Source organism: Lissotriton helveticus, chromosome 7 (assembly GCF_964261635.1).
Source record: "Lissotriton helveticus chromosome 7, aLisHel1.1, whole genome shotgun sequence".
Classification (NCBI taxonomy): domain Eukaryota; kingdom Metazoa; phylum Chordata; class Amphibia; order Caudata; family Salamandridae; genus Lissotriton; species Lissotriton helveticus.
In genome coordinates, this window is record NC_136068.1 from 125,699,758 (window position 1) to 126,187,344 (window position 487,587).

General features: G+C 44.9%; 1 protein-coding gene across 1 annotated transcript; it reads left to right on the forward strand.

The window, feature by feature from the left end:
• The first annotated feature begins 165,475 nt into the window (after positions 1-165,475).
• Positions 165,476-485,913, forward strand: ZBTB46 (zinc finger and BTB domain containing 46). The gene is made up of 7 exons (XM_078651680.1): positions 165,476-165,671; positions 222,127-222,242; positions 248,710-249,669; positions 339,559-339,645; positions 354,381-354,677; positions 389,205-389,380; positions 480,802-485,913. Exons 2-7 carry the CDS (start codon positions 222,218-222,220, stop codon positions 481,198-481,200), a joined length of 1,944 nt encoding a protein of 647 aa, XP_078507806.1. The 5' UTR covers positions 165,476-165,671; positions 222,127-222,217; the 3' UTR covers positions 481,201-485,913.
• The last annotated feature ends 1,674 nt before the right edge of the window (positions 485,914-487,587 follow it).

The window sequence follows — 487,587 nt, forward strand, 5'->3', positions numbered from 1 at the left end:
ATTCCACTTCTGCCATAGAAAAATCTAGCCGTGCAGTCAATTTTGACCTCTGCCCTTCATCGTGATTTATTTTCCCTGTGTGGTTATACAAACTCTGGAAGTGGGTATGCCACTGTTCTGGTAGGATGGTATTCAGAATTTGTGGTGCGCTTGGGTCCTGGAAGCACGGCTTATTTATAACTTTCCAGAACCCAGGCAGGTCTCCTCTTTCTGCTGCCTCCCTTAGCTCCTCCCAGGCTTGTCTTTGAAGACTTTCTTTACGGGATTTCATGGCCTTTTTATATCTCGATCTACAATGGGCCATTCGGGTGTTGTCCCTAGGGCACTGTTTTAGGCTATATTTAAGATCTTTGTGTGCCTTGATACACTCTTTGTCAAACCAACGGGATGTAATGGCTGGTTCGCTTCTTTTAGTGGTCTTTAATAGGCCGTCAACAAGACGTGCTATTTCTTCAAATGCGATGACCACCGTCACTCCCTCGTTGTTTTGGTCAAGGCATGCATTTATAGCGTCTAGCCCTGCTGTTACGAAACACCTATAAAACTTATCTCCGTCTATCTTGGCCCATCTAAGCCTCCTCCCCTGGTCTACCACCTTTTCTATTGAATCTACTCTGCTTGGTGGGTTCCTAAAATTTAGACATTTTAGTTCCATAACCAAAGGGTTATGGTCGCTAAAGATACTATGTTCAATTGCCGTGCTGCTAATCCAGTTTTTAAGTGTGGGAGAAACCATGATGAAATCTATATATGAGTGACAGCCTCTACCCTTAAAGGTTGGGCTAGGTTCCCCACTGCTGCCTAACTCAATAAGGTCCATCGTGTGCACCAAATTGTGCCTTTTTTAGTTGGAAAGGGTGACCCCTTGAGTATGAGGTATTGTGTTCTCTAAGATAGGCAGTCACTGTGTGGAAGTCCCTCCTTTTCTGCAGGGTGATCGCCGAGATGTCCTGAAAAAGCTGGAGTGAGTGGCCACGAAAGTAAACCGGATTGGTGTCTCTTGCCTTCCGAAGAATGCGCTCCTTCAAGGGAAAGCTGTGAATGCACGCTAGAATGTCCAGAGGGGGCAGGTGTTCAGCTTTGGGTAGGCCCACTTGATGGACTCTGTCCAATCTGATGTGAGATGCTTGCATGTCTCCCAAGATCTGTGCAAATAGCTCTGACTGTCATGTATTCCTCCACATTTCCTGCCTCTGCGGTAGATGGTGCTTTCCGAATTCGGATGTTGTTACGTCTTGATCTGTTTTCGAGATCCTCGGCGTGAGTCTGCAGGTCTATCTGTTGGTCCGTGAGTCGGAGGAGTTCCTGTCTGAGCTGCTTGATTTCTTCGTCTCTGGTGATCTTGTGGTTCTCTAGGACATCCACCCTGTCCCCTATTTCCAACATCTCTTTCCGTACCCCTCGTAGATCTTGCGCTAAGTCTCTCTTGATCGACTTTAAGTCCTCTCTCAGAGATGAGGAAGGGTCTCCATGTATGACCTGGTGACCGGTGCATTCCCTCCATCATCATCGTCCTGGAGCGGGGGCCGGCGGAGGGTCAGGGGGGTTCTGCTGGGGGGGGGGGGTATGTAGGTTGCTTGATGAGCATTTCTTTCACAGAGCGGTCTTTCTTGGCCCGGTCGCTGAAATGTGTGCTCCTGCAAGCAGGAGGGCCAAGGGTGCCAACTGTGCTTTGTGTGTGTAGGCCCCCTTACTCGCTACTGAAGTTCAGCTGATTATTAGATCAAGTCTGCGGGTGAGGCCGGCACAGCAGGGTCACAGCACGACAGCCTCTATGGTCACAAATATACTGGCATTGTCCTCCTCAACATGTGGTCGTAGCTCTCACGTTGCATTCGGGACGCGACTCCTGCTGCTCGCTCCTGGTTTGGGTGCTGATTGCTTGGTGAAGCCCATCACGCCCCTCGTGATGTTTCCCCTCTTTCATCACCTCTCTCGGGCCTTCCGTTCACTGGGGCGGGGGCTCCCTGCCACTGGTGTCCGTGGTCACCACTCTGTTGCCTGGAGAGTACTAGCGACGTGGACTGCGTCCTAGTGATCTGAGAGGGTTGAGAGGTATATCCAGTCGCTATTGTTGGTGTGGCCAAGAGGACCACCACGAGTCTTCTGCCGGATGTGTGTGGTCCTCTTCTTGCGAAGCAAGCCTTCTTTTAGCTCTGGGCAAGAGGGACACTGCCTTCCAATGTGCTCAATAGCCTCTGTTGCCGTTGTCGCCCACTGCAGCGTGTGTTATATTGTGCTCCCAGGCGTCAAAGTGAGATTAATTAATTGGACAGCAATATTTTGGAAGACCTAATTTTAAGCCTTTGCTTAATTCAGAAACTCTGTCCATCACCACCCCTTGTTGTTAAATATTTGGAGGTCATTAGGCTCAGAAGGTGGCGGAGGAGGGGGTTATTAGATTGTTGATAAGTATTAGCAAAGACCGGGTTTCTTTAAGGTATAATTGTGTCTGGTTTTAAGACGTAGAGCAGACCTGCCACACTACAGGGGCTTTTTCACTCTTAAGGCGTTTGCTGTTATTGCTTTATTTTTTTCCAGAGTTTTATATGGCGCAAACTTGACCCTTAGGTATCGTGTATCAGAGCGCTTTACATGAGCACCAGTTGCGTTACAAGGACACATTAAATTTTGTTAGGCATGGGGAGTTTAAGTGATTTGCCCAGAATCACAGGATGTTAAACGTCATTGCCAAGACTTGAACCCGGTTCCCCGGATTTGAGGTTGACTGCCCTAGCTGTAAAGACCCTCCTTTGTTTTGCCCAATAGAGGTCTGCGGTCAGATAGGACAGCCCTATTTTGCTGTCAGGGTATTCTGGTGAGCGGAGCAGTAGGCAGGTGGGGTTGTAGTCACTGGATGAGTAGGGTTTAAGTAAGGGTACGAGAGGCAAGGGTTCCTCTTTCTGCCTTCCTCAGCGCACTTAGAGGATCGAATTAAGGTGAGCCCTCCCATCCTCACTAGTATTTGGGGATGGTGAGTTTGGAGATACACAAGTATACAGTGTAGGACAAGACACTCTCCTGGACAGATGTAGGCATGATTTCTGGATATGTGTGCATGTCATTGCCGCTGGTGTGACAGTGCACCAAAATGTTGGGCTTTTCAAGTGTTTTTGAGGACAGCATTAGCATTAGATCGTGGAGTTATGGGCAGACTGAGGCGGTGCGGGAAAGTTGACTTGGTGTCTACAAGGATTAGCCAGCTGAGGGTGAAGTGGACAAGAGGGGAGAGGTGAGCCAAGATGTTCTCATGAGGCGGTACCCAGGAAGATTAGCAGAGAAAGAGAACCTAGGGATAGAGTTTTTAGGCCAAATATTTAGACAGTGGTCCTTAGGTGTTATTTAAGGCTGGTGAGAGTTAGTTTGTTGATAAGTACTAGCAAAGCCATGTGTTTTAGGCTGTCGGGAATTATGCAAGGTTGTTTTAGGATGTAGAACAGACTGGCCTCTTCAAAGCATCTGTTTTGACATGAAGGTAGGTGACTGTCGTGATCGTGTTGTCTTGCCCGAAGAGCTTTCGACCTGCAATCAATGCACACAGCGTAGTATGGTTCTGCAAATGGGTAAGCCAAGATTATTTTTTTTTATATTCAACTGTGCACTTCAATGTTATTATAGCCTACACCCAGTTTTACATTAGCTCAGTGGTTCACTACTCTTGGTTACAGATTAACTTCTGAACTAGCGAAAGGCTTGCATCTCTGTTAACATACATTAACAGGCAAGGCACTCTACTGCAGACTTTGGGAGACAAAATTCCCTGCAGGTTTTATATCACACCATTGTTTCTTGGAATGTTTAATCCTAACTGACTAGCCTAAATGGGATAAAATGCTGCAAGCATTCAAGAGCCTACACAATATCAGTAGCTATCCTCAAGGCAACAGGTGCAGTAGCACCGCGACCAAGGGCATGAGTAGTGCGCTACACCCCAAACATGACTGTATTTTACAATCCTAAGGGGCCCAGTTTCCTAGTTTGCATTAAGGCTTGTGACACCCCCGCTATGCCACTTAATGTTGCCAGCAGTGCGGGTGCGTTGCAGCCCTATCCCTCTTGGAATGTCAACCTGCCCAGATGGTCTGGCCCGAAGTCTTTTTTTATCTTTATTAATATATATATCCCGAATTCACCTGAACGTATGTATTGGAGCATTTCTTCTACATGAGAACTCGTTACATTACACAAGCACTCGTTAATATTTTTGTTGTTTTATTTTTAGGCCCTGGGAGATTGAGTGATTTGCCCCGAATCATAGAAAGTTCAGTCGACGCCGAGACTGGAACCTTTTTTCCGAGAGCCTAAATCGACATCTCTGGCCTTTACGCCACATGATGGACGCCATTGTTCCCATGAATTGCTAAGAGAGTGGTGGCCCGTACAACAAGTTTATGTTTAGTTATGCTACTATACATCACCATATAGTCGTCGTTGGAGATAGAAAATAAGCAAAGCATGACATGAGAACCCCCTACCGAGCTGTAACAACCACGATGAAGACCAGTGCTGCCATAAAACCAGGTAAGGTGCCGCCAGCAGGAGGCGACGGCAGCACCCACCAGACTGCAGCTGAGCTCTGCAAATATTGCCCTATATTAAAGAGAAGGGACGTGAAATCGGCAACATACCATTTTACTTATAGTGGGAAACATCCTGTCACCTTTTCTTGACAGCACAAACATGTGCAGCCCGTACTCCTTCATGTGTGCCAAGTAAACAAAGCAGCCACTACCACCACCCCGCACAAGGAAGCATGCAGGGAGCTGCACGACATGTCCTCACGCTGCGTCAGATCCGCTTCCTGCCCTGCTGCAGGGGGGCGAGGGGGGTGCAGGCTGCATGGCCCCAAAGAGCACCACAGGAGGAGGTTCACTCTACTGTACAAGATTAGATATAAACTTGGCCTGGTAATGACCATGTACTGACTGAGCACAGACACTGGGGCCGATTCACAGAACCAACTTAAGACGAAATCTTTTGGTATTCACAGAAGTTAGGATTTTGCCTTAAATTTGACTTAAGACAAACTTAAGACAGACTTAAGATAGACGTAAGACAGATTTAAGACAAACTACTAATCACATTCTACATTTTATAAAAATGTCACCAGTGACAGTAGGGATGCTAATGCGTAATATTCAGAAACAAAAGAAAATGACTTTTCCCAGTGACCTTATCTGTGTCTCAATATCACTTCTCTCATTTTTAATCGCCTTTTTTAACATTTCAACAGCATACTGCTGCAACTCACATTTAGTTTTATAAATAAAATTTTCGCATCTGCATCACAGGACTCCCTCATCGTTTATAACGTCAGAGCTTTACACAGTGCATCTTTTATTCTCCCTGGGCCCTGACCCTTGCACCTCCTTATCCAGTTCTTTTATTGGTTATTCTTCAGTTACTGTCCAACTTTCCAGGTGTTCAATATGAGTGAGCTCTTCTTTTTTTCCCACCCCATGGTCATTAGGTCCGGCGTTAGCCAAGACCGTTTGATTTACTTAAATTGTCGATTAAACATACTAATTTATGGGGCTTTCAGCTAGCCCTCTTCATCCATTAGTTACCAATGGGAAAAATCTTTACTTTTATTGATTCTTAATTTATTCTTAATTTTTATTACATTGTCACCAACCGCAACTGGTGCATATTTTACACGATCCAGTCAACTCAAATAAATCCATTTTGATGATATCCATGATTATCTCATCTACATCCGTTTCTTGTATGGATTCATTATATTTCCCATTCAGTTTTTTTTTTACCCCAATGCATTTCCGACTTCCCAGGTCCTTCATCTGGGGGATATCAGCAATAATCTACAATATAAACAACAATAAAACTACTAGAACATTGTTCAATAAGTATACATTGATCAATTCACAAAACAATATTGCACTAGACAACACTTTCAGATTGCATGATTCCTGATGTACGTGTATTCTGTCTACCAGCTGACTAGCTGGTGTTCTAATTTATAAATGTAGGGCATGGCAAAGTGTGTTTCTCATCACAGGACAAGTCTCAAATGATCTATCTAGCATGTGTTTTTCAGAGTGCTAACTGTTAGTATTGATAAATTAGCAAGGCGTTTCAACCTTGCTAGCGGGCACAGCAGATAGCACTTTGCACTGAAGCATTTAAGAGTAGCCTTTGACTGGTTTAAAGTTCAGCCAAGTTTCAATTTCATTTATAAATGTAGGGCATGGCAAAGTGTGTTTCTCATCACAGGACAAGTCTCAAATGATCTATCTAGCATGTGTTTTTCAGAGTGCTAACTCTTAGTATTGATAAATGAAATTGAAACTTGGCTGAACTTTAAACCAGTCAAAGGCTACTCTTAAATGCTTCAGTGCAAAGTGCTATCTGCTGTGCCCGCTAGCAAGGTTGAAACGCCTTGCCATTAAATAAACTGCTTTTAAAACGCATCCTGGAGCACCTGTGTGCAAGTGTGCGTGTGAATGTGCGTGCGCGCGTGTGTGTGTGTAAACTACCTGGCTGCAGATGATTCTGTGCTGTGCCGCCGTGTCAGTGGTCGAAGAGGAGAACTCGGTGTGATTAAACAGAAATATATATGTGTATATATATATATATATGTGTGTGTGTCCTATATTGTCAAAATAATCCATACATTAACAAGCATTGGCATAGCCAATAGGTCTCGCTTTTGAGACCTTATAAGTATTTAGTCATGCAGCCGAATAACCTTGGTGCAATAAAATCAACTGTTGCATGGCTAAACACTTATAAGGTCCCAAAGGCGAGACCTATCGGCTATGCCAATGCTTGTTTGTTCCAGTGGTTACTGAAATGAGCCTGACGTTCTACTCGTCTGCAGTTTGCCCTGAGCTGGCGTGGGGAGAAGTCACGCCTGACCATGAAGCTTAATAAAGCCTTTTAATTACAAGCTTATTAGTCCCAGAGCTTCATATTACAACATAATTTTGGCGACGACTTGCCGGCTCAATGACAAAGTCGCAGCGTGAACTTCAAGATCCTGTGAAAGCAGTCAGGAAAACAAACCCATGAAGGAAGGTTGAGAGGAGCACTTGACACCCCCATGAGGATTGTAAAAGACAGTCTGTGGATTTGGTGTCAATGCGCAAGTGCAACAGAAAATGAAATGAATGTGGAGCGTCGCTGAAAGAAAGAGGAACTAGCGTGATATGCTGTAAAGTGAAAGAGACACCATGTTTAAGTGTAGCAGGAGGATTGTTTTTTAATAGCGGAAAAAAGCAAACTTGTGAAAGCGATTAGTTGAGGCGAGCGCAAGACATCCCATCTCTAAAAGTACATTTTTGATATAAAGACCACTGTCACATTGACGCAGTTCGATATTGTGTGTTGCAGCGGAGGCACAGCGCAAGGTAATCAGATACAGTGGGGGAGAGATAAAACAATAGCGGCCGGGAAACTGAAAGTACGGCCGGCCAGCCATGATTAATTAGGGGAGGAGAAGCCGCAGAGCGCACGCTGGGTGAAGCCCTTTGATGTGCTGTGCGGCCGTGAAAAAATGCAATTAGGAGGGAGGGAGGGAGGCTGATGTGCGTGCTTGTTTGGTCACGTGATTCACGTGAACTCAAAGAAAACCGCAGCAAAAAGCCCTTGGTTTGACGAGCTTTTTGAGCACTTGAATTCTCGCTCCGCTCAATGCGCTTGCGCGCATTGATAGGTCGCGAGACCTAAAAAGTTACTATTTACTTTAGATGCAGGTTTACAAAAACCTAAGATGCATATACATATATTCAGTATTCAGACTATTTGGCTCACAACATCCAGTGGTGGAATGACAGCATAAGGGTAGATTAGTAATAGATAGCACACAGCTAACATGATCAATCACTTCATTAACACCTTCGCTGCGGCGGCTATTCCGCCGCAGCGCTAAGGAGGCGGGGGGCCGCGCAGCGCGCCCATTCTGGTGACGGAACCGCTCCGTCACCAGCCTCGGTTGAGCTGCGCTCATGACGGAGCGCTTCAGTCATGGCCCCGCCCGCTCAATAGAACGTGCGGCGCAGGCGCGAAATCAGCGCGCGCAGGCGCGTCGGGCGGGCCATGACGGAACCGCTCCGTCTTCAGCACAGCGCCACCGCGGCTGATGACGGAGCGGTTCCGTCATCAGCACGGAAGTGGTTAATAATAACATTCATTCAATAGTGTAGTGTGTACACCATATCGCAATTGATGATGATAAGTATGACACGTGTTACAATCACTCCATCGTTAGTATAAGAACATAAAGTAGAGGGAGCATGTCACTGCTCTACCACAATGCTAGGAAATGGCATAGAATGGGTTCTAAGCAAGGTGTACCAACTAAGTGATTTAACACCATAGTAATCATGAAAACCAAACAGATACTAGATATTCAGATTTTTTGTTTTGCTATTGCTCTGTATAGAAATGTTTGAAAAAGATTGCATACTTCATATATACAAACCTTTTGTTATATACCTGGCCAACGCTGTGCAAACTACCAAGCCAACAATGCTTCAAAATGAGCAAAGTGGGCAGATCGGTATAAATAGTAGAAATGAATAATGGGCTCACAAGTACAAAACTATGGTTAGTCGAAACGTGTCGGTGGTGGACTGGTGGCACATATGACCACTAATAAACGTCACCTATTTTGAAAAATCTCTCCTGGAGTGTGGAATAACTTTCTCTGGTGATTGCTAACTTCTAGGCTTGGTCTGTCCCTGCATCAGAGCACGTTTTTTGGGACCGCTTACAAAAAACCTAAGAAGCATATTCAGATCATTGAATGAAAACAAATGGATCACGCTCAAACTATCTGCTACAATGTAGATCAGCTCTGCATTATCAATCAGTCGTCTGTAGGATAATAAAAAACAAATCAACTGAAATAAAATGATCTATTCACAGACATTACTGATTGTCTTACACTTGCCTTGGTGTATTGTTTTCAAACAAAATATCTTTCATATCATCACATAATAAACAAGGTAAAAAGGTAAAGACTCTTCCGAGCCTATTTTAAACATACAATATTCCTTGCTCCCCATCCCCGACCCCCCACCTAAGTACATGTCCTAGTACTACGTTTTACCAGAACTAAGATATGTACAAAAATCTGTTCTGTTTTTGAGAGCATCTGATCATTAAATATGTGTGCTCATTATTTCTACTGATTTTGGCCCTCTTTCATTTCTCTTGTGTCCCTGCTTGTTTTCTCGCCATTTTTCACGTGCAGTATCCCTACCCCCAGCCCTCTCAGCCAGCCCCTCCCACCTCCCAGACTACTTATGAGCCTCTCTAAGGCTCCCCCCCTTCGCTGCTCCTTGTAGCACAGAGGCACCACCTCAGCCCCAAGCTCATTTTGAACCGCTGTTCAGCCCCAGGTCCTCCCTGTAATTAGTGCGCTCCATTTTTGGCCCGCATTATAAGTTATGTTTATCCTGTTCCCACATCTGTCAAATTTGGTAAAGTATGTGTGTTTTAAGTAAGTTGTTTGTCATTGTAAGTCTGTCTAAGTTGTAAGCTTTGTAGCATTTATAGTCTGTTTTGCTGTGCCCATTATTTCTACTGCTTTTGGCCTTCTTTCATTTCTCTTTTGTCCTTGCTTGTTTTCTCACCTCTTTTCCCTCGCTGTTTCCCTACCCCTGGCCCTATTGCCTCCCGGCAAGCCACTCCCACTTCCTAAGACTACTTATGGAGGCTGCTGCACGGCCACAACGCTGGCACACAAAGGTGTGCCAAAGGCAAGCCCGTCTGTGCCTGGATTGTGTCCAGCGCCAAAATCGCTTGTCCTCCCACCATCCACTTAAGGAGCTCCATGCACTGAATTCCTGATGCTGCTACAGCAGCTGCTTCACGTCTTCTCCGTGGTCAACCAAAGTAACCTTCACCTGCCACCACTGCCGCTTTTCCTGTTACACAGAACTACTGGCCTGCATGGGACTCTGCGCTGTCCCCGCACATACCTCAAACCACCCGCAACCACTCCAATGGATCCACCTCAACCGCTGCTCCCTCTGCAAACACCCCACGGAAATCTGAGACACCATCACCACCCTCTCACCTGATGTAGCCTTCATCTTTGAAACATAGCTCAACCCTGCCTTGAACCCCGACATCGCCATCGCCACCCCCACTCCAACGGCTAAAAGATGATACACAGAGACCACACCAACAAACACGGCGGGCGGCATCACCATAATCTTCAAGGAAACCATCCGATGCATGACCCAACGCTTCTCATGGACCACCTCAACTTCTTACAACAAACCAACTCTAAGACAACTATCAGAGGCACCCTCGCTTGCAGACCCCAGGGACCTCGACCAGCCTTCTGCAACGCCATCTTCAACCTCATCGCACCCTTGCAATAGACTTCCGCCGCTACATATAGCTCGGGGATCTCAATTTCCACTGACGACCCAAGCAATGCCAACTCTACCTCCTTCCTAGAGAACCTCAACAACATCGGCCCCAACAAACTAGTCACCGAGCCGACGCATAAAGCCGGACACACACTCAACACCGTTTTCACCTCCAGCGGCAGAATCAAATTCACCCACGTCACGGAACTCACCTGCCTGACCACGCCACCATCACAGACGCCCAGCACACCATCGTCATGCATCACACCACCACCCACCGCAGTTGTGGCAAGGTAACCGAGACTCAAGGGACTCAAGCCTCCAGCATCACTTAAACTGAAACTCCAGCAGACCTCAGCCAGGCCATCCAGAATTCTCCACCTGGATCAACAAATGCGCCAATAGAGTCGCCCCCGCTGAAACCAGCAAAAACCAACAAAACCTCTAAACAAGCCAGCTGGTACATCCCAGAGCGCAGAACCACAAAGCACAACTGCTACCGACTCGAGAACCGATGGCGCATCATCACCGACTGCATTGAGACCGCAGTCAACCACATGAGAGATGGAATTCTCCAATCCAGCAGCCACGGAGAACACCATCCCCCCCTCCCAAGAACTTTACGACATCCTCTCAGACTACTTCCACAGCAAGACTGGCACCATCTACAACACCTTTGACCCCTAACCCACTACCCTCAGCCTTGACAACCTCAATCAACCAGCGAACACCAGCCGAATGATAACCACCGGGTCTCCACTCACCAATCAGAACACCACAGCCATCATGTCGTCCATCCACTCTGGGGCACCCACTGACCCCTGTCCCCACCATCTCTTCAAACTCTGAGCCAACGCAATCAGCATGGAACTCACCAGCATTCTCAACACCTCAATCTACACAGCAACCATCCCAGATGGATGGAAACATGCAGAGGTCAGACCCCTCCTAAAGAAGCCCCTATTGACCCCAGCAACCTCAAAAACTACCGACCGATCTCCTTGCTCCCATACCCAGCCGAAGTACTCGACAAATCCAACAACAAATAGCTCACTGAATACCTAGAACATAACCACCTACTCAACGCCTCACAATCAGGATTCCGTGCCAACAAAAGCACAGAGACCCCACTGATTACCGCCACAGACGACATCAGAACTCTCCTCACCCGTGGAGAAACTGTGGCCCTGATCCTCTACAACCTCTCTGCTGCATTCAACACAGTCTCCCAACACACCCTCGTCGACAGACTCCACACCATCAGCATAAATCAAAATGCCCTCAATTGGCATGCTTCTTTCCTTTCAGGACCCACTCAGAGCATCCAACTGCCTCCCTTCACCTCTGCACCCAAGGGCATCATATGCGGAGTACCCTAAGGATCATCCCTGAGCCCCACCCTGTTCAACATCTACATGATCCCCCTTGCAGACATCGTCAGATCCCACTGACTCAACATAATCTCCTACGCTGACGACACCTAACTTATCCTCTCGCTCACTGAATACCCTTCTAACGCCAAAATCAACTTCTGCAAGCCATGACCGATGTAGCCAATTGGATGAGAGACAGCTGCCTCAAACTCAACTCAGACAAAACAGAAGTACTGATCTTCCGGAAGAACTCCACCGCATGGGACCACAGCTGGTGGCCAGCAGAACTCGAACCCACACCAATTTACCATGCACGCAACCTTGGCATCATTCTAGACAGCCAAGTGACCATTAAAGAACAACTCAACACAGTCGCCTATGCTTGCTTCCACATCCTCTGCATGGGGTGAAAGTGGTGCGTTCTACAAATGCTGATTGATTTATTGATTGATTGACTGATGAACGAACGAACAAACACTAATCCAAAGCAATATTTATTGAACTGGTTGCATACTTTTTAGCAGAATATAGAGGGCGACCACATTCAAAGCCATTTTGAGAAGCTTCTTGTATGGATTCCCATTTTTAGACTTTTCTAAATTACTAAATATTTATTGGATTGTCAAGGAGGTGAAATGAAAGTTATCAAGACAGTCAGCATGGGTAATTACTGAATCTTTAATATGTTCATTTTGATTTCCAGCAGTGTTAGTAGGTTTTAGAACAGAGACTTCAGATTTACCAGACATAAATAGATTTCCATTAATATGTCATGAACAAGAGAACTCTGACTCCTTATGGCCATTCTGAGCATAAACAAAAACACACTCAGGAGACCATTCACGTCCTGCTCCACAGACCTAGTGACCTAATAACCTGCATTAGTGTGGAAATATTTATGCCAACAACTACTCTTGTCTTTCTACTGTTTTTCAAAGTCTCAAAAATGAATTCAGTTCAGATTCCCATGCCTTACAGGACAGCAGAGTTAATTGTGCTGTCAAACTGTTGTTTCAATCCATGTTTCTGCTTCATCCAAATGCATGTCATAGTCTTAGTAAATGAAACTCTTCATATTTAAAGGTGGTTGTTTGTTCGAAATGGATATTCTCCTACACTTAAAGAAATAGCTGTCTCCATCTCCTAAATGTCAGTCTTTTCAGTTTTGGAATAGTTCTATTGAGACCATTCTGAACAGAATATTGCCTTACAGCATTATTTTTGCTATTGCATATCACTTGGGGGCATATTAGCAAGAAGCTCGTTAAAATTCTCGCAGTTTTAGCGGCAGGAAACTGCCGCTAAAGCGGCGATAATGGGCTTGCTAATATGCGCTATAGAATTCCGATAGAAGCCCAGGTTAGATGTCCTGCACATCTAACCTGGGCTTCTACTGGAATTCTATAGCACATAGTAGCAAGCCCATAGTTTCCTGCCGCTAAAACAGCGATAATTTTATCAGGCTTCTTGCTAATATGTCCCTTAGTGTTTACAACAATGTAACAACACCATCCACGAAGAGCCTAATTAGGGCTATATCGCCTAAAATGTAACTTGGGCATGCTCGACATACTAGAGTTGAACATGACAGACACTCCACAAACAAATGAAATAGATACAGGCACAAGTACCGCCGTAATTCAGACTATTTGGGAGGAGAAGCCTGTGTTGGTGCCGTGGGAGGGACTCCAAGCTCCGGGAGAATGTCTGCTGATTTAAGGGGGGGTTGACGAGCTAATCACCATGCAATATTAAGCGTCACCAGCAGCCCCCCTCCACGTGAGGAGAAACCTGTGTTGGCACCACCACGGGAGGAAGGCCAAGCTCCAGGAGCCCTTATGTTGACTTAGAGGGGGCGTGTCGAGTTAATCACCAAGTGCCACAAGTAGCTCCGCTGAGCTGGAGGTGCAAGGGGCAATGTTTGGCCCGTCTGCGCTTTCTATGGCCCAGATTTGTCGGCCACACCTGTTGGCGCCATCTTTTTACGTCCGTTCTTAGAGGTACCTCATTTGCCCCCTTGTATTTTGAAACTTCACTCATGGTTGCTATTGAGTGATTACCAATTGCAAAGAATAGGTGATATGGCCTGGGAACATCAAGAGACGGCAGACTTCTGGTGAGGGAAGACGTTTCTTTATTCGTCCTACTCAGGGCACAAGTCCTATAAAAAGAAGTGAGGGGACTGACCAAGTAAGACAATATGCAAATGACCTCATGACGTCACAATGTAGCGCTATAAAATAAATAAAATAGTGTTATTTAAAATATTCGTGTAAATACTGGGACAGACTAACCCATCTGACAGTCTTACAGTGTCTGCTTTTATATACAGGGACAGAACAAAGGCAAAAGCATGCCTCTCTTAAGTACCTGAGAAGAGAAGGCAAGCTGTGTGCCTTTGTTTCCCTGTGTAATTTCAAAAAGGGGGTGGTGATGGACAGAGTATCTGAGTTAATCAAAACACTCCTACCCAGTCAACAGATCAGGGCTTGATCCATCACCGTTTTTTAGCTCACTGCACCATCCCAGTTCAGAACCTGGCTATATGCAAATTAGCCTGTCCCTGGCCCAGTGCATCATGGGAACAGGGCAGACCAAACTACCAAGCCAATTCTTCACTGGAAAGGAAACAAGCTTCCGGGGACCGGTTTCTGGCATTACAGCCGTCTTCGGCCCGGCTTGCTTGAATCCTGATGGTGCAGTGAGCAAGGGACTCATGTCTGAGCATACCCTACCACACTTAAGGTGGCCAAAATAGTTTCAAAAAGGGGGTGGTGATGGACAGAGTATCTGAGTTAATCAGAACACTCCTACCCAGTCAACAGATCAGGGCTTGATCCATCACCGTTTTTTAGCTCACTGCACCATCCCAGTTCAGAACCTGGCTATATGCAAATTAGTCTGTCCCTGGCCCAGTGCATCATGGGAACAGGGCAGACCAAACTACCAAGCCAATTCTTCACTGGAAAGGAAACAAGCTTCCGGGGACCGGTTTCTGGCATTACAGCCGTCTTCGGCCCGGCTTGCTTGAATCCTGATGGTGCAGTGAGCAAGGGACTCATGTCTGAGCATACCCTTCCACACTTAAGGTGGCCAAAATAATTTCAAAAAGGGGGTGGTGATGGACAGAGTATCTGAGTTAATCAGAACACTCCTACCCAAGCCGGGCCGAAGACGGCTGTAATGCCAGAAACCGGTCCCCGGAAGCTTGTTTCCTTTCCAGTAAAGAATTGGCTTGGTAGTTTGGTCTGCCCTGTTCCCATGATGCACTGGGCCAGGGTCAGACTAATTTGCATGTAGCCAGGTTCTGAGCTGAGATGGTGCAGTGAGCTAAAAAACGGTGATGGATCAAGCCCTGATCTTTTAACTGGGTAGGAGTGTTCTGCTTAATTCAGATACTCTGTCCATCACCACCCCCTTTATGAATCGTTTTGGCCACCACAAGTGTGGAAGGGTATGCTCAGATGTGAGTCCCTTGCTCACTGCACCATCAGGATTCAAGCAAGCCGGGCCGAAGACGGCTGTAATGCCAGAAACCGGTCCCCGGAAGCTTGTTTCCTTTCCAGTAAAGAATTGGCTTGGTAGTTTGGTCTGCCCTGTTCCCATGATGCACTGGGCCAGGGTCAGACTAATTTGCATGTAGCCAGGTTCTGAGCTGGGATGGTGCAGTGAGCTAAAAAACAGTGATGGATCAAGCCCTGATCTTTTGACTGGGTAGGAGTGTTCTGCTTAATTCAGATACTCTGTCCATCACCACCCCCTTTATGAATTTGTTTCCCTGTGTGGCATTTACATTTACATGTAAGGTTCCAGGCGGCCCTCAGTTAGCATATACAAATAATAGGAGACCGGATGGCCCTTAACTTCGGCCCAGCTGGAGGTGAAAAAAGGCTCTCTCGCTGCCTGCACGTTGCTGCTGGGAATGGAAAGCAATGTGCCCCGGTGTCTGAAAATTACACCGGGACAAGTTCAGCATATTTCTGTGGGGCCCAACTTCTTGGCAGGGGAGACGGCTTCCACCCTGTGAAAAGAGTGAGGGACACCGTGTATCTGCGTGTACACCCAACTCGAGCCCTGGCCAGTTGCTGGTCGTCATCGACGAGCAATGACCCAGGCGCGTACCTTAGAATACTCAGAACGTAACGTTCTAGGAAGGAAGCGTAGGGGGGAGGGGATCAAAGGGGCAAATGTTTAACATGTATTTAACATAATTTAATATCACATACCAATAGAATAATGGGGAAAAGTAAGATTGCAATCAATCCACCTAAACCCCCATAAACACTTCATCGGATTGGTTTCCTCAGCGAGCTGTCGGCATAATTAGTTAAAATCTTTTACATCTGGTACATTGGCTCAAAAGGTTTGCTCTCTATCCCATTGCTTGCCACCCCCTGAGGCCTTATCATTGACAGAAACACTCCCTTAGCCTTAGAGGACATCCTGCACCTCTCCTGTTACAATTTATACATCCTTGCTCAGCTCTCCTCTCTCCCCAGTTGTTGGTACACCAATGGAAAGGAAGAGGCGGCTGCCATCTGCTAGAACTAAAGGACAAACCAGTCTGCAATTTCTGCCACTCAACAGGATTCTGGAGGGGAGTGGCGAGGGATCACAGGGCTGAAGGAAATCTCGTTCAGCAGGAAAAGCCCTGCCCCTACAATCCACCTCCCAACAGAGGCATGTCCCTATGATGTAAGTGATGTCAATTTTTCTGCATTTAGCTCCGAATTATATATATTGTGTCTCCTGCATAGTTAAACAAGCATTTGCAAAGCAATAGGTCTCACATTTATGAGAGTTTGAGCTATTGGCACTGTAAATGACAATGCCTTTTATTTATGTGTTGGTTTTAAAACAAATAAATAAAAGGCATTGTCATTTACAATGCCAATAGCTTAAACTCTCGCAAATGCAAGACCTATTGCATTGCAAATGCGTGCTATAACAATTTTTAAAAAGCGTTAGGAGAGAGCAGACTTCTAAGCTTTTTGGCCAATGAACAGCCACAGTTTACAGGGGACAATGACACAAGCCAATGAAAAATGTGAGCGGAGAGTGGGTGGAACTTCAAGTCCCTATCCTGCCAAGGTTCAACTTAAAAACTAAGGCACTTCATTGGCTAAACTAAAGCAGATTTCCCAGTTTCTGCTGCACCTGTGGTTCGCACTGTTGGATGGGTGGCCGTGTGAAGAAGAACTTCGAGGGGGGTGAGTAGGCTCACAAGTATTGTGCATGGGTTGCTGTTCAAGTGTGCTCAATATCCTGTGAGCCAAGGTGGTATTAAACTCCTTCCACTGGGAAATTGTTACTGCCATCTTCAGCCTCAGCCCCAAAGATTACATCAGTGCCATACGGCACTCCTTTTTATACTCCCACAGCCAACTATTTCTCAGTACTTAACAACTTCAGTGAGAACAATTGACTTTTTTGTGCCTTACATGATTTAGAATATACCAGTATCTCACCTTCCCACTGTTGTAATCTTGGGGAACTGGTTTGCAACCAGATGGTATAAAATCTACCACTCCTCTGATGTTATATTCCATATATTTAATTCTTGATGAAACTTAGTGCCCCGACTAGCTCCTCTCCATTTAAGTCCCTGTCAACTATTGCTATTCCCTCTGATTCCCCTATTAAGACATACAGCAGCTATTGCTGTTTCCTCTGATCTCCTACTAAGCAATGCATCCAACCTAGCAATACTTTTATGGAATGTAGCAGGGCTCAAATCAAATTTAGGGGCTAAAAAGTGGGGCCTATTTATAAATGGGCATGGGATTTGTATTTCCCAGGAGACATGGGCCCAAGAAAATGCTTCTAGAAGAAGATTTAAGAGTTCGTCCACTTCAGCTGCAAATTTGCAAGAGTGGCAAACATATTTTGTAATAATTATTTAGTTAAATATTGCATTGACCTACTCTGTAACGGAGTTGTCCTTCCAATCGACAAATATCCAGGGAATGATACTACCTCCTCCTACAGATACGCCTCGCCTGTTAATTGACAACTACAATGTGAGTCTCAGCAGCCAGAAGGAATCGCCAGCTATCCATTCTACTGGACACAATCCTTGCTTTATGAACTAGCTCTCATTAAGTTATTAATGCAGTGACCTGAATTTAACTTATGAGCCAAATGGCATTATCCAAGATTTGTGTTCCAACGAGGATGCACTCTGGGGTATTCCAGGGTTAATTATTCCTCTGAAAAGTCACCTGTCTAGGGTTGCCGTGTAAATGCTCAATTTATCCCTCTCTGATGACCTGCAAGCTTGTAATGACCACTCCCTCTCCAATACCATTCCCAACTATGTTAATGTGGCTATCTGCATCTATAAGATACATGAAAATTCTGATAACCACAGTGTGATCCTTAATAAGCATAAGACTTTATTTGCGGTGCTAAAAGATCATTTTGTGAAGAACTATAAGCAGGCTTTTAGGAACACAAGAGCCTGTGAAGGTGGTATTCCACAAATTGCAGGGCGGCAAGGGGAACATTTGTGATCATCATAAAGCAAGGAGATAGGTCCCTGATTTGGGACTCTAGAATCTTATATAGGGCTACCATAAGGACTGCACAAACGAATTGGAGACAAAAATAAATGGAATGGTCTTTTAGACGCCTCTATTAATAACAATCATAAGGTATTTTGACAGCTAGTGAGCCAGGGAAGCAAGAAACTGGTCAAACCTTTGGAAATAGCTATTCAACTGAGTCAGCGGGTAGCCCACTTTGAAAAGCTCTACTCCCTATCCCTGCAGTCTACCAAGAAACAGTGTCTAAATGGATTAGGAGTTGCCCAAACTCCAAGTTCACTCTCACCCTTATTTTATCCTCAAGGCGATATTAGCCACAGTTTTTTTCTACACAGATTCAGGGGAAGGCACATGGGTTAAACAAGATTCAATCGGATATGTTCCAATCCGATCTGCACATATGGGTACCTTACATCAACATTGTCTCAAACACAATAGCTGCTGGTGCCGCGGTGCCCCAAACCAGGAAAGGAGTCAAGATCATTCCGATTTTTAAAAAAAGAATGCCCAAACCTTCCTAGCAATTACTGTCCCAATTACAGGCTGGATTTAGGCCTAAGACTGGAACTGTAAAACGTCTTCCGTTTTGTGATGGCCAAGTGGAAGACGGTTGATATTGGTGGTGGGAGCACTTTCTGTTGCCTTTATCGATCTTTGACCAGCTTTCGCCCTGGTCCCAAGACAAAAATTACGTAAGATCCTTTCTGGCCTGGGAATCCCAAATAGCCTGCCCCACATTATTATACACCTTCATGGAGGAATTATGCATTATGCATTGATTTGGTGGGACCCAAACGGCGCACTGACTCAGAAAATAGCTATTGAAAAAGAAAAGGTGTTTGCCAGGGTTGTGATTTGGTCCGACTGTTTTCCTTTTATTCATCAATAGTTACATACAGTTTTTGATTAACTGTGCAAATGACTCACCAATTATAGCTAGCCAGAGGGTTCCAGCTGACCTCCTTCTTCCTTCAAAACATAATGGAATTTGAGTATCTAGAGATTCGATTGTTGGACTCAGAGTTATGAGCACCTCAAATTTCCCAGAGCTGCCTCCTAATAATGCATCGGGCTTCTACCATTCTCAGATTTGCCAAGAGGGCTCGCTTCTATCCAATTTTTCCAGCGATAGAAATATACAATGCCTTAGCTACGAGTGCTGCCTTGAATGGAGCAGAGTTAGGGGTCACTGTTACCCTGCTTCCTTAGGGTTTTTTTTTGTTATAGCGTGGACTCGGCCCAAAGGTATCAGAGCGCTTTAGATGAGCACCAGTTACGTTACAGATACATACATTTATTTATTTTTGGTAGGCACAGGGAGATTACGTGATTTGCCCAGAACCACCTGATGTTGAGCGCCCCTGCTGAGACTGGAACCCGGTTCCCCAGCTTCGAGGTTGACCGCTCTAGCATTAGGCCACATCCTCTCCCCAGAGAGAACAACTGGATAAGGGCACTTGTGAGCATCGGGCGCGGTACTCCTTTTCTTCCCCTTAGGCTAGATCTTGCTCTTAAGCCTATTATAGAATTGGCTAGGTTAAGGGTCACATTTGATTGGCTTCACATATGGTGTATAGTGGAGCTACAACCGTACATAGAAGCCCTTAGCAATATCTTGAATCTTCACATTATCAGTAAGATCCCATGGTTGGTCTAGGTCAATCAGTCGTAAAGCAACTTGGGGTTGATAGGTTTTTGTTATAATGCACTTTCAATTTCAACTTCCACAACAGTTGTCATCCAACATAGGTATTTGCCACTATTTGCTACCTGTAGTGAGTTATCTAACTCCACGAGTAGCCGTCCCAGGTCTTTTCGTTTGCATAAAAATGCATTGGAGGCTGAGGAATCCTTAAATTCCATTAGTCCTTCACATGCAAGATCTCTCTTTTTTCAATTTAGGAATGGTATTTTTTCCAATCGCCACTTTTATTTCAACATGGTCGTCATCTCCGGATAAATCCAATTTCTGCCTCTATGTTGCCTTGCTTATGAGACAGAAGATTATTTACTATTCTTCTGTGAAACGTATTCCAAACCAAGACCTAGGTGGATGGTACCCATGTGTCGTTTATTGTGTTTGACGAACCTTGTAAACGCACTGAGAACTTGTAAAAGTGACCACGAGGCGGTGTGGTGACTGCAGTTTCTAAGTACTCTGTACCGATGCTGTTCCACAGCAGCATTGTATTGTATTGTAATAGCATTTATACAGCACTTGCTACCCCATATGAGGCGTTGAAGAGCTTTTCGACGAGTAGCAATCTACTCCGAAATGAAAAAAGGATTAGTGGTGAATTAGTCTAGGGATATATGAAATTAATTTGAGCGGTGGACATGTTAGCCTGGGATCACTGACTAAATATAGACTACCCAAAATATCGATCCCAAAATATAGACAGACAAAATATCGAATTCCTATCTACAAACAGGTAAGTACCAAAATATCGAATCCAAAATATCGTTAAAAAATATATACTTTGTAAAAATATTGAATTTCTTAAAAATAATGAAAAATTTAATAAATATTAAAAATAAATAGCTACAATATACTTAAAAATACTTAAATTACCTTAAAATTATTAAATAATTAATTTAACTTATAAAAAAATATATACAATCATACATGTTAAAACATATATATATTAACATAATATTAATAAAAAATACACAATATTATTACCGTAGGATAGCGGGAGTGTAACAATTACTATTCCCACTCCAGGAAGTGCAAAAGTAGGGAAAGCGTTGGATAGCGTAGGGGTAAAAATTACTATTCCCACTCCAAAGAGTGCAACAGTAGGGAAAGCGTTGGATAGCATAGGGGTAAAATTACTATTCTCACTCCAAAGAGTGCAACAGTAGGGAAAGCGTTGGATAGCATAGGGGTAAAAATTACTATTCCCACTCCAGAGAATGCAACAGTAGGGAAAGCGTTGGATAGCGTAGGGGTAAAAATTACTATTCCCACTCCAGAGAGTGCAACAGTAGGGAAAGCGTTGGATAGCATGGGGTAAAAATTACTATTCCCACTCCAGGAGAGTTGAACAGTAGGGAAAGCGGTGGATAGCGTAGGGGTAAAAATTACTATTCCCACTCCAGAGAGTGCAACAGTAGGGAAAGCGTTGGATAGCGTAGAAGTAAAAATGACTATTCCCACTCCAGAGAGTACAACAGTAGTGAAGGCGTTGGATAGCGTAGGGGTGAAAATTACTATTCCCACTCCAGAGAGTGCAACAGTAGGGAAAGCATTGGATAGCGTAGGGGTAAAAATTACTATTCCCACTCAAGAGAGTGCAACAGTAGGGAAAACGTTGGATAGCGTAGGGGTAAAAATTACTATTCCCACTCCAGAGAGTGCAACAGTAGGGAAGGCGTTGGATAGCGTAGGGGTAAAAATTACTATTCCCACTCCAGAGAGTGCAACAGTAGGGAAAGCGTTGGATAGCGTAGGGGTAAAAATTACTATTCCCACTCCAGAGAGTGCAACAGTAGGGAAAGCGTTGGATAGCATAGGGGTAAATTTTACTATTCCCACTCTAGTGAAAATAAATTAATATAATTCACATAATTATCAATTAATCAATAAATAAAAATGAATTACCAATTAAGAATTAATTATTTAACAATTACAAATTAATTAACAATTTATTCAAAATAAATACCAATAAATAAATTAACATATTTAATTAATTATAATTAAATTACTTCCCACCCTATTCCCCTATAAACCCACAACCCGCCACATAAAATAAATTATTATTCACATAATTATCATGTAATAAATTAATAAAAATTAATTATCAATTAAGAATTAATTAATTACCAATTAAAAATTAATTAACAATGTATTCAAAATAAATACCTATAAATTAATTAACATATTTAATTAATTATAATTAAATTACTTCCCACCCTATTCCCCTATAAACCCACAACCCGCTACAGAAAATAAATTAATATTATTCACATAATTATCAATTAATCAATTAATAAAAAATAGTTATCAATTAATAATTAATTAATTACCAATGAAAAATGAATTAACAATGTATTCAAAATAAATACCAATAAATTAATTAACATATTTAATTAATTATAATTAAATTACTACCCACCCTATTCCCCTATAAACCCACAACCCGCTACAGAATTAAATTACGCAAAAATGAACTAACATAAAATTAATTATTTAAAATAAATTACAAAAAAATATACACTTTTCAGACATATACTAACATACAAAACACTTTAAAAAATTCGATATTATTAAAAATTCGATATTTTTTATAACCTATATTATGTACTTTGATATTTTGACTGTCTATATTTTTTAAATCGATATTACATTACTTACCTTCAAAACGATATTTTTAATGTCTATATTCTGTCCATTCGATATTTTGTCCATTCTATATTTTGGACTCGATATTTGTGTTCCTAGATATTTTGGACTCGATATTTAGACCATATACCGTTAGCCTGTTATTAGGATTGAAAAGGATAGTGGAGGGATAGAAAAAGGAAGCGTTAGAAAAAATGCTCCTTTGCTGATGCGGAACAACATCTGCAAAAAAAAAAGACACACAACGAAGACATATATGCATGCATGCATCACCATGCATGGACATGAATGCTTCAAGGTGCCATTTTTTTTCTTTTTTATCTTTCAATCTGCTCTTTTAAGATGGGTGTTGATAATGTTGGGGGCGCTAAATTAAAACAATATATGCAAAAGCAAATAAAGAAAAAGTAGAAGCCCAGTAGCAAATTGCCGCTACCAGGTCCTCCAAATAAATTAACAGAAACAGAAAAAAAAGAAAATGAAGGAAAGCCAATACGGAACAATACCCTATGGAATGTTTCTGTAGAAAACTGTAGGGCAGCCTATGATTTCATAATATCTGACAAAGTCGCTCTTATGTTAAATACGGTAACACAACAACAGGTTATTTATTATTTCTGTGACACTTTATGTTTATAGCTTACTAAATGTAGCTATAAAATGTTGCTGTGTTCACAAAACGGTGAAATAAATGGATATTTGCAATTTATTTTTTCCTAATACTGCATGTTTAAGAAAAATTTTGGGAAACCATAATTAGGAATAGAGAGTATCAATACCAAAACCACTCTGTGGTAAAATTGCAGCTCATCCACCCACGCTGGCATTTCCCCACAGATTCTCTTTTAGACTAGGTCTTCAGTGATGAACTACGTACGGCCATACTGGAATATTTCCAGTTAAACACAGAAACAATTGACAACAAGAATTGGCATAGCCAATAGGTCTCGCCTTTGGGACCTTTTAAGTGTTTAGCCATGCACCAAGGATATTGTGCTGCATAACTAAATACTTATAAGGTTCCAAAAGCGAGACCTATCAGCTATGCCAATGCTGGTTTACTTTTCCAATCGGTGTGAGAGGTATGTTATGTTATGTTAAAATTTTGTTAAAGCGCACAGCTGCCCCAGCTAAGGGGCGTCCCGGCGCTGACCGTCTAATTGTACAAGATAACAGTGTAGGCTGAAAAGATGAAAACCCTAGATCAGTGGAAAAAGAAAGGTCTTAATAGCTTTCCGGAATAACAGTAAGTCATCAATACTACGAATGGAGACAGGCAAAGAATTCCACAATTTAGCCGCCAGGAGCCGAAAAGAACGGCCTCCGGCACGACAAAGTCTGATCGTGGGTATGATCACCAGATGTTGACCCAAAGAACGCAGGCTACGTTGGGGAATATAGGGAGTTAAAAGAGGGCGAAGTAGCTCAGGACTAGTACCTTTTAAGATTTTAAACGCCAAACAAAGCGTCTTAAACTGGATTCTTGCTTGAATCGGTAACCAATGTAAAGCTCTGATAGTGGCTCTGGCGGAACATCTACGTGGGAGTCCCACAAGAGCACGGGCTGCCGAGTTTTGAACTCGTTGGAGCCGCAAAATCTCAGCTTTATTTGCGCCTAGAAGTATTCATGCACTCTAAGAATGTCAGATATATCGGTCTATATAATAATTACACTGATAACCTTTTATATAAACTTACTAATAAGTGTTTATTACTACCCGATGTGGTCCTGTTTAGCAATATAAAAAAAAAACATTGACCAAAAACCACAAGGTTCTAAATGTATGCTTTGCAGTTTGCAAGCATCTCGACAAGTGTAGCAGTAACCTGCAGAGCTGTTACATAAAATACAAATATGTGACCTACATGTTATAAACTGACTTGCAGAAGACAAATTAGCTCTCAGTGCTATTATATGACGAACCTGTGACTAAATCGCACAAAGACCTCTCCAGCAAGTGCATCACTCTCCTGGTGCGACCACCACCATTTTAACTCCAATTTATGGGATCTCGGGGTATTTTTTCTTTTTTTTTTACATTCCCAGCAAATCCTAAAAGTCAGAATAAATGTATAAAAGGTCCAGTATTTTAGTGTATCCAGTAGAACTAGATAAAATGTAAGCCGACAAAGCGAAGTTCAGTAATAATTGCCAATGAAAAACTGAGATGCCAAAGACATTGTTTTTATGTACCTATCTTCAGTATTCATGTCCTCATTTAATGGGTTTAAAACATCCCTGCTAACCCTGACTAACACCCATCGCCCCGCCATGTGCTCAGACAAAGCCGCCGGGCTGCAGTGGTGCCTGCGCTACTCCTAACAGGAGTGTAGCCTCTCCAATTAGCGAACGCCAGTGTTCCGGGAAGCTCTCAGCCGCTGTCCACGAGCCCGCGCATGGAAGTGTGTTTTAGGGTGGGACTAGATTTGGACCTCGGCCTATGAGAATCACAGTTCGAGGATGTTCGTTCTACGGAAGTGGGGGGGGATCATACAGTTACTATGAGGAAAGGTCTGTTCACAACAGGGATAACCCCTGCTTGTCACTACTTAAACATGCTTCCTGTTAATCCAGGTAAACAAACAATTATTGTCTGCCTTCTTCCGGCCTTCAGTGGTTTTAGAACGAAAGGAGCGGGTGAATTCCACAGAGCAGGGGCCACACAGCGATTTGCGAAAAAGTTTAAAAGACAAGCATGCAAGACGTAGCGACTATACAAACCACGCTGCGACTATACAAACAACATTGCATGCAAAGAGAGAGTGAACACGGTGTTATGTTAATTTGTATAGCGCACTAATCACCCGGGTGCGTAAGTGCGATGTTAATAGTTGTTGATTTCAATAACTGTTTTTCGGTCTAATGAATAGAATGCATGTTATTGTTAATGTTTAGAATAGTGACGGTAGAATGATGTAAAAGGATATTTGTCAGAAAAAAGGCATTTCCCACAAGTGCGTCTTTCTTTTTTGGATCCATTTCACAGGGAAGCAACTAAATGAAAGAAGGAGAGAGAGGTTGTGAACTGTTCGCACACGCTTGTGCGCGTAACCGCAAGCTCTAGGCTGCCTCAAGCAAAAGCGAGTGGTAGCATTTTCTGGAGCCACACACTAAAAGTCTCGCAGAGTAGCGCATGCGCTGGCTCAACGAGACCTAAAAATGCCGTGTTACGTGTTAAGGGAGACCTTTAAAGCCTTTATAGAGGGGATAGTAATAGCTAAACAAGCCAGCATTTTCCATATTATACGGAAACAGTTTCCATCACTAGAGCAGAAGATCAAAGACCTGGAGTAACTACTGCATCGCTACCACCAATTGCTTCAAGGGTTCTGAGATTTAGCAGACTGTGAGGTATGTTACCTCTGCAAATATTCTCAAGCATGCCAATATGGAGAGGGAGAGCAGCCAGGTAAGACCCTGTCTAGACTCCTGTGCCGTGTCAGGCGACAGGCAAACATATACACTATTACATCTCAAACTGGAGTGACTCTGGTTGACAGTGATATCCTTGCTGGGTTGGTAACTTATTATCAGCGTCTGTATGAAACTTGACTTACGGACTCTGCTGCTCATATATCCGCCAACCTTGATGAGGTGACCTTGGTTTGTCACCAACGTTACGGTGTCACGCTATTTTGGTGGTGGAAATAGTCACTGTCATAGATGCCCTAGCCAGGGGAAAGGCACCAGGGTCTCATGGCTTGTACATCGATTTTTACAAAGCACTCAAACATATCTCAGCGCCTCTCCTTGTGGAGATTTATGCAGAAGTGCTTGCTAATAGTGAACGTCTTCCAACTCTGCGTGAAGCGGTAATCTGGTGCTCCCTAAACCCAGCATACTGTACCTCCTATAGACTCCTATCTTTATTACACTGTGATAATAAAACCTAGCTAAAGTTATTGCCTCTCAGCTGTCCCTTTTCCTGGACAAAATAGTTTCCCGGGTGCAGACTGGCTTTGTGCCACACCAGTCCCCTTGCATTAATATCCATACAGTGTTCACTATTTTACATCAACTGAACCCAGAGCTTCAGGCAGCAATGATACTAGTGGATGCTGAAAAGGCATTTGACTCCCTGGAGTGCCCATTCCTAATGTAAGTACTTAGGCGATTAGTGATCCCAAACTGTTGGACACTCACCCTAATACCATGGTTACAGTGAATGGACTTCCACCTGCACCACTTCAAATACAAAGGGGCGCCAGACAGGGCTGACCCTATCCCCCGGCTGTTCACAATAGCTATGGACCCCCTAGCCCATCACCTCCAGGAGCTACACTTACATAGAGGGCTGCTTTCCGGCCTGGGAAACTATTATTGTCAATGTATGCAGATGATATTCTGCTTGTCGCTAGATGTCCTTACGTTAAAGTGTCCCCACTGATTCAAGAAAGTATCAGATTCAGTAAGCAATCTGGTGTTACCATCAACTGGAACAAAACAGAAATATTTACACTCACTGATCATACAAGGCCATGACTGCTGGAATACCCGGTTGGGTGGGTGATGGATTTGGTTAAATACTTGGGAATCATCCTACATAGGGAGGTGGACAATATTATTTGTTTAAACCACGGCTCAGCCATAGATACCTTACAGCGCCAACACGATACCTAGGCAAGGCTTCCATTGTCTCTAGCGGGCAGTGTCACTGTTAAAGATGGTGGTTTTGCCCACATTTTCATGTCTTCTCCAAAATATCACAGTCTACCTTAACAAGCAGTTTTTCCATATCCTCAAGTCCTTACTGATTTCTATTTTCTGGGCTGGAAGGACTGCTTGGATAAACTGTCACACATTGACCCTCCCGTATGAATGTGGAGGCTTTAAGGTTCCTGATTTCTAACTATATTGTTACGTGGCTCAGTGCCACTATGTGACTTACTGGTACCATCCTGACGCCCGCGTCCTATACTTGAAATTGAAACAGGAGCAGATCGAAGGTGCACCCCTGAAGACCATCCTTTCCCTGCAGCAGCCGAAGCCTCAGTGAGCAGTGAGAACTTTTGCTACAGCAAGCTAGGCGTGGGACATGCTGTGCCATAGAATGGGGACCCCCTTTTTATACTCTCCGGCGATTCCCCTCCTGAATAACCCTCACCTGCTACTCACCTTAGAAAGCACTGTGCAAACTACCCTGCGTAAGATGGCGCTCTATGAGTTGGGCCACCTATACATGGATGGGCAGTTCATTACACTACGGCAATTTAAAGCCCGGGGCGTTAAACATTTCGGGGTTTGCGAGACTCCATATTATGGTCTGTAACAGATCCCAGGGTATCTGACTGAACCAATGGCCTTCCCTCTATTGACTCAATTGATTACTCTCAACTATATGCCAATGCATTGCAACATCAAGCGATTGGTCCCTGCTAGCATGGGATGGCAATTTAGGTATCCTTTATGTCATTTGCATTGACAATATTGCTGTGGCCAAATTGTTCGCACATCTCTAAACTATCGCCATATATTTTTACACTTCAAATACTTACACATGGCCTATAATTCACTGGCTCGCCAGCACTGTATCAACCCATCTTGTCCTCATAACTGTACCCATAGCGGTGCTGAGCTTGCAGGTTTTCTCAATATGGCGAGGAAATACCTTCACTTCAATCCTAATGGGGGAAGTTCTTTCACAGCTGGCCCAAATGATAGACTATATTAACCTATCACTTCACCCGCTTGTAACTCTGCTAGGATATGTCAAAGACTTACCCGAAGGAATCAAGCACTTTACGGCAATAGCTTTACTCTTGGCCAAGTGTAGGGTTGCAATGAATTGGCGAAGTCAGAACACTACTAGAGCGACTGACTGAATTCTTGCAATCATCATATAGAAATATATACACTAACGCTTCCAATAACTTTTCAGCCGAAAGATATATGGGCTCCCCTCAAAACGTATTTATCTATACATCCCGCTAACAGGCACCAGTCCTGCCAAGTACGGGCAGATGCCCACACATCTGCTGACAATATATTAACATCTACTCCCTCTGGATAGCCACGTCTATGCTTGCATTTTGCAGAGGTGGGCGAGGGGGTTTGGGATGTAAGGAGCCGGGGGCAGGGGGGTGTGGTATTCTGCAACCGTGGATCACTGTGACAAAAAATATTTGCTTTCTCTACAGCTGAGCTCAGGAGCACACTATATATACTCTATTGTTTGCCTATGAATTTAACAAAATTATTAATTAAAAAAAGTATGAATGGGCAGTCCCTGTTAAGTTAATGAAGTTCCTGAAATCTCCACAGCTGCCCTTCCTGAGATAAGATTAGTCAAATACCTCACACCCAGGACTTCCTGCCAAAAGCCCTAAGCTGTTGATTCTGCGCTGGGACCGGTTTTCACATCTCGTTAAGGGGAAGCACTGGCATTGCCAGCTGCTGCCAGGTTAAAGCTAAACAGCCGACTGAACGTTCAGGCTGACAAAGTCTAACTTTTTAATGTTACTTTTCCTATTTATTTAGTATAAAAATCCAACGTCACTAGGGTATTGGATTTTTAATAAATAAGAAAAACAGTAGTTGAATCACCTCTGTAGCTTATCCCAAACCTAAATTAGCAGAAATAGTATTTTATTAGAAACCTTTGTTTTTCCTCATAGAAACAGCTATGGCTCTTTACTTTGAAAATAGCTTCTGGTACCTAGTCACTGCAGGTACATACCAACAATAAATTCTTGCATGTACCACTTTTATGGTTGAGGTTTACATAACAAGAACACCACCTGGATGTTTTAAGTTGAAGTTGGGCAGGATAATATGAGATATGCTTTGTGGCATGAGGGCCCACAGGAGAAATGTGGGCAAGATGCAAATCACATGTTCAAATCTCAGCAGGGTCAAGAGTTTTCCCTGTCACAGGTCAACTGGTCCAGTGCCAAGGATTTTGTTATTTAAACAGAAATGAGCAACTGAATGTGCAGTATGTAACGGATCACTATTACTATTACAGGCCACAAGCAGCCCCAGACCAGTACAAAACGGACTGTAGGGCTTCTGTGTTTATGTGCCATTACAGTGGTCCTGAGCCGTTACCACCAGCGGCAGCTTCCATAAACAAAGCGTGGTGAGGCGGGTGGGGTTTAAATACAATATTTAAAAAAAACAAAAGACTTACCTTTTGCCGTTGGCCGCCTCAAGTGTTGTGTTGCGTTCACTGCCTCTCTACCTGGGTCCCAGCAGCCCATGGGACAGACTCCCATCCAATCACCGTGCTGCAGATCACCGCGGGGATTGGTCTGAGCGGGCAGGAAATACGTCTTGCTCAGACCAGGGAGTCTGTGGGGGTTTCTCCAGTCCGGCTGCTCAATGCAGGTGGGCTTTAGAAAACCTAAGTGTGCATGTGTGTTTTGGTCGGCCTGAGGTGGCCAGCTAAACACATGAGCACTTAGGGAATAAAGTGCACGTAGCACTCCTCCTCCACCCTCCCCCATGCCTCTGCCCCACCCTTTCCAACACTGCTGGCTAAGAGCCGGCAAATGCAAAATAAAGCGATGCAAGAACATCATTTTATTTTACATTTGCTGGCCCTAAGCCAGGCAGTGGGCCAACGCTCCTCCGCCATTGCAGAGGAGCTGCCGCTGATTACCACAACTCTACTTGTTGGTGACTTGCAGTGTCCTGCCCCAACAAACACTGTGTTCAACTTGTCTTGTCATGGCAAAGACCATTCAGCTAGATTCATCAAGCTTAAATCCGCTCGCAAAGGGGCAGATTCTCAGAATCTGCCCTTTGCGACCGGTATTTTTGCATTTGGGATGCATCATCCCAAATGCAAAAATCGCTAATTAAGAATTCGCTAAATTGCGATTCTTTGCATTTAAGGAATCTCAAATTGAGATTCCTTAAATGCAATGCATGAAAGTGAAAGAAATAGCGAATTTTCTATTAGGGCACGCAAATTACCATGAAGTTCAACTTCGTGGTAATTTGCAAAAACTTTGAAAAATGCACTAAAGTGCATTTTTCAAAGTTTCATGTTGCGCAAACACATGCCATAAGGGCATGTGTGTGCGCAACATATGTGCACACATCAATTTCAGGGGTCCTTTGGACACCACTGCACCCTTGAAATCGCAATCTCAATTTGCGAATTGCTAATTGTGATTAGCAAATTGAGATTGTCTTCCCATTCATTCCTATGGGCCTCTAGGCCCATAGGAATGAATGGGGAGATATTCCTTAATTGCACTCGCAATTTGCGAGTCGCAATTAAGGAATTATTAGAAATCGCTATTTTATAGTGATTTCTTGATGAATAGCATTTTGCTATTCCTTAATAGCGAATCGGTATTTTTCGCTATTAAGGAATAGCAAAATGTGTTCTTGATGAATCTGGGGGAATGGCCCTTATTTAGAGTCTGGAGGGAGCTGAAATCCTATAATCTCTAGAGGAAACTCTAAGGGCATGAGAACGAGTTAGGTGGAGCGGAATCTCTTGGTCAGATATCGCTCTACCTGGTCATAACTGACCCGACGTTCCCATGCACAGGTGTCCAAGGGTTGGTAACATTAGACCCAATTTGAACAGCTCGTAATTGAGGCCAGTAAAATCGTGCAAAGCTTTTGCTGGAATAGCAACCAAGCCTTTACCCCACACTTCACCCTGACCTATTCTCTAGCAAGTGGTGGGGACATTCCCCATTCCAAATGGTTTAACTCGTAATTGCACAGTACTGGCAGGATGTTACCACACAGTAAAAATAAATGTGTGTGCAGAGTTTGCGCCCCACCAGTCCTGTGCAACTCGCACTCAGACCTAAATATGGAGTCGAAACCCTTGGCTGAATTTAATCCACAATATTATCCCTGTGGTGGAGGAAACTTTGCCCGTGGACTTCAAAACACACATTAAGTAAAATGTCTCTAGCCAATATTCCTGGTGTCCATGCCAGTTGTTCAGTACAAGCTGTTCAGAAGTCAGTCCCTGCCAACTGTAATAATGATTCTAAGTGAAAGTACCTGCCAAGTCGGAAGACCAAAAGGACACTGGTTATATATGTTCTGCAAGAAGCCCGGAAGTGCTGGCAAAAGATTGAAGCTTTGAAAGTAGATACACAAAGATGGCAGAATTAATGGGAGAGCTATCATGCACCCTTGAACCCAGGCCAAGCACATCCCATGTCTGATGCCTTGTTCCACCATTAGCCTCCCAACAGCCTCCACATTTCTGCTAAACTGCAAAAAGAAGCCCTGTTAACTTTCAGTTCCTGCCACCTACTTGGTGATTCTGTGATCAACTAGAGTAGCAAGGGCAGTGCAAGGAGTACCGAAAGGATAGCCCGGGGGTAAGTGCTGCTCTTAGCAGAGACGTTTTAGGGCATGTGCAAAGTGGACTCTGGCCCAGTGCCCCAGCCTTTCAGGTGCTCCGATAGAGCCAGCTGTGTTCTGCAGAGTCTTGCCCTGATGACCTTGGATAATTCTTAAACAGATTGTTTTAAATACCGTTTTCCTTTAATGTAGTTTAATATGGGCGATGTGTGGGTGTCTATTACAGACATTTTGCAGACAAATGTGTTTGTTTTATACAACATTAATAAAAAAAAGTTTCTTTTCGATGACAATAGGACCTCACATATGAGAAATGAGAGGGTGTCACAGAGGTTATTTGCAGTAACATTAGTGACTTGCTGCTGTATTACAATATTGAAAACAGGTCAATATCTCGGAATATTAGATGTAACCACATTTAGAATTTAGACGAGTGTGCCTGTGGCCAAAGAAGGCATGAAAGAGCTGAAATTGAATCATTAATTCAAAGCTGTTGCGAACAAGGGCCCCCAAAATACATTTGGCCCAGGGCTCCCAAAATCCTTAGGACGTCCCTGGCGCTTAGCTACACTTATTGACGTGCATGTTGTTCACAATGTACAATGCTCCCATGTCTCTTACCAGCAGTCACCTAAATGTTGATAAATCTCTATTGAGCAATATTTAAAATCAATTTTGCGTGTTTGCACTGCTGAGATATTTTATTTCTGCGCATTCTAGATATATTTCTATGCTAGCTGAGGCCTGAACAATTACTGCTGCTTGGCCATTTGGTTTTCCCGTTTTTACCCACCCACCTTTCACAATTAGAGACTTCCAGCCAGGGCTTTAAGTGGGCCGGGTCTCACCGGTGCTGAGCACTGACAGTTTTTTGAAGGGGGCCTTGAAACGGGTCTCTATCGGGCTCTGTTTTGTGCCCTGGCACAGGCGGTTTGTTTCTTTTTTCCAGACTGCAGTGACAGCAGGCACATCGATGTGCGCATACTCACACTGCTCCCCTCTCACTAGTGGAGAAGTTATGGATAACGTCATGCCAGGTGAGCGTTGTAGGGGAAGAGAAATGCTTCAAAGAGAGTCGTTTTCTCTCTGGATTTCCCTTCTCTTTTTGAAACTAAGGAGCACCACATCGTCGTGGTGTAACCGGGGCTTAAAGTGGAAGCTTTTTTAATATTATATACAAGCCATAGTTGCTGCTTATTTATCTTATGCAACTAACAACCATTGACAAAGTCAATAGTCTGGACCTGTAGGTATGATGTTACTTGTTGTATCATATATCTGGATGCAATGACAGAAACAGCAAAATACAAGCTGGGCATCACACAATGCTAATCACAGATTTTAGCGTATGTGTCTTTAAACCACGCCCTTAATTACATTGCCACGCCCCTTCGAGTGCCCCCTCCCACCCGTTTCTTCATCCCAATTAAAGCCCTGCTGCCAGCCATGTATAGGCATCTTTCCATGCCAGGCCACCGCCCTTAGCTCGATTCTTCCACGTTTGCAGTCCCCATCTTACATGGCAGTAGTGTTGCCACCTTTCCCACTCCCCGAGGAAAATGGCAGGCGTTTTTTCATTTATGATTCAGCAAATACCCAGACATGATACTTTTTTTTTTTTTTTTTTTTTTTTAAAAACCTTTATTGAAAGACACGTATAAGTACAAGCGCCGGCCTACAACCACAGGGGCCGGCCGCAAAATCAGGAGAGTCCAAAAAAAAAAAGGCAAAGCAATGTGTACGATAGAATGAATACAGGATGGACGTAAATAAAGTCGTTATACAGCCAGCGCAGGATAAGAAAGGTTTCATTTTACATTATATAAAGGAGGCAGCAACCATATCTACCAGGGCGTCATGCAACATATACAGAAAAAGAAGGGGGGGGGGCGGGAGGGAAACAGCCCCCCACGCAAGCAGATGACCACAGTAGGGCAAAGCCCAAAGACCTCTCACGCCCATACCAGGTTCAAAATAGAGGAGAAATTCCAGCAAACAAATAAAGTGGACGTCACATGCACAGCCCACCCGCCCCGAAAAAGGAGAAAGTGCAGACACTTACGAAACAAAGGAGTAAACACAAAGGGACATAGCCCACCCCCTGGAAAAAGGCAAAAAGGGACCATAGAATAAAACAAACTAAAATAACAAACACCCCCCCCACCCTACATCACTGTAATGGCTACGGCCTACCCCACTAAACAGCGTGCCTGTCGCCCAGAGTCACCCGAAATATAGAAGAAAGAGAGAGGGAATAATAACGAAGAAAGAGAGGGGAGAAAGAAAAAGAAGGAGAAGAAAAAGAAGGAAGGGAGAGGAGAGGAGCCAGCGATCGAGACATAGAACACTACCCCCTCCGCAACAATAAATCACTAATCGAGGTCGAAAAGGAGATTCAAGAAAAGCCTACACAGGGATGTAAACAGGAACCATCCAGAATAACGAGGCCCGGAGATGCCATTTAAAAAGGGTCCCACAGGCACCCGGGCACGATCACCCCTGTCCACTTTTATGAAGAGTCGAGCTTCCAGACCCCGCCACAGCCAAAAAACAGCAGAACACAGTAGGTCCATACCAGTCAGGAAAAGCCGGCGGGATCTCCGCAAAACACCGTCCCGGCCAACAAGAAGCAACCAGGAGAACTCGGCAACAGTCAGAATGCAAAAGTTCCTCAAAGATCCATGTGGCCAAGCACAATATCTGGGCTGTCCAGCACGAAGCAAAGAAATCAGGATGTAGGAAACACTGCAGCATCGGCACCGGGTCTACTTGATCCCATAGAATCGAACACCCAGCCGGAGATCCCAGCACAGCCGCCGGAGAAGTTTCAACCAGTACAATTCGGGGAGACGACACCTCGTCACAAAATGGCGGAGCAACCATGGCGGCGATCCGCAACTCCAAGACTCGACATTTCAAGGACAGGTCGATCCGCAGAGCAGCCAGGGCAAACCAGACAGCACTCCGAGTAGGGGCCGCTCGAACCAAACGAGGGCTGGAGAAAGCAAATGCGGCTACTTCCCTGTCTCCAGGAGAAAGACACTCCGAGGGGCCATCCGCCATCTTAAGCACAGCGCCCTCCGCCATCGCCGCAGGCGCCTCCAAGTCCACCAGGAGCACCGGCGGCCCCAGGGCACACAGCCAATCCGCGGCGGATGGCGCTCGGCGGAGAAAGGAGAGTCACCCGAAGAACGGGCGTGCTCCCCACAGCACTCGGGGGGAGCCCAGCACCGGACCCCGGGCGGGACAAGCAACAGGAGTGGGCTTCTCACTTGAGGGGTGCCGGACAGCGCGGCTTCTCTTCTTCGGGCCGGTAGGCAAACGGACATGCGGGGTGGCCCACCAGCAGGGGCGGGTCCGCCCCGGGGGTCCCGGCCCGCGGCTCTCAGGCTCCCACCATCGGGTCTCTCCACCGGTTCCGGACCGCCGGCACTCCGAACATCTCCGGGCAGGCACAGCACTCGAGGCCCCGGCGTCAGGGCCGGGAAGGCCAGCAAGGTGACCAGGGCAGAACGCCGGAATCACTGCACGCCAGAGCCCCAGAAAAGGATGGTAAGTGACGGCTCTTACTCAGTGACCGAACTCGGAACACCCCGAACAGGATGAAATACAGGATAGGTGGCGGGGAGGAAGAGATCACGGAGCGAGGCGGTTATGCGACCGTTCCGATCGCCATCTTGGCTCCTCCCCCAGACATGATACTTAAATAAACTTCGGATAAAACGCCTGTAATCATTTTTGACAGGGTCTTGGTGCTTTTCTTTATTTTAATTATGAGTCAAGGATCATCAAGGTAGATGTAGAACACATTGTAAAGTGCTTTCTTCTTATATATTCCATTTTATATTTGTTGTTTAAAGTATAACTGACAAGGGGAAAAAATACAGGCTTTAGGTGATTTTCCTAAATTTTGTACCGACTAGGACATTAAAATGCAGGGCATTCTGGTAAAACGAAGTCCTAGTAGTAACCCTACATGTAAGGGCATTGCTGGCAAAAGACATCACAAAGACCCTGCCATTACCATGTTTACTGTGCAGGAAGATTCCTCCAGATGCCCGGATGCTTCACTTGAAGGTTCAGAACTATTGTGAATGGTAGCCATATTTGGATCCAGATTGCAAAGCTCTGGATATGAAGTACTGTTGTTGTCTGTTGGTGCAGAATAAAGCAAAACCAAAGGAATTTGATGTACGGAGTGTTGAACATTGCAAGCACTCACCCCCAGTCAACTGATCTGGGTTTAATCCATCATCATTCTTTAGCTCACTCCGCCACCCCAGTTCAGACATGGCCATATGCAAATCAGTCTGACCCTGTCCCTCATGGGAACTGTCCTGCCCAAACTGCCAAGCCATGTCTTCTCTGGACCGGAAACAAGCATCCTGGGACAGGTTTCTGGCTAATCAGCCATCATCAGCCAGGCTAGCTTGACTCCAGTGGCAAAGTGAGCAAGGGCCCCCATCTGGGCATACCCTGCCAACTTAGGGCGAACAAAGCAAAATCAAAGGGGGATGATGGACGGAGTGTTGTACCGGTCCCAGGATCCGGTCCCAGGATACTTGTTTCCGGCCAGGGAAGACATGGCTTGGCAGTTCAGTTTGGACTGTTCCCATGAGGTACAGGGTCAGACTGATTTGCATATGGCCATGTCTGAACTGGGGTAGCGGAGTGAGCTAAAGATGTTGAGTAATCACTGGATATTGTACACAAGACTATAAAAACATGCGGTCTGCCGTAGATCACTAATGGCTGTCCATGGTGGCATTTGTGTGCCAATTTCTCCTGCTACAGCTGCCGGCTAAACTTGCTACAAGTCTATGTGCACGCACGGTTCAACTTCGAAACGTGCTCATTGACGCAGAACTTACTGTGAATTAGGCGACGAGGATGACAAGACTGCTACATAAATTAACATAAATAAAAGAATGTGTTCTTGGTAACTATTACTGGGGGGAAATGTAAATGTTGTTTCTCTTCCATAATTGCCGGCGCAGCTTCTAGGAAGAAATGTATTTATGCTGTTGATATTACTGTGGAACCAGGAAATAGAGGAACGTATCCCAGCTTCCCCACCAGATTTCTTGCAAACGTGTGGCCATGTGCAAATCACTAGGTCTCTGCCCTTGTCTGTGAAATGGGGGTACTCAGAAACCGAGCCAATGCTGGCATTAAATGAATATTGGGTACTCCCCACTGCCCCCACCCTACTATTTACACACCCTCTGAGGTACTGTCAGATACCAATATTGGAGGAGTGCACAGCAATTCTCACACTGGGGGCTCGCTGGTAACAACTAGTCTTGCAGAGTGTGTTTTATAACTTGCCAGTCGAGGGGAGATTCCTCCTTATGTCCATAAAATTTGCTTACACTCCACAAATAATTTTTCCACATCTTCCTTCCTAAAGGACTCAAGTGCGTTAAGTTGGCGTGCACATGCAAATCTCCCCCTCTGCCATCCTTAGAGGCAGCGTATTGGCTATAATAGTGCACATGCAGCACACAGGTCAACTGGCAATTGACAACTGCTTATATTTCCACTGCCGCGATTACAAGAGACTTTCAACGTGAAAGGGACCCCCTCAAGAGACATACAGGTATTCACCTTTGACGGAGAAGGCAGCCAGGACCAAGAGCGGCAGCACCCTGCACACAATGCCCGTGGTGATCCAAGGGACTGTGAAGCACTCCCCTCCCTCACCAGGAGCCGAGGGGAGGGAGCCTGAACCACGTGCCACTAAATCAGCCTCAGCGTCAGGCACCAGCGCACAGCTGACGGAGTCCTGCATGTGGGACATCCAAGGGATCACTGACGTCCACACCTTTCAGATGGCGCAGGGGGGTCCTGAGCGCACACATCCACAAGAGCAGAACCAAAACAAGCGCACACACGATAACAAATCAGAGCAATGCACGTGATTTTAAGCCTAATTTGCTGCAGTAAATATTGTCCAGCAAACAGCAGTTTATAGGTTCATTGTGTCACCAAGTCACAGAGGAGTCTGGGAAGTAGGGGGTAACCCTGAATGTCAGGTGTAGCTCCTATTGTGCCTTTTGATACCTCTCAGGTGACCACTTGGCCTCATGCCAGTATGAATGAAATCTTACATATAATAGCTTTCCTTTTTCAAATTTTTGTTTTTAGGTGTTTGTTTTACTGAAGTCAATGAGCACAACAGCTCCCAGAATGAATTAGCTTGTTAAACTGAACACCAGATATGGCTTCTGTGCATTTATGTCAAACTCTTAAAAAACGAATGTGGGTGGAATCAAGTGTTTAGGCAGACGCTTGTTTATATTTGCATCGCGCTTTCACTTTCACTTTAAGTGAAAGCGCGATGCAAAAATAAACATGCGGCTGAGTGAAAACAGGCCCCCTATAAAGATAAGGAATTGCTTCACGACAGCCGTGGAGCAGACGATCCAGTCCGGATGGGCCGGACGAAAAAGGGAAAGGCGGGCAACCAAAAAGCCTCAGTTTCAAGCGGCGGTCACTATTTTACGTAAATGGCGACGCCAGCCAAATAAAAAGAGGGGTGGGGCTTCAAGTCCCCTTCTCAAATCTCCTCATCCACAATTTCTCTCGCTGAGCGAGCAGCACATGTGCGCTGCAGCACCAGGCAAGACCTAAAAAGAAAAAGCATTACATCAGTCAGTCAGCAGAGAATGAGGATTCTCCAATTAACATGAAGAGAGAATCTTGATTTCATTAAAGACATACGAAGGCTAACATTATGCAAATACTTTTATTTGCTGCCCAAACATGCAGCCCTTTAAAGAATATTATTACATCACAATAGAATAGAACTTTAACAATATAGCAACTAGGTTGAGCAGGCTCCTATCTTCCTCGTGGGCTGCGATGACACAGGAGTACAGTGAAGAAATTTCATCAAAATAGTTATTCCTTAAGATTGTTATCTGAGAAGGAACAAGAAAACACCATATAGTGAAAAGGCAACAGACAATAATCACAATTTTTCAGATAAAAACATTTGACATTAATCAACCCAAACCTCTCAGGGAGAGGAGGGTGGGATAATGTTAGCCTCCGTATGTCTTTAATGAAATCAAGATTCTCTCTTCATGTTAATTGGAGAATCGTCATTTCATTACAAGACCGGAGGCTACCATTATGCATGTTTAAAGCCATGCAAAGCTGCACCGCTAACATGTTCTATCGGTCTCAAGTAGAACTTCGAGAAGGTACTTGCATTAGACCAATCTGCAGCTTTAAGTATTTCGGGCAGAGAACCCCCAGCCCAAAAGACTTTGCTAGCCATTGCACCTCTAGAAGAGTACGCACCAAACCTAGACAGATCTACACCTGCCTCATGCATAATCAGGCATAGCCATCTCGCTAAAGTTGCTGATGACACTGGCCTAAAAGGTCTAACATAAGATAAAAGAAGTTGATCACATCCAGCAGGTCTAAAGACTGAAATCTTATTTTCATAACATTTCATGCAATTTACAACACATAATTTTTCACACTCATGAAAGAAGGGATAGAAAATAGATTCTGACATCGTTTTCGTTCTTTTCCAGATATCGAAATGAACACCTTCAGAAGAATAAAATCTGTAGGAAAGCTCGAGAGCTTTAATATCAGACACCCTCCTGAAGGATATTAAACATAGTAAGGTTGCTAATTTCATTGACATTCTTTTAAGGGAAAGTAGTTGATTAACAGACCAAGACATGAAAAGGTTAAAAATAAGATTAACATCCCAAAGGGATTCATAGCGAGCTCTAGGAGGTCTCCTAAGTCTAATACCTTTCATGACCCTTTTGATTAGTGGATTACTTCCGATAGCAAGGTTATTAATCAGACAATGACCCGAAGAGATCGATGACGTTTAACAGTAGATGGTTCTAAAAGAAAGACCTGACTCAAAAAGATGAGCGAGGTAATTAGCTACATATTGTAAAGGACATTGAACGGGATCCAAATCCCTTTCAACGCACCAACAAGACCAATTCTTCCAAACTCCTCTGTATCTCTTTCTGGTCCCCGGGGCCCATGATTCTTCCAGTAAGCTTTTAGCTTCTCCCGAAAGTTCAGAATATCTTCCTGAATCCCTGATATCCTCCAAACAAGAAGGTTTATTTTCCCCTCCTAGACTAAAGGATGTTCTTCTCCGTCTGGGCCTTGAAGTAGGCCCGGACATGAAGGAATTAACCATGGGAAGTCTACCGCCAGTTCCATTACACCGGGGAACCATACTTTGGATTTCCAAAAAGGAGTCACCAGAATTATGTTGCATGATTCGAGTCTCACTTTCCACAACAGTCTCTGAATCATTGAGAAGGGAGGGAAGGCGGAGTAGCCCTTCGTCCCTTCCCAAGGTTGGAGAAAAGCATCTATTCCCGACGCGTTTGGGTCTGGTCTCCAGCTGAAGTATTTCTGAACTTGGTTCGTCAATAGGCTGGCAAACAAATCTAACAGGATTGGACCCCAAACTTCCTGAATTAGATGAAAAAATCTGGGATTCAGCATCCAATCGCTGGAATCGTGAAGAAAACGTGAATTCCAGTCTGCTCTCAGATTTAACGAACCGGGAATGTAATCTGCTCTGAGGGTGATTTTGTGTTCCCAACAAAAATACCATATTTTCTTTGCAATATCCGAGAGATTTTTGGATTTCGCGCCACCCAATCGATTTATGTAAGAGACGGCTGAAAAATTGTCCAGACGGATTAAAGTATTGGAGTTCTTCAGAACTTCTTTGAAACTCATAAGGGCATTTAAAGCTGCTAACATTTATAAAGAGTTTATGTGGAGGGATTGTTCTGAAAAGGACCATCTCCCACCGGTTTCTAAGTCGTTCAGACGAGCACCCCAACCACGGTTGCTCGCATCTGATTCTAGGATAAAATCTGGTACATTTCCAAATATCGCAGTCAAAGGGAAATCCCTGGGTACACACTCGAGTATAGACTATTGAACTTACGCACCACTCTGTCTATGCATTCAATCTTCAAGTTAAAAAGGAATCAACTAATTGATAAAAAGGAATTTAAATTTCCACACTAAAATACGAACGTTCACAGTCTTTTTAATTGGAATATAAAACAATACATATCAATTGACAAATTAAAATTTCAAAGAGTAATCCTTGAAAGGGAAGCGTTCTTTAAAAACACAAAGCAAAAAATCACAACAAATCATTACAATTAATCACATGCATACTGACATTAACATAGATGATTACACGCCCAAAATATACATCATAAAAAGGATTTACAACTAAAAATTGTAACTGGTCACAAAGTGGAATATACAACAGAAATGAAAAACCCCTATAAATTGTGGTTAACTGATATCTTTACCACCTTTGGTAGCTGGATCCAGAGGTCATTAAATAGTTAGACAGTGACGTCAAAAGTACCACTTATGCGTGCATATCAGTTGCTCACTAGACCTTTCTTTGGATTCTAAATAGAAAAAAGTGCGTCGACGCGTTTCGGTGCAAGGAACAAAGAGATATTGCAGCACCTTCCTCAGGACTTGCCGTTTCTTTAGGGGTCACCGGCTTCAGAAAATGTAGCTTTACACCCTTTCTGTAAATATATAGGGAAAAGCAAAGTATAACTGTTTTGCATGGTTTTTGGTACAATTACATAATTCGCTGTTTGTATTCTGCATATCCTGTCTGCTCCACTCATTATATGAGTGTATATATTCTATGACACAATCTGATCCTTGTCTATTGCATATGTTTACTATCCACCACTGTTGTCGGTGTACATGTTCTAGTCTTTACATAGGTAGGAAAACAGTTTGTATCTCCTTTGTGGTCTTTACAGAAAAAGCGTTGCTACCACATGATACCACGTTCCTTGCCTGAAGGTCATATTGATAGCCTCCCTATAGGTCATTTACATAAAACCTGACAAGTATGGCATATTGTCATTTCCCTCCGTTGCCATTTTAGTGTGGAAATCATAGGTAGGGAGGGGGGTTAAATAATCCACTGCAGCCCCTATCCCCCTAAGGACCACCCTAGGTTCCAAGTGCCTGGGCTATTATCCATATAATCCGTGCTTACCATAGGGCATTGAAACTGTATATCATATACGATGTGGTAGGTGGGATAAGCTGTCAACTTCCGAGGATGGTCTCCCGGTCTCTCTGAATGGAAACACAGGTTGCATTTCTCAAAGACTTTATTTCCTTATGAGTCTTGAATAATCGTTTACTTATGTATCGGGTATAATTACCTTTTAAATGTAAACTTGAAGAAAAGGAAACCAGGGGCCTCTTATCTTCCTAGTTTCTCAGTGATGACACTTAAGTCTTCTTTGTCCCAGTTTATGGAAGTTCTAATGTAAGCGGAAACACATAACGCTGTTTAGAGTTGATATCCATCTCTTTATTCATTTTACCACCTTCCTAGATTTACCATTAATGTATATCTTTCCCCTATTTACCTTGCAGCCACTATTTGGTGAATAAGTGGGAAGTTACTCCGGATTTTGTTATGTTGATGGCGGAAATTCTAGGTTCCTTCATTAATGACCGTATTTATCTATTTAAACATGAAATATCACGTAAAAGGTGTTAATTAACGCGCTCTTTCCCCCTTCTTGTCTTTTACAGAAAATTATTTTAACTGTTTATCTATGTTAGGGTTAAAATAGTGTGCCACGATAGAAAAGCTATCTCATCTTACCTCAAACCTTTAAAAGCATATCTGGAACGGGCATACATCAGCATAGAATCCACCTTGAACTGGATATGTTCTATTAAAATAAATGTACATGTCGGTATATGCGCCATCAAGATTATATCTTGTATTATCTTAAAATTACTGCAGCCTGCATGCGATGTGCGGGGAAGTCGGTTAAAGTGTGCTGAACTGCACATGTTTATTACTATACGTGTCTCACACCTTTTATGACAGGTTACTTGAATTATTCGCGTGGTCTGACCTCCGCCGTCCAAAAAGGGTGCATGTTAAGGACCCTTCGTTTCTTTCAAATATTAGTGCTGACCATTCTTACTGATGAGACTATCGGAGTTTCTAGTAGAGGGGTTCCCTGTCCTCGGGATGTGTTAAAGTTACAACAACATTTCTCTGTAACAAGGGTGCATATTGAGGACCCTTCGTTTTATACAAATATTAGTACTGGCCATTCTTACTGATGAGACTATCGGTGCTTCTAGTGGGGGGGTTTCCCTGTTCGCGGGGTGTGTTACAGTTACGACAGCATTTCTCTGTAACCCGCCATATCTCTCTAAACAGCGAGGAGGGTCCCCCCGTAGTGTGCCATTATATTAGTCATAGAGACTCACCGTTATATGGTACAGGTCCTGCTTCTGCCTCGTTCGATCACCTCATGTACCACTAATCGCGCTACGCTGAATTTATACGCGTTTAAATGAGGTAGATTGATTAATTCGTCTCACCTGTATCCCGCACATGCGCATATTGCCCCTTATTCCTGGTTATGCGTGGCGCCATCTTAAGATGGTGTTGTTTTAGTTATTTTATCGTGGTAGCATGCAGTAAACCACTGTTCTCGGTCTATTTATATTGCGGGCATGTTTGGTATGTCTTTTCCTAATACTTATACTGAACGGGTTTGTATATTTTATGTTGTTTTAATTTCATCTTTTAAAACGATCCACGCTCGGATATCTATATGAAGTCCCTCTACAGTTTTTTTTAATTTTTTATCTAAAATCTACTATTATCAGGGTAGGGTCAGTTGTTTTTAAAAGATTAATTTTGTCGAAGATTTTAAGGTGTTTTTTATTATTGATTTCAAGAAGAGCATTCATTAACCCTCTTCCTGTTATCTTGAATGACCAGTAGTCATTGTGTTGTTACTGGAGCCTACCAATTACCATGTTTTAAATCTGGGGTATCTTCCTTACTTACTCATTTATTCCATTGACCCCAACCTTCATTGATATTAGTTGGATATATTGTCTCGCATCTTTAATGTTCGTAAATATCATTTTCTAGAGGTCCACTACATTTGTCCCTTGAGTTCCAGCTTTTCTTTACTTACTCCCCATTATATGAGGGATTCCCACTCTTCTCGCGAGTTAAGGCCGCATTTAATTGTGTTGAATTTTACCATGAACCATTGTTCCTGTTGCTTCCTCCTATTTTTGCTATTTCCTAGTCTGGTTTGTTCTATTATCCTCTCAAGGATAACCCATCTCAGATCTTTTTCACAGTGTCCTTTCTCTTTCCAGTGTGACACCAGTGGCGCATTTTCCTTATTGTTTTTGATTGCAGATTTATGTTCTCCTATCCTAAGCCTCAACTCTCTTCCTGTCTCACCTACGTATGCCTGATTGCAGGGGCACCGAATCATATATACTACATTTTTCGTTTTACAGTTGTTCAATGTGGTGATTTCATGAGTGGTTCCATTGTGTTCTACCTTTTTGGTAACCATACATAGTTCACAAATGCAGCAATTGCCGCATTTGTGATTCCCTACTGCTCTGATTCCTGTGAGGGTAGTCTGTCTTTCTACTATGTCTTCCCGGTATGTATGTACCAGGGACGACCTCAGGTTTTTATTTTTCCTGTATGCAAACAGTGGACGCTGTAGTGTATTTTCAGTACCGTCATTCAGGATTTTCCAGTTGTGGTTGATTATATTCTTCACCTGGTTGGCTACCACTGAATATTGGCTCACCATGACTATTTTTTCCTGTGTTTTCTTTTTTTCTTTTTGCGTCAACAGACAATCCCTGTTGTAATATCTGGCTCTTTTTAAAGAATGATCTATCAATTTTCTTGGATAGCCTCTGTCTCTGAATTTTTGCTTCATCTCTTCAGCGTGTTTGTAAAAATCCTCTATTTCTGTGCAATTCCTCCTCAAGCGGAGGAATTCTCCAAATGGAATAGATTCTTTTTGACTTTTGGGGTGGTAGCTGCCATAGTGTAGCAGCGTGTTGCGATCAGATTCTTTTTTATATAGTTCTACCTTAAGTTGTTTGTCATCTGACTTAATACAGATGTCCAGAAAGTTAACTTTGGTTTTACTGTAGGCCGCTGTGAATCGGAGGTTCACGTCGCCCAAGTTTAGCCAAGACAGGAATTCTTCCAGTAGTTCTGCTGTTCCAAGCCAAATAAAAAAGATGTCGTCTATGAATCGCGCCCAACTTCGAATATTTTCGTAGTATGGGCTTACTTCATTGTATATGTGTTTGTTCTCAAACACACTCACATAGATGCAGGCCAGGCTCGGCGCACAGGTTGCGCCCATGCTTGTCCCCTTTCGTTGAATGTATAAATCTTTTTTAAATAAAAAAAGATTATTAAGGAGAACCATAGAGACACACTGAACTATGAACTCCTTATTACCTCCCACAATGTCCGTTGCTTCCAGAAGGGTCTTAATAACCTCTATCGTATCTTTTTGAGGTATATTGGTGTAGAGTGACTCTACATCGAGCGTCACCAGGAGTTCGGTTTCTTCATCATACTCCATTCCTTCCACTTTCGCTATCATGTCAGCAGTATCCCGGATGTAGGATTTCTGCTTCTCTACTAGAGGTTTTAGGAACCTGTCAGCATAAATGCTTAGCGGTTCCAGCAGTGAATCAATCGATGCAACTATAGGTCTGAGGGGAGGGTTGTCTATGCTCTTGTGGACTTTGGGGAGTCCATAGAATGCTGGTGTCTTCGGGTTTGTGTTATTCAAAAATTTCAATTCCTCTTCCGTGATGTCTCCTTGTGTAAATGCTTGTTGAAGGAATTTCTCTACTTCTTTCTTTAGGGTGTTAAGTCTGCTCTGTGGTACTCTGGTATAGTGGGTCTCATTTGAAAGAAGAGTGATCACTCTTTCATCATAGTCGTCGGTGCTGAAGACGACTACTCCTCCACCCTTATCTGCGGGTTGTATTGTAATCCGCGTATCTTTGGAGAGGGAATCTATCGCCTCTCTTTGGGCTCTGGTGATATTGTGATCCTGGAAATGTTTTTTATTCAGAAGAGTCCCTATTTCTAGTTTCACAATTGATTCAAAGATTTCAAGATTTTTGTCCACCATACCTAGACTTGGGGTAAACGTAGACTTGGCCCTAAGGCCTGAGTCCTGAGGGGCTTCCCTCATTGGTCTATCCTCAAAGAAGCGGCGGAGACGGATTTTCCGGAAGAAGGATCTCAAATCTTTTTCTAATTGGAATTTATTGATTCCTGCTGTATATAGCTTTTCCATTCCAAGCTTGGAGATTGTTTAACCACCAATGCAGGTCTTCTCGAGCGTCTTCTGATAGGGGAAGGGAATCTTCGTACCAGAGACTCCTCCTCAAGCCTTGAGCTTTTAATCTCTGCAAGCCCCTGTAATGAAGTGGGCCCGGAGAAATTGCCTGTATAGAAGACGAAAGGAGACCCAAAACCCTGGCTAGGTCTTTCAGACGGATAATATCTTTTGAAAGGACGTAGGAGACGTGTTTCCTGATCTTGGTAACCTTCTGGTGGGGAAGGATCAGGTTGGATAGAATAGTAATGACTTTAAAACCCAAGAATTCTATTTCTTGAGTTGGGGTTAAAATAGATTTTTCCAAATTTATGATAAAACCCAAGTCTCGAAGGAGGTTCATAGTGATATCTAAATGTTCCAAAATTTCTGTCTTGTCTTGAGACATGATGAGGATATCGTCTAAATAAATTATGAGACGAATCCCCCTTTCCCTTAGGTAACTGACCACCGGACGAAGAACCTTGGTGAAACACCAAGGGGCTGAAGATAGATCGAAGTCGGGACATTGGAATTGGAAAGGCTAATCCCGACCATAAATTGGACTGGGAATGATATTAACAACGACGTTAACTAAACAATATTAAAACAATAGATGAAAGTAAATAGGTAAACATCAGTCGTCTAATATTATAGTAAAATCATAAAATATATCTAAAATATAAACCAAAATATCTATAAATAACGGCAAGATGGTATGCTAGAAAAATAGTACTTATCTGTGTCAGAGCAGCGAACAAAAGAGGAAGATAGGAGCCTGCTCAACCTAGTTGCTATATTGTTAAAGTTCTATTCTATTGTGATGTAATAATATTCTTTAAAGGGCTGCATGTTTGGGCAGCAAATAAAAGTATTTGCATAATGGTAGCCTCCGGTCTTGTAATGAAATTCCTTAGTCTGACAGCTCTGTTTAAAAAGCAATAAACATGCCAGCAAGTTAGAGCATTGCTGAGTAACTTTTAACACAATAGAGTAGGTCTGGCTGAGTAAAATTTCTTCCCACTAAAAGAGGTTTTAGAAAGCGTACCCACATATGTTTGCAAATCAGACAAATCAAGGTAAAGTGCAGAGTGCCATGCTTGGACGTCAAATCCCACAGACAGTGCGTGCAACCCATGTCACTAGGCCATACCTTAGTGACAAACAATAACAAGCATTTGCAATGCAATAGGTCCTACGTTTGTGAGAGTTTAAGCTATTGGCATTGTAAATGACAATGCCTTTTATTTATCTGTTTTGATAATTAACACATAAATAAAAGGCATTGTCATTAACAATGCCAATAGCTCCAGCTCTTGAAAATGTGAGACCAATTTGACGTCAAAGAAGCGGCCACCATGGTCTCGGGCTGCTTGGAAAGTGAAAGTACGCATTTCTGCGCAGAATGTTGCAGGAAAGCATGCCGTGCGTGCAGTAGAAGAAACTCATGAATGAAAATAGTGCTTGTATACTAAATAGGACATACCGTGTAACAGGGGCAGTCCTCATGGGAGGTTACAAATTAAGACATGGGGGTACTAAGGAGGGACTACCAAGCCTATTAATGAATCAGAAGCAAGCATTTATAAAGGACAATGACACAAGCCAGCGAAAAATATGTGGCAGAGCTTCACTTGAATACAGCATGCCTCGCAGAGCAGAGCAATGCTTCCCAGGCTCAACCTAAAAAAATGAAACATATTTACCTTAAAACGTGTTAACAAGAATCAATGAGAATTGGGCATTTCAATTAACAAATATGGCTCAACAAATAAGGTAGTCTTTACAATACATATAACCTAACAGATGATATCAACCAAGCGGTAGACTCTGTTACATCATGTTGATGGTTCATAAAAGCCTTTTTACCCAAGCTATATCTGGTTTTACAATGCTCTCAGGATTATTGAATAAGACTGTGCATCCTAACTTATATAGGCCATTCTTGACGTAGCTAAGCCACAGTATCCAGATGGCATGATCAAGGCTCAAAACATCTATAAAAAACTTCCTGTTGATTTCTAGCTCAGGTTTGAGTCAAATAGTTAACCATAAAATGAGAGGGCTCAGCCGAATGATGCCCGGCCGACACAAAGCCCTGCCCCAGCTCTCCGTGGACAATAAACATGGGTAAGCTGCCGGGGGTTGCAAGTAAGCCTCTCAAATAATAATTTTAACATTTTGCAAAACAATTAAATTAGCATACCTCCAAAGGTCCCTACCTTAGGCCTCTATTGACTCACACTTAGCCTTATAGATCTGAAGCACAGCTGGTGCACACTTATGCCCTAACCAAGCAGCAAAGTCAAAAACAGAGTCCATAAGCGCAAAAACATGTCCCCTAGACCTGCTCAATAGTGTCCAATTGATAGATGAATGAAACAGCATTCCAAAGTAGGAGAATATATTCACTTTGCTAAGTGCTCTGCTATTGTGGAAAAAGGATCTACTTTTCGTATTTTTCGGTTCTATTGTCATAGTTTGCGATTTAATGGCATAAATAGTGAAATGCAAGGTTTCCATATAGCTGACAAAGGTATCTAACAAAAATGTTTAACTGTGGGTTGTTGTAGAGACTTGTACTGTATACTTCAGCATAACTTAGTGCTGGACACACTACCCACCTACCATAGGTATATCACGAACCCCAGCGGATAAAACCTGTCCCAACTTATTTATGTATAGGGTGAATAGAAAGTGGGCCATAATGCAACCTTGTCTGAACCTCCCTCCCCATAAAGTAAAAGTGCCCGGTGCATTCTCCCTTCTGACCACACCTTACAAAGCAGTTCAAGTTTAAGTGCAAATCATGCAGGAAGAGAACAATGTTTTTGTCAATCCCCAGAGCCACCGTTTCTCTTTGTTTACCCAATAAAAAGTTGAGCTCAAGTTCATGAAGGCCAAGTGTATCACTTCTGATCTTGCCACAGTGTACTAATTCATGAGTACGCCAGTATGGGGAAGTGAAGATACTCGCTACCCGCGGAACGATTTGGACATTTGAAAATAAGGAGTCTTTTGGACGAGAATCTACGTACAGCAAGATTTAGAGTTTTGTGGGTGTTTTGATGTAATTTATTACTGGAAAATGTAGGTCCAGGACGAATATACTGAACTAACAGAGAACCGCTATTACTATAAAGACTTATTTTGCCCTGAGGAAGTCAATGTGTTTATTTATAATCATCATGACGAAACAAGTGTTGGCTGCATCATTGGAATATTGATATACCATTTGGAATGAATGTGAGAATGAAGAAATAAACGCGGTTGGAACATCCCTTCCGGAATATCAGATTTTGATTTTTGAATTTGGACTGTGGTGACTGTGCCGAATATGATTTGCACTAACTGACTGTTTTTTACGATTTACTTGGATTGCTATTGGAGTGCTCGGGGGAATTTGTTTGTTTATTTGTGGTTTTATCTAGGTAAAACTTGGTGGATGTTGGGTACCACATCCATCTCCCTGGTAGCACCACCTTAAATTGAGATTACTATACCTAGTCCTTGATTGTGCTGAGCGCCCTGTTGCCTGTTTGTTACCCTACTTCTTTTGTGTATTTCTACAACTAATTGCCACAATCAGATCCGGCCATGCTCCCTGTTTCAAATATTGCTTTCTGTGTCACACAGCTGATTTGTATGAGGCTCGAAGGGAAGTGACTTCAGACCTATCCGCGGGGTCTCTTTAAGTGCCTTTAAGCGGACATTTAGGAAGGGAGATTAACGTGGAATTGTATTAGGCAAAGATGGAGTTGGCTGGTAGAGAAGAGAGGAGAGGGTGGAGACAGAAGAAGTCAAGTGGTTACAGAGGACATGGTAGCTGGGCACCAGCGGGAGGGGACACACTGGGGTGGCACATACTGGCAAAACGGGTAGTGTAAGAGAAGAAGGGTAACACTGATGGAAAGTGGGAAAGATGTTGGCATGAGTGAGAGATCTCTGGGTAACATTATTGATTGGTGGAATTTGTTATTTCACACAGGAACAAGCACAACAGGAGCCAGAGGACTGTAGATGGCAGTCGCAAAGTATAGTAGCAGCTGAATTGAGCAACAAGGCAACAAGGCGGAGGGTGCGGAGGGTGCTGAACATGTAAGGAGCTGTGATGGAGTTCCTCGTAGTGTGCCTTGCCGAAAAGCAAGATACCTGAGGGTCCGAGTGAGAAAGGGAAATCCACTCTTAGGCTTCGACCATCAGGACTTAGGGATCCAACCAAAGGACTATCATGGAGAGATAAGGTTATCCAAATTCCATGGTAAAGAGGCTAGTCTTCAGGGATCTTTTGAATTTAAAGTAGTAATTTACCAGAGTCAGTTGTTCTTTGAGGATTTGCAGAGGGAGGAGGCCTGGAAATGGCAACATCAACCACCTCATCTCTTGTATTTAAATGGTCCAGGTCATATCTACTGAAAGGATTTGAGTTTGCAAATAATGTGCTAAATGAGCATAAAGCAGTATTCAATATTTACCTGGGGTGCTCTTGTTGCATGTGTTGCCAGATGGAAGAGGCAGATTTTGTACGTCTTACTCGGACATGACATGGAGTGCAGAGTTTCTGGCCAGACTTGCATGGAGTGCAGAGTTTCTGGTCAGACTTGGACAAGCTTGCATATTACACTGGCCGTGAGACACGGGCTACGATAAGGCCACAATATGGCAATGTTTGCTGGGATTGTTATCCAGAAAAAGAATGGGAAAATGGCTGGGAAAATTTGACCGCTGGGTATGGTTCTAGCCAGTGCTTTAAATTGAAAAATAGAAGTGCAGGTACTCTGTAGCAGAGTACCTGCTTGTTTCTGAGAAGTGCTAGTACTCTCCAATTGAGAGTATTACATCGCTCTTGAAAAATGCCCGTACTCTCTCAAATTAGAAACGTGCTGGTACTCCGTGCTGGACAGTACCAGCCCATTTAAAGCACTGGTTCTAGGGTATAGGTCTATGGCTATGCAGTGGCTGTGTGTGATGGTGCCACAAATAGATGGATGGAATCAAAACATGGTTGATTGTGCCATTTCTTAGGAAATACTGAGGAAACAGATGCATTGAAATGCATTGGGAGGACCATGATATCAAATTGGTTTCCATTCTATAGCCAAGACTATTGCACTTTTTGGTAAAGATACAATGATTTTTAAACATAATCCTTCCTCCTTTTCCCAACCCAAATAACCACTCAAGCTTAGAATCTCCACCCCATAGAAAAATTGTGGTGTTACCATAGCTTTATAAGCCACTAATAAAGGCTGAAGAGAGGGCCCTCCATAATGTTGTTTACATTTTTCCAAACCTCCAACGGAAGAGGTAGCTTTTGCGCGAGGTCTATAAAAGTGATTTATTAAAAACCATTCCCAAATCCTCTACCCTTGTCCGGCCAATGGACTATTCATGTCCATGTTTGTTTTTACCAAATGCCACAATTTTCATTTTTTCTAAATTGACAATAAGTTTTTTTTTTTGGCAGTACTTTGGCAATTTTCTCTCAAGGTCAATCGGAGTCTGATCCATAATTACAATATTATAGGCATCTAACCGACACAGAACCTGCTGATCCCCCGTTCTGGTTGAAAAAGGCTGGGATTCTAATGGGGGTTTGGTAGACCTGCTACATATAACGCAAATAGTGTTAGGGCCAAAACACATCCTTGTGGCAGACCATTCTTAATATTTATCCTCCTTGAAAGGCCAATTTAACCCTGGCCAATTTATTCTTATACAGTTCATATCTATCTATTTCCCCTCCACTCAATCTAAGTGAATATGACTTGCCTTGCATATAACCCTGTGCGGCAAGTTAAGAAGGCTGATTACAAGGGCATGTTTTTCTTGAAATGTTACCATAGTTAAACCTTGTGCCGCTAATTCTTTGTTTGCAGAAATAATAGTCTTTGTTATTACCTAAGAGAACAACGTTACCTTAGTAAATTCCTTGGTGTGTCCCCCAATAAAGCCTACTTTTTTCAAATCACTTCATAATGTATCCTTTAGTGATGGACAATTCTTAACCACCCTCAGCAAGTTGGAACTATTTAGGGGTATCGGCTTCTTCCCTTTTTTCCCTCCACTTTTAATGTCAAAGTATAATACAGTCCTTTTCCTCATTTCTTGTAGCTCCTGTGTTATTCTAGTCTGGAACTACCTTTCCTTGATCATGATGGGTCTGATTTTTTTTCCTTTGGCGTGGGATATTCCCCTTGGTTGAAATCTCAGCTAGCCCCTCCCATATAGAGGAATTATCATCACCAGATTGTAATTTATTCCCTTTTACACCTAACTCATTGTGGGACAATATCCTTGCTTTGGAACTTCCCTCAACTGAATGAATTTCATGAACCGTTCCTTTGCAACCTGGACTATTATTCATCACAGGTTCAAGAGAATTTCTTTTTTCCTACTTTAATTAGAAGGGCTTTACTAATTTGTAACTGATGACTTCTCTTATTTTGTTTACTATGCCTTTTGCAAAATAGCAAACCTCTTCTAAAAAATATATGGTTGCCTCTCTTTTTAACTAACATAGTGACCCTGGAAATATATGTCTGAGAAAATACTTCATTCTGTGCTTGTTTGTCCGAGGGGCTAGATGCAGGGTTTAATCCAGTGGGTGTTACAACTGGTCGTCCCAAAGACGGCATTGACATGTTTATGCCTTTAACTCTCTATACTTTTTTTTCAAACTGATGTTAGCATTTCGGTATATACTGCGATACAGTATGACAGAAGAGACATCAAACTAGACTTACAAAGTATAGCAGTAATAAAAGTCTAGGGTTAATTTGTTATACAAGGCACACGTCCAGGCCCTCCCTTGTAGAAACCTAGAATAACAAATACCGTGTCTGGTATTGTGAAGGCACAGCATGTGTCTACCTTAAGAAGTATACGCTCAGCCCGTCTTTCTTTTGTGACAGGTTTTAACTCTAAACCTTCCAACTGGGAAGTTGCCCCTAAAAGAAGAAAACACAAGAAACAAGAACCCAAGAAAAATAAATAAATACATTCCCACTCCCGTCCCTACCAACATAATAATGGTGAAGGCAACACAATATTAGATTGTTTCAAGGTCTAGTCATGTACAGTCAGATAAAAATTGAAAAAGGTGCATATCACTGACGGAGGGAGGACAAACTGGCCGCGGTAATCCCCATGTAAGAAAGGCAACCAACGGACCCCATTTGTGTTCAAAACTTTTATAATCGTCTCGGAAGATGTCCGACATCTTTTCGAGACATAATAATTTCCAGAGCCTTGAATGCCACAGCGAGATAGTAGGAGCCACCTTCTTCTTCCAGGCTGCTGCTATCGCTACTTTCGCAGCCCCTATGCATGTCCACATAATGGCATTGGCTGCCTTGGTTTGGTGTTCGAGAGTATACTTTTTGAAAACATAGTTTTATCATCATTATTTGAAACCAGGGTCTCAAAAATTCCTTGCAAAGTTTTCTGCAGAAGCGCATCCAACATAAAACCTGCTGGTGTTGCAAAGGTATCCATTGAAGAAATGAACTGATTAGATTGATTCTGTAATGGATTATCATTACAGTTAAGATTGCCAATGGGTTTTTCCCCCCAAAATGCCTCCCTTTCAAACTTCTTATAGATGAGACCAGCGGGACAATGTCCTGTGAAAGAGGGGAGACTAAGCTATTAAAGGTAGTTCCGTTGGAGTTGGTTGCACTAGAGGTGCCTGGGTCAATGGAAATATGCATTCCTCCTCCTGGACTAAACTCTGGGGCATCTTTGCTTTCCTGCCACCACGATTGTCCTCTATTTCTACCAATTATAGTTTTTTTTTGTTTTTTATGGAGTTTTATATAGCACGAACTTGACCCGGTACCGGGTATCAAAGCGCTTTACATAGCACCAGTTGCGTTACATGAGGACACATTAATTTTCGTTAGGCACGGGGAGATTAAGTGATTTGCCCAGAATTACAGGATGTTCAGCGTCATTGCTGAGAACCGAACCTGGTTCCCCAGATTTGAGGTCGGCCGCCCTAGCCTTTAGGCCAACTCATCTCTCCTATCTTTCTATTTAATTTATTTGTTACTATCAATCAATCAATCATGCCATTTGTATAGCGCACTACTCACCCGGGAGGGTCTCAAGGCGCTTGGGGGGAGGGGTATGCTACTGCTCGAACAGCCAGGTCTTGAGTTGTTTCCTGAAGGCGAGATGGTCCTGGGTCAGCCGAAGGTGGATGGGCTCTTCGGATGCGTGGTACGGCTGCGAGGGTGAGGCTGGTGGACCGTTGCTGGCGGGTGGGCGTGTAGAAGGTCAGGCGGTCGTTGAGGTACTTGGGGCCCAGGTCGTGGAGAGACTTGTGTGCGTGGGTGAGGAGCCGGAACGTGATCCTCTTGTCGACCGAGAGCCAGTGCAGGTTCCTCAGGTGGCTGGAGATGTGGCTGCGTCAGGGGACATCCAGGATGAGTCGGACGGAGGCGTTCTGGATGCGCTGGAGTCTTTTCTGTAGCTTGGCTGTGGTTCCGGCGTAGAGGGCGTTTCCGTAGTCCAGTCGGCTGGTGACGAGTGCCTGGGTGACAGTCTTCCTGGTCTCGGTCGGGATCCAGCGGAAGATCTTGCGAAGCATACGCAGGGTGTTGAAGCACGATGAGGAGACGGCGTTGACTTGTCTGGTCATCGAGAGGGAGGGGTCCAGGATGCAGCCCAGGTTGCGTGCGTGGTTGGTTGGCTTGGGTGCGGTGCCCAGGGCTGGGGGCCACCAGGAGTCGTCCCAGGCGGAGGGCGAAGATCCCAGGATGAGGACTTCCGTCTTGTCCGAGTTCAGTTTCAGGCGGCTGTCCTTCATCCACTCGGCGACGTCTTTCATCCCTTCGTGTAGGCAGGTTCTGGCGGTGTCGGGGTCTCTGGTGAGTGAGAGGATCAGCTGGGTGTCGTCGGCATAAGAGATGATGTTGAGGTTGTGCTGGCGTGCGATGGCTGCGAGAGGTTTCATGTAGGTGTTGAAGAGGGTGGGGCTGAGTGAAGATCCTTGCGGGACGCCGCAGATGACTTCGGTGGCCTCGGAGCGAAACGGGGGGAGGCGGACTCTTTGTGTTCTTCCGGCGAGGAACGAGGTGATCCACTCCAGTGCCTTCTCTTGGATACCGATGTTGCTGAGGCGCTGGACTAGGGTGCGGTGGCAGACCGTGTTGAACGCAGCGGAGAGGTCCAGGAGGATGAGGGCCACTGTTTCCCCCTTGTCGAGCAGGGTCCGGATGTCGTCGGTGGCTGCGATGAGGGCGGTCTCGGTGCTGTGGTTGGCTCTGAAGCCGGACTGCGAGGGGTCGAGGGATCCGTTCGTCTCGAGGAAGGCGGTCAGCTGTCTGTTGACGATCTTCTCGATGACTTTAGCAGGAAAAGGGAGGAGCGAGATGGGGCAGAAGTTTTTGAGATCGGTGGGGTCCGCTGTAGGTTTCTTCAGGAGGGCGCTGATCTCGGCGTGCTTCCAGCTCTCCGGGAAGGTGGCGGTGTTGAAGGAGGCGTTGATGATGTTCCGGAGTTGGGGTGCGATGGTGGAGTCGGCCTTGTTGAAGACGTGGTGTGGGCAGGGGTCGGTCGGTGATCCGGAGTGGATGGTGTTCATCGTGCGGGCTGTGTTTTCGGTGGTCACCGTGGTCCAGGTGCGAAGGGTGGCGGTGGGGGGCGTTGGTTCGACGGTTGGGTGCGTGGGTGGGGCGCCGAAGCTGTTGTGGATGTCGGCGATCTTGCAGTGGAAGAACGAGGTGAGGGAGTCGCAGAGGTCTTGTGACGGAGTGATGTCGTTGGTGCCGGTGCTGGGGTTGGAGAACTCCTTGACGATAGTGAAGAGCTCTTTGCTGTCGTGGGCGTTGTTGTCCAGTCGTTCCTTCAGGGATTTCTTCTTGGTGGTGCGGATGAGCTGGTGTTGCTTGCGGGTAGCGTGTTTGAGGGCGGTCATGTTGTCGGTGGTCCGGTCGAGGAGCCAGGCTTTCTCGAGGGTGCTGCAGGTCTTCTTGGAGTCCTTGAAGTCGTCGGTGAACCAGGATGCCTTCTTGCTTCTGGGTCTGCTGGGAGGGTTCTTTAGTGGCGCGAGGTCGTCGGCGCAGGCGGTCAGCCACTGTGTGAAGTTGCGGGCTGCTTCGTTGGGGTCCGTTGTGTTGGCGGGTGGGCTCTGGCTGAGGGAGGTGGTGAGCTGGTCTGCGGAGATCTTGCTCCATTTCCTGTGAGGTACCTGTTGCGGGTGGTGGTGGGTCGTGGATCTTTTGAAGCTGAAGTGGACGCAGCTGTGGTCGGTCCAGTGGAGTCCGGTGGCGTGGCTGAAGGTGACGTACTTGCTGGAAGAGAAGACGGGATCAAGCGTGTGGCCGGCGTAGTGGGTGGCGGTGTTGACCAGTTGCTTGAGTCCGAGGTTCGCGAGGTTTTCCAGCAGGGCGGTGGTGTTGCGGTCCTTGTTGTTCTCCAGGTGGAAGTTGAGGTCCCCGAGGAGGATGTAGTCAGTGGAGGGGAGGGCGTGCGGGCTGATGAAGTCTGTGATGTCTTCGCAGAATTGTGTGCGTGGTCCCGGGGGTCTGTAGACGAGGGTGCCTCTGAGGGTCGTCTTAGGGCCGGTGTGAATCTGGAAGTGGAGATGTTCGGCTGCGGCGAAGGAGTCGTTGGCGTCGGTCGTGATGCGGATGGTGTTCCTGTGGACGATGGCAATGCCACCTCCGGTCTGGTTGATGCGGTCCCTCCTGATGATCTTGTACCCGTCCGGGATGGCGATGGCGATGTCGGGTGCAGAGGAGGCGTTCATCCAGGTTTCCGTGAGGAAGGCGACGTCCGGTGATGTAGCGTCGAGGAGGTTCCAGAGTTCCACGGCGTGTCTGTGGACGGAGCGGGTGTTGATCAGGATGCACTTGAGGTGGTTGCTGCTGGTGTTTGTCTTGGCGGGTGCGGGGCAGGTTCGGAGGCAGGTGAACTTGCAGGTGCAGCAGGTGAAGGGTCCGTGGGTGCGTCTCGGGGTGGCTCGGCAGCAGGCGTGGGTCCGGCCGGCATTGAGTGCGTTGAGAGTGGCGGCGTCATAGGTCAGTCGGGTCGTCTTGCCTCGGCGGGGAGGGCCAGGGGTCCTGGCGCTGGGCGCGGGCCAGGCGCGGACGGGCGCAGACGGGCTTACCTTTGGCGCACCTTCGGCGCTCAATCGGCGCTCCCGCTGCGCGGTCGCTCTGGGGGCGTCATAAGTAAGGAGCCGGGAGGGAGGAGCAGCTGGGTGGCGGGAGCGGGGCGGCGAGTGGAATCACAGGGGGGCGGGGCCGCAGGGAGGCAGCGGCGGGAAATTCCAAGAAGCAGCGGGCAGCGGGAAATTCCCAGGAGCAGCGGGAAATTCCCAGGAGCAGCGGGAAATTCCCAGGAGCAGCGGGCAGCGAGCGAAGGAATCTGCAGGCAGGAGGCGGCAAAGGCAGGCAGGAGCGGCAGCAGTGAGTGGGGCGACCAAGCCCTGTGGAGGGCTGAGCAGTCACTACAGTCATTGGCCCCTTTTTACAGCGCTGTAGGGTGCTTTTTGAGGGGAATCACTGACTCTACACACCACATGCTGCGTCCGGTAGAGGTGGAGCCTATTCAATTGTACAATTTGTGGCAGGATATCCCTGAACTTCCAGAAACTAAATGCCAACAATGGATAGCGTGGTCTCTGTGACCCCCATATAACCTAATTGAGTGCTAAAGCTGGAAATAGTCCAATGGTGCCAAGTGGGTTGGTGCTGTACAAAACTCTCAGTTCTCAACTCTCTAGGGCCCATAAAAGAAAACCCCGTTGGGCAATGGCACCAAACTACACAGCCAAAACGCGTGGATGGGGGGTGGATTAGTTCAGATTACTTAAATGTGATACAATGATGTTCAATTTACACAACATTTTTACCAAGCTGTTGAAAAATTCAGTCATGGTAGTACGGAAACAGTCATGTGTGCATTGATTTAGGTACAGCTCAGTGCAGCTCCATTGAAATTAATTCCACACATTGCTTCCTTACTCGAGGCCTATGGCCTCCTCAAAACCTCATCCGGCCCTGGATCCTAGGCCTTCCGCTGCAAGCTGCACTAAGATCCCCACCCTCAGCCTGCCTCCCTGACCTGTAAACTACATTACATTGCTCCTCCTCCTCGTACCCCCACAGGACTCACCATTATCTGGGTCCTGAGAAGGGCCAGACTGGGAAGAGCAGAGCATGCAGCCACAGCCCGGGGGGCAAAGCAATCAAGCCAGGGGTACAGCCGGCCTCCTCCGCATGTCCAAGGATGTGGTTCGAGCCCCCTAGCCACTTCCGTGACCATGAGCCTCTAGGCCCTCCAGTCCTGCCCCTCTGGCTTAACCCCAAGACCAATGCAGAAGGGTATGCAGTTCCAGACTGAACAGTACAGGTTGCATAAGTAAGACAAGGCTCACTTAATATCTAGATCAAGGAAGGGGATTCCTCCTTTCGGAATTAGGGCCCTCACACACCCAGCCAGCTAGGTGTCATGCTTCATCATTCGGTCTGCTCCCCGTCGGGTCAGCGCTGCAATTTCCAACGGACACCCTCAAAGAGGCTCTTTAGTGGAGATCTTTTATTCCTTGCCGTAAGGTGCAGTGCATGTGAGGGGTCTAGTGAGTGTAGATGTGTCAAGGAGTGGGACTAAAACAGGAAGTAGAGGTCCAATCAGAACTAGTTTAATGAGTTTGGCTTCTATCCTGGTTAAAATTAAGTGTGGCGCAGAGGGTACCAGGCTCCAAGGTCAACATGTTTCTTGCCTAAATGTCAATTAGACGGCATTTCATCAGGACCAGTAGCAGGTTCTATCTACACTGTTAATGGTGGTCCAATGTAGCAAAAGTGATAGACCACACACAGTACCCAAAGTGTGGTACCTGTAAATCTAGGAGGTCAACCCCATTCGAGTCAATGGCTATTATCAAAGTGTTCCGGCAGGTGTTGACACTGAAAGGTGCAGTGTCGCGTCTTCTCTGTAAGGTGTTGGAGGACCTACCCCTCACTCTTAGAGTGAGGGGTAGGTCCTCTGACACCTTACTGTATTGATTGATTGTTGGTCATGTACGCTGGACCTGGTAAAAAAAGCCCTTAGTCCCCCTTATTTGTAGACATTAACCCCAAGACCGCCATCCCTTCGGGAGCCACGGAGCGGGGCTTGTGAATACAGCCATGGAAGCGAGTACCAAGCTGATCCGGCTGTGATCAGGCAGGACAGGAGCAAACGACATACATCCCAGATGGGGAACAGCGTTTACTACGCAACTTTTACAACGCTGTGCCTTTACGACGCAACTTTTACAACGCAAGTCGTTACAACGACTTGCGCTGGGGGGCGCTCCAGGATAGGGAATAGTTGTATTTACTATGCAACTCCTTCCCTACTATCCATGGGGACTGGAGTTGGAATAGTAAATTAAACTATTCACTATCCAGCGCCCCCCAACGCAAGTCGTTGTAACGACTTGCGTTGTAAAAGTTGCGTCGTAAAGGCATGCGTTGTAAATGCATGCGTAGTAACAACATACATCCGGAGCAGACGCATCTCATGTAGCTCATATTACATCTATGTTCTCCAAATGCACTGGGCAAATTTCTCTAATCTCAATTAGATCAGTAACAAAAAACAAAACAAAAGTGTGCAAAAATATTTTTTTTAAAGCGGGTTGTGGGAGTGGAAACAATGGGGGGGGCTGAAGCAACAGTGGAATCAGAAGCAACACAGTGAATGGCAGCGGGGCACGAAAACAACACCGGACAGGGAAGCAACACAGTGGAGCGGGAGGGAAGCAACACAGGGGTTGGCTAGAGCAACCTGGAGAGCACGGGTGGGGGGAGGCAACAATGGGGAGGTAAAAGGAGGATACTGACTGGGGGAAGCAATTAGGAGAAGCACAAAGGGGATCGCAACAGGAAGTGGGCAGGGAGAAGCAGGCTGGTGACAGAGTAAACACGGAGTGAAGGGGGAGACAAGTACACAAGGGAGACAGCTCAAAAACACATTCACTCTCATGGAGTGCTGAACACAAAAGAAACAAGCATTGGGAAAGCCAACAGGCTTTGCCTATGCAAGATCTATTGGCTTTGTCAATGGTTTTAGACATGCTGCGCAGCCGTGCAGGCTGCTGTGCAACATGGCTTCAAGTAAAGAAAAAAAAAGAAGCGCTGTGACACAATTCTACTTTGGGAGGAAGAAAAAAATGACATTTCTATATTTTACCTAAAGCAAAGTTACTGCCACATACAGAGAGTTGGCTTGCAAGACTGTGAGTCTTGAGGCGTCTGCAACACCCCTTAACTGTGTTCTGCTATTTTACAGAATGTTTTTATTAGCTGATTACAAAGCTATGGAAACTCCAACATTTTTCTATGGGGTAGGCCTGATAATGGCCTGCTAAAAACGCAAGTGCCTTCAATGTCCACAAACTGGGAACGTCAACCGGCCTCGAAGTTCAGAACACGTACATTTGATAAAATGATAAAATGGAACAGGCCACAGGATACTTTATTAATTTAAATAAAGGTTTTGTAAAGTGCTGGGAATAATGCTACAGTTACTTTTTACTGCAAAGACAAAAACATAACAAACCTGAATATAAACTAAGTAGCCAGACAGGATGAAAACCCTAACACAGCACTCTGGTCACAGGCCCAGGAGAAACTTGTCAATCAATTGTTTATGAAAGACTCTCCAGTTGTGTCTAGCACAGTGAGTCTCTTGCCTAAGCTTTAGTTTTCCCATGAGGCCAAAGGGATGCTGAGGGACATCCGCGTGTCTTGGCTGTGAAGCTAAAGAGTGTGAGCAGCTCCTTATTACCCAACGTGGCAGAAAGGTGCTGTAGGAGAGGAAGGGACTACTTCTATAACCATTAATTTATTTTGATGAGACCCACGCTGCTCCGGAACACACCAGGCCTGTAGTTGAGCCTTCTGATATCTAATCATGGTTGAACTACAAGACCTGTTAGAGATGGGATAATGGTGCAGCTTTAATACTGTATGCAATAGAGAGCAAGGGAGGAGGGAGGGTACATAGCAGGGATGAAGACTCTAAGCCCAGGATAAAGCAGGAGGTGACAAGAAGGCGCGGACCAATTGGAGGCAAGGAAAACAAGAGTGACATGGAAGCCACACAATGGTAAATAAAGGTAAGTCATGGGCGGGCTCTTAGCCCCTTTTAAGATTTATTTTTAGTTACAAGAGATTTCGTAAGTGCTGTGCAGTTGAAACCTAAAAAGTAGTGCTTGAAAAGCGAGCAGTGGAAGCAGAGATGCCTGCCAATCAAAAGAGTGGTAAAAGGCAATGCACACACAAGACGGACAACCCGGGACAAGAATAAGAAGTAGGCAAATGAGAGTGACAGGAAACCAACCATTTTTAAGCAATAGACGGGCTCCAACAGACATCACATACACTATCCAGTAGGTTCAACCTAAAACAGTCATAAGTGTACTAAAGCTCATAGCTTGACTAAGTCCATGACCACATATGACCAACCATTTGCACTGCAACACCTTCCCCTAGAAAATAATGAATGTAGACGTTAGAAATAATGCTAAAATAAATTAAACTATTTACAAATGCTAATTTTATTTAATGTTTAGGCTTCGTGAGTATACAAACAATGGGAATAGACTCTCAGTCCAGTGACAATGTAAGTTCTGCAAAACGCTCAAACTCTGCATCATTTACAGGTAGCGAACCGGCATGAGGACCCCTACGTTCCTAAGGCTCATGAGGCACTGGAATGGATTCATAAAAGTATGCTCTTTTTGTGCTTTTTACTGTATTAACTTAAACTCTTGAACCTTATCACCACCACAAGGCCATTTGATGAGCAACCAAATTAATTTTAGAGTATGTGCTTTATGTTGAGTGTATGTATGTCTTGTCCTTGTCTCTTTTTCACGCCAGGCACGATTTCACGCATAGAATGACATCCCATGTCTAGAGATCGGAGCCCGCACCAATTTATTTTTCCCACAGGTCACTGAGCCTAATATATGCTAAGGAGTGGACCACCAGAAAAAAAATTGTGCCCCCTTCTTTTGCAGGTCGGCTGAATAGCGACAAAGAAAACAGAATTTGTAGGTACATTGCATAAACTGCACTATATCTCACTTTTGTAAATAAAACACATTTTTAAGTAGAGAAACGTGAGTAAGGTGGGGATTTGTGTACCCCATCCTGAAAGAGTTCCGACTCTGAAACATGTTGACAAACACACACAGGAGGTGATGCACATTGCCCTGCATACCACACCTCCGCTTCTTTCACCTTTTAATAGCGCCAGCCCGGGGGCCCATTACAATTATTTTTGAGTCTACCCCACGAGCCAGGCCCTTTTTAAACATCACTCGCCGATAACCTCACCACTCACGCACATAAAACAAAAACCCTCACATACACCACACATAGTCATATAAGAAAGTGCTCCAGTGCAATCAAAGGTCGCAGTACGCCACATCCCGTAGAGGGGTGCGAAGACCCCAATGATGAAGCATGACACCAAGGGTCCTTTTGGTGTGTGAGGGGTATTTTACCAACACTGGGTGCTCCCAACCATTGTAGGGAAACCCCTCCATTGTAATAGTAGATTCCTATTGTTTATGCATAATTTATTAGGGAGAACGAATCCATCTAAATACTCTCTCTCCCCTCCTTGTTATTTACGTAATAAAATAAATAAAACATTATTTAATTTAAAAAAAGTATTAATCTTTTAAATGTAGAACATCTGTAATATTACTATTTATTAAAATAATGAATTACCTTTAATTATATACATCATTTTTTCCATCACTTTTAATAATTTTTAAATGTGATGAAGAAATATAATTGTTTTACTTTTTTGGGGGGGGGGTTAAATGTATTCATCAGAAAAATAATTTTATTTTAATTGAATCTATCCCAAATAATTATATTTAATGTAATATTAAGTTATAAATTCTGCAACATGTTACCAATCAATCAAAATCTCTATTTGATTAGGAAATGTAATCATAAAAACACAAAATTCATTACAACAGCAATTCCGTAAAACATACAAAGAGTAAATATATAAAATTATTCATAATTGGACTTAAGGCAGCGAACAGCACGTTTAAAAAAAATTGGAACCTGCAAAGCATATTTTTGCATCATTAAGATTCTGAAGGAAGATAAGAGCTGTCCTACATGAGCTAAAATTGTAAAAGTTTAAGATAGGCAATAAAAACAACCCTGTAAATTTCCCATAGAATTTGCAAAAAAATTATAGTGCAGTAACATGTGACTTGAGACTTGATCACAAGAACAAGGCGGGCATTCCCACCGAAGCCATATGGAAAACATAACAAAGCACAAACAAAGCAGGTTCTAAATCTCAACAGAAGGGATTTCTCTCATTGACTTCAACTATACAATAAGTAGGGTTCAATTACTATAGTTGTCTGTAAGAGAAGGTACTATATTTTTTTTATTTCCTTTGTAGTTTCCCTAAGAGCTCGATGTTGACAACTGGCATCCATGAAAGTGCGCTTAAGCCAGGAATTATCCACCTTCATTATGCAAGTAGGGGTAGAAAAGAGATCCGGCCTATCTAGTTGGGAGAAGGATTTTTTTCATAGCCCCTGCTCACATGTATGACAATCATTTATTACCTGTTGATTGAACTGGGCACAAGGCAGGGGCGTAACACAGGCCCCCGCAGCCCCCGCGGTGTGGGGGGAGCCCCAAGCTCCAGGGGGACCCCTCAGCACACCACTCTGACCGGAGAGCTCTTGCAGGGAGGCCCCCTCAATTTTCGTTACGTCAGGGGCACAGGGATTACTCTATACAGATATCCAGAGTGTTAAAGGAGCACACTTAATACGGTCTTCGATGTAGGAAAGTACTAACTCCTCAAGAGATACAAAATTGGAACAACTGAGACAAAAGCCTGCTGAAAAATCGTTTTCCTCCTATCTGGATACTGTTAACATCAGCATTACCCCAAATGCCAGGCCCATAGGTTGCTATTGGGACACATTGTAATTTTAAAATGCTTAAAAAAACAGCCACCGGTTTTCCACCAAACGGGAGACAGGTTAAAAAGAGTGCCAGTTGACTGGATGAATTTACATTTTCTTGCAAATATATTTGAGTGCCAGTGACAACATGTATCAAGTATAATTACCGGATAAGAGAAACTGGCCACCGAAGATGAAAAATTAGAGCTGACATAAATGGAGTTAATGCTGGACTTGTTGGGGCCATTACATGAGATTTAGAGTATATCCATATCAAGGTCCCTTATAAATACTGAAACCCTTTGTAAAAGATGGGACAAGCTCAAGAGCATGCGCACCATCAGTACCGCATCATCAGCGAATAATAATGCTAGTATTTGGAGGTTATCTCTCACTGAAACATCTTGACCACAAGAAGTTAGGTATGGACACAAGTGATTTCTATAAAGGATAAATAAGATGGGGGCTATAATACATCCTTGATGGACTCCTCTTTCTAAATTAAATGGCTCAGTACATTCCCCGTTCTGGCAAATCCTGAACCTTGCGTTTACATTTTGGTGGAAGGTAGTGGAAAAATTGACCAGGGGAGGGTCTGGACCTTTCTTCAGGAGAATTAATCAAAGCTACAACATGTTTTATATTGTTTTAAATGTAAAATTAATATATAATTATTATTTTTTTTTTAAATTTTTTTTTTAAAACCTTTATTGTACAAAGAAAGCTCACAAATACGGGCCTACAACCCCACGGGCTGGCCACCACACGGTAAAAAACGTAGCAAAGGAGAATAGGTTCTTCACAGGATATGACACCAGGAGCACAGGAGAAACCACAAAGGCCATCGAGCAATCAGCAAAAACAGGATAACAAAAGGTTAATTTTCTAATACGGGGCGGGGGAACAGAAGAATAACGGGCCATGGAAGAAACAACAAGGGAGGGGCCGCGGCAAGCCGCCATTTTATGAACACAGGATGAAACAAAAAGCCATACATACAAACATAGCTACCAAAGAATATACACATAATCGGAGTACAAAGAAGCTACAATGGCATCGGTCAAACCGCGCTCACCCTTCACCGCCCCCACCCAAATTGAGGAGACAGAACCAAAAAGGCCCCCATTGCAAAATACAATACGATACGCACCCCAACGGAAATAAAGAGACCCCCATAAAGGAGGAAGGGGAAGAGGGAAAAAGGGGACAAAAGAAGGGACTCCCACCAATTCACGCACCCCCAGGAGACAAGACAGAACAACATGACCCGGCAAGTGATATACCAAAAAGTCGATACCAAAATAACCAGCGGGCCACAATCAGACACACACCGGAATACGAACGCCACAGAAACTCCCCAGGGGGACACATGAGGAGACAGAGTCCCGAAAAGGTGAATACACAAGAGCCATAGAACAAAAAAAGGAAGAAATAAGGGGGGAAAAAGACCCCCCAATAGAGACAGACCCCCCCCACCCACCCCTAAGCCCACCCTGCACCCCTGCAGAAGGCTACGGCCTACCCCCCCGCAGCGTGCCTGTCGCCCTAATTAGAACCCGAAATATAGCGGAGCAAAGTTAAGTCGGAAACAGAAGACAAAAACGGGAAGGGCAAGGGAAGGGAACACAGGACGGGAAACACATACATACACATACACGGGGGAGGGCCGGGAAACAGGAGGAAACGCACCCGGCCACCCGCCTGAGTCGAAGGTCCAAGACCCCGGGAAGCCAAAGATTATCAGGTTACAGTCCAAGAGCACCAAACAGTCACACATAACCATACCAGGACACGTTGACCATCCAAACCAGTACAAGACTACCGCACGCAGATGCCAGTGCACATCAGCCCTGTCCCTGTTTGTCCAAAGTGGGAACAGTCCGATCCAGCGAGGAACAGGCCACGAAGAACAGAAGGCAGACAGCAGGAAAATCCAACGGCAGTCCAGAAAATACACGTGAAGTACAACACGGAAGATCCAGGAAAGTCACGAAGTGTAGCAAACGATGCAGGCACAGGTCCAAGGATATGTCCAAAGAAACCGACCCATCTGGGCCAGCACAGGAGAGATCGCCGGGCAGCGGCGGCAAAAAGGAACCGGGAGAGTCATGAGGGTCAGGCCGAGCAAAATCCAGCTCCCGGGCCAGAGGCAAAGGAGACAGAGCCGGAGGAGGAGGCACCATCAAGTTCCGCACACCTACGGACGCGGTCGTAGCCGGGGCCAATTCTGCCAGGATAATTCCAGCCGCACCCCGCAACGGCAAAGCCACATCCGGCCGTGGGGGCCCGGGAGGCCCGTAGCGAGGAACAATCTCCGAAGTAATGACAGGCGCGGCCACCAAGAGTCGCCAGGAGAGCAGGGCATCCAGGACCTCCTTAAGTGTAGGAAAACCTTTACAGTATTCGTCACCCGGGCCATGCGGCGGGCCTCCAGCGCTCGTCCAGGCCCGGCCAAGACAATTGGGGTCGGTCGCCATTTGAGAGCCCAACAAGGCCGCGCGGCCGCCAACCTCCGCCGGGGCGACGGCAAGGCAAGTATAGTCGCGCCGACCAGCGGCAGAGCACCCCGGGCAGGAAGGGGGGCCACCAGAAGAAAGGGACCTCACCGGCCACCCAACGCCGCCGGTCCCGTTCTCCGAGTCCGGGCGGCAAAATCAAAATGGCCGGACCGGAGAACAAAGGGGGAGCAAGCCGGATACACGAGGAGCTCCGGCAATGGAAGGCAGCGTCTCCACCAAAGGCCTCCTCCCCACGGGAATCAGCCAGGAAGGACCTCCGGCCCACACGAACAACGGCCTTCAGACCACCTCCACCGCGCCCCAAAGGGCAGCACCGCAGGCTCCGTCCGGCCTGGGAGCCAGCAAGAAGATCCAGGCCAGTCCGCCTCCGACTCCCCAAAACGATCGGGGGCACCGCACCGGATCCACAGCAGCCAGGACAACCGGAACAAGAGGTAAGTGCCTGCAGGGCGTCGTAGCACTACCACACAGCAAAGAGGGCTTCCCGGGGCAGGATAACAGCAGGATAAATGTGAAAATACAGGCGGGCGAACGGAGCCGAGCTAAAGCGCGGCCATCTCGGTCGCGAGCTAGGCTCCTCTTAATATATAAAATTAACTTGGAAATGTAACATAAAAATATTTTTCTAATAAAAAAACATTTTTTTTAAACTTTTCCCTATACTTTACCATAGGAAGAACTCCTCCCTGACTGCTAAGGTCTCTGCTGAGTGTGTGGGATGCCAACTACCGTCCTGAAGTCACTACTAGCAGTAACATTATGATCATGTTGAAATTATTACTGACCACAACCCATATTTCTGAGGCTGTGAACATGTAACTCTACACTTATGAGTATTTTTACATTCATAAATGGTGAATAGCCAAAAGTAGTAAAGCTACTCAAAAGTGTAAGAGTAAATTTACTTGTAGTAAATCTACAGGTGTAGATTTAACTTAGTAAACAGAGACCCTTTGAAATCTACATGGATTTATTTATTTATGGATTTATATTTATTTTTATTATTATAGTATAAATCTAGTTTCTGCAATGGAGGTGGAGAGTTAAAGATTTTATGCCAGGGTAGGTCATCAGGATTCAGACGAATATTCAGCTCTCTGATCCAATCTCCTTTTGTTTTTGCCTTGGGGTCTGCCCCAAGGTTACATATATGCTTATAAATGAAGGATTAATCGTCACCTCAGACTTCGGCTCTTAATAGCACTTTAAGCAGGTCGGTTAGCCATTTGCAAATTTGCACTTAGAAATTGCATATTACAAGTTAGGGAACTTGTCCAAGCACCACGCATCTAGTATTAGACTAATACAATTTCTTTAACTGTTGCCAAGTGCCATGTTGTATGACATTGTCAGGCAACACGCCACTTGGCAGGACTGGCACAGCTGAGCAAATAAAAACTGGGTGTTAAGCTTTTTCTCCAGCAGTGCCTGGCTCAGCAATGCCCAAGCCGGCTCTCCCTCTATTTACAGAGGGTTTACTTGTTGTGATACTTGGGACCTGCTTGCAGCCCTCCTGACCTTTACATGTGGCCCTGGTGAACAGCACTAATGTTCATAAACATGTTAAACAAAAAGAAAGAGAGAACAGTAGGTGTCCTGCAGTATGTATCTTTAGAAACAGCTTCAATGATGAAGGCCTCATCATGCAGCAAACATGTAAAATATGATAAAGTATTTTCAAAAAGTGCATTTCTCCAACCTGTGAAAGTATTTCATGGTAGTGCATCAGAATATACCACTGTTTTGAGTGGCATTTATTAGAAGTGATAGTTTTCAAACAGGAACTTTGAAACAATAATGCTCTACAGCCATCTCTGATGACAAAACCATTTGTGACTCAGAGGAGTAAGTCATGTGCAAACTCTATGTGGCCTAGGTTATTATTACAAAATTACAACAGAGGGTCCCTGAAGACTAATACTCGGAGAGGGAGGCAGGGAATAAAGCAAAAACAAGAACAAAACCTCTCACTAGTATTAAATTAGATCTAGGTAATATATCCTACATAAATTCAAATAATAACATTGTCCCAAAACAGAAGTTATTGAAAAAACATAGTTTCTTTTTCATTCAAATAGTTTTCTGATAAGTAAGAACATACCAATTACAATGTATCATATTCGTGGTACCAATTTTGTATGTACATTCTATACACATATATTTATAAAATATACAATAACCCCCATGAAAAACATCACACAAAAGGCCCAATCAGAACAACCACACATATTCATCCAAACACACTGTCTTACCAACCGCACAGGCTCTCAACACATGGGTCAAATAACAGAAGAAACAGTTAAACACAATAAGGAAACTTCACAAATTATATCAACATATAAAATATATACAACACAGCACAACAAAAGTGAAGCGCCAACGCGCGTTTCGGAAAAGGAATCTTGTCCTAACTTCCTTCGTCAGGGCGCATTAGATCAAATATGTTTTTCCAATAACTTCTGTTTTGGGTCAATGGTATTATTTGAATTTATGTAGGATATATTACCTAGATCTAATTTAATACTAATGAGAGGTTTTGCTCCTGTTCTAGGTTATTATTATACATGGAAAACATTATAAACTTTAAGGCAAACACGAGGTTTCTTTACAACCTACACCCTGAACGCATGCATTTCATGGTGCTCTCACGTGGAATAATGAAGAAAAAGCAGGCAAGTTGAAATCAAATGACTGCCTAGGATCACACAGTTTGGTGAAGCAAGGAGCGCAGGATTTATCCTAGGTTTTCTAGATTCACTTTGTGCAATTCAGCTACTAAAGATTATCCTTTATTTTACATCAATAGCTAAATGCTTTGTCTTTAATATTTGGCACATGAGGTTAGAGCAAGTTCGCAGATAGAAGCCATATGAAGGCTTCACTTGTTTTGGACTAGAGCATCCAGAGGTGGGTCAGAGCCAGGCATCTGGCTCGAGCTTGACTTGAGCCTTCAGTGGCTTACCCTCCTCTATCATATAATAGTAATTAAAGGAACAAGGCTTTGGAAGGGCATGATTTTGCCATGATCTAACAATTTTGTGAAGTCGGAATACCAACACAACAGTGCAGGACTCCATATTTCAAGGCCTATAACTTTCATCCTACTACACCATATTTTGGATAGTCGACTATGAGACAGGGTGTTCTCTCTGCCATGGATAACATCAAATGATTGTTAGGTTACAAAGATTGTAGGGTCACAGTCCAGTTTTCTTATCACATACTTACTGCCAAAGTTTAGTTTTATTTAAGTTCTTCCTAACTCTGTGAGAAAAGAAACAGATAAATATGTTCAAAAATTGATAACCCAAGAGTTCATAATTTTTCTGTCTCAAGGGGGGACGGGGATTAACCCCTTGGACGCGACTGGAATTGCCCCGCGGTGGGGACGAATTCCACACGTGCGCGGTTCGGACAGTCCCCAGCCGTCCGACGCACATGCCCACTGTGACGTTGGGCAGCCCCCGGCCACCCGACGCATGCTAGGGGTTAATAAAAGCCATGTCTTCTGGTGCTATAGTTTCCATCTTGCTCATTACACGGCGACTGGGGTGTGAGTGCTTCATTTGGGGAGACTCATGACTACTATCTCTCACCGTAGAAATGTCACTGTGTTGTGGAACCTTCCAAGACCTTTATTACAAAGTTCACAACCAGCATATTTTGGCAAAGTGGTAAAGCTGAGACTAAACGTCATGTCTTGTAGTGCCATAGCTAAAACATTCCCACTGTCCCATGTCTAGTGGTGTGGATTGGGTATTTATGTCTGCACGTCTCAGTGAATTGCACACCTTGTTTGGAGGTCTTTGTCAATAATTTTTTTACAGCATTCGCAACCTTAACTGAGCATATTTCTAAACACTAAGAATGAAGTCATAAGGAGATTTAAGACTCTCTTTAATTCCAATTCAATAATTAGGTTACTTCCTTTGTACACTTGACTTGCCATCGGTAGTAATAGCAAGCAGAGGAGGCTTACTCCAGGGTGAGATAGAGGCATGGCAACTCAAATATAACATAGTTATGGCAAATCTATGTGTCTTCTAGAGACTTAAGAGGGCAATATGCAACAAAACCATCAAACTAACTTCAGGACACGTAGTCCACACCATATAGGAGTTTTGCTCCTCTTACCCCTTCTCCTCCACTCCTCACCCATCTGACCCACAACTTGCTGGCATCAATGCAGCCCTTGGTTACACCACCGATCATACTTTATGGCCCTTGGAATATTCTTGCGAGTACCTATGTTTTAGAGGATGGCTTCTTGACCAGGGCAGGTTAGGTGACCGGGTGCTTTATGGGTTTGAGATCATTGTGTGCTCACCGGACCCTCTTCTGGAATTTAGTGTGACAGCACCGGTGCACAAGTGCACTTCTCCCAGAACAGGCATGAGAGTATGCTGCCCTCGTTCTGAGCTAACACTGGCCAACCACCAGACTGTGGAGTTAAGTGAAAGACAACTCAGTCCCTCCCAACTTATCTTCTTTAAGTCTTCACCCATGGTCTTCAGGGCCTACCTCGTCTCAGCGGTGAGCATGTCCCTGCTACTCCACCCAAAGTTAAACTGGCCACCGCTCTCAGCCAAATGAGCCTGCATGCTTTGTGGCTGTACTAAATCTATGTATGTTTTAAAAAGGTAAGCCTTGTCATGCAGCACCCTGGAAACCGTTTTAGAATGAATTGAGTTCACAAGGACCAGAGTTAGTGGGAAGAGGTCACAGACTCCTGACACACCAGATTGTCAGTTGTAGGAGATGGGGAAATACTGGCACCCTCCCAGGAGTAAATTAATGAAACTCACCAGACATAGCAGGTTTGCTCAGAAACAGAGTGAAATGTATTTATTGGTACCAAAAGCATGCATCATTGCTAATTAGCAAGGAAGAAGTCAGGTCTCCAGCCTTAGGGGCTCTCAGACTGCTTCTTCCCAGAGTGACGAATTTCTAGGTGCTATAAACAGTTTGAAATGCCATGTCAGCGGGACTGGAATAAGGCACCAATCCAAATATGGCTAACATGGATGTGCAATGTCTGCACCATGCAAATTATAAACAGCCAGATATGGGCAGACCAGAAAGGCTGGCTCGGCACTGTGTAAGCAACTTGCACAACCAGATTAAGAAATATCATGTAGTTAGGACAACAAGGTGATCTCTAAGGGGGTACAGAATAGCTTGTTGAAGTTTGTCCAATCAAGGTCAGATAGGAAGCCCTTTTGAGTTCCAGGCCTCATGTTAATGTGATCTATCTAAGCATGATATCTTCAAGTGCATACACATGCATTTATATATGGATAATCATATATATTTTGCAACAGTAGGAAACCACAACAACAGCTGGGCCCAGCACAAATATCTGTGTACAAGTCAATAATCTCTCCAGGGTCACCTTTCATATGATCAGGTGAAGAGCCCAGGATCAAACAAGGGAGAAACACAAGGAAACCTATTCCCCACCCCATGAACACCTGGGGGTACAATTTATCTCTGCACAATTCAAAGAATGTATCAATCTGCTTGTCTGGAATCACACAATGCTTCCTGCCAGAGGAGACACCATTCCCTGCAGATGCCCTGGTCTGCAAGCCCCCTCCTTCCTTCATGCTGTTTTGTGACTCGTTTGCTCCCAAGTGTCACAGGCACAAAGGCACACACCATCCATTCACAGTTTTTTTTACTGACACACCAGTGTGTGCTGTAGCGAACATTGGTCTGTTCTGGCACAGACAACTCTCCGTGATATCAGGATTTCTACCGATGTTGTTCCCCTCTCGGACGATGGTCTCGCCCTCTTGTCTGATGGCAGTGCTTAGAAGCAGATGTCCTGGATCATACATGCTCCGATGCTCAGTTTATTCATCGGAGCGGAGGTGTCAAATGCCTCTTTCCGGCTGTGCAAACCCCACCCCTCCCCATCAGTCTGTGTACATACAGACCTGAGAGATGGCCTCGTCATCACCACCAAATGGGAAGTACGTCATCACATCCCCTCATCTCCAACTCAGGGATCCCTCCAGACCCAAGACCACCTCCCTTGAGTGCAACACCTCCTGAACACCTGGCTGAACGATAGCAAGAATTTTCTGCTCTGTAAATATGTAATATATAATTGTCCAAGCCTAATCGCTGTTAAAATGTAATCCTGAGTGAATTTACTATTTGTATATATATATATATAACGCTAAACACTAGTATATGTAGTAGACCTTTGTACTTACTACCATTCCTATGTGATTTTAGAGTTTATCTGTTTGTATCTCTTCCTTGAGTCACTCTACAACGTGTACATTTGCAATTTGTTTCTGTTTGCATCTCTTATGTAACTCATGTAATCCAAAATCCTTATGTAACGCAACTGTTTTTTTTGTAAAGCGCTCTGACACCTTCGGGTAATGTTCGCGCTATATAAAATCGCATTAAATAAATGTATTTCTTTTTTTATTTTAAAGGTTTTATATAGCGCTGGCTAGACCTGGAGGTATCAGAGTGCTTTACATGAGCATCAGATCATAGTTACAGGTTACATCGTTACAAAGGTTACACGGTTATTAGAGCATGGCAACATAGTTACTTGTGAGGTCGAGATAAACAATAAGCACAAATACGTAAGGGTAAAAGCAGGCAAGGGGAAAGATTCAGGGGAGGGGGGAAGTAGCTGGGGAAGTAGACGGATAATGAAGGCGGGAAAGAGGAGGGGAGGGTGAAGGACACCGCATGGAAAGAGGAGGGGAAGGGCGACGGGGACACAAACCGGTAGACGAGTCAAAGCAACGTCCAAAGTCCAGTAAGCTGTGATCCCAGGGGAAGTGGTATCACTTCCCTATCTCTGTTGCGGGAGGCTGCCTTTACGCAGTGGACTCTCTCAGAGGGGTCTCTAAGACTCCAAGGCCTACATACTGGATTCTTCCCCAAAATGGGGAGAGGGAGTTGTGAGAGGGGGCCCTCGGGAGAACCCTTATCCCCGAACTACATCGCCCAGAAATCACCGCATGCACAGGACGGCGGCAAAATCGACCCCAGCTGGGGGAACGGAAAAAGACAACCACCTCTCCTGTTTCTCCGCAGCGGAGTCCGGAAACAAAGGGAGGAGCTGAACCCGGAAGAAGAAGTGAGGCACCAGTAAAAACAGACGCAATCAAAGAAGAAGCGTCTTGGACCAGTGGGAAGGCGGAGGCAAGGACAGAGGAGGAACATCGCGCGAAGTAGGACGCCGAGTTCTGGAGCCGGGAGACGGAGCAGAACGCCGGGAGCCAAGACAGCGTTCCAACCAGCGAGGAAGCGGGGGAGACCTACGACCCCCTGGAATGAGGAGTGGTGGTATCCCCGGAAGAGGCTGGAGAGCGAGCCGCGACTCCGGAGAGTTGCGGCGGGGCCGGTGAGTGACACCGCACCTGGGGTTCTGTCGAGGGTGGTGGGAGGAATAGGGTTCTGTCGAGGGTGGTGGGAGGAATAGGGTTCTGTCGAGGGTGGTGGGAGGAATAGGTATCTATGGAGGGTGGTGGAAGGAATAATCAGGAAAACCCACTGTTTAAGCTCGTGATTTATGTCTCTGATACCCCACATTGTAATTAGCCACACCAATCTGTCTTTAGACCTCACTCAGTTCCCTGGATATCTTTCTGTAGATTCATACCCCTTTATATTGCTACCTTATCTGTATCCCCAATCACCATCCTTTCAATACCTCTGAGCACTACCGGGTGTAGGTGATGGTTATATACTCTTGGCCCAGAAAACGGACAGGCTCCATTTTTCTCTCCTCTTGGTGAGCCTCCGGGTGAAACCTACGCCACGGACACATCAACGCCCCAAGATCACAGTCTTCCAACCGAAGAGGGAGGAACAACGCTGGCCTCCTCAGCCAACCCTTCAGGAAGCGAGAAGACCCCCATAGAGGAAGAGACTCCTGACCCTGTAGTAAAACCTAAATCTGTGCCAACTGAAAATAAAGAAACCCCTGTTCGTCAATATATTCAGCCTCCACGTCTGTATATCCGCCCTGCTCTCCCACAGGAGTGCTTTGGCAAGGGGTGCCATACCATACCTCAGCTATGAGTGGCTCCCTTGGCGCAGTGGACTCTCTCAGCGGGTTCGCTGAGACTCCAGAGTATAAATATTGGATCTTTCCCCAACAAGGGGAGAAGGAGTGCTTAGTCAAAGGGCACAAAGGACAGGGGGCTAGGCAGACTAGCAAGCAAGGTGAGAGAATCAGGGGAGAGGGGATAGGAGCTAGGGAGGTAGACAAAGAGAGAAAGAGTACTAAATGGGAACACATTTAATTAATGAGTTATTATATAGCGCTGGCTAGACCCGAAGGATTCAGAGCGCTTTACATGAGGAACAATAATGTTGCAATTTACATACGTTAAATGTTACATAGGTATCAAGAAAAGCATTTAAAGAACATAGGTGACAAGGTGAATGGAGCAAGGAAGGGTAAGGGGATAGGGTAAAGGGGTAGGAGGAAGATAGGATGTAGAGACGAGGGGAAAATCTGCCCAAGGGTCGGCTGGGTAGGTGACGGCAGGGGGGGGGGGGGAGTCCACAACCCATCTCCTCTTTAGCTATATGGTAGCTCCACCAGGCATCAGCCAAATCGCTAGGTCTCCACAGTCTGGGGTAAGTTCCGCAGGTTCCAAGTCCTAATGTTTAGGCAGGTTAGGGGATAGGTTCAAGGTCAGGTCAATGTCCAATTGTTGTCCCAGGGAAGTAAAACATCGTGTAGGGGCCCACTATGGAAGCCATCTTGGGGTTAGGCAGGGGACTGTACTGTACACTGGTGGCCATCCTAAGGTCAGGCATCTGGCAGTTAAAGTCAATATCCAGGACAGCGGCCGCCAGAGAATAACAAATCCAGCGTGCACACACCATCACACGCACAGACATGCACAAGCAGAGCTGCTTTGATCCACGCATGGCTGCCAAGGCGCTGTGTCATGCCTTCAGCCAACCTGAGCATGGCAAGTTAACCCGCATCACTTTGAGCACTGAGCTTTGTAACTCTAACTCCTGATTGGAAAAGTGAGTGTGCAAGTCCATTAATGCAACGAGATGTTGGTTAAAAAGCCAGGACTAGCATAACAGGTCATATATACGTGGCACTATGTAACAGAGAGCTTTTCACATTACAAGAGGCCAAATCACCTTATATGAAATAAATTCAGCGTCAGTGAGGGGGGAAGAGAGAGAGGGATAAAAAGGAGGAAGAGCTTTAGAGGGGAGAGATTAGAAGGAATGAGTAGGAGATGGAGAGAAAGAAAAAATACAAACGAGGGCTTGGTGTGGGGAAGATAAAGACAGAGAAAGGAGCAAGGGAAAGGCGCACGGTGGGAGATGAACGTAGGAGGGATGGAGCGGAGCGTAGAGACCAAAGGACAGGGGTATGATTGGAGGAGAAAGATGAAAAGGCACACACAGGAGGGGAAGAGATAGAAAGAAAGGAGGAAGAAGACAGGAGAACGTGAGGCAAGAGAAAGGATATGAGTCGGGTAGGAGAGAAACAAAAAGAGGGATGAAATGAAAGAGAGGAGAAGAAAACAGGAGGGAGAAAGAAGACTAGAGAAGTGGAGAAACTGAAAAGTGGGATAAACGAAGAGAAAGTCGGGAGATGGCGAAGAGATGAGAGAGAAGATGGAGGAGAGACGGGCAGAAAATGGAGAGAACAAGTAACTGGCAGAGAAGAAGAGAGTGAAGGGAACAAGTTTAAGGCAGAGAGTGGGAAAAGGGTGCGAAAACAACAAAAGAAGAGGAGAAGTGAGTGGTGTATTATGCACGTATATTTTTGTACTGACTAATCTGCCCAAAAATACTTTCTCGTTCCAGCCCCTGAGTTGCAGAACTCATGTGAGGGTGTGCTGTAGCCTACTATGGTTCATTTAAGGGGGGTTACTTGATTCATTTTAGTTTAACATGAAGTTAGAAATAATAGAATGAACCGAAGAATGGTAGGATCAAATTACCAACGTGAATTTGAGTAGTGATCGTGTTTAATACTTATGTTTTTACAGTTATATTTAAATTGGCTAATTTTGTTTCTCACTACTTTTCCTTTTGTCACTCTTCTTTTTTCCATTTCCAAATCTCGCGTTTCTTTTTGATTAATTATGGACTCTAAATATTAGACTTTTTAACCCTCGAGAAGCGACTGTTTACTCAAAGGGGTAAAACGTGATGGCTTGTCTTTCCTGCCTATTGACAGGTACTTCTCCTTATATATTCTTTGGATTGTCAGATCACAAAAAAAACCTTAAACAAATAAAATATTTAACATACAAATCTTTGATTTTTTTTGTCTATTTTTACCAAAGATAATACCTCAGTTGGGATGAAGTGTGCAGTCGTGTACTCCTGCCCTCAGTGCAAATATCCGGAACCCTGTTTTTTTATTTTGGTTTGGTCACGCTAATCTAGAGCATGTTCAAAGGCCTAGACCTGCCCCTTGACTTGAAAGAGCTCCTGGAACTGTCCTGTTACCCAGAAGGACTCCCTCGGTGTGCCCTTATTTCATAGGTAGTGGGCCACTACCCTGTCATGGATTTAATACATACAGCACTGGTGGTAGAGTACTGTGTTTTCTGTTTTGTGCATACATATTTATGTATGACCAGACCTTCGTGTCTGTGTCACTACAGCAGAGGCATTCAGGTCCACTCAGATGAAGTTTTGCTTCTATGCACTTACCCAAATCCTAACACTAACATCCCACGTGCATGTTGTGCATGGTTGTGTATATAGCCTGCGGGGTAGAGAATGCCATGTGTGGGTGAGCCAAAGTAACGGAGGCCTGAAAGATCCATTTTGGACACCCTTGCCTGGCCTTTTGCAAAAGATGTAAATGAGGTTCTTTTCCAACAAAGTGGAATTGTATTGCTGACATGCTCGAAGTTGGAGGGAGGAGACCTAATATGTAAGTCAAGGAAGAGTCTACAAGGCTTCTTTAGACATTTAATAAAGCCTTTTGTTGAGCATGGATCAGCTGATTAGTCTTTCTGAACTGCCAGTTGGTTGATGAAAGGGGTGAAGGGTGGGACTGCAGAATCTGTTGTGCAAGGTGTACAGGACCCATTAGGTGAGGCCAATATTTTGTCTTTCTCTGATTATGCTGTCAGTTGCCTGATGACAACCAGGTGCAGACAACGCACACCTCCTTGTGCCTCTGTTGTGGATGCACAAGGCAGGAGACAACTCTGTTGTCAGAAGCAAAACTACGCAAAGGGAGTAGTCTAGAAAGGACACTTGAAAGTAGAATCATCCCAAACCGGTTCTGAAAGTGCAGAGTAGACATAGGTCATGCCTTGCTTTTGCTGTATAAAAGTGGGACTCCACTGCACCACTGGTTGTTCCAGTTCAAACTCCTCTATAGCCAAGGAAGGGAGTGCTCCGCAGAGTAATTAGGGGGCTGCTGCATAGCCAGGGGTGGTGCCTGCCTGAGAGCCAATCTTCCACAGGTGAATGGACATCACCTGAGGCTGACCCCTTGATGGAAGAGCGGTATGCCTGTCCTGAAGTGCCTAGAAATCAGTTTGGTTGCTGAGAGAGTGAAGGAGCCTTCCAACTCTAAAGAGGAGTGATTGTCCAGGGGGGGTGAGGTGAAGTGGATCTCCAGTGCTGGTTGGACTTAAAGAAGAGGATGACTGCAGACAGAGAGCTGTATGCCCCAGTATCTGCTGGCCTACAGTCTCTCCAAAAATGGTTCCTGGCAGGGATCTTAATGACTTGTCCTGAGGTCAACGAAGCAGGTATCAGGCAGTGATCTGATTCTGAATCAGGCTATTTATAGCCAGAGCTGCCTGTCTGTGGCTGCACTACGCAGAAGTAGATTGGGCTGTGTGTTGCTGGGTCATTGGTAAAATGGTGGCTGCGGTAAATAGCGGGCTGTGGACGACTGGAAAGGGTGAAAGCCATCAGTTTAAAGCCAAGGCCGTTTTGGAAAGGAATAGGTCAGCCATCTTAAAGTGGGATCATTTACTATTCGTTTCAGTTGATGTTTTAGGAATTCAAGAACAGTTAAGAAGAAATGTATGCCAGATAATTACAGAAAGGTTAAACAACTTTTGTAATAAGAATGTGATTTTTCTAGATGTTCGACTTTTGCATTAAAATTAATATAAACATTCAATATTTAATATCGAGCTATAAATACTGATGTGTTGCAGAAATAAAGAGCGGGAGAGCGTGTTGTCGCTGCAACAGCAGCTAGGAGAAACTGTAAATAAAACATACTAACAACACATGTAAAAGGGGCTGTCCTCATGGGAGGTAACCACAGAAGAGAGGGAGGTACTAAGGAGGGACTACTAAACCTATTCACAAATCAAAGCCACCATTTATAAACGAAAGCAATAGGAGCCAAATAAAAAGACGGGCGTAAAATTGCAGAGCTTAAAGTTCATACCTACATACAGCAAGTCTCAAAGAGACGGCGCAAGCGCTGCCTAAGCGAGACCTAAAAAGGAAAAGCACTGACTGAACTATGATTTATTGAGGTGTTGTTGTTGTATACCAGCGAGCTGGGTGTATTAGCCCACAGCATCTCCCCTGAGTCTGCCTTGGCCTATTCTGCTTCGCTTGGTGCATGGTTGTCACCAGTGAGACGAGTGTCACGGTTTAGCGTTCAGTTCTTTTTAACACCAAACTGTGCTCTGAGCTTTCATAACTTCTTTACTGTACAAAATTTCACTCATTTGGTACACACAGTATCACAATCTTGATCGAATAAACTTTCACAGTTTTAGTGAGAACCACATAAATTGTCTTGTGTATATACTGTCACAACTTGGTGCATGCAGTATCAAAATCATAGTACGCACTGCGCCTTAGTCTTACTTTAAACAACTTACTTCACAACTGTGGTACATACAATATCACAACCCTTAAGCATTAATACACTGTCAGAGTAAGGGGGTATAAAGATGCACACGTGGTTCATGTTCATGATGCACCATAACAATCCTGGTGCCCACAATGTCAGAACCCGGTTGTTCAGACTTCAGCAATACTGATGCGCCCACTATCTCAATCACAATTAGGGCTTCCGGTTTTATGGTATTTATTTTTTTAACATTTCCATCTGTATTTATCCATATTTACTTTTTGGCATCTTATTGGCATTTATTTTTATTTGCAAATAAAAGGAGTCATAAAATGGTATATTTCCACATTTATTTAACTGATAAACATGCACTCATACTTTTCTGCTAGCCGCATTTTAGCAAATTAGGCAGCCAAATACAGCGAAACACTACAACGACAGGTAAATATCAGCATTATAATACACACTAGCAGCCCGTCCCGACGTTGTCCGGGTATGAAATAGAATGCATGTAATGTGTGTATTCAGATACGGTCATTCGTCTGTTCCCCCGCTTGAGGCCCCGTTGCAGCCCTGGTTGATGTTAGCAGGCGCGTGTCCCCCCGCTTGAGGCCCAGCTGCAGCCCTGGTTCATGTTAGCAGGCGCATGTAATTAGTGTAGTGATCCGCCGCCTGAGCCCGGCTACAGCCCTGGCTGATGTTAGCAGGCGCGTGTAATTTGGTTTAATGTGATAGTTCAGTAACAGCGCACATAAGAGGATGCAGTAATTGTCCCCGCAGACACGCTCAGTCGAGTGTGCCCCCGCTTGAGGGCCAGCGGCGACCGTCCAATAATTAGAATTGTGTGAGTCTTGAATGATTGTTTCCCGCTGTTCTTATTGTTTTATGACCCACACTGACGCTCTTTGGCCCAAGTGCTTTTTAGACGCACCCAGGCCAAGCCACACACTGCGTTCGGCCCTTTCAGACGCACCCAGGCCAAGGCACACACTGCATTCGGCACCCCCAGTATGTGTGAGACAATGGGAAGTCCCCCAAGGGAGTCTTGCGAATGGTTACTTACCACGCTTCGAGGTGAACGCCTTTGTGACGCCCCCAGCACACAGCCACAGCAGACGATCTGATTAATGTACGACCCAGATGGCATGAAGTGAGGAACGTAGCAAACGCCCCCAGCGTGCCCCTTGAAGGAGCGCAATTGCGTAATTGGCGCTTCACATGGCATGAAGGGCGGACACACGCCCACAGCACAGAAACACGCCCACAGCGTTTGTCATGGCCCCAGCGTGTCACGCCCCCATCGTACCCCTTGATGAGGCGCAATTACGACTCACATGGCATGAAGGGTGGAACGTACCACACGCCCCCAGCATTTGTCACGCCCCCAGCACACGCCCACAGCAGAACGCAGACACGTCCACAAGGGACTACTTTGCTGGCACGGTTCTTTTACCTTTTAAATGTATATGGTGGCTGTCTGCAGAGCCTATGTCCTGCTGCTGCAACTGCCCTTTCCAACGCTGTTGTTATTGTTATTTCCGGCTTTTATAGCGCCAACTCACCGGCAGGTCTCAAGGCGCTTATGACCGAAGGACACAACTACTTATTTAACAGGAAGAGGAGAATACCTTGATATTTAGACTGAGCTCCACGCCTCCCTAAATAAGATTGTTTTTAGGATTTTTCTAAAGCGAAGGAGATTACCTTCTTTACGGAGGGGCTCAGGTAGTTTGTTCCAGATTTTGGGTATCAAGACAGAAAAAGATCTCCCACCTTTTGTGGCCAGTCTAAACCGGGGGCACACCAGCAGCTGTGCGTCTGAAGACCTTAGTCTTCGTTCCGGTTTGTATACCTCCAACCGTTCCTTTATATAGGCGGGTGCTTGCCCATAGATTGCCTTATGGGCTATACATAAACTTTTGAAAACAGACCTTTGCCCAATAGGCAGCCAGTGGAGGTTCTGCAACAGTGGAGAGGCATGAGATCGTCTTGGAAGCCTGAAAATAAGTCTTGCGGCGTCGTTTAGAACCACCTGCAATCTGTTAATCAGAATTTTTGGAAGGCCTAAGTAGAGCGCGTTTCCGTAGTCCAGCCTCCAAATTATTGTAGCAGAAACTACAGTACGAAGCATGGACCGGGAAAGAAGAGGGACTAATTTACGCAACTGTCTAATTAGACCAGTGCAGGTGCCTACTATGGAGGAAATCTGACTACCCATTGACAGTTCACTGTCAATCTTGATACCCAGGCTTTTCACCTTATCCACTGGTATGGAAGTTGGACCTAGTTCCTGGGGCCAGTACAAGTCATTCCATGGGGAACATGTAGATGATACTAATAGAACCTCTGTTTTCTCAGGATTAATCTTCAAAAGATTCATAGTCATCCAACTCACTGTAAATCTAAGAACATCCTGCGCATAGTTCTGCACCAGTGCTGTGTTCTCTAGGCTCAGTAATAACTGGGTGTCGTCAGCGTAATTGAATACGCGACAACCCATCTTTGCCAGGGAGTTTATCAGTGGTTGCAGATATAGATTGAATAGGAGTGGGGACAACGCGGAGCCTTGAGGGACCCCGCATGTCAAGTTCCCCACCTCTGATACCTTATCCCCCAACTGAATCCTCTGTGTCCTCCCTGACAAGAAGGATTCCAGCCACCGGTAGGCTATATCTCGAATCCCGAAACTAGCCAATCTATCCAGGAGCAGGGTATGGCTGACAGTATCGAACGCCGCCGATAGATTTAAAAGTATCAGGGCGCTCGGCATCTTACTGTCAGCCATCCCTCTAAGCTCGTCCAGCACCGAGAGCATCACCAACTCGGTGCTGTGGTGTGCACGAAACCCCGCCTGCAGTTCATGGAGAGAGTGGTGCGACTCCAGGAACGAGGCCAGGGCCTTCAGCACATGTTGTTCAAGGATTTTTGACAAGAACGGGAGTTGAGAGATAGTCCTATAATTCTTCAAATTCTTAGGGTCAGCTCCTGATTTCTTTATTAGCGGCTTCACTCGGGCTTCTTTAAAGCTAACTGGTAACCGCCCTGTGTCTAATGAATTGTTCAAAAGAGAGAGGATATGGTCTTCCAAGATAGGGCGTGCTAAACGAAAGACACTAGGGGGGCAGGGGTCCGCCGGGGAACCAGATTTAACTTTGCTCATGAGTTGCTCGAGAGTCATCGCATCAATCAATGGGAAATTTGAGATATGAATTTCCACGGGAGTCTGGGAAACCTGTGACTTGATGGGTCCAGTCACGGTACCATTCCTAATTTCCTGCAGGATAGTCTTTACCTTCTCTAGAAAGTAGCTTTGGAAGGTGTCGCAGCTGATTGTTACTTCCATGTTTTCAGTTTTTTTGCTCAATTCAGTTAGTATTTTAAAGGTTTCCTTCTGGACATTTTCAGCTTGCTTTATACGACTCTCATAATATTTAGCTTTAGTGTCCAGGATGAGCCTTTTATAGATGTTGAGCAGGTTTTTATATTGCTCTCGACCTTCCTCATCTTTTTTCATCCGCCAGTTTCTTTCTGCATTTTGGAGCTTCTTTTTATGCTCCCTTAGGTCGGATGTAAACCATGGGGCTCCCTTTCCAACTCCTTTAACTCTTTGTTGCCTTTCTGGTGCAATCTGCTCAATCGCTCTGATCAAATTACCCACAATGTCCCTATACTCATGGTCGAGGTCAGTATTAGGGGCAATTGGGTGTTCCGAAAGGGTAGAAGTCAAAGTTTGTAAATCAACTTTCTTCCATTGACGGACCTTCTTCATTTTAGGTGGCAATTGCATCAGCTTTGCATTGATAGGCACATCACAATAAATTAAGTGATGATCCGACCAAATGCACGGTGAAACCCTCAAAAGAGCTACTTTGGGACCTAGCGTCCAGATAAGATCAAGGATGTGTCCTTTTATGTGTGTGGGGGTTTCTACCAGCTGTCGGAAGCCCAATGAGGACATAGTAGTCTCCAGAAGGCGAGCGGCTGGTGCCTTTACTTCCTTGTCCCAGTGTAGATTAAAATCTCCGGTTACTATTACGTTTTTATATCGGGAACAAATATCGGATATAGTAGCCATGAATAAATCATTAAAACCTGGGTTAGAATTAGGTGGGCGGTACACTGTAAGGATCACCAGACACAGATTATCAAACATAATCTTTACTGCAAGTGTGTCAGCTAGATCCACAGTTTCTGCCAGTATTTTAGTGACTATTAAAGATTTCTTAAATATAATTGCTACTCCCCCCCTCGGGCATTATCAGCACGATTGTGCCATACTATGTCATACTCACTCGGGACGGCTGCTATAATATCTGGTAGTGAGCTATCCCCGAGCCAGGTCTCCGAGAGGGTTAAGACATCAATATCTTCTTCTTGGAGCAGGGTAAAAATCTCCAGGTTGTGTCTGTGCAAAGACCGTGTATTTAGGCAGGTCAGTTTTAAAGAGCACGGCTGAGGTGCGGGTCTCCCTATAGATGATTTTAAGATGGACATATCGTCCAGTACGGCTATAACGGCTGGGTCCAGAGACTGACCTCCCTTATCTAATTGATATAGTTCTTCCGATGAAAAAATACTCCGCCGACCAGGGATCCGGGCCCCCGCGCCCGACCGTGCGCGGATGGGCGCAGACGGGCTGGACTCTGGCATGACTCCGGCGTGCTCACGCAGCGCGTGAACGCTGCGCGTCGGCATGGCCGCCCTAAATACCTGTGAGTGAGACACTAGCGCGGCAACAAAGATGGCGCCGCCGAGCGTCCCGTACTTCCCCTAAGATGGCCGCCGGTGAAAAGGGGTGGAAAAGGACCCGCAAAGTGCGGTGCTTTCTTCAAGTTTTATCGTGCAGGTGAGTGGAAAGGCCAAAGTTAAAACCAGGGGAGAATAACCAAAAAAATTATAAAATACAAAACGGGTATTTTAAAAGGTGCTGCTCTAGCCAACACGATACTACTTCTCGAGCGTGGTCTCTTTAGGCGCTGCGATATTAAGTAGCGCGCCCTATCTAGTCAAGGCAGAACCCTTGATTTGCCCGCCCTAAATACCTGTGAGTGAGACACTAGCGCGGCAACAAAGATGGCGCCGCCGAGCGTCCCGTACTTCCCCTAAGATGGCCGCCGGTGAAAAGGGGTGGAAAAGGACCCGCAAAGTGCGGTGCTTTCTTCAAGTTTTATCGTGCAGGTGAGTGGAAAGGCCAAAGTTAAAACCAGGGGAGAATAACCAAAAAAATTATAAAATACAAAACGGGTATTTTAAAAGGTGCTGCTCTAGCCAACACGATACTACTTCTCGAGCGTGGTCTCTTTAGGCGCTGCGATATTAAGTAGCGCGCCCTATCTAGTCAAGGTAGAACCCTTGATTTGCCCGCCCTAAATACCTGTGAGTGAGACACTAGCGCGGCAACAAAGATGGCGGCGCCGAGCGTCCCGTACTTCCCCTAAGATGGCCGCCGCTGTACCCCTCGGTTCCTTTTCGCCAGAATTTGCAGCGCTCTCTCGCCGGTTCGTAAATCCCCGTGGCAGAACCACGTTGCATTTCAATCCACAACCAATTCCCCCAGCTGGGAGAAAAACGGGGCGAACTCGCGTTTGTCTTCACTTATGTGCTTTTTTATTTAATCCTCACAGCATGGAGTTTCTCAAGCAGGCAGGCACTAATCTACGCGTTTCGGGATAGCATATCCCTTGTTCACGATCAATTTGGCTCCCGGCTCTCCTGGAAATCACAAAAAACAGCATGGAGGGTCAGCCACAAGAAGCACAATTTTGCCTATTATTCCGCTTTTTAAAGTAAATACAGTCAGGAAACACATTGTTTTCTGTCTCTATAAAAATCTGTAAAAATGGAAAACTTTGAGCCTTAATCATAATGCACACACTTTGGGGCCGATTCACAAAACTAATCTGAGACAAAATCCTAAATTTACTACTTTTTGTATTCACTGAAGGCATTTAGTAGTAGTAGTTAGGATTTTGTCTTAAATTAGGATTTTGCCTTAAGACCAAAACTTAAGACAAACTTAAGTTTAACATACGTTTAATTTAAGACAAAATCCTAATTTAAGACAAAATCCTAAATTTACTACAACTAAATGTCTTCTGTGAATACCAAAAGTAGTAAGTTTAGGATTTTGTCTCGGATTAGTTCTGTGAATCGGCCCCTTTAACATTCTTAATGCACAAGCCATCCAAGTCCTGTACTCCGTATAATAAGCCAGATGAAGCAGTCTCACAGCCATGGTGCACACACTATAACAGTCTTGCTCCACTCAGCATACTGTCATGATCTTATTGCGCACACTCTTCCACAATCTGGATGTTCACTGTTATGGTGGGACAGTGCCCCAGTCCTGCTGCACAGGCCTATGTGGTGCACACTGTTCAAATTCTGGGGTACAACATCACAGTTTTAAATCGCTCATTATCACACCACCACAATCCTGGTTCTCACAGTGCTACATTTTCAACACATTCAATATTACATTTGTGGTGCACATTGCAAAAGTGATGGTACAGCATTATGAGCCAAATTCACAAATTATCAAAGTCCTAGTGCACAGTATTTCACAATCTTAGCACATGCACACTTCCTTTCGGGGTACACAAAGACACTGCGGCACACAGGATCTTCTTCTTTGTGAATAAAGCGACATAGTTATGGTGAAGACTCAGGAGTTATCCCAGTGCCCTATGTCGCAGCTGCCATGGACAACTCCCTGAAGAACTCCAAGAGGCGCTGTATGTGGAGGAAATCCACCCTTCGACCACTGGGCAAAAAGTTTCTATGGTCCAAAGAGGGAGAAACGCACTGTGGTTCATCGACAAGTGTAGGCCCTGCTTGTCGAGAACAGAGATTCAGCAGCGACTTTTGTTATTGGGAAATACGTATGCCACAGGAATGTGCAAATAAAGAGTGTCAAAATAACAAAATGCTAGTTCATTTCCTTAAAGGCAACCCAGTACTACAATGGTGAATGTGGTCCTCCTTTCAAATGTCCTTCTAGGCTGCTAACCAGAGTCTTTGTGTAGTGATTTTCCTCACAGCAGAGTGGTCTTTGGCCTGGAGCACCCAAAAAAGTGGCAGAAACAGGTGCAATGTTCCTGCACTGAAAGTGTGATCAAGAAAAACAATGGAATGGGCCTTTTGTTGTGTAAGATGAAGGGTACCCCTCACCCAGGACAACAGATTCCACAACTCCACCTCTACCATTAACCAAAGGGTGGTGCTGCAGAAAGTCTAATCAGCAGCACCTTGCTAATAATACCTTGATTCATTTTTTTCTAAAGGGAATCCGATTATCATCTCTCACACCTCAAAATCTATATCTCTAACCTTCAGCCACAGAAGTGCAAGTATCAAATTTCCACAGTCCGGGGAAGCTGTATTCGCCCTATATCTTGTACTTTTACCATGCCAAACCAGACGCATCCAAATGGATCACACTTTGCAAATAATACTGAGAGCCAAACTTTAAGATGAACATCAGAAGACATTTGCACCAACATTTTCAATATGTGCATTTGTTACCCATGTATTCTCCTACACTGCTGATTTTGAGCTGATTGCTTCCTTTGAGCACAGCCTAAGCTCTCAATATTCGCCACACATGCATCCAGCCATTACTTTTCATTCCAACCCTTGAGCTCATCAGCTGACCTGGCTGGAGTGTTGGTCTATTAGTAGTTTAGTAGTGGACAGACTGCCTGATACTAGTGCCAATTAGAAATACCTAATATAGCACTAACTTCACATGCAAATAATGTTTGCTTCTACTTTTCTAAATTCTTGCATCCTCCAATTGCATGCCTTCTCAAAAATACCCACTACATCCCTAAAATCTGGCATGAAAAACTGACCTTTACTCAAAACGTATTCTTATCGCCTCTTTTGCGAACTCTTTCCCTTCCATGCTCTGCATGTCTCTTCTCTCTGAGCACAAAATATTCTCTCAAATGCATTTTTTTCATAAACTCTATTATTCTATTTCTGCAAACTACTCACAACTCGTTTACAAGATCACAACCTCTCCTCCTCTGAAAGTTATACCCCTGTAATCTAACCTTCTCTAGATCATCTATTAATCCCGCCTAACGTGCATGTTCCATACACACCCTATTAATGATCCCAAATAACTTCCATTAATTTAATCCATCGCAAAGAAACTTGAGTGAATGCATGAAATTGTTTGCTTGGGCACTTAAGACTAATCCCAATAGCAAACAATAACCAAGAATACAAGACTAACTACTAATCTTGGGTTTCCAGAGCAGCCTGCTTCTCGGTTTCAATGCCTCGTCAGCAGTAGTAAGTGCTATATAAATGCAAATACAATTACACTGAGAGAGTCAAGTGCTACAATGGGGTACATTGTTCCAACTAAAGAAAAAGTTGTGGACTTATTTACTTGTGAAGGACTCACACCCTTCACAATTAATAACCTATGGATAGATGTACCAAAAATATTTTTGTGGTGTCACATGGCAAGATTCACCCGTCCTTGCCCCCCTGCCAGAGTTGGCTCTAGGGCATGCGGCCAGTGCCATCGCACCAGTGCTGGCTTCCTGGGGGTGCCGTGTTTACAAATTAATTATGATGTTAAAAGCATTACTGAGCGTTCCTTTTCTCCTACAATTAAAGGGGACTCACAAAAGTGTCAAGATAACTCCTGTGATTAATGTTTTTCCTGGCCAGAGATCAGAGTTTTGTGTAGTTGAGGTTTAATTTCGACTTATTTGAAGGTAGCACAGAGGGTTAATATGCCTACTGCAAAGAACGTGTGCCAAGTAGATTAGAGTGCATTTAATGTAAATAGATCAGCAGGTTACTGCTTTTAAAAGAGCCATCCATTTGTTACTTGCAATTTATAACTTAAAGTCCTAATATAGAATAGTGAGGTATTAACTTTCATCATAGAAGTGCATACACTCTGCTAAGTACAGAACATTGATTAATGTTGCAAAAATGTTTAATTTGGGTAGAAATTGATTCTTATTATTAAGGAAAACTCCCAACTATGCTGCTTCTTTTTCGACTCTGAGTTTGTGCTTTTCCACACCAAGCACTCCTAAACTATACTGCCTACCACTATGGATGACATAGGACTCCTACACTTTTAGTCCTGTGGCTTATATAACATTTCCTATACACTGATTTACGGGAAACATCCTTTACAACGCAACTTTTATCACGCAGTGCCTTTACGACGCAACTTTTACAACGCAAACCATTACAACGCATTGCGCTGGGGGGCGCTCTAGGATAGGGAATAGGTTTAATTTACTATCCAACACCTTCCCTACTATCCACGGGGACTGGAGTTGGAATAGTAAATTAAACTATTCACTATCCAGCGCCCCAAAGCACTATGCGTTGTAAAGGCATGCGTTGTAAAACAGCATTGTAAAGGCATGCGTGGTAAAAGCATGCGTTGTAATGTCATACATCCCTGATTTACACATGTATGATTGATTGTCTGTGTAATGTGTGTGTGATGCAAAGTGCTCTGACATACTTTAATGGTATGAGTAGCGCTATATAACGAATTCAATGCATCTGAGAGAGAGGGGTTATGTAGACTTGGTCACTGTTAAAGGGTGCTAGTGATAGAATCCGTGGTGGAGGTGGTCATTGGGGGCGCGAAATAACATTGTCGCACTGGATGCCACTAGCGCTAAAGCCGGCCCTGCCCCCTGCGGACGCCCATGCCACTATGCATTACACATGGTGCTCCAGCCACTGTTCCTCTCTAGCTTGCACTCTCTGTTCTAGTCTGAAGCTCCTCTGCGTCTCAGGGCTCAGTAGGACAAGACGCGGGCTTCATTTTCCTGCACCGTCCCTTTGGCACTCTCTTCTAGGTGAACTCGTGTGCATCTCATCGCACGTCACATCTAGACACCACCTGCAGACTCTGCTCTTTTCTAGATCCTTCTGAGTACTCTCTGCCCCCCCCCTCCATCTTATAATTTAGTCTTTAGTCAGAAGCACCAGGAGACCTCAGACTTTATAGCGCGCTCTGACACAATAACAAGATTGAGGCAAAGTATTTTCAAATAATTATTGGATTATAGTGATGGACTGACTAGAACAGTTGTTGTTAAGTAAATTACTAAGCAGAAAGAAAAGTAACATTTGAATAAAAGAGTATATTTTAAGGGAGACACCGCTCTAACATAAAATGGTGGACATCAATGGATGATTTTTGATTTAATAAGTTGCATTTATCAAGAAAGATAACACAAACAGAAAACGAATGTAAATGAAGTGTTAGACATAAGTCAGTACAGAGGGGAATATCCAGATGGGCTAGGAAGCGTAGATGCTAAAAGTAGAGGGGCTGAGTCCATGTGTAGTCACCACTGTAGTCCAGAGCAGGGAGGAGGGACAACGAGCAGGCATATGTAAGATGTATCCATGAGTAGAAATGATCATACAGCCCTTCCGAGTCTTTCTCATCGAGGGTTAGAGCAACTTCAGAGAAGTGAGACCTGTGTCCTAACTCCGCCAGTGAAGACAGCGGGTCCAAAGGAGAAAGAACCAGGCCAGACAGAGAAGGTCCAGGTAGTGTGCACGGAGGCAGGCTCGGTGGGTCCGGAAGAGGGACAGGGCAGGCAGAACAGCTCCAGAGAAGGGCGAGCGGAACCGGACCAGGGTGAGCCGATCCGGACCAGCAGATCCTCCCTGAGCAGGGAGGCGGCACGATACTCAATCAGAATGTAGTGTTCAGCTTTGGGGTGCCAGGGGGTAACTTTAGGGATCAGGGTTGGTGTGGGTTTTAAGGTGCCAGGGAGTACTTTTAAGGTTCACGGTGGGTTAGGGATTGGGGTGCCAGGGGGATAATTTTAGGGTTCAGGGTGGGTATGGGTTTTAGGGTCCCAGGGGGTAATTTTAGAGTTCAGTGCGGGTACGGGTTTTGGGGTGCAAGGGGGACATTTTAGGGGTCAGGGTGGGTATGGGTTATGGGTGCCAGGGGGGTAATTTAGGGTTCAGGGTTGGTATGGGTTTTGGGGTGCCAGGGGGACAATTTTAGAGGTCAGGGTGGGTATGGGTTATGGGTGCCAGGGGGGTAATTTAAGGTTCAGGGCGGATATGAGTTATGGGGGGGCAGAGTATAATTTTAGTGTTCAGGGTGGGTATGGGTTTTGGGGTGCTAGGGGGTAATTTTAGGGTTCAGGTGGGTATGGGTTTTGGGGTGACAGGGGTGTAATTTTAGGGTTCAGGGAGGGTATGAGTTTTAGGTGGGGTGGGGTAATTTTAGGGTTCAGGATGGATATGGGTTTTGGGGTGCTAGTGGGTAATTTTAGGGACCAGGGCAGGTATGAATTTTGGGGTGCCACAAAAGAAAGAGATGGCTGTGGCATAACAACCCTATGGTGTATGAGATCATATGCGGCCTGCTTCCTGCCCCCCATGGCTCCTCCAGCGCCCCGGTGTTTCTTGTGCCCCATCTGGCACACATCATGTCGGAGGATGGTGATGACGTTAACATTTTGCCCCCCCCCCTGGAAAAATTTCTGCGGACGCCGGGCATGTTGAGGACGTCCCGTCCTAATACCAAATTGAAATGGTATGTACGAATGTTATGTGACCGAAAAGTGGTCGCAAAACATGTGTAATTTACCACCATTTGATAAATGGTGGTAACCCATTTGAAAATGGGAAGGCGTCCCCAAGGGACCCGTTCTCCTTTTAGCATGGTTGGAAAAAATATGTTTTTAAGAGCAGACAGTGGCACCACTGACCCCTGCCTACTCCTAAAAATGAAACTTCAAGGTTAAAAAAAAATCTTTTTAAACACATCCTATTTTCCTTTAAGGAAAATGGGCTGCGTTTAAAAAACAAATTGCTATATTTAGAATCAATCACAGACATGTTGGTCTGCTGACGCCAGCAGGCCACCATCCCTGTGATGTCAGTGAATCGTAGTGGGTCGCAAATTACAACCTACCTCATTAATATGCATGAGGTAGGTCTATTTGCGACCCACTCTGAATTGCTAAATGAAACTCAATGAGTTTCATACATAAGGAATAGCAATTTCTTAATTGCGATTTGCAGGAAATGGCAATTAGGAAATCGCTATTCCTAACTTTCATACATCTAGCCCCTAATTAGATTAAGAAAGGGCTTCAATCTGATATGTTTGACCCCAACCAAATATATCACCTGAGAACTTCAGAATGAGTTCTGGACCAGAAAGTGGCAGACTACATCACCAAAAAGATCAGACAAACTTTAAAGAAGAAGGTGAGGGTGAGGTGAGTGGAATGCCCCAGACCCTCTTTGGGGACAAAGTGACTGGAACTCCTGATATTGAGCCCAAATTATGTACTTTCTTCACAAAGTACCCCAAACAAGAAATGGATAGGTCATGGAAGGCCTACAAAGTAAGTATTTTGATGTAGAGGGCCCTCTAATGAAGATCCTGGAGTTAGTGAAGAGCTGAAAGCCTCCATTCGAACCATGTCCACAGGTAAGGTGCGTGGATGGGGAGGAGGGCAGTATCTTTGCTAGCTAACTCCAATTGTGCCTTCTTAGACACAGGTCACTATTGATCAAAATTGACCTGAAACTAGGGGATCTCTCAATGTCGGCAGCAGATGCCATTGTCCAGAACAACTTATTTGGAGAACCGTTGATTAAAGAGTTGGGGAAGTTAGTGGCAACCTTTTTGCACAAATATCTAATAAAATGATTTTCACCATGAAGGTTTTCTTCGGGACTAGAGAAGGCAAAGGCCACTCCTCCCTGCATCCGTTTCAACAAGCCTCCTTCCGCAAACAGGTGAAAAGGAACAATGTTTGGCACGTCAGGCAGGAACTTCCTTTCCTTCCACAGGAATTGGCAGAGGCAGACTCAAAAGGTGAAACTTCAAAGTTGGAGCGAATGCCTCAGGAGTATATTTCAGTAAGGATTATCTGTTTTACCCTTCTATAATTAGATTAGAGGGTAGGTTGCAATGGTTCACGCACAAATGAAGGTAAGTCATGTCCAACCTGTGGATACTGAAAATGATACAGGGTTTCCACATAGGGTTTTGTGTATCTCCATTACAGAATTATCATCCTAGGCCTCTGAGGTTTTTCAAACCTGAAATGGACCTTAAAGACATAGAAGTGATGGAGCTGGCAAACAAGGGAAAGATGTACAGGTCAGTAGGACCTCAGCCCAAGTCTTCGCTAAGCAAAATGTATCTGTTTTTTTTTTAAAACATATTTTATTGGTTGCATGTTGACAAAGTGCAAGATACATTACAGGGAGGGGGGCGGAGCTAGCCGACTACCGAGATGGACGCCTGAGTCCGGGGCTCCTGCATCTCTAATCACAATCCTGCATATATCCTAGTGAGTTGTACCCTACCTATGTTGCCCTGCGGTGCTTGAAGGAGAGGAACGACTGGGGGCACGACATTTTCTCTCTTGCCCTGGTGCACCGTCTGGAGAGCTGTGCTTGGCGGACCAAGGCCTGGACTGCGACGAGGCCTTGCGGAGCCGCGGCCTGGATTTTGCGTTGCCCCGCTGCAGGCGACTGCACTCCTGCTGCTGTGATCCCCGGAGGCGCCGCTGGTGCCAGAGAGTTCCTTGCGAAGCTGTGAGGAGCGGTGTGCGGTGGCGGCTGCTGGGGGGGTGCGGGATAGTGGCAGTGGGGGCTCAGACTATCGGGTCTCCCCCCCCTCTTCTCCCCCTCCGATGTTCTTTCCTTGACGACGCGCCAGATTTTCTTACAAAGAGTTGTGCGAGGCAGCCGCTGCAATCCCTCGTTGAGGCGGCTGGTGCTAGTGACTGCCCCGCCGGAGTGGCGGCCCATGTGTCTTCTTCCCCGGCCCGCCCTGGGAGCGCTGTGAGTAGGGGACGCTCCTCCGATTATACTGGATTCCCGGCGGCGGCCCTCCTCCTATGCCCTGTGGTGATCTGCCGTGCTGCTCTTTGCAGTGAGCTGCGGGAGGGGGCGAGACCGCCCGGACTGCTGCTGCTGCCCCCCTATCTGCTTGCCGTGCCGGGTCTGGGACATTCGCGATCCCTGAGGTGCCCCGGCCGCCATCTTCCGTTTCCATCGTTGACGCCTGGAGAGGGGGTTTGGGCCTCGCCAGTGGCCTGATAAGTGGGCGCTCCTGGCGGCGTGTGTCTGTGAGTGCTGCCTGCGCATTCGTACATCTGACCTCCCACCTGGTTGTGCTGGCCTGGGACAATATTTTCTGCGGCCCCTGCAAGGGTGACTGGAGTTGGTGATTTGGACGGGCATTGCAGGCGCATTGCAGTGGGCGCTACTTGCATACGCGCCGCTGTCCTCGCCCCCTTGGATTGCGTTGCACCTGTCCTCCTGCCCCGTTGTGTGGACGTTCTTGGCGTGGAGGGTGTTGGTGACGCTGGGCCTCTCATACTGCGACTGTCCTCGACCCCTCAACTACTGCCCCAGGGGGAGACCTGCACCTGCTGATCACCCTTGGGGGACTAGGCCCATAGGAGCCCAGAGCATCACACATTGAAAGGCACCGGTACTTGCGAGCTCGCTGTGGGGACACTGGTGTGGAGGGCTGATCTGCAGTGGCTGGAGACTACAGGCCTTACACCTGCATTGAGTGTGAATACTTATTGCAAGCATGGGTCGCTCGGACAGAACACAACCTAAGCTCTCTTTTGGCCCCAGAGCACCCAAGACGTCGGACGGGGCAGGGGATGGCAGTAATGTGGACCGCGAAGCAGAGGAGGGGACAGAGCAACAAGACTTGCGGGGTCTATTCATTGCCATGGAAAAAACCTCCAGGGGGGAATGACCATTCTGGGTACTAAACTTGACGCCCTCACGTATCGCATGGACCGTATGGCTGAGCGGCTAGACAAACATGCGGAGCGGATCGATATGTCGGAACGCCGACTCACTGAGGTGGAAGAGGCTCAGTCCTCTCTAGACTCGGAGAACAAGCAGATCAGCAGAGCTATGCAGTCTCTCCTTGATAAAACCGAGGACTTGGAAGCTCGCTCTCGATGTTGCAATCTCTGCATCACGGGTCTTCAGGAGACCACGCAGACTGGCAACATGGAGCTCTTTGTCGAAGGCCTACTGAAGAAACTCCTTGGGGACACAGCTTTTTCTGCCATGTTTGTGGTTGAGAGAGCCCACCGTTCGCTGGGACCACGACCTAAGCCGGGTCCCACCCCGCCCCATAATCGCCAAGCTGCTTAACTACCGAGATCGCGACGTCGCTCTGAGACTGGCCAGGGACAAGCAGCCATTGCAGTATGAGGGCTCTGTGCTGTCCTTGTACCCGGATTTCACCGCTAGGGTGCAGGAGGCTAGACAAAAGTTTGCACCAATGAAGCGGCAACTACGAAACCTAGGAGCCGATTACGTAATGCTGTATCCAGCGAAGCTGCGCATTAATAGGCAGGGGAAGTCTATGATATTCACGGACCCCAAAGCGTTGCAGAGGGCCCTCAGGGACTGGCAGAGGGAGAAACGACCATCAAGAAACGACGAGGCTGCCGCGGCGGACGGTTCCCTGGAGGAACAAGACTGAGTGGACCTGGTTCAGATAATCTGCGCGCTTCATGCTTCATGTTGTTCAGTTGTGCTGGGGGGCGGGGGGGGGAAATGCTGTTTTTTTGAGTCTATATGTTGGGGGGCTCCCAATTTTGGGTGATAGCGACTGCTCGTAACGCAGCTGGTCACTCTACGTTCAGCCTGGTGGCTGCAGCTGCTTGGATACTTTCACGTAATTAGATGACACGATGCTCCGTTCACCCGCTCCTCGGGGAATGTCTGTTATTTTGGATGTTGGTATGAGGGTCGACTCACTTTGTGGGGGACATGCTCATTTACTGTTTGGGGAGCTCACCGTCCAATTATTCTTGCAATTTGGGGCAACCAGTTCTGATTGAAATGTTTTCTTCAACTCATAATCTGTTTTTTCTTGAGACGGGGTGGGTGTGGGTGACGGAGGGCGATGCAATTTATTTTCTCTTGTTGATTGTGCATTTTTATTGCGGGCTACCTCTGCCCTCGTGTGATATTCACTTAATTCTAATGTGCGAGAAGTGGGGGTGGGGGATGGGTTGTTTGACTTGGTTATTCTGACTTTGGGTTTTTGTGTGTGGGGGTCAGGCTGGGAGGCCGGGGTGGGACTTGAGGGGTGGTGGAATGTGCTTGGCCTAGTTAGGGTAGGGCAGATGTGGGTGGGTGCTTGGGGAGGGGTGTTTAGAGGGTACGACGTCCTTAAGAATTTAGGGCAGGTTGCATTATGTTCTTTAGAAATGTCTTATAAGTGTATGCATATGATTATGGCAGATTTTGTTATTATGCATAGGATCAACATGCGTATGGTACGTTACACACACACACACACTATGGCGGATGCGGTGACAGTGGGGGGGACTCTCCTGACACTTTACGGTTCCTGACCTGGAACGTCCGGAGTCTAAATGACCACCGCAAGGTGCGAAAAATTCTACAGTACTTTGCTAGGCATAGGGTCGACATTGCGGTATTGCAGGAAACTCACCTGCCTGTGGACAGTCCAGTTCTCAGATATCGGGGGCTTGGGGGTAATGTCCACGCGGCAGGGTTCACCACACATGCTACGGGTGTTCTTACATGGTTCAACCCAAGGTCCTCGTTGAAGTGGGCCCCTCTGGTAACAGATAGTGATGGGCGGTACACGATCACTGGCTGCTACGGCATGGGCGTTGTCATGTGCGTTGTGAATACTTATGGCCCCAACTACGATCACCCGGATTTTTACACTGCCCTAGCTGCGAAGATTGCTCCACACTCGGGTTTGTTGGGGAGGGGACTTCAACTTGACACGACACCCAGGACTGGATAGGTCTGATGGCCCGACCCGGTTGCCTTCGGCCTCTGCCCGTACGCTGACTGTGCAACTCGCCAATCTGGACTTGACTGACCTCTGGAGGCATAGGCACCCAGCGCTGGGAGGATTTACACATTTTTCGGCCCCCCATAATATTCATACGAGAATAGATCACTGGTTTGATTCGTCCCCTTTCCTTCCTAATGTACAGTCCTGCGCTGTTCTGCCGCGCACTTATTCGGACCATTCTCCTATTTTGATGGCTTTCACCGCTCCCGGTAGCAGACATAGGACTAGTATCCCGGTGTTGTGATCTAAGACAACGGATGAACCTCTCGCTAACGCTCAAGTCACGGAGCGCTTCCGGGAATATTATTCACAGCTGTACGCGTCGCGTGGCCCCACGCCGGAGGAAAGCATTACAGATTACCTTTCCCATATTGAGCTTCCGTGGCTCTCTAATCTGCACCGCGAATTCCTGGCTCACCCTTTTGATCGGGACTAAGTTGTTCTGGCGCTCTCTGCAATGAAGGAGGGGAGCGCACCTGGCAGCGATGGCCTTACGGTGGTCTTTTAAAAGGCATTTTCGGATCTCTTGATACCTCATTTGCTCACCTTGTTTGATGACATGGCTAACTCTGGAACTATGCTGCCCTCCATGAGAGAGGCAATTATCGTTGTGATTCTTAAACCAGGAAAGGACCCTGGAGAGTGCGCGTCGTATCCCCCACTGTCTCTTATGAACGTGGACGCGAAATTATTTGCCAAACTCCTTTCCAACCGTCATCAACCTTTGGTCACCACTCTGGTGGCTCCAGAACAGTCGGGTTTTGTCCCCACTCGTAACCTCACGTTCAACATCAGAACGGTCTTCGCGGCTTTTCAACATACGCGTCCGGAGGTGTCGGGGGTTGCTGTTTTCTTGGACATGGAAAAGGCCTTTGACTCTGTGGAGTGGCCTGTCCTCCGTCAGGTTTTGGGTGGGCTGGGAGTGGGGCAGTTGTTTCTGCAGCTCCTGGAGGTGTTATATACATCCCCTACGGCTCGTATACGTATTGGTTCGCTTAATACAGATTCCATCAAGATCGGTAGAGGGACGAGACAAGGATGCCCCCTTTCCCCGATCCTTTATGCGCTAGCAGCTGAGCCCCTTGCCTGCGCCTTGCGAAGTACCACAGTCACCGGGGCATTTGTTTCCCTACATATAATTTAATTGTCTCCACCTATGCGGACGACACTCTTCTATATGTTCGTGACCCGAAGACGCATCTCTCTCCGGTGCTTCGCGAAGTGGTCCTGTTTGGCTCCCTTTCGGGCATCCATGTTAACTGGAACAAATCTATCATGTTTCCTCTGACACCTGCCACAGAGAATTTTGATCCAGAATACCCACTGCAGTGGACTATGGATGCTGTGCGCTATCTTGGGATCCGCCTCCATACTGACTCGGAGATTGTTCTCAGGGAGAACTATGGCAGTGCTTTATCTAAACTAGAGGACGACGTCGAGAAATGGATCACCCTCCCGTTATCACTCTTGGGCCGCATCTCGCTCATGAAAATGATAGTACTCCCTCGATTTTTATTCTTGTTTGGTAATGTGCCGATGGTTTTATCTTCTCACTTTTTCCGACGACTAGAAGTGCTAATGGTACACCTTGCGTGGGCAGGAAAGCAGCCCAGGGTTGCATGGAACATTTTAATGCGTCCGTATGCGGAGGGTGGCCTCAATGCCTCGGATCTGGATCTCTACTATTGTGCTGCACAGAGTGCTCATGCCTATTACTGGATGCATGGCCCTCTGAATGCCCCTCATATTCGTATCGAAACGATAGTTACGGATCCGACCCTGCTCCCCGCACTCTTGGCGTACGGGGATTCTTGATTCCTTAAATTCTGTGACACATGCTTGGCATTATATGATGGATACCCAGGCGTGCTCCTTGGTATATGCTCCGAAGGCGGCGATAGAGTGGTGCTCCTGGCTGTCCCCGTGCGGAGAGAGGGGAGTGCTATCGGCGCTGCACCTGCTGAAAGTTCATACCATGGGGGACCTATTCGCGGGGGGTACGGCGCGTACGTGGGAGGGAATTGTCTCTGATGGTACACCTTACCCGATGCTGGCACGTTTCCAGTTTCATAGGGTACGACACGCACTGAGGGATCTTCTGGGGGATGATATGGAGGAGCCTCCGACGGTCATGGCATTTGACTATGTGGTCAATGCTAAGTCCCCAGTTAAAATAAGAACCAATTTATACCACATCGCCCTTTCTGAGAGAACGGCGGAATATGCGAAGCCAAGATTAGCATGGCAATTCGACTTGCAAATTGAGCTTCGAGAGGAGATGTGGCAATATTGCTGCACCAGCACCAGAAAGATATCTTTGAATGGTCGCCACAGACCCCTCCACTTTACGTTTCTGAATAGATCTTATTATACCCCAGAGAGACTCTACAGATATAAGCTGCGTGACTCCTCGACATGTGAGAGGTGCAATGTGCAAGGCGCTGATTTTTTTGCATGTCGCGTGGGCCTGCCCTGCAGTTTTCTCATTCTGGCAGGCGGTATACGGGGAGATTAACAGAGTGATGCATTTGGCTTTGGTCCCGGATCCGCTACTAGCTATACTGGGTTACTCGACCCCCTGCGCCCAGCACATAGGCGACTAATCAACATGGCTTTTCTTATAGCTAAATGGTGCATTGCACGCGCTTGGATTAGAGGCTCCCCCCTCTCTTAAGTCCTGGACGAGGGAGTTGACGTATTGCTGCACGCAATCTGAGCTATACAGTGACTTGATGCCTCCGCGCAATAGGCCCAAGAATTTCTGGTCCTTGGTTCTGGACGGTGCACTGAATTGAGAAGAGTTGACTGGGGGTGGTGAGACTGTGGGGAACGACAAGGATAGTAGTGAGGAGTTGCCAAGTGGTTTGCCAGACATAATGACCGGGCAGCCCTCTGAGTGAGTTCCTGGGGTGGGTGATGATACTGGCACTAGGCTTTGGATGGTACGATGCCCTACTTCCTTCGGTATGGCCCATTACCTACTGCAATCGTCTGAGGGGTTGGTTCCTGCTTGTTTCCGGATGCTTTGGCCCTTTTTGTACCACTGTGCTGTTTTGATTCATGTATGTGGTGTAACTGCCAATTTAGCTGTTTTTTTTTTCTTTTGTAATTCCTGCCGCCAGTGATTATTGTCAAAGCTTATGATGTCCTTATTTTGGTTTGTAATGTTTTACTTTTTGAAATACCAATATATAAATAAAAAATAAATAAATTTAAAAAAAGATACATTACAGGTCTCCGCCATAAGTCTACGAGTCAATGTCTAGAACTTTTACGGTACAGCATTTTAAAAGTAATCAATTATTGCATCAGTTCTCCAATTCAATAGTGGCATTGCAATCTACTCGTGACCCTTACCCTTCTCTCTATACATAGCTCAACCTACAATACTAAGCTACTTCTAACCCCAACTAATTCCCACCCCCCTCCCCCCGCCACTGGTGTGTATCACATGAAGCACAAAATACAAAACACATTTCTTGACCCAATTACAATTCAAGCATACCCATGACGGCAGTGTACAAGACCCCCTGCAATAACAACGCTCTCTATTTATTCCTCCTCCGTTTGCTGATCAGTCAGCGATTGCACCAGCATTTCCCATGCCGTCGCCGTCTCCAATGCTTTCTCATTGTTCGAGCATCGTGCCTTTTGGAATCTGGTAACACTCTCACTACTAGCCCATTTACCTAGCTTCGCCCTCCGTCCCTTACTGTTGGGACCATCCTTCGACTTCCAGTGCATTGTTATTTCTATTTTTGCTAGTAGTAACCCCATATCCACAAATTTACTGGTCACCTTCATTTTGGACGTGTGGGGGAACCAATGTAGTATGCATGTAGCTATATCAAAATCTAATTGTCATTCAGTGACTGCATTTAACAGGTCTCCCACTTCCTCCCAATAACCTCCTAACTTTGGACACTCCCACAGCATGTGCTCCAGCTCCACCCCTCCTCTTGCACATCTAGGACATGTTGCATCCTCTACCTGAAAGTATTTCCGGATCTTACCCGGTGTTAAATATGCCCTGTGTGTCAGGTTGTAGACAGCGCGCCTGCCCAAATGACTACAATTCCCAGCAGGACCAGGGGTTTAACTACCAATCCCAGAATTCCCGGCGTTCTAGGATATCCATGGGCGGAGTTTGGCGATCGGTGCTCGTGATCCTGGTTGTGTGGAAGGAGCGGCTGCTCCTCTTTGAGCTCGGCGTTTTTCCTGTGATGTCCTTGCCTGTTCCTAATACTCGTCGTGAGGTTTGAGACTGCGGTTAAGTTATTGTGTGTAGCGCGCTGGCTAGCGCGTATGTTTTGTTTCCTGTTCTACCTCCAGTTTTAACGGAGCGGAGCATCTCTGAGTCGTTTGTTTGGCCTCGCGGCTGCGAGGAAACATTTCTGGGGATTTGCAGAGCCCATTGATTCTCGCACTGTGAAAACAAACAGTGGCGTGTTTGGGTTCTGATACTTTTGTGGAATACAAGTGGCGGAGTGCAGGGGGGGATGAGGACCTCCGCACTACCGGCATGAACCAGTTACGTTTGGTGTTCGTTTCAATTACTGGATGGGATATTAATTACCAAAGCGGATGGTAGTAGTAGGCACTACACCTTGCCGTGTTTGGAATAACCATTATTTGGCATATACTGTGTATACTGTGTAAAGGAGCCATTTACATCAGTGTACTAAAGGAGTTCTATTTCTGACAACTAAGGATATCTTTTTGGTGCCTTTCGGAATTACTTATGAAACCACGCTCTAGAGGTTTATGAATGGAGGCTATAGGGTATGTTGCTAGCAAGAATCACTGATATAGGTAGAAGGTGTTTACAGCCACATGTTTATAAGATTTTCTTGTGTTAAACAGGGTCGGATGGAAGGCTGAAGAATCTGCAGTATGGGGTCTGTTCGCATTTCCTGCAGGTGACTCTATGGGTTGTGCTTTAGTGAGAATTATATGAGTGTAGCAGTTAACCTTGCATTAACCATTGTGCTTTTGTCTTCCAGTTTCTTTTTCCCTGCTGCCCTTTCCCTTCTTCTCTTTTCTTTTGGGTTTTTCCCCTTTTGGGGTTTTTTCCCTCACCGTATCGTCTGAACACCCTGTGTACAAACTTAAGGGTGTTCGGAGGGTCCGGAGGTGGAGCATTGTTGCTGCATGCGGATCCTGCGGAGTGCAAACCTGACAGAATCACAAGCCCACGAATTTTCGCTCTGCCCGATCCGCTTGTAGCAACAATGGCGTCTATGGAGGATGTGTTGCATGCGTTAGTATTGGTACAGCAGGAATTGGCCTCGTCCAAAGCTGAGACTGCGGCTTTGCGAGACAAGGTGGAGCATTTGAGTAGTAATCCTTTTAATGCTTCAGCTTCGTCCTCTAAAGTCCAGGTTACTGTGCCACCTCCCATTCCACTGGCCACTCCTGAAAGGTTCTCAGGGGACCCACGTAAGGTGCATGTTTTCATGACTCAGATCCTCATGCATTTTTCATGTAAACCTTCATCATTCCCCACTAATCATTCTAGAGTGGCGTTTTTGATTTCATATTTGGTGGGTGATGCGGCGGATTGGGCGGTACCCTTAGTGAAAAGGGACGATGCTATCCTTCCGGATTGGTCAGCATTTAAAACTGAATTTGAGAGGGTTTTTGACCGCAGAGCAACGACGTTCAGTGCGGATCGAGAATTGTTAACCTTGCGACAAGGTAGGGGAGAGTTGATTACTTATCTAACCGCTTTCAACCGGTTAGTGGCCGAAGCAGAAAGGCCGGAGGAAAAAAGAATGTCCCTTTTTTATCAGGGTTTACATGACGATTTAAAAGTTGTAGTGGCGGGGGAGGAGCCAAGCTCGCGATCGTAATGGTCGCTCTGTAGCTCGGCTCCGTCAGCCTTCCGGCCTGACTCGCATATCCTGCCACATATCCTGCCCCGGGACGATACACTCGAGCAGAAATTGAAACGCAACGTGTTGCTCTTACTCACCGTCTGACCTGGAGGCTCCTGCGTGCCACGGCTCCGAAGTTGTGCCCCCTGAGGACCCGAGGCCTCCGCGGTGATGAAACCGGGGCCTCGCCTATTGGACCCAGCCTGGCGTTGATGTAAACGTCGGCCCGGCCGAGAGAGTGAGCCGCTGGCGGGAGACCGTTGTGCGAACATCCCGGTGGTCCTGATCCGGGCTTGCCTTGGCGGCCGTGAAGCTGGTGTGGGGCGCGGTGCACCGAGGGCTGATCGTGTGAAGGGGTCCCCCTGCCGCTGCTCCGTCCATCCACCCTGGAGCCTCGCACCCGGGATCTGTTCATCGGACACGCCAACGATATTGCAGGCTGAACCCCTACTTTGGCGGCTCTCCTTTCTGCACCAAGGCTGCATTAGTGGGACCCCCTTGGTTTCTGTGGAGGACCGCATCTGTGGGCCTGATCCGGGAGTCGCGGGAGGTGGTGACGAGGCTGAATCTACAAAATGGCGGCCGTCGAGATAGGCCGTGAATATCCTCCTGACGGCGGACCTGGATTGCTGGACTGCACGGGGGCCTGGACATGTGTGCGTGAGCCTACAATTGGCGACGTTCTAGATGCACTGCGGTCCTTGCATGCGGCCTTGACCCCCGATGCCCCTGGGGGATCGGTGCGGTCCGCCGCCATCTTAGATGGCCGGTTCCTCACGGTCCCCTCTCGTCTCGGTGATGCCTCTGCCTCACCCCCCTCGGCCGCGCTGAGAGCTACTGCCGCTGTCCGTCGACAGGTATGCGAGCGAGTGGCTTTGGAACCTCCTGCGCTTCAATGTTTGGAGTTTGGGGGCCAGGATGTCGTGCTGGGGTCCGATCCTACTCGAGTGTCCGAGAAACATGATGGCTTGCTACATATCTTTGCCTTGATGAGGTCGTGTTTCTGTTCTGCAGGGGAACCTCCGCTTTCCCGAACGGCAAGACTGAACTCCTGTCTTTTCCTGCCCTTGTTAACATTGTTGGGACACTTGAACTGTATACCCGGACTTTTGTTCTCTTGTTTATGGATTGACCTCCCTGGCCTACGTCTTCATCGGACTACTTTTCGTTCGTGTGATTGCCCCGCACCGAGTTGCTCACTTCTCGCTGTCATATGGTGGGAGTTAATTGTGGCTAAGAAAGGCCTGGGGTGAGATACACTGCTCCCGGTGGATTGCTGGTGTACATATCCGTGGCGAGCTTTCTCGTATGCATAGTGCGGTGGGTGACCCCCTTGTAAGTTTTATGACGCTCGAGATTGTGTCGTTTTCGTTTACACGTATTACGATTGACTGGTTGGACGGAGGGCTGAGGCCGACCGTTTTGTCTTTGCTCCTTCACTCCTCCCTCTTACTTCTTTTGTTTTCATGTCCTTCTTTTTGTCTCCTATTCCTCTTCTCTTTCGTGTCTCTACTACAGTTCGGGTTCGGGATTAGGGCGACAGGCACGCTGCTGGGGGGGTAGGGCGTAGCCTTCTGCAGGGGTGCTGGGTGGGATGGGTGGGATGGGTCTTCTTTGCTGGTTTATTCTCCTTAGTTCTATGGCCCTTTTGTATCCCTTTATAGGAGCGCCGCGACTGTCCCTGCCTCCCGTGGTATGATAGGGATGGGGTCTGTATCGTCGCTTCTCTCCTTCTTGTGGCTATGCTGCATTTCAATGACGACTCCCATCCCCTCCTTGTTGCTAATACTCCTGCTCTTTTCTGTGTCCTTATTACGGGATGCTTGTTTCGGCGCGGCGCTCTTCTCTTTCAGTCTGTATTTTTCTTTTTCCCCTTTTCCTTCCCCTCCCCTTCTCCCTCTTTCTCTCCCTAAGGCTAGTATGACGGGTTAGCTCTAGTGATGTTAGTATTCCGGTTCCTTCGTTCTATCTCCGATGTACTACTGGGTGGTAGATGTGCATAAGATGAGTCTACTTGTATGTTGATTTGAGTTAACCGCCTCTGCTTTCGTACTGATGTATACTTAGTGACAATTCTCCGCATTGCTGCCCTTTTAGTTTTCTTATGGCCAATGGTTTGCTCTGGGAACCTGGATTAATTTATGCTGTATCCGAGCCTGGTATACTCCTTATTGTGATATTATAAAATTAACCTTCATTATTCCTGTTTGTGGGCCGTCCAGATTCTCCCCCCCCTCTCCTTTTTTGAACTGTATTGATTGCACATCATCCTGATTGTTTCTATATATTTTTCTTCTGTTTTTTTTGACTGCTCTATTGTGTCGTGGCCGGCCGGTCTGGTTGTAGGCCCAGATTTGTATATCCTTTTTGTACAAATAAAGGTTTACAAAAAAAAAAAAAAATTGTAGTGGCACAGGTCGATCCTCAACCTACATCTTTTGTTGATATGGTGAATCTGGTGTTGAGGCTGGATAGCCGTCTGTCCGACAGGGGGTGTAACCGAAGAAGATGGGAAAAAGGGGTTTACAGCGGTGAGAGAAACCCGCGTAAGGCTACTGGGGGGACTGAAAACCCACCAGAACCTATGGAGATAGGAGCACTCAGAGCCCCTTTGTCTAGAGAAGAGAGGGAGACCAGAAGAGTACAGGGCTTGTGCATGTACTGTGGGAGGAAGGGACATTACGTCCGGGAATGTCCTTCCAAACCCAAGACATCAGGGAATGTTAGCAGATTCAAGAAGGTTGCGGTATCAAAGACAGTGCAGGAAGGGGAGCTTACGGGAGACAGCGCTTCTAGTGTAGAAAAAGGGCCTGCCTGGAAACTCACATCTTTGTCCTCCTTAGGTGACGATGAAACAGAACCTCACTTGGTGATCATCATGACGCTGGAGTGTGACATGGAAAGATATCAGGTGATGGTGATGTTAGATTCTGGAGCCACGGGTAATTTTGTGGATGAAGGCCTGGTGAGACGCTTGGCCTTACCTCGTGTCTCTAGGGAGACTCCAGAGGAAGTTTTAGCGGTTGATGGGCAACCTTTAACATCAGGCCAGATTACTGAAAGAACCAGCGAGTTGGGGTTGTCAGTAGTGGTACAAGGTTTTGTGCATACTGAGGTTTTGTCCTTGAACATAATAGCTGCACCTCAGTACGAAATAATTCTGGGTATGCCTTGGTTAAGAAAGCACAACCCTGTGGTGGACTGGCAGACGAAAACTTTTCACTTCATTCCTGCGCATTGTCATGATCATTTAGCGCCATGTGTCTCTGCTAACGTCACTACGTTAGCCAGCCCTTTTTTGGCAGCTACTGCTGTGGAAAAACATGTTACAATACCTATCGAATACTCAGGTTACAGTGACGTGTTTAGCGAATCAAAGGCAGAGGTTCTACCCCCCCACAGAGAATATGACTGCCGCATAGATCTGGTGGAGGGGGCCACGATACCGTCCTGCAGAGTATATGCTTTGTCGGTACCTGAAACAGCCCATTTGAAAGAATATATAGAGCATTACTCTCGTTTGGGGTTCATCCGGCCATCCCGCTCTCCAGCTGCTTCTCCTCTCTTCTTTATAGCAAAAGCCAATGGGGACTTGAGAGCGTGTGTGGACTATCGCGCCTTGAATAAAAACACCATCCGTAACCGATACCCTCTTCCCCTCATCTCGGTTTTGCTTGACCAGGTGAGAGAGGCCAAAATTTACACTCGATTGGACCTCCGTGGAGCGTATCACCTGGTCAGAGTAAGCGAGGGGGACGAGTGGAAGACGGCGTTCAAGACGCGATATGGCTTATATGAATATCTGGTGATGCCTTTTGGGCTGTGTAATGCTCCTGCAGCTTTCCAGTTTTTTATTAACGACGTCCTGAAGGAATATGTGGACCACTTTGTTGTCATGTATATAGATGACATCCTGATTTATTCACAGGACGTGTCTTGTCATACCACTCATGTGTGCATGGTTTTGGACAAACTAAGGGAACATCAACTATTTGTAAAACTGAGTAAATGCGAGTTTGGGGTAACTGAAGTGGAATTCCTGGGAGTAAACCTCAGTCCAAACGGTTTGCAGATGTCAGAAAGAAAGGTGCAGGCGGTAAGGGATTGGCCAGCCCCAAAGAATGTGAGGGAGGTGCAGAGCTTCTTGGGGTTCGCGAATTACTACCGCAGATTCATTTTGCGTTTTTCTCAGGTTGCTATCCCCATTACTAGGTTGTTACGGAAAGGTAAGGCTTTTGAATGGACAATTGAGGCTGAGGAAGCGTTTGGGGCTCTGAAAAGAGCTTTCACCACGGCACCGGTGTTGGCCCATCCGGTATTGGAGCATCCTTTCATTGTAGAGGCGGATGCCTCGGATGAAGCCATAGGAGCAGTCCTGTCCCAGAGGGATTCACACATGGGTCAGCTTCATCCGGTTGCCTATCTATCTCGGAAGTTGAGTTTGGCTGAGGTCAACTATTCCATAGCTGAGAAAGAACTCCTGGCTATAAAACGGGCATTTCAGGAGTGGAGACCTTACCTGTGGGGGGCTTGTCAGGCGGTGACTGTGTATACCGATCACAGGAATCTGCAGTACATGTCCTCCGCTAGACATCTCACGCAAAGGCAAATGCGGTGGATGTTGTTTTTTTCCGAGTACAACTTCGTGGTCACGTTTCGTCCGGGCTCGGAAAACAGGAAAGCTGATGCTCTGTCCAGACAGGAAATCCCTATGAAACTGTGTGAGGAGGAGTGTTCCATCATCCCTGCAGCTAAGGTGGTGTGTGTGGTCAGGGCCGAAAAGTTTCTGGATGACATCAAAGGCTCCCGGTCTTTGGGTTCATGGATCCGGTGGGCGGCTGCCAAACCAGGTCGGATGGTGAAACAGGGCTTGCCTTTCCAGGGGGACTGTTTGTTTCTACCTACGGAGGAGATACGGAAGAAAGCCTTCCGTTGGTGTCGAGAAGCTCCGGTTGCTGGACATCCTGGGGTTACAAAGACCGTGAATCTGCTTAAAAGACACTTCTGGTGGGAGTCACTGGTCAGAGACGCTAACCGCTGGGTAAAGAGGTGTGATACATGCGCCAGAGCCAAAGGGGAAAACACCAGAAGGAAAGGCTTGCTGATGCCTATGCCCACACCTGATCGGCCATGGCAGAACATAAGCTTAGACTTCATCACAGGACTACCATCTGATCGGGGCAACACCGCAGTTCTAGTGGTTGTGGATAATCTAACTAAGATGGGGCATTTCATACCGTGTGTGACCCTTCCCACTGCTAGTCAAACAGCGCAGTTGTTGGCCTCTCAAGTCATACGTTTGCATGGCATTCCACGAGTCATCGTGTCTGATAGAGGGCCTCAATTTATCGCTCGTTTTTGGCGTATGTGGTGCAAGGCATTAGGGATAGAAACAGCGCTCTCTACCAGTTTCCACCCTCAAACAGACGGGCAAACTGAACGTCTGAACCAGACATTAAAGAAGTATTTGCGCTGCTACTCTAAGGAAGCACACGAGTCATGGGTGGAATTGTTGTGGATGGCGGAGCTGGCGTACAACAACGCCTGGCACAGCTCCATCGGCATGTCACCCTTCAGGGCCAATTTTGGGTTCGATGCCAACACACTGCCAGTAACCATCCCTGCGGATTTGGTAAACCAGCCCTCGGTGAGGGAGAATGTACAGACCTTAAGGAGAGTTCACAGAGAAGTGCAAAAACATTTGCAAAAAGCCAAGGAGGTGTACAAGCGATGGGAGGACAGGCATCGTACTCCTAGTCCTCAATTCAAGTTTGGAGATAAGGTTTGGCTCTCGACCAAATACATACGCTTCAAACTAAGGAGCATTTTCCATCCGCGTTTTATTGGCCCCTACCCCATTGTGCGACAAATCAACCCTGTGGCGTACAAACTGAAGCTGCCTGCTGCCCTGCGAATACATCCTGTGTTCCATGTGCAGCTGTTGAAGAGGGCCCTTTCTTCTCGCCGTTCAGCGCCTCCTGCTGTGGCGGGCGATGGGAATCTGGAGTATGAGGTGAAATCCATTCGTGACTCCAAATTCCATAGAGGGGCGCTTTGGTATCTTGTCTCATGGAAAGGGTACGGTTCGGAGGAGGATTCGTGGGAACCGGTGCAGAACATTAATGCTCCTCGGGCTGTACTGGCGTTCCACAGGAGGTGTCCTGCGAAGCCTGGGCCTAGGAGGCGCTTGGGAGGTGGGCGTACTGTCAGGTTGTAGACAGTGCGCCTGCCCAAATGACTACAATTCCCAGCAGGACCAGGGGTTTAACTACCAATCCCAGAATTCCCGGCGTTCTAGAATATCCATGGGCGGAGTTTGGCGATCGGTGCTCGTGATCCTGGTTGTGTGGAAGGAGCGGCTGCTCCTCTTTGAGCTCAGCGTTTTTCCTGTGATGTCCTTGCCTGTTCCTAATACTCGTCGTGAGGTTTGAGACTGCGGTTAAGTTATTGTGTGTAGCGCGCTGGCTAGCGGTATGTTTTGTTTCCTGTTCTACCTCCAGTTTTAACGGAGCGGAGCATCTCTGAGTCGTTTGTTTGGCCTCGCGGCTGCGAGGAAACATTTCTGGGGATTTGCAGAGCCCATTGATTCTCGCACTGTGAAAACAAACAGTGGCGTGTTTGGGTTCTGATACTTTTGTGGAATACAAGTGGCGGAGTGCAGGGGGGATGAGGACCTCCGCACTACCGGCATGAACCAGTTACGTTTGGTGTTTGTTTCAATTACTGGATGGGATATTAATTACCAAAGCGGATGGTAGTAGTGGGCACTACACCTTGCCGTGTTTGGAATAACCATTATTTGGCATATACTGTGTATACTGTGTAAAGGAGCCATTTACATCAGTGTACTAAAGGAGTTCTATTTCTGACAACTAAGGATATCTTTTGGGTTTCTTTTCACATTAACGGAGTGACTGTTCTTTTTGGTGCCTTTCGGAATTACTTATGAAACCACGCTCTAGAGGTTTATGAATGGAGGCTATAGGGTATGTTGCTAGCAAGAATCACTGATATAGGTAGAAGGTGTTTACAGCCACATGTTTATAAGATTTTCTTGTGTTAAACAGGGTCGGATGGAAGTCTGAAGAATCTGCAGTATGGGGTCTGTTCCATTTCCTGCAGGTGACTCTATGGGTTGTGCTTTAGTGAGAATTACATGAGTGTAGCAGTTAACCTTGTATTAACCATTGTGCTTTTGTCTTCCAGTTTCTTTTTCCCTGCTGCCCTTTCCCTTCTTCTCTTTTCTTTTGTGTTTTTCCCCTTTTGGGGTTTTTTCCCTCACCATATCGTCTGAAAAACCCTGTGTACAAACTTCAGGGTGTTCGGAGGGTCCGGAGGTGGAGCATTGTTGCTGCATGTGGATCCTGCGGAGTGCAAACCTGACACTGTGCAGTATGAAGAAGTGCACTAGTTGGAACTTTGCATTCCTAGTACTTTTCCAGGCCCTGCGAAGGATATGTCCCCATGCGGTTTCCGGTATGGGCTTCCCGATGCCTGTCTCCCATTTTTATCGTAACGTATCCAGTGGTGTTAGTCCCTCATTTATCATCCTGGAATAAAGGCATGTAACCGCCTTGAAGGTCCCTGCCGCCATCACTACATACTGACATGCCATCGTCGCTTTGGGTTCTACTGATCCCTCCCTCCAATGTTTCCGGATTGCAGATACCAGAGCAGCATGCAACAAAAATACTCCCCCAGATAGATCGTATCTCTCCTGCAGCACCTGATAGGACAGTAACTCGCCCTCCTCGTATAAGTCACCCAGCACCTGAATTCCTACCTGTTCCCACTCCATCAGAGGTGTCCAGTCTCCACCATGGGGTAACGCCGTTATCATCCCCATTGGGATTTCAGGAGCATAGGGGTGAAGTACTCCAGCCCTACGCTGGCTACGGTTCCAGCATAATCTCAGCGTTTTCTCTTCTAACGAGAGATCTCTAAGGTTAAGCTTTTGCTGCAGGACTATAAATGACAGTATGTGTCTTAGGATTCCCTTACCTCTCAAGTGTTCTGGGCCTCTAAGCTCAAGTGCGAATGCCTGTGTCAAAACCTGGAGTTGTGCTGCTAAATAATAAAGCTCGAAATCTGGAAGCGCCAGCCCATCTTCGGCTTTCGGCCTCACTAGAGTTGTTTGGGCCACCCTCCGCCTGCCAGATCCCCAGAGGAACCCCACTATCATGGATTTCAGTAGTTTGAGCACCGAGCCCGGGATCCAAATGGGCAATGTCCTAAAGAAATACAACAACCTAGGCAGAGCCACCATTTTCAATAATGCTATCCGTCCCATCACAGACAATGGAAGCGTCGACCAAAATGCCATGCTACCCTTCAAAGCTCTCACGCATCTCCCTATGTTCCCCTCCAACATATCAACGACCTCATGGTAAATACGAACCCCTAAGTATGTCTAGCATGTCGGCTCCCAGCGTACATCCCAAGAGAGCACAAGTGTTAATCCGCCAGGCTTCACCGGGAACAGGCACGTCTTATTCCAATTCACCCTCAGCCCTGAAATGTCGCCAAACTTTGATAACAAATCTGCGGCTCCCTTCAGCGCTCCCCCTGTGTCCGCCAAAAACATCAAGAGGTCATCTGCGTAGAGCGAAATGTACTGCGGATCGCCTCTAAATCTTGGACCCTCATAAATCTGCCCCAACCTAGCTCTAGCCGCCAAAGGCTCTATGGCCAGAGCAAATAAAAGCGGAGACAGCGAGCAACCCTGTCTTGTTCCTCGTGCCACTCGGTATCGGGGCAAAATCAACGCCCCCACTGGCACTCTTGCCACTGCAGAAGTATATAACACCCTAGTCCAGCCTACAAACGTATCGCCCAATCCAAACCGCCCCAACGTTTTGTACAAGTATGGCCATTCCAAACTATCAAAGGCTTTTTCTATGTCCACTGACAGGATCGTGGGCACAGACGAGCCCTGTTGATCTTCCCCCATAATCCTCAGCAACCGTCGCACGTTTGTAGCTGTGTTCCTAGTTGGAATAAACCCAGCCTGATCCCCATGTATTAAGCCAGTCATATGCTGCAGGAGACGGGACGCCAATACTCGACTCAGGATTTTATAATACGTGGTCAACATTGATAACAGCCTGTAAGCTGTCATGTCTGTGCCCTCTCGCCCTGGTTTTAATAAAGGGATAATAAGCGCCTCCCTCATGGACATAGGAAGGTGACCCAGTTCTTGTGCCTCTTTAGAACCTCTAACAACTGCGGAGCTAGTGTATCCACATAGCACGAGTAGAATTCTATGGGTAGTCCGTCTACACTTGGAGTTTTATTGCGAGCTATATGCTTAGTCGCGCTCTGGATCTCCTCAAGTGTAATGTCCCGGCCTACAGAATCCGCTTGTTCCTCTTCCAGCTGCGTAAGTGGTACACTCTCCAAGTAAGCTTCGATTTCTGTCTCTCCCGCCACCAGTGAACTTTCATATAACGCCTCATAATAGTCCAGGAACCGCGCCAGAATCTCACGCTGGGTGTATATGACGCTACCATCCTGTGCTTCTAACGCCGTAATTGGAGAGCCTCTCGAATTAGGATTAGCCAACCATGCCAACAACGTTCCCGCTTTTTCACCCTCACCATGAGCTTTCGCGACATAAGTCTTATGATCAAAGCTTCGTAGTCTTTCTATTTCCCCTGCAACTGCCTCCTTCGCCTCCACCACTTCCGCTTGCACTTCCGGATGTTCCGGTCTAGCCTGTTCAGCTGCTCTCAACTTACATTCCACTTTGTCCACATCTTGCAGCAACACCTTCCGTACTCCCACATATTTGCTAATACAGAGTGCCCTTATCACCACATTAAAGGCGTCCCACTCCTCTGCTCTAGTAGAAGCCGTTCCTTCATTTTCGGTAAAATAGTGCACTATACCCTCCCAAATTTCCCTCTGGAAAACTGGATCCTCTAACGTCTCGGGTCACAGTCTCCAAGTGGGATGTCGGATTTCACCGTCACCCAGTGCACGTTAAGTAATAATGGGTTGTGGTCTGACAGTGTCCTAGCCAGATATTCCGAGGGTACCATGGTGGGCACTATCGATGCGGAGCATAAGACTGCATCTAACCTAACGTGGAGTTCATGCAGCACTGAAAAGAAGGAGTAGTCCCAGTCTTGCGGGTGGTGGTTGCGCCATACATCTACCAGGTTCCATCCATTTTGCCAGTCCAATCTACTTTTGGCCAATCTACGGATGGGGGAGTCTGCTAATGGGGGGTGCGATCGGTCCAGTGATATATCTACTATGGAGTTAAAATCCCCCCCTAGCACCACTGGGCCTGCCAAATAATGTGCTAATGTGCCCGATATGCGGTCAAGGAAGCGCGCTTGGTCTATGTTTGTTGCATATATACTGCACAACGCTATGTCCCTACCATGTAATCGCCTCTCCACCGCTACAAATCTACCCTCCAGATCTATTGTCTGCTTCATGGCCTGAAAAGGAACCCCTGCTCTCACCCAAACCAACGACCCCCATGCAAATGCCGAATATGATGTACTAAAAACCTGGCCTCTCCACCTGCGCTGCAGCGCCTGACCTTCTGCTTTGGTAAGGTGGGTTTCCTGTAGCAGCGCTATATGTACTCCTCTCCTGACTAAATATGCATGGACTTAATGGTGCCTCGTCATGGTGTGCAGACCCCTCACATTCCAAGTAATACAACGCAATTCAGGTAACGTCCCCATTGCAGCTGAACAAATTCCACCTTTCGCCCTGCACATGCCTACACACCCCAGTGCCCCCTACTTCCCAACCAGAACCCCAACATCCCCATCCCCCTAAGAACAGGTCCTAGAACAAAACTGCCAGTCCCATCCAAACCATATCAACAATCAACACACATCTAAGCCCACCAGTAGTCACTGCGGGCATGCCTTATGGGCAGTTGGGGGTGCTCAGTGCCAACAGGTGACCGTGCAAACTCCAGGACCCATCTCGCTTAGATCCCCTAGTAAAACACAGAATCCTCTACCCTCCCGCTCACTTTTCCAGGAACAGTGGAGCCCCCATATTGGTCCCAGCCCTGCACCACAGAGCTATCCTCAAAAGCCCCCCTCCGGGCAACCAAACCACAACAGTGTCCTCAAGCTCGCCAGAGACTTCCAACACTCCAACAGCAACCTCCCAATGTACATGCCATTACTCATTTAATAGTCCATCCGCTGTTGCCGGGGTGACCTGCGGCACCTGTAGGCTGTCCGTTTCCGATATCTCAGTGTCTGACTGCGCTTTGTCCCTTTCGAGTCCGTGCCCTCCAGGGATTGGGTCAGCTGGTCTCCCGATAGAGCCGATATCACCTCCAGTACCCCTCGTCGCTCTACTTCAGTCTGTGACGTCGATGGTTTCTGCAGTCCCCGCCGTCTGCGGCATAGCTGTTGTGATTTGCGGAGTTGATGGTCTCTCGGAGGATCCGGGACCTGAAGTCCCACTCGATCTGTCCCAGCCCTGTAGGATTCCAACCACGTGCACGCCTCATCTGGGGTGTCATAGAACTGAGTTTTGCCATCTAAGATTATTCTCAGTTTGGCGGGGAACAACAGGAAGTACTGGAGTCCCTCCATTCTTAGCTCCTTTTTGATCAATAGAAAGGAAGCGCGGCGGCGCTGTATATCCAAAATATAATCCGGGAATAGTGTTACCTTGCCGTTTCTGACCTGATACGGGCCTTCGGTGCGTGCTTTCTGGAGCAAGAAATCTCTATCTCTGTAGTGGAGCAGACGGGCCACCACCGGGCGGGGTGGGCGACACGGGAGTGGCGGCTTCACATGCTCCCTATGCGCACGTTCCAATGTGTGGAAAGAGGACAGTCCCTCAGGGGCACCACCGTCTTCAGACAGTTCTCTAGGTACTGCACCATATCCGACCCCTCTTCTTTTTCAGGCAGGCCCACCATGCGGATGTTATTACGCCGATTTCTACTTTCAGCATCCTCAGCTCGCCTCTCCTGCACCTGGATACGGTCCAATGCATCCGTCACTTTGCTCTCCAACGCGGTTTGTGCTGGCGCTACATCCTGGAGTATGCCCTCCTCTTGTTTTACTCTGTCAGCAAGCTTAGAGGGATCCGCTCGCAAGAGGCCCAGGTCTGTCACCACCTGCACAATGGCCGCTAAGATGCGGTCGAACTGTTATTGCATCCCAGGGTCTTGAGGCACTTCCAGGGCCCCCTGCTCATTCTATGTGGGAGTCTCTGTGTCCGATAGCTGGTGCGCTCCATCTTTCTTCCCCTTTGGTTTCACCATGGTCTGGTTCTCCAGCCCGTGCTCCGGTATTCACAGGCTCTCCACTGCGTATTTATCACTGAAAGAAGACCCAAGTGTGGATCAGCAAGGCCAGTAGCACCTCTCCCCAGGAATACCCGTACTTAGCAGTCCGCGCGACCCAGCCTGCGGTGCACCCTTGATAGTGCAAAATTGCAATTCCGGTACATTAAGAGCAAGGTCCCAGCTACGCCAATGTATTGCTAATCCCAAAGCCGCTTACTTATGGTCATGCTTGCTGCTAGCCACCTCAACCCCGGGCCACGGTTGTCAAGGTTGGCACTCCGCAGGATCGGTGCGTCGTGATAAAGCTCCACCTCCGGACCTCCCGAACACCCTGATATGTAATCACAGGGTGTTCAGGTGATACGGTGAGGGAAAAAACCCCAAAAGGGGAAAAACCCGGGAAAGGAAAGGAAGGGGACTGCTGGGAAGGGAAGCTGTAAAACAAAATGCACACAGGTTATTACAATTCCTTAAACCTACTCTCATTCAATTCTCGCTAAAAAGAAAGATATGTCACCTGCCCTGTTTATGCCCTTTGAGCTTCCAGCAACACGTACTCCTCCTTCTCTCCTTCCTTAAACAACATAAATACCAACATTAGTGTCTATGTTTTCTCCTAGTATTAATGGGAGCATTAAACACTAGGGAAAGTAACATACCCCTGGGGGATCAACCACCCGATCAAAACAACCTTCAAAGTAATCACAAGCCAGCGATATAGATTCCTTCATCCACACCGTTGGAAAGCCAAGTGCAATAAATGTCATAAGCCACACCAAACACGGCAGGGCGTAGTTCCAACACTACCGCCGCCCGCTTTGGTATTTGTAATCCAAAAATGGTAAATCCAAATGTCATGAGTTCATGACGGTAATGTGGAGGAGCCCCCCCCTACATTCCGCCACTGGACGGATCACCAATCCACTACACAACAGCCGACTCGCTGTCACACCTTCTCTCACGGAGTCTTTTAGTTCAAAATGCCCAAACGAAAATGAAACCAGAACAAGCCAAGTCACAGAGCAGAACTGCTCATGAAAACAAACACAGTAGCGCCAGTCCAGTAAGCGCGGTACTTTACCAGAACGAAGTTATCGCCAGCCGGCAATAGTTCAAAGAAGACGCTGCCTCCAGAAGTTATAAAGGAACGAGCAGCAAGCGCTTCCGCAGGTAACAGGTAAAAATCAAGTACACTCGCTCCCGCGCCCAGACTCACTATATCCCATCGCAGCAAAGGATCATGGGAGATGTAGTCCGAGGCTCGAGCATCATGGGATGTGTAGTTCGGTAGGCGCGAGGTCAGTTCCTGACAACGGTCTCCAAGAAGGTCCAGGCTTGCCGCCCACACCGCTGTTACCTCCGCTCAGGTCATGCTTCTCCCTCCGAGCCCTCTCCGGTATTTAGACCACGGTGCTCCACTAGCTAGTCCTGGTCTAGACCGCAGCCATGTCTCCTCTCCACCGCGGCCATTCTGATTACACCAAGCCACCAGCGCTACACCAAGTCGTTGCGCCCCGGAGGTAGACCTCTCCTCCACCGGTCTCTTCTGCGCTCTGCCGTGCCCCTTCACTCAACCGTGTACAGTCTCAGGGGCCCCAGGTCCAATCCCACAGCGCCGCACAGCCCGTGCACCTCGCAGGCCTCTAGCTAAACCACGACAATTCTTGGTTACACTTCCCCACTCCCACTCCCGCTCCAGTCCGCAGGCCGCCGCTTCCCAGGGATCTCCGCTGCTACCTCCTCGTCTCAGTGCTCTGGGTCATGCCACTCTCCACTCACCCGGGCCTGAGCAGGTGCCTCCACCTGTCCACTCTGTATTCGGCAGTCCCACACAGCCGCGTTGTGTCCAAGCTCTCTCAGTTGCTGCAGCGAAGCCAAGTCCTCCGGGCCTGCGCCTCCAGTTCCCGAACCACTCCTGCTGCCGGAAACCTCCAGTCCGGGCTGCCTCCGAGAAGGACTCCGCAGACCTCAGTCCCCCTCTTGCGCAGTCCCGATCCGGACCGCGGTCTGATCTCTGCTGCTCCGGCTTCGTCAGTCCACCCGCATCCATCCCCCGCTGTCAGCAGTGCTGATCTCCGCCTTTCTCGGCGTTGGGATTCAAAGCCTCGGGCCGCCGCCATTTTGTCTCCTTCGCCGGCAGACATCCCGGTCCGGATAAACGATCAAAACTCCAGACTGGTGCTCGTTAAAACCTCGGGGTCGCGCCAGCCCAGCTCCGCGTTGCTCCTAGCACACTCGGTGCCGCCAGGAGGACAGAGGAATCGATATTTGGCAGGATTCATTCGGGGATTCGCGCGGAGCTCAGTGCTCACGCAGCCTGTCCCATCGGCTTCCAAGCCACGCCCCAAGCAAAATGTATCTGGTGGAGAAAAAAGACAAGGGGTTTAGGCCAGTGATAAACCTCAAAGAATTCAACAAGGGGCTTATCTACTACCACTTCAGATACACTTTCTAATAGCTGTCTTCCTCTAGGAACTGGACGGTCTGACTCAAATTGAAGATGCCTAATTAACATTATCAATTTTTTCCCCACACAGGAGAGTCCTTCAGTTTATATGGAGGGATCTGGTGTACACATTTCTAGCTCTGCTGTTTGGGCTGTCATTGGTCCTGTGATGCTTTACCAAGCTACTACAATTGGTGGTGGAATGTATGGGAACAAGGGGCATCACAGTGATAGTTTACTTGGATGACACTCTTCTGATGAACAAATGTCGGGAGCAAATGTGCTCCAACTTCACAACAACTATTGATTTATTACAGGAACTAAGTCTGGATCGGACTCAGCCAAAGTATTTTCTCGGGGTTCATAATAGATTTGGCAAAGGCCACCTTGAGTCTTCCGGAGAAAAAGATGTTGAGGATCATGAATGAACTTAGGATGGTCATGAGGAGGCAAAGAGTGCCTCTCAGACAATTAGCGAGGATAGTGGGTCTTTTATCCACATCAAAAGCAGCAATTCTTTACACTATGGGGCCCTTCAATGGTGAGAGGTATCTCACCTAAGAAGAGAAATGACCTACTTAGAGCTAGTTCCGTTATCACAAGATGCCAAAGCAGAGATGCATTGGTGGCTGGATCACATGAAGTCTAGGAAAGGGACAGCAATCTTCAGAAACTCCCCAGATATGGTAATAAGAGTTGGATTTTAGCCGGTAGGACTGTGGAGCCAGATGAAAAGTCTTGATGGCAGGAAGATAATCAGAAAAGTAACTGAAACTTCACATATACTGATTGAAACTCCTGGCTGGTTCATTCACCATCAAATCCCCGATGAAGGATAAGGTGACTTGATGTGTGCTTCTGAGAATGGGTAACATTTTGACAGTGAGTTATTTCAACCAACTGGGAGGCGTGAAAAGAAGGAACTTGAAAGAAACAGATATCAGTGACGGCAGAATACCTTCTGGGACATCAGAACGAAATGGTGGATTGGAGTTACAGAGGCATCCAAACACCAGCAATTGGAAGCTGATTTGTGTGGTTTTAGAAGACCTAGTGGTCAGATGGGGTACTTGCGACATAAATCTGTTTGCATCCTGGTAGCACCATCACCGACCAGTGTACTTCAGACAGAGGTTTTGTTAATATGGATATCGAGGCATTTATCAATAAAAACGAACTATCATCCTTATTGATAGAATCGCCCATTCTGAACCCCACATCTACCTCAACATGCAAGTACGTAGTCAGGCATGCCCTGCGACCTAGGCCCAGGATTACTGATTGATGTGTCACAGGTGGGAGAGTGCATAGCTGACAGGCAAACACTCGGGCAGAGAACTCTTGGTCAATTTCACATATAGGCGCAGCAACATGACTATGGTCAGTGGATAGTGCCCCAATAAAGCAAACATGGCTCGTGGGAGTATGTGCTCATAAAAACACCATAAAGTCAGATGCCACATGAGTTAGGAACACATAGCCAATCATAGCCTAGGACACGTAGTGATCATGTGCTCCACATACCGGACATCTGGACACATTCACCACTGGCCACACTGTCTGTGTCCACGCAGGTCAAGACCCACCTGTAGTAATCAGTGAATAGAAATGTATGGGTCTGAGTGCAGCAACCATCATTCCTCACCATATATGTTACTCCGGAATTTTTTTTTGCTTGTTGTTATATTGTATATAAAAAGACCTCAAACTCGATGAAAACGGAGATAGTCCTGACAACTAGTGCCTTTTACTGTTCTCCCGGCTGCACTGTTTAATTAAATAAACTATTCCTGTTTTGCAAAACGCCTCTTGTCTTCTGATTTGTTTAAGGAAATTCGATCCGAACAACATTTTGGTGAGCCAGCCAGGAGGATAGGGACCTCGTACCCGATTGCAGCTGAAGGAAGGTGATCCCGCCCGGACTGATTCACATTGTGCAACGAGAAAGGTGGGCAGACACCGCAATTGATTGGAAGTTCTACTAAGTCCCTAGGACGGAGGTTCATCCTGAAGCAGCCATCACAGAGGATAAGAGACTACATCCAAACCTAAAACATAGTCTAAAGCATCTGGCGTATGGCAAACTGGGGAGAACAGTAAAAAGATAACCTGAGCTCCCTGCCACTGACAGGGTCTGGCATATTTCTTATTTTATTTATCCCAACTGTATCAGTCGTAAGGTGGCCTCGGAGGCATTCCTGCGGAAGTCACCTTTGTTCGATAGCTGACCGCTACCTAAGGTGAATATAGTGTAATAATGTGTAAAGCCCTTGATAACTCCCGGGCGTCAGGTTCATGTGACATAGCTAATCCAAATTGGGCAGAGTTCACACCTCAGTCTCACAGTTTTTTAGTTCAACTCAACTGTTTCCTAGTGCTAAAGTGATTTCTTAACATCCGTAGTGGCTTGGAGGAATGCGGGAGGTGCATCTAGCTTGACCCTGGACACTACAGGGCAGAAATCAAGTAGGGAAAACCTGGACCCAGGAAATTGGGCATCACTCGTGTGAGTGAAGTGGATTACGTGCTTTGAGAAAAACACAACAGGTGGCTATCTAGTGATAGGAGACATTAAGATTTTTCTAAGCAGTCTAACAGATTACCCAGCACGACAGGGCTGCATTTAATACGCATTGGCACCGGATCTGGCCACCTTGAGAGAAATATTCCCAGACCACCCAGTTGTAGGCGGGCTAATAGCAGAGACCACTGAAGCCAGAAGAAAGCATAAACGATGTCCTGGATAGAATGAGGGGGAGATGGGAACAAGAAACTGGACAGCCGTGGATGATATGAAGTCACATTTTTCTACAATATTCTTAAGACAGGGTTACTCACTGAGATACTAAGCAGGCTAGTCAGCGTAGTTGGGCTAGATACCAAAGCCTGGCTGGAGATACAAGCGCATATACTGCATTACCATAAGAAGAAGCTAGAGAAGGATAGAGAGGAGCAGGCCCAAAGAGACACAGCAAAACTTGTTCAACACAAGTGCCGGATAAAAGCCTACCATGGGCAGCAGAAACAGCAGAGGCCAGTGAATCATGGCAAGCCACCACAAACGCCCCTCCTCAGTGCCAAGATCAGGGTAAACAGAACATGCCCTACGCTCAACCACAGGGAGGTCCAGCGGTCGCCTTACAACCACAGCAGGGTTCCAACAATTGGGCAAGCATGTGACAGCATCAGCCACAGACAGGAAACCCAGCACAACAGGGACTGAGGCCACAATCCCAGTAGGGAGCGATGACAGTAAAGGGGGGGTAGCGCCTTCTTGTAATCACTTAGCAAAAGGAGCCCCCTCTCAGTAGACGAAGACAGGAAATAATAATAATATAATATCAATAGCTAACCCCAGTAGTTCACCCCCGACAGTAAAAACAAATATCATCCCTCTACCTCCTTTTGCAGAACAGAAAAGACGCCAGACAGTATTCAGGCCCAAAAGTTTTACTTATTTCCAGGAACTTATTGTGGGTTGTGTCAGATATCCACCTCGAGTCCATGTATCAAAGATGAGACCATGGGAATACAGAATAGCTAGGTTGCCCAAAGTGCCCACAGAAAACTAGGCCCCGGTCAGACAGATCCTGTAAAGGGTGTGGAGGAGGAACCTATCCCTTGGCACGTGGTCCTAAATAAACCTTTACCTGCCCACTGCTCTTTTCTCCTACTGCCCGTTGTTGTTAGAGTATATCCATGTGTATCCCTTCCCTATGTATATAGAGATAGCTCTAATCACTAGAATATGCAGTAGTCCGCGTTGCTCTCTACCATTCCTATGTGACTTTTAGAGTATATCCAGTCTTACCCCTTCCCTATGTATATAGAGATAACTCTAATCACTAGTTTATGCTGGAGACCGCTGTGCTCTCTACCATTCCTATGTGACTCTTAGAGTATATCCATGTGTATCCCCTCCCTAAGTAGATAGAGATATCACTAGTATATGCCTAGAGTTTATCCATTTGTATCTCCTCCTTGTGTGACTTTATCTCTTGTACATTTGCAATTTTTTCTGTTTGTACCTTTTTTATAACGCATGTAATCCTAAGTCCGTATGTTTTCAACTGGTTCTTATGTAAGTCAAAAATTTGCAATTTTTTCCGCATGTAACCTTCAGTCCTTATGTTTGCAACTGGATCCTATGTAAAGCGCTCTGACACCTTCGGGTAAAGTTCGCGCTATATAAAATCGCACAAATAAATAAATAAATAAATTGAGGAGCAAATGCAGGCAGGCAGGCCATTTTATACTTCCGCGGTCCCGCGAAAGACGGATACATACTGGCTAATCCACAAATAGGAATAGGACCCTGTCCCTTTAAGAGAGACGATATTCACGTATATGAGAGAGATTCAGAAGTAGAGCGGTCTGAGAGAGACACGCCCAATGTTGTTGCCCACGCTGAAAAGAACAGGGAGGCGGCATCTAGTTGGTGCACACCGGAGGAGGCTAACGCGTTGCGGTATTTGGAGGCCATCCGCGCCAGAAGGATTGTTTTGTGTGTGACCTGGATACAAGAGGAGAAATCTGGAGAACCCTCCCAGGACCCGTAGGATGAAGTGGAACTACTACCGCTTTCCTGGAACCATACTGCCCGCCACGTTCCAGAAGGGATGTGGCTTAGTCAGGTAGACACTCGCACACTAGGGAGAAGGAAGGTTCATAAGGAGTGGAGTACGGCAATGGGAAGGTTTTACAAGGTACCTCTCCATGGCACTTTCTAAGCACATATGTTGTGGTTTCACTTGTCTTTGAATATACACTCTTTACTTTGCGCCCACTCGATTAGTAGTAGACATCTCGTGAAGTGACTGGGTGTCACTGAGTAGTTTGAATAAACACTCCTGGTGTTGGTGGTGGGACTACCCTAAAACCTTCCTAAGTATATATGCAAGGACGCACCACTGGCTTTTCCTTTCTTTGAGGGAATGTTCCTGCCGGGAGGTTGGAAGTCCTCAACACCCAGAAGAAAGAAGAAGAAAGAGACATTGAGCTATTAATGCTTAACTGAAAATAAGGGCATACTTTACTTTGAAAAACCAGTCTCATGACTTTAAGTCCCGCGATCCTTCACAGCCCAACTCTGCTGGCTGACTCCCCAGGGCAGGGTACACTGGCCACACCTGAGGGCAGTCTGACGAGAGGCCGGGAAAGCAATCTGCTTAAAAAGCTAACACCTAGGTCCCGCAGCATAAGTCTAGTGGGACGCACTCAAATTACCAAGTCAAAAGGTCTCCCATTTCATCGGGCCTCAGGCCCAAACTTGATGTTTCTTCCATGGCATGCAGTTCCAGCAACGCCCCCAAATTGCACCAAACGTCTACAATGCAATGGAGGCCTCCCACTCAGCTATGAACAAAGCCATCCTCTGTAACGAGAACCAATGCTCGTCTTGCACCTAGGATGGTAAGATTATAAAACTCTGCAGTTCCCCCTACATGCAGGGGTCAATAAACCTAGAAGCCTCAGTGTAGGGTGACCACACATCTCAGATTTGCGGGGACAGTTCTGTTTTTTCTTTTTTGGTCATCCATCCCAGCAAATCTCTCCAGGGTTACAGTGGGCCCGACCGGGCTGGCATGTTTAGCCCGTATTTAGTCTATGTCCGGTAGCGCCCAAAGGTCAGTGGTGGCTCCATTGGTGAGCACCGTCTGATGGGCATTCTGTGCTCCTCTGCCAAATTAAACTTTATTCCTACTCCCATTTCTTTTTACATTTCCCAAATTGTGGTCACCCTGTCCACAATGTAATGACAAGCTTGTGACTCCAGTAGGGGGCTCACTGAGCCTTCCAAGGAGGGGTATAGCCCAAGGGGAATGGCAGTCTCTACCCCTGCTCCACAGGGATTGCAGGGGATCGGGTGCACCCCGTCCGGATTCAACCACCTTACAGACATATTCCACATATGTTGCTCCAACCCTGCAAGCACCATCCAGGAAACAGTTGGCCTTAACTGCCGACTACCACGGGAGCAGTATAGGGAACCACGGGAGCAGTATAGGTAGGAGGGGAGAACAACAGAGCAGCCTTGGACCTTCTCCCCATGGGGCAAGGGAAACAATGAATGGTGCAGCTCAAGGAAAATGCACTAAACTAAAGCTAAAAAAACGCCCAAATCAGCCCAAACAGAATATTCTAAATCAAAGGTGGAGTCGAGCTCAGCAAAACTAGCTATCTGAGGCCACGAAGGAGGGCCACATTATGCACCAACTGCTGGGAATAGAGAGATACACAGGCATACAAACGTGTTCACGAGGCACGTGGTGGACACCAGCAACACCAAACGACAACATGCCCCTTCCTCTTACACTTCCACGCACCTACAGCAATACTGAGCCTTACCCATAGTACTCCTGCTACAAACCACACTCCCATCACTCCCTTTCCTCACGAGAACCACCTCACAAACATACCTAACATCAGTCTGATCACGCAGACTAGAAATGTCGACTGCCCAAAAGACTACCCAAGTAGGATTTAGGGAGCCTCAATGGCTTATAAAAATAATATTGGTCTAGAGGATAACAATAACCCTCACTCCCCAAACCATCAAAAGATGTTTTAACAGGGGTTGCCTTCTGATGCAAAATTAGATCGCGACTAGTAGGCTGACGGGACCACACCCCGTGGCAAAATACAGGGTCTCTGGAAGCTATCAATAACGGAGAACATTTGACTAACTGAATTAACAAAGTTCTTTCAAAACAGGTAACAACAAAAACAATAAGTGCACCAATGGCATTTTCTTCATCAGCCTCAACGACCCAAAAAGAAAAAAGGACATTTTCAAACTTGCATCTATGGAAGGAGAGAAACTACACGGGCCCTCAGCAAGGGTTCTGCTTAACCACCACGTGTGGGCACTATCCTAAAGCACAGCCAAACTCCCTCCATGACGAAGATGCCTTTGGACTAAAACTTGCGAGCCTTTTCAAACTGGTCAGCAAAGGCACAGCCACTGGATGAGCACAAATGACTCCAAAGGGACCTACGCCTCGAACTAAAATATCTTACCAAAAGATATATATATTTCTGTGTTTATGTACACTCTGCCTACTATGGGTAGTCTCACACTTGAGGACTGCAGAGGAACTGCCGATTAGAAAAAGATTCACTAATGAGGAACTATAGCGCCCACGTAGGGACCTTTCGTATGTCACTTACAATTACACTAAACAGAACACCAGCATCCCACATGCACTGCACAGCACCCTTTTACATAACACCAGGTGCCAACAGAAGACCATAGTCCGCTCCAAAGCATCAGCCAGGTCATGTTATGTTTGCTTGTTGATCCCATACGTGGTAGGCGCAGATAGCTTTACCTGTCCCAAGAGGTAGACCTCGAGAAAGTAAAATGTATCATTCACCTTTACCTATGTAGGATAAGGGCCAAGATCCAACCCAACGACATAGAACCACACAGGGTAGTTGTAAACCAACTTGATACAACTCCAACCCAACAGCGTTATACCTTTTCACTGAACCCACTGATATCCAAACCGAGCTGAACAGGATGCATAGGAAGGGCTCCATAGGGGAAGATTTATTTCCCAGATAAGAGCTTCTTGGAGGTAGCAAAACCCTCAACTCAGTGCACAAATAAGTCTGCTCCAGCATCCATTTGTGGGCTGAGTGTGGCCTTTAGCGTATCTGGGGCTGTCTTCTTTAGCAACAAGTGATCTCCTGACATGGAATTCCCATGTAGGGCAGTCCAGCTCGGGAATAAAAAGGGGAATGGGTCGCATGGAGGGGGGTTCGATGAAAGTATGGCTAATCCCATGTCAGGAAATCGGGGACACCAAAGTGGGTGGATACTTGGCTAGAAAGGAAAGTCAACCCCTGATTGTACAAAAAAATATGCTGTATTACTTATTTTTCAGACGGAAAGAAACGCTTCCAATGGGCACGAATGCTAACTGCGGAGTGATTCTACACATTCGGGATATGCAATGGGGCCCAGAGGCAGATGGTCCAGTGCATTGTGGGAAACGTAGTACTGACCCCCTGAAGTATTAGGCGGCTACCATGCTTTTAGGTCCTCCAGACGTCAAATTAACTTTCTACTGTGCTTACCGCTGCCAAGGCTTGTTGGTCACCAGTCCAGCAATTACCTCCTTTACTCGACGCTGCACCTCGAGAGAACTCAGCAAAACTTTCATCAGACATCAGCAATGTTTTTGTTGTTGACTTTTTGCACGCTGTTCCCCACCAGCACTGTCTAAGCAGTAAAACCTGCTCTCCCGCGGCTCACTCTTCAGCACCAAGGACAGCCAGGACAACTCTGCACCCAGGCTTCTTGAGATCAGGTAAAATGTCAACTGACTGCCATGGCTTGGTTCTGGGACCCGCATCAACTTTACCATCCTTGGGTTCCACACAACTCGACCTGCAAGTGACCGATTGTCACTACCACTTTTTCCCATTGACCAAATTGCAAAGGTTCTGCAGTAGTGAATTGCTATGATTTATATTTCATTCTAAAATCCATAACTCCATTAATATGTATCTGATCTTGTTTGTTTTGGTGTCTAAATCAAGATAGAAATCTGCTTTATTTTTATAAATTAGTGTCAGATTTCTTTTGAGTCATGTCAATTACTTATCATCCATGTTGGCACTCTGAAATGCTTAACACATGTTCCTCTAGAAAAGCCTGATTGCTTTCTGCAACTCAACCAGGATTGAGCTAAGGATTTATTATTGTAAATCCAAGGACCATCGTTGGGGTATTGTGAGAGTATTGGATGGTGAAGCCTTACTAGTATCACCACATAATACTCCCCTTTTTGGAACATGTTACTTGGGATGTGTGGCTTACACAGGTGGGTGCCCGGGTAAGAGCGTAATAACACTATCTGATGCAGGGTTGATCCAGGGGGAAAGAGACATGTCCTAAAAGGAGAAGGGATTTGCAGAGAAAAGATCCTAACTGGAGGAAAATAACGAAGAGCCTGCACACATACTTGAAAACTTGGCTGTTTGCTAGGGCGTACCCGTAGTTACTGTTTATTCTGCTCTTATGGTTTTTGTTGTTAGGCGCCTTGATGCCTTCGAGCTTAGTCGCGCATTATAAGATTCCGTTCATTTCATTTCATTTCACATAGATATTAGGTGTATTTTTCCTGTCTTTTTTTGCTGGCATGGTTCACCTTAATTAATCCGGGGGAAAAAGAATCAGATGGGCAGAAATAATCTAAAAGGAGGAGAGCATAAAAACTTAGAGAGCCGCCAGTTTAAGAAAAAGGCCACCGTCACTGAGAAAGCTGTAAAGTGTTACTGGCCTGGAAGGAGGAAAATTAGAATTAATCTTTTGTTTTAGAAAATACTGTTAGGAAGAATCAATCGATCTGAGCAAGGAAGGACAGAAAAAAACAGCAGAGAATTTGAGGAGCAAAACCTGGGCCCCAAGAAGGTCCAACTCACTTCTTCTCATACCTTCCAAACTGAAAACGAAACCCTCACAGACACGCTCATTCTCTGGAAATGCTCCTAAGATCCGGAACTCACTCCCTAGAGATCTCTGCGTAACCCATCCTTTTCCTGCTTCAAATGGACCCTAAATACCTACTGCTCAACAAATACATTAATATGCAAACAAACTGAGTTCTCAAAGATCACACCGAATCCTACGAGACCCTTTGATGCGTCATTGGATTGTTTAAGCTTTTCTATGTCGTTCATGCCATTAACGTATACTGTTCTAATGTACTCATATGTAACTAACTTGAAAGCCTAATGTTTTTCTTGGGCTGTATATATGTTTGTACTTCAATTGAACAACCCTGCATTATATTTAAACCACTCTGATACCTGCGGGTCTAGCTAGTGCTATATAAAACCTATAAATAAATCAATAAATATCTATGGGAAGGAAACCTCAATAGGGCAAAAGACTAGCAAGAGAGAGAGGGGAAAAATGAGAGAAAAGGGATGGGAATAAGAAGACAGGGTGATATAAGTAATCACCTGCTGTATGTCTTTCTTTTCTTAGAGAAAAGTCAGTTTAAAAAAAAGCCACATGGTGGTGACTAAGACATTATATATATATATATATATATATATATATATATAAAATGGAGAAGGCGAGGGATTTCCAGCAGGAGCACTCTTGTTGTTATATATATATATATATTCCGTTAGGAAACATCAACTTGTCCAGACAAGGAAAGACACGGAAAAACAAAAGAGACGTTGAGGAGCACAGAGCTATAGGAGAAGGAAATTCCATAGGACCAAAAGACTAGTAAGAGAGAGGGAAAAAACAAAAGAAAATGGAGAAAAAGGAATGAAATACGAAGACAGGGTGATAATAATCATGTAAGACATGTCTCTTCTGCCTCTAGGGTTGGGAATTACCACAAACAGTCCATCCACAAAGACCTGGGAAGAAGGTAGAAAACAAAGATTAGAAGAAACCATACCAAGAACACAAACAACAAGATATCTGTAGCATCATCAAAGTAAATCTAAGAAAAGAAGAACTGAATATGTTGGATTTACATTTGTTCTGGAGAAACACTTCAATTCTTATATCCTTAAATAAAAGATCATCGTCATACTGTTTTCCTTATTTAGGTGATCACTACAGCTGAACCTGTAAACCCCTCACTCTAAAAATTCAAGCTAGAGAAATCCTTCTTCCCTGGTGCAGAGCCTGTGTGCACGCTCAGAGGTGTAGCCACAGTAATGAGCAGCCCATTCCTCTGCGGTCTGCGGTCACTCAAAACCGCTTCTGGGGGTAGCTTTCCTCCTACTGGGTTTGGTGCCAGCCTGACTATGGGAAAAGGCTGGAGACTTTCCAGGTGTCACATAACATTTTTCTGACAGGGCAGGACCCTTTGAATTTAAGTTCTTGGGCCCACACCAACTAGTCTCCATGCCAGGGGACGAAAAGCACCACACCACTCCAGGCCATTGTCTCTGCTCTGAAAGCGGATTTTACCACCACTTTCGCACCACATTCAAGCCAAGTGCACGATGGGTAGGCGCTGGAAAGCTAATGCAAATTAAACTCTAGCAGCTTCAGGCAGATAAAAGGTAACTTTATAAACATTACATGTTCATTTTAATAAATATAAAAGTAAGCTTTTGAATGGAGTCCGTTCGTGATGCAGGTCAAAGATTATAGACAGGCGTGTATAATCTATACTTTGACTTTTCCTATGTGGCCGTTACAACCTGACCAGTGACTATGTTCTTTTGGGCCCAATCAGTGGGGTAACATGTCATGTCTAAAGTCAGACATGTTCCACTTTTGAATATTATGCACCCTACCTTGTGGGCTCATAAATATTTTAAATCATGTTTTCCTACCAGGCACAAAAGGGTGATTTTGAGAGATCTGGGCAGCAGGGTTTAAGCTGCTGCTGTCAGTCAACAAAAGGGAGGACTCAAGCCATGTTTCCACTGCCACTGTAGTGGATGGCACAATAGGTGCAGCAGTCCACCGGTGGCAGTCAACTTCTAGGCCGTGGGTAAATTTTGCATACCATACGCTAGGGACCCATAGGCAAGTAAAATAAGTCAATTCAGGAGAAGCCAATTTAACCATGTTTACTGGGGGAGCGCACACAATTTACTCCGGATTAGCACAGGCAATATGCACAGAGTTCTGATTCCAGCTAAAAGAGGGTCCAGAGAAAGGTGATACATCTGGGATGACTACACAGAAAAGGCGGATTTCCTTCACAATATATTCCAGTCTTTGGGAATGATTTGGTTCCATATCTGTTTCTCTTGTGTCAGGATATTGATTTTTTTAATCAAGAAAATATTTTTCTTCCAAAATAGCTATGCTATTGCATATGATTCAATGCATGAGTGTGTCTGACGTAACAACACTGCATATTTCAGGATGTATGCTTATGCTAGATGTTGTCACTTTTATCATTGATTGGAGAATGCAAACAAATACCAGGTCAATCATGTCCAGCATTCAGTGACAAACGTAAACTGTTTGTGGTTCAGTGTATTAAGGAATATGAGAATATGACAGTGGATTTAAGATCGGCAGATGCTTGTCTTTGTAAAGAAACCTTAAAAAGCATTTCAGCACCCTTTTTTTCCAGATGGGTTAAGTGGATCATTGATCTGCCTTGATTTAGGGCCCATTCGACTAGAGGTGCAATGGCTTCCAAATCGACTCCAGTAAGAAGACCGCTAGAGGACATTGTGAATACTGCAGATTGGTCATGTGACTCTTTAAAAAATATATATATATATTGAAGGTAGTGACAGTATGATAATGGTACATTAACTGACATGTAACCGCCAAATGAAACAGAAATAGAGGTTACGTCCACTATACGAAGCATAGCAGTTATAACTACCAGCAGTGCTGGTGTCGTAACTAATTGTTTGCTAGTAATTGAGGACATGATTAAAACAAAGGCAGCATAACTGGACAAGGAGATATCAACAATGTGTAGAACAGTTAAGGATAAAAGCAAAGACATCATAGAGGGAAAATAAAAAGGGGAAAGAACAAAAGGGAAGGAAATCTACAATTAGCCAGTAAGGTAAAACCAAAAGAATCTGTAACCGGAAGGACATTAAGCTTAAGCAGGAAATACAAATATGGTGCACTTGGGCTGACAGGAAGCATATAAACCAGTAGAGCCCATCCAGCACCACCCACATCTGTCAAGGTCCCTAGTCAGTTCCAGTAATTAGCACTACATCCTGTGATCCAACAATACCCCAGATATGCCAGCGGTCCCCATCATTTGTCTGCGGGGACCTGCTCTGGGGGGCAGTCTTGGAGGATCTGTTCCCTGCCTGCGCATGGTTGGTACTACAGTGGCTCTCTTGTGCATCTCAGCCAATTTCCTCATTTTGCGCCACAAACCCTGTGGAGAGGGACCAGAGGGAGATATTTCAGGCCATGGACAGTTGTCTTCTGGCAAGAATCAAGGCCAGGTTCGAAAACCTGGTAGTGATTAGCCTCACCTTGGGCCTGGGGAACAATCCCAGAAAGCAAACAGTGATCTGTTGGTGGCCGCATTGATAAAGCACAGTACCAATTGGGTGTACATTTTGGGTAGATCCACACCAAATAGTAAAAGTCAGCATCTTCCAATCGACAATGTGGGCAGGATGTATGGGCTTCCGGAAATCTCTGATTAATACGTTTGGGCGTCTAGTACACTGTGTGTAAATAATAGTATTGAATCAGCTTGGAACAGGGATTCCGAGAAACCTGGGTGGTGAATGTCTCATGTAAGAATATAACACCAGTCGGTGTCTGTCAACGCTTGACCCATGTCTGCTGCCCACTGCTTGCACATGCCACCCAACTAGCCCTTTGCTTGGTAAAGCAGCACCATATAAAAAGGGTGATGGCACGAGTGCGGCGAGAGGTAGTGCAGATAGGTTTCAGGACCTCATGTACTGGTTGTTCCACACCCTCAGGCCTGGCGAAAGGCGACTGCAGAATATAGCAGGAAATAGAGCAGAGGAACCATTATTTCTCCAACAGGTCACAAAAGATTCTCAATCACTCTCAATAGCAGTCTCCACGAGTAGCCAGACAGCATTGGCTCCAGCCATGCAGTCTGGACAAACCACCCTAATGAGGTAGTGTGATGTATTCCTATAGGTTCTGAATCGATCCCCCTATTCCTGACCCTATTCTGGTTAAACAAACCAACAAGTTAACTAGCAGTCAGCCCATGAGGCAAAAAAACCCCATGATGCAGATACCGTTATCTGACGCAGTCACACTACGGCACAGGAACGTGTTATCTGATTAGGTCATAACGCTTGTGATCTAATTAGACAAGCGATATTCCTCCAGCCCCTGATAAGGCATACGGAGTTCTCATAACAAATCAAACCTATGACAACCTGGGCAAAACCCTGCGGCCATTGTTTTGATTTCACCGAGAACTTCAGCAAAAGAATGTGCTAACGAGCAAGTCGTATGACATCCTTATTGACGTATCTATGTCCATCCTTACGTCAATCTCGGCACCTTAAAGGTATAAATATTACCGATATTGCCCTATGCAAACACACGCGGTGGTGACGAGACGGAGCAGCCATACTTGCCGAAGCCCAGAGCAGAGCAGACCCCGCTGGCACAGCCCCGCCTTCCTGACGCGCTGAGAACGAGACGCGCTGCTTTCTCCTGCCGAGAGATCCAGCACCGGCGCTTCCGGGTAGCCCTCGCAGGCAGCCTGGAATATCGAGACCAGAGAGAGAGATACCATCCCTCATTCATCCTTAATTCCAGGTACAGAACTGAACAACCCCTCGCAGAGAATTCTTTAGTTATTCACTTGGCAAAAACAAACTTAACTTAAACTGTAACTTTCTATTCCCGCCCACGTATTAGGCTTAGGTCAGGTACACGGGGTAGGCGTATTTAGAAACACCAGTTGAGTACGTTTAGTCAAATGTATATGTGTATATAATATATTTTATTCATTTTAAAACATCTTATGGCTTAGAAACCATATCAATGTTTTTACAGTATTATTTTATACTTCTACTTTTAATGTATGCACTTTACTTAACTATAAGTATTGCAATAATATCGATCCATTTCTCTTGTATGAGAAAAGAGACTGATCAATAAATAACACCTTTTTATTGAACACGCCCGTCTCTTCCTTTTCTCTACATTCTGATGAGACTAAGAATGCACGTACTGACTGAGTAAAATAAATTGCCTTTTGTTCACACGACTCTCGAGATACACTCTTGATTAGGGGAGAGCAAAGTTGTCATGTTCTATGGTTGTCAGAAAATAAATCCCTTCTTGTCTAATCAGGGAAGTTAATTCCTTCCTGAACATTCGAGAAAGTTTCTAGTGAACTCTGAGCTAGCTGGCAAACCCAAAACTTTAAGTCTAATATCGTCAGTAGTAGACCTAGTTAACGTCTGGTCTAGGCCTTTACTATTGAAGGTATTATTCCAATGCGCAGAGCCTATTGGGATAATAGGAACTACACTACATGGCGCCCAACGCGTTTGGAAAGGGCGATAAAACTAACGTAAGACATTTAAAGTAACTCAGTCGTGCTTTCTCACTCAGACCCCTTTCTCCCATAATACTCCAAAGACGTCTGGAGTGGGTAAAAGGTCATATCCGCCAGACCTCGCAGGAGGGAACTCCTATGTATGGTTCTTGGTATAGTCAACGTTGAAGGATACACTGTTCCAAAATATTGTGCATCTAATCTTTGTTTCCATAAGAAACCTGATCTTCAAACAAACAAAATAACCATCCTGTCGGTAAAATGGTAGACAGTGATGAAGAAAGAGAGGCAGTTAGATTAGCAACTGAACTCGCAGCAGCTGATGCTACCATACAGGAAGCAGACCCGGATATAATACTCATCCCGGTCATTAAAAGGAAATCTATAACCATAAAACTTATAGAAAATGGACTGACACCTAGAGGTGGTACAGTCATATTCGGAATTGAGGCACACGAATATCGGCAGACAGAGGTATACTATTCATGGATAAATTTTCCAGCAGCAAATCCTGTAACAAAGTACTTCCACTATTACAAAATAGAGGAACCTCCTGAAAATTACACTCCTTTCGAGGAGGTGGAAGTACCACTCAAATTTCAAGAGCATTTGCTCTTATTTGATGGCGCCCTAAAACATAATAATCACATCACCAGGCTCGGTCCTTTAGGTAGACCAGGAGCAACGTGGCCGGTCCTAGCCGGATACACACCACATCCAGACATCGACGGGATGTCTGCAGCTAACCTATTAACACAGCTAAAACAATTAATAAAAATACATAGACAATTAGTCCAGTATGTGATGCGGACTTCAACAATTCAGCCAGCGATTAAACTCCCACAGCTGACCCCTCACCAGGGGAACACAAATAAAATTACACCACAGAACATCCAGTCCTGCCTAGGTAAAGTACCGGCTAAACGGGAACAAATACCATTCTGGCTAGCGCAGAAAATCACCCAAATAGAGGCGGTGTTTCCAGACACCACCCCGCTAGAAAAGCACAGGATTCTGACTATCTGTCTTCCAATGGGAATCGCACCACACATTGAGGACTGTGACACTTGGGGTACAGTCTTTGCTTCCATCTACACAAAAACGCACGGTGTTCCATCCATTTCGGTAATACCAGATGTGCTAAAACAAATTCAAGACGAATACGGTCCAGAACCCGCTTTAACTCTTGGTATGAAATTACTAAAAGACTTCAAGCAGGTCTCGGCTATATTATTAGCCAACATAAAGGGAGAAGCAGCAAATGTGGCGATCCGCCAGAGGTTAAAGGAAACAGATATAGCAGACCAACCAGCTGAAATTGCCAGAATCATAGAAAAATCCTATGAGGAACTAGGTAGAGATAGTTTAGGTGGAATACCAGTAAAACCACAACTAATTGAAAGTCCTGAAAAAATATTTTTTAATAATAATTCAACATCACAGAAAAAGAGCTGGGATGGAAACAAACAATCCAATCCCAAAGAAAAGAAATTCCAGTCCAGAGGAAGGTCTCCTAGGCGAAGAGAGAAATCTCCGAACCAAAGACACAGGTCACCCCAGAGTGACCCCTCTGGGAAAAGATATAACCTTAGAAATAGGGATAATATAAAAAAGCCTGATAGATATCAAGACATTGATACACGTCCCTCTCAATCTTTTCAGACTTCCTCGCAGAAATCGGAAAGAAGAGGACGATCAGAACAAAGAGAAGAGCACGCCAAGTCCAAAGACAAGGAACCTGCTCAGCTAAAAAAGAAATTACAATTTCCAAAGAAGAAGGTAGCCAGCATTAAAATAGTTAACAATGCAGAGAATTCTGAGGACACAACTGAAAAACGGGGAATGGGCTCAGACAATGCTAGACAGCGCAGCAGAAGTGAGCATAGCTCGCAAAGTCCTTATGAATCATCTGGAGACAGTGGACACGAATGAATATCTTCAAGTGGAAACTGCAGACACCAGAGTTAGCAAACCTCACAAAATATACGAAATAACATTACGTATAGAGGGAGATAAGACTACGAAAATAAGGGGACTATTTTGGGATAATCTCTCCAAGGGCTACGATATCCTTCTAGCTGAAAAAGACTGGCCACCAGAGTTTGTCAGGGATTGCCCTCATGGCGAAGAAGTAATTATGCCTGCCTTCTCAAATCATATCCCAATTCATAAAAAATACACACTTGCTAGAAAGTGGGCAGTGGCTCTAGCTCCTGCTTTATATAAAAATCACGTGGGATGGGATGAGGACTCTCCTCCTCACAAAATCCAGTTAAAATCACAACCTACTGCACAAAGGCAGTACCCAATTAAGCAAGAAGCTAAAAGACAGGTAAAAGAAATACTAGATCAGCTAGAATACCAGGGGGTGATTGAAACTTGCACCTCACAAATGAACAACCCTTTGTTTCCGGTCTCCAAACCAGACAATTCATATCGTCTAGTTTTGGATTACCGACACCTTAACACATGTTGCAAAACTTTTGCAGTACAAAATTCGCATAGTGCTGCACTAATGAATAACATAGTGCGCAAAAAATACAAAACAACATTAGACATCTCTAATGGATTCTTTTGTCAAAACATAGCACCAGAGAGCAGATATTTGTCTGCGTTTTCAATAAATGGCACTCAAAAACAATTCTGTCGGTTAGCCCAGGGGTACAAGAACAGCCCGGGAGTATTCTCAGCGAGAGTAACAGAATTACTACAAATATATGATGATGAAGCATTATCTTATGTCGACGACATTTACTTAACAGATGATGACTTGGAGACTCACTTGAAGAGAGTGAACACCATAATACTTGGGTTCGCAGCAGAGGGTTACAAATTCAACTTTAAAAAATCCAGAATTGCCCATCTGACAGTCCTGTTCTTAGGATATGAATTATCAAGTGAAGGCAAAAGCCTGGCCGACAATTTCCTAGAGAAATGTGCCATAATCCAAGCACCTAGAACACTAAAAAACCTACAGTCGATTCTAGGCTTCCTAAATTTCGGAAGAACATACATTGCAAATTACGCAGAAAGGGTCAAACCCCTTTATGATCTGATAAAACCAGATTTTAAAAGATCCAATTGGACTCAAACACACACAGAAATTTTGAGATCCTTACAAACAGACATGCTAATTAAAACAAAATTAGAAACACGTGATAACACACGCAATCTTGTGATTCGAGTCATCCCAGGGAGATGCGGATTCACATACCTGACCTCTAATGAGGGAGAAAAGGTACCAATTGCATTCAAATCACACTTGTACACAGAAGCTGAAAAGAAGTTCAGCGTTATAGAAAAAATTGTTCATGCTGTTCAAACCGCAATAGCTAGAGAAAAAGATCAAGCTGACGGTAGACATGTCACAGTCAGAACAGCAGAATCAGCCTTTGAGGCACTAACAACACCGTGTAATTTACCAACAACAACACTGAATCCGGAATGGATACAATGGGTGAACTCAATTACAACGGACAAAGTATACTACTACTTTGATCCAGAACTAGAAGAATTAAAAAATCTAGAATATGAGAAAACATTCCCTCTGCCAATCGACATTCTGCCTTTACGACATTACGCCTGTGTAATTTATACAGACGGACATGCTCAACCCCCCGTTTGGGGAGAACAGGCATACAACCCCACATGTGGGATTACAAAAGAAGTGTGGCGCGGAGGTAAACTAAAACCTCTATTAACAAAAACACACTCAGTAGAAACTAATTCAGAACAACAAACTGAAATACTAGCATTGAAAATGGCGCTAGATAATGCGGATCGCGAATTCCCGACACTTATAGTGTCAGATTCATATTACTGCGTCAAATCATATAACAAGGATTTGCAGACATGGATTCAAAAAGGTTACAAAGATGACACAGATGCACCAATAAAGCAGAAACTGCTCTGGGAACAAATAGCTCTTTTACAAAAAGAGCTACCAATGGCTCACGTGACACACTCACTGAGTCATCAGCGTGATGGCGTTCACGTTGCAGGGAATTCATTGGCTAACACAGCGGCAGCGGCAGCCACTAAATCGGCTCCCGTAGTTCGAAAAAAGCGTACATTAAAATACATTGACGGTGAAACAGTGCTGGCGTTGAAAACGTCATCAAAAGGCGACTGCTCAGCGCTACCGATCAACTATCCACTCAATTATACATACATAATCGATGCAAACTCCGTCCCTTTTGCTCGAATCCCTGGAGTGGGGGATAGAGTGATTCCAAACATGGATAGGAGAAACTTGTTAATCGCAAACGCACATATGGGCGAGGGTCTCAGACACCTCAAACTAAAAGATTCTCTGGAAGAATTACAATCACGGTACTGGTGGCCAGGCATGAGCCTGCGTCACACCATGTTTGTAAAAAACTGCCCAAACTGCAACAGAGATCGCAGTGGGGAGAGAAACAGTTTAATACCTCGTCGTTTTACTCCAGAAAAAATCAAGAGTAAAAAGGAAGGGTTGCGATTAACATATACAGGCTAGTTTCCACTTATAATGTAGATCACCAGCACTCGGTTGACGTCTGGACTGTTATACAAAGATTTGCGAGTCTAAATGGCATATACGCTAAGAGCATGCTACGTTTGACCATTGTTTTCACTCTAGCCCTCCAGCCTGATGGGAAACATGGCCAAATCAGCATAGCACAGCGGGAATCTTCTCACTTCCTTCCTGAGGGATACGGGATGGTGTAAAGAAAAAACCAAGGCATAAAGCAATCTATAACGGAAAGGATATTAGGTTCGGGAGCTGGGTGGGTCAAACATCTAATAAGTGTCCAACGTAGTCTAAATAACTTGCCAAGAAATTCTCTGAAGGGATTCAGTGCGTACGAATTATTATTTGGAACTAGGATGTTGATCTCTGACATTGATAGTCAGACTTCAGTGGTGAAAGAAAAAAGCTTTGATATCAAAGACCGTTTGGCTATTTTGCAGGACTTAAACAAAACAAGAAAAGACCTGAGCAACATAAAGTTGAAACAACAGCCAACAACCACTGAAGAACCACCACCTGTCCCAGCAAGACCTGTCTGGATTCCAAAAGTCGGGGATCTAGTCAGGGAAAAGATCGCGGTAAAGAAGGAATTTGGGCCTTCTTACAGGAAAGCAGTTCCTGTCTTGTCTATCAACGGGACAAGATCTGTTGTACTACCGCCACTTGCTGGTAAAAAGGAGAACCGTTGTATCCATCGACCTGGTAAAACCACAATCATGTGGCCGATAACAAACAGTAGGCCAAGTGGACTCCCAATAAGTAGCCGAACACCAAGGTTTGCTACCAGTACAGAGGTCCTAACGAAGAGGCTCATCACATTCGAAACGCCTACAGAAGAACAACAAGGACTATGCAACAATGCAATAGAACTCAGACAATGAAGTACCACGCGAAAATTCAGGAAACAGTAATCCTGAAGCAATTGGAACAATTGACAGAACTGCATCCGGCTACTTCATAAACTTCGATGATTCCTCTGAAGGCTTCAGTGAATCAAAGACACAGACATCATCAAAAACCTTTAAAGATAAAGCTAAAGAACTTTTGAAACAACTGAAAGAAACATATCTGATTTCTCCATGGATCGAATTTTGGGTGGGTTTTGGTGCATTTATCCTCATACTTTGGCTCATCATGGTACTTACTTTGGGACGCTTCATTGAGGGAAAATATGCTAAAATGGACACAGCAAGTCAGAAAATCAACTTGATCCTCAAACCACACACATCGTCACACGTCGAGAAAAGAGAACTTTCTTCAGTCAACTTCACAGCCAATCCGATGCCGGGTGGGGTAGCCTGGGACAACACTGACTATGAAATTTATGGTCCGGTCGAAATCCTGAAATATCCACACCAAATTAAGATCTCATTGAGTGACTTTGCAAAACCAAGCTCATTTGCTGATGATTGGGACTTCGAAAGCATTAATAATATGATGTCTGACTTAGTAATGTCTGCTAAATTTACCAAACATGAGTATTTGCAGGGTTCTACAAATTATGATAGTATGTACTGTTATAACCACTATGGTAACCATTTTCTACATTGATCTGCACAACCTAGAAATGTTTTAAATTATAATCAATGGGAACATTGTGCAACCCCTCCAAAAGGAAGCTCAAGAACCTTCTATGACAAATATTCATACTTTTCAGGTTTTAACATAAGTAATGCTGAAGCAATTTATTTCAAATTGTCAAACAAGACAGGAACTAAGACCATGATAACAAACACAAAATTGATATATTCGGACTCATTTTTTGAACAAATGAATACTTTCGGTTTTGATTATTGGGACAAAAATGTGGAATTGAAAAGTGTTTGGGGTACAAAAGAATGGCAAGTACAGGGTATAGAATCTTTGTTTAGAGCCTGCATGATACCAGAACAAATGATATTTTTAAACGACACTGTTCAACAAACTACCTGTCTTGGCCTAGCCAAAATCAAAGACTTAAATAAACTGTCTATTCCAAAACCAACAATGTACAGCAATAGCACTATAGATGAAGAGATAGACGTAAATTATGTATTAAACCAAAACAGAACACATCCAGATTGGAAACAGTGGTTGATCTGGCCCACAGATACTAATAACTGTCAAGACAGATTCCTGAACAGAACACAGGGGTTCAAAATGACCAGGCCAGACCCTAGATATCCCCAAAGACATCACCCAGGGATAATAACCACCTACAGTGTGGGCAAATTATGCCTTCAGTGGCTACAAACGTCCACACTGACAGAGATTAAGCAACACCTAACTTTACTTACTGATGGTGCTGACTTGCGTGATTTCATTTTGGGACCACGCAAACAGCGTCAGAAACGTTTCATAGCAGCCTCTGTATATGCAGCATACAATGAGGCCTGGAAGGTTACTCAAATTGAAACAGCAGAGAGAATACGGGAAATTGACCGTATTAATTTGGAAAAATCACTTTCTGTAGTGGACAATGGGTTAATGACTCTGTCCTCCAGAATTTTTTCTTTGGACAGCATTGTGTCTTCAGCAATCGACATATTATCGCAAGACTTACTGTTATTACAACACGGTCAGTCTCAATTGCGTTCTATTGTACAGCTTGGCTGGACGTTACAAAATCTGCGTTCAGGATATGTGCCTTGGCGTTTAATCAACACAACGTCACTATTCCAAATCTTTAACCTTACTGATAGACAAATCAGTATGGCACAAAAGGGTGCTGATTATACAATCTTGAGCATTGAAAAACTCGAAAGATTACCAGTGACAATGTCAGAACGACCTGTCAGTGAATGGATAATACATGGGATAATAAATATTCCAATCTCAACCTTCAGGTTTCAATACTGCCAAAAATATATACAGGCTGGCATGTACGAGAAATTGGGAAAGGGGTACATTAAAACAACATGGAACCTGCCCTATTCACATGCATGTGTCAGTAATAAAGGACAGAAAGTGTTTCTTAGTGGCAATAATTGTGCGATGTCACTAAGCGGCACGCTTCTGTGTAACGGAATTAGTTTGCATGGAGCCTGTGAAGGGAATTCATACAACCTTTCATGTCACCAGCAAGGCGCACCTGCAACAGAGATAGAACCATTCTTTCAAAGACTCTATAATGGGAGTTACATTCTAATTGTAGATCGCAGATGTTGTAGTCTTATGCCCGGGACTCCTTATCTCGTAACTACGACTGCGAAGGTCAAGTGCTGTGGACGCTTACTGTTCCCCAGCTCCTTTCCAGACAGGGAGGCAAGGGCATGGCCCAACTTGAAAATTACTTCTATTCGAATAGATACTTTAAGCAGAATGAAAACAGTGCTTCTTCAGACGCCTACAAGGCTCACGTCATCAAAGGAAACGTATGATCTACAAGTCGCAAGGACGACTGCAGAGATACATTCATTGTTATCGACTAATTCCCCCTTACATTTCGCAGAAATCCTGAATGAAATCTTAAATATTTCTGATACCAATGGGGTCTCAAAGGTATTTAAGACAGTATTTTCGATGGCATTAACACCATTCAAAGCCATACTGGGTATTTTTCCAGATTTCGTCCATTCGATTTTTGGCGGACTTCCCCTGATCTTGGGACTAATTGCAGGAATACTATTCTTGGTCCTTATTTTTCGTTATGGCAACCCATGTCACAGATCAAACTCTTGCGACAAGGGAAGAAACAATCCTAGCCATTGGATACCGGGACCGGATATCAAAAATCCTGGGACTCTCCCGGCTTAGAGACCTGAACATGACTTGGTTTCTATCATTTCGACCAATGTGGCAAAGATGTGTTTTACCTGTATTAAGGTGTCTGCTATGCGGAGAAGAATGCGTGTTAGACACCTGTCTAACGCTACAATCGGATGCGCCAATGGATGCAGAAACATTGTTGAGCCCGATCAAGGTTCACGCTTTGTGCTGCCCTCAAAGGCTACCAATCCTGATGACGGCATTCGTGGAAGCTTCACCACTACGATTAAGGGGTAGTGAAGTTCAAGATGAAAGCAGCATCAAACAGGTACGACCTTCTGTCAGCAATGCGAATCAGAATGTCAATGGAGAAAATCATGCGCACGAATGCATGGTTACACCTTTTTCCGAGTTAGTGGAACTTTCCCAGGAAGCTGTTGACAGCTTTTTCGAAAGCCTAAATGATATGATGTTCTCACCAGAACAGAAATAGAGACTTTTGAGCAAGCTCGCACACGGCGTTCCCTGAATTCGGCCTTCAACTTTAAAAATAAAGTCACATGAACAATTTTACCTCCAGTTCACGGACAGCAATTTTTCAGCAGCCCCAAAATATTTTTGCATATTTTTCGGGACACTATCTTCTGCTTAAAGTAAGAACTATTCTTAGAGAACTAAGGTTTCTAAATTTTAGATAGCTTATAGACATTAGCTGCCCGCTGGTATGTTCATAAATATTTTATTGTGTGATGGAATGGTCTCGAATTTTTTTTCTGTATTAAGAGCCATTTCATGTGTAAATTCTCATATAACCAAATAGCAATAATGTATACAAATGCGTGATTACTTTGGCATTATTCTACAGCTTGAGTGCATACAATACATATGATTGCAATTCTTCCGTATATTTGACAAATTTAAAACTGCATTTATGTATTTTGGGGTGGTAAGGTATACACTATACTCTATAGTATGTTTTTACTATGCATAGATTAGTAAATATGTCCATAGTTAGCGTGGAGTGGGTGTGATGTATTCCTATAGGTTCTGAATCGATCCCCCTATTCCTGACCCTATTCTGGTTAAACAAACCAACAAGTTAACTAGCAGTCAGCCCATGAGGCAAAAAACCCCCATGATGCAGATACCGTTATCTGACGCAGTCACACTACGGCACAGGAACGTGTTATCTGATTAGGTCATAACGCTTGCGATCTAATTAGACAAGCGATATTCCTCCAGCCCCTGATAAGGCATATGGAGTTCTCATAACAAATCAAACCTATGACAACCTGGGCAAAACCCTGCGGCCATTGTTTTGATTTCACCGAGAACTTCAGCAAAAGAATGTGCTAACGAGCAAGTCGTATGACATCCTTATTGACGTATCTATGTCCATCCTTACGTCAATCTCGGCACCTTAAAGGTATAAATATTACCGATATTGCCCTATGCAAACACACGCGGTGGTGACGAGACGGAGCAGCCATACTTGCCGAAGCCCAGAGCAGAGCAGACCCCGCTGGCACAGCCCCGCCTTCCTGACGCGCTGAGAACGAGACGCGCTGCTTTCTCCTGCCGAGAGATCCAGCACCGGCGCTTCCGGGTAGCCCTCGCAGGCAGCCTGGAATATCGAGACCAGAGAGAGAGATACCATCCCTCATTCATCCTTAATTCCAGGTACAGAACTGAACAACCCCTCGCAGAGAATTCTTTAGTTATTCACTTGGCAAAAACAAACTTAACTTAAACTGTAACTTTCTATTCCCGCCCACGTATTAGGCTTAGGTCAGGTACACGGGGTAGGCGTATTTAGAAACACCAGTTGAGTACGTTTAGTCAAATGTATATGTGTATATAATATATTTCATTCATTTTAAAACATCTTATGGCTTAGAAACCATATCAATGTTTTTACAGTATTATTTTATACTTCTACTTTTAATGTATGCACTTTACTTAACTATAAGTATTGCAATAATATCGATCCATTTCTCTTGTATGAGAAAAGAGACTGATCAATAAATAACACCTTTTTATTGAACACGCCCGTCTCTTCCTTTTCTCTACATTCTGATGAGACTAAGAATGCACGTACTGACTGAGTAAAATAAATTGCCTTTTGTTCACACGACTCTCGAGATACACTCTTGATTAGGGGAGAGCAAAGTTGTCATGTTCTATGGTTGTCAGAAACTAAATCCCTTCTTGTCTAATCGGGGAAGTTAATTCCTTCCTGAACATTCGAGAACGTTTCTAGTGAACTCTGAGCTAGCTGGCAAACCCAAAACTTTAAGTCTAATATCGTCAGTAGTAGACCTAGTTAACGTCTGGTCTAGGCCTTTACTATTGAAGGTATTATTCCAATGCGCAGAGCCTATTGGGATAATAGGAACTACACTACAGTAGAGGCAGTAAGACCTCCAGGGTGAGTGATTTAACAAATGAGACTTTCGCCTGCGTATGTTGAAGAGCATGGCCCATATAAAGCAAAGGGTCACAAGCAACAGTCGCTCCAGGTGAACTCGTCCCTGGGGCATGGCACAAGCAATAGGGCCAGCAGAGCAGGACGAGTAGGGATGAACCTGGAGCGAGGAGTCAGTCTGCCCTAACATGGATCCCTCCAGTGAGCTGCGCATTTGAGCTGTGCCAGGAGATAATAGAGTTCTATATCCAGGACAGCCAACCGCCTTTATCTATGGGCAGCCACAGTTTGTCTAAAGCGATACTATGCGTCTCCGTCTCCTAGAGGAGGTGCGTCAGCAGACCGTCTGATTCACGGAACAAAGATTTGGGGATACGGATGGGTAAAGTGGAGAAATAATATAATAGCCACAGAAGAAAGACCATTTTAGACAGCACTACCCATCCCATTACCAATAGGATCAATGTCAACCAAAACTGAACCGACAGCGAAAGGAGGCCATTGCTGCTCTCAAAGTGTCCTTTGAAAGAGTGACTTCAGAAAGTAGACCTTAATGCCCAGGCATCAATTCCTAATGAAAAGTGTGACCTAGTTCAGGGGGGTGTTCCGCAACACTGAGGCGTGCACCAGGTATGTATTCGATTTGCCCCAGTTTACACGTAGTCCTGAGAAAGCATCAAACATTTCCAATGACTCGTACGCACCCTCTACATCTGAGCACTCCCCCGCAGGTACAAGCCAGTGGTATACAGGAAACACATAAGAGGGCCATCGATGTGCAATCCTCTGTAATGTCGCCCGGTGCGAAGTGTGAGAGCTAGGGTTTCTATGACAATGGCGAACAGTACTGGGCAACTCTGTTGGATGCCCCTCCACCACTTAACAGGGTTCCGAGATGTATTGGTCATGTGACTCACCCTTCAAAATCCTACTTCAAACCCATTTCCAATGCAACAGCATAGGCAGTAAGTAGGCTTTAAACATGCATAATCCTTTCCTCCAATCCTGATAGAGAATGTACAATTCCCTAGCTATCGAGAAGGAACGTTTAAAATCTATTAAGGGCACAGAGGTGAGGATTATCCGACCCAACAATCTCTATGAAAATTATTCAGAACCTCCAGAGTGAAATAATTGTTGGAAGTAAGGTTTTTTTCTGATGATGTTGACTTTGACTTATGAAGATTAGAATGTATTAAACAATTGTGTTATTGTCAGATTGTTGTTCTTTTATGGAGATTGATCATATTGAGTTGCTAACGAGTATTCAACTGTTTTTCGTCCTAATAGAGGGGACAAATACGATACACTGTTTTTAGTAATAACAATATGACGTTGTTAATTTACTGTATATCAGGGCTTACGTTGATTCCCTAGGTGCAGACCAGAACAGTGATAAGCTGAAGGAATAATGGTTAGGATCCCAGCATGAAGAGAAAAAGGAACAGTTGTGACACAGAGATATGTGGGAAAGTATTGTGTGACTTGTGGATTTTATAGTTATTTTGTTAAATGCTTTCTCCTTGTCTCTTGGGAAACGTAGTTTGTTAACAGAATGAACTTGGGAATAACAAGACAGATAAGTCATCCATTGGCTTACTTTTTGAGGCTATGTTAGTGGACATTTCGCAAAGTCGACTACATTTCCTTTTTAAAAACGGAGACCCTAAGATTTTAAAAAGGTGCAGCTTAAGATCTTGAAGTCCGTATTGAATATGTGGATGTATGTGAGGAAAACACTGAGGGTTCCATATTCCTCGTCATGGGCTCCGATTTGGGACTCTTCTGCGTACCCTAGAATGTTTGAGGGATCAACTTAGTCAGCCCTTGAAATACGAGGGTATCTGTTATTGGGCAGATCTTAAGGAGGGCCCAATTTCAATGAGCTCGGAAGCTTTAAATGACCTTACCAAGGGACGGCTAACAAGGTTTAAATATTATCAATTGAGCTCCTGGTGGGCGACACAAGATTGGCGGAGGAGGAGAAGTCGAAATTCGATCAGGTGATGAGAACGGATCAGTTGATAAAGGAAATTTCTTTATGGTATTGGTCTTTCCTGGAAACGGATGTGAAGATCGAAACTGACATTCTAAAACTGTGGGGTAAAGAGTTTGGTGATGGAGATCTGAAGCAAATGTGGTGCGACTCATATGATATCTTATAAACAGTAGTAAAACCAGCAGCACTTAATAGTAACCGTCTATTTACCACCTATAGAGTTTATTGATCACCTGCGAAGTTGTCCAAGGTTTCTAGTAATACATATAGCTGCCCACGATGTAGGCTTGTAGCCGCAGATGATGTGCATTTATTTATGTTATGCTCTAAAATCGTATCTTATTGGAACTCAGTCTGTGACTTTTTAGGAGAAGTTATTGGGATGCAGATTAACGTAAACCCTCGCCTAATCTTCTTTGGGCTCAATTCGGAGGAAGGAGTACAGCTCACAGCGGTTAGTTCACAATTTTTGTTCTATGTAATCTTGTTAGCAAGGCGGGAGATCTGCAGACTATGGAAATCTGAAAACCCTCCATGTTTTACCGAGTTCCTCATAAACATCATATATACAAGTGAGTCCAAAATGGCATGCGCCCCAAGAAGCAAGGATAATATTTGGGCTCCGTTGATAAGGTGGAGAGAGAAAATAATGTGAGTCCTAGGATTAAGCCAATCTTGTTGTCGGCCATGGTATCTCCTCTTTTCCGGTGGTCTCAGTATGAAAGGGAGATGGAAGTGGAATCAGCAGTTTACTTGTGGGATACTACTCTTTTTTTCTCCTCTTCCGGTCTTTGGTTTGGTCTCCCCTTGCAAGACCCAGAGGGATCAGAGTATAATCCAGCAAGAAAGTTGGCAGAATGAGGACAGAAAATGGAAAAAAAAACCTTTTTTTTAAAAGAATGAACTTGAGAATGACTGCTATTAAAATAACTCAAGAAAGAAATGCATAATCCTTGCAATAGAGTCCTTAATAGAACTGATACTTTTCTTTCTATTAGCTAGAACATTTTAGATTCACTCAGTACATTGAACTCCGCTGATAGCTGCATCACTGGTCAAGCCAATAAAGACCCTTGTAATCACCTGATTACTTTCTAGTAATCTTCATTGCTCTAAGTTCAACTCGTTCTCGTCCTGGTCATTACTAAATGAGGAATGTCACCATTTCTAATGCCAGGAAACAAACAAAGAGATGCTAACTATAACCCCACTCACCCTCAGCTGAGTACCATAAAAAGGTTTGCATACCCCAGCACTTCTTGTAATCCACAGCTCTGTCAAAGGCATGAACCTTCATAATGACTGGCAAAAAGACGAGTTGGGCTAAGAGTAATGAAGGTTACCAGTAAGTAATCCGGTCATTAATTCTACGTCACTCATCATCATCTCAGTCATTCCTACACAAAGTAAACGTAGGCCTTTGACACAAACTCAACAAATCAGTAACAATATAATGCTATTTCCAGTGATTTTGTAAATTGATATTTATTGCACAGTGAACAAATAACCTATAACCAGAATAGATAATGTCCACATCATTGCCTGCTGTAATACTCCCATCACAAAGATGTTCTGTACTCCTTTTACATTATGAAGTCTGCAATGTCTTATGAAGGTGTCGTCTGAGGACCAAGTATCAGCCCTACACATATCTCCAATCTTTGTGCTGGAGTGATTGCTACCAGTTGCTTTAGAAGTATTTTTACCTGGTCCAGAAAGGCCCAAAGTAACAAAAAGAGAAGTTACCTTCCTGATCCTACTTCATTGCTCAATATAAACCAATATAGCAAGTTTTAAGGTCAGAATGCATCAAACTAACCCTCGATCAGGGCAGGAAGGCAGCGTCGTTTGATACTGTGTTACATGAGCTCCTTCTGCAGCACCTTAATCTTCATGAAGTCAATGGTTGAGCGCTAAACTGGATTGAATCATTTTTGAAAAATCAGGGTCAAATTGTTTAAATGGCACTTTTTCATCTGGTTTAAAGACCCTTCCAATTGGTGTGCCCCAGGGTTTTTCCCTCCCTTTTAAGGTCGATTTGTCCCCTGTTGGTTTTGGTGTAATCATTTGGCTTTCAGGTAGTGTCTATTGCTGATGACACCCTACTCTTTCGCAAAGGTGGCCAAGATTAAATGTTGCCCTCTCAAGGCCTGCCTTACTGCGGTTTTTGAATGGCTTTGTGCCAGTCACTTATTGTGCATTACGGATAGCACTGGGTTTCTTCTGTTTGGGTCCTTTCATGATGATTGGTGGCTAAATTGTTGGCCTGATCATGACCCACCTCTGCCATCACCCTCAACTGTTGTGAAACAAATCTTTTGGTGAGGTGTGATAACCTCCTATACTTTACACCATAGGTATCTTCAGTGGTGTGAATATGCTTGGTCTGCTCCGAGCCTTAAAGAAATGTCTTTATTTTTCCTTTGCCTTCTAAGAACACGGTTTTTCATGTCCTTTTTATACCTAGGCTGGACTATGCTAGTACTTTATATTTTGGCCTTCCTGACTATGTAATTACTAGACTTCGGGATGTTCAAAATGCTGCTGCTCGGCTCATACTAATGCTTTTGCGTCCGACAACCACATCTCCTTATATGCATTGTTACCTGTAGTGAATACTATATAAATCATTAGTCATGGCTTATAGGGCCTTGTCCGTGATCGGCCCTCAGGATTTTACATTGAGGCTGTTTTTATTCTTCAGCCAGAGCTTTATTCTCTTCTCCATCATTTTTGGTTGTAGTCCCTAGGATCCGACAGGCCAGGAGGAGTGGACGCTCCTTCCCCTATCTTGTCGTGAAGGTCTGGAATGAAATCCTGATTGAATTCCACTCTGTTAATTCTTAGTCTCAGTCACAAGTACTTTATTCGGTTACAATCAAATAACCATAAAAGCATACAGAATACAAAATTCATTTCATTAAAATATACACAAGATTGCGCAAAAGATATTACATTAAAAAAGGTTTTTACAATTAAAAAACAAGAACAAAAGTACATTAACCAGTTATAAACGGGAGAAGTGGGGCAGATGGACTGCATCATGGCTATAGCGTCTGTCCTTAGTTAATGATGTTAAATAGAGTTCAACGTATATGCGGTACGGGGGTAGAAGTGATACAATTCTCGTGTTTTTATTTGCCCATCTCCTCTTTGTGGCTCCCAGCTACGCAAATATGGAACGACCTGCCTATCCTTAAAATTGACAATTACCAAATCACCTACCATGTTCTTAGGCCGAGGCCCTATCCACCCCACCCTTCTCACACTCAAAATTCTACCATTGATACTAGTTGGGAGGGGTCTGTTTTTCGTCAGCCAATACTGAACTTTGTTTTTAAGGCCCTGATGGTCTTCAGTTTTCCCAACAGTGAGCTCCAGCACTCCCGATAGGACGCACACATAGGATCCTGCCTCTGGTGGTAAATGTATGCAGTTGTTGGGTTTTACTGGACCCTCGGGATGCTTACCTAGTTGGATCGGCCGTGCTCTAGAGATAGAGCAGTTGGCTGTAATGCATTTATTAAAAGGCTCCTTACTTTTAGGTGCTCGGGATTCAGGGTCCGATGGTTGACCCAGGGGGGTTTTATGATTGACAACGATGTCATAGGTATTTAAAGCAGCTATGCTCTGAGATTGTTTGTTTGTCAGGTTGTTTACCTCTAGTTCTGCGAGCTTTACCCCAATTCTCTCTATCCTGTCGATTATCGGGACAAGCAGGTTTTTAAGCATTTCTTCTAGGCTAGCTAGCAGGGTGGCTGGAAGGAGGGATACAGGTTTTTCCAGTAATTGATTGGGGCTCTCAGGGGTGGTGGCAACTGTAACCATAAGTGGTTTTAAGGTGATTTTTGGGTGTTTCGAGGGTCTCCAATTGTAAGCTACACTTTTACGTTTAATACCTTGGACAGGCACCTGTGGACAATCTATCGATTGGACGGTGGGAATTTCTACTAAAGCAACATCCGGGTTTACCGGGGAACTGTTAATGACTTGCCGCGGTTTTCTGGGCTTAGGACTTCTAGAACCCACAGGGCGTGAATAGGGACCAGTCTGTTCATCCTCCTGCGATATAATGTTATACTTAGTGTTACAAATCCCATTTAGCTCTTTCAACAATACAGTGTTCTGCGAATCAAGTGGAGTTGAGGGGGGTCCTTCACGGCATGTGACATCTTTGGGAAGGCTGTGTTCGATAGTAGCAATGGCCGATGTCACCCTGGTTAGATACAGGTCCAGTGTCCCTTTCAAGGATCCACCCTGAGCAGGAGTTTGATTGTAGAGTACTTTAGTCGTCATGGGGCAGCTAAATTCACTCACCCACGCCAGTGAACAGACAGTTTATTAAACTACTTCCTTTTTATGTCCGGGGATAGGCTTGGTAGGCTCTGGGCAATACACTGTGAAGATCCTACCTTGGTTCTTCGGTAATCCAAGAATCGTGCCCCATCCCGGCCTTTCTGGCCTCTCTCTCAGCCCGCGACGCGAGGGCTGCCCTCCCTTATGAAGCGCCTCCGGGCACGGTGCTGCCGGCAAAGGAGTCTGGGGGATGTAGTCCCCCTCCCCACTGCGGCCGCAAGCTGGAGTTCTGCAGCGGCCGGAGGGGAACGGAGGGCAGGCACCAACAGGCTGTAGAAACTCCCCACGAAGCAGGTAGGGGGTCCGAAAATCACCCGCCCAAGTGTCCTGGCAGCTGATGTGGTTTCCACTCACCTCGCAATAAGAGAGAGGCTCCGTTATCGTCTCCGTGAGCCCCGTGTCCGTGAGCCCCCACAGTGGACTGCAGTAATCCTTCTCCGAAATCCGAAATCCCTTCAGAGAAGCCGAACAGCAAACTCGGCAGGCTCCCAGGAAATCTATCGGCGTGAGCACAGACGCCCGGCTCAGCACGCCAAACGCCAAACTGCAGCAGTCGCCATTGACCTCAAGGCGAGGGGGGGAGGAGCTGCAGTCCCCATATGCAAAATGGCAAGTGATCTGTCAATGCATCTCAATGCGGGCGCAACCCGCAGAGTTAAAAATCCAACCGGGTACAGTACATGACATCGTAGAACAAGGACGCTTCTTTAAACTGGTTGGTTTTATTTCAGTTCCAGTTTGCACACTGTTGTAATCCTGGCAGACACGACCGGGACTTTCCAGAAGCCCCTGGCGTTGTCCGTTTGCCTCCCGGTGCGCGCGCCTCTCTCCTGCTCTCACCCGCAAGGTCTGGAATGAAATCCTGATTGAATTCCACTCTGTTAATTCTTAGTCTATTTTTAGGAGAATCTTTTTTTACTTGGTTATTTGCTTTGTCTTTTTTCGTGAGATCAGGTTAATTGAGTGACTTTGAGAGTTCACTCTGACAGTGGTGGCAATTATTCATTGCGGTGGGTGGTCACCCACCCCAAATAATAATCAGGTTATTTATAGTGAACTTTTTGCACTAAGAGAATTATCTGTTGTAAAGCTTCCATCTTGAACTGAATCTTCTTTATACATTTTTTCAGAGTTTTTAATACTATGGCCATCCGAAAACCTCCATTCAGCTTTGGCACCAGGATACACTATTGAATATACACCTATCCTCCTCTCATTCTCATGAACTGAAATGAGTGGTCGAATTCTGCTGGTTTCATCTTGAATTTTGGAAACGGTGTAGGTATGATCCCTAAGTCCATTGAAGGCTAAGAGAAATCTATGTTGTATTGGCTTTTGATAATATACTGTACCCATTTGGCTGAAATAGATCCTTCCCAATTCCCCAGGAAGTGATGGACCATGCTACCAACCTTTAACTTCAGGTCATCTGCCTCCTGGTACCCAGCATAGTCAGAACCTCTTATTTTTATTGGGTGAGTCTTGTTTTGGTACCTTTTGAAACTTCTGTGGAAAGGATTTTGGTTGAAATCTTGAAGTATTAAAATGTTGCTGCCTCCTAGATGGCTTCCTAGAAGACTTGTTCTTTAAAATCCTGAGGCCATCTTCTGTTGTTTTCTAAAGGAAGAAGGTTTTCTTTAACCCCTTCAGCGCTCATGACAAGGTCAGCTCGTCATGGGCGTTACCTGCGCCGCGCGCATGACGAGCTGACCTTGTCATGTAACGCGGGATTTTTGAAATTGCCTCGCACAGCGGGAAAACCGCTAGCGCGCATGCGGTTAAGAATTTTTTGCAGTGTCACTCCAGTTCTACACCACAAAATCTGGTCCCTTCAAAAGGAATCCTTAAAGCTAAAGCTCTCTGGGCACAGTTAGTTTTTCAGTCCTTCAGGAACAAGTTCTGTCTTGCCAGTATCAAAGCTCTGTACACTACTCCGGATGCTCTAATGTAATCAAAATAAATATCTGAGAGGAAATTGACTTGCTTCTCCGTTTTCTCCAACAGTCTGGAACACTCTTTCCCTTTCTGTATCGCCTTGCGAGTTACTTGAAATCAGATAGCAGGGATTATGACGTGTAGATCCAATACTCCCTAGGGGAATTTGCCAAATTGGAGCCTGAGGGCAGTGTCTACTTTTTGATTTGGCGAATCCTTGAGGATCTTATCCTCTGCCGTCATGGATCTGCCCCCTATAATTACCACTGCCGGGTCCACATGGACAATGTCTAGGAGCTTTTCCTCCACAGACGCATGGAATAAAGTTTTGTCAGGAACCTAGCGAAGATAATCTGTTCTGGATCCTTCCATTAGTTCATCAAATACTAGTGGATCGCAGACCTAAACTCAGGGGTTTCTTAAACTGGTTTTACAGGAGAGCCCAAATCATTGGCAAAATATTTCCCCTTTTGATCCGGGGTGAGAAAATAAGCTTTGAGCTGACAAATAAAATTCAGTAGTCTGGTCTGCCCTGTTCCCATGATGCACTGGGCCAGGGACAGACTAATTTGCATACAGCCAGGTTCTGAAACTGGGATGGTGCAATGAGCTAAAAAACGGTGTTGGATCTAGCCCTGATCTCTTGACTGGGTGAGAGTACTCTGCTTAATTCAGAGACTCTGTCCATCACCACCCCTTGTTGTAAATAATTTTGTCCACCCTAAGCGTGGAAGGGTATACTCAGATGTGAGTCCCTTGCTCATTGCACCATCAGGATTCAAGCAAGCCGGGCCGAAGACGGCTGAAATGCCAGAAACCGGTCCCCGGAAGCTTGTTTCCTTCCCAGTGTAAGAATTGGCTTTTGTAGTCTGGTCTGCCCTGTTCCCATGATGCACTGGGCCAGGGACAGACTAATTTGCATACAGCCAGGTTCTGAAACTGGGATGGTGCAATGAGCTAAAAAACGGTGTTGGATCTAGCCCTGATCTCTTGACTGGGTGAGAGTACTCTGCTTAATTCAGAGACTCTGTCCATCACCACCCCTTGTTGTAAATAATTTTGTCCACCCTAAGCGTGGAAGGGTATACTCAGATGTGAGTCCCTTGCTCATTGCAACATCAGGATTCAAGCAAGCCGGGCCGAAGACGGCTGAAATGCCAGAAACCGGTCCCCGGAAGCTTGTTTCCTTCCCAGTGTAAGAATTGGCTTTTGTAGTCTGGTCTGCCCTGTTCCCATGATGCACTGGGCCAGGGACAGACTAATTTGCATACAGCCAGGTTCTGAAACTGGGATGGTGCAATGAGCTAAAAAACGGTGTTGGATCTAGCCCTGATCTCTTGACTGGGTGAGAGTACTCTGCTTAATTCAGAGACTCTGTCCATCACCACCCCTTGTTGTAAATAATTTTGTCCACCCTAAGCGTGGAAGGGTATACTCAGATGTGAGTCCCTTGCTCATTGCACCATCAGGATTCAAGCAAGCCGGGCCGAAGACGGCTGAAATGCCAGAAACCGGTCCCCGGAAGCTTGTTTCCTTCCCAGTGTAAGAATTGGCTTTTGTAGTCTGGTCTGCCCTGTTCCCATGATGCACTGGGCCAGGGACAGACTAATTTGCATACAGCCAGGTTCTGAAACTGGGATGGTGCAATGAGCTAAAAAACGGTGTTGGATCTAGCCCTGATCTCTTGACTGGGTGAGAGTACTCTGCTTAATTCAGAGACTCTGTCCATCACCACCCCTTGTTGTAAATAATTTTGTCCACCCTAAGCGTGGAAGGGTATACTCAGATGTGAGTCCCTTGCTCATTGCACCATCAGGATTCAAGCAAGCCGGGCCGAAGACGGCTGAAAGGCCAGAAACCGGTCCCCGGAAGCTTGTTTCCTTCCCAGTGTAAGAATTGGCTTTTGTAGTCTGGTCTGCCCTGTTCCCATGATGCACTGGGCCAGGGACAGACTAATTTGCATACAGCCAGGTTCTGAAACTGGGATGGTGCAATGAGCTAAAAAACGGTGTTGGATCTAGCCCTGATCTCTTGACTGGGTGAGAGTACTCTGCTTAATTCAGAGACTCTGTCCATCACCACCCCTTGTTGTAAATAAAATAAAATTCAGACAGCTCAGAATACATGGATTTGTGCTCTGAAATGCCTTTTACACCACTTTTCTTCTTTAAAGAGGATAAGGTTTCTAAAATTAGCCTCTTAATCTCCTTCTCTTCCTTATCTGCTCCCATACTCCACTTAGCTGATGGTGACAAATGCGCAGAGCCAAAAGACAAGAATGGCAATGGAGAACGGTCTCCTTCTTTCCCTAAATGCTTTCTCTTTAGAAAGGTTATAAAGTCACAAGCTTACTTGGCAGACAACAACAAATCCTGACTCTCCGAAAACTCTTACCTCCTAAATAGAGAGGTCCCCATTAGAACCTTTAAAACACTTGCGCTCAATTCTACGTGCATGACATGAAAGTATAAACATGCCCAGACCAAACCAGTCGACGCTGTCATAGAAAATACAATTTTCATTCTGGAACACTGTTTCATCACACATGCACTAAACCAACATGTCACCCTGTGGGAGCTGAAACCTACTGTGAGCTCCAGTTTACCAAAGTCTGAAACCACAAACAAAAAACAATCAAGAACATCCACCACATGGGCATCATAAGAATGCTGAAAGCTTCATCTTCTCCATGGTAAGTCACACTCACAGCTGGGTGGCACAATATTACGGATATGGCTTTGAACTTCCTTTCTACCATGCCCCATAGCTCTGCAGCGCTCACATATGCTCAGAAGATCTCCCTTAAGCCCAGCAGGGAGAGAATCCTTTGCACAATTGTTGGAGGATGTAGCTCGGCTATCTCTGAATCTAGGATTGCCAAATTTCCCAGCGAGAAATATGTCATATATTCACAATTTAAGATTCTGCAAAGGTCAATACTTTGTCAGAGTATCTTTAATAAATAGAAAATAATGTTTGATTTTATTGTGTTTAGTTAGTATAATCAGGCTCCAGTTGAAATGATTGTGCAAAAGTTGGTCTCCATTGGCATTTGTTTTTTAGAGGAGAAAATGTGACTTTCAAAATTGCATCTATTAGTTTCCTACGTGTATTTTTTTTCCTCACTGTTTTTCCTTTTCTATAAAATAAGTGATATAAAATTCATTTTGTGATGGTGCTTCTTTGCTGAACAGAAACGTATTAACTTCTGTTCCTCAAAAGAGAAGCCATGTTTAGCACATTCCTGTATTTGCAACATATTCAGGGCCTTTTCCCGGGTCTGCTCTAAGCAGTCAGTTGTTGCACGAATGTCATGTTGTTTCATATGTTCGGCTTATTATATTTATGCCCAAAAGTAGGTGTTTCTAATTTTTTTTTTAAGTTTCCTATTTTTTTCTTTTACTATTGGCTTATGTGCAAGTTACATTACTAATACAGCCCCATGATGTCAGATCTCCCCATGTCGAGAGAGTGCCTTTCATTGTTTGAAACCTATAAAATGTGTCCTTTTGGCGATGTGACAGACACTTCGGTCGAATTGTGCAGACTGAGCTAATATGCCTGATTTATACTTAAACTCTTCTTGTCTTGCAAACTAAGCAGTCCATCATTCATTCTCCTTGTTGATTTATACTAGACTTTCCTTGATTTTTTTTAACTGAGTATATTTATGCTAGTCCCTTTGCTGCACTATACTTTTATTATGGCTATTTACTTGCTTTGGAATTGGACCTTATGTTGTTCCTTCTTGCAATTGGTATTATATGATGCATTGCTGATACTTATTATTTTTTTTGTCGTTTTATATCGCGCGAACAAGACCCGAGACATCGGGTATCAGAGTGCTTTACATAAGTACCATTTTCGTTACATGAGGACACATTCATTATTGTTAGGCACGGGGAGATTAAGTGATTTGAATAACTACTTGTTGCCCATTATAATAAATTTTAAATTTGAATAATCCTTTTCTAGTTCAGACCTTGGCCTTAGAGGGTTTTCATTATTGGCATGGGGCGTCCATTTATTGAGACTCATGTTGCCTCAAACCCGTCTTAACTCTTTTATTAAAGCATTAACAACATGATACTTAAATAGAACTTTATATAAAATCGTCTACATTTATTTTAACTTGGCGTTACTGTATTTGTTTACTTTAATTTTCAGTAATTGAATCACTTAGCTCCAGAACACACTTTAGTGCGCTTTCTCCTTATTACAGTTTAAAGTGTGTACATAGAAGGAGAATGACTCGTGTCTTCTGGTGATTTTGCTCACTTTGGCACTGGTTGGTGTAGAGAGCCATCCGGACTCTCCACAACAATGTTACGATGCACCCCACAGGGCAGGCTCGTCCCGAGGGTATAAATAAATGGGCGGAAGATCGCTCGGGTCTTCCGGCCGAGAGTATAAGCATTGTCTCTAGTATGCTTTTAATTAGCGCAGCTGCGACCTTGTGACCAGGGCCCCGCCGCGCTACATTGGCGACGAGGCCGGTCGCATCCCACACGTGCCCGCTCTCCTCAAGTGGTCCCTCTTTGAGAAGCATGCGGTACTCACCCGCATTGCCCCTCGCAGGCTGTGGCCGTGTAGTGAGAGAGAAGGTGACCGACTGCGGAGCCCACCCCGCAGCGCCACAAGCGGCAGAGAGTCTGTCGCTGCAGGGTGCCCGCCGCCCGCGGTAGCGCTGGCTCGAGCCCGCCCACGCGCCTCCCGCACCAGAAGGGAGCGTGTTCAGCTGGTGGGGCTCGCCGGCGCGGTGCCAAGGAGTAAGTGATTGCTTCCAGGCCCGCGTGCACCTCCTCAACTGCGGTGGCTCCCGCGGCCGTGCGTCTGCAGCGCCAGCTCCTCACAGAGCCTGCTGGCCCGGACTCACTCTCCAAGCCTGCTCCCGAGCAGTGAGGCCCTTGCTTAGGGCTGCCCCTTGCACTGCCTGCATCACCTGCTGGACCCTCGAGGGGGACCCCCGTGTGACGCCTCGCCTCGAGGGAGGAGGTCTTCGACAGTGCTCCAGGAACTTTGCCTGCCAAACAAGCATTGGCAGCAGCAAAAAACCCAAAAAAAGGAAAATATACATTAAAGGCAGGCAAAATTGAAAGTGAGAACATAAAGTGGAACACGCTTTTGGCCAGAGAGACTGAAACCATCCACTAAATTGCAACCCTGTGGGGGGGTCAAGTCTGATCACACTCCAGGGGCTCAGATTAAGGTGCGCAGAGCGAAACGTCACACAACCTGCAGGCGCGAGGGGACACCACACCGCCAGGGTGTTAAGGACACGTGCTGAGAGGAGCACACCGGAACTGCACGTCAGCAAGCAAGCCACGTTCCTGCGCCCGCACACTCGCGCCCAGCCGCAATGAGCAACCACGCCAGCGGCAGGGACAGCCGCACAGCAAGATGGGGGGTGCAATCCAGTGGTCGCTGCCAATCCCCCGCCACCAGTGCACACAGCGGTCGCCCCGCTACCCCCTTCAGTGAGGTAGAGGACCTCGCAACGGTAGCGCCAAAATGGAAGGCCTAGGTCGAGCGGATTAACCACTACTTCAAGGGGACCCGAGAAACCGATGGGACTGTCAAGCGATCACTCCTCATTTACTATGGCGGGGCAGAGATATACGATCTGTTCGAGACGCTTCCCAATACCGGAACCGACTAGGACTACGGGGCGGCGGTCGCCGCGCTCAACAAACACTTCGACCCACAGCTCAATCACGACTTTGAGAAATTCAAGTTCAAGAGGGCGTGGCAAACTGAGTCCGAATCCATGGACATGTTTTATGCGCGACTGCGCCGGCTGACCAGCACGTGCCCCTTCACGGACCCGAGGGACGAGATTCGGGACCAGATCATCCTAGGATGCCGCTCAAAACTCCTGCGAAAACTCATACTCAGGCAACCAGGTATCTCGCTGGACGAGATTCTAATCCTGGCTCGCTCCCACAAACTGTCTGACACCAGGGCAGAGGAGATGGAAGCTGCTTTGCACACCCCAGTCGCCGCATTACCGACTCCCAGGCACCCGTCGATCAAGGAGGAAAAGGTGGACGCCATTCAGAGAAGGCCCCCCGACACCTCGCCAGGTGCCTAGACCGCCACCAGGACCATGTGAACACTGCGGGGAAGATCACCCTGCAACGGCCATCTGTGGGGCGAAAGGAAAGACATGCTCCCGCTGCGGAGTGCTAAACCATTGCGCCAAAGTATGCCGCGGAGGGAAGCTCCGATCGGCGATTTCAAGGCCCAGAAGTGTGTCACAGCGCGTTCGACAAATCTCCCTGGATGACCCACTGCCGGTACCAGATGACCAGCCCCAGGAGTGACACCCCATGTATGAGGATGAGGATGACGATGAAGTGTTCATGGTGTCATACGTCAGCCGGACGGGGATCCGTCGAAGGCCACCTCCCATGTGCTCCGTCTCCATCGAAGGCACTGACGTACAAGCTCTCATCGACACTGGGGCCTCCGTCAATGTGATGGACTCCGACCAATATGATCGCCTATCACCGCGACCTCCCTCGCACCATTCACTGCAAGGATTTACACGTATCGAGGGACAGACCCGCTCCCTCTCCGGGGCGTCATTCAGGCCACGATCGTGAGTGGAAGCTACTCCACCGAAGCGAAATTCCACGTCTCGGAGGGGAAGAAAGGGACTTTGCCCAGCTGTCACACAGCCGAAGATCTCGGGCTTGTCTTCTTTGCTAATCAATTTCATGAGTCCCATGCGGAGGCGATGTTGAAGGAATTCCCGGCGCTCTTCAAAGGCCTAGGAAAACTAAAAGGCAAGAGGCTCAAGCTCCACATTGACCTGTCCGTGCGACCAGTGGCCCTCAACATATGCCCACAAGTGGAGGATGAGCTAAGGAAGCTCGAAGAGTTGGGGGTCAACGAGAAGGTGTCCGGCCCTACGCCATGGGTGTCCCCGCTGGTCGTGGCACCCAAACCCAAGCATCCAGGAGCCATTCGACTCTGTGTCGATATGAGACTGCCGAATACAGCGGTGAAAAGAGAACGCCACATCACCCCTACGATGGACGACATCATAGCTGACCTAAATGGAGCAAAGTGGTTCTCCAAACTGGACCTCAACGCCGGCTACCACTAGCTGGAACTGGAGCCGGAAAGCCGGTACATTACCACTTTTTCAACACATGTGGGCCTACGCAGGTACAGAAGACTCAGCTTCGGAGTATCCTCAGCGGGGGAAGTCTTGCAAAATGCCATCCGGGAAGCACTATCTGGGCTTCAGGGGGTGAACAACCTCAGCGATGATATCCTTGTGTACTCTGCCACGCTCAAGGAGCATCACTCACACCTCAGGGCCACGCTGAAACGGCTAGTAGACTGCGGGCTCACTCTGCATAAATTCAAGTGCTCGTTCTATCAGGAGGATTACTCACTGTCCTGCACACAGACACATATATTTACATATAACTTCAAACATACATTGCTATACATTACAAAAAAGTGAAACATTCATAACGATTTCAACCTAAGATTTCAAAAAATAAGATTTTTTCTTTTATGGAAGTACCCTGTCCACAATTTCTAAATCAGGCCACTAAGATGCTTATTTATCAATATTCCGACCTGATAGGCGCAAAGGCAAGTATTACAATGCAAATTCAGTTTGTGTTTGATTATGTACAAAGCAAAGCCATATGCGCAACCATAAGACATTCGAATTTAGAACGAATGGGAAGCCTGTAAGCCGACGCGTTTCTGAGCCTGTCTCTCTGCTTGTTCAGGCTCTTCCTCAGGGCTTCGGGGCTGGGTACCTATGTAAATATAAGCAGGGGGCTTATTAGAATTTGGACCCTTACTACTGTTGTCACTAGCTTAGTTAAGCTTCAATTATTGTTACCTTGCTGCTCAATTTGAAACTTCGTGTGTTCAATCTCTTGAGGGACTCCTTGTATTCTGCAATAAAAGCAGTGATATGATGTCTGTTTCTTACTAATGTTTTGTGATACTAATTATTAACATTAATGGGAGCTTCACTCACGTGGTTTCCAGGCAGAGCGTTTTCGAATAAATTGTAGATTTCTGTATATATTGTTGACTGTCGCCGGAGCTGAAATGTCAACAGACATGTGTTTTTAATATTCTCTGGAAAGTGTAAAGCGGGAGCTTCACATTGCTCTACAGGTAAATGAACATGTCCCCACTTACTTAATAATGCTCAGTTGGGCGCGGAGCGCCTGGCTTGTGAGGGCCTGGGGCGCCACCTCTTGATTTATGATTGTTCCTGAAGGGTGTAAGTAACGTTGCGTTTTAGTGGGACAATTATTTAAGCATCATTTACGTTTTGTGATTTTTAATGTGAAAGTGAGCACCTACTTGCACTCTGTTTCAGGATGTGCCGGGCGCCGGGCCTCTGCTGAACGGGGCGTTACACAGTTCTTTGTTTGTTCCGGGTATGCAGTTAAATGCTGAAAATAATAAACGGGACGGGAATCTTAGTATTACGATATCCTGGTGTTTTAAAACGATATCTAGTTAACGCGCTTGGGGGCATTTACCTGTAGAGTGTTTGCGAGACGCCGCTGTCTGCTTCGGATTCCTCTGGTGAGTGAAAGCTCAAGTCTCACGAGAACATTAGATTTAAACATGTGACTTCATGATTGTGGGACTTGTAGTCCAGAACGTGCTTCTCGATGTTACAGTGGTCTAAACTACCTGCGACCCAGTTACTGATTTTGGCATTCAGTATGTTCATTCAGCGGACCTGGGCATTGCGCAACCAAAAAGAGATCTACCCACATTGTGGAAATTGGACCCAGTCAAAGGACACCATAAATGCGGTAACTGCATTTCATGTACGAACACCATCGAAGGCTCCACCTTTGACCATCATAGTAACAGATGGACCCATGTGGAATTCACAAACTGCAAAAGCAAAAATGTAGTTTATGTAATTATTTGTCCATGCGACAAACTCTACATTGGAAAAACTACGCAACAAGTTTCACAAAGATTGGCTCAACACAGATCTAGGATAAAACAAAAAGTTCTCAATGCACCGATAGTACAACATTGCATTGACCTCGGGCACACAGAAAAAGATTTGAAGTGGTCTGTGCTATCCAAAATTAAAGTCCCGACTAGAGGAGGTAATGTAGAAGAACTACTATCAAAAAGAGAAGCATATCTAATTTTAAAATATGACTGCGTGAGTGCAGGGCTGAATGAACATACTGAATGCCAAAATCAGTAACTGGGTCACAGGTAGTTTAGACCACTGTAACATCGAGAAGCACGTTCTGGACTACAAGTCCCACAATCATGAAGTCACATGTTTAAATCTAATGTTCTCGTGAGACTTGAGCTTTCACTCACCAGAGGAATCCGAAGCAGACAGCGGCGTCTCGCAAACACTCTACAGGTAAATGCCCCCAAGCGCGTTAACTAGATATCGTTTTAAAACACCAGGATATCGTAATACTAAGATTCCCGTCCCGTTTATTATTTTCAGCATTTAACTGCATACCCGGAACAAACAAAGAACTGTGTAACGCCCCGTTCAGCAGAGGCCCGGCGCCCGGCACATCCTGAAACAGAGTGCAAGTAGGTGCTCACTTTCACATTAAAAATCACAAAACGTAAATGATGCTTAAATAATTGTCCCACTAAAACGCAACGTTACTTACACCCTTCAGGAACAATCATAAATCAAGAGGTGGCGCCCCAGGCCCTCACAAGCCAGGCGCTCCGCGCCCAACTGAGCATTATTAAGTAAGTGGGGACATGTTCATTTACCTGTAGAGCAATGTGAAGCTCCCGCTTTACACTTTCCAGAGAATATTAAAAACACATGTCTGTTGACATTTCAGCTCCGGCGACAGTCAACAATATATACAGAAATCTACAATTTATTCGAAAACGCTCTGCCTGGAAACCACGTGAGTGAAGCTCCCATTAATGTTAATAATTAGTATCACAAAACATTAGTAAGAAACAGACATCATATCACTGCTTTTATTGCAGAATACAAGGAGTCCCTCAAGAGATTGAACACACGAAGTTTCAAATTGAGCAGCAAGGTAACAATAATTGAAGCTTAACTAAGCTAGTGACAACAGTAGTAAGGGTCCAAATTCTAATAAGCCCCCTGCTTATATTTACATAGGTACCCAGCCCCGAAGCCCTGAGGAAGAGCCTGAACAAGCAGAGAGACAGGCTCAGAAACGCGTCGGCTTACAGGCTTCCCATTCGTTCTAAATTCGAATGTCTTATGGTTGCGCATATGGCTTTGCTTTGTACATAATCAAACACAAACTGAATTTGCATTGTAATACTTGCCTTTGCGCCTATCAGGTCGGAATATTGATAAATAAGCATCTTAGTGGCCTGATTTAGAAATTGTGGACAGGGTACTTCCATAAAAGAAAAAATCTTATTTTTTGAAATCTTAGGTTGAAATCGTTATGAATGTTTCACTTTTTTGTAATGTATAGCAATGTATGTTTGAAGTTATATGTAAATATATGTGTCTGTGTGCAGGACAGTGAGTAATCCTTCGGACTGTCAGAATTATGTACAAACTGAAACAATTTTTCTTCTTTATCCATTTATAATAAAAAATGCATATCTAAGGATTAAATACCTCAGTATATGCCTCTGCTCTAAATAAAAAAGATAGCAGAGTAAAAACTTGTGACCGGGTTCTCTTCTTTTCCTCAATTAAATATTGTCCTACCCGGCCACACTACAGGACATAACCTCCCCTTTTCAAAAACGTTCTATCAGGAGAGCATTGACTTCTTCGGCTATACATTCACCCGTGAGGGACTCCTGGTGGATCCGAAGAAGGTCGAAGCCATCCAAGCAGCCAGCACCCCTCGCAACCCCACCGAGGTGAGAAGCTTCCTCGGCATGGCCACATACTGTGGACGGTTTATTCCCAATCTGGCTGCCATGTCCGAACCACTGCGGGCGCTTACGCGTCAAGACCACAAGTGGGAATGGACACTAGCGGCCAACAAGGCCTTCCAGGACATCAAGGCGGGCCTGCTCGACAAGACCGTGATGGCCTACTTCCATCCACAACGCAGAACGGAACTGATCGTTGATGCTAGCCCTGTGGGCCTTGGGGCGGTACTTCTTCACGAACATGGCCCGGAAGTATGGAAGCCTGTTGCCTACGCCAGCAAAGCCCTAACCGACACTGAGACCAGATATGCCCAAATTGAGAGAGAGGCGTTGGCGATCAAGTGGGTGTGCCAGCATTTTCATTTGTATCTTTGCAGCCAAGAATTCAGCATCGGAACCGATCACAAGCCGTTGCTCCCGCTGTTTGCTGGCTCATCCCGATTAGCACCCCCAAGGATCGAACGATGGGCCGAGCAGCTACAGGGATACAACTTTAAGGTGATCTTCTGCCCCGGGGCGCACAACCCTGCCAACTACCTGTCTCGACACCCAGAAACTCCGGCACCAGCTGGCCCATCTGCAGATGCCTGCAGCACGGAGGCGTTTGTCCACATGGTGTCGCAAGGGACGTGTCCCAAGGCCATGACGCTCGCAGAAATCGGCCAAGCCGCCCAGGAAGCGCCACTTTGTCCAGAATTCGGGGAGCCCTGGAGAATAACAGTTGGGCCCATTTCCTGGACGGTGCCTGCGTCCTCCTGCCAGCCATGCCCATCAACAATTGTGGCGGGTTCGAAGTGAACTCAGTGTGGGGGAAGGAGGAGTCGTCCTGAGGGGACATCTCATCGTGGTCCCAGAAAGCCTACAGAGGAGGATCCTCGCGTTGGCCCATGTTGGGCACCAGGGAATGGCCAAGGTTGAGGGACAAGGTTTGGTTCCGGGCCATGGACTCCATGGTAGAGGAGATGGTGCGTCAGTGCCATGTCTGCACGATCACCGGGGGAGACCCAGCACCAGCACCGGTGATCAAGGAAGAACCGTGCAGTACTCCATGGACACATCTCAGTGTGGACTTTGGGAGCTTCCCGGATGGTCGTCACATGCTGGTCATGGTTGACTCGTTCTTGAAGTTTCCCGTCGTCGAAGTCATAGCGTCAACAGCCTTCCCGCAAGTGAAGAGTTCTGGATCGAGGCTTCGCAATGATGGGGCTGCCGGAAGAAGTCAAGTCCAAAAACGGACCCCCCTTCCAGGGGCAGGAGTTCCAGGATTATCTCGAAAACTTAGCGGTGCGACACAGGAAGATCACTCCGCTATGGCCCCAAGAGAACGGGGAAGTGTAAAGGTTGAGGAGGACGATCAACTGTGCATTACGCATCGCAGTGGACAACGGGGAAGATCCCGAAGTGGCCTTCGACCAGTTCCTTGGCGCGAACCGTCAGACTCCTCATAGCACCATTAAGTGTGCTCCGGCTCATCTCCTGTTCAAGCGAGCACCACGAGACAGTATCCCAGCTGACCCGACGTGGATGCCCGCGGAGCGGGATGATGCTGCCGTCCAGTCGAGGAGGGAGACGACGAACTGGAAGGCAAGTGAAGCCCGTAGAGCTCAGGAACCGCAGCTCAGAGTGGGAGACCGGGTGGTGATCAAAGGCCGACACCCCGGGTGGAAGTTCCTGACGCCCTACGAGCAGGAGACATGGGCTGTCGTGCATGTCCAAGGGACCATGGTGACCGCTAGAAAGGGACAACAATCTGTCACCAGGAATGTGTCCAGCTTCAAGAAGACAACGGAAGCAGAGGTAAACCCTGAGGTCTCTGAATATCAGGACTCTTTGCCGAACCTATCCCCCCCCCGGATCGCCGACGGTGAGGAATGCCTTGACAGAGTCACTGAGACAAGCTGGCCAGGGAACTGACGGTGGTGCCCGGTTGACCGGCCAAAACGCCGCTGTAGAGTCGGATGAGGGAACCCCAGCTGGGTTTACAACATCTCCCTGCGTCCGGAGCCAGAAGTATGGCCTCCGGCCGAGTCCGGGGCTGAGCCAACGGCTAAGAGACTTTGTATGCGCCTCACCCTAAACCAAGAAAAGTAATGATCTAGAACTAAAAGAAAGGAGGGATGTAGAGAGCCATCCGGACTCTCCACAACAATGTTGCGATGCACCCCAATCATCGACACACCCCTCGGGGCGGGCTCGTCCCGAGGGTATAAATAAATGGGCGGAAGATCGATCGGGGTCTTCCGGCCTAGAGTATAAGCATTGTCTCCTGTGTGCTTTTAATTAGCGCAGCTGCGACCTTGTGACCAGGGCCCCGCCGTGCTACAGTCGGGACATTAAAATACCAGTCATGCCAAAAAAAACAGCCAGGTGGCAACCCTATAGCTCTCACTGGCAACAAGAAAACAAATCAAGAAGTACTGTGGGATGCTACTAACCTATTTACCTACCTCAGCGGAGGGTGGGTGGGGTTATAGTTAGCATTTATTGTCTTGCTGTCTGTCCTTGGACATGATGATAGTACTGTAGCTGATGGGGAAGAGGGACATGAGAATAACGAACGTGTTGAAGTAGTTCGTTTCCGGCGGGAAACATCATTTACCACGAAGGCATTACCACTACTAACGTTTACCACGTGACACTTACCACGCAGGGTGCCTTCCACGCAGGGTGCCTTCCACGACGTCTTTACCACGGGCTGGGGGGGAGACGTGGTATTCCTTCGAGTCGTTCTGCGTGGGCTTGGGGGGCAGAGGGGGGCTGGGGGGGGTCTCCCCCCCCAAAAATAACAAGCGGGGGGCAGAGGGGGGCTGGGGGGGTCTCCCCCCCACAAAATAACAAGCAGTTTACTTAAAAAAAAAAAACGAACATAATTTTAAAAGAAAAAGGAAAGAGCCTCCCCCAAAGACGTGCCGTGTACGTCAAAAAAACAGTCCTTTTTTTATTTTGGTATACGTGTTTTGACGCTTGTTTCAATGGAGGATGGAAGTAAGGGCTCGTAGAGAAAGACGTGCAGGTAAGACGTTTCTAGGCGTAGTAAAATCCTACGTTGTTAATACCAGCGTGGTAAAGCCACTTGCGATGTAAAATTCGCGTGGTAAAGCCATGCGTGGTAATTGAAATCGTGGTATAATCATATATTCGCGCACATTCACATTCACGCATCAGGCTTCTTCCGTCAACAGTGCAATAGGAGGAGTCAGATTTTGGGTAAATCTTCCTATCCATGGCGATTGGTTGAGACTGGATATCGTGAATAAGGACGCTTGAACAGCATCGAACTCAAGGGCGTTTGAGAGCGGTTTAGCCGCTCATTATAAAGACACACCAGCAGGCAACAGCACATTTTCTCAGGAGTGGTTTAAGGTTCTGCGCATGAGCAGTAGGGTAAGGGCGTGACGATCGCTTCATCAACCTCCTGTAGACTTCCAGACGGATAATAATCGAGAACGAGGCTTGAGACACACAGCAATAAGCCGTTACTTACGTATGTTTAGCCCCGCCCCGTTTATCCTCAGCCCACGTTTTAGACGGCGACGCTCTGTCTCAGACAGAATCGAGCATGGGCGGAGTTCTGTCTTAATGAGTGACCATGTTAAAATCAGGCAAAACGTGAACGCCTCAGAAGTATTATACAGGGCTTGTAGTTAGGACTCGCTGTCAGACTCTCCGTAGAACGCTGAAGGCATAGTGACGTCTGCCTGACTATAAGACGGTCGCCTGTGAGGACACCGCCACGACCTGGTCCCAAGCACATGCGCAACGCAAAAGAGCTGTCATGTCTGTGACCTGTCTATGGCTTGTGTGCTCTCTTCTGCGCACGCGCGCCGTCTGCCCCGGTGACGCGCACTGTCTGCACCCCTCCTTTCCACTCGTGGCTGCGCGTTCCCTTCTGGCGTCGGGAGTGCGCGCCGGGGGCTCACGGCCCAGTGGGGACTGGACAGGCTGAGAGGAGCGTTGGCGACTGACGGCCGGGGGGGAGGGAGGTTCGGAGGGGGAACGACGGAGTCCATGGGGAGGCGCAGGTGAGAACAGGACTGGAAGAAGACAGATGATTTTTTTTGCGTTCGGGTACAGAGCTGAGGGAGGAGGTGCAGGTGAGAGGGGATTTTGTTGTAAGGGGTCACCCACGAACGAGAAAGATCTTGTTCTGCCCCAGACTGGCAGAGTTTAGTGTGCAGGTGAGGAGGGGGGAGGGCTTGGTGGAGGTTTGGGTGAATGGACTTCCGGTGTGGGTCTGTGTACATGTCTAGGGGCTCCACACAGGTGAATTATGCATAAGTGGGCATTGCGAGGATATTAAATAGAACCGTGGGTGCTTTTTAAGGTTTGAAGGGTCCTGTCTAAGGTCCACGGTGGAGTTATAACGATTGTGTGGATGGGTTGTTTATTGGTGCTCCAGCATCACATTGCACTTCAGTATAGAGAGGCCTGTGTTGGGAAAGTGGTATTGGTAGCTCCGAAATATGCATTCAACTGCCACCCCTCTCACCCTTCCTCAGAAAAGAGATATGCCAGCCAGAAGTTATTTTTCTGGGTAAGTAGGACCCTGTTAGCATTCTCGGGTTACAGGCCCCCCACCCCCCCAATTCATGAAATCGATTAAGTGTGGCCTGTGGTAGTACATCTGTTATGGGGAGCACCCACCCTGTAGTGCCTCTCAATCCAACATTGCTTAAAATGAAGGTACAGGCACTTCAGTCCCGCAGGGAGAAGAGCGGCTAGTTGTTATGATATAATCCTCATTCTAATTCGGGGAGAAAACGGCCACCCTCGTTCAAAGGCGGGAGTCTGGGATCAGTGTGACAGCCCCACACCTACCAGCAATCCCCTCAGTCCAAGGGATTGGGAGAGAGGTAAAGTGTTTCTGCCTCCACCCACACTAACCCATTGGAATAAGTAATTGGCAACCCTTGCTTCCAAGTGGGTGGAGGCGGAGACGGGCTCAAATTCTCTTACCAGAAAGGCCGAAGGGAAGGGCACAACTCCCTCTTTATGTACTTATCACCTCTCCCAAGATTAGCACACAGGAAAAGAGTGAGCCTTCCTCACCACCATCAATTTAAGGTTAGGAAAGAAGGGGCAGATGGCGGCAGCTATTACTCTTCTAGCGCTTGCTTTCAGTTCAGCCAAGCCCCGGGAAGGAGGTGGGGGCTGCTCTTTACTCCTTGTCTGTGTCTGGCTCAGCCCATGAGACTAGGGCCTAAATGAACCCGAAGCTTATCCACCGCCCTAGGTAAGTAGAGAATGGGGGTGGGGCAGCAGTAGTCTGGCACCCTTCCCAACCCCCAGAGCGTTCCGTGACCCCATGGAAGCACTCCCAACCCCCACCTCTCTAGAGCGGGCAGGGCTGAGCTAATAATCCCCAGGCTGTCTCCTGCCTGCAGCCAGCGCACTGTATTTTTCAGCCAGGCCTCTCTTGGGCAAATGTCTCCCCTTGAAGCCAGACACATCTGCCCAGCCTCGCCTCCATTTTAATTAGAGACTGGAATGGGGGCGCTGACCCAGCAGGTCTCTTACTGTGCTCAGTCTGTGAATCCTCCCTTTCCATTCCGTGTGCAGAGAGCATCGCCCCTCCCCACCTGCCGTGGAGCCCCGGCTTGGTTACTGTGCAGCTGGAAAGGTGTGTGTGGCTGGCATTCCCTTTGTCTGTGGTCGCTGACATGGCAACTTCCCTAGCACTACCGCAAATGTCTGATAACTAAAATTAAAATGTCAAATCTGCCAACTCCGCTAGCTGTCTTCTTAGGGTTTTACAGTTTTTGAAAGATATATACTGGAAGTTTGTTTTAGATGTAATGTACGGCGTGACCTGTGTGTATATCCTACCGAGTTTGCAGTTTGTGCATACGTGTCTGACTTTTGAAGGAAACGGTATCCCGTTATTCAATTGTTTTGGGTTACAGAAGATCAGTCGCACGTGCAAATACCATTGGGTGTGATGATTATTTTTTTACTATCACGATAACGTTCCATTTATTTGTAAGTCTGTGTACGTAATTGTAGATATCTGTCTGTGACTCATTACATCCTTTGGGATCTGGATTTTTGCTCTGGCTGTTTTCTTATGATCCTTCCTCATTTGTATAATTGTACTAAATCGAGTTTGCTCCTTTTGGAGAAGGGCTGTCACGGTACAGCATTTATTTATGTTATGGTCTACCCATCCCCTTGTGTTTGGTTTACTAACATTTGTTGAAACCACAAAAGCACTTTAAAAGTGATCCCCTTGAATCTGGATTTATGATTACTCCTTGACCTCTTCTTGTTGCCTCCAATGGGTATTTTGTTGGGGTTACCAAAGTTCCTATTTGCAGAATTCAAATCTTTTATTATATAGGCGTAATCTTGCGTGTTTCCTTATTATATGCCCTTCACATACTTGACAGTTTTCAAATTTACAATGCCTGCCACGCATTTGACTGGTTTCAATTTGAAACTGGAAATGCTACCTCATGAGTGCCTGTTCTTTGAGAGTACAAGTTGGTGCTGACCATGGGCGTGCTCTTTTCTTGAGTTAATTTTAACTCTGCTTTCCTCTAAAGTTTGCAGTCCAGTTGGGGGATGTTGGCGAGTCCCCCCGCCTCCGAAATTTAAGTCCGACAAAGGTTCAGCTTTCAACATGAAAAATACAGGAAGTTTGCGAGGGAAACTTCGCAGAGTCCTACATTTCAATAGCATTTTTCATAGTTATGTGTAGGAAGCTCTGTTTCCTTCTAAACTTGGTGTGTTGATTTAGATCTTCAGTTGAGGGGATTAGCAGAGAAATATGGTGTGCTGATTTAGGTATTCAGTGGTGGGGATTAGCAGAGTCCTTTTTTAAAAATTATTTTCTCAAGAAATCGTTAAAGGAGTAAAGTGAACATGTTTTTATTGAAGTTTAAAAATGAAGTTACAGGTGCCTCAAGATATAGGACTCACAGATAAGGTTGATGTTAGAAATGGACTTGAACGTTAAGAGCTAATGTACCATGTTATTCAAGCACAGCTTTCTACATGTGTTAAGCACTGTGTTAAGCACTGGTGAATTGTAGATACATGAAGATGACCTTGCTTTTGCCGACAATTTTAGTAAATAGAGAACAATGTTTAAAGAGTCTTTCTCAAAGCTTCTTGTTCTAAAAAGAGAGGAGGATGAAAAGTGAGGAATAGAGTGAGTGAAGTGCTGCTGAAGATGAAGAATCTTTAAAATATATCTTTCGCCTTTTAATAATTGTCTATCAAGTTATGTCGGTTGTTTGGATGGCTCCAAGAGGACGTGTCATTTTGAGAGGACCCTTAATTGAGAGAGAAAATACATTTTTAATCTGGTTCTTATCAAATGTTTATCCCCTTTGATGTCATTCAGTAGCAGCTCTCAAGGAAATTGTCATTACGGTTATTAGGGATCGGATTATGCACCCTCATATATATATTTTTTTTTAGATATGGGCTGCTACCAACCACTTTTGAGATGGTTTCTAGAAACATCTTAAAGGTTGAAGAGAAGCAGGTTTCTTTACTTAAAACCCACATCCCACTCAACGAACTAATGGGTTTAATCATAATGTTTACAAGAAACAGGTAACGTTTGCATGACAAACACTCTGCACACCCCTCTCGCTTAAGGACCTCATGCAAGGAATAAATACGCTTCTTGTCGCCAACTAGCACCATACAAACCAATCCTATAAATGGTAAACATTTCCAATACTTATTCTCCCCAAGCCGAAATTTTGTAGTGGTTTCCATTATTTGTTGTGTTCAGTCGTTACAGAAATGTTGCACAAATCAAGCCAGTGGACCTCCTTGCATTGAAAATAGAACACACACTATTTTCTTTCTGTGCATTTACTATTTTGCAGCAATTTTAAATTAAACAGTCGACCCAAGATCACTATTTGATGTCTATCAAGGTTGTACAGACTTGCAGAAGTATTTTTTTTACCTCATAGTGAGTAATTAGTAGCATGCGTTTGTAATAACAGATCTGTTCGTTTATCTCATACTACCGCCTACAGATCGTTTTTGCACGTTATAAAATGTGCAACCAAGGCACTTGTACCCCAGCATATTTTTTATAGGGTATACAGTTTTTTGTAGTGTGTACACACTTTTCAGCTCCTTCTTGGATCAATGTGTAATCAAGCTCCTTGAACAACTGAGGCAGATTAGTTTTTGCTTGCAATGATGTGTAAAAAAGGTACACGTAATTAATATAGAACACTTAGCAAACATCCCAGGGTGTGCAGATTCACACAATTTCTTCTTGTAAAAATTATGCATATTTTACTAAATTCGTTTTGCTGGTAGTGTGCTTGAAATACCATATCTGATGGTATACCTCACCCTTGAAAGTCATGCATGATAGTTTCATGAGGGTGGTTCAAATGGGAAAAAATATCTTATTCGCAGCAGTAGGAGTTTTTGAGTTCTGCTCACTCAACCCGTAGTCGAAAAGTAAATAAACCAGTGCAACCTCCTTTCAAAGTATTATGCAGTTCTTTTTAACTTTAGAGTAATCACCTAGGACAGGTGGCTGAGGAGAAGAAACAGTAACTGCTTCTGTTGTTCTTATGAGTACCATTGAGTTTGGTAACATGAAACATTTGTTATTCAGCGCCAAGATACCCCTATGTGTGAACATGCACTTTACAAATACATGTTATGTGTATATATTATACATATATAAACACACATGTCATTACATTAAATATAAATGTCACCCAATAATACATTATTTATAGCAACTGTTTTAATAAGCGCTCATTCACACATTTTATTACTGTAGATCAGGTGTCAAATTTGACGTTATTACCACAGTACAGCACAACTAACATATAAAGAGCACCATTAACTGCAGCAAGGATTTCATCTTGAAATTACTTACCCCGGGAACCAACCCTCACATTTAAAGCAAATACACATGAAAAATACCATTGCTTAAATCTTATACGCAGACAATGTAACATTTATTTATTACCATTGCTGATGTGTGGAGGAGGATGTGACCCACTTGAACCTTCACCTTCAAGTCTCCTCACACTCGACAATAGCAGTAAATATGGTAATACGCTCTGCACATATATAAGACATGAAGCATGGCCCATATGCACTGCCAACATCGTGTGATAGCATGTTTGTTGAAAGATAAAAAACTTTTCTTTTTATATAAAGGATACTAACAACATAAGTGAGCAAGTTCTAATCGTTAATAACAAAATCTTTAACACTCTTGGGCTTCGCAATAGCGCATCAGGTATAGGACAGTCTTGACTGATTTATTTGGCTCATTCTAATTTTGATCATCACTCAAAATCACATTTGTGGCTGGTCCAGTCACTGTTTCTAATGCCCCACCTTCAGCTTTTGTCATGTACATTATCATTTTCAATTTTAATCCGCAAATCCTGGTTGGTGATGCTTACCTTGTACATTTTTCATTTACCCCAACATTGACATACCCTTTTGTTAGTCCATGTGTCACCACTTTTTGTATTTGTCCCTTCTTTATTGCCACTGTAATACATGTTTAGAGTGATAACAAGGTAGAACACTTTTTTACACCACCAGGCAAGCGCCTGGCACCGTCAGGTGAGGAGAGACGGGACTGTCTAAACTGTCGGTGGTAGTGTGTTCCCTGCCCCTCCCCTGCCCCCCCTGCCCTCCCCCCCCCCCCCCTCCACAGTGGTGAGCGCCACTATGTAGTTGTTGTTTTGCTGCACTTGCCATTGAAGTGGTATTTTTGATTTGCTTATAACTTTGGACCCCTGAATGGATCTGCACCAAACTTGGCACTCGGTTAGCCTAAGCAGCTATGGTATGGTATTCTGGATTTAGTGCAGTTCCGTACAGGAGAGAATAAAGTAAAAGAAGAGTAAGGTGGTCCACAATTGTACTTAGCCATTTTATTTTCTATACAAAAATAAATGTTCACAGCTACAGTAAAAAATAACTAAATGCATACCATATTTGGCATGAAAGGAAACTTTTTTCTTGGAGACCATGTATTTGTTGTTTTAGTGTAAAACCATTTTAATTAGTTTTTGAGATGTTTGCATTTAGAGGAGGGTGTGGTAGAAAGGGTTCACACACTTGTAGTCTATGTTGTAGCCTGTGAACCCTTTTCATGAAACAATATCTTTACAGTGGGTTATCTGATGAAAGTGGCAGTGCGCTTGCTACTGCCTACTAATTCAGAAACCCTACTGGCTTTAAATCTAAAAATCAAAACAAATACAAACATTGGAGGCAATGTAGATGTAGTTCAATTAAATCCACTAGTCAGTCTTCATTTGTATATATATTTTTTCAATGTTTATTAGAACAAATACATAGATACCCTTCAGTTTTATAAGAAAACACTGACCTATTAAAAGCATTAGACAATAAATGCATATAAAGCATATTCAACAAACCCCAGTAACCCTGCTATTTATTTGAAATATGTTGGTCGTCAAAACATGATCTTCAGTGTTTGCACATTGTTAAAATCTACTCCAGATAGCATGTTTGTTGTGGTTGTAAGCTGCTCGTTCAGGGCTAGAGTGCAGTGTACCATTTTCTTCCCTTTTTAATCTTCAGTCAGTATACAAACTCTCACGCGTTTTCGCAGAACTGTCTGGTAAGAAACATTTATTTTCAGTGTACATTCTCATGTCATCTTGTGGGATATGTAGTTCTCATTAGATGATTAGTCTAATCCAGACTATGATTTCATCTAAAGCAAGTGTCCCAACAGGTCTTGTACTCCACAACTCTTCTCTTACCCAGTTCATTTTAAAGTCAAGGAACACTCAAGATATCGGTCTCTCCTCTCCAAGTGCTTTGGCCCTTAATAGACAAACAGCCGCTAAGGGTTCCAAGTGTCATTTAAATCCAACAAATTCATTGCCTGTCTTGAGACCAAATGTAAAAACAAATAAAAGCTCCCATGGGACAAAATTACTTTTTCTCCTGTTGTCCATTTCACCTCCATAGTCTCTGAACTCCGATTGTGTGGGGCACATATCCTGTGTAGTGTAAAAAGCACAACCTGACCCCTCCAGAACCCTGAAGGGGAATACCCAAAGAGACCCTCATAGATAAAAAATCGAAAAAATGTGTCCATTTTGTGGGTTGTTTTTCAAGATCATGGACTTGATATACATAAACAAGAACCCATAGTCTGTGGTCCTAATGCAGAGACTGCGGTCATTGGTACTATTTGTTGTCTGCTGAGGCTTTGACCTTGAGAAATAGTCTGCAGACTATCTATATCTGGGGGCCATAAAACATTTAAAAGAAACTCTGTGCCCACATAAAATGAGCCACTTATGTGTTCCGTGCATCAAATTGTATTTTAAGGGCATTGTTCGTATTGCAGCTTGACTTTTTTTGAGTGTTGAGCCTGTGGCCTTTATTGTGAATCTGTTACAAGGGCAGGGTTTTCTCTATAGTCCGCGGACTGTTTTACATTTTGAAGGAGCATTCTGAACTTCTTGTTTGGCTAAGTCTTCAGGTAACCTTCGGTCATTAAGAAAGTGCATATTCTATAGTAACTTGAGGGACATAAACTGCTTGCTGAGGAGCAGGGCACCCATACAGACTACATGAGTTGTTGCTACTTTGCCAGAATAACAATCCCTGAGGTAGTTGCCAAGGAGGCTCCTGGAACTTCACATGCCCAGGAAGAGTATTTTTTTTCTTCCTAGGGAAGAGTGGAGAAACACACCAAAGAGTGTTTTTTTTTTAAACTCATCTACTGGGGTAGAGGAATACTCAGAATGCCACCTGTAAGTTTAGCGAACAAAAACTTAGCATGGTAACGAGGAGAGGACAGTTCTTCTTTGAAACAACCATGCAACAACACCTCAGATCGCAGCATTTCAAAAATAATCGGAGTTTGCCATAGAAGCATAAAAGATACAGGACCGCAACATTCAGAGATAATCCACAATGTTCCAGAGGAGCTAATGCAGTAAACAAAAGAAAATAATACCCACCAAGGAGAAGAATCTCAGTATTGACAATGCAGCACGAGCTGTAACTCCTGCTGCCCGCCATGCTCAATACAGAACTTTGCCAAGGGTTCACGAAAAGTAGGCTGTCTAGCAAAGAGCAACATCTAACTGGTGGGTTGAGTTAAGGGGTGAATTTCAGGGTTTTTTCAGGTTTGTGTTTGCAGGACCGTAACTATCCTTTAATTGTCTGTGTGTGCTCCACTCCCCATCCTCCTGGTCAGTGAATACATATATACAGAGAATACATATTGGATAACTGTAGTATGGGCATGTATTGTAATCTAGGGATTCTGGAAACCTCATAAACCCTGATGCCGAAAGCGAGGTGATTATTAAGTCATGTGAATCCCACAATGTGTAATATGGCCCAATATTGCCGTTATTGGTTATGTATTGTTATATGGCAGGATTTATTAATGGATTGGAGTACTCTGTGGAAGTCTTGGACAATGTGAGTGTCCTCTTCGGTTTTATTTTTAGTATTCCATGTTTGCCTGCGACTACTGATACATCTGTCAATTGTTTGGAGAGCTTAGGACCTTCTTACGACCACCATACTCGTGGTGGTGCACCACTGGCAGTGGACCATTTGTTGGATTACAATTCTCTAAGTCATTTTGGCGGTGGACCATCGGCTGCCCCAGGGAACCGCCTTTCCCTGGCTTTGGTGCGCGGTGGGGCCATGCAATATGCTGAGCAGGACTGGCACAGTCCTGCCCAGCATTTTACGAGTTTCACCACTGCCAGCCTTTTCATGGGCGTAAGTCCTCCATGAAAAGGCTGGCGGTGGGGAAACAAAGGGGGCCGGGTCCCCATGCACCCCCTCCATCGGGATGCATTCAGGGGGGCACAACATTTGCCCCATCTTGCCCCCCCCCCTGGTTTCATCACAGCATGGAATTCAGTCTATGCCGTACTGGAATATTTTTGCCATTCCCATTGCAGTGGCTCTTTTTCCGGCACTGCTTTGGGAAAGGCTAAAAGACCGTTCCCCTGCACGAGTTTAACTTGTGATCAGACAGGCGGTTTTTGCCTGGTTTTGGAGCTGCGCACCGGCGGAGAGCCGGTGCAACAGAGGCAAAGTCGTAATCTGCCCCTTAGTTTTTTGTTAAAATAGACAATGTGCTAATATTTAAAATGTATTTTCGTGCACCGAGCATTATTTTAATTTAAACTTTATATGTAAAGCTGTGTTGTAAGACAATTAAAAATGACAAGCTTTTTCTTTTTTTAGTACATTGACATAAAGTAGATTTAACAAGACTGAACATGAGAATATAAAGTGCAGTGTGGGGCAGATTATTTCCTTATTTTGCTCACAGGGTTTTGGGTTTATAATGTTTTGTTTTCAAAGACTGGAGAGTAATTCTTAGGTAGGTGTTTGCGTCACGGTTTGACTGGCAAGGGTGAGCTTGTCAGGTGTGCCGGTTAATACTCTGGGAGCATCACTGTCGTTTGATTTTTATACCAGCATTGAAAGAAAGAAAAGAACTGCTCTGGTAAGCTTTCATTTAACTTTTTTCTTTAGCAAAGCTAAATTTCCTTCAAATGAAGTCAGCCCTGTGGATTACTGTAAATAATTCACAGTAAAGACTTCTTACAGTGAAATACATGCTCTGAAACCACTGGCAAACATTCAATATGTAGGCTTACCAATGTATTTATAATCCTGTCCTGCATGCATAGCCAACATTCCTTTACAGTGCGGAAAACACGTGGGCAAATGTGGGTCTTAAGCAATATTACGCCAGTGTAATAAAGTTTGAGTGTCACAAAGAGGAGTAAGATGGGATTTTTACATCCATTTGATCTACCGCTTGTCACGATTCAATTAAAAAAGCAAAATGTCCCTACTAGACGAACAGTCAGTATTCTAATATATTTAATTAGCACTAAGCATTTGGAAAAAAACAGTTGGTTACTAGGCCAATTTGTAATTGTCATAATGTATTGTGCATAACTGGTGTGTTGAGAGGCTACGCATGGCAAGGATAGAAAGAGGAGATTAAGAGAAAGTAGTGATCACCTTAAAGAAGCAAAACCATATGAGTCTTTCACAGTAATCTTTGGTAGAGAGTGCAAGTGACAGTGGGGAGTAACCACATATGCTCCCTAATCAACCTGTAGTAGGCCTGTCCGTTCCGTCAATGCTTTCTCCTAACCGTGATCTTGCCTGTCAGTGTTGCTGCCTTGTATTACTTTCAATCATATATTTTAATCTGGTAGGTTTTCCTCGTTTCATTTAACTGTCGACTTTCTTTTTGTAGTTACTAGGCCAAAGGATGATAGTACTTCAATATTTCAAGCTTTCTTATTGTACCCAGAAGTCTTGGTATTTATTTCATTGACCATGTACGAATGACCGGCTTAGTTTCAGTTGGTTTCAAACCTCTGACCGTAAGGTATTTACCCATCTTTGTAATGTATAGGTCTGCTGGGCCATCTTCCTTCTATTTGCGGTGCAATTTATTTTCCAGCTCCTTGCTGATCTTCAAAATGTGTTGCTTGAATTAGCAGCCACGCTTTCAGTTCTCGAAAGTCTTCGCTGCCCACTAAACTCACTTTAAGGTGTATGAACCGAGGATATCATGGTGTTTTACGTCTTGTAAGCGGCATTGCTGTTATAGTCCACTTTAGTGGTGTAATTAGCTTAGCTCACTGTCACCACAGTTAGTTGATAGGGTTATTCTGGTAGTCTTTTGTTATTCATAATATATCCATCAGTGAACAAGGATGTCATTGAAGTCCTCACCTCGTTTTTTGCCGCGCTATTGCTGCTAATGGTTTGGTTTCCAGAACATGTTTTCTTTTATCTTGTAACCCGTGGGGTTTAAAGAGCAGCCTTGTGATAACATTCTTGCTTTCCATACTTTTCAAATGCAATTTTATTTCTGTTTAACTTGGTTCAAATATTAGCGACTTATTTCTGAAAGAAAAAAATAGGCTTAATTATCTTCTTTTCTGGGCCAGGTAGCACTTTCTCCTGCCGTCCTCCATTGAAGCCCTACTTGACCGGACGTTAATAGTGGTAAAAAAAATAGAGCCAGCAACGAAAGAGCAGAAAAAGTATAACTGAAGAAGGAAAAGAAGAACTAGTGGTATTATATAACGACAGTGAAGGTTAAACCTTGTTACGCATTCATGTGCAAAAAATACAAATGAGCAGGACTGACGTATACATGATATTGGTTTTGTCCCTGTTACAAGGTCTGACAAGCTACTTTTTTTGTCTCTGAAAGGCAAGTGATTGTGGTATGGCTTTATAATTGTTTATGCGTTCACGGACCAACAACAGACCTGTTGGAAAAAATAGGAAGTAAAGGGGGTTGTGGTATACGCTATTTATTAGATAGAGGAAGTAGTCTCAGAGTTTAGTTTTGTATTCGCACCCCAGAAGGTCGAGGTTCCCAGAGAAAGATAATGGGCTTTTTGTGAGGTTTATTGTCCTTCCCCCCTTGGAGGTTTAACCTGGTTATGGCTCAGTCGTGTTTGTGTACTTTGTTTTTTTTCTTGTTGGCTGCTCAGTGACTGTTTCTTTCTGCTTCTAACCAGTTATGGCGTTCCCTTTTCTATCGCGTCCATGTTGGAGGGTTATCCGGCTTCTATTTTTGTACCAATGGCCTTTTGTCGAAGAAAAGTGCCAGGTTTACGAACTTAATTTTGAAACTGCTTTTCTTGTTATGAGGGAATATGCTCAGAGGTTAGGTGGACAGGGATCCATCCAGCTGTGTGGTGGTGGGTTTTCCAATTGACTTTATAACTTGTTTCCAGAAACACTGCATTTCTATGGCCAAAACATGGTGCGTTAGACGATTTACTACTCAGAGTATGGACGTTTTTTTTGTAGTAGATGTGATGTTAGATATGTATGTTAGAGTTGTTATCCACTTGGCTGCTAAGGCACCTGAGGCACTTCCATTGAAATCAATGGAAACTCCATGACGAGTTACCCTTGTCATTAGCACTGAAGGGGTTAAAGTGATTTAACTTGAACCTCGCATTCCTGGAGAGTGTTTTAGAATAAGTTGACTTATTTATCTATTCAAATCAAAATCTTATTTTTTCGATCATAAACCATCATAAAAGACACGTATAACAATACAAGATAGTTAAAATACCTTAAAATTCATAATTTATTTATTTTTTCCTCTGTCCTCCTGATATTTTACTGTTTTAGTTCCATTTCACATGCCGGTTTCAGGGCCTGAATGTTGGGTTTGGTCATTTGCATTAAGGCATTGTATATTCTTGTCGCCGCTTTCCTGGCTTGCCCCAAGTGCAGTAGTGTATCCAGTATTGTCTGTGTTGGTAGACATTCCATATGCAGTAGCCAGACCTCCATCACTGTGTGTGTCCCAGCATTGAATATCAGGAATTGCCGTGTTGGGATGGGGAGCTCCTGTTGTAATGTTCCAAAATATATGTGGCACAGGGACTTTATGTAGATCTTCTAAATTGGGAATACCAGTGTTTAACCCAACACATTTATGTGGGTGGTTAGTTGTCTAAGCTTGGGTGATGGGGAAGCATCATAAAGCCGTAGATTATTTATTTATTTAAAGGTTTTATATAGCGCTGTTCTCCCCCTTATTCTAACCTCCAAGTTGCTTTTGGCTTAAGTCTTCCACCGTTTGTATGATTCCTGTGCTTTGCCTTTTTGTTGCTTCTGAAACCGAGAGACTCCAAGTTTCGGGACGTAACCTGCTAAGGGGCTGGCTGATGCATGTTTGCGCACCTACCCATGTAATCGCACCGACCATAAAATAAACGTTCCTCTTAAAAAAGGCTGCCCCAAAGCCATATTCCCATTGACTTGAGCCCGCCCCTTACCGTAAAGCACTGCAATAGCCCCAACATAAATGCAAAACCCCATGCGAGGCGGCCGCCATTACCGCTGCATGGACACTTGGCTAAAAATTGTTGGCGAGACAATCCAGGGAAGGGAAGCATTGTCCTGAAGATACAGAATCAGTAGTAAAATAACTGACCTGTATGCGGCTCGAACCTGCAACCACGGCCAGGGAACACACAACGCGCGTAGGTGCTGCAATTAAAGCAACGTGCAATATTCCTTTTACATTATAACTGAGCCACTGAAGGGTATTGGCGATGCATGCTCATGGCCTATACTGTTGACAGGGAACTCATTGTTGTGAAAGACACCAATAGAAGCCAAGGACATCCAGGGACGTTCCAACACTTGTCATAGAGGTGGCAAGTTCGCACTGAGGCCTCGGGCTGGCCCACGCATCTGAGGACAGGCTGAGGATTTACACTTAGCTAAAGCTGTAAAAATGCAATACAGAAAGCTCCCCAGCGCAGACAAAACACATTTTATAAGAGAGCCTTCTTGAGTCAATTAGGGCAGCGGGCTCCTATGCCACCTTAAAGCTTATTACAGGTCTGGAAGGTTTAAAATCAGTAATTGTTTAGTTTACGTTCCTACTTCTTTGCGTCTGAGTATACTTCCTGGCCCGGGTCAGGGCACTGCCGAGTGGGGCGAAGAGAGGCACACGTGTAACCGAGCCTCCCCCACTCTACCACAAATCTCCCTCACTCAGCCAGTCTCTCGTGTACCACCAGCCTCTTTCCCTTGACTGAAGTCTCCCTCGCATTTATATGTCAATAGGAAAAATGAAGGGATGCAAAATGTCATTCTTTGTACTCTAAAAATGTTGGCTTGTATGGCATCGGCACTTGCCCTGCCTCAGCAGATCGGCCATTTGTCTGTGTGGCTCTGTGCGTGCCTGTGTGTGGCTGTGCGTGTGTGGCTCTGTGTGCGTGTGTGGCTCTGTGTGCGTGTGTGGGGCTCTATGTGGCTGTGTGTGTGTGTGTGGCATTTACGAGAGATTAAGCTATTGGCATTGTAAATGACAATGCCATTTATTTATCTGTTTTCAAAACCAACACATAAATAACATTTTTGTCATTTACAGTGCCAATAGCTCTAACTTTTGCAAAGGTTAGGCCGTTGCATTGTAAATGCTTGTTAGTATTTGTAATCACCCGTTGTAATAATTTGCAACAAAATCCTTACTCTTGTATCAATCTGTGAACAATCACTCTCTAAGCCAATAGGTTTCCTTGTTTTAAGCAAAGTGTTGGTGTTGTGAAATGTCTGGATGCAATAGCCGAAAACTCAGAGCCACCTAAATGGTCGCTAGGCCGCATGCTGGGTAAATCACAGGGTTGAGGTTCAAATTTTGTAAACCATGCCCATAATGACTAAAGCCACCCCTCTGGAGACCCCACCTTCCTTAATCTCACTTAAAGCGATATTGTTACAATAGGCTTTTGTCTACAGACTGCTGAAAGCTGTCTCTTAGGTCAGCTCTAAACATTGTGATGCTTTAAAACTGTAGCCCTTTGAGTCAAATGTTAAACTTTTTGTGCAGAAAAAAGGAGCAACTGCTTTTCTCCCTTGTGTTACTACTCTGCAGACTTTCTGAGCGTGCAGGGGCACAGCTGAGGTTTAATGTCGGAGGTGGTGAGTTATGTACTTCAGTGGAAAAAAAAAATCGAGTGTTTGAACTCCACTGCGACGCCATAGGCAGTGACCTGGGATTTTGGTTCCCCTGCACCCTTTTAGAAGTGTCACTGCAGCATTTGTTCCCTGAATGAAGTTGATACAAAACCTGTACAGGTGATTTGTTCCCTTTCAAAGCTGATGCAAATAACTTGCGCTGCTCTAGGAGTGAAGCACAACGGGAGAAACTCGGGTCAGGTACAACAATATACGTTGGTGGATGCGGAAGCAATATTGGGAGGAGCGGCGGAATCGCAGTAACTGGGTGAAGGGAACAACAGGAAAACTGGACTGAAGTGGCAGGGGATTACAGGCGTGGGGGAAGCAACACGAAGGGCATGGGGTGTAGGAAACCAACACACGAACTGTAGGGTCTAAAACACAATGGGCTAGAAGGGCAAGGCAGGGCAATAGCACAACCGTTTCGTAGTGGGGAAAAGAAGACCCCAACTGGGTGGGAAGGGGTGGGGGGAAGCAAAGGGTGGAAGGAGGGTTAAAGCTAAGGGCAATAGAAGGGTGTGTAGTTGGAAAGAAAACAACAATCTGGAGCACTGGGGTAGGCATGGAAGCACCCGAGTAAGACAGCTGGAAAAACGCAAACTCTCATGGGGTGCTTTACGGAAAAGAAAAAGGAGTTACCATAAAGCATAAACCGGCTGTACTCCACAGGCGGAACAAAGCTAGCAAATAGAAATCCAGTAAATGTGAGAGCCAAAACACAAAGCCAACGATTAGTAATGGGTGGGTTGTATTCTTAGGTAAGCTTTTGGCTTGTCCCCAATCTGTCTTTACAATCTGCTGTGCTGTTTGGTATGCTTTGACTTAAAACGGATGGTAAAGATGCTGCAGTTCTCCCCGCTTTATCTTTAGTTGATCAGATTACCTTCCCAGTTTTTAACCAGGCTGGCATATAGGAGCTTTATCAATAAGTTTCTCGGCAACATGTCCCGTTTTATTCAATGTTCTGTAAAGAATCCCCAGTTTAAGGAGTCTTTAGTCAACAGCTATCACTCGCGGTGGTGCAGCTCACCATCAGATAAATTAGCTTTTTGATATTTTAAGCCATATTTGTTTGGGGGACCAACCCCTACCTAGTGTCGGTGCATCTGCTCTTTCTGTGTTGCCATTCGTCTTAACTGCTAACATTTTTCCTAGTATCAGGCACTCCATGTTCAACAAAGAGAGGGGTCTGTATGGCGTACACACACGGAAGGGTCAGCGGTTGTTAAACTCAAATACATTTATTGGCTTTGGGTCCAAGAAGCCAGCATAAGTGGTGTAAGTCAGAAAAAAATCTTTGCTTCTCTGCGTTTTGTAGACTGTTTTTAATTACCTTTTTTTATTTTTTTTCCCAAATGAAGGCGTTTCTCCAGTGCTGGTATTGGTATATGAGACAGTCTAGGCAGTAGCAATATTGTATGCAGACTGGAACTAAAGAGATTGCGCGCATTTATAGATAAATGCTAAATTGTCACTTAACTGTGATTCAGTGGTTGCGTTTTTAGGTCGAGCCAGCAACAGCGTAGGTGCTCTCCCTTGCATGAAAGTATTGTTTATTGCTTTGCAACATTTCTGAATATATTGACAACGTTAGTAGGTCTCTGATAAGCGAGATCTATTGGCTATGCCAATGGTTATTGTTTAATACCAGCTTTCTCATGTAAATTGCTGTGACACACATTGGTACTGCTGATTGACAAATCGGATATGTTCAATTCTGCAATTGGACTTTGCCCTGATAACTACCATGCCATCTCCATCCTGTATAAGATTATTTATTATTTTTTTCTCAATTATTTTTGATAGCTTTCTCTGTTGCAATACATTGATCATTATTGGTACTCTGTTGTAAATGTATTTTATCTTTCTTGTTATGTAGCCCTTCCTCTGTGTCCTTACCCCATACTGTTTTAGAGCCTTTGGTGTTCTAAGCTCTTGCCTGACCCGTGTAGATTCTATATCTTGACAGTTGCGAGTTGGGTCAGCTGAGAGGTGGATTGCTTTTGCTTACTTCCTCAATAAACTACCTTAATGGTTGTTTCAACATTTGCTGGTATTCTGCATCTATTTTACTTACAACATTTTGCGACGTTTGCGGCAGCTGACCTGATTCCAGATTCGATTAAAAAAGGGGGTGGTGATGGACAGAGTATCTGAGTTAATCAGAACACTCCTACCCAGTCAACAGATCAGGGCTTGATCCATCACCGTTTTTTAGCTCACTGCACCATCCCAGTTCAGAACCTGGCTACATGCAAATTAGTCTGTCCCTGGCCCAGTGCATCATGGGAACAGGGCAGACCAAACTACCAAGCCAATTCTTTACTGGAAAGGAAACAAGCTTCCGGGGACCGGTTTCTGGCATTACAGCCGTCTTCGGCCCGGCTTGCTTGAATCCTGATGGTGCAGTGAGCAAGGGACTCACATCTGAGCCTACCCTTCCACACTTGTAGTGGCCAAAACGATTCAAAAAGGGGGTGGTGATGGACAGAGTATCTGAGTTAATCAGAACACTCCTACCCAGTCAACAGATCAGGGCTTGATCCATCACCGTTTTTTAGCTCACTGCACCATCCCAGTTCAGAACCTGGCTACATGCAAATTAGTCTGTCCCTGGCCCAGTGCATCATGGGAACAGGGCAGACCAAACTACCAAGCCAATTCTTTACTGGAAAGGAAACAAGCTTCCGGGGACCGGTTTCTGGCATTACAGCCGACTTCGGCCCGGCTTGCTTGAATCCTGATGGTGCAGTGAGCAAGGGACTCACATCTGAGCATACCCTTCCACACTTGTGGTGGCCAAAACGATTCAAAAAGGGGGTGGTGATGGACAGAGTATCTGAGTTAATCAGAACACTCCTACCCAGTCAACAGATCAGGGCTTGATCCATCACCGTTTTTTAGCTCACTGCACCATCCCAGTTCAGAACCTGGCTACATGCAAATTAGTCTGTCCCTGGCCCAGTGCATCATGGGAACAGGGCAGACCAAACTACCAAGCCAATTCTTTACTGGAAAGGAAACAAGCTTCCCGGGGATTTCTGGCCACTATAGGTGTGGCAGGGTATACTCAGACATGAGTCCCTTGCTCACTGCTCCATCAGGATTCAAGCAAGCCGGGCCGACGACGGCTGAAATGCCAGAAACCGGTCCCCGGAAGCTTGTCTCCTTTCTGGTGAAGAATTGGCTTGGTAGTTTGGTCTGCCCTGTTCCCATGATGCACTGGGCCAGGGACAGACTAATTTGCATGTAGCCAGGTTCTGAGCTGGGATGGGGCAGTGAGATAAATAACGGTGATGGATCAAGCCCTGATCTTTGGACTGGGTAAGAGTGGTCTGCTTAATTCAAACACTCTGTTCATCACCACCCCCTTTTCTGAATCACTGATTCCAGATTCGAGCGTGTCCTGTGAAGTATATTGTGTAAGAGCCATCTCCTCTCCGACGGCGGATCCAGTGTGCAGTTGTTCCTGCCTCATCCGGCTTTGTTTGCAGAAGAAATCGGGAGAATTCTGGCGGTATCGGCAGCTTTGATTCATCTTTTCTGAAGAAGCGCCGACGTCATCTCCAACGGCCCTCCTATCCCGAGCCAGGTCACGTGAGCATTTCATAGTGGTGTTGCGAGGCCGTGCCTTCTAGCAACGCATCCTAGCGACGCTGTCAACTGACCCACGTGACCTACGTAGTGACATCACGACGTGCTACGTGCAGCCATCTTGGTTTTACGGAGCGTTTGTTTTCTTCGAGAGCTTCATCTCCCTGTGAATACTACGTGAGGAGTTTGCGGAACTTCATTATGCCTCGCTTTGACTGAAATCGTTCAACGGAATATAGCGGTGACTTATTTATTTTGTTTTTATATTTTTTCAACATCATTTTGTTCTCTTTATTAACTTTGGGCAGTTGTGTGTGTATTTGACTTTGTAAAGGGGGCGTGTATGTGAAGGTTTAACAAGTTTGTTGCATTTGCAGTATCTTGTTAATACTCATATTTATTGGAGTCATTTTTATTCTTTAGTTTTTAGTAACATTTTTGTGAATACCATGGCACAACAAATAAATGTCGCTCTGCCTCCACCGTTTTTATCAGAACCAGGCACTCCACAAATTTCATGGAAGGATTGGATAGTTATGTTCGATAACTATCTTGATGCTTTGGATGGACAAGAATTTCCTGCTAAACGTAAGAAAGCTTTGTTGTTGAGCGCCCTTGGGAAGGAAGCACAACATATCTTTAAATATTTGCCTCAACAATTACAAACTAGTGCTCAATCAGCTCCTGACGAATATTCTGATGCAATTTCACATTTGGAAATCAGATTCGCTAAGGAGGAGAATTTAGTGTTGAATCGATTTAGATTTTATACACACAAACAACGTGCAGAGGAATCGATTGATAAGTTTGTAGCGCGGTTGAGGGAGTTATCTGTTAAATGTAATTTTGGGGCAATAGCTGATGAGATGGTAAGGGACCAGCTCATTATACAGTGCAACAACAAGAATATCCAGGAGAGATTAGGGGCGGCTAAAAATCCACCCTTAAAAGTGGCCATCGATCTGGCGAAAGTGGTAGAACAATCTGAAATATGTATGAAAGAACTACATAAGTCAACACCTGTTTCAATAGTTTCGGATAGAAACTTACAAGAATGTGAAGCCTTGGATGATGAATCTGTTGCTGCATTAAAGTCTAAGAGTACATTTGTTAACAAACAGAAACAGTATGTTAAAACCAATGTAAAATTTTGCTCCAGGTGTGGTAGTAATACCCATTCATTAGACGCCAGGTTTTGCTTTGCAAACAATGAGGAATGTTTGAAGTGTGGGTAAATGGGCCATTTTTCATAAATTGTTCGGTACAAAGATAAACAAAAAATATCGGTCATAGAGGATGACTGCATTGAAATTTGTAGAGAGAAAGACACAATTTTAATTGTTGAGGAACCCATTGCTGATATTAACATTGTAAATTAAAAGAGAGAAATACGTCCTTTTGATATTGATGGTCATGTTATTACTTTAATGGTGGATACCGGTTCAAGGTATACTATTATCCCTGAACCTTTATTTAAAAAAGAGTGGTCTGATATTTCTCTGTCACAATGTGCTATTTCTCCTACTGGGTTTCAGGGTGAACGCATAGATATGTTAGGGTATTTTGATACTAACATTTCTTTTTCAGGTAGATCTACAAATGGGAGAGTGTATGTAGCAGTGGATGGTACTCCAAGACTTGGGTGGATTCATCAGTACGACCTTCACATCAGAGTTGGTCCTCGAGCTGAATGTCAAGTTATGGTGGTAGACGATATGTCATTAAATGACATCTTGCGTGATTCTGAAAGAGTATTTAGGAATGAGTTGGGGGAGCTTGATGGGAATGTTCATAACATTTTGTTAAAGCAGGATGTCATTCCCATCCAACATAAGCTTCGTAGGGTTCCTTTTTACTGTGAGGGATGAAGTTAAAGAGTTGATTAATGAGATGCAACAGGGAGGCATCATAGAGCCTGTAGAAGCGTCTAATTGGGTATCTCCGGTTGTCCTTTCCCGCAAATCGGATGGCAAAATTAGGTTCTGTGTGGACCTCAGGTCCCTTAACAAGTGTGTCATTGCTGATACTTTTCCCCTTCCTAATATTGGAGAATTAGTTTCTTCTTTGAATGGTGCTAAGTTCTTTACTAAGCTTGACTTGAAGAGTGCGTACCACCAGATTCGTCTCCATGATAAATCAAAAAGTCTCACTGCTTTCATTACCTCTGAAGGTACTTTTCAGTTTACCCGTCTTCCGTTTGGTCTGACATCGGCTGCCAGTGTCTTTCAGCACATGGTTACTGAATTATTCAAAGAGGTGGAGAGGGCAGTTTATTTTCTAGATGATATCTTGATTTTTGGTAAGACAGTTTAAGATCATAATTCTGCTCTTAAAGAAGTCTTGTTTAGAATTGAGAAGGCTGGTTTGACATTGCGGAAAGAAAAATTTTCTTTCTTAGTGCAGCAGATTGAGTATTTGGGCTATGAGATTTCCACCCATGGTATCAAACCTAAAATGTTTTATTGGAAGCTATATGTTTGGCGCCTTGCCCGGTTGATAAGGATCAACTTAGCTCATTTATGGGGCTCATTGAATTTTATTCCAAATTTGTGCAGAATTTTTCAGATAAGACACTTACTTTAAGGTTGCTGTTGAAGAAAGGTGTAAAATTTTGATGGGGTGAGTCCCATACTGAATGTTTTAATGCTGTCAAATAAGAGTTGTGTGAAGCTAAAGTGTTGGCACCTTTTGATGTCAAACGTCTTTCTACTCTTATGGTTGATGCCAGTTCTACAGGTTTAGGTGCTGTGCTTTTACAGAAATGCGAGGAAGGTGAAAGAACTATTGCATTTGCCTCACGTACTTTGTCTGTTTCTGAGAAAAATTACTCTGTTATTGAAAAAGAGGCATTGGCAGCTGCTTGGGCCGTGCAGTAATTCAGGGCATTCTTGTGGGGTACTCATTTTAAACTTGTGACGGATCATAAACCCCTTGTGAGCTTTCTCCTGGCAGTTCCGGTAAGGGTTCTCCGAGACTAGCTAGGCTTGCTTCCAGACTTCAGGAATAGCTGTATGATATTTCTTTTATTCAGGGCTGGCGTAATATACAGGCAGATTGTTTATCTAGACTTTCCATCCAGGGTGAACGTGATGATGAGACTGCACTGCAAGAACAGGATGATGTTGCCATAGCATTTGTGCAAGATGTTTTGAATTTTGGTGTTGGTACTTTTGATCAAACAGAGTGGTCCTCTGCTAGGTCTCAGGATGGTGTTTTGAAGACTGTAGTTGATATGGTCAAGTTGGGTGTTCGACGTGAGAGTTGTGTCCATGCGTCTGTTCATCCTTACATTAAAGTCATTGATAAATTATCTCTTTCTGGTGACGACATCCTTATGCGAGGGGATACATTTATTCCTCCCGATTCTTTGAGACGTAAATTGATTGCTTTAACTCATGAGGGGCACCTGGGACAGACTTTCACTCAAAGTAGGGTTCAAACAGATTTTTGGTGGCCAGCTCTGGATGCTCAAGTTTTTTCGTGGGTTCAGAATTCTTCTTTGTGTAGGAATAGTGGAAAGAGACTTAAAGTAGCAGCTAATCACACCAGCAATGGTATTTTTGTTCCACAGCAACCGTGGCATAGTATATGTCTTGATTTTATAGGACCTATGTCTGAGTTACCTATTGATCAGCGTTTTGCTATAGTTGTAATTGATCTGTTTTCTAAGTGGCTTACTGTGAAGTTTGTTCGAGACATAACTGAATCTACAATTAAGTTTCTTTCTGACTTTTTTCATGTGGAGGGTTGTCCTTTTTATACTGATTACTGATAATGGGACTCAACTCACGTCGCATGACATGCGTAACTTTTTGGTCTATTGTGGGGTTACACACCACCGTACTTCTTTGTATAATCCCCAGGCCAATGGTGTTTGTGAGAGGGCCAACAGAGTTGTTAAGGGCATTATTCAGATGTCTTTGGCTTCTGGTGGTTTTTCTGATGACTTGGTTCGTGACATGGTGTGGGCTTATCGTACTACCCCACATGAGTCTAATGGTAAATCTCCTTTTGAATTGATGAGGGGTAGGCGTCCAGGTACTAAATTGAATCCCTCTTGGTTGAAAAATAAAATTGTTGAATGTTTTGATGTAGATCAACCAAGTAATTCTAAGAATAGAATTTCTTCTGGTGATCTAGTAAAGGTTAAACCTAGAAGAGTAGCAAAAGGTCTGAACAAGTTTAGAGGCCCTTACAAAGTAAAACTTTCTTTTCCCAAATATGTGGTATTAGAGAATGGCGAAAAGTGGAACCTTCGTAATGTAGCTTTGTTTCAGAAATCAGGTGGTTCTTCTTGCTCTGATCAGTCTGGACATGATTCTTCTTTACCTAATTTGACTGAGCCTGAGTCATCTTCTACTTCTGGTTATATGTTGTCTACGCCTGAGGAGTCATTGTCTCTTTCTTCCACTGTTGGTAGGGAGGAAGGTGGTGGTGATGCTTTCCATGAGTGTCAGCGAACGCATATTTCACCAGTTCAGGTATCTCCTGTGATTAGAATCGCTAGAACTCGTAGACCTCCTGTTTATTTAAATGATTATTTGTGTTAACTATATCATATGTAGATTCTTTATTCTGTTTTTTTTCTTTATTTTTGCTATTTATTGTTTTTCCTGTTTTTATTGCAATGTTAAAGGGGTAAGATGTGTTGTAAATGTATTTTATCTTTCTTGTTATTTAGCCCTTCCTTTGTGTCCTTTCCCCATACTGTTCTAGAGCCTTTGGTGTTCTAAGCTCTTGCCTGACCCGTCTAGATTCTATATCTTGACAGTTGGGTCCGCTGAGAGGTGGATTGCTTTTACTTACTTCCTCAATAAACTACCTTAATGGTTGTTTCAACGTTTGCTGGTATTCTGCATCTATTTTACTTACAACATACTCGCGTCACAGATTTCCAGTGCTACTAACCTTAGCAATAGGGAATCGACAAGTAGGCACTTAGCCACAAAGTAAAATTCTAAAGCGTCATTTACTGCAACCCCTGCAAGGGTTACCTCATTATGCAGGGGGTAGCATATCATAAGAACAGTAAATAATAAGGTATAAACAACCAAACATTATGAGAACTCTCGGTGTCCAATCAGCTATCCGTGGTGTGTGGGTGTTCCTGTCACTCCGATTTAGTTCATTACGCCACGTGATAATGTCCTACCTAAGGTAAGGAAAGAACCATATAGTGAGGAGGGAGGGCCCGCCCCTCTTGTGCAACCCAGGAGGCAGGAATATTCGTATTGTGAATATGCAGGTAATGCGTACAAACATAACTAATGATTGGGAGGGTGTGCTTCAGGACAAGTATGCAGGGTCGTGCAAGGAGAATAACATGCAGGCATGGAGCGACAAGTGGCTTATCAGCTACTGCAGAGCGACCACAGTGGTGCCCGTCAAGCTAGTCCTGTGCAATGTGAAAGACATGACTTCCATTCATGGGGGTCGTTCATCAGTTTTAGCTGCCACTATGAGTAGGAAGGTTTCCCAGCATTCGCCTCCTGTTCAGGAGTTGCCTCTCATGCGAAGCAGCCTAAGCGTGTGTGTTTCGGCCCTGGCCCAGGTCTGCAAGCTGCTTAGCCACCGTTGTGTATCGGGGGGGGCAAGTCTATTTCCATGCCATGGTGATACTGCGTTTAAATAATACGAAAGCCAGCTCTATGAAACATGAATGTGTTTATCTCCCATCGTTCTGGGGCGCAGGCCCAGGAGGCACGATTCGGGTGTGGGTGTGCATTGACATTTCAGCCGCCATTGTAGTTATCTTTGTCCAGGAGGGATGCAATGATGGGCATGTCCAGACCATGTGAAAGAAATCAGCACTTCGTAGCTTACACCTGCGGCATTCTGGGGAAAGTGCCGGCAACATATGTTGGATGCTGTGTGGGGAGAGAAGTGTGGTGTATAAAATTGAATTGTGTGTAGCGAAACCTAAGATTACGGGACACACTCCTCGTCTGCAGGTCATGTGCCCAATCTTTATCGGTCAGTGGTTGATGGAGTTGGGATGTGCTCTCACTGCTTGATCTGCTGAAGGAGTGTGAAGTGCAGTGTACAAGGTCATGATGGTGTGACTTGTGCTTGTGGCTGAGGATAAAGCATGTAGTGATGGGGAAATGGGGGGGATTCGAAGTCAGCATACCATGTCTCCTGGATGATGTCCGTAGTACTCGATGCGTTAGGAACTGTTCAGTATTCAAACCATGTGACTCTCCTCGGTCCTGAAAGGGCACAGACACACCTTCGTTGTAGAGGTCACTCAGCAATGTAAACTTCACATCTCGCCAGAAAGCCACGTCACGGCTGTGGCGACCTTTGCAGTATCAGCAAGTCCCAAATACTGATAGCCAGGGATAATGGCAGCGTGGTGCTCTTAGGATGTACGTAAATGCGCCTATAGGTGAGCGGAACCACCATCTGTGTAAACTCCTGTTGTGCATGGAATACAGAATCGTAAGGGCTCACATCCTTCAGCAGTGCATGTACCAATATGGTTTTGGGGTGGCATAATCACACCATCGACCATTACTGCTGGTCGGCACCATAATATAGTTCATATTGGGGTCCCCTCAAGCCTCCCTCAGTGAGTGGGCGTTGTATTGTGTTCAAGGCAACCCAACGGTATCTGGAGCTCCCATATCAGTTACAGCAGTAACCCACTCCGTTCCCGAAAGAAACTCCTGGGGAGCACAAGTGGGAGGGCAACGAAGAAGTACAACAGACTTGGGAGAAACCCACATTTTGAATTTTGCCACCTGACCCGTGGAGACAGGGAGCGGCCATATTCAAATCTCCTTCCTTACGGTCTTTCGCAGTATGATACCTTTGTATACCTAAAGATTTAAAGGTCTGTATAAGATTATAACGTTTAGGTGCTTTTGTAAACCGTTGAGGGGATCTTGTAGTACCCTTCTAGTTTTATTTTGTAAAGTTATTAATATCTGTCGTCTTCATTTTTGATAACCAGAGGAATCGTTTCAGGCAGGTTATTTCTTTGAGTTAGGTTTAAAAAAGATTCATTTCAGCTCTGAATTGGGTGTCCAGGGCATTTCACAATTTGGGCTCCAATACTCCCAAGAAACAAAATTTCTGTTTCTTCTGAAATATTCACATTTTTAATAGGGAGAGGGAGACTATCAACCTGCGTTGTGCAATCTTTGGGGGTTAAAAGATACAACCAACTTCAGCTTTTTAAATTTTGTTATATTGGTCTATGCCACTTACAAGGACTTTAGTTTCATAAGGATAAGTCGCACTAAGACTAATCAGGCAGCGCATAAATGGTCTGGTTCTGTGTAGTGGCAAGTGGGTCAGCTAGTTGGATCAGTGGAAGAGCCCCGATGAGATCTCCCAAGATTTTGACTGAAAAAATTCGGCCAGGGGAAGAGATGGCCATTTCCCTAGTGTTGCTTATTTTCTGCACTCATCCTGGCCCAGTCTCGTGTGTATAGCTGGCCAGTTATGTGTCACAGTAGTTTCAACAGTTTGGCAGATTAAAGATGCAAAAGCATTAATTGCTGCCAGTGAAGTACTGGGAAGTCTTTAATGCTCTTTACAATTGAAGGCATTCTTTGAAATCCTTAGTCGTGAGTGGAGTTCAGAGGGTGCGGACCAGAACATGTAGTGGCATTGCTGAACCGTCTACATTTGATTGGATGAATTGAGAGGCAGATGAGATGGGCAAATGGTATGGAGTGGGTCAGATTGTTTGCCTACAGTACCGTGGCTATGTATCTCGAGGCCATTCAAGTGCTTATGCATAGGGTATGGAATGGCTGTCTTTCTCTTACACAAAGTAACTTCGTTGCGGAAATTATGCTATCAAACAACTGAAATTTGAATATGTGCTGTGTAACCAGGTTTGGACTCTAACATTTGGAGAGGAGTGCTCTTCTGCTGATCCTCCATGTAATTTCGTTATGGGAGAGGATGTAGCCTAATGTCTAGGGCGGTGGATTTCCAGTCCGGGGAACCGTGTTCGAGTCTCGGTGATGAAGCTCAACATCCTGTGATTCTGGGCAAATCACTTTATCTCCCCGTGCCTACAAAAAATGAATGTGTCCTTGTATAACATAACTGGTGCTCATGTAAAGCTTTCTGATACCTTCGGGTAAAGTTCGCGCTATATAAAACTATAAAAAATAAAAGGTGCATCATTGTTGGAGAAGAAGGAACCATTATAACTGGTGAAGACCATGAAATTAGTTTTTGTTGCTTAATTTAGCTAGACCTAATAGATTCTTACTCAATGAATGCTCCGAAGTTTATTGCCTTTATATGAGGTTCGAAAGGAGGTTCAAGAAGTGTATTCATTCAAGGTGAATGGTGGGGTAATTGGACACATGACTCTGATTTTGTTCTTCGCGCCCTTGAGGCACTGACCGTTCTGAGACTTCCCGTCCTTGACGTGTGAGGCAAGCTGCATCTTTCTGCCCTTCTTTAGTTCTTTCATAAGTTTAGGTGAAGCTGTGCATTTGTAGAAATATTGAATAAAAGCTTGTATGTTTTAAAAATACTTGTCATTGGAGCTGTGCACTGTAGTTCCTGATGGTTGGCGAGACTGGTGAAGCACGTCCTAGTTTATGCTGGAGGTTTTGGACAAGAAAGGACCGAGATTTACGTGTAAAAGTATGATTTATTTTTTAGGTCTTGCCCCATGTAATAAAAAAACCAAACCTATATATTAAAATAAAAAATATATACACATACTCTGGGTCGGCTATTTCAGTTGTTCTGTTTAAATGTGCAGTCCACTCCAGTCCCTTTCGGTCTTGCTCGGAGTGATGGCATTTTTCCAGTTCACGTGCGTACATTCACTGTCAGTTCTAGTAGCCCCATACTTTACTGTTGCTATTTCTTCCTATTTATCTATTTTTACTCATCCTTGTGTTTGTTTGCCAAATTTCAGTATACTCACCTGCTAGCAAACACTTGTATTGTTCTCTTAAAATTGTATGCAGTGGATAATTATTTGTACATGTAAAATGTATTTGGGAGCATTTGTCTGACCCGTTTAGGTGGTGGCATTTATCTTTTGTATTTGTTTGTGTGGCATATGTTCACTATAAACAAGGAAATCAAAATAACCACCACACTCAATTATCTAGGCCAGTCCTGTTGGCATTGTCCTATATTTGTTGTACTAAAGAGGCATAGCAAGTTATAGCTTCCACTTTGTTTCTGGCAGAACTACCATAGGTGCATTTAGTTGCTATATCCAAGCACAACAGAAAATGCTACTGAGGCCAAGGTATATCGCTGTAGTAGAAAACGTAGCCTTAAAAACAACTGGAAGTCATGAATTGATAGCAATGTAACTGTACTTCCTTTTATGCCCTGCACCCTCGTCCAGTGCACACCTCTTTTGTAAGTATTCATTGGTTTCTGGGTGACCTCAGCACCTCATAGGCAACAGCCAGTGCTTTAGAGGAAGTGCAGGCAATTGCTTACTTCGATATATCGTAGTACTAAGTCTTTTATCCCACAGTTTATTTAGTAAAAAAGTTTAAAGGAAATCACTTGAATGAGTATGCCAACATGACCACCTTTTGGGTTAAAATGTCCTCAGCAGATCAGTCTTGAATCCAAGTTGGGCTGCTGAGCGTTTTATATTTCTATCTCTGAAAAAAAGAGTTCTTTTGAACTTGGTTACTGTGACACGCTTATATCACAGTGCAACCCCATGGCTGTTACAGCAGGTATTGAATATAATTTATATGTGTTTTCAGTTCTCCCTAGACTGTTGAAGTTTATCTTGCTGCATCGTAGATCACATAATCGTGCCGAATGCCATGCATGTATCCATTTGTGGTAGGTGGGAGCTACGCCTTTTTAAATGCTTCTGCTTGGTCTCTCTTGATTGAGTAGGGTACTCCCTAGATCACTTCATGCCCTTTATTGGTATTACTCTTTTTCTGCTCTGCATGGCTATTTGCTATTCTCACCTTTTTATAAGTGTTCACCTGTGTCTTGAAGGCTTCATAGGCCAGACCACTTCCTGACCTCCTTTCCTGAAGCTTAGAGGGTGGCTACTGGCTGTCTTCTGTGTGATGTGCAGTGTGTTGTTTTTGTATATGACTGATTCTGCATAAGTCTTCGCTAATTCGGTTTAGGCTGCCACTGGCAAAGTAGAAAAAAACATGCTGTTGAATAAACCTTACAGTAAATAAGAGAAGGGGGAGAGAGAGTCTTACGAGTGGATTCGTACTCCCTTAGTAGGCAAAAACATGCTGTTGAATAAACCTTACAGTAAATAAGAGAAGGGGGGGAGAGAGTCTTACGAGTGGATTCGTACTCCCTTAGTAGGCATATATAAACCAAAGGAATCCACCTGGGGTGGCTGAAAGTGTTCTCTATTGTGATGGGGAGCACTTAGTGTTTTTAAAATAACCCTCACACACCAAAAGGACCCTTAGTGTCATGCTTCATTATTGGGGTCTTCGCACCCCTCTACGGGATGCGGCGTGCAGCGACCTACGACTAAGCGGTAGCACATTAATCAATGACTATGTGTGCTGCATGTGAGGGTTTTACTGAGTGAGTGGTGGGGTGAGTGAGATTAAAAAGTGCCTGGCTCGTGGGGTGAAACGAAAAAACTTTTATTAGGCCCCCGGGCTGGTACTATTAAAATGGTGAAGTGCGAGGTGTTGATATTGTGTTAATGTACATCACCTCTTGTGTGCGTCAACATGTTTCGGAGATCAACTCGCACAAATTCCCTACCTTGCTCACGTTTCACTGTATAAAATTTGTGTAGATATTTACAAAAAAGTGAAAAATATTAATAGGCTACAATGTGCCTACAGCGATAATATTAGTAATTGGCTATTTGCTTTACCTAAGGAAAAGGAAAGAAAAAAAGTGGAAGAACATCAATAATGCCCTCGGCGACATTCTAGCAGGTGGAATCACCTAGAAAAAACGTCATGCAGGTTGTGCTCACTATGTAGTTATGGTCTGACTACTGACTACCAGTGACGATTAACCCTGTAAAAAAAAAAAAAAAAAAAAAAAAGGGGGACAAAGACATCACACACACACACACACACACACACACCCACCCACCAAAAAACACACACACACCCACCAAAAAACACACACACACACACCAAAAAACACACACACCAAAAAACACACACACCAAAAAACACACACACCAAAAAACACACACACCAAAAAACACACACACCAAAAAACACACACACCAAAAAACACACACACACACACACACACCAAAAAACACACACACACACACCAAAAAACACACACACCAAAAAACACACACACACACACCAAAAAACACACACACACCAAAAAACACACACACACACACCAAAAAACACACACACCAAAAAACACACACACACACACCAAAAAACACACACACACCAAAAAACACACACACACACACCAAAAAACACACACACTCTATTGATTAAAACCTTTAGGTGGGAGAAAAAGGTTTTTTGGCATACTTGTCTTCACTGAATAGTGTACTTCATGAGCCTCTCGAACGTCTGGGGTTGTCTTGCCAATATGCAACCTATGAGTGATAAATACAGTGAGCCTGGTTGTTGTACTTACTCGATATTTCTTGGTTGTACAGCGCTATCTACCATACTCGCGTACTTAGTGCGAGTCGATTTCAGTGTTGCCCCATCCGCGGCTCCGCTGGAATGATATGCGATCCCCGGAGCACGTTATTTATACTTCGCGCATGAAGTTAATTAGTTACCTAATTGTTAGTTAAGGGGCCCGGGCCGGAAATGCTCGATTGCCCAAATAAGGGTTTTCCGCTGATGCGGGCTGCTGTCACCGGTGAAGGTAACTGGACTCTGGTATGCGCAGCGCTCCGTCCACTAATTCTTGGCGCATGCGTGTAATTGATGGTGGGTTAAATATACGCGCTGAAGCAACAGACATTTGTTAGCGCTTTTGTTCATGGCAAATCGTATGTGAAAAATTATATCCCGTAATGTGGAGGGCTACTTGCGGAGATCTTGTCATTGCCGTGCAGTGAACTACTGGCTCATGCGCCTCCATCGTATCGTGTGCTGCGCATGTGCTTCAGCACATATATTTAACCCACCATCAATTACACGCATGCGCCAAGAATTAGTGGACGGAGCGCTGCGCATGCGCATACCAGAGTCCAGTTACCTTCACCGGTGACAGCAGCCCGCATCAGCGGAAAACCCTTATTTGGGCAATCGAGCATTTCCGGCCCGGGCCCCTTAACTAACAATTAGGTAACTAATTAACTTCATGCGCGAAGTATAAATAACGTGCACCGGGGATCGCATATCATTCCAGAGGAGCTGCGGATGGGGCAACACTGAAATCGACTCGCACTGAGTACGTGAGTATGGTAGATAGCGCTGTACAACCAAGAAATATCGAGTAAGTACAACAACCAGGCTCACTGTATTTATCACTCATAGGTTGCAGCAAGACAACCCCAGACCTTCGAGAGGCTCATGAAGTACACTATTCAGTGAAGACAAGTATGCCAAAAAACCTTTTTCTCCCACCTAAAGGTTTTAATCATCACATCAATAGAGTGTGTGTTTTTTGTTATATATGTGTGTGTGTCATGTCTTTGTCCCCTTTTTTTACAGGGTTAATCGTCGCTGGTAGTCAGACCATAACTACATAGTGAGCACAACCTGCATGACGTTTTTTTCTAGGTGATTGCACCTACTAGAATTTCGCCGAGGGCATTATTGATGATCTTCCGCTTTTTTTTTCTTTTTCCTTAGGTAAAGCAAATAGCCAATTACTAATATTATCGCTATAGGCACATTGTAGCCTATTAATAATTTTAACTTTTTGTAAATATCTACACAAATTTTATACAGTGAAACGTGAGTAAGGTGGGGAATTTGTGCACCCCGTCCTGAAAGAGTTGATCTCCGAAACATGTCGACGCACACAAGAGGTGATGTACATTAACACAACATCAACACCTCGCACTTTCACCCCACGAGCCAGGCACTTTTTAATCTCACTCACCCCACCACTTTCTCAGTAAAACCCTCACATGCACCACAAATAGTCATTGATTAAAGTGCTCCCGCGTAGTCGTAGGTCGCAGCACGCCGCATCCCGTAGAGGGGTGCGAAGACCCCAATGATGAAGCATGACACCAAGGGTCCTTTTGGTGTGTGACGGGTATTTTAAAAACACTAAGTGCTCCCTATCACAATAGAGAACACTTTCAGCCACCCCAGGTGGATTCCTTTTGAATAAACCTTACAGGCATATGCTTGCAATAATAAATCAAATTAAACATAGTAGTGAGTTGCCATCTTGTAAAGTACAGTGTGTAATTGTTTTAAACTCAAGCATTGCATCCTGTTTAGAAAAAAAAGTGTTGGGCATCTTGGAATGGTAGAACAATAATACACTATGAACAATTCCATTCCATTATGGTCGCACAGTTTAGAGGCAGTAGTTTTGCACGAAAAGGTGTGGGAAAGCAAGTGGCCTATTAGCACTGTCTGGGTAGCTGAAGAATACTCCAGGGGTGTTGAATGTAATAAAATATCTACTTGTTGATGGGACGTTTTGCTTCCTAAATTTACTTGTCCTGTAAAAAAAAAAATCTACTTGGGCCTTTGGTGCCATTTACTGCGGGGAAATATATATATATATATATATATATATATATATATATATATATATATATATATATATATATATACTAGCAATTTCCTTATTTTGCCTCCTTTCTGCAGATCTTCATACTGGGACTGAAGGTTGCGGTAAGCAATAGGTCCAGGGTTGGAATGCCCTTTTGAGTCTGTGCAACATAAAAAGTGAACTTGTAAACACTCAAGATTTTCGCTTGAGCAATTCTGCATGCATTTTTCCATGTGCTAAAATACAGTTCACAAACATTTTTCTAGGAGTAGGATTTCCTGGTCTACTACCGTGAATTCATGAAAAACGTAAATCTGCACTAATGCAAAGATATATCCCATGGGTGCACTTTTGTAACGCTTATTTTTTTAAAGTATTGGGACCCTAATTAGGTCTGGTGTTAACCAAGACCTTTTTGTTTTTACTAAAATTCTGTCTCACTAGCAACCGGATTTTCTTTGAGTGATGGCAATCTACTCTTTAACAAGAAGCATATCTGCAGATAAAGTAGTTTTTGTTAAGTTTCAGTAACTGCTATGGCAATGAGTGCTTTTTGAGATCAAAAATATTTTTGCTTTTTGCCAATGTTTATTACAATAGTGACGGCCCAGCAGCTCCCACAACAATAGTTTTACTAAACCCATGCCAAAAAGACACGCACTGACAAAACCAAAAGTCAGACCACCAATGTCGACATATTTGGCTTTGCCCATGCTTGTTTATTTTCATGTTTCCCATACTCCTTGTTGAAGCTGGTTACACTGACTTTCCATTGTGAATATTTTTGTGAAATACTCGCACACGTCACATTTTACTACATGATGCTTCAAACAAATGGTAACTTTTTTCCTAGTTGTTTTTTTGTGAACACAATCTTGCTTTCTTCTGCAAATATTTGCATTTAAATAAAGCATTCTATGAGCATTATATGCAGCCTCATATTGTTAAACTATGCAAATGTGTGTACTTTGAGCACTCCCAGCCTACAACATTTATTTAGAGCACTCACACTTATAATAAAGACTTTGCATTGATGAACAATAAATACAAGTTCAAACAGCTTTAACATATGGACACTGCTCCATAATTTTTTTTTTTTTTTTTTAAGAATTGTTATTGCAGCAGGAATACATGTGCTCCATAATGTGGTACTGGCTGGCAATGGGTTTGTGCTGTAGGGGGTTTGGCCAACTTGTCCCTGGTACTGAAGCTCACTCTTTTTCGGGTGGCTGAGCACATGTGATCAGATAAATGCTGTCACAGGGCAAAGGAGCCAGTGGCAGAAGTGGGCTGACCTATTGCCACATGACGTTTCACTGTCATGGATGGAAGCGCATTCTAAGTAACTCTTACAGATCAATTTCCAATGGGGGTGTCCCAAAGCCCCTTTGTGTTAATCTGTAAAAAAAAAACACTATATACTGCAAAGTTACAGTTGGGGTCACCAGAGGTGGGTATTTGTTTTAAAAATGTGTCCCTAAATAACTTTGAACCTGTTTGATGGATGTCTTGGAAACTTTCCAGACAGTTTGCACCCATTTCATTGTCTGAGGACTGAAAGTTTTGTGGCATTTGGTAAAGGGGTGCAAAGAAAACAAGCATTTGCAAAGAAATAGGTCTCGCATTCATGAGTTTAAGCTATTGGTATTGTAAATGACAATTTGTTTTTATTTATATTGAATAAACCGAAACCTAAATAAAAGGTATGATCATTTACAATGCCAAGAGCTCAAGCTCGCGTAAATGCGAGACCTTGTTGCATTGCAAATGCTTGTTATGTTTTCCCAGACAGTGTTACAAGGTATATCACCTTAATGGTACCAATTTAACACCCAAATGCAGTAATAAGCAACGGAAAGATGACCAGTCTACATTTGTGTGCCAGTTCAGGTCTGCCAGGCTCCTTCTCTTTGCTGTTTAAGCAAGACCTCATAAGAGGATGAGCACTTAGATTACCACCTTCAGAGACTTCCTATTACCATACCAGCACTATTTTACTCCCCTCAATTCTGCCACACCCCTGGCTTCCAAGCACTATATAATTTATTTGGGAGTTTTCCATCCCCACTGCAAAGCACTAAACGTACAGAAACACCAAGTCATTGCAGTTTATCAAAGCCCATTATGCGTGTAGGAGATGATTGTGGCGGTACTGCCAGATTTCCTGACTCTGGAACTGGGTTCGAGTCTCGACATCCTGAAATTCTGGGCAAACCAATCATTCCTTCCGAACAAAAAACCCCCAAAACTTGTGTAATATAGCTGATGCTCATGGAAAGCGCTCCAATACCTTAGGGTCGAGTTCGAGCTATGCAAAACGTAAGAAAATAAAAATACATATAAAATCCAAAAGTTTCTACAGCTGAATTGCTAGGAGGTCTAGGAAACAGCCAGAAAAGCTACCTCTGGGTTTAAATGGTAAACTGATATTTCTTCAGGAATTAAGTATGCAGCTGCAGGAACTGTGATCACCTACCGACAGTGGTCATAGAACCGTGGCATCTGTACGTTTCTTACCTGTTGACATCATCAATTTGAGGCCTTTCTCGAACTGAATGCTACGTACAATGGGACATAGTAGGCAAAAGTGATTTCTCAATGACCGCTTTACTCGCCACCAGACACATTGTTCCCTGCCCATCCTTGTCTTGGCGTCTTCTGTTGCAACCAAGGCCTTCGCGTGGACACCGAAGATGCCCTCTGTGTCATGTGTCTGTGCGCCTGGAGTGTGCCTCGTCCTATGTGTAGGTAACCCCACTCGTGCCTCCCAGCAAGGGCGTGGGCCAATGGAGGGCACAGAGTGTGGAGGAGTAAGTTTGTATAGTGCTTCATGCCAGACGTGTAGCCCCGAAGCACTTTCCAAGCAGTTATGTGACCATGTAAGTTTGGGGTAATGGGTGTGCTTCGCTTTCGGTGGTGGTGTCGGAGTGGGAGGCATACCTAAGAGGGGTAGGTGATGGGGACACAGAGGGAGTGTACCTCATGTGTCATTCATTGGGTGGTGGGGGCTAGGGCAGAAGCGGGTGAGCGACAGGAGCCATTGAGAAGGTGAGAGGTGGTAAGGAGGGTGGCTTATGGGGAGAAATGAATGGGGATGGCTGAAACGGGGAGAGAATTGAAGGGAGGAAAAGGGATGGCTTGAGAAAAGAAGGGAGGGGTTGGAGAGAGAGGGTGAGAGGAGAAGGAATAGCGGGGTGTGAAAGGAAAAGGAAGTGGTGAGAGAGGAGCGCGTGGACTCGTAGAAAAGAGAGCTGGGGGAAAGAGGAGGCATTGATGGGTGAAAGGACAGAGTGAAGTGAGGTAGCGAGCATAGGCTGGGGAGGATGCGAGAGCCCTCCTCCCACCCTGTGCAGATGGACACGATAATAACACAGGGAGTTGGAGGCGATGGTGTAAAGGGAGAGTCCAAGGAGGAGAGGGCGACGCCGGTGAGTGGGAGAGAACAAATAACAGGACTCACTCATCACCAGAGGCAGATGAAGGCAAACACATCGAGAGAGTGGAGGGCGGTGAAGAAATGAGGGAGGAAGCGAAAGTTAAGAAATAACAGAAGAGGCGCAGAGACAGGAGGTAGAAAGGAGCGAGAGGGAGTGGATGGGGAGTGGGAGGGATGCCGCAGAGCTGTTTTAAGTCCGGGGTTTTTAGAGAAGAAATCCATCTCTCCCCACAAGAGACTGCAGTGTGAGCTCTGATTCTGAGCTGAATGTACCACTTTCACTCCAGCCGCGACACAGAGGTGCACGAGGGGACTAGTGCAGCCTCGTGCAATAATAGTGAACACCGTCACTACGTCATTCCATCGTTCCCTTTAAGAGACTGCAGTGCGAGCTCTGATTCTCAGCTGAATGAACCACCTTCACACCAGCCGCGACACAGAGGTGCACAAGCTATTCTGGAAGAATGCAAAAGGCGAATCACTGCGGTAATAAGGAGAGATGGTGGTGTGACTTATTCACATCAGCTGTTTGCGATGAAACCACACTACCCAAAGGCAATTCTGGGAACTATTTACTGCACCCTAGGATATTGCGACATGAAAGGAAGCCTCTGGAAGATGGTGGGCAATGCGCTCGTTAGCAACGGAGACTAAAGAAGTAACTCACACTTATTTTAGCTACGATGCAGTGTATTTCTAAGCGCTCGGCAGGAAAGTTAGGTGCAATTTTTTGCCGTACACGTGGTGCCATGTCTGTAAACACGCTTTGACCTTCCGGCTTGCCTAGAGATTGCATCCCAACACTGCTTAGAGGGGAACCTTAGATAGGACGGTTAAATAAGGAGAGGAATACTAAGTGCGGGGACGGATACCTGTGGATGGCAAAGCCTCCAGTCTCTACATGCAATAATATTAGTTTACCCGGCGTGTGCGATTAGCACTTCAGTAGTCTTCTAACATCCCCTGCAAACATTTCCGTAAGAGGTCGGCATCTCTCCAAGATTTCCTGAGGGTTAACAAACAATAATTCAAGTGCGTCACTGTGCACGTTTGATGCGGAAACCACACAGCAGAAAACAAACGGACGCGGCTGACACGCTGGGTTGTGTGAAAAAGTAGGACACCGTTGAACGTGCCGTGCACCACACCCAGAGTACATGTACCTTCACACGCAGGTCTTTGGAAGTGGTGCAAGGTCCGCTGCGGTTTCTCGGACTGAGTAGGTTTCCGAACAAAAACTTGGACAGCGGCTTGCCTAACGTATAGTTCACATATAAACCCGGAGACACAAACGCAATAATATCTATTTAGTGAATGAGCAGACACAGGGAGAGTAGGTTTAGATAAAAAAATACCTCTGGCTGGCAAGTCAAAGCGCTGGCCATATTAGGGCCAGGAAAAACATTCCATGCTCTGGCAAAGTCCGCGAGAACACGTCACTTAACAAGGTTTAAGTAATTTTATCTTTCTGAAGATGTGTATACATTTCTCTACTGATACAAAGTTCCCGCTAGAAATTAAGTTTGTATTTACCTTGGATTGACATCTTTACAGTGTTACTGTGACTTGTATTAGATGTAAATGTTTGGTTCACGCGAGTGGTGCGCGCAAAAGTGAAAGTGAGGCATGACGGAAAGCCAGATGGCGCCTGTGCGCGTCACAGCGAGCTTTAGGGCATGGTCGGATTTCTAAAGCCAACTTACTAAATGTCTCGCCAAACCAGTGCATGCACTGGCTCAGGCGAGACCTAAAAAAGGGTGGTCCCAAAATGGGCTTTAAATCCAATGCATTTTACAGACATTGTATTTCTCACAGCGCGAAAACAACCAGTCGGATTTTGCTGAAATTTGGCAGCATTAGATATTAGGGTGCACAGATGAATCTTTTGGGTACACCAGTTAAGTAGAATAAGTATTCTTTAAGTTATAAGGTTTTTCAGTTTAGTAACATCTTGTAGCACAATAAGACTACAAATAGTGAATAAGCCCCAAAAAAAAACTAGACTGCATATTTATAGTTTCAGATTTGCAAAATGAACAACTGAAGACCCGTTTATGGTCACATGTTAATGGAAAACTATAAACAAATACAATGTACACACAGGGGGGCGTGGCTTGGACGCCGAGGAAGATGGCGGTTTAGAGCGTCTCTCCTCCCGTCACGAGCTTCTTCATCCGGATTTGGAACGCTTTTCTGAGCCTGCAGCTTGGATGTGACCGAAGAATCAAGCACCGGATCACTCCCTGACTGCGATGAGCTATCCTGCGTGGCCGTAGCTGCAGCGGAACGAGAGCTGCACCGAGCGAGGCTCCGGACGTTCATGGCGGCAGCACGAACAGAGGAGAGGAAACTGGGCACGGAGTAATCTCCAGCGTAGCGGTGAAATCTGCCATCACGAGGGGGTCTGAAGTAGGTGGACGCGTGTATAAATAAATGCACACCTGAGCGGAAAGGCGAGGATGATGATCGCATGAGTAAAGTGCGATCGGCCATGTCGGGACTTCCTCTGCCTTAACCAAGATGGCGTCCGCCACTCGGTAATGCCTAAGAGTCCGAGGCAAAGTGACTTTCCACACTGACTCTGTCCAAGTTAGCTTGATTTTAACGCTAGACGAGCGATGCTGAAAAATGCTCTAACGTTTGGGGAGGAACATAGGCACATATTTCTAATCTGGCCACGGGAGATTAATGTTGCTATGCTGTGTGCCTGGAGTGCCTGCCATTAGACCAGAATGAGTTCCTCAATGACACAATGAATGATCTATCCACAATGCTGCCAATCTGGTCATGAGAGCTTAAAGTTGCTGCGCTGAGCGCCTGGATTGCCTGACATCAAACCACAGCGGGCTCCCTAATATACCAGTGATATCCCCAATGATAGTAAGTGCCTTGACCACAGTTTTCTTCCTATTACACAGCAATCTATACACGGTGATCTCTCCAACGACAGTGATCTCTTCACGGTGATCTCTTCCAATGTCACTACATGCACCACGTGCACATCCTGGATGAATGCATGAGACGCCCTGTACTTCAGATCCCAGCTGATGAAGTGTTATTGCTACCAGTGAACTGTGATCTGGCTGACCACTCTCTTATATAGATTTGTACTATCTAATCTACCCCACGTGATTGCCGAAGGGGGGCTTCCAGGGCACCGATCGAGGATCTAAGCAATTCAGAAAAGGATCTAGCAGTCATTATGGATACCAAAGACCAGGGTACCCTTAAAAGACTTAAATCAGAGCACTCAAACCCGGGATCGCCAAATAAACCAAAGAAAGTTACTCCGGACACACTTGATATGATACTGAATAGGCTGGATGAAGTGAAGGACCTAGCCAAGGTCACTAAAGAGGAAGTGGTGGCAATCCGTCAAGATATCCGAGACACTAATGCGCGCTTAACAGAAACAGAAACAGAATCTAGGATCAGTCGCCTGGAAGACATAGAGGTTAAAACCTCGGCGGCTCTGAAACACCTACACATCTCTTCTGACCAGACAACTAGACGATTGGCCGAGTTGGAAGACAGGAATAGGAGAGAGAACCTACGCATTTTTGGGATTCCGGAAGGGTCCGAAGATTCGGAAGGATCATGTACTCGGTTCTTGGAATCTTGGTTTACTAAAGCCACGAACCTGACTTTTACCAACCCTCTTGAATTTGATAGAGCACATAGAGTGCCAGGAAGAATCACTAAGACGCAGAAAGGACCTAGGCCCATCGTATGTAAGCCGTTACGCTACCAACACGTGGAGCAAATCCTTGCCTTCGTGCAGAAACACAATCATATCCTGTGGAGGGACACCAAGGTCTACATTTCTCAAGACTACAGTAAGGAAACCGTAGAAATAAGGAAGGCCTTCCTAGCCCTACGACCACAACTGTCGTTGAAGGGATATCAATTTGGTTTTGTGGGCCCGGCGAGGTACAGGGTGACAATACGTGGATCGTCTCACTACTTCACGGATCCTATGAAGCTCAAACGCATGCTTGAGGAATTGGAAGGACGAGATATGGAACGCGACATGGAAACCAATAACCCAGACAATCTGGCGGTCTCAGCTTCAGGATACAAATGATCACCTCTGGGCGTTGGTGCTTTCATCAGGCTATCTCTAACCTGATAGATCTACAGGCCTTGTGGGCTTGTCAATTACAGGATAAGGTCTCAAGCTCGCAGACGCCTCCTGACGCTGGAAGTTTTACCGTGAGTTGTAATGTGGTGTAAGGGTTCGGGCTACTGTCCTGGAAGTTTCTTTACTTTCCTTATCTCGTTTTGATCTGACATCGATCTGCTGTTATTGATCCAAACTCTTTGACTTGAGCTGATTCGCCTTGTTTGATTACTACTGATGCGGGTACCGGAGAGATGTTACTCGTAGTGATCTGACTGTGTCCATGCTTCGGCACACCGGCAGGGTACTTCGGAGTTGGTCAGATCTCACAGCTGCCATGCTGAGATTCTCTGACTAAGTGATTGCTCACTGGCAATTTATTGCTTTTGCTTAGGCTTCTTATCATTACTGAATAGGCCCAGAGTCTACTAGCCCTTAAGGGCCATTGATGAAGGATAGGAAGCTGTAATACCTTCCAATGGTCCGTGGTGTACTTTATATTGCTTTTACTTACCGTTCTTTTGTTATAAATCTAGTGGAGTATTCTGGATTATCTCTGGCTAACAAGAATGCACCTTAGAAGTGCTTTATTGGCTCCATGTTAGTTCCGCCACACCATTTCAATGTTTCACTGCTTACGTAAATGTTAATATGTATTATGCATTGTGCATAGCTGTTCCAATGTTTATACAAGACTAGTTTAGACGGGAGGGTTACTGCGGTTTTCCTCACGTCGCCATGCTTCTGCACTACAGTTGGGGAGGGCGGGGTGGGGGGATGTGGGCGAGAGGGGGGATGTGTATTGTATGTTATGGTTTGCATTTTTTCTTTTTCTTTCTCTTCTCATTCTTCTTCTCTTTTCTTTGCTATTCCTTTCTCCTCTAGCCTATTCCTTTTCTCTTGACTGGACAAGTTGTATCATGCACGTGTTGTATCTGTATACCCACACTCAGACCATTCGTGTTCTATCTCTGGGCGCCCGAGCGTCTGCTCATGGTTTTTGTCCGTCTTGCAACATAAGGGTCAAAGCAGGGTACTCCTCACATAAAGCGCCGCGTGGTACGTCACTTCTTAGGTCTCATAAAGCATTCATGATACATACACTAGTATAAATGTCATATCCAATGCTCTCCACTCCGCTTGGGACGACCTCACTTGACCAACTGAAGATTCTGTCTATGAATGTTAAAGGTTTGAATCAACCCGTAAAAAAACAGAAGATATTAGACTATGTGCGCAGGCAGAAGGGGGACATTGTTCTGTTGCAAGAGACCAGAGACCAAACTGGACGTTAAACAGTTCTATACTCTGCGCAACAAGTTTTATTCGGAGGTTGTAGGGTCAAGTGCACTTGGTAAAAAGAATGGGGTTCTGATACTATTATCAAAAAGATCCAAGGTAGAATTATTGTCTTCCTCATCAGATGAAAAGGGGCGCTGGGTCACAGTAAAGCTTGCCAAGGACAACACGGAATTTTTTGTCACAAATATATACGCACCTAACACTAATGACTTAGAATTTTGGCAGGACTTAGTCAAGCAGATTGCAACGATACCTGATACGGCAGTACATATACTAGGGGGTGATTTTAATCTTCCATTTGACCCTGCCCTAGACAGAGATTCGAAGTGTGTGTTTAAACCGAACAAATCACATAATGCTTTCATCAAATTGTGTCAACGTTTCAATTCGATTGATACGTGGAGAATACAAAACCCTACTGACAGGGACTACACATTTTACTCTTCTCCTCATGATTCGTACTCCCGCATTGACTACATTTTCATTACACAAAATGGCGTTGCAAGAATAGAGGATACATCAATTGAACCGAGAGTACTGTCAGACCACTCATGCATATCTCTATCCCTCAGCAACATTACACCGTCCCCTAAACAAACGTCATGGAGACTCAATGAGGAAATCTTACACAAAGAACAAGATAAAACTGACATCCAAACAGCTATTCGGTCATATTTGGAGATTAACAAGAGAGGGGACACCTCAGATCTAGTGCGATGGGAGGCTGTGAAAAGTACCCTAAGGGGGGTGTGCATCAAAATCCGTTCAGCAATGAACAGAGATTGCAATGCAAAATTGGAAGCGTTAGAGGCAGAGATAGCTAATCTGGAAAACAGACACCAAATGACAAGGGATCGGGAGACACTTAATACCATGACTAACAGAAAATACGAATATAACAAGCTGGTGAGCGAAAGGGTGGGAGTGTAAGCTCTGTGAATCTAATAAGGCTGGTAAAAGCCTGGCTGCATACCTAAAGTTCAAGGTGCAGAAAAATACTATTAATGTCATAAGGGACTCTGCGGGAGTAGGCCATTCGGACCCCCAAAAAATAACTGAGGTCTTTAAAGACTTTTATGAGGACCTGTATGCTAAAAATGAATCGGTTGCGGAGGGCAAAATTCAGGAGTATTTGCAGGAATGTGACCTGCCAATGCTAGGGCCGGAGGACCAACACAGCCTTAATGAACCGATCTCGGCTACTGAGGTGGAAAAAGCAATCAGGGGGTTGAAATGTGGGAAAGCACCAGGCCCTGATGGCTTTACGGCTAAATTTTACAAAAGCTTTGCCACAGATTTAGTCAAACCTCTTCTGAACCTCTTCCACGAGTTCACGGAGTCAGGTGAAGTGAAGGGCACATTGGCAGAGGCGACTATCGCAGTTCTACCAAAAGATGGCAAGGATCCGTCGCTACCAAAAAATTATAGGCCGATTTCCCTGATTAATTTAGATTGTAAGTTACTAGCCATGATCTTATCAGCCCGTTAACAAAAAGTTCTTCCTGCCCTCGTACACCCTTCTCAATCGGGTTTCTTAAAACATAGACTGTCTAGCGATAACACCAGAGTATTAGCCCATGCCCTAGAAAAAGCAAAACTGCTGAATACCCCCACTGTAGCAGTCACACTAGATGCTGAAAAAGCCTTCGACAAGGTAGATTGGACCTTCCTTGAGGCAGTTTTACACAAATTTAATCTAGGGAGGACATTCACTAAACTTGTAATGGCTCTGTATGCCGGCCCTACTGCTAAGGTTAGAGCGGGTGGCTCCTTCTCTTCTTTCTGCTTGAAACAGGGAACAAGGCAAGGGTGCCCACTATCACCATCTCTGTTGTTATTAGCTATAGAACCTTTTCTGTGTCATATTCGGAATAATGAGGCCATTGCTGGTGTTCCGTTTGATGACTGTACTGTAAAATTAACTGCATACGCCGACGATGTGCTGATTCTGACGGAGAAGGCTGACGAGGCTATCCCGGCCTTAATGGACACAATTGATGGGTTCTCTAAAGTTTCAGGGTACAAGCTGAATAAGGACAAAACAGAAGTCAAGCTACTAAACAACATCGGGGGTAAAGAAATACTGGGCTCATCTGGCCTCACCTGGCAGCCAAAAGCTTTTAAATATTTGGGCTTAGATTTTGAGAAAGACTTAATAACGACTCTGAAAGTGAATGAAGACTTAACGTTAAAAAGATATCTACGCTGTTAGATAGCTGGTCACCCACATTTTTGTCCTGGTGGGGTAGGGTTGAGACTCTTAAAATGATGTGCACACCTCTAGTTAACTACCTGGCTTGCATGCTCCCAATGACTTTCTCGGACGAATTCATCAAAAAAGTGGACAGGTTGTTTGGAGAGTTCCTGTGGCGAGGGAAAAATGCCAGGATATCACTAAAAAAGTTGCAATTGGCAAAAGAAAAGGGCGGCCTGGGCCTGCCCTCGTTCAGGAACTACCAGACGGCCTTCCTCTGTAAGCAGGGGGCCCTTGGGCTGGTTGACTCTACATCCTATACCCCAGTGTGGCTATCTATCGAGCGGTCGTTAATGGCACATGCACCCCTCTCAGCTCTCCTCAGCATGGATTTGACCCATGTACCCCACTCCAAATACATTCTACTAAATACTAGAAGAGCACTCCTCAGGCTTGACCAGTCCCATAAAACTGCTTCGGTGATTAAGAAATCTACCCTACTCTCGTTATGGTATAACCCTATGTTTCGGATAGAGGGAAAGACCCTTTATTGGGAGTTGTGGGCTACACGTGGTATCCATATGGTGAATGACCTCTATGAGCATGGTAGGCCCCTACCCTTTTCGACATTACAAAAGAAATTTAATTTGCCACCCATAGAATTCTACCAGTTCTTGAAACTGAAAGCCGCTATCTCTAAGCGTGCCCTCACTACAGACTTACCATGGTTGCTGACCCGTCTCCGACTATTGTACCATGCTGACCATTTTGTATCTAGAATATATAAACTGCTCCTCCCCCTGCCCAAGAAACCACATAAGTTAACGGAAAGCAAGTGGGAGTCGGAACCTAACTCGACAGGTATACCGATAGATTGGGAGGTAATACACGACACTGCATTAACAAATAAGGTATCCCCGATTCTATGTCAAACGAAATAAATGTTGCTGAACAGAGTGTTCTGGACCCCTCAGAAATTGTTTACATGTAAACTGAGGGATACGCCTAACTGTTGGAACTGCCAGGAAGCACCTGGAGACTTGGCACACATGCTTTTTGATTGTCCCCTATTAAGGTCATTTTTGAAAAAAATATTTGCATATATTCATCAGGTATTCGGAATCACACCTGTGCAGGAATTTGTATATGTCATCTTGGGCCCTTTAGAAACACAATTACCGGACATCCATGACAGACAATTGCTTGATATCATGTTGACACTGGCGTGCAAGGTCATTCTATATAAGTGGAAACATTTTACTGAAGTCAACTTTAAAATGTGGCTGGAATGGCTTTCCTTCTTGAGAGGGGCGGACAATCCGGCGCTACAGTCAGCCACATGGAAGCCTTCGAACAACAAACTGTGGTCCTACCTAGATACGTCATCCTCCCACTTTGAGCCCCCATGATGCACACTTCAACGGACTGCCTGTCTATGTAGAATTTAGTATGTTTTACTGTGTATGCTTTGCTGTGTACTTACTGTCGCCTACACCGCGACCCAGGTTCCTGTAAACCGATTGCTATTGATATATGGATACATCTGTCCTCTCTCTCTCTCTTCTTTCTCCTTTTTCCTCCTTTTCTCTCTCCTCCTTTTCTTCTTTCTTTGATTTTGATTATTGTAGGTGTCATTGTGCCAACGCTATATCCATCTATACTTTGGAAGATTTATTGTATTGTCTTTGTTTTCAATTTTATCCAATCTTCAATAAAAAAGATTTGAATTAAAAAAACAAAACAATGTACACACAGAATACATCTTAATCTACATTAGTTTTCTTTGCATGCTGTCTGGCTCACAAAATAAAACTGTGCCGAAAAACCCATCTTCTTTATGTACACCAGTGCAACAAAATGGAGAAGTGACCTAGCGGTGAGCTACACAAATTACTATATGGAGAACATGGTAATTGGCCATTAGGAAAACAAATTATCTTATTAGCAGCGATTGGCTTTCATTCACTTTGGGCTTCATTTATAGCACAATCCTAATAAAGTAGCAAGGCAGCCCAAAAAATAAACTAGACTGCATATGTGCCGTTTCAGAATTACTATAGGAACAACGATGATATACATTTACGATCACTTGATTATGCAAACCAGTAAACTAATACATAAATAAAAAAATAAATCACATTGAATCTGTTGCCACTCTGTGGTTATAGTTGGTATTCCCAAAGATAGGAATTCCTTGGATATTGGCTCCCTAAAGATTTTCCACCCATTTGACCAAGCACCACAAAACCTTCCAGACCTATAGCATTTTGAGATGATGTACATTTTTGTGGTGATTCCTTAAGGGGGGTGCAAAGATAAAGGGGGGTCCCAAAATGCATTTTTTAACCAATGCTTTTTCCATTGACTATTTTATTTGATGTAGAGCGAAAACGTCTGAATGGATTTACATGAAATTTGGCAGGATTATACATTATGGCGCAGAGATGATGATTTTTGGGTACTGCAGTTAAGTAGGTGAAGCATTTTTAAAGTTCTAAGGAATTTAAACTTGGTGATATCTGTAACGGCTGTACTTTTGCGGAATTTCACATACTTTTGGGAAACTACTGCGGTACATGACTGTAAACCAGTTTCCCTATTGCCTTTTCCCCTCTTCTATCCCTCCACTATCCATCTCAATCACTCTAATAACTGACTAAGATATCCACCACTCAAATTACTTTCATATTTCGCTTTACTAACTCACCACTAATCCTTCATGGGTTCCGGAGTAGCGTGCTACTCGTAAAAAAAAAAAAACAGCGCTTTGGCGCCTCATCAGGAGAGTACTAAGTGCTATATAATTACAATACAATACCATGTTAAAGTGGTAATAGGTAGGGACCTACTTCTCACCTATATCTATGGCTCTAACATTGAATATAGACAAAGTGTAGTAAAACAATATGGCTGCCTTTTCAATCTCTAAAAACAGCCATTACCCAATTATATACTAACTTATCACCATGTACCACCGTATACTGCAAAGTTATCACAGTGTACTATGGCCCAAAGTTTTGGTACGGTCTAGCTATATTATTGGATTGCAGTGTCCTTTTGTCACTCATGGTGTCGCATGGGCAATGCAACACTCAAGTCAGATTTACAAAGGAACATCATATGTGGCCCTTCGTTGATTGTTAAAATCTAGGGAAACGCAAGGCAGCACAATTTGCTGTTTTGCCAAGGAACATGACTCGTGTACACTCCAGTCTACGCCACTCCATTGGATGGTGCTCTACTGTGCGCATTTCCACTCTACGCTATTCCACAGTATGCCACTACACTCTACGGTGCTCCACTGAATGCTATTCCACTGTATGCTACTCCTTTGTGCGCGACTCCACTCGAGTGTATGGCACTCCACTCGACTTGATTCTACGCTATTCGATTGGACCCACTCCAATGTACGGCACTCCATTGTATGCTATTACAGTCTACCCCACGCCATTGTCCGCCTCCCCAGTCTACACCGCTCCATTATACGCCACTCCACTGTACGCTACTGCACTATACACTGTTAAGCTCTACACCGCTCCACTGTGCAACACTCCAGTCCACTCTGCACTAGTACCCTGTACACAAGTCCACTCTGCGCCAGTCCGCTCTGTTATTGCACTGTATGAGACTCCACTCTGCTTCTTCAGTGTATGCCACTCCACTGTAGGCTACTCCAGTATATGCTATTCCGCTCTGCGCCATTCCACTGTATGCCGCTCCACTGTATGCTATTCCACTCTATGCCACTCCCTTAAACACTTCTTGACTCTATGCTACTTCAGTGTACTCCACTCTAGGACTCTCCATTCTACGATAGTCCATTGGACACACTTCCACTCTACACTACGCTCTACTCAATTCCAGTGTACAATACTCCAATCTCTGACAAACTTTAAAACACTCTCCTCCACTGTATGACACGCCACATGACTCTCCACTTGCGACACTGGACTCTACGATTTGAAACACATTTTTAAAAAAAAGATTAAAAAACCATTTAAATTCAATGAAAAAGCCAAAGGGTAAAGTGCAGTTGTAATATTTAGTTTTTAACATTTCCGTCTGTATATTTATTTTTGGGCCCTTTATTTGTATTTATCTATATTTATTTTGTGTTTTGCGTATAAATGAAGTTTTAAAACTGTACATTTCCATATTTATTAAACTGATAGATGCATACTCATAGTTTGATGTCTGTCGTGTTTTAGTTGTTCAAGCTGCCAAATATTACATAATACATCCACTGGTAAATACTAGCATTATACCACAATTGTATATTGACACATGCCTTTATTTAAAGAAATTTCATCCTGTTTTTTTATTTCCCATGCTGTCCATCTGCTTCTCTGTTAGGATAGAATTCATGAAAAGACAGCATGGAAAGTCCCTTAAAAGAAGCACCATTTTCTGTATTTATCCACTACTAAAAATAAATGCCAGACAGAAAATTCATTGTTTTCTGTCTATCTGTAAAAATCTGTAAAAACGGAAAACATGGAGCCTTAGTTATAATTCGGAAAACGTATTTTCCCTATACAAACCAAGTTTAAACTACATAAACTTTAAAAATTCTAAAGCTATAGTTACAACTTTCATTTACAATTTAGCCAACACCTTCAAAATATAATAAGTAGTGGTCCTTGTTACACTCTTTTCCTCGCTAACCAGGTAACACTAACTAGAACTACTATGCCCTGTCAAATTAAACTACTATCTCCCCTTAGAAGGCCTAACAAGGATTATCAAAGAGCATACCTTCTGGCCCCACTGTTTGTTAGTGGGTCTAACAAACCCCAAAACATGTGCGTTCTATGGTAATCCATGAGTCTACATCTAGATAAAATAAAACTCTGTAGGCCTTTAAAACAGAGTAGTAATAATTCACCTAAAAATGCTCATTGACCTAAATGTTTTTTTCACAATATATTTGTTGGGCCTATTGCCTTTATCATATCTTTTCATGGTAAATCAATCGGGTTTATAACCTTAATCATAACAAACTCAGCCCTGCTATGCTGCCTTAAATTTCTCCTCAAACTTGCATGCTGTATGTCTGTGTTTTGGAAGAGGGCAGGCTTCCAGCTCTAAAAGCAACTCTTTTACATGGGTTAGAGGCAAATCTGTACATAGTCCTCAGGTCTCCTATCATCATTGGTGAGGCCCTATAGAGATGCAGCTAATAAGTAGAATAGCTGGAGCTGGGAAAGACAGTGGCTGTATGACCACCATTGCTACTTGTACTGGTCAGTGCTCTCTCCACTGCCAGTCTCCTTATCTGTGCCAGTAGTTCCAACTCCTGTCTGGTGTGGTTCTTTGTAGTATAGGTCTGCAAGCTACTTCAGAGAAAGGGAGACTGGGGATATGATTGGCTCATGGTGGGTAGCTCTGGTACATGATGGTGATACATGGGCGTGTATTTCTGAAACTAGTACATGTGAGTACGTTTTGAAATTAAGAAGCAGATGTTTGAAGACCACATTTTATTTATTTTAAAAAAATCTGATCATTGTGGAAATGGTTATTTACAGCCAATGACTACCATTTGTGTGGTTGATTTGGGTAATGTACCTGAAAAAACTGTTTAGGAACGTTCCTCTAAAGCAAACTTTGTTTATCCCTTTTTAGGACTCGCCCTGCGATTGCAGGCCAAAGGCCTGCTGTCGCAGAGCGAGTCTTATTGTAATCATTTCAGGCTTTTGACTTTCAAGGAGTAGGCAGAGCGGACAAGAGGCTGTTACGCGCACGCAGCCGGCCGCAATGGGATCAGGTCGCGCGCTCACCCTCTCCTGTCTCTTCTTTCTCTCCTTGGAAGCCTCATACATACACACACACAGCCACAGCCCCTGCTTTTCGCACAAGCACACACACAGAGACACACACACGGGCACACGAGCGCACATACACACACACATGCACACATACAGACACCCCCCCCCCCCGCCTCCACCCCCCCAAGGGTGAGATGTCCCCCCCCTCTTTCCTCGCACTCACCTGAGAGGTCGGCGCGGGCCCTGTCGAGCAGCAGGAGGCAGGCGGTGAGCAGCAGCGGCGGCTCCATGGCGCTCGGTCCGTCCGTCTGTCTGACTGCCGGCGCGTGCCCCCTTTCGGCCTCCTATACAGATGCGTAAGAGAATAAGGATCAGTGCGTCCCTCCTACGCACTGAGCGAGCGCGTGCCCGCCCGCCACAGAAAGAGAGCACGGACAAGGACCCGGGTCTAATATCAGCTGCGCACGACCCGAGCCCGAGGACAGGGGGCAGACCAGGGCCATGGAAGTAGAAGGACAAGGGCCGCGAGCCCGCCTGCGCTCGTGTATCGCTTTGTGTGAGCACAGAGGCAGTCTACGCTGCCAGGTAACAGTGAGTATTCCCAATATTCGGCATTGCTTTGGGGTTGATTTACATCTCCTGCAATGGTTGCAGTAGCTTGGAGTTTTAAAGGCCTGCTCACTGCGATATTCCACATGCTCCACCACTGTATCTACCTCTGTATTTTCTTTCTGACAACCACTAGATCCCCCCACCCCCCTCTCCCTGTCGTCTTTGACCACTGATGTCATAGCCAGTCCTGGAGTGGTGTTATGTGCCAACCAGCATGGGAAATTAGTGGAAAGCAAGACACCATCAAGCCCAGTAGTTTCTGAACGGTTAGAGCTTGCCCCTTCCGGTAAAGGCACGTCTACTTTATTGCAAAAATCATTCCTTCTCAACTTCCTCTTATTTCTCTGGAGACACCGGCGTCAAAGGAGGATTCATTTCTGTGAGCTTCTCAAATTACAACCAGTTTTCTTTACAATTCAGTAATCCCTAAAGTAGTTTTCAAAGTCCTTTTTTCTTTTAATCAGCCTCGAGGCGACGCTCCTTTTCAACATAGGCCTTTTGTTCCACATCCAGTGTTGACATTTTCTTCTATATTGCGGTCTCTTGTCGCCCCCCCCTCCCCAAACTCCACATCCTCTTGATCCCCCTTTTGAGTTCAGTTCAGAGGGTTTTCAACCAGCCCGGTTTGGGGTTTTCTGCTCAATCAATGATAGACCTGGAGTCCAAAATGTTTTGGTCTCAGTTTGGAGCCAATGTGTTACCTTGTGGGGTTTTTGGCTCGTTGACCATCGCCCTATGCCAACTCCTATTTCTTCATGTGTTTACTCATCACTGTACAACCTCAGGTCTTTCAAAAAAGCAAATGTGTGCTGGGATTACACCATAGCAGAGTGTGCCGTCCTTTGTCAGGTCAAACCCCACCAAAAAAAAAAAAAGCTTTCAGGAATACTATAAAAGGGCTTTGGCTCATCCCACTTATTGGTAGCCAAGATTACATTTTAATTGAGCACAAGTGTGCTTCCACAGGAGAAAGATGTTTTCCCTTCATGCAGCTGTGATTTTGTGAATTTATCCAGCTGCTGCAACTGAACATTCAGGGGCAAACATGGTACGGTAATGCGACTAAAGTGCCTTAGATTAGTAACGATTAAAGAGGTAAGCCTGCCATATTGACTGTGAAAGGAATATGGTAAAGTCAATTGACATTTATGGGTGGATTGCTATTACTCAATTAAAGCATACAGAAAGCTTTTTGGTTACATGGATTATCACAAATTACCACGTCACCAAACCAGTGGTATAAAAGATTTGCACTATGAAAATACTTGTTAAGCTTTCTTAGAAGAGATGGCATTTTGCCAAACATCATTTGGTATAGAACTGTATGCCTAATTGTGGCGTGGTGGGAAAGCTTACACTAAAGTACAGTAGTTGTCTGCTGGTTATTACAATAAGCCAATGATAACAGCTATATGCTTGAAATGTTATGTCCGATGCCATTGCTTTGCCAGTTTATTTAATAATAACAGTATTACAAAGGCATTAGGGCTGCCTTATTGCGAAAAGTGCATGGTAAAGCCAACAGGCCCCTAACAGGTTATCATATCATGTTACAGCCACTGGAAAGGTATTTGGTTATATGTAATCTAAGATTGTCAAAGAAGGCATATAGTTTAGCGTTGGGTCACCCACTCCGACAAACCATGGGAGTAGAGTTGCACTGACAATTTGATGAACCCGATTGAGAACAGGTGAATACTGTTGTCAACTGTAATTCTGTACAAATTTGTAATTTTATGAATTTTTGTCTGACAGATGGCAGCTTACGGACATTTCAGTCGGCATGTGTATATGGTCAAGCCACTGGCATAGGCTTAGGGCCTGATCGGTTCACTTCAGATTCTCTAGGTATCCGTTTATAATGTAAAGCTATAAAAAAACAAGCATTTTCAATGCAATAGGTCTCGCATTTGTCAAAGTTGAAGCTGTTGGCGTGGAAAATGAGAATGTTTTTTACTTTTGGATTTTTATTTGCAGTAGAGTAAATATATTTGTATAGCATTATTATAATGTGCGACCTATTACATTGAAAATGCTTGTTTTAAAGGGTGCTTTGAGGACAGCACTTTCAAAACAAGCATTGGCATAGCCAATAGGTCTCGCCTTTGGGACCTTATAAATGTTTAGCCATGCAACACTTGATGTTGTTGCACCAAGAATATTGTGCTGGATAACTAAACACATAAGGTCCCAAGGTCCCAAAGGCGAGACCTATTGGCTATGCCAATGCTTGTTTTTATTTTTTGCTGCAACCCACATTGCGCTGACTTTGCAGTAAAGAAAGTGGAGACCAGCCACCCTGTTCAGTTTGCTTTAACATTGATCACTGTGCAGTGATGATTGTGCCCACTGAGCACCTGTGTGTACGGGACAGGTATAGCTTAAAAGAGCCAGCATCCTCTTTCCAGTGGTACCTCTCCCGAGTGGATCTGTGCCTTGGGATCATTGCAGGACCACGATACCCGAGCAAGGATTCTCCCACCAGACAACTTTTGGAGGGAGAGGGCGCCCTTATATTTTAGTATTTGAACAGTCTTTTTTGCCTCCTTGGGGGGAAATGATATGATGATGTTTCAGTCACCATAGAGTGGCGCAAAGCGTACTAGATGCCATCTTAAAAAGCCCCCAACAGTCTTTCTGCCCCCAAAGGCAGATTGAGGTTTCTCCCCCATTTTCCACTGCCCGGTGATGGATGGGGGCAGAACTCCCACTAGACGGAGGGAAGTGTGTGGGAGTGGAGAGAGAAAGTGGGGCGGCCTGCTATAGCATTGGACAGTCTCCTAAAAAATGCACCAACAGTCTTTTATGTTCCCTAGGGAAGATTTGAGGGTGTTATCCCCCAATCTGGCTGCATGGTTCCTGCTACTTTTTCTTACCCGATGACCTAAAAACCACAAACTGCGGCTAAAATTACACATTTTCCACATATCTGTGAGGTAAAGTTTTAGTATCTGTGAGGTTTCACAAAATTCTACCATCATACTTCTGATGAAAACGGTACCCCACTTGTGTGGCTGGGCCTAGCAGTCTGCAGCAGGAAAGGTTCATACCAGTGACCTCCGTGGTTCCTTGTTAGTTCAGTTCCTGTTTTGTAGGGTTCCCTAGGTAGGGGCAGAGCACACTGGCCCAAAAAGCCTGCTTTCCATTTGCTAAAATTGTTTTTAAATTTTTTTTTTAAATGCTGAAAATTTGATGTCCCTGAGCTATGTTTTGGGGTCTCTCCCTCTTCGGGTGATAGGACCACCCAAACAAATGGGATTGTTTCTGGAGAAGTGTGGAAACACAGTAGTTAAGCACGTGTTATGAATTAATTTCTTGCCATTTTGTATCTCCAAATGTAAGCTAGGGTGCATGAAGGAACGCATTTTACTAAATGCTTTCAGAGTCACATGTCTAATTTCAGAGTTGTACAAGCAACAAGTTATCCTAAACTCTATATCTTGAACACCTTAGATTTTACCATGTGAATTGCTGCATGGTCGGTACACAATGAAACATTGTTAGCTGCAGCTCTGTTGACTTTGGGGTTTGGACAGCTAATCTGCATAACCTATCCCTGCCACCAGAAGTGACTGACTAATGTAACACTGCATTACTTTCGTAAATTAACAATTAGGGCACCCAAAAAACAGATTAAGACTGTTGCATCTATTTTTATTCCTATTTTCTTTTTTAACATTTTTCATTTTTTTAAATTTAAATTGTTAGGTTCTACGGCAGAACCATGAACGAAGTAAACAAATGACCCTTTGCTCAATTTGGAATTTTGTCTAGTTTTCAGAAATGTATAGCTTTATTCAGGTTCACCCCTCCAGGTTTCACATCTGTTTCCATCCCAAATTTTTCAGGTATATTGCAACCACCAATATTAGGAAAAATGCAAAACTTAAAAACATAGGAATACCCACAAACTGTGGGAAAAATAGTTTACAACTCTGCTTGTCCTAAAATCTGGAAAGATGGTCATTTTAGCACATCAAACCCTTTGTTGATGCTATTAGTAGAAAAAAACATACTATCTCTTGCACAGCACTCCCCCCCCCCCCCCTCATTCCCCCTCCCGTGGTTCTTTCTCTCCAGAAACCTTTCTATATTTTGGCTATTTTCTACGTTCTCTTGAGGGGAATCCACAAAGTCTGGGTACCTTTTAGAATGTGCAGTATGGGTCAGAATGAGAAAGGACACAAACTTGTCATGCATACCTTTTGTGGAAAATAGTTATGAAGGGTTATGCATGAAGTTTCCTAAACATCTAAAAAAGATCATCCCTGGGTCAGGAATAACCTCGGCAGTTATGGGGTTAAAAGTAATAACTGTTAAGCATATTTTTAGAGAAATTGTTTTGAAAAGCACCACTTAGCTACTGTGTTAATTTTTTTCAGTGGAGCGCTCTCCTTGCTTTATGCATCGTGAAATTACATGGAAACTTCCTATGTATATGTGTTTCCTGTAAAAGCGGTCATTGGCTAGCAAATCAAATTGAAAATTTAACTGAGCAAATGTAATTTTGTTAATATTTTTTACCAGACATTTCTTTAGGAAGAGGGGGGAACTACCTTTGAGAAAAGCTAGGCAGTCTAGATGAAATTCCAGAACATTACTTACATCCTCACCACTTTCATTCAGAGTTCATCAGTTGTCACAGCACCCCACCGAGGGACCCAAAATGTCCTTCATGACCTACTCCCATCCCCAAGAAATAAGAAACTGCAAAATCTAATTCCATTGTCTCAAATAAACCATCTGCGAGAGACCGTGAAAAAACTTTGCAGTTCATATATCAACCTCCACAAGCAGAAACCCTCAAGGATGCTTTCAGATGTTAAGTTGACTGAAAAGTCAATGCAGATTATATCCGTCAATGATAGATCTTTTAAAAATCTTTGTAATTTGGAATACAACATCCGGCATTGGCAACACCTTTCGAAAATAAGTAGGCTGTATTGAGATGCAGACATAGACTCCATTTGACATCATGGCAGAACCATACCTCTCCTTGACTCCCATCTGGCAGCCTTTTTCAAGCCAAGGAACCTCAAGTTTCAGGAAAGAACAACCGCCCAGATCCTTTTCAGAGTCCCTGTATACAAGACGAAAGCAAGGAAACTGACTTAGCAATGTTAACCGCAAACTCTAACCGCTCATGAGATCGCGTTACCACTTGTGGCACATACAAATCAAAATGACTGCACATGCACAGATCTGTCTTTTGTATTTGATCTGTCTCAGAAAGCTTCTACAAGCTACACGTGTCCTTAAGGAACGGATGTGTGCGTGAAACTTTGACCTTCTTTGTGCCGCACCCCGTCAACTAGTTGGAGAAGGGATTTCCCAGTTGCTGCTGCCAGAGGATATGCTAGGATCTCTTACCTGAAATTTAAATTGCCAAGCCAAAGAAACTGGTCGCACCAACCTATGAATGTAGGTGACGATGAGAATACAGTGGAACCCCACTATAGTTTGCCCTGGTCCCTACGAACATATGCCCAGAGCACCCTTACTAATATGAACAGTTCATAACCTCACAAGTGGTTGAAGGGCTAGAAAAATATACAATATGATCAATCAGTCAATCAATTTGGATTTGTAGAGTGCAGCTAAGCATCTGCAATGGTAGCCATGTGCTAAGTTCTTGTTGTGATCAGTCAAAAAGCCAGGTCTTGAGTCCCTTTCTGAATTTGGGGAGAGATGATGTTGTTCGGAGGTTAAGGGAAAGGTCGTTTTCAGATTAAATAAGAGACACCTTAGGCCTTAGAAACTGTATGGAAAGCCCTGTGTAAAAACTAAAACAATGGAATACAACACAATCCATTGTTAATCTTCTTTTTAATAAGTAAAAGCCATTTTAGGGCAATTATTTACCGTATGTAAACTGGTAATGCAGAACATAATGGTAAGAGTTCTAAAGATCAGATAACACCAGGGCACTCAGTCCACTGCTCCGGAAGGGGTAGTAGACTTTTTTTTCCAGCACTTGGTGAAAATCCTGTTTGAAAAGAATGTGTGATTGCAGGCTTTTGGGTACCTGATGTGGAACCACCTGCCCCTGAGGCTCGCTACATATAGAAGGCAAGAAATGTGAGGATTTAAAGGCCCTGTTGATGGTCTGGTTAACCTGAAATTAAAAGCAGTTAATTATAGCCTTCTTGAAATTGAGGATACCTCACAAAATAAGCAAGACATCTGTCTTACCCCAGAGTGTAGTGCATTTACGTGATCATTTTCATTGTTTTTGTGTTCTTGCAGGCCTTACCAGCAAATCCTCGAGAGTCCGTGATGAAAGGTTAGGAGTTAGCTTGATGCACACCATTGTCATAGGACTTTCATAATTAGATTTGATTGTAATCCCATTTATATATTTTGCTTACTACCCCTAATTGAGGCATTGGAGCGATATACGCTGGGCAGCACTCTGCTTTGGAATCCAAGGTTAGTGGTTAACCCAGTGGTTATTGATGATCAGGATTAGTCTTGTGCTGTTAAGAGAACCATTCTATCATCCAGGGAAACAAGAAGTGGGCGTGCGCTGTGTAGTCGTGGTGAGAGTAATCACATTCTGGGTACGAAACAGTAATCAAAGAGGCGCGGATAGACATTTAATTGAAATTGAAGGTTGTTTCAGAATAACTCCCAGTATTTAAAATATTCAGTTATCTTTCAGTATCACTTGTGATGTATGGCTTCAATTTAAGAAAATAAAAATATCAAAATGTCAACACTGATATTTGCTTTCCTGGGTCTGGTCATTCTTTTCTGAGAAGGGATGGGATCTTGTGTGGGCAGTTGAGCCTGTTGGTGTGTTAACCACTTGCTCATTCTGAAACAAGTTTTTGTAAATTAAACGTATGACTTTTCAGCTGAGCTCATCTGAAACCGTGCTTGGGGGTGGGCAGTGCAGGAGTCCATTTTGTAAAATGTTCAGGGTTGGGCGAAGGGTCCTTTGTCAGTACTAGCTCTTGATTTTGATCTTATCCTACTGATCTGTTCCCCAATATATCCTCCATAAGATGTCTGTCTGTCTGGTGCGTGTTTTTTTTTTCACTGTAAATTAAAAGTATTTACAGATCTGGTCCTTACTTAGTAATGACTAAATACTTGGTTCTTACTGAATGATGCTCCAGAATCATTTCCCGAATGGTGGATTTACGTTTATTATCCCATTAACCATAATACTGTGCTTACTTTGGGGATGGGGTACTGCCAGAACCAAAGTCTTAATGTGTAGCTATTGTATCCAATGAAAGAAAATTGAAATTTTGTCAGTTTCTAAATTGCATACTGTATTAATTTTGTATTATTGCTTTTCCTTCCGATGTAGGATGTTTAAAGGACATTAGCGGAGGCTTATATCAATCTCATGATAAAATGCTCAACTCTGCGCCTGCTGTTTTGGAGCACTATCTTTACAAATGAAGACTGCCTTTTCACCTTTTGGTATGTTTGCTACTTATTTATTGTTTCCTAATGTAGATGCTGTGAATCCCTCAGTGAACTTCTCGTTGCTTTAAAGTTAGTCTTATGCGTGTATTTCATTGAAAGAGTCCTTTAGCTCTCCCATATAGCCATAATGCTTATTCATATTGTCTGTGGTATGCAATTTCTCGTACAGCTGCATTAGTTTCTGGGAGACGAACGTGATTGTGATCCTTTGGAGTACTTTTTTAGGTCTCTCTTGCAGACAGCTTTTAGTTTTCTATTGTCAAAAGACCTTTGGTGGATCACAGCAAAAACCTCTAAAAGTGGGCTTTGTGTCCACCCATTGCTTAGCTGTCTTGCCACTCATATCTTGCTTCTTGTCTGTTGGCTTTTCCCCCGCTTGTGCCCCCCCTCCCCCGTTTCAAGCTTCTTTACCATCAGTTTGATTGGAGGAGTTTTATCCTTCCACTGCTCACATTTAGGGAACATCTTTTTCATTCTGGACTCCGTGAGAAAGCAGTGTTTTCTTTCTCTCTCCCTTAAATAATGCTTTCCCCCTCAAATGATGACCCATTCGACATGTGGCTTGAACTCCCAGACCTTAGCATACAAAGGCTTTTTGGTGCTGGGGAGGAGCTGGCTATTGCACTTTTGCAGATGGCGTTCAAGCAAGAAGTTACTTACTTAGTATGCTTGAAAAGGAGACTGTTTTTCCCGGGCAGCCTGTAAATCTGCTCCTTGGGGTACTGGGGCATATTTAATGACTGTTATTTTGTTTCATCACTGAGCCCTGTTGAAAGTAAATTTAGCTTTGGCTAATGTTTCCCTTTAAATCCGTACACTTCTCGGTTTCCTGAGTGAAAGGTATTTGAAAAATAAGCCATGCCATTTACAACAATTGAAAATATTGAATTCCGTGTGTAGTTTTGAGTTACCGTAATGTTTGCTTTTTCTGCTGTACAGTGAAATGTTTTAACTTAAAAAAAATATATATATTTAATTATGCTTTACAAACCTGCATTGGCAAAGCCAATAGTGTGTTGCTTGCGTAATGAAGGTGATGCTTATTGGCTTTGCCTTTATTTTTTGTTCTATCTGCTTCACGCTGAGGTTTAACCAACTTTAAAATTGCGACTTTAGTTGTATCCCATAATCTTAGCAGACTGCTTTGCTTAAAACTCTTGGGTGACCGTTCTCGTAGGTAGCATCTAATCGTTTGGATCATTATTTCCTTTTTAGGGCGGAGTTGTTCATTTATACTTGTATTTCTTCTTTGTGACTTCTCTGGCAATGATTTGCTTCACATTACTTGTATGGCGTCCACAATGACTAGTAACTGAGCACCTTTTACGAGAAAATTCATATGTATGCAATGAATACTCTTCACAACCTCCACTACCTTTGATGCTTATCTGAATGCTTACCTTGTTCAGAAAATGGATTGTGTTTCTTTGCAATCAGTTCCATGCATGGAGTGCTGGCAGTGCTATGTACTTCCCTGCTAGGGCTAACACTAGTGATCTTATCTTTGCTTTAACTGTGGGTATCACCTATGCTCTGGAAATAAACAGAACTCACAGCTATTACTGGCTTAATAAAGATCGACTGGGGGTAAATATCTAGCAGACCTCAATTTAAGTGGGCGGAGTAGGGGCGTAGAATCATCTTGTTAGAAAAAAATAATCTTTCCAATATTTGTTGCTAAGAAAGCCAGTTATTTGAATTTGTGTTTATTTAGTGATAACAAATCACCTTTGGCTGTTAAATTTCTTTTGACTGATGTATCCGGTGGAAAAAGTAGAAAACTGGATGTTGGGTATGTCTGCTCCAATGACTTCCGTAGGAAGGAATATTTATAACTAGTACTGGTCAAGCCAACCAGTCTCTCCTTTGGGATCTATGGACTACGCCAGTAGTTTTTAGCGATGTTGCACAGCATCCACAATGCTGTGCAGCAGGCCTAAAGAATTAAGACTATGACCAGGTCGCCTCCGTCATTTTGTAGACCCGCCTACAAAATTACATGGATGCTTTTTGTCCTGTTAAGTTACCGGTCTGAGTTGGATTGGTAGTGAAAAGAAAATAAAGCGTGACAATATTTTCTTTTTTTGGTTAAAAAGCGGGTGAGTAAAAACTATGCGGGGAGTGGAAGAAACTGGTGAGAGTAACGTGAAACCGATGCAGAAGCACACAGGTGAGCAGGCATTGGGCGAATACATGGGTGGGGGGATTGAGCATCGTAGAACTGGCAGGGAACAAGCTCACGGGCGAGCAGTGGTTGGGATGGAAGTATGAGGGTGTGTTGGAAGGTGGATTATTGTGTGGTGATGCTGTTTAGGCTTCAGTAAGCAATATTCTCACAGTACTCCAAAGATAGTCCTTGGATTCACAATAATAAATCCTTAGCTCAGTTCTGGTAGAGTAGCAAAGAACAGTCTGAATTTACTAGAGGGACATGTGTTTTCAGAGTACCAACATAGACGCTAAGTAATTGACACAACTCAAAAGAAATCAAACACTAATTTATAAAAATAAAGCAGATTTTTATATAAATTTACACACCAAAACGAAGTCAGTTGGATAAGAATAAGTGGAATTAGGGATTTTAGAAGCAAAAATATATCTGTGCAAATCTTCAGCAGTGCGGGCAATAGGGATAAAGCACTAGTGACAATCTGTCACTGGCAGGTAGTGTTGTGTGGCACCCAAAGAGAGTTAAGGTGATGCAAGTCCCAAGGCCAGGCCAGGACAGTCAGTCACTTTGATTTCACCTGGCTCGAGAAGCCCGGGTACAGAGTTGTCTTGGCAGTCCTAGGTGTTGAAGCAGGATACGAAGGGTGCTAGTTTTTCGGCTTACATGGTGCTGGTGAGGAAACGGGTGCAACCTTCGACAATGGGGATACTCTACACGACACAAGGATGCTGTCTGATGCAAGAGGGAAGGGGCAGAAGGGGGGTAGGGGGAGGAGCGCTGCGGTATAGTTGTACTGATGATTTGGGGTCGCTCCCTGGGGCTCATTATAGTTTGCATGTTGAGGGGTGGATGGGAGGGAGAAATTAAAAAGTGGACACAGGAACCTGCTGGTGTAAGATTGCATGCGTTCGTTCGCTCATATGCATTTAGTAGTTTTTTTGATGTCGCCCGACCTCAGAGATGTGTGCTCTCATAAGTAGAAGCTGATGCAATACGATTACTGGAAGCAAGAGAGACGAACGAGCGGGATGTATATGTTATTTTTCTGTGTTTGCAATAAAAATATATTAAAAAAAAAAAAAAACCTTCGATAATAGGGCCACTACTATAGTCTGCTTAAGGTACTGCGAAGTTCCTGGCATTGCAGAGTCGAGTAAAGGTGGTGGTTGCTGGACTGGCCACCAACAAGCCTTTGCAGCGGTAAGCTCAGCAAGAAGTATTTGTGACATTTGGGGGAAAAACAGTAGCTGTCAAACTTGCTGGAGGTCAGGACTACGTTTCTGACAATGCACAGGACCATCTACTTTTGGCTAATCCCTTGGAGGGCCCGATTGCCTGCAGTTCTTCGGTTCTGGTACATTGTTTTTACCTGCGGTCTGCAGGGAACAAGTACAACTAATCGAGCGGAGTCTGGAGTTGCCTTTGGCTCCCAAAGGGGCCCCTCTGTCTGGTGGAACTGGTATTTGGTACGGGACGAGTCTGCCACACAGTTACATGATGGTGCCACAGGTGCAGAGTATCCTTCCTTTGGATTGTGAAGATGCAGTAGTTGCAGATCCTGGGTCTCTTCTTGGTCCTTTATTGCCAAGTCTAATCAAAATTGAGGTTCTGGTGCCAGGGGTGCCCCTTAAATCCTTGATTTAGGGGAAATAGAAGTGTGGGTGCAAGTGACCAATGGGATACTAGGCCCAGCTGCTAATCCATCCCTGAGGTGACCACATCTGGGGTGTGTCACCTTTTCTACTCAAAACCCTCTATTCTGCCACTTTAAAAAAAATGACAAACCTTTCTTTATTTACAGACCAGGTAGTTCACCCCAGAGGTGTGGCTAGACGTCTGGGGGTGTACGCCTCCTGACTACATCATTTTCCCGCCTTCCCGGGTGCAAGTGTTCCTAGGACAGGAGGAGGGCTGTTTCCTCCTTTGGTAGTCAGCCTGGTTGCATATCACAGGCGGTGTAAGCTTTGAAGCTTGCCGCCTTGATGTGCCGCTTCACTAGCCAACCTGTCAGGGAGGGAGGTGTGACCTCCTTCCCTTCCACGCCATTGTTTCTGACTCTTGGGAGAGTTCACACCTCCTGGCAGGGGGTCAGATTCTTGTCTTGGCAGCAGCTGCAGGCTGGCAGCCAGAGAACAGGAAAGGCTGAGGCAACCAGGTGACCAACCTCTAGGATAGCCACCTGGGTGCATGCCACATTAATTTTGACACAAGAATCGTGTTGGGGGCAGTGAGGCACGTTGTTTGATACCAAACATGACACATTTCAGAGGTACCACAATGGAGCTACCAACCTTGTGGTGGGGGGGGGGGCACGGGTGCCAGGTTGCCAGCCAATTTTATCCTATGGACCACTGCTCACTTGTGTAACATTAATTGAAAAGGCGACTATAGGGATATTTGAGTGCAGGCTTAGATTTCCTCAACCATAATATAATGCACCCTGCCTCCTGGGCTTAGAAGATCTTCCTTAGGAGTGACTGACGTATAGTAAAAATAGTGCCTTGGCTTTGCCGCACATGATGAGGGCAAGGTAGAGTTTGAGCAGCATGCACTGCTCCTGCAGTCTAGAATGGCAGGACTAATGACATCTGTTTAATTGGGTCACTCAGGGTGGCACAAAGAGTGCTTCAGGCCCTAGTGATTCCTTGAACTCCCATGCTCTGCATATCACTGGTACCATGTACTAGGTACTTTTAAGGGGGTTAAATGTCTTGCTGATTGGGGTTACCAATTCATGTGTATCAGTTTTAGGGAGAGAGATCTGCAACTGGGGCCTAGTCAGCAGGCTTCAGTGCACTGTCAGTCAAAAAACAGCATCTAGTAGCCCAAATCGGGGCAAAGGGAGGAAAGGACACCTGCAAAAATGCCTGTTTTTATACAGGTGTATGCAACATGGAGGGGAGCTCAGAGAATCATTTGGATGACAGATGGCAACACAGTGTGTAGTAAGAGTAGTACACCCGGGAGACCGCTAAAAAAAATGCACTCTTCGAGTGCTTAACCCAAAGGAAAAGCTCGGATATGAGTAAGACGCAGGCCAATAAGTGACAGGAAAGGCAACCATCGGTAAACCGTGTTCGGCCTCCAAGCCCCTCTGTTTTTGGTAAGACCGCACACAATATGGATCAGAACAGACTGAGAGCGGTGGGGTGCAATGGTAGGTAGATGGAATTAAAGATGGGAGCTGGTGGGAAAAAAAGACTGCACCATATTTATACAAGGATTCTTCCTGGTTAGAAATGTTTAATAACCATTTCTGTTGGATGGATAGTAGAATGAACTCTTATGCACATGCCCAAAATGAATGACCTAATAGTTATTTCTCAAACATATTACCTGCCACTCCAAAACCAACTCGCATGTGCCACTCTTGCCACACATTTACAGGCTATAAGCATCTTTCTGCTGCATCGTCATCCCATGCCCCTGAGAGATGAGATGTCAGATGTTTGGTGTGGGCTGCTTTGCTAATTGCACTGAGATTTGCCTATGGGCAAACTGGGCCTTTTTGGTTCAGATTTTGTGTATTTTGTATACTTTTTCTTTCAAGCAAGGGTCTTGTTTCAGTGGCAACAGGTCTCTAAAAGGTGCAAAAGCTGGGCCTGGAGAAAATAATACATGGTGCAGTAATAATGTAGTGAGTAGAGTCATTAGTGAAGTAGGGGAATATGTTTTAATTCAACTGGATCTGGAAAACGTTTTTTTTATTTTTTTTTTAAAGCATTTTGAAAGAAGGGACTGAGCAGTCCCTGTTTAAAGAGCAAAACAGGATTCATCTTGTATAAGAATGTAACCCTTTTCGTAAAGGGTATGTTGAGATTTTCAGGTTTGCGTCTTTTCGATTGTGAGCCTTGGAAGAGGAACTGATTGTTAGAGAGGTGAGCTGGCTATGCAGCAGGAACAGTATAATACAGTGTTTCCCAAACTGGGGTCCGTGACACATTCCCAGGGGGTCCTCAGGCAGCAGTTTGAAAAGCACTGCAAAGTTCCTTGTAGAATTAGCAGTTATCCAGCAACAATAAAAGTGTCAAGATAACACCAGTGATTAATGTACCTGCTGGAGAGAGATGAGTTTTGTCCAGTGGCAGGTTTGACTTATCTAATGTAGCACATAGGGTTAATATGCCTACTGCAAAGAACGTGTACCATGCATTCTAAACAGTATTTTATGTGCATAGGTCAGTGGGTTACTGCTTTTGTCACAGATATTCTTGTGTTACTCTGCAGCTCATAAGAGACCATCCTAATCTAGCACAGTGACCTTAAAACTGTCATCAAAGAGCTGCTTACACACTGCATAGTACAAGTTAGTAACGTATGTTTTTTCCCAGTCTTTCATTATCCTGATGCTGCTAAAGGGGTTTATTTGGGTGGAAATAGATTTTAATTGTTAAAGTCAATGCTAACCACTGTGTTATGTTCTGAATCCGGAGTGTGTGCTTTTCCAGACCAAGCACTTTAAAAAATGCCTACCAGTATGAATGACATGTGAATCCTACACATCGTAGTCCCCTTTTCCTCATGTAACATTTTCTCTACACTGATTTTTACACGTATGATTCATTGTCTCTATATGTGTGTGATGTAAACTGCTCTGACTTCCTACAATGGTATGAGAGATGCTATGAAAAAAATGAAATAAATGTGACCGAGGGGCTAAGGAGAGAGGAGAGGCACTGTTGGAGGGTGATAATAAAGGAATAATTTAAGAACCCCCACAAAGAGTGTTGGATCCTGGTGCATAGTAAGGTCATCATTTACTATTCTTTAAAAGCTAATACAATTCAATATATAATGATAAATGTGTTGTAGAATGCACCATTGTATCCTACATTTTCTTTGGGGGGGGGGGGGGGGGGGGGGAGTGCCTCCCAAAGTCCCCTTTGTAGTGGTCAGGCTCACTCGCTAAACTTAGTGTGCACTGTATGGGGACTGGTCCGAAAACACTTGCCAGGGATGCTTTAGGTTTCCACTCTGGCCCTGGCAGGAGCAGGAGCCTCGTACTGAGAAATAAAACTAACCATTTAAAAGTTAATCAGGGAGATGCAGCACCAACTTTCCCATTACATTTTTACTTTTTTTGTAAACTCTTTCAATATAAAATACTAAAATCCTTAGTAATTAGAGTGTTTGTTTTGTGTGCACATGTGTTTATTTTTTTTTAATTACTCTTTTAATGTTTGAAATTTAAATCTTACAAATTGCTGGGGGCCCCGGCTTCCAGTGGTGAGTCAATGGGGGTCCTCAGGAGTCAAAAGTTTGGGAACCCCTGGTGTAATATATAATACAGGCGATCATAAATGGGCCTTTGTGGTATATATTTATTAGTATGGCCATCTTTCAGTGGTTCTGTGCATTGGAGTCAGAATCATAGCCTAGTTTTTAACTGGTTTTTTTTTTCCATGGAACTTCTGTGTTTATATATATTTTTTACACCTATGAAACACTTTACTACCAAGCCCTACTCCACACGACCTGTGGCTAGGACCTGCACCCATCTTGCCATGGCTACCCACCATGCTGTGTAAGGCCTTTGATGGTGTACAGCAGGAGTTGGTAGCAATGTCTCACTTGCAGCCATACCCAACCCACTACCACTACCTCTTTGCATGGACTTTGGAAATGCGTGAAAGGGGTTGGTTTCAGTGTCTGAACTGCAACTAAAGCCTGCACCCAACCAGCTGCAGGTTGCCAAACAAGATGTACATGTCTTTCAGCTATGCGCATTGGCGGAGTGGTTGCAGGCCTCCACCCAAAGTACTGCATGCGCTGAACCCCAATTGGGTACTGCCTTGTGGATCGAAATTCATTACCAATTTTCAACATGGCAAAAAAAATATATACAACACTTCTCCAGCCAATCACATTTGGCAAAAAAAAATGCAAATGGAGTTGATGAGGCAGGATTCACTGAAATGGGACTTTACACCGCAGAAATATACAAAGGTATTAACCTTTTCAAGCCCATTCAGTATTGTTTTAAGTGTGTGTAGCTCATAATCTACAGACGTGATTTATAACTAACCAACAAATGCATGCTTTCTGACCAATGTTCTACGTTCATGTCTTTGTTCCTTTTATTCCCTCGCCCACAGGTTGCATGCTAGACCGTGGGTCACTAAACTTTTGCCAGATTTTGTGCAGATCGTCCATAGTAGGCAAAATTACAATTTACATTCTTGAAAATGGCTTTTATTATGGCTGAGCCATAACTACACAGTGGCAATTGCCACTGTGCCGTGTGAATCTACATATTGATAGATGTATGTATTTTTGTGTGTATAATACACGCACGCACACGTGTTTTGGCTTAGTCCTCTTGTTCCATTAGTCTGTGTGAGAGTTGTTTGCACTCCACTTTCATTGATGACCGCATAGTTCCGTTGGGTCAGCCTGCTTCAGCCATTGGCTCTATCGCGCTGTAATTTATTGCATTTGTCTGCATAGAGTAGAATTTGCGTCATTGTGAGGGCTGGTGAGCCAGTCCTCTGCTTCTTCAATTTTCTACTTTGGTAGGTACTCTTTCATTGTTTCCTTCTTTTTCATTTCATATGTCAAAGCCTTTTACAGCTCCAGAGAAAGTGCCAACTGGATGCTTATTTCTTCTGCAACCCCGGAATGGTATTGTCTGTAATATATTATTGTTTTACCATTCCAAGATGGCCAGCATGTTAGTAATAAATATGGCTGCCATGCTGGAATGTCAATCCAGCAATACACTTTGTACAGTACGATTACAAAACAGCCACACAGCTGCTATGTTTAATTTTATTTGTTATTGCAAGTATGAGATATCAGATTTTTGCAGCATCCTGTTTTCTTTTTACAACTTTTATTACTTTGTTGCATGTGTTGAGTTTGTGTGGTTTATTGTGATTGCAGAAGTGAGTGAATGCACAAATGAGTCGGAGGATGGTCGACTGGATACACAAGTTCAATAATGAGGGACAGAGTGCATTTATAATGACTTATTGAGTAGCTGAACCCTTCAGTGACCGAAGATGCCTTTTCACTTATAAACCAGACGTATTGGAATTGTCATTACTTGTAATGTCTTAGATTTAGACTGCAGTTATAGCAAAGCAATTAGAAAAAACATTTGTTGGGGAGAGAGAGCTATTCTAGATGATAGTAGGACAAATGTAATTTGTGTTTTTTGACAGACTAATCATAAACCATGTTCCACAAAAGAGTAATTAGCCATAACTTACAGTAGGCAACAAGGTTACCTAAAAAAGTTATTATGAAATTGGATTTTTGATAGCCTAGTTTGTAAACTGATCTATCTTTCAACCAGAAACTTTTGTAAATCCAGTTAGCTACTACATCTTCAGCAGGCAGTTCGTTTGTTCCAGCCCATAATAAACTGCAGCTCTTCTAATGGAAGTATTTGAACTGGAGGTTGTTTCTTGTGCTAAAATGTGTTATGGATACTCAGTGTCTGCCAACAATTCTGTGTCTCGTCCTCTTTGCAGGGTAAAAATGTTCAGTGGAAAGAAGGTTGTATGTAACAGTACTAAGGTCAAGAATATCCTGGATATCTGCTCCACAATATTGATTGCCAACATACTGTCCAGATAAGCAGACCTGGTGAAGAATAAATGTACTATTAACTTCACATCTGCTTATTTTGACAATAAGCGATTGTTAATATTATGGAGTCAATATAAGCGAAGTTTAATATTTAAAATGTATTATGGTAGAATACCAGAAAGAATATACTGTGCCAATACACTTGAAAGAGGAATTTAATCCTTCGTGGCATGATAATGTCTGCACCTATACCATACCCAAATGTGATGTGAACTTTAACACCTCGTGATAGGAGAGTTTAGGTGCGAAAACGTTACTATCCGTAGTACTTTTAGCTGTTTATTCCAAAGACTTCATGTAGTGATTTTTATGATATCTCACACAGTGGGGTAATCATGCCTTCCAGTATTGTCCTTTGGAAAGTAGGATTATCTTTTACATATGTTTCTCTATTCGGATTCGGACAATATGATAATACTTTTGTGGACACTGAGGCATACAGACAAGTTCTTCCATTGTTACTGTGGTTGTTGGTCCCAATTAAGGTACCAGGAATGTAGGTCAGTTGACAAGTATCTGTCATCTGCCCAGAGCCTGGCATAATGACTAAAGCATTGAAGATGACATTTATTAGAGCAAGGCTTCTTCTACACAGGTATTAATAGTCTATAGTTTTATGTAGGATATTCTGATTGCATATACCTGGCATAAGAAGCAGAATGTGTTTAATCGTAAAATACTCAATCCTTGGTATGATTTGGAAATGCACAAGTATTGCACTTGGTCATAAAAGCCATATATATAAAAAAAATTTGGGTAGAGATATGACAAATATTTTTGATTTGAGAAGGGATTATGGCAAGTCTTATTGGTTTATTGTGTAGGCCAAAACGTTAGTAAATCATTCATGGAATTGGAGGCAGGTGTAGGGCGAAGATAGTGCAGAAGGTAATGTCAAAACCTTTGGTTGTCCCAAATCTCGAGAAATTGAGCTCTGCTAAGATGCATACTGTATCGGTGAACAATGCCTCACAATGCAAACATTTCAATTTTAGGTTTGATTTATAATGCTGTGTGTTTGAATGCTAATTGAGCTTAAGGGTCCGCTTGTATGGTTGTTCAGGATAGCCATAACCTCAGTGTAAATTCAGAACATGAATGTCTGCTTCTCAATCCTCCTGGGTCGCATGATAGATTAGGTGTTTGTTGTAAAAGTGTATTTACAGATGCATTTTCATGATTGTTCTGGACCTTGTGAAAGATGATGCTTCAGTGGGACTGTTTTTGGGCTCCTCTTGTAGGGCTGTCCTTGGCCAGGCAGCTATTGTGTACAGAATCAACTTTCCAGTGGCTCATAAGAACCATCAAAATAGGCACCCATCAGAGCTCCGTTTGACACATCCTCACAATCAAACAAGTACTCAAGGCTGGCTCTCTCCTGTTGTTTTAGGTCCATTTTCTTAATTATGCATTTGAAATATTTCTAGGAGAAGTTGGACTTTATTGCCGGAACAGCACTTGACCCCGTGGGCCAGGTCACTGCTCCCAGCCTCTGCCTGCATTTTGCTTTGTTTCTTGCTGCTTGCCTTAACAATCACTCGCTTTCCGCTTCCTGCCTGCTCGTGTTTATTTTGTTGCCTTGGCAACCACCTACCTTCACAGCTCCCGCCTCCCAACCGGTCCCTTCCACCTCCCAGGCCTATTTCATGGAGGCCGATGCTCTACCCCTATGAGCAGTCCTTGACCCTATGCTCCAGGTCCCCGCTCCCCGCCTTTGCCCGCATTTTACTTTTCTTGCTGGCTGCCTGCGTTTCTACCTATTTTGTTGCCTTTGCCACCACCATCTCCCTGCTTAGGCCGCGCTCGCCATCCCTACCCTAGTGCCTTCCAGGACTATTTCATGGAGACCGCTGTGCGGCCGCGGAGCCAGCTCGCCACAGGCAAGCCCTTCTTCATCCATCCACACCTGGACTGCGCCCAGTGCCAGTAACCCTGGCTCTCCCGCCATCGATCGCTACACCACCTCCGCTTCTAGCCCTGGCAGGCCTCAACTGCTGCATCTCCCTCCTTCTCCTCAAGATCCACAGAAGGACTATTAGCCTTCCACCGCTGCCGGTTCACCTGCAACACCGAAACCCTCACCACACCCACACAGCCGACTTCCAACCCTTCGGAACCGCTCCAGTGCATGCTGCTCAACGCCCGATCCCTCTGAAGCACGCTCCGGAAATCTGGGACACCATCACCACTTCCACTCCCAACGTGACCTGGCTCACACCGTCCTCAGCACCCAACATAACTGCAATGCCCCATGGTTGCAAGATGATACACAGAGACCGCGCTATCAGACACGGAGTAGGTATCGCCATCATCCACAAGGAGACCCTCCAAAGCACCACCCCGACGAGGACATCCTATCCATCATAGAACAACTCCACTTTCAAATTCCAATTGACGCAAACACCAGCGTCAGAAGAACTCTCGCCTACAGACTCCTGGGCCCCAGCCCTGGCTTCTGCGACGCCATCTCCAAACTCCCTCCCCCCCCCTCCCCCTGACAATTGACTCCAAGCACTACATCTTCCTCTGACCTCATCTTCCACCTCATCTTCCACCTCATCTTCCACCTCATCTTCCACCTCATCTTCCACCTCAACGACCCCAACTTCCACTTCAATGACCCCAATGACTTCAACTCCGCCAACCTCCTGAAAAACATGAGCAACATTGGACTCAAGCAACTGGACACCGGCCCATCACACCGTGCAGGACACACCCTGGACCCAATCTTTACAGAATCAAATTCAGCCATGCCACTGAACTCACCTGGACAGACCACAGCATCATCCACTTCACCATCGCAGGCTCACCACGACCCACCCCCATGCCCACCACTGTAGATGGAGCAAAATCACTGAGGCCCATTGGGCTACCACCCTCAACACCACCAGATGCCACACTATCAATATCCTAGAGCAAAACATCCAAAACGTCTCAGACTGTAACTCAATTGCGCCGACACGATCACACCTATGAACACGGCCGGCAGCTGCTGACCTAGCAAACACGCCAGCTGGTTCATCCCCAAACTCCAGGCCTCCAAATGAGTGTAAGCGGCTGGAAAGATGATTGTGCTCCAGCAAGTCCTCCCCCGACATCACTACCTTTAAATCTGCCATGTGAAAATACCACCATTATCTCAAGGAAGCCTGAATGGACCCCCTAACCACCCTCATCGAGTCTCCCGGGCGGACTACTTCCACAACAAGATAGCAGACATCTACAGCGATTTCGACCCTCAGTGAGCCGGCCTCTGCCACCTCCTGACACACATGGACAATCCCGACCGCCACATCACGGATTGGGCACCACTCCAATCATCACAGCAATCATGACCTCCATCCACTCCAGAGCATCGACAGACCCTTGCCTGCAACACACCTTCAGCTTGGTACAGAAGGAAATCTGCAGCGCATTCACCAACATCCTCAACTCATCCATCACCACTGCCACCTTCCCTGAAGCCTGGAAGCACGCATAGGTGAAATCCCTCCTGAAGAAACCCTCTACCGATCCCAGCGAGCTCAAGAGCTACTGCGCCATCTCGCTGCTCCCCTTCCCGGCCAAGGTCCTTGAAAAAGCCATCAATCGCCAGCTCACCGATCACCTAGAAGGAAACTACCTGCTCAATGCCGCCCAGTCCAGCTTTCACTCCAACCACAGCACTGAGACCGCCCTGAGGGCTGCAACCGACGACATCCGATCCAGCCTTGACTGCAGTAAAACAGCATCCCTGATCTTCCTTGACTTTTCTGCAGCTTTTAACACCGTATTCGACCACACCCTCCTCTCCAGACTTCACCACATCTGCATCAGAGGAAACGCCTCAAATGATTTAACTCCTTTCTCAAAGGGCACGCACAGAAAATGCGCCTTCCGCCATTCACTTTCGAACCCAAGAACATCATCTGCGAAGTCTCCTCAAGGATCCTCCTTCAGCCCCAACTCTTCAAAGCCTTCATGACTCCACTGGTCGTCATCGCCCGCTCCCACGGACTGAGCAAAATTTCTTATGCTGACAACATCCAACTCATTCTCTCACTCCCACGGAAGACACCGCCACCACCAGGTTTAACTTCCAGAACACCATGACCGACGTCGCCAACTGGATGAGATCGAACTGCCTGAAGCTGAACACAGACCAAATGAAAGTGCTCCTCTCCGGAAAGAACACCTCATCATGGGATGACACATTGTGACCCACTGCTCTCTGACCTTCATCTACCCCCCGCAAACCACGCCTGCAACCTCCGCATCCTCATGGTCCGCGAACTCTCCATGAAGCACCAGGTAAACTAAGTAGCCTCCTCCTGCTTTCACATCCTCAGCCTCCCTCACAACATCTTCAGGTGGATCCCCTTCAGCACCAGGAAAACAGTGACTCGAGCCCTAATCAACAGCCAACTAGACTAAAGAAATGCACTGTACCTCGGAACCACAACCCATCTGCACAAATTACTCCAGACTAAACAGAACGCTACAGCCAGACTCCTCATCGACAAACACACCAGCATCACCCCCAACCTCAGAAGTCCCCACTGGCTCCCTGTCCAGAAGAGATGCCAGTTCAAGCTACTGATCAACGTCGGCCCCTCTTACATCATACACCACCTGACCTTTCACCAGCCGACCAGACCACGCCGATCATCCTCCCTCGCACACATCCCCATATCCGGCGGAGCTGCAGTGAAGGTTTTTCTTTCTCCTACCTCCTCGCCAGGTCCTAGAACGACCTCCAACTCCTTGTCTGAACCTCCCCCCTCACTCGTTGACTTCAGCAAGGGACTCGAGCCCTGCTCTTTGACTAGGGCTCTCCATTCCTGTGTGCCTGGATTCCACCCCCACCCCCCCACCCCTCCCCCCCCCGGTGTGATGAGTGGCGCAATATAAATGATTGATTGAGTGAATGCCAGCACATTAAGACTTGTTTTGCTGTGCTGACTCTGATCTGTTTGTGACTGGGGTGAAAAAAGTTGATTATTAGTTAGGGTGTTTAAGATCTCGGAGTAATAATTTTACTATCCTAGGTCGGGTCCAGTTAGGGTTCTTTAAATCAAACTAGCTCAGCCCATGGTGGCTGTGGCACAGAGCAGTCGGGCTTAACTCAAACAAAAACAAGTGTAAAGAATTTATCAGTAGCGAAACAACAAATAAGTAAGAAATATGACACAATAAAAATCCCACCCAATTTATAAAAATAGTATCTATTCTATTTAAATCCTCAAAATGACAACTGGAAGAAGGGAATTAGAGTTATGATTTTTGCAAAATCTTCATCAATCACTGCTTCTCAATCAAAGTTTAAAAAGTTTCCTAGAGTTTTGTAAATCACTGCTTTTCACTGTTGGTGGTAGTCTGTAGCCTCGAGAGCGAGGCTTTATGGGCAAGGTCTTAGTTTTTGGCTGACTACGACGGAAGTCTGGGTCAGATGTGTGCACCCGGATGGTCCCGGTGAAGATTTTACCTTGTCTCTCCGAAGCATTTCTGTTTTTTTTTTTTTTCTTTTTTGTCTTGTTGACGGATGTGCTTGGTAGGGACCTCTGCAGCTTGAGGCTGGTGCAAAGTCCAGCGATCCGATGAATTCTTGGTTCTCAATGGTGTATGAGGCTACTCATGAAGGGACAAGAGATGATAGTCTTAAGTTTGGACTCTATGCCCAAAAAACATCATCTTTTACCTTGGGCTTGCAAGTTGAAGTTCTTGGGAAGAAAATAGTGCACTCTAGCCCCAGCCAAAGATCCAGCACATGGGGCGCACCTCTTGGGCGATAGGACTAGCCCTGGAGTCCACTGGTGGAGCCCGGAAGATCAAATCCAGTAGCTACTGATCATTTTTCACATGCAGGTCTCTTTAGCTTTTGTGCTCCTGAAGCTTAGCTGGAGCCTAGCTAATTTCCCTTTGAGTCCACTCACTTGACTCTTGGCAGGAGTGGAAGCAGCTCTAGCCCTCACGGTCTCTCACCACAGGTTGAACGGCAGAAGCAGCACTTTACTTTCTGAAGACCTGTCTTGATTGAGTAGGTGCAGTCTTCCTTGGTGCAGCCTTTCCTCTGAGGCCCACAGGTTCAGCAAGGGCAGTCCCTCTTCTGTTCTTTCCAAGTCCTGCAGATTCTGAGGATGGTAGTCAGGGATGCTACTTCTATAACAAATTCGAATTTGTGGGTGGTGAAGACTCTAGCCTATGGCGGTACAATTCCCATGGGGCAACCCTACCCACTTTTACCTAATTTCCTGTAGGGTTGGCACTAAACCGTTCTGTAGTGCCCAAATCCAAGATTTCTGGACTCTTCTTCCCTCGGTCAGAGCTATGGCACACCACTGAGGTGTGTCCAGTATAATTAGCCACCCTTCTTGGGAAACTGGTTCCGACACGATTTTCCTTGTCTGGATGAGATGCCAGCCTGTCTACCTACACAAGGAAGCGGGCAAGCTAAGGTGTGACTCCTATTTGCCTCTCAGAGGCGGTAGCCCCTTTGATGCTGGGCCATCTGTGGCCACCGTCCTGGGGCCATTCTATCAGGACGAGGTCATATCCCCGCCCACCAGCCGACCCTATGTTCTCTTTCCTGGGAAAGCTTCATATCACTTAGCAGGGTGGCAGCAGGCTGTCTTGGCTGACAACTGATCCAGGTAGTCGGAAGTGACTACTAGAAGTTTGGGACTAGAAAGTGGTGATTTTCTAAAGTCACTTTTTTTTAGTAAAAGTTGATTTAAATCCGACTTTACCATTGCGTCTGGTTTAATGTAACAATTTATTTGATACTTTGGAGTACCAGGTTTGGAGGTCTCAAATGAAAGTTGGCACTTAGTGTGTGGGTTAGGGAAACTCCATCTTAGATGGTAGGAATACCGACCTTGCTTCAATGAAAATGACAATTTTGAGTTTTCACTGTCAGTGCATGTTAAAGTTTAAAATAAACATGCACCTGTCCTTAATAGTTAGCACCTTGCCTTGTGGGCTACTAAGGCCGTCCCTAGTGGTGACTTTTATAATAAATAGGAAGTTTTTTTACTTGGAAAAGGGTATATTTTGCCAGGTTCGGCTGACCGTTTAAAAGCTTCTTGGCTAGGCTGCGATAGAAGACCTAGAGCCATGTTTTCACTTTGTCACTGCAGAGGTGGAACTATACGTGCTGCAGGCCACTAGTGACATTTAGATTACTAGCCTTGGGTGCACACCTTGTACCATACACTAGGGACATGTAGGTAAGTTAAATATGCCAATCTGGGAGTAGCGAATTGTACATGCACTTTAAGAGTCGGAGCACATGCACTGGGGCCTGGTCTGCAAGGCCTAGTGCACTTCAGATTAAAAACAAAAAAACTGCAGCATCAGTCAAAATATGTTGGAGTGATCATAGAAAAATAGCCACTTTCTTACCACTTTTTGTAGAAAAGTGTTTATGCTGCTTTTTAGTCACTGAGCACAGAAAGAACTGAGAAAAGACCCAATTAGGTTGAAGAATCGCACACAACCAGTCTTGGCTCACTTTCTTTGGCTGAAGACTAAAAGAAAAGCAAATAACCTTTTCTAGGGTTTTCTTTTTAGCTTTAAAACGTATGTGAGCCTCTCCTTCTCTCTTTCATCCAGTTTCCTAAATATTGTTGAAATGTAAATATGATGTTGTTCAGAAAATGGGCCTCTGCCCTCCTTGGTTGTTTTTGTTTCTTATAGTTTGTTGGAGAGATGTAAGTGGGTCCCTATTCAAACCCCTCTTGTTCCCTGTAGTCTATGCACCTATTCAGGCCAGTAATCTGTCCTTTTGAAGTCTCTACATTATGCAATGCAGGTTCATGTTTCCTGGCTCCAGGGAGAAGGGTGTAGTGAAAATGAACGCCTCGCTCCTTTGTGGTAGCTTAGGATGGCCAGCTCAGAGGCATTGCACACTTCAATGAGATTTTTATTTTTTATTGAAACGATTGGTGCTTTTGGAAGGTAACTTCTATCTACTACACATGCATAGAGTTGTGCTTTCAGGGCTTAAATCAGTGTTGTGAAGGTGGTTTGGTTTTCTTGCTCCGACACTTAAAGGAATTGTATTTTGTTGTACAGGAATCGGCATTGTAATGTGCTCAGTAACTAGGCTGTTCGTTTATTTACTTAAGGAGTTTCATATAGCGCGAACATGACCTGTATCAGGGCACTTTACAAATAGCAAAACAAATTAAACACAGAAAAAACAAGCAGTACAGAGATAAAAATATAGTTAGTGGTATGTTGTACAAATAGCAAATAGGTTGTAACCACAAAAGCAAAAAAGAACAGGCAAGAAATAAAATCTATACAATGAAAACAAACTATTTAGACTACAGAAATCAGGATTACATCTAAAGGTTTCTATTCAGCAACAGGATTTTAAGTTCTTTTTGAAGGAGGTAGTCGAAGGATTAGATCTAGATTAGATCTAGTTTCAGGAGGAATTGCGTTCAATATTCTAGGGGCAAGACAATAGAAGAAGCAATTGTTTTTTTTGGTTTGGTTGAACTTCTGTAGCTTCATCAATAGAAAGTTAGAACTTCTTAGGGAGCGACTCCCACCCAAAAGTTCAAGTTATTTTGCCAGGTAGACAGGAGTGTTGTGATGAAGAGCCTTATGGGCCATGCAGGCTATCATAAACTTAATTCTAGCTTCAAATGGGAGCCATTTGAGATGCTTCAGGTCAGGTTTAATGCGGTCACGTTTACTGGATCTCATGATGAGCCTTGCAGCTGATTTATTGTGGCCCTTAACGGAGCCTGCCTAGCTTTGGGTAATACTGCAAGAGTGGCTCTCCTGTAGTGTGTGCGGGAGATTACTGGGGATTAGACTGCTAACAAAGTCATGTAGGGGTAAGAAATGTTTGATTTTCCTTAGTTTTGAAATGGTAATTTGCTCCTCTGGTAGTTGCACTGATGTGATATTGATATATCTGTCCAATGTATTGCCTAAAGATCTAGTGGAATTAACATGTGGGGCGCATTTGAGCGCTGTAGGCTGTTTGGTCCATTCATCTATGGTAGTAGAGAGATTGTAGGGGGCGATCAGGAGTAATTCCATCCTGAGTGTGTTTAGCATGAAGTGATTGAGGGTTAACCATTGTTGGGCTTTCCGTAAGGCGTAGATAAGTTTTGATATCTTCAGCTGAGGACATTTTCAAGTATAATTGTGTCATTCGTGTACGTGTGGTACTGTATATTTGAATGTGCAAGAATTTCTCTAAGCTGTTCCATGATCAAGTTGAAAAGCGTGGGTGAGGGTGTGGATACTTGAGGTACTACAGTAGAGACCGGAATAGTGTTTGACAGGGTTAGATTACATTTAATTTGTTAAGCTCTATTATGATAAAAAGAGGAAAACCAATTTAAGACTCAACCAGATTACGCCATCCTTTCTCCAAAGGTCTATCATGTTGTCATGTTTGACCGTATCAAACACAGTGGAGAGATTAAGGAGTGTAAGCAGTCAGGGTTTGTTCTGATTGAGTAGTCTCAAGGCATCATCTACAATGTATATCAGAGCAGTTTCAGTGCTATGACTGTTCTGAAGCCAGATTGGCAATGGTCAAGGAGCTGAAACTGTTCTATGTTGTTGCAGAGTTGTATGTGTACGCATTTCTCTAGTAGTTTTGCTGGTGTCATAGTGTTAGTAATAGGACGGAAATTGTTGGTCAGACAAGTCAGCATTTGGCTTTTTAGGAATGGGGGTAACCTGCCCTATCTTAAGGCAATCAGCAATTGTGGCCTGGGACTGAGATGCACTGACAATTTAGATAAAAGTGGGAGTATGGAAGATCTAAACTCCTCGCGTTTGGAGGTTAGAGGATCTTTAAATTGGTTTGAGGGTTTAGATGATGTTATTATTTTGAGGTGTCTCTGCTACGTCAGGAATTTGGAAATTAATCCATGCAGCATTCTTTTTTGTAGGAAAATCAGAGAGAGGGCACCACATCCTGTAAGCCCTAGGGAGGGAACTAGATTGGCCGAGTTTAGTGGATGTTGAGAGGCAAATTGTAGATCTCATTCGATTTCCTTGTTATTTCAATCAAATGAGCAAGACAATTTTAACCACCACTTGGGAATGTCACATTATCCTTAAGGTGATGGTTAGATCTGCAGCTAACTTGCTGTTTGATTTTCTTAAAGCTTTTTTTGTTGGTTTTTGGCATTGTCCAGTTGCTGCCTAAAGTTGTTTGCTTTGGAACTACGTATGAGCTTGTTATAGTAGCTTCTTATTGACCCTCGGTGCTGAAGGTGTGTTGTTAAAGGAGAGATTCTCCTTGCTCTATCAGCAAGCCTTCATTTCATTCTTACCTTGCTGAGGTTGCCGTTGAACCAGGGTTTGTAGCGTCTACTGGGTATTCGTTTAAGTTTCTTTGAAGTATTTTTTCAGATATATCTGACATGGATTGGATATAGTGATCGGTGAGGTCATTCACATTTGTCATGTTTGAGGGTGGAGGAAGGAGGTTGTTGCTATTGTATGTTTGATAGGTTATGGTGATTTTTCCAAAACTCTCTGGACAATTGTTTTTGTTTTGCGAGGTTGGTCTTGTCTAATCGGTACATTATCCAAGATGGAGATTTGGAAGGGATATGACCAGTTACAGGGTGATATGGATTCTAGTTGTATGTAATTTTCCTTGGCGTTGATTAGATCAAGGGTGAAGCCTCTATTATGGGTTGGACCATAACAAGACTGGGTAAGATTGAGGACAGCAAGGATGGATTTAAAGCAGCCATTTGGTTAATTTCAGTGAAGTTTGAAATCCCCAAAGAAAATCTGGTTAGGGTACATCATAGTCTCCAGTAATTGTTTAATGATTGGTAGGTTATTCCAGGGGGGTGGTAAATCGTATGGAATTCGCATAACACCTTGTCCTATACTTCAAACCCTAGGTATTCATAGGAGGACACTGGAGCAGTTTGTTCTTGTTTTAGGGTGAGCAAGAGCAATATATACCAGCACTTTCAGATCTATCCAATCTGATGTCATTGTTGGGAGGCCCAAGAATGTTCAGAATGGTTCAGGAGGTTTGAGCCATGTTACTGTTCAGAATAAGGGGTAAAGGTCTTGTGGGAGTATGAGATCGGCGATGTCAGCTGCATGTTTTATTGCTTATCTGCAGTTAAGAAGCATAGACTTGAAGTGTGATTTGGTTACTACTGCCCCTTGGTTTCATAGGGACATGTAGTAAATTATGCTTGTTTATAGTTCTACGGTTAGACTGGGTTCGCTCAGTGGGTTGAAATGAATAGTTTGTATATTGACCAGCAAGGGTAAGGATTCTTTTATGTGGTGTTGTAAAAGGGAGTAAATGTCCGCTAGATGATCAGTGGCCCTCTGGGGTCGAGAGTAGGGATTCAGATGGGGTCGCGGTTTTAACTGCAAGATGGTTGGGTTCTTTATGGCCGACGACTCGAACAAGGAGTGTCAATCAATTGTGGGAGGATTAGGTTGTTCGGCAGAGGGTGTTGTGTTGTCAGACTCTCATACTGCACAACAGCGAACTGTTTGCAGGGAAGTCCTAAACCAGTTTGCTGAGCTCTTTTCTTTGACCCCCCCCCCCGGTCAGACAACATGGTGTGTTCATGATGTAGCCATAGCTGGCATTTTGCCTGTTAAAAACAACATTTACAGACTGTCTGACTAAGTCCAGGGCTGCATCAAAGCTGAAGTCACCGGAATGCAGTATCTAAGAGAGATAGAACCTTCTGACAGTCCCTGGGCTAGCCCAGTGATGCATGTCTCCAAACCTCACTCAAAGGGTGACAAACCAGAGATGAGGTTTTGTGTGAATTACAGGAGTCTTAATGCAGTCATTAACACCTTGGCTGCTTGAGATGTTCCTCTGCTGTGCTGGGCCATAATAGAAATGGGTGTGGTCATGACGAGCTCAGCTCGTCATGAGCAAACAAGAGGTGTACCTCATGACGAGCTGAGCTTGTCATGAGCACCGAAGGGGTTAAAACAGATGCACACCCCATTCCAAGAGCAGATGAGCTCATAGATAAGTTTGGTGCAGCCAAATTCTTGAGTACCTTTGACTTAACATATGGTTATTGGCCCGGGGAGCAAAGGAGAGATCAGCCGTTACTACTTCTGAAGGACACTTTCAGTTTAAGGTGACTCCTTTTTGGTTTAACAAAATGCCCCGGCCGCTTTCCATAGGTTGGTAAATAGGTCTTTCAGGTCTGAACAACTTTACAGCAGCATATCTGGATGATATTGCTGTTTTTAGAACAACCTAGGAGGATCAAATGGTCCACCTGAGGGAAGTACTACAGACCCTGCAGCGGGAAGGCTGGACTATCCAGGCCAGCAAGTGCCAGATATGACAGAGTTCAGTTGTCTACTTGGGCCACCTTGCAGGTGGAGGCCAAGTACAACCTCTTCAGCTTAAAATTCAGACCAACCTGGATTGGGAGGCTCCCAAGACCCAGACTCAAGTCGGGGCTTTCCTTTGCTTGACTGGGATACAGGAGGTTTGTGAAAGGGTGTGGTGTGGCCCCTTTCACTGAGCTCACCTCCAGAAAGCAGCCTGAGAAAGTAATCTGGGCTACCGGATGCCAAAGAGCCTTTAACACCCTGAAAGAGGATGTGCTCAGCACCTGGCCTAAAAGCCCAAGACTATGGAAAATAGTTTATTGGCCAAACAGATGCTTCTGAACGTAGAATTGCAGCAGTGTTGTCACAAACAAATGGTGAAAGCCAGGATCAACCAGTCAACCTTATTCACAGGCAACTACTCCCTAGAGAGCAGTGTTGGAGTGCCATCTAATGTATATTAAGATTAGTCACATTCGTCCCGTTTAAAAAAAATCTTTTTTATTATATATCTATTGATTTGTATATTGTAGAACTTTTGAACAATTCATATAAATAAATATTTTTTTAATAACTTAAGGAGACATTTTTAATTTTTATTACAGATAATATAGTAAACTAATGTAAGCCATTCAATGTAGACTTATTGGACTACTAGTGGCTATACACCTGTTGTAGAACAAAAGGGAAAATGTTATTTCATTGGTTTACCTACCCTATCCATTTTGGCTAATAAGGGTGACTCTTTTGAACTTGGAACCATTGAGAGGGAAGCCTTTGCTCTGGTTTGGTCCCTTAAGAAGCTGATAACATACTTGTTTGAGACTCACTTCAAGGTTCAAACGGACTATAGACCTCTCAGGTGGCTAATGCAGATGAGAGGAGAGAACTCCAAGTTGTTTAGGTGGTCTTTTCCCCTACAGTGTATGGAGTTTTCAGTGGAAGACATACCTGGGATTGACCATGCAAATGCAGGTGGCCTATCCAGATTTCCTGATTCTTCCACTTGGATTATAACTGCCAGGGTGGAGGTTAGTTGTGCATGGTCTTTCGTCTGGGGGTTGGGTGGGGGAGGGGCGGGGGTGGGTGGCACGTAGGAAAGTGTCCTTTTTGTATGGTCACCCCCAAATTATTTTCTCCATTGCTGATGGTTTTGACTCTGACAGAGCACTTGAGCTTGCTAACAAGGCCCCAGTACCAGTGATCTATCTCTAAAATATAATGCATGTGAATTGGTACCCCCAGTTGGCAAGGACTTGCATCCCCTTATAAATCCCGGGTAAGTGGTACCAGAGGTACCCAAGGAATGGAAGTTAAAAGGGTCAAGAAAGATGGTCTTTGTTTCTTCAGTTTCTTCAGAAAACATTATTCTCAAGAAATCTAGCCGCCAACACGTGTTTCGTCTTTGGTGGTATAGACCACAGACTTCTTCAGGGCTATAGCAAAGCTATCGTTATTTGTAGAATGAAATGGTGTCAACATAATGAAGATAATTCTTTCAGAATTGAAAATGTAAACGGAGACTCTTGACTCAGTAAGTAAAGGTTTTATGGACGGAACATCAAAATCACAGAAGAGCTCCAGACGGAATAAATATCTCTGAGTATGTTATCCGACGCGCAAACAAGACACCGGCTACACGCCGCTGAAGAAGTCTGTGGTCTATACCAGCAAAGCCGAAACACGTATTGGAGGCTAGATTTCTTGAGAAGAATTTTTTCTGAAGAAGAAACAAAGACCATCTTTCTTGTGAATTAGTTGAAGAACTTTACACTTATCATCCAAGTTGGTGCTCTGAAATACTTAACACATTTAAAGCCTGACTACTCTGTGCCACTCTACCAGGACTGAGCTAGGTATTTATTATTGTCAATTCAAGGACCTATTTGGAGTAACGTGAAGTTATTGCGTAGTGAAGTCAAACTGCATAATAACCCACTTTCCTAGAGTAGTGTGCTACCACACCATGCATACTGTGCCACTGCACTCTGCGCCATTCTGCACCGCTGCCATCTGCGCTTATGCACTCTGCAACACTTTACAGCAATGCACTCTAAACCAGTTCACTCTGCTCCACTCCACTGTACCCTGCACCACTGTACTCAATGCCACTGCACTTAACACCACTCTACTCTACTGCAGTCTACGCCAATACTCTACGGCACTCTACTCTGCACTACTGCATTCTTTGTTAATGCACTCTATGCCGCTACATTCTGTGCCACTCTACTTTGCCTTACGCCTTACATTCCACAGCACCCCATTCCACAGCACCCCATTCCACAGCACCCCATTCCACAGCACCCCATTCCACTTAACTCCACAATGCAACGCTCTAATCTATTCCACTGCGCTCTATGCCACTATACTCTGCAACACTTTACGCCATTCCCCCTACACAAGTCCACTCTAGTTTACTGCACAACTGTACTCCACTCTGCGCAACTTCACTCTGTGCCACACCACAACCCTCTACTCTTTGCATTCCATTCTATGACACTCTACCGCACTCTCCTCTATGCTACTACCTTTTAGCCATGCTGAACATCAGCCATTCTGGTGTACAGCAGGACTAAAATACATTGGCAAAGCCAATAGCTCTTACATAGGTGAGACAGTATTTAAATGCAGATGTTTTTGGTCCTGACCACCTAATGCAAACAGAACACATTTTGACCCAACGCAATAGTCTTTATTTGTAGGTAAACTGCAAAGTGTTCTGCTTAAAAATTATATTTTCAAAGATGTCTATGCGGAGTTTCTTGTTCAACCCCTCTTTCGGTGGTCCGAGTAATGTCTAATCATATTCTACACTAGGCAGTACTCCATTGAATGGCTTTGGCATTGGCCAGTGTCATTTGATATAGGTTGAGTAGTGTAGGTAGAGATATTTATGTAACTTAATAGTCACAGGTTTAACTCCTACCACAACTGTTTACTGTAATTTATAATGTGCCTATGGATGTTAAAGATACCATCTGAGCACATGCTGACGTAATCTCGATAACTCCTTTATATTATCTTTAGCCAAATTCTAAAAAGCTTCAGCGATCATGTTGGTGTGTACAATGTCAATAAAAGAGAGTGGGCCATTGTAGCGTGGAACTAGGAGAGCGGTACATTCCCTAACATAACCAAGGGTCTACTTCCAAATGGCTGGGGCATGGCTTTAGGTGATGTCTGCTTGACTGTGTTGGGTGTGTGAAAAGCTTTTTAAAGATTGTTCTATAGCTTTTCTGATGTATTTATGTAGCGGGTGGTGAACTGATCCATGAAAAGCCGTTTGGACCAGACACAGGATCTTGAAGAGAACCCTGTTCTGTCCTGTCAGCCTCAAAATTGATGTGATCGGATCCCATGACTTTATTACCATAGATCAGACTGGTGGCTTTATATAACAATTTGGCATGGTGTTATGGTCTAAGGCTAAGCTCTGCGGATGTCAGAGGAAACATTTTCTGTGTATTGCTGTATTGGAGGGGTAGAAGACCAAGTGATTTTGGAATTGATATGTAAATTCTTTCTGTATTTTGTGCCTTAATCAAGAGGTTAGAAATCTGATTGCACCTGGTATTAACTATGGGATCATCATTGATAAAATACTGTTAAACTTTTTGATTTGTTGCATCTTTTAATTAAGGAATCAGAAACCATTCTGAGAGATAGCATCAACCGATCTTCCGATGTGCAGTACCTAAATGTTCATTAATGCTTTATTAATGTAGTCTAGCATGCAGGAGTGTGGAAATAAGGGAAAATATAGTAAATGTATCCCCCATCCTTACTTCTCTGCATCTTGTTTATTTTTAATTATATGTGTTTCTGTGAGTAAAGCAGTATTTTTAGTGCAAATGGGGAAGCTTCAAAATGCTCGACTTTGATCTGACCTAATGACATCCAATTCTAAAATGACATAGCTTTTATTTTTCAATTTGGTGGGATCTTTCCTGTACCTCGAAGATTCCTTTTGCAGAATGTACTTGAACCGTTGTGCAGCAAAGTACATTGAAATTGTACAAAAGCGACATTGAGCGGGATGTAGTTTTTGCGTTTTGAGAACGTACTTGTCTGACACCGCTGCATCCTCCTGCGTGGCACATAGTCTAGCCTTCATCTGCCCACAACCTTTTGAATGCTTGAAACCCTATCATTAGAGAAAATCTCCCCCTGTTCCTGCCTGTTCGCCAGAGAGGTTCATTAAGCATGTGCTGCAGCTTCCTGGTTGGTGAGATGGCAGTATGTTGGGCTGTAATTTTAGGTTTTGGATGTCTCCAGATCCTGCTTGGTTTTTTTTTCCCTTGCTGTTTCCTAAACCTCCCCCTCACCCGAATTGGCTTCACTTACTTGTCATTGTTTTGGTTAACACCTTTTTTCTTTGGTTCTTTCCCCTTGTAGTTTTCGTGGAAGGGAAACTAAGAAACGGTTTGCAAATGAATAACCGCAAAGAAGATATGGAGATTGCCTCCCACTACCGGCAGCTGCTCCAGGAGCTGAACCAGCAGCGGCAGCATGGCATCCTCTGCGACGTCTGCGTCATTGTGGAGGGCAAGGTCTTCAAGGCTCACAAGAACGTGCTTCTTGGCAGCAGTCGTTACTTCAAAACACTCTACTGCCAGGTTCAGAAGACCTCTGACCAGGCAACAGTTACTCATCTAGACATTGTGACTGCGGCCGGCTTCAAGGCCATCATTGACTTCATGTACTCTGCGCACCTGGCGCTCACCAGCAAGAATGTCATCGAGGTGATGTCTGCTGCCAGTTATCTCCAGATGACGGACATTGTCCAAGCTTGCCACAATTTCATCAAAGCAGCACTTGAAATTAGCATCAAGAATGAGTCTTCAGACGAGATTGTGGAATATGACCTTGGTGCTACCTCCAGTGGAGGGACAGATGCTCTAATTTCTGCCGTGGTGGCCGGTCGGAGTATATCTCCATGGCTGGCCCGACGAACCAGTCCAGCCAACTCGTCTGGGGATTCGGCCATTGCCAGCTGTCATGAGGGTGGAAGCAGTTATGGCAAGGAGGACCAGGAGCCAAAAGCAGATAGCCATGATGACATTTCATCCCAGTCCATGTGGTCCAGTGACGTGGGATACGGACCACTGCGCATCAAAGAGGAGGGGTCGTCTCCTTTCCATTATAATGGGAATGAACTGCGGTCTGTCAAAGATGACGCTGCAGGTGCATTCTCTGAACAGGGCTCAGGGGAAGGCTGGCAATCGGGAGGACGACGGAAGAATCGTAAAAATAAAGAGACTGTCCGGCACATCACGCAGCAAGTGGATGGAGACAGCACAACTGGTTCACCTGGTCCACCTTTCGTGTGGTCTTTCGCCGGTCCAGATGAGACGGGTAAGTTCAATTTGTTTTAAGTGTTATGCTCCCTTTGGTTCATCTTGACTTTTTTGATCCAATAGAGAGAGCTCTGCATAAGTTGTGAAGACATCAAAACGTCTGCTGTGCATCAATACCTTTTCATAAGTTAACTAATGTATATAGCAGTTAAACTGTCCAACCAGGAAAACCTATTTCTTCTGTTGTTGCTGGTAGTTAGGAATGGCATTTCATTTTCTGTTCTTTTTTTGGTCGTTTTTTTTTTTGTCTGTTACCTTAAAGTGAATGGTGACTGGCTATCACTTTTTTAGCCTACTAGACCATGCAGTAGACATAACAATTTGCAGTGTCCCGTTATTTCCACGTCTTGAAGTCCCTTACACGTGAACATAATGCATAGTGATAGTGACATTGTGATAATGTATTTCAGAAGGTGATATTCAGTTACATTGGCAAATTAAATGTCATGCCATAGAGAGTACCAAAAATTTAAAAAGAAAAAAAAGTTATCCTCAAGTTTGATTTTTGGAGGGCTAGTGGTCCTTGATGCTGCCCCTAGAATTTCAGCAGCCTTCTGAACACCAGTGGCAGAAGATGTAGGCAAATCTGAATGATTGTCTTTCATTTTTAATAATCTGCGGTCAGTGGCGTGTTTTGCTGATGTGAATATTTTTCAGCTCGTGGGAAGCGTTGCCTCACCACCCTGTTGAATGAATGTGTGGGAACCTTCACTGTTGGTGACCAGTATGTGGTACGATTCTCCTGGGAGGGCCTCTGTTACCTGATGGTTTTATTTCCATTTCTGAGCTAGACCATGGGAGTGTAACACCCAATGTAAAACTTCACAGTTTTATCAAAAGAAACTACTCTTATAGCAGTGCATCTCCAATTTTTTTCGGACACAGTTAGTGCAATGTAGGATTATGTCCTCGATAGCAAGGGAACATTCACAGTAGTGTTATGGGGCATTACTGATTGACAGAGGGCACAACGTAGAGCTTTTTCGAGTTGCTTCGGTTGCAATGTTGCACCATAGATGGAGCACAGCAGAGGTATCTTGAGTCTCTGGGACCACTCCTTCACCAATCACTGTGCTATTATCCAGACACAGAGCCTTACCAGGCAGTTGTAGACCTGATGTAAGCCCTCTTGCAACCTGGCGGCTGTGACTCCGAATTCCCTTTTAAAGGTTTAAGAAGGCAGATAGCAGAAGGAGCCTGTATTTACTTGTGCACTTCCTGGCTGAAGTGTGCATGACGTGCTGCCCAAATCCAGGTGCATTTGGAATGTAGCATTCCTTTCCCTTTAGGAGACGTTTTCTGCTGATGGTCATGTTCGCCCCCCTCCTGTGTCTTAACTTGGTGATTGTAAAGGTTTCCAATCATCTAAAAACGATATAAGAACAAAAGTTTTCTTTTTTTATTGTTTTTTTTCTCTTTCTCATAAACTATCCCTACCTTTCACCTTCACCCTCCCGAGGACCTAGTGGAAGGGAGATGCACTGTAGGAAAGTGTTCATTTCCTTTGCGCTGGAACTTCATGTTGTCTAGGTGTCACACTCGTGCCAACATATCGCATGTCCACAAATTACTGTAAAAGCGCTTTGTGGAAGAGCCCATTTAAAGTGGCTTTATGGTGGCATAAAGGGCTAGCAAGCACTAACATTCTGACCACAGCCAGGTTCCTGGCATGCTTTTATTTACCTGGTGCCGTCTTTGCCCATCTCAGTGTCTCTGAATGTTTCCAATTGGAAAGTGTAGCCCCATGAGCATGGGGCTGCCTTGGAAAAGGAGATTGTCATTTTGTATTCCTTTTAAAGGAGTGAGTGGCACTTGTATTGGCAACCATACTGTCCCCTGCTGAGGATGTTTTGGGCATGTGTATGCCTGTGCATAAGATCACCTGCATTGAAACCGGAAGCAGTTGGTCTCCTCTGCTTAATGGTAAAGATCACTTCATAGGCTGTTTGGTGCCTGTTTGACTGCAATAATATTGCCTCTGCTGTTGACAATGCCAAGTGTAAATCTCTGCTCTAGGTGCCACTGGAAGCCATTATGACCAGTACACAAAGTCATAGTGATGTCCTGTCTCTCCTGCTATCTATTAAATCCTGTGTTGGTAAGACATTTAGGGCGGTCAGTCTTCAGCTGCCAAAGTTGCTTTCAAGTTCTGGAGTAAGAAAGTAGGATCTGGAGCCACTGAAGCTAAAGTGGACAATGCTGAGTGTGTACGTATATGTCACCTTAGGGAGCTTAGAATCATGGCTCAGGTTTCTTTTCACTGCGCTGGATGTTACTTCTACCATTTATTTTACTTGCCACATCAGTGGAGTTGTTTGCCATTGCCCGCGTACCGTGCAAGGCGCACCTTTATTATTCATGGGGGTAAACGCTTGAACAGTTACCCCCTCTTGTGAGTCGGTTAGCACAAAACGTTTGGCTGGGCCTCGGTCGTTCGATTTTGGCAGATATGTTCCTTGGAATTGCTTGAGAAAATTGACCAACCACTTGGAGGGTTAGCGTGACCTCGTAGTCTTAATCTCCTTTTGGCTGCCATGGAAACTGAGAATGCCTGTACTAGGGGCTGGTTTGAGGACATAAATAATGGTTTTCCTGACGTTGGTCCGAGCTCCAGTAAATGTACAGGACGAAGCACAGTGTTAGCAGTGCCATTAGCGAGACGTCTCTTTAAACCGGCTTTTTGTTACAAGGTGGGGAGGGGTTGTATCTTTATTTTAAGACGACGAATGCCAAACAACCTTTTCCTATTTGTGGTGGGGTGGCCGCTTCTCAGAGTACATGATTTATCGGAGAGTTTGTTTGATTAAGAAAAGAGGTCAAAATAGATTATCTTTAAATTGTTTACCATATTACCCTGTGGCCCGACTCCAATGTTCATTTTGCTTAAAAGTTGTAAAGCAACTGTTAACAGTTGTCTTTATTGAAAATAATAGAATTTACTGACCTGCATATTTTACGCCCCACCCTACCGCCTGCTTTATTCTGTATGTCCGAAAGTGGGGGTGAGCCACCACAGCCCAAACTGTTACCTCGGCAGGAGCTTCCACCGTCTAACCTTGGTACAAAGGGGTGATCGGGTGCATGGTGGGTGTCTGTGATGTTGCTCTGCCTGGAGCTCTTTTTCTGGCAGTCTTCGGGTTCACCAAGGCTATAGAATACTTTTGTGGAGATCCCTAATCATTCTGCGGATTATGGGGAAGTGCTCGGTTACAGGCACTACAGGACAGAGCACCCCTTGTGTATGCCTCCAAGGCTTTACATGTTTCTGCAGCACAGATTAATCCTAGAGCACTAGAGGTTTGAAGTCCAGAGTATAGAGCTCACAGTAAGCATGCTTTTACTTCCTAATTTGAGTTCATTTGTCCATTTCAATGATGATAAACCTTTCTAAGCATGATGATGCACTCTTAAATATGCATTTTGATGAGCACTAATTACTTAAAAGTTGTAATCTTTAAATTTGTGGCAAGTAAACTGAATAGGTTGCGATATACAGTAACTGGTCTGTCTTAAAGCATAGTCCAGCATATCATTGACCACGGCAGCAACAAATGGGCTCTGATCGCTCATCAAATCAAAATCCACTTCTTTAATTCATCAGAAATCATAAATGCAAACATTTTCTCAAAAAAGAAACCGTTCTTAATATCATAAAATTATTCAGCAAAAATATTTTTTTTCCTATGCTGTAAAACTGTACACAGATAACTTGCCACAGAATAACACATTTCTAGGGATGGTAATATTTGGAAATACAAAAAGTAGGGTGACGTTTAAAATTCAAATCATGTAAAATCAGTACAATGTAAAGTTTCCTCACATCCTTAAAATGGATATAATAAAACAAAATATGTAAAGTGCTTTGAGTAGATGTGTTGTCGCATGAGCATTTAGGTAAGTTTTTAGACCAATCATTTGGAGTCGAAAAATTTACTAGTCAATGAAAAATATCCAGTCTAAAGCAGGTCAGGACAAGCTTATGCTGGGTGTTATGGACGAACTTAAGATGTGGTTGTAAGGCTAAACTGACCAAAGTCTGTTTGTTACTAATTACGTTAGATTTGATAAGTTCAGTGGTCAACCTTACTTCCTCGAACATCATAAGGCACATCTTATTTAATTCTTTACTGGAAACAGATTGCAATGTTTCGGGCTTTTAAAAAATTCTGGATGCCTCAAGTCTAAGCAAGTCTGTTTGGCATTTTTTCAGCCATTGAATTTGAAGGAATTCTGTCAATTTAGGACAGTCTTTCATCACTTTGCAATGTATGTGAGTATCAGCGCAGGACCACACTTTGTACCACAACAGGATAGGACGAGTACAGGCTCTGTCAACTAAAAATTGCATATCAAGTTCTGATGACGAATTTGAGACTCGCAACTCTGGGGTACTGACCAAGATCTAAAGAAAGCATTCTCCACAATTTGGAGAGAATTAATATCACCGAGTCCCCATAGCTCCGCCCCAAACAATGCTGTTGATACACGCTTGGTCTTCTATGTAGTAAACCTTTCATGAACTGGTTTATTAACAGAGGTTGTGTGCGAAATTAAACAGTGCAGCCGTTGATTTTTCCAAAGTTTAATTTCCTTGCAATAGTAGCGTCCTTCTATCTCCCACTCTGTGGAAAACGAGGGAGTAAAACTTAGCTTGGTATTAAGAAATAAGTCTCTGCATCTCACAGAACCCTTCCCACATTTCTTTACAAATGTCTGATCCCTCTTAAATAATGCTTGTGCAGGAAGTTGCATCTCCTGTCGACCAGTATCCGTTATGCATTCTTGGATGAGTAATTCTATTTGCCTCATGAGTAAGCAGAAGTTGTTTCCTGGGCTGGGATGCTTTTCTTTTCCATTGCTTATCACAAAGGCTTGAGGGGACCACCAGCGATAGGTTTCATCACAGTGGACCAGTTGCAGCCTCCTCCCATTTACAGAAAGCCTGGCATGCCCTTCTGGGGATTCTTTGTTCTTGTACTGTAGGGTGCTGTATAGCAATAGAGATCCAGTTATGGCTCTCATAGAAAGGGACTTTCTCGCATTCTCTCCATGTCTTCTCGCTACTCCTAATGTAAGAAGTGTTCCATGGGATCACATTGAGTATGTGGTAGCAATTAAATTGTTCATTTGTATAATTTGCAGTTGTTGTCTTAGACTTTTTTTTGTTGTTGGCTAAATGAAATGTAGTGCTTACACTCGGTGTGTCCCAGGTACATATGGGTTACCCACGGGAACTCGTGTATGTCATTAAAATGTCATGGTTTCTTGGCTGCTTTACATAAATGTTCTCTTCTATGGAATGTGATCTCTGATTAAGTAAATGCCACATTTTCCTGGCGTGTGCGTTGTTTTTTTTTTATGACGACTGTAGTATCCCTCTTGTGAAAGCATATTCTTTTCATACTTCCTGTGTATTTCTGAGCTGGTGTCTCCATGCGATATTGACCCCAGTGTGGTATAGCTGCCCTGGTGCCTCTTGCAGTATAGCTTCCTCAGTTTCTCTGTATTATTGCACCCCTAATCCGTTTGTGCAGTGTACCAATACCCAATTCTTCTATGTGGTACACAGATCCACTACATCTCGTATGCATGTATGCACCTTTGCATTGTGCAACCTAGACATTTGGAGAGCATTTCTTAAGAGGAAGGTAATTTTGATGCAGAGTGGTGGAAGGATTAGGTGACTATGTTCACAGGGATATACGGTTCATTAAAGAGGTGTCTTCTGAACTTTCCTAAATTGTACAAGGGTTGTGGCATTCCTGATATATACTATATGGTTGGGGAGAAAAGATTGTCTCTACTCTTCGGTGGGGCCTCAAACTTGATCCCAATCTGTAATCCTTCCTAGTAGTATAGTGTGGTTCCACTTAGCTGTATGTGCTGAAAAGAGATGGGTAATCTGGAGATAGATCTTATGTCCATCTATGAAGAGGGCCTATTACAAGATTTTGGCCTGGTCAAATTTGGTGTCCTTTCAAGGGCTTAAGTTCTAGTGATTGTGAAGCAGATGGTTTAGTTTCATATATTCCTTAAGGTATCTCTTTGCCTCCCTTACCACAATTTGCACTGAGCTAGGGATAGGTTAATGTTTTCTCAATAGTTAGATTGGACATTCATGTTGTCTATCAAATGAGAGACAGATGACTGAGAAAAAAACTGGCATCATGTATGTTTATGGTAGTTTAGCCTGTACCAGGTACAGTATATAGATTATTTTTAGGTCTGGTTTAATAGTACAGTTGTCTTCCGCACCTATTACCAATATTTTGGCCTACCTCTGTTGGAGTGCTTGCATTTCGGTACATGAGGGACTATTTTACATTCCAAAAGAACCCTGAACCATCACACACATTTCATTAAAACATTTGTTTTCAATGTGTTCTAAAGAGGAACCAGGTTTTTTTCCTTTTGTTTGTTTCACTACAGTATGTTTTTAAATATTTATTGATAAATTCAGTGAATCTCTCATACTCGCACACACTCATCCCTAACTAACTTAAGCATTGGTCTAGTTTGCCCTGAAAGTCTGTCTTCTTTTAAAGTGTTTTTACCCCGTTAGTATTATTCGACTTGCCCACTCCAGGTCGGAACTTTTGAACTGTGGATTTTACTGCCTGAAGGCCAGGAGAGGGGTAAATATTTATTTTCCTTATTTTATTAAAATAATCTATAAGGGAGATGTCACTGGAGGACCTCAGTTGCTTTTGTTTTTGAGCATACATGTTTTCCTTCAGATGATGCTTCTCATTTTAAAATTCTGAGTACTTGTACATAATTCTTTTTCGATGAGGTAGTAATTCCGGTGGAGTTAACAAAAAGTGAACCACCTTCACAAGTAACTCTCTTGTTGTTTTGTTTTGGAATTATTTCGCCCACTATGGAAATGTAAATTATTCGAGCCATGTGCATCTCAGTGTTTATCGGGGGGAGTTTCCTAAAGAATTTCCCCTGCTGCACACCCACAAACTGAATGGGAGAAAGTCTGATTTGCTGCTTCACAAAAAAAAAATCCCCAACCTCCCCCGGAGTAGAAGAATGTAAAGCCCCTTGTTCATGAGCAGAACTGGTCGCTGTTCACTCAGAAAGGCAGTTCCTCATTTTATGCAGCATAATGACGTTATGTGAATTTTAAACGGATGCCTTAAAAATTAACCACCTTGCCAGAGCTTATTGTCATGGTAAAATAAATGTCATGAAAAACTCTTAATCATGCGCTAAAGTTTGTAGTGATGAAAAACAATCCTGACTAGATTTTTTACTTTTGTAATGTTTGCCTTATTTTGAGAAAATCGAAACATTGGGCAGAATTAGATTAAATGTAGAATTGAACGCACGTGTGGTGTTCGCTGAATTTCAGATATCTTGGACTGTAGACTGCAGAAGGCAGTGTGGCTAGATTCACCTATTGAAGTGGTACTCCAGAACCACTGAATTTGTACGTCTAATATGCCTTAAAATATGTAGGGGATGGGCTTTTTCTCCAAACAGAGGAGGATCACCCTCTCACCTCCATGTTGGCTATTTACAGGTCTCGCTGGCGTTGCAGCGTGAAGCGCTGCCGCCAACGAGACTTCTAATCGCCGTGTTTGCCTCCAAGGGAGACAGACCTGGACACAGACCTGTGCACGAGCCGATTCAGGTCTGTGCACGAGCCGATTCAGGTCTGTGAACACGCTTCACAGTGTAACAGCTTGTGCGCGCAGCACGTCAGGCGCCGCAAGGCTGCTGGAGCACTCAACTATAATTAATGCGCAGGTGAGTGCTCCAGCAGCGTGGGGCGCCTCTCGGCATGCTCCGTAGGGGGCCGCAAGTGAGAATTAGGCCAGTCTCTGGGGAGTAGGTGAACCAAGGCGGCAGCTACCAGCCCCATTGTCTCCGGGAACCACCGGCACCCTAGACCCAACCAGGCAGGACGTCTGGTGTGCGTGCACGGCCTGGCGTTATGTCTAGTTCGGGAGGTGGCAGGGAGGGCGCAGTCACTCCAGGGCCCCTCCGGGCTCCGAGAACTTTATCAGTATATCTGCAGCTGCGTGCCCCCACACCGCCGAGGAGCCCAGGCCCACCGCCGCCAGCAGCTCGTCCCACCGCTCACCTCCCGCCTCCTTCCTCAGCAAGGATAATGTTGTCCGCCTCCAGCTTCCGATCACCAGAGACTCTCACCACCATGTACTGTGCAGTCGCGCCTACCGCTCCGGGTTTCAGGCCAATTTCTCCACTGCCGCCGCCCAAGCCGCACCACCTGGCCTGGTTGCCTCGTGCGCAGCAGCGGACTCGCTTAGATGTTGAGGCCGCCCCAGACCGCTCCTCAGCTCCACACACCCCCTGGTTCCTCATGTTTCACTACTGTTCCTATTGTGAAGCGCTCTGACACCTTCGGGTAAAGTCCGCGCTATATAAAAACAAATAAAATAAATACATAAAACGCTTGTTTCTCGTTTAAAACGCTCTACAAGGACCGAGCCCTCGAAGTTTTCCTCTCTACTCGGCGACCTCCCGCCCCCCTCTCTGTCGAGGAGCCTTCCTCTCGGGCTCTCCTCCTCCCCGCGGCCGCCTCGCTCTCTCGCCCGGCGTGGAATCGCTTCTATCCTAACCTTGCCCCCCACAGACCCCCGTACACCCCTCGTCTTTCCCCTGCCCCTCGCCACGTACAGCCAGCCCCTCCGGCTCCCCCTGCCACTCCGCCCCCCGGTGGGAACCTTCTTGCGCGGCCTCTGTTTCCCCCGGAAGCAGTTGAGGTGGCACCGGAGCAGAGTGAGCGCAGCCTCTGAGGGGCCGAGAGGCTACACACTGAGCAGCAAGGGGTCCAGGGACCCGGGAGGTGGGGTCTCCAGGGCCGGAGAGCGAGGGCAGGGATAGACAGACACAAGAGGAGGGGTGCAGTGTTCCAAGGCGCTGGTGCTGATGAGAACCCAGACAGGATGACGGATCTTTTAAGGTGATCGTTTTTAAGGGGGAGGGGGGACGATGACTCCCCGGCCTCTTCGACCCCAGTGATTTTGCCCCCACAAGCGGAAGAGGAGGATGTACCCGTCCCGGAGGAATGCAGCTCTGCACTACCAGGAGCCCGCAAGGTGAGTGGTGGCAGACATGGCGAGGGATGGAAGGTGAGGGCTGGCACCGGGGGCGTTGGGGAGGCGGGCAGCAAAGGAGTGGAAGGATACCGTGGCCAGGAGACTTCAGGAGGTAGTGGGAGAGATGCATGCAATCAATTTACTATAAGCGCGCACTGCATAACGGAATTGTTGTGCTGTATATATGTTGACAGAGTAGCACGGTTGAAAGTGACACATTAACCAAAATCACATTGTGTGCTGGGAAACCTAAGCCCATGATTATTGTTGAAGTCGAAGCTACAGGGTAGGGTGCCCAGGCGTCCTGGATTTGCCCGGACAGTCCCAGTTTTCGCCCGCTGTCCCAGCAGATTGCGGTAAATTTGGCTCATGTCCCTGTATTTAGAGGGTATCGACTGAAAACAGTAATAGGCACTTTTTTTGGGCGTTCTAAGCTGTGCTAGTTAGCAGCTCTTATACGTAACCATTTTAATTAACCGGTATGATGCTGGTTTTACAAATTACATTTTATTTATTTCCTTAGTGCCTCTTCAGTGTTTCTATGTTGATGAGAGCTGTCATTCTACGCAGCCCCTGGGATGTAAAATTGTAGTCCTACTTTTATATTACAAAATGTCACGGTTTTTGTTGCTTCTTGAGATCTGGTCATCCTACTACAGAGGCACAATGAAACCAAGTTGGTTTAAAAACAAGCTTTAAAAATGCAACAGGTCTCGCCTTTCATTAAGTTAAACCCATTTGCTTTGCTACACAATACCATTAGCAAAGCAAATGGCTTTAACTTAATCAAAGGCGAGACCTATTGCATTTTCAATGCTTGTTCAATCTGCCTCTGCAGTGCAAGAGGGACGGATTTACTGCTCAAAGGTACACCAAATCATCATGTTAAAATATTTATGTAAATATGGATTGTGTACAGATAACAATCGTTTTTTTTGTTTTGCTTTTTACTGAAACAGGTTTTTTTATCCAGTATTGGGGTATCTTTCATAGATTCACATGCCTGAATCATTCCCCGTCGTCGAGGCGGGAGTCCCACGGTAAAAATATATATACAATAGCAGTGCCTAAAACCATTAGTAGTAGGCTAGAAAAGGATAAAGGCCCAACTAGGCCCAAAACTTAGCAGCCTATCTACCTCATTATGTAAAAAGAACTGAAAATGTAGCCTCAGCCAATCAGCTAACCTCACCCTCTAGAACCTTCCCAGCCCAGGCAGTTCTCCTCAGATTTTCACCGCACTTCGTGTGTAAGGGAGTCTTCCTGAGTGCCTACTCAGTTTTTCTTCAAATTTCTTCAAGATGTCTGAAAAGAAGGCTCTTTTCAAGGCTTGTGGTTCCTGCTTCAAGAAGAGGGTACTTGTGGACGACCAGCACTCTGATTGTATTTACTGTTTGCACCCTTCACATGTTGTGAAGGATTGCAGGATATGTCGAACCTTCCCTCCTAAGACCATCAGGGATAGAGAGGCAAGAGTTCTTTTGTGGTTGAAGTCGTCTGCCACAGATGACGAGGACAGAGCCTCTACCTCAAGTAAGAGAGCCAGTTCCAAAGAGAGGTGTTCTCCTGAGAGACTAAAGAAACCTAAACTCTCTCACAAAACCTCTGATTCCACAAAGAGTGCTGCGTCAACAGAGTCACCAACTGTGAGTACAGTCCGCACTAAAGCTGTCTCTTTGGTGTCCTCTCTTGCTGTCACCACCTATTCTACGTCTTCTACCTCTTCAAGTACGGTTACCACCTCAGCAATTACTTCTCCTGTGATGTCCGTCAGGATTTCTTCAGTACCTGGCATTTCCCTTTCTTCATCTGATAAAAAATCATCGAGGAAAAGCCCGTCGTCGACGGGTCTTCCGTCGACGACCAAATTACCTTCTACGAAGCATTCGTCATCACTTCCGTCGACGGCCTCGTCGACGGCTCCCCCGTCGACGAAGGCTTCTACAACTCCGTCGACGAAGACCCCGTCGACGAAGACCCCGTCTACGAAGACCCCGTCTACGAAGACCCCGTCTACGAAGACCCCGTCTACGAAGACCCCGTCTACGACGAGCCCGTCGACGACGAGCCCGTCGACGACGAGCCCGTCGACGAAGCCTTCAGCTCCATTGACGACAGGCTCGACGACGAAGAGTCCGTCGACGGATTCGTCTACGAGGACGACTTCAAAGAAGGCCTCGACGACTACAACAGCAATGACGATGCTGTCGACGACAATACCATCGACGAACGCATCTGTTTCTCTTCTACCGTCGACAGCAGCACTGGTTTCTTTGAATGTGCCGTCTACGCATCTATTGCCCACATCTCCGACAAGGGTACAATACACCCATTTCCAGATTAAGTCATTTCAGAGGCAGAGTTACTCTCATATATCGCCCCTCTTGCCTTCACATATTTTGGAAAACTACGTGGAGGAAGACTCTGATGATGAAGGGGATGATGAAGAGCCTTTTGGAGTGGCCCATCACCCATCCCAGTTGCACATAAAATTTCAAGAGGATGAAGATGATGATGATGTTCATTACTATCAGGAGAATTTAGCAACTCCTTTTCATCATGAGCCACAACACGCAGAAGACACGGCCCATCTTCCGTCTTCTCTGATTCAGGACTTGCAGGCCATGCTGGCTGATTATCGTCAGAGGTTTTCCGCCAACTCTGCCTAATACGAATCCTGTGCCAGTGGAAATGCCGAGGAATTCCCCCCCACATCCTTCACAGTCTCCAAGGCAGGAGGTTGACCCCGGGACTGGGGGTGATGATGTTGACGTCTCCTCTCCAGATGAGGATGAAAGAGAGGATGGTGAAATTCCGGATTCCACGCCTGCGGAACCATGGAATGATTACGTCATTCCTATGCCCTCTCCTAATTTACCACAACCTTCAGATTCTCCGCCAGAAGACATAGGAGGTTTTCATAACATCATGCACCGGGCAGCTGCTAGATTTCAAATTACAGTTTCGGTTGACTGTTTTCTCCATGATTTCAAAGAAGGGTATAGAAGGGTATCCAGATCTATCCCTATCATTGAATATATTTGGAAGGAAGGGATTAACATAATGAAGACGCCAGCTTCCATCCCGGCGGTTCTTCCAAGAGTGGACAAGAAGTATCGAGCACCACCGGATACTCCTTCGTGTTTGATTGGTCACCCACGACCTGATTCAGTAGTTTTACAGGCGGCTCAACAAAAATCCAAGAATCCAGCGGCACCAATTTCAACACCTCCTGACAAGGAGGGCAGAAGATTGGATGCGATTGGAAAAAAGTTCTCAGCTAATGCCGCTGCTACTGTTAAGATTGCTAACTCTTTGGCAATTTTAGCACGTTATGACAGACAAATGTGGTCAGATCTGTCGGAATTCATCAACCTTATTCCCGAGGACAGTGTTCAAGAAGTCCGGAAGGTTGTCATGGAAGGCGAGCGGGCGGCTTCAGAGATTATCGATTGCGCCCTAGATATCTCTAATACAGCCTTTAGACAATTGGCTGGATCGGCGGTTCTCAGACGGCAAGGATGGCTCAGGGCAACTTCTTTCAGACCTGAAGTCCAGACCAAAATACTTGACATGGCCTATGATGGAGAGTTATTGTTTGGCAAGCACATAGATGAAGCATTGCTTGCGATCAAAACGGATACTGACACGGCCAAATCGCTTGGTACACTACAGTATAAGCAAGGTTTTTTCAGAGGAGCAAGGGACCGTGGTTTTTCTTCCAGAGGACATTATTAGAATCCGCAAAACCGCCAGTATCAAACTCAGAATAAGCCGTACTACCAACAGTCCTATCGGCAGTCATCATCAGCGGGTTTCTCTCGTCAAGGAGGGAAACGACGTTCTAACTACCAGGGACGCGATTCAAATAAGCGCCAGTGAGTTTTGCCGGACACCATCCTTCCTTCCTTCCTTCCCTCCCTGTGGGCGCCAAGATCTCCGTCTTTTATCAACAGTGGCGGAAGATAACTTCAGATCAGTGGGTTCTGGACATAGTCAAACACGGACACACTCTGGAGTTCTTGCAGAAACCTCCAACATCACCGCCCAGGGGTCCTTCCCCCCCCCCTCGTCTTCATTTGTTATACATGGAAGCCATGAAGATGCTGCACAAGAATGCGATAGAAAGAATTCCAGCATCCCAGAAAAATCAAGGGTTTTATTCTCGCTTCTTCCTTGTGGAAAAGGTTTCAGGAGAGTGGCGTCCAATTTTGGATCTACGAAACTTAAACAAATATCTGAAAAAGCAGAGTTTCCGCATGGTGACGCTCACTGATGTCCTCAATTGCCTCATGAAAGGAGATTTCATGGCTTCCCTGGATATGGAAGACGCTTACTTCCACATTCCCATACACCCAAACCACCGCAAGTATCTGAGATTCAGTGGCTGGTGTCCATTTTCAATTCAAGGTGCTCCCTTTCGGCCTGAAATCTGCACCGAGAATCTTTACCAAGACTCTAGCTCCGGTTGCAGCTGCGTTGAGGTCACAGGGAATACAAGTGTTCCCGTACCTCGACGATTGGTTAATAAAGAGTCCAACAAAAAGTTCAACGAGGCAATCGGTCAAAAGTGCCCTATCAATGTTCTCAAATCTGGGCCTGACCCTCAACGTCAAAAAATCTCAACTGCAACCCAAACAAATTCTGACATTTCTGGGAGCAGTATTGAACACTTTTCAGTGCAAGGCCTTCTTGACCCAAATTCGTCAGGACAAGATCACAAAGCTGGCAAGTCAAATAAGGACAAGAAAGTCTCTTTCGGTCCGACAGTTTGTTTCCCTGCTAGGGATGTGTTCCTGTGCACTCCATCTAGTCCCACTAGCTCGACTCAGAATGAGGCCTCTCCAGGAGGAATTGCATCGGCAGTGGCGGCAGGTAGACGGATCATTCGAAGACCGCATCAAGGTCACGCCCAAGATGAAACAGGCTCTTCTATGGTGTGCGTCAAAGAACAATTTGTCTCCGGGGCTCACATTTCTTCAGACCATACCGGAGTTTACTCTGACGACAGATGCCTCCATGGAGGGTTGGGGAGGCCATCTACAAGACCTTCAAGTGCAGGGACGATGGTCTCATCAGTACAAGCACAAACACATCAACAGCCTCGAGTTGAGGGCCATTTTTCTGTCCTTGCGAGCCTTCCTGCCAAGAATTGCAGGCTCTGCAGTGCTGGTGCGCACGGACAACACCACCAGCATGTTTTACGTAAACAAACAAGGGGGCACAAGATCTCTGGCCCTGTCACTGCAAGCGCAGGAAATGTGGGAATGGTTAATCCATCACAAAATTTCCCTCAGAGCGGAGCATGTACAGGGAATTCAGAACTCTCTGGCCGACGATCTCAGCAGGTCGTTCTCAGGATGTCACGAGTGGGAACTCGAACAACGCCAAGTAGACACAATTTTTCGGCTCTGGGGCACACCAACGCTGGACCTGTTTGCCACACAACAGAACAGCAAATGCCTATATTTTGCCAGCAGGTTCCACCAGCAAGGGTCGGGAGGAAATGCCCTGTTGATGAGGTGGTCCGGAATTTTTGCATATGCCTTCCCACCGATTCCTCTCATTCCAAAGGTTCTACAGAAAATGAAGAGAGAGCGTTGCTCTCTAATCCTAATTGCTCCTCGCTGGCCGAGACCGTATTGGTTCCAAGAGCTTTTAATACTCTCTCATCAACCTCCACTGCGCCTCAAGCCGACACTTTCAATGCTAACACGGGAGGAAGGTCAAATACTGCATCCAGATCCTCAATCGCTGCACTTGCACGCCTGGCTCCTGACTTCCTAGAGTTTAAGGACCTTGAGATTTCTCCAGATTGTAGAGATGTTCTTTCTCAGGCTCGTGCCCAGTCTACCATCAGAACCTATCGCTTCAAATGGAAGAGATTCTGTTTGTGGTGCGGAGAACATGATGTCCATCCACTACAAGCTCCTCCGGAGAAGATTCTACCTTATCTGCTGTCTCTGGCTAGATCAGGTCTCGCTTTTTCTTCCATTAAGGTTCACCTTGCGGCCATATCAAGATTCAGAAAGAGTTACAGCAAACCATCTTTATGCTCTTCCTCTTTAATAAAACAGTTCCTTAAAGGATTATTTCGAGTTTTCCCTCCAGTGCGGCCTCCTCCTCCTGAGTGGGATCTCAATATTGTGTAATCTCAATTGTTAAAGACCCTTTGAACCAATTCATAAAGCAGAACTTAAATTCTTGACTTGGAAAGTGGCTATTTTGTTGGCCCTCACTTCAGCCCGGAGAGTAAGTGAGATACAGGCGTTCACTATATCGGAACCTTTCCTACATTTTTCCAAGGATTGTGTGACACTTAGAACTCATCCTAAGTTTATTCCCAAAGTTCCGACTCAGTTTCACATCAATCAACCGGTGAAACTCAGAACTTTCTTTCCAGACCCCAAGACTCCAGCCGAAAGGATGCTGCATTCCTTGGATGTCCAAAGATGCCTCAAATTCTATTTACAAAAGACAAAAGATTTGCGCAAATCTACCCAACTGTTTGTGGCTTATGGCCAAGCTACCCGTGGTCAGGCCGTGACGAAGGCAACTATAGCCAGATGGCTTTCCTCTGTCATTGTCTTCTGCCATAAGAAAGCGAACAAACCCCTGACAAGAAGGGTTAAGGCGCATTCCACCAGGATGATGTCAGCGTCTACAGCCCTATTTGCAGGAGTGACCCTGGAAAACATTTGCCGTGCTGCTACATGGAAAAGTGTGCATACTTTTACCAAGCACTATTGCCTGCAGTCGGTGGTAAATGAAGATACGTCAGTGGGAGAAGCAGTGTTGCAGCATCTTCTTCACTGAGGTTAGACTTTAATGGTGTTTTCTTGTTTTCTATTGTTAAATTTATTCTGAAATACTGTTTTTAATACACTGTATATTATATGAAGGTATTTTTCATGATTATGCATATGTACTGAAATATGTTCTTGCTCTAGTACCTTCCAGGTTGTGTGGGGATATATGGTTTTGGATTGTCTCCCACCTTCCTCTACCGACAGATATGGTTATTACTGCTTGCTATTCTGATTCAGGCATGTGAATCTATGAAAGATACCCCAATACTGGATAAGAAAACAAGTTACTTACCTGTAACTACAGTTATCCAGTATTGGTATCTTTCATAGATTCACATGCACCCACCCTCCTCCCCGGCAGGGCAGTTCTTTATTTTGGATACTACTTCTCACTTGTGCTGGGAAAATCTGAGGAGAACTGCCTGGGCTGGGAAGGTTCTAGAGGGTGAGGTTAGCTGATTGGCTGAGGCTACATTTTCAGTTCTTTTTACATAATGAGGTAGATAGGCTGCTAAGTTTTGGGCCTAGTTGGGCCTTTATCCTTTTCTAGCCTACTACTAATGGTTTTAGGCACTGCTATTGTATATATATTTTTACCGTGGGACTCCCGCCTCGACGACGGGGAATGATTCAGGCATGTGAATCTATGAAAGATACCAATACTGGATAACTGTAGTTACAGGTAAGTAACTTGTTTTCTTAACCCCTAGGCTGCTATGTTGAAAAGTGAGCCCATATCGCACCCGATGCCCAGGCTGCTGGTGCAGGGCGACTCTTCGTTTCCATCTTGAATAATTACCAAATAAAGAGACGGGCGCTGGAGGCAGGAAAACAAGAACAGAGTTTATTACTCCAGAGGAGAGCATGTCATTTGGGACGCTCGCATAGTGTCTTCGGGAGGTGCTCTAACAAGTTTCTCTGAGGCTTCGTCTTTTATACACAGGTTTATGACACACACACATCCTCCATTACAATCAGGACATTGTAAAGTACAAAGATATTCCAACACGTGGCTACAGTAGGGGCCTTTATCCTCCATACAATAGGAGGGGGCTGTCATGCAGCTGAGTGTGCTGTTGATTCCGTTGGAATGTGTGCTCCTGATCGAATCTCAGGGGGTGGGGTGGTCGTGATCAATAGTGGCTCCTTTCAAGAGTGGCGAGTGCATACAGTAGTGGGCAATAAACTGTATCCTCGGGCTAAGGGATGACCAGCGGTCCATGTAGACAATTAGGTTCAGAGGAAGAGGTAATCAAAGGAGGGGTATTCATGGAGGGACAGGAGGTGTTTGGTCAGGCGCAGGGTACGATTCTCAGAGACAGTCATGCGGGAGGGGAGGGCTCATGACTTGTGCATGTGATAGCGGGGGCAGTCAGGGTGCATGGGGGAAGCTTGCAGGGTCAGGGAAGGGGCGCTGGTGATCGATCGCAAACTGGGAGACCATGATACCTAAAATGGCTGTCGTGTACGTGTGTGCGTGGGTCTATGCTAGCGGGATAACAGTCAGTGCTGTAGCGATATCCGTTCTGCTTACAACAAGGGGTACAGTGAACACAAATGAACGCCGCTTACGTGTATATACAATGCCAATTTCAACAGTTAAGCCTTTTTCCCCCTAGAATGCTCAGCCCTTTTTTGGCTATTTGGAGAAGTTTGCTCTTAGGCTTCCATAACATGTTTTCCACGTAAGGTATCCACGCCAAATTTGTGGCGTTTATTTGTATTTTGTTTCCCCCAAACATCTGGGGTATTCCAGAGGTACCCAGGGTTTGATGATTCCCCTGTAGGGACCTGAAGAAACAGTCAAAATATAGCTTCATTTAGTTTTTCTTGGGGAAAAATAGGAAACAAATGCTCTGTAAACAAGCATTTGCAATGCAATAGGTCTCGCATTTACGCAAGTTTGAGCCATTGACATTGCAAATGACAATGCCTTTTATTTGTTTTCGTTTTTATACCATAAATCAAAGGTATTGTCATTTATAATGCCAATAGCTTAAACGCTCGTAAATGCGAGATCTATTGCATTGTAAATGCTTGTTTTTAATGTTTTGTTAACTTGGACTAGGACTGGAGGGGTAAAGTACCCTCCAGGAGGCAAGCCTTCAAACAGCCCGCTGCATATTGCCTAATTGTAACCCATGTTTTGGTGATAATAATTTGTAACAAATCTGTGAAAAAAGTAGTAGTCTTTTTTTCATATTCACATAATGTGTATCACGTTTTTGGGTTCATGTTTAACAAAGGAGAGGGGGGTCAAAATATGTATGGGCCCATCCCAGAAAAAAGCAAAACCAAAGGGGGTGATGGACAGAGTGTTGAACAATGCAAGCACTCACCCCCAGTCACAGATCTGGGTTTAATCCATCATCATTCTTTAGCTCACTTCGCCACCCCAGTTCAGACATGGCCATATGCAAATCAGTCTGACCCTGTGCCTCATGGGAACAGTCCAGCCCAAACTGCCAAGCTATGTCTTCCCTGGACCGGAAACAAGCATCCTGGGACCGGTTTCTGGCTAATCAGCCGTCATCAGCCATGCTAGCTTGAATCCAGTGGCAAAGTGAGCAAGGCACCCACGTCTGGGCTTACCCTGGCAACTTAGCGCGAACAAAGCAAAACCAAAGGGGATGATGGACTGAGTGGTGAACAATACAAGCACTCGCCCCCAGTCACAGATATGGCTAGGTTCAAACTGGAATGGCATGGTGAGCAACAAAACAATGGATTTAGGCCCAGATCTCTGTACTGGGGTGAATTTATGACCTTGTTCTGCATTCTGTCCATCAACTGTTGTGTTTGCATTTGTCACCCTGAGTGGGACGGGTATGCTCAGACGTGAGTCCCGTGCTCTCCATGCCACTGGAATCAAGCTATCCTGGCTGATGAGGGCTAACAGCCTGAAACCGGTCCTAGGATGCTTGTTTCCAGTCCAGGGAGGACCTGGCTTTGCAGTTCGGGCTGGACTGTTCCCATCGGGCACAGGGTCAAGACTGATTTGCATATGGCTAGGTTCAAACTGGAATGGCATGGTGAGCAAAAAAACGATGGATTTAGGCCCAGATCTCTGTACTGGGGTGAATGTATGACATTGTTCTGCATTCTGTCCATCTGTTGTTTTTGCATACTTCCCAGAACAAAGGCATACAAATGTATACGACAGATGTTGAGGGCAGCACACTCCCAAAAACAAGGCTTCTGCCTTAGCACGTGGCACACAGTGTGTGCTGCAGGCTCCCGTTGACGAGAATTAGCACAGATTTTCGCCAGCGCTCTCCTCTTTTCATTTTGGAATTGGTTTCAGTTCGTGTTGTGAATGGAATGTGAACTATGAAAGGGAATAGAAGAGGCAGGGTCGTGGTTGTAGAAGTAAAATCCTATTGCTGAAAAAGTTACACTTAAACTGCTGTGAAAAGTTTAGTTTCATGCTCTCTCACTGTAGTGCCATCAATTATTTAATGCTTTGAGCATAGTTCCTCATTTTATTTGCTCTTGTACCACTCACCCTACTGTACACCTATGAGAATTCAAATAATCTATAATTTGACTTTAAATGTTCAAAAATGTATTTTGGAGAATGCCGTCATCGTTCCTGCTACCTCTCGCATGCTAAGCGACAACGCTACCATATGTGCTAACCCCGCCTGATATCATTGGACATTGAGCCCCTTTTAATCAGGCTCAACACAGGCGTTCGTAGGAGAGGAGTTGGTGTTTTATTTAACCCTTTCGGTCTGCCCATCGAGATAACCAGCTCATCAGCAAACATGTTTTGTACCTCAGTAGCCCAATAGAAAACTATGCTGACATTTATTCCAGTACAAAAATAAAATGTCCAAAAACTGATCGGCATGAATTCTGACCCTTGTTATTACAAGTATGCTGCCCTTCGCTTGTTATAATGTAACAGTAGAACTACTGGTATCTCACAAACGAACACGTTCAATTCAACTCACCAAAACCTTATTTAGCGTCCTGCTGCTCGAAAGAAAGCGCCTACAGCGGATGCGCCTTAAGCAGACCATGTTTTATGGCTTCAACCTTGTCAGTGAAAATAAATTTGCACTTAAACTCAGTTTTCCTGGTCTTTATCATCACCGTGCATCGTTGAATGAATGCTCGTAGAAGTATTAACTTACCCTCCCAGATGAGGCCTGTATGTAAGGCAGCAATGGGGACAGGGTATGGAGTAACGGCCAGATCTACCGACCTAGGAGCTGGGTTTGGGTCTTGGCGTTGGCTCAACATGCTGGGATTCTGGGCAAATCACTTAATCTGCCGTGCAAACCAAAAATGAATGTGTCAATCAGTAACGCAACTGAGGCCCATGTAAAGCGCTCCAATAGTACCTTTGGGTCGGTCTATATACAACTGCAACAAAAAATGCGTAGTGTTTATTGTAGAGAACCCTATAAACTCAAGCAAAGAGAACAATAGTATGCATGGTATGTAAGTGTAATTGAAGGGCAAAACATTTCTTGAATCATGCTTTGGGTACTTAAGCATCGAAGAGCTATATGCTTAGAGAGAAAATTAAAATGTCTGCAATTCTATACTTCTTCACAGCGCCACCTTTCACTTAGGCAAAGTTCACAGCCTTCTTGAGTTAAACAAGACAATTTACGTGGATGAAGCAGGAAGCCGCGGCGGTGCTCATGAAAAGAAAGGGCGCTATCAGTTTAGCAAGGTGCGTGTCTCTGGTAACCTGTGGAGTGCACCCTCCTCGGGGGATAACATCACACCACAGGCAGCCATCTTCCTGCTTTGTCCTCTGTGATGATGCGTCGGAGAGCACAACCAGCAGCACAACGCTGAAACTAAAACTAGAAGAGAGGGAAAGTGAAAGTGCGCCATGTGCGCGCTGTGTTCACGCGGGGACAGGAGATGTGCACGCGGACGGAGTGCACATCTCCTGTCCGTGAGTGCACACCTCCTGTCTGCGCATACCACCCCCTGTCTCCCTTCGGCACAGAAAGCTGTGACTATAGGTCTCGCCAAGGCTAGCAACGCATGCGCTGCATCGCTAGGCGAGACCTAAAAAGTGGTGGTCTTTTCCTAAAAATGGCATCCAGAAAAGGTTTGCTGTGCTAAAGTCACCATTTTCCTTGCTTTCGGGAACTTACACAGTTTTTACATTTTTCAAAGAGGTTGCCTATTTTTCCTAATTTTTGTACTTTTAACCGTCTTCCAATTTGTGGTGGGAATCTGGGTAAAACTCACGGGTGATATTGGGAAGCTACTGATTTCTGAAAAGGAGACCGAATTGTGAGTTCAACAAAGGGTCATTTGTCTAGACCCCTCAAGGTTTTCCCAAAGAAACTATTGAAATAAAAAAAAATATATAAAAACGGTTAGGGTAAAACAGCCATTTGTGACCATGTTTTCATTTATAACTGCTAGATATATAGATATATAGATATAGATAGGGTTTGTAGGTTTTTGAAGGACCCGAGATACCCAGAGTCCACAACTGAACAGGTACAAGGGTTTTTCATTGTGAACTGGATGTAGAGCCATTCATATGGGAAAATATAAAGGTTAAAAAATGGGCATCAAGGAAACCTATATATTTCTGAAATAGACACTAGATACAAAGTCTAGGGCTAGTAGTTATTTGTACATCTCCCAATTTGTGGGTACACATACTAACGTGGTTCAGAGGGCATTTTTTAAAATGTCTTCTTTCTTACACCCTTGCTTACACGTGGATGGCACAAATGCAGAGCAATACAATTTGCAATAACAAATGTTCTATTCTTTTCCCCCTATGTCTTCCGATTAAAAACAGTACCTCACTTGCATGGGTGGGCTAGTACCCCCGACATGAAAAGCCCCAAAACGCAACATGAACACATCACATTTTTACACTGAAAACTGACTTTTTTTGCAATGTGCCTAGCTGTGGATTTTGGAACCTAGCTCGCCAGCACATAGGAAAATCTAGAAAACCTGTGCGTGTTTGAAAACTAGACAACTTGGAGAATTCAGGGGGAGATGACTTGTGTGGCTACCATTAGGTTTTCGTAGCCACTAGCCCTTGCAAACCTCAAACGTTGACTAAAAAAACTAATTTTCCTTATATTTATGTGATGGAAAGCTCTGAAATCTGCAGGGAACACCTCATTTCCTACCATTCCCCCAAGTAGCCCGATAAAATTGGTACCTTCGTTTTGTGGGTAGGCCTAGTGCCCACATCAATATTTCCTGTCGTAAAAATTATCAGATTTGGCAAGGTTTTATTTTGGCCTGGGAACGACCGCCACCTAGGGATACCTACTGAACCCAGATATATATTTGAAATCTAGACAACCAGGGGAGACTCGGGTGGTGTGCCTTGCGTGGGGTCCCAAAAGGTATGTTTTACCTTCAATGCTCTGCCGAACCCATGCACAAAAACTACAGCTACTGTATTGGTTTATGATGCCACATTGCGTCTTCGACCCTGTCCATTTTCGGACACTAGGGCCACCCACACAGATGAGGTACCATTTATATCAGGAGATATGTGCGAACTCTGGTTGGCTGGACATATGCGGCTCCATCCAGATTCCAGTACTTTGAAGTTACAGAATTATGAAAAGATATGTTTTTAGCCTATATTTGAGATTTGCAAGAGCTCCTGGGTATGAAAATCTTGTGATCTACGCGAGCCACAATGGAGTCCCGGATGTCTAGTTTATGAAAATATCTAGAGGTGGTAGCTTTTCCCTAGAGATAATGTGTAGCCTGGCAGAGAGACAGAAAAGACAAATATTACTACACAATACTCTGCTACTCAAGTACACACACATACTGCTTGGATTTGGCCCAAGGGGTGAGTAAATAGTTCAAAATGTAATTATTTGTTTTTCCCTCTGATGTCAAGTCTGCCTCTAGCGCCTGAATATCATTAGGCACAATTGTAGGCATCTGAATATCTTTGAGAAATGCGAGATTGTCATCTAATGTGGTTGTGGCTGTAGGGGTATATTGTCTCGTAGTGGAGTGTGAATGTGTTAACTATCTGTTGTGGGTCTGTGATGGTAACTCCAGTGTTTAAATTCAAGTATGCCACCCAGCAACTAGCTTGCTCCCTTTTATCCAACCAGGCTAGAAGCTTGCCCGCCTTATCTCCGACTTCATAAATAGTGTGTTGAGTTGTGGTGAGTCTGGTCTTCGCCTCCTCCCACATATAGTCTCTATATTTCTGCTTTGTCAGGTTCAATTTATGAGTCGTAGTGTCATTAGGATCTAAAAAATGTTTGCCTTCGGCTTGTCCCACCTCCCGCTCCAGGGCCCTCATCTGCCGTAATTTGTCCTGCTTATGACATGTGATTAAGGAAATTGCTTGGCTGCGCAGTACTGTCTTATAATCTTCCCATAGAGTTGTCAGGATGTTACTGAGTGTTCCTTTTCCGTAAAATACTGTCTCATGGTTGTTGTTAAACCTTTCCAAATTGTGTTTTTTTTTTTTTAAGAAATCCGGGGTAGATGGGAAATACGCAACGCCTTCCCAGGATATGAGATGCACATTTGATCAGAACTGGGGTGTGATCAGAGATACCCCATGGCAAGTGTGATACCTGCAGCACTCTCTCTAGACTATTCGCCAATGTGAGGATATAATCTATTCTTGAAAGGCTATTGTGCGCACTTGAGTGGAAGGTGTATTGCTGTTCCAGTGGGAAGCATGAGCGCCAAACATCTATGAGACCAAAGGCGTCAAGGATTTTTGCTAAGCGGAGGTGTGTACCGCATTGTTCCCTGAGGGGCTTTCGATCCATCGTAGCATCAATCGTGGAGTTTATCTCCCCCATTATTAGTTCACCCTGTGTGTAAAAACGTTTTTGAAATAAAAAAAGTTAGTTCACCCTGTGGAAGTGCGAGTAGGAAGTTGCCTAGGGCCAAATATAAGCACAGCTTTACATGATGTAGGCACCACACACACCATCTGATACAGAGAAGGTGATCGGTTTTCTTACTGAAAAATGGTACGCTGCCACCGCTACTTTGTCAACAACCCGGGACATGGACAGTTGACACACAAGAGTCAGTCCTGTCAAGTATCACGCACCTGGTGTGACACTCACGCATTTCAGTGTGGTGATCCGCATCACCGCACTGAAATGCAATGTCACGCATTTTTAGAAACACATGCTGACTTCTGTGCAGGCTCTTCTGCTCCCCCGGCGCTGCTCTGCAGACTCACTTGCCAGCAGAGCTGACTCAGATAGTAAACAGTTAAATCTGTCTCTCTGGCTCCGAGAGTCAGTGAGGTGCTACAATGTTACAATCTCTGCTACTGCCCTGGATAATTACCAGTCCTGGCGCCGCGGTTCCGCGTCGCGGCTGTCAATCACTACGCTGACTCACTCTGTCAAACTCGCAGGGCCTACTGGCCCCTCACAGTTCAGCAGAGGTTGCTACTGGCTGTGCTGTGGCGCCGTGGGGGGGGAGGGGGGGATTATAATCGGATATGACCTGATCACGTCGTCCTGCATAGGAAGTGAGGTCCCTGGTCGTTAGAGCTACGGGGGACTCGAGAGAGACAGTCAGTGACTAGTCTGATTGCCTGCTGCCTCATCCTGCACATACTTTTAGAGGCCGGGCGGGGAGGAGACCGTAACAGCAGCAGCATCGATTCACCTGCAGCAGTCAGTCTCAGCAATGGGCCTGGCCCTGCGCATCAGGCAGATCGTGATCCTCCTCCAGATGATTGCGGGAGAGTCTGGAGATCCCCGTCAGTGTTCGAGATAGAAGTAAGTAATAAATAACCAGGCAGCCACTTCTTCAAAATGTGCTTTAAAATGTAATAATAGTGCTAGCACCCCGCCAGTGCTGCTTGTCCAATTACTTTCGGCGCCAGCGACGTTAATTCAGCACGGCTCAGTCACGCGGTCAATGTCTGCCAGTGTCTGTAGTAGCTGTGACAGCCGATAACTTCTGAACACAAATGTGCTGTGCAGGGGCCTCTCTGTTCATATGGGCAGTGTGCGGGCTCTGCATTCACATTACGATGCGCTTTGCAAGTTATTTCATAACTTGTTGCTGAGGCCTGCTTGGCATTTTTTTTAGCAGTGACACTAGCGAATTTAAAATCCAAAACCCTTCCACTTGCTGATCCTACCTGCAAACTGATAGTTTCTTTCTACGATTCCACGCTTCTCAAAGGGTGAGATGGAGGATTACAATTTCAAATCTAACGCTACACTGTCATACTGAAGATTAGCAAACAGTAATGTCATGTTATAATATCTGATTACGATAGCGCTTATGGTGCCTTTATGGCTAACTCATTGTACTTAAAGTCAATTAAATATTAATGAAATCGGTGTAGCACAGCTTTATAGGTGTTATTTTGGACAGCTCTGCTTCTGATTCTCCACAACGGTGTTTTTGACAGTCTAAACGATTACATTTGGGCTGTTTCTTTAGCGCATTTTGGCATCTTGAGGTCACCTGTAAGTGCTGGAGAGTTCCAGAGCTAGTTTTTATGTAACACCCATGCTGCCATCCGTACGTGAGGGTGCACGTGCCCTGCTCTCCACATCCGGCCTAAGCAGTATATTGCTTGTAAGACCTGAGCGCTTCTGCTTTTATAAATGACAAAAACCTTAATTCTGAAGAGCAGTGTGAAAATGCAAAAGGGAGAAATAGTCCCTTAGGGAAAAAAGCACACTTTGAATAGTTACAGTTCACATTTAATGGTTGTAAAAATTAATTCTTAATTATCATGATTGATCATATGTGTGCAATTTCTATCTATAAGCCTGTCGCTAGCCTGAAATATGAAATGGCTCCTCTCGGATCCCCTTCCTGTAACCATCATCCTAGAATGGGGCAGGAGATTAGTGACTTTGCATTTCAGGGGTTTCGCAGCAGCTTGAAAGTCTTTTTAAAGCTTATTATTGTTGTAGAGGGCATATTTTCTAGTATTTAGCTTTTTCCATGGTTTTAAGTGCTTGGTTTTATTCAGGGGGAAAAATCTCTCTGAGAACTGCAGTCACACCATGCCGTCTGTCTCCGGTTAGTGCCTTTCCATTTGTGGTGCTTTGATGCAGTTTTAAGATCTTCTAAGAGTTTCTTGTTGCTCAGATGGGTATAATTTCTGATATTTATCTGTTTCCCTCGTCGTCATTGCTTGATGTTGTTCGCGAGAAAGTGTCACTCATAGTCATTGAAATGTCACTCATAATTACACTGACATTATGAAAATGTCACACTTAACAATCTGAAACCTTGGCAGCTATGAAGAGTATTTGTAAGATTGGAGCGCCCCTCCAGGTCACAGATGAGATTTCAGACCTCAGAATTATCTTTAACATATGTGCATGCCTTGTTTGTAGGGCCAAGAACAAGTAAGGTTACCAGATTCACATTGTTGTCACTCAGGGAAGGGATACATTTCTGTTTACCATGCGGGGCACCCTCCTGCCCACAAATCATCTAATATTTTCTTTGTTGTTACGTAAAAGGTGGTGCATTTTGTCTTTTGGATACAAAAATCCTATAATGCTAGAGTTCTGGTTCTGTTTTGATGGCAGCCATCCCATAATATCAACAGTTTCTGACTTCTGTTTAAGGTCCTTCTTGTTGGGCTGCAGTCCTCTTTCACTTGAGATGAAACTAGGCACATCATATGTGGTAAGGGGGTTGGTTAGTAGTGGTCATGTCAGGCCGACCTGTCCAAACTGATCTGAACCAGTGAGGTAAGTTCAAAGTCTTTTCATGGTCAATTTGTGGCTATAAACCGGACACTTGCATCTTACACTCTTGTGGTCCAGGCAAGACTTTAAATGGGCCGTGTCTCCACTGGTCCCAGACCAGTGTAGTAATCAAAAGTTAACATTGAAACGGGTCCTTATTGGGCCCTATAATCATGTCCTCACCTTTACATCAAAAACACACAGGTCGATTTCAGAACCATGAAAGTAAAACACGTTAAGGTGATCCAAGTGAGGGATTTAGCTCTGGTTTATATTTAACGTGTAAATCTTCCATGTCCTAAGAGTGCATGTTATTGCTTGGATGTTGTATTTCTGTAATTTTTTTATTGAAGCATATTATTCTTTTGTTGTGAATACTTTGAACTGAGTTGTGTTCGAGTGTTTATAATGGACTGTGGTTGAAAGTTCTGTGGCTGAAGGCAGTGAATTTCTCACAGTTGATGTCAATGGGTCAAAAAGGTGTTCAGGATACATAGTCACCCAATCCTTGGCGTCTCAGCAGAGAGCACAACGCAATAGGCACATGTGCCAGTTGCAACTGTGATTCTGTGCAAATGTGTCTGAAGGAAGTACACAGTTGTCAAAATATTGATAAGGTGTGAATAAAAGAAAATGCATTGCTTGTAGGTGTGTGGGTGTGTAGTGTTTGGTGGTGAACTGAGGGAGATACGAATTAGTACAAACTGTGGAAGCGATAAGACGGTGCTGGAGAGGAAAGAGGTGTTGTGTGAGCCAGGCAGATGGAGGATTTTAGAAAGATGTGAAGAGGAAAGAGGCACAAGTGTCTAACATAGGAGAGGACATTGGTGTGAAAGGAAGAACAGGAGTGATTGAAACACTAAAGACCACTCCGCAGACCACATTTAATATTTCATTCAGCCTCATAATTAAAACATTTTCAGTATCTATTTTTTTAACAAAACCGTTGTTGATTTTCTTGCACAGCTAACAACCATTGAGCAAGCCAATAGTCTGGTTGCTTGTTTTAGGTGTATCTCAGCTGTTGTGTTTATGTATCTGGATGCAGTAACGGCAAACACAGAATCAGAAAAATACCTGTTGGGCAGCACACTGAGAGAAGCACAGATTTTCTAGATTTTAGTTTACAAATTTAAGCCAAGCCCTTAACCAGATAGGCCATGCCTTTTTAACGACCGCCTAGTTTTTTCGTCCCACTTAAAGCCCTGGTTCCTGACCCCGGCATACTAAATTAATTTACCAGTGTGGGCCAGTAGATGGCCTCGCCACCTTGACATGAAGGAAAATTCATGTACTGCTGACGTTAATCAGCTGCCTCCAGCCATTAGTCATTTCATTGCCTGCATGTGTCTCTGATAGTCACCCGCTTTCAAGCGAGCCCCACGTTGAGTAAGCTGACTACTCTGCTGTTGAGAAACCCACTTAAAATTGTGTAGCTCGCCTCCCAGTAGACTCAACTTGTCTTTCATGTAATTGGGTAAAAGTGCCCTAGCCACCCCCCTGACCTCAAAACTGGTCCTCAGGCTCTCCTAAAGTGTCTTGTCAGCTAACAAATGCTGTATGCTCTATTTGAGCCGCCTAGGGTCTTCATACAGCTTTAGTCCGATGATTGAAAAGAGAACCTTGGGTGGAACCTTTTTCGAAATGTAAGTGAAAGATTACATTGTGTTGTATGTGAATGTGTTTTTTACTGGAAAATGTTGTCTTCTGCAATAGATCAGGGCACAAAAGAAATGGCCATAGCGGAAAATGTCTGCCTTTCACCCACATGGAAATGTTGTCCGTTGACGGTAATCAGGAGCTGATTTTCTGTAATTCTGCCCCTCACCCCTAGATCTTTTCCCTTAGTTGTTTTTGTTCAACCATCATGATGTGTTTTGATACAATCCTTCTTTAAACTTTTTGGGTGTGCTTTCTTTTTAGAAAGGTAGAATTAGTATTGTATTTGGGCGTGCCCAGTAACTGATTGTTGTGTAGGTTTGTGTGTTGCTAGGTGATATTTTTAAAGGTTATTATGCATGGTCTTTAGAGAATATTTGCAAGGTACTTATATAAAATTTGTAGCATTGCTGGACAGCGTGTCCAGAGATGCTGATTTCTGGATTATGGAGTTCTGTGGGCCAGATATGTGTGACGTGCATTTACTTGTTCTGTAGCACTTGGTGAATACCTTACCTTAAAAGGGTGCGTGAGCACCTCAGTGTGAGGTGTATTGTGCAGCACTGCAAGCTCTTGATAGGAGTCCTGGATTTGTGGAAGGATGCCGCATATATGGATAAGAGCAATAGGTATCAGTGTAGAATGGTGTATAAAGGTGCGCAGAGCTGTGGGCGGTCATGAATTAATATTTGACATCAGTGAATGGCAATGTGTAAAGGAGAGTAGGACCCTAGCTAAATAATTCTAGCGTATAAAAACAAAGATGGTCTTTTTGTGAGGCATTCGCACTTCACGCTCTCTGCTTTCTCTTTGCTTGCTAACTATTTGTAGTCTTCTCTGGCACTGCTTTGTACTCTATCCAATATTTTTTAAATGTCAGTGCTGGTCTAAGAGCTCAGTGGATAGGTGAAGAGCTCTTATGCAACCTGTGGGTGAGCGGTTTAGATGGTCCATTATCTTATTATAAGTATTAATAATACTGACCATTTCAACCCTCTTCTTGTTCTTTGCGTAATGTGTAAGATTGCAATATTAGTGCTTACGTAGTCTGGAAGGAAGCCTTTCTGGTTGTAGCAGATAAGGGGCAGATGGTCTGTAGTACCCTTTTGGGTTCCAACAGAGGAGAGAGAGCCCACGAGCCATTGTTTGTATTTTAGGTGAATTTTCAAAGTTTCACAATAAGGCAGGAATGCCTTGTATTATTATAATCAACTATAGAAGCGGTGTTTGACCTGGCAATTTGAAGTCTAATCATTTGAATTACATGTATTGCCGTCTAGATATGTTGTCATTGCCTAGTAGTACCTAGTTTTAGTCCTCATAGTGTTTCCATTATGGTCACACACACAGTGCTTTGACTAGAAATGTTGAGGTGAAAATAAAACCGCTATTCCAAAGAGATATACTCCTACTATTCTCACTGCGACATATTACTACTCTTCCATTAAAATTAGATGCACAGGTACTGAATACCTAGAAGGCTATTTAAAGCACTGCAAAACAGTGTAAGTTTCTTCTGTCAACTGGTCTCTGGATTAGTTTGAAAGACCCATTTTGTAGACTTTTCACATTCTGGGTACCTCAGTGTTTTTCTACAAAGATGACTTGAACTTGTGGAGAAGGAAGCACTCTGAAGCTCAAGTTGTGGTGGTGCAGTGGTGGCTCCTTTGATGGCCTCAGGACAGTAGAGGACAGAATACGCAGAGCAACATGATGCCAGACAAGCAAAGCCACACATGTTAATGTCTTAGAGCAAACCTGCACATGGACACACCTCTTTGGGACCAGAGAACGGAAGAGCATAAAACCTAGTAGGCAAGCGTTAACAAACCTTGTTATCACATTTATGTCCACATCCTAGATTTGTCACAGTATCGCCCCGTCTCACCCCACAAATTCTGAGGTGCAGCTACTATTTTTTCCCACCTTGTCATCTTACACGTCTACCACATTATTTGCAGATTCACTATTCAGATGAAGCTGCGGTCCTATCAATACATGAATGTATTTATTTGTTAGTGAGATTTTCACCTTTACAAAGATGGTAGATAGGTCAGCTGTGCTTTGAGTTGAAATTGTGAAGTACAACTTTACATTACATAAAGAAAAGCTCATCTCTCTTAAGAGTTTGCTCGTCCATGTTACCGTCCTGTCTACCTCGATCTCTTGAATGAAATTGTTCAGTCTGATAGTGGCTGCAAGTGACTCGGTTACAATATGAAGCCACTTTGTCCTGCTGTTGGGGAAGCTATCTTCTTTCAGTTGTCCTTTTATCCAGTGGACCCTAATTTATCTTAAAGGATCAATAACTTGGATCATCTTCAACTATCATTCTGTTGACATTCTCTCCCATTTAGTGTTTTCTGTTTTCCTCTTTTCCCCTCTGTCGCTTTACTGATTTTAAAGCATTCAACTAAGTGTATGGGGAATTTGGCCATCTCTGACATAATTTAGTTTTCTCTCCATAATTAGCACTGAATTAATGACCATCAGCAGTAGATGGTTGCAGTGCCATAGGGCTCTAACCATCATGTGAATGCAAGTCAAAAATATATACTTCCGCCACCTAGGAGACGCTCAAGTAGAGCTAGTTGCTGTGAAAGCCGTTTGAGTTAAATCAATGGTTGCTGTTAAAGCAGCGTGTTCAGAGTGTAGGGAAGGGAATTCCAAACTATGGCGAGTTTTGAAAGAGCGTCTATCAATCATTTAGGTCTTGTTTAAAGACTAAACTGCCTTTCAAACAGTGGATCATTGAACAAGAATAGATTGACAATCAGGGAAAAATTCCACTCCTACTTTTTCTGTACTGTATGTGAAGTTTTGGGGCTATGCTTTTGGACTCCTGTGCTTGTTAGTTTTCAGTAGCAACGTTAATTTTGCAGCGTGAATGTTTTCTGGATTCACATGCTGTGCATTATTCCACCACCTAGTGGTTGGGTCTGGAATTGTTATATTTGTCCTGTTTTTAGGTATCGTGGCGTTAACCGCGCGAAAGCGCGGTCTCGCCAGAGACCTATTGTGAGCGACTCACCTTCCCAGGAGACAAGACCTGGCCACGCGCATGGCGATTGGAGCGTGTGCGCGCGCGAACGCGCTCGCTGTGGCCATCTCCTGACTCCTGGGAAGTGCAAACATACACAGCCACACCTCCCTCTGCTTACGCATGCGCACACATAGAGACACATACACGCACGCACACATACACACAAGAGCACCAAGACCCCCCCCCCCCAGCCGCCCCCCTACAACTAAGGCCCACTTACCGCCACTCCGGACATCTGCAGCCTTCGCGGGGCTCTCCCTCGGGCATGGGAGCCCCACGTCACCACTGCTCCTCTGGCCAGGCACTCCGTGGCCGCGGGCTTCACAAGACTGAGGTCCCGCCCCACGATAGGTTTTGTTTACTCTGAGACCTGCTCTCCACCAGAACTTTTTCAAAGACCTTAGGAAACAGTGAAACTTGAGCTACGCGTGCGCGTTGACAGGACCCCGAAGAAATACAAACCGGGGATCCCAAAGTGGTGTGAAAGAGCGGTGGAGTCAATAGAACCCCGTTTGGTGCGCTGACACTACTAGTGTTTAAAATGCCGATCCGTGCCTTGTGCACCATCTGCTCGGATTACTTTGATAACGTGAGGGATGTGGCGGCGATTCACTGCGGACACACCTTCCACCTTTGCTGGTAAGTGAAGTCGGGTATTTTCTAGCATAGGCCCTTCTGTGCCCCAGTGCTTGGACTAACTGCTGGCCTCCTGTGACTCACGGGCCTTGACGACCGGCACGGGCCCCCTTCCGGCGAGGGTCCTGCTGCTGCTGCTGTGACGCGCCCCAGGTATCTCTGGTGAAACGGCCCCCTACTTTGCCCAGCCAGGCTTGCTGTCGCTACTGGCTCTCCACACGGTGCCGGAACGAGGCGTTTGGGGCTGCGGCCACCCAGGAAGCGTATCGGCCACCAGGTCGGTTGGCGGTCCCGGTTGCTTGGGATCCTTTCTTCCTGCAGCCGCCGCCTGAGCCCTGAGATCCCAGGCGCTCCTGACCCCCCTTGTGTTGCTGTGACTGCTACCTGAGGCCCTATTTGTGGGCAGGGCCTCCCCGGCATTCCTTCCCTGGCCTCGCAGCTGATCGAGCTACCGCTGCAGCCGCACCACCCGTGGTTGCTGACTGCTATTCCACTCCACCATCGACCGCCGAGACACCCCTTTGAGGGCCTCTGGCCATGTTTGTCACTCTGAGGCCTGGTTGCTGCCGCTGCGGGACTGCGGGGGTGTCCGCAATTTCACTGGCATCCGGGGACCTGCGAAGTCACTGCTGGGGCCCCCTCATCTCCGGATGCACTGTTTCCCCGCGGGGTTGGCCTGGACGGGAGCAGGAGGCGGCTGCTGACCTCCTATTGCCCAGCCCCCACCGAGACTCCGTGAAGCTTTGGAGGTGCAGGAGAGCATACCAAATGGCTTAAGGTCCGAGCCTTGGGGTTGGCATCTGGCCGGTGTTATCGGCCACGCATGTCGAGCGGCGGGGATCTCCCGGCACGGCATTGACACCTAGAAACAACTTGCTTTTGATATGATCTATATAGTCCTGCACTCTAGCATCTGCCCATATTTACGTTTTGACGTATTGAGTGTAGGGTTCTTGATCAAGTGTGTGTGATGGGATTTGCTAGGAAGGTGCGTAGCTCCATGCCGTGCGTGAGGTGCATCATCAGAGTTGTGTGAATAATGACTGCGTCAGCCCTGTGCCTGAGGTGCATCATCAGAGCTGTGTGAATAATAACAGCTGTGAGTCCGTGCCCGAGGTGCATCATCAGAGCTGTGTATATAATAACTGCGTCAGCCCCGTGGCTGAGGTGCATCAGCAGAGCTGTGTGAATAACAGCTGTAAGCCCGTGCCTGAGGTGCATCATCAGAGCTGTGTAAATAACTGAGTCAGCCCGTGCCTGAGGTGCATCATCAGAGCTGTGTGAATAATAACTGCGTCAGCCCCGTGCCTGAGGTGCATCATCAGACCTGTGAATATCAACTGTGAGCCCGTGCGTGAGGTGCATCATCAGAGCTGTGTGAATAATAACTGCGTCCGCTCCGTGCGTGAGGTGCATCATCCACATTGCTCATGTCACCCAAATTCCTGCACTCTCTACCACACTGCTTTCAAGAACAGCATACTCTTGCACACACTCTCACTGCTCACCAATTCAAAGTTGGCTAAAAATGTTATGCAACGCATTGTCCTACACAATGCCAATAACTCAAACTTTAATGCTGCGAGACCTATTGCATTGTAAATGCTTGCTTATTTTGCTTGCTGGTGTGCGTCACATATTTTTAGTAGGTACCTTCCTGGGAAAATGCACAAATTAATTCACTGTTTCGGTTGATGGAACTGTAGTTTTAGCTATCCTAAATGTTGATGGTCAGCTGGTTTTCATGGGATCATTTCTTTTGAGGACTAAATATCTCACTCTTGAGAAATTTAAGGGCACATTATTTATTTGCCGTAGTAACTTAGTAAGTACTTAGTCCAATAACCTGATGACTTTATTCACTCGGGATATAGTGTGTTTAGTCTGCATGTGTTTTCTTATGTTAGCTCGTCTGTCTGGACGTTTCTAGTCTTTTCTCCAGGTGACTGGTTTTCTGATCTTGTGAGAACAGTTTCAGTAGAATTGGAAAAGCATAACATATCCTACTGTCTATCGTATACTTCTTGAATATATTGTTACTATATATTTGTATTTACGCCATGGATTTGTATTGACTCCATAAGTAACTTGTGTAACTGCTGCTTTTGCCAACTCTGTAAGGCGCTCTGATATCTTCGTGTCAAATTTGCGTTATTCAAAACTCGATGAATAAATGTTCTTTAAATATTTGTGGGGAAATAAAGGTAGCCAGCTCGCCTGATTTCTACGTTGATCGACTAGAAGTGCCAAATTTGACCTCAGTTTCTTCAGTTTGGCGCTTTCCTGCAAGCAGGTGGCATGTAAACTTTCTTTTAAGGATTATGTTTGAGTTACTTTAGAAGATAAGTTTCAGACAGTTTTATGAATGCATGTGAACTCTGAATTTCAGCAGGATCTTATCTGCTTTGTGATGTTAATCTTGGCCTCAGAGCAATGATCGCGAGTAGGCATGTCATCCTGTGTGTGTGTGAGTTTTTCAATCCCCATTTTTTAGAAGATCTCATGTGTTCTGTCCTGAACCACCTCTGAGGTAGTGACATAGAACTTAGCTTTGGTCTAGCAAGCTCACATTCAGAACATCCAATATAAGGGTCAGAAATTAATTTGAAAACTTTTAAGTATCTTGGTGCTTACATTATATGTACATCCCGTTACCTTAGGGTATATGTAGAGTACAGGTTCCAGGACTCTCAAAATTATAAAATAATACTGAAGCACACACTTTAATATAGTCCAAAATGAAAAAAAGTCTAATAGAATATGGAGTGCCAGAACAGAACAGTGGCCTATGGCGTAAATAAAGACACTTGGAATTTCTGGCAACCCATATTCTATTAGACTTTTTTCATTTTGGACCTTATTTAAGCATGTGTTTTGATATTATTTTCACCTCTGAGGTAATGTTAGGCTGAGTGGCACACTCCCCTCGAGAGTATGTGGACACACTACTGCAAGGAGGATTCCTTCCTTCTAATTTTAGGCAGCTCTTTGTAGGCATCATTTAAACCATTCTCTTGATGGAGGTCCCTTTCATGCCAGGTAAACCAAATATTATTTCTGTAGGGTGTCATGAAATGTAAAAGGAAGGTCCAGACAAAATAAAGGCATGCTCTCATGTCTTGAATTACTGCCATTAGATGTACACATTTTGTCCAAGTTTTTTTACGTACAAGGTGGATAACAGATATACGCAGCTTACCTTTTGACTATTCAGGCTTCCACTTCCCAACATTTCTGGTAGTCCATAAGTAAATAGTAGTAAAATGCAGTCATCCAATAGAGTTCAATATGCTTGCTTTCTTTCCTATATTCACTTTCGGGTTTTCTATAGGGAAGTGCCTTTATTATTTTGTATTGCGGTAGAGTATTGGCATATGTTTTTATTATTTGCCTCTTAATTCTTTTGTATATTTTCATGGTATTCTAGCCACATAGTTTTATGCTGCAATAATAACCGCTGAGCAGTCTGTTACTAGGTTGCTGCATGAAACTTAGGATTTTCTTTCACAGTGCATCATGGTCGCTACGTTGCCTAAATTCGTGGTGACCTCAATGATGGCAGCTGGCCTATAGATCTGAACTTTATCCGAGGCTCAGGTACACATCCAAGATTGTCAAGAGAGTGTGACTTTATCACAAAACAGCCAGGCTGCTTTGCCTTGATTTTGGCAACGCCCTCTACCTGGGAGCCCCTGAATATACTTTGGGAAAACTTCAGTTAATACAAAACTGTGCCGCCCGAAAGCTGCTTCAGCTCCCCCGCAGCCTCTCTGCAAAACCCGGCCTGAGAAGCCTGCATTTGCTCCCGGTGAGGGAAAGAATCAATTTTAAAACTCTTTGCATTTCCCATCAAGCCTTCTGGAAAATGGGCCCGGTCATTAAACATTCCCTAATCACTCCCTATCATCCCACTAAACAGCTTCGCTCTACTCATGCCTTCCTTGCCACAGTTCCTACAATTAAGAAATCAAGATCTGGAGGCCGATCATTTTCTTATAATGCGGCCAAATTGTGGAAATCCCTTCCCCTTCACTTGAGATCCGACTCCAACCTACTTTCATTTCGTAAACAGTTAAAAACCTTTCTTTTTAAGAAATCTTACTGAACTCCCGATGTTAGTAGTCTCACTAGAAAGCACTTTTTCTTTTTCAGCGCTAGGACGCCTCAGGGCAGCTACCGCGCTTTATAAATCTTCTTTTCTTTTCATTAATGCCAAGATGGCTGGCACACCTTTTGTTTGTAAATTTTGCCTTTGCCCTTGGGAGGTGGCTGCCCCCTTGCTGGCAGAGTACACTGTTTGAGGTCTAGAGCCCTCTCAGGCCTGACTTTGCTTTTAATTAGTTGAGTTTTCTTCTCAGAGATGTCATTAGCCAAAACTGTTTGATATTATTATATTCTTTAAATCCTTACAGGGGCTTTGAGCTAGACTCTTATTAATTGGTCTGTTCTCTTTAACATTTTTTTCTGCCCACTACAACACATAGCATAGGTAATTGATCAACCCACTACAGCCTTTGGCTAACTTCTAGTGAATTACCGCATTGTGCTCTTTCACAAGAAGCACATCCACAAACGAAGTAAATCCCTGTATGCTATAGGCTACTGTCGCAAGGTGTGCTTTTTGAGACTTGGAACATATTTTTGCTTATAGAAAATGTTTAATATATATTGGTGGGGTATGGCAGCTCCTTCAACAATAAATATGCACAAAAGGAATAAAAAAAAAACAGCCTGTACATTGAGAAAGCCAAATGGCAAGCAAAGCCAAACGCCTGACCGCCAATGCTAGACTGATTGACTTTGCCTTTGTAAAACAAGCATTGGCAGTTTGTCTACCCACATGTATCCTATGGAATTCCTAATACCATGTTAACCCCATCATGGTTTAAGGCAAGTCTCTTATAAATTAAATATTTTTTTGAAGCTCAGTTTCTGATATTTGTACAGTGTAGCCCTTTGATTTGGGTGCTGTAGCTCGTTTTGGGTGTTTAAGTTGCTTTTAAGGGACTCCTTCAATGTCTCCAAGTGTCTGTTCTTGCATTTTGAGCATCTCCTTTTCTTCCACAACTAATGGAGGAGGGTGCATCTCACTCATTTTCATGAAGCTTGTGTTTTTTCTGGATCACTTCCTCCTGTTGCAGATACTGATCCTTCCAAACCATTGTTGAACAAAAACTGTCCCCTTGAACAAATGGTTAGTTTTATTTTTCTTACTGCTTAGATCTGGCTAAGCAGCCCAGCTGTCTACATGACTTATTGTTTCAAGTTCTTTGAATCTACATACAGGGGGCTCCACACTGAGGGTTATTACTGGCACGCCGTATGGTGATGGGGGTTTGGTATATCATTTAGCCTTCAGCATGAGCTTCCATTAACATGAATGATAGGCTGTTTAACATTTGAAAAGTGCACTTAGTCATCTTGCTGTTTGTCATATTCAGTTCCTTAGCAATCCCTTTTTTCTAGTTTTTCCTAGCTCTAGCAAAGCAGACAATGGAGACTTTCATGTGAGAAACAGCATTTGTGCGAGCAAACAGCATTTGAGAATGCTTACATTTATATACATTGGAACCTTAAATCCAGACTTACCTTCTTTACCAAAACTTGTTTGAGTGTTTTTCAACACCCCTGAGCATTACAGTATGAATGCAAGTGTAGTTATTTATAATCTATTGTATTTTTTTCTAATGTAACTACTGGGTTGAAAGTTTGAAAAAGGTGAGAATGAGCAAAAGCTTGAAATCCAAAAATGGTTAACGTGGGTATGAGCACAAAAGCTTGCAAATAACAGTGGCTAAACACGCTGAAACATGAAAAATGCATTAAGACCATTTAGTGAGTTTCCATTTTGGAAGTGGAACGTTAAAGTTTAGTAAGAGGTTTGGTGTCCGGATAATCGAAAGTGTAGTTTGTGTTAGGAGTCAGTATGTGTTATGTGTTATGGGTCAAGTTTAGTTGATCTGTGGGTAAAAATGAAAGTTTGAAGCACTGGCATTTTCACTGCCTTTTAGAACGTGATGAACGTGTTCATAGTAGATGATGCATTCATTCACTTGAAGTAATCGCACCATTGCATATATACAGAAAAGCACCTTTGTCACGTTCCTAGGTCCACATGCGGTGTTAAATAACACTGAGCTAGCATCGGTAAAGCCAATGGGTCTGGCCTTATCGTTCCATTAGCTTTGCAAATGTGTTTTTCCGATACTATCAAGTATAGTCGCAAAGAAATGTTTTTACTGATACTGTGCAACATTTGCAAAAATGAAAAAAATAGTGTGATGGTATGCACACACATGCCATGCCTCTAGGGCAGCTTGTCGTGATGGTGTATGTGCACTTATGCCTCAACATTTTTTTATTTACCATTTAAAGATGGTGGAAGCCATTTGGAAAGGTACATTTTTTTAAAATAATTCCATGTGTGTGCATGCTTTTCAAAAACTGAGTAGTTGGCAGCAAATGACATCTGCGCTTTTCAAAAATATGAAAATGTAAAAGAATAGTTTTTTAAGTGCTTTGTCGAGAATGGTGGGGAGCAAACAGGAGCAGGTGAGTGAGGTCAACAGAGACTGGGGTGTAGAGTAGGCAGGGAAGCAACAGAGGAGCTGGATGTAGGGGAAGGCAAATTTAAAAAAAATTAAAATAGTGTTGGGAAAAGCAATGGACGAGCCTGGGATTAAGGGAGCAGGAAGCAACATTTGAGGGGGTATCTGAGTGGGGAAGTAGCCCACAAGGAAGACCGCAATAAATCAAGTACTATCCTGTAGAGCTGAAAGAGAAAGAAAAAGTAGTACCCAGAATTTGAACAGTGGAAGGATACAAGTCATCTAATTAAAAGGATGGTAAAGAAGAAATGCCCCAAGGGATGGACGAACAAAAGAGGAAGGAAAGCCATTGAATAAGAAACTAGCAAAGGAAAGAGACAAGATAGCATACCAATGGACAAGAAAGCGTACTAGTGCTAAGCAGTGGGCTGACTCTAATCCCACAGTCAAGTTGTAATATTTTATCTCCTTCACTTGCATCATACTGCTCAGAAATATTGTGTGTTGACGTGTACAAATTTTAAGTGATTCTTCGTATGGTCTGCGTACGTCATTGTGAAGCGTTCTGTAGTTGACATTGATCTGGTTTGTGCTATATCGGATTACCAAATAAATACATGAACTGTAATTTCGAACAGTGTCAACTTTGTATCGACATTTAGGGTTTTGTAAGTCCTACTTTCGAGCTTTCTCTTCAGTTAAGGGACCACTAATGGACTATTTCTTTAACTTGCACTAAATGCACAGTTTGAGGTGCTAAATATCGAGGTGTAACACCAGTCAGTCCTTTAGAACAGGTAGTGTGCATATGCATCCATGAGTGCTAGCAGAGTGTTTCCCCTCAGAAGGCGGATGAATTGATTTCTGAATGCTCAGAGCAGGCCTGTCAGTGAAGCAGACGAGTCCATGTTTCCAAGTCTCTCACTCCCCACCCTTGCCCCAGTGCTCCTTCCTCCCTTGCCCCAGCTGCACTGCTGTCATGCTTCCTACAAGGCGGAGCAGGATTGTGGCCAGCCTTCACACACAAACGTGCTTACCCCACCTTCTTAGTACACTGAACATCCAACGCTTTTCCGAGGCTAACGAGGCCACTGTTTGCTTTGGCTTTTATGAGTGGCCCACTTCTCCCTGGGCTTGTCAGCAGCAGAGACCGTGATCTCCGGGCTCGTCTGCTTGCCGCAGGGGAAAACACTCTAATTGTAGCTGGCATTGCTATGCTTTGGAAACATTTTTCCTTTTTTTTCCTTTCTCCTTGGGCGTGGCCCCCACCTTTTCTCTGTACTCTATCTAGCAATGATATCTGATTGTACTGAGGAGAAGAAGGGAGTCCGAGAATGTCCTTCAGTGATACACGTCAATATTTCCCCTTGGTGCAGCGGGGGAGCAATGTAAAGTTAAAATGAAACTAGCTGCAATGAAGGCACTGTGTTGGAGATTACGGGGGAGAGCTCCAAACTGGCTGAAGTCAAATGTTTTAACAAGCATTAGCAATGCAATGGGTTTCGCATTTACAAGCGTTTGAGCTATTGGCATTGTAAATAACAATGCCTTTTATGTATGTGTTGTTTTTAAAACCGATAAATAAAAGGCATTGTCATTTACAATGCCAATAGCTTAAACTCTCACAAATGCGAGACCTATTGCGTTGCAAATACCTTTGTTCTATAAAAAATAAAAAAAACGTTGCAGGCAGGACAAAGCTATTTGACAAAATAGTGCTCGGAGGCTGTAATAAAAGCCTACGGAGTAACAACACATGTAAGGGGTGTCTCTTTGGGAGGTCACAAAATGAGACAAGGTAGTACTAAGGAGGGACTATTAAGCCTATTGACCACTGAACAGCCACAGTTTACAGTGGACAATGATACAAGCCAATTAAAAATATGGGCAGAAAGTGGGCAGTGCTTCAGGTCCCTAGCTGAATACAGCATGCCTCTCAGGGCAGAGCATGCGCTGCCCAGGCGCGACCGAAAAATTATTTTCAAGCTCATCCAATAGTTTTTTTTTTTTGTCAACTTTAACTGCTGCCTCTCGCAGTTGCTGCCTCCCCCTGTCCCTCCCCTCCTCCCCCTCCTGACTAGATGCATTGAATCCCTACATTCTCAGGGGCAGAGATAGCATTTTCTAGGTCCTCTTGAGAGGTCTTCAGGCTTGAGTTTGCGATATTTTAGACCCTCCTGTGGGAGACAGTGTACAAAGCCTAACACAAGGAGGAACGGCCTAGGTCGGTACTTGGTGGTACTGCTTCATTCTGGGGCTGCAATACTCTAGCTTCTGCCAACCTGGCTGAGTGATTGAATCTCTTGAACGTTATTGTGGTAGAGACATTGCAGAAAATTCCAACCTTATGGGTCTGTTGTGGAATTCGGTACCCTGGTGAACACTAGGAGTCTGTTTAGCGTTTCAAGGGGGTTTACAATATTTCTTCCAAACATGTGCCCCCAACAAACACTGCAGTTTGGGAAAAAAATTGTTTTTTACAGTTGAGGCTAAAATAATTCCGAGGAATGAGAGCCCAAGCTATACAACTGCAAATAGCAGTTAAGTGAAATCGACCAAGTTAGGTACCTTTAAATCCATCTGTGGTTGTCCAGTGTGTGATGAACTGGTTAGCCTCTATCTAACTCACAATTGCGCTGGAAGAGGCTGTCCATATCCCTCCCAATTGTGGCTGGCAGATGGTCCTCCTAAGCAAGGCGCACATGTAACCAACTGACCCTCCTTTCGCAACTATGCACGGTTAGGGCACTATGCAGACATTTCGAGGAGCGCTCACAGGTGGTGCACTAGTCGAGTATTAATGCCTACAAAAGAGGTAATCTTACTTGGGGCGAATGAGCCTGAGGATGTTTTACTTCACCTGCTGTACGGCTGGCAATGTGTTCCCTTCTTTTGAAGATGTCTCAAGCCCAACATCACTTTAGTTTCAGAAGAGGTGTTTGTGCGAACACAACATGACTTGGTATCCTAGTTGATTGCAGTCTAGACCTTATGGCCCATAATGCATCTAGATAACCTATCTAATATCCTCTAGTAAATTATACATTCTTGATTTCTAACCTGCTGCCACTATCCAATATGATTCTCCTCCCAAAAATATAAATTGTGTTTAAATACAGAATTGAAAGACACCTTTCAGCCTATGACCGTCCCACAGCCGAAAAGAACATCCATATTCCAAAATGGCTGATTCAGACGCATTATTCAAAAGCATGTTAACCACACATATCTAATCATTAACATCTATGCCTAAATTAGAGCGGATGTGAGATTATTTCCTTACCTACCTGTAGCTAAAGAGTTAGAGCTGTCAAGTAGGGACTCTGTTTTCCCACTACCATATTAACTTTCTCCTCCCCCACCCCCATTGCGTAGCCTTACTTAGCTCTTTTCCATTCAATAAATGTGAGTATAGGTGTATTCATGCACAATTTTCATTGTTCGTTTTTTTAACTCGAAGTCTGACCAGTGAGGGTGTCGTGCGCCTTGTGCACACTGGCAGCCCTGTGGGGCGCATATATATGTAAATGCATATATAATATAGTGTGCTCCATCCCGAATGCCACTCCCAGGATTCCTTGCTTATAGAGTGTAAATCAGCTTATTCTAAAATCCACATTCCAAGGACTGAAAAAGCTTAGTCTCTTTGGTTCCTTTTTTTTCCCACCCAACCATCAGCTTCTTTCATCTGACCATTTTTTATTTGATAACACACATTAAGAGCTTGGACTCTGCATGTTCAAGGCTTCCTTTATGTAAACTTGTAGTGATCTCTTGGAGTTTGTCTTTCTAAAACGGAGACGTACACAGACCGAATACGCCTAACGGTTGTCTAGCGTTAGCTGGCTGGAGACTGGGGCTTGGTACCAGGCAACTCCCCAGTCCTAAAATGGCTCTCGCCCAGAGCGCTGCTCCCGGAGGTACCCGCCTAGTGTTGCTGGTAAGCCGCTTTTGTCTTCTTGTTCACTTCACTCCCCCACACTCTTCGGTTTCTATGCCCTCCGTTCATTTCTCCTCTGCTGGGCTAAGCAGGAGGGTCTACCCCATTCTATTTTTACTCCTCGTTCTCCTACGACCCTTTCAGAGGTTGACTTGAAATGTGCTACGCTGCGTCTTATTCGTTTCCAATATATCTATTTTAAAGAACCACTTTATTTTGGGGTGTTGTAGCAGTAGAATTAATTGTATTGCTGGTTATTGGATTGGCAAGAATTTTCGGGGTTTCCTATTACTTTAGACTTTGTTTTGAGACCGATTTCCATTTGTATTTATAATGTTGCATCTTCTTGTTTTGGTTTTATATTCTAATGGTTTAATTTAAATTGAACAATAACATCTGTATTCCTTTTTTTACTTCATCATTTTTTGTAGTGTAAATGTTGCAAACACGAATCTAATGAGCTATCTATTTTAACAAATGGGCTTCTGTCAACAGTGTTTTAATAGAATGTATTTTATCAGTAACTATATTGCATAACAGCACTGTAAGTCAATAGGGTCTGTATCTCGACCGCTGTGGGAATGAACATTTTAATACCAATCCGGTCTAGAAGATGTTATGTGGTGTACCCCTTGTGATTCATAAATTAAACTGCCCACATGCTTGCGCAGAATAAGTAATAAAACCGAAAGTGTGCGCAGATCTTTGGAATGACCGGCATCGGACCTCAGTATGCAATAATTTGAGCGTTGGAAGCGGACCGGTCTAGATTACACATAAGAGCAACGTTTTCCGTCCTGGAGCTGTGGTGTTTTCACAAATTGTGCTGCGCCTCGTGTATTACGAAATAGCAGGAAAGCCGGTGCCCTGATGGTAAACAGACTTGCCAACTCGGAAAACGTATTCACCCTGTGAAAAGCGGCTAGAAGAGGGTGGCAGGGGGCTTTCCTGGTTACTTCTCGAGAGGGGCAATGGAAGCGGTAGGTCAACAGAGGGTATGTGATATAGGGCTCGTTGCAGCTAAGAAGCCTCCCCTTCAAACGTGCAACAGCTTTTGTCCCTGTCCTGGGGTTGACGCAAAACGCTGGAAAGCTCCTCTCGCGAGACTGTGTGGCGAGAGCTGATATCGCGGGACCCAGTGGCGCTGCGCGAAATGGCAGGCCTTGGCTGATACCGTTAAGAATTCGTTGACCTCTGCCAGACATGCACTCATTTGCATAATTAACTCGCCCGTCAAGCATTGCTCCTCTAGATGTAAATGCTCATGCAGAACCGGCCTGTAGTTACTGTTGCCCAGCGCGCGCACAGGTCTGTCTCTGGCATGTGGAGGACTGGTAGAGGTGATAAAAGCAAAGTCACCTCGGACAGACTGACCTTAGAGCTCCTCCCCTGCTAATCTACTCAACAGCACACATGTGGAGAAGTATGGCTCAATGGTTAGAGCGGCAGACCCTGATGCAGAGGTCTAGCACGGGACCAGGGTTCAATTCCCGCCTCGGCGGGTCTTGGCCTTAAAAATTCCACGGACCTGATAATTCTCGCCACTCTGCAACTCTGGGCAATAGCTTGCTTAATCTCCACAATGGCCCAACAACGCTAGGATGCCTGGCTGAGAATAACTGCTCTAGATCACTTCTCTGACATATCCGTAGGCTCCCCAACTGCCCCAGTTTCTACACATTCATGTCCCACATGATCATTCACAACATTTACCCTGCACTAATAGCAGTTATTTGGTTCAGTGACTTAGTACCACCGCTTATATTGAAATTTAAGTTTAGTTGAATAGACCAGTGGTCCTACCAGTCACAAAAATTACATGGCAATTTCACAATAACTCTCATGCATTTTCTTGATTTAAACTTTGTTCCCTCAAATGTTCACTCTCTCCAGTATGTAAGCTAGTAAGTTGTGCAGACACAATTGTCTGTCCTCACTTAGCATGTCCATAGATGCCAAACTACAAACCACTCCCTTTAAGCCATGCTTCCAATGCTGGATAGTCAAAAGGCGGTGGCTTGAAGTAAATAGATGAGGGCACGAATGAACACTGTTGTCAGTGAATCGATTATGATGTAAATAAGTGCTTTTTTGGGGGGATAGTGTATTGAAAAAAGGGCCCAATATGGCGTATTTGGGATTGTACCTATAAAAGTTGCTCAGTACCAGTATACTGAAATGAGAGGTAGTGTGGGATTCCTATCTACAAGGTATTTCTTGGCCCTGCATGTTAAATAATTCTGCCCTAATCCTATACAGTCTAATGCCTGACTAAGTCTGACGAGGCCATTTGCTTCCAAACGAGAGGCGGGTTGATGAGTACTAATTGCTTCAAGTGCCTTAGCAACACAGGGTAGTACAAGAGAGTTCTTTAATAGGAAATATTGATAGGATCCACTGAAGGTGAGTGATGATAGTATGCTTGAAAGGTTGAGTAATCGATCCACTGGAAGGTAGGCTGGTGATGAGCAGCAAATGTGCAGAGACATCCAATCCAAAACGGGAAGAATTTTTATGAAGATTTTGAAGTTTTTTCTAAGTTTGTCCTCTGTTGCTGGTTTACTCTCCAGGAGTGGGGTCGGAAAGGTATTTGTTGGACGGTCTCTTTGAGTAGTGGGAGGAAGGAGTAAATGCTTCTCTTGGAGCTTCTATTTTGTTAAAAAATGATGGCAGGAATTAATTCCAGAGATAATTACAAGGCTTGACGTTTGACTGCGAGTCATCTCGTGTGTCGATATGAAGAAGATCTTAATTGGAGTTTTAAATCTCTGATGTGGGCTTGGAAGTATTCCTTTGTGGCCCCGGAGCAAACTAATGTATATAAACCCCACAAAAGGTGATGGAAGAAGTGTTTGCAAATTGTCTAAACACTCGCAGTCGGTCAGGGTAACATTCCAAACCATCGTTTTGTTGCATACCATGTCTCCTCAGATCAGATCCAGAATTATGCAAATCCGCTATGGTCCTGCTTCAATAGGGACAGACCACCAAGAACTGGTAAGTACCTTTATAGCCATTAGGAAGCACTTTGCATGCAGTGTACACAAAATATCGTTTTGTTCCAGCATCTTTCCATTGATGTACTTTTAAGTTTTGAAAGGTGCTGTTTTTATGTGAGCCACTTCCTGATCTTATTGTACTCATCTGTCTTGAGGAAAGGGGGAATGGAGGTTGCAAAAGTACTCTTACTTCCTTCTGAAGATGGGCTAGGAGGTAATCAGTTGACTCATGTAGGGGTGTAGTATGTGAAAAAGTAAATGAGAAAAACAATCAATATTTAGATTATTCAAGTTTATCTAAGAATGTGTGTTCTTGGACAGTGTTGCAAATGTTTGTTTTACTGAATTTCTTTTCATTCATGAATCTAGTTGAGCTATGATCTGACCAGATTAGTTAAAGGGCGCACTCATGTGGAGATCAGGGGTTGTGGAAGAGTAGATCATGACGGGGACCTCTTGAATGTGTAGGGACATTCATGCTGGAGGGGTCACCATGCAAATCACTGACACACAGACTGCCCCCTCCTGGTGGCCACGTTGGTCACGTCTTGCACATTGGGCCACTCATGGCATCTGGTGGACCAGTTTACAATCTCATTCCTAAAGGTGGGGCACACTTAGCACAAATTATCCTGGTATAATTATGGCATTGGATCTAGTACACCAGGTCTAATGCATGTATATTTTTTGAAGGGGGAGGGGGGGGGGGAGTTATTTATAAAGTTAGTTAAGGAAGGTTCTTCATTTACATCCACCATCCTGCGCACATTTGAAAGATTCCTTTTAATCAGTACACTTCATTTAAGAATCCTAATTTCCTAGCAGAGTACACATAATGGAGGTGCTTGTTCCTCAGGGCAATGTCTGACCAGGTTAACTCCAATTTACTTTGGATGATATTGTACTGGTTCTGATAAGAAGGCCCTTTGATTTAATGCTCAAAACTGACTTCTGATCTGACCTACAAGTTTAAATCACCACAAGCTCGTCCCAGCCTTCCATTTGTCTTCGTTTCACAAAAAGAGTACCGATAAATTGGTTTTTGAAAAAAACTGTTTTACAGCTTTTAGAAACTAAAAAGCAAAATAGAAGTCTTTATAGCATTTCATGCTTTCCAAAGTTTAATCTGGTCAGATGTTAGTAAAGCCTCGTTTGACAAAAGAATAGTCTGACCAGTGGAAAGACACTGTTTGCATAAAACCGCTATGCTAGGCCCATTGTAACAGAACGTGATTTAAGGAGGGTTTGTCCCAGGACCTCTGTAATCGTACAGATTATAGCAGCCACCTTTTCACCTAAGGCTGGTTCCCACTTTTTTGTTTTTTAAAGCAAAAGAAATTCTGAACTGATTTACTGGTAAATACCTTTAGATGGTCAGTTTCGTGTAGGGTGACTAGAACCGAATTGCAGTAGCTTTACAATTTGCTTCAAAGGTGTAAGAGCAACAGGCCTTTAGCAAATGTTGTTACCTTTTATGTACGTAAAAAGGGGATGGAATGGGACTTTGAGAAACACGTTTGCCAACCCCATTGTGGAAGGATGGACTGCACTACCTGTGTCTAATTGGATTAATTGTTCCAAAAGTTGAGGAACATTGTACATTGTAAATGCGTTTCATAAACCAGTATGCTTGATCAGTCATTCATCACCTCCTACCTGTGACCTCACGGAGGTCTAATTAGAGTGACCTTGGGTCTCCTTATCATGATAATTATATAATCAGAAGATAAGTGGGGGAGCCAGCCAACAGAGTTGGACCAAAGCAGGACTTTCAGGTCACAGCAGATTTTCACTTTTCACTAATGGTAGAGCCAGATCAATAAACTTATTTTCTGTCTTGACGTTCTTCCCTGGAAGTGGCATTGATTTAGGATGGGTTCATTGTGCTGATCAGGGATTTACATACCAGTTCTTCCACTTTATCTATTACCTTCCAACATAAATCTCACTCTGCTTTACAATGCTGTATGCAATGCACAAGTCCTCTGTATCACCTTGTAAGTTTGTGCTCCTGCTGTGTTAGGTGGCTGTAGTTATTTTGCTTGTCTTGCACCTGGCATTGCTAGAAACCTGACCCGTATGAACACGCCTGTTACCTTTCAGTGGTTTTCCTAGGTCTTTAGTCCTTTAGTGCACAGTATTGTCTCGTCTGTAAGTCTTGAACATTTTATTTACTTCCACGGCCTAGATCTAATGTTGTGCACCGTGAATGTTTTTTTTCTTTCTTTCTCTTGTTCATTTTGGCTCCGCCTCGTCCTATGCCCGGCAGCCCTCATTTCTGCAATATTGTAATAACTGCCCAGTTGGAATACCAAGGTCTTCCCAACCTATGCAACAGTTTGCATTATCTAGCCCTTTTCCTGATCATAGATCTTATTAAATATTTGTGTGCACCTTATGCATGTGATTAATTTTATCTGTGGCTATGAGTAACATGTAGGCCACAACTATGAGTCTATAAGAATATTGGTTCTAGCTTAAATATTCTGCCAAACTGTATCCAGGATTACATAACTGATGTATCTCTTTGTTCCTGCCATGTCTTCAAGCCACCCTGTTTTGTACGAGTTTCCGCACTATGTATCCATACTTAACTTTTCAATGTGTTTTCTAGAAAATGTAGTCCTGTTCTGGACACCGCAGGCAAAACTCTAAGCCTATGTATTGAATGTCCAGAGCACCACCAATTAAATTGTAAATAGTTTGTCACTTCGACAGGTCTATATTAGTAAGATAAACCCCAAGGGTTGTAAGATTAATACAAGAGACTGATGAATCCATTCTTTTTAATGAGTTATTCAGTTTTTTGTATAGTTGATAGTTGATTTGAACAGCAGACACGCGATTCGTCATATTTGACAACTTTTTCAAGGCTGTAGATTTAAACAGAGCATGGATTTTCTAAGACTCACATTTCACCGTACAAGATAAGATGCTAGTACAAAGTAAAGTCAGAATAGTTCAAAGAAAACGATTGCTAAAACATATAATCTTCAAGTGAGTCATCAGAAAGAAACACAAATAACAACGTACAGGCCAAATGTACATAACTAGACACTGTGAGAGAACCGTGTTAAAGACAATATTGCAAACTTGAAAAAGTAATCCAAAAGACCTGTGAACTCTATACAAGACAAAATAATACCAGATGGTATCAAATAAATGTGAATAAGAGATTGAGAAACACTAAAAGAGAAATTAAACCGAAAAGTGGAGTGAACCCAAACGGGAAGAAAAAACTCAAAACCTCCGTGATCACACATCCATCCCTTAACCCAACAAAGGGCAACCAATGAACTAGAATACTTTCCTTGAATGTTATATTTGCCTAAATCACCACCTACGCTTACCTCCTACCATTAGAAATATTTTGCTACTATAGATTTTATATTCAAATTTTGCCTCGCCATGCGTTTCAGGTTTTATTATGTATATGTTATTATCAAATGATGACATTAATTGGTAGGCCGTAAGGGGCGAATTTTCATCTATTGACATATATGAATTGAAATGTTTCCGTGTACCAGCATCTTCAATTTTTTAATCTGTTATATTTGAAAAACTGAATCTGAAGATTTTATTAATGATTTAACTCCCTATGTAAATATATATCCTGTATATTTATTGCAAGGGTTTTAAGTAACCAAGCAATTGTTTAAAATAAAACTCAAACTCAAAACGCAACAAAGAGAGGCTAAAAAGCTGAACATATTCTTAACCCCTTGCATGCTCGTGACGGAACCATTCCGTCACGAGCCACGGTGGTGCTGTGCTGGTGATGGAATGGTTCCGTCTCAGCCCGGCCGCCGCGCCTGCGCAGCGCTGATTTTGCGCCTGCGCTGAGTGTTCTTTTAGGCGGGCGGGGCCGTGACGGAACCATTCTGTCACAAGCACAGCACCATCGTGGCTCGTGATGGAGTGGTTCCGCCACAAGCATGGCGGCGAACTCCCCCCCCCCCCCCCCAGCACCTCGACGGAATTACCGCCGCGGCCAAGGGGTTAAACAAACTACCTCCATGTTGTCAATAAACAGGTAGTTACTTCAATGGGAGTATGAAATTTGGATCCTGATCCTCGGAGTCTGCGGAAATATCACTTCCCACACAGATGTTTACAGTTAATATCCACGAACTGGTGTGCAATGCATAAACGTATGACTAAAAGGAGGAGGAGAAAAAGGAAGTACGGTCCATAAGAAAAAGTGAAATAAGATCACCGTAACTAAGGAGTCAGTCCTCAGTGTATATAATCAACATTAAATAGACCAGCACCTATGGCAGCTTCAGGCGTGTATAAAGTAGTCTACAAAAAGTTAAAACGCAAACCCAAAGCACAAAATCACAACACCTGTCAATATACAAGTTAATACACAGCACAAGTATAAGGCAAATTTGAAAAGCACCATGTAAACACATGTAGGGTAACACCCCTCATTTAATTCTCAATGGTTTCCTTTGCAGTGTTCCCTTATTAAATAACGTTTTTAATATTTTGCCTCGACTCTAGATCGATTACTCGTTATTTCCACACCATTTAGGAGCTGAAATGTGGGGTGTTGCCCTACATGAGTCACAGTTCTTTCCGAATGTCAGTTGATTTCAAAACCACAAAAGGTGCTCCTATAAAGATGGAAAAGCTCCGCACCAGTCTTATATCAACATTCCTAAAATCTAACGCAACCAGTCTGCTTCGGCCAAGAAACAAAGAACTCACTCAGCCTGATGGTAGCCCATAACACTATTAAGAGGGATATCAAAGCCTTTCCTTTTCTGCACCCATTAACATCCATGTATTCGAAGGTAATATGCCTTCCCTCAGTCTGAGAGAAGGCCTCCTGCAAACAATCTAATCTACCCTCTGGCAGATCCCCCTTATTCCACTGAACTAATACTGTCCAACTTAAAGTGCATATTTAACTGCACATCCTCTGCAAAGAATTGTAAAGAGATAACTAAGACAATCCTAGCCCATGACATCCTATTCCTCACTTAAACACTCCATCCTGATGCCTGACATAGTTGGTCCCCCATTGTCATCCCCAGCACCTGGCTGCGAGTGGGGTGTTTCAAAGTACGAAAATCCTGCTCGTATGGGTGCTTGGGAGTTAATCTCCTGAGATTAGAATCCAACTCTTACAAGATGCATATTATCTATTGTGCTCTTGGTGAAAACCAATATTTCGTTGAAGAATTTATGGAGCTCATTTCAAAGCTTCCCCCTATTGTCAAATGACATCATTGTAGGTGACTTCTTTTTGCACCGTGATGATGTCTGATACCCAGGTAGCACAATTACCTGCTTGCCTCAATACCAACAATCTTATATTACTCTGTAAGCAGATGACTCCCATGAACCTCCTAAATGTAAAGAAAGGTACAATCTGTTTTGAATCCACATAACTCCCCTGTCTCTTTTTTTTTTTTCTTCTCCCGGCATTTACTGAAGACCAGAGAAACGGTCAGATCACAACAATGTGTCACAGATACAAGGCACATCAACACTCGTGAGTTGGCTATGGGTATCAAATTACATCTGCAAAATCCCATAAAAATGTTTTTGTTAATTCGCATAACAACTCAACTCAATTAAACAGAGGCACACATGAAAGGTTTGACCCCATGTAATCTGAGGGGGCTTAAAACAAGTTCTCCTCAGATTGGTTTAGCAAGGAACTGAACAATTAAAGAAGGCAACTTGGATTAGTAGGCCGTAGTTGAAGCTCATATCCTTCATCCAGAAATCTCTAGATACTTTGAGAGAAGAAAGTACGAACCCCAAATCTTCAAATTTAAAGCTGCATTCTTCAGTTCAGGAGACAAAACATCCCAGAGAATATTATCAAACACAACGTCCCAACAACGAAAAATGCCTAACTCTTCTAAGAAAGATGCCAAGCAGTAACAGAATAGAAATGTTGCTCCCGAACAACTCAACATAAATCCAAAGCCCTACTTTAATTTCCAAAAAGCAATGCAACTTGCAGCAAGTAAAGTATGGTGAAGGAAAGCAAGCTTAGTAATACAATAGCTAATATAAGATAAGTATTGCAGTAATCAGATCTGATCACCACCTCACTATTTAAAGAGGTCAGTACCCACTTTGCCCTGTATCAGCTAGGAGTTGATCAGCTGAGTCCAGTAAGGAACAAAGTAGCAAACTTCCTAAAAAAAAAAAAGGACAGGTTACCCCAAACTTGAAAAAAAAACATGTAGAAGTTTTCAACAACTTCCGCCAATTCACCAATTTCAGTTTCTTGCCAAAATTATTTAAAGCTGCATCTTTACTCAAATGATACAATTTATCAAAGACCGTAACCTACTAATAGCTTTCAGTTTGGCTTCAGACCTGGCTGTAGCACAGAAACCGCTTTGCTACTAAAGTTGGACAATGTTCTCCACTTACATGACAAAGGAGACTCCAGCCTACTCATACCCCTCGACCTATCAGCGACACGCAACAAGCTCACTCACAGTATCCTGCTTTACATTCTGAAAAAGAGATTGGGGATAAGGGGAGCAGTCTTATGCCATTGCTGCTCTTATTGTGTCAACCAGTCCCAGCAAATCTGCCCCAATACAGCAAGGGATCCTAGCGACTCCCTACTATCTCAAATCCTCTTCAGCTTCTACATTGATCTGATAGTGTCACCTCGGAGGGCATATTCTTATTGGATCCAACTGTAAATGACATCCTAGCTTGGTTGTCCCTCAACCACCTGGAAGGGAAGACTTGAAGCTGAACCCATGAAAGACTGTACAAAATAACTTGTGCAGGAGTTTGAACCTTCAAACTTGTATATGCGCTTCTGATAAGAATGATCACTACTTTCTCAATCTCCAAAGTGTCAAAACCATTCCCTCCCGAGCTAGACTTAAAAAATATGATCCCATCACTAGTCCTCTTCAGATTGGAGTATGTGAATACTCTACTCCTAGGAATCCCTCATATACACTTTGTGTTGCTTGGAGACCCTTTCAGCGTGGCCACAATATTGGTGTCTTGGGTAAGATGTTTTGAACCATATCACGCTTATGCGGATAATCCTCTGCCCATGAGGCTCTGCATTGTGGCACCCCTAAATATAAGTAGTCTTTCTCTCAGACTTTCTGAATCCTTTCTCTCGGATTCGCCTGTATTCAAGAAACCAAGAACTACCTCCTGATCTTTCTGGGGGAGGGCACCCAAGATCTGGAACTCGACCCTGCGTGAAATATGCACTGATCCATTGTTTGATCCCTTGTTTGAATCCTTCAGGGAGAACTTGCAACTCCTCCTGATGAAGAAATCGCTACTGAATACATCTGTCGCTCTTGATATAATCTACTTTTGAGTTGTGTTTTCCTATCTGAAGCCTAACGATTTAATTATCCGCGCTCTGATTTTGCTATTTTATTTCGCAGTGACCATTGTCTCGTTTGCACTATGCAAAAGTGCATATAAATAAATAACGCGCAATATATGAAGCTGCAAGACACATTTGTGCCATATGCGCTGTACAGTTACCCGCATGCCATAACATCCTGTTTTCTTCTTGCCTGTCCTCTCCTGACCTCGCTGTGCCAGTCCCCTGGCCCCCGCGCCCCTCGGTTCCCGCTGCTTCTGGAGGGACCCAGAGGTGCGCGAAGGACTGTACAAGCTCAGACCTGACATTTTACTCCACAGCGGCTGCACTGCGCTTGTTTCCCTGGAAACGCACGTTTCCAAGGTCGGCATTACGCGAAGATCCTTCCTCGGTATGGGCAAGGGTTGGGGGAAGGTTTGTGGCTCAGGAACGGATACATTTGTTCCCCCTTCAGTTTGCGACCAGTCCTTCCGCCATTATCCTGCCTAGCACTGAAATGGAGGAAATGATGGGTGTGTTGGGCACATTTATTTTGTCTGTGTGGGGATCATTTTGGATTACGCCAGCAGCTTCCATGAACCAGGTGTTCATGAAAATAGCCGATGTGATCTTGTAAAACTGTGTCAGATAGCGTGTGGGGAACAACTGACCTACATGTTTGTGTTTCCTTTCCTGAACTAGTGGGAACAGAGCCACCTGGCGTCCAAGATTAGAATTGCAAAGCTCGTAAAATACAAACGCGTTTTTGCGCCAAGCCACAACCTTGTCCTCCCCTCCTTCTACGTGTTTGTGTGTAGCCAGCCATGCTTTCGTGGTCAGAAGGTGAAGACAGTAATCTTAGGTGTTCTGTATACCTTTTAACATCGCGATTTTATTTTCAAGTTTGTTGTACAAAAATGTAGATTGCTTGTCGCAGGTTATATCTTTTGCTCTTTTATTAGCGCAACTTGACATCGCTTCTAGTCAGCTTTGTTAAAACGAAGGTTTTTCTGTCTGACAATTATTCTACTATTATATGAAACCCGTTCTACTCAATCACATGCTTTAGTTTCACCAGTCCTACATCTGTTTGGAAAACGGAGTCCATTTTTGAGGGTGCGTGTATTGGTTCTCTATGAACAGATTTCCCCGTTAGGTCGTTGCTGAGTGGGTGGTGACTCCAGAGAGGCTCGCTTTCACGTCCCAGAATCCTCTTCATGCTATTTGAGGGTGTATCTGAGCGATTCGGGACTATATCCACTGAGCCCTTCACAGCCCAGGAAGTAGCTGTAGCTATAAGGAATATAACCCCTGCAAAAGCGGCTGGCCAGGATGGGATACCAGGTGATTTGTTTTACATGAACCCAAGTTGTGGTCTAACTTTATTGCCCCATTGATAAACTTAATCCTTGGTGGTCACCCTGTCCCCGACTCCTGGAAGGGAGCAGAAGTAGTTACAATTTACAAGAAAGGTGATAGGGAGGACCCAGCCTACTACAGCCGATTAGTTTAATCGATGCTATGCAGAAAGTAGTTGGCCGGGTGATTGTGAATAGAATAGACAGTTGGATAGAGGAGGGGAATATACTCTCCCACTTCCAGGCAGGATTTCGCAAAAATGTGGGGACAATGGATCAGGTTTTCAGATTCTGGGCAAACTATTGGAAAACAGTCACCGTTATGAAGGGAAAACTCTACCTGGCCTTTGTAGACCTTAAAAGTGCGTTTGACCTAGTTCCACGCGAAAAACTCTGGAGGGTCTTAATGGACATGGGGTTCCCATGCTATCTTCTGCAACTGATAGTTAAGCTCCACGAGGACAGTTATGCTAGGATTAGGAGGGGGAGCCAGGGGCAGCTAACAGGGAGGGTGTCTGTGAATAGGGGTGTACGGCAGGGCTGTGTGATGGCCCCAACACTGTTCTCTCTCTTTGTTAATGGGGTTGTAGATCATTTGAGGGAGGACAGTGCCGATGCCCCGGTCCTGGCCGGGGAGAAAACGCCTACCCTCCTCTTCGCAGACGATACCCTACTGTTGGCTAAAACTCCAACGGGCCTGCAAAAATTATTGGATAAATTCAGCCTGTTTTGCTATGAACGTGGACTCACCATCAACACGACTAAAACAAAGTTGATGGTGTTACCCCCCTCTAAACAGGGAAGGAAATCCCAGATTACCCTTAATGGATCTCCACTCGAGGTGGTGGAGGAATTTGACTATCTGGGAATCAGGATTAATAGTAAAATGAGGTGGGATTCCCACATAGCCAAGATGTTGCTAAACCTTAAGAGAGTCTCAGGTGCCATCCTGAGGAGCCAGCGATTATCAGTTAGTAGACCTATCGCCCCGGCTCTTGCTGTGTATGAAGGAAGGGCACTGCCTTCTGCGACATATGGGGCAGAATTATGGGGTGGAGAAAATGTCCAGGTCTTGGCCAGAGCAGAGAATAAATGTAAAAGGGAATTAGTTTCCTTACCGGCCTCAACCCCGCTGAAACCACTGTATCTGGATATGGGCAAACGCTCTATCTCAGATGTAGTTAATTTGCACCCGTTGCTGTTCTGGGTGCGCCTAAGGAGGACCCCAGAGCTAGCAAACTATGCCCTGGTGTTGGACGAACGGATTACACTGAACACCGGTGGTAAAATACATTGGGTAAACAAACTGAAACAGATGGTGTTGAAGTTGGGTTTGATTGAATCCTGGATTTCTCAGTCCCCACCCCCAAAACAAGTAATAAAGAAAATCTATTGGGAGTGGGTGGAGGCAGAAGAACAGAGGAACCCAAGCTGGGGTACTTTAACCATGCAGTTCATAGAACACAAACCAATTAGGAAGCTGGAACCTTTTTTAGATCTCATCAGAACACCTAGAGACAGAGTGATCTTTCTAAAGATGAGGTATGGAATTTTACCACTTAATTATTTCACTAAAGGTTGGAAAGGCTCAAGGGCCCCTAACGGTGCATGCCCTTGTTGTCCCTGCAAAACAGAATCCCTGCCACACTTCCTGTTTGGCTGTAAAGCTTATAAGAGGGCAAGACATAGATGGCTGAGACCAGTTTGTAGGGAGCTGGGGGTTAGAGATTTCCGGGTTGCCCTCCGCATTATTACAACTAATACGTCTCCCCTTTTTATTGTTTGTGGTGTGGCAAAATACTTATCAAGTGCTTGGCTTATTCGCATGAGGATACGTAATGCCATTAATCCTTAGACCATCTAGATACGGTTATTAATTAACAATATTTTTAATATTGATAATTTAGTATTGTCATGTAATCTGGTTATGTATTATGTTTTTAAATGTATATAGTATTTTTAGCACTTTTAACATGAAATGTAAATTTTTAGCTTCAATGTTTTATGAATTAATGTACTTTTATGATATGACAATATCGAATAAAGTATCAATCAATCATCATCAAAAAAATGTAGATTGCTTGTCGCAGGTTATATCTTTTGCTCTTATTTTAGCGCAACTTGACACCGCTTCTAGTCAGCTTTGTTAAAACGAAGATTTTTCTGTCTGACAATTATTCTACTATTATATGAAACCCGTTCTACTCGATCACATACTTTAGTTTCACCAGTCCTACATCAGTTTGGAAAACTGAGTCCATTTTTGAGGGTGCGTGTATTGGTTCTCTATGAACAGGTTTCACCGTTAGGTCGTTGCTGAGTGGGTGGTGACTCCAGAGAGGCTCGCTTTCACGTCCCAGAATCCTCTTCATGCTATTTGAGGATGTATCTGAGCCTACATAATGGGGATTCTATTTTTTTTAAATAAGGGCTCTCCTCCTCGATCGAAGAACAAATCCTCTGTGATCTGTGTGTGTGTATTTTCTTTTTCCAATCCAGTTCTGACAAGTGGTTGTGGGTGGAGTTGCTCCAGTCCTGCCAAGTGCCACGCATCAGACGTTAGACTAACGCATTTCAGAGTGGTGGTCCGCATCACTGCACTGAAATGCGAAGTCATGCATAATAGCGCCTCCAGAGCTGTCAAGGAACTCTAGTAAATCACCACAATCAAGCAGCGAAACTGGAGCGGCAGCGGGCGCTGAGTCCAGCTCTAGCAGTTGTTAACGTTAATTGCAATATAGGATCAGTCCCTCCCCACACCTTGGGCCACAGCTTATATTTGGATACATAAAACAGCAGTGAGTCTGTGTGCCCAGATTCATTGGCTACTGCTGTAGCCTTGGGGCAAGGTTTGTGGCACAAAACAGGATGAGGTGCGGACACGTGATGACCTGCGGCTGCGCATTCAGCTAATGTTTAATTGAAAAGTTTTGGCAAAGACCGACTACCCTGGCAATGGCAGTGCTGCTGCTTGCATACCGCATGAATTTTGTTAAAATTATCCAGCAATGTGAACGAAGGGAGCCGTCCGAGGCGCTGGCGGCTGAGTGAGTAGGTGCTTAGAGCACAAGTTCACACCACAATGGAGCCAGAGTTGCCGAGCCAGGCCCAGAAACGTGGCCGTGGCCTTACCACTGAAGCATTTGCCGCGGCCACACAACGTAAAAAAAAAAGTGACTGCTTCACTTAAAATTTGCCTAAAAGTAACGCCAGCATGCGGCAACCACACCAACGCCGGTCTAACACTCTGCACAGCCCGCTGCGGCGTCAGCTAAGAGCCCGGTGTTCAGTTTGTAATTATCTTGTGACAGCCTACCGTGGGGCTGGGCAGCAGGCAGTGATGCACTCCACAACTTACTCGGCCAACATATCCTGCCAGGCCACAAAACCGCTTGGCACAATCTCCTGAGCCACTGTTGGATGCTTGGGCAACACATAGATTACTAGAGAACTGGCCTGAGATACCTACTACCAGGACCAAGAGAGCTCTGGAGCCCTAGGCAGCCCTAATCAGTGCAGACAGTGCCAGCGTGCAGTGACCACACTGGTGCCTGTCAACTTTCAGCACAGCCGGTGTCACTTACTTTAGTAAGTCAAGAGCCTGGTGTATGTAGTGTTCTGTGACAGCCGCACTCGCAGCTCACTGGTAGATCTGGTGTTTCGGGGCTGGGCAGCAGGCACTCGTGCTCCAACTGAAGAAGACACCGCTCAGCAGTGCTGTATTGGGGTTAAACAAGCAGTACTGTATTCAAAGCTAATAGTGTCCTGGTTGGCTGTAATGTGTGGCTCGCTCTCCATAATTCTGGTGTTTTCCAGCAGTTTTAAGATCTTAGTTTCTCGTTCCTCAAATGGGTGACATTTCTGATATTTGTTTGTTGCCTCGTCTACATTACATGATTTTGCTTGCGACAAAATGTCACTCCTAGTCATTGAAATGTCACTCATAATTACAGTGAAATGATGAAAATGTCACACATAGCAATTTGAAACCTTGGCAGCTATGTTGCTCTTGTGTAGAATGTAGTGCAATGCTTAATTTTTTTCATAGCTAGAGGTTAGACACTGAATTTTGAATTAGCTTTTCATCTTTCCTCATCCCACCTGAGGATTTTTGCGGTGCAGACGAAGGGGATTAACTAATAATGTAACCGCCGTAGCCTTGTAAGTGGGTTCCAGTGCTGATGGTTAACGTTCAGCATTGCCGTTTTAGCAAGGTTTCATTTTGTCTTTATGCAAGAGTTTTTTTTTAAGGGTATAATTGGGTGAAGGGTGCATTTCATACCACCACTGGCATCTGGAATACTGCCCAACCTTCCGGTGTTTAGGCTAAGGACACCATCTTCCAGTACAAGTATACAAGTTAGAAGCAGCATTATTTATTTCACATTTTCAGTTATTTTCATTCAAATTTGGGCTGGCGTACTTGACTCAGTGAATTTTAGCTTGAAAAAGAGCAGACTTCTGTAATTTATAAGAAGGCAGGTGAAATGAACTGAAAACTTTATGCTCCTCCTTTAAAGTGGTTAGTCCAAAGAAAGATATTCAGAAAAGCTGGCCTGTTTATGGTCTGTGGACACAGATTATGAGTGCTACCTCCTATTGATGCCACGATGTAGGTAGTCTTGCCAAATGAAAGTGATGTATTTAACTAAATTTGTGGGGGGGAAGGGGACAGACACTAAAATAAGAGCGTTAGACTCAGTTCTGCACTATGCTCATTTGGCCTACTATTTTGAATCGGTTTCCACTTGTTTTATGGTAACATTTTACTGTGTGTCTTTTTTAATTGCAAATGTTCAAACAGCGTACCAAATGTAATTGATCCTACTACACCACCAAAACGTTTTGTCCTCTTTTATGACTGGATATTGGAATTTACTGATGTCCAAAGCCAAAATGCTGGTCTACACCATTTTACCCTAAATAAATGACATACCCACCCCTTCTGTGATTGGAGCACCAATAATTAGGTTATCATCCTTGTGCGTACTTTTTCAAGAGCCCTACGTCAGACAGGGTTGTTGCACTTAATTTGAGTGACTAGGCTGTTTACCACTGGGGTCCCAGGACTTAACCTTCATATTGGACACTGAACTAATCACCAGGTGCACATGAATCTCAGGGTAGCAAAATCCAGCAGTCGAAGGCTTACCCAAGGAGGTGATAAGGAGTTAGAAGCTCAGCACTCAAGAAGCATTGAATAAAAGTTAACACATCACTGTATGTCCAGACATTTACTCACACAATCAGTTTGATGTACTGACATAATTTACAGTAGGCACATCTAACTGGTACTAATGGAAACAGTACCTGCATTAACTATGGAGACCGGTTATGGCAGGACATTTATTTTGGGCCGATGCCCAGAGGTTGTGGAATCTCTGGGGTGCTAAAGGCAGTGCTTGGAGATGCATTTCACAGTGCTTCACATGTTCTAATAGTTCCTCTCTGCTCCTCATGACAAGGTTCGAAAGACTATTTTGCTGCCAACCATGTCTGTACAGCTATGTTGAAGCACAGCACATCTGCTGCCATCTTTGTCTGCAGGAGCACACTGCACTGGAGGGTGGCTTCCGATATTGCCCATTGAGTAGAAAGGTTAGTGTTGTGACACAGGCCCAGCTGACACATCTGTGCTCTGTGCCAATTCCGCTATTTATTTATTTATCTAAACTTATATTGCGCGCAGCTACCCTCAATGGGTTTCCCGGCGCCAGGGATAGACAAGAGAAAGAAAGCAAGCAAAAGCCCAAACAGAACAGACAGTACAGAAGGATCAATTAAACAAAAGACTCTTCAGTTTTTTTCAGAAAGGGAGGAGATCAGTCTCGGCTTTCAGGGCCGGCGGAAGAACATTCCACATCTTTGGACCAAGATAGGAAAATGAGCGGCCGCCCATTTTGGCCAGTTTAATTCTGGGGACCAAGAAATTGCCACTAGTGGAAGATCTTAAAGTACGACCAGGCTTATAGACTTGAACCAGGTTCTGCAGGTATTTAGGGGCAGAACCCTGCCGGATTTTAAAAAGAATGCATAAGGTTTTAAATTGTACACGGTTCGGGACCTTAAGCCAATGAAGGTCACGCAGAGCCTTAGCTGCGGAAGAACTCCGGGGTACATTGCATACTAAGCGAGCTGACGAGTTTTGCACCACCTGAAGCTTGTTTATTGGGGCCGATAAGGCCCCAAGATAAAGCACATTCCCGTAGTCAATGCGGGAGATCACAAGAGCCTGGACGACAGTTCTCCGAGTAGAGCAAGGTAGCATCCATAAGATCTTCTGCAACCATCTTAAGGTGGAAAAACAGATTGCAGCGACCTTTGTTACCTGCTGTCTCATAGAGAGCCTATCGTCGATGAGGAAACCGAGGTTGCGGGCTACGGGGGCTGGATTCGGCAGAGGACCCATGTCGCAGGGCCAATGTCGAGGGCCCCACAGATCTTTATTCTTGCCCAAGATAACAACCTTGGTCTTATCACCGTTGAGCTTGAGCAGATGGTCGTGCATCCAAGCAGCAACGCGTGATAGGCCAGACTTCAAGGCAGAGACCTCATGGCCCTCACTGCTAGAGAGAGAACACAAAATGCGTGTCGTCAGCATACGAATAGATTGTCAAGCCGGCGTCCTCCACGATGGTAGCAAGGGGTCTGATATAGATATTAAACAGCAAAGGACTGAGAATCGACCCCTGGGGGACGCCGTATGCTGATGAGTAGACAGCAGATTCAGCTTCTGTCGAAAACACCTGAAAGGTGCGTTCACCTAAGAAGGAGGCAATCCAGGCCAGCGCAGATCCAGCAACACCAAGGGAGCGGAGAGAGTCAAGAAGGATGGAATGAGACACGGTATCGAACGCTGCACTCAAATCCAAAAGGATGAGTGCAAAGGTCTCCCCGCGATCGATACCGTGCCGAAGCCTCTACGTCACCCCGAGGAGTGCGGATTCAGTGGAATAATGAGCGCGAAACCCGGATTGGGACGGATGAAGATATCCCACATTTTCGACAAACGAATTGAGCTGGGTGTTCACATGTCGTTCCAAAATTGTAGAACATGCAGGTAGCAGGGATATGGGCCTAAAATTGGCTAAGTTCGTGATGTCCGTGCCGGTCTTTTTCAACAAGGGAACGACCATGGCATGCTTCCACTCCTGTGCCACCATAGACTCTGTAAGAGATGTATTCAAAAGTCTCATTAGGACTCTCCGTGGCTCGAGGTCCAACAGTTTTAGAATTTTCATAGGAACAGGTTCCCGAGGGGAGCCTGACCTGATACTGTTCAGGTACGATAAAAAGGTAATGTCATCAAACAGAGACCAGTCGTTGATGAACGTTGAAGGGAGGGGAAGACTGCCAGAAGTAGCCGCCAGTAGGGACTCAGCAGATGGCGGGGAGGTAGACAAAAATTTGTGAATACGCTCCACCTTAGAGATAAAGAAATCTGCAATGGCATCACACTGTGGTTTATCCAGAGCTGGAGGAGAAGGTACCGTATCTGCTCCTGTTAGCCTCTTCACCACTGCAAAAAGAGTCCGCGGACAGTTCTGAGCCTGGGTGATCGTGGATGCCGTGAAGGTGGCCTTGGCCAATTTACAGTTAACATGGTAGCTCTTAGTGCTTCTTTATAAGCTGCCTTACTGGGGGTTGAATAGGAGAGCCTCCATTTTCTTTCTAATGCCTTGCACTTGGTTCGTTATGATTTTAACTCCTCAGAGAACCAAGGTGCGGGAGGATGAAGGGATCTGTGGTTATTAGATATAGGAGGGAGGAATGCAGTTACAGCATCCCTTAGCCACTGGGAAACTACAGCATTAGATTCTGATCCAGATTTTTCCAGAATCTGAATAGATTCAGTGAGATGTTGATTAAATGCCACCATATTAAGCTTGTCCCACCGATAAGAAGGCTTGCTCTTACCAACACAAGGCTTAGCATTAGGTAAAGAGAGAGGTAACATGAAGTGTACCGCAAAATGGTCAGTCCATTCTAGTGGGCGGGCCCTTTGGGAGCAGTCATAAGGTAAATTAGAAATGATTGGATCTAACAAGTGACCTGCTGAATGGGTAGCCCCAGAATTTCGAAGTAAAAGATTAAAAACTTTGAGATCTGACAATAGCGACTGACTGAGAGTACCTTAGACATCTTCAAGATGGATGTTAAGGTCACCAAGAATGGTGAAATTAGCCGATTTAAGTAGTACAGGGGATATAATATCGGCCAATGACGATATCCAAGGGCCAGCTTTGCCCGGAGGGCGATATATTAGAAGACCAGAAAGCGTTAGTTGAGGGCCAATCGTTAATTTAAATAGAGCAGCCTCACATCCAGGAAGGGAAAACGACTCCAACTTGCATTGGTAGATGGTTTTAAAAATAATAGCGATCCCCCCCACCCTTCCCGGAAGCCCTGTCCTGACGTACCATCACGTAGTTGTTAGGAACGGCTATAGCAATGTCAGGTCCAGAGCTTTCGTGGAGCCAGGTCTCAGTCAAAAACAATGCGTCTGGCGACTCTTCATTTATAAAATCAAACAAATTGAATTTATTTTTAGGGAGCGATCTACAGTTAATACTCCAAAATTGGAGAGGAGGGGAAGTCTGAAGTTTCTTAGTGGCCTTCCTTTTGCCCCGGTAATGTGCCTTGGTAGTTTGTGTCTTAGAAAGCAACATTTTACCGGTAGAAAAGCCACAGCCTGCACAGGTAAAGTAATGGGTAGGTAGAGTACAGGTGGTACAGGAGACAGGTGTGCGGGATCGCAAAGATGTTAAAGTAAGTGCAGAATACGTCAGACGATTGGGAAAATTATCATGAGTTAACCAACCTGAGCTGGAGTGCGAGATGTCAATGAGCTGCCCGTCCTGCAGCCCGTCCTCAGCGCGGACGGGCGCAGACGGGCTGGACTCTGGCGTGACTCCGGCAGTGATCCGGCGTTCCTGCTGCGCGTGACCGCTGCGCGTCAGCATGATCTCCTTTATGAGGGGGTCGAGCGTCCTTGGGCGCTAGAGCGAGCACTGCCCGACCGGCGTGCTGCCCTCACCTAAGATGGCCGCCAAACAATTCAACTGCCGAGGGGCAGAAACAAAAGGATCAGGGACCCGCAAAACGCGGTGTAATACCGATTATTGTGCAAGTGTGGAGGAGCAGCCCTTAAAAACAGGGGAATAATAAATTAAAACCTAAAGAAAATGAAAAATTAGGAGTTTTTAAAAATGCTTGTAAATCAAGCACAATGCGTCTCTTTAGCGCGCAGTGCGGTATAACCGCTCTGCACAGGTCAGGATCTTCGTTTAAGGTTTTACCAGCAAGCGCCTGTTGACGGATCAGAAACTGCAGTGCCAACATGAGTGATTAGACTGCATTAGGGTGCTTTCAGTCTTGCTGGTTGGTGTCTTCTCGGGTTCAGTCCCAATCCAGAAAAGCTAGGTGCCCACCGCAGGTCGCAGCATTGATGCCAGTCTCAGGTGCAAGTCTTTTCTTGTGATTCATCTGTGACAGCAGTTGGCTTCTTCCAGCTCTGAAGTACTTTGCCGGCACTAAAGAACTTCAGAACTCGTTCTGTTGAATTCTCAGCCAAAACATTTCAAACTAGGTGATGGTATGGATGCCTCTGTTGGGGATTCACTCAGTACTCCGAGCCTCACCCACAGCACAGTGGTTCAGCTCGCTCGATCTCCGTGGTGGCTTCAAGTCACCTCACTAGGACCCTTCTCTGCCCCTCTTTCACAGAAGCGTCCTACTCATGCAAGGGTACTTCCATCACCCACTCTAAAAAGTTAGTCACTTCTTGAGCAAAGTTGAGGCAGCCTCTCCTAGCAGACTTGTCTAGTTTCCCTAGGTTACTGGTGCAGGGGAGATGGCAGTATTACCCAAGCCCTGGTGCTCTGAGGATTTTTCCAATCTCCACTGGTGTGGAAGCCCAGACATCTGATCAGGACATTTTGGTATCTGGCTAGAAGTTTGACAGACTTTGTGCATTTCAATTGTTTACCTCTAACAGGTTCTAAGAAGGTCGCAGTTTAGTGATTAGTGATTTAAAGGTAACTTGGTCTGGTCATGGTTTTTGTCAAGAGTAAAAGTGTGAAGGGGTGGTGAGGTGTAACTTTCTTAGGAGAGAGCAAAAACAAGGGCACTAAAGGTCTGCACGCTGCCCCACTTGGCTACCTTTTAATCAGTCAGTGGGTCTTCCTCCCAGGGAGCAAAGGGAACTCCTTTCTGCAGAGAGACGCATTATCTTCTCTACTAAACGCGATCTAGTCTGGCACACTACAGAGATATATGGAATGACTGAAAAGGCCCCTCCAGTTCACATTAGCTCTCTGATTTCTTCCTCTTCCTCCATCTTGGGTACCAGTGGATTTTGCTATACTCCGAATGGAAGCCTGTGAAGGCAAATCCATATGTGCCATGCACTCCTGGTATAATCATATATGCATTCAGATGCCTCATTCACTTCCCACTCAAATGGGTGAAGGATGTGGTTGCAGTGGACTGGTAGACACAATGAGAAAAGCCTGGAGATAACCAGTAGGCCGTCTCTATAGCAAATGACCGGTAAAAAAGACCGCCTCTTCTTAAGGAACTCCGTATCACTTTTGCTGCTGTCAATCCTCTACTGCCCAGTGGGGTTACAGCTGTTACTTGTGTGCAGGGAGGGTGCACTTGATGATTTTCGCAGAACCCCATTTCAGTCATATTTGTAATGTTTCCTTTTAACTCTTTTTGACCAAGCTTGATCTGTGGCTAGCTGGTCAAACATGATACCCCTCTCCCCCGCACAACCCTTTGATTTTCTATCCGATATCCCCAAACCACTTTATCGTCTTTGATTTGAAATGAATATATATTTATCATATTCCATCCTGATGCTTTTTCTTACTTGGAATATGCAGAGCATGGCTACATTAACTGCACCTGCCTGTCACTTATTCATTTTGTATTTTATTTTTTTACCTCAGTTCAGAAAGTTTGCTTAAAGAAGTGTGTAATTCGTTTTTTCCCTTGCTTTTTTTATGGAACTATATCCTAAGATGTTGATAACATCTTAGCCACTTCCTGATAGAAAGGTTTGGAGAAACCTGGGGTTGGAGAACCGTCTTTCGAAGCTTTGTAGCTTAAAATGTAGACTATTACACAATTGTTCACCTTTATTTTTGCGGTTAGAATAAAATGTTTTTTAGGTCCGCTCTTGAACGTTGCTCAGAGATATCAGCCCTAGGAAGCACTAGTTTTCTTTGAAGGGATGGGGGTTTTCTATTATTCTATTCTCCACTTCTGGCTGGACTCGCCGAAGCTTACAATGGGCTAATTGGGTGTAACCTTGACACACCCACAGCTTCTCCCTGTGCCTCGACGCTGGGGTGGAAACTGTAGATAATGGGTGTGGGGCACTTATAGCTGCAAACATCGAAACGTTACGGGTTGCTCGTTTATTTTTCTGTTATCTGTTTATCTTTTACTGTGAGTTTTTGTGAGCATTGCTGTCTTTGTTTCTGAATATTAAATGTTTCGGTAAAAGGCAGTAATTTCTGTCAGTGATATATATCTTTTTCTGTGCACTTGTGTATTTGGGCAATTTGGTCGTTGAAAAAACAATTGCAGTCATTTGGATGCACTTCTTGACAATGGCAATCTGTATATTACATAAATTACACGTTTTGTCAATTTGAGGTTTAAATGTAAAGATGTTTTTTAACTTTAACATGCATCCATAAAATTTTGCTTGGGCTTCATGTGAGAGCACTGTGTGGTTTAAGAATTTTCATGGTGTTGGTCAATGCCTTATTCTTACATCGTGGATGTTATTCAGTTTCTAAACTGCTGTCCTGTACTTCTCTCCCCACCCTTTGTAGCCGGTAGTCTTGCCAAAGTTCCCTCCGTCCTCTCTTGTCAATGCCTGTGAGGAGGGCATGAGACTGAAGAAGATAAAATGGCTGTCAAACGTGCTCTGTTAACTCGGCAGACCAGTTATGTGGGACTTTCCTCTTCCATTCCTTCTTAACCTATCCCCACTTGCTTACTACACCCCTTTCCTGTAGCACTCTACCAGGTGGAGTGGTCATTGGGATGTTGGACCTGCTTTCTCCCCTTGAGTGAACCCACCCACTGAATCAACCACCCACCCACTCATGTCCTCCATTTTAGAAACAGTTAAGCTGGCAAGGAGGGACCGAGGTGGCCTATGATTGTGCACTATTTGTTGCAGCGTGCAACATTAAAAAATATATATTTGTTATAGCATATGATTATAATACTATGTTTGTTTTGTTTTTAGGTCTCCTGGCGTTTAACAGCGCGTCAGCGCTGTGTCCGCCAGGAGATCTTTTGTCACTGACTGTGCTCCCCAGGAGACAGTACCGGCCGCGCGCATTTTGTCTCCGAGGAGGCGATTAGAGCTGGCCACGCGCACGCGAACGAGCGCTGTGGCCAGCTGCTGTCTCCTGGGAAGCTCCCACACGCATGCGCATTCACACAGACACAGACACACACACGAGCACCCATGCACGCACGCACGCACATACATACATACATACATACAGAGACACACACTCTCCCATGCATACACACACACACACGAGTGCGCCGAGGCCCCCCCGCCGTCGCATACACACACACACACACACACACACACACACACACACACACACACACACACACACACACGTGCACCGATACCCCCTCCTACCTCCTACAACTAAGTTGTCCGGTCCTGTTCTCTTCCGTGCAGTCCTTGGATTCCGCCGGTTTCTCCTCTCGTTGCCCGCTGCCCGTCTCTGCCGGTCTGTGATCCCACTTCTGGCCGTTTAGCGCGCATGCGTGTGATTGCACGCATGCGCTTTCCAGATCCAGCGGCGAACACTACTCCTGCTTGAGCAGCGTTAACCCCATCGCTGTGGAGGACCAAAGTGATATGGCCAGAACATCCTCCCCTTCAAATGGGGCAAGAGAGCGGAGGCATGCAGTGAGACTTTGAGAGGTGCCAGGTGATTTTTAGGAATAGCAGATATTATGCGCTTCATAGTTCAATCTAGATTGAAACAGCTATAATTATTTCCTAGAAGACGTGTTCTGATAAGTAGGGTTTCCCTACCACCAAAAATGGCGCTAGTATGCCACTTACAATAATGACCTGTGCTGGAACCTTTACTCTCAAATCCTATAAGCTGCCTCCAACTAACGCACCTTAAATAGAGCAAAATAAGTCTGTGACTGTTGAGATCTTTGAGAGCTTCCGCATTTCTCTGACAAATCCCGTTTAAAGAGGCAGTGCTTCCAGAGTGTAGCATTATTATGGTCTTTTGCTTGAAATCCTCTCAATGCCCGCCTCTGCAGTTGTGCAGTTTCGACTCGCGTCTCCTTGGTTCTTGGGTAATATTCCTTGATAAAAAGGCAGCAGCTGAGATATGGGGGCACGGGTGATTATGGAGGTAGACTTGTATCCCTTACTTGGAAAAAAGAAGTCAAATAAATGGCGAAGCTCACTAAATCATGTGGTGAATGCCGCCTGATCTCCATGAAATGCGCTCGACCTGCTGCACTTTGAAGTTTTGAGGTACAACTGCTTGAGAAAGGACGAGATAGAATGGCAGATGTTTCTGGCTGGTAGCCCCAGGCCTCGCTGTTATAACGACATCAGCATAGCCTGCCTGAGTACAGACACTGGGGCATGGGAAGTGTCCTGGGGTCAGCCCTTTGATATTCTAGCAGCCATTTGATGTGTTAACTCCCCAGGTCGCCATAGACTCACCAAAAGGCTTTCTGGCCTCCTTTTGGTATTCCTCCGGCAGGGGGGCTACGGGTCGACTTTTTTTGCCATCCTTTCTTTATCTTTCAGATTAGCGTGTGTTGAAAACCTCCTCCCCCCACAGCTGGGGACAGCCTGACCTGGCTGCCCCTCGCTGAACCCTTCTCCAGGGTTGGGTTTCCAGTGTGTTTACATATCATTTTGTTGCAGCGGCGCTGGAAGGCTCTGCCACCCCCAGGAATGGCGCGCGGTGTGGCCCAGCACGCCTCAAGAGCGCGCGCTGCCAGGGCTCAGCGTCAGTCCGTCAGCGCGGGACAAGCACGTGGATTTATGACGTTACTGATAGCCCTGTCAGGGGCCTTCACGCTGAGGGTCGATAAAATGAGTACCATTGAACAAAGGATCTTTGACCATTCAATAGCACAACTAAACTTTCAGTGAGCTTACAGAGAGCCCCCTTTTCGGTCACAGGCTGCTCTGAAGACAGGCAGTAGCAGTAAAACACACTACTGTGTGTGTCACTACACTGTCCGAACACCGTTATCTTACTGGGACATGTGGTATGGTAACAGTTATGTATTACACTGGTGGCCAAAGGAGCTAATGTGCCTACTCCAAGGATCTGTGTTTGCTCTCCTATACTCACATGTTCACTTGTTTGATTCCACATGAGTTTACATGGCTTTTTATCCTTCTAAGGTCGATAAAATGAGTACCATTGAACAGAGGATCTTTGACCATTCAATAGCACAACTAAACTTTTCAGTGAGCTTACAGAGAGCGCAGAGTAGTGAATGCAGAGTAGTGAATGGAGAGTAGTGAGTAGTGAGTGCCGAGTAGTGAGTAGTGAGTGCCGAGTAGTGAGTAGTGAGTGCAGAGTAGTGAGTAGTGAGTAGTGAGTGCAAAGTAGTGAGTGCAGAGTAGTGAGTAGTGAGTGCAGAGTAGTGAGTGCAGAGTAGTGAGTAGTGAGTGCAGAGTAGTGAGTAGTGAGTGCAGAGTAGTGAGTAGTGAGTGCAGAGTAGTGAGCAGTGAGTGCAGAGTAGTGAGTAGTGAGTAGTGAGTGCAGAGTAGTGAGTAGTGAGTGCAGAGTAGTGAGTAGTGAGTGCAGAGTAGTGAGTAGTGAGTGCAGAGTAGTGAGTAGTGAGTGCAGAGTAGTGAGCAGTGAGTGCAGAGTAGTGAGTGCAGAGTAGTGAGTGCAGAGTAGTGAGCTGCCTCAAGTGAAGTACTCTGGTACCCAAGGATGACTAGCAAACAATATTATTCACAACGTTGCTTACTATTCAGCAACATTTGACAGTTTGCAAATCATCTTTATACAACAATTCAGAGTTTGATAACAAGTTAATGTAACACATTGTAATATACAATGCCAATAGCTCAAACTTTAAGCTGGGAGACCTATTGCATTGTAAATGCTTGTTTAACTCTGTTTAACAGTTGAAAACGTCAAACGACTTGAAAGGAAGAGTGATATCTTTGCTACTCAGCCAATCATCCTTTAATTGAACTCTTGCGCCATAATGCTGCATCCATCACTTCATCCTGTACTAATTCCAAGTTTGAGAATTCCATGAGAATGCGCAGAAATGCTTTCTGACTTTGGTTCTATAGGCACACTTTCTGGGTATTGGGAAGTACCTTAATGGAAGGAAGTCTTTGGGACAGTAGCACAACATGGGATACCTGAGGGGAAATGCTTTGCGTTGTGAGCTACTTTTGGTAATAGCTGGCATGATGGGGCAAAAAGTGCTAAATGTCAAACACCAGTGAATCATTATGTACAGTATTGGAGACCAGGCGTGCACAGCTGTAATACTAGTTGCACTAAGCAGTTTTTCTTTTTAGCTGACCTGTGCTTGCAATACCCTTAATGTTCAAAGTTAGCTACTGCTTGGTAAATGATGGAAATCTGTACATTTCATGCTTTTTGGCTATCATTGTAATAGAGATTACTACATTTTCAGAGTGAGCTGCAAGTAGGCAAGCCTATTCATCCAGTTATTTATGGTCTAATACAAGCCTGGAAACTAGGGACCCTGTTATGTTTAAGTACTACAGGTTTTCGTCAACCTTGTTATGCTATATATTTATTGTGTGTGTGTGACAAAATATGCCTGCTTGGAAACAGGTGCTTTTAGCCAACTACAGCAAATTTTAGGGCCTGAAAATGTGGTCTGTGTAAATAGCAATGGACGGCATGCTGATGTAGGCTCTGCGGTACCTGAAGTTCCTGATGACCATGTTTTTGCAACAAGACTTGCAGGTTTGCAAACCACAGAGATCATCAACCTCACTTCTTATTTTTCGTCAGCCTGGTATTCACCTGGAGTTTCTTGCAGGTAGTTGTGTTGCTCCTGATTCTGTCTTGTAGACAGTTAACACCTCTGATGTTTAATCCCATGCAATGGGGCGCCACAGAGCAATCCTATAAAAATCTCCTTGGGAAAGTTAGTTAGACCTTACTAAATGAAACATGTAGCAGCTACATGGGTGTTGTGGCAAAGTGACCTAAAATGCAGGTCCTCGGGCCACATACTGGTCGAAGAGGTACAGTTTCATTTTTGTGTACCTAATGAGTGAATGTTGTAGATGTACTGTTTCTTCTGCATTTCATCACAGAATCATCAGGTTATTGCTATTGATCATCTTTAGAGCACATCGTTTACCTGGATAGGTTTCTTTGTGCTGGACCAATCTATTTTTATTAAATGTATGATTATTAATCCAAAAAAGGATTTAATGCCTTTCTAAATTTAGGCGGATGAGGCGGTTTGTGAAGATTTATTGGGAATGTATTCCAACTTTTGACTATGGTCTCTGAGAAAAGCCCTGTCTCCGTGTCTGAGTTTTAAGTACTTGTAGGAGGAATTGCCTATTAGATCTGAGATTTTGTTGCGTGATAACACCATGAGTGTACTGGAAGCCAACGAGGATGCTTAGTGGCCATTGTTATTAACTCGTGTTTATTTTTTTAATCCACAAACAAGACGTTCTGCAGCCTTTTGAACTAATTGATGATGGGTTAGCTGTTTACTAGGGGCTCAGAGGAGAATGCCATCGCCCTAATTAATTCTTGATTGAATGGGGCAGTAACAATAGGTAGTCCCTTTTTTGTATATCATTTCTTTTTTTTTTTTTTTTTTTAAACCTTTATTGAGCATGAAAGAGAATACAATCACAGGCATACTAGCCTCTGGGCCGGCCAGTTACATATCTGAAAAACAGTATAGTATTACACATCTCATCAGCCGACAACCAAGGGTCCGGCAGCAATGGTGCACGATGTTGGTCCAATCTATAACGATAAGATATGGAAAGGTTTCATTTTTAAAACAAGCAAACAAAAACATCGAAGAAAAGAGAAAAAAGAGGCTGCAGTCTAAAGCGTTGTCTGTTCCATACGATACGGGGAGAGGCAATCAAAGACAATATGGAAAGCAGGAGAACCTCCAGGAGAAAAAGAAGGGTGTGGGGAAAGGGGGACCCAGAGCCAGAAACAGATCAAGAATGTGATACAGGGGGGAGCCGAAACGTATAATCAAGGGGAACATGGAGTGTCAGGGCGATCAAGGAAGGGGGATCACATATCTCCCCACGGTATGAGTTCCGTTGGCCCCATATCCTACCCCATTTTTGGGGCCTGCCACGGGAGATATAAACAGTCTTCTCTCTGAACATGCACCAGTCCATATTTTCCTCCCATTTGGAAACTGATGGTGCCCTCTGAGATCCCCACAATTGTGCAATGTCCCTCTTCGCAACCATGTTTCCCAGTGTAACCCACCGAGTTTGAGCAACAGTGCAGTCGTTCGGTTCCCATATGTTCAACAGACAGCGCCTGACTTCAGGTAGCAACGCAACATTCGTCACCTCACTCATCACCGCATGCATTCTAGACCAAAAAGACACAACTGCCGGACATTCCCATATGATGTGAAGGAAGGTAGCAATCATACCACAGTCACGTCGACACAGTCCATCCTCCGAAAAACCCATATGCATCAGTCGCGGACCCGTGACATATACTCAGTGCAAAATCTTCAGCTGGACGAGTCGCAGACGCGCCGGAATCGCAACCTCTTTAGGAGAGGATATCGCAGCCTGCCAATCCTCATCATCCAATTCCAGCCCATCTCTAGTCCAGGTACTACGAAGCTGAGCAAGCAAGTCTGATCGAGTATTGATAAGTTTTTTATATATAAGGGAGATAGTGCTGTCTGGAATATGTCCGTCCAGCACCCTGTCCTCCAGGGGGGAGCTCTCCGGAATATCAGAACCGGTTGGAAAAACAGACCCAATGGCATGACGAACCTGGAGGTATCGGAAATATTCCGAGTCATTCAAACTGTATTCCTGTTTCAATTCAGCAAAGGTCTTAACTCTATTCTTAACCCAGAGGTCACCTATCTTGCTAATACCGATGAAGTCCCACCTATCAAAACCCTTGGACGTCCACAATTCACCAAGCCTCTCCGTGGCAAACAGAGGGGTCGCCCTGGACAGCTTATCCAGTAGCCGCGGTCGCGCTGCCCCACACCCGCACAGCCACCTCAATGGGTCCGGTCAAGTGTTTCCTAGCGCCCCGAGAGTAGAGAGCCCTGTAGTAATCTCCCCCGGGCAACAGCCACCGGTTCATCCCGAATGCAGGATTCGAGACTGGGCCGTACATGGCATGGTTCACAGCACTCCGCTGAGATGCCCAGTAGTATCTCCGTATATCAGGTAACGCAATGCCCCCATCGTACCAGGGCAACGTAAGCTTAGCCAACGCAATACGGGGTCGGCCAGCCCAAACTAGCTTTCTCTGGAGGCATTCGATTTCACGAAAGTAGCTGGCCGGCACTAAATCAAGTGTGTTTTGTACGGCATACAAAAAACGGGGGAGAGACATCATTTTAAACAGGGCCGCCCGTCCCAGGGGGGCAAGGGTAGACCACACCATGCAGCGACGTCCGACCGAAGCCGGGCGAGTGGCGGCAACAAATTACGCTCATAGCGTATCACAGGGTCAAGTGAGATAAAGATCCCTAAATACTTAAAGCCAACACTAGAGACCGGGATCGGGCATACTCTGGGCAGAGAAAGAGGATCACCGGTCAGCGGGAAGATGCACGACTTGGACCAATTGATACCCAACCCGGAGTTACGTCCAAAGGAACTCAATACGTCAAAGAGGACTCCTAGTGACTTACGGGGGACGTCAGGTACAGTAAAATATCATCGGCATACAATGATATACGATCTTCGAAGTCAGGGGACCACCGAATACCCTTTAGCGAAGGCTCCCAACAGAGCCAGGCAGCAAGGGGCTCGAGCGCAAGTGCAAACAGTAACGGTGACAAAGGACATCCCTGCCTTGTGCCTCGCCCGAGAACGAAGGGCTCCGAGACTCTACCGTTAACCACAACCTGCGCCAACGGCTGCTCACACAGTAGTTTGACCCAAGCAATAAACTTCGGACCAAACCCGAACTTAGCAAGAGTAGCCCACAAATATGGCCACTCAACCGTATCAAAGGCCATCGAGGCATCGAGAGAAACCAAGATGGCCGGCTCGCTAAGAGTCCCCGCCCTCGCGATGACGCCGTGAAGACGACGGAGATTGAGCGCAGTATTGCGTTGGGGGATAAAACCCGACTGATCAGGGTGTACCAACTCGCTAATTACTGTAACCAGTCGGTTAGCCAAAAGTTTCGCCAATATTTTGGGTTCAGCATTCAAAAGTGAGATCGGGCGGTACGATGAACAGCGCTCGCGGGGTTTACCATCCTTGGGGACAACCACAATAGAGGCCAGTCTCTGGTCCCTGGGAAGGGATCCAAGGTCTCGCGATGCCGCAAACATACGAAGCAGATACGGCGCCATCTTATCCGGGCATAGCTTGTATAACTCAACCGGTATACCGTTGGGACCAGAGGCCTTCCCCGAGCGAAGGGAGCGTATAGCGAGCGTAACCTCGTCAACGGAAAAATCAGCCTCCATTAACACTCCGTCCGACTCCGAGAGACTAGGCAACTCAAGATCACGAAGCAGCAAGCGCGAGTCCTCCTCCGGCAAGCCCGAAACCGGCGCGTATACAACCCGAAAGTGCTGGGCAAACACCTCAACTATCTCAACCGGGTCCACGACTCGCGTTCCATCAACTCTCTCAACCACAGGCACAACACGATTCATCCTGTCTCGCTTATCCAGCCAAGCAATCAACTTTCCCGCTTTATCACCCACATCATACAGACGCCCCTGCTGCACACGATTCATAGCCTCAGCCGAGTCAGTCACCAAGGCCCTGTAATCAGATTGCTTAAGGGCCAAGACATGCAATTTCTCGGGTGTAACCCCTGCTTCCAACCGTTCCTCCAGTACGGCAATCTCAGACTCCAAGTTCACCACCTCCTCATTTTTACGCCTCCTCTCACCAGCAACCAAAGACAGGGTCTGACCACGGATCACAGTTTTATAAGCCTCCCATAGGGAGACCGGGGAGGATACCGACCCTTCATTTTCAGTAAAATAAAAGTTCATACACTTGGCTACCTCAGATCTAATTCTGGGGTTGTGAAAATGCCATGGATTGATCGGGGCAACCCGGCCCCCAGCCCCCAGACGTATATCGATGTGGAGCCATAGTGGGGAGTGATCCGAAATTCCTCTAGCCAAATGCTTGATTTCACGCACCGAGACCAACTGCACCACCGGCACTAGGATATAATCTAGTCTCGAGAGACTTCCATGGGCTCCCGAGTGGAAGGTATACTGAAGCCGGCCAGGGTGCAGTTGTCTCCAACAGTCTGCCAACCCAAAGGCGTCCAAGAATTTACCCAGCCATAGCTGCGATGTAGGGAGGAGCCTGGGAGGGCTACGGTCACTCTCACCATTCAACACAGAATTAAAGTCGCAACCCACCACAAGCAAGCCATCGAGCAGGCCCAAAAGTACCTCACCCAAATCGGTGAAGGTAGTAGACTGCAGGCCAGGCGGAACATAAATAGACAGTATGGAAATCAACTTCCCTTCCCATCTCCCAATAACAGCTGCGTATCGGCCTCTATCGTCCAACACCGTGCCATCTATCTCCAGGGGGAGGGAGTTCCTAACCAGGATACCAACCCCCCTCGATCCAGAGGTGAAGCCGGAATGAGCCACCAAACGGTAACCCCGTCTGTTCAGTGCATGACATGTGTTGCCCACCAAGTGGGTCTCCTGGAGCAAGACCACATCCGGGTAACATCTCTTCAAATATTGTAGTACAATCCCACGTTTTATCTTGTCTCCAAGACCATTAACATTCCAGCTCAACACCCGAAGTCCCTCACCCCCATCCCAGAAGAAAGCGGACCGCTCTCCCCACCTCGAAACAGCCACATGATAGCAAATGTAAAACAAAGCACAGCCTAGAAACAAACAAAGAAAAAAGAACCCCCCCACCACCCCCAGTGAACCCATCAAACGCAACCCCCCTCCCTGCACCCCTGCGGTAGACCTAAGAGCCACCCCAACTTGCAGTGTGCCTGTCGCCCCATTAAACTAACCTACACAAAAGAGAGAGAAATCCCCAGAGGAGGAAGATCCCCCAAACCCCCCCCCCCCCCCACACCCCGGGCACGCACACCATAACAGAACATAGTCTCTGAGCCACTGCCATGGAATCAGGCTCGCCGATGTAGACTCACTGCTCCTGGTCCTCCAAACCTCCTTCAGCGCCTCTCGAGTTCACCGGGCCCTCCTGGCGCGTCGGCAAAGTGTCCAACCAGTCACTAACCACCTCGGGGCGGTCGAAGAACGCACGCTCTTCATGCTCAATTCTCAGGCGGGCCGGGAAAAGCATAGCGTATTTCAGTCCCAGTTCTCTAAGACGCCTCTTCACGCCCGTGAAGCCCATACGTTGTTTCTGGACTGCCTGGGTGAAGTCCGGGTAAAAACTGATCGATACATTGTCAAATTTAGTGGGACCGGTCGTTCGTGAAGCTTGCAGGATAGCGTCTCTGTCACGGAAATTGAAAAGCCTGGCAATTATGGGCCGCGGAGCGGCACCCAACTTCGGCTTACCACCCGGGACACGATGAGCTCGCTCCACTGCAAAGAACTTGCTCAGGCCTTTTGGTGCCAAATGCTTCAGCACGAGGTCCTCCACCAGGATATCAACAGGCAAATCAGCAGAGTTCTCCGGGACACCCACGATGCGGACGTTATTGCGTCTGGCCCGGCCCTCGTGATCTTCCAGCCGAGTGGCGAACAGATCACAAGTAGTCCGAAGATTGCGGACAGTGGTCTGGAGATCCAAGACGTCCGTGGTCAAACTAGCAGTCTTGATAGCAAGGGATTTGACACGCTCGTTGGTTTTCCCCAGGTCCGCTCTAATGAGGGTGACATCGATCGCCACCGTATTTATCTTGGCCGCCAAGGTTTCATATTGCTGGCCCATGGTGGATTGGACACTCGCAATAGCGCCCATAATGTCCTTCAGAGTTGGCTCTCGTTTTCAGGAGTGCCATCACCAGCTTCCTCTAGGGCACCACTCGACCCGCCCGGGGAGCCCCTAGGTCGAGTAAATCGATCGATGGTCTGAGATTGGGCGACCCCCCCTCGGGACGGGCCTCTAGCGGCGCGCCTCTCGACGACCGCCCTGCCCGCCATGACGGGCAATGAGCTCCGACTGGGTCTTTTAGGAGTTAGCCGAAACAATCTCCGTCTCGGCGAGCTCGAAACGGTGAGAGGGTAGGGACACAGCACTGGCCGAAAGTTGGCAGCGAGAACAGAGCTGGAGTGCCGATCAACGACTGGGCGTTCACAACAGCGACCAAAAACGAAACCGAAAGTACACCAGGGGCAGAGGGCGTGGCTCATCAGCCGTTGTTGTTCGATTGCCACCTGGGTACCTCGGGGACTCAAGACCCCGGCTGGCATACGATGTAGGCCTCGAATTCCAGAGTGCAGCAAGTCCGTTATCTGGCGGCCAAATCGATTCTTGAAAAAGACATGGACATCAGCAGGGCATCAATAAAAAGTACCCGTCGTCATAATCGGGATCAGTAGCAAGATAATCGCGGGAGGCGGAAAGGGTCTCGGGAGCCCTTAGCTCACGCGTCCATCTTGGAATCGCGCGAAGCTCCTCCCCTATCATTTCTTTTTTAATTGTTTTCACAATTAAACATATAAAAATCAACAATTCAATATATTCGTTAAAACAGAGAAGGAAAAACGAATATGCAATATGTAAATGCAAACAGTGACATTAACCAAAAGAAATTGTAACAAAAGAGGAGGAAAGAAAACAGACCAATATCACAGATACCTTGAGTGCACACGTAGTACTCACTGTGGAATTAAAAAAAGGGAACATTTGATGGACTAACTTGAGGAGAAAGCAGTATACTTTTGATGAGTGTGTGAAATGTGAAGATATGCCTATATCCAAGTCAATGTGCATGTCAAGATTATGCACAGATTTTGCTGGAAGTGGAAGTGTGCCCAAAAATCTCAGCCAGTAGAGGGCCTTTACATTGCTATTAATAAACCAGAGCAAACCTTTTGGCTCGGTTGGATGCAACTTAAAGTAGTTAGAGCACATCCAACATCTAATAGTTGTTAGGCTTTCAGATTGATTAAATATAGTCTGTGTGGGAACTTTGGTCCAGCAACACCCCAAACAAAAGTGGAGTGTCATACACATACATTAAGAACTCTGCTCCCATGCGACTTAGGTGCAGTGCGAGGGGACTCATTTAGGAATAAACAAGCATTGGCGTAAATGTAAATGTTTTTGAGCTTGTAAAGCGCACTGCTACCCGTCCATAGGTCTCCTGGCGCTGTACAACTCTGGGGAACCCGTCCTGGCTTTCCCTGTGGGATGGTCCCATGCTGGGAGTCCCCAAGGTGGAGCCAGGCATCCCCAGAATTGGTGGGGCCGTTGTGGAGATTAGGCAAGCTAATGCCCAGAGTTGCCGAGTGGAACCCCTGATTAGAGTAAGCAACGAAGCGAGAATTATCGAGTCCGCTGACCAAGGTCCACGACCCTGCCGCGAAGGGAATTGAACCCTGGTCCCGGGCCGACTTCTGCTCTCGGGCCTTCCGCCTCTAACCAGTGAGCCACACTACTCCACTAGCCAGTAGGTTTCGCCTTTAGGACCTTATAAGTGTTTAGTCGTGCAACACTTGATGTTGTTGCACCAAGGAAATTGTGCCTGATAACTAAACACTTAGACGGTCCCAAAGGTGAGGCCTATTGGCTATACCAATGCTTGTTATGTTTGGCCTGCAGCATTCATTCATGCCAACCCTTTTGGTGATCTAAAAAAAGAACAAGGAGTGCATCAAATGCAATTGGCAACTTTTCTACTGTGGCATCTAAAAATTTTCATTGGTGGAAGCATTAAAGGTATCTGATTTTCAGAAACCATTTTAAATACAGGCAAAGTGTGCTTGCACTTGTGTACCTTCTAACAGTAATAAGTGTTCAGTTTAGAAAACTCGGCCTCTCATCCCTCTTGTCATTACGAAGCTTAACAACAGTTAAGTTATAACAGTCTGTAGCTAGCAGTGTGGAAGAATGAAAAATGTGTATAGAATTTACTTCTGTCAAAAATGTTGTTCGTAGAAACGTGTTTACTTTGATAACAGGGTAACAAAAATAAGTGAAATAGCCAACAAAATAAATGACAAACAAGTGTTTTGTACAAAGTGTTCTACACAAAATAACTGCAGAGCAAGTAGCGCTTGCAAGTCACTCCTTGAATGCCAGACAGTATATAGTTGGTCCGGTGCATTTTAGGTGTTGTAATCACCAAAACAAAAACACTATATAATAACGACTTCTAAAGTGAAGGCCAAGGACTGAATAGAAACTGTTCTATTTTCACCTAACAGTCTAGCAGCTAGGGGGGCTCATATAGACCTGTAGGCTGGTAAAGCCCCCACCTGTGGCTAATCGTAGCTGTTATCCTGCCATGGCTTTAAGCCTAACTAAGTGTATAGCGTGGACTCTATGTACCAATGCAATGCAAGAGAACAAATAAATAATGCAATGTTGATACAGGGTGGCAAGTGCAACACTTCTTTTCAAAGGGGTGTGTTTATTCCCCTCTGGGATATCCACCTTTGTCAGTGTGGTGTCAAGTTATGTGCCCATAAATACAAGACCGCTTGCCATATTGTTGTTGACAGAAAGCCTGTCGGTCCAGATGAAAACACTGAGAACCAGCTCTAATGCCCGCTAGAGGGCGCACTTTTGCGCGGGCAAGTGCCACTTTGTGCTGCTGCTTCGGGTTTGCCCATCTTGCAGTGGTCGGTGATTGATTGGATAGTACCTTGGAGGCAAGGAGGGTGGTCTGTCCCGAAGAAATGTTGATAATTTGGAGTAGGCCCGGATGTGCAGTTAAACCAGGGTGTGGGGAAAAACACAAAGGGATGTCCTGAGCTCAGGAATTTTAACAGCTCCAAGCGTGAATAGATCATCAATTCCAGTACTAGTAGTCCTGGTTTTGGAGTGGCTTTCATAGAACTACAAATCCCAGTGTGCCGTAAAAATCGGACTGGATGAGCTACTCTCTTGTGGAACTGAATAGCTTAAGCTATCTTTTGCGCCTGGAAGGCAAGGAATACCAATGAATGAGTAATAGGGCCCCAGTAAAATAGCTGTGCATTTTAGAGGAATTGTGACTCTGTATCTTAGAACGCAGTGCTCCACTTGTGTTCTATAATTAGTTGTTAAGGTGTGCGAGTTTAGTTGGATCCAGTGTCGGTAATTGGAACTACAACTCCCAGAATGCATTTAACTGTTTAGCTTAATCCTCGGAGCGAAGCACTGCATCCGCGGTGGCATGGGGTGATCTACACTGGTCACCTATTTCGTGGTGAGTTAGAACCAAGAATGCCTGTGCACCTGAATGCCGTGGGTGGGCTTGCTAACTTTACAAAAATGTGTGTTGCCGTGCCCACGCTGAAAGCGTGTATCCATAAGCAGAGGCCTTGTGCTGTGTACTAAAGATAATTCAGTGACGAGACCGCGAGTAGTCCTGATACTATCTGAGCAGGCCACACCTGAAGCTGGCGCGGGGTAGTTGGTGACACAGAGCAGCGCGTGATGCTGAAGGATTGCGTTTCATCTGTTCACACAGGAGCGCGGAAGAGGAATCGTGGCTAGGAAGGCCTTTTCCCAGAGACTGCTTAAAAGTGCATCGGATGAGGATATCCTTCATTCGTTGTGCCGCCACTGACGGGGAACGGGAACAGAGCGCCTCCATCAACACCAAAGCGCGCCATATTGAAAGCGTCCATGCGGTACGGGTGCCCTGGAGCCAAAACACAAGATGGACCCGTACAGCTCACTGAAGGGGTTCAAACAGGCACTAAACCGAGAACACAAAAATAAGACGTGTGGCCGCGGCGCTAAACAGGGAACACAAAAATAACAAGACGTGCGGCGGTGAGAGGCGCTCTGTGGTGGGGGAGGAGCGTGCTTAATGAGGAAGAGGGGGGGGGGGGGTTGTGTGTGTAGCAGATGGTGGCTGTGCGCGTGCACGCTCGCGTAACCGCAAACTTGAGGCCAGCAAAAAGCTGTGGTCGGACTTTTAAAAGCCCACTTACTAAATGTCTCGCCAGATAGTGCATGTGCTGGCTCAGGCGAGACCTAAAAAGAGTGGGAAGGAAATAGGCCCCTCAGCACTCCAAACTGTGGTTTGGATGAAAAAAGAGGAACTATGGTTTGTGTCCTATCAGTTAGAAAGGAGTTCAGCCATGTGAGTGCCTGGCCTTTCATGCTCATATCTAAAAGTAGAATATGATGATTTATATTCTGAAAAACAGCTGAGATGTCCAGGAGCAGCAAGGCCTCTGGACCTTTAGCATCTGTGCTTCTTCTAAGGTCAACTAATACTGAGAAAACTACCAGTTCCATACAACCACCGTTTTCTTTCTGTAAAATAGCTCGAGAAATGCTCCCAAGGGTCAGAAGATTGGATCATACAGGTTTTAGAGGCCACCCGGTCTTTCTGTTAATTTACAATTTTGAATAATTCTTTAGATGCATTTTGAGCTGTAATTGGGCTTTTAGTGAAGTATAATTTTTTGCGCTGATAATTGTTTTCTTGTAACTTTGCGAGAGACAGATTTCATTTGACTATCAAAAGGCTGATGCCAGCATCTTTCTGCCATACATAGCTCCCATAAACTTTTCCAGAGGTAATCGGAGAACCAGGGATTTACTTCCTTGCGTCCTGTTTAAAAAAAAAAAATTTTAAAAAATGCTTTAATGGATTTAAAAGGTAGGAAGCCATCAAGGAGCTAGACGATAGTAATATTAAGACAAGTGAGCTTCAAGTTAAAATCTAAATCTTTAGAATCAAATAGTTGTACATCGAGTTTAGCTAAGGTATTTTCTCCAGTGGACTGCAGACAGAAAGCTTTCCACTTGCACCCTAAGTCGAAGCTATTACTGGATGTTTTAGTAACTGGGAAGGGGTTAACTGAAAAATAGAATGAGATTGCCTCCAAGTCACATGGATCATTTTGCAACGTTTTTTGGACTTCAAGGAGATACCAATTTGAAAATATGATCAAGTAAGTGACCAACCAAAAAGATGGCAGACGTTTAGGCCAAGATTTTCAAGTTCTTCAAGCAAAGTCACCCAGTACTTAGTAGAATTCTTTGTTTGTATACATAAAGCACTGAGTTCATTAAAAAATTCTCTAGAAGGGGCCGATACATTTGTAGAAAAGTTACTTGGCTTTCATTTACTATAATTTAATATAATAGGACGTGCAGTGCTATTCGATTGGTATTCCATTGATCCCAATTTTGTGCCAATATGAGAATAAGGCTAGACCGCATTAAAAAAACTGGTCTCCAAGTTATTGCATTATGGGTACCTTTACTCCATGCTCCAGTGTGTGGTGAATGGGATTTGGTGGAGAGAAGGAAGGGGTTCTCCGCTTTGAGGCTCTCACATGCAACTGTCTATATTGGTTACTGAGTGTATACAGCCGCGGACGTGCAGGTAAAAGTGATGGGCTGGATTGGGGAGAGATTCGACAGACTACCACGGCGGAAAATTCAATAAATAAATAATTTTCCAATTCTGGCCCCACCGCTGTTACTTGCACGGGCCGCAGTTGAGTGTTTAGCTTCACATTAACATAGGTTTCTTGTCTGCTCTGCTCTTCTTTCCATTGTGACACTTGCACGCAAAATTTCTGAGCTGCTGTGTAAAGTAACCTTTGTTTTTTTTTTAAATCTTAAGACAAATTGCACATGCATATCAAAGCACATACACTTGTGTGTGTATTCACTAATAATGTAACCAGCTCCTAAAGTAATAGCTATCGCACACAAGTTATTTCGCTTTGACATGCTTGTGCCTTTTGTACTGTCATCTAAAAATAAATAGTTTACTCCAATACATACATTTATTGTTGCCAATAGATCAAGGCTAACCTACTCCTCAGTAAGGCTCCTACGAACTAGTTAACTTAAATGCAAGTGGCATCATATTCTGTATTATTGTACTGACGTGTCTGTTGTGTTTTTTTAGTTTCAATATTTCTTAGCCACATGGCATTCTCCTTCGCTTTTTGCTTCATAGTCTAGTTCCACCTAGCCATCCTGAAACTGTTTAGTATGCTCTTTATTTTTATTGTAAACTACCATCCTTCTTGCTCATCTTAGAAAATTATTTTTAAGTGCCGGATTTCCCTTTCCTTGCATTATCCCTATCGTGACATTTGTTGGTGGATGTGTGAGGCCATTTCTCTGGTTCCTTTGGTAGTCCAGGGCTAATGAGCAGGTATTCAAGTGTATGTAAGCTACCCGTGGACCGCTGGGCTTAGAAATGTAATCATTGGGGACTTACTTACGCAATGAGAATTTGGAACTCTAATACTCTAAAACTTATAGTACACAATAAATGGCAATCTCAGGTTAGAGGTATAGCTCTAGAAGAGCACACATCTTTATTTACAAGAGCATGATGTTGAAAAGTATCAGTCATCTGGTTATAGAATTTTCCTGTGGCAGCAGCACCCATTGAAACTTTGGTATCCACAGGACTCCCTGGTTTATAGATGTAGGGACCTATTCCACCATTGAACTGAAGCATTGAATTGCCGTATTCAGAACTGCTGGTCATGGAGATTGGTTAAACAGTTCCAGAATCAGGGCAACCAATGTCCGCTAGCGAAAGACACTGCAAGCACTTATGGTAAGTGGTGAACATCCTTGTATCCCTACCTGGTTTGAAAAGAGGGGTTATAAAAGTTCACAGAAAAGTCAGACAAGCCCAGCAGGCTAGGCAGCTGTCTCAAGGGAAACGACAAGCTTCCAACAAGAGTGTAGAGTTATTTTTAAATCCACGCCAACCACTTTAAGACTGGCATCCTTTATAGGACTGCAAGAGGCTTGGATAACCATCTAGTACCAAACAACCCCCTAGAAGAAATTCCACTTCTACAGTTTAAGCACTCCTCAGTCCGGACCACTGGACACTCCGCTTGATCAAGGGAGGGATATGCCATCCACCTCTCTAAAGGCCCTGTGTGTATCCTCCAGCGATGCAAACATAATTCACAGCACTCTTAAAAGTAGCAGAGAAACATGTTGTAGGAAGAGAAAGACAACCAGTGGAATCAGTTCAGCATTAGACCTGTATAACTGAAATTAGTTTCCCCTTGTGGAGTTTTTCTATGTGATCGTGCCAGCGCAGGCCTTGGTAGCCAGATTGTGGATGACATAACTGGGGTCAACAAGAATACGGAGGACTACTATTCGCCCTACACCAGGGTGTTCACGGAATGTCTCTCTAGTGGCTGTGTATGTTTTATTTGTTCATGCTTTGTTCATTTATACTCTTAAAGGGCTGGCTGACCAAGCTCAGTCTCCAGCTGTTAGCGAGGAGAAGGTAGTTTGCAAGACTCTGTAATTTGGGTTATTGATCGACCAGAAGAACTCTCCTCTGTTTCCATCCCAGGGATGAAATTTTAGGTCTAGCTTGACAGAGTATTGCTTGATACCTATTGTTATCAATTACTTAAACTATGAAGAGTGGGCTGTCTCTACAGCTAGAGGGGTATTTCTTTCTTACCACATTCTGTTGCCAGTTTGGTGTATCATCCGCCCTCTAGAAGGGCATCCATTCAAAGGCACGAGGTACTTATCTGTTCCAACTAGCTCTCCTACATATGTCTGCCATTAAGTTTATCATATTTGTTGGATTATGTGAAACTTTCTCCCTTAATGCTATGGTTTTTTGTTTGGTCAAAGACGGAAACAAATCTGATCTTGATAAATGTCCTTGTGACTCAGTCAATGGAACAATGGTGCATTTCTTCTTCTTTCGCCAGCTTTTTACTGTTCCAAGGAATTTTTTTAAATCCCTTTATTGAAGTCTCTTAAATATAAGAAACAGCAGGTCGGCCGTATTACATTTGCAAATTACTTCAATTAGAGTTTGTTTGCATGATGCTTTATAAATTTATCTTGGCTGCAGTAACACTAAGAAATACGATGGGCAATTGATATGTGGCTGTGATAGTCTTAAATGTGAATTGATTTTGTTTCCCTGCGCTGTTTATTCAACGTGTTTAATCATAATCCGAGCTGTACGAGATAGATGTTAACATTATAGGGACCAGTCCTGTCTAGTTTTTAACAATCGAACATCTGTATAGTTTTTATGCTTGTATTTTTATTCTGCACAAGGCAGTTTATGACCCATTCATTATTAATGGCCGACAAACATGGAACTAGATGTTATTGTTTACAGATTAAATGTATGTTTGGGTATTCTTTTATGGGTTTATAGAAATGGAATAAAGCCTTTAGCTCATGATGCACGAGGAACTTTTTTTTTTAAACATCTGAACAGTATACTTGCACCATTTGTCACATTCAGATATCCGATGTACATGTTGAACACACATCAGGTTTTTTTTTTGGACACTTTTTTCACAAGTTTGAAAAGTCAGTAGGTCTGCCTTTACCATACTAAAGAGCATTTATGGATGGATGTGTTTGTTTGCTTGTGTTAGCATGTTAAAGCCCTATCTCTTGGCTTTGTCATTGCTTGCTTAGGAGTGTTATCGACTTAAATAAATCTCGAGTTTCCCCCCACTAGAGCATATAATATCCTTAAAGTGGAAACTTTTTCCATTGATTCTGACACTTGGGCTTTGGAATGTAGGCAACGCGCTATCTGCACAGATTGCTATTTATCCTCTATCGGTCAACGTTACATGTGTAAAAGTATTTTTTCGTGCCATTTGGTATCTGAATGAGTTGAAATTTTGCTCAAGTACTTTTTGTGAAGTTAGAGTACTCCTGTAAATGTACACTTCTGGAGTATTCCTAGGGCTTTTTGTGAAGCCCTCAAAAGTAAGAGACTTACTCAAAGGATAAAATAAAACCTGCAGGAGAAGATTTCTAGACCTATTCAGCATCTGCTTTGTGGGTCGGAACGTTTGTGGTTACTTCACCATCACCAGTTTAAGAAGCACCAGGACGTGGTTATTCGTAGAGGCATCAGATGCATGTTTTTGTTTTTAAAACCGTAACCTTGCAGTCTTACAAGGTGATTCAGCACCTCTTCAGGAGGGCATTGCACTACCCAGATATTAAAGGTTCTAGTAGCCCTTTCAGTGAGTTGCTGAAATGTTGGCCACAGTTCATCATTCTGCACAGTGACAGCCCAGTCAGGTTCATCAGATTCATTGGGATTCCTTCCAAAGTGCTGACTGCCTTCCAGTCTATCATCCAGAATAGTTGGTCAGACTTATGCTGTTTGGGACTGGTATACTCTGCTGACATTTTGAGACTGATGATTATTTGAGAGATATCCCAATCTCCAGCGTAAAAGCCTTAGGAGGCAAAAAAATTGAAATATAGTCTCTCTCCTGTTAATGGTGCCTGAGGACGAGTATGTTTGAAACAAGGCTCGCCTGTAATTCTCATTTCTGACTGCAAATTGCTCTGAAAATAAAAGTTCATTATAAGGATCATTCTCAAATTGACCTCGGCAGGTTGTTAAAATGTGAACACCATTCTCTTTAAATTAATCCTATGTTTTCCCTTTCATTTGCTATGAAACAGATCATCCACGTGAGAAAAAACGTTCTGTTCTTCCTACCTTTGATGGGACTAAATTACATTAGCATTTGAGGTAGTGTGGACCTTATCCCTTCAACCCTTGCTTGAATCATGAAACGAATTGAATTGCATTTATATAGAGCTTACCAGTCCTGACGAAGCAAATGTGGTGGCCTAAAGTACACTGAGGTCACTTTCCACAGCCGGCACTACTTACTAAATGTTTTTCCTAATCCTAGATGGAGTTGCTTTTTCAAACATCACCCACTCCCTCTTAAATGATATGAGAAGTTTCTTCTAGTTGAGCCGTTTCTCAGAGCTTTAGGCCATTGGCTAAAGGTCTATGACTGAGCACTTTGTAGGAAGGGTATTCTTATGCTCTAGCTCTTAAACATTTTCAACCTATGGTAACCCTTCCTTCTAGTGGCGGTGTCTGTAAACCGCACCTGCAGCATTTTAAAATTGTACTTTGCTCATTAGTAACCCAGTATTCAAGGTTAGGTCATTAGTGGCGAGCCCTTTCACCTGTGTTTATGCATGCCCTTGCTGGTTATATTTTTTGGCCTTCTGGTGTGGGTCCGAACCTTTTTTCTCTGGAGCTCCTTTTTTCTTAATTTCTCTTTCGTCTTGTGTTGGCCTAGTCCAATTATTTTGATTATTTTATATCCATTTCAACTCCTCTCTCCCTAAACTGCTTCCTTCAGATCAAGTACCATAACTGCGGTGCACTGACCACAAGCCTGGTTTCATGACATCAGCTATAAGTGGCAACTGATCCACATGTTATATGCTTCCTTCATACCTGTTCTAAGTCTGTTCAAGAACTGTGTTAATATGTCCTCTGTACATAGCACCCTGCAGATTCTCCCCTGGCAGCCCACACTCGGTGAATGTGGACGATAGGGTGTACAGATGGTGCTTGTCTAAGCCATGAGACCAGGAGCGTCTGCATCAGGAGTTGCTCATCCACTCCCAGGTCCCTCCAGATGCGGCTGGGAGATCTGGGTCTATGGTATCTCAAATATGCTCCTTTTGCCCTTCTTCCTCAAATGCTCTTGCAGTTCACTCACTCTCCTGTATAGTTCCCACAGTTGTTGGTGCACAGCTAATGCCAGAGGGCATGTAAAAAGCACCAAGCACTCTGGCCCAGCTAGTACTGCTGTGCCCAACTAGGTCTTCCGCACGGATTGATCTTAACCTGCCCTTCCCAAGGGACCATTCACCATTGGTCAGACTTTGGGTCCGCTTCCACATGAGAACTTGTCTAAAAAGTCCAGACATTAGCCTTTAGACTTCTACTAGTGACCACAAGAACCTGCACCCAAACAGACGCAACCAGGTGTTCTGGCCAGAACTTTGGGGGTGTTGTCATTTGAAGTCCTCTGCTCCATGATGTCTACAGAACCCCAGACTGTCAAGCGGGCTGTGGAGATTTGGAGAGAGGCTTCTCCAAAGTATTGGGGGGGGGGGGGGAGCACTGCAATGGTGCTACCTTGTGTGCCGCTAAATGGCCGCAGAGTTCCTCAGGGGCTTCCATTATCATTATTGTGTACATCTGTGGGAACATCCATTCAGGACAGCAATCCCGATTCAGCCAGAAGTCTCTATTTTGTCTAGCAATTTAAAAAAAAAATGTTTTATTTGTCTCCATCCTAAATTTGCCTCCTCTTCAATTCCACCAAACGGACAAATAAACTCCAGCGATATTTTATTTATTTTCAGAATCTTTCCTGGTTCCAAATGCTGACGTGTATTGTTATCCTATAATCATTTATGCTGCTATTTGTATTTTGGGATGCCTGATCTACTTACCTACTTTGCTGCTTCCTTCATCACTCACTTGCCCTCTCATGACTTGTTTGTGGCCTCCTCTGTTGTCCCTCTGCCGTCCTCTTTATTATGTACCTTCCTTTTGCTCCTCATTCTCAATTCACCATTGTTTGAAAAGGGCAGCGCAAGGCAAGAGGTTGAGAAACCATCCCCGTCAGCCCTCTCCTGATGCCGGTTTTATCTCAAGTGGAGCGTGGCTCATTGGCTTTGGCCCGGTGAATGGTAGACTGGCCTCGAGATACGATAGTGACAGCGATGCCTACCTTCAGCGCTGGTGAAAATGGAGCAAGGTTAATTGGAAGGAGGGAAAACTGGAGGGCGAAGCATCCAGGGAGAGAGGGCTCATTTGAAAAGGGCGTGAATGCCCTGGGGGACTTGTGCTAGGGAGGCATCAAATTGCATTTAACTAAAGTAACACGGGGGAGGGTGGTATTGGCTAAAAAGAATCTAATTAGGTAATTTGAAAACCTCCAATGGAAAAGGGAGTTTGCTTTGCAAGAGGTTAGAGCAAGCCGCGGCCTCATTTAAAACCAATTTTTTAATATATATATTGGCTTTTGTTACAGCAAACGTGCACATAAATCTGTTCTTTGATCACATGACGTAAATGATGGCTATAGAATAAAAAAAAATGCTATTGATAGAATGTTCGGTCTTACGGTCCTGAATAGATGTTTGCATAGCTGCTGAATCATCTGAACAGTTGTCTCCTTTTTAGCCGAAATTGCGCCATTAGACCATATGTATTTACAGTGTTTGCTGCTTCAGTGCTCTTTGCACTAATGTAAACCTGTTAAAATACAATAGAGAAATTGTGAAATGAGGGCGGGAGTCGTTACCTACTTCTAGTGTTGGAGTGTTTGTGAGCTAAGGGTACATCACCGTTCAGGTTTTGCTGTGGTTGTAAACTGTTGGGTGCGTCAGGCTGCTGCTTTTGCAATAGCCATGAACGGAGGGTGAATCGTGGTTTTGGTGTTGCCTTGTAGCTGAGGGTGCATCATGCTCCTGGTGGTGTGATGTTTGTGACCTGAGGGTGTGATATGGTTTGGTTGTAGCCATGGTTGTGAGCTGCTGGTGCCCCATGCTGCTCCTCTTGAGATGTTTGTGAACTGAGGGTGCATCATGGTTTTGGTGTTGCAGTGTTTGTTAGCTGAGGGTGTGTCATGCTCTTCCTCTTGTAATGGTCATAAACTGAAGTTGTAGTATGGTTTGGTTGTGGCCATGGTTGTGAGCTGAGGGTGCGTCATGCTCCTGGTGGTGTGATGTTTGTGACCTGAGGGTGTGATATGGTTTGGTTGTAGCCATGGTTGTGAGCTGCTGGTGCCCCATGCTGCTCCTCTTGAGATGTTTGTGAACTGAGGGTGCACCATGGTTTTGGTGTTGCAGTGTTTGTTAGTTGAGGGTGTGTCATGCTCCTCCTCTTGTAATGGTCATAAACCGAAGTTGTAGTATGGTTTGGTTGTGGCCATGGTTGTGAGTTTGAGGGTGCGTCATGCTCTTGTAATGTTTGTGAGCTGAGGGTGCATCATGATTTGTGTGTTGCTGTGGCTGAGCTGAGGCTGCCTGATGCTTCAGGTGTCAACAGTTGTTAGTTAGGGGTGCATCATACTTCAGGTGTTGCCATGGTTGTGATACGATGACGCCTTATGGTTTTGGTTTTGCAACAGTTGTCAGCGGATGGTTACTCTGCTTTTGGTTTTGCAGCTTTGTCTACCATCATTCAGATGATTGTGTTGTGAGGTTCACTGTACTTAGAGTGTTGCATGTTACAACAGTTGTGGCCTGAGAGCACCTCTCGCTTCATGTCTGTGTTTAATGGTTTACCAAGCTTCCAGGCTTGTGAAAGTGAGCAGAGTGAGCACCATGCTTTGAGTTTTACGATGGTTATGAGCTTTGTGTGTTGCGATAGCTGCGAGCCGAGGTTACCCATACTGTGAGTTCTCAGCTGGTTGTGACCTGAGGGCAGCTAACACAGTCTTCAGACTAACTCTGTTTCATTTAGGTCGCTTCTAGAAATAGCCCACCCTGAGTCCGTAAATTAACCTCCCATCAGCTATTACAGCATTCAGAGCCCCTGCTTAGATTATAGCTTCATCCAGACTGTTCCATCTCTTCCGGTGCTTGCAGTGCATTTTCACACCTAACCTCTTGATTTTTTATTCTCTCTGTTCCCAGGAACCGGCCAATTGAGAGCAGGTTTTCCCGCCCTGAGCCCTCTTCACGCCTCTCCAACGATCTCCAATCTGGACAGACTCAACCCAGGCAAGTTAATGTACATGGTCCATAAATGCGGTAACTACGGTTTTGACAGTGGTGTTTGAGAGGTTGGTACATTAACCCCCCAGGGGTGCCTGTGTGCTTCCTAGCCCCTCAAGAATGGATGTGTATTCAGGTTCTGCATGATGGAAGTGATGCAATTGGTGTTTGGCGCTTTTAATGTACAAGTCTCTTAGAGGCATTGATGAGACAATTTTAATGGCGTCACTAGGAGTGGAGGGAGAAGGTGTCTGGAGGGTAAGAAACAATGGATTGTGAGCCATGGAGCATTGGTTCAAAGTTCAACATACAAATTAAAAAAACTTTTAGGTCTCAACATCTACAATCTGCGAGAACTGTGAAGAATGTTTTGTGCTCCCAGGGAGAAGTAAAGAAGCTATAAGTTTACCAGAGAACAAACTTGTCTTTTTCTGTATTCACTGGTTTGGGGACTCTCCTGTAACCTGAATGACGTCCGAGGGTGGGGTTTAGGAATGGCGTGCCCCGATGGTGGTTGAATAGGGAGTACTTTGCAGAGGCGAGCTTTATCTTCGCAACCAATCAATCAGGGGTTGGTAAAGTGCAACTACTCACCCGTGAGGGTCTCAAGGCGCTGGGTGGAGGTGGGGAGCAGATCCATCTATTTATTTTTATTTTTTTATTTAATGAGTTTTATATAGCGCTAGCTAGACCCGTAGGTATCAGAGCGCTTTACATTCGGTTACGCAATGTTACAGAAAATGGTAATTACATATTGCATCAAAAATAAGCAATACATTGAGAGGGGAAAGAAAGTTGAGACAAATAGAGCATAGGGGGGGGAGTGTGAAGGGGGAGGATGAGGGAAAAGACGGCAGGAGAGACGAAAGGAAGACTGCCCAAAGACCGACTGTGTAGGTGACGTCCGAGGAGGGAATCCACAGCCCATCTCCCCTATAGCTAAACAAGGTAGCTCCATCGGGCATTAGTCAAATAGCTAGGTCTGAACTGACGAGAGAAAGTTCACAGAAGAAAGACCAGTGGATAAACAGGGCGGGAATTATGAGCAAGGACGGGTGAGGGCAAAGGTCAATAGCTTGAAAGAGGAGAAGAGTAGAGTGTAGAGTGGTAGGGGGTAGGGTGAAGGGGAGGAGGGAGATAAGATCAGGAGTGTTTGCCCAAAGACCGGCTGGGTAGGTGATGGTCAAGGAGGGAATCCATCGCCCATCTCCTCTTTAGCTTGCGAGGTAGCTCCACCGGTCATCAGTCAAAATGGCTAGGTCTCAGCTGTCGAGGGAAAATTCTCAGAGTAAATGTCTTGGTGGGAGAGCAGGAACAGGGTCGAGTGAGGGCTGATCAAGATCAGGACGCTGACCAATGATTTTAGACCAGTAGAGAGAGAGCATTGCCGGGGGTCCCACTGAGGCAGCCATCATGAGGTCCGGCAAGGGGGATGAGTCTTTGAAGTTCGAATTCAGTCAGTCCCCATTATTCTCTATAATCCAGAAGGAAAGTGGGTGTAATCGAAGTAGTGGATCGGCAAGGGACAGAGCCAGGGTCTGCATGTCTTCAGAGGGGGCGCGTAATGTTGAGAATATCCGCCCGTGGAAGAGACAGCAGCCATTAGCAGGTCAGGCGGGGTGTCTTTCTCGCTTATTCATAGCGCTAATCAGGGGCATCCCCAAAAGTCAGAGCAGTAGTTGCAGTTTCAGTTCAAGTGCTTGGGTCATTCGAAGATCCAGATGTTGAAGTCCTTCCTGAACTGGGGTAGGTTGGGAGATGGTCTGAGGTTGAGGGTAGGGTGTTCCAGGTCTTGGTAGCTAGGAAGAAGGACTTTCCTCCAGTTCTGGTCTTGCGGATCTGTGCTAGGAAGAAGGACTTTCCTCCAGTTCTGGTCTTGCGGATCTGTGCAACAGTGGCCAGGGCGAGCTGGGCAAAGCGAAGGTATCTTCTGAGTGCGTGGAAGGAGAGGCGACTTTTCAGGCTGATCCGGCGTTGTCGAGGGCCTTGTAAGCGTGGGTGAGGAGTTAGGTTATTCCTCTGTCTACAAGGAGCCAGTGGAGTATGCGTAGGTGTTGAGTTATGTGGCTGTGCCGGGGCAGGTCCAGGACCAGTCTGGCTGTGGTGTTCTGGACATTCTGGAGCTTGTTGAGGTTTTTCTGGGTAACGCTGCCGTAAAGTGCGTTGCCGTTGTCAAGTCTGCTGCTGATGAGTGTGCAAGTGACGGGCTCTCTGGATTCGGTAGGGATCCATCTGAGGGTTTTTCGCAGCAGGCAGAGGATATTGAAACATGCCGAGGATACTGAGTTGATCTGGCTGTCCATAGTGAGCAATGCATCTAGTATGCTAATGTTTCGTGCGTGGTCCGTCTGGTGGGGGTTGGGAGTTCCTAGTGCAGATGACCACCAGATATCGTTCCATGCAGAGAGGGTGGATCGCAGGATGAGGACTTCTGTCTTGTCTGAGTTGAGCTTAAGGCTTTATCCAGATGACGACAGCTTTCATCCCTTCTTGGAAGTTGTACCTGGTGACGTTGGGTTTGTTGGTGAGGGAGAGGTCCAGCTGTGTGTCGTCTGCATAGCAGACTGTTGAGTCTGTGATTCCCGACGATGATTGCGAGGGGGGGCCATGTAGATGTAGAGTGTGGGGCCAAGAGAGGAGCCCTGGGGCACTCCGCAGTTGGTCTCTGTCGGTTTCGAGAGGCATGGCAGAACTCTGACCCGTTGTGTTCTGCCTGTGAGGAAGGATTGGATCCAGTTGAGAGCCTTGTCGCAGATGCCGGCCTTGTAGATTCTAGTGGTGAGGGTGCAGTGGGAGACTGTGTGGAATGCTGCCTTGAGGTCCAGGAGGATGAAGGCAGCGGTTTCGCCCTGGTCGAGGAGGGAGAGGATGTTGTCGGTGGCATCAAAGAGGGCGGTCTCAGTGCGGTGATTGTTTCGGGATCCGGCTTGGGAGATGTCCAGGATGTGTTTTGTTTCGATGAAGTAAGCTAGTTGGTTGTTGACAGCTTTTTTCGGTGATGTTGGCCGAAAGGGGATCAGGGAGATGGGCCTGAAGTTCTTAGATGTAGGGTCTCTTCAGGAGTGGGTTGATTTCGGCATGTTTCCAGTGGTCTGGGAAGGAGGTGTTCTCGAGGGAGCAGTTGATGGTTTGGCGTAGCTCGGGTGCAATAGCAGGGGTAGGTCTGTGGAAGATGTGGTGCGGGCAAGGGTCCGATGGTACTTCCAAGTGGATGCTTTTCATGGTCTTTAGGGTTCCAACTGAGCAGGGTCTGTGGGGGGCATGGGTTGAGGTTGCTGGTACTGTGGTGGGGGTGGGTCCTGGTTGTCGAAGTTGTTGTAGACCGTCTTGATCTTGTGGTGGAAGAAGGAGACCAGAGGTCTTGGGAGGGTGGGACGTCTGTGGTTTCACTGTTGGGTTTGGCGAATTCCTTGATGGTGAAGAGTTATTTGCTGTTGCATGCGTTGGTGTTTATTCTATCTTGGAGGGCCTTCTTCCTTGTGTTTTTGCTGAGGTGGTGTGCGGTGGTGGCTGCTTTGAAAGTGGTGTGGTCCTCCGGAGTTTTGTGGTTCCTCGAAGTCTTTTCGATTCATCCTCAGGAGCGTCTGAATTCTAGGAGGGCAGGCGTGAACCATGCATGCCTGATGTCATCCTAGTGAATGCCGGCTTGAGCAACCCTCATTTATGGCAGCAGTGTTCAGTGTAGGTCCAGGAGGGCTGGATCCATGACAGATGTTTAGGGTAACAGCTAAGTTCATTCTATTAAGATTTGTTATATGTGCATGTATCTTATTTGGATGTTAAGAAAATCCTGGCCCTACGTTCGACCCGCCTGATTTTAGGATGATGATGATGACACTCTAGTGGGAGAGACTCCTTGAGCATCGGACATTAGATGACCATTGTCGTACCAGTTTTAAAGGTAGTTTTCTTACCTTGACCTCAAATATGATAACATGTTTGATGAAAGTTCCTGTTGAATCTGGGATTTACGCCCTCTCTTTCACACCCATCCCCATATGAAATTTCCTCCGTAATGTAGAGTTCTAATCAGTCATTCAAATTAAAGCCTTTTATGGCTTTCATTCGCTGCTGGCATATTTGACCCATTAGAAACGGACATTGTGATTAATGTGTGTTCACTGCTGCTCTCCTAGGGGCTCCACTTTTACTGAGTGATACGCTTATAAAATTTGATTTCCCCCACTCTGCCATTTATTTACCAGTGCCTCTTTCTATAATTTGGGATTGTTCTAGAGCTGGCAGCACCCTGCCATCACCCCACCCCCGTCTTAATCCTCTTTCTGTTGGCCTAAATGCTCACCTTTTAAAGCCAGGCCTCTTAGCCTTTTATCCAGTAATTGACTTCGTCGCCTTACCTCTGCTACCCAGGTTCACCCTCGCCGGCGCCTTTGCTGCCTTCTTGTCTGCAGGAAGGGAGCAGAAAATAACGGTGCTGTCCCCCACGTGACACTCTGTATTCTTGCACACCAAACACTCCCTTGTTCATACCTTTCCCACACAGTCCTAAATAACTGAATCCATTTATACTGCAGTAAGGGAGCGCCACTCCTTTCACAACCTTCATGTTGACAAGTCATGTGACATGAAAGAAGCTTGTTAAAACCGTCGCACCTGGGTTTTAATCCCCTTTTTTGCACGCCACACATTGTAGGTTCAGGCCCTGATCTTACCCACTGAAAGCTCCAGGCTGCAGGTTTTTTTAAATAAATTTTATTTATTATTCATTATAATGCTAACTCTACCCACACGGATTTCAGAGTAGTCTATATTACTCATTTAAAGCAAAGTCAAAAACCTATTAATTGACAGTACTTAAACAAACATTTTTGGTCCATTTACAGAAGAAATAAGGTTGCAGCAAAGGTGGTGTGTGCAGATAATAAGAACATGGAAACTCCGCACAGTAGATGACGTGGTTTGAAGGACAATCGGTATATAGCAAACTGAGGAAATACGATGAAAACAGATGGATAGCGCGGCATCAAGGCAAAGCTTATCCCTCACAATTCAGTGGCGCTCTTAACTTTCCATTGACACGTACTGTAAAGGGCGAAAGAAACTGTAAAGCTCTCCTCACCAAGGTATACAATCTCTGTATACTGCAAATTGAAAACAAGCAAGACTTCTCTTTTTTTTTTAAACAGTTTTTATTTAATTTTTTATTTTAGAAAACAAGCAAGACTTCTATTGGCTAAATAATTTTCACTCCGTTAAAAAGAAATGGATAACAAAAACAAGGTGTGCTGTCTGCTGTGAGTCAAGGTGAGGTTCCACCATCCAGCTGTGCGAACTCATTACAATGCTTCTTAATAGAGAAATAGAAATCTGTCGACGAGTTGTACTTTCTTAAAGCATCATTATGAACGCATCAACAAACTGAAGGAGGTTTTATGGGTGAGGGAAGGAGCAATACAAATGAAGAACAAGAGTCATTGGATTAAATATTAGAGAAGCAGACAAGAACTGAGTTAGAGAATGAGCTAACATAAAGATGATGCAAATGCTTCCGGAAATTGATGCTAAATTAGCATGAGCGAGGTAACAGAGGGATAGGTACATTATCAGAGGATATGGTTAGGTGGCATTGTTTCTCAAGGAGCATGTCTTTGGTTCACTGGAAAAAGATCTGAAGACACGTAGATAAATTGAAATTATATTCTAGTTAAGAGATTTTGAGGCATGTATGAACGTTTTATATCTAAAGAGCAAAACATGGTGTAGAGGTCATGAACTCTAAAACCTGCGATGCCATTTCTGGGTGTGAATGAAGGGACATGGTCTGGTTCAAGAAAACATTCTCAGTGTACTTGGCAAACCCGTCAACTCAGCCGGCTTTGACGGGTGTCGTCCTCCCACCCTCATAGAGAGCAACAGCCCTCAATAGAATTTAGTAGGGTCACCCTCATTTCAACCCTGCATCAGCGTTCTAAAATCGTTTATTTTTCTTTCATTTTCATGGGGTCACCCTCTTAAGTACCTAAAGTCAGCCCCATTGATGAGCCCTACATAAGTTGGCAGGGTATGCTCGACGTGAGTCCCTTGCTCACTTTGCCACTGGATTCAAGCAAGCCTGGCTGATGACGGCTGAAATGCCAGAAACCGGTCCTAGAATGCTTGTTTCCGGTCCAGGCAAGGCATGGCTTGGCAGTTCTGGCTGGACTGTTCCCATGAGGCACAGGGTCAGACTGATTTGCATATGGCCATGTCTGAACTTGGGTGGCAGAGTGGACTAAAGAACGGTGATGGATTTAACCCAGATCTTTTGACTGGGTGCGAGTGTTTGATTGGTTCAGATGCTCCGTCCATCACCACCCCCTTTTGTACCGCTCCATTCATGAGCCAGCAGGCTGCCAGGTATGACTTTGATGCCAGTATTACTGCCTAAATGTAATTAAATCTTAAAATCTGAGCAAAAGAGGTTACATATGCTTAAATATATTTACCTCAGTACACAAATGTAGGCATGTTGAAATACGCCCTCACCAAACGCACCATCCTTTAGAAAATTAAAGGCATGAATGTTCACCTTTGAAGAGCTGGAATATTTTAAAAGGCAGCAGAGATCTGTGAGCATCAAGTTAGGCCCCAAAAAGCTGCTTCATTATTTCCAGGTTCTTTTCAGGAGCACTGCAGTAGAACGTTTTTAGGCGCAAATCTACTTTACCCGCAAAACTGTACTTTTTGTGCACTGTGGCAGGGTACCTTGTTACAAATCCCTTTTAACAGTAAACAGTGAGTTTGTGGAAGGCCCAATAGGTGACCAGCTAAGTTTATTTCCTACCCATGTGCGCAGTATCATGCACAAACATCCCTGTGGCTAGATTTTTGTGTCGACAGTCAAATCAAGGTCACCCAGAACTGCCCGCGTATATATATATATATAAATATATATCTTCCTCTCGCACGGAAGCACACTTTTCAGGAAATACCTGCGTCTTGAAGGTTTTTTTTTTTTTAATACCTCCATAAACTGTTAAAATACAAATCCAAAGCAAAGTCTGTAGTATGCCGTGCAACATCTACTTTGATTTTTACGTTTCAAGTATCAGATATAACAATCTTTTTATTTAGATTTTTCCACTGTTGCAGGGCTCTTTTTCAGGAATAATTTGAGTAAAGCGGTATTCTAGATTTATTTATTTATTTATATTGATTTATTATAAGTTTTGTATAGCGCTAGCTGGAACCGAGGGTATCAGAGTGCTTCACATCAGGTACAACAATGTGCCTTAACGGTGATGGAAGATTGATAACTGGACAGCTCAAGAGGATAGCAAAAAACAAGAACATACAGATCATAGTGACTACAAGGGTTAGGGGAACTATGAGCATCCCCTTACAGTTCAGGTGGCCTCCAGGAAGAGGGTTTTGAGTAAAGTCTTGAATTTTGGGAAGTGGGAGGTCATTCTGATGTGGGGACGGATGGTGTTCCATATCCTGGGTGCATTACCTGCAAAGCATTTGCTTAAAGTTTTGCGTTTCCGCGATTTCAACGGAATGAGAAGAAGCGTGTTAGAGCTTCTGAGGGTCCTGGACTGGCAAACCAATTTGAGTTTCGCAGCCAGGTATTCTGGTTTGCCTGTGTGGAGGGCTTTGTGTGTAAGGCATGCTGTTCGAAAGTTTGCTCGTTGTTCAATAGGGAGCCATTTCAGATCCTTGAGCGCGGGGGAAATGTGGTCGAATTTCTTGGTTCCTGTGACCATTCTAGCCGCGGCATTGAGGGTGGTTTTCAAGGGGCCTAGGTGTGATTTGGCTGAGCCGGTCAAGGTTGCGATTCCATAGTCCATTCTGGAGAGCACCAGAGCTTGAGTGGCCTGTGGGAGGTCCTTGGGAGGCAGGAATGGTTTTATTTTGTAGAGAAGTTTCAAATTGAGAAAAGCGCTTTTGGCGGAGTTAGCGATGTGTTTTTTCATGTTTAGTTTGGGGTCTAAGGTGATACCTAGGGATTTGACCGAGTCTTTTGGCTTGATGGTGCCATTGATGGCGTCGATGGCTTTGAGCCATTCTTCAATTTGGGGGTTTTCGTCTCTGTTGGAGATGAGTAGAACTTCAGTTTTTTCTTGATTGAGCTTTAAGTGGTTTTGTGAGAGCCATTGTTGAACATTTTTGAGCGTGTCGTTGAGTTTGAGAATGTCATCCATACAGGTGGTTTCCAGATAGTTGTGTGTCATCAGCGTAGAGGTGGAAGGGGATGTTGGAATTCCTGAGTATTGTGGTAAGGGGTTCCATGTAGATATTGAAGAGTTGGGGGGAGAGTACTGACCCTTGAGGGACTCCTCTACTGACTGGTAGGGGGTCGGATTCAAAGTTTTTGATTTTTACTCTTTGGGAGCGATTGTGTAGAAAGGAGGAGAACCAGTTCAGTACCGTCAATTCCAAGCCTGCTCTTTCTTGAAGGGCTTTTAGGAGCAGCGTGTGATCAACCGTATCAAATACGGCCGAAAGGTCGAGGAGAATGAGGAGGCAGCATTGGTCAGAGTCAAGTGATTTGTGCAGATCGTCTATGACGTTTAGAATGGCAGTTTCAGTACTGCATCCTTTCCTGAAACCCGATTGGTGGGGGTCAAGGAGCTTGATGTTCTCTAAGTGTTGGGTTAGCTGTGGGAGAACACATTTTTCTAGTGTTTTGGATAACAGAGGGAGATTTGACACGGGTCTAAAGTTGTTCATATCTTCTGTGTCTAACCCTGGTTTTTTTTAGTAGCGGCGTGACTTGGCCAACCTTGAGGCAGTCTGGGATAGTTCCTGAGCTCAGCGAGCTGTGGATGATTTTGCTCCAGATTGGGGCTAGGGTGTGTTTCAGGACTTTGGTCATGCTTATAGGAAGCTGATCCAGGGAGTGGGATGACGGTTTGGCGTTGGAGGTCAGGTTGACGATTTCGGTTTCCTGAATCGACATGAAGACGGACCATTGAGTGGGTGGGATCAATAAGGTGCTGTCGGTCAGTACTGGGGTGATGGTCTCCCTGGGAAAAGAAGGGGTAGTGCTGAGAGAGGTCAATCTTGATGATTTTTCCGTTAAAAAAGTTGGCAAAGTTGTCGCATTGTTTTTTGGAAGACACTGAAACGGATTTGATCGGATGTTTGACTTCTGATGATGTTGAAGAGCTCTTTGGGGCGTTTTTTTGCATTTTCTAGAGCGGAGCAGAAGAAGGAAGATTTTTTATCCTTGATGAGCTTGTTGTAGTTTCTGCGTGCCGCCTTGAGTTGTTCACGGAGAAGGGAGGATGGATTGGACCTCCATATTCTTTCAAGGGATCGTAGAAGTCTTCTTTCGTCATTGATGTCCGTGGTGAACCACGATCTCGATGGAATGTTTCTGTTTTTTTTTTTTATTTCAAGGGCGCCAGGCGGTCAAGGGTGGTCGTCATGTTGGAGTGGTAGAGAGAGGTGAGGTCAGTGGTTGAGAGGTGCTCCGTTGAGTTCAGGAGGAGAGTGCTTAGTTCATCTTCTAGGATGGTCTGTGGGACTTGGGCAATATTCCTTGTCCATTTGGGGGGAGCTTGTTTTATGTGTCGAGTTGGCGCTGGTTGGTTGATGCGGAAAAGAATTAAGTGGTGGTCTGACCAGTCTACTGGAATGATGTAGTCGATGGCGATTGTGTGGTTGTCCGCAATGATTGCGTCGAGTATCGCTCCTCTGTAGTGTGTTTCTTCAGAGCAGTGTTGTGTCAGATCCTTTTCTAGCAGAAGGTTGTTGAGGGATTGTATGAGCGGGTTATTTGTATCGTTCCATCTAATGTTGAGATCGCCCAGGATTATGTTATTGGCGTTGAGCGCACATTGGGTGATTAGGTCAGATAGTTGCGTTTCGAATTCCTTTGAATTGCCTGGTGGGTGATAGAGGAGATGGCAAAGTGTTGAGCTCTTTGCACAGGATTTAATGCTGATAGAGAGGCATTTGAAGGAGCTGTATAGGTAGGGTGCCCTTTCCGTGATGTCGAGGTTAGTCTTGTGAATGATTGCTACACCTCCACCTCTCTGCTTATGGCGGTCTTGGTGCGTGATTGAAAATCCTGGTGGTACAAGCATGTCCATGATGGGGGCTGACAGGGAGTTGAGCCAGGTTTCTGTGATGAAGGCTACATCAATATCATGTGAGAGGATAGCTTCTGCTAATTCTGTTGCGTGTTTGGAGGCGGATCTGCTGTTGATGAGCATGCATCTGATGCGGGGTTGTTCAACGGGCAGCGCTTTGTTGGATTGGGCTCTGGTCAGAGAGGTTAGGTGTGTCGGGGGTCTGGGGAGTCTAAAGGGAGGAAGATCCCTGCCTATTCCTGTGATAACTTGGATAGAGGATTTGGGTGATGAGTAGCCTGGGGACCAGTTTAAGGGTGGGAGGGGTCCTTCTCTGTGGATGCTGAGAGGTGCTCAAATTAGGGGTCGTGAGGTGGGCGTAACAAGAGGCGAGAGTGGTCATTTCATGGGGGAGAGAGAGGGTTTCGCTCTACTCGGTCTGTCTGTTCGCTTCTCTGCCTCTGGTATAGTGACGTGTGCGAGCGATCTGGTGGAGGCGAGGGTCTGAATGGGAGGAGGAGATTTGGGCAGACTGGGAGAGGCGGGGGTGAGGGGGCGTGAGGGCTGTTGGGTGGGCACTTCGATTTTGGTTAGGGAAGAAAGGGTATCATACATGCCTCGGATCAGCTTTTCGAGCTGAACTTCCAGCAGGGAAAGACGTTGCGATATATTGTTAGTGTGAGTAGAGGGGGGCGGGAGGGTGGTGTTCTGTGTTGGGGGTGTGAGTGCGCAAGGGGCGGTGTGACTGTTAAGGAACGGAGGGCGTGGGAGAATAGGTGTCGGCACAACAAGAGGGATCTGTGCGGGTGAGTCCCGTGAGAAGATATCTTTAGGGGGGGTTGAGTTGGGAGGAGGCGTTCTATCTAGTTGGGAGGAAGTTTGCGATGTGGGGGGTTGGGTGTGTAGGTCAGGGAGCCGATGGGAATGAGTGGGGTTCTTCTCTAGTGATCTGAATGTCATTGTTGGTGTAGTGAGGTGAAGCGGTAGTGGGAGGACTCTCTAGTTGTGAGTGGGGATAGAGCTCTATTTTAGAGTGAGGATTATGATTGGGGGAGGGGTTAACTCTGGTGGCAGGGTGACGGTGGGCGGGTTTTGAGGCTATTGTGGGAGGAGAGGGGGGTGGGGCTCTATTGTAATGTGTTGAGTCTGAGTGGAGGGAGTGTAGAGTAGGGCGGCGATAGGAAATTTCAAGGTGGTGGGCGGTTGGTGCAGGTTAGCATTCGTAGGGGGGTGGGTGGCATGAAGGGGGTGCTCGAGCTGGGTCCTGTGGCTTCTTAGGGGTTGGAGTTTAGTCAGATAAGCGTTACGGGCTTGAGGCAGGGTAGGGGTGGAGGTCTTTTTTAACGTGAGGAAAAGGGAGTCAAAGAACTCGAGGTTCTCATTTTTAGCATGAATCAGGATGGTGCCATTATCGAAAATGGTAGTGGAAATGGAGCCGGTCAGGGACTGGTGTTTTTGCAGGGAGATGGTAAGTTTGCGACTGAGTGCTGTGATGGTGGTTTTGGCGACTAGGAGGTGGGCATTAAGGCTGTTGATCCAGTGGTCCGGTCTGACCGTGTAAAAGATGAAGTCCATTTTTAGCTGACCTCTAGATGAGCAGTGGTAAGTGTCTACGAAAAGTGTTTCTGGGAGTTGTATGATGATTTTCAGTTTTAGGAGTTTTTTGGCTTTGTTCGAAAGTCTATGGGGGTAGGAAATGGCCAATCGTTTTGCCCATGTGGAGTTAGGTAATTTGTGGTTAGGCAGGGTCATCGTTGGAGTGGATGGCTGGGGGCATCTTGGAACGGTAGAGGAAAGAGGGACTATCAAATGTACGGAGGGGGTCGCAATTTGCAAAACAAGGGGTAGAAGATCAAGGCAAGGGGGCTGGGCGGAGGTGCTGTGTTCTCGAAGTAGTGAAAGGGCTGTATATTGTCTAGGAAACAGTAATCCAGGGGCCAGCAAGATTGTGAGGCCTGAGATGTCAGCAGGGGGGTCAAGCTGCCTTAGAGTAGTGAAGAGGGTAAGGGGCTTTGTAGCAGAGGTGGTCGTGCTACAGTCGGCTGATTTGCTAATGATCAGCGTGGTGATCCGGGGCACTTCTCTTTTGCCAGGATCTTTGTTAATAAAGGTCTTTGTTAATAAAGGTGGTGAATGCAGGGGGTGGAAGTCTAAACCTCTCCTGCTGCTTTTTTCTCTTGAAGGTATGCATGGGGGTGATGGACTGCTCCACTCCTTCTGCTAAGGAGATCCTGAGAGAGGGCGTCTTTTGTTATTGCAGTCAGTCGAAGTTGGCGGCCATTTTAGGGTCAGGCGGCCCTAGATCGATAATGGAGAGGGTGTTTTACCTCCCCGGAGGCTTTCTTGGTCATGTCAACTAGTTAAGAACCCTAGTGGGATCGTGTGCATGTCGGCGAGTTAATAGAGGAAATTAGTAGTTTATAGCCCTATAGAGCGCCGAATTAGCCGGTGCTGTTGATGGATGGCGGCCATCTTGAGGACAGGCGTCCCGGGTTTGTTTGAGCGAGACGGAGGTCGGGAGCAACTTTCGGCAAAAACACAATTTAACAGGAGCGGTCTCCTCGTATAGAAGGAATGTCTCTCTGCTGGATTGGATCCGTCCTTAGCAGTTCCTTAACTCCCGCCGAGTTTCCGGGTCAGAACAGGGCTTCTCCTGCTTTAGGTGAGAGACGGGTGGTAATGCCAATCTTGTACAAGGGCTATGTGTAGGGAGGGATTTGTGCTCCGGTGTGAGCTGATAGCCTGCTTGGTCGATTCGTCCTCACCCTGTTTGTGGGGACTCCTGTTGAAGTTTCCTCTCCGTGCGGATCACCACCATATGAGCCGGGGGGGGGGTGCGGTGCACTGGGGGTTCGTCCGTTTCGTCGATTGCTCGTCGATTGCTCGTCGATTGCTCTTCTACCTTTCTCAGGGGTTGCGGGGAGGGAGGGAGGGAGGGGCGCTCCGGATTCATCGGAGCCCGCCGGTCAGCTCTCCTGAGGCAGTCTGAATTCTCGGTGTGGGTTCTGGAGGCTCCCTCGTCCCGACTCCCGGGTCAGTTTCTTCCCGCTGTCACCAGTGCAGGTCACTTACGGGGCTCGTCTGAGGAGGGGTCCGGGGGGGTCGCTCTGGGTCGGGATTTACACTCTTGTGATCCCTCTTCCCTGGAGCTTATCCCATCGGCTCTCTCCTGTCGGCCATTTTTATGAGTACTTAGATTTGTTCTATTGAGGATATTGGGTGCTGGTCCTAGATTAAATTGATCGCTCTTTGTAGCCCTGTTTCTACAACTCACCCCATGCTTCAGTAAACTCATGCTTTGTTCTTTTGTTAAGGGTTCAGCACTTGTATGCTATGGGATATTTTATGATGCTTGTGTTAATGGTTGATCCCTTGTGCAAAGCTCAATCTTCACCACCCTACTGCATACAGTTTCACTTTTTTCATACCCCTTTTCGCCTTCTATGGGTGAGGCAAGGCAGAAGCACACCATATTTAGCATTTGTGATTGTGAGTAAGACAGTAATGCCATGATAGACCACAGTCAACTGCTTGGGTGACCAAGGGGAAGATGCCAAATTATTATGCATACAGTGAATAAACTGAGCTGTGGTCAGATTGTTCGGAGGATAACTTTCAATGTATCCTTCATTTTGTTTTAATGCATCATATTAAAAAAATTAAATGGAGATCAGCTCTTGTCAAAAATGATATATGAAGTTCTGTACTACAATAAAATCTATCAACTTAAACGAATAAGAATAATATGAATCTGTTAATTTTTAAGATTCCAGACTCCACATTCTCAAAATGTCCTATATGGATATTCAGTCTGGTATATTGTGATACACGATTAGAATCAACTCACAAACAAATTACTAAAGTAATTGTTGAAATAAAAAAAACCCTTTTAGACTATTTTGGGAAAAATAATTATAAATGTTGTAACGTGTCTGGAAGTGAGGCAATTCAAAACCTTGGCACTGCTTTAGAGAATTAGATTAAGATGGTGTCTTTTTTTACCCTTGGGATATCTCATCAGATGGGGGTCTACAGTAATTTGGAAATCCCAGATCAGTGCAAGCATGCACAACAAATCCAGTGTACATCGGCTTTGCCACCAAGCAGGGTTTATTGTAAATGACCACTGAAACACCCCATACTCTAGCCTTTGCTGTCAATTGACTTATGCTTGACTAAACAGCTGTACGAGTGTGATAAATAGTTTGGAAGTGCTGTTGGATGCATTAATAGTCAATTGAATGCAAGAGCTGTAGTTGGTGTGTGGTCAGAGATTCACCTTTGAACTAACTAAAACATCTTCAAACAGAACTCATTTATTAGTGAGTTGCATATCCTCTCATTATGGAATGTTTAAGACTGTACCTTTTAATGTTAAAAACGAAAATTCAAATCTCAAATTTAAAAATGGTAGGCGCGACTGAAGGTGCCACACTAGATATCAGGCCACTTGGCAGCTTTCCTGGCTGCCACCCTCTCCACTGTGAAAGGTTTGCATTCCTATTGTGAAAGATTTGTCTCTAGGGTTGACTGTTTAGCCTTGGCAGTTGAAGTGGTGGACAGCTTTTTGTGGTTGGACTAGGATTTTTCCCAGTCATTTGTTTAGCTCATCTGTGTGCCGCCAGAGGCCAGAAAGTTAATTGTCGCCTTCCTTAGCCTGCTCTTTTTTGCACATGTTGAGATTTCTGCTGCCTGACCTTCCTTTCTGCTCCTTTCCTGTAGGTAATGACAATGATGATGTAACGGTCATCGAGCCTGGCAGCTCAGACAGCCGAGAGGAGCGGGCTGATGTGTACTCCACGGCAGAAGAGGTGCTTGTGGGAGGGGAGCCGCCGACCTACCTGACGCAAACGCTAGGCCTGGATAAGGAAGATATTCGGCCTCACGCAATGTCTGCTGCCAACCTGCGGGCGGCACTCATGAGCAAAAACAGCCTGTTGTCTCTAAAAGCGGAAATGCTGGCCGATGACAGCTCCATGCTTTTCGAGTACCTACCCAAAGGAACACACTCCCTCTCTCGTAAGTCCACATGCCCTACTTACAAGAGTTTTTTTGTATGTTGACATTAATGACCACATTGTTGAGTGCAGAGATATAACGGTGTTCCATTCTGTTGTTCTTTTATTCATTTCTTGGATGGTATAATCAAATAACAGTATTAGATTTGTAAAAATATGAAATCCACAATCTTGTAAATTGTTTTCTACAGTTGTTTGTAGGAGTCAAAATCCAAGGTCACACTGGAATGAAAGCTAGGCTTTTCACAAATTTAATTTTTGCAGGGTTTTTGCTTATGAAAATTGAGCCAACCAATGGTAAACAATGGGTGCTGGCTCTGAGTGCCACTGTAAGCTTAGGAAATATGGCTCTCAACAGACTGCGCTTGTGCTCCCTTGTAGGTGAGATCTAGAAAAGGGGATGAGTTGTCAGGCAGACACTGTAGTGCGAGAGCTATTAGAAGGAAACTAAGTGATAGAAGTAAGTTGGAAGGGAGATGGAGGTGCAGACAACAGCGACACAAGTATAGTCGGAGATGAGAGTTCTAGGCATTAGACCCTCTCATATAGTGGCATATAGTAGGCGTTATATAGTCCTTGCTAATCATATTGTGAGCAGTATGGTTGTCTCTGCTTAAAGTGTGCTTTCTTGGCATTTTTGCACATTCTACTCCAATATGTCAGCAAGATGCCTCGGTGAAGTATGCATTTGCTGCTGGCATCTGTGATCTGCACGTCGCACCTTCAAATCCTGGCATGATCAATCCATGATTCCATCTGTACGATCAAAAATGTTTTACTATTACATTGGGTAATAGTGACACCTATAATTTAAAGTTTATTGAAACCTCAAAACTGGTATGTTAAGTATATGTAAAAGCAATTTATTATTGTCCTTTTGGCAGATGCTCAAGAATACGAATTGGTGGCTCACTGTGACGTAAAAGTACTCTTGGGTAGAACCTTTTGAAAGCCTTTACTATTGTGAGGTGCACAAGTGAGCGGCAAGCATTAAGTGCTTCTGAACCATATAGCCTTCTGTTGGATCTTTTGGATCAAAGTTGTGCTACATACCCATCTTTCATTCCAAGCGTGTTAATCTGATCTAGGAGATTTAAGTCCGTCGCCTTGCATGCCCTCTCCCCTCTTTGCTGTAAATGTTGTGCATCCACTCAAGTATGCCCTTGGTTTCTGTCTGGTCAGAATAATCAATCTGCAGTCTTGAGAATTACTTTTGTTTACTCTTAGGGTGGTATGTAAATATGTATGTAAGGCTGCCTTCAAAACCACATTTGCCAGTTTTCTCACTGTCTGTGACTACTTAAATATCCATGCACATGTTGCCAGGGTCCAAGCGAAAACTCTGCTGCTCTTTGAGGGTTTGCACAGTTTGGCCAAGAGGAGTCAATACATGTCTTTGCTTAAATGATTGGCAGCCTGTGCTGGCATTTTTCTCAGTGTTTCAGATCTTGCTAAGTAATTTGCCTCTACTTGGAAATAGAAGAGAGCTAGGGCCCTAAAGTGAGTCAAAGTTTCCATAATGGTGACTCCAGATACTCTCAGTTGACAGGCTGCCTTATTCCTAGTATTATCCATCTGCCACTCTTTCATCTCTGAAAACTGGTGAAGGTTACCACCATGTGAATGAGGGACTTAAAGGCAGAGAGGAAGGGTTCTGCATAGGCAGGCGTTTCTGGTCCAAGTAATCAATCTTCCTTACAGTCTTTAGCCCATCAGGCACAAAACGTGAATACCAGGCATGAAATGTATATTTATCTGCTTCTTTAGTCATCAAGTTTCTTATTTAATAATCTGTCAAGTAGAAGCTGTCGCCTTGCCTGCCTAGTGGCTGTAACCTCCCTTTGGCTGGTTGTCAGTAACCCCGAGGGCAGCACTTTGTTTTCATTGGGCAGTACCCAGCCAACGATTTAAAAACATTTGTGTCCCCTACTAGAAATTTAAAATGATATGCTGTTTTTCTAAAAGAACTGCTGTTGCAACAGGTTTTATAGTTAATGGGTACATCGTTAATGCATTTCCCTACCGAGGTATGGTCATTCTGCATTTGTTGGATTATTCTAGGCTCCTATGCCATGTCTCAGTTCTGCATGCGTTTTATGGAAGCGTCACTAAATGCACACATTCTGAATGTCTTTTGGTGTTCGTCCATGCAGACAAGTACATTCTCAATTGCTATGTTAATTATAAACTGCCTTGCATCACAATTAATGATCGTCCTTATTGAACATGTGTGGTTCGCGTACATAATCTGTAATTTTCCCCTTTGAATGCATGTACATTTACTGTTGACCTCGGATGATCATAAACGTGGACTTCAGTCTGTTTTGGGTTCAGTGGGGTCTTTGTGAAAATTGCTGGACGCTTTCTCCCTCGGTCTGCTGGTGCACTTTTATGAGGTTCGGGTTGTTGGCACATTTTAAGGAAAATCACCCGAGAAATGTTAAAATAACTAGAAGTTGCTGAACTTATGTGCACTCTATTCCAGGATGAAAAGAGCGTTTCACTGCTCGTAGGTTGCTGTTGCATTGCATCTTAGAGCAGAGTAAGTAAAAGCAAGGGCTGTGTGTAACTGGGTTTAACTGCGGTTTTTAGGGTCATGAATGGTTAGTCCTGTTCCTACAGATCCACTGTTAGCTCTTGGTTAAGCCCGCTTTTCCCTGGGATCTGTTGACCAACATCTGGTTGACTTTAGCAGATTTGACTACTGCTTGGTTACTAGCCATAACAAAAATGAAAATTAAAACAGTCCGCATATGCCACAGGCTCATGCATGAGCAAGCCCCTGGTACATTGGTCGCTCCAGAGTGCTATTGAGAACTTGCTTTTACTCAGCTTCTTTCCTTTGTAGAGAATTTGGTCTTTAGACTGATTTAGTATTATGTGGTTAATTTGGAGACTTTCCTGGAGCAGGGCAGTCTTGGTTGGAGGTTCAGGCAACCTGGTCGGCAGAGTTCATGGGGTCAGTAAACCAGCTGCCAGGCTGTTCGAGGTCCTTGTTAAGACATGTTAATTTTGATGTTATTGTCACTCATTCACTACATCACCACTCTTTTGCGTGCTAACTACAGTGTACTGCTGGTATAGTTACCACTTTGCTGGCACAGTGGTATATCCTCACCTTTTGCTGCTGTGGGATTGGTGTGTGGGCTCACTGCACTGTTGCTATTCTTCTTTTTTGCTGTTGATTTGCTGGGAGATTCCAACTTGTGGATGTTTGAACAGTTGTAAGTTCAGACACATTTAGATTTTTGTAGCTGCTTTGGACGATAGTGCATGAACACTGATTTACTGATCCAGTTCTACCATGTACAGTAAACATTGGTTTGTTTTATTTATGTATGAGCATGCATTATTATTATTTTAAAGAAATTGTGTTTTACTGCAGCATGTTACAACAAATACCATGCATTTCTTTTGTTTGAGAAATGACTTTATTGGGGCAATGTCTGTAAAGCGACGACGTTTGAAGGTTTTGTTTTTATTTAGCAGTTATGTAATTGACAGCATGCACTTAGAAGCAGCATGCCATACAGATCACATTCAAATGCCAAGTGCATGTATTATATTGCCTCCTATGTAATTTCTTGGTAGTTTATTTAACTAGAGGTAAAACAACGATTAGAAACTGCTTTTCGTTGATTTATGTTGCTTCCTGGGTTGAGGGTTGTTGATGGGAGCAGTAGTTGGTAATCTTTTGGTATGCTGTTGGTGTTTATAACCAACACACATTTCCTTGGGAGTTAGGCAGGAAGATAGTGTTGATGACAAGCTGAAGACCTCTCGGCTGTGCGTGCCCACCTATTGACTTAGTGGTTCGCTGGTCAACACCTGTTACATGAAAGGTAAAACTGATACAAGACAGTCCAAGTTTTCCTTTGAGAATCGAAGGAAGACTCAAACGACTGATTCGCCTCCTGACTACCACCAGTTAGGGCAAGGGAGAGGCTTTAACTTCAGAGCTGGACTTCGATACTAAGTTCTTGGACCTTAAGCACAGTCTGACCGGTGTTGATACTAGAATTGAACTATTGAAGGACAGGTTTGATCTCCTCAAAGAAAAAGTTGAGGAGCACAACAAACACATAGACTAACTTGAGTGTTGTACATCGGATGTGGAACATGAGCTAGCCGTGGTTGGTGAGAAACTGCTTTGGATGGAAATAGTTCTAGAGGTCATCTGTAACAAGAACGAAGACCTGGAAGCAGTTGAAAGGGCCCACAAATCACTTGGCCAATGTTCTCCTCCGGTTGATTTGGCCCACCCGATAATAGTCGGGCTGTTGAACTATAGCGATGAAGCCTTGCAACTGACAAGAGCCTAGCGGACACTTTTTTATCAAGGCAATGAGATCTTCATCTTCCTGGAGTTCACATTTGATGTGCAGGCTGCTAAGAGGGATGTTATATCAATCACGCACCCACTACAGCTTGCAGATGCCAAGTACTCTTTGATTTATCCGGCCAAGCTACGCATACACACTACTCAGAAAAAACTCACTACTTTTCAGATCCAAAAGGAGCTGGCAAATTTGCGAATAATATTCTAGTACTTGCGGTGGCAGTCACTGTCAGAGGCACGGGATGCTGAACTGCGACACCTGAGTAAAATTGACTAAGAGGGGTGCACCTACTGCGAATGCTGCTTGTGAAAGTGCTGCAGGGCAGTTGAAGACCTGTCCTCCGTGGATTCCTCACTGAGCCACAGACTATTCAGTTGTTCTTGAGTTGAACTGTTGGTGGATGTAACTTGACCCGGTGATGTGAATCCATTGAGTGATGACTGTTGAGAGGCTGCTTAACCGTTAGACGTCAGTGTCCATTTTAAGACACCTCCTGGTGCAACTAGCCACAGAATCGTCCTAACTCAGTAGGGTTGGCCACAATGACTGACACAAAGGCTGCACCTGATGGCCCACCCAGCTCTTTTCTGGCTGGGCGAGTCCTGGACCTCAGGTTCGCCCCCTCTGTATGAATCCCTGGCTGTTTACACTGGTTGCTTGTTGAGTGTCACATGGATGGTGGGTTGGTGGTATTTGGCCCGATTGTGGTGGGGGGCGTATTAAAGTGGAAGGTGGGCAGAATGTTGAGGTTTTGTTGCTGTTGCCTCCGGATTGCAAAATGTTCTTTTGTTGTTCCCCTTTTTTGCTACTCAACGTAATGTTGTAAGCCCTCACGCTGTATGTATGAACAACAGGAGCTCTCACACCAACATATTGATTCCAAAGCAGTTGATTAATTGCGTGACCTGGAATATAAGGGGCCTCAATGATGGGTGGAAGGCGCAACCTGTTGCGTACCTGCAGGGATACAATGTAGATATTTGAATACCGCAGGAACTTCATCTCACGGAGAGCACTCGGGCGCACCTGCGAGCGGGGTGGATAGCTGAACGTCATGTAGCGTATTATTCCAATTATGCCCGCCTGGTGGCTATACTAATTTGTAAGGGTTTGCAATGGCACACAGCGCACATGCCGAGTCTTATGTGACCAGCAAGGTAAATATGTCTTGATCTCTGGCACACTGCAGGGCCACATGCTCCGACTCCTCTCCGTGAATGGGCCAAAGGTAGATGAATCCTATTTCTTTGCGGAGGTTTGGAGATATGCAGGTGCAATAGGACCTGGGGCTCTTTGGAGGGTTAAGGGGTGTTGTATGGCGTTTTAGATTCCGTATGGATTTCCCCGATTCATGCCCTTACATTGCCTCCACATTGCCCTTATTTAGGCATAGCCCATGCTACCCAAATACAGGCATGGCTACTTCCATCCGTTCACCAAATGTCACCACGATTTCATGGAAAACCAGCTTAAGCCGTTAGGGACTTCCCCTTGCTTGAATATTGATTTCTTCAAGAACTCAGTTAGTTTTACAATGAACATCTATTCCTTAGGGGTTCATTCATGACGTTCATATGCCCGACTTTACATCAAACATGGCATTCCTAAACACCTTCAAGGCATAAATATACCTTCATGTGCTATGGCAAAACACAGTGGTTCGGAGCAGTTCGAAGACCTACTTGCCCGACGCAGCTCGCTGCAGCAAGTGCCGAAGGAAGCCGACTCTCCAGCTGACGCACTGATCAGGAAGCTGCCCTCCTCTGCTGAGAAATCCAGCTCCAGTGTTTCTGACTCCCCTTGCGGGGTGTTGGGAAATTGAGACCGAGATACCAGACCTCCTTAATTCTAAGGCATGGAGCTGATTAGAACCCAGAGAAACCTTTGGCAATTCTTGGCAGAACTAAAACTTATGCTAAACAATACTTACAATACTTTTTCCCTCATACTAGACCTAGGTTGGGTACATTGGGGTAGGCGTATTTTAGGAGCACCAGTTGAGTACTTTAGCCTATGTTATTTATGTATGTATTCTTATATGGCTTAGAAACCATACAATGATCTTACAGTATTATTTCATAATACTATTCTCGCTGTACGCATTATATATTACATTCTGCCTAACGATTGTAGCAGTTCACCTCTCTTGCATGAGAAAGAAGACTGTTCAATAAGCCTTTTATTGAAAACGCCTGTCTCACTATTTCTCTGCAACTTTGTAGAAACGAAGCATGCACGATTGACTGAGTGAAATACTATTCTATTGTTTCTACGACTCTGAAGATATTTTCCAGTCCTAGGGAAACAAAGTTGTCATGTTTATGTGGTTGTCAGAAACTAATCCCGTCTTGTGAATTCGAGAAAGTTTCTAGTGATCTCTGAGCTGGCTGGCACTCACAATTAATTTTAGTATATTTGATAGAGACCTACTGACCTAAGTCCTACGTCAAATCTCTAGGATATATTATTCCAATGCGCAGAGCCTATTAGGAATATAGGAAGTACACTACGGGGGGTATTTTAACTTGGTCTTTAGACCCGAAACTGATGGATCTAGTGACTCCTGATACCCGCACCCAGAAGCAGCTGCACAGTCTCATCTACTAATGATTGACAATGGCTGCACTGATCTTTGGTGTTACCAACACATGGACAGCATTGAGGGCACATATATATAGCCGCTCCAGACACCACATGGTCATGAATTGACTACTGGCTAGCAACGCACAATATTTATATGTAGACTTCTAGTGTGTCACACTTTCCGCGGACATTGCTGACCTTGCACCGGTTTGGTGCACTGAATTGTGGTGCATGGCATCTCCCGGCTGGGGCTTTGCTGGACCAGGTATTTATATTGTAAGTCTGATCAGTTATTGTGGAATACTTTGGGCATAATGAGCTGTCAGTCTAGTCACAGTCTTCCCTGTGGATGGCCTTCAAAGTTGTGATAAGGAGAATTTGTGTAGAGAAACAGGCCTGGGTGCTGCGTGACCTGTGCAATATGGTTGTGTGTCTAGAAGAGGTCTGTGTGTTAGATCTCCAGTATTTTGCAGATTGTAGTGTATCCTTGTTTGTGTGTATCCGTGACAAGCTCGCTGAATACATGGAAGCAGCGCATAGGGAAACCCATTATCTGGGAAAAGAGTCCCCTGCTCTGTGATATGGTGAGGTTCATAGAGCTGGTAAGACATTGACCAATTTGCTGCACAAGCCCTGGGCAGACTATTATATAGTGGAGCTACAGGATGACCAATCTAACGAGCATGTTGGTGTTGAGGCCATACAAAGATAGATGACCACCTTTTTTTCCACCTTTTACACGACCACGCAGACCACACCTGCTCCAGACTTCACCTCTTATTAAGACTCTGTGCAGCTGCTGTAGCTTGAGGAGGACCTAATGCGATTCTTAGACGAGCCCTTTTCATTGGAAGAGGTTGTCCTGCTCATCAATGTTGTGCCTTTAGACAAGGCCCCTGGCCTGGATGTTCTCACCACTGACTTCTATAAAGAGTATGCCCATACTCTGGCCCCACATACCCTCGCCATGTATGAGGAGTCTTTCACTGCTGGAATTCTTCCCCCTTCCCTGTGCTGGAGGTGCTGATTGTGACAATACTTAAACCCGACAAGAACCCTCAGTGCTGCTAACAACATGGATAATAAAATCCTCACGGCTACTCCTGATTTTGCTGCTTATTGTGCTCCCAGATAGGCCTGGCCTTGTTTGCGGGAGACCAACAACCTACAGTCTGCGTACCTTCTTTGCCCAAGTCCATGCTATTGATCCTGACCCTAGAGTGGCTGTGGTTTTATTGGACGCTACTAAGGCATTTGATTCTGTTACTTTGCCAGTCCTCTGGATCGGTTTGATGCCAGAATTGGTCCACCTCTTGATCTAACCAAGCCTACTAGCCGTGATGGCACAGGTCAGTGGCAGGATCAAGTGAGGGAAGGAAGGGAAGGGGACAGCAAGGAAGGAGACCTGAAACAACAAAGAATAACCAATAATAAACCAGGTAATCCACCAGTTCAATACACACAATGGTTACTCAATTACTAGTTCAATGCCTGTAACAAAAAAGGGCAGACTACTGTGCGAGAGACCTGTTGCGATCAATGATATAATCCAGTGTGAGCTCTGACTGTAGAGAGGAAACAGAAACACAACCAAAGGCACACCATAAGTATTGTGCTACATATTCTAGTACTCCCACACTCCCCAAAGAAGCAGAGAACATGCATAACCTACCCTCTGTCTGTAACCTGTTGAATCCTACAGGACACTATTAATAATCATAGCGCCAATGCACCAGCAAACAGTACAGGGTAAGAGGAATTACTGATGCTCCATGGGTTGAGACCGGTGATAAGACAAAGTTTACACGGGCTTTGGTACGAGTTCTCCGGGTTAGAAACACCCACGGATATCACTAGTAATGCACAGAGTAGCAAAAAAAGAATCAGTGTTACCTAGAGTTTGATCCCCTTGTCTGCCTCTGCACGAGTGCCGCGCGGGGCACTCTCCGAAGGGAAACAGGAAGTAATCTCGACAATGATGCCGAACAAGGAATGAAAATGTTGCCCGAGGATAAACCGTCCCCCGCACGAGCGCAATGCAGGGCACTCACCAACAGGGGGGCAATATCATAATTGTCCGACAATGCCGATCGGAGTTAATCAACAGCCGTCCTCCGCACGTACTTATCTCCAGGAGCCCACCAACGGAGGGCAGACCCAGGAAGCGGACGAAAATGCCGCTCGAAGTTTCTCAACAGCCATCCTCCGCACGGACTCCTAGCCAGGAGCCCACCAACTGAGGGCAGACCCAGGAAGCGGCCGAAAATGCTGCTCGAAACAACAGGACAGTACTGCCTGCATCAGGGACGCTGTGGAAAATCCGACAGCGTTTCCTGTTGTGACGATCTTTATGGGCCGTCGTCGCACACAGCCAGTGCTAGGCTTCATGGGAAATGTAGTCTTGAACCAGGAAGATGCCAATTCCTTCCTGTACGATGACAAATACAGCACAGTATTGCACACAAACCGAACATATAACAGATTCACTCGAATGGCCGAATCTCTTTGCCCTGTTTGAACGTCTTGTAGTGAGCCCCAAGGTCATAACATTAATTTGTCTCCTGTGTTCCTAGCCTTAGCCTACTGAAGGATCAATGGGACAATCACTCGTCCATTTCCAGTATCAAGAGGTACCCGGCAAAGGTGCCCTCTTTTGGCCATATTATTTGCCATATCCATGGAGCCACTTGCGGCTCTGGTGCGTCAGCACCACTCCCATCGGGGCTTGGCGTTCACGCCTCGTAGACTTCTTGTATCCATGTATGCAGATGATGTCACGTTTTATGCGGGAGACTAGTGAGATAATTTAGACACTCTCCGATTTCACCAGGTTTGGTGATATATCGGGAATCACTATAAATTGGACTAAATCAATAATATTCCCATTGACCGATGTGACGGAGTTTGTCTTGGAGTTCCTGCTGCAGTGGACCAGAGAGACTGTGAGATATGTAGGGATTTGGCTCAGCAGGGACCTAGATGATCTGTGAAAAGCTAATTATGGATGCTTAATGACATGGCTGTACGAGCTTGTGGAGAGCTGGCAGAAGCTTCTGCTAGCCCTGACTGGGAGGCTGGCCATTGATAAGATGGCGATCCTCCTAAAAAGTCTAGATCTGTTAATTAACCTGCCACCATCCCTGCTGCTGTTTTTCCACCAACAGCTCAGATCTTGCCTGGTATCCCTCTCTTGGTCAAGTGTACAGCCTTAAATCGCATGCGAGATAATGACACTCCCTTTGAACAGAGAGGTCTGGGTGCTCCAGATATGGATTTGTATTACGATAGCACCCAGGCACAATTTGTCATTCTCATTCTATTTATCCCCTTGACAGCATTCTGATTAGGGCAATATGTTAGAAGATTTCTTCCATTGGCATTTCAGACATTTCCCTGTGAGTAGCAGCATTTTGTTTGATCACGTGCACATCAACCTGAACATGAGTGCTCTTAAGTGCCTGGGCTGGTAGAGCAGTCCTTAGTTTTTCCATCTTTTTAGGTCTCGCCTACGCAGCGCGCAAACGCTGCTTAGGAGGGACCTCCTGGAATCTCCCTGTACTTTCTTGGAAACTTGAGCATGTTTTGCACTGTTTCCAATGAGTACTCGTGCATTCAGAGCGTTTGCCTTGCGGGAGCGAGCAGCGGTGCTATCTGTTTGCAATTATCATGCCTTGCTGCTTGCTCCCGCAAGGCAAATGCTCTGCATGCACGAGTACTTGTTAACTTGCGGGCCGCCCTTATCTTTTTTTTTTTTTTTTTATAATGCCTCGTCCGATCACGCGCAGTGTCCCTGGCCCCGTACCCTGCCGTGAGCCACGCTGGTCTTTATTTTTCAATGCTGCCTCTTCCAATCACGCTCAGTGTCCCTGTACCCTGCCGTGAGCCCTGCTTGTCTTTTTTTATATTTTAATGCTGCCTCATCCGATCACGCTCAGTGTCCCTGGCGAGAAACTCTGTGAGAGTCGAAAGCTCCCAGCTCACGCAGTGTGAGGCAGCAGCCAGTGCGGCCGCTCCGGCTACAACTCCCCAGCCTTGGATGTGTCTCGCGAATAGATGGCTCCCCTTACCTCCCAGATTGGATGTTTCTAACGCACAGGCCCTTCCTCTCCAGCAGGTGAGTCCCGCAAGGAGGGTTACTGTTTAAAGGCTCCCATGCCAGTGCTCCGCAGCTTGTGCATGGGGGCACTGCAAAGCATATATAAAGTGTCATTTCAGCTTATGCTGTTTGCTATCCTATATTTTGCTATGCTATGCCTATGCTGTGCTGTGTGATTTGGGTTGCAGCTGCTTGTGCATGACAGCACAAGATGTCTACTCCAAATAACCCAGAAAGGTCCCGTTAAAGCCTGACTGACAGGGATGTCCTCATTTGCATAATACCTACTTCAGTCGGTTTGCGGTTGTGATTGGCAGTTGCCAGTTGCTGTTTAACGTCCACTCTTAGAAATGTCACTTGAAACTACGACCTTCCGAGGCCCTCCCGGGCTTCAGTTCAGAGCAGTTCGATAGTGTCGCCAGTCCTGGCTGCCAAGTGGTACTGGGAAACCGGGGCACTGACCGTGCCCAAGCCTGAAATGCCAACACTGCCAGGGAGAGATTCAAAGCAACGCATGTGACACCCTGCGGACTACCAGTATGCAGGCATTTGATTTGCCCTTCGCGGATAAATGGGATAGGGTGATGTCTGGCACTTTCTTTTTCCTGCTTGATGTGTTTTTAAAGAAGACGATTTCGTTTTTATTTCCGGTAGGTGGTATACAGTGCACAATGCATGCACAGTGTTGTCGTCTTGTAGTTCTTGAAATATGCACTCTCCTCCACATTATTATAAGGCAGTGCCTTTGAGGTGAAGTACACACTCCAGGTGAGTGATTACTGGCCAGCCAACGTTAACTTGAAGATGGAACAGTGTTCTTTTTTATCTTATCATTTACGCTTAGTCTGGACGTGCACAATAAGGAGTACACATCACTGATCAGCAATAGTTTTCTAGCGCTGGCTTCTTTCAAGAGACTAGTTGGCCGAAAAATCGGATGAACTCACGACAATCGGGGCATGACCTGGGACTGCTACTTCCCCAGCCCTCCTGTTCGTTCAGAGGGACGAGACTGTGTAGAAATATCATGCTTTCCCTGCAGGTTGGTCCACTACTGGTTGTATGTTGTGTAGTGGGTTACATGTGCATCCGTCAACAAACAGGACATCAAACAGACTCCAAATAATTTTTTCGGGGGCAGGTGTAATAATGTACATTTGCAGTTGTTTAACGGTAGTAGTACTCTTCCATTATAGGTGTTGCACCTATGCTGGTAAGTGCATGTACTCATCCGTTCAAATGTAAGAAGCTGGGGTACTCTGTACCTGACAGTAGCTATACATTAAAAGTGCTGCTTCTATGGGAAAGAAAATTGGTTTGTTTTGAATGCAACAATGAATCATTCAAGAATTTTCAGCTGTTGTTTAGTCCTGTTTGTACGAACCTACGTGTTTCTCTCAGTGCAGTCCATTGTCTCTGGTCAAATGAAGAAAGCAAAGAAAGAAATGTCATAATGTAAGGTTGTCCAATCTAACTCAGAGCTCTGCTTTTTGTATGCCGTCCGTGTGCAGTTGGGTTCTTCTTCCAGTGAGTGCTTCAGGAGCCCCTGTTGCTTCATTTAAGACTTGTGTTTTGCTGAATGTTATCATACCAGAGTGTTTCTCAATACTTAAGATGCCATATTGACCTTTTTTTGATGGACTTCCGCTTGAGATATACCACTACATGCATGAGAGAGGTGGGATTTTGTGTGTGTTCCTAAAACTGATGCCTTTTTTAAATGTGCCAATCGCCACTCAGTGAAATCACTAAAGAAGGAAACCTATTTGCAGGTGTGGCACATGTTAAGCACTAGTACTTCGCAGGCTACATTAGACAACTAGTATTTAAGGAGGCAGTCGGCCAATGGATGATTCACAATTCATTGAAACTGAACGGGGAGAAGACTGAGGTGATGGTGTTTGGAGGAAGGGAAGATATCTGGTCTGCTGAATGGTGGCCGGACTCACTAGGTACCTGCCCCGATCCTACATCCTCAGCTAAAAACCTGGGGGTCATGATCGATCCTATCCTTAGCATGTGCCAACAGGTCAACAGGACTGTATCGACCTGTTTGGGGATCATCCACATTCTAGGGAAAATCAGGCATTATCTCTCCTTACAGGCAAGAAAGCAACTGGCTGTTGCCCTGTTGGGCTCGCGTCTGGACTATTGCAATGCGCTGTATGCTGCACTTAATAAATGACAGCTGCAGGGCTTGCAGGTGGTTCCGAACGCAGCAGCCAGATTTGTTCTCGATCTACCTCGACGTGCCTCTGCCATCGCTGCCCGGAAGCAGCTGCACTGGTTTCCCGTTGCGGACCGCATCCTCTTTAAGTTCTTATGTATGGTCTACAAGGCTCTAGCTAAAACCAGCCCCACTGGTATTGGATCCATTTTGTCCTACTATAATCCTGGTAGGAACCTCCGTTCCTCAAATAGACTTCTCCTTTCTGTTCCTCGCGTCCGGAAGACCAGATGGGGTGGCAAGGCTTTTTCCAATCTGGCCCCTAAATGGTGGAATGCTCTCCCTCTTGAGGTAAGGTCTCTCCCTACTCTTCAAGCCTTCAGATCTGCCCTAAAGACTCACCTTTTTGTACGTGCCTATCTGTAGTAGTGCTGTTGTAATTTTCTGATCTTTTTTGATAGGCGCCTTGACACCTTCGGGTTGAGTATGCGCAATACAAATCGCCAAATAAATAAATAAGTAGATCTTCGATCACGTTTTGGATCTGGCTTGACTGTGCAGCTGTATTCTTACGTATTGTTACCACTTCTTTAAAAAGTACAGAAAGTGGGCTTTGGCTACAAACAGAGGAGCTATGTCGCTCAACACATGTTGGTACTTTAGTGCATCTTTCTGCCTTCCAGAAAATAATTCCGTTGGAATGCATAAAGGACTATATTACACCTGAAAAAGATACTCACTCGCACATTACTTGTCACATTCACTTCTTTCTCTTCTGTAAAGAAATAAATCCTTTTTTTGCTACCTTTTTCCCAGCATTGGTAAAGGCAGTAGGGCAGGCTTTATAGTGATAAACAAACAGCATTTGTAAATGCCATTGTATACAAAGCCAGACCCATTGCCCTGCCATTGCTTGTTCTAAAGAGGTCCCATCTGTTGTTAGCTGTGAGTAAATATCTCAAGGCACACACTGTTATTGGGCCACTGTAAGTAAATAAACTTACAGCGATTCGAGAGAAACGCCTGTCTTTTTCAATTAAAAGATGCATGACTTGAATCTGCTTAAACCCACTGATTTGTGGTCTGCAACCGTAATTTGTTCTTTGGCATGCATTGTATGTTTTGATTCATTAGCCATCACAGTTCTGCACCATTAAATAAATTTAGTATAGGGAGACAGTGCAAATACACGATTGGTTATCACAAAATGGTTATCTTACTAGTCAAATGGATTTCAGTGAGCTGCATAATTATCCCTGCCAATTTCGAGGTCAGTAATCTAAATTGGGTGACTTGTGGCACCATCAGGGATGCTATTGCTTAAAGGCTGACCGCTCTGGTTGCACATAGCGCGACCCTGCCACAGACCTGCCGCTACTGTTCTTTCGACAACTAAACTTAGTTGTGTCTGGTTTTCTGGCTCCCAACCAAATAGAGTTCCACATGAATTATGCAGAACAGAAAGTAACTCTGGGCAGTTCCCAGCCTTTATGGAATGAGCTGCTTTTATTTGAAGCATGTTTATACCTTCACCCACCCTAAACCTGCTAACGCAAATGCCTGTTTTTCTAGCAAACTATTTAATTATAGGATTAGCAGTGTCCTCAATTTCGGAGTGCTTTACAACGGAGCTAAAAATAAAAATATATAGAAAGGCATTTTACCATTCCTGTCACAATATTACTACTTTTGATTGATTACTTATTTCAGGTGCCTTTAATGGTTTTTTAAAGGTAGCTCCTGACTGTTTTGCTCTTGTTAGAGCTTGTCAGAAAAGCATAGATTTGGCTAGACATAAGTTGTCCGAGGTCAGAATCTCTGACTCCACTATGTGTGCAACAGTGCAAAGTTGCATTTCTCAAGCACAGTTCGTACTGCATTATTGGGCTTAAGGGCCTTCCTCCTCTTACTTCACAGTTGAGTTCAAGTGCAGTGCTTGAGCTGGTCACCAGTGTCTTGTGTCCGGTTCTAAATGGAGTGGTGTGGCTCACTGGTTAGAGGCGGCAGACCCGGAAGCAGAGAACGGCCCGGGACCAGGGTTCAATTCCCGACGCGGCAGGGTCTTGGACCAGGGTCAGCAGACTCGATAATTCTCGCCTCTGTGCCTACTCTAACCAGGGATCACACTCGGCGACTCTGGGCATTAGCTGCCTCATCTCTATAACGGCCCCCCACATTCGCCGGGATGCCTGGTTTCACCTTGGAGATACCCAGTAGGGACCATCTCACAGGGATAGCCAGGACGGGTTCCCCAGCGGTCTACAGCGCCACAATGCCTCAGGGCAGCAGTGCGCTTTACAAGACACATACACACACATACATACATTAAATGAGTAATCATTGTCTTAAGCATCCAGGCAAAACAATCCCATAAGATGCCCTTCCATCAGATTAAAATAAAGTGCATATTTAAATGTAGATAATTTTGAAGACCTGGAACTGACTCCCTATGCACCTCCGAACCATCACCTCACTTCCGGAATTCCGAATGACCCTCAAGACCTGGCTGTTCGAATATGCCTCCGGGACCTGCACGCGAAGTGCCTGGATGCCCTATCTGGTGTTTAGCTGCGCTTTATAAATCCTGATTGATTGAGGTGTCCCTAAATGTAAGCTGGGCGATTAGCAGACTTATCACTAGGAGCTCAGGCATTAGAATGTTTTGTGTGCAACTGCAATTATGTGTTTTACATTTCAGTTCCGTCCGTTCTTTATTTTTATCATAGTCATTTCTTTAAAGGAAAGGATATGGCGGACTTGGTGTTTTTAGCTCACTACCTCTAGATTACAAACTGTTATATGTTGTGCGTCAGTGGTTTAGTGTTTCTGGTCATCTGTCCCAAGATGTTTGCGCGCTAAAGTTTCTGTTGTGTGTTCTGTTTACCTCTGCTGTCTTTGACTTTCTGCTCCGAGTTGTGCCCTCGGTTGTGTATGCATGATAGCCCCAGTGGGAAGCACAACTTCCAACATAGGTAGCCCTTTGACAAATTAGTGCTTCATGGAGGGAAGCGCAAGATGGCCCTGCGGCACATTTCACAAAGCCTTATGTGGGTCCATGTTGGTGGGGGCTGATGGCAATTACACATCATGGCTGTCCGTTTGGCACATCGGGATATGTAACAACTTATGGTTCGGGAAATACAAAAATATGCATTTCACCTCGATGTCCACCGTGGCTTTTATTGCGTGTCTGATTGATTCATTGTAATGACTGTAACAATTTTCAAATGAAGGTGCAGTATCCTGTTTAGAAAGGAGCCTACTTTTAAGTTTCATTGTTCTATCAGGCCTCTTAATGTACCCACTGTAAAAACCTTTCTGATGGATAAATCTGCCTGTGGATTCCTCACCTTTTGAATCACCCCATGCACCATCATTCCACAGAAATCTTTTCCTAGCTCTCCCCCGTCGAGGATGCCAATGTCACGGCTTCACTCGCGACTCCGGATGACGTTACAGGAGCCATTAGAAGACCTCGCCGACGTCCGTTCCTTTTTTTCCACGCCGTCGGCGCGTAACGTTTTTTTCTGGGACTCTCCATTTTCTTCGTTATGCTTTGTTTATGCTGTTTCCCTTGGTGTAGCAGTGCTATGGCTACATTGAAGAAGTCGGGAATCAAGCCTTGCAGAGAGTGTAGGGGCCATATGTCCATTGCGGACCCCCACGACGATTGTCTCTGGTGCTTGTCGTCGGATCACGACATCGAGGGGTGTTCGTCTTGTCGGAAGATGAACCCGAAGGAGCGTGAGATGAAGCTCTTCGTGGCAAGGGCAAAAAGGGAATAGAGGGGTAGTAAGAGATCCAAGTCAAGGTAGTCGACCTCGCACACATCAAAGTTGGAGAAACATAAAAAGAAGCACCGACATGGGTCTCTTCTAAGAAGGGCAAGGCTTTGAGCTCAGCGGCACCATACTAAAGATGTCAGCTCGCCGTCGTCCTCCCCTTCTCCACAGGAGTCTCCAGTTCGCTCTCTGACGCCAAGGGATTCACCGGCGCCCAGAGATTCACCGGTTCAAAGAGTCTTCTCCTGCTCCTGTGGAGTCGCCTGTACTGGCACCAGTGTCACCGGTGCTGCAGCCTCAGCCTGCCACTCCACATCGGCGGATCCAGACTCGGTGGTTCCAGATCAATATCCACACTTTCCGGGCCCCGGAGCGGATCCCTCGCATTTCCTAAATGCAATGTTTGGGGTGTTTGCCAAGGCATCTTACCCTACCGGCGGACCTCTGGGCCCAGTGGGTCCGCTTGCATTTAATTTGGGCATTCCCCAACAATATGCCCAGGCACCTTTGTGCCCTTCATGCCTGCGGCTCCGTCATGGCAGTTCCCGGCGTCAACGTTTTTGACGCCAATATCTCCGTCTGAAGTTGGACTGGTGCCTTCCCGGATTCGAACAGCCCCATTGCCTGTTTCTCAAGGGCCGGCTTCGGCGCCGATGTCGCTGCGCCTCTTACTGCCGATCCTGAGGATGCGCTCCATGAGGGAGGCCCAGAGGCTGTTGGAGGAAGAAGAGTGCCATCATCGACACAATGGAAGACTGAGGGCATTTAAGAGGACAGTGGCTTGGATACTTCCCCGGAGTGGGAACTTTCTTGCCTGAAACCTTTGCCTTCGCAGGGTGTTGCACCATATCATTCTATTATCAGGAAGGCTGCTGATCTTTTGGACTTACAATTGCCTACCGCTGAGGTAAAGATACATTTACTGACTGAGGTGTTGCATTCACCATCTTCTGTGGTTGAGCCCTTTTTGCCGTTCAATGAGGCTTTGACTGAACCAATTTTGGAAGTGAGGCACAAGCCATTATCCGCCCCTGCAGTTTAAAGAACAGTGGCGAGAGGGTATAAGGCTGCACCCGGTAATCCGGCCTTTCTAACCTCCCACCCTTCGCTGGAGAGCTTGGTGGTTCAGGCTTCTTGTTCAACAAAGCAGTCTGCTGGGTGGTTCCCCTCCACTCCGGGGGAAAGAGACTCGAAAAAGCTAGACCAATCTGCCAAGAAGGTTTTCTCCTCTGGGAGCATGGCCTTGAAGTCTACAAATGGCACATGCCTGCTGGGGAGGTATATTCATGCCTAAATGAATTCTGATAAACGGGTGGCTCCTAAGCTGCCAGAGGATGACCGTGGTAATTTCTTGGAGGTTTTGGCAGATATTCAAGCAGAAGCCAGTCAGATGATACAGGCTGGGCTAGATGCGACGCACTCTGTCAGACTGAAGGGTTGCTCTGTGGCTATCAGGAGGTTACTTAGATCTTTAGGGTTCTCTTCGGATGTGCAGCCCACTCTTCTTGATCTGCCTTTCGATCGTTCCAGCCTTTTTGGAACGAAAGCGGACTCAGCTCTATAACGTTTCAAGGACAGTAGAGCTACTGCGAGATCCTTGGGCTTGCAGTCTCAGCCTAGTGGTTATGGATTTAGGAGGTTTTGGAAAGGAGTCTTCCTTTCGAGGCAGTCAACAGCCTCAGCAGCAGCAGAACCCTTTGTACAAGTCGTACAGGAGAAAGGGTAGAGCCCGCATGCTGGGAGCCTCCCGGCAACAGTCTTCCCCCTCCTCTCCTGCCCCCACCACCGGTAATACAAGAAAGCAGCTCTAGATAGATCTCCGCAACCCCCCCCCCCCCCGATCTTGGAGCATGTTGGTCCCGTAGGAGGCAAAATAGGAAATCTGTTCCATCAGACATTTGGGTGTTGAATGTTGTAGAAAATGGGTACGCCCTTCCTTTTCTGGTGTTTCCACCTCCTTACACTCCACGTCAGGCCTGGTGTTCAGAGGACCATCTGCTGCTCCTGCAGCAGGAGGTTCTGGCTTTGTTACAGAAAGGTGCGATAGTGGTGGTTCCAGAGCAGGAACGGGGGTCAGAGTTGCTACTCCCGGTATTTCCTTATCCCCAAGAAGGATAGTCATTTGAGGCCGATCCTAGATCTCAGGATTTCGAACTCTTATCTCAGGCAGGATAAGTTCACAATGTTAACCCTAGCTCAGGTTCTTCTGGCACCGCAACAGAAAGACTGGATGGTGTTGATCGATTTGCAGGATGCATATTTTCATCTCCCCAGCCTGAAGTCTCATCAGAAATATCTCCATTTTACAGTGGGGGTTCAACACTACCAGTTTGCCGTCCTCTGTTCGGGCTTACGTCCACACCACAGGTCTTTATGTAGGCGATGGCGGTTGTAGCAGCCCATCTCAGAAGGTCGGGGATTCCAGTTCCCCTATCTGGACAACTGGCTCCTCAAGGTAAAGTTATCAAGGTAAAGTTACCATAGATGGTGCTGGATCATCTGCATGTAACAGCATGGCTGTTGTTCGACTTGGGTTTCTCGATAAACGTGCCCAAATCTCAAACCTGTTTCTCTCTCTGCGCAACCTGTTCATAACAGCAGTCCCGGACACTACTCTGTGTCTGGCTTTCCCACCTCCGCCGAGGATTCTCGACATTCAGGAAATGATTCCTTTGTTTCACTATGGGGCGGTTGTTCCAGTCCTGAAGGTCCTACCTCTGCTCGGTCTGTTCGCTTACTGCATGCTGTTGGTCAACCATGCACGCTGGTGCATGAGAGCACTCCAGTGGTGTCTCCGCAGACTGTGGTACCAGCTCAGTGGAGATCTCAGGAAGAAGGTTAGAATCTCCAGGGGCACTGCAGCGGGGTTGTCTTGGTGAAGTGTTTCAGACACCATGTCTCAAGGAAGCCTTTTTCTGCCTCCTCCACCGGTGGCCACAGTGATCACGGATTCCTCCACTCTAGGGTGGGTAGCACATCTGGTGGATCTGGGGGTCAAGGGTCCTTGGTCTCCAAAGGAAAGGTTGCTCCACATCAACCTTCTGGAATTGCGGGCAATACGTTTGGCTCTCAAGGCCTTCCCTCCCTTCGTGGTCAGTCAGTTCAAGTCCTGAAGGACAACCCTACTGCAATGTGGTATATCAACATACAGGGAGGGGTAGGGTTGTATCGTATCGTCTCGTCTCTGCAGAGAGGCTCTGCGGCGCGGGTCCTGGGTTCAGGCGCACCAGATTTGCGTTGTTGCAAATCATCTGGCCGGAGTGTTGAACGTGCATGCGGACCGTCTCAGTCGGCAGTACTCAGCCGATCACGATTCCTTCACCCGGAGGTGATTTGCCGCATCTTCAGGTTGTGGGGGTCTCCTCAGGAGGTCCTATTTGCCACTCACGAGAAAGTGCACTGCCTGTTGTTCTTCAGTATTCGATGCAGGGAGCACACGTTGGAGCTTTTGGCTTCTTTACGTGTTTCCTCCCATACCCCTGATTCCTCGGGTTCTGAGGAAGATTCGCCAAGACAGGGCCCAAGTTATATGGATCGCCCCAGATTGGCAAATAAGTGTGTGGTACACAGATCTTCTTCACCTCTCATCGCACCCTCTGCTCCATCTCCCTCTCAGGGCAGACCTCCTCTCAGTCGCTGGGGCAGGTTCTACACCCCCACCTCCAGAGCCTGCACCTTCATGCCTGGAGATTGAATGGGGCAACCTGAGCTCTTTCTCTCTCCCACCGAATGTGGTGGATGTTATTTTATCGCCAGAGAGACATTCCACCAAATCTGTCTATTCCTCTAGGTGGGCCAGGTTTGAAGACCCATTTATCGGATGTAATTAGTTTTAAACTTTCCTTGGCCCAGCAAGGTTGTGCAGTGTGACGGTTAAGAGCTACTTGTCTGCCTTCCTTTGTTGTACCAGCCGTCTTTATTAAAGTCCCCCATTGTTATGACGTTCATTAAGGGCCTCACCAATAGGTTTCCTCCCTCTCTGTTCATAATGCCTCAGTGAGATTTGAATTTGGTTCTTACATTTCTGATGAAGTCTCCTTTTGAGCCTCTTTATAGTTGCCCTTTGAGGCTGCTTTCTTTTAAGGCTATTTTTCCGGTGGCAATCACCTCGGCCAGGAGGGTAAGTGAGTTGCATGCTCTTAGTTCTAAGCCTCCTTTTACTACTATCCATGCAGGCAAGATGGATCTTAGGACCAGGGCTGCTTTTCTGCCTAAGGTGGTTTCTTCTTTCTACCTGGGACATTGCCTACCTTATATCCTCCCCCTCACCCTTCCAAGGAGGAGGAAAGACTTCACCACCTGGACACTCGGAGGGTGGTCAACTTCTATCTGGACAGAACCAAGGACATGAGGTTGGATGACCAGCTCTTCGTTGGCTTTGTAGGGAAGATGAAGGGCAAAGCTGTCCACAAGATGACGCTGTCCAGGTGGATTATCCCTTGAATCAAGATATGCTATGCCCTGGCCGAAAAGGAGCCTCCTGAAGGTATCAGAGCTCATTCTACTAGGGCAAAGTCTTCCACAACTGCTTTGGCTAGAGGTGTCCCTGTAGTGCACATTTGTAAGGCTGCAACATGAGCCTCCCTCCACACTTTCGTGAAGCATTATTGCTTGGATTCTGAGGTGAGGAGGGATGGTCATTTTGCACGTCTGTGCTACAGGACTTTTTGGTTTCTAGGTCTCGCCTGAGCCAGAGCATGCACTGCTCTGGCGAGACTTTTAGTAAGGGGGCTTTTAAAAGCTCACCACACGCTTTTGCTTGTGGCCTAAAGCTCGCGGTTACGCGCACAGTTACATGCAGAGGCGGCATCTGGCTTTCCTCTCTGGTCATGGCTCATTAAGCGCAGGCACCCTTACAGCGCGCGCACATCGCACACCACTCGCCAGGCGTGCCTCCTTTTTTTACTTTTAGCGCGAGGTGCACGCACGACTTGCGTGCTTGTTTTCATTTTGTCCACTTTCCTTTCCTTTTAATTCCTCTAGTTCGATTTCTTTCAGCCTTTGCTTCCTTCACCTCGATTTCCCTCCTTCACCATTCCCCTTCTCTCATCCCCCTTCTCTCATCCCCCTTCTCTCATCCCCTTCTCTCATCCCCCTTCTCTCATCCCTTCTCTCATTCCTGCCCTCTTTATCCTAAGCATTTCCTTGCCTCATTCTCCATACCTCTCGCCTCTTCCTTTTCTTTCTCCTCCTTTTTCTTTGTTCACATATCCATCCTTCTTCTTCGTTTCCCTTTCTCTTTCCTGATTTCACACCTCCACCTCCTTCTTTCTTTTTGTCTCTTGCTTTCTTTCTTTTTCCGATTAGTTCTTCTTTTCTTGTCCCGCCTTCCTTCCTTGGTCATTGTGCGTGCTGTGTAAATAACCACAGTGAACAGATGGAGTGATATAAATACGCCTATTTAGTGGGGGAAGTATTTTTTTAATGGGATATTGTACTTCAAACTAGCTGCCCGGCAGCACTTTGTCGCATGATTATTTTAAAATAACTCCATTCCAGAGGGAATTAAAATAACCACACAGGTATTGGATTCAGTCCAAGATGGCCCGGTAATTTTACTTTGTGACTCGCAAGGGGCGCAACCACCACAAATGCTCTCTTCTCGTGCACTCCATTAGCTGAGGCTCTGAAGCACTGACAGAGGTGGCATGATAGTTTGAATGGCGGTGTAAGAGTAAGTTTCCAAGGATAATGTGCTGCATGGGCAAATACTTACACGTGTTGACCCTATCCTCATTTGTGCTTACCTTCCTTCTGTTAGTTTTTAATAGCCCTGCCTGACACGTTTTTCCAGTATGCGCGGAAAGCCGAAAATTGTGGCATAGTGTGAAATTCTCTCACGTTTTAGACAGCTCGACGCGCACTGGTGAATACTAGGAGACATCGCACTGCTTTTCAAGTCCACAGGCTATAAGCACCCTTGCCTGAAAAGAAGCCCATATACTATTCAATAGCTCATACAATAAAACTGAATTTGATCTACAAGCATATGGCCGCCACATTTAGATGGCATGAGTTCTATTTTTATTTTCATTCTGTGGCATATACTTGTCATATATATTCTTTTTAAGGGACACCAGTTTGCTATTCTACAGACTTTTGCCAATGCTTTGTTTCTTTTTTCAGATGTAACTTCTGCCACCTTATTACAAATTTAACAGCTGAAAGTTAGCACTTAGTAGCAATCGTCTTATCCTCCTTGCTACTCTGACACAAGTCAAGTTGCTTTTGAGACGTGTCTTCCCGGATTGCTGGGCTGGGCTTTAAACGGAAGGCAGCAAGCGAGCTGTCAGCTTGCGCAAGCACTGGCGTATCTGTTTTGCCACATGCATCCAAACAACCCTTCATCTTCACTGATATCTGCCCCATTTCCTGTCCCTTAGCTCTTTCATTCCCGTCTTGTCAACCAGTAACACCTCCTGCTCTGTCTCACCCTCATAGTTCAGTCATTTCCTGTCTCTACCAAACTTCCTTGGCCCTCCCAACTTTACCTCTCCCATGCAGGTTGTAACTGCACGTGGTACTGTGCCAGTGTGACACCTCCAGGCTGCCTTAGCTTTCTTTTCAGCTCAACTTTCCATGCTGGAATTGTCTGAGCCCACCCAGGATAATGTGCTGCATGACTAACCACTTATAAGGTCCCAAAGGCGAGACCTAATGGCTATGCCAATGCTTGTTATTAGGTGGACTCCGGGAGCGGGACTGCTGTGGGATTCAATTCAAAAGGTGAGGACTCGACAGGCAGATGTAGCTATCAGAAGAACAAGTTACTTACCTTCTGTAACGCTTTTTCTGGTGGATACAGTATCTGCCTGCGGATTCCTCACTGACCCACCGTCCCCGTTGTCCACCTTCGTATACTGAAAAAGTTTTCATTGTTTGACATGGTTGTTTTCCTATGTCATTTGCTTGCCATACTGTTGGTTGTTAGGAAATGCTTTGTTTCTGTAGCTTTTCCTCTTTATACTGTGTAAATTCCTGCATATATTGTATACTCCAATTATGTTGTCGGTCCACCCGTTCGCATCGAAGGCACGGAAAAAATGGGTGAAACTGATGTCTGCACACCAACGAGGTAGTCTTATGGCCCTGGTGACGTCATACGGATTCGCAAGCGAAGCTGTGCCATTGTGACGTCGACGTGGGAGAGCTAGGAAAAGATTTCCGTGGCATGCTGGCGCAAGGGGTAGTTCAAAAGGTGAGGCATCCACAAGCAGATACTGTATCCACCAGAAAAAGCGTTACATATATCTTTTATTTTTAATGAAAGCGTTAAAACAACCTATCTGTCTATTTTTTTTATTCTCTCATCTGTGCACTGGGCACTGCCAAGAACACATTTTTAAACCGATTTGGAAGGAAAAGCCAGTGTCGTTGAGGTTTAACAAGTGAATCCTGCCCTCCCTTCAGTGTTGAAAACTGCGACCCATTCAAATTGATGCAGTAAAATTAAAACTGTGGTATCTGTTTCACTGATTTGCCATTCTCTTTTCATCGCTCTTAAATATCAAGTTTTCCGAAAGTTTCTGATTTTCATACCCGGATAAAGAAACCTAACAGTCCACTCTTCCTCTCCCTAGATCTTTGACAGGCTTAAAGAGGTGTCTTTTTAACAGTCTGGAGTGGTTTTGTCATTGGTTAGTGTACATAGTTTCCGTGGCCGGGTGTTGAGGCCTAATTCCTGAAAGACCAGTTCATATTCATCTCTTTGCATGCGTTTAATAAATGAACATTTATTCTCCTTGCAGTTCTTCAGCTCACAAGTCTTACTTATAAACAACTTGTACAGGAGGCACTCGAAACTACCACACTGAGGCTTCAGTGTCTGAATAGAACCTATTGTACACTGCTGTGTAGCTGTTTCAGAGTTGAACATGGTGAGAATGGGACATTTCCAACTCCCATGTGTTAGAGAAGAGAGAAGTTGTTATTTTTTTTTTTCTGAAGAGTAACTGCTCTTGGCAGAAAAGTCCACTGAGGCATGCCATGAGCCGGAAGCTCCCAGAACATCCTGGCCCTGCAGCTTGGAAGCTGGTTTGTGGGCTTGGTGGTTTCTCTTTCTGCGACTCAGACATCGAATGGATAGGTTCTTTTAGGTCTGGAACTCAATATATCCTTTTTAGGTGTCATGTATGCAAGAAATTAGCTCTTTCTGCATGATCACCACAGATTGTTTGCCGATACTGGACCCTATATTTTTGCTGGCTTTAGAACTCAGTGCACTTTACCCATGCTAACCAGTAATAAAGTGCCTGTGCTTCCCTGTTTGACATGGTCGAACTGCCATAACCAATTGGAATTTTTAACTTGCCTATAAGTCCTGAATATATGGTAAAAGATGTACCCAGGGCCTGGAAGTTAAACGTCCCCAGTGGACTGCAGCACCTATTGTGCTATCCACAACAGTGGCAGTGCAACATGGCTTCCGGTCTACCAGTGTAGTCTAAATGTAGCAGTGTAAAATCTGCAATTTGACTTCGAAAATTGAACCCTTTTTAAAAAGGTCAGAACCTCCCTTTAAATATTAATGTCACCTCTGGGGAGGCCTTGTCGCCCCCAAGGCAAGGTGCATGTTATTTAAAAGTTGGACATGTACAAATGTAATTTTAACATATCGCTGCAGTGACTGGTGCCCAAAAGCTATTTTTCGCTTTGGCAGCCCTAGCTGTCCTATGCAGAAAACCAGAGTACACATTAAAATCCTAATATTGTAACTTGCAAATGGGACTAACTAGAAAAAAATAATTAAATAACAATTTTTAATAGTTAATAAAAATCAAATTCACTGGTGAAGATAGTCTTCTGACTTGGATGCAGTAGCTGCTTCAAACTAGATTTTGGTGTCAAATGTGGGAGGACTCTACGATTAGCATAGTATACTCCCCACACACACACACCCAGTCCTGGTTTAATGTGGCCGAAGACTTTCACATCTTGAAAAGGGCCAAATTGGGTAGGGTTGTCCCTGGAAACTTTTACCCCATTGGTTAAGGTGTACCCAGGAGTTATTCCAACCCGCTAGCTCGTGCCAGGCAGAAATGTGAAATCTCCAGGCACCCCCGTCCGACCACTCCTGGGCCTGAGTTAGATCAGAATAGGATGATCCTGCTGTCTGCGACTTGAGAAGAACCCTGAAAGGCTGGTTCTGCTCCTGTTATACTCAAGACAAAGATCTGGAATCCAAGGGTCGTAAGGCTGACCTCCTGTTCAAGTTACAGAGATACAAGCTGCAAGAGTCTGTTCTTGCAAATTCCCAACTAATCCGTGCCAACTGGGCCCTGTTGTAGCACTTGCCTGACACCCTGTGAGTCTCTAAGTGCCTCCGCTTAGGTCCTGGCGACTTAAGAAGTGCACTCCTGTGATGTTTTGGGACTTAGAAGGACTAAACTCAGAAGGTAATATCTTTGATCAGAGCGAACCTGGTTTGAGTATCCACCAGTGTTCCATCATGGTCATGCTCAAATTGTGCCTAGGTCCTGGTCTACCACGTCCATAAACTATCCTTAACGCTTAGCTCTTTTTTTTTTTTGTACATTACTGCATAAAACTTTAAAACTTCATAACTCTTGTTCCCCTTGTTGGATTTTTGTCATTTTGTTTATTAAAGTTTAGTCATTTGTTATAATTTGATTTGTGTTTTTTTGGGAGTTTTGCATTTCGCCTTTACTACTGTTTTGGTACTGCATAAATACTTTACAAATTGTCCTAAGTCAACCCTGTGTGCTCTGTGCCATAGCTACTAGGGGGGTGAGCTCATATTAAGTTAGTGACTTTGAAGGTTCAGCCAGACATTGGTTCTGTTTATTTCTTGGGGTGGTAGTTATACACCGTACATAACTCATGATCTGCCCGAGCAAAATATTCTGTCCTAATGGTAGCAATCACACATTGCACTAAATCGAGGGTATGATTCCCTAGCGGAGCCTGTGAATCATATGGCTGTTAAAACTACCAAGCGTCAAGCAGTACCTGTAAATCTGAGTTGACCTCAGTTTGTAGTTTTCCAAGCTGTCAAGATATCCAGGTTTCCAGATTTGAGATTAGTTCAAGCTAGAAGATCATATTCCATTCTTGGAAGATCATATTCCATTCTTGGATGATGAGGGCTGTTGTGAGCCCGCATGTCCCATTTTCTTGGTCTCTTTTTATCACTTTTAGCTTTATGGATTAGGAAACGCATGTCCCTTATTTGTGACATCAGCAGCCACTTGGACTCCACCTCATGCAATCTAAAAGCAGTATTGTCTGGAGGTTAGCTTTAGTGCTAATGGCTGAAAGGCCGAAGGAGCACTTAGAAATCCTCTTAGCTCGAAGCCCGGCCTGGCTTTCTGTTAATTTACTTGGGGATATCTGCCCATTCGTTTCGATTAGATGGGCGACATGCCTAATAATAAGGAAATATTACTTTACCTTTACTGCAGCCTCTCCAGTTCGTCCCAGCCACCATCCCTTTGTCAGTTGAGGCCCTCGCTAGGACTACTGGGCTTATTTTCCATCTTGGAAACTGAATAATAAAGCGACCAGAGGATATAAGCGGCAAGACACACTACACTGTAGGTCACAGAGTGCGAGTTGAGATGTCTCAACTTTTATAGACGTTCTATGGCTTAGTTTGTAGTTCCTTCTCAGGGTGAAAATCAAAGATAGTGTCTGGACTCTGATTACCAAACTTACTTGAAAGTGATGGTTGTTGGAGCCAGAGAGTCCGGGGTGCTCACCCGGCAGTATGCTGAAAAGGTTCGGCTTGAGATGGAGTTGCAATGAGAACGAGGCTTATTGTGGGATGGTTATCAACAGGAGGCAAGAGATGCTTCTCCCCAGCTTGTTTAAATGCCCTTTGCCTGTGATAAGCAGGGCTTCCTGTGTATGTGGCTACGAGGAACTGAGGGGAGTGAGAAAAGATGTGTGCTCTGCAACCTCCTCCTGGGGACTGGTCTAGAAGTGTGTGAGCGAGACCTGGAGGCACTACACAGATGGTAATCCGGTGCTACTCCTGCTCTACGCATGCCTTACATGTATTTTTGTTAAATTAGATTGATAAATTAGAAATATTTAAAGATAAGGAGATCAGTAGTATTTTGCAAAAAGGTTCTTCTGTGATGTATACTTTCTAATTAGGTCGAGGGACCGTTAAGCTGCGAAGCAGCTTCCGGTCCGGAGAATTAATGTCTCTCAGTAGCTCAGTAGATCCCGCCTCCTTGCCCTGTCTCTTCTCCATTGGCTGGCTTCCTAAACGGAGGCCAGCCATTGGAGGAGAGATCCGTCACTCCGATGTAGCCCCGTCCTTTTCGGATTTGGGGGCGTAATTTTTGCTGTTCTTTAGACAGTGACGTCGTCCGTCACTCAGCACAGCAAAACATGCCCCCAAATCCGAAAATGCCGTAAACTTTGTGGCTGCCATTGTTGCCCAGCCGGCGCCGAGTAAGGAGGCCTCCGTCGGAGGCCCTTAAGTATACTTTTTGTTTTTTCTTCTTTGCAGGGCAGCCCCTGCACAGTCCCTCTCGCGCGCCGTTCCCGCCCCCCCCCCCCTCCCGCTGTCCGTGCGCCGTTCCGGCCCCCCCCCCTCCGTCCGCCGTGCTTCATGCTTGTTACCCAGTTTGCACAACCTTGTGTAGCTTGCACAGCACTGCCTGCACAGTCCCTCTCGCCTTCGAATACTGCCTGCACAGCCCCATGCATCATCACACCTTACTTGCATAACCCCGTGCACCTTCAGACCCTGAACAGCCTTGTTAAGTGGGAGCAAGAGAGAAGGTGTGGCACGGCGGGAATTTTGAAGATGAGACAAAGACTGCGGGCAGTGAGATGAGGGCAGACTGTAGGGGCTGAGAAAAGAAAACCTAAACCGAAGAGGCAAAACAGGTAAGCAACAAAGCATCCTGTGTATGCGGCTCGGAGCAGCTGATTGACGGGAGGAAGAGTATCACGGCCTTGTCAGCGGGCCCTATTTGACTGAAAATATTTATTAAACCGAAGTCGTTTGCCGCATTCAGGCGTGAGTAGCTCATCTTGTTTTTAAATCGGGGACACAGTTGTGGTTTAACAGTTGTGGTATTTTGATACTTGTGGTCCTAATTAAAGTTGGTGCAGAGAGTCTTAATGTTATTGTTTTCCTTGTAACTTTTGTTCTGTTGAGATATTTGTGTGGTAAACTCTCTGGAAGTACAATTAAATTACCAATGTCCATTTATCATACTCTCTAACTCTGGACACTGAAAAGAGGAATGGTTGCCTGCTCGATTTTAGGTCTCTTTTACCAAGTAGTGCAAGCTGATCACGCTAATTTGCTTGCTTCTTATTGGATGACTTGTCTTCGCCTTCTTCTGTTTGTCCCTCCCAGGAGTATCTTTACCATCTTTTTGTTTGGATGTCTTGTATGGTTTTACTGTTAACATTTAGGGAACTATTTTGTTTTTCTGTCAGCAGTCCTTGAGTGTATGTGTTTTCCAGCTCCCTCCATTGTCGTGTGCTGTTTCCCCCTCTACACTCGCTGCCCCCTGTGCTCCTGGTGCTTCTCTTGTGTGCTGTTTGTCCCTCTCACTTCACCCCCGACTTTATTTTCATTTTATATTCCCTCCTCCCTTCAAACTCATTCCCCTTTGCTCTCCTACCCTCACAATCATTTCAAGTATGTTTTGTCCTCACTTTTTTATTTGGAAGGTCCAACAGCTGCCATTTAGCTCCACTGCATCAATAACACTATTGCTCGCATAGCATTTATTTTTTTATTTGCCGAAGTACTGCCATCCAAGACCAATCAGTTAAAAAAAAAAAAAAGTGGTATATGGCGCCCGTGTCATGCTGTGATTGGCAACAGCAGCTGCATCATCTCACCTTTGCCTTTTTTTGCCGCTGCTAAGCAGTGTCGGTCGCTGTAAAGCATTTTTCTTTTTTTGCTGATGCCTAACACCATCTTCAAGAATCGTTAGCAAAGCCAGTGGATGCAAAAAGCAAGCCCTACTGGTCTTACCAATGCTTTTTCATTGTTGTTTGCCGAAAGGCTGTTTTTGCATAGTGGTATTTTCTTTCAGATAACCGCACGCCCCAACCTTTTGATGGCACATGAGGTGTACTCGCCTGATTTCAGCACCTACTCACAGCTCCAGTGTGGAAATCCCTGTGGTGTTATCTATGTGTTGAACAGAATGTCTGTTTCTGGGGGAAAACCCCTGGCCTTCAGGTGCACAGCAAAAGGCCAATACAAGACTTGGCTTTTCGTGTCTCGCCCAAAAAAAGCCATAATGTAATCCTGCAAGTGCCTACCAAAGCATCAAAGTGCATTGCTTCTCTTTTCATTGCTCCGTAGATTACTCATTTAAAAATGTGGTTAATCGATCTAGATCTCCTTTATTTCCACGCAGCAGTGGCTATAGTTTTGCCCCTTCTCTTCTGCTGTTTGCATTGGAGCCATTGAAGAATGGGTGTGCAGAGACCCAGGTTTTGGGCCTGAGATGTGGCTGGAGAGGAGGTGCGATTACTGCATGTTGTGATGTGACCGTGGCATGCTTCTCGTCTGGACGGGACGGATACAAATGTAGGTGGCATTCACTTTAAAAATAAATAAACCGTACAATAAACTGGAAGTCATCCGTGACGCTCCAAGTGCAAGGTACCAGTGAGGCACTATAGAGACAAGAGTTTCAAGGTAGAGTTAAAGCATTTTAAATACTCGGGTGATAGAGGAGGGAAAGTCCAGACCCAGTCCTGTATGGGCTTATGTGAAAGTGCAGAGCTCTAGAAGGGATCTTCAGCCTTTTTTGCTGGGAAGCAGCTCTATCCGCATGATAGCATTGCACCTTATACAAGGTTCCTTCAAAGTAGAAACATTTAAACTGGACAACATCCTACATAACCTGTTCTCTGCAAAGATACCCTTTATGGTTCTCGTAGGACACCCTAGGCATCCAAAGGGGTTATGGGTCTCCATCACACCTATTAGTGATGATCTGGTTCACCATGGCCAACTGTAGAAGCCACAATACACCGGATGACAACAATCAATCAATCAGAACATTTGTAAAGCGCACTACTCACCCGTGAGGGTCTCAAGGCGCTGGGGGGGGGGGGGAGGAAGCTACTGCTCGAATAGCCAGGTCTTGAGTAGTCTTCTGTAGGCTAGCAGGTCCTGGGTCTGCCGTAGGAGGATGGGGGAGAGTGTTCCAGGTCTGGACGGCGAGGTTGGAGAGCGATCTGCCGCCGAAGGTCGCTCTACGGATGCGGGGGGCGGTGGCGAGGGCGGCAGAGTGGAGCTGGCGGTTGGGGGTGTAGAAGGTGAGTCGTCTGTTGAGGTATGCTGGTCCGGTGTTGTGGAATGCCTTGTGTGCGTGGGTGAGGAGCTTGAAGGTGAGCCTCTTGTTGACGGGGAGCCAATGCAGGTCTCTCAGGTGGAGTGTGATGTGGCTGCGGCGAGGGATGTCGAGGATCAGGCGTGCAGAGGCGTTCTGAATACGTTGTAGTAGTTTCAAGAGTTTGGCCGAGGTTCCTGCGTAGAGGGCGTTTCCGTAGTCCAACCTGCTGCTGACGAGGGCCAGGGTGACCGTTCTTCTTGTCATGGTGGGTACACCTGTAGATCTTGCAGAGCATGCGGAGGGTGTTGAAACAGGAGGACGAGATGGCGTTGTTCTGCTTCCTCATGGAGAGGGTAGAGTCGAGGATGAACCCCAGGTTGCATGCGTAGTCGGTGGGTGTTGGGGCTGTTCCCAGTGCGGTCAGCCACCAGGAGTCGTCCCAGGCAGAGGGGGTGGAGCCGAGGATGAGGACCTCTGTCTTGTCAGAGTTCAGCTTCAGACGGCTGTTCTTTATCCACTCTGCGACGGCTTTCATTCCTTTGTGGAGGTTGGTTTTAGCGGTGAGGGAGTCTTTGGTGAGGGATAGGAACAGCTGGGTGTCATCGGCGTAGGAGATGATGTTGAGGTCATGTAATCGGGCGACGTGGGCGAGCGGAGCCATGTAGATGTTGAAAAGCATCGGGCTGAGGGATGAGCCCTGGGGTACGCCGCAGATGATCTCGGTGGCTTTGGAGCGGAAAGGGGGGAGGCGGACACTCTGGGTTCTGCCGAATAGGAAGGAGGTGGTCCAGTCCAGAGCATTGTCACAGATCTCAGAATTGTGTAGGCGTGTGCGTAGGGTGCAAGGGCAGACAGTGTTGAAGGCAGCTGACAGGTCCAGGAGGATGAGGGCCGCGGTTTCGCCGCTGTCCAGTAGGGCCCTGATGTCATCGGTGGCGGCTGTGGTTGCTGCGGAACTGGGACAGGTCTAGGATGCTGTTCGCCTCGAGGTAGCGGGTCAGTTGTCGGTTGACGGTCTTCTCGATGACCTTCGCCGAGAACAGGAGCAGGGAGATGGGCCGGAAGTTCTTGAGGTACTTGGGGTCAGCCTTGTGTTTTTTGAGTAGGATGTTGAGCTCGGCGTGCTTCCAGCTCTTCGGGAAGGTCGCAGTTTAGAAGGAGATGTTGATGGCTTTCCAGAGATGGGGTGCGATGGTGGCGCTGGCTGTGTTGAAGATGTGGTGTGGGCATGGGTCTGAGGGAGATCCGAAGTGGATGGTGTTTATGATTTTGATGGTGTCGTTGTCGCCAATGTTGGTCCAGAGAGCAGGGCTTTGGTGTGGATGCTGGCTGTGGGGAACGAAGGTCTCAGTGGTTGTCGTGATGTTGAGGCTGTTGTGGATGTCTGCGATCTTGCGATGGAAGAAGGTGGCAAGGGAGTCGCACAGGTCTTGCGAATGTGGGATGTTAGTTTTGGAGCTGGGGTTGGAGAATTCCTTTACACTGTTGAAGAGCTCTTTGTCGTCTAGGCGGTCTTTGAAGGAGGCCCTTTTGGTGGATCTGATGAGGTGATGGTGTCTGCGGGTGGCGTTCTTGTGGGCTGCGTAGTTGTCCGGTGTCGGTTCATGGTGCCATTTCTTCTCTAGTTTTCTGCATGTTTTCTTGGAGGCCTAGAGGTCCTCGTTGAACCAGCTGGCTTTCTTGCTGGTGTGTCTGTTGAAGGGTTTCTTGATCGGGGCGAGGGTGTTGGCGCAGTCGTCGATCCACTGTCTGAGGTTGTGGGGTCGGTGGGCTCCGGGCGAGGGTGATGGTTAGTTGGTCCTCGGTGACTTTGCTCCAGCACTGGCGGGGAATCTGTTGGGTGCGGTGGTGAGTGGTAGGCTTCCGGAAGGTGAATGGAATGCAGTAATGGTCTGTCCAGTGGAGTTTGGTGGTGTGGCTGAAGGAGACGTGAGAGCTTGTTGAGAAGATGGGGTCAAGCGTGTGGCCTGTGGAGTGGGTAGGTGTTGTGACGAGCTGCCTGAGTCTGAGGTTGTCGATCAGGGTGGTAGAGTTGCTGTCGTTGTTGTTCTCGAGGTGGAAGTTCAGGTCCCCGAAGAAGATGTAGTCTGTGGAGGCGAGGGCGTGTGAGCTGACTAAGTCGGCGATGGAGTCACTGAACTGTGGCCGGGGTCCGGGGTGTGTGTAGACGAGGGTACATCTGAGGGTGGTGTTGGGATCGGTGTGGCTCTGGAAGTGTAGGTGTTCGGCGGTGCTGAGGGTGTTGTCTGTGTTGGTCGAGACTCAGAGTGTTCCTGTGGACGATGGCGAGTCCTCCTCCTATTCCGTTGGTACAGTCCCTGCAGGTGATCTTGTAGCAGTCCGGGATGGCTGTGGCGATGTCGGGAGCCGAGGAGGGGTTCAGCCAGGTCTCCGTCAGGAAGACGACGTCTGGGGAGGTTGAGTTGAGTAGGTCCCAGAGTTCAACGGCATGTTTGTGGGCTGAGCAGGTGTTGAGAAGAATGCATCTGAGGTGGTTGCGTTCTTTCCCGGTGGGAGAGTTGGCGGGACGGATGCTGGTGAGGCTGCAGTTCCGGTAGGAGAAGGGTCCTTGGGTGCGCTTCGGGGCGGCCAGGAAATAGGTGAGTAATTATCCAGTGTTGAGTCCGTGGAGGGAGCTGACATCGTAGCAGAGACGGGCATCGTGGCATTCGCGGGGGCCAGGGGTTCTGCCACTGGGCTTCGTCCAGGCGCGGACAGGCGCAGACGGGCTTGCCTTAGGCGCAACCAAGCAGTGGTCGCTATTTGAAGAGGAGAGAGGAGGGACGATCAGCTGGGAGGCGGGAGGGGTCAGGAAAGCGGCGGGAAAATACGAGAGGGAGCAGAAGGGAAACCAGGAAAAGAAAAGTACAGTGGCAGATAGGGTTTAAAATAAAATAATAAAATAACCAGAACAGAAGCAAATAGCAAGAACAGAGGGCAGGCAGGCTCGAACACTGCACAGGAGGGCTGGCAGGGCGCGAGGTGGTGCAGAGCTGGGAAGCTGATGGGAGGGGGGGGGGGGGGAGTACCTAGAGGAGCTGAATACTTTGTCAAGATGGGTCTGCCTGCTTCTGCCAGGGGTTCAAGTCTCGAGGGTGTGGCCTGTGAGGCTCTTTCCGTACAGCTATGAACCTTCTAACTGGTGAACAACAGAGTTATGTGGAAGTGGCTGTGTGCTGGGACTGCTATTACTTCCCTGTATGCCGTTGTTATCTGTGCATGTGCTCGAGTTAATGCAGCCTCGTTGACCTGTCTCCTGCTTTATTTTTCAGTGAACGAGTTCACGGTGATCCGGAAGAAGTTCAGGTGCCCGTACTGCAGCTTCTCGGCCATGCACCAGTGTATCCTGAAGCGGCACATGCGCTCTCACACAGGCGAGAGGCCCTACCCCTGCGAGATCTGCGGCAAGAAGTTCACGCGGCGCGAGCACATGAAGCGGCACACCCTGGTAAGCCTGTGTGCGCGCTCCTGTAATACCGACAGAAGTGGCAACAAAATAGCAGGGAGACCCTGAGCTAAGGGTCTGCCTCTGCTCTTAAACCTCAGCTCCTAAAGCCCGTGCACGACCCAAGCCTTGAAAATGTTTGCTTTGCAAACATACAGCAAACCAAGCGTAAAATATGATAAAGCCTCTTCAAAATTCAAAAAAGTGTATTTCTTTAACATGTGGAAGCTTTGACATTAGTATGTCACACTATAGCACTGCACTGAAGTGATAGTTTTTAAACATAAACCATTACTGAACTAAGTGGCAAGGCTGTCGTCATTTAAAGCCTGTATGTGGCCCAAATTATTATAGAGCACCTTATAGTCTATTAAATCTAACACAGTAGGTTTTTGTACAACTGGTAGTCTGAACTCGCCGATTCGAAAGTTCTTTCATACGGCATAATGAGGAAAAGGAGTTTTGGTGAAACAAAGTATTTGCCTAACATCTCACAATTTAAGCAGGGAGTCTGCGTTTTACCCAGGTTTTCTGGCTGCAGTTTGTACTAATCAGCCACTGAATGAGTATCTCTTTGCCTTTCCTTTTTTTTATATTACCACTTCATTTTTTCCTCTTAGTGCACTTTTTCTATAGCACAAACTCGACCCAAAGGAACAAGAAAGCCTTACCTGAGCACCAGTTACATTACACAAGATCATATTCATTTTTATAGGGACATAGATGAAGCCAATGTCGAGACTCAAACCTGGTTCCCTCAGTCTCTAAGTTGGAAGCTCTGGCCCTAAGGCCACATCGTGGGTAGAGGGGGGATGGCAGGAAGAAGCCACTTGAAAGCTCAGCTCGACGTTCCAACAGGACCTCGAGCTGAGCCAGAGCCAAGTTTCAGGCTCAAGCCTGGCTCGACCTTTCAGTGACTTACCCACCCCTAAATACTGACTGCAGTGCTTCCCTGACCCATGATGGGCAAGGGGTGGGTTTGCGCAGGCCGCCCTTTCAATTTAAGCCACAAATGTTGAAATACAGCTGTGGTGCCATCCAACCTAAAGCCAGACACCACAAGTCGGCAGCAAACCTACAAGAAACCTTATGGACCTGGTCTGGAAAGTAAAGGCAGCACATTTGGAACCTTTTGTGTGAAAATATAGGTGCACTTGTCACCTCACGAGTAGTGGCATTGCTAGAGGAGGGCCAGATGGGGCCCATTCCCCATCTCTGTTTGTTCCAACCCCAGCTCCATTTGTTCCAACCCTCACCCCACTTGGACCCTAGCTGTTGAATGTGCTAAGAGGAAACACAGAAAACAGACTTCCCCTTACCACGCACATGTGTTTGTCCATTTACCTTTCACTGCAGAACAGTATTTGAGGTAATGTATGAGCCTACATGTTTCTTTTAAACCTTGACCCACTATGTAAGTGTGTATATATGTGTATCGATCCAGCTATATACACATGCATATTAACACACTCCCCACTATTGCCCTTTGTAGGTGAATCCAACACTGTTATCTGTGGCCCAGTGTGTCTCCCCTCCCAGAAGCACTTCTAGTGACACCACAGATCGCATGTATACATCTGGTCTGCTTGGTTATCATGCAGTCGTAGGTAGAAGTGGGTGAGCCAATAAATTAATGGGGAGACCTGAACCAGAGCCAATGGTCTGAGTTGGCTGCAAGAGATTGTACCTGAGCAAATCCATAAAAATATTTGGTATGTAAATCGTTCAACAGACATAGTACAAAATTATGGTAAAGTCTCTTCAAAATTCAAAAAATTGTCTTTAACATGCAGACATGTTAAATGTAGTACATCTGATTATATTGCTGTTTTGAGAGGCATTAATTAAAAGTGATAGTTTTTAAAGATTAACTTAGAAACATCCATGCCCCCCCCCCCACGACAATGCCATCCGTGAACCAAGAGGCAAGTAAGTTGTCATGTGCACTCTAATTGTGACCTACATTCCTAATGTACATGGAACAAGATTAGTCTCTTTAACGCCTTAACCGTGGCGGCAATTCCGCCGTGGTGCGGGAGTTCTAAAAGGTGGGCGGGGCTGCGACAGCCAACGGTCGTTCGCAGCACCAGGGAGGGAGTGCTCCCGTCAGCCAACGTGGAACGGGTTAATCAAACACGAGAGGATTTTGTACAGCGCATATCCTGAACTCAAGTATTTTAAGGTGGTCTCATATGTAGTAATGAAGAAAAAGGAGGCAGGCTTAAATAAAATACTTGCCCAAGATCACATAGTTTGGTAAGTTGGGATCGGTCTCCGGTTTTTTAGTTGCACATTCTGCAGTTAAGCCACTAGATGGGTGTATCCAGCGCTTAATTTGAGCCGGTGGTTTCTGGTGCTCTGCACTGGCTCTTAATTAACACCGGCACTTATGACCGACAACCACATGGTCGTGCTGTTTGTCTAATTTTGAAATGAGCACAACAGCAGTTGTTTAATAATTTAATCTACATTAAAAATGACAAATACCTGCCTCCCACCAAGCAATTTTTACTGCTTATGGGCCTGGAATAGTCTGAGTTGTCATACTTACAGGAGTGTGATGCACAAGTGGATCTGTGCACACGCCTAATTTAGTAAGACCTCAATGTCACTATTCAATAACATCCAACCACCGCAAACAATAAATCAGTGCACATGTAGTCTTGATTGTTGTTTTTCTTCACGTATTCTTTAATTTCCACGCCCAGCCAACACGTGTTTCATCAGGGCAATCAGCCCACGACTTCATCAGGGCTCCAATCGGGCTGAAAATGTCTCCGAATGCACTGCAAAATTATACTGTGCTCTCCGCCGGTTGTAATTCCGTCCCGGCTGACGGGAAAATGTATAAAAGACGCTGATGTGGTTCAACGTAGAGTCAGTTGGTAAGTGCCAATGAAACAAACCGAACACCGAATTCGCGTTCTGGTTCCCGGCTCCGAAAGTGTCTCCGACTTCAGTGGCGTCCGCGTGTGTATGCGGAAGTCAGGAGTGTGATGGTTAGTACTTGTAGTGTCATTGCCAATGCTGGCTGGGGGCAGTGGGTGGTGCAAGGTGCAGTGGCTTCCTGCTGAGGGCCTTTGCACTTATTTTGTTTCTCTTCAAATTAAGTACTGGGTTTACCTTTCTTGTACCTGTTTCACATCAAAGGTTAATGTTTTGTCTTTAATTTTGGTGCATGAGATTAGAGCTTGGATAGCAGTTAAAGGCCACATGAAAGTTCAACTTGTTCTTGGACTCTAGAGTCCAAGTGGACCACAGTCAAAGCAAGCGTCGGGCGTTGGCTTGTGCCCTTCAGTGGATCGTCTGCCTCTAGTCGCAGCCCTGGGTAACATTTTCTGTGCCCATGTGGGATCAGATCTGCTTTGTGGTGGCAAAGCTGGGCAAGGTGTGTGGGAGCAGATATGTTAAGAGGTTAAAGTCAGGCATACAGGGAAGACCATTATAAGTGGACATAACACGGTTGCGCATGGACATAATTACAAGGTAAGCTGGAGGCCTCACCCTACTAAGGAAGAAAGTGGTTAGTTAAGAATTAAAATTCTGTTGCCTGGCTGTGTCCATTTCCAATGTATTTTTAAATTTTACGTAAGGTAAATAGTTAAGCATAAAGACCAATATACTCTTTTCCAGTAAGCCTATAACTCATACAATTTCATTGCAGTGAAATGTCCTGAGAACTTTTAGTCCACCTTGACAATGCCCATGTACTACACTGCATATTTGTACCATACTCCATTTCACCACTAATTAGCTAATATTATTCATTTTTATTTTTAGTTAAGGTTTTTTGTTACACCAAGGCTTTCACAAAGGTCAGTACACTAAAACAGCGGTTTTAACATTTTGAGTTTTGTGTACTCCCCTCTAAATCATTACTGAAATCTTGGGACCACCCCACGAGTCGTCATTGGAAGCTGGGGACCCCACCTCTAAGCAATTTCTATGATTTGAACCTCGAAACAATACACAAAAATAAGTGTACACTAAACAAATGTTCAAATAGTGAAATATTTGGTTTAATTCACAATAAAATATAGAAAAAGATTTCACAACTTCAATTTTGCTTTTTTCCTCGTTCGCGATTAGCAACATCAAGTTTCCGATCGCAAGTGTGGATAATAAACCTCCCGGCGAGATTCTCAATGCGGGGACGTCAGGTTTCTCATTGCGAGTGGTCGTGTATGCTCGCGACCTCCCACGATGAGAAACTACCAGTCAGCGTTAAGAAAGCTGCCGCTTGCGTACAAATCTACGCGAGCGGTAGAAGACGACCTCTTCCACAGTGCAAGATGCTGTTTGCAATGATTGCACAGTGCGGACAAGCATCGGGCACTGTGCAATCCGTGCGAACAGCATTTCCCTAACGCAGTTCACGTAGCTACGTGTAGTGCTACTACACAAACTACGCCATGGGTTAGTCAAGAGGCAAAAAAAAATTCTGAGAAGGGGGCCAAAAGTAACTTTTCTTCTTAAACCCCATAGAATTATTTGCTCATTGATACAGAAAAGATGGCTGAATGCAATTATACCAAACTATAGGCATAAAAGTAGAGCTTTACTCAAGGAAGTGTCTTTTCTTGGCTTGGTTTAAATCTGTACCAACACAAAAAGATGGACGGAACGCATAACATTGTTGAATATTCCCCCAGTCACAGATCTGAGTTAAATCCATTGTTTTTTTGCTCACCATGCCGCCCCAGTTTGGACGCTGCAATATGCAAATAATTTTTTACCCTGCTCCCCATGGGAACAGTCCAGCCCAAACTGCCATGCCAGGTCCTTCATGGATGGGGAAAACAAGCATTCTAGGACTGGTTGCTGGGTATCTCCCCTCATCAGACAGTCTAGCTTGAATCCAGTGTCCTAGCCAGCGTGGGGAGCCACGTCTGGTCATACCCTTCCCACTTAGGGCAACTATAGCAACACAAAAAGATGATGGACGGAAGCTGAACATTATCCAACATTCAGCCCCAGTCACAGATCTGGATTAAATCCGTTGTTTATGCTTGCTTGTGATACTGTTTGCCAAATAACCTTTGTTTCACAAATTTTAGGTAGTAGTGTTGAGAGGCCATGACATCACATCTTATAAAAAATTAAAAAATAAACCTACACACTTGATTGAGTTTGGTGTTAGATTAATTCCCAGTACCCTTGTCCCGAAGCCTTTTGGGTCTGAACTCTGTGCTTGTTAGCTGCACCGCCCTCTAGTTGATACCTGGTGGTTTTCAAGAGCTGGGATCCTGTAGCCTTGCTGCCCTGGCAGCCTTTCCTAGCAGTGTTCTGTTGATACCCTTCATTATTCGCAACCGGATCTCGTTATAGTAATTGTCCCTGTAGAGTAGGAGGGGAGTGGTGTGCTGCCGTTGGCGTCTCACCCCCAGGTAGGCTCAGTCCTCCTGATTCCTGTTTGCTTTGTTTTCATAACCCCATGGATTTGTCTGCTGGGATCAGTTTTCCCCCTCCTACCTTGAACGTTCCCCGGGATGTGCTCTGGGCTAAACAGTTCAGACTAATGAGGGAAAGGCTCTGTACGGCTCTCGTTACCTTCACCGTCCTTCAGTACCGAGTAATCTGCTCTTGCTACAGTCGGAGGGCGCTGTTGGCTGCTCCGGAGATGAGTGAACCTGAGAGAGCAGGCGGCTGCAATCAATACACATTTGCAACATTCCATCCAGTGAATGTCCGTGTCCGCTGCAGGGCAGAGATGCTGCAAAGACTGGCGCAGGAAGGAGACTTTGCACATTAATTTGCGATGCTAATGGTTCTCTCGATAGAGGATGCAGTTGGACAGACCTTTAGTGCCCTGGCCCTCATGTCTTCTGTAGTTGCGGATAATTGCAGTCTGCTGCCTGGCTCGGACATGCGGCAGACAAGACGCACGTGGTGGTGACTGCAGGACAGATCTCTTTGGGTTGAGAGCCTTGGCGGCTGCAGGTACCATTCAGATCTCCATTGAGAGGGAGGACTGCACCCACCACCAGGGCCAAACAAAATGAAAAAAACTCCCTCGTGACCTATTAATTACTCAGGGTAAATACTCCAATTATACAGGCATATCAATACAACACATTTGTTTTACTTTTGCATTATTTTTTTATTTTTCAAATTCCTTTAACATTCAGTTAATTCTTTTTTCATTATTTTCTTAACATATTTTCTTAAAAACACATTTTTCTTAAGTATCAAAATGCCATCATAAATAACAAATTATTCAAAATCCACATTTCATTGCATCTAAACCTTTATACATATAGGACCAGGAGAGAACAAAAAGATCCACACATACCACTCTCACTCTTTCACAATCACAACTTCACACATCTGGGTTTATAAACACGTCTGTTTAGTTGTTATCTCTATGGCCCAATATGACCACTCTGATTGGTCGGATCTTAAAAGGACACGGTCAACGCGTTTCGGTGGGTTTGAACAGCATAAAGGGTCCAAGAATGTTGCACTCGCAAAAGAACCTGGGTTACAATGTAAGATTACTTCCTGTATGGTACCTCCTAAAGGATGTGATCTATGATCTGGGAACTACACTAAGCTGCTCTCCCGGCCGTGCAACAGCATATTGCATCGATCTTTGTAATATAATGTCTATACATTGATTCTTGTCTGCATACTACTAATAAAAAAGATTTATTTAAGCAAAAAAAAATCACTCTAGGCATGTAGCACAGCACACTTTAGTATGTGGCTCTACATGGAAAATGTGGTGGCCATGTGGACGGACCATGGATAAGGGCTTATTGAAATGTTAAAATTAGTGATTGGGGGGGGGGGGTTTAGTGACCAAGAGAAAATCAAATCCTGTAAAGAGTGCGAGATTCGAGGAAGGGATCGTTTATAAAGATGTTCGGCTAAAGGTTTGTTTATTCCGAGCGCCGTCCTTTTGCCCGTCCCAATAAACAGTTTGGTTGTCTGGCCCCCAGCCATATTCGTAGCGGAGTGTTTTCGTGCGCCTTTCGTTTTGAAGCCGGGTTTGTGAAGTGCCCTTCGCGTTTCTCCAGTTGAACTAAAGGATGATCTGTCAGTAGAGAAGTACACGAGGAGGATCGGCCACGCCTGTAGGGCAGCCATCTGCTGCTTCCTATATTGTTTTCAGCCTGTGCTGCCACGGGCGAGGACTGCGCGTTTTCATATGCTGGGGCCTTGCCACATTCTTTGTCCGACCGGACCTCAAAGTCGAGCGGTTGGGGCCTCATTCCAAGAGGGCGTGATCCCGCACTGGCACTGGCCAAGGTCTCTTATGTCCTGCCTGGCCAGGACTCTGAGGTAGTAAAGTCTGAGCCCTCTCATCCCCACGGGCCGAGGTCTCTCACTTCCACAGGAGGTCTCAGATGTCCTGCCTGACTAGGCAGCGCGGTTTGGGCCTCTCATTCTCACGGGCCGAGGTCCCTCACTGTCACTGGCCGAGGTTTCTTGTGTCCTGCCCGACGAGGCTGCGCGGTTGTTGGGGCCTCTCATTCCCACCGGGCGAGATCTCTCGTGTCCTGCCTGACCAGGCCTCTGAGGCCGCGTGGTTGGGGCCTCTCATACCAGCGGTCAAGGTTTTTCATTTCCCCAGGCTCTGGTCTCTGACCCGGCCTCTGCCCTTCTCTTTTCCCCCTGGGCGAGGCCTCTGCTGGCGAGACGTTTGTACACCATCGTAGGGTGCTGTCCCTTTCCGCATCCCGGTTACCCAGGCCTCTAAAGTATTCATGTCGAGGCCTGGCCATTCCCAGGGAGCACAACTGTGCTGTTTTCTTTGCTTGGCTTGGGGCTTTATCACGTCCACAGCCCGACACCTCTGGCGCGCTGTGCGACCAGGCTAGTGTGACCAGCATTTTAAGCCAAAAACCGGGACATTTCCCCAAAATAGGGACTAAAATGTTACTGCGAACCAGCGCACAGAATGTCAGTGCTCCTTAGCAGAGAATTACAGAAGAGGCAGTAAGAACGTACTTAAAAAAAAAAAGCCAGCTTTAAAGCCAGTAGCAGGCCTGTTAATTAAATTGATTTCTTATAACAGCTGCTAACTATCCCTGCTCTGCAAAACATAAAAAGATACCTCCCACCGTTTTCAGCTGACCCCTCTAAAAACCGAAACATGAGCTTTATTTCCTGAAATCTTGCCAGGACGGCTGGCGAACAACCGGGACTGTCCGGGCACATCCGGGACGCCTGGTCCCCCCAGAGACCATGCCTCTGAGGGCGGCAGGGCTGAGGCCTTCTCAGTTCCCTCACGTGGAATTCTCCGCAGTTTCTTGTCTGTTTCCGGTAGCCCCAGATCCCGCCCACCTGCAGGGTTCTGCGGTTTTCCTTTCGCACTTGTCAGTCCACTGCTCGCAGTTGCTTTATCTTCGGCATAAACGCTGCGGTTTACAGCAGTGACCGTTTCCTTTTGGCGACCTACTTGTGCTGTCGGTAAAAGGGCCCTGGCTACTTCTCAGGTAGTCCTGTACTTCCTGTTTACAGCGAATTGCAAACCTGTTCTTGTACTGAAATGACGTGCCACGAAACCGCCCCCACCCTGCCAAAGAAATAAAGGGTGACTTTGATTATTCTATTAACACAGAAAGCCACGTTTTACCTAAAACAGCTGCATTTATTGCCCCTTCAGTTCTGACATCGCGCTTATGCACAATGCAGTCACGACACGATCCACTACCCGTTGATTTCCGCACTACCGTCCAGTCCACACTTCCCTCCCAGGACACTTGCATCTGTTTCAAACCCTGCAGTTTTCCAGAAGTGCCACGGCTTCCACTCTTAACATTGGGGAGCTTCTCCTCTTGTGTGCCTGGAGGACGGTATCTGTGCTTTCGGCGCAGTTACTGACCGACGATTCTATGGCGGCGGTCACTTCAGGATCCTTGTATGTGTGTGTCAGTGGTTTGAAATGTGCTTTCAGAACTCCGTCACGGCTTTAAGTGGGATGAAAAAACTTCAGGGGCGAGGCCAATGTAATTAAGGGTGTGGCTTAACAACACAAGCTAAAAAATCTGTGCTTAGCATAGTGTGCCTCCCGACTTGTATTTTGTTTTTTATGTCATTGCATCTAGATATATGATACAACAAGTAACATCGTACCCACAAGAAGTCAGGACTATTGGCTTTGTCAATGGTTCTTAGTTACATTAGATAAATAAGCAGCAACTATGGCTTGTTGTATAAAATATTGAAAAAGCTTCCACTTAAAGTCCTGGTGACACCAGGACAGTGTTGCTGCTCCCGAGTTTCAACAAGCATTTACAATGCAATGGTTTTGCCTTTGTTAAAGTTCGAGCTATTGGCATTGCTCTTGACACTCTGAAGCTCCACTCTGCACTCTGAAGCTCCACTCTGCACTCTGAAGCTCCACTCTGCACTCTGAAGCTCCACTCTGAAGCTCCACTCTGAAGCTCCACTCTGAAGCTCCACTCTGAAGCTCCACTCTGAAGCTCCACTCTGAAGCTCCACTCTGAAGCTCCACTCTGAAGCTCCACTCTGCACTCTGAATCTGCACTCTGAAGCTCCACTCTGAAGCTCCACTCTGAAGCTCCACTCTGCACTCTGAAGCTCCACTCTGCACTCTGAAGCTCCACTCTGAAGCTCCACTCTGAAGCTCCACTCTGAAGCTCCACTCTGAAGCTCCACTCTGAAGCTCCACTCTGAAGCTCCACTCTGAAGCTTCCACCATCATGGTATCATTAACCAGTGGACCGGAAGCATGCATGGCTCCTGCCCCTGGCAGAGCCGTGGCACCCCGTCTTTGCCTTAGCTCACCTCCAAAAAACAACCCCAACACACTTTGGATGCAACTGTCCAATCAATATCCACTGCCTTAATGCCAATCGCCAAGGAGGCCCGGCCCTGGGAGACAACCCCTTATGAAACCTCTTGCCTTACTCTCCTCTCCTCCTGAAGGCCAGGGCAATAGAAACAGAGGGGTAAACCAACCGTCTCCACCTACGGTGGCCCCATGTGTTCAGCTACCATCCTAGCAGGTGAGCAACACTAGGATGCTGTACACTCTGTCGCCCTGCGTGTGACGTTGCCAGCTGCATCTATACCGGTCTTTAAATGATACGCTGCACCTTCCCCACAATAAAAAATATACACACATATATAGTTTGACAAGCATACGGGGCCTTCAAAGGGGACGTGCAGTGAAGGGAAGAAAGTAAACAGTTTTGTTTACCTTCTCCTGCATCAGTGACAATCACCACAAATAGACATTCTAAAATATTGCTGTTTGATGACGTCTGCTTGGGTTTTTGCGGCATATTGTGACAACACTGATTGTACTGACCCATATAAAAGCCAACAAATCTCTTTAATACCTTGATATACAGGGTTGGCTACCTGTCTTAGGGACTACCACTGCATTATGCTCGCAGGAAGTAGGTGGGGAAATGAGGCATGAGAAATGTGTATGGTAGGCAATGAAGAAAACCCCATCTACAAATGCACAGTCCTTTTCCTTTGTTCCAGTGGTTGGACATTGTTCGTTGTACCCCCCGCACTGACTCTTGACAAACTGTTTCTTGTTCGCCCCGCGCACAATTCCCAAGGGTCTCAATGTTGGATTCTGGGAAATGAAGTCCCTCTACACAACGGGACTCAACGCAGGTGTGGAAATTGGCTGAAAGGGGGAGGAGCGTACCTGCTCCAACAAGGTACATGGGGGTTGAACTCACCACTATGCTGTGAATGCACAGTTGGGACGCTTTGGGCGCTGAGGAAGGCAGTGGTCTGCCGAAATGCATTCGCCAGTTTTTTCATTAAAGTTGCTTCCAACTGTATCCTCCTGGGTCTCTGCCTCGTTCCTTTGGAGGGAGTTTTGTGTTCATATATATATATATGTGTGTGTGTGTGTGTGTGTGTGTGTGTGTGTGTGTGTGTGTGTGTGTGTGTGTGTGTGTGTGTGTGTGTGTGTGTGTGTGTGTGTGTGTGTGTGTGTGTGTGTGTGTGTGTGTGTGTGTGTGTGTGTGTGTGTGTGTGTGTGTGTGTGTGTGTGTGTGTGTGTGTGTGTGTGTGTGTGTGTGTGTGTGTGTGTGTGTGTGTGTGTGTGTGTGTGTGTGTGTGTGTGTGTGTGTGTGTGTGTGTGTGTGTGTGTGTGTGTGTGTGTGTGTGTGTGTGTGTGTGTGTGTGTGTGTGTGTGTGTGTGTGTGTGTGTGTGTGTGTGTGTGTGTGTGTGTGTGTGTGTGTGTGTGTGTGTGTGTGTGTGTGTGTGTGTGTGTGTGTGTGTGTGTGTGTGTGTGTGTGTGTGTGTGTGTGTGTGTGTGTGTGTGTGTGTGTGTGTGTGTGTGTGTGTGTGTGTGTGTGTGTGTGTGTGTGTGTGTGTGTGTGTGTGTGTGTGTGTGTGTGTGTGTGTGTGTGTGTGTGTGTGTGTGTGTGTGTGTGTGTGTGTGTGTGTGTGTGTGTGTGTGTGTGTGTGTGTGTGTGTGTGTGTGTGTGTGTGTGTGTGTGTGTGTGTGTGTGTGTGTGTGTGTGTGTGTGTGTGTGTGTGTGTGTGTGTGTGTGTGTGTGTGTGTGTGTGTGTGTGTGTGTGTGTGTGTGTGTGTGTGTGTGTGTGTGTGTGTGTGTGTGTGTGTGTGTGTGTGTGTGTGTGTGTGTGTGTGTGTGTGTGTGTGTGTGTGTGTGTGTGTGTGTGTGTGTGTGTGTGTGTGTGTGTGTGTGTGTGTGTGTGTGTGTGTGTGTGTGTGTGTGTGTGTGTGTGTGTGTGTGTGTGTGTGTGTGTGTGTGTGTGTGTGTGTGTGTGTGTGTGTGTGTGTGTGTGTGTGTGTGTGTGTGTGTGTGTGTGTGTGTGTGTGTGTGTGTGTGTGTGTGTGTGTGTGTGTGTGTGTGTGTGTGTGTGTGTGTGTGTGTGTGTGTGTGTGTGTGTGTGTGTGTGTGTGTGTGTGTGTGTGTGTGTGTGTGTGTGTGTGTGTGTGTGTGTGTGTGTGTGTGTGTGTGTGTGTGTGTGTGTGTGTGTGTGTGTGTGTGTGTGTGTGTGTGTGTGTGTGTGTGTGTGTGTGTGTGTGTGTGTGTGTGTGTGTGTGTGTGTGTGTGTGTGTGTGTGTGTGTGTGTGTGTGTGTGTTTTTTACTATCCTTGTGGGGACTTGAGTGTGATAACACACTCACGCTGTGGGGACCTGAACCCAAGTCCCCACAAGGCAATGTCTTCTAAATTATTTGAAATGACTTAAAAAACATCTGTGCCAATTTTTACAACTTTTGAAAAAAATGCCTTGTGGGGACCTGTGTTTCACCAAGTGTGTTTATTTTTTTGCTCGCTCTGCCCCTGTAGACAGGAGGTGGTACTGTAGCCTTAAACACACTTAGCATATTAAACACACTTCATGATTTGGAGCTCATCTAGCAACAGAGAGGATAGTGATTTGAAGGAAGCAAGCCCATCAGAAATCATAAAACTTGAATACAATGACCTTTTTAATTGTACGTAATCTTTTTTCCAAAGCTTGTAAACCACACAAATAGAGGCATGTGGGTCATATTGCATTATTTCTTAAGTATACCATTTGTAAGTATGAAGAGTTTCGGATGGTTACATTAACCATGTATTTGCTGCGCAAAAATGCTCCTCAGTCTAACCTGCTGTTTATTTCATTCTGTGTCTGAATTCTCAGCCCAAGAGAAAGGAGACTTAAACGTGATGAAAGCATATTTTCATTTGCAGCTGGAAAAGAATTACAAAGCTGAAAGCGTTTTTATTTTGTCTTGTCATAGCGTAGTTTAAACAGCGTGCAAAAGTTCAATTTCAGGAATACAGGAAGGCAAATAATGACGGTCTTTCTAATCTCATTAAAGTATGCAAGAATTAATTCCACTCGGGTTCCTACAGTTAAAATAGTCAAACCCTCCTGGTCCACTCTCAGGAATGAAGTGAAACCAGTCAGGGAAGTTAAAAACACCTTCCGATGTCAAGGTCAATTTGCATGTGAAGGCTTAGGAGAGGCTCGCTCAAGGTGCCGTAATTGCTCCTTTCAAAAGGAAAAGCCTGTCATCCCCTCCTCCCACGGCCTCAGGTTAAAGGGAACACAATCACCTTTGACTGTATGGAGACGGCCAACTCCTTAACTCCCTTCAGCTGTGTTCTGCTTCTGAACCAAATAAATTGAGAAGCGTCCTAGTGGGTATTTCTGTTTTCACATGTTAGCATTAGGCTATTTAAAAGTTACTCATGTTCTCTTAGGGGAGTCAGTAAGATAAAGGTAGTTGCATACTAATTTAGCACATTCATCTTTATTTATTTCTCAGTTTTATGGAGCGCAAATTTGACCCGAAGGCACTAGAGTGCTTAACATTAGCACCAGTTACATTACACAAGAACACATTTGTTTCATAGGCACGGCGAGATTTGGGGGCACATGCACTAAGCCTTTTTCCATTTGTGAATGGAAAAAGGCCTTTTCAGTTGCAGGTAGCTTTTGTCATTCACAATTTAGGGAACTGCAATTTTTTGTGATTACCTAAATTGCAAATGCATTTAGGGAATCGCAATTTGTGAATCCCTATTTGCTGATGCATGTAGCCTTTCCTAAATACGAACTGTGCATTTAGGAAATGCTAATTACCATCAACTTCAAGTTGATGGTAATTTCTGCATGCTTTGAAAAATGCACAATAATGCATTTTTGAAAGTGCCATATAGCGCACAGTAAGGGTATGTGTGTGCTTCACATGTGCACACTTACCTTTCATTGGGGGGTCCAGCAGGGGGCCTTAGGCCCCCAGACACCCTTGGATTTCCATTTGCAATTTGCGATTACCAATTTGGTAATCGCAATTTCCGAATGCATTACCATTCATTCCTATGGGCCTGTAGGCCTATGCAGACCCTCCAAGATTTCGCTGTTTGCCACAAAATCATCACTTTTGTAAAAATGCCGCGATTTTTACAAAAGTGCCTGCAAAATCAGCACTTTTGTAAAAATGCCGCGATTTTTACAAAAGTGCCAGCGAAATCGGCACTTAGGTGACAGGGTTTCTATGTCTCTGCTCACCCATACCCCAAGGTCTGTCACCAAGCATATTGCTTTGATAATGGTGCCCATTTTAAGCCATGAATGAATTAGCAGTCATTGGGCAACGCATCAGTACTTCAAAACATCATAGCACAGTAAATCATGTTAGGATACTCGTTTCATGTTAGGGTACTCGATGGTGTGGTGGAGCCCGTTCAAGAAAATAGTGTTTGGGAGTGACTCTTTGCAAGTCGTCATAACCAGTATCCAAGCATGGGATGATACTCAAAAAGTAAAGGTTGCACATTGCAAATGACAGATGGGAAGAATCCTTTCACTGCACTTCCTTTCTGAAAGCACAGCATTAAAATCATAGGAAACTTGAGGCATACAATGTGAGTCTTGGGGCACTTAGGCCTCAATGTCAGACGAAATGCAGTGTTCTGAAGGTCATGATTTGGAGTCCCATCAAGGCATCCTCGGTATTTTATCCTTTTTAGGTAGGTGAATTGAGTAGCATAAACTTAGCAATGGTAATCTTTATTATTTTAGTGCTTAGGAACAGCTTACATGAAGTATTTAGCACCGTTTCTTGAACTCACAGTTTTTAGTAGGCGAGGAAGAGTGAGCTAGAGACAGAATGAAGGGAGCGAGAAGGGGAGAGTGCTGCATGACTTCTCGACAGTAAATTCTAGCAAGCATCTTTGTCATTCATTGGGAATATTAGTACATAAACATTGAGCTCTCAAAGAGTAGTACATCTAATTCTACTTTTATCCTGAGCATTTTGGAACTTTATTATTTTCATCAGCATATATGAGAACGATAAGCCACAGAATGCAAAAAATAATAAAGACTGGTCGGAGTGCTCAATATTCATGGTAATAATTTTTTTTAAATAAAAACCATAACACTCTGAACACAAGCATAGAGCTATGATATTGCATTGACCCAGGCAACAGAATGACTTAAATGGCAATGCTAATCAAGGTAGCACAGGCAATGTGGCACAAGCAATTCAATACCATGATGTGCAGCTAAATACAGTGGCGGCAGGGAATGTGGTGGGGGGTTGTAGAAAAAAATAGACAAAAAATAATAAAAAAATTACCTGGTGCTCGGGCCACCAGCCGTCACTTCTGTGCAGCCTCTTCTCATCGCAGGGGAAGCACCGGGCTCCCTGGCTTCCTAAGCCAATGACAATGCTGCAATGCAGTATTGTGATTGGTTCCCCTAAGTTCCCTTAAGCCAATCACAACGCTGCAGTGCAGTGTTGTGATTGGTCTGAGCGCAGAGGTTCGGCGCTCAAACGGGGACATCGAGCCAGTGCATGTTCACCACCAGGCTGTGTAATACAGTCTCATGGGGAACATGCAAAGTTTGCATGAATGTATGGCCGGCCCAAGATGGCTGGTCAAACATTCATGCACACTTTGAGTGGGCAAACCACTACTCCTCTTGCCCCTGCTCTGGCCCGCCCCGCCTCTCCCTGCACCTAGGAAAGGAAAAAAGAAATGATAATAACACGTTTTGTTATGATCATTTTCTTTTTCCTCTGCACTGCCTTAAAGCATTGGGGCGACGCTCCAGAGGAGCCACCCCTGGCTAACTACTTCTGCACTAGAAAACATGAACACTTGCTTTCTTCTGTGTTTAGTTGAACTTCTCTGGAAATGGGAATAGGTCCTAAATGTTCTGAAATTTGTGGGTATTGATGATAAAAGGCCCCCTAGATAGAGGATGCCTGCTTACCCTATAGACGTTAGATAAACTTGATCTGTGAAATTAACATGGTCACTCGGCTATGTAATTCGCTCTCACAGAAAGCATCTCAAATGCAGACTTGCATTTAAAGAAATTGCCCCCTTTTCACTAGAATGGGCTCATAATTTATCCGCTGAATTTCTCCCTGGTGAGCTCGGAGTAACCAGTCTAGTTTACTATACTCAAGCCCTCTAGAATTACAGTATAGAGGAGGACCAGATTATATAGCAGGTTTGGCAACATTTTGTGCCAAGAAAAATCACTTTTTGCAGCATTATGGGGCACATTTTTTTTATAGTATCACCTAGTTGTCTTGTCATTTTAACATACTAACACTATCTGGACAAACGGTTCCCTTCATTAGTACCAATTTGAAACCCAAATACAGCAATATGCAAAAGTGGTTACCAGTCACCTTTTGCAAAGCGCCTTCTACTGCGTGCCAACCTGTGTAACTGTGGTTTTATTCATTTTTGATCTGTTTAAACTTGAAACATTGTTTTGGTAAAATCTGCAGATTATGCAGGTCATGATGGATTATGTGATAAATGGGACAAATCCATAAATATGCAGAAACGCCATGGGCCTCTGATGAACTCCGTCAGGATTCAGAGTTCCACAGGAGATGGTGGTCGTGCTGAGCACCAAGGGGATCTGCAGATTTCTATGCATTGAGAAAACATTTTTATATGGCAATTTATTTGCCTTTATGGGTCTCTCTGGGACCTCTCTAACACACTCATGGGATCAGGGTACTTCTACCCTGACCCCTATATTCATTTTGCACAGAAAGTTGCAGCCCAGGGGACCGTTTCTCAATACATAAAATGGCAGCCGCAACTTCCCAGTCAGGTTGCGGCCAGCAATTCCAGACCGTATCTTTGTGGATCCACAGAGGATACGCCCCCTAGACATTTGGATTTTGGTTAATATCTCTAAAATTACTGAATAGATGTACACAAAACTAGTAAAAGGCAATGCCCTTGACCAAGATCTACCTTCCAGCCAAATGTTATGTGATTCAGTTCAGCAGTTCAGGCTGCAGTTGTGCCTATGGGAATTAAGATGGTAAAAACGTTTTTTGGAACCCCCTTTTTCTCAGCCCCCACTTGATGGATCACCCCAAATCTTTCAAGACACCAGCTGAAGTGACTGGCAACTTAGAGAAAATTTCATGAAGATTCATCAAATGGCGCCAAAGTTATCAGCAAAACAAAAAACATTATATATATATATATATATATATATATATATATATATATATATATATATATATATATATATATATATATATATATATATATATATATACACATATAAATAAATGTTGTGTTTTTTACGGTTTAGGTGTGAATAGGGGTAAAGGGTGGTAAGGGTGTTTTCAGGGTTTGAGGTGGGTAAGGGAATAGGATGGTAAAGTTACAAGAAAGGAGGTTTCGGGTGTTCCCTCCTAACAAAAATATTTAATATATTAATAATAATGTCGCTCAATCAATAGAGTCTTTATTTGGTAAAAGCCACAAAAGCAAGTACAGAAATATACAGTACGAGGAGAAGGACATAAAGTATAAAAACACAATCCGAATAACACCAGAAACAGATAATAGAATCTTCATAATTAATATGCCAAACTGTCTAATGCCCCTGGTGGATCTAATATGAGGGGAGCATGCCACAGAGGGGCCAAAAACAGACCCTAACCGTAAGGTCCTAAAGTAAGCACTGTATGAGGACAAAGAGTTCTTTTTTAGTGCCTATCCTAACTATTTGATGCCATACCTTCAAGCAGTTCACTAAATCGAATGCGCTTGAAAAGTCAATAAGGGACAGATGTAGTGACACCCCCCCACCACTGCCCCCATTCCCGGCACTAACACATTTACCTCTTTTAAGGTAAAGGTTTAAGCACTGATCAACAGTGCCAGTACTGGCCTAAACCAATATATTGGATTTCTTTTAAGATAGTTTTTTCAACAGCCCATCTCTCCACATGGACGCAGCCCGGAATCGTAATGCTGGAGTCCAATAAGGAAATTGGCCTATAGCAGGATGGCAGAGTTCTTTCTCCATTATTAACAATAGGTACAACTATGGCTGTCTTTGAGGCGTCTAGAGTAGCACCTGAGACAGCAGATTTAAAAACATTAGGTTGCAAGGGTCCCACAGGTCTATATTTGATTTAAAAATATCCGCAGGGATGCCATGTGGGCCAGGTTCCTTTCCGGGAACACATTTCCCAATGGCTAGAATCACTTTGTCTGTGTCAATGCAAATCAGGAGACTTTGTGGGTTTTGGGGAATCAAGCAATAGTTCATCCTATACTGGTGGGCTTATTTCCTGATGGAAAAAGTTTGTAAAAATTGGAGACCCAGAAATCACCAGGAATTAGGCGTGGCACTTTTGAGGCCTCTAGCTCGGAAAAAGGCTGGTTTACCACTTCCCAAAACTTCATATCATCCCTAGTCCTCCCCACCACTACGAGGTCTTACCATGCTTTATTTTTTTATTTCAAATTTGCTTCCCTTTAACGATGATTTATATAACCTTCTTGCATCCTTAACTTCCTGTATTAAACAGAGACAAGATTTAAGAGCTGCCATCAACTGTTTATGGGCAGCTGAATAAGGAGGACACTCTCTGGGGGATCTGGTGGAATTTAAATTGTCTGATATGGACCTGCAAATGTTCTTAGACCCATCTTCTATGATGTCAGGCCCTGTATCCTCCTTCAGGCAGGTTAAAATAGAGGCAATTTTTCTGACCACAATGGGCCAGATTCTCAAAAGTAATCTGGGACAAAATCCTAATTTAATGACTTTTGGTATTCACAAAAGGCATTTAGTAGTAGTAAAGTTAGGATTCCTAACTTTACTACTACTAAATGGCTTTTGTGAATACCAAAAGTCATAAAGTTAGGATTTTGTCTCAGATTACTTTTGTGAATGGGGCCCAATATTTTGATTGAATACAATAGGGTCAATTTTATCCCATTTTAACCTTAATCTTTTACTTTTGGAATAGGCAATCCCATCCTTTTTTTTAACTATTGGATGTTAAGTAATAATTCAGAGTGATAATAGGAAATTATGATCAGTTACACAATAACTAGCCACTATAAAATCTAATAGTAGAAGTGAAAGCTTTGCAGATATCACAATATAATCAGTATTACTCCCTGAGTGATCACTCAAGAAGGTTGGGATGCAAGCGATATTTTTGTGGAACATGTCACTAGCAAAGACTAAAGTATACTTCAAAATAAAAGTATTTAATGCTTCTCCATAAATTGAATAATTAACATTAGAAACATAATTGTTCCTTCAATTAGAGTTATCCTAAGTTACTATAACTCATGCCCTAAAGTAACTATATCATGCAACCTCGCCCTGCACAGTTTTGTTATCAATGATGTAATTTCAGATGCCTGTCATTAGGGATGCAGTCATGAAAATGTAATCAGTGATGTAATATGCGAGAGGAGAATAAGTGCATAACAGTGTCATGTGTTATAGTTACTTTAGCGCACGAGTTGCAGTTACTTGAAATAACTATAACTGGTAGATTACAGTATCCACTCTCTAGTAATAGTTAGGGTTAGTAGAAAAAAGAATTCCTGTGAGTCTTTAACATTAATAATGTTGCACCCATTTGATAATTCTCCACGAAAATTTGCAGACCTATTCCCCTTTCTACATTAGCAGAGTAATGAAAGTTTTGCAGTGATTCATCAATTAGTTGGAAAGAAAAAAGGAGGGCCTTAAAACATGCTTGGGCACCAACGCTTTTTCCATAGACTTTGTACTCATGCGTACCGCGAAGACGGCTGGACGGTTTGTATTAAATGTGGCCGTATTACACATCATGATGCACATATGATGCTTTTGGGTACTACTTACAAGTTGTAAGCTATTTTAAAGTAACTAGTGTAACTTTCACGCAAGCTGCACGAAACAGCACACATGAAAGTTACAAAATTGTATTTTAGGATTGTTTATGTGCAGGAAGGGACACCTTCCTACACATAACCAATCCTCCACTGCACACAGACACCCTTGCACTCTGGTGCAAGGGTGCCTGCGCTGGCGCTAAGTTATAAAACTTAGCGCCATCGCAGGGTGAAACAAAAGGCTGCACCACATTCTTGTATGGTGCAGCCTTGCGTTTCAGAAGTGGCGGACCGTGTCGTTAAGAAAAGAGGCTAACGACACGCACTGCCACTTCCTTGTAAATATCCCCCTACGTTTACAAACTTCACAGTCTCTCTGCTTCACGCACAAGTGTGGGTCACTGGAATTATGCAGCAAAGGAGGACAAAATTATGCAGAAGTGTTGTCCAAATTATGCAGCAAAAAAAGGCTGTAGCGTAATGCAGTATATTTTTTGATACTTTATTATTTTGACAGTTTACACATGCTAACAGTCTCTGGAAACATTTTAGCTTATTAGAATCAGTGTAACATACAAATACAGCAGTGAGCAAGGTGATCAGTCAACCTTTGTGAAGGGCTGTCCACTTCGCAGCAACATAAGTAAATTTGTTTTGTAACTTTTGATCTACAATTTATTTTTAGTTAAACTGGTCAAATTATGCAGCAGGTGATATATTATGTGGCAAATATGGCAAGGCCATAATTATGGGGAAAACATTTGCAAACTAAGACATTTTGCTATTCATGTTTGAACCGTTCTTGTGGAAAAAAGGAGAAGTGCTAAGGACAGAAAATCCACGGCTTGGAGACAGATGTCTTGTGCTTCTATTTTTAGGCATATATGGGACATTCTGTGATTGGAAACATATCCCACTTTATGAATGTATTTTAAAGTCAATAATTCTTATTAAACCTTAAATAATCATGTGTATCCATTGGTTGAATTAAATAACATAATAAGCTGTAACTGGTTAATGAAATGCCAAACAAATATAGAAAAGTGGGATGTTTGTGCATTCTAGCCACACCTCTGACTGATCCAATCCTAGAGTTATTCCTGCCCTCTGATTCTCTTCCCACCATTTCCCTACTTTTTTTTCCCCACCGCCACAGAGATGGTATGTTATTAAAGTGATGTACAAGTCCCCACAAAGCTAGTGTGTTATTCTAGTGTTGTTCAAGTCTTCACAAAGAAAGTGTGTTATTACAGCGATGTGTAAGTCCTCACAGAGAGAATGCAGGAAGTTGATTGTGTTTAAGTCTTCATTAAAATAGGGCCCGATTCACAAAGGTAAGCTTAGACAAAAAGTCTAACTTTACTGCTTTTCAGTATTCACAAAGCCCCAAACAGAGAATGTGAAGGTGATGATGTTTAAGTCCAAACAATGCGTGTGTGTAATTACAAGAATGCTCAAGTCCCTACAGATATGGTATGTTATTATAGTGATGCCCAAGTCCCCACAAAGATAGTGTGTTATTATAGCGATGTTTAAGTCCCCACAGAGATAGTGCATGAAGATAATTGTGTTTAAGTCTGCATTAAAATAGAGCCCGATTCACAAAGGTAAACTTAGACAAAAAGTCTAACTTTACTACTTTTCGTTATTCACAAAGGTAAACTTAGACCAAAAGTCTAACTTTACTACTTTTCAGTATTCACAAAGCCCCATACAGAGAATGTGAAGCTGATGATGTTCAAGTATAAACAGGGCTTTTATGTAATTACAGGAATTCTCAAGTGCCCACAGTGATGGTATGCTACTGTAGAGATGTTCAAGTCCCCACAGAGATGGTGTGTTATTATAGTGAGGTTCAAGTCCCCACAAAGATAGTGTGTTATAGTGTTGTTCAAGTCCCCACAAAGATAGTGTGTTATTATAGCGATGTTTAAGTCTCCACAGAGATAGTGCATGAAGAGGATTGTGTTTACGTCCTCATTAAAATAGGGCCCGATTCAAAAAGGTAAACTTAGACCAAAAGACTAACTTTACTACTTTTCAGTAGTCACAAAGCCCCATACAGAGAATGTGAAGCTGATGATGTTCAAGTATAAACAGAGCTTGTATGTAATTACAGGAATAATCAAGTCCCCACAGAGATAGTGTGTCATTATAGTGATGTTCAAGTCCCAACAGAGATAGTGTGGTATCATAATGATTTTCATGTCCCCACAGAGATATTGTGGTATCATAGTGATGTTCAAGTCCCCACAGAGACAGTGTGGAAATATGATTGTATTTAAGTTTCCACTGAAATATTTATTTAGAGACAAAGCCTAAATACCCATACTGTAAGTGTGAAGCTAATCATGTTCAAGTCAAAACAGAGGCTGTATGTAGTTACAGGAATGCTCAAGTGCACACAGTGTTGATAAAGTGAAGTTAAAGTCCCCCCAAAAACTGCATGTGATTACAATGATGCTCATGTCATGGGGCATGGCCTGAGCAGCCAACATGGCGAACACCTGAAGCAAGTCGCCCAGCTTAAAGCTCTTTTAATCAGGCTAATATCATGGCTCGAAAATTCAACTCGACCTCTCGCACAGTCGGGCTAAATTTAACAAGGTTGAGCTGTTTTTAGGTCCCACTCGCCCTTTCTGGCGAGTAGGAAAACAAAACAACTTTTGTCCTCTGTCTGTAAAAACGGAGCAAATGTGACAAGATAACAAGATTTAAAGGCATTTTTATTGCTCACAAAGTTAATGAGCAATAAAGATGCCTTTAAATCTGGTTATCTTGTCACATTTGCTCCTCTTTCAGAGACGGAGGTCAAGTAGGTTGCAGTTAGGTCGAGGACATTTTTTAAGGCACTAGTCCTGCAGGACTAGTACCATTTTTTGGATTTTACGAGCCCTGAATATCTGTCCATTCAATGGCAATTTCACCCCCAGGTCTGTGGCCCAGTGCTGGAGGGCCTGGAGTGCACACCACTTGTTTCTGGGTCATGCTTTGACCCAAAGTCTGGAACTGGCCGCTGGACCTCATGGGCCGGGGGCAAAAGCATGGACGCCTCGGCCTGGCAATGCCACTATTGACTGGATGAAGTGACCCGTGTAAACCTTCCCGGAGGAAATTAATGGGTCCTGGGGGTCTGGTTCACTGTGGTCCCCTACTGCTAATCACAGTAGGGAGTCAGGGGACCAACAGAGCGAGTCAGCAGAGCCCTAAGTTGGCAGGGTATGCCCAGAAGTGGATCCCTTGCTCACTTTGCTACTGGATTTAAGCTAGCCTGGCTGATGATGGCTTATTAGCCAGAAACCGGTCCCAGGATGCTTGTTTCCGGTCTTGGGAAGACATGGCTTGGCAGTTCGGGCTAGACTGTTCCCATGAGGCACAGGGTCATACTGATTTGCATATGGCCATGTCTGAACTGGGGTGGCGGAGTGACCTAAAGAATTATGATGGATTAAACCCAGATCAGTTGACGGGGGTGAGTGCTTGCAATGTTCAACACTCTGTCCATCATCCCCTTTGGTTTTGCTTTGACCAGAGAGACAGGCCATGACCCTAGGGCCAAATGCAAAAAAAAAAACGATTAATGGACAGAATGCAGACCAATGTCATACATTCACCCCAGTATAGAGATCTGGGCCTAAATCCATCGTTTTTTTACTCCCCATGTCATTCCAGTTTGAACCCAGCCATATGCAAATCAGTCTTGAGCATGTGCACAATGGGAACAGTCCAGTCCGAACTGTCAGGCCAGGTCCTCCCTGGACTGGAAATAAGCATCCTAGGACCGTTTTTGGGGTTTCACCCCTCATCAGCTAGGATAGATTGCCTCCAGTGGCATGGAGAGCACTGGACCCACGTCTGGGCATACCCATGCCACTCGGGGTGACAAATGCAAAAAGAACAATTGATGGACAGAATGCAGATCAATGTCATACATTCACCCCAGTACAGAGATCTGGGCCTAATTCCATCATCTTTTTGCTCCCCATGCCATTCCAGTTTAAACCCAGCCATATGCAGATCAGTCTTGACCCTGCGCCCAATGGGAATATTCCAGCCGAACTGCCAGGCCAGGTCCTCCCTGGACAGGAACAAGCATCCTTGGACCGGTTTCAGGGTTTCACCCCTCGTCAGCCAGGATAGCTTGACTCCAGTGGCATGGAGAGCACGGAACACTGGTCTGGAGGTGTGATTGTGCCGTGGAACTCTGGCTGCTGAGCCTAGTTTTATTGGTACCCAGAAGGTGGGTGCTGAGAGACTTAACAGGGGGCACTCTCCAGTTTTTGAACTTGGGTGTTCAGCCGTGACCTCCATGGTGTGGCTGCCCTACATAACACAGCTATGTAACAGGAAAGCCCTGTGACTGGCCCGCTGTGGGGCTCGCATGCTGGTGGCTGCAAGTGGGTCCACTCACCCCCCCCCCAATCTCCCCTACTTTCCTGTCTCCACCACCTGCCTAAATTATGTGATGCGCCAAAACAGCAAAGACTGGGGCCAGTCACTGCCTAGACAGACCCTCCCCCCCCCACCAGCCTACCACCACCGAATCAGACAAACTAGAAACTATACTAAACTCCATAGATATTTCCAGCATCTCCCTGGAAAAAAAGGGGGATTATGTGGTAACTGATGTGAAACACCTGTGGAAAAATCACAGATGCCTTGCAGAACACATCAGCCACTCAGAGAGAACATTGGCTGAGCGACAGCCACCTACATTTGACCTTCATACAGGGCTTAGGACGTGGGCCGTACTCTGGAACACAGAGCAGAAGTTTCAGAGGACCGCTCTTCCGTCAACAATGTTCGGATAGCTGCAATATGAGTGACTACCTAGTAAAAAGACGTGGTCCCCACTACAGCTTAACATCCTACTTTTCCATCAAAAGGACCACCTAGGTGCTGGCCTACCACTTCATTGGGCAGCCCTCCATGCTCCATAGTGGCCCAAATACTACATTTTAAGGACTGGAATGTAATACTCAATAGGACACTGTGTCCTGACCACATATAGGTCGACAATCACTTCTTTCTGCATTCATTACACTGCCATCCAGAGACAGAGGGCCTCTTTTTTGGAGTCAAGAGTAATTTCATGCCTTGGGGTCAAGTAGGTCCACAGCGGCAGGCAGTTAACCCAGTCGCCAGCAGCTACATTCCACAAATTCTCCGGGGACCACAGAGTTCCTCCTCTGAGGCCTTGGAAAATGGAGATACTTCCTCTGGTGTGCTACAAGAGATGGGGTCACATCCCAGGGTTACTACCCAAATAGAAGATGACCTCCTCTAACAGAGGACGTGGCAGTACTCCCTCAGTTTTTATCCTTCCTCACCCCTAGGTCCCAGGGGTGTCTCGGGCTCCTGCCCATAGGGCCACTACTTCAGAAGCTCGATATACCCTTAAGGTTACACTCACACATTTACACTTCTGTTTCACTATCAAGAGCATGGGCAACTCTCTCATCTATGATGCCTTTTCTCACGATCCACGCCCCAAATAGGACTTACTTTACCTTGTTTTGTTCTGACTTGGTGAGGGAGGTGTCTGTGTGTGGGAGGTGGGAGTGGGTGTATGGAGGCAGGTGAAGTGGTAATGTCAGCAGGCAAAGGGGCCCACTGTGGACTGAGGTGCAGCTCAGCAGCAGCGTCCAGGGTTGAGCTTGTGGAGTTAGTCAGCGGTGTAGCTACAGGAGGTGTTTGGACCTGGGTTCCTGGCATTGGGCGCAGCCATACAGATGCGTGGCATAGAGTGGATTGTTGTATAATGCAAAACCATAAAGTGGAGTGTTGTAGAGTGGAGTGAGGTAAAGTGCATTGGGATAGATTGTAGTGGCATATAGTGCTATAGCGCACTGTGGAGTGGATTGTTGTACAGTAGAATAGCTTAGAGTGCAGTTTCATAGAGAATAGCGGCATAGAGTGGAGTGGACCAGACAACGGAGAGCATGACAGCCCTCAAGAACGCCACCCGCAAACACCACCAGCTGATCCGCACCACCAAAAGGACAACATTCAAAGAACGTCTGGACAACAACACCCACAACGGCAAGGAACTCTTCAACATCGTTAAAGAGCTCTCCAACCCCAGCGCCTGCAACAACGACATCACACCCTCGCAAGACCTCTGTGACTCACTCACCTCGTTCTTTCACCGCAAGATCACCGACATATTCAACAGCTTCGGCGCACACACCCAACCACCGACCCAGCGCCCCCCACCACCACCCTCTGCAACTGGCCCCCGATCAGCACCGAAGACACCACCCGCACAATGAACATCCACTCCGGCTCCCCCACCGACCCCTGTCCACACCATATCTTCAACAAAGCCGACTCCATCATCGCACCCCAACTCCGGGACATCATTAACAGCTCCTTCGCATCAGCCATCTTCCCAGAGAGCTGGAAACATGCCGAGCTCAGCGCCCTCTTGAAGAAACCTACCGCGGACCCCACGGACCTCAAGAACTTCAGCCCCATCTCGCTCCTCCCTTTTCCAGCCAAAGTCATCGAGAAGACCGTCAACAAAAACTCTCTGCCTTCCTCGAGACTAACGGATCCCTCGACCCCTCGCAGTCCGTTTTCCGAGCAAACCACAGCACCGAGACCGCCCTCATCGCAACTACCGATGACATCAGGTCCCTGCTCGACAACAGGGAAACAGCTGCACTCATCCTCCTGGACCTCTCAGCAGCCTTCGACACCGTGTGTCACCGCACCCTGATACAATGCGTCAGCAACACCGGAATCCAAGGAACGGCCTTGGAGTGGATCGTCTCATTCCTCGCCGGAAGAACCCAGAGAGTCCGCCTCCCCCCGTTCCGATCCCCGGCCACCAAAGTCATCTGCGGCGCTCCGCAAGGATCCTCGCTCAGCCCCACCCTCTTCAACGTCTACATGAGCCCCCTTGCAGCCATCGCACGCTAACACAATCTGAACATCCTCTCCTATGCTGACGACACCCAACTGATCCTCTCCCTCACCAACGACCCCACCACCGCCAGAGCCAGCCTCCAGGAAGGAATGAGAGACGTCGCAGAATGGATGAAGCTCAGTCGTCTGAAGCTGAACTCCGACAAGACGGAGGTCCTTGTTCTGGGACCATCTCCCTCTGCCTGGGATGACTCCTGGTGGCCCCCTGCACTGGGCACCACCCCCAAGCCAACGGACCATGCTCGCAACCTGGGCTTCATCCTGTACTCCTCCCTCACGATGTCCAAGCAAGTCAACGCCGTCTCGTCATCCTGGTTTAACACCCTGTGCATGCTCCGAAAGATCTTCCGGTGGATACCCACCAAAACCAGGAAGACGGTCACCCAGGCCCTCGTCACCAGCCGACTAGACTAAGGGAACACCCTCTACGCTGGAACCACAGCAAAACTCCAGAAAAGACTCCAGCGCATACAGAACGCTTCTGCACGACTCATCCTGGACATCCCCCGTCACAGCCACATCTCTGCACATCTGAAAGACCTGCACTGGCTCCCCGTCAACAAGAGGATCACGTTCAGACTCCTCACCCACGCACACAAGGCTCTCCACGACATGGGCCCCAAATACCTCAACAGTCGCCTCGCATTCTACACACCCACCCGCCAGCTTCGATCTGCCAGCTCCGCCCTCGCCACAGTCCCACGAATTCGCAGATCCACCGCCGGAGGAAGATCATTCTCCTACCTGGCGGCCAAGACATGGAACTCCCTCCCCACCCACCTACAGCTGACCCAGGATCATCTCGCCTTCAGGAAACAACTCAAGACCTGGCTGTTCGAGCTGTAGCGACTCCCCCTCCCCTTAGCGCCTTGAGACCCTAGCGGGTGAGTAGTGCGCTCTACAAATTTGCTGATTGATTGATTGATTGGCATACAATGGAGTAGTGTACAGTGGAGCAGTGTAGAGTGGAATATTGTACGTTTTAATGGTATACAGTGTAGTGACAGAGTTGAGGGGCATATAGTGGAGAAGCATAGAGTAGAGTGGAGTGTGGTACATAGGAATAGCACAGAGTACTAGTAGCATAGAGTGTAGTGACAGAGTGTAGATTAGAGTGAAGTAGAATGGAGTAGTGTACAATGTACACTGTACAGTATACAATGTAATAGATTACAGTGAATTGTTGTGTCGTGGAGTGGTGTGCACTGCAATTACGTATAGTACAGTGGTGTACAGTGCAGTGAAGTGGCATTGAGTAAAATAGTGTTTTTATTAACAGGGAAATTGCAAACAGCCTACTTTATAATGGAACAATGAATTACCCACTAAATATTAGAAGTGGCTATACTCTGTATTTAACTATACTGTTTATGGACCTCTCAAAAGTTCTACATTGCCCCTTGGACAATGTCAAACAAAAATAATTACAAATTTGTGAATACAAAATATAAATAAATAAACTGATCTTAACTACAAAAATGTTATGTGCACTTACTGATATTCTTCAATATAATTATTTTCATACAAATATATATGCACACTCTTTCTTGGGTGCCTTCTAAAGGCTTGCTATCATTTTCTTGTTTATAGTGACAATCACTTTGCTTGGTGAAAACTTCATAGAACTTCGTCATATAACATTTGTTTATCCATACTTTCAAATCAGGGTGGTTTTTTTATTGGTACAGGGGCGGACTGGTTATAGCAGGCACTGTGCATTTCCCTGGCGGCCCACCAGGGTTGGGGGCCAGTTTTGGGCCCCTGGGGGCCGATTTTGTTACAGGGCCGGTTTTGCAGCATAGCTGCAATATCCGCTGCTGTAACGAAATTGGCCGAAACCGGCTGCGGCAAACAGCTCGACCGCATCCCCAACCCCCGAGGGTGGCCAAGCACTTTGCCTGTGCCGGTTTTGGTTCCCAGTCCGGCCCTGTATGGGTAACAACCAAACAGCCATAGATAAGGAGGTGTAGATCCTGTCTGGGTTTGGGAATGCTCTCATTGTCTGACATCTTTATAAATGGCATCCATGGTAGGTAACGAAGGCACTCCAATGCAAAGACAGGGAAGCTGCCATGCCTCGCACCAGCAGCAAAGAAGAAGTTGTGTCAGACACAATACCGAGCGGTTCTTGTTTGATAACAGTAGAACAAGCCGCCATGCAGTGCATGCTGTATGTTCGCCAATACAGCAGTGCATTGAGGTAGAGCCTTTTTATGTGCATGCATCAGTCTGTCCGGCTTTTTGCTCTCTGTTTACCACAGACCGAAGCAACGGGGTGAGATGGAGCCGAGGGCTGGATAGGTTTGTTAACACTACGCTGCAGTGGTTCAGGCTGCTACACTACCTTTTATCCTATGCGAACGTGTTAGCACATTAAAACTAAAATAAAAGCAGTAGTTCTGGATTGCAGCTGAAAATGCTGGCCACACCTATTGGCTTTGACAATGCTTGTTGCATTCCAGGGCTTATTGTTCTGCATTGTGTTTGGAAAAGGTAAACTACAATTTACAGAACTTGAAGGATAATACCAGGATTTTATAGGCTACTCTATGAAAGCCCAGCGTGTACGCACTTAGCTTCCCATTTCAAAGGGAGACTTGCTACAACCAAGCGCTGAGAAACCACAAAGACAGCACAGATTGGAAGCCAAACATTATCAGAGAGAAAATTCAAACAAGGGGAAAAATTACAAGCAGATCCAGAGCTTTCAAAGTGTGTTGTCACCCCTCAAAGTAATGTAAGTGTTGAGATTTTCTAAAAAAATAAAAAAAAATATATAGATCTCATGCAATACAGGAAAGCAAACCATCCCGTACAGTACAACATCACAGAGCAACAAAAAATGGCCTACATAATCTCATGAAGGATGAAAAAATCATCATTAAACCTTCGGACAAAGGGGGTAATGTTGTAATCCTCACCAGAGAATACTATAGACTTGAAGCACTACGCCAAGTATCTGATACCAAGGTTTACGTCAAATGTACCGAGGCATACTTGGAAAGCATCCGGTGTTATGACAAACTGATAGGGAAATGGCATAATTGTAACATGCTGAGTAAAGATGAATTTCTCTTTCTCCGGACAACCCAACCCCTCACACCAACCTTCTACCATCTGCCAAAGCTACATAAGGACAGTTCACACCCTCCGGGCCGTCCAATTGTCTCATCGATTGGCAGTCTTACCGAAAGCATGTCCCGGTTCATAGATAAGTTTCTATTTCCCTTGGTACTAACACTGCCCTCATATGTACGGGACACCAAGGATTTCCTGAACCTAATAAGGAATGTGAATTGGGACAATGACTGCCTTTTGATTGTACTTGACATTACAAGCTTATACACTGTCATCGACCATCGACAGGGCCTCAAGGCTGTCCAGCACTTTTTGAACTTAAGACAATTGAGGTTTACAACCCACAACATCATGACTCTTGAGTTCATTGACTTCTGCCTGAACAATAACATATTCCTATTCGAGGATCAATTGTTTAGACAGGTGTCTGGGACGGCGATGGGTACCTGCTTCGCTCCCAGCTACGCGAACCTTTTCGTCGGCTGGTGGGAGGAGCAGGTGCCCAGGAGCTGCACGGTGGATGGAGTGGAGGGAAAGACGGAGGGCTGGTTCAGGTACATTGATGATCTGTTTATTGTTTGGCGGGGCTCTTTAGCAACAGCACAAGCCTTTATTAATCAACTGAATGAGAACGCCTACAATTTACACTTTTCGGGGACGGTAAGTTCAGCATCAGCCGAATACCTTGACCTGAAAGTGTTCTCAGAAGACCAGCAGATCCATACAGCTCTACATAGAAAGACAACCGCAGGCAATTCCATTCTTTTTGCCAGCAGCAGCCACCCCCCTCAACTAATCAAGAGCATTCCGTACGGCGAGCTACTCCGGCTCCGTAGGAACTGTTCAAGATTGGAAGACTTTGATAAGGCAGCCAATGAGTGCGTTAAGAGATTCAAGGCTAGAGGGTATGGAGAGTCTATCCTGAGAAACACCTTGAGAAAAGTAAGGGCTATCCCCAGAGACTCCCTAATCACCCCTAAACCTGCTATCAAGGAAGTTGAGGACGGTAAAGGAAAGTTTAGACTTATAACTCCCTTTTCGGCTGGAGCAAAGGATCTTAGATCAATGCTGCGTAAAAACTGGCACATTCTCAAAACTGATAGCACCATCAAAGATGACCTACCAATCCACCCACTCATAACCTTTAACAAAACCAGATCCTTAAGAGACTATCTGGTGACCAGCCACTTAGAAAAACCACTCCCTAAAAGTAACACCCTAAAATCTATGAGTGGTTTTTTCCCTTGCGGAAAATGCAAAGCGTGCGCTGGGAGCAAAAGAGTTCTCACAGTGGAGAATCAAGATACGGGTAAGAAACTGCATATAAAACAGTTCATTACTTGTAGCACCCCCCTAGCAGTGTATTGCTTGGTCTGTCCCTGTGGCCTCCTCTATATAGGGAGCACTATCAACATGCTAAAATTGCGGATCTTGGAACATCTAAGAGCAATTGACAAGGCCGACCAAGCATACCCGGTTGCTCGGCATTTTGCCGAAAAACATAATAGGGACCGCAACCAGCTCCAATATTTTGGACTTGACACCATTAAAACTAATGCCAGAGGGGGAGACCACCTGCGACGTTTGCGCAGGCTTGAGTCGCGCTACATCATAGACCTCTCCACAAAGTGGCCAAAAGGGATGAATAGTGGGGAAGAAATGGCCTTTCATCTGGGCAAACAGTAACTTTGCTATTTTCAATTCTACATGTATTCTGTTCTAACTGAAATGTTGTGGATCATGGGATTTATCACTGTATATAGCCTTGTATATATTATCACGTGGGTGTGTGTATATATAGCATATGTCGTTGTATAGTTACAGGGGAGGCTAATTAAGATGAATCGACAAATTTCCTCTCCAGCACACATACTCACTGACTTTATTTATAAAGAGAATTAGTCTTTTGCATACACCCACATCGTTGAAAACAAGTGGTAACTTAATAGGTTCAAAGGGCTCTTTGATTCCTAGGTTATATGTTAAATTAACATTAACTAGATTGTTTTTACCACTGGCACATCCTTATAGTCTCTTCGGTACCTTACACTCCTTGCACTACGTTTGACATGTGTGCACTTAATCAATTTCAGTGTATATATTTTGTACAATAGGTTGTATATAGTGTCACCTCTCGCTAGTTTAGAGGACCATTGCCGATCCACGGCTATATCAAACAGTGTATATAATATTCATTAGCAATATGCAAGATATATCCCATGCGTGCATATTCACCTATCTATAGGTATGAATACATTGAGAAATCATCATGAGCATGCTGATAATGTGTGTGTATATATATGTATATATTTTACCATTACAAGATGGCGCGTCCTGGGAGATCTGAAGTCCTCTGTCGATGTCGACTGAGAGGTGTAACCTTTGTACTATGTCACCTATATTAAATGAACCGGTTTCTCGTGTGTAAACACACACACTGACGAAGGCCAAGTGCTGAAACGCGTCTGTGGCGAGCTTGTAGTTAATAAACTACTGTGTGAGTAAAGGTATCCCCCGAGTGCTGTCATCTCTTTCCTGGGATCTTTGGGATTGTGACGAGCGCAATATATATATATATATATTTGACATGAGACTTTCTATGGTATGCTCGAAATGTACAATTTTAACAGAAATGGTCTGTAGTCGATGTTTTAAATCATTTCTAAAACTGGTGAAATTGACGGTTTTCTAAGACCTGAGACTGGGGGTCCCCATTCTCCATCCATGTATACAGGAGAGCATTGAACTTCCAAAGAGAAGAGCTTCATCAGTACTTCAGTCTCTGAAGCAGCCCCTTCCCCCTCCTGTTGATGTGCGAGTGCCGGGCTTCTATTGTCATGCCTATAGCCGAGGAAGAGGTGCGAATGCGGCCGTCCCAGGCAGCTCTGAATGTCAAAGGGCCTAACCTTGACACTCCCAGCTCCTGCCGAGTCCTGTTCACCGAGGGGCACCTGTGTCTGGGTTTTTCCATTGAGCAGCAGCACTTCTCAATAATCTGAAGTCACTCCGACGTTAGCACAGCCCAAACACAATCTTAAAGCAAGCGTGTCTGCGGTGAAAATATTTTTTCGAAAGTGCAACCACTTATCATCCTTTAATTTATGGGAAAGTGTAAATGTCCAACAAAAGAAATGTATGTTTTTATACGATATGATGACTTTTTCCAGAAGCAGTGGCAAAGTCAACAGTCCTGTCTTAAACATACATTCAAACACCGACGATGCCAATGTTTGAGCTATTTGGAAGCGCAAGTGTTTCACAATATTTAGATCAGTTTCTAGGAAGTTGTCGGTGCTAAATCCAATGCTCTCCTAAAGGGCACATTTTATCAAAACAAACTATTGAGGTTGGACTGTAGGGTTGTTTTAAATTACAATAAAATCAAACATTAGAAGATGAACATAATGAAGCATCATTCTCACTCATTATTCTGGGTTCATGATGCCTTCTTAAATAAGATTTTGAATTTCAGGAATAAAAAGTGTCTGCCCTCAGTGTTGTAATTATTTTTATCAAGCGTGTAGATTCTTTTAAAACATAGTGTGTAATTAACCACACCATTGTCCCACTCTTGAAGTGCGCACAGAGAATTCAGATGCCAAATAATAAATACGATTAATTTCTTGCAAAATAAAATGCTATACAACTTACTCAACACTTTTTAGCTGTAGTTCAAATGCGCATATGGCTAACTTTCAAATGTGGCCTTTGCAGCTCTCTGTTTTTCTTTGACTTGTTAGAGACTTTCAGATCAGGTAGAAAATGATGTGTCTGTGTGCCCCTCACAACAGGAAGTAATCATCTATAACAAAGCCAATGTCGGAGTGCTTAACCTGTCATGAGCTGCTTTAGACTACCTTCCCCCATGCAGTAGCCCACACAAACATAGGCTTAAATGATCCTATTAGCATATGTATACTTAGCAGGCAGACACCACCACCCTCCAATGCCAGGCACCTGTTTATCAGCTTTTTTCCCCCCGAAAAGTAAGGTTTAAAGCACTGAAAGGGTTCATGATTTTGATCTGGCCTGAAGAGAAAACTGTGAGCTGCATGGAGAAATCAGGCAGATGTTTATTCAGCGAGGTAATATCAGATAGTAAATAGCCAGCCACGAACATGGGGATATATATATATATATATATATATATATATATATATATATATATATATATATATATATATATATATATATATATATATATATATATATATATATATATATATATATATATATATATATATATATATATATATATATATATATATATATATATATATTACCTACTGGCGGTCGCCAGTAGGTATATATAGTTAGGATTTGTTCTCTATGGGTTTTTTGAAAATTCTATGTCTAATAACTTTGGCGTTTGTGGACGGAATTGGCTGAAATTTTCAGGAAAATGGCACATTTTGTTTCTGAGCAGCCCTTGAAAATTTGGGGGGGGTTTGTCCAGTGGGGGCCGAGAAAAAAGGGGGGTCCCAAAACGTGTTTTTAACATTGAGTTTTCCTTAGGGCGGTTGGCCTCACTTTTAGCCCGAACGGCTGAATGGATTTGCACGAAACTTGGCAAAATTGTAGGGACTGGTAGCCCGATGTGCCTTTTGTAGGTCTCAATATATGTGCTCCAGTGGATTTTGAGAAATTAACGTTTAAAAAAAGATATATATCTGTAACAGCGGACCGGGCAGCGCTCTGGTTCGCGGACTTTTCGCGCAACGGAGCTTTGTGAAGCGAAGCTGATTGGTTCTCCGGCGTCTGTCAACATTCCAAACAGTCCGTAGCGGCCGCCATCTTGTCTCTCGGTAGGATCGAGAGACAAGAGGAGGCCGAAGCGAAGGGGCAAATGACCATAAGGGGGCATAGTACATTGTCGCTCACCCCCTAGGTTTGATGTGGAGGTTTTAAAAGGGCCCCGCGGGGCAAAAAAAAATAAAAATAATAATAATCGAACAGCTGAATGGATTTGCACGAAACTTGGCAAAATTGTAGGGACTGGTAGCCCGATGTGCCTTTGCTAGATCTCAATATATGTGCTCCAGTGGATTTTGAGAAATTAACGTTCAAAAAAAGGTATATATCTGTAACAGCGCACCGCTTCGCGTACTTTTCGCGTTACGGAGCTTTGCGAAGCGAAGCTGATTGGCTCTCCGGTGTCTGTAAACATTCCAAACAGTCCGTAGCGGCCGCCATCTTGTCTCTCGGTAGGATCGAACAGCTGAATGGATTTGCACGAAACTTGGCAAAATTGTAGGGACTGGTAGCCCGATGTGCCTTTGCTAGGTCTCAATATATGTGCTTCAGTGCATTTTGAGAAATTAACGTTCAGAAACAAGATATATATCTGTAACAGCGCTCCGCTTCGCGGAGATAAAATTATATGTGTATTACCTAGCTGTTGCTAACACCAGTTAGCGACGGCTAGTAGAAGATAGCGACCATCTTGGGCCCCACTTTGCATGTGAGTGATATTTATCACTAATGACATGCAAAGTGGGCATGCCAAGATGTTAGCGACTGGAAACAGTCGCTAACATCGCTATCTCCTATTATCAACTTTTGGAAATATTCGAGATAAGGGCGAATATCTCTAAAAGCTACCACCTGCCCTGAGCAGTTCTTAGCCATGTTATCCAATGGGAGGTGGATAACATGGCTAAGAGCATTAGCTCGGTAATGCATGAATATCGCTGAGTTTTCAGCGATATTAATGCATTGCGGTCGTTTTTTATCGTATTTCCGATAAACCTTGATAATAGCAAGGTTTATCTGCGATAATTTCTGACGGTAAAAAAATCGTTGCTAAGCATCGTTAGGGATAAATATCGCTTAACTTTGGTAATATGCCCCAACGTCTGTTAACGTTCGATTCGTAGGAAATCAGGAAGTGTTGAAAAACATTGTCTGCGCCATCTTGTCTTTTTTCAAATGCCACACTTTTGTCGTGCACGGCAGCCATTTTAGATGCCTTGACCAGACCCACTCTGTGCACGCTGTCGATCCTTAGCATGGCTCCCCACCCTCGCAAACATCTCCCCCAGGCAGTGGTCACCCCCGCTCTCTGTCTTATGCATGGGTAATAAACCTCCCCCATCTGCGCTGCTGTTCCCTGAGAATCACACCCTGTGCCCGCCCGACACCTCCCTTTCGCCCTATTCACTACCGCACCCTCTGACACTCCTTTTCCTCTGTGTCCGATTGTCCAGGCTGGTCCTAGGGTATCAGCTAGCCCTGCAGATGTAGTTTATGGCCACAGCTGTAAAGAATCACCCCTCTTCAAAGGAGTTATAGTAGATCAAGGCCCACACTCGATGAGATTCGTCACAGCAGAAGCGTTGCTATTATCTGAAAACCATCCTGTATTGTGATTGGGGAGGGGACCGAGCCTGAAGTGGAAGATTCCAGGGATGACTGTTTGTACATCAAAGTTTTTACAATTATGTGTCACATTAAAAATATATAGCACTCCGACAAAGTAGTAAGATTATAAAACTTTAATAATTTATAAATATATACAAGAAAACAAAAATAGTAATAACATATAAACATTTTTAGGGAAAAACAACGAAGTAGCGGTCGGCTGTGCGAATAGTCCCAACGCAGCACAACGTCCAGATTTCCGGCGTGGGGCGTCGCGGGGGGTGGGTCATCAGTAGCAAACTGTTGTGCGAATAGTTCCAAGGCAGCAGAACGCGTTGAAATCTAGATGACACGAAAGTGATGTCTAGTAAGTTGCCACCCAGCAAATAACGGCATGGGGCGTCGCGGGGGGTGGGTCATCAGTAGCAAACTGTTGCGCGAATAGTTCCAAGGCAGCAGAACGATGGCACCAAGGTGATGTCCAGTAAGTTGCCGCACTGGTTTTGGTATCCTACAATGCTGCTCCGAATAACGGCGTGGAGCGCCCCGGGGGAGGCGGCGTGAACGGGCCTCTCCAGGTGGAGTGTCATCTGTTGTAGTGGGGCGCCCCTTTACCGTTTCAGTTGCCATTCCGTCCGTTTTTGGTCCACTGTGTCAAAAGCCGCAATTCAGCTGAGTTGCGCCCACTCTTGCGGTGCAGCGATAGGCGGCTGTCACAGGACTCTCAAAATGGCGGCAGGCTGTTTCCTTTTTGGGCCTGGTCCACTGAAATGGCCCTGGGACACCTTGGAAATCGGACGCTTGTCTGCTAGGTCTTGGACCTCATTCTCGAAAGCGTCCCCTCCGCCTTGAGAATTCATCAAAAGTTTTGGGGGCTCCGACTCCTGCAGGCTTCTGGTGGGGAGCGGCTGCCATGATTGCTCGCGGAATGACCACGACTGAGCTACGAGATGGTGGTGCTTTCATGCTGACGCCAGCTTCAGTCTGAAACATCCAGAAACAAGGTGGGGCTTTCATCATTTGGGGAAAAAAAAAAGTTTTCATCCTATGAAAAGTGTTGTTTTTAGGTCACATGATCAAGCCTTCCATCATTAGGAAACCAAAAGTAAAATGAACCAATGAAAAGTTTTATAAACAAGTCACATGACCTGTTATGCGGCATAGGGTGTAAAATTAGGAGAAAATACGTTGGCACGTGAGGCGGCGTCAGTAGCGGACCGATGTGCGAATAGGCCGAAGGCAGCACAACGCGCCAAGATCCGGATGGCACCGAGGTGGTGTCTAGTAAGTTGTCGCACTGGTGTGGCCATCCAACAATGCTGAAAGTCGGCGTGGGGCGCCCCGTTGGCCTGTGAGTTTGCGTCAGTAGCGGACCGATGTGCGAATAGGCCGAAGGCAGCACAACGCGCCAAGATCCGGATGGCACCGAGGTGGTGTCTAGTAAGTTGCCGCACTGGTGTGGCCATCCTACAATGCTGAAAGTCGGCGTGGGGCGCCCCGTTGGCCTGTGAGTTTGCGTCAGTAGCGGACCGATGTGCGAATAGGTCGAAGGCAGCACAACGCGCCAAGATCCGGATGGCACCGAGGTGGTGTCTAGTAAGTTGTCGCACTTCTGTGGCCATCCTACAATGTTGAAAGTCGGCGTGGGGCGCCCCGTTGGCCTGTGAGATGGCGTCAGTAGCGGACCGATGTGCGAATGGGGCCAAAGGCAGCGCAACAATATTTTCTGATTTGAAGACACCACAAGGCGCTGAGATGCCAAGATCCGGATGGCACCGAGGTGGTGTCTAGCAAGTTGTGGCACTGGTGTGGCCATCGTACAATGGTAAAAGTCGGCGTGGGGCGCCCTGTTGGCCTGTGAGATGGTGTCAGTAGCGGACTGATGTGTGAATGGGGCCAAAGGCAGCGCAACAATATTTTCTACTATATTTTCGGAGTAGAAGACACCACAAGGCGCTGAGATGCCAAGATCCGGATGGCACCGAGGTGATGTGTAAGTTGCGGACGGATGTGCGAATGGGGCCAAAGGCAGCTCAACAATATTTTCTGAAGAGAATACACCACAAGGCGCTGAGATGCCAAGATCCGGATGGCACCGAGGTGATGTCTAAGTTGCGGACCGATGTGCGAATGGGGCCAAAGGTAGCGTAACAAGATTTTCTGTATGGAAGATACCACTAGGCGTTGAGATGCCAAGATTCGGATGGCACCGAGGTGATGTCTAGGAAGTTGTGCCACTGGTGTGGCCATCGTACAATGGTAAAAGTCGGCGTGGGGCGCCCTATTGGCCTGTGAGATGGTGTCAGTAGCGGACTGATGTGCGAATGGGGCCAAAGGCAGCGCAACAATATTTTCTGACTGACACCACAAGGCGCTGAGATGCCAAGATCCGGATGGCATCGAGGTGATGTCTAAGTTGCGGACTGATGTGCGAATGGGGCCAAAGGCAGCGTAACAATATTTTCTGTATGGAAGATACCACTAGGCGTTGAGATGCCAAGATTCGGATGGCACCGAGGTGATGTCTAGCAAGTTGGTGTGGTCATCCTACAATGCTGAAACTCGGCGTGGGTCACCCCATTAGCCTGTGAGATGGCGTCAGTAGCGGACCGATGTGCGAATAGGCCGAAGGCAGCACAACGCGCCAAGATCCGGATGTCACCGTGGTGGTTTCATAGTTGAGAGGCACTTCATCTGCAGTGGGGCGCCGAGATCCGGATGGCACCGAGGTGATGTCTAGCAAGTTGCTGTACTTGTGTGGTCATCCTACAATGCTGAAACTCGGCGTGGGTCGCCCCATTAGCCTGTGAGATAGCTGTTCTTTGGATTTGGGCCTGGTCCACTAAAATGGCCCTGGGACACCTAAGAACTCGAACGCTCGATTTTTTTTTCCTTTCCTGTACATGCAAAAAAAGGTAAATGCCCGGTATGTTACACGCTTCATCTGCCACGATGAACTCTCCAGAGGAACCGAAAAAATATATAGTTGTGGTAACTATACCATGCATCGTCATATGGAGAGGTGGCACCAATTAATTATAGTGCTGCATAAAAGAGAGATTTGGAGGAGAACCCCTGACCTGCTAGTACATTCATCAAAGAAGTGGCACTGAGAGCTTCAGAGGCAAGGGAAACGGTCCCAAATATTTAGAAGAACTTTGGAAAGATTAAAATGACATGTTTAGATTGTGGTAAATTAATTTCATGTGGGCAGATGAGTGTTACTCTAATAAATACAGCATATGAACATCATCATAGTCGATGGTTGGTAGAGACATTTTGACTATATCCTGGACCTGCCCGTCCTCGCCCAAAATGGCGCCGGAATAAATGGGACTCGTAACTCCTTGTTGTGTACTGGTTGCAGAACCTTGAAATCACGAGATACGTATGCAGTTTTGAAGCACATGGCGGGCGGGGACGAGAATTGATTGAATATTTCGACATCCCTATTGATATTAAGTTCTGATGTGTTATTGATTACTGTACTGTTGAAAATTCGAATTAACGTCACCCATGGTACTTGCCCGCAAATGTATATCTAGATAATTTTATTGTAACTGGCCCTGTCGTATTTTAATTATAAAATGTACGTCCACCGATTCCGTAACTGTTAGACACCTTAGTTTTTGCAACCTAATGGCCCGCCCGTTACGTTCCTCTACAGTGTAAATGTCTATTCATCATATACGATTACAGTTTGCTCCGTGGCAGGCCCACGTGGTTATAGGCTCGTATTTGTATAATGAAATTTTCACAATAAAGGTTTTTAAAAGAAAACATGGTAGTAGTGTATACATTGGTAAAGTTTTTAATAATAGTCACTGTTTTAGAATCATTAAAAGGCAAGTGAAATAAAGCAGACCAATTACATGAAGGGTAAAAGGTATAATACGAAGGAACGCAGTAAAGATAAATGGTCAAGGGCTGTTGTGTTTTCTATTCCTGCAACATAAAGTGATCGATAAGAATCTCATATTCAGGCGTATCGGCGACTAAGACAGCAGGTCGACCCTCTTTTGCTCAACGGCTCCGTCATGGGACGAAGAAACGCTCTTTTTCTCGAAAAAAGAATATATTTTACTTGCAGGACAGTTGTAAAATTTCCGGGAAAGTACATTAGCCTGGAACATTATAACATATATTTAAGAGAAAATAATGTTCGGAAGTAATTAAAAGCGTAATTTTTAGGTGATATGACCAAGGCTTTCATCATTAGAATAAGAAGAGTAAAATGAACCAATGAAAAGTTTTATTAACAAGTCACATGACTTGTTATGCTTACGTTACGCGCTGCGCGCCCCGGATGACTTCCGGATGCGCTAACGCGGCGCGTCATATGACGCATTACGCGACAACGCAGGTCCAGAATATAGTCAAAATGTCTCCACCAACCAGCGGTCGAAACACAACCCCTTTCAGCAGGCTAAATAGTTCTGTTAAATGACAACAGAAAGGACAGGCAACAAGAACCATCAGTCAAAGAGGGGAGGGCTAGTTCTTCTCTACCGGGTTACATTGGGGCGCTACCGGAACTGATCGAATTGGTAGTCTACAGTGTTTCTGGATGTTTCAGACCGAAGCTGGGGTTAGCATGAGAGCAGCACCATTTCGTAGCTCCGTTGTGGCCATTCCGCAACCAATCATGGCAGCCGCTCTTTATCGTTATTTTGGGCGGGGTGGGTGGCGGAGCCGAGCTGTTTTGCAGCCATCATTGTGTGGAGTTCAGTTCATCTCACTAGTTTTGTATTTGTCATGAGGGGTTGTTCCTAATGTTTCTATTTTAGCGAGGTCAAAAAGAGATCCCATTAGTGGCCTACTGATTTTGCTCGATTCCTTTTCTTTTTTTTTTACACGATTTTTCGTTATCTGCAAAGACTAAACAGAGTATTGCGACTCTGTGTTTGTTTGTAAATAGAGAATGAACCAAAGAGAACTAATTCTAAAACAGTAAATACTTGGATAACAATCAATCAAATGGAGAGAGAAGCAGGCACGACGGATTACAACGGGGGCAAAGGCCTGCGTTAACTACCTTTCACTATCTGCAAAGAGAGAGTACTCCTAATAGAAATGAGGGGGGGGGGGGGCACCATTCAAAGCAGATCAGTGTGCATAAACACGAAAATGTTTTCACTTACCACGTACTTGACATTCGACAGCTTATGATATTTGCTATTAAAAAACCATTGAAATTCACTGAAAAAACCATAGGTTATAGACCATATATAGTTAGGAATTAGCATTTACAAAACCTTGAAAATTCACTGAAAAAACCATAGGTTATAGACCATATATAGTTAGGAATTAGCATTTAAAAAACCTTATTTTACTCACACAAAACCATTGAAATTCCATATATAGTTAGTTGCACTAACTATATATCGCGCACCCGCAATCCACTGCTGATCATGTCACATATTACATCATTCATGACATGGTCAGTGACATCACTGATGACATCACTGATGACATCTCAAATGACATCACTGATGCGATCACTGATGACATCTCATTTGACATCAATGACCACATCACTGATGATATCATTCATGTGACAATACAATGCATCTCCTCACATTTTAATATAACCTCTGTTTCACCCAGTGTTAAATACAGAGTATAATTTTTGAAACCATTGACACACCAATACTAGTTACTACATACGTACTCACTGATTCCTACGTCTACACACACATTCACTCATTCACCCATACAATCATTCATACATACAATCACTCATCTTTACAACACTATCATATGCACTCATACACCTATACAGACACTCACACTCTGCCACTCATCCATGGAGTTACTCACACACCTAGTCAGTCCTGTAAAGAATCAATCACACTTCCATTTTCTTGTCTATACAGTTAAACATAGAGCACCTTACATTTTCAAACATATAGTAACACATACTTACTTTCTTATACAATCATTGATACAAGTACACATTGATCTGCACAGAGTCACACACCTCCCAGCCAGCCACACACACACTCAGTCTCCCATACAAATACTTGGACAATCAATCAATAACACATATAGTTAATTATATAGCTACTGATCAACACATGCAGTAGTTTACAGAACAACAGACATAATGATGCACAAATTAAGACAGTTTAGTCACTAACCCATGCACTCAGTGAGACACATTTAATCACTCACTCATACATTCAGTCATGCACCTACTAAATCCTTCGTCCAGACAGTTATACATCTACTCATTCTTCAATATCTAAAACATATTTAAACTTTACAGAAACACACAGTCACTGGATGATGTCATCAGTGATGTCATTTGAGATGTCATCAGTGATGTCATCAGTGATGTCACTGACCATGTCATGAATGATGTAATATGTGACATGATCAGCAGTGGATTGCGGGTGCGCGATATATAGTTAGTGCAACTAACTATATATGGAATTTCAATGGTTTTGTGTGAGTAAAATAAGGTTTTTTAAATGCTAATTCCTAACTATATATGGTCTATAACCTATGGTTTTTTCAGTGAATTTTCAAGGTTTTGTAAATGCTAATTCCTAACTATATATGGTCTATAACCTATGGTTTTTTCAGTGAATATATATATATATATGTATATGTGTGTGTGTAATTTTATTTTGACGGTGCTACAGCCTGGAGTGCTGCCTTTCTGTGTTCCTCGGTTACGGCGGTGAAGAAAACGAAAGGAAAACACGGGATTCCAAGACATTTTTCATAATGGGGATGTGTGACAGTTGGTAAAACCTCTGCTACTTCTGCATTCGCAGACATTTATGCCCAATGCATTTAAAGGGAAAGTTTAGGATGGGCTTGCATTTAAAGTCAGAAGGAAGGGAATGCTTTGAAGACATGAAATCAGAAGGAAAAAGTGCACCAGTAATTGTCAGCAGAAACATAAGATAATTCCAAATGAGCAGGTGTGAAAAATAGAAGCAAAAGGTTCTAGCAGTTTACAGTCATCTGTAATATATGCGTTTGACAGTAACAACAAAGCAAATTGTTGTTACAGAATTTGCAATCCTAGGCAAGTGGCGAGTGAAGTGGGCAACTTCAATTCTTATTCTTAGGTCCTTATTAGAGGTAACTTGTAATCTTCTTAGGAGGAAAGCTGATTTTGACATCATGGCCAACCCTCGAGATAACAGCCACACTATTCCCCGAAATGGAGGTTTCATGAATGCAGGTTGTATTGGAAAGGCTGAGGAAATGCCTTAGCGGTGCTGGTGACTGGAGGCAGGAAAGTCCGGCAATAACTGGAAGAGCTGTCTGCACCTGCCATTTATGTGAGCCACCGCACCACGAAAAGCTCTGAGGAATCGGACCGATGTACTGGTGCAGAGGCAGTACAAGCTGAGAGTACCCCACAGGCCATTTGAAGTTATATGTGATTATCAGAAATGACTTCAAAGTGCAAACAGAACAAAGCGGGCAACATCACAGAGTGGGTGTGCATCAAAGTAACATCCCTACCTCTGACTTTCTTTGTAGGAGGCGAGGGCCTAAGCAGCAACTCCTTGTGTGCATAGCAAAGTAGAGGTACAAGATTGGTCGCTTTTGGGGAGATGACAGTGTGTGGATATGCACTTATGTACTTTACTTCCTGTACAGAATGAAGCAGTTGTATTTCTCTAAATGCACAGCTGCAGATTCCAACCATTAGAATGACGTGCATTTGTAAAGTACATTTCACCCTGAATGGTATCTTGGTGCTGAAAAAAACGATGGGGCATATTACCAAGAATAAGCGATAATTATCGCTAAGCTTGGTTAGCGGCTATAATTTTATCGCCGTGCTTTGCCAGTTTTTATCGCTTAGAAGCCTTGCTATTATCAAGGTTTATCTCCTAAGCGATAAAAATTGTCCGAAATGCATAAATATCGCTGAAAAGTCAGCGATATTCATGCATTACCGAGCTAATGCTCTTAGCCATGTTAAATGTTATCCACCTACCATTGGATAACATGGCTAAGAACTGCTCTGGGCAGGCGTTAGCTTTTGGAGATATTCGCGCTTAGTGCGATTATTTCCAAAAGTAGGTAATAGGAGATAGCGATGTTAGCGACTGTTTCCAGTCGCTAACATCTTGGCACGCCCACTTTCCATGTCATTAGCGATAATTAGCACTGACATGCAAAGTGGGCCCCAAGATGATCGCCATCTCCTACTAGCTGTCGCTAACTGGTGTTAGCGACAGCTAGGTAATAGGGCGATAAAATTATCGCCGCTTTAGAGGGAAAAATTCCCGCTAAAGCCGCGATAAGGCCCTTGGTAATATGCCCCGATGTTTATTGTTACCCAACCCAATGGTAGTATTCTATCAACCTTGGAAAAATAAAACGCTGAGTGAACTCACAGAGATTTGAACCCATGAACATGAAGTCAAACATAGATTCCTGTACTGGATGCATTTGTCCACAGTCACCAGACCCGCTAATTAGCAATTTTTACTTAGGTGTGTTATAGTAAAATGACTCAATCACTTTCATTTTACAGTGTCTCTGAACTATTCTGAACGCTCATTAACTTGGCTGGAAGTGCAATGTACGATCTATAATTGCTTTAGCCCCCTTTATGGCATGAAAGACAGGCCAGTGTAGACGTATGATGCAATCAAGTTCTTCCATGCTCTATACCCGTACACACTGGGATGCATGCACCCTGCTAGGCATTGAGGGACTTATGTATGCCTTCAAACCACTTGGGCATAGGTGTGTCAGTGTATTGAATTTCCTTCTTTCTAAATAGATTCTGCATCGCCAACTCCTGTTCTCTTCGTCCATTGCTGAGGGGACAGAAGCAACAGACAGAAAGTTGGGCAACCGATGTGACACTTGACACACCATGCACAAACTATCTTTGATCAAGGCAGCAATATGTTCAGAAAAGAACAGCATTGAGGACACCACAGCATAAGTAATGTCATTCAGAATGGACATAATGATGTTTCAAGCCATAATGGATCCCTTAGTAAAGAGACTAATAGCAGTTGAGAGTCGGCTGGATCAAACGAACCTGACCTGGGGAATAGAACTCTGAGTAATGTGCATGAAAAATGGTTGACTTGAAGGACAGAAGCCGGTAGGATAACATTGACTTTCTGGGTATTTTAGAAGAGGAGGAATAATCCATCGTATGGTGCTTCTCGCCAATTTGCAATGTAAATTAATCAACAAAAGGGGAGAGAGGGGAGATTTGTATTTGTAGATTGCCATCATATATCCTCTCTATTTAGGGACTGAACCCCAAAAGATATGATGTTTCATAGACAAATAGGGAAGATGTTATTCTTCCAGGCCCAAGAGATCCTATATTCAGGACACATTAACCCTCACCCACTTATGTGGCATGCTTTAGCGTATGGTCTCCATCCAAACGCAAGAGTGTCATCTTTAGGTTCAGATGGTGGGTAATTGCTTTTCAAGAAAGTTTGACATAAAGTGCCTCTATGGCTTCCCTTCGATGAAGCTACATATATGACCATATAGGAACTTAAAGGAGCCAAATGATGGTTTAATATAAACTTTTTTCAAAATGCTTTATCTTACATGTATCATAACACAAAAGAAGCTTACTTTAGTGTGGGAGGCCTGGTTTAGAACTGGGCTGAGTATGTATGGCCTGAAGAATGCCACTTGCCTTTTTTGAAAATGGCAGAAACATGTTGACTGCATGGTAGGATAGTAGGGGCAAGACAGACCCTTTGTATCTAACCTTTTTCATTTTAATCTTACCATAAGGATCATTAATAAATACATTATTGGACACCTCCAAGTAATTTTAACTGCCTCCCAAGGGCCCATAGTTACTCTGGCAGTACCTCCCAAAATAAAAGATCTCTAACAAGAGTTCATGGACATCGGAGCTTACTGGCATTTGATCATATGATCTGCTTAACGAGGAACACAGCTCGATTATGAAGCATACCACTTAAGTGTGTGAAGGCTATTGCAAACTGAACATAGGATCTTTTGGACTTGGAAGAATAACCTATTCCCTATGGTATTGTACCATTACAATGCATCTGTGTGAGCGTGAGCAGCAGCGCGTTTGTGGCGGCCATATTGGGTGAGGGGTGCACGCTCTAGCGGCTCAGGGGTGCACGCTCTAGCGGCTCAGGCCTCCTCTTAAGGGAGGTAACCAGGGGGCTCGGTCTTGACATCTTTTAGTCCCGCTGACTTTACTAGCGGACACGAGACCTACCTGAGCGCTCCACGGCGTTACACTGAGCTGAGGCGCGCACTTACAGCAATATAGCGGCGTTTTTAAAATCCTGCTTGTGTATTTACTTTTATCTTTATTTTTCTTATCCCCTGTTTTTAAGGGCCCCACATACTTGCACCATAATCGGTATTGTCACCGCGCTTGGCGGGTCCCGGTTCCTGTGGGCTTGTAGTGTGAGCAGCAGCGTGTTTGTGGCGGCCATATTGGGTGAGGGGTGCACGCTCTAGCGGCTCAGGCGACGGCCTCCTCTTAAGGGAGGTAACCAGGGGGCTCGGTCTTGACATCTTTTAGTCCCGCTGACTTTACTAGCAGACACGAGACCTACCTGAGCGCTCCACGGCATTACGCTGAGCTGAGGCGCGCACTTACAGCAATATAGCGGCGTTTTTAAAATCCTGGCACAAGGCAGGGTTGCCCGTGTTCACCCTTATTGTTTGCAATGTATATAGATCCGCTAATTTCTAAATTAGAACAAAATGAGCGCATACGGCCAATAATAACAAAGATGGGCCCAAGCAAAGTCTTAGCGTACGCTGACGACGTGGCAGTTATTACACCTACACCCACTGAGGCTATAAGAGAGATAGAAATAGAAGCAGACCACTTTGGCCGGGTGGCAGGGTATGCTCTGAATAAAGCAAAAACACAAATCATACACAATGCACATACAGAATGCACAGATTCATGGGTGGTGGCGGATGGGGTATATCTGGGAGTTTCTATCACTGCAGACCTGGATAAATTTGTGGAACTGAACATAAAGGCGATAATAACCAAGTCTAAATGTGACTTAGACAGGGTACATAATATCCATATGTCTATAGTGGGACGAATGAATTTTGTGAAAATGAATCTTCTTCCAAAGTTTTTATACTTATTCAGATCAATCCCCTTACTTTTTAACGCTGGCTGGTTTAACATAATAGAACAAATATTTAATCGCTTTATCTGGTCCCAAGGTAAAACAAGAAGAGCTCTTAGATTCATGTCGCTACCACGGGAACGGGGGGGTTGGGCCATGCCCGATTTAAAACTATATTATTGGGCAGCAATGCTACAACAAATGTCAGGCCTCTTGGGGGGGGCAGAAATGGAGGAAGAACATCACACGGGCCCCACGGAAATCTATGGACTGGTTTTAGGAGTGGAAGCAGCGAATGTGCTTCTGAGACATACTGAACCAAGCTTCTTTAACAAAACCAAATCTAAAACAGTCGAGGCAGCCTATAAGATCTGGAGGGCCTTCAAGAAGAGCTTCGGCCTGGGTAGATTTAATGCTCATACTAGATTGTCTAACAACCCTACAATACCGCAGGATATCTTCGGGGATGTAATTTTTGGGGGCTGGGAAAGATTGGGGGTTAAGAAGGTGGGGGATCTTATAGGTCCAGAGGGTATACGCCAAATTCTCTGTAATTCAAGAGGAATTTGGAATGAATTCAAGAAGCTTTTTTAAATATCTACAGGCAAGAAGTTTTTTGTCAGGCAAGATAGGGGGTGCACGTGGATTTGAAATTAACACGCTACTGCAGGTCATTGAAGAGGGGCAAGGCTGCACAATTAGAATGTTATACGCAGAGCTAATTAAGAACAGAGAAGATGATTTAGAAAAGGCTGAATTGAAATGGATGAACAGATTAGAGATACCACGGGGGATATTTGGTAGGTCACTACAGCTGGGGCATGATATCCTCTGCTCATCAGCTTTGCAAGCACAACATTATAAAACCTTGTATACACTGTAGTATACACCTGCTAAAATAGCTCAATGGGCTGGAAACACAGGGGATATTATGCCCTAGATGTGATAGCACGGAGGGTGATACAACCCATATGTTTGCTAGCTGCCCAGCTTTGCTGCCCCTTCTAGAATCTATGGAGGTATTTATGGACAGAGCGTTAAATGTGAAAATTAAGCTAACGGCAGAGCTGATTATGCTGGGGGTCTTAAGTGAGATCTCTTGCTGCAATCAGGAATATTTTTTATTTGTAGCGATGGCAGTACTTCGTCTGTGTATTGCTACAGCCTGGAAGGATAGACACCCCCTACACTGCAACAATGGTTAGCCAGGTTGCTACACAGCTGTAATTTAGAAAACTCAATTTATGCCAGGAGAGGAAAAAAAGGCAGAGAAAAGGGGCAGCAAATCTGGTCTCCGATAAATAAATAGCGGGAAGGGGTGGGGTAGTGTCTGCAATACATATATATTTTTCATCCTTTCTTGACCCTTTCTATCTGGTTTATCAACAACATAAAACGCCTATCCTCTTTTGTTCTTTTCTCTATTACTTCTAGATATCTTACATCTATTTTTATAGAAATTTACTTTGCTAAATGCAGTGGGACTGTAGTGAAATGCTATGAAATGTTTTTTTTTTTGCTTACTCCTGACACGAGGTTTAATGGATTTGTCCTGTGGGGGAGGGGAGTGGGGAGGGTTAAAAAATTGCTGTAAAAACTTCAATAAAAATATTTTTTTTTAAAAAGGGAAATAAAATGTTTAGTATAAGAATATTAAATAAAGCTGAGTTTAAGAGCCTGCTGTAAGCAAGGGAAAACAATGTTAAGTATGCTTTCAAAATTTGAAAAAATATAGTTGATACACTTCTGCATATTTAGGGATGTGCAGGCAAAGACACAGATAGGCTACCGATCAGACTTTGTGGGCAACACCATTGACAGGGCTTCTGCAAAACATATTTCACTGTTGACATTCAGGATTGTCCGACTCAAATGTGGATTGATGGGCTCCTTTCTGGCTGTGGCCGTCTGTGTCTGGGGGTAGGGTAGGGTAGGGTTACTTGATATCAGCTGCACTCTAGCCAAAGGTGTGTGTCACTAGCGAGAAAGGTGGAAACAAAAGATAATGATTTACATAGTTAACATGCTGATTGCGCAGTTACAAGCTGCAGCTTCTAAAGTTTTGAGATGTTAAATCTGCACCCCCCTTCTCTGTGCACGGAGAGCAGGCTTTTCTTTTCCTATTTAGTAACTTCTTTGAAGTTCAAGGGCACACAAAGCCAAAAGGATTTTTGATATGATAGGGAAAACATGGGTCTACAATAGTATTTCAAGGCCTTCCTGTTGTTGCAGGATAAAAATACAAGAGTTTATGCAGTACGACCCAGCTCTCCTGTATTTTTATACTTTTAACTGCAGATGTATGAAATATGCTCTGATCTGTATATTAGTACTTCCGATTGCCCTCATTTGCAGAACATCCTGACTTTCAGATGTAAATTTGCCATTTCTGTGCTTTGAACTTATTCTTAAAAATGCATTTAGTTAAACATTGACAGACGCATTTCTTCATTTTTAAAGAGTGGCGTTTGCGAGGTCCGGAGTAGAGGTAGTAATTTAACAGAAGAAGCATATGAGTTCCACTCACCTATTTAAGGAACAACTTTTAATAAGCTATTGCCATACTCCAATATAAAAATTGTGCTCGCCCAAAAAGGTGAAAGTCCGAGCTGGCCTGATATGGATTCAAAACTATGATCTGCAGGGTAGACGCATATTTCACAAGTAATATGTTACTGTGACTGGAACTTGCAGTCTGCGGGATAAATCTTGGTACCAAACCCCGAGGTGTATATTTACTAACATTTTGCACTGCGTTTAAGTCACAAAAATGGTGCAAATCAATGTAAAACATTTAGTTAAAATATACTTTCCAGCGCAAAAGTCACCAGAAAGTAACGCAGAGCTGCACCTAGCTCTGTCGGTTCTTTACTTAGTTTCAAGGCGGCATGGGTGGTATATGGGTTTTCTCATGAAATAATCCTTTTTGATGCAAAACGTTACCTACTACAAAAAGTGCTCAGGGTTTTGCATAAAAAAATTAACACTGTTTTGATATTGGCATTATCAAGGATAAATGTTTTTATTGCTCCAATCTGGCTTTTCATGTGTGCTCCACTGTGTAGGACACATACAAATTAAAACTTGTTTAAAAGTCGCCTAGACATTGTATTTTGTACTGGAAGGTTACCCTTCCAGTATAAATTGTATGCTAGACATCATGCATACACCCTTGGACTAAGGTGCAAAGGTGTGTGCGTGGCTCTGGTCCGAGGACAGCCAAACTCATGGTGGTGCAGCAGTGGCTATTAGGCCACTGCTGCACCAGCAGTCCAACTGCTGGATTACGTCTTGGGCGGTCACACCACCATGGCACTGCTACAACCACCAGGGATCAGAGATCCATGTTGGCGGAGCAGTCTGAGGACTGTACTATGCTTGGTGGTGCCCTGCTGCACTGCTGAGCATATTAAAACTTTCCTCAGCGCCAGTGGGCTCTCATGGCCCCTCTAGGGCCCTCTTGGCTATGTGCATGGTGTAACCCCCTGTGTGCATGCACCTCAGTTCAAAGGCACTGTCATGGGATTGGAATCTAGCAGTCAGATCGATATCCTTAATTTTTGTGCTATTTTATCATTCAAGTAGCGTCCTATGGACCTATTTTCTTATTTGCATTAGGACCCATGCCACATTGGCTACATTACTGCCGGCATCATAACACATGACAAGAGATATGGCATTTTGTGTAAAATATGCACTGTGAAAGTGAATAACTCCAACCACTTTTATCATTTGGAAGTTGTTGAAAGGAATCAAAGCAGTCATAATGAATGCCCTAAGGCTTGAGGGGATGAAGGGCTTAGGGTGTTACACTACCAACATTGCACATAAAATCTGTTCTGGAAGGAGACAGTGACATCAGGTTGTCTCTCATTCACTTCTAGGCTTTCTACTGGGATAGACAGGTGTTCCAGTGTGAGGTGGTTCTGAATAAGGGTGCTGGGACGAGAAGGCCCCTTGAATCGTGCACAGGTGATATCCCCTGCCCTGAGTGCCCATTTCATGAAAAAACTGGTATCCTGACTTGTCTTCTGCTCCTGATGTAACGGCAGAGGCTTAGGCTTGTCCCTGATAATGTGAGGAACATAGGGGCATATTACCAACGTTAAGCGATATTTATCACTAACGATGCTTAGCAACAAATTTTTTACCGCTAAGCATCGTCAGAAATTATCGCAGATAAACCTTGCTATTATCAAGGTTTATCGCAAATGCGATAAAAAACGGCCGCAATGCATGAATATCGCTGAAAAGTCCGCGATATTCATGCATTACCGAGCTAATGCTCTTAGCCATGTTATCCACCTCCCATTGGATAACATGGCTAAGAACTGCTCAGGGCAGGTGTTAGTTTTTGGAGATATTCGCGCTTAGCGCGAATATCTCCAAAAGTTGGTAATAGGAGATAGCGATGTTAGCGACTGTTTCCAGTCGCTAACATCTTGGCACGCCCACTTTGCATGTCATTAGTGATAAATATCACTGACATGCTAAGTGGGGCCCAAGATGGTCGCTATCTCCTACTAGCGGTCGCTAACTGGTGTTAGTGACAGCTAGGTAAAAGGGAGATAATTTTATCTCCACTTTCTTGGCTTTTAAAGCCAAAAAAGCGGAGATAAACCCCCTTGATAATATGCCCCATAATCTGCCCTCTAAAGTGGCTCACCAAGCATGGTCTCATAAATAGCGGACTACTGTCCCTGTCATGGGTGCATCACATAAAGCAGTGGAGGCACATGCCATATTATTTGACTATAGAGTAACTAGACCTTTTTATGTTTCAGAGGGAGCTCTGTTTACTCATCCCTATCATGTAAAGTTCCATTGTAACGTCCAGTACATGGTACTGGTGTTGAGTATGCATGCGGTGTTCAGTCAACAATAGGACTTATTGTGTGAATGAGTCTGAATAAGGTGACAAGACTGAGTAGGCAGGTCCCTGACATCTAGAAATTTGAAGGTGGTGCATAATTATAAATGTGAGTTATAACTATGACTTATAGTAATATGAAAGTAGTGCGCAAATTATAAATTGAAGTTATTACTCTAACTTTAGAATTTCTAATGTTTGTGTAGTTTATGTTTGGTTTGTTTACAAAGAAGAAATAACGTTTTCCCAACTATATCTTATCCTTAACCTTAGTTTTTTTTCATGGGACTTCAATGGTTTTTAAAATTGTAATAAAATGTTGTTTAAAAATGCACAGTTTGCTGTTGTCAAGTGGAGTATCATTAAATGGAGTGTGGTACAAAACAGTGGAGGATAGTGTTGTAATGTATACTGTCATACAGTATAGTGTCATAGATTGGAGTTGAGTATAGTGGAATGAGGTACACTTGAGTGGCATAGAGCAGAGTGATGTAGAGCGTAGTGGGGTAGAGCGTAGTGGGGTAGAGCGTAGTGGGGTAGAGCGTAGTGGCGTAGAGCGTAGTGGCGTAGAGCATAGTGGCGTAGAGCGTAGTGGCGTAGAGCGTAGTGGCGTAGAGCGGAGAGGCGAATAGTGGAGTGGCAAACAGTGAACTGGGATAGAACAGGGTGGCATAGAGCGGAGTGGCAAACAGTGAAGTGGGATAGAGTAGAGTGGCGTAAAGAAGAGTGTCATTCAGTGGAGTGATGTACAATGGAACAGCGTATAGTAGAGTGGCATACAGTGGAGTGGCGTACCATGAAGTAGCACAGAGTGTAATGGCATAGAGTAGCGTAGAGTGTAATGTCAGAGTGGAGTCGCATACAGGGAAATAGTGTACAGTGGAGAGTTGTGCAGTGGAGGGACATACAGTAAAGTGACACAGACTGGAGTATAATTGAATAGAGTGGTGTATAGTATAATATCATAAAGTAGAGCGGTGTAGCATAGAGTGGCCTAGAGTGGAGATAGGTGGAGTACAGAGGAGTGGCATACAGTGGATTAGCATACAGTGCAGTGGTGTATAATGGACTGACGTAAAGTGAAATGGTGGAGAGTGGAATAACAGAGTGGAGTGATGTAAAGTGAGATGTCAGAGTGGAGTATGTTAATTGAAACAGACGTAGCGTGAAAGTGTGAATGAATGTAAATGTCATGTGGCAGGAATATACATTATGATGTGTAAATGTTCATTTTTGTTTGTGGCCTAGAGTGGAGTGAGGTAGAGTACACTGGAGTGGCATATAGTAAATTAGCGTACAGTGTAGTTGTGTATAACGGACTGACATTAAGTGGAATGGTGTAGTATCTGTAAATAGTGTAAGTAGTGCTAAACTTATAATTTTAAAAAATGTACTTATATATTGTGCCGCTTTATACTGGGGTATGTTCATGGTATACAACAGTACATGGGGCTTTGAAGTGAATATGCGATTTGCTAATTTCTCTGCTTACCATAGGTCAAAGGCAGTCGTAGCTTTTATCATAGTTTTGCTGGTTTCTGTAGTCTGTGTTTCAATGCATTTTGGTTTAGGGTGTTACTTATAGGTTAGTATTAGGTTTTATTGTTGGTCACTATCTATTACCACTTTAATTAAGTGGCAATAGGTGGAGATTTTCACTTATAAATTTCTATATATTTTTAAGTAACACAATAATTTGCAGCTACATGAATAATTGTAACATTAATAAAAATAATAGTAGAAAAATATATTAAATACATATAACACAATTGAGTAAATAAATACAAATATAAAAATATACATATAAAGATAGATTTTTTAAACAAAAATAAAAATAAAAAGATATATAATTTAAAACATATAACAGCAAGTAAAAGAAACAGCAAAAATAAATTAGCGAACTCCAATTAAAATAAAAGTATGAAAAGTGTTACACTTGAAAGGTGTTACATTTACTATTCCTACTCAACATAACAAACTCATTGAAAATATTGGACTTCGGACTCCGATCTAAGCAACAGTACAGAAAGGTTCAGATTTTGGGTTTGTACATCCCTATAATCACACACTATCTCTGTGGGGACCAGGGCATGTCAATAATCACACACTATCTCTGTGGGGACCTATAATCACACACTATCTCTGTGAGGACCTGGGCATATCTTTAATCACACACTATCTCCGTTGGGACCTGGGCATGTCTTACTCCCACACTATCTATGTGGGAACCTGGGCATGTGTATAATCATACACTATCTCTGTGGGGACCAGGGCATGTCTATTATCACACACTACCTCTGTGGGGACCTGGACATCCCTATCATCACACACTATCTCTGTGAGGACCTGAGTATGTATTTTCAATTCAATTCAATTCAATATTGCTTTATTTCGATTTTGGTTGCAAATCATAAAAGCATACACTACAAAACATACATATAATCATTAATAAATACAATCATTTAACCATTTGTAAAACATTTAAAAATACAATATGTACAAGCTAAAAATGTTATTCGACTGGCAACCTGCAAATTGAATTCAGATACCTAAGCATTACTTAATAAATCTTTAAAGTTCAGGTTTCAGTTATTTGTAGAGGGGGCCCATTGGTCAAACGATCGGAAACAACACTTTTAAGGAAGGTTGCCACTAGGAAAACCAATCGCTCACCCTGTAACAATTGTAGAAACAGCAATGCTGGACGATACTGTTTAAAACCAGTACTCCTTAGAATGGGTATAAGCCATTTTTTCCTAAGTTTATAATAAAATGTACAAAAAAATAAAATGTGACAAGTAGATTGTATTGAATGGCCATCACAGGGACAAGGAGGGAGTACTTTTGCCCAGTTGTTTCTAGTAGGAAATGTGACCAATCTATGGAATGAATTCATTTGAAACCTTACCAACATATGTCGTTCATAACTCGTGGTGTTGTAAGTGAGATATGGTTGTATTAAAGGTTCCGTTTGTATAAGCAAGGCATAAGTAGCAGATGGTTTCGTAATCTCGCTTGTTAGTCTCAAAGCCTCTAAATGAGCCAAACATTTCTTTTTTAGGACCTTTCTCGGTAGCTCACGCATTAGGGAGGGATTAGAATAGTAGTGCTCCCAACCCAGATCATGAAAAAATCTCACTACATATCGCAGCCACCTTGAGTTCTTTACATCATGCATTTTCAAACAATCAGAGAGAATGAGCTGGGTAAAAATAGCCTTTTCTGACGTCCAAATCCTGTGCCACAGTAACAATGGTTCAGTTCTTGCTAGGTCCGTGATGTATGAAAGACCTAGCTCAATGTGGCAGGCAAGAGTACCCGTACTACCAGGTACTCCTAATAAATATCTGATAAAAGTATTTTCTACCCGCTGAATGCTATCAAGTGCAACGAAACCCCATAGACCCGCCCCGTACAGAGCCACAGAAAGACATTTGGCTCTGTAAATCTTTATCATTTCCAAGGGTGCTCTCTTCCCCAACGTTCTTGCAAAATTAGTTAGAGCTGCTGTGGCTCTTAAAAAGAGCAATTTGCGTGTGTCCACAGCGGCTCTCCATGAAAGTTTATGGTGAATTGTTATCCCTAGGTAACAATATTTATCAGTGGTCGCTATTTTTTCCTTATTGAGGTAAATCCCCTTCATTTTGTTTTTGCGACTCAAACCCACCCTCATGACGAAGGTTTTACTGATATTTATTTTTAAATCCAGACCAGCCATAAACTTTAAATACCTGTCCAGGTTCTTTTGCAATTCTAATGGGGTGCGGGCTAATATAACTGTGTCGTCCGCATAAAGTAATGCGGGAATTGGGCGATTTTCCACCATTGGAAGGTCTTGGGAATTCTTTAACATCTCTCTTTCCAACCCATTAGTATACAAAGTAAAAAGAAAGGGGGCCAGGACGCATCCCTGCCTACCCCTCTTTCTATAGGGAAGTCCTCCGTCAGCTCAGCACCTATTCCATAGCGGACTTTAGCTGTGGCATTGGAGTAAAGTTCCCTCAGGAACTTCACCTCGTTTGATGGTGCCCCATTTCGATCAGCAAGGAGTATGTATTTAATCACACACTATCTCTGCGAGAACCTGGGCATGTCTATAATCACACACATTCTCTTTGACGACCATTGTAATACTATAGTCACACACCATCTCTGTGGGGACCTGGGCAAGTGTATAATCACACACTGTCTCTGTGGGGACCGGGGCAAGATTATAATCACACACCATCTCTGTGGGGACCTGGGCAAGTGTATAATCACACACTATCTCTGTGGGGACCGGGGCAAGATTATAATCACACACCATCTCTGTGGGGACTTGGGCAAGTGTATAATCACACACTATCTCTGTGGGGACTGGGCCAAGATTATAATCACACACTATCTCTGTGGGGACCTGGAAATCCCTATTATCACACACTATCTCTTTGAGGACCTTGGTACATCGTTAATCATACACTATCTCCATGGGTACCCGAGCATGTCTTTAATGACACACTATCTCTGCTTGAATCTGGGCATGTCTATAATCACACACATTATGTTTGATGACCATGGTAATACTATAGTCACACACCATCTCTGTGGGGAAATGGGCATGTGTATAATCACACACTATCTCTGTGGGGACCAGGGCTTGTCTATAATCACACACTATCTCTGTGGGGACCTGGACATCCCTATAATCACACACCATCTCTGTGGGGACCTGGGCATGTGTATAATCACACACTATCTCTATGGGGACCGGGGGTTGTCTATAATCACACACTATCTCTGTGGGGACCTGGACCTCCCTATAATCACACACTATCTCTATGAGTACCTGGGCATATCTTTAATCATAGACTATCTCCATGGGGACCTGGGCATGTCTATAATCACACACATTCTCATTGATGACCACTGTAATACTACAGTCACACACCATCTCCATGGGGACCTTGACATGTCTATATTCACACACTACCTCTGTGGGGACTGGGGCATGTCTATTATCACACAGTATAGTATCTCTGTGGGGACCTGGGCATGTCTATAATCACATACTATCTCCTTAGGGATAGTGGTAATGCTATAATCACACACTATCTGTGTGGGGACCTGGACATCAATATAATCAATTGCAAACAATCTTTGTGGCGAATTAAAGATGAGTGCTGCCACACACTATCTCTGTGGGGACCTGTGCTTCACTAAAATCCCACAATACCTCTGCAGGGATGGAGCATGACTATAATCACACACTACCTGTGACTCCACCTCAGCATCACTATATTCACAGATCACTTTTGCAGGAATTTGAGCATGACTAATATAATACACCATTTCTCCAGGAAGCTGAATATTTCAATCATAATCCTCTTTATATAGCAAGTTTAACATGACTCTCATAACACTTTTGATATGGGGACTTGAATATGATTGTAACCACAATGTCTCTGTGAGGACGTGAACATAACTACAATTATACACCATCACTGAGGGGAACTTGAATATGAAGAAAACCACACTCTTTCTCTATGGGGACTTGAGACTGATTATAATTAAATGCTATATCTGTGGGGACCAGGGCACAACTGTAATGACATACTATTAATGCATGAACATCAGCATGAGTATCATCGTACACTATTGAGGACTTGAACATGACTATCATAACACTCTCTATGTGGGGACTTGAATATGATTATAATCACACACTATCTATGCGGGGACTTGAACATGACGATAATCATCCACTATCTCTGTGGGGACTTGGTAATTACTGTAATAAAACACTGTTTCTGCATGAACTGTAGGATGACAATCATTGTACACTATCTCTAGGGGTACTTGAACATGACTATGACTAAACACTGTATCTCTAGGGACCTGGGCATGACAATAATAATCAGGCACGATCTTTTTGATAATTTGAGCAGAACTATGATGGCATGCTATCTGTGTGGCAACTTGGCCATCACTCTAATGACACACTATCTCATGTGGCTTCAACATAACTGTCACCACACACTAGCTCTACAGAGAATTGAGTATTATAATCACACACCATCTCTGCAGGGGCATTAACATAAATATAATCACACTCTGTCTATGGGGACTTGAGAGTGACTATAATTAAACACTATATCTTTGGGAACCAGGGCATCAATATAATCATACACTATCTTTGTGGGGGCTTGAAAATGACTATCATAGCACAATATCCCTGATAGCTCTAGAACACTTCACATGCCATATCTTTAGGGACTATAATTGTATAGCCATACCAAGACAATGGTGGAGTTGATGAAAACAAAAAGGTAATCTCAGCTTGGCCTTCCCATCTGACCACAATACCTGCTCTTGGGCATTTACAGGAATTTAACTATTCACTGTTTCCTTATCCCTTAATGTTTGTGAGAAGTCAGCAATAGACTAGATATCTGAAAATCCCTTTCCGTGGACTTTATATACTATATTTTTTTACTGAGAAATGCATTATCATCAAAATCCATCTGCTTGATGCTCCTAGGACACAAATATACATTCATATATGTGTAAACTATCATATAATATAGGTAGAGCAGAGAAAAACAACATGTGGCCATTTGTTTGTGAATGTTTTCAATCAGAAATGATGATTATTGAGTAAGTCCCCACAAGGATAGTAAGACATGTTCAAGTCCCCACAAAGATAGTTCTGTGCGCGCGATTAAATAACAATATATTTGCAGATTTGAAGCAGGATCCTATATAATGAATTTTTTCTTAACATTTTACTGTTATTGCTATGTTTTTAAAACATTGGGAAAGGTAAGTCCCCACAAGGCAGGTGTTCACACATAGTCCCCACAAGGATGGTAACACGTGTATGTGTGTGTGTGTGTGTGTGTGTGTGTGTGTGTGTGTGTGTGTGTGTGTGTGTGTGTGTAATGACTTCTAAATGATTAAAAATGACTTCAGGAACATCTGTGTCAATTTTTACAACTTTTGAAAAAATTGCCTTGTGGGGACCTGTGTTTCATAATGTGTGTTTATATTTTTGCTCGCTCTGTCCCCGTAGGCAGGAGGTGGTACTGCAGTCCTAAACACACTTTGCATTTTAAACACACATTGCTCACAGAAACAAATACTAGCAGCAGAAAGGATGCACATTTCGAAGGGAAAGCTCCATATCCCTTTATTTATCCAAATATTTTGAATGTAAATTAACCTTTTCTCTACATAAAAACTTATTTACATGATGCTGCTATTGAATTTAGTCTTTTTGTGTCTGAAAAGTGTGGTTTTATGAGCATTTTTAAAATCTATTTGAGTTGGAACACTTCACTATTGCCATGTGATCTTTATCTTCAATTAATGAATGATGGTGCACTGAACTGTGATATAAAGTAAATGATTCTGATCATGTTTTGTAAATAACTTAGAGGACTATTCAGGCCCAGTGTTCAGAGCCCTTGTCTTTTTTCGCTATTGCAAAGTCAATTCACTCCAAAACTCTGGCCATCCTTTGGTGGACTAGCCAGCCAGAGTCGACTTCAGTGCTGGTGGTGCCTGGTGCAACAGTCTTTTTTGGTGATTTCTTGATATTCCTTAATTGCGAATTTGCAAATTGCGAATTCGCAAATAAGAAATACTTTCCCATTCACCAGGAGTCCCATAGCAAGGAATGGGAAGTTATTCTCAATTTGTGATTCGCAATTTGCTAATCGCAATTTGAGAATAATTTGAAGGGTGCAGGGGTGCTGCACCCCTGAAATTTACATGTGTGTGCATATGGCGCACATACATGCCCTAAGGGCATGTATGTGCGCCACATGGCACCTTTACAAATGCCAAAAAGTGCATTTGTAAAATAATTTGAGATTTCTTAATTGGAATTCGCACAACTTGAGTGCTTTATACATAGCATTTAAGGAATCGCAATTTGCGTTTCCTTAAATGCTGACACAAAATTAAGAAATCGCAAATTTTGCGATTCCTTAATTTTGCGATGCGATTTCCATGATACATCGCATTTTCCTTATTTTTTCTCGCAAACGCTGTTTTTTTGCGAATCGCAGCGTTTGCGAGAAAAAACCGGATGATACATCTGCCCCAAAATGTATGTTTACCTCTTTACTACACAAACACAAAATCTGCACCATTTGCCAGCAAGTTTCGTGACACATTTTTCCTGATGAAAATTCCGTCTGAACAAATTCTTGGGGTGAGAAATGTGTCCTCCAGTTGTAATCCAATACATCGTTTGCGTTAAAAACAAGCATTTACAATGCAATGGTTTCGCCTTTGGAAAAGTTAGAGTTATTGGCATTGTAAATGACAACATTTTATTTATGTGTTGGTTTTGAAAACAGATACATAAATGGCATTGTCATTTACATTGCCATTAGCTTAATCTCTGCAGTCACTCTGCACCCTCTAGCACTCCCTACTCACTCTGCACTCTCTAGCACTCCCTAGAACTCCCTACTCACTCTGCACTCTCTAGCACTCCCTACTCACTCTGTACTCTCTAGCACTCCCTAGCACTCCCTACTCACTCTGCACTCTGCACTCCCTATGCACTCTGCGCTCCCTATGCACTCTGCGCTCCCTATGCACTCTGCGCTCCCTATGCACTCTGCGCTCCCTATGCACTCTGCGCTCCCTATGCACTCTGCGCTCCCTATGCACTCTGCGCTCCCTATGCACTCTGCACTCCCTATGCACTCTGCACTCCCTATGCACTCTGCACTCCCTATGCACTCTGCACTCTGCACTCCCTATGCACTCTGCGCTCCCTATGCACTCTGCGCTCCCTATGCACTCTGCGCTCCCTATGCACTCTGGACTCTGCGCTCCCTATGCACTCTGCGCTCCCTATGCACTCTGCGCTCCCTATGCACTCTGCGCTCCCTATGCACTCTGCACTCCCTATGCACTCTGCACTCCCTATGCACTCTGCACTCCCTATGCACTCTGCACTCCCTATGCACTCTGCACTCCCTATGCACTCTGCACTCCCTATGCACTCTGGACTCTGCGCTCCCTATGCACTCTGCGCTCCCTATGCACTCTGCGCTCCCTATGCACTCTGCACTCCCTATGCACTCTGCACTCCCTATGCACTCTGCACTCCCTATGCACTCTGCACTCCCTATGCACTCTGCACTCCCTATGCACTCTGCACTCCCTATGCACTCTGCACTCCCTATGCACTCTGCACTCTGCACTCCCTATGCACTCTGCACTCTGCACTCCCTATGCAACATGCACTCTGCACTCCCTATGCACTCTGCACTCCCTATGCACTCTGCACTCCCTATGCACTCTGCACTCCCTATGCACTCTGCACTCCCTATGCACTCTGCACTCCCTATGCACTCTGCACTCCCTCTGCACTCCCTATGCACTCTGCACTCCCTATGCACTCTGCACTCCCTATGCACTCTGCACTCCCTATGCACTCCCTATGCACTCCCTATGCACTCTGCACTCTGCGCTCCCTATGCACTCTGCGCTCCCTATGCACTCTGCACTCCCTACGCACTCTGCACTCCCTACACACTCTGCACTCCCTATGCACTCTGCACTCTGCACTCCCTATGCACTGTGCACTCTTCACTCCCTATGCACTCTTCACTCCCTATGCACTCTGCACTCCCTATGCACTCTGCACTCCCTATGCACTCTGCACTCCCTATGCACTCTGCACTCCCTATGCACTCTGCACTCCCTATGCACTCTGCACTATGCACTCCCTATGCACTCTGCACTATGCACTCCCTATGCACTCTGCACTCTGCACTCCCTATGCACTCTGCACTCCCTATGAACTCTGCACTCCCTATGAACTCTGCACTCTGCACTCCCTATGCACTCTGCACTCCCTATGCACTCTGCACTCCCTATGCACTCTGCACTCCCTATGCACTCTGCACTCCCTATGCACTCTGCACTCCCTATGCACTCTGCACTCCCTATGCACTCTGCACTCCCTATGCACTCTGCACTCCCTATGCACTCTGCACTCCCTATGCACTCTGCACTCCCTATGCACTCTGCACTATGCACTCCCTATGCACTCTGCACTATGCACTCCCTATGCACTCTGCACTATGCACTCCCTATGCACTCTGCACTCCCTATGAACTCTGCACTCCCTATGAACTCTGCACTCTGCACTCCCTATGCACTCTGCACTCCCTATGCACTCTGCACTCCCTATGCACTCTGCACTCCCTATGCACTCTGCACTCCCTATGCACTCTGCACTCCCTATGCACTCTGCACTCCCTATGCACTCTGCACTCCCTATGCACTCTGCACTCCCTATGCACTCTGCACTCCCTATGCACTCTGCACTCCCTATGCACGCTGCGCTCCCTATGCACGCTGCACTCCCTATGCACTCTGCACTCTGCGCTCCCTATGCACTCTGCGCTCCCTATGCACTCTGCGCTCCCTATGCACTCTGCACTCCCTATGCACTCTGCACACCCTATGCACTCTGCACACCCTATGCACTCTGCACACCCTATGCACTCTGCACACCCTATGCACTCTGCACACCCTATGCACTCTGCACTCTGCGCTCCCTATGCACTTTGCACTCCCTATGCACTCTGCACACCCTATGCACTCTGCACACCCTATGCACTCTGCACTCTTCACTCCCTATGCACTCTGCACTCTTCACTCCCTATGCACTCTGCACTCCCTATGCACTCTGCACTATGCACTCCCTATGCACTCTGCACTCCCTATGCACTCTGCACTCCCTATGCACTCTGCACTCCCTATGCACTCTGCACTCCCTATGCACTCTGCACTCCCTATGCACTCTGCACTCCCTATGCACTCTGCACTCCCTATGCACTCTGCACTCCCTATGCACTCTGCACTCCCTATGCACTCTGCACTCTGCACTCCCTATGCACTCTGCACTCCCTATGCACTCTGTTCCCTATGCACTCTGCACTCCCTATGCACTCTGCACTCCCTATGCACTCTGCACTCCCTATGCACTCTGCACTCTGCGCTTCCTATGCACTCTGCACTCCCTATGCACTCTGCACTCCCTATGCACTCTGCACTCCCTATGCACTATGCACTCTGCACTCCCTATGCACTGTGCACTCTTCACTCCCTATGCACTCTGCACTACCTATGCACTCTGCACTATGCACTCCCTATGCACTCTGCACTCCCTATGCACTCTGCACTCCCTATGCACTCTGCACTCCCTATGCACTATGCACTCTGCACTCCCTATGCACTCTGCACTCCCTATACATTCTGCACTCCCTATGCACTCTGCACTCCCTATGCACTCTGCACTCCCTAGATTAAATGATAGATGAATGAATGAATGGGTGACTGAATGCAAAGTTGAAATGGTGGATATCAGTGGGTGAATGGAAGGGTGAAAATGTGATATAAATGGATCGGTTGAATGGAAAAGTGCAGTTCATGCACACTGTTGTCTCCTGCACATTACATTGTGTCTAAACTAATTTAATACATGCATTGGATTCATGCACATACTGCCTTTATGCACATGTTCGCTGATGCACACACTGCTTTATTTCATGGGTGCGCTCTGCCGTAAGCGCACTTTTTTTTTTATAGGCCACTGTTTTCTCCCACGAATGTAATTTATGTACACTTTATTCAGGCGCACAATTGTTTCATGAGAGCACATGTTTTGTGCTCACTCTGTTCATGCACAAGCACTTCATAATAACAAACGTTTTTCCTAGTCTCAGTGGCAGTTTTGGAACAAGCGCTACTTTAATTTACAACAAGCTGCTTTCATATGCACCTTTCGTGCACTCACTGGGAGCTGACTTAAAAAGTAGTGGATACCCTGGGAAAATAAACGTGGATCCCATCGTAAAAATCTGCTTTAAGTATTTAGGAAAGTCTTAGTGTGGCCTGCGTCAGTTGATAGTTCAGAAATGAAAGCAATATTAACAATGGTTTCAACAGCGACACTTCTTTCACAGATGTGCTTCTAGGGTGCTGTTGTGTGTACACGCTGAGTGTACTCCTGAGTCCTGAATACAGAATATTTAATGAACACATGCCTTCCTAAGTGTAAACTTTACATCTAGGACAGAGATCTACTTCCTCGTACAAACACACTGAGCAAACTGGACTTTTAGGCGTGAGAATGCAAGAAGAAAGGGGCTAATTAATGAGAGGAAGCCCCCGAGGCTCAAAGAATGCGTGCGCACCAAAAATAAAGGCACAAAACAAGTATCCTCGCTTCTAGTGTCATGAGAGAGGAATTATAAGCAAAGACGGACAGCTTCAGAAATCAGCCTGCTGGGAAGGCTCTCAGCTCTGCAAACACTGGGGGCGTGGGCTGAAAGAGGCCTGACGGAGCCGGCAAAGTCAATGTCTTTGTGATGCAGGGCGGCTGACGGAAGCTCCCCTTCACACCTCTTTCACAGCCAAGAGCATGACAATAGAGGCTCTCTTGCGCTGCAGGGTCCACACCCAGCACACCTTCAGGGGGGAAGGGCTGCCAAGGAGAACGGGCAGTGAAGGGGCTCGCTCTTCCCAAAGGAGGAAGGACAAAATCTGCAAAGGCAAAGAACACATTGCCAACGCCAATGACACATACTATCCTGTTAGGAGTGAAAAGGAACTCACATTCTCTGACCTGTAAACATTGTCATTTTTGCACCTTTAAGCGCTGGCTGGAAATTCATTCTGAAATAACCCATTGTCAACTATATACCAATTTAAGTAAACTGTTAAGTGTCCATGACTGGAGAAACCCAATATTTCTAATTTCAAATGTATAATTCGTTTTCGGTGCTGGTGCTTTAGAGAGGGAGTACTTTGAAAAGAACAGACAGTGAAATGCTTTGTATTTGCTTGTGCGTTTTCCCTTATTTCAATTTAGTAGGGAAAATGTCTGACTTTGCAAATTTTCAATTGTAAGCTGCGTGGCTTCTTGACACTAAGGGGCAGATTTATGAGGCCCTTGCGCCACGTTTACGCCGCTGTTGCGTCACGCAAGGCGGCGTAAACGTGGCGCATCCCTACGAACGATTTACAACGTGACGCATCTAGGCAGATGCGTCAAGTTGTAAAGCCCTGCGCCGCTTGTGGGCGTTCCGGCGCAGGGTGGGCGTTCCGGGGCAGGTGCGCCTCGCAAAAGTGGCTGAGTGAAATCTATAAGATTTCACTCAGTCACTTTCAGGCCAATGCTGCGTCAAAAGCCTGCGCCTGCTTGAAGCAGGCGTAGGTCTTGACGCAGCATTGTTAAGATGGGGCACCCCCGAGCCTTGCTGGAGCTGCGTCGCGCTTGCGACGCAACTCCAGCAATGCGCCAACTTAACGGCACAGATGCGTCACGCATCTGTGCCGTTTTTGCCCCATGGTGCGCCGCATTGTAAATGCAGCGCACCATGGGTGGCGGAGCTGTGGCGCACTGTGGCGTACATTAACTGGCGCATCCCTGGGGATGCGCCAGTTAACATAAATCTGCCCCAATGGTCTCATAAGCATCTCCTTGATGTTAGCGCATAAACACTGCACTCCTAAAGAATAATTCATTAAATTCGACTTTTATCCTTTTCATTCTAGATCTTTTTGTATCAATATACATGGGAACAAAAAATCACAGGACGCATGAAAAATATTAAAAGGTCCGATATTCATGGCGACCAAATTTTGAAAATCAAAACCCTAGTGTTCCCTGAACATAGACGTAGAAATATAATTGTGCATGGACCCAGGGCCACTGCATACCTTACATATCTTAAATGCCAGCATTCTCCAACACTGTCCACGTTACAGTAAGAGAAATTGAATGCAACCTTTACACAGTATAATCTGTGTTAACAACATTTGTTTTGGTTTGGGGGAGCTAGCTAACACTGCTCTATCCAACCAAATATGGCTGGATAGAAATTGGCATGAAGTAATAGTAGGTCACGCTCTAGAATATTGTGTCTAGGGTGGAACGCTATCTCTAAGTTAAAGCTTCACTGTATTGCTGATTACAATATTGGGTATACTATTTATTGTAATATGTATTTTGTTTGGAGACCAATGGTCTAATAAACATACTTTTACTACTACTACCACTGCACTAGAACACATGAACCTGCTTTCCTCTGTGTCCAGCTGCCCTTTTCCTAAAACCGGACACATGCTAAATCTGTTGAAGTTTCCAGAATAGAGATGGTGAAAAAAGAAGACAGACTCAGCAAATCCATGATCCCTAGTAACATAATCAATATGGGATAACATTATCTGCGAAAAAAGCATGCTCGTTTGGCTAATTAATTGACTCTCAGCTTAGAAGTTTAGTAAGCATGGCAAAAGTAAAGCTCCGTTTGGTAAAATTAGCTTTTTGTCACTGGGAATGAGCTCAAATTAATTCCTGAAGTTCTCTCTAGTTAGGTTGTCATATCCAGTCCAGTACACTCCATTCAGGGGCGCTGGAATTATGCAGCAGGAGGGCCCCAAATTATGTGACAGGTTTGACTAAATTATATGTCAAGAAAAGGCAAGTTATGCAGCATAATACAGCACATTTTGTGACAGTATTACCTCATTTTTTTGTAATTTGTACTCATTAACACTATTTGGGTAAAGGTTTAACATCGTTAGTATCTGTTTGACACCCAAATACAGCAATATGCAACAAAAAGGTGATCACTCAACCTTTGCGAAGGGCCTTTCACTGCGCAACAACACGTGTTGCTGTGTTTTACAAACTTTTTATTCATTTGCGATAGCAATCATTTTTGTGTTAAAATCTGCAGATTATGATACAGATGATAGATTATGTAAGAAAGGGGGTAAATCCATACTTATGCAGAAAACACCGTGACTGTAAATTTGCATAATTCTAGTGACCCTGACTATAATGCATAAGTGACTAGTCTTTGCACTCTCGCTGATCTAAGAACACATCACACATTTTCAAAAAGTGTTTATCTGAATTTTGTTTTCGGTGTGCACAGACAGGAGAAGGCCACTTCTCTGCAGTCTGACTTTTGCTGTATGAAGGAAAATAGCTGGCTGCCTGGTTCTCCTACAAAGCAAATACAATGACATGATGGCCGGAACGCTGAAACTTTCACAGGTCTGGGTTGAAACCATCATTGTTCTTTAGCTCACTTCACCATCCCAGATCAGATCCAGCTTTATGCAAATCAGTCTTGGCCCTGTGCCTCATGGGAATAATGTATCCCTAACTGCCAGGCCAGGTCTTCCCTGGACCGTAAACAAGCATCCTGGTAACACCCCTCAACAGCCAGGCTAGTTTGAATCCAGAGGCAAAGTGAGCAAGGGACCCATGACTGGGCATACCCTTCCAACTTAGGGCAAAGAAAGCAAACACAAGGAGATGATGGATGGAGTGCTGAAACTTTTCAGACACTCACCACCAATCACAGATCTGAGTTAAATCCATAATCGTTCTCTAGCCACCACCCCAGTTCAGACCCAGCCATATGCGAATCAGTCTTGACCCTGTTCCTCATAAGAACAGTCCAGCCCGAAGTACCGTACCAGGTCTTCCCTAAACCGGAAACAAGCATACTGTGATCAGTTTTGAGGTAAAACCCCCTCATCAGAAAGGCAAGCTTGAATCCAGTGGCAAAGTAAGCAAGCGACCCACGTCTGGGCATACCCTGTCAATTTAGTGTGAATAAAGCAAACACAAGGAGCTGATGGACAAAGCACTGAAATTTTTCAGATACTCCCCCCCAGTCACAGATCTGGGTTGAAGCCATCATCATTCTTTAGCTCACTTCAACACCCCAGTTCAGACACAGGCATATGGAAATCAGTCTTGAGCCTGTTCCTCATTGGAACAGTCCTGCCAAGCCAGGTGTTCCCCAGACCGGAAACAAACATCCTCGCACTGGTTTTGGGGTAACACCCCAAATCAGCCAGGCTAGCTAGAATCCAGTGGCAAAGTGAGCAAGAGACCCACGCCTGGGCATACCCTGCCAACTTAGGCAGAACAAAGCAAACACAAGGAGATGATGGATGGAGTGCTGAAACTTTTCAGACACTCACCACCAATCACAGATCTGAGTTAAATCCATCATCGTTCTCTAGCCTCCACCTCAGTTCAGACCCAGCCATATGCGAATCAATCTTGACCCTGTTCCTCATGGGAACAGTCCAGCCCGAAGTGCCGAACCAGGTCTTTCCTAGACCGGAAACAAGCATCCTGGGATCGGTTTTGAGGTAACACCCACTCATCAACCAGGCTAGCTTGAATTCAGTGGCAAAGTGAGCAAGGGACCCACGTTTGGGCATACCCTGTCAACTTAGGGTGAACAAAGCAAACACAAGGAGATGATGGACAGAGCACTGACATTTTTCAGATACTCCCCCAGTCACAGATCTGGGTTGAAGCCATCATCATTCTTTAGCTCACTTCATCACACCAGTTTAGACACAGGCATATGGAAATCAGTCTTGAGCCTGTTCCTCATTGGAACAGTTCTGCCAAGCCAGGTGTTCCCCAGACCGGAAACAAACATCCTCGCACTGGTTTCGGGGTAACACCCCAAATCAGCCAGGCTAGCTAGAATCCAGTGGCAAAGTGAGCAAGAGACCCACGCCTGGGCATACCCTGCCAACTTAGGGAGAACAAAGCAAACACAAGGAGATGATGGATGGAGTGCTGAAACTTTTCAGACACTCACCACCAATCACAGATCCGAGTTAAATCCATCATCGTTCTCTAGCCTCCACCTCAGTTCAGACCCAGCCATATGCGAATCAATCTTGACCCTGTTCCTCATGGGAACAGTCCAGCCCGAAGTGCCGAACCAGGTCTTTCCTAGACCGGAAACAAGCATCCTGGGATCGGTTTTGAGGTAACACCCACTCATCAACCAGGCTAGCTTGAATTCAGTGGCAAAGTGAGCAAGGGACCCACGTTTGGGCAACCCCCTGTCAACTTAGGGTGAACAAAGCAAACACAAGGAGATGATGGACAGAGCACTGACATTTTTCAGATACTCTCCCCAGTCACAGATCTGGGTTGAAGCCATCATCATTCATTAGCTCACTTCATCACCCCAGTTTAGACACAGGCATATGGAAATCAGTCTTGAGCCTGTTCCTCATTGGAACAGTTCTGCCAAGCCAGGTGTTCCCCAGACCGGAAACAAGCATCCTAGCACTGGTTTCGGGGTAACACCCCAAATCAGCCATGCTAGCTTGAATCCAGTGGCAAAGTGAGAAAGAGATCCACGCCTCGGCATACCCTGCCAACTTAAGGCAAACAAAGCAAAGACAAGGAGATGATGGAGGGCGCTGAAACTTTTCAGGCACTCACCCCCCAGTTACAGATCTGGGTTGAATCCATCATCATTCTTTCTCACTTTGCCACCCCAGTTCAGACTCAGGCATGTACAAATCAGTCTTGACCCTGTTCCTCATGGGAACAGTCTAGCCTGAATGGAAACAAGCATCCTGGGACTGGTTTCAGAGTAATGCCCCTCATCAGCTAGGCTAGCTTTCTCTGTCTTGAGGTGAGTGTCTGAAAAGTTTCAGCACTTCGTACATCATCTCCTTGTGTTTGCTTTTCACCCCAAGTTGGCGGCATGCCCAGACGTGGGTCACTTGCTAACTTTGCCCCTGGGGTGGCAGAGTGGGCTAAAGAACGGTGTTGGATTAAACCAAGATTTTTTGACTGGGTGTGAGTGTTTGATTGGTTCAGACGCTCCGTCCATTACCTCCCCCTTTTGTACCCCCTACTTTTAGAAAGTTGCCATTGTCCTGGCTTAGCAAGAAAATGTGTAATGGAGTATGCACTCCTTCCCTTTCGCCTGACTCAATGTTTAGAGACTTCTGTGTGGGTGCGTGCGATCAGTGTCCGTGGATCGCCCCAAACCACAATCAATATGAAGTATTCTAAAAGAGCACTCCTCTTGCGCTCTACACTGTTGCACTGTGAAAAGTGGGAATCATTCCCGCAAATTTGTTCCATTAATCCGGGTATTCCAATGTAAGCTCTTCTGTCCATAAACTTTTTTGAGTGGAATGTGTCACTGCTTCCCATTCCAGTCTAATACATAAATTAAAGTGTGAGTCTAGGGCAGTGTCTCATGTGTGAGAAAGAGATGACTAGTTTTGGACTCGGCCTTGTCTGCAGGGTCATTCCCAAGGTTTGAGTGTGTTTTATAGTCTTTGGAGATGGCACATTCCTATCGCTTCTCTCAGTACTCTTCTTTCTAGAGTGGTTCATTTTCAATTTTCGTCCAGTCTCTCGAGTGGGAGGAAGGCATATTTAAGCTTTAATTATATGTACAGTCGTGAGACGTGAAAATCTTCGCAGGAATATATTTCCCAAATTGATACGCCTATTGTATCACATTTTCAGAAATTTCTCAATTGTTTCACATCCCCCATAATTTCTCCATTCCACTTTGGAAAGTTTGGAAAATTGTCACAGATGCTGTAGGATGTGATAAGGTAAGTACTCAAATGACCACCAATCATAGCATTCCAATCATGACATTCGCATCCCAGCTTCATTCATTAAGTATTGCAGGCAACGGTTAGTTTGTAAAAAAAAATAAGTATGCAGCTCTCGTCAGGAGGCAGCATGCACTAGCCCATATTTCCTGTTAGCGCCGCCTAAAATAGAACCAACTTCTAATCATTAAAATGGGATGAGAATGTTGTGTAATGGCCAGAGCTGCTGACTTCGGAGTCAGTTGGAACCAGGTTCGAGTCTCGGGGTCGCCTCAACATCCTCTGATTCTGGACGAATAACTTAATCTCTCCATGCCTACCATAAATGAATGTGTTCTTAACTAGTGCTCATGAAAAGCAACAGTGTTTATGATTAAGTGCAGGTGCCGAGCACAAGAAACAATTGGGTCAAATTAAGTACTAACTGCTGGAATATGTTGTTCATCCATTTTTTTAGGCATTGTAAGTGCTGGTTCATATAGGTCGTTAAAACCCATTTGTAGGCCACCACCATCTATGAGGCCCACTAATAGTGTTGACTGTTGAGAACACTATGCCCCCAATGAAGACAGTCAGGTACAGAGTGCCCACTGAAATGTTACAAACACAGCCTCAATTCCACTTCCAACTGTCTAAAGATAAAATTCTCAAGATTAATGGCTAGAACGCTTTGCTACTCTGAAAACTCGTGCCACCAAGAATAAGCTGCCAGCACCCTGAAAAATCCAAGAACTTACTGAAGACCAGCACAGTACTTGAAGACTGGAGAAGAAATGGAGAAGAATGAAATTCTAGGAGACCCAATCCTTCTGAAACCACTCTGCTACAGCTTTCATTCAATTATAACCCCAGCAAAAGCCACATGCTACAAGAGTGTATTCAACAGAGCAATCAACAGAGGCATAGCCCACTTTAAGGCTGTCAAACAGTGTGCCAACCCATCCCAGTACCAGTTATCCCGCCCTCAGCCAACAGATGCAGCACGTTCAACCCCTTCTTCATGAAAAAATCAATAAAATCCGATTTAACATCAGCCATTCATCAGTTTAATCCACACCATCACCTATACTTAGCCAGTACACCACTAACTGGTAATTCCTCAAGACTATCTCCCACAAAGATCTCTCTAACATTCTGAACTGACTGAAGCCGATCTCTTACAAGGATGGAAATAGATTTATGAAGGTGCACCCAATGAGGAAAAATCCAAAGTATAATTTGTTTTAAATAAACGTCTTCTTTATTTTTCTTTCTTTACTAGCCAACATGTTTCAGCCATAAGGATGAACTTCTTCAGGGCTTAAAACAGCTTTGTGCAATCAAGAAATTGGATGCTGTAATTCCTCTGTTCCAGGATAGATATGATTCCAGTCTTCACATAATATGCTACACCAAGAAATCGCATCCTCCATGTATAATAGGTATTATGTACCCACTAGAGACACCGGCATCCATGTCTAAAGCATCCGTCTGTCCGGTCTTGCATATCCCAAATCAAAGGCGGAAAAAAGCAGCCTGGAGTGAAGGGATTACATCCTCTAATTTTCTAAAAGTGAAAAATAAATACACAACTGGGCAACCCAATAACCCCATTTGAGCTTGGGTAAAGGTTACAGAAAATTACAGCTTACAAGGGAATTGTGTTAAAAAAACGAATTCCAAAAATATTTGTTTACAACTTAATTGTATCAACACTGAATAATAAATTACAAAATAATATTGTTCAAATGAGTGTCCCAAGAGGAGACCAATTGAAGCAGTATATATTTTTTTTCTTTTAAGTTGAAAAGTAAGCTGAGACTAGGCCCAATCCACCTTGTGCATCCGAACCACACTCTATTAAGGTCAGCCATAACTTTCAACTTAGTCCCGGTCGCATAGAACTAGATGCCAGTGGTTGGCCCTTCGATCTTTTAGGTTCTATTTTTCACAAGGAACTTTAAAACCTCATAACACCAGTTCAACTGATTGGATACCACCAGATTAGACACTATGGGGCATTTTTGCAATCCCCTATAGCCACCACAATGTCACCATTTCAGACGTTTGGGGGCAATAGGGGCTTTGCCTTGTTTACAAGTTTGATTTCACAATATCTTTAGCGGCGATTGAAGAATCCTCACATAATTCTCCCCAAAAAAAGTTTCACTCAGGTCTGCTCCTGTCTTGAAAGTTCTGGGGTGATTTGTCAAGTGAAGGCTGAGAAAAAAGGGGGATCCCAAAACGCGTTTTCTCCATGTTAATTTCCATAGGAAACTTAAGCCCAGGCTACAGCCCGAACTACTGAACGGATTTGCACCAAATTTGGCAAAAAGGTAGAGCTTGGTTCAAAAAGCAAACTTGTTTTGAAATGGTGTAAATCAGTTCAGTAGTTCCTGAGAAATAAAAAAAAAGAAAAGTTTTGATATCGGAGCATCCCGAGGAGTCGCCGCGAACCCTCCCGAGTAGGAGCTTGATTCTAATTGGCTGAAAACATTCCAAACTAAAATGTGTTGGCAGCCATTTTGTGACTCTGTAACCGAGTCACAAGAAAAGAGTAAAACAAAAAGGCGAAAAACAAGAAAAGGGGGAAGGGTAAAAACACCCTGACCCCCTAGGCCTGCTGAGGGGGTCCCAAAACAGCATTAAAAAAAAAAATAGGCAGAATTTGCGCTGGCTGCGCGAATCCTGCCGAGAAAATAAAAAAAACAGAGTGCAGGAGCAGCACCCGGGTGGGCCAAATCCCGGGGGCATGCCCAAATGATATAGCGGGGGCCCACAGGTCCCCCACAGCCCTTGGAACCGCCACCTATCAGGGGCTCCTATTTTTATTAAATAGATTGTGTGTGGAGGGGTTCAAGCACCGCACACACCCCAAGGACCACCACCTCCTAGGGGCTTTTTCCAATTAAAAGTAGAGGCACACACCCCCCACAGCCTGCACCCCCCTGCAGCCCAGGGACCGCCACCTCCCCAGGGCAATAAATAGGCAAATTTGGGGGTAGGTACGGCCCCCCAGCCCCGGGGACCACCACCTCCCTGGGGCTTTGAAAATATTGGGAGTGGCTCCACACGGCCCACATCCTGGAGCCTGTGATGACCCTGGGGACCGCCGCCCCCCAGGGTCGGCTCCTGCAATGTCCCAGGGTGACCACCCCAGGACACTGCTGTTTGCTATGGCAGGGCGGGAGCACTGCTCCCACCCTGCCATAGCAAACTTTGCTTTGCTTGATTGAAGCAAGAACAGGAAAACCTGCTCTCGCTTCAATCAAGTAAAGCAGAATTGCTTTTGAGCAAGGGGAGCTGCATGTCAGCAGCTCCCCTTGCTCAAAAGCAATGCTGGTTCCCGCAGGAGGCCGGGAGCCGGTGGGACCGTGGGGGCATTGGGGCTCCCCCCCACGGTCCCCAACGGTGAGGCCAGGCCCTGGGGGATGGGGTCCCTGGGGCTAGTAGTGTCCCAGGGAAGGGGACGTAAGTTTTAATAAAAAGAAAAGGCCATGCCCTGGAGGGATGGGGTCCCTGGGGCCAAAAGAGGCCCAGGGAAGGTGGGGCCTGATATTACAAGTCTGGAAACACACCCCCTGGCCCATTGTAAATTGAGGGATTAACCACTTAAAGGTTCCCTTGCCACCCAAAACCCAGGCCCACCCTATACTCTAAAAAAAATCCCTTTCCACCCCAATACCCATATCCACCCTAAATCTAAAAACATCTGTTGCCACCCAAAAAGCCATACCCACCCAAATCCCTAAGAGGTCCCCTGCCACCCAAAAACCCACGCCCACCCTAAACCCTAAAAAATCGCTTACCACTCAAAAAAACCCATACCCATCAAACCCTGAAAATTCTCTTGAAACACAAAAACCCACATAAATGCTAAACCCTAAAAAATGTCTTTCCACTCAAAACCCCATACCACAGCTAAACCCTAATAAAATTAGTATCGCCCAAAAATCCATACCCAACCTAAACCCTAAAATTTCCCTTGCCACCCAAAACTCATACTCACTCTAAACCCTAAAAAATCCTTATCACCCAAAAACCTATACAGACCCTAAAATGTACCTTGCTCCACAAATACCCACACCCACCGAAAACCTTAAACATTCCCATGCCACCCAAAAAACCCATACCCACCCTAAACCCTAAAAAATCTCTAACCACTCAAAAACATACACCCACCCTAAACCCTTAAAATTCACTTGCCACCCAAAAATTGTACCCACCCAAATACCCCAAAAAAGCTCTTACCACCCAAACACCCATAACCACTGTAAACTTAAAAAATGCAGTTGCCACCTAAAACCCCATTCCCACCCTAAACCCTAAAAAAATAGCTTACCACTCTATAATCCATACCCACCCGGATCCCTACAAATTCTCCTGACACCCAAAAACCCAAACCCACCCTAAACCCTCAAAATTCCCTTGCCACCTAAAACCTACACTCACCCTAAACACTAAAATATTCCTCACCACCAAAAACCTATACCCACACTAAGCCCCAGAAATTCTATTAACACCCAAAAACACATACCCACCCTAAACCTCACAACCAAAAACCCATAACCACCCTAAACGCTAAAAATTCCTTATCACCCAAAAACCCATACCCACCCTGAACCATAACATTTCCCTTGCCCCCCAAAAACCCACACCCACCCTAAACCTTAAAAATTCTCTTGCCACCCAATATCCTATACACACTGTAAACCCTACACAATTCCTTCCCACCAAAAATCCCACACCTATCTCAAACGATAAAAATACCCTTGCCACCCAAATAACCATAGCCACCCTAAACCCTAAAAATTCTTATGCCGCCCAAATAACCATACCCACCCTAAATCTAAAAAATGCAGTTGCCACCTAAAAACCCAAACCCACGATAAACTCTAAACAATACCTTACCACCCAAAAATCCATACCCACCCTGAACCCTAAAAATTCTTATGCCGCCCAAAAACCCATACTCAACCTAAACCCCCCAAAATTCCTTTGCTACCCAAATACCAAAATTCCTTTGCTACCCTATACCCACCGTAAACCCTAAGAAATCCCATATAACCTAAAAACCTACACCCACCCTAAAACATAAAAAGACCCCTACCACACAAAAACCCATACCCACCCTAAACCCTAAAAATTCTTATGCTGCCCAAAAAGCCATACCCACCTTTAACCCTAAAAAGACCCTTATCACCTAAAAACTATACTCACCCTAAACTCTAAAAAAATACCTTACCACCAAAAACCCATACCCACCCTAAACCCTAGAAGTTCCATTGCCACCCAAAAACCCATAACCACCCTCAACTCTAAGACAAACCTTAAATCCCAAAAACCCATAACTACCCTAAACCCTAAAAATTCCTTATCATTGAAAACCCCATACTCAACCTAAACCATAAAATTTCCTTTGCCCCCCAAGAACCCATACCCACTCTAAACCTCAAAAATTCTGTTGCCACCCAAAAACCCATACCCGCCCTAAACGCTAAAAATTCCCTCACCACCCAAAAACCCATACCCACCATGAACACTAGAAAGTCCGTTGCCACCCAAAAACCCATATGCACCCTTAAATCTAAAAAAAGGCCATATCACCCGAAAACCCATACCCAACCTAAAACCTAAAAAATCCCTTACCACCCAAAAACCCATCCCCACCCTAAACCTTACAAATTCCTGTGCCGCCTGAAAAGCTATACCCACTCTAAACCCTAAAAAAGCCCTTATCACCTAAAAACCTATACTTACTATAAACACAAAAAAATACCTTACCACCAAAAACCCATACCCACCCTAATCCCCAGAAATTCCCTTGCCACCCAATAACACATACCTATCGTAAACCTCACAACCAAAAACCCATAACAGTTTTTTTCACATCTCATGGTGTTCTTCGTCAATGACATATAATTGTACATTAGTAGGAAGTATTGCTGCCTTTAAAAAAAAAAAAAATAGGTGGATGCCTACTTCTCATAGTACCAACTCCCATCATTACCATTTGGCATAATATTGAGGCCCGGTTGAAATTTAAATTAAGCGGCTTGAGTCATGCAATTTCTAGAATTTCATGCTACACTTGTGATAGAAATTCCAGTGCCATCTCACATAACTATATGGCATTTGTGGCAAAAGTTTATCGCAAATTCATGGGACTAATACAAATGTTCTGAACATGAGAGCCTTTTCCTTTTGCCACTTATGTTTTTTCGTGCTATGTTTTTACTGCAAAATTGCAAAACTCATTTTGTGCTCAAATATAGCACCTCATAATGTATTTTGCATTTGTGTAATCTTATATGATTTCGCATAATTTTCCTGAACTTTTGCATAATTAAACAAAAACAAACTAAGCAAATAGTGTACACGCTATCATTTTACACACTTTCTTAAAGTTTTTATTTAATTGACATTTTTATAAAACCAAACATACAAAACATTTTGGAGGTCTGTTGCTCCACATCACCCCATGAAGTATCATTGGGCAATTAACATGGTATAACTTTACAAGCTTATTATCCAGTTTGTCTTGAAACTTTCCCTGTAAATCCTGCCAAAGCACGTTACACATTGTTAATGCATTATTCCCCTGGTATGTACAAAAACATTTCCTGCTTACAGTGCTAGCAGCAAACGCCCTGTTATTGTGTGCTGAAGGGTTGTGCATCGGTGTGTTTAGGTGGTCCGGTTCTGCCTGTTGTCATGTGCGGGCCCACTACAGAAAGGGGCCCCATATGTCACGAGGCCGAGATGCTGATGGCTTCAGCTTCCAGAAGGTTGATAACTGTTCCTGACTAAATGTTACATCACAAATCCAATCGTTCACAGTCAGGGACCCTCTCCTCCCCAATGTACAGCAACTCTATGCTTGTCCAGTAATAACAAAAGAGCGCGTAATTTCCTGAGTCCCTGTGGTGTCGTCCTTTACATATCCCAATAAGCCCAACAGGGGGTCTGGGTCATTTGCCGTGCTCAGTATGTCATGTATAATTTTAAAAACGGAGGTCCAAAAGTCATCTAGTTTGGGGCAGAGCCATGCCATGTGCGAAAATGTTGCTGGAGCGAATCCACATCTCCAGCAGCCGGCATCGTCCCTAAGTCCCATGCGTTGAAGTTGAGCAGGAGTTCTATAGAATCTATGTATACATTTGAAATTAATAAGGCGTAGCTTATAGTTCAGGGACAGTGCTGTAAGCTGATTGCAACAACATGACCATTGTTCCTCAGATAGCTCAGTGGGAAGGTCCGCATTCTATGCTTGCAGGGCTTTGGGCGTTAACAAGGGGGCCGTGTTTTGCATGTTATTGTAGAGTCTGATGATGAGTATATGAGGTGTGTCAACCGTAAGAAAATTATTTTCAAGCACTAGCAGTGTGGGAGTGGGCTTGGGAATGTGTTGTGTAATTCTCTGCACATGGCCTTAAGTTTGTGATAGAAGAATTGTTCCGAAAATCGGACCGGACGTCCCTCCTCTGGCTCAGGAGGAGCTCTAAATGTCTCCCCTGGGTATAGATCCGTGAAAGTGCGCAGTCCCAATCGGAGAGCTAGTGCCCTACTTGTACCATCTCCCATGGCTGGTAACATCAGGTTGTGTGCTAGGGGGATAGATGGGGCATACAGGAGTTTAAGGTGCGCTCTGACCCGTAGTTTGTCCCATGCCGGCTCAATGTCTCCACCGTGTCTATTTCCCCACAAAGGCGTCTACCTGACTGATATAATGCCACCAAAAGTTGGATCGGCCCGCCACGTCCAGATCCACAGCAGTATGTGGCTGGATGGGGGTCGGGTGCAGCCTGAAGTGTAGGAATTGCGCCTGAGCACAGAAGGCATACAATTGGTAATCTGGGGCGCCCATCCCTCGCTGAGACAGGGGCAGTGTCAGTAGTTCCCATGAGATATGCGCCTGTCTGCCAGCCCATATCATAGAGATCAATAAGAAGCAACTGAATTAAAAAAATGTTGCGTGAGCTGAATCAGGATATTGACAAACAGGTAGAGCAGTTTTGGTAGGATCATCATTTTGCAATTGCTATTCTCCCCGCTAGGGAGAGCGGAAGATTGGCCCAGGCATCATTTTACACACTTGACGGGATGTCTGCCTTGCAGATGTTGCCAAAAGGATTACTAGGCCTTTTTTGGTTATCCCTATAGTGTATTTGCACACATCACCCTGCTGTCCATCTGACTAGGTGAGTGCTGCCTATTTATTTTTAGTTCTAACTATATTATAATTTGCGTATATTGGAGGAGGGTGTTATACAGTGGACTGTCGTACAATGGAGTGTCCTAGAGTAGGGCGTTGTAGAGTGGAGTGGCATGCAGTGGAGTAGAGTGGCATAGAGTGGAGTGGCATAGAGTGGAGTGGCATAGAGTGGAGTTGTGAACAGTAGAGTGGCGTGTAACGTAGAGGTTTAGAGTGGAGTGGAGTGGTGTAGAGTGTCATGCCGTAGAGAAGAGTGGAGTGGCATGTCGTACATTAGAGTGGAGTATTGCGCTATAGAGTTGCGTGTCGTACAGTGTAGTAGCGTAGTGTAGACCAGAGGATTGTGTCATACAGTGGACTGTTGTAGAGTGCCATAGAATGAAGTGTCCTACAGTGTGGTAGAGTGGAATCGAGTGGAGTGGCGTAGAGTGGAATAGTGTACAGTGAGGTGGCATAGAGTGGACTAGATTGAGTGTGTTGTAGAGTAGAGAGAAGTGGAGTACAGTGCATTGGTGTGTCAGAGTAGAGTGGAGCTGCGTAGAGTAGAGTGGTATGCCATATAGTAGAGTAGAGTGGTGTGTTATAGAGTGGCATGGCATACGGCGTAGGGGCATAAAGTGAAGTGGAGTGCAGTGGTGTAGAGTAGTGTTGTGTAGAGTGCAGGAGAGTGTCATACAGTGGACTGTCAGAGTGTAGTGACAAAGTGTGGTGCTGTAGAATGGAGTGTTGAATAGTGTTGTATAGTGTTGTAGTGTGCAGTAGAGTGGAGTGGCATACAATGGAGGAGAGTGCTATAGAGTGGAGTGGCTACAGTGGAGTAGAGTGTTGTACATTGTGGTAGAGTAAAGTGGCATAGAGTGTCTTAGAGTGGAGTGGCATATAGTGGTGTAGAGTGAAGTAGTGAAGTACAATGAAGCAGAGTGCAGTAGTGTTTCATTGAGTCCAGTGAAGTAAAGTGGCGTGGAGTGGCCTAGCTGGAGATGTATAGAGTGTTGTAGAGTGGAGTATAGTGGCATAGAGTGGAGTAGAGTGTCGTACAGTGGCACAGAGTGGAATAGAGTGTAGCAGTGGAGTAGAGTGTTATGGACAAGTGTAAAATATCAGTGTAGAGAAGAGTGTTGTATTGTGGAGTGGTGTGTTGCAGGGTATAATAGGGTGGTATAGTGTTTGTGAACCTAAAACCTGCATTTGAGCTAGTCCCACGAACAAAACTCCGGTCAGTTTTGGGGAGGATGGGGGTCCCTAGTAACATATCAACTTTAATCTGCTTGCTCAATGAGTTATGTCCAGGTGTGAAGGGCTAGTTAGGGTTAACTGGCATAATGCATCACCATGAATAAAGGGGTACAGCAGGGATACATGCTTACTCCATTATTTTCCTTTTATTTATGTAATCTAGTTGCATAGTTCGTGCTAATGCATCTCCAATACAGGCAGATAGCAAAGTCTCTCTGTTATTGTTTGCGAAAGATATACTGCTTGCCTCAAAAACCATCAGAGGGTTACAACTTTTAATTAAATACTTTTTGCTGATCTGCATAGAGAGTAGGCTGGGGAAAACTCCTCCAAAACAGATTATATAACCATCAATCTTCAAAAATCATATCAGGAGAATATCCTTGAGTGGAGTAAATCTTAAAAGGGTAACAATGGACTTAGTATTTGGACAGAGTATTTGGGACAAAGATAATGGCACATTTGTTTTCGACAACGCATTAATCTGAACCTGCCTCTGTCTTAACTTCCTTGGCCCAACAATACTCAACTCTTCCACCTAATTTCCAATGATTCAGCATGAATATGTATTTCTCAAAATGTCTATGATCACATACATTCTCTTTGTCAACCATGGTAATACTATAGTCACACACCATCTCTGTGGGAACCTCAACATCTTTATAATCACACACTATCTCTGTGGGGACCTGGGCATGTCTATAATCACACACTATCTCTGTGGGGACCTCGACATCTCTAAAATCACACACTATATCTGTGGGGACCTGGGCATGTCTATAATCACACACTATCTCTGTGGGGACCTGGGTATCTCTATAATCACACACTATATCTGTGGGGACCTTGGCATGTATATAATCACACACTATCTCTGTGGGGACCTGGGCATGTCTATAATCACACACTATCTCTGTGGGGACCTGGGCATGTGTATAATCACACACTATCTCTGTGGGGACCTGGGCATGTCTATAATCACACACTATCTCTGTGGGGACCTCAACATCTCTAAAATCACACACTATCTCTGTGGGGACCTGGGCATGTCTATAATCACACACTATATCTGTGGGGACCTGGACATGTCTATAATCACACACTATCTCTGTGGGGACCTAGATATCTCTATAATCACACACTATATCTGTGGGGGCCTGGGCATGTGTATAATCACACACTATCTCTGTGGGGACCTGGGCATGTCTATAATCACATACATTCTCTTTGGTGACCGTGGTAATATTATAGTCACAAGCCATCTCTGTGTGGACTTGAGCATCCCTGTAATTAAACGCAAGCTCTGTTTTGGCTTGAGCATCATCAGCTTTTCATTCTCTGTATGGGGCTTTGAAAAACTGAAAGGTAGTAAAATTAGACTTTTGGTCTAAGTTTACCTTTGTGAATCAGGCCCTATTTTAATGAGGACTTAAACACAATAATCTTCATACACTATCTCTGTTGGGACTTAAACATCGCTATAATAACACACTATCTTTGTGGGGGCTTGAAAAAACTATTAAAAAAACTCTATCTTTTTGGGGACTTGAACATCACTATAAAAACATCATTTCTGTGGGGACTTGACCTTTCCTGTAATTAAATGCAAACTCTGTTTCGTCAGAAAGCACTAGGGGTTGTCACAATGCACAGGGTCAAGGCTGATTTGCATTTAGCTGGGTCTGAACTGGGGTGACGAACTAAGCTACAGAACGATGATGGTTTCAACCCAGATCTGTGACTGGGGGTATGTGACTGAAAAGTTTCATCATCTCATTGTGTTTGCTTCGACTTGAACATCATCAGCTTCACATTCTCTGTATGGGGCATTGTGAATATTGAAAAGTAGTAAAGTTAGACTTTTGGTCTAAATTTACCTCTGTGAACACTGAAATGTAGTTAAGTTAGACTTGTGGTCTAAGTTTACCTTTGTGAACTCTGAAAAGTAGAAAAGTTAGACTTTTGGTCTAAGTTTACCTTTGTGAATTGGGCATTATTTTAATGAGGACTTAAACACAATCACCTACATGCACTATCCCTGTGGGGACTTAAACATTGTATAATAGCACACTATATTTGTGGGGACTTGAGCATCACTATAATAACACACCATCTCTGTGGGGACTTGAACCTCTCTATGATAACACACTATCTCTGTGGGGACTTGAACATCGCTATAATAACACACCATCTCTGTGGGGACTTGAGCATTCCTATAATTACACCCAACCTCTGTGTGGACTTGAACTTCATTAGCTTCACACTCTTTATAATGGGATTTAAGCTTTGAATGTACACACTATTGGTATGGAGACTTAAACACAATGATCTTCACCCACTATCTCTGTGGGGATTTGAACATCTATTTTGGCAAAAATGTTAGCAGCTAATCAAGCTCTAGGTTCCCCTTGACCATATTACTTAGTTTCATATGTTAATTTCTTTGTGTTCGTTCCCTTATCTCCTAAGATTTTAAGCACTAATAAATAGGTTAAATACAGCTTTAAGGGTCTTTCTTTAAACGTGATATGATGTTTTCTGGCACATTAACAGAATCTGTCTTTAATGTATACCCCTAGTATATATGCAGCAATTCGTAAATGAATAGATTATAATGTTGTTTGTTTATATTGTTGATAAAATAAACATTTAGCCATGTACCTTTGACTGTATTCAATCACAAATAGTGTTACAGACTAGGTCCCCACAAGGATGGTAGCACGTGTTCAAGTCCCCACAAGGATGGTGCTGTGCGCATGATTAAATAACAATATATTTGCAAATTTGAAGCAGGATCCTGTATAATGAATTTTTTCTTAACATTTTTCTGTTATTAGTGTATTTTAAAAACATTGGGAAAGGTTAGTCCCCACAAGGCTGGTATTCACACATAGTCCCCACAAGGATGGTAACACACGTGTGTGTGTGTGTGTGTGTGTGTGTGTGTGTGTGTGTGTGTGTGTGTGTACACGTGTGTGTACGTGTGTGTGTACGTGTGTGTACGTGTGTGTGTACGTGTGTGTGTACGTGTGTGTGTACGTGTGTGTGTACGTGTGTGTGTGTACGTGTGTGTGTACGTGTGTGTGTATATGTGGATTCTGTATGGCGAGAACCTAACCAAAAGGCAGCACAGCTCTGTACAGTGTCAAAGGCAAGCAGTCACTATTCCAAAATGACAGCCTTTTTGGCAACCCGAGATCAGCATCTGACAACAGATCACTCCCATGTCCTTCCACAAAACGGATGCCCATGGAAAAACTCTGAGAACATGTGATCCACAACATTTGGAACAGTTTGAACCGGATTTGTAGACAACAAAAAAAGATTGTTCTAAGCTCAAAAGGAAACTCAAGAATGTCCTATGCCAGGCCTTCTCTGGACTCACTCCTGGACCTTCTGACCCCTGGATTTGTGTCAGCTGAGCCGAACTTCCCTACCAACTCTGGGACAATCTCAGTCGATGTCAACAAAGAGGCTACTTATATCCGCCACTTACAACAGGAGCTTCAAGGCAGTCTTCCAGAAACTGAGCTTATGTGCTTTTCTCAAAGGGGGGGCTTTGAGGGTATCGGGTGTGTTTCTGCAACGCTAAATCTGATCCACTCCTTAAAAAGAGCAGCAATGGCGATTCTGCCAGAAACCTCTGGCCACCATGGGGACATCAAAACACAATGCAGTTTCGTGATGCATGCACTGCACAAGCATTAGACAACAGTTTACACCTGCTGTTTGTAGACACCCCAGGGGGCTGGACAGAATAGCATGCGAGGCCCGCCCTGTAGACTGCACTCTGTAGCAATCTCTAATGCAAGATTACTGATGGAACAGTTTGTGCCTCAGTTATACGGACAGTGATTTTCAAGACCAGCTTATCCAGCACAAAGCACCACGCAACAAACTGGTGCCGCCTCACAGCTCTGCTCTTTATAACACAGACACATCACGTTAGACAAAGCAGGTCTCACTTTCAATCAGCTGTTTTTTCGCCAACATCTGGGAATGGCCTCCAGAGTCGTTAACCAAAGTTTGTATTGCCTGCAGCGTCGAAAATGGTCTAGAAAGATGGTTTTAGAAAAAGGCACATCGCCACTGAGTGGCTGTCAGAACCTGGTGAGCCTGGTAGAACATGGTGGGGTCAATGCGGTTCCCAGTAAACCAAAGTCACAACTGGTCCTAACCGGTACTGCCTTGGCTGCACAAGTAGAGGGGTGGAATAATCTGCAGGAATTCAATATGGACGCCTGCGCTCATGCATTCCAAGTATTTTTGCTAAAACAAAGGTGTACTTGCTGCATGGCTTCACAGAGGTGTCCGGAATACCCTATGTGGTACCAAATTTGGGGCACTTGAATTTTTTGGAACTCACAATTGGCTCATTACAAGCTACAACCATTAAAATTCGCCACACAGCCCCGAAAACGCGAGCCTCCTATTCGCCTACGTGAACACACAATCACTGAAATTAAAATGTAAAACTGCCGGCCCTCTCTATCCTAGAACACCCGTATGCTACCAAAAAAGTGCCGTTATACTAGTAATATACGTGCATCACCTCTTCTGAAAAGTGCTGGTACTCTCAAATTATAGAAGTGCCTGCCTGTCCATCGTAAGCAATGTGTGTTACTAACACTGCCGCTGCAGGGTGTAAATACTACACATGGTTTTTCCCTGTAGGGTGTCAGAAGATAAGTCTGTTGTACTATCCCGTGTACAAGTTACTGCTGGTGCTGTCTTACAAGAAACCCTGCTGCTGCCCCTGTGAAAGCTTGAACTGTAGATGTGTGCTAGTCTGCACTTGTACAGCGCTCTCGACGCAGCAGCAAGAGAAACATCTGGAGAGAGGAAGCCAGCTCCCAACAAGCAAACAGCACTTAACCCGGGACATAGGGCAGCAACGAGCCAGGTCACTGCCCTCTGTCCTTGGGACAGACAGAGAGCCGCCTGCACTTGGAAAGCCCTTCCAACCTACTGGGAACAAGAGCGAGTGGTCTTAGGTTACGAATGTTCTTAGGTCTGACAAAGAACGTATAATGCAAGCCTTTGCCTACTTGAGACACGATGCTCTATTAGAGACGGGCCCATGTGGAACAGCAGGGCTGAAAGAGGCACGCCAAGCGCGTGAGCTTACCCCATGGTCCTGCCTTCGGAAGCAGCCGGACCAGCTTGCAGCTCTGCCCAACTTTCTTTTCCTGAAGTCTCGAAGAGCCGCTGCGAGCGAAGTGAAAGCGAGTCACTTCCTGAAACAGCACGCCCGCCTCCGCGAGCTCCGAAGGGGTGGCCTCTGCCTGTCGTGACATCAAGGCAGACAGGGCGCACCTCGCCGCTGCCGAGGCTGCCTCATGGTGGGAGGCCGTCTTAAAGGAACATTGTCATTTCCACCGAGGTCAGTATCTGCAGGAACACACTGATGCTTCAGTATGAAGAAAGAAACCTTTGTTTAATTTCCCACACCAGGAAACAAGCGGGAGGGGGAGCAAGGGAGGTGCCGGCAATGCCGGAACAGACTCGGGGGCGTTCCCGGCGTCGCGTGACGTCGGCAAAAGCCAAAGAATGTCGGGAACGCCCCCGTGTCTGGTCCGGCATTGACGGACAGGCCCCTCGTCCAATGGCAAGGCTCCATTTACGGAGCCAGCCAATGAATGAGGAGGGCCGACCCAAAGCACACTACAATTCTCATCAGGTTTTCGCCTGCGCGAAAAAGATGCGCAGAGCGCATCTTTTTGGCGAGGCAAAACCTAAAAAGAGAAGAGAAATCCAGAGAGAAAATGACTCTCTTTAAAGGATTTCCCTTCCCTAGAACGCTCACCTGGCGTCATGCCGTAACTTCTCCACTAGTGAGAAGAGAGCAGTGTGAGCAGCGCACATGGATGTGCCTGCTGTCACTGCAGTCTGGAAAAAATGGACTGTGCCAGGGCACAAAACAGAGCCCGATAAAGACTTGTTTCGAGGCCCCCCTTAAAAAAAAAAAACTGCCGGTGCTCAGACCCGGGGAGACCCGGCCCACTTAAAGCCCTGCTCCAAGTCCAGTTTGCTGCCTGAAGGCACCGCCTCATAACGCCTTCTGTGCAGATGGCGGTGCAGTGGCTTGGGTGGTGTGCTGCCTCTCCGGAGGGGCTGTGTAAAAGGAGACTGTTTACACTTGCTATTGCGGCTTCTTTTCCTCCAGGATGCGTTGGGGTTCATTCAGCGACAAGTAGGTCACATTCAGTGAATGTGCAGCATCTTGTGAACCTTTCCTTCATCCCTGCCCTGCCCCTTCCTGGGCAGTCAGTCTCATCAGCCGCGAGGCGCCTGTCTGCCAGGGCCACAGATGCCGCTGTCATGTCTTAGCTTGCCAAAAGGGGGTGTTTCAGTTCAAGGCGGGCAATTAGCCCAAATGACTTAAACTAGAATGATCAAGGGGGCTTATGTTATCCGTTGCCATGGCTCCAAAGCCGTGCTCCCCGTCCCTTCCCTTCCTGAAGCGTCTGTCTTCTCAAGTGACTGCTTAGCCATCTGGTCCTGCTGCAGCCTGCTCCTTCACAAGCCCCACTATTTTCCCCTTTTGGGATCTGCAGGCACATCGGTGCACCGACCCCTTGCTCCCTCTTCTGCCCCCTTATGATCTCCCAACACGCACCCCATCTCTATTTTTTAATTGCTCCAGAAAGCGGAGTACGGATGCTGGAGAAGTCTTTGTTTTGTGAGCTGTCTCCCAGTTTCATTCCTGGATGTGTTTGGACGAGGAATATTTTCTTACTCTGATATCTTTAATTCTTGTACTGTTGAGCTGCAGATAAAGGCGTTCTGCTATTTGTACACTTCCCGTGTTAACTTACCTCTCAGAATATGTTTTCACGTGTGACATAAACGTCCCTTGATAAGGCGATGGGAGTCGCAGCCCAGACTACGGAAAGGCCCAACAATGGAGTATTAAAGGCAGGTTATGCACTATCCAGGTGCTAACATGCAACCACAACACTACTGTAGCAGGGCTTGCTGCCAAGGGTGCTCGTTGAGTCTTGCCTGCGACCACATCACACATGCGCAGATTCGGCTTGAGGAGTGTGCCAGCCAGTGCTCGAAGGGCAGATCGTGTTTTTCTTCTAGGTTTCAGGGTCATTGGCATTACCAAACCGCAAGCCAACGCTAGAAGGTCTGGATTGTGGTGCTTTGAAACAGCTGCACGTTATCACAGGTCTATGGTGTAAAAGTGTGTGAGAAAGGGAAAATGGTGTAAAAGTGCGTGAGAAAGGGAAAAACAATGTTGTGGAAGATGCATGTTGGATCTTCCTCGGAGTTAAGGGAATTCCAGTGAGATGCTGGTAATTGCTATATATCTTTCTACGGTAGTCAGTAATGACCCTCCCTTTGCCTTGCACTAGGAATTGTTGGATTAAATGCGCTTCATTGTCACTTACAATTGATATCTTGAGCCTGGTGTGTATTTTGTCTTTGTCCGTCTTTACTTTTTCTTGTGTTTTTTCCTCTTCAATTTCATTTGAAATTGGACAAAATAATAAAAAAAAATTTCTTCTTTGCTATTTAATAGTCGTGTAATTCCTCTGTAGTCTGGCTACAAGCTGTGATTAGTCTGTGCTCAGCAGGCCTTTGTAGTGACGGATATTGAGTAAATGTCCCCAAGAGACTGGTTAGTTCAATGGTATTCTCTGATTTGTGAATTTTAAAAGCAGATGCTGCCACCTTGGACATACAGATGTGCTGCATGGACTTCTGGGCATAGACCTCTATATTCTACGATCTTGTTAATCTGTAGAAAGGTCCGGCGATTGCAACTCGTTGCATATATGCAATCTCATTTATCTTTAGGTGCCTAGATGCTGATCCACTCACTCTTTAGTCCTCCCATGCCTTGCACAGTTTTTGTTGTAGAAAGATAACCTCACGGAGGGCATTGCGTTCTCGACTCCAATAACCCATAAAGTGGATGCCACCAGATTCCTTTTTTTGTGATGGCCTTTGCAGCAGTCTGGTCTTAGGCCAGACACGAGATGATACGCTGCTATCTGTTGCTTTCCAAGCCTTTCAGTCTGCAATCCAGGAAGGGCTGTTTTAATCTTTACAGATTATAGCGAGCTGCCCCGCTGCAGCCAAGCACACCGGTCTAGCCAGTCCAGTCTTCTCTGCTGCTGCACCATGGAAATGTAGGAGTGGACTGTGGACACGATGTGGTCTTTGTTTCCACACATCGTGTGAGAGTGAAAATCATCATTAAAGAGTGCAAATGTGACAGGTCTTCGGGTCTTATAACTGAATCCTCTAACCCCCGTGTCTTCTGCAAGCACTAAGCTATGAATATTTCCCCCAGTCAAGATGCTCCATCTAGCCCAGGGCCTCCTAGAAATCCAACAGAATATGAACAAGCATTGGCATAGCCAATAGGTCTCGCCTTTGGGACCTTATAAGTGTTTAGCCATGCAACGGTTGATAGTGTTGCACCAAGGATATTGTGCTGAATAAGTAAATACTTATAAGGTCCCAAAAGCGAGACCTATTGGCTATGCCAATGCTTGTTATTTGGGGGGATGGGCAGTGTCTTGACACCCCTCTCACCCTAAATAGAGCCACAGAAAAGTTCACAAAGTGCCCCTTGTGAGCACCTAAACATAAATTCGCCCCATCAGACACACCAATTTGCAAGATGGGAAAAAACGCCAAAACCTCATCTTTTTTTCCATCCATTTTATTCATGCCCTTTTTCTAGCTCTGGCTGAAAGGCTCTCAAACAGACGCCATGTGGCTCCAAGTGGAGAGGGCCCTTTGAAGGTTCCCCCTGCAATTATGTAAAATAGCCATTCAGGCAGCTTATAGAATTGGAAGGGGTTCTGCCCCCAGTCCCTTCCCTTCAGTTCCCCTCACTGGGTCCAGCCTCCCCTGTTTGGCTTTTCTAAGCAAACCTAACACAATGTCTTTCTTCAGGACAAAGGGAGCCGAAAAGAAGTGACGAAACAAAAAAGTGCCCAAACTTGTACATTGAAAGTCAACGGAAGCTTCTGCAGTTTAGACGCCATCAACACCGCTGAAAGGAAGGCGACAGCGAAAGGCCAAGCCCGTTCAATGAAGAGTTTCCCAAGCAAACGAGCAATGCCTTTTTGTGCCCAAGTAAAAGTTACAGCCCTCTGTTCTCATCACAGTGAGGCATTCAAAAAGTTGGTGGCCTGGCAGTCCCAACCTATATTTTGCGCGGTCTTCCTTGATTGCTGCTAACCGCTAATATTTGTTTACATTGTAAGCGAGAGCGAATGAATCGCAGGATAATGCCCATTTTAGTATGCGGTAAATGACCACTTTACAGAAAAAAAAACAGGCGGAGGAGCTGGGCGAGAAATGTGAAAGCGCAAAATACAAAATCGTGTCACCGGGGCGTGAATGAAAGAAAATGCGTAATGGATAGGATGTAGGGAACAGAAAGAAAGATTTAAAAAAGAAATGATGGAATTATTAGGGAAGAATTTAAAAGGGGAGAAGGAAAGATAATGAGAATGAAAGTCGCAGCAGCATCCTGCGAGTGGTGCGCGCGATCGAAACAAGCCGCAGCTCTTTTCAAGCACACTCTCGCTTGTGGCACCATCCGCCTTGCCGGAGCGATCAGCAGCCAATTAGCATGCATGCCACTGCTCGCTCCCGCAAGGTGGATGCCGCCACAAGCACGAGTATGTGCTTCCAAAAAGAGCAGAGTGATGGCTAAAGGTTCTCCCATGCTGCGCATGTGCGCTCAGTAAGCAAGACCTAAAAACTGAAGCCAACCGAATTAAGTCTTTTTGCACCCAGCTTGCTGTTGTTTAGAAGTCTTATACTGAGGAGAAACATATTTATTTATTTATTAAGTGAACCAATCTTGTGGCCACTTTTAATAGAAATGGGCGCCCCTAAGGAGATTGTTTTCTTTTTAGCAAGATTATATGAGAAACTCTCCAGTAAAGTGCGGTATGGACTATCAGGAGAATGCACCCCACTTTTTAATGTCAAACGCGGCATCCGTCAGGGATGTGTTCGGGCCCATTATTATTTTCACTATTTATTAATAGCGTAGACTCAGCACTGAGGTTAATCCCGGCAGATTCCCCAATCATTTTTGAGAAAACCGTACCAATTCTATTATACGGTGACGATGCGGTTTTACTCTCCCGTACTCCTATTGGTTTTCAGCGCCTTATTAACAATTTAAAATTATTTATTGATAAAAGGAAGCTCCTTATAAATAAAACAAAAAACATTTATCATGGCATGTGGTAAGCACCCCAAACTGTCCAGTAAAAAAGCATACCTAAAGAAGCCCTTTCTGGCTTTGGTGCTTTCCCTGTTTGCCTGAGTTCCTTTGAGGCTGGATGTTTGAAGTGGCATATAGTGTAATATGGTTCTATATTTCCATTGAGGAGTTCTGGTAACATCATAAACTACAAAGCAGATTTGTTTGCATATGTCACCAGACCATCAAAATGGCAATATTGGACCCACATAATATTTCTGAAACATTCTCATAAGAATGACACACTAGATCTTTTTAAAAAGCTTTATGTACGTATTAAAATGTAGATTATGCCATCAATAAATTAGCAGCATAGCCTATCAATCATGAGCATAGAACTCCATACAGTTCAGTAAGCAATCCAGCACAGTGTTGCCTTCTGAGAATTTGAATAGGGGTCGATTTTGTGAAGGAAATGCACACCCCTTTAAGGCTTTGGACAATGGAGTTCATACATTCCGTGGGAACATATGATGTGTTAAGTTTAAACTAATAAATGGTCTAAAGAAAGCTTTTCCGCATAGAATAAATTCTGACTTTACCACCATCACTACACTATGGTTCGATCGCTGTCCGATTCTCGGTTATACACTTTAAATGATACAATGTTAACAGAATTAGGATGAGCAGAGTTTGTCCTTGGCGTGGTACATTCAGAAAGCTTTCTCCGAGAATGTGTTCTTCTGACTTGTGAAACTATTAAGGTTTTTATTTTAGAAACCGAATCCACGATATCACATGACATAGGCTGACATTTAAACAAGATGGAAGGCGATGTAAACACGGTACAGCATTAGCCGCAATTCAAATATAACGTATTATTTTTATTAAACAGAAATTTAGCGTTCACAAAAGAATAGAAAAATGATGTAGTTAGGAGTGTAGCTGTTTAAGAAAAATACCCTCCGCTTTCGATAAAAAAACCACATTTTGTCTGAAGGGAGAGTTTGTTGAAAGTTGTTTACAAGTTGCAACTAACAATGAGCACTGATCGGAATTATACATTTTGGGGGGTTTTCTGAACAGAATATTGTTTAAACAATGGACAGTAGTAAAGCTCGGAGTGGTTTGGCCTGCCTTGATGATGGTGAAACTCCTATTTCACAAGGATCCATGGAATATTTTGTATAACCCAAGGGTTCCTGTGAAATAGGGTTGAAAAAAGGGTTTTCAAACCACTGCCTTTTATACTATAAATTCAAACATTTATTATATGTGGTACATTTTTCTAAATATCTTGCTTAATTGCGGTGTCTGGAATGGGAGACATGGAAGTAGTCTGCTGCATTGCATTAACTAGAGAGGGGATTTTGGTTATGCTGCTGGGTGTGCTCGAATATAACTTGTTGCTGTAACATTGTGTTTTCTTCTTTTGTAGGTCCACAGCAAAGACAAGAAGTATGTGTGCAAGGTGTGTAGCAGAGTGTTCATGTCTGCAGCCAGCGTGGGCATCAAGCACGGCTCTCGGCGCCACGGTGTTTGCCTGGACTGTTCTGGAAGGAGAATGCCTGGCCACATGGATCAGAATGGGGAGGAGGGCTCGCCAGATGAGATGTATCCAGGAGAGGGAAACTATCTCGAGTACACAGATGATATGAAAGAGGATGGGGATGAGGAAATCCTTGGGGACGACGATGACGATGATGACGACATCAAGTGGAAGGACGACGTTGAGATTTCACAAGATGATATCATCATCGAAGATGACAAGGACGATTCTCCACAGGAACATGAAAACTCTGGGGACAACGATAAGGATTTTACCTGGATCACCTAGGGAAATAAGCTAGAGTAGTTAAGGGGCGCCATGTAAGCCAGAATAACAAGGTAGCCTTGTTGTTGTCAGTGTACAAACGAGTAAAATAGTCTTGGTGGATTTTTTTTGTTTTAAAACAAAACATAAGCTTTCCTGTTCCATGAAGAAAATGGTGAGGGGCTCCCTTCAGAATAGCTCTTATTTCCCTTCAGCTCTCCCCAACCCATTATCTGATTGGTTGCACACTGCCTGCTCAGGTGGAGGCCGGTTGGATTTATGCAAACAGTTCCCAAAGTCTGTGAAGGTATAAGCACTGAGTATGCGTGGCGAGCGTGAGCTCCTAAGTTGCTGGGATGATGGGGACGCCTCATATTGTGTATAATTTTTTAATTGATTGACTCCAGCTCATGTTGTAGTGAGGAAGTGGGACAGGATGTGCCCAGCAGCATTGGGATAGGTACACTTGAGTGTACTGCTGCACCAGTCATTAGGGTCCAGGGATGGAGGCAGGGTTCCTCTTCCCAACACCTTCCCTGTCATTGGCTTTAAAGCGTCTATGAAATTAAATCACCTTATTTTTATTTATTTAATTTTTGTGTTTGAGGCTGCGCTTGCGAACAGGCAAACCAGCTTCTGACAGTTTCTTTTGTGTATTTTGGGAGGAGTCTTTGCTCATTTTGGTCCTAATCTGGAGGTTGGATTGTCAGTCACATGCTGGAACAACCCTCGTTTGTACGAGCTGTGCCATGTGAATATCTCATTGAGGTAGCTAAAGGACAGTCTTAGGTATGTGGAGGCAAACATTCTTGGCGTTGTGCGATGGAGTAGGGTGGTGAGCACTCGTGGTCTCAGTGCGACTGAGTTTAGCAAAGTGTTCCATTAAATGAAATCAGAAGATTGAATTAAATGATTGCACTCTTTTTCTCATCAATGCTGCAAGGTACAGTCTTAGTGGAGACTGTACACTTTAACCATACTCCGGCTCTACATAGGAACGCTTTTAGATGCAGGCATGAATGTCTAGGAAGACCTAGTTCTTTTTGTCGATGAGTAATAAGGAAATAGTTGTTCCGGGATTGGGACCAATAGCAATGCTTCATTGTGTCAACAAAGTGATCACTATCCCAGACCACCAAACACTTTTATAGGGTTTGCAGCCAGCTTTAGGCTCACTTTTCCTCACACTTAACTATTCATTTTGTGTAAGTGGCAGTCCTCGTGCAATGTCGCAAGCTCTAAGCCTGCAGTGCTCGAGGGAGGCGAGGGATGGCTCTTTATCCGTTGAGCTATGTCCTGTTCAAGCAGCAGTAGTCCATCAGTGTTTTGCTGCTCCCTCCCTGAATACTCATCAGTTTTCTGTGCATCTAATCCGACATATGGACTAGTGGCGGTCTTCCTCCCACACCAAATACGTTAACTCTGCGCAGTTGCACCCTTTGGATCAGAAGGAGAATCCTACTGCACTTGATGAGCTACTGACCTAGATTCTCTGTGGCTAGACCCTGTGGCATATGGCTGTTATCATGTTTCCCCTCCAAGAGAATGGTCCTAGTAGAGTATATTTATAATTGCCGCGCTACAGGTTTAATTTAACCAGAAAGGAAGCTAAATTATGAGCACTGAGCATAGTCGCGGAATACTGCTGAAGAGAAGGCAAACAGTTGTCTGTTTATCATGTGTCTTCTGGACTTGGGTAAAGTTAGCTGGGCTTCTTGTTGCTACATTCTGCCAGGCCATTTTTTCACGCATATTAATGTCTGTGTTTAATATTAAAACGTGTTGGAACCAAAAGGCACTGGTGAACAGGACCTCGGTGTGGTATGACTGTTTCACTTGGTTGTGAAGCATGTTATTTCTCCAAAGACGTGCTTGCTCCTCCTTATGACTTGCTGTCATGTTATCCATGTAGGGTAGGCTCATCTGTCCGTACAACCTTCAGTCGTGGTTGAATCCCGCCAGTTTCACGTTCAGAAGCATCAGTGCAAGATCCTTCCCTTTTTGCCCTCAAGATATAGGATTGCTTTGAAGGAATTGATGAGGTCTGATGACCGGTGTTGGGCAATGGGAACGATATGCAGGGAGGAGAATGGCGCCAAAAGAACAGAGTGCAATCATGCCTTAACAGTGACAACCAATGAATTAAATATATATATATTTATTTATTGTTCCTACAAGCTGCTTTTTTTGACCCTGGAAATCTTGATTTCCTGGAAATGTTGTGATTTAGCAGGGCCCCAACAGTTCAAGATTTGGATGGTAAATGTCTCGCATTAAGGCCACTGGCTCTGATTGCTGTGCTAAGACACCTTTGACTAGCAGCTCCAAACTAGCAGTGGAAGATTGTTCTCCTTAACTACTAAAAGCAGTGCACTGCTCTCTGGAGGAGCTGCTTGAACGTGTTGCTGGCTGGCTTTGTCATCTGGACTTGGAAATTGGGCAGCCCAGTTGTGCCGAGAGCTCCTGCAAGAAAATAAGGGTCAGTCCCCTCTGTCCCATCCTCAGCCAACTTTTTCGTCTACTGAACGGAGGAAATAACCTACTTTTGTGCGGTCTTCTTTGGGGACCGAGGTGCTGATCTATAAGAAGAATTCATTGTTTCCAGGCCAAACTGTGCAAACAGAACTTAGCTGGAGTTCAGAAAGGATTTTTTTTTTTAACGATGAAAGCTCGTTTTTTCTTAATTTTAGCTTGTTTGAAAACCCTAATAGCTGTATTGAAATCTTTTTAACTTGAACCTTTTTTCCACGCGCAGAACACAATCATTTCTTAATGTGTCCAGGCCTGCACCTGCTCTCACATGCTGCTGCCCGTCTATGGGCCTGCAGATCTTCTGTGGTTATCTCCTGTACTTGGTGCAGCTCTTATGTCTTCTTACTATTTCTCCTGCACACTTGTTTTTAGTCAAATGCGTTACAGTACCTTTTAAAGCTTTCCCTCCCCCAACAACTATCCTGCTCTAATCTTTTATGTATTACGTTGTAAAAGGGAAATCCCGTACACCTAGAAGTCTGTCTTTATGAATCACTGACCTCTGTAACGTAGTTTACTTTTAAAATCATTTGTGCGTGTATATATTGATTTAAATGTTATTTTTTCCTGGTTATTTTGTAATTCTCCAAGCAAAGACGAAAAGAGACTTATGTTGAAAGAAGCATATTTAGAAGGTTCGAAGTGCATTGTGGGTAATCTGTGATGTACACACTTGCACCTGCAGGAGCTTTTGAAACAAAGCGCCTGAGAAGACCCAAGTGACAAGTCACAAAAGATATTACATGATTGCACGAGAAGTGACTTCCGCATTACTCACTGCATCAGAAAGCCATTTAGGAAGAATTCAAAATAGGCTTATTTCAGACATTTATAGGCATAGTTATTACATTTGGGAAAAAAGTTTACTTTTTAAGACATTCCATTCTTCACCCCAACAGGAAGCTGCCTTCCTGTCTTCAGCATGTGCTTTTTCAGATGTGACTGAGGTGTAGCTTTTAAAGAGACACTTCTTAGGCAAACTACTTTTCTGTTGTGTTTTTTGTGGTGCTCTGCTTTATTTTCATTTATTTTGTATATTTTATCAGTCTCTTTTCGAGAGTGAGTAAATGAGTTTGATGGGTGTGTATTGATAGGCTGAAGAATGCCCATGGTTGTCTTTCAGAAAAGACAATGATTTTTTCCCCCTGGCATAGAGACCTTTAGAATTGACATTGTCATTACTTAAATGTGATTATCGTAAAGGTCCTTAGCAGGTGATTAGTTTTGTAAGTGCTTTGTGGGAAGGTTGTCAAACTGGAGAACCTCAGGACACCATTGCCTCCTCCCAGTGTCCATACAATGAGCAGAAATATTGACTATTAAGTGTCTGCTTGGAGGAGACCAGATGTTTCATAGACTTCAGTGAGGTCTGTGGTAGCACATCGTCGAAGAACTCATTGCTAAATGAGTAGAACTGTAGCTATATCTAGCACTTCCTTAGACTGATTTGTGATTTTATACGCATTTGTAATTTTATTCAAATCTCCAATTATTATGCAGAAAAAATCAAACCTGTATTTAAGTCACAGTGGCATAATTTATCAAAGAGGAAATCTGCATTGAACTAATCATGCTGTCAGAATTTCTTTTATCATCATAGGTTACTGGTTGAAGGCCTTTTAGAGTAATCGTTCAGGAAACCTTCAACCCCAGGAACATGGCTGATCTTAGAGGAGAGTCATTTTCAAATCCCTGTAAAAGGAGCTTGTGCACTGAAACAACTGTCCTCAGGCACCCAAGGTGACCAAGATTGCTCACTTTAGAGCAGCCAATAGATGTGAGAAGTTGTCAGCATTGAACACATGATGGCGGAGACTTCTGAAAAAGTTTTATTTATTAAGATGTAAATAAAGTTTTTGTTCAAGACAGTACTGTGGAATGGAATCTGGCACTAAAGCTTTTAGTCACGTTTCAGCTCGATTGATTTTGGTCTCTTGTGTCCTTTTTTAGTTGAATAAATTAATGCTGGCAGCTGTATAACACTTTGGGTAATGCAGATAGCCAATGGTAGTTATTCTCTGAAATGCGCAAGACAGCCACTAACAAGACTATTGTGTCATGATTGCCCTAATGTGTGTAGTTTAATTGGTGATCCCAAAGATGGCTTGGAGGAAAGGAGATCTAGACCTGTGCTCCTGCTACACGGCATCACACTACCATTGTAATACATTCTAGTTTAATAATAAAAAAACACTTCTGTTGCAAGATGGCTGAGTGGGTGACTTTGGGAAACTTGTGGGTAACCTCTGCAAGCTTGATAATAGTATCTTTAGAAAGGGTAGTAGCAATACCAGTTATTTATCAGGGCATGACCCACAGTATGAAGTGCTATAAAACGCAATTTGTCGTGGCGTGGACACTTTTAGATAGTGGGCTATCAGGCCAAACATGACGCTAATCTTGGTCACAGCTGAAAAGAGGGAACAACTAAGGAGACTTTGGCTAAGAGAGCTCAACAGTGGGACACACTCAAAGGGGTCTTGTAAGGTGCTGCATGTTTTGCAGATGTCACATTTGTTCATAAAGAGCCTCTGTGTAGTGTGTCTCACGATTTGAACATTGAGGACTTTCATAAGCGTTCTCTTTGGTACGTAAATGGCCATTGATCCCCATCTTTGGCATTTCTGGCAAAATATATCAGTTGTTACAAGCACCAGTTAGGCTGAGGACATCTTTTTTTGTTATGTCTTAGAGAATCCTAATTGTTTCCCTTCCTGCTCACATAGTGTTGCTGTTGAATATTTTGAGAACAAGGTTGTTCATGTTTAAGGCACTCGACTCTCCTTCGGAAGGGCCCTAGCACATCAGATTGCAGAACTTTGCTGCTGAGAGTCCTAACGTTCTCCTCTGGGGTTCCAGTGTCTGTATTTTGGAAAGCAACAAAGAATTGTTAGGTCTTACGTGTGTCTTGCAGTTACCACCTGTTCTTTGTACTTCGGTTCCGAAGGTGGACTGGCTGTCGGGGAATCAAGAAGTTTCCCCACAAGCCGGCACACCAAGCTTTTCAAAGGTACAAGTTTGCGTAGAAATTCTTAGTTGCCTTGTAAGCTGGTCCACCACTGCGACTTGGCTCTGAATCCATTGGGGGAGCTAACCAAATGTGTGTCCTCTTGTTGAGATAAACGAGTGAGCCGAAGTGTAGTTTCCCATAAAAAAAACACTACACAGTTGGCAGTTATCGTCAATTTCATAGGCAGTTCCAGCTCAAATTAAGGACTGAATGAAAATAACACCAGACCTTTCTGTGCTGTATGATGTGTGCACGAAGTCAGGAACTGGGAAGCTTCGAGTTTTGGTGTCTCAAATCTTCCATTTGTCATGGGTATTAAATGCACTCGCTAACTCACACAAGTGCCTACAACAATCCAGTCCCTAGTTGCCCATTGAAGAAGACAAACCTACTTTTCTATCAGGCTATCGAAAACAGACCATATTTGTTGGTCTTGGGCACTGGATTCAGGGCAACCCCTGCTTTAAACATTACATAGAACGATGCATGCTTGTTCCCAGCTGTAAATGGACTTTGAGAATTCAAAGACACTGCCTCCCCCGTTCTTATGGGTTCTACTCTCTGCCCCCTCTACATGTAATGGTGGCTCTTGGTTACGGAGTGTGACTTGTCTCTAGGGCAGGATGAGCCACGAACATACAAGTTAGCATGCTGTGGTTTGTGTGAAGCGAAACGGGTACTTTGAAAACACTTGGCTCACAAGTTGTACTTCCCCCTAGATCGAATATATTATGCACCTGCAGTCATTGTGAAGATAGCTCACTGTGCTAGAGGTTTCTTTGCATAGATATCACTGGCACATCCTCAAGATGCAGGTTTTGATTCAGCCATTCGTTCTGTTGAGGTAGTCACAGAGGGTACCACTCAAC

Bases quoted from the DNA above. Each gene is read 5' to 3' on its own strand.
- ZBTB46 (XM_078651680.1), top strand. From the start codon at position 222,218: ATGAAGACTGCCTTTTCACCTTTTG. The intron at 222,243-248,709 runs GTATGTTTGCTA...TTCCCCTTGTAG, and splicing joins GACTGCCTTTTCACCTTTTG to TTTTCGTGGAAGGGAAACTA. The intron at 354,678-389,204 runs GTAAGTCCACAT...TTTATTTTTCAG, and splicing joins AGGAACACACTCCCTCTCTC to TGAACGAGTTCACGGTGATC.